At 40.7% G+C, this 487,587-nt stretch overlaps 1 protein-coding gene and 4 long non-coding RNA genes across 18 annotated transcripts, besides 16 other annotated features; 1 reads left to right on the forward strand and 4 right to left on the reverse strand.

Moving 5' to 3' along the window:
* Window positions 19,395-20,115: an enhancer, noted in NCBI's record as "OCT4-NANOG-H3K27ac hESC enhancer chr15:26570561-26571281 (GRCh37/hg19 assembly coordinates)". NCBI's record gives its function as "activates a minimal SCP1, AML or CMV promoter by ChIP-STARR-seq in naive and primed H9 embryonic stem cells {active_cell/tissue: H9 hESC(naive and primed)}" and the evidence as "EXISTENCE:reporter gene assay evidence [ECO:0000049][PMID:30033119]".
* Window positions 54,874-55,044: a silencer, noted in NCBI's record as "fragment chr15:26606040-26606210 (GRCh37/hg19 assembly coordinates)". NCBI's record gives its function as "represses an EF-1alpha promoter that drives an FKBP-Casp9 reporter gene in an ReSE screen in K562 erythroleukemia cells {active_cell/tissue: K562}" and the evidence as "EXISTENCE:reporter gene assay evidence [ECO:0000049][PMID:32094911]".
* On the forward strand, window positions 89,038-183,854 carry LINC02248 (long intergenic non-protein coding RNA 2248). 7 transcript variants are annotated; one of them, XR_001751453.2, is made up of 6 exons: window positions 89,038-89,225; window positions 140,410-141,413; window positions 142,999-143,981; window positions 146,099-146,170; window positions 148,685-149,131; window positions 183,493-183,854. It is a non-coding gene; the product is annotated as a long intergenic non-protein coding RNA 2248 (long non-coding RNA). The 7 variants fall into 7 exon arrangements; XR_001751451.2 differs by lacking the exon at window positions 183,493-183,854 and having other exon boundaries at window positions 142,999-143,093; window positions 143,386-143,981; window positions 148,685-149,243; XR_001751452.2 differs by lacking the exon at window positions 183,493-183,854 and having other exon boundaries at window positions 142,999-143,093; window positions 143,903-143,981; window positions 148,685-149,243.
* LOC105370740 (uncharacterized) lies at window positions 97,415-172,119 on the reverse strand. 2 transcript variants are annotated; one of them, XR_007064791.1, is made up of 9 exons: window positions 171,702-172,119; window positions 164,997-165,078; window positions 164,722-164,876; window positions 153,321-153,560; window positions 152,157-152,246; window positions 150,135-150,243; window positions 146,042-146,154; window positions 145,700-145,848; window positions 98,171-98,247 (listed from the first exon to the last, which is right to left on the reverse strand). It is a non-coding gene; the product is annotated as an uncharacterized LOC105370740 (long non-coding RNA). The 2 variants fall into 2 exon arrangements; XR_007064792.1 differs by lacking the exons at window positions 150,135-150,243; window positions 152,157-152,246; window positions 153,321-153,560 and having other exon boundaries at window positions 97,415-98,247.
* Window positions 104,727-105,516: an enhancer, noted in NCBI's record as "H3K4me1 hESC enhancer chr15:26655893-26656682 (GRCh37/hg19 assembly coordinates)". NCBI's record gives its function as "activates a minimal SCP1, AML or CMV promoter by ChIP-STARR-seq in primed H9 embryonic stem cells {active_cell/tissue: H9 hESC(primed)}" and the evidence as "EXISTENCE:reporter gene assay evidence [ECO:0000049][PMID:30033119]".
* Window positions 155,922-156,422: an enhancer, noted in NCBI's record as "H3K4me1 hESC enhancer chr15:26707088-26707588 (GRCh37/hg19 assembly coordinates)". NCBI's record gives its function as "activates a minimal SCP1, AML or CMV promoter by ChIP-STARR-seq in primed H9 embryonic stem cells {active_cell/tissue: H9 hESC(primed)}" and the evidence as "EXISTENCE:reporter gene assay evidence [ECO:0000049][PMID:30033119]".
* Window positions 225,389-225,888: an enhancer, noted in NCBI's record as "H3K4me1 hESC enhancer chr15:26776555-26777054 (GRCh37/hg19 assembly coordinates)". NCBI's record gives its function as "activates a minimal SCP1, AML or CMV promoter by ChIP-STARR-seq in naive H9 embryonic stem cells {active_cell/tissue: H9 hESC(naive)}" and the evidence as "EXISTENCE:reporter gene assay evidence [ECO:0000049][PMID:30033119]".
* Window positions 237,533-467,744, reverse strand: GABRB3 (gamma-aminobutyric acid type A receptor subunit beta3). Of its 7 annotated transcripts, NM_001278631.2 has the most exons (10): window positions 466,864-467,047; window positions 466,662-466,753; window positions 466,383-466,450; window positions 336,414-336,509; window positions 315,295-315,515; window positions 277,313-277,395; window positions 274,300-274,437; window positions 261,562-261,714; window positions 254,913-255,157; window positions 237,533-242,115 (listed from the first exon to the last, which is right to left on the reverse strand). In NM_001278631.2, the coding sequence occupies exons 5-10, from the start codon at window positions 315,498-315,500 to the stop codon at window positions 241,774-241,776; spliced, it is 1,167 nt and encodes a 388-aa protein (NP_001265560.1). In that variant the 5' UTR covers window positions 315,501-315,515; window positions 336,414-336,509; window positions 466,383-466,450; window positions 466,662-466,753; window positions 466,864-467,047; the 3' UTR covers window positions 237,533-241,773. The 7 variants fall into 7 exon arrangements, 6 of the variants coding, with proteins under 6 accessions (NP_001265560.1, NP_068712.1, NP_000805.1 ...); NM_021912.5 differs by lacking the exons at window positions 336,414-336,509; window positions 466,864-467,047 and adding an exon at window positions 467,626-467,744; NM_000814.6 differs by lacking the exon at window positions 336,414-336,509.
* Window positions 240,249-241,448: an enhancer, noted in NCBI's record as "CDK7 strongly-dependent group 2 enhancer chr15:26791415-26792614 (GRCh37/hg19 assembly coordinates)". NCBI's record gives its function as "activates an origin of replication core promoter dependent on BRD2, BRD4, P300/CBP, MED14 and CDK7 cofactors, with strong dependence on CDK7, by STARR-seq in HCT116 cells {active_cell/tissue: HCT116}" and the evidence as "EXISTENCE:reporter gene assay evidence [ECO:0000049][PMID:35650434]".
* Window positions 309,004-310,203: an enhancer, noted in NCBI's record as "BRD4-independent group 4 enhancer chr15:26860170-26861369 (GRCh37/hg19 assembly coordinates)". NCBI's record gives its function as "activates an origin of replication core promoter dependent on BRD2, P300/CBP, MED14 and CDK7 cofactors, and independent of BRD4, by STARR-seq in HCT116 cells {active_cell/tissue: HCT116}" and the evidence as "EXISTENCE:reporter gene assay evidence [ECO:0000049][PMID:35650434]".
* Window positions 342,811-343,311: an enhancer, noted in NCBI's record as "H3K27ac hESC enhancer chr15:26893977-26894477 (GRCh37/hg19 assembly coordinates)". NCBI's record gives its function as "activates a minimal SCP1, AML or CMV promoter by ChIP-STARR-seq in primed H9 embryonic stem cells {active_cell/tissue: H9 hESC(primed)}" and the evidence as "EXISTENCE:reporter gene assay evidence [ECO:0000049][PMID:30033119]".
* LOC124903578 (uncharacterized) lies at window positions 351,009-353,252 on the reverse strand. The gene is made up of 2 exons (XR_007064793.1): window positions 352,425-353,252; window positions 351,009-351,337 (listed from the first exon to the last, which is right to left on the reverse strand). It is a non-coding gene; the product is annotated as an uncharacterized LOC124903578 (long non-coding RNA).
* Window positions 382,712-383,457: an enhancer, noted in NCBI's record as "H3K27ac-H3K4me1 hESC enhancer chr15:26933878-26934623 (GRCh37/hg19 assembly coordinates)". NCBI's record gives its function as "activates a minimal SCP1, AML or CMV promoter by ChIP-STARR-seq in primed H9 embryonic stem cells {active_cell/tissue: H9 hESC(primed)}" and the evidence as "EXISTENCE:reporter gene assay evidence [ECO:0000049][PMID:30033119]".
* Window positions 412,496-413,303: an enhancer, noted in NCBI's record as "H3K27ac-H3K4me1 hESC enhancer chr15:26963662-26964469 (GRCh37/hg19 assembly coordinates)". NCBI's record gives its function as "activates a minimal SCP1, AML or CMV promoter by ChIP-STARR-seq in naive H9 embryonic stem cells {active_cell/tissue: H9 hESC(naive)}" and the evidence as "EXISTENCE:reporter gene assay evidence [ECO:0000049][PMID:30033119]".
* Window positions 413,304-414,110: an enhancer, noted in NCBI's record as "OCT4-NANOG-H3K27ac-H3K4me1 hESC enhancer chr15:26964470-26965276 (GRCh37/hg19 assembly coordinates)". NCBI's record gives its function as "activates a minimal SCP1, AML or CMV promoter by ChIP-STARR-seq in naive and primed H9 embryonic stem cells {active_cell/tissue: H9 hESC(naive and primed)}" and the evidence as "EXISTENCE:reporter gene assay evidence [ECO:0000049][PMID:30033119]".
* Window positions 414,111-414,917: an enhancer, noted in NCBI's record as "OCT4-NANOG-H3K27ac hESC enhancer chr15:26965277-26966083 (GRCh37/hg19 assembly coordinates)". NCBI's record gives its function as "activates a minimal SCP1, AML or CMV promoter by ChIP-STARR-seq in naive and primed H9 embryonic stem cells {active_cell/tissue: H9 hESC(naive and primed)}" and the evidence as "EXISTENCE:reporter gene assay evidence [ECO:0000049][PMID:30033119]".
* On the reverse strand, window positions 439,265-466,103 carry LOC112268151 (uncharacterized). Its single transcript, XR_002957720.2, has 2 exons — window positions 461,305-466,103; window positions 439,265-444,131 (listed from the first exon to the last, which is right to left on the reverse strand). It is a non-coding gene; the product is annotated as an uncharacterized LOC112268151 (long non-coding RNA).
* Window positions 459,812-460,401: an enhancer, noted in NCBI's record as "NANOG hESC enhancer chr15:27010978-27011567 (GRCh37/hg19 assembly coordinates)". NCBI's record gives its function as "activates a minimal SCP1, AML or CMV promoter by ChIP-STARR-seq in naive and primed H9 embryonic stem cells {active_cell/tissue: H9 hESC(naive and primed)}" and the evidence as "EXISTENCE:reporter gene assay evidence [ECO:0000049][PMID:30033119]".
* Window positions 460,402-460,990: an enhancer, noted in NCBI's record as "NANOG-H3K27ac hESC enhancer chr15:27011568-27012156 (GRCh37/hg19 assembly coordinates)". NCBI's record gives its function as "activates a minimal SCP1, AML or CMV promoter by ChIP-STARR-seq in naive H9 embryonic stem cells {active_cell/tissue: H9 hESC(naive)}" and the evidence as "EXISTENCE:reporter gene assay evidence [ECO:0000049][PMID:30033119]".
* Window positions 460,991-461,580: an enhancer, noted in NCBI's record as "OCT4-NANOG-H3K27ac hESC enhancer chr15:27012157-27012746 (GRCh37/hg19 assembly coordinates)". NCBI's record gives its function as "activates a minimal SCP1, AML or CMV promoter by ChIP-STARR-seq in naive H9 embryonic stem cells {active_cell/tissue: H9 hESC(naive)}" and the evidence as "EXISTENCE:reporter gene assay evidence [ECO:0000049][PMID:30033119]".
* Window positions 483,598-484,797: an enhancer, noted in NCBI's record as "BRD4-independent group 4 enhancer chr15:27034764-27035963 (GRCh37/hg19 assembly coordinates)". NCBI's record gives its function as "activates an origin of replication core promoter dependent on BRD2, P300/CBP, MED14 and CDK7 cofactors, and independent of BRD4, by STARR-seq in HCT116 cells {active_cell/tissue: HCT116}" and the evidence as "EXISTENCE:reporter gene assay evidence [ECO:0000049][PMID:35650434]".

The following is a 487,587-nucleotide window of genomic DNA, read 5'->3' on the forward strand; positions in this document are numbered from 1 at the left end:
GGGCCCAGGGCCCCCTGCTGTGTGCAGCCTAGGGACTTGGTGCCCTGCATTCTAGCCACTCTAGCCATCACTAAAAGGGGCCAAAGTGCAGCTTGGGCTGTGGTTTCAGAGGGTGCAAGCCCCAAGCCTTGGCAGCTTCCATGTAATGTTAATCCTGCAGGTGCATAGAAGTTAAGAATTGAGGTTGGGGAACCTCTGCCCATATGTCAGAGGATGTATGGAAATGCCTGGATGTTTAGGCAGAAGTTTGCTGCAGGGGTGGAGCCCTCATGAAGACCCTCTGCTAGGGCAAAGGAAAGGAAATGTGGAGTCGGAGCCCCCACACAGAGTCCCCAATGGGGCAATGCCTAGTAGAGCTGTGAGAAGAGGGCCATGGTCCTCCAGATCCCAGAATGGTAGATCCACTGACAGCTTGCCCCATGTGCCTGTAAAAGCCAAAGACACTCAATACCAGCTCATGAAAGCAGCTGGGAGGGAGGATATACCCTGCAAAGCCACAAGGGCGGAGCTGTCCAAGTTCATGGGAGCCTATCTCTTGCATCAGCGTGACTTGGATCTGAGACATGGAGTCACAGGAAGTCATTTTGAACTTTAAGGTTTAATGGCTGCCCTATTGGATTTCAGACTTGCATGGGGCCTGTAGCCTCTTTGTTTTGGCCAATTTCTTCCATGTGCAATGGGATGTATTTACCCAATGCCTGTATCCCTGTTGTATCTAGGAAGTAACTAACTTGCTTTTGATTTTACAGGCTCATAGGCAGAAGAGACTTGCCTTGTCTCAGTTAAGACTAAGGACTTGGACTTTGGAGTTAATACTGAAATGAGTTAAAACTTTGGGGAACTGTTAAGAAAGCATAGTTGTGTTTTAGAATGTGAGAAAGATGAAATTTTGGAGGGGCCAGGGGTGTAATGATATGGTTTGACTCTGTGTTCCCACCCTACTCTCATCTTGAATTGTAATCCAAATTGTAATCCCCATGTGTTGGGACCTCATGGGAAGTGATTAGATCATGGAGGCAGTTATCCCATGATGTTCTCATGATAGTGAGTGAATTATCAGGAGATATGATGGTTTTATAAAGGGCTTTTCCCTCCTTCACTCTGCACTTCTCTCTCCTGCCACCATGTGAAGAAGAACATGCTGCCAATCTCTTTGCTAAAGCATAGCAAGAATCACCTTTATTCCATATCCCAACAAGTTCCTCTTCTCCACCAAGAGCACCTCAGCCTGGATATCACTATCAGCATTTTGGTCAAAGCCATTCAACAAGTCTCTAGGGAGTTCCAAACTCCCACATCTTCCTGTCCTCTGAGCCCTTCAAGTCTCGAGGGAGTTCCAAACTTTCCCACATTTTCTTATCTTTTTCTGAGCCCTCCAAACTGTTCCAACCTCTGCCTGTTACCCAGTTCCAAAGTCACTTCCGCATTTTCGGGTATCTTTACAGCAGCACCCTGCTCCCTGTGGTATCACTTTACTGTATTAGTCTCTTCTCATGCTGCTAATAAAGACATACCCTGGACTGGGTAATTTATAAAGGAAAGAGGTTTAATAAACTCACAGTTCCACATGGGTGGGGAGGCCTCAGGAAACTTACAATCATGGTGGAAGGGGAAACAAACACGTCCTTCTTCACATGGTAGCAGGAGAGAGAAATGTGGAGCAAAGGTGGGGAAACCCTTTATAAAACCATCAGATCTTGTGAGAACTCACTCATTATCATGAGAAAAGCATGGAGGAACCACCCCCATCTAATTACCTTCCACGAGGTCCCTCCCTCAACAGGTGGGGATTACAATTTGGATTGTAATTTAAGATGAGGGTAGGGTGGGGACACAGAGCCAGACCATATCACCTTCCTAAGCATCTGCCCACTCAATTTTGGCTGGAGGTGAATTTCATTTTCTCTCTGATCCCACTGCAGCCAGCCCCAACTTCATTCCTGATTGCCTAGGAAAAACTGCCTTTGAAATTTGACATCTGCAGCCAGATAGGGGAATGCCCCTTCTGGGCCCAGACAGCAGGGTCTGCTTCTCTCAATTTGGGAAAATTTTAAGGGAATTTCCATTTGCAGGTTGAATAAGCTCAACTGATTGAGAGAGGAAAGCATCCTGACTATTTTAGAATGGACACTCTTGAACGCTTGTTTGTAGTTGTGTTTGTGTGTTGTGTCCAGGCAAGTGAGTGTATTTTGTGGGTACCAGAGAGTGGGTTCAGCTCCTCTCAATTTGGGAAATTCCAAAAGAATTTTCGTTTGCAGGTAGATCAAGACCAACTGAGAGAGGAAGCACCCCGACTGTTTAAGCTGGACACTCTTGGGTTTTGTTTGCTGCTGCAGCAGTTAGATTGTGTTCTGGTGATTGTGTGTGTTTGATATAGTCACAGGAAATTAGAATTCGGTAAGCTGTTATTCTTTTGCAATACTGCTTGTCCCCAGTATTGTTTGGAATCTGGAGTTTGCTGTTGAATGGGGAAGTGGGATGGAGTTGCATGTATCCAGGTTTTTGTGCTACTGTTCTAAGCAGGGTCTGGCCTGGTTAGTATATGATGCTCTCCTTTAGTGCTGTTTAGCCCCAGTGCTCTTTGGAATCTGGGGAAGTTTGCCCTGTAAAAATCAAACAGCCATGGAAACTGCTTTACCCAAAACTTTGGTTCACAGCCTTCATTGGATTACCTATGGGGGCAAACAAAGTATAACAATGTAAAACTGATGAGCTTGTATTGCTATTTCATGGCTAGAGTTCCAAGTTAAAAGCTATTGGATCTTTGTGTGTGTGTATACATGTCTAGAGGAGTTTATTTGTATATACACTTATTGTTACATTGTGTCTACCAAATTGGCTTATAAGTAAAAGGGCGCTTATAAATTAAATAAGTCTAAGTAATTTTCAAGTTTATATGACTCAAGTAAATCTTTACTAACCAAGCTGGCTTTAAAATTATTTGAATTTAAAGTAGAAATGCCTTCAGAATTGTCAGCATACATTTTTTTATCTGGATTTTATATTTGTCTTTGCTAGATATTTTGAGGTGTTTGCTAGATATATTTTCAGTGTTTGGCATAGAAGGTATAAAGTTATAAACCCAGCCCAAGCAAAATGATCTTGGTTTGTGTGCCTTCTTTAACAAATGAGACGAATTTAATGTCATTAGCTGAATCTTCTGAGATATCAGCAAAATTACCTACATATTTAACATTGAAGCTCTTATTTAGGTGAGCACCTGATGTTCACTGGCTATTCAAAAATGATTAACAAGGAAGTAACTTAGCTTTATTATTTTATTTTATTTTATTTTATTTTTAGACAGTGTCTTGGTCTGTCACCTAGGCTGGAATGCAGTGGCATGATCTTGGCTCACTGCAACCTCTGCCTCCTGGGTTCAAGTGATTCTCGTGTCTCAGCCACCCAAGTAGCTGGGACTACAGACATGTGCCACCATGTCTGGCTAATTTTTGTATTTTTAGTAGAGACAGAGTTTCGCCATGTTGGCCAGGCTGGTCTCAAACTCCTGGTGTTAAATGATCCACCCACGTTGGCCTTCCAAAGTGCTGAAATTACAGGTGTGAGCCAACACACCCAGCAGAAAATAACTAACTTTAAGTGATGGTGTCTAATATCTCAGTTTTCAGAAGTAATCAAGATAAACTGTTAAAAATGGAGTACATGTAAATGAGAGAAATATTTTAGGTAAACTTTTTGTGTAATTTAAAGTATTAAAATTATTTTTGATGCTCATTCAATATCTGGGCCATTTCCAATCAACAAAGGGTTATGATATGGGGAAATATATTTCTAAAAATTGTGGAATCATTCTTATCTATAAAATGCTCATATCTGATAGCTCAAGATTTCTTGCTTTTTAGGGTTTCACTAAAATTGAAGGTTACAAAGGATAAGAATTATAGTTAATATATAATTCTGTATATAAATTGTGCCAAAAGATGTGTTATTAGTGAGAAAAAATAGTTTTGTCTAATTCAGAAGTTATCTAAAAGTCAGTTCAAATTACAGATTTGAAAAGGTTATTTATGAAACAAAGTAGTAAGGAACCAGTAAGTAGGAGTGAGAGACATGAAGAAAGTTATGTATATGACTTTGGTAAGGAAGAAAAGATAATAAGTTTGTATGAGAAAGGATCATATATAGTAAATTTTTTCACCTAGAATAAAATGGCTGGTTCTTTAAAGAAGGAGAAAAAAATCTGGGACTGAACAGAAAGCCCAGGCATGTCATGGATGGTCTGTGTAAGTGAGATGCCTTTTTTTTTTCTGTTTCTCTGTGTGTCTATCTTCATGCATATACAGAGAAAATAGAAAGTTGGAAAAGTTTAGATATTAAAATATTCTTTAAAACCCAACAGAGAATTGGAAAAATGTGGCTAATTAACATTTTTGTATTTAAAACTTTTAGTCCTGACTAAAGTAAAATTAAAAATATTGTAAAGAAATGCATTGGCAGTTTCATGATTGTTTTTTAATATAGACCTTCAGGCCTCTCAAAGAACTGAAACTCATCAGATCACCACACAAGATGCCTCCTTGCCCCTCCCTAGTTCTTGTCTTCTTAAATTTCTTCCCTGCTATTTAAACTCTCAGTTTTAGTTGGTCAGGGAGATATATTTAAGGGTGAGCTCCCATCTCCTCAGCTGCAGCACCTGATTAAAACCTTCTTCCTTGGCAATACTCATTGTCTCAGTGATTGGCTTTCTGTGCTGTGAGCAGCAGGACCTGGACCAAACCCCTAGTGTTTTGGTAACATTCTGAGTGAAAGAAGAAAGATTATATACTGCATTATTCCATATACATAAGACTGTAGAAAATGCAAACTCACCTATATAACAGGAAGCAGTGTTTGCCTGCGGACTGAGGATTTGGAGTGAGGCAGCAGGTGGGGAGTCATGGGAGGGAAAAATTACAGAAAGAGCATGAAAAACTTTTAGTTCTGAGGAATACATTCACTACCTTGATTTATATGACAGTTCTCCAGGTATATTTGTATATGTCAGAATTTCCCAAATAGTATGCTTTAAATATGTGCAATTTCTTGTATGTTATTTGTACCTCAAAAATTATTTTTAAGCCATTATGAGCTGATTTTCCCTTTGTACATTCCCCTTCTGGAGACAGGAACCATGAGATTTTGCAGAAAAGCAATCTGCTGAGGTCTTTTTCTCAGCTTGCTAGAAGATATTGGCCCTAATTCAAAGGATAACTTCACCTTAAACAAATATTTTCCAAATATAGTGATTTCTACTCTTCACTTAGATATTGTTCCAACAGATATGTAAAAGAGACACTGGTTAGACAACTGGTTACTGAATTTTTATTTGTTACAGATTTCACTGTGATTAATTTAAGTCATGTTGCAACAGGACTTATTGGTTGATGAAGAGTATATTTCTGTGAACTGTAGCATAGCATACTAGAAAGACTGCAGACAAGGAAATGAGAAGACTAAATATCTGTTTAGCACTACCATCTATAAGAACTTGAATAAGCCATTTAAATCCATTTGCCTCGGTTTCTTCTTTTGCAAAAAGGGTGTAATTCTTATTCTGCTTATCATTTCTGATCAAATGGCATAACAGTTCAACATGTTTTATAAAGAGTAAAGAATGATAGACCTTGGTTTTTCTCTTATTACTTAACATAAACTTTTGGGAGTTACGTTATTAACTATCAAGAAGTAGGTATAAATACTAATGTTGTAAAAATAAATTAATGCGTTTATTCTAGAAGTAGAGTGATTCCAATTATCCAGTTATTGTTTACTGAATACAGTGTGTTCCATGCTCTACATTATTTTTTATTTGTTTGTTCATAACCAATCACATACAGTTTGTTTGTCCTCCTCTTACCTTTCTCTAGAGGCACATTGCTCCCCCATGTAGTTGTAGCCATCATCAGCCAAGTATCTTAAAATAGAACTCGGTTTCAGCACTTTCATTCTTTCCCCTGAAGTGTCAGGCAAAGAATTTACTGAATAATTGTTTCAGCACTTGGCATCACGCTACCAGCGGTTATGAATATGCAACTAAATCTTTGCAAAGCTGCAATTAAAAAAACACTCAAAGTCTTACACAGTACATTCAGTACCTTTTTATTATAAATGGAATAATACAATTTAAGAGGAAAAACAAAATTATGCAATGTGATGGTTCACATAGAACCATGTGTCTCAAAAAGAACTTAATTATGTTTCAGTGGAATGTACATATCAGTGACACATTTTTTACATGACACCTACTCTTTCAAAGTTATTAAAATCTTGAAAGCATTATTTTAGAATTAAGGAAATTAAGTAAATTTTCTCTGTCCATTGGATAATCACAATGAAAGGAAAGAAAATGTACCAAAAAGGGAAATAAGAGTTTTAAATCAAGGAAGAACCAGTACAAAGCTTGAATTGAAGACTTGGGGACCCTCCAGCATGAAGGCTGTTAATGCTCATATGCTTAGGGTGGGCATAGCTGCTTAAGGGATGGCAAGTCTTGCAAAGCTGTGAACATGCCCCCTTCATGCCTGTTTGTCCTGGATGAGACTCTCCACACACCCACCCACAAGGAGAGATACTTGTTTAAACCTTACTTACATTGTCACAAATACAGTGTCATTGTAGACCTGGTGGTAAAAAACTGATCTCAAGGGAGCTTGGTGCACATTCTAGACTTGTGTAATGAATCAACTCCATAAATTAACCCAATTTTCCCATGAGTCAGATCAGTAGACGACATTTTCAGAGTAAATCAGCCATTAGGATTTTCTGTTTCTTCAGCTTTTCCTGCCCCTGTTCTTCAGACCACACCCATCGTTCCCTTCTTTTCTCGGGGAAGTTTAATCCAGGCATTTCTTTTTTTTGAAACAGTCTCACTCTGTTGCCCAGGCTGGAGTGCAGTGGCACAATCTCGGCTCACTGCAAGCTCTGCCTCCTGGGTTCATGCCATTCTCCTGCCTTAGCCTCCCGAGTAGCTGGGACTACAGGCGCCCGCCACCACGCCCGGCTACTTTTTTGTATTTTTAGTAGAGATGGGGTTTCACCGTGTTAGCCAGGATGGTTTCGATCTCCTGACCTCGTGATCCACCCACCTCGGCCTCCTAAAGTGCTGGGATTACAAGCGTGAGCCACCACACCCAGCCTAATCCAGACATTTCAAACAGAAGGCCTCTGTGTAGGGACTGTGGTCAGCAGAATAATACTCCCTGCCACAGAGGCCCAAACCCCAAGCCTGGAACCTGAGACTATGCTACCTTACCTGGCAAAAGGGACATTACAGACATGATTAAGAATTTTGAGATGAGGAGATTACCCTGGGAGTCCCAGTCTAACCGAATGAGTTCCAAAAAGCAAAGGACTTTTTTCTGGCTGGTCAGAGAGATGTGACAATGGAAGAAGGGTCAGAAAGAGGAGACACTGATGGCTTTGTAGAGAAAAGCAAGAGGCCCCAGCCAAGGAATGAGGACCTCAGGGATCTGGAAAAGGCAAATAAGTGGAGTCCTTGCCTTGACGTTAACCGAGACCTTGATTTCAGCCCAGTGAGACCATGGTCAACTTCTGACATATGGAACTGTAATAAATAATACATAGATAACAAATTTGTGCTCTTTTAAGCCCACTCCAGCTGGTAGTCTAGTAGTTAAGATTCTGTGCTTTTTATCCACCACTGTGCCCTGGAGATGTAAGTCCTTTAACTCAGAAGGAAAAAACAAAAGAGAGAGAAATAAACTTTTGTTGTTATAAGTCACTAGGTTTGTGGTAATTTCTTATGGCAATAACAGGACATGAATACAGAAGTTTTCACAGTCATAGTGTTCAAGAACCAATAGTAAACAGGAAACAACAAGGAAAATATAGACTTTCTAAAATTCTGAAACTATTTCGTGTGTGTGTTTGTCAATATTATACTGGCAGTACATGGAATGGTTTAACACCTTTACTTGTCAAAGTAAAAAATTGGCAGTCCGATTCTAATCCCATATTCCACAGATATTTAATTTGTTATGTATTTTAGAAGTTTGTAACCACTGATATTATCACTATCATTGTCATAAGACCTGATTTTTTTTTTTCAGTTTTTAAAGCTTTTCTTGCCACTTAGCACACACATACAAGCACTTAGTCAGCTCTACATGCAATACTAGAAACGACGGATGAAAGGATGACGACACCATGGCTACTGTCTTCAAAAAGTTCATTGTGACATATAGGGAAACATGTATGTACTCATTTGTTGGGGAAAAAAATAGTAACTCTGGTGATGAGATGCAGAAGCACTGACTGTGACCTCAGCAAAAGTCTGAGAGGGTGCAATGGAGACCTCGCCAAAGACAGACAAAGTTTGCAACCAAAGCCCTGCCCTGAGTACTCCCCTTCTTTCTTGAGCCCTCCACTGAAAAATGAAGATGCAGCCCCATTAAATAGAGCAAATGTGTGGTGGGAGAATAAAAGTAAGTAACTTGGAACATAGAAAATCGAACATCTGGTGAATAATGTTAAAGCAAACTAAATATGGCCTAAGAAGGACTCCATACATCTATATTTGAGTCCTTGTGGAGGAACTGCAACCTAACTTAGTAGGTAGACAAGACTGAAAACCTAACTTAGGAGTATCCACCTGTAACAATTGCTGAGTCTTGGCCAATCCTAGAAGCCATACTTCAACCACTCACGGTCTGCTAAGTGTTCAAACTGTGTTCAAAGAAGGCAAATGCTGACCTGTAACCAATCCAGCTGTTTCTGTAACACACTGCTGATTTCTGTACGTCACTTCCCCTTTTTTGTCTATAAATTTGTTCTGAGCATGAGGCACCCCTGGAATCTCTCCGTATCTGCTGTAATCCTGGGGGCTGCCCGATTCATTGCTCATTTTTTCATTGCTCAATTAAACTCCTTTAAATTTAATTTGACTGAAGTTTTTATTTTAACAATAACAACATAATGGTGTCCAAGAGCTTTCCTTTAGTTAGGAAGATAAGAATATATATGCATCTCAATCTTCTTCTCACCCTGAATTGTTTCACACTATCTACGGTCTAAGCATTTTCATGGCCATTTTTCAGGCTATATCATAAACAAACCTGTTTGACTTCAGTAGTTCCCCCATATCCATGGGGGGTATGTTCCAAGACTCCCAGTAGATGGCTGAAACCACAGATGGTACCAATCCTTATATAAACACCATTTTCACATACATACATAGTTATGATAAAGTTTGATTTAAAATTAAGCACAGTAAGAGACTACCAACAATAATTAACAACAACATAATATAACAATGTACTATAACATAAGTTATACGAATGTGGTCTCTCTCTCTCCCTCTTAACATACCTTTATGTGGTGTACCGCTTATTTTTGAACTGCAATTGACTTCAGCTAACTGAAATCTCAGAAAGCAAAATGTCAGATAAAGATGAACTACTATAAAGTGCATAAACCCACATAAATCCACAAAGGCACATACTTTTTAAAGCAAAGTATTGTATCAATTGGCAACTTATAATGACTAAATCAGGCAAATATCTCATAATCTAGATTTTTGTTTCTTAACATGATAGTGGTCATAATTTTAACAGTTAAGAGGACATCTTGCCTCTATTGCTCGAGGTGTAAAATAAGGAATTGTAAACCAAGGTGATTAAATATTATAAAGCTATTTTGAAATGTAATGTCAATAAAATCCATAGTATTTTCTGCTTATATTTTGTTTGTAATGTCTTCTTCCCCCTGGAAGAGTTTTTGAAAAAAACAAAAATATAGTCATTCAATCTGAAAACAAAATTGCAGTGGCTGAGGAAAAATATCAACAAATTTAGTCTCTTGTTGTCCCGGAATTTGTCAGAAGAGCTGATAGAGACATCATCTGAGCAGGCATTGAAATCCCTCCCTATCAGCCATCTGCAGTGCAACTGGAGATCAGTAAACCACGAGAGAAGTCTGAATAGCTGAGTAAAACACAGTCATTGATTTCCAAAGGTGATAACAACAACTGTGAAAGAAGATCTCAAAATTAAATTAGCATTAATGCTTGCATTACTCCTGGGATACTGCTTCTGTTTATCTCAAAAAGAAATGCTATTTCTGGAAAATGGTCACTTACACTTCCTAAATCAGAAGAAAATCTGAGGTTTTGTGATGTCAGAAGAGCTCAGCTTTTACGATTCTTTGCTTAATTTGTTAGAGCTGTGTCTCTCTCTTTCAAACTGTTTTGCTTTTGTGAAAGTACACTGTGATATTTTAAATAAGAATCTTAGTTTTCATGTTCTTAAAGAGTTGTATAATAAATTATTCTTTTTTTCTTTTCTAAGCTGCCTAGGACAGGTACTGCCTAGGACATGTACTTCCAGGCTATCAGGAGACAAGAGAAAATACAAGAGCAAACAAATCAGGGAAGCTTGCTTTCTGCCCAGTTTTAAACACTCGGCCTCCTGTTTAATTCCTGATTCTCACTCTATGCCTCAGTATAATGATGCACCCCCATGACATTGGGTTTCCACAGAATAGAGTGTGTATGCAAAAAATAGACATCTTACCCTAACAGAAGTTCTCTTTGGACCTCTTATTCAAGGGATGCTCATGTGCAAGAAATCCCTTCTCTGTTGCCCTCCCAGCCTGGGTATGAGCCACACCTTACCCTACCTAGGATTTGTGTCACTCCTGATTCAAGAGGATAAGGTTGAACTTTCACATCCCTCCCAGATGGGAGGTGTTTTCATCCAATTTCTGCTGCTATAACAGAATACCATAGACTGGGTAACTTATAGACAAAATAAATTTATTTGGCTCACAGTTCTGGAAACTGGGAAGTCCAAGAGCATGGCACCAGCATCTGGTGAGGGCCCTCTTGCTGCTTCATAATATGATGGAAGGGTGGAAAGTGGAAGAGAGCCCTTGGGAGACAGACACCTGGGACTGGACTTGGTTTATAACAATCCACTGTTGAGATAACTATTCCACTTCCGAGATAATTGACATTAGTCCATTTATGAGTGTTCTGCCCTCATGACCCGGTCACCTCTTATTAGGCCCCACCTGCCAACACTTTTGCATTGTGAAGTATATTTTCAACATGTGAGCTTTTGGGGGGACACATTTAAACCACAGCAGAAGGTAATATACCAGTAACATTCACTCATCCTGAACAGAAACTCTTTATGTCCTTGGGTAAAAACACTTCATAGATACCATCATTTTCAAAACTTGACTCTGCTAATTTAATGCTGCACTTATAAGAGGTTTTAGTAAATGATGTGTCCTTTTTTAAAGGCCAAACAATCATTTAACAGTGTGGTAAGGCAAACATTTTTATATTGTTCTGAGAAATAGCTGTGTCAGGAAAACAAAAGCTTTTTTTATGGAAAATCAGCACAATTTATTTTTCATTTTTGAAAATGTACCCAATAGTATATCTATTTAATTCCATCTTGAACATTGCCCAAAAAACAGTAGTGTATCCCTACCATGTTCTATATTTTACAAGGAGATTTTACAAAGGAAAACTTTCCACCTCCCTATAAACACATACACCTTTATTTACTTTTATTTGTGGTTTTATTGAATACGTCTCAATTCAGAGAACAATGTTTTTGAGCAACTACTAGATAAAAAGACTATGTGTGTGGTTTAAAAATGTAAAGGATGCTGTTATTGCTCTTAAATTAGGTATATTTTAAAAGCAGTAATGATTATTTAAGTAACTGAGAATCATCCAGGATAAACTTTTGTGTGTTGAAGTAATAAACGATCTGTAAATATAGTTGCTCAAAACAACCAGTATTTGTTTCTGGGGAATGCTACCCATCCATCACTTGTTGGCAGGGAGTTCAGATTTTTGGTCACTCAAGCCATCTGGTAGACAGGGCAGCCACCGTCTCTATATAATGCAACTCATCACTACACACAGGCAGAGTCCTAGAGGGTCCCAAGGAGAAATCGAGTCTTGCATTGGCCCTCCCAACCTCTAAGGGGCTACGGAAGAGCAACCCTAGTTATGTGCCTTGGAAATGTTTGATGACCCTTCACACACAGAGAAGAGTGGAATGAGTGACATGTGAGAAGGCCCATGTAGCAGTGTGGGGTTGGAGCAGAGCTGTGAAGTCCCTGTGGGGAGATGGCCAAGCACCATGAGGACAGGTATCTCGGGGGAGGCTTTGGGTGGGAAAACTGTCAAGAGGCACTAGTAGTGCTAGGTAAGGGAATAGCCTGAGAGGAAGACACACATTATAGGATTACAGGTCTATGTTTGGCAGTAACTCACATTTGGGGGACATTCGAAGCATTGTACACATGAGATTTGTTAAGATATCTTAGGATGAAAGTGTCTAGATCAAAAAAGCAGAAGTGGAAAGATTTGAGGAGAAAAAAATCATCAATAAAGTAAGAGGTAGGTATCCAGCCTCTTATGGACAGCACAGGCTGTCTTCCTTCATCTTATCATACAAATGCAAGGGCAACACAGGTGCTGCGGGCTGGTCACGGCATCTCCTCTGGTTGTGAAATTACATTCTTATTAAAATGTGCTCTTAGGGTGGCCTATTCTACACATTTCATTGATTACATAATATTTCACATATAGTTGTCTCTCAGAGGTAGGCAGCATAAAATAGCCTAACAGAAGATAAATAATATTACGAGACAAAAATCAGAATTGTGGTCTGTGAGGCCTTCATAATGAAGGTAAATATTACAAAGGGAAACATTCTGGATTTTAAAACAATAAATGTTGAAAAGCACTGATGCATGCATTTGCATGGGAGGTAATTGATTAAAATATCCCACTCTGACTTCATGCTGCTTAGAGAGACACTGAGGGCACAGTTGAACCAAGATAGGAAACAAGATTCAGTGCAATGCAGATTCTTCTGGACCCTGGGGTCTATGCTTGTCAAAATTGATTGATATAATGTAGGAGGTTAAGTGCTTTACTGACATTAATCCCACTTTAAAAAGAGCAGAAGGAAAAAAAAATACCTCCCTGGATTCCCTAAAAGGACCATTTTAATGATGCTGTGTAATTTTGCAAGGTCCGTTCTTAATATGTGGTGAGCAAAAAAAATTTGTGCTTCTATTACCAGGGGAAGTCGTGTATTCACAACAAAGGCAATATACTCTGTTCTTTGCTTACCAGAAAGAGAAACAGGCATAAGCTGTGCAAGTTCCTAGAAGAAAGTTCCATTGCTCAAAGGGCTGCAGAGGGCAGGAATGTGCTCCCTCCATGGAGGCACACCTAGGGAGGGCTCACTGTGGCCCAGGTGCAGTGCAAGTCATGGGAACACCAATATGAAGACGAAACACAACTGCTGACCTCAGAAGGCTTAGGCTAAACATGAATAGCAATTACAGACTGGGAGAAATGCTGGGAGTGGAACTGAACGATGCACTAAATTGCAAGAAGTGAGAGCCTTTCCGATGGGGAGGACAGGGAGGAGATTCAGGCCAAGACATAGCATCAGCTAGGTAAGTAGAGTGGAGGGAAGAGACAGGAAAACACTCCAAGTCAAGAGGACAGCTGCAGCAAGGCCCACCTGGAAAACAAACCAGAGGGAATACAAGCTCAGGAATAGTTTCCATGAGTTTTGCAGAGTGGAAAAAGTGAGCCAGGTATGCTGAGGGGATGCAGAGAGGCAAGAGGGAGGGAGAAAGACAGGAATGGGTGAGGTGACCCAAACCCAGAGCCTGCAGAGCTGAGGCCAGACCTCCAAGGATGGCGCTGCCAGTGATTCTGGTGCTGGGGTCTCTGACCAGGTGCCATGAGGTTGGTGCTGGAAGCACCAAACAACAAGCAAGAGGTTGGTCCACTACTGCACACGAAGATTCATGGCCATCCCAGGTCCACATTGGAGAGGGGAGCATTCAAGGGTAGGTCTGGAGCCAATGGACAACTGTTCACTGACTAGTGAAGTGGTCACAGAGGAAGGATCCGTGGCCAGAATGAGAGGAGACTTGAGATCAGAGAAGAGGCAAGACAGATCCAGCCATGCCTCACATCCTTAGCCTGGAGTTTGGGTTTAAGCACAAGAGGAAATTGTTGAGGGGCTTTGAACTGAGTAACAGCAATGGTAATAGAGGTCTTCAGAGTAGCAGCAGCCACTACAGCTGTTATTTATTGTGAGCTTGCAATGTGCCCAGCCCTACTCTAAGTGTTTTGCTTGTAACTCTCACAATAATCCTATGTGCAGAAACTCTTAGCCCCCCTCATTTTTTCTTTTTTTCTTTTTTGTTTTTGTTTTTTTGTTTGTTTGTTTTTTGTTTTTTGAGACAGAGTTTTGCTCTTGCTGCCCAGGCTGGAGTGCAATGGCGTCATCTCAACTCACTGCAACCTCCGCCTCCCAGGTTCAAGCAATTCTCCTGCCTCAGCCTCCCAAGTAGCTGAGACTACAGGCAAGTGCGACCACACCCGGCTAATTTTTTGTATTTTTAGTACAGACAGGATTTCACCATGTTGTTCAGGTTGGTCTCGAACTCCTGACCTCAAGTGATCCACCTGCCTTGGCCTCCCAAAGTGCTGGGATTACAGGCATGAGCCACTGTGCCCAGCCACTTGTAGCGCCTTTTTATAGAGAGAATAAAGCCACAGAGAAGCTGAGTAATTTGCTAAAGGTCACACCACTAGGAAGGGGTGGAAGAAAGATTGGAAAGATGTGCATATAATTATCTATGACCAGACTATTTACTAAGTAAATAAAGTACTCAGGCTGCTGAGTGGAAATTCCACTGAGGGATGCAGGCAGGCTAATAGTTATTGCTGAAAATAAGGTAAGATTAATCCCTTATTGAAATTAAGGAAACACTCCAGTATGGAGTTTGCCAGAATAGGTTTCTCTACAAAAATTGATTCTGTGGTTAAAGACATTGGGAAAACACTGCCTACCTTCACTTCTCTTAGAAGCTCACAATATACATTAACATGTTAAATCTTCCTGGAAGTCCTACAATAAAGAAATGTATTTCAACATTAAAAATAATTATCATTATTCCCACTGAAGATAAAGATTAAAAATGGCACTAGGCTGCCGTGCAAAGGTCAGCCACAACACAGAAATGATGGTCAAGTTCAAGTTGAAATAAAGACTCCGCTTCAGTGACACAGACCATCCCCTCTCGTGGGCGAAGTCTTCAGTGTGTGCCAGCAGCTCAGAGTTCGATTAACTGGGGGATGAGGCAGCAGTCATGCAGGGAAATCTGGAAACATACCAGCAAGACATCCAGAGTCAGAGGGTAGCCCCTGCACTGAGGGAGTTTCCTTTCATATGGGGGGGGCAGTTATGAGTACTGCTTATACCTGAAAAACATAAATCCAAGTTCAGGTGCAACCCAGAGACACATGCCATTAAAGCAGTAGATTTTCCAGGACACAATGATCTCTCCTTTTACCTAATGAAACATCCACATGTCACATAGTATGTTTATGATACAGAGACCTGCCCTAGTGCTATGGTAGTTGGGAATGGCACACAATGAGCTCTGCCTGACTTGGAGCAAGGGACCCAAGTTGGGATCCCTTGGGGCAAAAAAAAAAAAAAAAAAAAAAAAAAAGCCAAGATTTAGGCCTCAAAGGAAGGAAGGTTAGAACTAACATCAGAACCAATCTCACTAGTCTGGAGATTTACCATAGGGCTTTGGGATCCCTTGCTCCTAGTTGACTTAACTGGCCATAAGTAGGCCATGTGCATCTAACCCTGTGTGTGGTTATGTTTGTGTGTGTGTACACATCTGTCAAAGACTGCCCATAACCAGGGTGAGCCAAGAAGACCAGGTCTGGAGAATGGCCTTATAAAACTTTACAAAATAAAGAAGTATTGGATTGTCTGCTATTTCTGGATTGGTCTGCAGAGTAAAGGAAACACAAATGGTATTTGCAACCTTGCAAGAAATACATTTGCTCAGGAGAATTTCAGTCTAATTGTGTAATAAGACCCAGTACAGTTTGAAAGTTTTGATTAAATTTGATAAACCTACAGGCGGCTGGACTTAATAGTCCTTTGCAGTTTGCTTCCTCCTAATTAAAAACATAATTCTTAAACAGTCACAGTAACATGCTTTTCTGTTAACTCAACGTATACTACAGGACTAGGGGAAACAAGAGTACCTGAAGGTTAGCATTTATTAAATCACACGAGGATGATGCATTTAGAGTTTGTAAGTAATGGTAAAATATATTTGGAAAATGTAACTAAATGCAACTTTGATTGGTGACCAGCAATATTTCTGATTACACTAAATAGACTATATTTTTTAGTAATTAAGTGGATATCTTTTCTTAATTTAATATTTGGCATGAGATCAATGGGGGAAATGAAGATGCCCTTTACCAAATAAATACTTTGTCTACTAAGAGCAGACAATATAAAGAATTGTTGCAGTTAACATGTCATGTCCAGTACTACTTCAATTGGAGGCCCGAGGTTTAAGAGGAAATAGAGACTTCTGTTTACAATTTGGAGATGTAGAGCACTGGAAAGAATATAATTCCCACCATATAATAAAAAAGCTGTACAAGGCCAGGTGCAGTAGCTCACACCTGCAATCCAGCACTTTGGGAGGCCAAGGTGGGCAGATCGCTTGAGGTCAGGAGTTCGAGACCAACCTGGCCAATGTGGTGAAACCCTGTCTCTACTAAAACAAAATAATAAATAAATAAATACAGAAATAAATTTGCCAGGCGTGTTGGCGGGCACCTGTAATTCCAGCTACCTGGGAGGCTGAGGCAGGAGAATTGCTTGAATCCTGGAGGCGGAGGTTGCAGTGAGCTGAGATTGCACCACTGCACTCCAGCCTGGGTGACAAAGCAAGACTTCATCTCAAAAAAAAAATATTAAAATATTAAATTAAAAAAATTTAAAAAGCTGTACAAACTTCAAATAAATGACTTTTGAAAATTCATTAGAAAGATTTGGTCACAGAGTATACAATGGGCACAAAATCTAAAGAGAGACAGGTACCCTCAGAGAAATAGAACCTGAATACTTGCTTACCCGGTATAGATACCACTGAACACCACAGAATCTGGTAAAAAGATTGAAGTAAGCATCTTTAACAAATCACTAAAGGCCAAGTGAGGGCTCATGAGAACATGTGAAGCTTCTATGGGCTGCAGACCCGGGTGAAAGGTGTTGTTACCTCTTGGAGGCCTTTCCTCCAGGAATCCACCAAGTGCCCACAGCTGGCATCAGGGGAATCTTGAGAAAGCTCAGAGGTGGTACTGGCTGGTGAGTGGGTGGTAGGAGGGAGAAATTGTAGCCAGCCAAGGGACCCAGGGGAATCTCATCACAGGTGGGATTATAGACTCTGCCAAGACTTGTCTTCCCTAAGGAACAAAAATCTTAATCTGCATGGGAAGGGCATCAAAATATAGCCTATGGGCACAGACGGACACACCCTGAGACTGCAGGAGAGGACAGAGGAGAAAAGAGAAGTCGTACCCCCACAGAAGGGGCAAGAATATGTGCTAAGACAGGGTTACATATGGAGGAAGGGCAGGAACACTTACGAAGACCACCCTTTCAAGGTCAGGTTCCCAGTGCCTGCCTGGGACTAAGGATTAACCAGGACAGCAGAGGAAGCTCCCTTCTGCCACTCACCACCAGGCTAACAAGCAGTGAGGAAAAAATGTCGGTAAAAAACATCTGGGGGATCTGCAAGAGACAGACTCTATCTGTGGAGAAGTGTAAAGAAACAGCCCAACGCCAAGTGGGGAGACAAGCAGAAGGTAACACTGCAGGAATTTGAAGCGTTCTGGGTGTATTGATGGTAACCATGGCAACAACAAACTTCAAATCCATCCTAATTCCTAAAGAGACTGACACAAAAGTCCACACCAAAGATCTAGCAGAAGGAAAATTATGCTCATTTCTGAGCATAACATGTACATGCCCAGTATTACCATCCTATAAAACGTCAGGCTTCCAACAAAAAAAAATTACACAGTGTACAAAAAGGAAAGAACAAACACGGTCTGAAGAGACAAAACAATGAGAATAACCAGACTTAGATATGACACATGTATTGGAACTATTAGGCAGGGATTTCAAAAATCACTATGATTAATATGCTAATGAATGTTGTAATGGAATGGAAATTGTAATGGAAGTCCAAATGTAATCCAAATTGTAATGGAACATGCAAAATCAGACAGGTAATTTTAGCAGAGAGACTGAAACTATAATAAACACAAAAATGCTAGGGATAACAACTAAAACAGTAACAAAATGAAGAGTGCCTCCAATGGACTCATTATCAGATTTAACACAATTGAGGAAAATCTCAATGAACTTGAAAATAGGTCACACTGAAATGCAAAGAGAAGAAAATAACAAAGAGCAAAATAACAAACATTAGATTTTTGTTAACAAATAACAAAAAGCAAAAACAGAACAAGGTATCTAAGAATTGAAGCAAAACATCAAATGGTCAAACATAACCTATATTGGAATCCCAGAAGGAAACATGAGAAAAGGATTGAAGAAAGTGAAGCCACAAAACACATGAGGCAAAAACTGATGGAATCGGGGGGAAAGAGGGAGTTCAGTTATAGCTGGAGAAGTTCACTAGCTGCTTTTCTTAATGGATACAACAACTGGACATAAGCAAGGATATAGATTTGATTAACATTATCAAACAACCTGACATATGTGACAACAATAACACTCCACACATCAACAGAATAGACATTCTTCTCTAGCACACATGAGGACAGGCCGTGTGCCTGCCATAAAACAGACCTCCCTCGGTCAATTTTAAAAGATACAGTACGTATTCTTTGTGGGGGCTATAGGCTGTGAAAAGTCACTGACATGAGGCAGATTGATTAATAGGAAAAAAGCTGTAAAACAAAAATAAAATTCTAAGCTCCCATGACTGACTGATGGACCTTCTTCTTGGCCAAGGGCATTCCAAAGTTAACCTGAAAAATGAGTTCAGGCCATAATGGGAGCAAGGGGTCAGACATGCCTCATCATACCCTGCTCCCTTTGGAATTCAGGCACAGCTGACCAGCATTAACATCAAAACAGAGACCTTAAAACTGATAGAACACACTCTTTGTGTGATAAGAAATAGTTAAAATTGATTCTCTCTGAAGCCTGCTACCTGGAGGCTTCATCTGTACAATAAGAAACTTAGTTTCCACAATCCCTTATCTTAACCCAGATGCTCTCTTCTATTAATTTCAGGTCTCCCACTTAAGACCTGAAATTAATAGAAGAGAGTCTGGGTTAAGATAAGGGATTGAAATAACTCTTTCAACCAATTGCCAATCAGAAAATCTTCAAATCCATCCATGACCTGGAAGCCCCTGCTTTCAGTTGTCCCATCTTTCTGGACTGAATCAGTGTTCCATCCTGACCACCTTGGGCACATGTTCTCAGGATATCCTGGGGCTGTGTCACATGCCATTGGTCATTCATATTTGGCTCAGAATAAATCTCTTCAAATATTTTGAAGAGTTTGACTCTTTTCATTGACAAAGCATACAAATTTATTTAATGTGTATACATGGGAGCCTTCAGAATGAAGATCCAACCCAACAATAAGATACAGAAGCTTATATACCATCCTGAGGCCACAGAAAAAACACAGACTCAATGTGTCCAAAATCAGGTTATGCTGGTAACTCAAGTTTAGTGGCAAGACAGATGACAGGAGAGAGAAAGGAAGAGGTGTGGCTAGCAAGGGGTGTCCTTGTTATGTAGATGAAGCCTCCCTCAGAGAGAATAGATAGTAACTGTTTCCTTTCAGACTTTTAAGGATATCAAATTCCATCCTCTCCTGGATTAGAAAGGCATAGAAAGGGGAGGCAGGCTGCATTAATGGAGATTCTCTACAGTTGCAAATTTCTCCCACTTGAGTCTGCTAATCCTGAGGCAGTCATTTCAAAATATGTCAAGGAATTATATTTTGGAGTAAAATATTTTGAATTATTTTATCTTCAGTCATAATGCAATTAAATTAGCAATCAGCAACAGAAATAATTAAGAAATCTACAAATATTTGGAGATTAAATAACATACTCTAAATCACGCATAGTTCAAAGAGAAAATCACAAGGGGACTTAGAAACTATTTTGAGCTGAATAGAAAGAAAAATACAACTTATCACAATTTATTGGATGCAGTGAAGAAAGAGCTTAGAAAAAAATTTATAGTTGAAAAGACTATATTAGAAATGATGAATTCTCTCAACTTGATAATCTAAACTTTCACCTTAAGAATTGAGGAGAAAGCTGGGCACAGTGGCTCACGCCTGTAATCCCAGCACTTTGGGAGGCCAAGGCAGGCAGATCACGAGGTCAGGAGATCAAGACCATCCTGGCTAACACGGTGAAACCCCATCTCTACTAAAAATACAAAAAAAAAAAAAATTAGCTGGACGTGGTGGCGGGTGCCTGTAGTCCCAGCTACTCAGGAGGCTGAGGTAGGAGAATGGCATGAACCTGGGAGGCGGAGCTTGCAGTGAGCCAAAAGCACACCACTGCACTCCAGCCTGGATGACAGAGTGGGACTCTGTCTCAAAAAAAAAAAAAAAAGAATTGAGGAGAAAAGCAAACTAAGTCCATATCAAGTGAAAGAAAGGAAATACTCACTTTGGGAGGCCAAGGTGTATGGATCACTTGAGGCCAGAAATTCAAGACCAGCCTGGCCAACATGACGAAATCCCATCTCTACTAAAAGTACAAAAAAAAACACAAAAAACCAACCAACCAACCAACCAAACAAACAAAAGAACAGATGTGGTGGTGGATGCCAGTAATCCCAGCTACTCAGGAGGCTGAGGCAGGAGAATCGCTTGAACCTAGGAGGAAGAGGCTGCAGTGAGCCAAGATTGCACCACTGAACTCCAGCCTGGGTGACAGAGCGATACTATATCTCAAAATAAAAATTAAAAAAGGAAAAATACTAAATATTAAAGGAGAAATGAAAAAGAAACCCAGAAAATTAATGAAGTCAATAAATCCAAAAGCTGATATATTGAGAAGATAAACAACATTAAGAAATCTTTAGCTATTCTGACAAAAAAAAAATTAGGAATAAAGACTCAAATTACCAAAATTAAATATGAATTAGAGGTCATCACTACTGACCCTGCAGAATTTTAAAATATTGTAAGGGAACACTATGAACAAATTTATGCCACTATATTAGACAACTTAGACAGGACAACTTGTGTCCTAGAAAGACACAAGACTGACCAGGAAGAAGTAGAATATCTGAATAGATCTATGACAAGTGAAGAAATTCAATAAATAATTAAACAGTCTTCCCACAAAGAATAGGGCAGGTCCTGATGGTCTAATTAGTAAACTGCAGCGAACACATAAAGAAAAAATAATACCAAACTTTCCCAAAATCATCCAGAAAAATAAAGGATGAGCACTTCCCAGCTTATTTTATTAGGGCAGCATTATGTTGATACTAAAGCCAGACAAAGAAAACTGCAGACTGATACCTTCATGAACCTAGACGCAAAAATCAACAAAATATTAGCAAACCAATTCCAGCAACAAATAAAAAGGATTATAAATATGACAAAGTGGTATTTATCCCAGGAATGCAAGATTGGTTTAACATGCAAAAATAATTAACATCATACAAAATATTAATATAATAAAAGACAAAATCCACAAAATCATCTCAATAGATGCAGTAAAAGCATTTGACGAAATCCAATACCCATTAATGATAAAGGCTCTCAATAAATTAGGATAGAAGAAAACCTCCTTAATCTGATAATGGACATCTAGGAAGAACCTGTAGCTAACATTATACTTAATGAAAAAAGCCTGAAGGTTTTTCCAGTAATATCAGAACACGGTAGAGGTGTTTACTCATGCTACTTCTGTTCAAATTGCAGTGAACATTCTATCCAGTGCAACCTAGCAAAAATATATTTAAAATGCCACCCCAAATGCAAAAAAAAAAAAAGAAATACAACTGTCTTTATTAAAAAATGACATTATCCAATAATCCTAAAAATTACACACACACACAAACTAATAAATTCAACAAGGTTGCAGGATGCAGATACAAAGATTAATTGCATTTCTATACATAAAAATAAACAATATGGAAATAAAATCAACAATAAAATTCTAATTACAAAAGCCTCAAAATGACAAAATGCTTAGGAATAAATTTAACAAAAGTACAGTTTTGCTGAAAGAAATTAAATGCAATCTGAATAAATTAAGAAATGTTCCATGTTCATGGATTGTGAGACTGGATGTTACTAAGTTAATGAGTCTCCCTAAATTTATCTAAAGATTAAATGTAACCCAATTAAAAGTTAAGTAGACATTGTGTTTATGCATAAAATGGTACAATGATTCAAAAATTAATGTAAAAAAGCAAAGGTCCCAGAATTGTCAAACAATCTTGGAAAAGAAACAAAGTTGAAGAAGCTTTCCTCCCTGATTTCAAAGTTTACCATAAAGCTACACTAATCAAGACAATGGGATGCTGGCACATGAATAGATGATAAATTAATGGTGCAGAACTCAGTGTCCAGAAATAAAACTTTTCATTGATGAAAAATTAATTTATGACAGTGGTGCCAATTTAACGGAGAAAAGGGTAGTCTTCAAAGAATGGTATTGGAACAAGTGAATAGACACATTCGAAGATTTGAACTTAGATTCTGACCTTATACCATACATAAAAATTAACTCAGACTAGGTCAAAGACTTAAATATAAGTACTAAATGTATAAAAATTTTAGAAGAAGACATAGGAAAAAAGTCATGATCTTGAGCTAAGCAAAGATTAAGAGAGATTAAGAAAACTATCAAGAAATTTTTGCCTAAAAAATCCATTAAAAAGTGATAAGTTTAATTCATCAACATTTTGTATATTGTGCATATTAAAAGTCACCATCAAAAAAGTGAATAAGCAAGAAACAGACTGGGAGAAAATATTTTCCAATCATATATCTACTAAAGAACTTGCATCTAGAGTAGACAAATAATTTTGCCACTCACTAACAAGAAGCCCACATATTTTATGATTCCACATGTACACAATGTCCAGAAAAGACAAACCAGCAAAGACAGAAAGTAGATTATTGGCTGGCTGGGGTGGCGATGAGAAGGCAGAATTCCTACAAATCAGATCAGGGGATCTTCTTGGAGTGATGGACATTTTCTAAAACTGGATTGTGCTGATGGTTGCAAAGCTGCAAATTTTCTAAAATGTATTACACATTAAAAATAAATTGCACAGTATATAAATTTTACATCAAAAATTTGTCAAAAAGAAGTAGGTAAGCATAATAATCTTATATCCATTTTTAAAAATTGAATCTTTAGTTAAAATTCTTACCTCAAATAAATCTTCAGGCTCAGATGGTCTCACTGGTAAAATCCGCCAAACATTTAGGGAAAAAAATTATACCAATTCTTCACAGTCACTTTCGAGAAATAGGAGAGAAGGGAATATTCTCTAACTGATTTTATTAGGCTAGCATTACTCTAATACCAAATCCAAAAACGTTACAAGAAAGACAACTGACCTTATACCATATGTAAATACCCATGTTCCTCACGGACTTAGATACCGTTACACAAAATATTAACCAATCAAAGTCATTGATATATAAAAAGGATCTAGACTATATTAGTCAGGGCTCTCCAGAGAAGCAGAACATACACACACACACACACACACACACACACACACACAAGCACACACGCACAGGTTGGGCAACCTAATCCAGAAATCCAAAATCCAAAACTTTTTGTGTGCCGACATGTTGCTCAAAGGAAATGCTTGTGGGCACATTTTGGATTAGAAATTCTCAACGGAGGAGCACCAGCAGCACAGTACTTATACAGAAATGCTCAACTGGTAAGTATAATGAACATACTCCAAAATCCAAAAAAATTATACACATACACATATATGAGTATATGTGTCCATAGATATGCATATACATAAATACATATGTATATATAGAGAGAGTTATTATGAGAAACTGGCTCATGCAATTCTGGAGGCTGTGAAGTTTTACAATCTGCTATATACAAGCTGGAGACCTATGGAAACAGGTGGTGTAATTCAGTCCAAATCAGACAGCCTGAGAACCAGGGGAGCGGATGGTGTAAGTCTCAGTCTGAAGGCAGGAGAGATGAGATGTCCCAACACAAGCAATAAGGCAGAAAAGAAGGGAGTGACTTCCTCTTTCCTCCTCTGTTTGCTCCACTCTGGTCCTCAATGGATTATTGCATGATGCCTGTCCACACTGGGGAGGACAATCTATGGTACCAAGACCACCAACTCAAATGCTAATCTCATATCCAGAGACACTCTCACAGACACACTCAGAAATAATGTTTAATCTGGTCAGCACATGACATGGCCAAATTGCCACATGAAATTAACCATCACACAGGCCAAGTGGGGTTTATCCCAGGAATGCAAGGCTTGTTTAATGTTCAAACATTAATCAATGTAATTTGCCATATTAACAGACTGAGGAAAAACAGGATCATCTTAATGGATGCAGAAAAAAATCATTTGACAAAACTCAGCATAGAGTCATGATAAAAACATTCAGCAATCTATAAAAAAAGAGATCTTGTAACAAACAGCATCTACAACAAACCTACAGCCAACGTCATTTATAATAATAAGAAGCTCAATACTTTCCCCCTAAGATTGAAAACAAGACAAGCGCCTCCTCCCTCACCATTCCTATTGAACATTGTTTTTGGAATCCAAATCAGTGCAATAAGAAAATAAATAAAATACATACAATTTGGAAGGAATAAATTAAACTGTCTCTGCTTATATCCAACATGAATGTCTATTTAGGAAACCTCGAAAAAAAAAACACAAAAATCTTTTAAAACTAATAAGAGAGTTTAGCAAAATTGCAGAGAACAATAACAATGTATAAAACTCACATTACTATATACCAATATACCAATTAGAATCTGAAATTTAAAAAAAATACCATTTACAACAGCACAAAAACATAAGTACTTAGAAATAAATCTAACAAAATATGGTCATAGTTTGAATGTCAAAACCTAAAAAACTCTGAGGAAAGAAATCAAATACAAGGTATTTAAAGAGAGATATTTTGTGCATGGTTCAAAAGACTCAAAATTGTTGAGGTCAGTTTTCTCCCATAGTGATCGATAGATTCAATGCAACCTCAATCAAAATCCCAGTCAGCTTTTTTTAATAGAAATCACAAGATAATTTCAAAATTTATTTGGAAAGGCAAAGGATCTTGAATAGACAAAGCAATAATGAAAGACCAAAATTGGAGCTCACAAGAACCAGTTTTATGGCTTCCTGTAAAGTTACATTAATCATATCGTGCCAAGACAAATGTAAATGCATATGCAAAACAAGTAAAATGAAATAAACTTGTATGAAACTCAAACTGGATAGACTTTAGTGGAAAATATTAAACTATGCAATTTCTAGAAGAAAACAAGAGTAAACCTCCTTGATCCTGGGTTAAGAAAGAAATAAAAATGGGATAAATGACATTTAAAATATCGGGAAAAAAGAGAATCTATCAATACAGATCCTAGAGTAATAACTTGGTATGTACAAATAATTTGTTTTGAACAATGTCCTGCCAGTAAATGTGGCAAGTTAACAAAAATGGGTAAATTCCTTGAAAGACACAGCTTACCTAAACAGGCACCAGAAAAACATATAAAACCGAATCAGTTTATATCTACTGAAGACATCAAATTTATAATAAAAATTTTCTACAAAGAAAACTTGGGGCCTAAATGATTTTACTGTTGAATTCTACGAATCATTTAAGACAGGGTTGATGTCAATTTTTTTTTTTTTTTTTTTTAATTTTTAGTAGAGACGGGGTTTCACCATGTTAGCCAGGATGGTCTCGATCTCCTGACCTCGTGATCTGCCCGCCTCGGCCTCCCAAAGTGCTGGGATTATAGGCGTGAGCCACCGCGCCTGGCCAATGTCAATCTTATATAAAATCTTCAGTAAAAAAAGAGGAGTAGGGAATACTTCCCAACTTCTTTTATGAAGACAAAATAATCCTAATCCGAAAACTTCACAAAGATTGACTGAACACAAATGCAAAAAGACAAAGAGAAGAAATGATGGAAAAATGAACACTTTAAAGCTTAAGTGTGAAAAACCATGCTGCCCTCTGTACGCTGTCAGGCACCTTTGATTGATCAAAGTATCTTCATCCTAGGGCTTCTCTGTTCCTATTTCTTCAGTTAATGTAACTATTTTTTTTAATGCTAATAAAAAAAAGTCTCTTAAAAGGAGATCTTTTAAAAATGGCAAGGGATGCATTTTATTTGGGTGTGGCACACAGTGTCAGACGTGGCATATGTGCTGCTCCCCGACCCTGTCATGCCTCTGGCCAGCACAATGTGTCAAAGCCCGGATTCCTACTGAACAATCCATGCAGCCACCTTAGAGTGGCTCAGCACCTTAGAACTGACTAGAAAATAAGGAGGTAACATGGCAGCTACCCAGCTGTTTGTATTCAAACAGTTGCCCCGAATTAAAATCACAGTGAGATACCATCTTACACCAGTTAGAATGGCTATTATTAAAAAGACAACAAATAACAGATGTTGGTGAGGATGTGGAGAACAGGGTACTCGTATGCACTGTTGGTGGGAATATGTAAATTGGTACAACCTCTATGGAAAACAGTATGGAGATTTCTCAAAGAAATAAAAATAGACCTACCATTTGATCCAGCAATCCCACTACTGGGTATCTACCCAAAGGGAAATTAAGTATTATATTAGAAAGATACTGGTACTCTTAGGTTTGTCACAGCACTGTCCACAATAGCAAAGATATGGAAACAACCCAAGTGACCCTCAAGCAATGACTGGATAAAGAAAATGTGTAGTATTGGCTGGGCGCGGTGGCTCATGCCTGTAATCCCAGCACTTTGGGAGGCTGAGGCGGGCAGATCACCTGAGGTTGGGAGTTTGAGACCAGCCTGACCAACAAAGAGAAAACCCATCTCTACTAAAAATAGAAAATTAGCCAGGCATGGTGGCGAATGCCTGTAATCTCAGCTACTCGAGAGGCTGAGGCAGGAGAATTGCTTGAACTTGGGAGGCGGAGGTTACGATGAGCCAAGATTGCACCATTGCACTCCAGCCTGGGCGACAAGACTGAAACTCTATCTCTAAATAAATAAATGAATAAATAAATAAAATGTGGGGTATAAACCCAATGGAATACTACTCAGGCATTACGAAAAGAAATCATGTCTTTTGTAGCAACATGGATGGAACTGGAGGCTGTTATCTTAAGTGAGACAAGTCAGACACAGACAGATACCACATACTCCCATTTATAGGTGGAAGCTAAACAGTGTGTACACATGGACATAGAGTGTGGAATGATAAACACTGGAGACTCTAAAGGATGGGGGAGGGAGGGACATGGATGATAAGAGGTTACTTAATGGGTACGATGTATATTATTTGAGTAACAGATATCTTAAAAGCCCAGACTTCACAAAATTACACCTGTAATTTATGCGAATTTTCAATTTTTTAAAATTAAATTTTCCCTTTATGGTGGTTATAGAACTTTTATAGCAGTACATAGTTTACAACAAGGTTAAAACCAAGGCCACGTATTTCTGAGGAAAAGGACGGCAAAGGATTGTAGAGTTGGTGATCACCAGGTATACCGTAAGGGGATTCCCTTCTGCAGTAGGTAAGGCCCTATAGGGGCAGAACCAAGCCCCAGGATGCAGGTGCAGCAGAAGAGAGCAGGCTCCAGCCTTCCTTCCCCACACTCCGATTTATGGCGGGAAGGCTTCAAGATGGAACAGTGGAACTGCCGTGTGCAAGAGATTTGGGTGGAGGGAGATGGGGCTAAGTCCCAGCAGTGTATCCACGCCACAGAAGAAATCAAGGCCTGAATATGGTCACTGAGACAGTTGTGTATCCACTTCGAAGTCGTGATGATTCAAATGTTGGTACACGAACAAGGCATTTGGTCAACAGTTGCAGATGGCAGAGACAGATGCCGCCACATAACCCTGTGTTCAGTGAACATCTTAGTTGGAATTAGGCTGGAGAAAAGGCTGTTCACCAAAGTTCCGTTAGCTTAGTTAGTTGCTCACCATGGTTTTGGGTTTAACATTAAACGCTAACATTGCATTTACATACTTATCACTAAAAAGGTGCTAACTAAATTCAAATCAGGGATGGTAAATGCATCTCATTTCATATAAATACTCTGACCACTCGGAGGTGGCTGCATGGATTGCTCTGCAGGAATCAGGGCTACGACCTGTTACTGTGCCAGCCAGGGACAGGATGGGGTGGGGTGGCAGCACATACAGCACATCTGACACTGTCTGCCACACCCAAATAAAATGCATCCCATGGCATCTTTTAAAGATCTCCTTTTAAGAGACTGTTTTTCATTAGCATTTTTTAAGTAGGTAAGTCAACTGAAGAAATAGGAAAAGAGACTCCCTGGGATGAAGATACTTGGATCAATCAAAGATGCCTGACAGCATATAGAGGGCAGCATGGTTTTCCACATTTGCGCTTTAAAGCATTCATTTTTTTTTTATCATCTCTTTGTCTTTATGTTCAGGTTGATCTTTTTAATTTAACTTTGTATGTTAGATTATGAGTTTCTTTCAGAGCAAGGTAGTGTCTTTTTCTCAGGTACTTGCAAGTGTTGAGCACCTGGCGATGAGATTTATGCATCGTAAATACAGGATAGGAACAGGGGCTCTAAACCTTGTATTGGCCAGAAATCTAAAGGAGTAGAAATAGTGGTGTTTGAAGGATTACAATGAGATACACTTTCAATATTCTGGCCTCATAGCCCCATTTACATGGTCTGTTTTACACGGTGTTATTTGTGACTACGTTTGCAACATAATGTTAATATGTGTCCTATCAACTAAACAAAAATCGTTAAATACACACACACTCTGTCTTATGCAGACACCCCTCTGGACTAGAAAATGGGAAGGAAGCCTCATTATTGGTGGCTTCAAAATATATGTGCAAGAAACAATGAGATTATCAAACAGAATTCCATTGAAACATAGAGCAGTCACCAATGATATATTTTCCTATATTTCCTTTTGAACATCTGACATATAAATATGATACGTAAAGTGGGCCTTAAATTAACCAGAAAAAAAACTGATACTACCTGCAATGGTTGCTGTTTACCCCCAACCAGCAGTTTGAGGACTATCCAGTGGAAGTGACGGAAAGGCAAGGCTGGCATTCTCTGTGCACTCCACCTCCTGCCAGGGTGAGGGCGATCATGGAAGGAGAAGGTGTTTCTTGAGTTTTTACCATGCTCCGGTCATTATGGAAGGATACAGTAGTGGACAAGGCAGAAAATGTCTGCGACTTTGTGGAGACAGATGGTGTGCTTTGCTGGTTTGCTTTGTTTATTTTGTGTTGTGTTTAACCAATATAACTTATTGGTGAGTACAGGAAAGGGCACCCATGTGTTACTGTTGTTGGGGTCTAGTTGTTTTCCCCACTGTAAGATGATCGCTGCAAGGGCAAGGGAGTGTGAAGCTTATCAGCCTGTGAGAGGTCCCAGGAGGAGAAGCGTCTGCTCCCTGAAGGTCCTAATCCCTTATCATCCCTGGTGGGGAGCTCTGCAGGGGAATGGTTGGCTTGGAGATGTAGCTCATCTCGCACACAGGCATTTTATACTCACACCAAAAGAGCAGATTCAATGATATTTGTTAAGGGATAATTGGTCTAATGAAAGAATAGGTCTTCATTTAAACTGAAATAATTAATGAATGTTACAGGTTGTGGAGTGCAGATACAGGATACGCAGTTTGTTATTTAACTGTTTATTCTTGCTTAGTAGGTGCAAGAAACATAAAACATGAGAAAACTACACTGAAGGTGGGAAGAACTGATTGTCCATTTGGGGACAATTCGAGGGTGAAAAGTAGTGCTTAAAATGACTAAATTATAAATATTAGGATATATTTATATATTGGTTGATAAATCAGGTTTATTCTATGAGTAGACTTATATTTAAGTCTGTCACCCAGGCTGGAATGCAGTGGCATGATGTCGGCTCACTGTAGCCTCAACTTCCCAGGCTCAGGTGATCCTCCTTCTTCAGCCTCCTGAGTAGCTGGGACTACACATGCATGCCACCATGCCCAGCTAACTTCTGTATTTTTTTTTTTTTTTTGAAATGGGTTTTTGCCATGTTGCCCAGGCTGGTCTTGAACTCCTGGACTCAAGTGATCCACCTGCCTTTGCCTCCCAAGGTGCAGGATTACAGGCATGAGCCACTGCGACTGGCTATAAACTTTATAAAATTTTTAGTCATATCTGTGTCCAAATACCATTTTTCTGGTATTTTTTTTCCAATAAGTGCTTTTATTAACAGTCTTTTAAAAATTAGATGGTCTACACTCTTGTTCAAAATCGCATTTTATTGTTCTACATTTTAAATGATTGATAATTGATGCACCTGTATATGTCATAATATAGTTTCAAACTTTTTACTATGGAACATTGCAAACATTTTTAAAAGACAGAATAGTAGCATGAATCCCCATGTGCTCATCACACAACTTCAATAATTATTAGCTCCCAGTTAGTCTGGTTTCATCTCTACTCACAACTAATTCTCCCCTCTCATTATTATGAAGCAAATCTCTGGCATTGTGTCATTTTATTCATAAATATTTCAGTGTGTAACTCTGAAAGACAAGACTTTAAAAAACAGCCAAAATACCATGATCACATCTAAAAACTTAAAATAATTTCTTAATATCATGTAATATCCAGTTACTGTTTAAATTTTCAGTTATCTGATTGATCATATTTTCCAGATTTCTGAATAGAGATCTTAATGAGATACACATGTTGCATTTCTTGATATATCTCTTGTCTCTTTTCATCAACGTTCCTCCTGTATGTTCTTTTTTTTTTTTTTTACAATTTATGTTTTGAAGAAAACAAGTCATTTGTCTTGTAAAGTTTTCCACAGTTTGGATTTTGTAGAGTACATTTCCTAAGTGTCATTTACCTTGTTCCTCTATCTGCTGATTTTCCTCAAAATTGTTAGATGGATTTGGTGCCTTGATTTAATTCAGACCTGATTTTGTTGATAAGACAATTTATTGGGTGGTGTTATGTTCTTCCATCAGGAAGTACGTAATGTCTAGTTGTTGTCCTTATTGTGATTTTTGGTAGCCATTGGTGATTAATGCCTAGATTAACTAGTTCTTTCAGAGTTGCAAAGTGGTGATATTCTAGTTATGTAATTCCTTCTTCCTTTATTAACCAATATATTACTGTAAAGAAACAGTTCTCTGAAATATGTTTGCTTTTTGTAGCAGTTTGTACAGGAAGTCTTGATAGGTGCTGATCTTCCTCTTGATTTACCAGTTTTCAATAGCATCCTATAATATTTACTGATCAAACATTTCTTATGTTAGCATCATTGTGAACTCAGGGATCTAAACATATCTGATGTGTTTCAATCCATTACAGTTATTATTCTTGTTGATTCTCAGATAGTCGCATTTTTAGCCAGTGAAAGCTTCTTTAAATAGGCTCTTGATTTTTTTAAAAAAATGATGACTCTCTTTTGTTGGAATAACAAGACTGTTCTGGGCCCATCTTGTACAGTTCCTAAAATCTGACATTTCTTCACAGTTCTGGTTCTTTTTACCAGGAAGTGGTTGTTAAAGAACACAATCCTGGCTGAGTGCGGTGGCTCATGCCTGTAATCCCAGCGTTTTGGGAGGCCAAGGCAGGCGGATCACCAGGTCAAGAGATTGAGACCATCCTGGCCAACATGGTGAAACCCCATCTCTACTAAAAATACAAAAATTAGCTGAGTGTCGTGGCACACACCTGTAATCCCAGCTACTCAGGAGGCTGAGGCAGGAGAATCTCTTGAACCTGGGAGGCAGAGGTTGCAGTGAGCCGAGATCACGCCACTGCACTCCACCCTGGCGACAGAGTGAGACTACATCTCAAAAAACAACAACAAACAAAGAAACAAAAAAGCACACACACACACACAATCCTTTAACTTTCTGGGACCTGTGGTAGAGTATGGGGAAGAACAACACCTGGACACCAGGAGTTCACATAACCACTAAGGAACCATCGTTTCTTGGTATTTTTGTTTTGTTTTGTTTTTGCGGACAGGGCTAGGAAATCTATTCTTTTTTAAATGATCAAAGACACCATGAGTTTCAACTGACATTCCCAAATCAAATTTGTGACTAGAGGGTTTTTAGATAACTTCTTCTATCAATATATTTCTCCTCTGTCTCCATGCTGAGGATACCAGTTACTGGTTCGTTTCAATAAATGTCTCTGCAGTAATTGTAGTTGTCTCTAAACTCATTCTCTAATAGATTCTGCAGGAAGGGCTCCTGGGACAATATTTTCTGAGCTCTCACATGTTCATGGAAATTTGTAGCCTGTACGCCTGAGAGTCAGTTGACAAGACTTTCAAGTGTACAGGCTACAAATTGCTATGAGGTCACATTTTCTTACTAGAAAATCTTACTATATGTCTCTGTGTTCTGGCATAAAATATTACCATTGAACAGGTGAACTTGTTTGCAGTGTGATTTTGGCAGCATTTTCATTTTCCTGACAATCCTTTGAAAGCTAAAATAATTTAGAGCGTGATATTAACTAAAAGATACTAACAGGCCACGTGCGGTGGCTCACGCCTGTAATCCCAGCACTTTGGGAGGCTGAGGCAGGCAGATCACCTGAGGTCAGGAGTTTGAGATTAGCCTGGCCAATATAGTGAAACCCTGTCTCTACTAAATATACCAAAATCTGTAATCCCAGCTACTTGGGAGGCTGAGGCAAGAAAAGCATTGAACCCAGGAGGCAGAGGTTACAGTGAGCTGAGATCACACCATTCCACTCCAGCCTGGGTGACAAGTGTGAGACTCTATCACACACACACACACACACACAAAAAAAAAAAAAAACCACCAGATACTAACAGAGAAACTTAAGGAAAAGAATATTTACTATAAGATATTGTCTTCTGAATTATTTCAAATATACGTAATTGCTAAATAGAGCTAAGCCATTCAATCTCAAAAATCTGGCTCTATCAAGCTCCCCCAAATTTGAATGGAAATCCTGAATATTTCCATTCACAAAGATGTGACAGAGAGAAAACAATATTGGACTTGTGAAATATTCTATAGGAAACAGGTTTTTAAATTCTACTTAGGTAAAGAAGTGGGAACAATTCAAATTAAAAGTAATGGAAAGATTAATCTAGACCAAAGGGTATGATGGGAAAAGAGAAATAAAAAAGAAAAATGTATCTTATTACAGATTTCATTGTTGCTGTTTTTTTAATCTTTAAATTCCAGATTTATGTATAAGTAAAAATGAAGGCCTTTTGGATGATATTTTGAATGTAATAAACATCATCTTTTAGTAAAATAGATATCCCTGTTCTTCACTTTAACATATATTATCATTCTATTTCATGCAAATATATATTTACATTCAAAAATTTTAATTGTCATATAATATTCTCAAAACTTTATTAAAGTATACACATACATCATTACTATAGCAAAAAAGGGCTTTCCTACACATAGCACTGTAAAGTTTTATTTAAATTTTAAAAACAGGTCTAAATTAGTTTCAATTTAGAATGTCTGCTTTGATTTTCACACCACATGTATTTTCTACCCACAGTAAAGTAGCAAATTCAGAAAAACCTTTTAAGTGCTAATAGCTCTAATAAAAGAATGGGTCTTCACCTCAACTGTGAAACAGTTAATGTCATGAGTTGTAAGATACAGACATACAGTTCTCATTTTGAGTTACTTGGCTGCTCTTCCTTGCCTTGCTTCATCATACAAACAATAATAAGGTCGAGGCAGGAATTCTGCGAAGGGTGGATTTCTTACTAGTTCATTAGTTCCCAAGGAGTGTCCACAGAACATTCAATCACACAGGATCTGAAGGCTCTGATCAGCACGAGGCACCGCAAGAGGCAGGAGGAGGATTCTGTGTGTCATTACATTCTTTCTAAGTAGAGATCATCTTAGGGCCTTTCAATGTGTGTTATTGACTTTTTAAGAGGAGGTGGCAGGGTGCGGTGGCTTACACCTGTAATCCCAGAACTTTGGGAGGCTGAGGCGGGCAGATCAAGAGGTCAAGAGATCGAGACCATCCTGGCTAATACAGTGAAACTGCGTCTCTACTAAAAATACAAAAAATTATCCGGGCGTGGTGGTGGGCGCCTGTAGTCCCAGCTATTCGGGAGGCTGAGGCAGGAGAATGGCGTGAACTCAGGAGTCAGAGCTTGCAGTGAGCCGAGATTGCACCACTGCACTCCAGGCTGGGCGACAGAGCGAGACTCCATCTCAAAAAAAAAAAAAAAAGAAAAAGGGGGGGAGGCAAAAAACTCCTTAAGAGTTTCTCAAATGCATTTTATTACAGAACCCTTTAAAGGACTGTGCATGACTAACATTCCATAGAATAAATCAGATGAACACCCTACAAGCGCACAGGTATCTTCCAAGAGGGAAGAACCAGGCAGACGACATACCTCAATGCGGGTAAGAGAAGTCAGGAATCCGGTAGTGCAGGGTGAGTGCATGTGGGCCTCTTTCCCTGGTGAAGAGGGATTGACTGCTAGTCGGAGTTCCACAAAAGTAGGAAAGCTGTAGCGAACACCGTAAGCTGAGACAGACCCACTGATGCTCAGGTCTGGAGAGATCATAAACATAATAGAAAACAAAAAAGACACATTTCATCTTCTTTGCTAAAAACCTAAGAATGCTCACTGCCAAGCATGACAATTGCTTACTCCCAAGCATGGCAGTTGAACTTCAGTCCCTCCTGACTCGGGCACCCAGCCCTGGCTTTCTGCTCCCTGTGTACTCAATGGTGGTCATAGCAGAGGCCGTGGCAGGAGAAGCACAGTGGCAGGAGGGCTGGCACAAGGTTCAGGTGCCACTGGCAGGCGTGCATGACGAGTGTTAGGAGCCCGGGTCCAGGTGTTTGAAAGCAGCGCAGTGTGTCTCATAGTGGAACATGCATGTGAGTCAGCCAGGGGTCTTGTGATGATTGCAGACTCTCATGTGCTAGGCCTGGGCTGGGGTCTGGGATTCTGCATTTTCAATAGGCTCCCAGGTGATGCCAGTGCTGCTCGTCTGTGGACCACACTTTGAGAAGCGAGGTTTTACAGCATCATAAAGAACCCTTGTATTAGTCAGGGTTCTCTAGAGGGACAGAACTAATAGGATAGATGTATACATAAAGGGGAGTTTATTAAGGAGTATCGACTCACGCAATGAGGTTCTACAATAGGTGAGGTTCTACAATAGGCTGTCTGCAAGCCAAGGAGCAAGGAAGCCAGTCCAAGTCGCAAAGCTGAAGAACTTGGAGTCCGATGTTTCAGGGCAGGAAGCATCCAGCATGGGAGAAACACGTAGGCCAGAAAACTAAACCAGTCTAGTCTTTCCACGTTCTTCTGCCTGTTTTTTTTCTGGCCACACTGGCAGTTGATTAGATTTTGCCCACCCAGATTGAGGCTGGGTCTGCCTTTCCCAGCCCACTGACTCAAATGTTACTCTCCTTTGGCAACACCCTCACAGACACATCTAGGAACATTATTTTGCATCCTTCAATCCAGTCAAGTTGACACTCAGTATTAACCATCACAACCCTTTAAGCCCAAACTTCACAGTTTACATCTCTCTAAGAAGCATCCACACCCGTCTTTGGACATTAGACTTCTCAATCTTGGCTACTGTCCCAAAGATCAATTTGCCTTCTATATTGCCAAATCCAAGATCGAATTTGAGTCCCCGTCTTACTCAGCCTATCAGTAAGGTCTATCGATCCTAATGATGGCTGTTTCCTCATAGAGATGCATTTCTTTCAACTTGGCTTTGAGGATAACACACATGCCTCGTTTTTCTCCTTTGCTGGTTCCTACTCATCAACCCATTCTCTTAAAGTTGAAATGCTTCCAGGCTTAGTACATGGATCTCTTATCTTCTGGGTCTCTTTTGATGCTCTCATCTGGTTTCACGGCTTTAGCTTGCACCTATTCCCTGTTGATCACCCCTCACCCTCACCTTCAGCTGAGACCTCTCCCCTGAATTTCAGTCTTGCAGATACAGCAGTCAATGCAACATCTACACATGGATGCTAAATACACATGTCAACATGCTCTTCTTCCAAAAACTCACTCCAACCAAACTTCTCAGTTAGAGGAAGTTGCTTAGGGAAACAACCTGAGATGCATTCTTAATTTGTTACTTTGTATCACACCCACCTCCAGTTCATGAGAAAATCTTCTTGGATACCCTACAAATATATCAGCATCTGATCACTGCACCACATCCACTGCCACCCCTAAGGACCCCTGTCTCCCACCCTGATTATGTTGCATTCTCCTACCAGGTCGTCTTGTGGTTTTCCATGGCTCCCTACAAGTGATTCTCAACATGAAGCCAGCATGATCCTGTTAACAAATAAGGCCAATTATGTCATTTTACTGTTCAAAACCCTCCAATTGCTTCCTGTCTGACTCTGGGTCAACATTCCATACAGGGCTTCTAAGGACCTGCAGGACTGATCCTCTCTTTACCTCCCTTATCTCACCTCCTGTCTTCCCTACCCACTCTCACAGTCCAAGTCACATTGTCTTCCAAACATGACCAGAATACAAAGGCACCTTCACCTCAGGACCATTGCACCTGCTGCTCCTGGTGCCTAGAAATATCATCCCCAAGTAAAAGAAGAACTTCAGACAAACTACATTTAACACAGCAAGAAACAATTCATGAGTCAAGCAGCACTCAGACAAGAAGAGGCACCAAGCACTCCACCCAATGGCATGAGCACAGCTGGGGCAGTGAGCTTTTACAGGAGAACACTGAAACGAAGCCAAGAAACCATTGCATTGGTGACAGTTGGGGTCTCCCTGTCTCAGTGTGGTGTGATGGGCATTTGCCTTATCTGGGTGTGGTGTGATGGGCATCTGCCCTGTCTGGGTGTGGTGTGATGAGCATCTACCTTGTCTGAGTGTGGTGTGATGGGGCATCTGCTTTTCTGGATGTTGTGTGATGGGCATCTGTGAAGTGTGGGTGTGGTGTGACGGGTATCTGCCCTGTCTTGGAGTGGTGTAATGGGCATCTGTCTTGTCTGTGTGTGCTATGATGGACCTAAACCTTGTCTCATCATGGTGTGATGGGCATCTTCTGCTTTGGGGCTTCTTCTTGTTTAATACCCTAGTATTTACATGGCTGGTTGTCTGCCAATTTTTGTCTTTGTTCAGATTATATCTTTTCAGGGAGGTCTTCTTGAACTTTCTTACTTAAACCTTATCTCTTGCAGACATTTCCTATTTCCCTTTCCTGATGTGTTTATCTTCGTATTTTGCTTCATCATTTGATGTACTGTACGTTTTCCTTACCTGTTGTGTTTATTTCAGGCCCATTAATCAAATGAAAGAAACTGAAAAGTACAGTACCTTTCCTCCCTGCTCTGACTGTTTTTCTGGTCCTCAATCATGAGCTGGAGTAGGAAAGTACCATGAAATTTATTAGGAAGGATGTTTCTCCACTTTTTTCTCTCTCTGTGGCCCCTCAAACCAGTACACAAATCATTAGATTCTTGTCAATTTTATAATGAATATAACATTAAAGGATCAGATTAGAATAAAATTTGCTAATAGGAGGATAATGTGCAGGTTTACTAAATCTTAAAAGTTCTCAAGAGATGGATCCTTTGTCTTAACTTCCTTTACTTGCTTGTGGCCAGAAGAATGGATGCCTTCTTCTCGTGAAGTTCAAGCATGCTTTCCAGGAAACTCTTACATCAAGTTTTTGGGTGACAATCAACTCAGACTGTGTCTTTAGTATGCTGAAGATCAGCACCATTCCTGAGACCAGGGAGAAAGAATTCCTTAGTGACTGTGGTCTGTAGGAATCACCAGTAATGCAGAGAACAGATGATTGATGTTTAACAATAGAACACACTCTTGGTCAACAGTGTTATGTTCACCATTACCTTTAGGATCCTTAAGTGACAGCTCCATGTGGGGTTCATCTTTGCCTCCTCATTGTTCAGGTCCTGCTGGGGGACCCAGATTAGCCTTACCAGAACAGTGCCCAATGAGACCTGTGACAGAAAAGACCTAGGAACATGCGGTTAAAAAATAGAGGTGGTTATAGATGGCAGACAGGAGACAGGGAGAACTGTGCCATGAGTTTGAAAACTGAAATAAAGCAGGTTTAAAAATGGGAGAATAAATATTGGGATCATGAACTGCTGAAAGAATCTTCGGTAGTCAAAATCAGGCCAAGTGCTTCAGGATTAAATCTTGCACAGTGCGAAGTTGATGGCATCTTATTTTTAATGTGGTGCCAATAAATGACACAGGGCTAAGTGAGTACGAAAATAGGTGCACTCAAGAAAAAGGCAAGAGGCTGAGGGCAGTGGCTCACACCTTCAATCCCAGCACTTTGGTTGGCTGAGGCGGGAGGATTGCTTGAGTAGAGGAGTTCAAGACCAGTCTGGGTATCATAGTGAAACCCCGTCTGTATAAAAACAAAACAAAACAAAACAAAACAAAAATAGAAAATATGGAATAAGAACAATATTTAAATAAATAATACTAAAAAACAAACTTGTCATCCATCGATATGAGTTTTGGGGTCAATTTCAGATTGGCAATGGAGTTGAAAGAGGTCTTGGATCTACGGAAAGTGTCAGAAAAAAAAAAGACCAACATTGATACTACCTCAGAGCTCACTCAAGATGTAGACTCTCAGACTCAGACCTTGTGAATCAAGATCTGGATTTTAAAAGAAGCTCCTTGCAATTCATGAGAGCATTAATGCACTTGAAACATTGCTGCAAATCTGTTTCTCCACTTTGGCTGCACATTATATTCACCCGGAATATTTTAAAACTTCAAATGTTCAAGTCACACTCTAGAGGAATGAATCAGGATGTGGGTGGAATGGTGGGGGAGTTGGTCAGAGAAAGTGAGACCCAGATATCAGTAATTTTTCCAAGTTTCCCATATGAATCCAATATGCAGGCCAAACTGGAGAATTACTAGTCTAAATACAAGCAAAATTAATGGGAGGGGTGCAGAATGAGAGTACCTATAGAGGAAATAAATTTGCCCTGTGACTTTCAGGTGCAACAAACAATATGCTTTGTTCTTTTCTAATTCCAAGAACTGACTCATCCCAACCCACTTGAGTTGGTAGGGAATTCTGTCCCAATCCTAACTAAGAGCCTCTCTATATCCATGTCTATAATCAGGATAATCAGGCAGCCAAAAGGAAGATATCATACCTCAGGATACATTTCAAATTAATCCAAGGACCTAAAGAAAGTTACACCATAAAACAGTTGATGGAAAACGTACCAAAATATATTGCAACTTTAAAGCAGAGAAGGTCTTTCTGTCATTCAATTCTATAAGCCAAAAGAAAAAGACAAAAACAGTTACACATTCTTGTTGAGACCTTTCTCTGCTTAGAATTGCAAGTAGTGCCTTATTATCCCAGAATGTTTAGCTTGCTTTCAAGTCTGGCGGACTGTGAATTAGAATCATGTTATTACACCTAAAGGCGACCCAATGGTAAGAGAGTGACTGAAGAGGGATGTGGGATGGGTTCAGTGGCTAAAGGAAATGGGGCTGAAATGAGCTGCTGAATAATTTTTATGTACTGAAAACTCAATGCCTCAGGTGAGGCATGGTGAAGTTCAAGGTCTCAGAAGTAAACACAGCTCACAGTGCTACAGAGTTTTAGACAGGGCATCATCAGGAGACACTGGCTGGGGAAGGGTTGTGAATGAAAGGCCAGATGCAGGACGTGCCCTCAAGGCCTTGCATTCTAATAGGGGATGGTGAGGTCAGAAAACTATCTCCTGGCTTTCCACCTTCAATGCTGATATGGTTTGGCTGTGTCCCCATGCAAATCTCATTTTGAATTGTGACTCCCACAATTCCCATGTGTCATGGGAGGGATCCAGTGGGAGGTAATTGAATCATGGAGATGGGTCTTTTTCATGCTGTTCTCACAGTAGTAAATAAATCATGTGAGACTTATTATGGTTTTAAAAAGGGGAGCTCCTCTGCACAAACTCTCCTTTTTTTCGCCTGCTGCCATCCATGTGAGATATGACTTGTTCTTCCTTGCCTGCTACCATGATTGTGAGGTGTCCCCAGCCATGTAGAACCATAAGTCCATTAAACCTCTTTTTCTTCCCAGTCTTGGGGATGAGTTTATGAGCAGCATGAAAACAGACTAATACAGTAAATTGGTACAGGGCATGGGGTGTTGCTAAAAAGACACCTAAAAATCTGGAAGCGACTTTGGAACTGGGTAAAAGGCAGAGGTTGGAACAGTTTGGAGGACTCAGAAGAAGATAGAAAAATGTGGGAAAGTTTGGAACTCCCTAGAGACTTGTTTGAATGACTTTGACCAAAATGCTAATAATGATATGGACAATGAAATCCAGGCTGAGGTGGTCTCAGATGGAGATGAGGAACTTATTGGGAACTAGAGCAAAGGTGACTCTTGTTATGTTTTAGCAAAGAGACTGACAGCATTTTGACCCTGCCCTAGAGATTTGTATAACTTTAAACTTGAGAGAGATGGTTTAGGGTATCTGGTGGAAGAAATATCTAAGCAGAAAAGCATTCAAGAGGTGACTTGGGTGCTGTTAAAGGCATTCAGTTTTAAAAGTGAAAGAGAGAATAAAAGTTTGGAAAATTTGCAGCCTGACAGTGTGATAGAATAGAAAACCTCATTTTCTGAAAAGAAATTCAAGCATAAATTTGCATAAGTGATGAGGAGCTGAATGTTAATCAACAAGACAATGAGGAAGATGTCTCCAGGGCATGTCAGAGACCTTTGTGGTAGCCTCTACCATCACAAGCCCAGAGGTTTAGGAGGACAAAATGGTTTCGTGGGCCTGGCCTAGGGTCCCTTTGCTGTGTGCAGTCTAGGGACTTGGTGCCTTGCATCCCAGCTCCTCCATCCATGACTAAAAGGGGCCAACATACAGCTTGGGCTGTTGCTTCAGAGGGTGGAAGCCCCAAGCCTTGGCAGCTTCCATGTGGTGTTGAGCCTGCAGGTGCACAGAAGTCAAGAATTGAGGTTTGGAAACCTCTGCCTCAATTTCAGAAGATGTGTGGAAATGCCTGGATGCCCAGGAAAAGTTTGCTGAAGGGGCAGGGCCCTCATGGAGAACCTCTGCTAGGACTGTGTGGAAGGGAAATGTGGGGTCAGAGCCCTCACACAGAGTCCCTACTGGGGCACTGCCTAGTGGACCTGTGAGAAGAGAGCCACTGTCCTCCAGACCATAGGATGGTAGATCCACTGACTTCTTGCTCTGTGCACCTGGATGGGGCAGAGCTGCCCAAGACCATAAGAACCCACCTTTTGCATCAGCATGACCTGAATGTGAGACATGGAGTCGAAGGAGATCATTTTGGAGCTTTAAGATTTGAATGCCCTGCTGGATTTCAGACTTGCATGGGGCCTGTAGACCCTTTGTTTTGGACAATTTCTCCCATTTGGAGTGGCTGTATTTACCCAATGCCTGTACCCACACTGTATCTAGGAAGTAACTAACCTGCTTTTGATTTTACAGGCTGATAGGTGGAAGGGACTTGCCTTGTCTTGGATGAGTCTTTGGACTGTGGACTTTAAATTTAATGCTTAAATGAGTTAAGACTTTGGGGGACGGTTGGGAAAGGGATGATTGGTTTTGAAATGTGAAGACATGAGATTTGGGAGTGGCCGGGGTGGAATGATATGGTTTGGCTGTGTCCTCACCCAAATCTCATCTTGAATTGTAACTCCCACAATTCCCATGTGTCATGGGAGGGACCAAGTGGGAGGTAATTGAATCATGGGGGTGGGTCTTTCTCATGCTGTTCTCACAATAGTGAATAAGTTTCACAAGATCTGATGGCTTTAACAAGAGTAATTCCTCTACACAAACTCTCTTCTTTTTGCCTGCCGCCATCCATGTAAGATGTGATGTGCTCCTCCTTGCCTGCCATCATGATTGTGAGGTATCCCCAGCCATGTGGAACTGTAAGTCCATTAAACATCTTTTCTTCCCAGTCTCAGGTATGTCTTTATGAGCAGCCTGAAAATGCGTTAATAGAATAGTCATGGCAGACATTGGAAAGAATATGATTTTTGAGCTTTCAAATTGGTAAAAAAGATAATATTTTTGGGAAGTAAAGATAAGCGAACTTTTAAAAAAATATATTTGCCTGGTATGAGACTATAAACTGATGCCAGCAGCCTGAATAACAGATAAACATTGGCCATTCAGTTTTGAAAGAACAAAAAAATTGCTTGTGCTTTGACCCAGCAGTTTCATTCTCAGAAATTTATTGTAAACTGGCCGGGCACAGCAGCTCATGCCTGTAATCTCAGGACTTTGGGAGCTGCTGAGGAGGGAGGATCTCTTGAAGCCAGGAGTTTGAGACCAGGCTGGGAAGCACAGCAAGATGCTCTACAAAAGACACAATAATTGACTGGGCATGGTGGTGAGCACTTGCAGTGCCAGTTACTTGGGAGGCTGAGGCTGAAGGATTGCTTGAGGCCAGGAGTTCAAGGCTGCAGTGAGCTACAATTACACCATTACACTCCAGCCTGGGTGATAGAGCAAGACCCCATCTCTGAGAAATGTATTTATAAGAATAGCTGCAAGCCGGGCACGGTGGCTCACGCCTGTAATCCCAGCAGTTTGGGAGGCCAAGGCAGGTGGATCATGAGGTCAAGAGATCGAGACCATCCTGGCCAACAAGGTGAAACCCCGTCTCTACTAAAAATGCAAAAATTAGCTGGGCATCATGCCGTGTGCCTGTAGCCCCAGCTACTCGGGAGGCTGAGGCAGGAGAATTGCTTGAACCCAGGAGGCAGAGGTGGCATTGAGCCAAGATTTTGCCACTGTACTCCAACCTGGCAACAGAGCAAGACTCTGTCTCAAAAAACAAAACAAACACACAAACAAAAACAGCTGCAAAGATTTAACAAGAAGAGGAAGTCCTAGTCAAAGCAATCAAGATAGAGAAGTAAATCAAGGGCATTCAAATTGGAAAAGAGGAAGTCAAACTATCTCTGTTTGTTAATGATATAATCTTATACCTAGAAAACCCTAAAGACTCCTCCAAAAGACTCCTAGATTTAATTTAAAAATTCAGTAAAGTCTCAGGTTACAAAATCAATGTACACACATTAGCAGCACTGCTATACACCAACAACGGCCAAGTTGAAAATCAAATTAAGAACTCAGTTCCTTTTACAATAGCTGTAAAAATAAAATAAAATACCTAGGAATATATTTAATCAAGGGGATGAAAGATCTCTATAAGAAAAACTATAAAACACTGCTGAAAGAAATATACATGACACAAACTAATGGAAATACATCCCATGCTCATGGATTGGAAGAATCAATATCATGAAAATATCAGTATTGGGACTATACTGCCCAAAGCAATCTACAGATTCAATGCAATTCTTATCTAAATACCAACATCATTTTTTCACAGAATTAGAAAAAACAATGTTAAAATTCATATGGAACCAAAATAGAGCCCAAATATCCAAAGCAATCCTAAGCAAAAGAACGAATCCGGAAGCATCACATTACCCTACTTCAAATTATATGACAAGGCTATAATAACCTAAACAGCATGGTACTGGTATGAAAATAGATACATAGACTTTTGGAACAGAATAGACGACCCAGAAATAAATCCAAACACAACCAACAGATCTTTGACAAAGCATACAAAAGCATAAACTGGGGAAAGGGCACCATATTCAATAAATGGTGCCAGGAAACCTGGATAGCCACTGTAGAAGAATGAAACTGAGTTCTTATCTCTTACCATATTAAGAAAACCAACTCAAGATGGATTGAAGACTTAAATCTAAAACCAAAACCATAAAAATTATAGAAGAAAACCTAGGACAAACTCTTCTGGACATTGGCCTAGGCAAATAATTCATGACTAAGACCCCAAAAGCAAATGCAACAAAAAGAAATAAGTGGGACCTAGTTAAACTAAAAAGCTTCTGCACAGTAAAAGAAATAATCATCAGAGTAAACAGACAACCCACAGAATGAGAGAAAATATTTGCAAACTATGCATCCCACAAATAACTAATATCCAGAATCGACAAGGAACTCAAACAAATCAGCAAGGAAAAACAAATAATCTCATCAAAAAGTGGACAAATCACATGCATAGACATGCTTAACACTAGTATTCATCAGAGAAATGCAAATTAAAACCACAATGAGATGCCACCTTACCCTAGCCAGAATTGCCATTATTAAAAAGTCGAAAAACAATAGATGCTGGCATGGATGTGGTGAAAAGGGAACACTTATACACTGCTGGAAGGAATGTAAATTAGTACAACCACTATGATAAACAGCATGGAGATGTCTCAGAGAACTAAAAGTAGATCTAACATTTGGTCGAGCAATCCCCTACTGGGTATCTACCCAAAGGAAAATAAGTCATTACATTAAAAAGACACCTGCACATATATATTTATGGCACACAATTCACAACTAAAAAGATATGGAACCAACCTAAGTGCCCCTCAACTGATGAGTGAATAAAGAAAGTATGGGATATATTTCTACTATGGAATACTACTCATCCATACAAAAATGTAATAATGTCTTTTGCAGCAACTTGTATGGAACTGGAAGCCACTATTCTAAGTGAAACAACTCAGGAATGGAAAACCAAATACCACATGTTCTCGCTTGTAAGTGGGAGCTAAGCTATGGGTATGCAAAGTCATACAGGGTAGTATCATGGATATTTGAGCCTCAGAAGTGGTTGGGTACAATGTACACTATCAGGTGATGGGTACATTAAAATCTCAGATTTCATCACTATACAATTCATCCACGTAACCCAAAACCACTTGTAGCCCTAAAGCTATTGAAATTTTTTCAAAGGATATGTTTAAGCATTGTTTATAACATATAAAATGCCAAAAACATGTTAAATAAAACACAGTATTTCCATATAACAGAATGCTAAAAGAGCCATTAAAGTTCCATACATGATTATTTATTAACATCAATTAATGTTTACAATAAAATGAAACGAAGAATACACATTGGTACATCCAGCATTATCTCATTTATGTGTTCCTGGACGCGTACATACATGCACACATACACATCCAGAGGACATGAAAGCCAGTGCATTTTTGATGGTTGCCTTTGGTTGGTAGGACATACAGATTTATGGGTGATTAGTATTTGTTGATTTCTACTGTGTTCTGCAACAACAGCGTGTGTATGTCTTGCATAATAAAAAAACATTATAAAAAAGGAAAACCCTGGACCAGCAAAAGTGTTTAAAGCCTATAAAACATGAATGTACAATCAGGAATAAATAAATGACAGTTGTTCTAATAGAATCGTTAAGTTTGGCTCTGAGCTCCCAGGCAACCAAATCATAAAGGGAAACACCCAGCTTTTTAATGCTCATTCCCATGAAGATTAAAATATAACATCTCTGAGGGAAAGAAAGCTCTAAATGGAATTTTTTAAATGAAGGTGCTTTTCATATCAATTTTTTATCTTTACTTCCTGGCTTCATCTGCTTTTTTCATCTTTTGAGTAAGAGAAATGTGGTGGCAAATTTTTAATTTTTTTTCAAAACATGGGAATAGCATCTATTCTAACTAAAAAAACAATCAAGTGTGATATAACAAGTGGTTAATATTGAGAGCTTTTCACATATATTTGTCACAAGATTACTATTTCTAACTTTAACAGGATTTTTATCTCCAGTGAACAGAAAAGTACACACGATTTTTAATTTATTTTGTCTTTACTTTTCCACTTCTTTGATTCTTGCCTTTCTGACTGCTTTCCCTTTCCCTCTTTTAACGACACCAGCAGTTAGGAACTATTGGTTTGAAGGGTCAGGTAAATAAATCCATTTCCTACCTCCACCGAGCAAATGCTCTCCACCTGTCAATCTTTTTAGCACCTGCCTTCATTCTTCCTCGTTCAACTTGCAGCTCTACAAAATGTGGAAAACATTTTGATTTAGTTTTTTTCTAGCTTGGTTGGGAGTTTTAACTAATTCCATAATCTGAGCAGATAGTCATTTAACTCCAGATCTCTTCTGTGGCTGTCCTGTTCAAAATAGGTTAGTACTTGATTTTTGACAGAACAGCATTTGTCTGTTTCCCTGTTTCCTCTCATCCAGGTCGGGCTTTCCTTCCAAGTGCAGGCTTATAAATAGTGCCTCGTTAAAGGAAGTTAGCACCTGCTCTGCCTGGCAAGGCACTGACGGGTTTGCACTGTGACAAACTGCCCTCACCTGAATTTCCCAAGCATGTCAATCTCTGCACCTCCGATGTTTATTTAGGCTTCTAAATTATGTCTGTGTCTTTAAAAACAGTGATTTTTAAAAGAACCTCTTGCAATGAGGTAATGCTAGTGGCAGAATGGGTCTCACTTCCCAATCTCCAGGTCTTTTCCTCCCAACCTTATTCTCCTCCCTCATCACCTGACAAGAGGCACTGAGAATAAAATGAAACTCCCATCATCCTCACATTCAGCATCGTCAGCGTGCTCTGCAGAGATCTGCCAGTTTCTGTAAGACATTTGATCAAAGCTTCACAAGTCACGCACTTGTCTCTACACATTTTTACATTGGCAAACTTTCTAGTTTTACTATCAAGAATATTATTTTTTAAGCAAGGAAGATAGAAAATGAAGTGGAAAGTAAAATTCCTCCCCAATCCCCACACACATAGCTTCTTGCTGTTAATCTCCAGAAACAAGGAGGTCAACAGCTCTTCTCCAGCCTTCCCACTCCTACAAGGTGTGGGCTAAGAACTTGTGGTCCATGTTTCTAAGAGGAGAACCTGGAGCGAGAAGAGTTCAAGAGGAAGGAGGTGCAGGTTGAGCATCCCTAAACCCCAAATCTGAAATCCAAAGTCCTGCAAAAATCCCAGACTTTCTGAGTGTGAACATGACATCACAGGTGGAGAATTGCACCCCTGACCTCAGGTGACGGGTTGCACAACAGAGTTTATCTAGCGCCCCCAAGGGGAAAATGAACCGCCAGTTGTGATGTGTTTTTATGATGGCTCCAGGTCCACAAAGCTTGTTTCAGGCACAAAATTATTAAAAATATTGTATAAAATTGCCTTCAGGCTATGTGGATAAGGTGTATATGAAACAAATGAATTTGGTATTTAGATTTGAGTCCCATCCCTAAAGTATCTCCTTCTGTATATGCAGCTGTCCCACAATCCAAAAAAAATCCAAAATCATACACACTTCCAGTCCCACACATTTTGGCTAAGAGATACTCAAGCTGTAGAGTATCAACGAGACTTAAGAAGGAGGTGCCTGAGACCCGCTTGGGAGAGGTCAGGGGCTGATGGACAGGTGGAACAGGCTGTGGAGGGCCGGAGAAAGGGAGACTGCCAGCCAGATCCTAAAGCTGAGGCGTCACCAATGCAGGCAAGGCTAGGACCGCAGGGGTGGGGGACCAGAGGCCACAGCCACAGAGACAATGGCAGAAACAACCAAAGGTGTGGATCAGAAGTGAAATTTGCACAGAGGCCAATGTTAAGAAAGTGGGGTTTAGACAATTTGGCCCTTTTACTCAGTTTGGTGCACTTTTATGGGACTAAGCTTGGTAACTTAAGAGTACATTAGTCAGCTGGGGCTGTCATAAGGAAGTACCACAGACCAGCGGGCTTGGACCACAGGAGTGTATTCTGCCACTGTTCTGAAGCCTGGAAGTCCCAGGTACTGGTGTTTCTCTGGAGACTTCTGTCCTTGTGTGTGGACAGCTGTCTTCTTTCTGTGTCCTCTGTGTGTGGGGGTCCTCACCTCCACTTCTTATAAGGACACCCATCAGATTGGATTAGGGCCCCACCCTAAAGACCCCATCTTATTTTAATTACCCCCTTAAAGGCCCTATCTCCAATATAGTCATATTTGACATCCTTCAACATGTGAATTTCGGGAGACACAATTCAGCCTGTAACACCAGGGAGGTGATTGAAAAATATAAAGAAGATTTACAAGGTAAGGAAATACCATGAATTCCAAAATGCTTTCTACAGCCTGTTCCCCATAGGCAGCAATAGAGAAAATCTCCCAAAATGTTCTTCTGGAGGAAGGGAGGTAGTATGCAGTTCTAATGACCCTCCACCCAGTTATCAGGACCAAGTTTATGTGCTGATAAACATGCACCAACACACAGAGAGGGTCTTTGCCAAGCCCGTACAATTACCCAGGCTCAGGACAAATGTCTAGACATTGCTTTACTTCAAGGAAATGTTGAATGGTTTCTCTAAAGCCATGTGTCAATTCATTCCCTTCTTCTAAGGAGACTCAGGGCCGGGCGCGGTGGCTCATGCCTGTAATCCCAAAACTTGGGGAGGCCAAGGCGGGTGGATCACAAGGTCAGGAGTTTGAGACCATCCTGGCCAACACAGTGAAACCCCATCTCTACTAAAAATACAAAAAATTAGCTGGGTGTGGTGGCGGGCACCTGTAATCCCAGCTACTCGAGAGGCTGAGGCAGGAGAATCGCTTGAACCCGGGAGGCAGAGGATGCAGTGAGCCAAGATCCTGCCATTGCATTCCAGCCTGGGTGACAGTGCGAGACCAAGACTCCATTTCAAAAAAAAAAGGGGACTCAAGAGTTGAAGCGGATGGGTTGACTCTGAGATAGAGTCACTGTCCCACGTCCAACATAACAACCACCAGACTCCACAACTTCACCCTGTCAGTCCCAGGGACCACTCAGCCTCTGGAGATGGCACAGTCTTCTCATTGCATGCTGGGCCCTGGGGTAGGGCTCTGCTCACTGATCATGCAGGTAACTGAGAAAGTGAAAATCCTGCTCACCGCATGCCTCTTTTGCCAGATATTTAAGATTTTCAAGGAGACAAATGTATGAATATGGTAGAATCTGGCTGGTGTTTCTTGCTGAAGGCATGAGTGTTCATGGTGTGAATGCGCCCTGGGGAGGTTCCAGGCAGTGACCTGCAGGCAGGGCGGCTGTGAAAATACCCCAACACGTCCGCACCCACTGGCAAGAGGCTGGTGCTCCACTCCCTGTGTACCAGCTCCCTTGGTCCCTGGCCCCTCACCTGGGTCCTCCCCAGCAGCCCTAGGTGATGGTCAGTCTCTGAGAGAAGGAGGCTTCCAGGACCTGCTTCTGACCTGTTGCCATTCTCAAAGCCCACCCTGAGGGTTGAGGTCAGAGCCCTGCGGGTCAGCTACTTTGAAAATCACTCTTCCCGATAGGCACTTGGCACAGTGAATATTTATTTTCTGATTAAGGAAATGGAAAGAAACTGGCAGAAAAGTATGCATTTAATTCAGCAAGTGATTACACATCACCTACTGGGTGTGCAGTGTGTTACTAGGTTATTTGGGATGCTTTGAAATGAATGAAACCTGGTCTCTGAATTCAAGGAGCTTATCGTCTATATAAACTATGATGGTTAAGGCTGACAGAGCTGAGATTTTCATAAACTGTGTTTACTTTCTTAAATTACCCTGATTATAATCTTCCTACTTCGGCTTCTACTCAGCAGCTTATTTAGGTTTCTGGACTGGCTTTATCTGCTCACTCTCTGCACTAACCTCCCTTTTTCCATCTCCTCCTGTCCCCCAAAAAGGCAGTGAAGAGTAACTGGATCAACGATGGCTTTTTCTAATCTTATCAGAGCACACCCAGAAGGGCACATGGAGTTCCATCGCGCCCACCTTGCCCGGCTTTCAGCAAGCACAACATGCTGTTGTCTAATATTTGGCTTCAGACTATCAACTCCCTGTCAACACTGGAGAGTCAAGGTCTGCGGGAGCTCAGCAAGCTGTATCCATGACAACTGTACCTAGAGCAGGGTACTTAGCATATGGGTAATACGAAACATCACCCCACTCACTCCTGTTTTTCAAGAGATCATATGATGAATAATTGAATATTAAACCAATTGAAACATTTATTTTATGCCAACCAGTACTACTTCCATGCCACATTTGATCTATATCTAACTCATGCTATTATTTAAAACAAGGCAAAACAGAAGGGAGGGAGGGAGGAAAGAGAGGAGGGAGAGAGAGAGGAAGAAGGAAGGAAAGAAGGGAGGGAGGGAACATTTTGCTTGGCTATGATTTTTTAAATCTCTGATGGATTTTCCTGAAAGAAAAATACAGTAAGATGGTGTTGGTAAATTTATAACATCTCTCACCCATAGCAAAATTCAGTAGAAAATGTTAAACATGTTTAATAAATATCAAGTTGTAATATAATAGTTTCATAAAGACACATAATTGAATTGTCTTCATCCATATTCACTAAGGTTTCTTCATATTCCTGCTACATAAGTAAGTATCCTGCTATGGCAAAACACTCTGCACACATATATAAGAAAAAAAGGCAGGAAGGATGAGACAGACAGACAGAAAAGTGACTGAGGGGTGTCAAGCAGCTTGTTTTCAGTACCATATTATGCTAATTAAATTAATCATCTAATTTTGGTGTTACAGAAATGGCTGCATCACATCTTATCATCTCTTTGTGCCTAAAAGGAATAATGAGAACACTCTAGAATGACCCAAACATTTCATCCCGCTTTGATCTAGTCCTCACTCTCTCAAATAAGCCATCTTCATGGAGGTGCTGCCCCAACCTCCTGAGATGACATTGCCCCTTCCTTTAAGGGAAAAGCAGATTTCCCCTGTGTTCTTCTATATCTCCAGCCCTACTCCTGTCAGTTTTGGAAACAAAGTTTACAAAAAATTCAATCACAGTAGAGATTTAAACAGGATTTAATTTACTTTGACAGTAGATCCATTGGGACATTTTCTTTTCTTAGTTGCAGTAACAGACATTTTGTTGTTGCATCTAATTGATGTCCACAATGAAAATTAATCACACAATTGGCAAGTGGTTTTTGCCACCAAAGGAAAACTTTGTGTGCAGTATGTGTTACATGCATCATCTCCTATCATTGAATAACAAATGTGAGGCATGTAGCTAGACATGCAGATACAGCTAGGGACATTAATAAGAAAAACTCATGAGAACGTTTTGTTCCATGAATAAGTACAGTTCAGAATTTTTACATTAGTCTGCAATGTATTCACATATTTATGGTCTTGCCTTATATTTGGAATTCTGTCTCCCTAAAAGAAATATAGTATTATGGTCTGCATTTCTTGCTCATATACAAATATTTTCATAACTCATGTCTTTGCCAAAGACTCCTCATCATTATTCATTAGAGCCAAGATAGAACTATTGAAATATTGTAATTTTTATTTTTCCTCTCAATTTATTAGGGGATTTTATAAAATATAGAAAGATTAAACTTGGCTATATGTTAAAAATAATTAAAAAGACCATTACGGATAACAAAAATGCATGTTTTATACATTTCAGAAGAGTGAAATATCAGAGAAGAGACCCTTCTCATTAATACATGTACTTGTATTGCTTAGGGTTGTGTCAAAGCGATAACATATGAACACCTTAAAAAAATGTTTTCCCTATTTTGGGCTATCTGCTTCATAGCACTGATGTTCTGATTGACCACTTGAGAAATTGTTAAGATAGGTGCAAATAATTATTCTAAAAATCATTTGAACTGGCAACTATGTTTAAACTCAAATGAAATATATTTTCCACTAGTCTAAGCTCATATTTTTTTTCCTAAGACAGAAACTAGAAAAACGGTTTTTAAAACTAGAAAAATTCAAGGCTATGAGCAGGGAAGAATGTTTCTGGCAAATGTGTTTGACATTGATTGACATGTTATGGATAGAGAATGTAGCTTTGGGTCTGAAGACAAGATCGAGACGCTATTATTTTTATAAAGTAGATCATTTTGATGAGAGGTGGGATATAAAGAGAAAAACTGAAGACAATTGATGTGCTAAGGAAGTGAAAAAACCTGGCTAAATAACTACAAGTATATAATGGTATTACTAACTGCACCTTTCTACTCATCTTTCCTGATTTTTTAATTGTATTTGACACTGTTGACTATTCTCTTCTTGAGAAAGAAAAAAGTAATCACCCCTTTCATTTACTTTTCTGGCCATACCTGCCCAACCTCCTGTGTACATATCTCTTCCTCTGCTTTGCCCCTATTTTTGTGTCCCCACCAACTTTTTCCAACACTGCACACATTTATGCTTACTCCACAGGTATACTTGCAATCTCTATACTGACTCCAAACCCTTATTTCTCAACCCAAATTATTCTCATAAGCTTGCACTATCTACGGGATTTTACCATGTGTATGTCCCGCAGATACTCCAATCTCCAACTCAAAAGCTCCTCTTCCTGCTCAACTACCTAGCTTCTATATCTAAGATGATAATACTGTCTCTAAGTCATATGCTCAAGCCAAAACCTTGGACAGTATTCTTCTACCTTATGCCAAATCTTTCACCAAATCTTGCCAGGGTTACCTCCCAAACATTCTGTATTACATCTATTTATTTCTGCCTCCACAAATATTACTCAAGTCCACGCCCTTCTTTCTCTTAACTGTATTACAATAACAATTTCATTTCTTTTTCAAATTATATTCCACATATATCTGGAGACATCTTAATAAATCATGACTATGTCACAGGATTTTCTTCCACAAAACCCTTGTGTCACTTTTCATTGCTTTTAAGATAAGGTCTTACCTCTTTGATGTTCCATTTTAAACACCCTCTCTCGGGTCACATAAAATAGTGACCATCTACAATTGCTCAAGACCCTGTGGTCCCCTCTGCGTCTTTGGTCTTTCAACTTTTGCACTCTACCCTTTATCTGTGCTGAACTCCTTCCTAAAATGACCCACCCTTTCCCTGGTACACATCCTGTGTGCATGCTGGACTTCCTGACTTTCCCTCAGCAGATTAAACTAACATGTGAACACAGTTATTCTTCCTTTTCTAGGAAGTCCACTCTGACCACTCCTCCCTCCGTGGTTGGGTTAAGTTCCCTTTTTAAGTGCTGTCATACACTGTTTACTTTCCTTTTCATATTGTATTCATTGATATATTGGGATTGTGTATTGAATTTAATCATGAGAATGGAGATCCTGTCAGTGCTGTTCACTGCTGCAGTCCTAGCTGTTAGTGCAATAAGTGACTTATGGTAGACCTACAATAAGTGTATATGCTTTTTAAATGAACAAATACATTTTTGATAGTTCCAGCTGTAGGTACTCAAGTTTAAACTGTTCAACAGTAACAAGCACTGGTTCCCTTTAACAAGCTCTAGCTGTGTTTTTTATTCCATTTTAAACAACTTCTCTTGGGTCACATAAAATGAAGATAATTCGTCTTAGACATTTAGGATAAAGTCTTAATTCCTTAACATTGCTTAAGAGACCCTGCTTATCACTCTGTGTCTTTTGTCTTTCAAGCTTTGCGCCTTACCTTTATGCATGTTAAATTCCTTCTTAAAATTGTCAGGGGTTTAAAGCACATTCAATGACATAATAGATGAAAGACCTGATGAGAAGGTGGACTGGATGATGAGACTTTGCCTCTGAGACAGACTCATCTCAGAGCCTGGCATAAGGGTGGACTGATTTGTCATTTAGATACATCCCATGGCTGCCTGATCTGTATTGTCCTATAAAATATTCTTTAAAAGACCAATTAAATAGAAGAATGTAATGAGGTCGAGAATTCCCTTTTACACACTAAGCAAATGACAATGCATATTCTGAGCAAGCTATTCTCAGCAAACTGCCAAAGCAAATTTTCTTGCTTCAAAGGTTGGCATTTATTTAACATCGATTCATTCCTTCTATCTTGCTATGGTGGCATCGTTGGCATTGAATTCCCAAGCTAGACAGCTGAGTAGATAGCTATCACGTGGAGAACAGAGAGGCAGAAAACAGCTAGGAAAGAATCAAGGCTGGGGAAGGAGAGTACCATCAGAAACATTGACCAGGCTAAAAACAGCCATTCAGCCACCACTGAAGTAGGGAGCATCATCTATTAATAGAACATGCATTGACTGTTTTAAGCACGGTGTGTTCAGATTGCTTGCATGTAGTTCTGACTATGTTTAAAAGATGGCAAAGTTCAGTTCTGTTCTGTCTAGTCTGATGGCTGAAATAATAGAATGTTGGAAATTTCCCTTACTAATACTTTATTCTATTGCCTTATACACTGTTTTTCGTATACTAACTCATTGGGGAAAGCGTAATAACCATGCCACAAATCTTGGAGTAAATAATTTAAAACAACTGCAATTTTAATGTTTTTTTCTGTACATTATTTAATGCTAACTTGGAGTGAAATTGCTTAGAAAGTATTGAATTTGTGTATCCGGCAAGCACAAGAATTTCCTTTGATGATGGAAATGCAATAAAAATAAAATCAATGATTATAATGTTATCTTAAATGACTTATGCTGAGCCCTGAAGATATTGCATCTATTTGTCCTTTTGAAGCATGTATTATTCTATTATCTCTATAACCTGTCATGACTAATAAACACGGTCACAGATTGTATTTCCTGAATCTATTAAGTTCTCAAAATTATGCTGCTTCAATTGTTTTGATTTTCAAAAAGACTTCATCTGGAATTTTAAAGATCTTTAAATTAACACAGGTTTTATAGATGTATAAATGATGCTTGCTTATCTGATGAGAATCTTCTTATCTTCTGTGGTCCTTTAGTGTGGAATGGCCTGAGGTCAGATGGCAAAGCTCCCCAACAACCTACTGCTCTGGGGAAGCATCTCAGGTTTCTGAAGTTACTATTCAGCTTTTTCACTTGTCATTTGTCTTGGTACTATCTGTAAAATTTAAGAATTGATTGATTCTCAAAACATTCACCAAGTTTCTGTACATGTAAAGCCTATTTGTGATATTAAGATGGAAAATGTGGCTGGGCGTGGTGGCTCACGCCTGTAATCCCAGCACTTTGGGAGGCCAAGGCAGGCGGATCACGAGGTCATGAGATCGACACCATCCTGGCTAACACGGTGAAACCCCGTCTCTACTAAAAATACAAAAAATTAGCCAGGCGTGGTGCCGGGCACCTGTAGTCTCAGCTACTTGGGAAACTGAGGCAGGAGAATGGCATGAACCCTGGAGGCGGAGCTTGCAGTGAGCCGAGATAGCACCACTGCACTCCAGCCTGGGCAACAGAGCAAGACTCCGTCTCAAAAAAAAAAAAAAAAAAAAGAAAAAAAAGATGGAAAATGTATGGTTGCCCTGCCTTTAAACAATCAATCTGGTGTAATTCCAATACTGTATGACATGCTAAATGCAATGTAGAGTTGTAGACACTAATTTTTACTAGAAAAGAAGCCATTTTATTGGCCTTGGGGAAGGAATCAAAGAAGGCTTCCAGGAAGTGATGATTTTAGAGCTGAGTATGGAGAGGCACGAGTTACCCAGGTTTGAAAAGAAACAAAAAGAAGTTAGAAAGGGGAAAGGTGTTCTTCCATCCTACTTTTTCCCCTTTATTTCTCTTTCTTTTCCAATAAATATTGGTTGAAACTATTTATGTGCCAAGAGTATGACCATATGAACGGGGTAAAGTCCAGGGTGAAAAAAACAATAGAAGCCAAATGACAGAGGCAAGAAACAATGGTGTGTGTAGAAACATAGGAAGCACGAGAGTGAGGGTCAAAAGCTAGCAAGGTTTCAAATTACGTAACATTCTGTATGCTTGGAGATGGAGTTTAAACATTATCTTATCCGTAAAATTATCTTTCACAACTAATTAATAGACATGACCAAAGTTTTAATATACATTAAAACTCGCCATTGTGTTGAGTGGAGAGAAGGGTGCCGGGGCACAGTCAGGCAGCCAGTTCACGCATCCAGGTGAATAATAACCAAGTCTCCAAATAAGAGAATGTCGATGAGGATAGAAAGAAGGAGACAGATTGGAAAACTTATTAGGATATCAATAAAATTTAGAGGCTTAAAGGATAGATATGGGGATTGAGAGAGAGGGAGGGACAAAAGATGGCACACAGTATTTAGACTGGGCGACGTGATGGTGTCGCTGAAGATAAAATCCGGAGGTGGAAGACCAGACATGGGCAGGGCTCCACTGTGAACATGTTGTACTTAAGGTTACTGGTGTGCCCGTGTAGAGGTGTCCATGAGGCAATGAACAACAATGTGAGGCTAAATTGGGTGTAGAGTCTTAATTGCAAATTTTAAATTTTAGAGTTGTCGGCTTTTAGTTGATAGTTGACATAAAAGTACATGAGATTATTAATAAACAGGAATAGAAATAGAAGAGAAAGGCCCTAAAATTGTGATGAAAGAGATTATTTTAGGTAGAGATGAACAACGAGGGAACAATAAGCAGAAATTGATGGGGAAATTTAGGGGTGCCATAAAAACTAAGGGGAGAGGGAGAGTAAAGAACAAGGCTGGCATGTTCTCACTCATATGTTGAAGCTAAAAACTTTGATCTCATAGAAGTTAAAAAAAAGTAAAATAGAAGATACTAGAAGCTGGGAGGGGAGATGGGGGAGATTTGTGAAAGAATACAAAATTATAGATAGATGGGAGGAGTAAATTCTAGTATTCTACAGCACCGTAAGATGGCTATAGCCAACAATAGTATATTATATAGTTTCAAACAGCAAGAAGGAGGATATTGAATTATTCCAACCCAAAGAAATAATAAATGTTTTAGATGGTGGATATGCCAATTATCCTGATGTGATCACCATACATTATATGCATTGCAACCTCATTATGTATCCATGAATATGCACAATTATATGTGAGTTTAAAAATATTTTTAAAATGTTGTTTTAAAAAGAACAAGATTGATTGCACTGAATGGAACACAGAAGGCTGATAACACAGAACCTCAAATCTACATGCTGGCATGGTGGCACATGGGCATTCATTGCTAACCCCAGCAAAAGTGGCATCAGTTGAGTGGGGAGGGCAGAGCTAATGTGGGGTGAGTTGAAAGATGATAAGACATCAAATAGGTGAGACTTGGGTTTACACTGCCGTTGAGAAGTGTGGCTCTGAGACAAGGTGGAGACAGAGCTCAAAAGAAGGATGCGGAGTTGTGGAAATTCTTTTAAAGATGTGAAAGACTGCAGCCCAATAAGAATACCCAGGAGAGGAACCATTAGAAACAGAGTTACCAATCCCGGATCCAGTTCATGCCACTTCCTTGTGATGTTGGGCCCCCATATGGCTAATTTTAGATCAGAAGAAAGAAATGCTGAAGCAAGGTCCTACAGGAGCAGAGGTGGCAGGATTGGAGATGGAGGGTTTGGAGGTGGTGGGATTGGAGATGGAGGGATTGGAGATGGAGAGATTGGAGGTGGCGGGATTGGAGGTGGCGGGATTGAAGGTGGCGGAATTGGAGGTGGAGGGATTGGAGGTGGTGGGATGGGAGGTGGAAGGATGGGAGGTGGCGGGATGGGAGGTGGAGGGGCTTGCCTTTGAACAGGAGAACACCTCTCTGGGAAGCTGGAGACTGGCTGATGAGGATGAATGTGGATGTAGAGAAGTTTGCAACTGGTGGGAAGTTAGAATGAGGCCAGTTGAGGGAATTAACATCTATCTATTTTTTTTTTTTATTTAGTTTATTTGGAATTAGAAGACCTTGTCCTCTGCTAAGATTTGGGTATGGTGAGATGGCAATTAAGTCGGGGATTGCAGAGCACAGTGAGGGTTTTATATAGCTGAGGAGAGAGTGGGGTTGGGGATCTCAACGAGAACAAGAAACAGAGACAGCAGCTCAGGCTAGACACCATGAATTCATTCTCCAGAACACTCTGGCTGTAGCAGTGAGCGAAGGCAGGCAGAAATAATAGGTAAGAACTGGACTTGGCCAGGCACAGTGGCTCACACCTGTAATCCCAGCACTTTGGGAGGCCGAGGTGGGCGGATCACGAGGTCAGGAGATCGAGACCATCCTGGCTAACCTGGTGAAACCCTGTCTCTACTAAAAATACAAAAAATTAGCCGGGCGTGGTGGCGGGCGCCTGTAGTCCCAGCTGCTCAGGAGGCTGAGGCAGGAGAATGGCGTGAACCCGGGAGGCGGAGCTTGCAGTGAGCCGAGATCGCGCCACTGCACTCCAGCCTGGGCCACAGAGCGAGACTCCGTCTCAAAAAAAACAAAACAAAAAAAAAAAAAAAAAAAGAACTAGACTTGTGTGGTGTGGGGCAGGATGCTAGGGATAGCATGGCGTTGAGCGTATTGAGAGTGCTGATGAAGGTGTACGTCAGATAACCAAACATGGAATCTGTGCATCTACTTGCTCATGACCGGCAAGTGCACTGCTGGAACCTGGAGCCTCAGCGTGGGTGAAGTACCTTGTCTCTGGCCATGATGGCAGGAGTCACAAGAAGATCAAATCTCCAGGGCACTAGTGATCATGGAAATAGTAGGATGGCAGATACCATCCTGTGCTGTCATTGTTGAAGAAGTGAAGCAGCTACAATACAAAACTACAATTCATGTGAAGAATATTAAAAGCTTAATGGCTCAACAAACAAGGAGATGATTAACATTATACTTCCCTAGAAAAATACTAAGAACTTTGTGTATATATGCATTATATATGTATACATATATATTTAATGTTTTACTGGTCAATTTTTTTGTGATTTTTTTTCAAAGTACATGATAAAAGTTCCCCTTGCAAATCACCTTTTGAGGGTATCATCTTGGAATGTAATCATACATCCCCTAGAAAATATTTAGCACTGTCATAATTTCTATCCAGATGGGCCTACCTCATCTTGCACTGCAACCAAAGAAAATCCATGTTTAACAGTTTTATTGAGATATAATTTATGTGCCATAAAATTCACTGATTTAAGCTATAAAATTTAATGATTTTACAGAGTTGTACCATCATATTCATGCAGCCATCACTGTAATCTTAACTTTAGAGTATTTTCATCTCCCCGCAGTGAAGCTTCACACCCACTGGCTTTCACTCTCCAAACCCCTCCATATTCCCAGGTGTAGGTAACCATGAATCTACTTTCCATTTGTATAAATTTGCATACCTAGACATTTAATTCATTGTGCTTTAGCACTTTCTCTTTTTTCCCCTTAAATACATAAACTGCATATCTAGCAAAGTCAGTGACTGTCCTCTGGCTTGTGGCTGGCGATTGCCCTCTTGCTTCTCTCTGCATATAGATCTTCCATGAATGACAAAGCCTTTCTCCAGGGACAGGGTGATGGTCTCTTACCCCGCAACCCCGCAGTGTCAGTGGTCAGGCTGTAGTCTTCTGCCTAAATGTGGGGGCAGTGTTGCATGCTCCTTTATGCTTGATTTTTGGCATTGGCCCTGGCTGTGTCCTTCCAGATAATTCCTAGCCTCATTCTCTAGCCCTCCAAATGATTTAACAATAGCTTCCTTTTGTAAGTTTAGCTTTAATTTTGATCACACGTACATATGAACATATTTTAGAATCAAATAGTTCTATAATTCTGCATTTGAGAGCCCACATTCCCATAACCAGTTCACACTCCATCCCCAATTTTTGGATGCCCAGAGACTTTCAATATATTTCTCTTTCATGATGATGATGATATTTATTTTCATAAATCTATATATCATGCTTATAGTATCATTATTTTATTTATTTATTTTGAGGTGGGGTTTCGCTCTTGTTGCCCAGGCGGGAGTGCAGGGACATGACCTTGGCTCATGGTAACCTTCGCCTCCCGGCTTCAAGCGATTCTCCTGCCTCAGCCTCTCGAGAAGCTGGGATTACAGGCATGTGCCACCACGCTGGGCTAATTTTTGTATTTTTTGTAGAAACAGCATTTTGTCATGTTGGTCAGGCTGGTCTCAAACTCCTGTCCTCAGGTAATCTGCCCACCTTGGCCTCCCAAAGTGCTGGGACTACAAGCGTGAGCCACCGTGCCCAGCTCATTTCTTTATTTTTTAAATGAATTACCTATTGACTTATGTCTCTCACTACCTCCTTACACATATGTATACATTTCATTCATCTACATTCCGATATAGTTAAGTAGATCCAAAACATAATCAAATTTTTTGTTAGATCAATGTTAAATATTTTTTAGAACTGAAGCCTGTAGTGTATACTAACCTATACTACATTAATCTTTTTTCCTGAATTTTTAATGTGATAATCATATTTTTGTTATTGTTTGCTTAGCTTTTCATTACCACTAATACATCCTAACCTCTCCCTTCATTGTTTGAATCCTTGAAAACAACATATTCTATCAGTTTCATCTTTTGGGAGGCATCTTTTGCTAAGCCTTCTGAGTTCTCCATCTAGGCTTGTTCTTTCTAAAGAGGCCTGGTCCTCAGCTGTTTTATTGAGTTGCCCCTCACCATCATCCTTGGGATTTTCTGTTCCTTAGATTGCATTGTTATCTCCCTAAATAATTTTTTCGTTTGGGGAAGTCACGTTCTTCAGTAGCTTTCTGAGAGAGGATTCCTGGTAGGTAAATTTTTTGAAAATTTGAATACCTGAAATTGTCGTTTATTTTTATTTGTAACTATACTCTGTTAGGTATAGAGTTGAGTTTGGGATTTGTCCTCCTTCAGAATTTTAAGGGTAGTATACAAGCATTGCTGAGACTGTGGTGTTGATGCTGAGAAGATTGAAGCCTTTTTGTTTATTTTTATTTTTATTTTTTTTAAGATGGAGTTTCACTGTTGTTACCCAGTCTGCAGTGCAATAGCGAGACCTTGGCTCACTGCAACCTCCACCTCCCGGGTTCAAATGATTCTCCTACCTCAGCCTCCCGAGTAGCTGGGATTACAGGCACGTGCCATCACGCCCAGCTAATTTTTGTATTTTTAGTAGAGATGGGGTTTCACCCTGTTGGCCAGGATGTTCTCGATCTCTTGACCTCGTGATCCACCCGCCTCAGCCTACCAAAGTGCTGGGATTACAGCCATGAGCCACTGCGCCCAGCCACCATTTTGATTTTTAATCCTTTGTCTATACCCTGTTTTTGCCTTGTCTTCTTCTAAATTCTTTTAGAATATTCTGTTTATCCCTAGCATTCCTAAATTTCATAAGAATGTGCCTTGATTTGGGTCTATTTTTGTCCCATTTTGCCAAGCACTTATGGGATCTTTCAGTCTGCAAATTTACATTCTTCAATTTCTGGAAGAAGTCTTTAAATATTTCTTAAATGATATAATTTTCTTCACATTTCTTATTTCTATTTTCGGAACCTTTATTATTTGGCTATTAAACTTTCTGAAACTAATCTTTAATATTCTTGTCTTTTCTTTTCCATTAAAAGCCTTTTGAGTCTAATTTCTGGGAGAGTTTCTCAACTTTATCTTTCAATCCGTCCGCTGAGTTTTTAATATTTGCAACACATTTTCAATTTCTAAAAGCATTGTTTTTTCCTCTGAATGTCCATCTCCTCCTTTATGTAGAGCACGGCATCGTTATTTTCTTGTGTGAAGTCTGCTCTTATTCCTCTGAGGGCATGGCCACTCACTCACTTTGGGAATTTCAGTCTCTGCCATGCATAGTCTGTTTTCTCCAGGTTGCTTCTTTCTGTTTGTTTGGATCCCTTTCATGTTAGAGGCTTTCCTCAGATGTATGATAATCCCTGACTGCCATATTTAAGGCTGGGTAACTAAAAGCTGGTTAAAAGTTCTCCACACACAGTGAGAGCTTGTTAACTATAAATTTCACTGAATGATGGTCTGGTTAGGGCACTATATTGGGTAATCCCAACTGCCAGTATCTTTAGGGTTTATTTTATACACTCCTCCACCCTTGACTTTGGGGTTTATTATCTTCCCCAAAGAAGTGCCTTCTAATCTCATCCAAAGCCCAGCTGTAAGGTTTTATATATGCAGAAGGGTAACAGCTCTGGGGGTTTACATAATTCCTCTGTGCTGGCTTATAATTTACATTTCTTAGGTCTTATTAGTCAATTACCACTCGTTCTGCTTTCTGGCTCCCATCATTTTATGGCTGATTTCTTATCTTTTGGTCCTTTGGAATTATGAGTTTATGCCTTTAAAAAGTCTTTACTTATTTTTAGTAGCGTTTCAAGAGGGAATAATATTCTGTGAATAAACCCTTCTCTTTTGTTGCTGAATCAGCCACAGTTAGGTTCTATAGCTTAAATTTATATACCCTAACTTATATGCAGATACATAAATAATTATAATTCAAGTCAATACTTGCTACAAAAGAGGACAGTGCCCAGTGTGTTGAGCACACAGAGAGTAAGTCTGCATTCATTGACAAAAGTTTAGGATGTCTTCACTTTTTAAATTTTTTGACTAGCACTTAAAATACATATTCAAAGTGTTACCTATGGTGGGAAGTGAAAGAGGTCTTAACATTAAGGTTAAATTGGGCAGGTATATCACTGGATTCTTTTATAAGACTTTGTATTTAGGGCATCAAAATAATTGTCTTAATTAGGATTAGTATTTCGTATTACAGATAAGGAAAGTGGTAGCCAGAGAGATTTATTTTTAAAAGAGTAAAGTTATCTAGCAAAAAATGACAGAACTTGAATTGAAATATAAGTTCCTATTTCTCCAAAGCCATGCCTTAGGTGTAGAAATTTACAGAGCAAAATAAGGGTCTTTATCAGAACCAAAAATGGCATTCCTGTTTACTAAGAAACAGACCTCTCTCAGAATTTTTAGAAGTGATTATCCAATTTATGTAATAACTAAGTTCCATTTTCTCCCCTCAGCTCACTGGTAAATATTCCACTTTGATGTTTTTTTTAAACCATTTTCCTACTCTTGCACCTATTACGTGTACAGAATAGAGGAGAAAAAAATCTTTTTTTATTTCCAGGAAAGTATGGAAGGAAGATGAATCAAATCATTTAACTTACATTTATGGATTCAGGGATTCATTTTCCACATGCTTTCTGTCCCACGTTTCTACGGCCTCCAAAATCTGTCTCTTATATGTGTTAGCAGAAGTGGAGGGATCTGCACATACGCAGCCTCCGTGGATGCTCAAATGCCCTCTCTACCTGCTCCACCTCCTGTCTCACCTTCCCCTTCAAGGCTTGGCATCCTTGCTTCTGACCCAGCCACAGTAAGCTCTTCTTAGGTAAATTTCTTTCCTTCAAGGGGGCATTGGTTGGGACTCAAATGACACTAAGAGTACTTTCTGATTTTCTTTAAAATATTGCTGCAATACCTACTGATCAGACTTTATTTTTTCCCTTATTTGTCCTCTTATGAGACACTGATTGAAACCCAACTTTGAGCAGGAAACTAATACTAGAGAAAGAGAAATACCAAGATCTAGAATTTACTGACTGTTTTGTGTTAGATCCATTCTAAATGCTCTACATATATGGTCTCATTTCTCACATTTCAAACCTCTGTGAATTTCTATTTATTATTCTATCATCATTCCATTTTACAGATGAAAAATTTTTTGGTACAGAGAGATTTAAATAACTCTCCCCAAATCCACATTACACAGTACTGAGTGGAGCCAGGATTTGAACAACCAGAGTCTGACCCGTGGGCTTTCAACCGGTCCCCTACACTGCTATGCTCAGATGAGTCTTGCTCTGGAGCAGCTCATTGACACTTCCTGGAAATTTTGGTTAATATTTCAAGCCTGTTTGTGCATCCACAGAAACTTTATGAACATTCAGAGAGTAGAGGCCCTTCAGGCCAGCAGAAGAGCAACGGAGGCACTCAGAATTTATAAACTAGTGGATTGAATTTAGGCCAAAGTGCCCTGAGGATCAGGAAGCTTTCAGTGCACCTCCAGCCACACCAAACCCACAGGCCAGTCCTAACTGGATTTAAAAACAATGAAGTCAGATGTTTTGGCTCCACGTCGTGGAAGAAAGAACAAGGATCTAGACTTGAAAGACTGTTATAATTCTGGTTCTTTCTCTTATGGGACAGAGAAAATCCAAAATCCTAAAACCAATCACTTAATTTTTTTTTTTTTTTTTTTTTTGAGATGGAGTCTCGCTTTGTCACCCAGGCTGCAGTGCAGTGGCGCGATCTTGGCTCACTGCAAGCTCCGCCTCCCGGGTTCACGCCATTCTCCTGCCTCAGCCACCGGAGTAGCTGGGACTACAGGCGCCCGCCACCACGCCCGGCTAATTTTTTGTATTTTCAGTAGAGACGGGGTCTCACCGTGTTAGCCAGGATGGTCTCGATCTCCTGACCTCATGATCTGCCCACCTTGGCCTCCCAAAGTGCTGGGATTACAGGCGTGAGCCACTGCGCCCAGCCACTTAATCTTTCTTCACATTAGGTTTTGCATCTATAAAATGGTAAATCTAATGCCTGACTAACTACCTCATACTGTTTGAGTATAAAATTAGAGAGTATATGTAAGAGCTATGCAAACTTTAAAGCACTGCAAAAAAGCATCATCATTCATGGTGTCAGTGTGAAACAAGCAAGCAGCTGAGATGGAAATTTAATCATACATCGAGTCTTGTTTCCTCTCCACAGGAGAGATACTCACTTGGCTTCCAGGAGATCACACTTGCCTGTCTTACCTCCTACTTCACAGGCTATACCTTTTCAGGCTTTTTTGTTAATTCCTCTTCATCATTCTAACCTTTAAAATTAGCGTGTTCCAGGTCTGAGTCCTGGGTCATCTTCTTTTCTCTGTCTCACTCGACATGATCTCATCCCTGTCCTGGTTTTAAGTGTCATATATATGCTAGTGACTCGAAATCATATCTTCAGCTCTGCTGCCTCTCCTGAGCCCCAGGCCCATTTATCCAGCTGTCTATTTTACATTTCCACCTGGACGTCTAACATCTCAGGTTTGTCAGTTCCAACAATGAACTCCTGATCTCTTCCAGCAAACCTCTCTTAATAAATTTATCTCTCTCTCTTCATCCCTCTTGTTGTTCAGCACACAAACCTTGAAGTCATCCCTGACTCCTCTCCTCTCACACCTTATTTCCAATCCATCAGGAAATCCTACTGGATTAAAAATAACATGCAGGCCAGGCATGGTGACTCATACCTATAATCCCTGCAATTTGGGAGGCTTGAGGAGGAAGGATCGTTTGAGGCCAGGAGTTCAAGACAACATAGTGAGGCCCCATTTCTACAACTGTTTTTAAAAAATTAGCTGGTTGTGGTGGCACACACCTGCAAACCTAGCTACTCAGGAGGCTGAGGTGGGAGAATCACTTGAGTCCAGGGGTTCTATCTAGGTTGCAGTGAACTATGATTGCACCACTGCACTCCAGCCTGGGTGACAAAGCAAGCCCCTATCTCTAAAATAAATAAATAAAATAAAAATATATCCAGAATCCAACCACTTCCTGCCACCCTCATTGCAATGATACTGATGAAAGCTAGCGTCATCTTTCTCCTGGATTGCTGTAATGTCTTCTAACTGGCCTCTCTGCTTATGTCCTCGCCCCTTAACTGTTCTTGCCTCAGGATAGTAGCCAGGTGATGGTTATTAAAAGAAAGTTAGATCATGTGATTGACTCCCTGCTCAAAACCCTCAGTGGCTGTTGGTTCCACTCAGAGTGAAAGCCTGACTCTTCACAGTGGCTGAGGAAGCCCTGCATCACCCGGCCCCTCCGCCCTCCCCAAACCCTTGTGTGTGCTTTTGCCTAGGTCTCTCAGCTCCAGCCACATGCGCTGCCTTGCTGTTCTTTGAGCACACCAGACATGTGGTGCCCTGAGCCTTTGACCATTCTTCCTGCAGCCTGGGCGCCCATCTCTCAGATGTCTGAGTGGCTAAGCCCCTCAACTTTGTCACATCTTTCACCAATGTCCCCTTCCAATGAGGCCCGTCCTGGACCATCCCATATCAAGGACCATCCCATATCAAGTTGCCCCCATCCCCGTGCCAGAGAACCCTGAGCTCATTACTCTGGCATTTTTCCTTAGCTCTGACACCTTCTAATACACCTTGTGATTTGCTTGTTATTATGCTTGCTGCTTGGTATTTGACTTTTTAATGCTAGAATATAAGCTCCACGATGGTAGAAATAGCTTTTGTCTATTTTATTCAGTGATGTCTCTCAAATGCCTAGGACACTGTCTGGCATGGGGTGGACACTCAACATCCACTGAACAAATGAATGAATACCCAGATATATTACAAACAACATTAAAATGTATCAGAAAGCACAGCCTTTAAAAACCGTGGAATAAAAGGAGGTTAGAATTGGATCTGTAAAGCAAGGACTGACATAGACTTGCATGGTTCAAACTCCTGATTCCCAAACTTTTCCACATGTAGTTCCCAGAACTGCACATCGAAGAGCCTATCTTTTGCTCACTTTTTTCAGGGGAAGAGAGGGAGTTTTGGAGAAAGAACTTCAAAAATCAGAATTTTCTCCCTGTCATCTTTTAAGGTTTATTTTTAGTCCTACTTGAGCAAGAAGGCAAAAACTCTCTTGTTTCCCAGGATATTTCTTCTCCTTCTTATAAATACTTGAAACTCTTTTCACCAATGATGACAAAAATCCATCATTCCACAGTGAGAGAGAAAAAGCCCCAAATTCAAATGCTTTTTCAGAACATTTGTGTTTAATCTAATTGAATCTAATCTAAATTCTAATGAAGTAATTAAGCAATAAATATAAACAGCCAATATCAGATGCTTCCCCTTTCTGTAAAAGAACAAGCTTGAGTGACTTAGACGGCGCAAGATACTGAATATTGGGGTCATTCCAATGAAGGGAGCGGGCACAGGATGGGAGGTTGAAAATGACAGTGGCAAATGTTTTAATGTAGACAAAATCACAGCATCATCCCTGTTTACCTTAAGCAGCCGTTTTACAGGCTCTGCTCGTGAGCAGAGCAGAGGGAGCACTGAACTGTTGATCTACCAAGTGTCAGTCCTTAGAGGCTGCTCAAGGCTACAGAGCCCTCCCCAAGGGAGGACCCGGTGCTGGACAACAGCTCAGCAGGGAGACGCTTTCTGGGTCATGCTGCGGAGACCTCTGCTGTTCCTTTTTGCTGTGCCACCTCTGTTTCTCACGGCTATATCCTTAAAAAAAGAGAGGGAGGTGGGGGGCATTTAAAAAAATATTAAGGTACTAGAGAACTAGTTAGCAAAGTATTATTGTTATTAAAATATAAAAAATAGTTAATGTTTTGGTCAAATGATAACGTCTGGTAAAGTCCTTAATGCTCAACCAGACAATGGCAAACACACCCCCCCCCACACACACACACACACACACGCACACACATGCATACACAGTTTGTATGAATGCAGTTATCTTTCTACCAAGTGTAATGAATCTCTTACTTAATTTTCCTCACTTTTTATTGGCTGCTTTTGCAGAAAAAATTTTCATTGTATGCCTATTTTCAAGGCTTGTGATATCTCTCTACGTACAAAAACACTCACCAGTCCTAATTCTCTTAGTCATCTTCAGTGAAGTGACATGGGAGCACACGAAACAGCCTGAATCTAAAGGGCTAAGAAGAAAGCGTGCCTACAGAAAAACTGGTTTCCATAATCTCTTCCTTCGTTCAGAATGTATCTAATTAGGTGCCAATAAAAATAGCAAAAATTATAAAAGATTCTTTTCTTTTTAAAAAAGGCTTTATTGAGGTATATTTGGTATACAGAAAAGACCCCTGGACATATTCAAGGCATACAATTTGCTGAGTTTGGACATATGCATACACCTGTAGTAGTATCATCCCCACAATCAAGAGAATAAACAAACTCATCACCTCCAGAAGTTTCCTTGTATGCCTTTGCTTTGTGTGTGTGGTGGGGTGGGGGTTATGCAAAATGCTTAACATGAGATCTGCCCTCTAAGCAAACGTTTAAATGCACATCATATTGTTACCCATAGACGCTATTTGTACAGCAGATCTTTAGAACTTACTTGTCTTGTATTTTTTTATTGTTCTTTTGATAGGATGACTAACTGTATTAGTCCATTTTCATGGTGCTAATAAAGACATACCTGAGACTGGTTAATTTATTTAAAAAAACAAACAAACAAAAAAAAACAAGGTTTAGTGGACTCACATGGTTCCACATGGCTGGGAAGGCCTCACAATCATCGCAGAAGGCAAAGGAAGAGTAAAGTCACGTCTTACATGGCAGCAGGCAAGAGAGCGTGTGCAGGGGAATTCCCCTTTAAGAAACCATCAGATCTTGTGAGACTTATTCACTATCATGAGAACAGCATGGGAAAGACCTGCCCCCATGATTCATTGACCTCCTACTGGGTCCCTCCCACAGCACATGGAAATTGTGGGAGCTATAATTCAAGATGAGATTTGGGTGAGAACACAGTCAAACCATACGACTAACCCACTGGCCATTTATTTTAAGATTATACCATATAATTATTTTCCCTTCAGCTCAAAAACTAAATTAGGTACCAACTTGAATGGAAAGAGTTACATAGAATAGGGATATCAAGAAATACATAATGTTTTCCCCAAATTTCATAATGATCTTGAATATTTTTCTCATTTAGGCTGCTGGGATTTATATTATCATTCCTGTGTCTTAGAGTAATTTCAAGTACATAAATGACTTTGCTTATTATATCTTAACGTGTTAGAGAATTGTGTACTTTTCTGTGATTGTCAGCTAGCTGGACTATTAATCCATTTTACTTTCTACTTGATGGAGTGGTTGAGAGAAGTTGCAAAATTACCTCATGTTGTTAACAGAAGGGGCAGATTAAATCTATAAACAACTTGTTAGCACAGGTTTTAAACCTTTAAATATTCATTTGGTATGAATCACATTTCAAGGCCTGTTTTCTATATTATTTCTAAATGTACAAAAACAAAGTCAATTGGTTACTGGAGCCAGCTTTATAAACTCAGTCCTCAGTGTTTTCCTCCTTTGGTTTATCAATTTCTTCAGGCTGGATATCAAGTGTATCCTCATACCCTGCTCTTGTCCAAACACAAACGGAGTAGTGCAGATGCCTTCCAGGGTATTTGGAAGCCTCACCCCAACATAAGGACTATTTCTCCTATTGGAGAGAAAACTGTGGAACAACAGATGGTTCAGGAACACACAACTGGGCCAAGTTTTAACATTTTAGTGTTGCCATGTTGGGTTTTGTTTCCCAGTATTCATGCAGCCAACTATCTTGAAACTCTTGCCCTTAGCAGAAGGCTGATTCTCTGTGGTTCTTATGCAGGAGGGCTAGTCTTTTTACCTTCATTAGATGGAGATTAAGTCAACACAACTGCCTACTAATATTTGGCCCAGACATGCGTTACCTCATTTTTAAGTTTAAGCTACCTACAGCTCCCAGGAACATAAATAATTGAAAGGCATTTTATATTTTATCAGCTGCTCATACACCTTTATGAAGTGGGGAAATGTTACCAAGGCCTCATTGCAAATGCAGTGAAGGATGCTGGGTGATGTGATGCTTCCTATTCACACAGTGAGTAGCAAAATGGGGTCATGAATGAGCATCTCTGGGATCCAACAGAACTTGACTTCTAAAACTATCATTATTATCTACCAAGATCCAATAAGTCACCTTAAATTGAATGTGACCTGTGTTTTGTCTGCATAGTGGTTTGAGAGGCTTGGGTACTGGCTAGCCCAGTTGAGGGAGAGGGGGAAGGATGTTAGTGGAAGGTCAAAGCTTCTGCCTATACTCATGTTGTAGGCCTGGAACTCGATCAGGTTCAAGCTCCTACTTTCTCAAGTTATGTGATTTTTTTAAAAAAATCATGAGTTGCAAGGGAAGCTCTGTGGACAGGCTCAGACCATGCTCAGAGGATGAGACACAGCTGCAGGGGCCTGTGGCTCGCTGGCTGATGTGGTATTTATCTGCTTCTTGCTGCACCACATCGCAACACTCCTTTGGAATCTTTTCTTCCAAATTAAAAACAGTCCCTAAAATGAAAAGCTAGGTAGCAGGAAGACTCATATTCTTTAAGGACCATCTTGCCACAGTGGTCTTGGTTTTCTGTCTCTAGCCTGCTCCTCCTGCCCATCCCTGGCCCACTGTCTGTCATCAGGGATGTCACACCGTTGGTTGGAGTGAACATAATGCACCTTCCCTTTTTGTTGTACTTCTCTTGCAGACTCAGCAAAGTTGTGTGCTGAGGCTCGTCCAGCTTAATTCGGCTGATGAATCTCACTCAAAAGATACAGCATGAAGCAGAAGCACTCATTCCAACAAGATTACCTGAGCATGCACTCTGACAGCCCAGCATGGCCAGTCTCCAGGGAAGAGGAGATGCACAATGCTGGCCTGTAACAGGGTCCTGGGGCCAGGACAAGTTATCAGGGCAGGGGATGCTGAAGAAGTCCAAAAGTGTGGCCTGAACTACTTCTGAATCTGTACAAGCATAAATGTCCCTTAAACCAACACCCATGTCCTAGTTATTTAAGTGGTTTAATTCATTACTTCATTCTAGAAGTAGATCTGGGGATTTTCCAAACGTAGAGAAGCAAGGCATTCTGAAAGGTGAGTCATGACTGGTCATGTTGCCAAGTGCCAGGGATTCGGCCTACATCCAGCTGCTCACTGCACAGAAAGCCAATCACCAAGACAACAAGTATTGCCAGGGAAGAAAGACTTTAAAATGAGTGACATCAGCTAGGAGACAGGAGGCCAGTCTCAAATCAGTCTCTCCCTAAAGTTAGGGGTTTATATAAGAGTTGGCCAAGAGGCCAACTCCTATATGGTTGGATGAAGAGTCTATTGCCTGGCTAGATGCAGTGAGTTTCAACTCTAATACTATATGGGAGGCCTGATGGTTGGTTTCCTGAGTAAGAAACTCAAATAAGACAAATGTAAGTTTCTCAAGCTTCAAGAACAGGAGGGTCAATTTCCATGTTTATTCAAGAAAAAAACCCATAGACATCAGTTCTATGAAATATTAGGCTGGTTTCAGTCATGGCAGGTGGCTCTTCAGTCCTGTTCTGTGATGCTCAGGGGTTTGGGTGACAGTGAACTTTGTATTTTTGTTTTTTGTCCTAGCATTTTCCTCAGAAGAGACCAACTCAACTCCTTGGGTTCTATCTTCGTGTTTCAGATAGAAAGACATTAAAATAGCCCAAGATAGGTGACAGACTTTCAGATGATATGCCTTCTATGGTTAACCTAATTCTTGATCACTTCTAGGTTGGAGATTTTCTATACACTTAGAACTAAGCCTCTCTGCTAAATATTAGTCACTACCTCTAGTTCTAACCTTATTTTATTGAGAAAGACCTGGAAAAGTGGGGAATGTGGAGAAGTAATAAGGGAATGGTAAATTCTCAATCTTCTATGAAGGGTGTAACGAATGTGTTACTTTTTGATATGATATTAATGGATTACTCTAACATTTTTTCCAATGAGGTTGGCAATACCTGATTCCTGTTCCAGATCAATAACTTGTAGCTTCCTTGTCTCCAGTGAAGTGAATACAAGGAAATAAATCCAGCAGAGCTGGGCAAGTAACATGTATTCCTAGGTAGGATATTGACCCAATGAAATTTTGGGAGCCAGGCTGGCTCATAAGAACATTTTTGGGCCCTAATATTTGTGGGCTCAAGAAGTCATTGTTGTCCTAGGCTCACACCTGAACCTTCTGATGAGTGTAAAAGTCAGTCCAAAGCCACGAGTAGCTCAGAGCCTGACTGCCAGGTGCACTGTGAAGAATGTTCTCGCCACTGCAGGCGATGAAAGGAAGAACCAAGTGAGGAGGACACCACACTGCATGCAGTGTAGCCTTGATACACATGCACCCTCTTGCCATGGGGCTGTTATTCAGTAAAAGCCTCAACTCTTTGGACTACAAGTAGTCCGTGGACACAATTCAGTCCATGCTGAAAAGAGGATTAATTGACTCATGAATGGGGGAAGAATAGTGTTTTAGCTGGTGGTAATGGGATTGGCTTCTCATCTCCTGAGACTGAAGCATGGCGTTCCACGTCTGGATTCTCACTTCCTCACGCATCACTGCCGAAAAGGAAATAGATGTCTCCTGGCTTCCTCTTAAAAACCCTAGGGGATACTTTTAGTGGAGCTGACTTGAGTCTCTGCACGAATTATTGTGGTGAAGGATGTGAAGGACAGTGATGGCTCAGTGTCTGCTGTCAAAATCAGTGTGAGGTGTGTGCACTTGGGTGGTGGACAGGGGCTACACAGGGAGCAACCCCTGTATGCTAGGCTGGCACGATCACCTCTGTGCACAGTCATTTTCTGGAATACACCGAATCAGATCACCATTCTTTTGCCTTAGGGTGAAGTTAGGGTAGTGGAAGAGGAGGGGAAGACTCAAATCTTAGTGCTTCTAGAGAGGAATATGTAGGGGATTCAAAAATGAGTATTCCTCTTCCTTCCTTCCTTCCTTCCTCCTTCCTTCCTTCGTTTTTCCTTCCCTTCCTTTTTCCTTCATTCCCCTCCTTCCTTCCTTTCTCCCTTCTTTTCCCTTTTCTTCCCTTCCTTTCGTTTCTTCCCTCCTTTCCACCTTCTTTCCTTCTTTCCCTCCTTTCCTTCCCTTTCCTTTCTTCCTTTCTATCCTTCCTTCCTTCCATTCCTTTATTCTTTCCCTTCCCTTTCCTTTTTTTCTTTCTTGTCCTTATTTCCTTCCCTTCCTTCCTTCCCTCCCTCCCTTTCTTCCCTTCCTTCCACTCCTTCCTTCCTTCTTTCCTTCCTTCCTTCCTTCTTCTTCCTTCATTTTCTCCCTTCCTTTCTTTTCTTTCCCTCTTCCATTCTTCCTCTCTCCTTCTTTCCCCTCCTTCCTTCCTTTCTCCCTTCTTTTCCTTTTTTTCTTCCTTTCCATTACTTCCTTCCCTCCTTTCCACCTTCTTTCCTTCTATCTTTCCCTCCTTCCTCTTTCCATGGTTTTACGTAGGAAAAAAATTACATGTTTTAAATTATTTGCCAGAGATTTTGCAAGCACATATGAGAATTGAGGATATCTGAAAACCAGATATCCTCCAACCAGATATCCTCCCTTCTGGGTCTCCTCTGTCATAGATGCTGGTCCGGACATCGCCCCCTCAGTATGAGTGGTCTATTGGTCAGCATACCATCTTGCCCCTTCATTTTCTTTAGTGGTCAAAATTATCATTTAGTGTTTTTTAAGTTGCTACTTGCTTACCTCTTGGTGTGAACCACACATGTCAAAGACCCAGTTTCTTTACTCTTTACTCAGACTTTGATTAAACTTTTATTATATGTGAGAACTGTTAAAGCTCAAAGAGAACTTAGACACCTACAGGTGAAAAAAATAGAGACTCGGGTGATGCTTAACTGACAGAGACTGGACTGGAACTCAAATCTTCTGGCTCTCAATTCACCGTGAGGGACAATGTTGCTGTGTCATGGAGCCTGTGCCTGATCTATGCAAATTTTGGCCTTATAATTTAAAAAGCAAAACTCTCACAAGCTTTATATGCTACATGTTTAATGATGTGTGTAATTATTCCACTGTGTGGCAAATTGGCATAAAGAATAAGCCATTTATATAAGGTGTGGTGATTCCTAATATTCCTATGTAGCCAAATCAAACATTTCTGATCTTGTATTAGTTTCTTCTTTCTGCTGCAACAAATTCCCATAAAATTTTAAAACACCACAAATCTATTATCTTCTGGAGGCCAGAAGACCTAAAATGAAGGTTCTGGCAGGGCTGCATTCCTTTTGGAAGCTCTGGGGAGAAGCCCATCCTTATCTTTTCTAGTTTCTAGAGGCTGCCACGTTCCTGGGCATGTGGCCCCACACTTCTGTCGTGTGATGCCTTCATCACGTCTCCTCTCTGACTCTGACTCTCCTGCCACCCTTTGTAATTTATGAGGACCTCTGGAATTAAGACTGAGCCCACCCAGATAATTCAGGGTTACCTCCTCATCTCAGTATCCTTAACTTGATCACATATGCAAAGTCCCAATTGCCATGTAAGGTAACCTATTCAGGGGTTTTAGGGATTAGGACATGGAAATCTTTGGGGGCTGCTATTCTGCCAAACACAAGTGTCTTCTGGGAATAAACAGAGAGAAATCCAGAAAAGAAGCTGTCCCAATGTCCCTTGGAAGCTCCTGGATTTGCAACCCAGACCTTAGGGGCAGGCCCCATTCAGAAGGCTCAGGTGGTGGGGAAGACTCCCTCTTCCCAGCTCACTTCACATCCAAGCAGACCAGACTGCTGGGTGAGACCTCATGGACGTCTGCCAGAGACACTGGGTTGTGCGAAAAGAGAGCCCCTTTAGCAGAAATATCTGTATGTGACTTAGGAGAAAGTCAAAGACAAGGAATTCCATGTGTACAGGACAAATGACAGAATAAGCCAAAGCCTGCTCACCTGCCCCAGGGGTTTGTGCAAACTGAGGAGAATGAGAACATATTCTTTGTGAAGGTGAGGGGCAGGAGAGCAAGGGGAGATGCTTGTAGGGAGAAGGTGGATTTGCTGTAAGGGCCTTAGCTCAGAAGACAAAGGGAGCACTTGCTACTGCTTTCTCAACAACTTCCTTGCATTGACTGCTCTTTTCTCATTTAGTGCATCTACCTAGTTTCATCCTTTCTCTCTCTCTCTCTCTGTCTTTTTTGCTTGTTCACGTTATTTATTGTAGTAGACTATTTGCTGTCAGATGGCCACAATTAAAATAGGCTGTGTCTTTACATCGTATATGCAAGCAGAAAGGCACACCACCACCACTCGCCACATGACATGCGAAGGCTGCTAAGTGATGCCCAGTGAGGCGGCCACAGGCTGAGTCAGGGGCAGGTGCAGGCAGCCTTCACCTTTCTTATGTTTCCCAGGTCATATGCTATCAAAGCACGATGACAGGAATAAAATTCCACTATTTGGGGAAAATAAGTGTTCTTAATTGTCCTCACATTAAATAGGCATTCTGCTAATTTTAAAGAAGTTTAATTTTTTTTAAATGTCATGTTTGTCCAAAGTGGACATGTTTGTCCATTCCAGGTGCATAGGTTTAAGGCTCCAGTAGGATCAGGAGGCAGGCAGTGATCTGTCCACAGATGGGTGGTAGGCTGGGAAGTTCTCTTCAGACTTACTGACCGGGAGTCTTTCCCATGGCGAAGAGGTCAGGTAAATGAGGTGAAATATGAGTGTGTCCTTCGGGAGACAGAGGGACAGGGTCTGTCTGCATAAGAGGGCATTATTCGAGATGCCTATAAGGCACATCCGTAAGTCATAGAAAAATTCTCCCTATCACAGAAAGAGGCCATCTGTGTTACTAGATCTGGATGCTGTTATACATGTGAGCTCCCTTACACACTTGCCCTGTTCTGAGCACATACTCAGCAGGTAGCCTCCAACTTCACCTCCTCTGGGATTGTGCCTAAGACGGTCCCGACCACAGTGCAGCTATGACTTTACTGCACATCATGAAATGGGCAGTCTTCTGAGCAGGGGTAAGCTCAGGCCACTCAGGACGCTGCCAGGCGTGGGTTGCTGGGTCTGGGGAAATGAGGGTATCTCCTGGTCAGCACCACTGTGAGCACCTATTCAGCAATGCAAATTTATTTCGTTTCTTTATACATTTTTTAAAAAAAGAATGCCTCTGTTGATTTCCACTCCTCCAGAAAGAGTGAGTTGTGGAGCGCAGAGTGAGGGAGGTTCCATGTGGCTGTCCACATACTCCTTATTAACGTGTGGCCTGTCAGGGTCCCAGCAGGACAAGAGCCAAACGGAATGATCTCAGGGTCCTTCAGCAGAGCAAAGGAGCAGCTGGAGAGCTCAGCGCTTCCTGCCTGTCTGAGATGGACCATTATAACCTGATGGTTTTCAGCCTTGTACCAAACATCACCTCCCCCATCCACGCCAGCCTGTTGAGTTACTCCCCATAGAGGAACGCCCAAAGCGGAGGCTTCCCAAGGAGCCCACATCTGCTGCTGCCCTGGCCCTGTAGGAAGTTCGTCTCTGGCCTCAGATGGCCTTTGAGAAACAACGTTGCCATTCCTCCCTCCCCTCCACTGTCTTTTATGCTTATGCCACACTCTGGCAGCTCAAAATCCCCACCTCTTCCAATCCAGGCTTGTCCTCCAATTGCAAAATGTCTGTGCCCCCGTCCAGGCCTGCTTCTTCCACACACCCGCAGCACCTGGGCATCTGATCAGGGTAGCTCACTTCTGAAAATATGCCGAAACTCAGCAAGTTAGTATTCGTAATTTCTTGACAAAGACACTGGCTAACTTGAAGAGGCATCCTGTGTAATTCACAGATTTGGCATTTCAACAATATGGCACAATTTGTCTCTTGTGCCTTTTTAGGAAGAGCTGACCAGGTGTGTGGGGTGGGTGGAGAGGAGAGAGTGCCTGTCTGGGTGAGCAGTGAGCGGACGCTGAGAGCAGTACAGAAGCCCATTTCTGTCCGTTAAGTTATGCTCAGCAAGGGACAGGTGCAAAGATACTTTTGAGTTCCGCTGCGTGGACCTTCCCAGCAGCAGCAGCTGTCCATTGTGGCCAGCTTTCTGCACATTCGGAGCTACTCACGGACCCCACAAGGACACTTTCCAGCTCATCCGACTTTGTCATTTATAAAGATGGGAAGCATTATTGAAAAAAGCTCTAATCACTTCAGAACACCCCTCAAAAGAGCATTAAGATAAAATCAACTGTTCCCTACTGACAACTGGCAAGTGCAACTGACTTCTGCAATAGAACATTCCATGGTGATGAAAACATTCTGCATCTGCTGTGTCCAATACGGCAGCTACTAGCTACATGTGACTACTAAGCGCTTGAAATGTGGCTCGTACAACTGGGGATCTGGATTTTTAATTTAATTTCATTTTAATTGATTTGAATTTAAGCAGCCACATGTGGCTAGTGGCTGTCATATTGTACACATTGTGGCTTGGTTTATGGCAATAAAATCTATGGTAATAGTTGCAAAATTGAATGTAATCATTTAGGAATCACCCTCAGGCCAGGCGTGGTGGCTCATACCTATAATCTCAGCTACTCAGGAGGCTGACGTCAGAGGATCACTTGAGCCTAGGAGGTTGAGGCTGCAGTGAGCCATGATCTCGCCAAGGTTCTGTATATTTGGGATGCTCTGCTATTTCAAATCGAAGAAAGAATGTAATAGGATTTGGTAATTTTTGCCATTTTAATCAAATGCTTTTCACTTTGTGCCTATATTTGAATAAGTAAAGATTATAGCTGTAAGTTTTATTTTAAGCTAGTGTAACTTCTGATGGAGATATAAGGACACTGTCATTTCTATACATGAGGTTAATGAAACACTATTGTGTCATTTACATTTATTTGAGAAGGTTTTGATTGCCAAAATAAAGAAAAGGAAAAACTCTCAGAAAATGTGAATTTTGGAATATTTCAAAAATAGAAGCTGGGGGAAGAGAAAAAAAATTATCCAATCACAATTACTTCTAGCAACATGAAAGTTAAGAATGCAAATCCCCAAATTGCTAAAAATGTTTTATTCAATCAGTCCGTTAGTGAAACTTGTATTTCCCTAGCAAGAAAGCAGCACATATTTTTTCCTTCTGAGGCAATCAGGCACATGCTGAACAAAACCACAATTTACATCATCTGCAAAATGAAATAATACCAACAACAGTGAACATTTATCGATGATTTGCTATGGGTCAGGCACTATTCTTTGCAATTTACCTGTATTAACTCCTTTTATCCTTATAAAAATACCATCATCATGTGGCTCACTATTGTTACCTTTCATAGTTACATAAATTGAAGAGAAGTTGGGTAAATTTCCTAAGGTTATATATAGAGAGCTTGTGAAGAAAGAGATCTCCAATTTAGTAACTTCATTCACAGGTGCTAACATGCATATTTAGCCCCTACTGTCTGACTATGATTGTACTAAGCCAGGAGAATATGAAACTGCAGAAAACATTTTCCTCACACTGCTGTCTGCTCAGAGACAGATAAGCACACCAAAAGATAAAGCATATTGTAATTGAAGTGTTTAGCATGTTCAACTGTTTGCAGTTACTTCTCCTGTTCCCATTCTCATGAGCTTTCCCGTCTTTCCGCAATCTGGTTCATTTCCTTATTGATCTGGCAACCAACACTGTCAACTGATAAGGCCAGGGGTGGATACACACTAGGACATGTGGTCTGCAAGTCAGTGTCATCAGCATCATCTTAGAACTTGTTAAAAATTGTGAACCCCCATGCTCCAACCCAGAGATGCTGATTGAGAATGGGCCATGGTGGGGTACGGGGAGAGAGTTGGAATCTGGCTTCTTTCACTTAGCAAAATGCATGTAAGATTCATCTATGTGCTGGAGCACAACAGTCCACTCTTAGGTAACTGCTGAGTAATATTCCGTTGTATGGATGTGCCAGAGTTTGTTTATCCATTACAGGTTAAAGAGCATCTTGCTTACTTACAGTTTGGGGCTCTTATGAAAAAGCTGCTATAAACATTCATGTACAGGTTTTGTGTGAGTATAGCTTTTCAATTTACTTTGGTGTATACCTAGGAGTAGGATTGCTTGGTTATTATGGTAAGTGTGTGTTTAATTATATAACAAGCTGTTTTTCCAAAGTGGTGGTATAATTTTGCATTTCCACCAGTAATGAATGAGATTTCTGGTGCTCTTCATCATGGCAAAGATTTGGTATTGTCCTTGTTTGTTGGTTTTGCCATCTTAATAGTTGTGTAGTGGTAAGTCACTGTGGTCTTGACCAATATTGCCAATGCCGTCAGACAATCATCTTTCATATGCTTATCTGTGGCCCTTATATTTTATTTGGTGAAGTGTATGGTTGAATATTTTGCCCAATTTTTAAAATTGTATACTCTCTTATTATTGAATGTTAAGAGTTTTTGTGTATTCTAGACACAAGTCCTTTACCACATATGTGACTTTTAAAATATATTCTCTCAGTTTGTCTTTTCATTTTTTTGACAATCTCTTTTTCAGAGGTAAGATTCTAATGTTTTTTGTTTTGTTTCGTTTTGTTTTTTTGAGATGGAGTCTCGCCTTGTCACCCAGGCTGGAGTGCAATGGTGCGATCTCGGCTCACTGCAAGCTCCACCTCCCAGGTTCACACCATTCTCCTGCCTCGGACTCCCAAGTAGCTGGAACTACAGGCACCCGCCACCACACCTGGCTAATTTTTTGTATTTTTAGTAGAGACGGGGTTTCACCATATTAGCCAGGATGGTCTCGATCTCCTGACCTCGTGATCCACCTGCCTTGGCCTCCCAAAGTGCTGGGATTACAGGCATGAGCCACCGCGCCCAGCCAAGATTCTAATCTTGACAAAGGACAACTTTTCAGTTTATTTCTTTTATAAATCACACTTTTGTTATTGTATCTGATTTTCTCCTATGTATTCTTATAGCTGTTTTATAATTTAAAATGGTATCATTTAAAATGTCACATATTATTTTAAATGTGAAATTTAATTTTACATTGAAAGTTATATTTTACATTTATAATTTAAAATTTATATCATATTTATATTTAAAATTTAATAATTTAAAATTTACACTGATAATGTAAAGTGTTTAAGTTGTGAGATAGGTGCTATTTCCCTTTTTTGCATGCAAATCTGCAATTGTTTCAGCACCGTTTATTGATAAGATAGTCCTTTCTCCATAGTATTGCCTTAGCACCTTTGTCAAAAATCAGCAGACTCTATTTGTGTGGTTCTGTTTCTGGACTATGTTCCATTGATCTGTGTTTATCATTCTTCATAAACCCTGTGGGTAATCTGAATCCTCCCACTTTGTTCCTCCTGTTCAGATTTTTTGGGCTATTCTAATTTCTTTGACTTTCCATATACATTTTAACATTCGATTGTCAATATATGAAAAAAGCTTACTGAGATTTTATGACTGTGATGAATCTATAAATCAAGTAGCGAAGAATTAGCATCTTCACAACACTGAGTTTCGTGATTCATAAATATGGTATATCTGTTCATTTAAAACATAAAAAAAAATTTATTTCGACAGTGTTCTGCAGTTTCCAGCCTACAGATCCTGCACAGGTTCTCTTTGGTTCGGTAGTTGTGGTGTGGTTAGAAATGGTTTTGTTTTTATCATTTCAAGTCTCAGTTGTTCACTGCTAAGTAGGAATATAAATGACTTGTACATTCGCCTTCTATCCTGTAAACTTGCTAACTAACTTATTAGTTCTAATAGATTTTGCTTAGATTCTTGTGAATCCTCCACGTACAATCATGCTGCCTGTGAATATGGCTATTTTATTTCTTTTTCTTCCTGCCTTCCTTCCTTTTTCTTTCTTGGCTCGGACTTTCAGGACAACACTGTTCCTGATTCTGAGGAGTGGGGAATGATGTCATGTCTTTTACTATTAAGCATGATGTTAGATGAAGGTATTCTGGTGGATGAGCTTTATTAAGTTAAGTGAGTTTTGTTTAATTTTGTTTGCTCAGAGGTTTCATCATGAATGGATATTGAATTTTTGAATCCTTTTTCTCCATTAATTAAGGATGATCATATGCTTTTTTTCTAATTATTTGGTTAACATAGTGAATTATATTGATTGAATTTAAAATATTGAACCAGCCTTACATTTTGGCATAAGCCCTAATTACTGGTGACATATTATCATTTTTATATATTTCTGTATTTGATTTGCTGCTTTTCTGTTGAAAATTCTTGCATGTATGTTCGTGAGGGATATTGGTCTTTAGTTTTTTCTGCTTGTGACTTTCCCTGTCTGGTCTCAGTATTACTATAAAACTAGCCTTCTAGAACAGGTTGGGAAATGTTTTCTACTTTCTGGGAAAATATTGTGTGGAATTCATGTCATTTCTTTCTGAAAATTTTGGAAGAATTTACTAGCAAAACAATACAAACCTGCAGTTTTCTTTTTCTTTTTATTATGGGGTGGGGGAAGCATTTTTAACTGCAAATTCAATTTTAAGAAACTAAAGATAGCACACTATTCATATAGTCTTTTTTAGTAAATTTTGATAGATTTTTGTCTTTTAAGGAATTAGTCCATTTCAGCTGTTTTCTTGAATTTATGGCCATAGAGTTGTTAGTAATATTACTCATTGTCCCTTAATAATGTCTGTAGGGTCAGTATTGATGCCCCTTTTTATCATTTCTGATATTGGTAGTCTGTGTTTTCTCTTTTTTTCTCTGTCAGTCTATCTAGAGGTTTATCAATATTTAAAAATCTTTTCAAAGAACCAACTTTTCTTTTCATCAGTTTTCTGCATTTTCTGTTTTTTCCATCACTGGTTTCTGTTCTCACATTTATAATTTACTTCCTTCTGTTTGCTTTAGGTTTCATTTGCTTTCTTTTCCTTCTAGTTTCTTAAGATAGATATTTAGATAACTGATTTCAGAACTTTGTTATTTTCTGTTGTATCCACTTAACACTGTAAATTTCCTCCTAAGCAATGCTTTAGGTATCTCCCACAAATGTTGAAATGTTGTCTTTCCATTTCCCTTGACTTCATTCTTTTAAAAAATTTCCCTTGAGACTTCTTCTTTGACCTTTGAGTATTTAGAAGTGTGTTATTTAAGTATTTCAGGAGGAGTTTTCAGATATTCTTCTAGATTGATTTCTTATGGTCTGAGATGTATTTTGTATGATGTCGATTCTTTTTGCTTTCTCGAGGTTTGGTTTTCTGCACTCAGTGTGTGGAGCATCCTACAAATATTAGTTAGGTCCAGTTGGTTGAAAATGTTTGTATAACCGTGAAGAATTGCTGCTCCGCAGGCCCCTAAGGACATTACTCCTGCATCCTATAATTTAGGAGTCGTCCTTCCCAAGCTGGCCAAGGTGGGGTATGCCAGTTTCCAGGTCTCCTGGTGCTCTGTTTAGCTTCTTTCTGATCAGCAAGTTTTCATTTCTTCTGACCCAGCAAGAGAAGTCCAGGGTCTTTCCACAGAAATGGCTGAAGGAGCCAGTATTCTATTACATGCATTAATATGCATTATTTGCTCATTTTAGTTATTTAGTCATTGAAAAAATATGTATTAAGTGCCTCCTGTATAGCAGGCTGAGAAACTGTCATGCACAGAGGAGAACAAGAAGTCCCTGCCGTCCAAGGGCTTATGTTTTATAGTTCTGTCTCATTATCCTAAGCCTATGAGGTCATCAGGTGGAACATCCACAATTAGCCCAACCTCCTGCTCTGTTTTCAGGAACTATGATGCAAATCAATGTACGGCATCTGGTTATGATTTTTAAGAGCACTTTGTTTATTAGGGAGGCACTGCTGTGCAGCTTATGTTTGGTTGCCAATATACTGAGTCTTGGCTTTGGTTGTATCATAGCCAGATTGTTGGTTTGAAGAGACTATTCCTCTCTGTGATTTATATTCTCCCTCAAAAACTGCCCAGATCTTGCAACCTAGTCAGCTGTGCTACTGTGCATCCTCTTGGCCCCTCTGCCTCCAGCTCTCCTCCCCACTGCTCTAGCCCACTTGTCTCAGGGGTGATCAACTTCATGTGCATGTAACCCAATGGCACCCTGCCCTGTGCCCACACTAGTCTCTTTATATCCCCTGTTGTGGGTTTTCCAGTCAACACTGAAGCATAAGCTGCCACAGGACATGCTCTATGCCCATTTCTGTGCAACCTGGCAAGGCAGCAGCAAAAAAGTGTCACTGGAAGATCCTGTGACCGATGGGAGATGGGGGTCAGTGGGCACATTCTTCTTCCTTCCTTCCACTGTTTGGGCCATCCTGAGACATGGACGTTCATACAGTCTCTCAGGAGATGGGCACACGAGGTGGAGGGGTCGAGTACTGATCACACCAGGTGGCTGGTTGGATCAAGCTCCCTCCTCACCTGTGTTGCTTCGTTTGACCTCACACTGTCTTGGGATGGCCCATTCTATATAGTAATCCATAGCTTTTGCCGCCATCTTTGCATTTTAGGGAACACAAATTCACACATCACTCTTTCCTGTTTACTCGTCAACAGGAGATAACATCAAAAGAAAAGCTGGTAAAGAAAGATTAACCAAAACATCTTGATATTAGGCCCAGCATGTAAGGTGTCTGCCCGTCCTCCTCTCCTTTCCATCTCTAAGCCACCTTGTTCTTAAGTAGACCCCACAGGAAGCATCTCACAGGAGCCAAGATGTGAGACCCTCACCCTAACTCTCACTCTAACCTTAGGGGAATACAGCCCAAGCATTTGGCTTTTCTCATCCACAGAAGAGAAGTAGAAAACAGCATTTCAAAATGAAATGTATTCAATTAAAGAGAGCCAGCTATTTTCATTGAAATGTATTCAATTAAAGAGTCAAGTAGATGCAGATGAAAAGTTAAGTCTGAAGCAGACAGCCAAAGGTGAAAAAGCAGAGCCTGGGTTGAAAAGCAGCTGTGAGAATCAGAGCCTCCTGAGGACGCGTTCCAAATGCAGAAGTGAAATGATATGCAGCCCAAAAAGCGTGAAGAAAACGGGGGAAGAGACGGCAGGACTGAGTACTAGAAAAATAGGGTAAAAATAGCACTCAACATGGAAAGAAAAGCCGCTTAGAAGCTGCCTGCCTTTTACTCTCAGAGGAAAAACTCATAGAAATATGAAAAAAAAATCCCACCTGTTCTTTAAAGAGTCCTTCCATCTCAAAATCGACTTTGAAATGCAACTTTCTATTTAGATTTCATTGTGTCATACACCTTGCTTTTCATTGTTCTCTCTGAAACCTGGCCCCGTGTGTGGCAAATGAGACCTACTGCACACTGCCTAGTAGAATTAGCAGCAAATCTAAGTTTGCTGTTTTTCAGCCTAGAAAAACATGTGCAGTATTTTTCCTACTGAGCAAGAAATGTCAGCAGAGTAGGAGAGGGCATTTGTAACTCCTAGCACCACCTCAGAAAATCACAGAATGTCTTCCAGCTTTTGGTCCATTTCAAAAACTGAATTGAACAAAAATTATCTGGAGAGTATGAGTTAGCTGACATAGATCCCACTGATGTAACACTGTCACACTTGATAGAATGTGTAGGGGAGACGTGAATGCGTAACACCGAGGAGCACGCTTTGCCAGGACTCTGCCAAGAGCACTTCACATCAGCCCTGAGACGTATATGCTGCTGATAATTTTTTCAAACATGAGGAATGGACTTTGAGAGATTAAGCCTCTTGCTGAATATCACATGAGGAGTGGAGTGCAGGGATGTGAAGATACGGCATCCTGTGTGTTCTGTGTCGCATTCAGTCGTGTGCTGTAAAAATGTAAATAAGTTTTACCTTATTTACAGATAGTTCTGATCCACACAAACCTTTGTCAGGCAGGTAGAGTTATTCTTCCTTTCCTGATGAGAAACTGGAGTCCCAGGAAAATGAATAGCTTATCCAAACTGACAGTTAATAACCTTGGACGTAAGTCTACTGACTTCAAAATATATGAGACCCCTGTTCGTTTGGTTTTATTTATTTATTTTTAACTACACTGACATCAACATGATTATGAAGCTTCCAATATGGCACATGGTTCATTGTGGATGCTTAAATATCGGTGCTCTTTTCTGTTTGATCTTAGACAAGTAGGTCATATAATACCACTGCTCTGTCTAGAGTTAGCCAAGCATGTAGGTCATTCAACTGTGAAGCACAGTGGATCTGCCATTCCTTGCAGGTTCATCTCATAGGGTATTCCTAACAGGGTAGACCTCATGCATGGGGTAACTCATCACATTTTTTTTAATGCAGTAAAGAAGTGTCTGTTGATGGTGCGTGGGGATCAGTAAAGCAGCTATGACTTCCTGAGAGTGAGATCTCAGAAAAGAACAGCCTCAGGAAGTGTGAGAGTCCACTGTGGGCAAGCGGCTGTCCAGGTCCACTGTACCTGCCAGCTAGCTGTGTTATTTCTATCATCACCAGATTAGAACTTCAGAGTCAGGATTTGTCTGTGTGTGTCCTGGAGGGAATCCCAGGGATGATCTAATTTACTCCCATAATTTTTCAGATGAGAAAATTGAGACCCCAAAAGGTAAAATGGATAGCTAAGTTCACGTGATGTTAAGTGTAAAACAGGAAATAGAATTCCCCTTGTTGAGGGTGGAAGTATGTCCAATATTCCTTCCCAACCGCAGCCAGCAGTCCAGGGCCTGGGCAACACTCACAGCTCAGTAGCAGGGGTGAGTGCCTGCTCTGAGGTCCACGGTGGCCAAAGTGAGGCCATCAGTGTGTAGAATAGTGTGGGGCTGACCCCTCCCACATAGAGCACTATTACTGTACTCACTCTTGGAGGTGTGCTCCTGCATCCACTCTGAGGCATCTCAGAAAGAGTAGTTTCACCCACGGCAATTCAATCTATGACAGCAGGTCATTTCTCATCTTCCCATAAACAATCGGAATCAGAATTTGAGAAACAAACATTCATACAACATGCCTTATATTCCAGATAGCAGCTCTAGTACTTTTCACACATCCAGTATCTTATTTAATCCTCTACCTTATTTAGTTATTTAATCAGACTACCCTGTCTGGGTCATTGCCTCCACTCCACAGGGGGAGAAATGTAGGCTCCCAAAAGTCAAGTGATTTTTTGCCCTGCTAGGAAGTGGATGAACAACCAACGGAGACTGGGGTCTGTGTGATTCCAAAGCCCAGACATCTTGAGGCGTTTCTAGATAGAGCAATGTGCTGGTGTTGATGCAATCCAAAGAACAAGTGAAATTCCTTTTTTCCAGTTTGTGATTTAGAGCAAAGGCAGTTGAAGGTTTTGTTGTTGTTGTTTAATTAGGGACTAATATTAGAGTAAAACTGCAAAATGAAAACCCAAGCTGATAAGTCCGTGGAAAAATGGATACTTAGGCCATATTTATATATCTACAGTCAACATTTAGAGAGCCTAGATTAATAGAGCAAACAGAGTAATGGTGATTACCCTGGTAACAAAATCTCCATTAAGCCTTGCTTGAGGAGAAAATGAAAAGCTTGAACATCTGTCAGGTTCAGCAAGAGTTCACTTAGGATCAAAAGAGTTATGTGCTCTTTTTTCCTTATAATCAAAATTACCAGAATGAGAACAGATCATTGTCTGGGAGCTCCGTGGTTGAGAAACCCCACTAGGGTCCACGAAACAACATGGAGTGACTTATGTCATCCGCACAACCTCTCAGGGTCAAATCAAGGCCTGGCTCCCTGGAGTTTCTTCCCACACAGAACAAACCATTGCCAGAAATCTTAATGTGTCATTAAACCAAATTTAGCCCGTGGTTTCAGGTTCACTTTTAAAAGGAACTTGTTAGCACATGAGTTGCATTTGATAAGCAAAGCCATCTGGCATTTTAAAAATTGCCCTTTTTGCCTTACCAGATGAAGAAAGAGTGTCCAAGAAGTTGGAGCTATGTCAGATTTTCATTTTCCTTCTCTTCTTGGGCAGAACAGTTTAAGCCAACCATCTCACATTGGAAGAATAGCAGCTCCAGCCCAGCATTTATTGGAGCTTTCCTCTTCCTGGCTAGTACCTGCCATCAGGTTGGTAATATTTTGCCATCCTTCATAGGGGCATGGATAGACATACATGCACCTGCTAAAGGCAGTGCTGTGTACTTTTTCTTTTTCAAAACATATTATTTGGCAATGTGTTTTTTCATCCAATAGGATATTTGGGGGGGATTTGTTCATTCCACAAAAATCTACCTTATCATATCTATCTCATATCTGAGATTAGAGCTGCTTCCTCCAGCTTGGGTCTCAGAGCAAGAACACACCCAAGGCTGACCAGAGCCGACCTGCAGCCCCCGCACGGAATGGCTGAGAAAGAGGCAGTTACTGCCGTAACACACTGGAATCGTGGGGTCCCTCAATACCATAGCAAAGGCGGAAAATGGCAACCAAATCCTGAGAAGTAGAATTGCTGAGTCTTAAGTCCATTCCACAAACACTTTGAAGAGAGATGTTTTGAATATACTGTTCTGGATTCTGGAGATCATAGTCGTAAACAACAGTGAAGGAAACCAAGTTCCCCAAGTTAGGGTGCTTACATCTTGTGAATATTATCCTTTTTAAAGTTTTAATAGGTGCTTAAAAAATTGCCCTTCTCTCTACTATTTGTTGATAAAGATAGAAAGAGGGAATTCATGGTGCTTTCTCTTTCCAGATTTTCTCTTCTATTTTCCAATCTTTTAAAAAAAATTCTCACTCTAAGCATGGGCTCAGCAAATCTGGATGTCAATCAACCAGCTCTTTCCCTAGGAGCCCCTGGCAGCCAAAGTGGATGCCTGTGGAGTATCCCCTTGGCAGCCCTACCCTTCAGCTTCCCTTTGACTTCCCTCCTCTGTATAAAGGGCAGACTTGGCTTTACTACACCAAAGTGTCACACACATGAGATTACGGAAGGTCATTGTTTACATGGCATGAATCCTAGGTGGGAGCGGGTCCTTCTGTGGTGGCATGGCCATGCTAGGCTGTGAGCCCATGGCTATCTGTGGAGTGGGACAAGTGGAATGGCCAGCCTGAGAGCCACTGGTGGGGTGGGAGTGTGGAGAGGGGAAGACCCCGACTCCAGAGCTCATCCTGGCGAGGTCAAGATGCATCATGGAGGTGGGCATAATGATCCCAGCCCCTGCTTGCCTTCCAAGTGACACACTTTTCCCTAGCCCCTTCCTGTCTGTTCTGTTCTTCAACATTGGTGTCTTGCTGAGTCAGGGCCCCATGTGGAAGTACTTGCCCGGGCTCCTGATACCTTAGTTGGGGCCAGCTACCCGTCTCAAAAAAGACAACCAGTCTTCAGAACATGGAGCTGATGTCCCTTTAGAAACTCGCTGCTGCTTCTTAGGGGCACTGCAGGGAGGAGGGAATGTGCCCGGCTTACTCTGGAGCCTAGAAGGTAGCACTTATTTTGAGAGTTAAAGGAACTTTCCCATTGTTCATTGGAAAAGCTGAAGCATATAATGGCTGGTGAGCACTCCTGGCTAGGGGCCTCTGAGTTGAATCCATCTTCTCTTCTAGGGCTACATGTATCTGCTGGGCTGGGTCTTCCTCTGGCTCCAGCCTTTATTTCCAGGCAATTACCTCCAGCTCTTGTACTTCCCTGGTCTGCTTTTCCCACTTGGTCTATGTCTATGCGGCCTCCTGCTGCCATATCCACGAGGGTTATGACCAACATGTCCCCATGTTCTTGAACCGCCTGCCTATAAGCATCTTTGGAAATGTGGCACCCTCATTTAACAAAGTACACCCTCCAAAAGTCAGGCACCACCATGCAGTAAACAGCAGCAAACATAAGCACTCACTTTTTGCATGTACTCTTCAAAAAAATGTGCATGTATTGGCTGGCCTCGGTGGCTCACGCCTGTAATCCCAACACTTTGGGAGGCTGAGATGGGCAGAGATCAAGACCATCCTGGCCAACATGGTGAAACCCCATCTTTACTAAAAAATACAAAAATTAGCTGGGTGTGGTGGCACGTGCCTGTAGTCTCAGCTATTTGGGAGGCTGAGGAAGGAGAATCGCTTGAACCTGGGAGGTGGAGGTTGCCGTGAGCTGAGATAGCACCACTGCACTCCAGCCTGGTGACAGAGCGAGACTCCATCTCAAAACATGTCCATGAATTAATCTTCACACAATCTTATACAGTTAGCTGGTATTATTACTCCATTTTAAAGGTGAGGAAATTGAAACACAGAGCAGTTAAGTACCTAGCCCAAGGTCACACAGCTATTCAGAAGCTTATCTAGGAATCAAACCTAGATGTGCTTAATCCAGAATCTGTGATCAACACTATTTAAACGCAACCTGAAGAAGGCAACTAGTGTAGGGGTTAGTATTAAGGAAGTAAACTCAGCAGAACTGGCTCATTCCTAGATTGGAAAAGAGTGAGGGTGAGGAGGCAATGAAGAATGATCCTGAGTGCCTGGTTTAGGTGGAACCATCTGGCACTTGTCAGAGAAGAAAAGAATCAAAAGGCAGAGTCACAGGTGTGGGAGATAACAGGCTGAGCATTGAGTTCTGGGGCCCGTGGGACTGCACGTGGATGGCTTGCAGGCTCAGCTTTGGCCTAGGGAGTCAGACCCTGCCTGCTTCTGGGCCCCAGAGCCACCCCCATCCACTTGTGATCTGGGAAAGTCATTTAACACCAGGACCCTTGTTTTCTTATCTGTAACATGGAGATGCTGGTAACTCGTGCCTCATAAAATCACTTGATGTGGGTGAGAGAGAAAGCTAAGTGTTGATGACAGTGTGGGCCTGACCGTGCCTGAGTAAGCCCCATGGGAACACAGCCGTGGTGGGAAGCAGCTTCCCAGCAGCCCTCCCCGCCATCGGGAGAATCCCCTGAGGCCATGAGAGGGTCTCAGGGAGGTGGACGGCCCATCAAGTGAGAACCGAGGGCACTGTGCACTCCTGAATCCTAGGACTCCTCTTAGGTAAGCCTTTGAGATTTTACTTTGTTTTGGATAAACTGATTCTTCCAATATATATATATATATATATATATATATATATATGTATATCAAAATCTCACTAACTTAGCAAAATTATAGTTAGATAGTAAAAATAGGTTCTAATTCTCTATAGCACTGAGGGTGAATATAGTTAAGAATACTTTATGTTTTCTAAAAGCTAGAAGATTTTGAATGTTCCTAACACAAAGAAATAATAAATATTTGATGTAATAGATATGCTAATTACCCCAATTTGATCTATTTTATATACATATAGAAATGTCACTCCATATCCCATAAATATGTGCAATTATTATGTGTCAACTGAAAATAAAAGAAAAAATACCAATAAAATATGAAACTTGATTTTAAAAAAATCTTACACACTTAGTAACAGCAAAATAACTGAGTGGTAAACATCATCTTATGTCTGCCCTAGAACGTCAGGAAATAAATTCTGAAGCTAGAAAAGGGATTCCTGCATTTCTAAGAGTGTTGACGTTACTATCTGGACCAGCCAGCTGCACTGAGAGGTGGTCCTACTGACTCAGCACGTGCTTGAATCACAGGGTTCAGGTGGTAGATGGGTGAGCGGCACTGATTTCAGATTAAAACAGCAACTCTCTAGAGACCTTATTTCTATTAATATGTTCTACTGCTGGGACTGACTACAGCATCTAACAGGCCACTTCACTGTTTTGTTTTAAAGATTTAAAACAGATCAGAGTCAAAGCTTGCATTCTTTGACCCTCTATCTGGTTGATGATTCTGAGTAAAAGGAGAATGGGTGTGACTGACTCAGCTCCATGGGACATAAAGCAAGATAAAAATGAGGGCACAATGGAAAACAAGTGACAGCAGTGAGAAGCAGAGCATCCTCTCTGCTGCGAAGCATGTTGTCTGTGTCGTTGGCAATGCTGGAGAAGCTATTGGACAGAAAGGGGAACTAAAAAAGTGTGGCTCCCACAGTACATCCAACTGGGCTTGTTTAAGACACACACATAAAGTGCTGGACTGGAGGGAAATTGGAGACTATGTGGCCACACACTTGCACCAACAGCCAGAATGGGGAAGTGGCCTAGTGAAGCTTAGCTGTGCAGAACCGGGTTCCCAGCTCCTGATTCCTGATGCCAATTAATTCCTAGTAACCAGGTTTTATTTGTATTTTGTTCAAAGCCCTCCTTCTCTGTGCAGCATCCCTAGGCCCTCTGTCCTGGAGGGGTGCCTTCCCCTCTGACATGGCACTACCACCTGTCATCTCTGCCCAGCCCGGGCTGGGCACTTTCTTCAACCTTTTGTTGCGGCCACTTTCCTTGACTTTCATCTTCTAGAGTGGGAGATTGAAGGGATGAGAAAATTGCAGTTCAGAGATGTTAAGGAGCATATCCAAGGTCAAAGCCCACTTGAAAGAGAATTTGTTGAGGTCCCCAGAAAGTTAGCCACTACTTGCTTTTGACTCCCCTGCCTACCTGACCACCTCTTCTCTGAGTACACAGAGTGGCTCTGAGGAAACTGCAGGTGAACCCCACCTGTGCCAGCCCCTGGAAGCCACCAGTCTGTTTTCTGATATAATGATTTCGCTTTTTCCTTTTTGGTAAGGTTATATACATGTATTTATATAGCCATTTGGTCTTGCTTCTTTTACTGAGCAAAATTTATTTAGAATTTTCTTCATTGAAAAGTTTTTACCTGCAAATTTAATGCCTTTAATAGATATAGGACTACTGGTTATCTATTTCTTTTTTTAATGAGTTTTGATAATTTTAATCTTCCACGGAATTGGTCTATATCACATAAGTTTCCAAAATTATGGGCATAATGATGCTTTGTGGATTCTGTTATTATTTTGTAATGTCTGTGGGATCAGCAATGATGCTTCCTGTTTGAGTCATAATATTAATAATCTAGGTTTTCTTGTTTTCTTTATGATCCTCACTACAGCTATGGCAATTGTATTGATCCTGTTTTAAGAACAAGATTTGTTTCCTCTGTTGTTTTTCTGTTTTCTGTTATTAATTATATCAACCTGCTCTAATTTATTCTATTTTATTCTTTCTGCTTGTTTTAGTTTTAATTTTATTCTTTTCTCTAGTTTCTAGTTTTCCTAAGTAGAATATTAGGTTAATAAATTTAAATCTTTCTTTCTAATATAAGGCTTTAATGTTATAAATTTCCCTCTAAGCACGCATTTAGTTGTATTCCCCCAAATTTTGATATGTTTTATTTTCATTCTCTTTTCATTTTTTAAATTAATACACTTTTTAAGAGCAGCTTTGGGCTTACAGAAAAATTAAGCATATAGCACAGAGAGTTCTATCTATACCTATTATTCACCCAAACACACGCACACACGGTTTACCCTAGCTTTTTTGTTTGTTTGTTTGTTTGTTTGTTTGACATGGAGTTTCGCTCTTTTGCCCAGGCAGCAGTGCAATGGCGTGATCTCGGCTCGCTGCAACCTCTGCCTCCCGGGTTCAAGCAATTCTCCTGCCTCAGCCTCCCAAGTAGCTGAGATTACAGGCATCTGCTACCATGCTTGGCTAATTTTATATTTTTAGTAGAGACAGGATTTCTTCATGTTGGTCAGGCTGCTCTCGAACTCCCGACCTCAGGTAATCCGCCCACCTCGGCCTCCCAAAGTGCTGGGATTACAGGCGTGAGCCAGCACGCCCGGCCAGTTTACCCTAGTATTAACATCTTGGATTAGGGTGGTACTTTTGTTACAGTTGATAAGCCAATATATACATTATTTTAACTAAAGTTCATAATTTACATTAGGATTTATTCTTTTTATTGTATATTCTACGGGTTTTGACAAACTTATCATGATTTGTATTCACCATTACTGTATCCTATAAAAGAATTTTACTGCCCTAAAAATTTCTGTGCTGTAACTGTTTATCTGTCCTTTCCTTCTCCCAAATCCCTGGCAATGACTGAACTATTCACGGTGTCTGTAGTTTTGCCTTTTCCAGAATATCAGGTAGTTGGAATCATGTAGTATGAAGTCTTTTCCAATTGGCTTCTTTTACTTAGCAATATGCATTTAAGTTTCCTTTATGTATTTTTACAGCTTGATGGCTCAAACTTTTTATCACTGAATAATACTTTTTTACTTTTTTCACTGAATAATAATTCAGTATATGGATGCACCACAGTTTATCCTTTATCCATTCACCTATTGAAGGACATCTTGGTTGCTTTCAACTTTCGGTAATTATGAATAAAACTGCTAAAATATTTGTGTGCAGGTTTTTGTATGGACAGAAGTTTTCAACTCATTTTGGTAAATACCAAGGGCTATAATAGCTGGATCATATGGTAAGCATATGTTTAATTTTGTAAGAAACTGCCAAACTCTCTTCCCAACTGGCTGTGTGGGAAGTGACCGTTTGTATTACCAACAATGAATGAGAATGCCTGCTGCCCCTTATCCTTGCCAGCATTTGATGTTGTCAGTGTTTTGGATTTTAACCATTTTAATAGATGTATAGGAATAGCTTACTGTTGCTTTAATTTACAATTTTCGAATGACATATGATGTTAAGAATCTTTTCATATGCTTATTTGGTGAGCTGTTCATATCTTTTGCCTGTTTTTTCAAATTGCTTTGTTTTCTTATTGTTGAGTTTTAACAGTTCTTTGTGTATTCTGGATGCAAGTCCTTTATCAGATCTGCAAATATTTTCTCCAAGTCTGTGGCTTCTCATTTTATTTTCTTGACAGTGTCTTTTACTGAGCAACAGTTTTTAATTCTAATAAAGTCCAACTCTTTTTTAATTTTAATAAAATCCATAAAATTTTGCTTTCATAGATTGCCCTCTTGGCAATGTATCTAAAAAGTCATCACCAAATTTAAGGTCACCTAGATTTTCTCTTATTCTGTCTTCTACAGGTTGCATTGTTCTGTTTTTTACATTTAGATCCCTGATCTAAGTTACTTTTAGAGAAAAGTGTGAGGTCTGTGTGTAGATTATGTTGTTGTTGCTGTTGTTTGTGGATGTCTATTTCTTCCAGCACCATTTGTTGAGAAGACTATGCTTTCTCTATTGAAATGCTTTTTTGCTCCTTTGTCAAAAAAATCAGTTGTCTATATTTATGTGAGCCTTTTCTGGGCTCTCTGTTATGTTTCATAATCTAGCCATTCTTTCCTTGTCTTGATTACTGTGGCTTTATAGTTACTCTTTAAATCAGGTAGTGTCAGTCTGCTGACTGTTTTTCTCTTTCAATATTGTGTTGGCTATTCCGGTTTTTTGCTTTTATACAAAACTTTAGAATTAGTATGTTGATATCTACAAAATAACTTGCTGGAAATATTACTGGGATTGCATTGAATCTCTATATTTAGTTGGGAGAAACTGACATCTTGATAATATTCCGTATACATGGAATATCATTCTGTATATTTAAATCTTCTTTGATTTGTTTCATCACAGTTTTATAGTTTTCCTTATATAGATTTTGCACATATTTTGATAAATCTGGTACTTTTTTGTTAGATTTATACTTACATCTTAATGTCAATGTAAGTGATAATGTATTTTTAATTTCAAATTTCAATTGTTCATTGCTGGTATATAAGAAAGCAATTGACTTCGCATATTAACCTTATAACTTGCAATCTTGCTTTAATCACTTAGTTTCAGGGGTTCTGTTATTGTTGATTTTGTGAGATTTTTCTATGTAGACAATCATGTTATCTGTGAACAAAGTTTTATTTCTTCCTTTACATATACCTACCTTCCATTTCCTTTTCTTGTCTTAATGCATTAGCTAGGACTTGCAGTACTATGTTGAATAGGAGTGATTAGAGGAGACATTCTTTCTTTTTTTCTGGTCTTAATAGTAAAGCATCTATATATTCTTACCATTAAGAGTGATGTTAACTGTAGAATTTTTTAGATGTATTTTATCAATTTGAGAAATTTCCTCAATATTTCTACTTTGTTGTTCTTGTCATGAATGGGTATTGGATTTCCCTAAATGCATTTTCTGCATCTCTTGATACAATCATATGATATTTTGGATTGCATACCTGGAATAAATACCACTTGGTCATGACATATAATTTGTTTTACACGTTGTTAAGTCCAACTTACTAATATTTTGTTGAAGGTTTTTCTGTTCATTCTCTTCTAGTTCAAAATATTTTAAAATTTCTCCTGAGATTTCCTTTTGAGCAATGAGTTATTGATAAGAGTTTTTACGTTTCCAAATATTTGAGAATTTTTCAGATATCTTCTGTTATTGCTTTTTATTTTATTTTATATGGTACACAGACTTTTTATGATTTTTATTCTTTCAGATTTATTTTTAATTTTTAAAAATATGCTTTTAATTGTTTTTGTACTGATCTGGAACATGGTGTATCTTAGTGAACGTTTCATGTTTTTCCTGCTGTTATTGGGGTTGCTTTACACATCAGTTCGGTTAGGTGGGTTATGAATGTTTTTGGTCATCTAACATTACTATTTTTTGCCTGCTTGTACTGTAATAGCAATTACTGAAAAAGAAGTATTGAAGTCTCTAACTATAATTATAGATTTGTCTATTCCTGCTTTCAAATCTACCAGTTTTTAGCCTTATGTAACTTAAATTCTATTGTTAAGTCATTTCATAGTTTTTCATTCTTAAAGGATAATACCAGAATATACTTATATTTCTGAGTTGGCAGGTTTTTTAAAATCTTTCAGCATTTTACCTGTGTTACTCCATTCTTTCTGGTTTGCATGATTTTGGAAAATTTTCAACCATTATTACTTCAATTATTTCTTCTCTAATGTCTTTTATTTCTTTCTGGATTTTCTGATTACTTATATATTAATAAATACACAGCTCTTTTGCTTTGTGGAGGTTTTTTTTTTCTTCTTCTTTTTTTTCTTCTTGCCTTTTAGTTTAGGCCATTTTTATTGTACTTTGTACCTTTCTAAGCGCCCCAATTCTTTGTTCAGCTGTGTGGAGTGTAATGAAGAACCTATGGATGGCATTCTTCACATCCTTAGGTGTGTTTGGTTATTTTAACTTCCCTGTATGATAGTGCCTACATTTGTGTCATACCTGGGTTTGGTTCTGATTGCTTTGCTTCTTCAAACTATGCTTTTTCTTGCCTTTTTGTTTGTTCTACAATTTTTCTTTTGAAAGTCAGATATATTTGTAAGAAATTAGATATTAGGCTGAGGCAGGAGAATGGCATGAACCCGGGAGGCGGAGCTTGCAGTGAGCCGAGATCGCGCCACTGCACTCCAGCCTGGGCGACAGAGCGAGACTCCGTCTCAAAAAAAAAGAAATTAGATATTGAGTAAATAGTTTTCATGCTTTGAGACAAGCATGAATGGGTGTTGGATTTCCCTAAATGCATTTTCTGCATCTTCTTCTCCTAGGCCCATGTATACAATGGGTTTTGCATTAGTGACCTTATAGATTGGGCTGGGTTTGGAGTTTGTTGTTGCCGGGGTTACCCACAGTGCATGCGAAAGCTCAGATTCAGCTTATTCAAAAGATGCCTGGCTTGTCTCACCACTGCACTGGGGTCTTCCCTTTGTGCTGCTTCCCAAAGAGTCTGCCTCTTGCTGCTCTCTGAGTTATACCCCACTGTGGTTCTTATTCTACACTTGTTATGGTGGGTGGGGGTTGTAGGACATATGTGTTCTCTCAACAATTACTATTTTGACCTACATACCTGTGGTGTGGTTAGTTGATCATAAATTCCTTAAGAATTAAAGCATCTTTGATTAGAGTCTTTCTAAGTAGAAATACTCTAAGTCTACTAGGCAGAAACGTGACATGAGTTGCTCTATAGGGATTTTTAGATTTTTTTTGCCCAGTTCCTAAACCTAAGGACAGTTCACATAACTGAAGTTCTATGATTGACGGAGAAGCTCGTTTGTTTTGAAGGACGACCCTGACTGACAGCTGTACATACACACTGCAACTCTATACCTTCCCCAGAAGGGCTTGTTGCTATCTGCCAGAGTTACTGTGCACTGGAAAGGAAAATATTCACATGCTAATTTCTAGGTCCCCAGAAAGTCAGTGTGGCCTATCATTGAGAGTGTGTGCCATAGTTCATAGAAGTGAAATACAGTCTTAACTTGAATTCAACTCATACTGGCTCCTATGGTTTGTACACACACCTTGAGGTAAGTTTCTGATCCTAGAATGTAATTGGGACTAGTTATGCTTAGTAACATGCAGAGTTCTCACATTAGCTTCCTGGTGTGTAATGAATGTGATTTTAGTAGGAAAGACTTTGGAATGCCCACTCTCCAAGTTATTAACAAAGCAATACCACATTCCAGGGGAAATTTCAGAGATTAATGCCACCATAAAGCTCTTGAAAAATAAAGGTATTGTGATTCCCAGTATAGTCTATGTAACTCTCCTTTATGACTACTGCAATAAATTATAAAGATCTTGGAGGGTGATCAGGGACTGCTGAACAATTAATCAGATAGAGACATTGCTCAGAATATAGTATTTTAACTGGAGTAAATCAGTGAAGTCCCTGGCACCTGCTATTTAGCTATTGCCCTAGCATTTCCCCACCTAAATCTTATCAGCAAAGATAATGGTTTTATGCAGTTTGCCTGTGACAAGAGCAGCAATATACCTTTGGTGTCTTAACTCCAGGCTAGGTTTGCTCTCCTATTCTCTTTTGGTATATTGTTTTGAGAGACTCTGATTTTGCTAATTATCCATAAAACCTCACACTGATCCATTATAATAATGTCATCATACTAACTGGATCTTCAAAGTAGGAGGTAGCAAACAGACTTGGTTAGACCCATGCATATCCCAGGCTGAGAAATAAGTCCTACAAATGTTTAGGGATATGACATATTAGTGAGATATCCAGGGACATATGAAAAGAAGAATTAAATACAAAAGTATTTTTTTAAAATTTTTTTTTACTTCTTTAAAAAAAAAAGAAATGCAAAAGAGTGAGGCTTCAGAAGACTCAGCAAGTCAAAACACAACAGGCATTTAAATGGGAAAAACTCCTCAAAACCTGTCGAGGTTAATGAGTTTTCACGTAACCTGTTTATCATGGAGAAAGTAATTTTCTCACATATTATCATATCCACAAAGACATGACTTATCTTCAAATATCTTCAGTTATATTAGGGGCCAAGGTTGGATTTATTTTTGTTAGAGAATCAGCAACTGACAGGGAATTCTGATGGTTTTATTATTTCTGGTGTACATCAGTATACAACATAATGTTTTGAAACTGTCTGTGGAATGCTTACTCACGGGGGACATAAGGGGAGATACCAGTTTTGCCCCAAATAGCCCACATCAGGAATTGCTTCCATCTCTGCTTTCTTGGCTTTTCTAGGTTTGGAGGCTCTGGTGATAAGGGGAACTGCTTCCAGCAGAAAACAAAGTCATAGCGGTGTGAAACTGAGACCACCCAGTTAGGGCTTTACGTGCCACGAGAACCACATGCAGATGAGGTGGTTGGGTGAACCGTTCAAGGTGCTGTAGCTTTCAGGCGAGTATGACTGAATTGACATCTCCTTGTTATGATCCTGTAGCTGATGGGACTCCGTCATTTCCCTGGGACAGAACCTTGGTTTTTCGTACAGACACAGAAATACTTGATGTTGACAAAGAAAAGTGGTGGGCTATGCTGGGCCATCTGCTTTTGCCCTTCCAGACCCGACCTCCACTTTCAGCATGCGTCTGTCCCCAGGATGGGCTGGGCTTGTGGGTGGTGCAAGGAGAGAGTGGTATTACACCACTGCATCCCTCCATGCCAGGTTCCTGGGGTGGCAGTGACTACTTTTCTCTTCTGGAAGCACAGCTTCTTGTGTCTTTCTTTTAGAACAGCAGTTTCCTTGCTGATGTTTTGTGGCCCCTCTTTCCAGCTGCTGGCCCTGGAAAAAGTGCCAGCAAAGTTCCTCACAGTTCTTTGCTGTTTTCCATTACTGTGCCCATGTTATTGTAAATTATTGTTGCATTGAAGCTTTCTTCAATGTGCCACCTATGTCCTGTAAGGAGACTGAAACAATATCAGAATATCAGAAAATACCAGAATATGAAAGTGACCGTTAACAACAACAACAATGACAAAACCACTTTCTGACAGCCTGGAGTTTTCTGAACTCTCCTTCACTGGAGGTTTTCATTAAGGTTGGTTTACATGACCTCAAATCATAGACAGACTACAGAACTAAATAAATCAGTTAAGTTGGGTGGTCACCCCTAAGAGCTGTGCAGAGAAACTCAGATAGCTGATGGTCAATGGACTAAATGAGCTTCACTGTTTTTCTAATGCCAGCACAGACTCTTATGGGTTCCCATCTGGCTTGCAGACTCAATTTTATGAGTTTTCTCTTAACCAAATGTGTGTGCTGTAGTCACTTTTGAGACTCTGGTTTTGGTAGTAAAGGGCTCTAGTATTTTTTGTAAGGCAAGTAAGACAATGCCATGTTCGCACTGTGTTCCCAAGTCTGAATGAAGAGAATACAGATCCGGAAACAGACATAGCTGATCTATTCTATCTCCATTGTAAAATACAGCAGAGATTTCTGGTTAAGCATGAATAATAAGGCTGGGCACAGTGGCTCATGCCTATAATCCCTGCACTTTGGGAGGCCAAGGGAAGAGGATTGTTTGAGCCCAGGAGTTCAAGAGCAGCCTGGATGGCCTACAGAGGCCTCATCTCTACCAAAAAAAGTATAATAATTAGCCAGGTGCAGTGGCATACACCTGTAGTTCCAGCTACTAGGGAGGCTGAGGACCCAGGAGTTAGACATTTCCGTGAGCTATGATCATGCCACTCCACTCCAGCCTGGGCAACAGAGTGAGACCCTGTCAACAACAACAAGAAGAATGAATAATAACAGAAATTTAGAAATAAATTTAGTAGAGTAGAGACACAATAGCAGTGCGGAAGATGCAGGATGGATTAGACTGTTTGATATGTAATACTTCTATCCTTTCTCCTTAACGGCTTAGGATAAGATGGGGTGGAAGGGGCTAGAAGTGTATTGAAAAGAAAGATTAAGCAAAGCCAGGGTTAGAACCTGTAATACTATACTTTGTTAAATCAGGAAGTGAATCTCATGTAATCATATAAGATTTTGTTGTCTGACCTTTAGTTTTCTATGTCACAAAATATTTTTGGTATTTAGAGCAGTGTCTAATATATAGTAATTCTGAATAGCTATTTGTCATGTGGAAGAATGATACTTCCACTTGAAATTACAGAAATGAGCTTAGCAATTCCTGTTGTGATCAGCATAGCTATGTCACATTATAGAAAATATTGGCCGGGCACGGTGGCTCACGCCTGTAATCCCAGCACTTTGGGAGGCCGAGGCGGGTAGATCACGAGGTCAGGAGTTTGAGACCAGCTTGGCCAACATAGTGAAACCCCGTCTCTACTAAAAATACAAAAAATTAGCTGGGTGTGGTGGTGGGTGCCTGTAATCCCAGCTACTTGGGAGGCTGAGGCAGGAGAATTGCTTGAACCTGGGAGGCAGAGGTTGCAGTGAGCCAAGATAGTGCCATTGCACTCCAGTCCGGGCGACAGTGTGAGACTCATCTAAGAAAGAGAGAAAGAAAGAGAGAAAGAGAGAAAGAGGGGAAGGAAGGAAGGAAGGAACAAACGAACGAACGAGGGAAGGAAGGAGGAAGGAAAATATTAATGGATATGTAAAGCAGTTGACTTCTGTTTATTATGGCAGAAAGGGTATCAGAAAGAACTAAACCCTCTCCCATGTGTAACCAAAACTCTGGCCCAGACAAATGAGAGGCTACTCATGTATGCCAGGCACATGGGGGAAGGGAGGCAGGCAGACAAGGAAAGGCTTCCTCCTGGCTACTCAAAGCTGGATGACCAAGGGATGCTTGAATTTTCTCCAACTCTTTGAAAGACTATACTCGATTCCATTTCTTATTTCATTATACTTTTTCATGCATTAGCCTCATCACCCTGGACAGCACAGTCGTTAAGCACTTGTTCAACCAGAGAGCCAAGCAAAGGTTCCTGCATTGTACAAAGCCATTGTCTTTGGCCCCAGTGATTCTACAAGGTGGTGGAAATTCCCTATTTTTACATTCCATTTGTGTATGGTTTATTTCCCTCATCGTGATTGTACACATGTGATTTCACTGGAGCCTCAGAAGCCTCTTGTAGATGAGAAATGTAGCCCTGCAGCGGCTCTCCTCTTTCTCCAGGGAGAGTCGGGTGGCCCACGTTGCTCGTCCTGAGATTCTGAGCAGAGCTCACCTCCTGCCATGTGGTCACTGAGTAGCCTGCCAGGCTCTGCTGCCTTCTCAGTGGTCACACTTATATAAAGACATTTGAGAACAGAAGTGACAGTGTTAATCTAAACACATTATTTGCCTGCATAAAATTTATTTTGCAATGGGATTGGCAAAAATGTATCTAACTTGCCAAATTTTCTGAAATGGATCCCTGAATTTGAGATGTTTCTTAGTAGCCTGGGAGGTGCAGTTGTACCTGAATGTCAGAAGATTGCATGCTTACATCTGTTTTCAGATAAGTAGTAAAAATGCCAGGCATTTTAATGGAAAGTCACTTGTCACTAATGAAACAGATGATTTACTCTTTTGTCTTTCACACTGGTAACCATGGCAGTACATCTCAATTCTTGTAGAACATTATTTCTAAGATAATTCCTCAAGGCTATTTAGACTTAGCACATCTTACAGGCTACAATTTTGTACCATAGTCTTTTAGAGGAATCCATCATTTTAAAATCCTCAGATTCAGGAGGTATATAGGACCAAGCTATAGGAATTAGGAGAGTGTCAATAAAAACTGTTGTGCATATCTTTTCACAGTTAGCAAAATTCTCAACCATGACTCTGCAACAGAATCCCCTGGGAACTCTAAAAATGCTTATGCCCGGGCCCTCACTGTATCAGAATGTCCGAGGTAGGGAGAAGTCTGCATATTTTCTCAAAGATCCCCTAGTGATTCTAATGTGCACCCAGGAATAGTACATTTAGCTTTTCTGCAACTAAATGGATCAAGAGATTAAATTGCAACACCCAAAAACCCTTGGCAATTTTTCATTAGCATACCACAGTCATAATCTCTTCCATTAGTATATGTACAGAGACCAGGAACTAGGTATTGTCTCCATGGAATTACCTTCCATGGAGAAGATAAGGGTGTCAATAGCAAGAAGGTGATGAAGTGAAGGCAAGGGTATCATGCACACCGTATCTTAGTTCATCTGAGTTCCTCGGCTGTAAGCAGAATGTCGTTCTGAAAATAGCACAATCAAGTGAGATACCTTGAGCAAAAAAAAAAAAAAAAAAAAAAGGAGATGGAACTGCCTTCTCAGCACATCTCCTTTCCTAGTACATGATTGGTTTCTATTATCAACTATAAATCAAGTTTGATTTAGAGCTATGTTCTGCTTATATCAGGACTTTTCAGTTACTCTATCAGAATTCCTTAATATGATTTTATTTTTAAAAGTTAATTCAAAAAGTGTATTTCTGGGAACCTATAGCAATCAGTCTTGCTTTTATTGCAAATATGTTTATGTGTATATATATAATTTTTTTCAATTCAAAAACCGATGGAACTTCCTTTAACCGTAACCACTAAAATGTCAGTAAATGCAGTAACTATCTGACTTGATGAGACTCTCAACCAAAACCCAGTCTTTCCAACATATAAGCTGTCCAATAACAGGATTGATTGACAGCTTTCATAAGAGGAGTTTCCACAACAGGAGCTTCCACATACATTACCAGGCTTGCGCACTTTGAATTGCAGCCTTGTCACAAGACACTCTAAAAAGACTGATTGGTTCTGATGTACCTAAAAAAGGAGACTTGCCAGCATGTATCAAAATACAGAGAAAAGTGGAGTATCCTCATGCAGCACCCTCTATGCTCTATTCTGTAATATTAATACCAAGGAGAGTTTACCCGGAAACTGTCAGATTTCTTTCTTTCTTTTTCTTTTTTCTTTTTTCTTTTTTTTTTTTAGACGGAGTCTGACTTTGTCACCCAGGCTGGAGTGCAGTGGTGCGATCTCGGATCACTGCAGCCTTCGCCTCCCTGGTTCAAGCAATTCTCCTGCCTCAGCCTCCCAAGTAGCTGGGATTACAGGCATGCGCCACCATGCTTGGCTAATTATTTTGCATATTTAGTAGAGACAGGTTTTCACCATATTGGCCAGGCTGGTCTTGAACTCCTGACCTTGTGATCCACCCGCCTCGGCCTCCCAAAGTGTTGGGATTACAGGCGTGAGCCACCATGCTGGCCCTAGATTTCTTAAGACAGACAAGAGTCAGCCTCAGGAGAAAGATTAGCCTTTTGAGAAGAACTGCTTGGACTTAACTTAAGGGACTATGGTTACATCCAAACCCCACTAGAAATATTCTCACTAGATTTTAAAACAGGACTTATTTTGTTTCTTAATTAATCAATATATTCAAAAGAGAACAGGGTTATCCTTCACAAAGAATGAAACAGTGATGCCTCCTGCCTGACGTTTTCCTCTGGCCTTAGACCATGCTATGCAGCAGAGGCTTAAAAGTGGTTGGGGCAACTCCTGCTTCAGTGAGAATGTCTAAAATTCATGTCCACAGAAAGGTATACAGACCAAGCATGTACTCTTCACAGAGAGTATGGTATCAAAAATTGGAGTGCCAGGTTTTTCTAAATGTTAATCCCATAAGAAATAAAAGATTTGGCAGCACCATGGGTAATATGAAATGAGTGGTGACAGGTGACCCTAGAATAAATGAAAGAAGCAACATTTTTTCCTTGGGTTGGGATGCATTCATGGAGAGTATGTAACTTAGTAATGACAGCAGGGTACCAAAGCGAAACTCCAAGACTGCAGGTAAAGATCGGCCATATTATGCTTAACAGTATTCAGCTCACAGTGCAGACCTATGTAGAGGAGCCAAACCGGGATTGTTTTATGTTCCCAAATTGCCAGGACTCTTTGTGTTGTAAAAATAACAAAGATGATGATGATGATGATAGTTAACATGTATTGGATGCATAATATGTATAGGCTCTGTTCTAAGAACTTCACTGGTGATATCCCTATTTAATCCCATAACAACTGTAGAAGGCAGGTATTATTATCTCCCCATTTTACAGATAACTGAGTCGCAGGGACATTAACTTTTTTTCTTTCTTTTTTTTTTTTTTCTATAAGAATGTTTTAGCCAGGCACCGTGACTCACTCCTATAATCCCAGCACTTTGGGAGGCCAAGAGGGGGCGGATCACCTGAGGTCAGGAGTTCGAGACCAGCCTGGCCAACATGGTGAAACCCCATCCCTACTAAAATTACAAAAATCAGCTGGGTGTGGTGGCGCATGCCTGTAGTCCCAACTGCTGGGGAGGCTGAGGCAGAAGAATCACTTGAACCCGGGAGGTGGAGGTTGCAGTGAGCCTAGATGGCGGCGCCACTGCACTCCAGCCTGAGTGACAGAGCCAGACTTCATCTCAAAAAAAAAAAAAGGAATGCTTTATTAGCCAAAACCGCATACTATGAAAATGCTTTAAAATGCGACAGGATGTGATGTGAAGACATAAAGGATGTGATGTGAAGCACAGTGACACATGGCTATCAGAACACAGAACACATGGCTATCAGAACACATAAGTAAAGAATCCACACTGCCTCCACTCTTTACCTGGTAAAGGAAGGACCTAGGCCACCTCCTCCTCGGCACACTCCTCCTCAAACTCTCCCTCCTCCTCAGCTGTGGCATCCTGGAACTGTTAGTACTCAGACACCAGCTCGAACACATTAATGTCCCTCAATCTCAGTTACCTGTAAAATACCTACCTGTCCTATCATATAACTAGTAATGATAGGAATAGGAATAAAACCCAAATAGAAATCCTGCATCTATGCTACCCTAAATAGCAACTGTGCTGTAAAATACTTGCAGTCTACCCTGCTTTCAAGAAATAGAGCAGGCTGGGAATCATGGCTCATGCCTGTAATCCCAGCACTTTGGGAGGCCGAGACGGGCAGATCATGAGGTCAGGAGATCGAGACTATCCTGGCTAACACAGTGAAACCCCGTCTCTACTAAAAATACAAAAAAAAAATGTTAGCTGGGTGTGGTGGCCGGCGCCTGTAGTCCCAGCTACTCAGGAGGCTGAGGCAGAAGAATGGCGTGAACCCGGGAGGCGGAGCTTGCAGTGAGCTGAGATTGCGCCACTGCACTCCAGCCTGGATGACAGAGTGAGACTCCATCTCAAAAAAAAAAAAAAAAAAGAAATAGAGCAAAATTGTGCACACAAACGAATGGCACTTTCCTGTATGTGCAGCTGGCATAGCACCTGGCTACGCTCCTCACAAGGCCTGCCTTGGCCACTTCTCCCTCCGCGTGCCCTCGGATCACACAACCTTCCACATAATCATTGTTATGTAAAGATAATCAGTTCCTGGAGCTCAAGTATTTTTCCTGACAAATGTCTCTCTTGTGGTATTTAGACAATAGTTATTATTTGTAATAGAATCTGGCATTCTGGTAAAAGTTAATTGACATGGCCCGAAGAAGTAATAAGCATATGCAGATTAAAGTATTTCTTCTTTGTCCACATTTCAGGTGACATTTTTCAGATGCCACACTTAAAGGGATAGGATTAATGCTCTGTGGATGTATCCTCTTCCTTTCCACATCAAAAGAAAGGCTGTGCAATCTGCTACCACCATCATTCTGGGGTCACAGATGATGATGACACAGAGCAATGAACTAGATGATCACAGTCACAGAGTGAGGGAAAGAGACTAATCTGCATGGTCTTCGTCCGTGCACCACAGGCTGTGCAGGAAGCTGGAGGGTTGTGACCACCTCCAATGCATCAGGCCACATGCCCAACAGAGCAAGTGGCAGGCCCCAAGCACGTTGTCGTTACAGCCTCACTCCAGAGCTGCTTCCTGGGGATTTAAGGTAGGAAAAAAAAGCAAGCAAAATGTTAATCCTATAAGAATAAAAGATTTGGCAGCACCATGGGTAATATAAAATGAGTGGCGGTAGGTGACCCTCGAATAAATGAAAGTGCCGTTTTCCCATTTATCCATCCATTCATTCTACAAATATTTACTGAGCATGTACCATGAGCCCAGCAGACATAGCCCCTGTCCGCAATATGCTCAAAGATTACTGAGGGCATAAATAAGAAAATCACCAGGCCAGGCACGGTGGCTCACGCCTGTAATCCCAGCACTTTGGGAGGCTGAGACAGGCGGATCACAAGGTCAAGAGATGGAGACCATCCTGGCTAAGATGGTGAAACCCTGTCTCTACTAAAAATACAAAAAATTAGCCAGGTGTGGTGGCGGGCACCTGTAGTCCCAGCTACTTGGGAGGCTGAGGCAAGGAGAATGGCGTGAACTAGGGAGGCAGAGCTTGCAGTGAGCCGAGATCACACCACTGCACTCCAGCGTGGGGGACAGAGCGAGACTCCGTCTCAAAAAAAAAAAAAAAAAGAAAAGAAAATCACCCATGTGATTTATGGGCACAGAAGGGGCACTCCTAACCCAAAACCAATGAAGCCATTCTTAAAGAGGCCACCTGAGAGCTGAATCTTGAGGGACTGGTAGTGGTAGCCAGGACCCCAGGCAGAGGTGCTGTCCAGATGAGGATGGAGCAGGTGAAATGCTTGAACAAACACGACCTGCTAAAGAAGCTTGATGAGACTGAGGCTGAAGAGTCATGTGAGGCTGTGTCTGGGGGAGAAGAGAACAGTGGGACCAGATAATGAAGAGCCTTGTGAAAGAAGTTATCTTAAAAGCAACCAGGTTGCAGTGAGCCGAGATCACGCCACTGCACTCCAGCCTAGGTGGCAGAGCAAGACTCTGTCTCAAAAAAAGTCCTGAAGAATATTACAAAGGAGAAGAGCACTATCTAATTTGTACAATTCTGAAATAACTGCAGAGCCTATGCAGAAGTGATTGACAAGTAAGAAAAGCATTTTAGAGGATTATTACTTTGGCACAGGGAAAAATCCTATTGAGGTTTGAAACTGGAGAAAGTAGTAGTGGTGACGGATTGAAACATGGCAACTGACATGATATGTGGGATCAAAGAGGAAGGCTGACTCACAGGTAGGGTTGGTACCTGAATGGGAGATGGCAGTGCTAAGGGAAGAAGTATGTGGGGACTTTAACCGTGGGCCAGTGGCGCAATGGATAACGCGTCTGACTACGGATCAGAAGTATGTGGGGACTGAGGATAGGGAGGATAACATTACAACCTCAGTTTAGGGTAGGATGCTCAAACAGTTTGTAAGAGGTTGAGACGACTCTAAAACACTGTGTCTAAAATTAAAGGAGGAGGACAGAGTTAGAGAAATCTGCAATTTTTTTCTTTGCAATAAATCATGGATTAAGTCATGGGGGTGCATATGTTGGACAAAGTAAATGTTTTCTCATACTGACGAGATCCAAAGGCAGAACCCTGAGGAACACCAGCCTTTACATGGCACCAAGAAAGATAAGGCAAAAGAAAGATTGGTTGAAAAATAATGGCGTAAGTGGTTGGAAGAAAGCCAGCAGAGTGTCACAAAAAGCAGTGGAGGCCTTCCAACTTTTGTTCAACCACGTAAAGCACTGAGGTCACAAGAAAAATCACCACTACAAAATCAGGAGAATCTGGCATATCCCAAGAGATACAGGACTCAAGAGTTGCTTACCTGGAGCAGAAGGCATCAGATGCCAGATGTGAGCAGGAACACTTAATAACAATTCAGATGATTTCCCAGAAGCTGAGGAGCTCCCTCAGTCTGAGGGGAACTCCTGCATTTTCCCAGGCTTTTCCTCTAGGATCTCTACCAAGTTTTCACAGGAGGATCTGGGAGAGCTCTCAGCATGACCTGGCAGGGGGTGGGAGGACTAGCCATCCTGAACCCTCCCAAATCCTTCCACAAACAAATGGCAATTCTGAAACCTTGTTTTTGTTGGGGGAAGAAACCTCTGCCCCATCTAGGCTGCTCCAGCCTTCCTGTCACACCAAAAGGAAAAAAAAGCCACAGTCAATAGAGGAGAGGGCATAAAGAAAATAGCCTGGGAATGCTCAGCACCTTGGGGGCCACTCCTAAGACATTTCTGAGGGACACATCCCTGAGTCACAGACCCACTAAAAGACTGACGTGTAATCAGAAGATCAGAGAATACCTTTCTCCCTCACATAATACCGTCAAACCAACAATCCTCCATTAATAACAGTGGATTGCAGTTTAAATTGCTGCAAGACACAGAGTCTCTAAGGAGCAGTACAAAGAGAAACCCCAAAGCCAAAAGGAGAGAAAAAGCAAGCCCAGTAGAATCATTTGAAGGCTCTGCTACTATACCTACATCAAACATGAAACACAGCCCAGCAGATATTCAAATTACACACTAAAGGCATTCATCTCAGTAATTGTTACTCTATAAAACATGGGCCAATTTCTGGGCCAGGTGCAGTGGCTCATGCCTGTAATCCCAGCACTTTGGGAGGCTGAGGCAGGCAAATCACAAGGTCAGAGATCGAGACCATGGTGAAACATGGTGAAACCCCATCTCTACTAAAAATACAAAAAAATTAGCTGGGCATGGTGGGATGTGCCTGTAGTCCAGCTATTTGGGAAGCTGAAGCAGGAGAATCGCTTGTACCCCGGGAGGTGGAGGTTGCAGCGAGCCGAGATTGCGCCACTGCACTCCAGCTTGGCAAAAGAGTGAGACTCCATCTCAAAAAAAAATAATAATAAAAAATAAATGGGCCAATTTCTATAAATATTAAAAGCCATGCCAATAGGCAAGAATAAACACAGTCTGATGGCACAAAGTAATTATCAGAACAAGGCTCAGATATGACACAGATGTCAGAATTATCAGACAAGGAATTTAAAATTACTATGACTGCTATAGTTGGGATATGGTTTGTGCCCACCAAATCTCTTGTTGAAACTTGATCCCAGACATTGGAGGTGTGGCCAGGTGGGAGGTGTTTGGGCCTCAGAAGTGGATCCCTCATGAATAGATTAGTGCTTTCTTTGATGATGGGTGGGTTGAGTGAGTTCTTTATTAGTTCTCTCAAGAATTGGTTGTTAAATATACTCTGGCCCTCAAAAAAACAAAAATAGAGCTACCATATGATCCAGCCATCTCATTGCTAGATATGTAGGCTGAAGAGGAGAAATCAATACATCAAAGAGATATCTGTACTCCAGTGTTCATTGCAGCACTATATAGTATAGCCAAGATTTAAAGCAACCTGGCCAGGCGCAATGGCTCACGCCTGTAATCCCAGCACTTTGGGAGGCCAAGGCGGGTGGATCACCTGAGGTCAGGAGTTCGAGACCAGCCTGCCCAATATGGGGAAACCCCATCTCTACTAAAGATACAAAAAATTAGCCAGGTGTGGTGGCATGTGCCTGTAATCCCAGCTACTTGGGGGGCTGAGGCAGGAGAATCACTTGAACCCAGGAGGTGGAGGTTGCAGTGAGCCAAGATCATGCCATTGCACTCCAGCCCAGGTGACAGGGCGAGACTCCATCTCAAAAAAAAAAAAAAAAGAAGATTTAAAGCAACCTAAGTGTCCATCAACAGATGAATGGATAAAGAAAATGTGGTATATATACATAATGGAGTGCTATTCAGTCATAAAAAGATAAAAAGGAATGAGATTCTGTCATTTGCAACAACGTGGAGGAAACTGGAGGTCATCATGTTAAGTGAAATAAGCCATTCACAGAAAGACAAACTTCACATGTTCTCACTTATTTGTGGGAGCTAAAAATTCAAACGATTGAATTCATGGGGATAGAGTGTAGAAGGATGGTTACCAGAGGCTGGAAAGGATAGTGAAGTTGGGGGAAGTGGTCGTGGAGGAAGTGGGGATAGTTAATGGGTATAAAAATACAGTGGCCGGGCGCAGTGGCTCACACCTGTATTCCCAGCACTTTGGGAGGCCAAGGCAGGCAGATCACGAGGTCAGGAGTTCGAGACCATCCTGGCTAACACGGTGAAAACCTGTCTCTACTAAAAAATTAGCCGGGCATGGTGGCACATGCCTGTAGTCCCAGCTACTTGGGAGGCTGAGGCAGGAGAATGGCTTGAACTTGGGAGGCAGAGGTTGCAGTGAGCTGAGATTGTGCCACTGCACACCAGCCCTGGTGACAGTGAGAAACTCTGTCTCAAAAAAAAAAAAAAAATATATATATATATAGTTAGAAAGAATAAGATCTAGTATTTAGTAGCACAATGGGATGACTATAGTCAATAATAATAATTGTATATTTTTAAATAACTAAAAAAGTATAATTCAATTGTTTGTAACACAAAGGATAAATGCTTCAGGTGGCAGATAGCCCATTTACCCTGATGTGATTATTACACATTGTATGCCTATATCAAAGTATCTCAGGTATCCCATAAGTTATGTACCTGCAAAAAATTAAAAATTAAAAAAATAGCCTGGCACCTCTCCCCCCCACACCAGGTGATCTCCAGATAGACCAGTTTCTGTTTGCCTTCCACCATGAGTGGAAGCAGCCTGAGGCCTCACCAGAAGCAGATGCTGGTGTCATGCTTCTTGTTCAGCCTACAGAACCGTGGGCCAAATAAGCCTCTTTATAAATTACCCAGCCTCAGCTATTTCTTTATAGCAACACTAAATGAACTAAGGCAAAGACTAATATGGTAAAGGTACTAATGGAAAAAGTAAATAACATAAAAGACCAGATAGGAATGGTAGCAGAGAGATGGAAGCTATAGAAATCAAAAAGAAATGCTAGGAATCAAAAGTAATAGAAATGAAGAATAACTTTGACAGGCTCATCTGTGGACTCAACACAGCTGAAGAAAAAAATCAGTGAACTTTAAGATAGGTCAATAGTTCACAAATGGAAACACACACACACACACAAATACAAATAACAGAAGAAAAGTTCCCAGCACTGTGGCACAATATGAAAAGGTGTGACATGCACATTTTTGGAGCACCAGAAGGAGCAGAAAGAGAATGGGGCAGAAGAAATCTTTGAAGAAATTATGACGAAGGAGTTTCAAAATCAATGACAGATACCACATCACAGATTCAGGAAGCTCACAGAATAACAAGCAGAGTATAAAATTAAAAAAAAAAACTAGAAAACACATATTCAAGCCATAAAGAAATAGACAAAATTTTGAAAGAAGACAAAGGGACAAAACAACCTATCTACAGAGGAATAAGAATACAAATAACAGCAGACACCATCCAAGAAAGAAAAGATTGGAGTAAAATATTTAAGAAAATAAAAACCCTGCCAATATAGGATTTGATATCCAATAAATTTTTTATCTTATTTTTATTAAAAGTGAAGGAAAAATATTTCTCAGCAAAGAAAATCTGATCCGGTTCATTGACAAGTAGACCTACCATACAACAGATGTTAAAATGTCTTCAGGCAGAAGGAAAATGACATAGGTCAGAAACTTGTTCTCACAAAAGAGAGAAAGTATCAAAAGAAATAAATGAAAGTAAAATAAATATTTTATTTTTCTATTCTTAATTGAGCTAGAAGAGAACTGTCTGAGGCAATAATACTAACATATTGAAGTTGACAGCATATAGAATAATGAAATGAATAACTTCGTAAGGGATAGAAGGGAAATTGGGAATGCTCTGTTATAAGGTACTAGCACTACACATGAAATAATGCTATTTGAAGGTGGACTTAGATTGTTTTAAAATGTATGCTATAAACCCTAGAACAATCACTGCAAAAAACTTATAAAGTATAATTGATATATAAAGAAAGGAGGCAATAGAAACTATATTTTATATAGTTTCTATATATAGTTTCTATATATAGTTTCTATATATAGTTTCTATATATAGTTTCTATATATAGTTTCTATATATAGTTTCTATATATAGTTTCTATATATAGTTTCTATATATAGTTTCTATATATAGTTTCTATATATAGTTTCTATATATAGTTTCTATATATAGTTTCTATATATAGTTTCTATATATAGTTTCTATATATAGTTTCTATATATAGTTTCTATATATAGTTTCTATATATAGTTTCTATATATAGTTTCTATATATAGTTTCTATATATAGTTTCTATATATAGTTTCTATATATAGTTTCTATATATAGTTTCTATATATAGTTTCTATATATAGGGTCTATATATATAGTTTCTATATATAGTTTCTAGAAACTATATATAGAAACTATATAAAATATGCAATTTAAAACCCTAAAGGCAGAAAAATGGGGAGAAGAAAAAAGAACAATGCGATAGAAAACAATTACTAAGATATCAGGTTTTAATCCAACTATATTCATTACCACTTTAAACGTTAATGGTCAAAATATACCAGATAAAGGACAGAAATTGTCAGATTGGATATATAAAAAAGACCCAACCATATACTGCTTAAGAAAACTCACATTAAATGTAAAACTCAAACGAGTTACAAGTAAGTGAATTGAGGAACATATACTATGCCAACACTAATAAAAGAAAGCCAGAATAGTTACATTGCTTTAAGACACAGCTGAGAACAATGAAGATTACCAGGCATGAAGAGTGATGTTACATAATCATAAATGAGATCAATTCTCCAAGAAGACATAAAAATCCTAAAGTGTATGCACCTAAAAACAAGCACCAAAATATATGAGGCAAAAACTTGTACAACTAAAAAGAAAAACAGACAATTTCACAATTATATTTGGAGACTTCAGTCACTGATAAATCAAGAAAGCAGAAAATTAGTAAGGATGTAGATGATCTGAACAGTACTATCAATCAACTTGATCTAACTGATATTTATAGAAACTTCTTTCAACATCAGCAGCATACATATTCTTTACAAGTGCACATAGGACATTCAACAAGATGGACCATACTCTGAGTTTAAAACACACCTTAATACATTAAAAACAACAGAAATCATACAAAATACAATCTAATAGCTCAATAGAATTAAACTAGAAATCCACACCAGAAAGATATCTGGAAAATTCCCAAATTTTAGGAAGTTAAACAATCTATGAGTCAAAGGGGTATGAAGAGAAATTTAAAAAAATATTTTAAACTAAATGAAAATGAAAATGTGGCTTATCAAAATTGATAAAATGCAGCTTAGACCATGATTAGAAGGGACTTGTAGCATTAAGTGCATATATTAGAAAATAAGAGAGATCTAAAATAAATAATCCAAGCTTCTACCTTAGTAATAAGAGACAAAAAAGATCAAATTAAACCTAAAACAAGCAGAAGGAACTAAATAATAAATATTAGAGTTAAAAATCAATAAACTTGAAAACAAAAGGAATCAAGAAATTCCATGAAACCAAAAGATGGTTGTTTGAAAAGATCAATAAAATTGACAGTTCTTTACCCAGACTAATCAAGAAGTAAAATACAGAAGGCATGAATTACCAATTACTACTGATTCCAATTATTAAAAGAATAATAATTAAAATAATAATAAAAGCTATTAACAACTCTCATCCCATAATGACAATTTAGATAAAAGGACCACTTCCCTAAAGATGCAAACTACCAGACTCACATGGAAATAGATAACCTGAGTAGCCCACATCTCTTGATGAATTGAATAACCAACACAATGTTTAAAGAAAGGAAGAAAGTTGGAGGATTCACATTACTCGATTTCAATACTTACTGTAAAGCCACAGTACTAAAGACAGCAGGGTATTGGTTATAAAAATAGACACAATTATCAATGGAACATAACAGGGACCCTGTGCAAACAGACCCACATAAATACAGTTGGCTGATTTTTTTAGAAAGGTGCTAGAGCACTTCAATGGAAAGGACAGCGTTTTCAACAAATGGTGTTGGGGCAATCGAATATCCATACACAAAAATATGAGCCCTGACATAGACCCTATACCTTACAGAAAAATCACCCAAAATGGATTATAGACCTAAATTAAAATGCAAAGCTGTGAAATTTATAGAAGAAAATGCAGGAGAAAATCAGTATGACCTTGTGTTTGGTGACAAGTTTTTAGATAAGACAACAAATGCATAACCCATGAAAGAAAAAATTGATCAATTAGACTTTACTAAAATTAAAAACTTTTCCAGGTTGTGGAGAAAAGGGAAGGCTTATACACTGTTTATGGGAGTGTAAATTAGTTCAGCCATTGTGGAAAGCAGTAGGGTGATTCCTCAAAGAGCTAAAAACAGGACTACCATTCAACCCAGCCTTCCCGTTACTAGATACATACCCAAAGAGATATAAATCCTTCTGTCATAAAGACACATGCACACAAATGTTCATTGCAGCGCTATTCACAATAGCAAAAACATGGAATCAGCCTAAATGCCCATCAATGATAGATTGGATAAAGAAAATTTGGTACATATACACCATATAATACTATGCCGTCATAAAAAAGAACAAGATCATATATTTTGCAGGAACATGGATGGAGCTGGAGGTCATTATTCTCAGCAAACTAAGGCAGGAACAGAAAAGCAAATACCACATGTTCTCACTTATAAGTGGGAGCTAAATGATGAGAACACATGGACACAAGAGAACACAGACACTGGGGTCTAGTGGTGAGGGTGGAGGATGGGAAGAGGGAAAGGAGCGGAAAAAAATAACTAATGAGTACTAGGCTTAGTACCTGGGTGACGAAATAATCTGTATAACAAACCCCCATGACACAAATTTACCTATATAACAAACCTGCACATGTACCCCGAACCTAAAAGTTAAAAAAAAAAGAAAAAAGTTTCCACTGCCAAAGATACTGTTAAGAGAATAAGAAGACAAGGCACACACTAGGAGAATGTGTTTGCTAATCACATATCTGACAAAGGTCTTGTATCCAGAATAAACAAAATATCCTCAAAATTCAACAATAAGAAAACAATTGAATTAAAAATGAGCCAAAGTCTAAATTATGATGTGTTTTTATGTTGATTTCATTGGATTTATCCTATTTGGGATTCTCTAAGCTTCTTGAGTTTCTAGGTTTATGTCTTTTACCAATTTGGGGAGTTTTCAGCTATTATTTCTTTAAATATTCTTTCAGTTCCACTCTCATTCTTTTCTTCTGCAATTCCAATGATACAAATGCTGGAATTTTTGTTATTATCCCACAAGCCCAAAGGCTCTACACTTTTTTTCCCCAGTCTTTCTTTCTTTTGTTCAGATTGAGTGAATCTTTTGATCTTTTTTCAAATACACTGATGTTACCCTCTGTCATCTCCAGTCTACTTTTAAGCACATCTGCCAGCATTAAAAAAATTATTAAATTCTTCAGTTCTATAATTTCCACTTGGTTCTTTTTTATAACTTCTATTTCTCTGCTGACAAATTCTTATTTTTAAAATTTGCCTCAAGATAATTTTGTAATTGCTTATTGAAGCATTTTATGTTGGCTACTTTAAATTCCTTGCCAGATAATTCCAGCTTCTAAGTCATCTTGTTGCTGATATCAGCTGATTGTCTTCTTATTCCGGTTGTGACTTTCCTGGCTTTTGGCAAGACAAGTGATCTTCAGTTGTGTCCTGGCATTTGAGATATTATATTTTGAGACCGTAGATGCTATCTTAGCTTCTTCATTGGCAGGCAGCCTCACTGTTCAGTACAGAGGTCGTGGCCTATTTTTGTGGGCCGTGGTTCCAGTGAAAGTAACATTTTCAAAGCCTTTCCAGTGCTATTCCGGTTGGCTTGGTTTATGGGGTGCTGCTGTGGTTCCCATGGGATTCCCTGGTGCTTTCTGAAGTCACAGAGAGCCCTCCCCAGGCAGGACTTCCCAGAGAAGAAGGGAGTCTCTGGCCTGAGGGAAGAAATGACTTCTCAGCCCACTTGCTCCAGTGGGATTCCCATTGCAGTGCTGCTCACCCCCAGTGGTCTCTGTGGGAGGGAGTGGAGTCTCAGGCCAGGAGACAGAGGCTTTCCAGAGGCTCTCTTGGGTGATTGTTGTGGCTGAAATTTCTGGGCCAGCACTTCCTGGCCACCTGGTGTCTCTCCATGGGGGAGGGAAGTCTTAATTCTGCCACTGGAGGCAAGGCTTGCTGGGCTGGGCACTTGTGGCAGGATCCCCTTCCCAGGACTTCCTGGCCATCTGCTCAGTGTCTGCCAGTGGGGAAGGGCATGTCTGAGAAGGCGTGACCCCTGGCTCCTTTTTGTTAGCAGGGCTCTTTACAATTGCACCATTCTTACTGACTCTTTGTATATCGTATACACAATAAAGTGTTCAAAATAAAGGTAGCCATTGCACTAACATTGTACTAATTATCACAAAGTCAACACCTGTGGGAATATTTCCCAGGTCATGGAATAGAATATTGCCACCAACCTGGAAACCACCAGTGTTTACTACCAATTACTCCTCCACCCCCACACCGGCCCCTCACCTATTTCTCCTAAAAGTTAACTGCTATCCTGATTTTCTGGTAATTACTTTCTTGTTCTTTTTTGTTTTACTGCCTAAGTGTGTATCCCTAAACACTTTATTTAATTCTGCCTGTGTTTCGAACTTCATATACTCTCTTTTTTTAATGAGGTTTTGTTCAACATTGTGTTAGTATGCGTATGGATGTTATATATTTTCAGAGGGGATATATACATATTATATACATACACATAAACACACTATATATACATATATGAGTGTGTGCATGTGTTTAGAGAAAGGTGTGAAAGGATTCATATCATATTGATGATAGTGATACCTCTAAAAATGGAACTAGAAGTGTCAAAAGCTTTGGATGAACTTCAACAGCTATGCTTTATCAGTTTTTTTACTGAATGAACTGCTTTACAATTCCCAGAAAGATAGTAGAACTAAATTTTAAGCTCTTTAATTCTCTTTGAGAATGTGTCGAGTCTTTGACTTCAGTTACACACCATATCAATGCTTTAAAAGCCATATGAAACCTCAGCACATTGAAGTAAGAGTAAGCTTGTTACTAGCTCTGTACAAATGGAACATTCTACATTTTAGTAAGGGTTTTGAACTCTTTTCTCAAGTGCATACAGGTGCCAGAGAGAGAACTCACATTAGGGAAGCGTCAGAAGAACTGGAAAAGAAGAATGACACACACGAGCTGGCATCTAGCCTTATGTTAGGGATGCAGTAGTGAGTAGTGGGCTCTCCAGCAAAGGAGAAAGCCCCTGACCATTTGAAGGGGCAGCAGCTACTCAGCTGAGCCAACTTTGCCTTAAAGAATGTGGACCAATTGTTGCCTGAATCGGATTCTTCTTTCTCCTGATATTTTAGCTGCCAAAGAGTCTTGGTACTGGCTTGGACCCAGCATTGCTTGCCCCCCACACTGCTTACTGTTGCTGTTGGTTCCATGGTTAGGTTAGTTCCTGTAAATTCATTTCCTATCTTCCTCTTATACGTATTTCTCCAGTAGCGAGGTCTTCTCACGCCCCACAGCTAAGCCTAGTAAAATCCCACATGTAGGAGGGTTTACAAGATTTCTTTCTTTCCTCTTAAAACCTCCGTTGTACAGTAAAAGTGGGATAAACTGCCCTGTCCAGGTGCTAATCTCAGGGCTGGAAGTACAAAGATGAAAAGAGTACCCTTTAAACATCTCATAGTTAACAGTCCTTTTGACGAAGTTTCCCCAGTCATGCTTTGGCCGGATGAACTTGGCTCCTTGGAGAGGGGTTCATGAGTTCAGTATTCTCTGAGCGCCTACCTATTTAAAACCTTTCTTCTATAGCCTTACTGTTTAAAAGACAGCTTGACTGGATATAAATCCTTTGTTCACACTTTATTTTCTGGGGTGTCTTAAAAATGCTTCACCTTTATTGCCTTGAGTTGTGTGTTGCTTTTGGAACGTCTGGCGCCTGCCCCTTCTGTCTTTGTAGGTTATTTGGTCTTTTTCCTGGAGGCCCTGAGATTTCTTTTTTTCTTCATTTTAAAGTCTGAACATTTTAAGATATGTCTTACAGTTAATCGTTCTGGGTTAGTTTGTCCATGTACCTTGAAGCTTTTTTCAGTATGTTGACTCCAGTCTTCTTTCTAAAAATGACCTTGGATTATAGTTTTAAATACTGGTTCTATTCTATCTTTTTGTTTTTGATATTCAGGGATTGCAATTATAAGAAGGCAGGATCTCCTGTACCCATTTTCTATTTCAACTCTTTTGTCTCTGATACTTTTTATTCCCCCTTATTTTCTGAAATTGAAAATTGACAAATTATGGTTGTATATATTTATGAGGTACAAAGTGATGTTATGACTCATGACTACAATGTGGAATAATTAAATTAATCTAATTAACATATCTATCACCTCAAATACTTATCATTGTTTGCAGTAAGAACTTTTGAAATGTATTCTCTTAGCAATTTTGTAATATAGGATACACTGTTAACTACATTTATCACACTACACAATAAATCTCAACAAAAACCAGTTATTTCTCTTTTCTAACTGAAGTTTTGTACTCTTTGACCAATATCTCCCTATTCCTCCTACCCCACCCTCAGGTGACAACCATTCTACTCTCTGCTTTTGTGAGGTTGATTGTTTTAGACTCCATGTGTAAGTGAAAGCATTGGGTATTTGTCTTTCTGTGCCTGGCTTATTTCACTTAGCATAATGTTCTCCAATTCCATCTATGTTACTGCAAATGACATAATTTATTTCTTTTCTAAGGGTGAATAGTATTCCATTATGTATATACACCACATTGTTTTTATCCATTCACCTGGGGATGGACAGAGGTTGATTCCATAACTTAGCTATTCTGAATAATGCTACAATGAAAATGGGAATGCAGAAATACCTTCAACATACTGATTTCAAATCTTCTGGTTAAACACCCAAAAGTGGGATTGCTGGATCATATAGGAGTTCTAGTTTTATTTTTTTGAGGAAACTCCCTACTGTTTTCAGTAATGGCTATACTAATTTATATTCTATCAACAGTGTCCAAGAGCTCCCTCTTCCCCACATGGTTGTCAACATTCCTTATCTTTTGTCTTTTGGATAATAGCCATTCCGACAAGTGTAAGGAAATATCTCATTGTGGTTTTAATTTGCATTCCCTTAATTATTAATGATGTTGAGCATTCTTCATGGATCTGTTGGCCATTTAGATGTCTTCTTTTGAGAAACGTCTTTTCAGATCACTTGCCCACTTTTTAAATTGGGTTTTCTTTATTTCTATACAGTTGTTTGCATTGTTTATATGTTTGGATTTTTTATTAGATGTATGGCTTGCAAATATTTTCTTCTAATTCATAGATGATCTCTTCATTCTGTTTTTTTTGTTGTTATTGTACAGAATCTTTTTGTTTTGATGTAACTTCATTTGTCTATTTTTTGCTTTTGCTACCTGTACTTTTGAGGTCAAATCTAAAAACTCATTGCCCAGACCAATGTTATATAGCTTTTTCCTTATGTTTTCTTCTAGTAGTTTTATAGTTTCAGGTATTTATGTTAAGTCTTTAATCCATTTTGAGTTATTCAAATATAGGGTATGAGATAAGGATCCAATTTCATTCTTCTGCATATAGATATGCAGTTTTCCCCAATACCATTTATTGAACAGACTATTCTTTTTCTATCATACATTCTTGGCACCTTTGTTGAAAATCAATTGACTTCACAAGTGTGGGTCCATTTCTGGGCTCTCTATTCTGTTCCATTGCCTGATGTGTCTATTTTTATGCCAGTATCATGTTCTTTCAATTATAATCACTCTGTAGTACAATTTTAAATAAGGTAGTATGATACCTCCAGCTTTGTTCTTTTTGCTCAAGATTGTCTTGGCTAGTCAGGGGTTTTTGCTGTTCCATATGGATTATAAGATTTTTTTTATTTCTATGAAAAGTTATATTGGAATTTTCATGGAGATTGCATTAACTGTAGATTACTTTGGATACTACAGACAATTTACCAATATTAATTCTTCCAATACATGAACATGGAGTACTTTCCATTTATTTGTGTCTTCTTCAATTTCTTCAATAACTGTTTTATACTTTTCACTGTACTGGTCTTTCACCTTCTTGGTTAAATTTATTCATAACTATTTTATTTTATTTTATTTTATTTGCAGCTGTTATAAATGGGATTGTTCTCTTTATTATCTTTTCAGATCGTTTGTCTTTATTATATAGAAACATTACTGATTTTTGTGTGTTGAATTTATATTCTGCAACTTTATTGTATTTTTTTATTAGTTCTAACAGTTTTTTGGGGGAATCTTCAGGGGTCTCTAAATAAAAGATTATGTGTCAGCAGTGACAGTTTCACTTCTTCCTTTCCTATTTGGATGCCTTTTATTTCTTTTTCTCGCCTAATTGCTCTGCCAAAAACTTCTAATACTATGTTGAATAAAAGTCATGAAAGTAGGCATCCTCTTGTTCTGTATCTTAGATTAAAGGGTACCAACTTTTTACCATTGAATATAATGTCAGCTGTTGGCTTATCATATATGGCCTTTATTATGTTGAAGCACATTCCTTCTGCTCCTAATTTGAGAGTACTTATCCTGAAAGGATGTTGATTTTTGTCAAATGCTTCTTCTGTATCTAATGAGATGACCATATGATTTTTGTCCTGGATTTATTAATATGTTGTATTATGCTTATTGATTTGCATATGTTGAACCATCCTTGCATCCTTAGGATGGACCCACTTGATCACGGTGAATGATCTTTTTAATGTGTTGTTGAATTCAGTTTGCTGGCATTTTGTTGTTGAGGATTTTTGCATCTACGTTCATCAAGGATATTGGCCTATAATTTTCTTTTTTTGTAATGCTCTTTTCTGGCTTTGATATCAGGGTAATGCTGGTCTTGTAAAAAGAGTTTGAAATTATTCCGTCTTTGATTTTTTGGAAGAGTTTGAGAAAGATTGGTATTAGTTCTTCCTTAAATGTTTGGTAGAATTCAGCAGTAAACTCATCAGATCTGGGGCTTTTTTTTTTTATTGGAGACTTTTTATTATTGATTCAATCTTTTTACTCATTATTGTTCTGTTCAGATTTTCTGTTTCTTTATGGTACAGTCTTGGTAGTTGTATGCATTCAGAAATGTATTTCTTTCTTCTATGTTATCTGTTTTTTGGCATGTAATTCTTCTTAGTCATTTCTTATGATCCTTTGTATTTCTGTGGTATCAGTTATATTGTCTTCTCTTTTATTTCTGATTTCATTTATTTATTGTCTTCTCTCTTCTTAGTCTAGCTATATGTTTGTTACAGTTTAATAAAGCAAAATTGTAGTTTAAAATTAACACAGGGAAACGATGCATGGGGAAAAGTCCAAGAGAAATCGAGTGCAAGCTTCCAGGTGTCCTTTCCAGTAAAGGCATGCTGATGCAGCTAACTATTCCAGCAATGATGGCTGACAACAGGTACAAAGTGTACCGATCAGGGAACTTCACCTGAGCCTTGAGTCCAGGGTTGTTATTGGAGGTTAGTTATGTAGCCATGCAGCAACTGCATTACATACCTCTGCTACCCAGACTCCAGCCCCCCAGAGCAAAAACAGGCAATCGCCATAAGCCACAGTTATTAGCATAAAATACCTGATCAAACTTACACAGTGTGGCACAAGGCCTCAGGCATACCAAATCACTCTTATCAGGCCGAATATTCCTAGGGCTCAGAGCTCATCTCCAAGGATGTAGCCAAGGGCCAGTTCTTAAAACAGGGTTTTTTTTTTTTTTTTTTTTTTTGGAGAGGGGTGGTGCGGTGGGAATGTGCAAGGTTTGAACAACCTAGGTCTGTTGAATTAACTCTTGCCTGCATAGGAAGGAATGGACTATGAGTCCTTTCTATTTTTTCTTTTGTCTGTTAAATTCTTAAACTGTTCTTCTTTACCACCCCATACCCACAGGGCTCATCTTCCTTTTCAACATTTTTATCCACTTCCTACCTCCAGAAGCAATGCATGCATGTTTGGGGCTATTATCTCAGACCCCATGGAATTTTAAATCTCCTCCCTGAAATCAATTCTGTGATCTAGGGCTGTACTTCAGGCTGTGATTTCTGTTCCATCTTAGGCTCTCTTTTGTTTCCTCTCTCCTTCACAGGTTTAATCAGATTCCTCCTGTTTGCCCCAAATGCCTGCAAGCGGAAGCTTCAGCTACAGCTCTGCTGAATTTGGTGTTTAAGTTTTACTTACAAGTATTTTAGAGTTTTTAGTGCTCCCAAACTTCTAGTTACGATTTTTGTGGAATTTTTTTTAGTTGCATTTCTTTTTCTTATTGATGTGTATAATTATGTGTTGTTAGTTGATTTTTGTTTGTTTTGGGTTTTGAAGAGAAATTGGATAGAAATAGTTGCCACGGTCTTTCTCACTATTCTTTTAGTGGATACCCTCCTTCCTTTGTTTTTTGGTACACAGGCAATATGTGTTAATTGGATTAGAAAATTAGGAAAATCAAAAACTAAACGAAAGAATGCAACACCAAAAATGTAGCACCATATGCATACATTTATGTTCATGCTTCAGGCCTTCCTGCCCCTCTGTACATATAGATATGGATATAGATACAGATATACTTTTGTATTAAAATACTTTTTTTTTTTTTTTTTTAGACAGAGTCTCTGTCACCCAGGCTGGAGTGCAGTGGCGCAATCTCAGCTCACTGCAAGCTCCGCCTCCCGGGTTCAGGCCATTCTCCTGCCTCAGCCTCCCAAGTAGCTGGGACTACAGAAGCCCGCCACCACGCCTGGCAAATTTTTTGTAGAATACATATTTTTAAAAATGGAATTCTTCTATATATATCTTGCTTGGTAAAGTGATTATTTTCACTTATTATATTATAAAAACATTTTGCTGTTAAAAATGTATATATCCAAATAATCCCATTAAGTGGCTCTCTTGTATAAACGCATTTAACATACCAGTTGTGGTTGGATATTGCAGTTTCCCCAATTTTTCTCAATATTTATAAAGAAAAATTATAGCTCCTTTAAGAGGTCCTATGTTCTCATATTTTTTATTCCTCTATGCAAATGATAATATATTTAAATTTTCATGTAGACTTTGTTAATATGGCTATTAATATGACTTGCTTTCCATACCAGCTTTGTAAGATAACAGGGTAGGTCATTAATTATCACTGCCATTAAACAATTTGAATAGCTCCTGTTCAGCTTACTCTGCAGTCTTTTTCCCTTGACTTCAGCACCAACACAGGAAAAAGCGAAATGCAAAAGGATCTCTTCTTTGATTTCTGAAATTGAAACTTTAGTGGTTTTAGTAGAGTTCCTGTTAATTTTAGAGTTTTCACTTGTGAGATTATTCAGAAATTCATTTTGAATCTTTTGAGAGCTATTTCAGTAAATGCAAATCAGATAACAGGTAAGAATTTTGCTATTGCAGTCAAAATAATGAAAATTATTGCTTGTGAAGTAGTTTCAGTGGCAGGTGCTGTTTCGTATAATTGGATCCTTTGAAAGGAAACAGAAATACGCACAAAGGAGTACATTTTAGAATTAAATAAAAAACTTCAATTCATTACTTATTTTATTTTTCATAATTGCTTATTCAGTTTTGAACTACTGATTGAAGTTTATACATTTTCTTTCCTTGGTGTTGCCTATAATTTATTACCATATGTATTTGAAAAAATCAACAATTAATCAATGTCCGTATCCTTCTAAACAAGGTAATAGTCTCAGTATGAAATCACGCCCCTACCTCTGCCTCCCCCATGTTATAATCTGGCATTTTATTGCCAGATTTATATTGTAAAGCTGAAAAGCAACTCATATAAGGAAAAATATCTTTCACTAATGTCATTGTTCATCATTTGTTTCTGTTCTATTTCTTCCTCATGTTATTTTTTCTTGCTGAAATATAATTTCTGCTCATTTTCACAGAAAGAGTCTATCAGGATAAAAGTTCTGAATTCTTGATGATCTAAAAGTCATCATTTGCTCTTACATTTGAATGCAATTTTACTGAATATAGAATTCTAGCTTAAAAGGACCCTTCTTCCAGCATCTTAAAAATAGTCTTTCATTATCTTCTTTGGTTCACTGTTTTTCATGAGAGACTAATTCTTGCAACTTTGTAGGTTATCCTTTTTTTTCCTCTCTTTGGTAGCTTTTAGAATTCTTTGCATACTTTTTGTTAAATTTGATTCCAGAAAATTATCAGCCATTGAAAAACATATATTGGCATATGACACACATACATAAAAGTTCAGAAAATATAAACACACAATTGATGACTTAGTACAAAGTTGAACAATTTGTCTAGCACTGTGTAACACTACCCAGGAGAAGAAAAAGAAAATGCCAACACCCCAGAAGCATCACTTATGTCAGGGGTCAGTAAATCAACAAAGAGGAATTACCTCAACTTGACAAAGAAGCTCTACAAAAAACTATGGTATATATCATACTTAATGGTGAAAGACTGAATATTTTCCACCTAGATTGGGAATAAGGCAAAGATATCTACTCTCATCACTTTTATTCAACATAGTGCTGGAAGATCTAACCAGTGTAATAAGGCAAGAAAAAGAAATAGAAGGCTTACAGATTGAAAAGGAAGAAATAAAACTGTCCTTATTTCAAATGGCGTAGTGGTGTACATAGAAAATCTCCCGAAATATACAAAAAAAAGCAAAAACTCCTAGTACTTTTAAGTGTTTTAAGCACATCACAGGACACAAGATCAACACACAAAAGTTAATCACATATCTATATAATAGCAAGGAACATACAGAAACCAAAATTGAAAACACAATACCACTCACCATCACTTCAAATTAAATGATATACTTAGATATGCATGTAACAAAGCATGTATAGATCTGTATGATGAAAATCGTAAAATGCTAATGAAAGAAATCAAAGACTTAAATAAATATAAAAACACACTGTGTTCATGGACTGAAAGACTCAACATATTAAGAGGTCAATTCTCACCAAATTTATCTATAGTTTTCACATAAATACCTATGAAAGTCCTATAAAAGTTATTTATAGATATAGACCAGCTTATTCTAATATTTATATGAAAAGAACAGAACCTAGAATAGCTAAAACAATATTGAACAAAGAGAAAAAAGCAAGAGGAATCACTATACCTTGTGTTAAAGCTCACTATAAAGCTACACTGATCATGATAGTGTGGATGTGGATAGACACATAGAGCAATGGAATAAGATAGCAAACTCAGTAATAGACCCACAAAAGTAAGCTCCATTGATTTTTTTTAAGAGATGGAGTCTTGCTCTGCCACCCAGCCTGGAGTGCAGTGATGCAATCATAGCTCACTGAAGCCTAGAACTCCAGGGCTCAAGTGATCCTCCAACCTCAGCCTCCTGAGTAGCTGAGACTACAGGCACACACCACCATGCCGGGCTATTTTTATTTTTTATTTTTATTTTATTTTTTGTAGAGACAGGTTCTCAGATTCTTGCTGTGTTGCTCAGGCTGATCTCAAACTCTTGGGTTCAAGCATTCCTCCTGCCTCAGTCTCCCAAAGTGCTGAGATTACAGATGCATCCCACTGTGCCTGGCCTTGATTGGTTTTTTAAAAGTTTTATTTTATTTATAATTGACACATAATACCTATGTATACTTAGTTGATTTTTGACAAAGGTACAAAAGCAATTCAATGAAGGAAGTATAGCCTTTCAACCAATGGTCCTGGATCAATGGGACACCCACAGGCAAAAAAGGAACCTCAACCTAAACTTCATATCTTATATAAAAATTCACTCAAATGAACCACAGACTTAAATTTAAAATGTAAATCCATAAAAGTTTTAGAAAACAATACAGCATAAGATCTTTGGGATCTGTCACTAGGTTGAGTTCTCAGACTTGACATAATAACACTATCTGCAAAAGGAAAAATCAATCAATCAGACCTTATTTAAGTGGAATATTTTGCTCTGTCAAGCCCCATGTGAAAAGGATGTAAAGACAAGCTGCACACTGAGAGAAAATATTTGCAAACCACGTTTGACAAAGGATTAGTATCTAGAACATACAAAGAGCTCTTAAAACTCAGCTCTTAAAACTCAATCAATCTAATTAGAAAATGGGCAAAAGTCATGAAGATATTTTTCACCAACGAGTATATAATACAAGAGGCAAATAAGATGAAAAGATGTTTAACTCATTGGGCATCAACAAAATGAAAATTAAAACCACAATGAGAAATCACTGCATATATATATAGGAATGGCTAAAAGGAAAACAACACTAATGCTACCAAATGCTGGCAAGGATACACACACATATTGCTGGTGGGAGTATAAATAATACAACTCATCTGAAAAATTGTTTGTCAGTTTCTTATAAAACTAAACATGCAATTACCATGTGAGCCAGCCATTGCACTCCTTGGCATTTATCCCAGAAAAATAAAAATCATATTCATACCAAAACCTGTAGATGAAAGTAACTTTATCTGTAGTCACCTAAAACTAGAATCAGCCCACATGATCTTCAATAAGTACATTGATAAACAAGGTGTTCTATAAGAATGCCATGGAATCCTACTTGGAAATACGGAACAAACTATTGATACATGCAACACCTTGGATGAATCTCCAGGGAATTATGCTTTGTGAAGAAAGGCCAGTCCCAAAAGGTTACATACTGTATTTTTCAATAATATAACATTCTTTTAAATGAACACATTTAGAAATGAAGAAAAGATTGTGGTTGCCAGGGAGTTGGGGGAAGGAAGTGGGTGTATTTATAAGAGGGCAACAACAAAAGGGGTCTTTGTGGTGTGGGAACTGTTTGGTGTATGTACTCTTGCAGTGGATACACAAACCAACACAGGTGAGAAATTTGTGTGCAGCCTAATAAACACACACACACACACACACACACACATGCACACACAAATGAGTATCAGTAAAACTGGGGAAATCTGAATAAGATTGATGGATTACATCAATGTTAATATCCTGATTGTGAAATTATAATTTTGCAAAATGTTATCATTGGGGAAAATGAGCAGCGTACAAGGGGTTTTTCTATATTCTTTTTACAGCTGCATGTGAATCTTCACTTATCACTAGAAAATTTTCAATTAAAAAAATTAGTAAAATTGCAGGGCGCAGTGGCTCACGCTTGTAATCCCAGCACTTTGGGAGGCCTAGGCGGGCGGATCACGAGGTCAGGAGTTCGAGACCAGCCTGGCCAACATAGTGAAACCCCGTCTCTACTAAAAATACAAAAATCAGCCAGGTATGGTGGCACACGCCTGTAGTCCCAGCTACTCGGGAGGCTGAGGTGGGAGAACTGCTTGAACCCGGGAGGCAGAGGTTGCAGTGAGCTGGGACCATACCATTGCACTCCAGCCTGGGTGACAGAGTGAGACTGTCTCAAAAAAAAAAAAAAAAAATTAGTAAAGTTGTGCAGACCAGTGCGTCCCTCCTAGTAACAACAACTTATTTCTCAGCGACAGAGCTCTACCTTATGGCAATGCTAAAAACGGACATTGAGTTAGTCAACCCTCAAGATGAAAACCATTTGTTATTTTCCAGTCGTGATGTACAATACCCTATAGACTAAATACCACATACTGAGCCACATTTCACTTTTGGGAAATGTCATGTCATTCATATGAGTTAAATGCTAAGGATATGTAATTATTTTCTCTCTAAAAGACAGTCTAAAGCATGCATGGGGAAAGTTATTCTAGGAATGAACAAGCAAAGCAGACACACAGGAAGGCTCCTGTGCACTTGATTTTTTCAAGAATCAAGTGTTCTTGTCCGAGGAGGTTCACAGTAAAAGGGGACTTCATTCTCAATAGTCCAATTTGATTCTGTTAATATGTTAATATACATCATATTGGACTTTTTCTCAACTATGTTAAATCTTTTCATTTTTGTGCCATTTCATAAACGTACTTTGTATTTGGCATAGAGTCAATGATGTGCTGCACCTGCTGTGCCCACAGACCCCTTGGGGAACCCCTTATACTTAGGTCACTTTGACTTTCATGTCTGGACCCCACAGTCCTCATCACAGTCAAGCGGGCAGAGACTGGGACTAAGCCAGGAACTGCTGTCCAGCAACAGCTCCCTGCAGGTCACCACCACAGTTGGGGGTCAGCCTCCACAGGACTGGAGGAGCTGACTCATTCAGATGCCTCAGTGTGAGTCCTAAAAGTAAGTGCCAGATGCCCACACACAGGTGTGTGCATATGCACAGAAAGTTCTAGAAGAACCCAGGAGGCAGTGTGAGCCTGAGAAGCAAAACCACAAAGAGAACAGAGGGAAACTCACGGACAATGGTGGGAGAAGCAGAGCCAGTGTGCACAGAGCAGTAAAGGGCAGAACCAGGAGCCGACAAGAGTCTCGAAGCCTCAGGCGGGGCGCCAGGGAGGTCTGCAGCTGACAGTGAGGGGATCAGTGCCACCCAGGTCCTCTATGGGATTCCTGAATTGTTGTGGAGACTGGAGCAGCTGGGATCCCTCGCTCTCATGTTTTCAGTTCTCTGTGGGGCTTGAAGGTGTGGCTGCCGTGTGGAAATGGACTCAGGTATTTCGGATCCTTGATCAAGTGAAAGTAACAAGCGTATTTTTTCTTGATTTCCCATATCTGCTAATATTGAAGGCTGGGCCATGAGACTGGCTACATGTGTGTGGGTCATGCAGCCAGATGGTGCCCTGGAGTGGCCCCTAAATGAGGTGGTTATCACATCGCTTTTCCAGGGATTAGGAAAAACCTGGGGAAGGAAATAAACGGGAGACTTTTCTTGGCCCTGCTGAGGTTGAATACTAAGTTGCTTGTGGCCAGCTGGGAAGTTGGAGTGAGCCAGGGAGCTGTGTTGGCACAGACCCAAGGAGGACCTGGGCCTGGTCCACAGTGTCAGTCATTCTCCAGAGCACTTGCATTACTGTTACCGAACTGAACTTGAGTCTGCCTATCTCGGGCAGCAAAGCCAAACACTGACATTGGGTTTTGCAGCAAGGGAAAGTGAGGCATTAATTATAGGGCACCAAGCAAGGAGAATCGGGCAGCTCACACTTAAGACCCAAACTCCCCAGTGGCTTCCAGGTAAGGGGTTTTAATGGCAGGAAATTCAGGAAAGCAGAAGTTACAGGCAAAATCATAAATCAATACATGGAGGTTCACTATTGGTTTAAACTGAAAAGGTGGGATATCTTAAAGTGGGGTTTACAGGTCATAGGTAGAATCAAGGTTTTTCTGATTTGCAATTGGTTAAGGAGGGGAGCTTTGACTAAAGTCTTGGGGTCGGCAAAGAAGAATGTTAGGTCTGGCTTGTGAGCATGACTTCCTCTGGGCCCTCAGGAAGAAATTAAGAACAAAGAACCGTCGTTGGAATTCAGTCCTTGGTTGCCCCTTATCTGCCCCTTTGGTGGAGGTCTGGGTTTCTGAAAAAGAACTCAGGGGTATATGCTAACATGTTCTCTTTAGTTTCTATAGGAACCGAACATCTCGTGACTTTAATTTCCTTGACTATTGTTTTAGGCTTCGAGTACCTTCCTGCTTACAAGGTTGCTTTTTAACCTTGTAAAAGGTTAGGGATAGCTAGGGGCCTAGAATTTTCCTCGGAGGAACACAGGGTTTTTCTGTATTTCCATGCTTGTGAGGAAGGAGTGGCAGGCCTCTAAGAGAGGTCCCTATGTGTCATATTATTCCCAACTTTTTCATTATTATGATAATGATTTTGCTCTGTCGCCAAGCTGGAGTGCAGTGGCACGATCTTGGCTCACTGCAACCTCTGCCTTCCGGGTTCAACTGATTCTCCTGCCTCAGCCTCCCGATTAGCTGGGACTACAGCTGCACACCACCACACCCAGCTAATTTTTGTATTTTTAGTAGAAAAGGGGTTTTACCACGTTGGCCAGGATGGTCTCAATCTCCTGACCTTGTGATCTGTCTGCCTCGGCCTCCCAAAGTGCTGGGATTACAGTGGTGAGCCACCACGCCCGGCCTCATTATTATATTTTTAAGGGCAGCATGTTCTCTCTTGCATTTTGGGGGCCATGAATGGGTTCATCCCTCTAAGCGAAGAATAGGGCCCTTGTTTGACTTGCCAGCTTGTCTCAGGCTGATGAGAGACATAATAATCCTAGATTATTTTCCTCTCTGATGCTTTTGTGAATGTGATTCTACAGCAACTAGAGACTAACACAGTAGTGATTGTTCTCAACTCACATACATATTATTATGTGAATTTTAAGGTAGGTTTGAGTCAATTAAATCACAACTCAAATCTCATTATTCTTTTAAAATGATTTTTCACACAGATTAGGAAAGTGTTGCATCAGAATTACAAAACAGGTTTAGTAGTATCTTTCTTTGGGTGCCACTGATATTTCATTATTTCTTTGCTGTTAGGTCTGTCTCTCCCCCAACTCAAAGCCCCTGGGCCCATCATTCATTCATACACGTATGATTTCATCAAAACTTTTACTGAACACCTATTATGTGCCAGGCACTATTTCCTGTTGGAAAACATGAGCAAATTCTATTCTTGGCCTTTTTGCCATTAAGGCCTTTGTGTCCATTCTAAACCATAACTTTCTTTAGCACTATTTTTCTGAATTAAAAAAATGTAAATCACAAACTTGCATGAATCTTACATTTTACAAATGCTTTTTCCTTTGAAATGAGAGATGTGTTTAGCCTTCCTTCTCTCAAAGTTATTTATTGATTTTATTTTGTCAACCATTATAACTTGTATTTTTTTTCTTTTAATATCTTTCTGGGAAGATGATGGCTACTCTGCCAGAGGTGTTTGCCCACTCAATATGTGTCACTCTTCGGAGGGAGGAGTGTGGAAGTCATGGGTGAACAGAAAGCACCTGAACGTTGGGTTCAGCCTGCATTGTATGTAAATGTTTGTATTACAGGAAAGAAAATAGTATATCTCCATCTTGACAAATACATGCGCAAAATGCTGTACAAGAAAAAACAAGATATTGAGGGAGGAGGATAGAAATAGATGTCTGAGTCTAAAGCTGGGAAGCAGAGTTTTCAAAATCCCTTAATACTTTATGGTTTTAAACTATGTGAGTGTTTATTTGCTTAAAAATAAAATAAATTTTTAATGAAGAAAGCTTATGGACTCTTTGGCTCCACATGGCAAGGTGAATCAGAATTCCTCATGTACATGGGAGCTTGCTGTGCACTGGACCTGAGGCAAAGGGAGGAGAGCCTGCTGGGCCCCACTAAACCCTTGGACTTCATACTGTGGGCAGGGGACAGTGTATACAGGAGCCCAGCAGGGTGAGACTGAGCCATTGCCTGAGAGTTTGGAAACCGTGTAATAGTGGGTCCAAGGGGCAGAAGACAGACGATGGATGCAAGGGGTATAATTAAGGGCTGTAGACATGGTCAAAATAGGAGATGATGCCCTGATGGAGGACGTTGGCAGCTCCAGCCTCCACAGCATTTCAGGAATCCATGGAGGAACTGGGCCACACTGAGGAGCCCTCCGGCAGACCTCCCTGGCACCGAACCTAACGTGGTGGGGCTCCGGGTTTATCTCATCACACGGGTTCTAAAACTTTGTTCCTTACTGGCTCTGCTTCTTCTGCCATTGCCCATGACTTTTGCTCCGTTCTCTTCTTTGTAATTGTTTCTCAGGCTCACACTGCCTCGTGGGTTCTTCTAGAACTTTCTGTGCATGTGTGGACCCATGTGTGCGTGTGGGTGTCTGACACTTATTTTTAGGGCTCACACTGAGGCATCAGAATGGGTTAGCTCCTCCAGTCCTGTGCAGGCTGCTCCCCACCTGGGGTGGTGACCTCCAGGGAGCTGTTGCCAGACAGCAGCTCCTGGCTCGTCCCCCTCAACTGTGATGAGGACTGTGGGTCCAGACGAAGGTCAAAGTGACCCAAGAGCAAGGAGTTCCTGAAGAGGCCTGTGGGCACAGCAGGTCCAGCACATCATTGACTTAACGACAAATGCAAAACACATTTATGGAATGGCACTTGCACACACACAAAAAAAGGATGTAAAAATTTTAACATATTTGAGTGAGTTGGACAATTGGCTCTAAAGCTTCTAATTCCCTGTAGCTTGGTACATGTCTCTGCATCTCTCACAAGTCATCTCTTTGCTCTCTATGTTATAGTATGTATCCCATTTTGCCTTGAATCAGGCTCCTTTATGTGTAGCTCCATTTCACCCACTAGACTGAAACTTTTTTAAGGTTCATAGTGTTGTCATTATTCCTAGCACCTAGCAAAAGGCATACACACAGCATCAATTCCACAAATATAAGTTGCATTGATTTATCTTACTCCAGTTTATAGCATTTTGTTATAGCAGTCCAAATGGACTAAGACAATGGGGGAATCATGAAGATTTGGGGACAGGTGAAAGCAACTTCCATCTGCATGGATTCACTAGCATACTATCTTCTCTTAAATCTAGTATAGGGAATGTCCTCAAATACCCCCACATGAAGGCCAAGGTAAGGAACAAGATGCTTCCTGGGCAGGGTCTTTCACATGCCCATCGTCCTTCTGGGACTGATTGCAGTATGTTCCAAAATGGGATTGGTCTGTGCCCACGGAGGGGGACTAGTCTTGTGTGGTTCTTTTATTTTCAGTGGAAACTGAGCAAGCCTCCTTCGTCTTTCTAGTCTTAGGGTAAGGGCTCTCTTAGACCCAGAGACATGGTCCTTGCTGGATCTGAACCGGGTGTGAAGGTGCTTTCTGCTTGGAGTGAGTGATAAGGCCCTGCTCTTCCATGGCCCTCCATACTCTGAAGTGGGCTCAAGGGCTGGATGTGTCACACATAGGACATCTGGGGGGAGGGGGGATGCTGAGTAATAGCCATACATTTTCCTTGTCCTGGTATGCAGGTAATGGGAGTTTATCCCTCATTCTACCAAAGGTAGATTCTGCCTTACTCCAGCTGGGCTGGCTGTGTGACCTGCTTTGACCAACAAAACATGGCAGATGTTCAAGACTCCTGGGCCTGGGCCTTAGGAGACCTTTCAGTGTCCACTTCTCCCTCACTGCCCAGAGGTCACTGAAGCATCAGTGGATTCACAGAGGGGTCTGTGTCCACACATGATGAAAGGAGTGAGGGAGCTCTCTGGGGCCCCTATTATAAGGACACTAATCCCATCACAGGGGCTCCAGCCTCATGACTATATCCTCCCAAAGGCCCCATCTGCTGACACCATCACATTGGTGATTAGGTTTCAATATATGAATTCAAGGCGGCCACAAACATTTAGACCCTAGCACTCACAGTGCACAAAACAACAGCCTTTAATGTGGCATTTGCAGGCCTCTCTCACACCCACGCATCCAGCCCCAGCTCAATTTTCCAACTTATTGCCTGCTGCTTCCCTCATGAGCCTTTATTCAGCCTTAGACGTTTTTCAACAATACTTCCTCTGTGCTGTGCTGGTGCCTTCTACTAATTACTGTTTGCTTTTCTCATCCCTGTACCAGCAAGAATGCCACCTCCCTGAACACTACAGGATGTATTGTGTACTTTTTCAGTATCCCCTGCCGGAGCTAATCTCTCTCCTCAGTGCCCCCCATGCCCAGCCTAATCTTCTGTGTCCCCTCCCACCCAGTATAGTGACTTGAGCACAAACTGTGGAAGAGACAGTCAAGGCAAGACCAGTGTCACAGCGAGACCAGTGTCACGGCAACAGGCAAATGAGCTGAGTGGTGCGATTAGACTCTGAAAGCCTCGGCTTCCATGTGTGTAAAATGGGTTAACAGTAACTTCCTCTTGGGATCCTTATAAGGACTTAGTGAGGCAGCCTATGCAAAGCACACAGCCCAGCAAGCAGCAAGCATTCAGTCCACAGTAGCTGTTAGCAGCAGTCGTAGCAAGAGTAGTAGTACCAGTACAAGTAGTAGTGTTAAAATAGAATTCCGTTCCAGCAAATCTATTAGCTGGGACTCTCAGACATTCTTATTTGGTTTCCCATCTCCCTCTCCTTACCAGGAATTGGGAATACATGTCCTTCCAATTTTTCTCAGTGCATGATTATTTCTTCCTTTGCACCAAGTCATCTAGGATAGGAAGGCCGTGCAGATTAAAGCAATCACACACTGAGCACTCCTGCATTCTGTTTATTTGGGTCTCTGGACATTGCATTTGATTTTTACCTAACTGCTGGGCCATGCTCCCATCATTTGGAATGGACAGTTTGGATTCTAAGGAAGATGATCAGCCACTTGTAAAGTGGACAGCTTCTCTCTTAAGGTTTTTCTTTCATTACCCACTAACCTCACTTCTGTTCTTTTTCTTTCTTCCCTATTTTTCATAAAGCATTGCAAATAAAAAGGTTAGCACAGCTCTTTTTCTCTTCCCTGATTCTCCATCCTTACCACTTGTGCTTGTCATATATTTCACTTATGTGTATGTAATAAACTTACAGTGCATTGTTGTTAGAAGCATATAAAGTTAATGTGTTGGCAGCCTGTTACCTTGTAGGGAAACTTAAAATTATAAAAATATTTTATTTCACCTCTATTTCACTTTTCCCCCAAATTTATTTATTTTTTTAGAATGACATAGAATTTTATGTATTTATTGTGTATAACATGATGTTTTAAAGTACACATACATTGTGAAATGGTTAAATCTAGTTCATTAACAAATGTACTGCCTCACAGTTATTTTTGGTTTTTTCGTGGTAAGAACACTTACTGGCAGTATCCCCTGCCAGAGCTAATCTCTCTCCTCAGTGTCCCCACGCCAAGCCTAATCTTCTGTGTCCCCTCCCACCCAGCACAGTGCGCTCCTAGCATTTTTTAACAATATCATTATTACTATAGTCACCTTGCTGTATAACAGAGCTCTTGAACTTATTCCTCCTGTCTAACTGTATGTATTCTTTGACAAACATCTCTCCAACCACCCTTCCCCATACCCTTCCCAGCCTCTAGTTACCTCCTTCCTACCCTCTGCCTCTATGAGATCAATATTTTTAGATTACACATATGACTGAGATCGTGCAGTTTTTGTCTTTCACTTCTGATGTTCTTTATATCTTTGTGTAGACCCAAGTTTCTAATCCACATCACCTACCTTTCACCTGAAAAACCTCCTTAACTTTCTTGTAGAATATGCCTGGGTGCAATGAATTCCCTGTGTTTGTTTGTCTGATAATATCTTCATTTCTCCATAACTTTTTAAAGCAACCTTACTGAGATAAATTTACATACCATAAAGTTCACCCATTCAAAATGTACAATAGTTTTTGGTATATTGATAGAGTTTTGCAATCATCTCCATAATGTAATTTTCAAACATGTTCATTCCAAAATGTCCCAAAAGAAACAATGCAAAGTAACTCCCATCATCCCTGCCTTTGGCTCCCCCCACCAGTCACTGGCAACAACATATTTATTTTCCTCTATGGACTAGCCTGTTCTAACTATTGCATATAAATTAGATCATAAGACAAGTGGTATCTTATAATTAGCTTCTTTTACTTAGCACATTTTGAGGGTTCATCTGAGTTGTAGCAGGTATCAGTACTTACTTCCTTTTTTATTGCCAAGTAATATTCCATTCTAGATATATCACATTTTGTTCATCCATTCAAGAATTAATGGGCATTTGGTTTGTTACCACTTTTTGACTACTATGAATAATGCTGCTACAAATATTCATGTTTAGATTTTTGTGTTGACATTTGTTTTTGTTTCTCTTGGGTGGATATTTAGAGGATAGAAATTGTCAGTTTATATGGTACCTGTAGAGTCAACATTTTCAAGAACTACAAAAGGATTCTCAACCGGGCGTGGTGGCTCATGCCTGTAATCCCAGCACTTTGGGAGGCTGAGGCGGGCAGATCACGAGGTCAGGAGATCGAGACAATCCTGGCTAACAAGGTGAAACCCCATCTCTACTAAAAAAATACAAAAAATTAGCAGGGCATGGTGGCGGGCACCTGTAGTCCCAGCTACTCAGGAGGCTGAGGTAGGAGAATGGTGTGAACCCAGGAGGCAGAGCTTGCAGTGAACTGAGATCGCACCACTGCACTCCAGCCTGGGTGACAGAGCCAGACTCCGTCTCAAAAAAAAAAAAAAAGGAATCATCCAAGGTTCCTGGACCATTTTACATTGCCATCCCCAATGTATAAGAACTTCAATTTCTCCACATCCTCATCAGCACTTATTATTGTCTGTTTTATTTTACCTATCTTAGTGAGTGCAAAATGGTATCTCACTGTGGTTTGACATTCCCTTCTCTAATTAATAATGTGATATTGAATGTCTTTTTATTTGCATGTTAGCCATTCATATTTTTTTGGAGAAATAACTATTCAAATTTCTTACCCATTTGTTATATGGGCTATTTGTCTTTCCTTTATTGAACTGTAAGCATTTTTCATATAAATTTTTCATAAAAATCCCTTTATGGATATATGATTGGCATACATTTTCCCCCGATTTGTGTGTTTTCTTTTTCTTTTATGCCCTTTACAGCACAAACTTTTTTAAAAAGTTTAAAATTTTGGAACTTACCTATAATTTCAGAAGTCCAACTTATCTATATTCCCTTTTATTAGCTGTGTTTAGGGATTATATCTAGGAAATCATTTTTAAAAGCAAGATATTGAAGATTTATTCCTGTATTTTTTCCAAAAATTTTAAAGCTTCGCTTTTACATTTAGGCCTATGATCCACTTTGTGCTAATTTTGGTATATGGTATGAAGTAGGGATTACAAAGGACCATGAACAGCCAAAGCGATCTTGGGCAACAAGAACAAAGCTGTAAGCATCACAATACTTAATTTCACATTACAAAGCTGTAAGTAATCAAAACAGCATGGTACTGGCATGAAAAAAGACACATGAACCAATGGACTAAGATAGAAAGCCCAAAAATAAACTCACACATTTATGGTCAGTTGATTTTCAACAAAGGTGCTAAGAACACACGATGGGGAAGGGACAGTCTCTTTAATAAATGGTGTTGGGAAAACTAGATATTCACAAGCAGAATAATGAAATATGACCTTTATCTCACATCACAAACAAGAATAAACTCAAAGTGAGTTAAAGACTTACATTTAAGACCTAAAACTGTAAAACCACTGAAATAAAACATAGGGGAAAAGCTCCATGACATTGGTTTGGGCAATTATTTTTTGGCTATGACCCCAAAAGCACAGACAACAAAAGTGAAAATCAGACAAATTGGATTAAGTTGAACTATAAAGCTTCTGCCCGGTGAAGAAAACAATCAAAGTGACAACCTACAGAACAGGAGAATATATTAGGACATCAGACATCTGATAAAGGGCTAAAACCCAATATGTAATAGATAAAAGGCTAATATCCAATATGTAAAAGAAACCCCAGCAACTCAATAACAAGACAACTGATTGTTCTACATGAGGATACCCAGTTGTCCCAAAAACATTTCTTGAAAAGACTATTCTTTCCACACCGAATTGTCTTGGCTCCTTTGTTGAAAATTAAATAAGTATAAATGTAAGGGTTTATTTCTGGACTCTGAATTCTATTTGTTTGATGTATCTATCTGTCTTTATACCAATGCCACACTATCTTTGTTACTGCATCTTTGTAGTAAATTTTGAAATTGATAAGTATGAGCCTACCTACTTCCTTCTTCCCATCATAGCCTGAACTACTTTTTCAGGTTAACTTTGGAATGCCCTTGGCAAAGAAGAGGGGTCCATTCAGATGACTGGACGCATGTGACCAAGGTGGTTGGGCACATGGCAAGGTGGTCTTGATACATGTGCCCAAGGTGGTCGGGGCACATGTGCAATCCCAGCTGTGATCCCAGTATAGCCTCCTGAGTAGCTGGGACTATAGGCACATGCCACCATGAGGGGCCGTAGAATTTTATTTCTGGTTTACACTCAGGTAATTTTTGTATTTTTAACACCGACGGGGTTTTGCCTTGTTATCCAGAATGGTCTTGAACTCCTGACCTCAGGTGATCCACCCGCCTTGGCCTCCCAAAGTGCTAGAATTATAGGCATGAGCCACTGTGCCTGGCCTGATTCATGTATTGTTTTTGACAATGTCCTGCAGTATGAATTGTTCCAAAGTCTGATCCGATTGAACCCAGGCTCCTTGGCAAGGGCAAAGAATTAGCCTCTCTGGGGCAGCATCTCTGCACTGTGGTGCAGAACCTAGGTGGAGGAAGGATTTTGCTTTCTTCCATCTACCTCACACAGATCCTCTGTGTGGCAGGAGCTGTGTGTGGCAGAGGCACTGGTGCTGTAACCCAACTGCTGCCACGTCACCCACTATGGGTCTTTCACAACCTGGTCAGAGGAGATGAGATGGGCTGATGTCCACTGGCTGCCACCTCTGCCTGGAGCAGAGCTTCCGCCTTAGGAAGCTGGGAGAGATGGGAGGTGTGACTAACAGCCATGCCTGCTGAAGTGGCTGTCCTGCCACACAGATGTGTGAGGGACGCAAGGGCTGTACTCTTTGCCAGCTGCCCCTCCCAAATCCTCCCTACAGAGCAGGAGTTGGACGTGGGCAAATAGGCAGCACCCAGCTGCTGGTGTTCATGTGATATGGGCCTTACTTTGCATGGAGCTGTGAAAAATGGTATTTCTCATGTTCAAGGGCTGGCAAGACCACCTAAAGTAGCTCTTCCACCTCCAGGAGCTGGGGAGATGACAACAGCTGCTCATGTGCTGAGGATACACAGTTGCTCCATGAGGCAGAGTTGAGGGAAATGGGTTTAATTCCTCCCCCATATGGCATAGCCTCCCACATTTCTGTCATCTAAAAGACCATCAGGATGGCTAAATGGTAGAAAGGAGAGCTTGATTGGTGATGTTTATGGAGAGTCAAACTCTGTAAAATATTTGAAGAGATGTACTCTAAGCCAAAAAATGGATGACCTCAGGAGAACTTGAGAACATGTGCCCAAGGTGGTCAGGCACAGCCTAGTTTTATACATTTTAGGGAGACATGAGACATCAATCAAATACCTGTAAGATTTACATTGGTTCGATCTGGAAGGATGGGACAACTCAAAGCAAGCAGGGTTCCAGGTCATAGAAAGAAATGTCTGGATTATGATAAGGGGTTGTGGAGAACAAGGTTTTATCATGCAGATGAAGCCTTTAAGTAGCAGGCTTCAAAGGTAATAGATTGTAAATGCTGGTTGAATTTTCCTGAATTCCAAAAGGGAGGATGGTATAATGAGATATGTTCAAACCTGCTTCCCATCATGGCCTGAACTACTCTTTCAGGTTAACTTTGCAATGCCCTCGGCCAAAAGGAGAGGTCCTTTCAGATAACTGAGAGGCCTTAGAATGTTATTTCTGGTTTACAGTGTTATCAGTTTGGAAACTGCATCTCAAGCATGGACCACAGGTGCTCTCTCTTTGAAGAGGGGGAAGGACAGGTTGGGTTTTTTACCTCACAGGTCCTGAATCACACAATAGAGAGAGACAAACGTCTTCAGGAGGTTTGGGGAAAAGCTGTACCTATTCCCGAGGGGAGCCAAGCACATTCACAATGGGTAAACATATATGTAACATACGTCCCATGCTCACTTTGGGGTGGGTGTTAGCATTAAAGTGAGGTGGAATTTGGGTCTTTATTTCAAAAGGGGTGAACTATAGACACAAAGACAGTTTGTATGCAGTCTCTAGAAGCTGCTGAAACTGGCTTAAGATCTGCAGTCGCTTATCAGGAAAGAGCATCAGTGAGGCCAGTCCTCTGTCCATTCAGAGCTGCAGTGACCTGGGTTGTAAATCAGGGTTAAGAGGGATCTGATCATTTGCCTGCTAGCTCCCATTCTTAGAGAATTTAACAAAAGTGTGGGTTTCTTGTAGCCATAGGAATTTAGGAAGATGCCATGCCAGCCAAGCTGAACCCTCCAGCCATCATTAACTTTTGTTTCCTTAACCTTAGTGTCCATCATGGTTGATGAAGGGGAGTCTGTTTTGGTCTCTCAGATCACAGTTCTTACTGAGTTTCCATAGGTTTCATTGAATAAATGGTTCTCAGCTTGCTATATATAGTTGTCAATTAGTTATAATCCCTTGATTAGACCCCCAATGATGTTGAATGATGTATATGCTAATCTTACCAACTTAATATATGTTTCTCCATGGGAGAAGTTTCCCTGAGCCCCGCATACCATAATTGTTGACTGCATTTTGTCTTTATTATGATTTCCTTATGGCACCTTTTAATAGAGTAAGATTAATAAAAGCCAGAAGCATTTGCAATAACATTTTTAATGTTACTATATAAAGCCTTTATCTCATCCATCTGGGCCACTGCTTCTGGCATTTACTTTCCTAAATTGTTACAATTTCCCCCAATCCAACACACAAACCCACATCAACTCCTGATATTTGTAAGCCCTTGTGTTGTATTCCCTGTGTAATTTGAATCTTCTCCTGCTCCAGCTGTGTCTTGTCTCTACTTGGGGTACAATTAATAGCAGAGCCAGTCATGTCCTACCAGCATTCCTTTTATACAGGCTGGATATATGTGTGAGTATAACCAACTTTTTATTTCATTTTATTTTGCACAGTGCAGCACTGAGACCTTAGAATTTTTCTGCTAATAACTCTCAAGACTTCTTTGCACAGCTACTTTTAAGATAGTTAACCTATAATTTTTTATCTTTACTATGTTATTATTTTTGATAGGATTTAGCATGACTCCCAAAATATATTTTACACTGGCCAAAAAGAAAAAAAAACCCTCTAAATTGTTTAAGGACAAACGTATTTCTAAAAATTTATTTTTCAATTGTTACATTTCTCAGTGTATTCATTTGCTGGGGCTGCTGTACCAAAGTACCACAGACTGGGTGACTCAAACAACAGAACCACATTGTCTTACAGTCCAGATGCCCAAGATGAAGCCATCCACAGGGTGGTGGTGCCTTCTCAAAACAATGAGAGGGACTCTATTTCATGCCTTTCTATTTCTGGTGGTTTGCTGGTGATCTTTGGCATACTTGGTTTGCAAAGGCATCATTCCCATTGTTGCCTTTATCTTCATATGGTGTTCTCCCCTGTGTGGTATCTGTGTCCAAATCATTTCTTCTTAAAAGAACACCAGTCATGTTGGATTAGGGGCCCAGCCTACTCCAGCATGGCCTCATCTTAACTAACTATAGTTGCAATGACCCTGTTTCCAAAAAGATCACATTCTGAGGTACTGGGTGTTGGGATGTCAACATATGCATTTTGAAGGGATAAAATTCAAGCCATAAAAATCAGCAACTTCATATATATATTTCCCTAACTTACTTTGTTTTATTTTCCAGGTCATTGACTAACAACATCAACAATGAAATGAATCTGAGAAAACAGGAAATTGAGAGCAAGAGAAAAAAAAGTTAATTATACTGATTTTGTATAAGACCCCTTTGAACACATTTTTAAAAAATCAAATAGAAGGTGCCCAGGTCCACTGTGCCTTGTGAATATTTGTCTTGTATATCCTAGAGATCTACGCATTCATGTGGGAATTGAAAAGGACCCACATTTTACTAGAAGCATCGTTCATTTTTGCCTCAAAACAATGCCCACATGTCAGAAGAACTTTCACAATTCACAGGAACAGTGACCTAATTAACCAACCATAAAATTGCCAAATCCCTACTTCTCATTGTTTAATATGCTTAGAAAACCCATTCAAATTGTGAATTATCAAGTGAGCTTACACTGATAAATAGATCCAATATTTAGGAATTTTTAAATCTTCCATTCCTTTTTTTTTTTTGTCTTTTTAAAAATAGAACATTAGAATATGTCCTCCAGGTTTTAGAGATGGGGGAGACATGCTTCCCTTTATTTCTCAGTAACTCAGCCAAAAAAAATCTGGAGAGAATGCAAAGACAGCTACTGGAAACTTTGAAAAGTAGATGTGAGCCCATCAGGGAAGAGCTAGAGAATCTGAAATCTACTCGAAAAAGTGAGTTTGATACTTTGTGTTCCTATCCTAACTCCACACAGCCTGAAACTTGGAAGTGAGCATGATGGAGTGGATACAGTGAGATGCAGAAGAAATCCTCCAGTTTGGGCTGGAAGGGAAAAAAGAGACCCCTAAAACTCAGAGACAGTGGAAGAAATTCCTGGTGTTTTTTTCTTCTCTTTTTCTCTGTTCTTCCACATAGCAATTTAGTATTGACTACAGCATCTCTGTTACAATGATAGCACCGAAATGTTGTAACCATATGGCCTGCAAAGCCAAAAATACTTATCTGACCATCTACAGGAAAAGTTTGCTGATCTGGATGAAATATTCTGATACTAAATATTCCATTTTGTGAGTATACCACAACTTAACTTAAAAATCTACCTCTAGTTGGCTATTTAGGCTTTTTGTTTGTCTGTTTTCTGGCATTATAAATTGTGCTGCTATAAGCTGGTTTGTGTGTGTCTCTGGATGGATATGAACAGTTTCCTAAGATTGTGTACCCTGAAAAATGCCAAGTCATAGGGTATGGCTGTATTGCAGCTTTTCCAATTTTTAATTTATCTTTTCACATTTTCTACAGTAACTTTTGATAAATAAAAGTTCCCTCCATACTCAAGTGAGCACATTCCTGTAACAGATCTCCTGTCGGTTCTCTTTCTCAGGAGAACCCTGACTAATATCTATTTATATTCTCATTTTTCACCAAAAATAAACAAGGCTTTGGTGTTCTGAATGGAATTGTTTTGAATTTTAGATTAATTTTGGGAAAATGGCATCATTAAATATTGATTGTTCTCATTCATAAATATGTGATATGTCTCCAATTATAGCTCTTCTTTTATGCCTTTAACAAGTTTCTTTTTATAATTCAGTGAATATGGAGCCTGCATAGCTTTTGGAAGGTTTTGTAGTTTTACTCTGTCTACTAAAAAGCATAAAAAAATTTGTAAGCCTCAATGCAATTAGAAATTAAGAATTAAGCTACTAATGGTGCAACTCTGTAAGCACAAGGCATAAAAAACAAGTGTTATGGCCGAGCCACACAGTGAAAGAGGTATGAATCACTGCAAACACTGGTTGAAGGGAAGCTGTCCTCCAAACAGAAGCATCCATTTTTGTACTTTTTAAAAATTTTTATTTATTTATTTTTTGAGATGGAGTCTTGCTCCATTGCCCAGGCTGGAGTGCAGTGGCGCGATCTCGGCTCACTGCAACCTCCGCCTCCCAGGTTCATGCCATTCTCCTGCTTCAGCCTCCCGAGTAGCTGAGACTACAGGTGCCCGCCACCAAGCCCAGCTAATTTTTTGTATTTTTAGTAGAGACAGGGTTTCACCGTGTTAGCCAGGATGGTCTCGATCTCTGGACCTCGTGATCCACCTGCCTCAGCCTCCCAAAGTGCTGGGATTACAGGCATGAGCCACCGTGCCCTGGCCCCATTTTTGTACTTTTAAGGGAGTGAGAAATAAACTACTTTTGCTTTTAAGCCGTTATAAAATTTGGCATGAATTTGCCAAGCAACTCAACATTAATCTACTGTCCTTGAATTAATTATAAAAGTTGCAGACAGTCTTGAACATTTAACAACACAGACACAATTATTCGTGAGGAATTAAAATTGGGAAAAGTTCTAATACTTTTTTTTTTGTAGAACATTTTTACCAATTTAAAAAAGTGATCATTATAGATTAACTTGAAATCACAATGCAGAATTGTGTTATGCCATAGATCACTCAATAATTTGTTGTCACATATATGCTTCTCTGCCAATCCTAGTAGACTTCACACCTTGTGCTATATTATTAGTCTTCCTTTTATGAGGCAGACAGTACCCATTTCATAAAATATGAAGACTATAGCTTCGGGCCAGAGGATTTGAATTTTCATACTAGAGGTTATAATATGTGATATCATGAGCTTGTTTTTATTGTCCTAGGAGGCTGATATTCCTAATCTATTCATAAGGATGGCATATCTACCCAGTGGGCCTGCTGGGACTCCAGTTACCCGATGCACATACATTGCTTGGTGGTCAGTAAATATTATTTTGCTTTCTTTATTCCTTTGTGGAAAAATTTCAGGTAGAGAAGAAACCTGAAATAATTTGAAGAACTTTAAAATTTTTTTCACCCACTAATTTATATTCTCATTAGCAAAAAGAACCGAATATTGGTAGCTCTATACTTTATAATAAAGATGTGGAACTTCTTGATTACTCTTTCCTTCTTCTACGTTGACTCATTCTATCACTATTAATTCACTCAGGAAATGCTGATTGAGCAGCTCCTTTGTATAGATGTTAATAGCACGGTTCTCGCCATAGGTCACAGAGGTTGGTTTGCTGAGCAACTCTGAGAACCCGTTTTTAAGTTCCCTGACTCTCCTATTCACTGGAATGGAATGCCTTGCTGTCTGGGCCCTCCTTGCTTCACCTTCCAATGAACTGAAATCATCACACTGATCCTATTGTAGCGGAGAGTGGTGTGTTAAAACCATAACCATAACCCCGTCTGGAGACCAGCCTCAGCTCTGTCGCTTTCTTATCTCTTCAGATGCAGCAGATAGTTACCTCTAACTTTTAGTTTGCCTCAGACATTAAGAATAAAATCATATTCAGCATAATTTAGGTGTCATTCTCCACATTCCACTGGTGCTAACAAACATTTTTGTATTGTTCCCATGTGTCAACAATAGCAATCTGTGGCTCATTATAAGTGACAGCAAATGTCAACAAGCCTGCCTCCTGGAGATTTGTTTGTAAAGATTCCTTATCAGTTGTTGTTATTTATACCCCTGGCTTCTATCGTCATTGATTATTCTATATATTTTCCTCCTTCAAGTGAATGTACAAAGAGACCAAGAAAACCTCAGTCAAACTTGGAAATTTCCTTTGTAATATTCTTTTTAAAGTTAGTTATGGTAAGTTCCTTATTATCTATCTGTTAAGAATTGGGATGGTGAGCTTGGTTTGATTTTCTGGTTAACAAGAATATTAGCCAATCATCAAGAATATAAAAGGAAACACTGGTTAGCAAAGAATTAGAATTACAAAAGCAATGAATTCATACCTAAGCCCTTGAAGGTTACACTGGTTTTGATTCATAAGGTGCATGCTTCTGGTGTCCAAGTGCAATATTCCAAACATCAATTATCACTGTACATTGGTTTATTAAATATTTTCTGATTGATTTGCTTTATCTAGATTCTACATAATGCTTTGTACTAAACTATGAATACTTTGCATTTATGGAAAAATGTCCAGCTTGAGATCACAGAGCAATTGAAGATTATCTTCCAGAGACTTATTTTTCTCCTTAAACTTTTGTTTCCTTAATTTGGCAAACAAAGCTAGTCACTTTCTGTCACATTTCTTCTCTTTTCTTTCTTTCTTTCTTTTTTTTTTTTTTTTTTTTTTTTTGATACAGTGTCTTGCTCTGTTGCCCAGGCTGGAGTGCAGTGGTGCGATCTTGGCTCACTGCAACCTCCGCCTCCCGGGTTCAAGCAATTCTCCTGCCTCAGCCTCCCGAGTAGCTGGGACTACAGGTGTCCACCACCACACCCAGCTAATTTTTGTACATTTAGTACAGACAGGGTTTCACCATATTGGCTAGGCTGGTCTCAAACTCCTAACCTTGTGATCCGCCTGCCTTGGCCTCCCAAAGTGCTGGGATTACAGGCGTGAGCCACCGCACCTGGCCTGTCACAAAATTTCTATCTCATCTTATTCTATCCCATGTCATCCACTGCCGTTGTACCACCAAACTCTACATTGTCCTCTCTCAGAATGTCCTCCTGTTCCTTGGAGATAGCACTGTACTGCTGTTACCATAGATGCAACCCTCAGGCTTCATGCCTGCATGGCTTCTGCACCTGGGTACGTCCTGGAGATCTTTGCAGCCACCTAAACAGACACGGTACCCTCTGTTCCAGCACTCTGTACTTGGTTCTTATCTTGCCGGGTATGTGTTAGTCTGTGTTTCATCTTTTTATATGTGTGTCGCTTCTAGTAAACTCTGAGCTCCTCAGCTTAAAAGTCTTATTTTGTGCAATTTCTTTTAATCACCAGTATTTGATACATCACTTGGACACTTAAAGAATAAATGAAATAAATGAATGAAGCATTTCTTCCAGCGTACAAAACAACTGAATAAATGAATCAATTAATTCTCACCTAACAAATAGAAGTGCCAAGGAAGTGGTTAAATGATTTGGTCCTGGTTAACACAGAGCTTGGGATGGCCACCAACTCTCACCTCATCATTCTATCTACTGACTAGTTGGCCTTGAATTTGTTAATTTAAACAAATTTGAAGTTTCAATGTTCTTGCAGCAAACTCTAACATACATACTTAATGATTAAAGGCAAGACCTCAAGGGCAGATTGGAAAACTAAGAACAATGCTAAAAAAAAAAATGACTTGCAGGGTTTTTACTAATTTCCAAAATTAAGTAACAAATCACTGACTTGAAAATATTTTTCACAGCAGCAGTGATATCATCTATCTAGGTATGGTTTAAAACACAAATCTCAATTTTTCCTTTCCTTTAGCTGAAATAATAAATAAGATAGATTTTGCTATGATTAGGAAGGAAAGATATCAGTGCCTAGATTATCCCATATAAAGGAGTTCACTCACTTTTAAGATGCAATCTATTTTTGCCTTAAATGTCTTCTGCAAACAGCCTTGCCACTTCAGTGCTTGTGAGTTGATGTATGTGTCAAGAGAACTGAGCCAGGTCCCGGCTGTGCCGCAAATCATTCACGTGGTGCAGATGGACACACGTTCTGTTAGTCAAATAAGCATATTAGATTCAATGACTATGAAACTCTCCTTCCAGGTCAAATAGCCTGTTATTTGTGCATTCCAGTATGATCATTGCCATTTATTTAAAGTATTTCTACCTATACAGATATTAGTTACTAGCGACTCAAGTACACGTTAGAATTAATTGTTTAAAAGAGCAAATAAACCTCTCACCGCAATGGCAATTAAAGACACCCAGTCCTGCTGTGTGCTTCCTCCATTTGCTTCTAGTGGCAGTTTCGTGTGCATTTTTGGTGATGATGCTCCACGGAACATCTGCAGATGTGCTGTCAATTTGGACAGGTAAGATGGCTTTAGTAATTCAAGATGTCACAACAACTCCTTGCCAGTTAATCTCAAGTGAAAAATAGGACAAGGATCTGGGACCAACAGAAAGATTCATCTGCTTTGCAAATTGACTTAGTCAGGATACCCCTTTTGTAAAGACGACTTTGGTTTAGTGAACAGCTCTCATTATGTTTATAAACAGAGGAATTTTTAAAAATCTATCATTATACCTGAGAAAAAGCAGATGAGAGATTTTATTGTAATACTATTTCATTAATTTTCTAAATTGAGATGGAAAAAAACTAATTTTGACTTTATATTAACTGGAGAGTTTTTCATTATCGATGACTGCTCTTTAAAGATATTTTACATATGGTATTTTAAACACAGCTGAGTGCTTTTATTATCTACTTGAGAGAGTTGGATTTTTTTCCTAATGTAGTTTTCAAAATATTGTCATTGACCCTGAACAACATTAAGAGTGGATAAGGGTAGAGAATAATGATAAAGATGAAGTATACAAGTCACTGAATTCTATTTTGAAAATGTTGATATTTTTATTTTCCAAAAAGTTATTACTCACACTAACATACCCATTACCTTGTCCTTTACTGCCAACATCACTCTTGGTTTTATGTTAGGCCCTTAAGGAAAATATTTTTTTCTAACAACTCATATCATGTAAAGATCTGTAGCAGTGCTAGGTAGAATTGGGAATATCATAAGATCTAGAGATGACAGTAAAATGTATATTAGGTTCAGCTATGAAGCAGTTTATTTTTTCATAAATTATTTACAATCTAATTTTAGGCATATAAACAAATCGGGAAGTCCGTTAAGGTAGTCCTCTTTAAGGCTGTGTACCTGCCGTGAAATTGCTGCCTCTATTTACACCATTTTCAGAGGACCACTTGTATAATTACCATCTAACCCAGTGCATATGCTGCACATAAAACAACTGGTCTCAGTCATTTATTTCCAGATTATGTTTGAGTAAAGAAAAAAAATGATTCGGATTGAACAGCGTAATTTCAAAACTCATTTTTCTGTCTCTAAATGTGTACTATGCTCTTAGAAGCTCACATATTTGCCACCATTAAATATGACCAGGGCTCTAAAGTCCTCTCAGCTGCCCCAGTGGAACTAGGGTACCTGTGTCTGACCATGTTGACCCTCGGGAGGGACAGCGCTCATCTGATTGAATGCGCTTATTAAGTTGCCCAATAGGCAGCCACTAAGAAAAGTTGACACTTAAAACCACTATGCCATGGTTGTGGTGGAGAGAGAAATCTAAGAGACTCGAGGTGCATGACACCTCCAGTCCCTTCAGCCCCACCCCATAGAATCTATGCAGCCAGTAAATGTGTCTCAGATGAGTGCCGGGTGCAGAGCACCACACTGGGTTCAGAGGTACAGCAGTGAGAAGGAAAGACAGTCTCTGCTCTCGTGGTGGTGGGAAAGAGAGACGGTATCCAATATGCCCTGTGATAGCAGCCAGGACGGGCAATCATCGAGAAAGGAAGCTAAGCAGTCAGAGGTGCTCAGGTTGAGTGACATTCAAGCAGAGACCCGAAGACGACGAGGGAAAGAACCACGCCAATGTGGATATTGGAGAGGCGATTGTGGGGGTCACCTGGGCCAGGCGCTCCCCAAAGATCAAGTAGGAGGAAGGCTGCTGGGTTGGGAAATATGGAGGTCATTGTTTGCCACGACAAGGCCAGTTTTGGTGGACTGGTGGGGCTAACCCACATGGAGTGGTTCAAGGGAGGACAGGAGGAGGAGACGTTGAGAGTGGGGAGTGCAGACTGGGGAAGAATTCTGCTCCTGGGCCACCAAGCACTGCTATATACCCTAAGCAGCTGGCACAGCAAAACCAGAACCAGCACCCTCAGCAGAAGCAGCCAGAGGATCAGCACCAAGGACAGAGGGAGAATGAGGTGGCGAGACAGGCACAGACCCACCAGTGCCTGCCTTGAGGGCAGTGAAAGACCAGCTCCCCCAGCCACATGATGTGTGTCTGCAGAGGCTTTAGATAACCATGTATATAGAGCACCCTTGACATAAGTGGTTCCATCATCTTACAGTTCATAGGACACACTGCAATGGAGAGTTTGCCTAATAAAGATTGCATCCAACCAGATAAGGATATAAACACACTCTTCCACTATTGGCCCTCCCCAGAGGACTCTGGCCAAAAAAAGAGCAGGACTTCAGCTGTTCAAAACGGTCACGTTAATTGACATCGTCTTGCTGTCACTTGTGATAAGCACCCAACATCTGCCCACATCGAAGACTCTTCCTTGCAAGACGAATTGCTGAGGCCAGACGGGGAGATTCTTTTAATCTTTTTGTCACTCTCCCTGTACTGCCTTGTTAACCCTTTTTCCTATCTTTTCTTAACGCTAAATGTGACTTTGTTTGTTGTGGAATGTTTAATCTGTAACGTTTATATATTGATTAAGTATACTATTATGTATGGTTTGCAATATTGACTGACTTATGGAGTGGCTTGAACCTGTGTCCCCGCAGCTCTGACTACCGAGTGAATGGGAAGTACTAACGAGAACTGTCTGCTTGGGAACTCCATGAAGTTCGTGGCTTTTGTGATTGAAATAGCATCAATAAAAGGTTGACACTGTGGAACAACACAAGCCTGCATGGACCTGGTTATCTCTGACCTCGCACCACTCATGAGACCATACCTGAGCCCTACTCCACTTTGGCAGAACTGTTGCATGGCCTCTCTTCATATAATACCTCTCCGTACACCGTACACCGCAGCTCAAAGAAAGGATATATGCTCCCTGTGAAGACTAATGGAACTGTCCCTCCTGATCCTCCTACAGACTTCCTCTGGCCTAATGGGTGCACCATTGCATTATATCTGCCATCTATACACACATATACCTTTCAACCCTGCACTCTCTGAGATGACTGGACTCATGCCTAAATAACTGATGCTGTCCCTAGTGTAAGGTAAGCACTCAATAGTTTCTCAGGAAATGAATATGATAAATATTTTGGCTGTTTAGAGGCTTTCCTTCACTTCATTTTCTGTGTCCTCTTATTTAAAAAGAAGTGCTCACTAGAGGTTACCTGAAGACATATCTGATCCTTGAAACCTGCAGTAGTCTAACACAGAGGCCAAGATCACAGGTCTTCATAAAAGTAATACTTTCCTCATGACAATGAAGTGCCACAGGGCCAACTCAAAAATTGAGACTGAGCCTGGGAGGCCATGTGGGTTCTCGGCTTTGTGCGGGCAGGAATTCGACAGCCAGCCAACAGAGTGAAGAGAAAGCAAGTTTACTAAGAAAGTAAAGGAATAACAGGGTGGCTATGCCATAGGCAGAGCAGCCCTGAGTGCTGCTGGTTGGCTTTTTCTATGGTTATTTCTTGATTATATGCTAAACAAGGGGTGGATTATTCATGAGTTTTGGGGGAATGGGAGGACAGTTATGGGAACTAATGTTTCCTCCCCCTTTCAGACTATATAGGGTAATTCTTGATGCTACCATCGCATTTGTAAATTGCCATGGCATTGGTAGGAGTTTCTTTGAGCAAGTTAACGTATTATAATTAGCATATAATGAGCAGTGAGGACAACCAGAGGTTGCTTTTGTGGCCATCTTGGTTTTGGTGGGTTTTGGCTGGCTTCTTTACTGCATCCTGTTTTATCAGGTTTTTTTTGTTTTTTTGGTTTGTTTGTTTTTTGAGCTAGGTCTTGTAAAACAGTCCTGCCAACTTCCTATCTCAGAATCACATGTCTCTCATTGTCCTAGCTCAGGGTGATAACACGGGAGGCATGCCAGGTTACTTGTCACCCAATATTCATTCTCCTGTTCTGAGTCAGAAATGAATGAGGGGCTTGGCTGTGATGTTCTCCTCTGGACAGAGCCCTCACTTCCCAGCTGACTTGAGGCTGGTGTGGCCTTGTGTCCAGGTATGTGGCCAACAGAGATGTAAGTAGAAATCTTACCAATTCTTCCAGGAAGTCTTTTCAAAGAGAGACTGGACGACCTTCTCTCTTTCTCTCTCCATCCTGCTGCTTGGGAAAGGGATGTGACATCTGGAGTCCTGGCAGCCACCTTGGAGCACAAGATTAAGAGCCCCAGCTAAGGCAGGCAGAGTGGCTGGCGGAAGGGAGCAAGGGCCCCTGGGGAACTTACTGCTTACCCTGGGCTTCTTTAAAGTGGAAAAAAAAAAAAAAAAGAAATTCCACTTCCTATCAGCTCTTTTATTCTGGATGTCTCAGCCAAACACACCCAAACCCAATACTGACATAAGTTATTTGTCAGTATTGACAAATATTTGTAAAGTCTTCACTTTTGAAATTAAATATATTCACCGTGCTGTGTAAAGTATAATATGAATGCTTTTTTAAAAGTTATTTGTTTACTGGGATTATATTTGCCTGTGTGAGCCAAAAGAAGCATTTCTGCCTATTACCGTGGGAGTTTTCAGAGCATGGGTCTAGGTGGCGATATCCCCACTGAATCAAAAGGCAGACTCAGAAGTGGTTTTACAAAGAGAAATATGAACACTTTTCTCATTGTGAGATAACCATTACATCTCAGTTTAAAGATCCAAAGCTAATTTTGGAAATTATTTTTAAGGCACAGAGGAAAAACATCATGTGAGCTCACAGGTCTGACACAGTTGTGAACAGCTTGTTTTCTTATAGAAATGCTGTGGTGGCTGCCTGGGCTAGGGCATTTGCATTTCAACCAAATGTTCTTTCAAAGTCAGAGCCAGAGCAGCTAGAAGCTTCCTTAAAACCAGGTGAACCCTAAACGTAGAAATAGGAAAAACAGTGGCCTCCACTGTGTCCTTTCACATCTCGGCCTCTGAACTTCAGCCTGAGACACTGGAAAGCTGCACCCTTCCTCTGTCTCCTCAAATCCTGCAAGCCCCAAGGCACATCACCCGACATCAAAAGGCCATCCTCATTTCAGGTGGATGTCCCATTTGACTGACAGCAGCTACTTGTGTTTCAGAATAGGATTTGCTTAAAAATCACTTGGTATCCTTGTGAGCAGGGAGTCTCCCAAGGCCTGACTCCACATTCTGCAGCATTAGGTGAGCACATGACCCAAAAATCTATGTCATTTATTACTTCCCAGGCACATTGACTCAGATGCTCCTTGGACCATTCTCAGGAGTATTGGTGTCGATATTACTGATCTCAAAATGAAACCATCCCAGTTTCCCCATGGAAATGATGTTTACCAGGTTTGGATGGTTCTTTTGAATAAACAGAAATTGATCCTCTGATCTTAAAACTTGAAACTTACATTTGTCTTATCTGAGTTCCTTTCTTGGGCAAGGAACTGAAACTCACTAGATGAACACATCCAGGCTCTAAGACACCAGACCCCTCATCCTTCATGATTGTTTCCTCATGCCTCCCTAATTTCTGTTTTTCTGCATGTAGTTACATTCCTGTGCACTATATTAAACCCCAGTGTTAGTCAGCTGGCGGGACAGGTTTGAGAATTATCTCTTGTCTTCTTGGCTAACACTACTCAAATAGTGCTTTCTTCCTGGACAATATTTGTCATCTCAGAGATTGTCTTTCCATGCAGGGAGCAAAGAGACCTGGACCTAACCCCTGGTGTTTTAGTAACAAAAATTCAAATCTTAAAAGGTGTTATATATCATATCCTCCACTCCTATATGTCTATATTTGAGCTCAAAATTAAAGAAATCTTCATTTAACTGGGTTGGGAGTCCACACTTCCTTTCATGCCCAAACTTTCGGTTGGCATTGGGTGTACTGAAGGGAGAACCCACTGCTGAGCCTGGCTTCCCGGAGGTCAGCTCGCCCTCCAGGAATTTGTAATCTACTTGGGAAATCAAATGATGGAATACCAAGCACAATTATTAACTATTCTTAAGCAATTACCTAAAGGTTTGAAGTGTGCATTGAGCATTTATGTATTTGTAAGGTTCTACCACCTGACCTTGCTAGATTTTGATGCATTTTGGCATGTTCTCGTACCTTGGATCCTAAACATTCTGGCTGTGGCTCTATGACTCCTTTCTCTTCTTGGTTTTGAATGTGGCTCTCCTAGCTGTACCTGAAGAGAGGCTAAGGGTGAAAAGACATAAATATACCATTTGTGAAATTAAATAATTTAAACTTTAAGATGTTGGAATTTTAAATTATTCTGAGCCTTGAGAGGAATGTGGCTATGCAGACTGAGTCACATAGCAGGGAGCAGCAACTCCTTTTTTTTTCTATAACTTATTAAGATCAAACAGTGCCAGAGGTAAGACCCTCTTGGATCACTGTTCCTCCTCATGGAGGAATAATCTTCCCTGGAATATAGCAATCTGTAAGCAATCAATTGCTACAGTATATGCACTAGTCTTGTCTGGAAAATGTTCTAATCCTGCTAATAATATTTCTATCTAGGTGAAACTAACTTCTCCACTTTAGAATGCTAACACCATTCATGTGGAGTTAGTGTTTCCAGGTGGCTCTCCTCAAGTATTGCCCTCAGATAAACTCTATACTAAATCATATTTTCTGAATCTCATTATTTAAAGATGATGTGCTCATGCATGCCTACTTGCATACAAGGTGTATTGTGTGTAGAATATTTACCATTATGGATTCAGTTCTTCAGAGAAGACATGGACTTGTGCACGCTTGAATTTAGTTCAGGGGAGCACATAACAATCACAAAGATCTCACTCAAATCCCTACCTTCTTTCTACTGGGGTGGCTTTGTGTCTTTGAAATATGAAAAACAGGCCCAGTGTGATGGCATACACCTGTAATCCCAGAGCTTTGGGAGGCTGATGCAAGAGGATCATTTGAAGCCAGGAGTTTGAGATCAGTGTGGGCAACAATACAAGAGTCCACCTCTAAAAAAGACTTCTTTTTAAATTTAGCTGAGTATGGTGGCAAGCACCTGTAGATCCAGCTACTTGGGAGGCTGGGGCAGGAGGATGGTTTGAGCCCAGGAGTTTGAGGCTGCAGTGAGCTATGACCATGCCACTGCACTCCAGCCTAGAAAACAGAACAAGACCCTGTCTCTAAAAAAAGGAAAAGAAGAAAGAGGAGGAAGAGGAGGAAAGTAAAAGAAATATAAAAACAGAGAAATGAAAGCTGTTTTTACAAAGAGATGTTAAGAAGGTCAGTATTTTTTGGACTCACCCAATCTGGCAGAAGTCCTAGAGAAGGCTAGACACACAAATCACACTTGGTAGGAGAACGGAGGCTGGTGCTGTGAGATGTAGGGAGTTCTGTTGCAGAGAGCCTCTACAGTGTTAAGGGGAAGAAGGTATCCAAGCTGCTCCTCAGAGGTCAACCAAAAGGTGCAAAGAGAGCTTCCATATGGGCCCAGAATGGGCATGGGCATGGCCAGTTTGATAGGTGCAAGTAGGGACCATTGATCTTGAGAAAAGGAGATAACTTTTATTCGAGGAATATGAATCCTTTTAAATTATCAGGCCAAGAGAGACGTAAAATGAGATAACAATCACATCCTACTTAACCCATGAGCTATGTATTCATTTCTTGCAACTACTTACTATTGCCACAGGTAGCTAGAAATTAACCGAATAATGCTGCACCAAACACAATGACCCACACTTCACTGTTATCTCAAATTTCTGGACTCAAGCAGTCCTCCCACCTCAGCCTCCTGAGTAGCTGGAACTACAGGCATGCGCCACCACACCTGGCTAATTTTTTTTTGATTTGGTAGAGACAGGGTCTCACCGTGTTGTACAGGCTGGTTTCAAACTCCTAACCTCAGGCAATCCTCCTGCCTCAGCCTCCCAAAGTGCTGAGATCACAGTTGTGAACCACTGTGCCCTGCCCTCTACTTCTATTAATTTTACCTCAGCTTTTTCCTTTTAGATCAAAAATTTAACAATGTCTATATAGAATTACCCAGTTGTCCTTTGGATTTTATAAGCTTGTGAGGCTCCAATAGTGTTTTAGTGATGTTGAAGGGTCCATAAAATCTCTGTAAATGAGGAGTTTGGATAAGCTATTGTCCAAGACCCCTGGCAGCTCTAAATCGTTTCCATTCTAGTTAACAACACAATATACACTCTCCTGGAATGCCCATCAAACAGTCTTGGCATTTCACTCCCCAGAACTGACTGGGTCCTCTCCCAGGTTGCTGACCTCTGTAGAAGGGTAGGTGGCGTGTTGTGCAGCTGAACTGTGTCAGCAAAGTCATGCAGCCAAGTGTGCACAGAGATCTTGAAAGTAGTCCAGGTCCAGACACATCCCCTGTCCAGCACCTCACCCTACTCAGTTATCTGGAGAATTCCTATCACTATCCTATGCCTTTCTTCTTATGTTTTCTTTTCATATACTTTATTTTTTAGAGCAGTTTTAGGTTCACAGCAAATTTGAGCAAAAGGTACCACAGGTTCCCATCTGCCCACTACCCCTACACATACATGGCCCTCCCCCAGTCAACATCCTGCACTGCAGTGGCACATTGGCTCCAATGAAAGAACCTGCATTGACAGATCATTGTCACCCAGAGTTCATGGCTTACATTAAGGCTCACTCTTGGTGTTGTGCATTCTATGTGTTTGGACAAGTACATCATCACGGGTACCCGCCACTGTAGTATCATATAAAGCAGTCTCATAGCCCCCGCAATCCTCTCTGCTCCTCCTGTTCATCCCTCCCTCCCTGTCTGCTCATCAGCTGGCTTTCAGTGACTAAAATGGGGACCCCAGGATTTTGTTTTATACACTGCTTATTTGCAGTGTCAGCCCCTAAAACATGGTGTATTGGGACGTACCACATAACAATTTGCAAAAGGAATGAATGAATGGGTGAGTGAACGGGCAATGCCAAGCAAAGGTGTAGCCAGGAAAGTCCCACTGACACTGACACAGAAGGCAGGACTGGCAACACCTCAGATTCTTTCATCTCCCTCTTGCTGAGGTGTTTTAATAAAGAAAGCAGGAGACCTTTCGTGATTTCTGATATGGTTTGGATTTGAGTCATTGCCCAAATCTTATGTCAAATTGTAATCCCCCATGTTGGAGGAGGAGCCTGGTGGGAGGTAATTAGATCATGGGGGTGGACTTTCCCCTTGCTGTTCTCCTGATAGTGAGCGAGTTCTGTTGTGATCTGGTTGTTTACAAACGTGTAGCACCTCCCTCTGCTCTGTCTTCTTCTTCTCTGGCCATGTAAGATGTGTCTGCTTCCCCTTTATTTTCCCCCATGATTTTAAGTTTCCTGAGGCCTCCTCAACAATGCTTCCTGTGCAGCCTGCAGACTCATCCCTGGCCCCCAACAACTCTAGGGGAATGGGTAAGTTGGACTGGCAAGGAGCAACCCTGAGCAACCCTGTCTCACCACGAGCCTCTGGAATCTTAGCAGGAAGAGACCCTTTGACCAGCACAGACACTCCAGTTGGCAGAGAGCTGCTTAGAGAAGTGGTAGGGGTGGCATGCCTGTTGAAACAGAGCTCAGAGGGTTTGGAGCTGGAGCATCTGTAGTGGAGCATGGCCAAGGAAGCCCATCCCTGTCGCCTCCACTTGCTCCCATAGGAGATATTAGCCTTAGGGGAACTGTCAGACCTCATCTCTGCAGGGCAGTCTTGTCCATCATATGGGACCTGTCCAATCTGAGCATCCCTTGGTCTGCTGGCCTCTCCCAGGGCCCCAACCTACTGGCAGAGCAGCCTTGGATACCCTGCGGACCCGCATCATGCCTCCTGCGCCCTGGTAGACTATGCCCATCCAGTGGAGAGCTCCATCGGGGCAGCCCTTATGGCCACACACTATCCTGCATGCCCCCTCCCCACACTGAAGCTTCCCATGGACCCACAGCCAGTCCCTAAATTACTTATGCCAACACGTGTGTGTGCAGATGCATTTGCTTTCCTTGTCTCACTAGCACGTGCGTGTGTGTGTGTGCACCCTGCCCTGCCACTGCTGTGGTGGGAGTGCACTCCGCTCACTCTACCCCCACCAAACCAACAGTGGAGCTTTGACAGGTATACAGCCAGCCAGCCACACCCCCACCAGCATCCTACCCTTGTGTCAACATTTCTGAGGGACTAAAACTAGACATAGAGAACAGTGGACCCTCCCCTTCCCTGAGTGACCACTCCTGACTGTGGTGCACAGAGAACACACACAGACCTGTGCCTACCAGCGCCCCACCCTGCTGCTAGTACCACTACCAACATGACCACATGTGCAGTCACCATCAGGGGCCCCTCACCCCGGAGCTGTGCTTCTTCCACCACTGTGGTGAACACCCACATGGAGGCAGGCACCCCGGCCCACGCTAGCACCCTGCTGCAGTTAATGAGTGTGCACCCTGCCGTGTTGCCACTGCTGTTGCTGCTGGCACATGCAAACAAGGACAGATCCAGCTGTCTCCCCACTATAAACATTTTGGCTGACACCACCCACCAGAGTAGTGACCAATGGTCCAGAAGCACCTCGGCCCCCTAGTGCAGTGGATTCACAAACTCGAGGAGCCAGAGAACAAAGTCAGGGCCCAATACAAGTCCCCCAGAGTTAGGGCACACAGTACAAGAGTTGGGAGCTCAGCATTGGCCCCCTAAAATCTTGCAGAAACAAAGCCAGTTGGCTGAATCCACCTTACACCATAATCAAATCCTCAAGGTCACCAGATAGGATAAAAGGGAAAAAATTCCATCCAAAGGTCAACAGCTTCAAAGATGGAAGAAACATCAGCCCACAAAGATAAGAACCAATGCAAGAACTCTGATAACTCAAAAAGCCAGAGTGTCTTCTTTCCTCTAAACAATTACACCACCTCTCCAGCAAGGGTTCTGAACCAGGTGGAGATGGCTAAAATGACAGAAAGAGAATTAAGGATATGGATAGAAATGAAGATAACTGAAATGCAGGAGTACATCGAAAACCAATCCAAGGAAGTTAAAAATCACAATAAAACAATACAGGAGCTGACAGACAAAATAACCAATATAGAAAAGGCTGTAACTGCCCTTATAGAGCTGAAAAACACACCATAAGAACTTCACGGCCGGGCATGGTGGCTCACGCCTGTAATCCCAGCACTTTGGGAGGCTGAGGTGGGCAGATTACGTGAGGTCAGGAGTTCGAGACCAACCTGGCCAACATGGTGAAACCCTGTCTCTACTAAAAATACAAAAATTAGCCAGGCATGGTGGCACATGCCTGTAATCCCAGCTACTTGGGAGGCTGAGGCAGGAGAATTGCTTGAGCTCAGGAGGCAGAGGTTGCAGTGAGCTGAGATTGTGCCACTGCACTCTAGCCTGGCAGAGAGAGCAAGACTCTGTTTCATAATGCAACTACAAGTATTAATAACAGATTAGAACAAGCTGAGGAAAGAATCTCAGATCTTGAAAGACTGACTTTCTGAAATAGGACAGACAAGAATATAGTAAAAAGAATGAACAAACCCTGTGAGAAATATGGGATTATATGAAGAGACCAAATCTATGACTCACTGGTGTCCCTGAAAGAGATGAAGAGAGTGTAGGCAACTTGGAAAGCATATTTCAGGATATTATCTATGAGAAATTCCCCCAACTTAGCTAGAGAAGCCAACTTTCAAATTCAGGAAATTTCAAGAACCCCAGTAAAATACTTCACAAGAAAATCATCCCCAAGACACATAATCATCAGATTCTCCAAGGTCAAAAGAAAGAAAAATTTAAAAGGCAGCTAGAGAGAAAGGTCAGGTCACCTACAAAGGGAAGCCCATCAGACTAACAGCGGACCTCTCAGCAGAAACCCCACAAGCCAGAAGAGATTGGGGGTCAATATCAACATTCTGAAAGAAAAGAAATTCCATCCCAGAATTACATATCTGACCAAATTAAGCTTTATAAATGAAGAGAAACAAGATCCTTTTCAGACAAGCAAATGCTGAGGAAATTTGTTACCACTAGCTCTACCTTACAGGAGCTCCTGAAGGAAGCAGTAAATATGAAAGACTGTTATCAGACACTACAAAAACACACTTAAGTACACAGACAGGTGACACTATAAAGCAACCATCTAAACAAGTCTGCAAAATAACCAGCTAACATCACGACAGGAACAAATCCACATATATCAATGTGAACCTTGAATGTAAACAGGTTACATGCCCTAATTAAAAGGCACAGAGTGGAAAGCTGGATAAAACACCAAGATCCATTAATATGCTGTTTTCAGGAGACACATCTCACATGCAATGATACCCATGGGCTTAAAATAAAGCGATGGAGGAAAATCTACCAAGCAAATGGAAAACAGAAAAAGGCAGGGGTTGCAATCATAATTTCAGACAAAACAGACTTTAAACCAACAAAGATCAAAAAAGGCAAAGAAGGACATTACATAATCGTAAAGGGTTCAATTTAATAAGAAGACCTAAGTATTCTAAATATATATACACCCAACACAGGATCACCCAGATTGATAAAGCAAGTTCTTAGTGACCTTCAATGAGACTTAGACTCCCATACAATTAACAGTCGGAGACTTCAACACCCCACTGACAGTATTAGACAGATCATCAAGACAGAAAAATAACAAAGATATTCAGAACCTGACCTCAGCACAGGATCAAATGGACTGGATAGACATCTACAGAACTCTCCACCCAAAAGCAACAGAATATACATGCTTCTCACCACCATGTGGCACATACTCTAAAATTGACCACATAACTGAACACAAAACACTCCTCAGCAAATGCAGAAGAACTGAAATTATAACAATCTCTTGAACCACAGCACAAATTAGAAATCAAGACTAAGAAATGTGCTCAAAACCATACATTTACATGGAAATTAAATAATCTGCTCCTGAATGACTTTTGGGTAAATAATGAAATTCAGGCAGAAATCAAGAAGTTTTCTGAAACTAATGAGAACAAAGATACAACATAACAGAATCTCTGGGACACAGGTAAAGCAGTGTTAAGAGGGAAATTTATAGCACTAAATGCCCACATCAAAAAGTTAGAAAGATCTCAATTTAACAATCTAACATCACAACTAAAAAAACTAGAGAACCACAAGCAAACCAACCCCAAAGCTAGCAGAAGACAAGAAATAACCAAAATCAGAGCTGAACTGAAGGAGATTGAGACATACAAAAAACTACTCAAAAGATCAATGAATCCAGGAATTGTTTTTATGAAAAAATTAATAAAATACATAGACCACTAGCTAGTCTAATAAAGAAGAAAAGAGAGACGATCCACATAAACACAATTAGAAACAAAAAAGGTGGCACTACCACTGACCCCACAGAAATACAAATAACCATCATGGAATATTGTGAACACTTCTATGCACATAAACTAGAAAATATAGAAAAACATAGATAAATTCCTGTATATGTATATCTTCCTATGACTGAGCCAGGAAGAAATTGAATCCCTGAACAGACCAGTAACAAACTCTGAAACTGAATCAGTAATAAATAGCCTATCAGCCAAAAATCCTAGGACAAGATTGATTCACAGCCATATTCTACCAAATGTGCAAAGAAGAGTTGATACCATTCCTACTGAAACTATTCCAAAAAATTGAGGAGAAGAGACTCCTCCCTAACTTCTTCTATAAGGTCAGGATCATCCTGATACCAAAACCTTGCAGGGACACACCAAAAAGGAAATCTTCCAGCCAATATCCTTGATGAACATTGATGCAAAAATCCCCAACAAAATATTGGCAAACTGAATCCAGCAGCACATCAAAAAAACTTATCCGGCCGGGCGCAGTGGCTCACACCTGTAATCCCAGCACTTTGGGAGGCCAAGGTGGGCAGATCACAAGGTCAGGAGATCAAGACCTTCCTGACCAACACGGTGAAACCCCATCTCTGCTAAAAATACAAAAAATTACCCGGGCATGGTGGTGGGCGCCTGTAGTCCCAGCCACTCAGGAGGCTGAGGCAGGAGAATGGCGTGAACCCGGGAGGTGGAGCTTGCAGTGAGCCAAGATCGCACCACTGCACTCCAGCCTGGGCAACAGAGCGAGACTCCATCTCAAAAACAAACAAACTTATCCACCAAGATAAAGTAGGCTTTTTTTTTCCTGGGATGCAAGGTTGATTCAACATACACAAATCAATAAGTGTGACTCATCACAAACTAAACTAAAGACAAAAAACACATGATTATCTCAACAGACACAGAAAAGGCATTTGATGAAATGCAACATCCTCTCATGTTAAAAACTCTAAATAAACTAGGTATTGAATAAACATACCTCAAAATAATAAGAGCCATCTATGACAAACTTACAGCTAACATCACATTGAATGGGCAAAAGTTGGAAACATTCCCCTTGAAAACCAGCACAAGACAAGAATTCCCTTTCTCACCACACTCCTACTCAACATAGTAATGGAAGCCCTGGTCAGAGCAATCAGGCAAGAGAAAGGAGTAAAGGGCAACCAAATAGTAACAGAAGAAGTCAGACTATTCCTGTTAGCAGATGACATGATTACATATCTAAAAAACTCCATAGTCTCAGCCCAAAAGCCCCTTAAGCTCATAAACAACTTCAGCAAAGTCTTAGGATACAAAATCAATGTACAAAAATCACTAACATTCCTATACACCAATAACAGTCAGGTCAAGGCTGGGCATGGTGGCTCATGCCTGTAATCCCAGCACTTTGGGAGGCTGAGGTAGGCAGATCACTTGAGGCCAGGAGTTTGAGACCAGACTGGCCAACATGGCAAAAACCCATCTCTACTAAAAATACAAAAATTAGTCAGGCATGGTGGTGCATGCCTGTAATCCCAGCTACTTGGGAGGCTGAGGTATGAGAAACACTTGAGACCTGGAGGCAGAGGTGGCAGTGAGCCATGATCAAACCACTGCACTCCAGCTTGGGCGAGACAACAAGACTCTGTCACAAAAAAACAAAAACAAAAACAAAACAAAACAGGCCAAGAGCCAAATTAGGAATAAAATACCAAGGAATACTGCTAGCAGAAAACAAGAAATACACAAAGCTAGCAGAAGACCAGAAATAACTAGAATTAGAGCTTTCACCAGGGAGGTGAAAGGTCTCTACAAGGAGAACTACAAACACTGCTCAAAGAAATCAGAGATGACACAAACAAATGGAAAAACATACCATGCTCATGGGCAGGAAGAATCAATATTGTTAAAATGGCTATACTGCCCAAAGCAATTTACAGATTCAATGTTATTCCTATCAAACTATCAATGACATTCTTCACAAAAGAAGAAAAATGTATTTTAAAATTCATATGGAACTGAAAAAGAGCCTGCATAACCAAAGCAATCCTAAGTAAAAAGAAGAAAGCTGGAGACATCATGTTAGTTGGCTTCAAAATATACTACAGTGTTACAGTAACCAAAACAGCATGGTACAAAAACAGACACACAGATCAATAGAACAGAATAGAGAACTCAAAAATAAGAACGCACACCCGCAACCATCTGATCTTTGAAAGCTGACAAAAACAAGCAATGGGGAAAACACTGTCTTTTCAATAAATGATGCTGGGATAACTGGCTAGCCATATGGAGAAGGTTGAAAATGGACCCCTTTCTTTTACCAGATACGAAAATCAACTCAAGATGGATTAAAGACTCAAATGTAAAACCTGAAACTATAAAAAGAGCCTAAAAGAAAACCTAGGCAATACCATTCTAGACACAGGAATGGGCAAAGATTTCATGATGACGACGCCAAAAGCAATTGCAACAAAAGCAAAAATTGACAAAAGGGAGCTAATTAAGCTAAAGAGCTTCTGCACAGCAAAAGAGAGTATCAACAGTGTAAACAGACAACCTACAGAATGGGAGAAAATTTTTGCAAACTCTGCATGTGACAAAGGTCTAGTATCTGGCATCTATAAACCAATTTACAACAACAAAAAACCTCATTAAAAAGAGGCAAAGGATACGAAGACACTTTTCAAAAAAAAAAAAAGACATATATGCAGCCAACAAGCATATGAAAAAAACCTCAACATCACTATCATTAGAGAAATGCAAATCAAAACCACAATGAGATACCATCTCACACAAGTCAGAATGGCTATAATTAAAAAGTCAAAAAACAAAAAATGACATGATCATATATCTGGAAAACACCATTGTCTCAGCCCAAAAGCCCCTTAAGCTCATAAACAACTTCAGCAAAGTCTCAGGATACAAAATCAACATACAAAAATCACTAGCATTCCTATATACCAATAACAGGCCAAGGCTAGCAAGGTTCTGGAGAAAAAGATTATACATTGTTGGTGGAAGTGTAAATTAATTTAACCATTGTGAAAAACGGTGTGGTGATTCCTTAAAGAGCTAAAAACAGAACTACCATTCAACCCAGAAATCTCATACTGGGTATATACCCAAAGAAATACAAATCTTTCTATCATAAAAACATGTGCATACATGTATATTAATTGCAGCACTATTCACAATAGCAGCACTATTCACAACAGCAAATGCATGGAATCAATCTAAATGCCCATCGATGGCAGACTGGATAAAGAAAATGTACATGTACACCATGGAATACTATTCAGTCATTAAAAAGAAGAAGATCATGTCCTTTGCAGTGACATAGATGGACCTGGAGGCCATTATCCTTAGCAAACAAACATAAGAACAGAAAAGCAAATACCACATGTTCTCACTTATATGTGGGAGCTAAACGATAAGAACACATGGACACATAGAGGGCAACAACACACTCTGGGGCCTATTGGAGTGTGGAGGGCAGGAGGGGGGAGAAGATCAGGAAAAATAGCTAATGGGTACCAGTCTTAATACCCGGGTGATGAAACAGTCTGTATAACAAATCCCCATGACATGAGTTTACCCATATAACAAAACTGCACATGTATCCCTGAACTTTATTCAAAAAAGAGAGAGAGAGAGAAAGAGATGAAAGAAAAGAAGGAAGGAAGGGGAAAGAAAGAAATTAAGAAAGAGAAAGAAAGGAAGGAAGGAAGGAAAGAAGGAAGGAAGGAAGGAAAGAAGGAAGGAAGGAAGGAAGGAAAGAAGGAAAGGAAGGAAGGAAGGAAAGAAGGAAGGAAGGAAGGAGAAAGAAAAGAAAGAGAAGGAAAGAAAAAGTTACCTATGAGGGTTCAGGACCCAGCTGGCATGGAAAATTTCTAAATTCCTGGGACTACAAGAAAGGCCACACCCTTGCTAAAGTCCCTAATGCTACAAGGATAATTTAAACCGAGGTCATTAGAACTCTGTTAGAGAATCGCCCTTACAGATGCTCTTTCCTTGATAAGCAACTGTAGACCCTAAGCCAGTTCCAGCGGCTTATAGAGACGGTATACAAACTGTCTTTGTGTGCTATAGTTCACCTCTTGTGAAATAAAGACCCAAATTCCACCTCACTTTAATGGTAACACCCACCCCAAAGTGAGCATGGGACGTATGCTACGTATATGTTTACCCATTGTGAATGTGCTTGGGTCTCCTCAGAAATTGGTACAGCTTTTCCCCAAACCTGCTGAATATGTTTGACTCTATTGTTTGATTCAGGCCCTGTAAGGGATAAAACCCAACTGTCCTTCCCGTCTTTGAAAAGAGAACACCTCCAGTCTGCTTTGCAGACATTTCTCTTCTCAGTTTCCAAACTGCTATCACCAATACAGCTTTCCATTCTTTACTATTTAGCCATCCTGGAAGTCTTTTGGATGACACTTAGATGTAGCATTGTTACAGTAGGCAGCCAGGTAGACATGAGCAGAGCAGGAGAGGCCCCCGTCCCACCAGGAATGTCAGGCAACAATCAGGTGATGGGCAGGCAGTTATTAAGCTGTTTCTCCAAAATAATAATTGGTCGCAGCTGGTGCCAGGGAACGGCCGTCTCCCAGCAGAGAGAAAACACCCGAATCTGGTGATAGGCGTCTGGATAGGATATCAGGATCTGGGTGAGTAGGCTTGAGCAAATGGCAGAGTCTAAATGGTCTATGACCACTAAGGGGCAAAATGGCAGAGTCTAAGTTGTCTATGACCTTCCTCTAGGAGCATTCGACTGGTAATGGGAAAATGCCTCAATTGAGCGTATACACAATTCCAGTAAACACACTGCACGTGCGCCCACTGCCAAGTGCTGGCAGGCCACTGCACGTGTGAGAGTCCACCCCAAGGGAAGAATCGGGGGAGAAGTGACATAACCCCAGAAGCATGCTGATGTATAAGACCCCAGGTCAAGGTCAACCACGCACTTGACACTCAGGTTGCCCATTCGACCTGCCTCCAAGTGTACACTTCCTTTTGTTCCTATTCTGAAGATTTTTAATAAACGTTCATTCCTGCTATAAAATTTACCTCAGTCTCTCACTTGAGCTTATGCCCCTCAGTCAAATTCTTTCTTCTGATGAGGACAGAATTGAGGTTGCTGAAGGCCTATACGGATTCACCACTGCTTACAATATCCTTGGGTAATTTTGTTTGGCCATTCCCTTAGCACTGGCAACCCACCTCTTTTACAGCGCTTTGCCATGACCACAGTTGAGACTTGAAATCCCAAAGAGCAGAAGCAATAGGCTGCAGGCCTTTCCCCAACATCTGCCGCACTCACTAATTTCTTACTGTCACTTACTTGTTTGGGCACATCATTATCTTTCTCTCCAGGGTTGGAAGTGGTTTGGAAAGCCCCTGCCAGGGGTGTCCTAAGCGGAGGTTATTTATTTCCAGCCTGTGTAGAAGTCAAGGAAAAGCTTCCTCTTCACCCTCTGAAGGTTCAGTGAAAATCAACTGATAAAAGACAGAATAGGAGAAAAGGCATCCAAAATGTCATTTTAATGTACATAGCATGGGAGAACTGAAGGAGAATGATTACCCAATACCACAGTGGGGGAAGAGAAGCATATATACCTTTTCTCATGGCAAAAGGGGCGATCGGGAGTGTAGACATTCTTTTGAGGAGCAGCAAATCATTAGAGACAATGAGTGGACCCTGGAGATAGAAATTAATTTGTAAAATTTGTCTTTGGAATTTGAAAGCATCTGAGAGGCAGGCGGTATCTTGTGAAAAGTCCTCCCGGGTGTGGCTTCATTCCCCAGTCTTCTTTTCTGAGATAGATAATGAGATTTCAGGCAGAGAACTGAAGGCAACTGGGTTTCCCCTGGAAAGAAGCTTTCTTGGTCAGATAACAAAATCCTAGAGTCCCTCCCTGTGCTTGCGGGTGGGAGCATGGGCACAGGGAGGGACTCTGTTGAGCTAATATTGTGAAACCATGTTAGTTAAGATGAGAAGTGTTGACCTGAAAGGAAGAAGCAGAGGTGAAATTAATAAAAGTAGAGAGTTTATTTGGGCCGAGCTTGAGGATTGCAACCCAGGAGCATAGATTCAAGTTGCCCTGAATATCCACTCTGATTAGGAGCAGTTACAAGTTGATTTTTTTTTTTTTTTTTTTTTCAGACAGAGTCTCACTCTGTTGCTAGGCTGGAGTGCCTTGGTGCAATCTGGGCTCACTGCAACCTCCGCCTCCCAGGTTCAAATGATTCTCCTGCCTCAGCCTCTCAAGAAGCTGGGACTACAGGTGCATGCCACCACGCGCAGATAATTTTTGTATTTTTAGTAGAGACAGGGTTTCACCATGTTGGGCAGGATGGTCTCGATCTCCTGACCTCGTGTTCTGCCTTCCTTGGTCTCCCAAAGTGCTGGGCTTACAGGCGTGAGCCACCGTGTCTGGCCCCAAGCTGATTTTTAAAGGAAAAGCAGCAGCAGTTCCTGAGTTGTTTACCAAGGTCAGAGGGACCTTGGTTCTGAGGCAGCTCTTAAGGCCTCTTAGCATGGCAAAGCCTGTGTTTGGGATATTGCTTTCTGAGCCCCAACACATGTAAACATTTGAGAAAGAAAAGTAGCTCTGGGCAGTCTGAGCTATGTGAGGTCTGCAAAATTTATCAGGCCCAAAGAGCCATGAGCATGAAGCTGCAGTCAAACACCCCCCATTCCCCAGAGCAATTGTTTAAAGGCATTTTGCTCTTTTTCCTTCCCTGTAGTTTCCAGGCAAGCTGATAAATTACCTAAAATGTTATCACAAGTTGCACAAAGTGACCTTCACCTATTATCTTAATGTTCCTGGAATTTGTGATACAAAGAACAATGTATACCAATCAGTAGCTAATGTTATTTTAATGAACCTATGTAAGAACTGCCCCTTCCTTTTAAGAACCCACTTATAATTGTTGCTAATCAGAGTATACATTCAGGGCAACTTGAATCTATGTCTCCTGGGTTGCAGTCCCCAAACATGGCCTAAATAAACTCTCTACTTGTATTAATTTGCCTCAGTTTTTTCTTCCTTCTGGACCTCACATTTTAAAAATGCCATCATCTTCCATTTGATAGCATTATATTTGTCTGTGGCATCCTCTTCCATAAAACATGTATATAATCCCCCTGTGTTTGACAAGTGTTTCCTGGATGAAGCACAACAATAGTTCATCACTTATAAACCACATTATTAAGATAGAGCGTTGGTGTTAACGTCTGAAACGGTCTGACTTCCATAGAATCTTGTTCTGCAGGAAAAAAAAAAGTCATATTCTTTTCACTTAAATATAGAACAAGTGTCCACACTTTAGATCTCACAGAGTGAGAAAAAAAATGTTGCTTTTGCCAAGATCTTTGAAATGAGTACTTTCTTTAACAACTCACAAGAGGATTTAAGTTTCTATTCTTTTTGAAGAATTACAGCTTTCATCAAATCAAACGAAAAGAATTAGTAACTGTGCTGGTACAGCACTGATTCAACCAAATGTAACAAAACGATTGAAAATTTCTGTTGAAAAAGTGCCAGAGCTAGAGCTAATGTTGTGAAACCATGTTAGTTAAGATGAGAAATGCTGACCCGAAAGGAAGAAGCAGAGGCGAAATGAATGTAAGTAGAGAGTTTATTTGGGCCGAGCTTGAGGATTGCAATCCGGGAGCATAGATTCAAGTTGCCCTGAATCTCCACTCTGATTAGGAACAGTTACTAGTCGATTTTTAAAGGAAAAGAAGAGGCAGTTCCTGAGTTGTTTACCAAGAATTTGCATTAAAATAACATAAGCTATTGATTGCCTGTACATTGTTCTTTGTATCACAAATTCAAGGAACATGAAGATACTAGGTGAAGCAGACAGTCAGAAACAAAATGACTTTAAGCAATTGCCTCCAAGGAAGGAGGAGCGTGACTGAAGTCCCATACTCAGGTTTCCCTGAGCCTGATACATTTTGCATACCTCACACAGCTCACACTGCCAGGGCCTATTTTTCTATTCTCAAAAGGTAGGGAGAAGAGGTTCTAAAATTAATGTGTTATTTAGAATTTTATATTAATTCTTTCTTTTCCAATGCCTATAACAACAAAGGATGAAGCATGAAGTCTTGTCAGTTGTCTAAGTGCTGTCTAAATGGAGAGGCAAAAATACTTTTAACAGCTTTGATAGAAGTGAATTTGATATGCAAAAAAACTGCACATATTTAATGTATGCAATTTGATGAGTTTGGACATTTGCAGACACCCGAATACCATCACCACAGTCAAGGTAATAAGCACATCCATCTCCTCCAAAAGTTTCCTATGTCTCTGCATGTTTTTTCTCAGGCAAAGTATTTTTCATCAGTACATAGAACTTACATAAATAAAGGGAAGAAAACACTAAAGACATGTGAAAAAAAATTCTTAGCATTCTACCATAGAAAGAATCTTAGCAATCCCTGTCTTCTCATTTTGCATATGAGTGAAGAGGGCACAAGGTAGGGGGTTAAATGACTTATTTTGGACGCACAGAGAAAGGGACCCAGGTGTTCTGGTTCCAAATTGCAGGCTGCTGCTCTTCTCGCATGGTAATTTTCCCTCCAGATCACCCCTGCCTGGTCCAGCCTCTAACACAAATCCTCTTTGCCCATTTTATTTAGTTTTTATTCCTATTTACTGTGTTGTTTAAAACAGTGATGACAGAAATGTCCAAATTCTGCCAAAACATGTTAGAGGTTTATTCTGAGCCAATAGGAATGGCCGTGGCCCAGGTTACATAATCTCAAGAGGTCCTGAGAAAGCACACCCAAGGCAGTTGGGTTACTTCTTACTCAATCAGTCTTTGTGACCATAAAACAGCAACTAAACCCCAGGCAGCACTTACCATCTATCATCTATCATCTATAACCTGTCTGTTCCACATTTGCTAAGGCACTGAGTGGGATGGGGTCCCAGTCCAGCACAGGGACCCATCAGGGTGACAATGTGAAGTTTGGTAGGATCACAGTGATGGTCATCACTATACCCTAGTGACCCAGGGCTTCACTGAGGCCAACCTCTAGTCCTCATAGGAGTACTGGGTCAAGAGTCCTAAGGACTTTCCTTTGGTTTTGCTGTTCTTGACTCACTTGGACCAACTCCCTGCCCATCTCAGCTGCAAGGTTTGCTTGAGAGCGTCTCACACTCATCAGGCCTTTCAGCTTCTTCATTTCCCAAACAGAAAAAGAACTAGACGCTGTGAACCAGTTTGTATCACTACCTTCCACTTGGAGAAGCTTGAAAATTAAACACTCTTATTTCCTGGAGTCTCTTGCAGCTAGGATCTAGGGTGCTGATTAGTCCCTGCCAACTAAATTAGCATGTGTTATGATTTCCATTGTTATTGTTTCTTTTTAATTTGGTCTTGGGGGTCTCTCTCCTGAGAGGGTCGGAAGCCAAGACAGAACCACTCTCTAGGACAAGACTGACAAGGGGAAAGTTAAGTTCATGTGAGTCAGTCAGTTAAAACACAAGAGGAAGTAAAACCAAAATGCAGGGAGCAGAAGAAATGTATTACTCCCAGTCCCAGAGAGGCTGGGGGTGGTGACAGGAAGTCTGGAGGGGGAGGGAGTTCAACCAGTGAGAGGAAGAGAGGCAGGAGCTGGGACTAGGCCTTCATTAAGGCCCATGGGCATTTCCTTAGGCTTTCCCATGGGGTTTTGAGTTGGCTAGTTTTAAAAAAAGATGCACAAAGCAGGAAACCTCTTTAAATGACTCTGCTGTTATTGTGGTCAGCAGCTGCAGGGTGGGTTGGGTTTGGGTCAGTGGAACAAGATGCCAGCAGACAATATTGCAGACAACCACACAGGGCAGGGAAGGTTTAGCTAGGTCAAAATGGACAGATAGGACCATTTCAAACAACTTATGTCAAGCCTAAAAATGGGTGCTGAGGCAGCAACTCTATTAAACCAATTCATGACGATTTGCTCAAGATTTGGAAGAGAGGACGCGAGGAGGCTGGACTCCCATCTTCGTTAGTTGGTTCTGTGCACAAGCAACATCATAGGAACAGGAGGCTTTGGGCAGGAGCTTGCTCCCGGGGGCCCTTCTCTTGCTCCCTGAGTGAAAGAGGCAGCCGGCGGGGACATAGCTTTGTGATGGTTTGCAATTGTAGGAGAGATTTAGAGGCCACATTTCATAGCCTCAGGGGTAGGAACTTCCCTGTGGGTGGGACCTGTGTACTCAGGGCCGTTTCTGGAGGCCAGCCTGTTCCCTCCTGCTTTCAGCTCTTCCACCAGCTGTGTGCGTATCTACTCCTGTGTACTATATCATTTCCTGACTAACGGCCCTGGAGTGACTCCTGCGTCCTGCAGTGAGCCCTGACCCCTGCAGGTGGGTCTGGAGGAAACCTAGACATCACCCATCTTCACTGCGCTAGGCATGGTCTTAGGAAATGTTAAGGGCAAGATGTTTGTCATACATTGGACAGAAAAGACTAGAGTGTGACAGTTTCTGAGTTAATTACACATAATAGCACACAAACCGGTAAATATCTTCTTCATGTAAAGATACGTTAGGAAAAGAATTACAGAAGATTCTGGTCATCTGTTTATGATATACACTGCCTAATTTGGCTGCACATATATATAACTTCTTTAAGCATCTTTCAAGGACATGTTAGAATTTTGTGTTAAAGAAAAACCATAAGATCTACAGGCTCCTGAGGGAAAGCTAGAAGGAGTTTCCTTTCTTCCACTACGCAGAACATTCAATCATTTTATTCCAAAATCAAAGAGAAAGAATGGTTTTTACTGAATTCTAGTACTGGGTTTTAAAGCCTGCAAGAGGAGATTAAAGGACAGGCCTAAACCTTTAAAAACCTGTTTCCTTCGAGGCAGCTGGAGATGTTTAGAAGGAAAGACCAATCTGAAGGCCACAGGGGTCTTCAGAGGCCTGAGGCTGGTAGAGGGGTGCCCATGGGCACAGACTGGTGGTGAAGCAGGGGCAGCCTGAAGAGAGGTCATTGCCTTGTCCCATGGCTGACACCTTCATTCTAGTGCCCCTCATTAGTCATCTCTTCTCAGAGAGGACTCTGATCAATGAGCAACTTTTTCCCAGAAGCTTGTTTCATGTTATGGTGCACTTTCCTCTTCCTGTCCAGATAAAAAGTCTTCTAATCTGTAAACTTAGAAATCTGGATTCTATAAGAAGCTTTGAAAAGTAGCATAATGGATTTTACTCTGAAATAAGGTTGTCCCTTGTTTTCAATGCTTTGTCAAGCATGCCAGTGTTGGTAAATGATGTGTATGACGTGTTCCATCTTTTCTTTGCATCGAGTTCTTGTACATATCGTTCTTAATCCCTCTGGGAAGGAGCACTCTGGTGAGAAAGGCACCTGTCTTAGCCCAGGAGTCTAAGTCAGCTGCCTGCTGGGCCAGTCTCCCTGCCACTCTCCCCTCACCCCACACACCCTGTCTGCCCCTTGCTTTTCCATAGAAGCGGCTGTGAGATTGTCCTCGTCTGCCAGGGAGTGGTGAATTAAGCATTGCAAATGACATTCTGAAACGGACTTCAATATTTGGAGACTTTCTGAGCTCCGGCCTTAAATCTCATTTCAGGCCGTGATGGGGTTTCTGGTAGGTTTTCTAGTGAGACTAAACTGTGGTGGCTCCCGAGGCTTCTGATTTCTATTTCCTAGCATTGACACTGCCAAATTTCCTCCCATTTAGGCTTGAGGCAGAAGGGAAAATGTTCAAGATTATGCACTTTTGTTAAGATGTGCTAAACCCAACCGGGATGTTTTTAAAATGGAAAAGGTAATACAAACACCAAGGCCTGCCAAAGGATGAGCCCTCTTAAGCTCAAGTGAGAGAGATTTACTAGGCACTATTTTTATCCTATGAGCAAGAGAAACTACATTTGAACCGAAGTATAATCACATTCACTGCTTGGTATTTTACATATGTTTTTATCTCTCTCCAATTAGCTATGTTACCTAACCTCTTGTTCCTATGTGAAAATAGACAGCGAATTAGAGACGCCTCTCGGAATTGGTGGTAACTATTCTTGACAGATGCCGAACAGCGAACCAGCTGCTAAGCACAAGTGAAATATAGAAGTCCCTGCTGCTGGACTAATTTAATCTAATTGGTATATTTGTCTTTATTCATGATTTTATGAGGAAAAAAAAGATCATTGACAACAGCATTTCAGATAAATTCTTTTCATTCCTTGCGGCCTTGGAAAGTTTTTCTTAATCTGTTGCACTTGCATTGGCAAGCACCTGCACCCCTCTGCCCACACTTGGTGGGGTTCGGTGTTATTTGACTAAAAGGAGAAAGTATTTGCTTACCTGCAATGAAGAATTTTTCAAGCTTCTTCATCCTTGTTGGTCTGCTGTCCTCCCTTGACAATTTAATACAGTTGCCTTATTTCCTAGCTCTTGAGATAAAGGCATCTTCCTGTGCTCCTCCTAGCCCAAGACAGATGTTCTTCTTACATGAGCATGAGTTTATCTCCCATGAGGAAGCAGCAAGGAATTAGTCTACAAAGAGAAACAGAGTGAAAATGGACAAGGTACTGATAACAGCAAGGTTTTGAAAGGAAACAGGTCAGGCAAATTAGAGCAGGGGTGAGGAAGAAGAGAAAATTGAAAAGTAGGTTTTCAATCCTCTTCCTGCATCTGTGTGCTCTCCTAGGCTGGCAAGAGGGTTAAATTCATTGTCATGTCCAGCACAGACTTAATCATTCAGTCAGTGGCCTGGCTTTCATTGTTTTAATCTACTTATGAGGACTAATTTTTACTTGATTTCTTTAACTATGAGAATTCTCCAAGATGGAAGAAGAAGAAGTAGCTCTAAATTTAATCCTAAACAATAAGAAATAAAGCCATGTTAAAAAATATTTTGACATAATATGTAATTTGCATTTTTAAATGTCTGGAAAAATTGCAGTCATGATATCTCAAGTCCACAGTTAGATTTCTGAAAACCAACTGTGGCATTTAATATAGAAAGTTGTGGGCTTTGGTATATTTGGTTTGTAATTTCATCTAAGGTTGAAGACTAAAACAACAGGAAAACAGGGGAATCAGTTCTTCCCTCATTTATTTATTTGTTTTTCTTTTCTTTTTTTTTTTTTTTTTTTTGAGACAGAGTTTCACTCCTGTTGCCCAGGCTGGAGCGCAATGGCACAATCTTGGTTCACCGCAACCTACGCCTCCTGGGTCCAAGTGATTCTCCTGCCTCAGCCTCCTGAGTAGCTGGGATTACAGGCATGTGCCACCATGCCTGGCTAATTTTGTATTTTTAATAGAGACGAGGTTTCTCCATGTTGGTCAGGCTAGTCTCAAACTCCCGATCTCAAGTGATCCACCCACCTCGGCCTCCCAAAGTGCTGCCATTGCAGGCATGAGCCACCGCGCCCAGCCTTTTTGTTGTTGTTGGAGAACAGGACCTTGCTATGTTGCCCAGGCAGGCCTTGAACTCCTGGGCTCAAACTATCCTCCCGCCTCTGCCTCCCTAAATGCTGGGATTGCAGGCATGAGCCACTGCACCTGGCCTTTTCTTTCCTGATTTACATTATTGATGGTAACCATTTGGATCGCTAAAGGAAAAAGAAGCAGCACGCTCATGACCCAGATAATGCCATGGTTCTGATTAAACGAAGGTGCAAAACAGACACAGAGAGAATTAGAGTGCTCCTCAAGCCTCAGGTCCATCAAGTCCAAGCAGGAAGTGGTCCATACTCAGTCCTCATAAGTTCTTTGTTGGTCTTCCAAACGGTTTTTTTTTTTTTTAATTCTATGGGTAGAATTCGTTCCTTTTAGCCCTATATTAGACAAATCACATTCTAAAACAAAGTAAAAAAGAATCTGACATAAAACAGCAGAACAGTTTCTTCTCAAAGAAAATAGGTTTTACTCCATTATGTTTCTTGAGAAGGAAACTTTCTTTCTTGCAAATCTTTGTAAAATTATCTCTCTAGGGCATGGATCAAGCTAGCATCAATGATCACCTTCATGATCAGCAACATATTTAGAGTATGACTTTGTGCCAGGTGATGTGAAATAAATATATAGAAACAGTCCCAGCCCTGGTTATCATTTATTCATTCAGTCAGTCATTTTTCAACATCTCACACAGCAGGTCCCCTCTCAACCCTCTTATGATGCCAGTGGGGCCATAGTCCAATGAAGCCAACATGTTGCAGATGCTACATCTACAGCAATGCAAATTGCCAAATACTGCAGGAATTCAGGGATGAGAGAGACCACAGTGCACATTTCCAGGGATGCTTGGACTGAGGCTATGGAACTGGAGAGTAGCCCTGAAGGGCAGGTAGGTCTTAGAAGAAAGGACTGGGAGTCAAGGTGGGGCCTCAGCACATCTGGGCTCCACTCTCTCCAAGAGGTTTTCAGCACTCTGGATAGGCTATTTTGTCTCAGACTATACTTTGGAACTAAGTCATCTTTCTCGATACAGGTTTACACAACCTCTAGGGATTTAAATTTTGGGGGATTTGTAAGTGGGACAGATGGTTGGGTGCAGTGTAATGCATTTGCTTGCCTTTCCTAGAACTTATCTTGGGGCAAGCCATCGTGGGAAGTTGAATGACCTAGAACACATCTCCAAGCCAATCTTCATCCAAACTTCTGCTCTATATCAGCACAAGGCTCCATGCTGGCACATAAAAAGCTATCAATGTAGGTTTGTTGTAATGTTTTTGAATGAAATTGTGGGCCAGAGAGAAAGACCTTTCAATGAAGCTGACTTGAAACATATTAAGACAGCATTTCTTACCCCTCCTCCCCACTTCTGAACTTCTTTACTTCAACTTTTCCAAAGCTTAATCTTGGCATCCAGTTACAGTTAATCCTATGACTGTATTCCAATGATTCTGAGGGGAAACCTTCAACTATGCATGACTTTTGGAGTGTAGGAATATACTGGTATCAGTAGAGTTAATATTCCTGGTTTAGGTTACTTTAAAGCATAAATTGCAATATAATAGTGTCATGACTACCCCAAAAGATCTTCGTAAGCTTGGTGTGAAGGAAGGTGAACAACATGCTTAGAAAAGCTTGCCCTGAAGGTGCCAGTGTGGCTAGTATGCAGGCCAGTAAGTGACACTAACTGCCTAATTGGAAGACTTCTCAAATGTGGACGTTGTTGAAAAGTTCCATGTAACATGCCTAGAGAAGGATGCTTTCCTCTACTTTCGTACACTCAAGGAGCATCTATTTACATCCAGGTCCCAGCAAAAAAATAAATTAAAGTACATATTCATACAGTAGATTTTTGTGATTACTAGAGTACAATTTCATGAGTATTATATTAAGCTAACATCCTAATAAACCATTGGGTATTTATTATTCTCTGCCCGGTGATTTTATACATAATTAGAAATATGATTCACATTTTATGACACAAGAATGCCAGGCTTAAAGAAGTATGCTTGGAATCACACAACTAATACATTGACCAACTAATGAGCAGAAAAATAAGGATCCATTTCCTCAACCATTGTTCAAAATATGTTTGTCTAGTACCTATTTTGAGTCAGGCACTGTGCCAGGCACTATAAAATGATAAAGAAAATAGACAAATTGCCCTTGATCTTAGGGACCATTGAGTAAAGGATATAGTTACGAAGCATTGCAGAAGATTTGAAGAAAAAAGTAATAAGGCTTATTGGAAAAGGGATCAATTAGCAGAACCCAATTAAACTTGAAGCAAGGGAAAGCATCTTTAAGGCAATGACACAGGTAAGTAGAAATTAGCCAGAGGAGCAGTGGATGGGGTGGGGAGAGTGTGCTCTTGAGAAACTGCAGAGAATATGTGACTAGACAGGCGATGCAGTGGCAGATGACCTAGAGATGCCACCAAACCCCCAGGTCTCCTTTGTCCTTTCTACCATGCTTCCATTGAGAAAATAAGCAGATCTCAGCAGGACCATGCTGTCTCTGGCATCACTGGAAAGATTCCGTTCTGCCTTTTCCTAGTTCCTAGTGCTTGTAGTCATTCCATGGAGTTCTTTGGCTTGAGGAACTATCACTCTAGTCTGTGCCTCTGTCATCACATGAAATTATCTCTGTGTATCTATCTGTCTGTGTCTATTTTCTCCTGTGAGGACACCAGTCACTGGACTAGGACCCATTCTAATCAAGTATGACATCATCTTAACTCATTACATGTGCAAATGTTCTGTATCCAAATGAGACCACATTCTGAGAAATATGAAAGCCACAGACCAACATTTCTTCTGAATATGGACACAAAATTCTCAACAAAGTAGCAAAAAGTGAATAGAATAATATATAAAAAGAGTTATACACCATGACCAAATTGGATTTATCTTAGGAATTCAAGATTGGTTTAATACCCACAAATCAATTAATGTAATACATTATACAAAAAGAATAAAAAACAAAAAAAAGATCCTCAATTGACACAGAAAAATCATTTTACAAAATCTGACAGCCTTTCATTATTTAAAAATACTCTACAAACTAGGAATCAAAAGGAACTTCCTCAACCGGATAAAGTCTGAAAGTCTCCAAGTTAATATCATGCTCAATGATGAAAGATTGGATATTTTCTTCTAACATCAGGAAAGAGACAATCAAGTATGTTCTCACCACTTCTATTCAACATTGTACTAGAGGTTCTAGCCACAACAGTTCAGCAAGAAAAAAAAAAAACTAAAGGAAGGAAAGAAGGAAGGACGGAAGGAAGGACGAATGAACAAGCAGATTAGAAAGGAAGAAGTAAAACTATTTATTTGCAAATGACATAATCTTGTACATAAAAAATCCTAAGACATCCACTAAAAAACTGTGGAACTAAAAAACAAGTTCAGAAAGGTGGAAAAATATAAGATTAATATGCAAATGTCAGTTGTATTTCTATATTCCTTTAATGAACAATCTAAAAATGAAATTAAGAAAGCAATTCCATTTACAATGGCACTTAAAAGAATATTTAAGAATAAATTAAACAAAATAAGTGAAAAATGTGTACTCTTAAATCTACAAAACAATGTTGAAGAAGATCTAATTGACTGGAAAAATATCTCATATTCATGAATTATATAACATTATTACTATGGCAATACTCCTTAAATTGATCTATACATTGAATATAATCCCTATTAGAATTCAAGCTGACTGCTGTATATAAATGACACGATGATTCCAAAATTCAAGTGGAATTGCAAGGGACCCAGAATATCCAAAACCATGTTGGAAAAGAAAGACAAAGTAGGAAGACTCACACTTTCCATTTTAAACATGTGCTACAAAAGCAATGGCAATTAAGACAGTGTTGCACTGGTACGAAGATAGACATAAAAATCAGTGGAAGAGAAGTGAGAGTCCAGACATAAGCCCACACAGTTATGGTCAACTGATAAGGGTGCCAAGACCATCCAAGGGAGATAGGATTATCTATTCAAAAAATTGTGCTGGAACAAGAGCCATATGCAAAAGAATGAATTTTGACCCTACCTCACACTAAATATGGCTGAAATTTTTCCAAATTTGACACAAGCTAACAGATTCAAAAAGATGAGTGATTCTCAAACAAGATAAAACCAAAGAAATTCATATGAGGACACACGCTTCTGCAAATGAAAGACAATGTGCATATATTGGAAGCAGTGAGAGAGAAATGATACCTTATCTATTGGGGGAAAAACAATCTGAGTGACAGTGGGCTTCTTATTGGAAGCAGAGAAGCTAGAAAAAAGTGGCAAAATATTTTTCAGTGCTTAAAGAAAAGACATGTCATCTCCAAATTTTATATTTGCCCAAATTATCTTTTAGGAATACAGGGAAAGTAAAGACATTTCCAGATCAAAAAAACCTAAGAGAATTTGTCACCAGCAGATCTGTAAAAGAATATCTAAGGGGAATCTTGAAACATAAACAAAATAATAAAGGAGAAAATGTGGACCATCAGGAAGGAAAGAAAAACAACAGAAAAAGCAAAAATATGACGGAGAAATACAGGCACCATCTTAATCAAGTGACCAAATTTATCAACAGTAAGTGGGTAAACCAACATCCTATACCTCCTGATAAGATAATTGGAGACAAATACAGCATTGCATCTGGGGCATTTCTGCCAAATATAAGTGTTGTGAAATAATAAGAAAATATCAAACAAACTCAAACTAAGGAGCATTTGACAAAATGTCTGACCTCTATTCTTCAAAAATTCCAAGGTCGTAAAAGACAAGGGAAGAGAAAGGCTAATGAAGGCTAAAGAAATAGTCAAGACTCATGAGATCTACGAAGAGATTGTGGCAATTCTATCACTGACATGATACTGCCACGTAATCTAATTTATGATTGTCACGCATATAATTGAGTTTTTGTATGAGAGTGTATACTTATTTTTAGGAACTCTGCACTAAAAAAAAAGGGATATTTGGGCATATCTGCAATTTACTCTCAAATAATTTTAGATAGATTAGATAGATATCTACCTAGATGTAGATATCTTTACTGATACACATATATGTGTGTATGTTTGGGAAGAGAGAGAGACACAAAAAAACATGAAGGAATTATGGTAAATATGGTAATATTTAAGTATATAGGTATTAAGAAAATGAGTTAAGTTATATAATAGTTATCTATACTAATCTTGCAACTTTTCTGTAAGTTTGAAATTATTTCAAAATAAAAACTTAAAGACAAAAAAGTAGAGAAAAGATCGGAACAGATCCCTTACCAAAGAAGATATACAGGTGGCAAGTAAGCATTTGAAAAGATGCTCAACACCATTTATCACAGTAGAAATGCAAGTTAAAACAAGAACAAAATACCACTACACACCCATTAGAATGCCTGAAATAAAAAAGAAAAAATCTGACCAGTTGTTACCTAGGATATAGAACAATAATAGAATTCATTATTGGTGGGAATGCAAAATTATATAGCTACTTTGGAAGACAGTTTGGCAGTTTCTTCCAAGGCTAAACATAGTCTTACCATGTGATCTAACAATGACAGGTATTTACCCAACTGATTTAAAAACTTATGTTGACACAAAAATCCCATACATTAATATTTATAGCAGCTTTATCTATAATCACCAAAGATTGGAAGCAACCAAGATATCCTTTCAATGGGTGAAGGATAAATAAACTAATAGAATATTATTCACTGATAAAGAGGAATAAGCTATTAATCCATGCAATAACATGTATGAGTATTAAATGTGTATTGCTAAATGAAAGAAGCCAGTCTGAAAAGGCCACATACTGTATGATTCATTCATATGACATTCTAGAAATGGCAAAACTACAGAAACAGAAAAGAGATGGGTGGTTCCTGGGGATTTAGGGAGAGAAGAGTTTTGATTATGTGAAGTACAGGAGATTTTATAGAGAGATGAGACTACTTGGTACAGTAATGCAGTAGTAGATAAACAACATTATGCATTCATCAAAACCCTTAGAACTTTACAGCACAAAGAGTGAAGCTTAATGTTTACAATTTTTTTAAGATTTTGGATAACATCTTAAAAAAAAGGGGGACCTGCATGGACTACAAACTGATAAAATAATCCAACAGTACCAGAAATGCATGTCATAACCTCACTGAAGAGGGTGAGGAAAAGTGATACTAATGTAAGTAACTTTGGAAAGGACCGGTCCGTAAGACTGAAAACAAAAGGAACTGTACAGTAGATTGTGCTAGTTGGTATGGATTTACAATATTGAAACTGCCATAAGTACATGTGTACTGGGGTTGAACAAATAAGTAACTGAATGGTGGATGGTGAGCATCAAGTTTCTCACTGTTGGAGTGAAAGGTTACAGACATGCAAGGTGAAAGGATAGAATGAGGCGTGTGGTACTGGGTTAGACTGAGACATCAGCATGAACTCATGTTAAGCTTAATATTGACCCAGATGGTTACATATAGAAATGTGTGTGTGTTTGTGTGTGTGTGTGTACATGGGTTAGTTAGTATGCACACACGTCATCTAGCTATGTTCATTGAGAAGGTCTAGAAGCAAGGACATCCCAGTACTGATGAGTGCACCAGTATGCAGATCTCAGTTTTTTGTATTACTCTCCACAAAAAGGAATAAGGACTCATTCTAGGACTGGGACAGGGAATATACAATATAAGCCTGGAGGACTTTGTAGTGCCAGGAAATAGAGAAGTACCCAAAACACAAAAGGATTGGGACATGTCAAAGGGACACTAGAGTCCACTGAAAGACTCCCAGTGGCTGAAGGTTGGACAATTTGGACCAAATAAGTAATGTAGTATTGGATTATAATCCAAAGTATAAGTTAAAAATGTATGAGCCCATACGGAGATAAATAAACTATTGAATAAATAAATAGGGGAGAAAAACAAATCTTACATAGAGAGAATTTCATATAATTTATGCAGGTATTTCCCATCAAGATGGTGGAACAGAACTCCCCAACTCTTTAGCATGGGCGGTGCGTAGTGACTGCTTCCAAAGAAGAGAATATGGGAAGGAGGAAAGTAACTTAGCAGTGGAGAAATCTGGCCAATCTCAGTTATGTGATCAAGGTTAACATGGCATATTACTAGTCTGCAGTCTTGGTATATGATGAAAATGGCACTTCACCTCTTTGGTCTTCCTCCAAAAACCCATACTGTCATCCTGTTGTAAGAAAATCATCAGACAAATCTAAACTGAAGGACATTCTGCAAAATGTTAACCCAGTACGCCTCAAAATTTTCAGAGTCATTGATAATAAGGAAAGGGAGTCACAGTCTACAGAAGCCTAAGGAGATATGATTACTAATGTAATGTGGTATCCTGGATGGGATTCTGCAGCAGAAGAATGTAATTAATTTTTGTTTTTGCTGCAGTGTGTATAATTATATTGAAAATGCTATAATAGCATATAGTAAATGAAGGAAACTGGAAATAAAAAATATTCTCAATGAAGACCAGCTGCATTACTCAACTTTAAGGCCTCTGTGCAAAACCTTAAGATGTTCCTTAACAAATCTACCAAGATGGAAAAGGCTATATAATTACAACAAACTGTTAAGTAACATTTAAGTTGCAAACTGTTGCTGACTAGACACATCATGTAACTTCGTTTTTCAGAAAAATTTCACTGGAACAAGAGAAAAAAGGTTTTTTTCTCTTTTTTAAGTGATACAGGTGGGTACTAGGACGAAGGGTGTAGGACAAGAGACAACACTAATATAATTGCAAAAGAAAAAATGGAAACTTATTTGTAGAACTAAGAAAACTGAATCCTGAGCCTGCAGCGATGACAGCCAAGAAGAAAACCTTGTGTCAGCTCAGAATTTCCAGAAATCTCAGGAATTAGAAGCACCCAGATGGCTTTGGAAATGGAAGCAGATTATGAATAGGATTAGTTAAAGGTTATTTGAGAAACTGTTACATTATCAGATATCCCTCTCCTCCACCAAAATCACACACACACACACACACATGGGCAGAGAGAGAGAGAGAGAGAGAGAGAGAGAGAGAGAGAGAGAGAGAGAGAGAGAGAGCTGCATGATCCCGGCAGAACTCCTGCAGTTTTATCCTCTCCGGAGAGTAACATAGAGGTTACTTGACACAGGCACTTGGAAAAGCTGAGGTGCAGCGAGAAGATGGGTATAATTTTAAACACAGGGATATTAAGTGAAAATTTATGTACTGAATGTGAATCCCCCAGTCCTCTTCCCCTACTTGATACGCAGAAATCTACAAGGTACTCTAACAGCTCCAAGAAGGAGATGGGAAGGGACTTCTGCAGAAATCCTTAACAGACTGAGAAGAAGAACCTACAATAAGATCAGGGGCTCCCTGATGGCACTGTCCACCCCGTTTGCAATGTGTGAAGCTCACCACTGAGCATTCCACGTGCTGATCTCCCACTCATTATCTTGGGGGCCCATCCTTAAATCAGAACACACAGAAAGAATGACTAGATTATCTTAGGGAAGCCTCTTCTATCAAAGTTAATGAGCAAAACCTACCAATGTGGAAAAGGATACTTAAAGAAAGGAGAGCGTATGCAGGGAAATAAAACTTTAGTAATTATAAAGCTATCATTACAGCATATCCATACTATACTATTATAGTATTCCTATAAAGAAAATGAAGGGGAAGATACTGCATCCAGGAAATAAGAACAGGATGTTGTTTAAACAATTATTAATTAAAAAAAGGCAATTGCCAATGTGAATGCACAATGATACAGTCACCTTGGAGGACAATTTGATATTGTCTTAAAAAAGTAAACATGCTCTTGCCATGTAATCCAGCAATCATGTTCCTTCATATCTACTCAAAGAAGCTTAAAACATGTCCACAAAAACAATCTGTACATATGTCTATAGCGGTTTTATTTATAATTGCCAACCAATATGTTCTTCAGTAGTTGAATATTTAAAAAAGTGTGGAACATTCAGACAATGGAATATTATCCAGCACTAGAAACTAAGCTATGAAAAACAAGGAGGAAACTTAAATGTGTATTTGTAAGTAAAAGTAGCCAATTTGAAAAGGCCACGTACTGTATCATGGCAACTATATAAGATTGTGGGGAACGCAAAACTATGGAGACTGTAAAAAGATCAGTGTTTGACAGGGATTGGTGGGGAATGAGTGATGAATAGGTGGAGCACAGAGGATTTTAAGGGCAGTGCCATATTCTTCACGATACTGTAATGATGGATACTTGTCCATATAATTTGTCCAAACCCACAGAATGTACAAGACTGAACCCTCGTGTAAACTATGGACTTTGATGGATAACCATGTAAACGATGGACTTGTATGGATTATGATGTGCCAACGTAGGTTCATCAATTGTAATAAACGTACCCCTTTGCTGGGGGATGTTGATAGTGAGGGAGGCTTGTGGAGGGCAGGGAAGGTATATGTGAACTCTCTGTACCTTACCTTCAATTTTGCCATGAACTTAAAACCACACTAAAAAAATAAAGGAAGGCCAGGCATGGTGGCTTATGCCTGTAATCCCAGCACTTTGGGAGGACGAGGCCGGTGGATCACTTGAGGTCAGGAGTTTGAGACCAGCCTGGTCAACATGGCAAAACCCCGTCTCTACTAAAAACACAAAAATTAGCCAGTCGTGGTGGGTGCCTGTAACGCCAACTACTAGGGAGGCTGAGGTAGGAGAATCGCTTAAACCTAGGAGGTGGAGGTTGTAGTGAGCCAAGATCGTGCCACTGCACTCCAGCCTGGGCAACAGAGTGAGACTCCAAAAAAAAAAAAGAAAGGTAAGAAGAAGTTCTGATAAACAAAAACTAAGATAAGATGTGTGCAAAATTCAGTAAATATGTTGGAAGATAAGATTAGAAAAGTTCCCAAACATAGAACAAAAAGTCAAATATGTGAGTAATAAGAAAGAAAAGATATAAAAAATAGAGAATCAGCTCAGGAGATCCAATACTCAAAACTCAAAAAAGACTTTCAGAAAGAGCACAACACATTAAGAGAGTAAAAAATGATCTTTAAAATCTTCAAGGAAGTTTTCCAAAATTGAAGGACATAAATTTCAAATTTAAAAAGTGGATAGAGTAGCCAACACAATACATTTTTTAAATAAAATCAAGCCTAACATTGTGAAATATCACAATTCTGAGAACAAGTATATCTGAAGGTTTAAAGGAAGAAAAACTGTCAGATATGAAAGATTGAGATTCAAATGTCTTTGTATTTCTCAGTAGCAAAATTGTAAGCTGGAAGCAATGAAACAAAACTTTTAAAGTTCTGATGAGAAATTATTTCCAATCTTTTTTTTTTTTTTTTGAGACGGAGTCTCGCTCTGTCGCCCAGGCTGGAGTGCAGTGGCGCAGTCTCGGCTCACTGCAAGCTCCGCCTCCCGGGTTCACGCCATTCTCCTGCCTCAGCCTCTCCGAGTAGCTGGGACTATAGGCGCCCGCCACCACGCCCGGCTAATTTTTTTTTATTTTTAGTAGAGACCGTGGTCTCGATCTCCTGACCTCGTGATCCACCCGCCTCGGCCTCCCAAAGTGCTGGGATTACAAGCGTGAGCCACCGCGCCCGGCCAATTATTTCCAATCTTAAACCTAGAAAAAAGTTCTATTAAATGGGAGGATTGTATAGACGTGCCTCTCTTCTACCTTTTCTCAGGAAGCTGCCTGACGAGGAGCTGTACGGAAATAAGAGTAATTCAGTGATGGGGTCCAAGCATCCTGAATATAAGCGGTCCATGTCAAGAAAGAGCCAAAGGGCGTCCTCAGGACATGGAAGAGGGGCATTCCAGGCTGGCAGCTGGGGAGGCCCAGAGAGCCCTGGAGAAGATCTGAAGTCCATTGCAGAGCTTTCTTTAAGACTACTGAATTGTACAGAAGAAGCAGAAATGAAAAAAAAATTAAAAATATAGAAATGATGTATTTTAATGAGATTTAAACATCTAGGGGAGAGTTTGGGGTGGGAATGCTGATAAGTTCATAGAAAAGTAAGCAAATGAAAACAAGACAAAAATAATAAAAGCAAAAAGGAAAAGTAATTGCACTGTGCTAGTAGATTCAGCTCTGAATAATATTTCATAATAGTAATATGTAAACAGTAAATACTGATTTAAACTAAAATGTTATAATTATACTGAGAGTATTGAAGATGAGGAAATACTGTGTGTGTGTGTGTGTGTGTGTGTGTGTGTGTGTGTGTGTGTGTGTGTGGTGTATTGAAAGCAACAGGAACAAGAGATAAAATCTCTTCTCATAATGTCAAAAACTGAAAAAATGAAGAAGTGGCAATATGATTATCTATCTAGAAATATAAAAATAGAAACCAAAACAAACACTTCAAAATGTCAAAGGCTCTGTTGAAGAGGATTTGGGAAGGTGTTGGAGAGTACTTTTTCAATAATAAACTTTGAAAAATTGATTCTTTTAAAGTATTGAGATGCATTACATGAAGGAAGGTGAAAACTAAAATAGAAAGACTTCTAATGCCTTGCAGTGTTCCTTAGATAATGCTCCTGAGTGAGGTCCCATCACTCTGCAATTGCACAGCCCTCCAAAAGAAAAGGGACTGCTTTCCCAGAAGCAGTCCATCTGGAGCCCAGGCGAGGGCACTAAGGCTTTTTCTCTCCCTCATTTTTTTTTTTTTTTTGAGACACAGTCTTTGCTCTGTCGCCCAGGCTGGAGTGCAGTGGTGCAATCTTGGCCCACCGTAACTTCTGCCTCCCGGGTTCTAAGTGATTCTCCTGCCTCAGCCTTCAGAGTAGCCGGGATTACAGGTGCATGCCACCACGTCCAGCTAATTTTGTATTTTTAGTAGAGACAGGGTTTCACCATGTTGGCCAGGCTGGTCTCATATTCCTGGCCTCAGGTGACCCACTCACCTTGGCCTCCCAAAGTGCTGGGATTACAGGTGTAAACCACTGCACCCAGCCTTTTCTCTCTCTTTCACGCCACACCAAATCCTGACTCCTAGAAGGATACCCAGTGTATGGTTAACATATTGGTGGTTGCAACAGACAAATCCTTTACTCCATTATGAAGACAATCACCTTTTCTCCCAAGCTAGTGCCTTCCTTTATATACACCATCATATTCATTTTCACTATAATTTATTAAGGGATATTTTTAATGCACAATCATATATCATCATGGAATAGTGGAAGGTGTAACTAGAAATCAGAATATGAACTTCTATAATGGCTTACTGTGGTTGTCAGTCAGAAGGGTTAAGCTTATACTGCTCTAACAAAGTGCTCTAACAAACTATTTCACAATCTCATTGCTTTAATACATAAACATCTATTTTTCTCTCAAAGTATCCTCTAAAGGAACAGGGAAATTGGAGAATCACGAAAGATTGTTTCACTACTTCAGTTCAAAATTGTCTCTTTTGCAAAATTAAGGGATTAAACTAGCCAGTCACTGGTTTGCAAAAACATCCAGCTCTTTCTATCAACCTCTCTTCTCCTCTTACAGACTCTGGGATATGTCAGAGATGATGATGTTGATGATGATGGGCATTGTCACAAAGAATATAACAACTATAACAATCTGTTTGGCTCTTACTAGATGCCAGGTGCTGTTATGAGCCTTAGATACATTTGATCACAAGAGCATCATGATCAGACGAATACTGTTAGGAAATAAAAAAGCAAAGGCTCTGATCCTTTTCCAGAACCTGCTCGACATAAATTTTCATTTTGCATTTCAGTTAATGACAACTCCATATTTCCAGCTGCTCAAACCAAAATCTCAATTCAATGTTTCTCTTGCCCCACATCTCATCCAGCAAGAAGTGAGGTGCTGCTGGCTCTAAATCAAAATACCTAAAATACCCAGCTCTCTGTGATCACCTCCTTCACTGCCACCTTAACCTGAACTGCCCTCATCTTTTGCCCGGGTTGCTGCAGTCCCCTAACTGGTCAACCAACATTTACCCTTGCCACCATACAGTCCATTCTCAATGCAGCAACCAATGTGATACCTAAAAACCTACATCAGATCTGACCATTCCTCTGCTGATAACCTCTGGGTTTACAATGACCTGTAGGGCCCTAAGTTATTTGGCCTTAGGTGGTCCTGTCTCTCATCCTGCCTGTTGGGCCTCGTCTCCTGCACCTTATCCTCTAGTCAAGTTGATCTTTGTCATGGTCCTGGAGCACACAGTCTCTCTTAAGCCTAAGGACTTTCTCTTCCTTGAATGCACTTTATCCAGATGTTTGGCAGTCAACTTCTGTTACAAACTGAATGTTTTTATCCCCCCAAATTCATATGTTGAAGCCCTAATCCATGATAGGACTCATGATGAGAGATTGGTGCCCTTATTAGAAGAAGACAGATCTCTCTCCACATGAAGAAACCCCATGTGGGCACACAGTGACCTGGTGACCATCTGCAAGCCAAAGAGTGGGTCCTCACCAAGAACCAAATAAGTCGTCATATTGATCTTGGACTTTCCAGCCTCCAGAACTGTAAGAAACATATGTCTGTTATTTAAGCCACCCAGCCTATGGTATTTCGTTATAGCGGCCCAAATCAATGAAGACAAGTTCTTTACCCCCTCAAGTCTTTGCTCAAATGTTGCCTTTTCAATGAGACTCATCTTAATCTCTCTATTTAATTTTGCATTTTGAGGCTCATCTTAATCTCTCTATTTAATTTTGCATTTTGATCTCCATCAATCTTCCCATTGTCTCCTGCATTTCTTTTTCCTTTCTTCCTGCTGAATTTTACTCATAGCACTTTGCACCTTCTTTCAAGGTAGAGACATTACTTATTTATTATAACACTGTTTATGCTCCCACACTAGAATGCAAGCTCCAGAAGTGACTGGATATTGGTCTGTTTGCTCACAATTAGTCACCACACTTCCAGAAATGAGCCTAGCACTTAATAAGTGCTCGATACCAGCACCTATATTGAAGTTTTTAATACCATTCTCCAACAGAAGAAACTGGGGCTCCTTAGAGAAGTGGTTGATTCCAGGACTGGGACAGCAAAAATACAAGATGAGCTTTGGAAGACCTTGTGGTTCCATAAAGGAAGGAAGTGCTCAAAAAATGATGGTGGCATGTGGAAAGGACTGAGGGGCCAACTTGCAAACGTTCCCAATGGCCAAAGTTGAAACACTCTGATCAAGAAAACAAATAACCATAGCAGGCCATAAGATAAAATAAGAAATATGCTTAATACTGATATACAAAAAAGATTGGATAAATAAGAAGAGATAGCTTTTCCTTACAGAAGAATTCCAGTTAACAAATGTAGAAAGAGTGAGGAAGACACAAAAGTATCATTAAGCAAACACAACAGTGAAATTGTAAGCAAGATCCACTAACAGATGCCAAAATCTATGGAAAAAAAGGAAAAACTAGATATTTGCATAGTTTCAAAGTATCTCTCCCAAAATATTTATTAATTACAAAGAGAAAAATAGTAATGTTATAGTGAAGAAACCTAGCAGACACCATCCTAGCCAAGTGAGCAAGATATAATCAGACATAGATTATCTGATATGATGCACGGAGAAAAGCACAACACAGTTGTCATATTCTTGAACAAACCAAAAGGGGCAACCTCAATCCAGCCACGAGAAAACATAAATAAACCCAAATTGTCAAATTGTCATCAGTCATGAGAGACCAGGGAAGACTGAGGAGCCGTTTCAGATGGGAGGAGACAAGAAGACAAGACAACTAAAGGCAGTATGAGGCCCTGGTTGGACCCTGGGACAGAAGAACATTATGCAACGCTGGCAAGGTGTGAATAAAGTATGGAGTTTAGTAATTAGTGATGTACTCTGTTAGTTTTGCTAGATTTACCATGGTCATGTACGATAACATTTGGGAGAGCTGAGCAAAGGTATACAGGAACTTGCTGTACTATCTTTGCAACTTTCTGTAAATCTAAAGCTATTTCAAAAAAAAATTTTTAAATAGGTACATAATAAGCATGTGTTAATGAATGTTCTCATTTATAAAATTTAAAAGTTGAATTTTAGATCTCTCAAATGTTTGATAAATCCATGAAAAAATTACAACATATTATTTTATCAAAAAGAATATTAGGAGAATCAATCAGTCTGCAGAAAATCAGTAAGCACTGTCAGTATAAAATACAGTCAGTAATTGACAGTCTATCAAAATAATTTTACATAGTAGACAGCATTTCTGATTGATTAGTCTAAGATGAGCAGCTACTTTGACAGTAAAAAGACAAATAAATTGAATAAATCCATAGCTAGCCAAAAGGTTAACAGAATACACATGCTTGGGTAGTGAAATAACATACATTATGAATATAGGAACATTTTGAAAATCATATTATCATCTCAGAGCTAGAAAAGTGTAGCTTGGTGGCTCTGGAAGTACTTAATTGCTTAATGATAGCATTCTACAAAAACCACATAGTTTTCACTTGTAAAACAAGCTGGTCTAGATATGTTGAGAAAGAGGAGAGATGGCATGTACTGAAAGTTGCAGTGTTTTGGATTTGAGTCAGGATGTGGAATGGGAAGAGTTTCTTCTATATTTTCTACATACAGCAAGAGTCAGCTTGGGAAGATGGCATGGTGGGTGTTCATTTGGTTCTGACAAGCCTCAACTGTTTTTGAATACTCCAGATTGCCAGTAACACATCTGCTAACTGTTTGCTTCTTTGGGGACTTAGTGTTGAACAATCTATTAAGTTGCAAATGTTTCATTTTTAACCTTAAGATGTTAAAACCATTGAAATTCCCAATTCTACTTTACTTTTTCTCAAAATATTTGATAATTTGAATTTTCACAAAGTTTCAGCACACTTACCATTCTAAGTAGGCCTTTCTATTTGTATAATCCTTTACATTTGTTAGAATTTATAGCCTAGTAGACATAAATTCAGTAACATATGGGGGAAATTTGTTAGGAGAGGCCAAGAGATAACTTAAAGACATCGCAGGAAAAAAATCCTTCATGTCTGTACACAGTGAATCTGGATCCTCAAATTCCTGAGGATTCTTGACCTACACTACCTAACTTAAAACGACTTTCCTCATTCAAGTGATTAAAGTTAGTAAAGAAGAATTTTGAAATTTTACCTCTTATGCTATATAATATTGAAACAGGTAATCTTGACAAATACAGCACAATCTTTCACAACATAAAACTAAATATAACCCTTTATTTCTTCTTCATTTTACAGACGCTCACAGACATTGGGGTTTCACTACGAGACATATGTATACATAATATTAACAATTCTAAAATATATTTATTTATTACTTATGTGCACCAAAGTAGCTACTCGATATACATAATCTTATTATCCTCACAACATTGTTTAGATAAAGAAACTGGGGTTGTAAAGGTTCAGTACCCAGCGCAAGGTAGCAATCCTAGATTCATGTGGTATTTGCCCTTCTATGCATGGCTTATTTCACTTAACATAATGACCTCCATTTCCATCAATGTTGCAAATAACAATCTCATTCATTTTTGCAGCTGAATAGTACCCCATTGTGTATTAGTACCACATTTTCTTTATACATTTATCTGTTGATGAACACAGGTTACTTCCAAATCTTGGATATTGTAAACAGTGCTGCAGTGAACATGAGAGTGCAGATATCTCTTCTATATACTGATTTCCTTTGAGTATATACCCAGTGGTGGAATTGCTGGATCATATGGTAGTTCTATTTTTAGTTTTTTGAAGAACCTCCAAACTGTTCTCCATAGTGGTTGTGCTAATTTACATTCCCAAAAACAGTGTATGAGGGTTCCCTTTTCTCCACATCCTTGCCAGCTTTTATTATTGCCTGTCTTTTGGGTATAAGCCATTTTAACTGGGGTGAGATCATATCTCATTGTAGTTTTGATTTGCATTTCCTAATGATCAGTGATGTTGAGTACCTCTTCATATGCCTGTTTGCCATCTGTATGTCTTCTTTTGAAAAATGTCTATTCAAATATTTTGTCATTTTTTAATTAATTTTTTTTCTATAGAGTTGTTTGAGCTCCTTATATATTCTGGTCATTAATATCTTGTCAGAACAGTGGTTTGCAAATATTTTCTCCCATTCTATAAATTGTGTTGTCACCTTGTTGATTGTATCCTTTGCTGTGCAGAAGCCTTTTAATTTGATGTGATCTTATTTCTGCATTTTTGCTTTAGTTGTCCGGCCTATGGGGCATTACCCAAGAAATTTTTTCCCAGATCAGTATCCTGGAGAGTTTCCCCAATGTTTTCCTGTGGTAGTTTCATAGTTTGAGGCTTTAAGTTTTCAATCCATTTTGATTTAATTTTTGCATATGGTGAGAAATAGGGATCTGGTTTCATTCTTCTGCATGTGAGTGTTCAGTTTTCCCAGCACCATTTACTGAAGAGACTGCCTTTCTCCAGTGTATGTTCTTGGCATCTTTGTAAAAAATGAGTTCCCTGTAGGTGTGTGGGTTTATTTCTGGGTTCTATATTCTATTCTATTTGTCTGTTTTTATGCCAGTACTATGCTGTTTTGCTTACTCTACCTCCATAGTATAATTTGAAGTCAGGTAATGTGATTTCTCCAATTTTGTTCTTTTTGCTTAGGATAGCTTTGGCTATTTTGGGTCTCTTATGATTCCATATAAATTTTAGGAATTTTTTTCTATTTCCGTGAATACTGTCATTGGTATTTCAATTGAGATTGCATTAAGTCTGCAGACTGCTTTGGTAGTGTGGACACGTTAACAATATTGAGTCTTCCAATCCATGAACATGGAATATCTTTCCATTTTTGTGTCCTCTTCAATTTCTTTCATCAGTGTTTTATAGTTTTCATTTTATAGATCTTTTACTTCTTTGGTTAATTCTGAGTATTTTTAATTGTGGCTATTGTAAATGGAATTACTTTTTAATTTCTTTTTCAGATTGTTCACTGTTGGCATATAGAAATGCTACTGACTTTTTGTATGTTGATTTTGTATCCTGAAACTGTAGTGAATTTGTTCATCAGTTCTAATTTTTTTTGTGTGTGGAGTCTTGAGGTTTTTCCAGATATAAGATCATATCACATGCTAACAAGGATAATTTGACTTCTTCCTTTCCAATATGTATGCCCCTTATTTCTGTTTGATTCCTCTAGCTAGGACCTCCAGCACTATGTTGAGTAACAGCGGTGAAAGTGGGAATCCTTGTTGTGTTCCAGGTCTTAGAGGAAAGGCTTTCAGTTTTTCCCCATTCAGTATGATACTAAATGTTTGTCTGTCATATATGGGTTTTATTATATTGAGGTTTGTTCCTTCTATACCCAGATTTTTGAGGGTTTTTATCATGAAGGGATGTTGAATTTTATTCAATGCTTTTTAAGCATCAATTGAAATGATAATATGGTTTTTGTCCTTCATCCTGTTGATATATCAAATTGATTGATTTGCATATGCCGAACCATTCTTGCATCCCAGAGATAAATCCCATTTGTTCATGATGAATGATCTTTTTAACGTATTGTTGAATTTAGTTTGCTAGTATTTTGTTGAGAATTTTTGTTATCAATATTCATCAGAGATATTGGCCTATAATTTTTTCTCATGTGTCTGTCTGGTTTTGGTATCGCAAAAGCACTGGCCTTGTAGAATTACTCTGGAAGTATTCTATCCTCTTCTATTTTAAAAAATAGTATGAGTAGGATTGGTATTAGTTCTTCTTTAAATGTTTTGTAGATTTCAGCAGTTAAGTCATTGGATCCTGGGGTTTTCTTTACTGGGAGACTTATTACAGCTTCAATCTCATTTCTTGTTACTATTCTATTCAGATTTTTGATTTCTTCATGGTTCAATCTTGGTAGGTTGTATGAGTCTAGGAATTTGTCCATTTAGTCTAAGTTTTCCAGTTTTTTGGCATATAGTTGCTCAGAGTAGCCACTAATGATCCTTTAAATTTTTGCAGTAACAGTTGTAATATCTCTTTTTCATCTCTGATTTTATTTGGATCTTCTCTCTTTTTTCTTAGTCTGGCTAAAGGTTGTCTATTTTGTTTAATTTTTCAGAAAACCAACTTTTGTTTCATTGATCTTTTGTATTGTTTTATTTCAATTTCATTCATTTCTTATCATTATTATTTCTTTTATTCTACTAATTTTGGGTTTGGTTTGCTCTTGCTTTTCTAGTTCATTAAGATGTGTCATTAGGCTGTTTATTTGAAGTCTTATTCTTTTTTAAAGTAGGCACTTATAGCTACAAACTTCCCTCTTAGTACTGATTTTGCTATATCCCATAGGTTTTAGTATGTTGTGTTTCCATTATCATTTGTTTCAAGAAGTTTTTCAATTTTCTTCTTAATTTCTTTATTGACCCACTGGTCACTCAGGAGCATATTATTTTATTTCCATGTATTTGTATAGTTTCCAAAATTCTTCTTATTGATTTCTAGTTTTATTCCATTGTGATCAAAGATGCCTCATATCATTTCAATTTTTTAAGATGTTTTCAGACTTGTTTTCTGACCTAACATATAATCTATCCTTGAGAATGGCAGAACAATCCATATGCTGAGAAAAAGAAGGTGTATTCTGCAGCTGTTAGATGAAATGCTCCATAAATATCTATTAGGCCCATTTGTTCTATGGTGCAGATTAAGTCCAATATTTCTTTGTTGATTTTCTATCTGGAAGATCTGTCCAATGCTGAAAGTGGCATGTTGATGATGTCTCCAGCTATTATTGTACTGGGTCTTATTTCTCTCTTTAGTTCTAATAATATTTCCTTTATAATATATCCGGGAGTTCCAGTGTTGGGTGTATATGCATTTAAACTTCTCATATCCTCTTGTTGAATTGACCACTTCATTATTTTATAGTGATATTCTTTGTCTCTTCTTACATGTTTTGTCTTAAAATCTATTTTGTCTGATATGAGTATAGCTACTCCTGCTCTTTGATGGTTTTCATTGGCATGGAATATCATTGTCCATCCTTTTATTTTCATTCTATGTGTGTCTTTTTAGGTGAATTGCATTTATTGCAGGTAACCAATCATTGAGTCTTTTTTTTTTATCCATTTAGCCACTCTGTGTCTTTTGATTGGAGAGTTTAGTCCATTTACATTCAATGTTATTATCCATCAGTAAGGATTTACTCTTGCCATCTTGTTGTTTTCTGGTTGTTTTGTGCTCTTCTCTTCCTTCTTTCTTCCTTTCCTGTCTTCTTTAGTGAAGGTGATTTTGCCTGGTGACATGATTTATTCTCTTGCTTCTTATCTTTTTGTGTATCCTTTGTATGTTGTTTGATTTGAGGTTACCATGAAGCTTGCAAATTTTATCCTACAACTCATTTTAACCTCATAACAACACTGTTTGCCAAAACAAATCAGCAAAAAGAAAATGAATAAAGCCTCTGTGCCTTAAATTCAGCCCTCTGCTTTTTAACTTTTTGTTGTTTCTATTCAAATATTATTGTACTATGTCTTGAGAAGTTGTAGTTATTATTTTTATTGGTTTATCATTTACTACTTTCTACTTAAGTCAAGAGTACTTTACAAACCATAGTTACAGTGCTATAAAATTATGTGTTTCTCTGTATATTTACTATTACTAGTGAGTTTTATTCCTCAGATTATTTCTTCTTGCTCATTAACATTCTTTTCTTTCTGATTGAAGAACTTCCTTTAGCATTTCTTGTAGGACAGGTCTGGTGTTCATGAAATTGCTCAGCTTTTGTTTGTCTGGAAAAGTCTTTATTTTTCCTTCATGTTTGAAAACTATTTTTGCTGGATATACTATTCTAGAGTAAAAGTTTCTTCCTTGAGCATTTTAAATATGTCATGCCACTCTCTCCTGGCATGTAAGTTTCCACTAAAAAGTCTGCTGCCAGATGTACTGGAGCTCCTTTATACGTTTTTTTTTTTTTCTTGCTGCTTTTAAAATCCTCTCTTTATCATTGACCTTTGGGAGTTTGACTATTAAATACTTTGCAGCAGTCTTCTTGGGTTAAATCTGCTTGGTGTTCTATAACCTTCTCGAATGTTGGTATCTTTCTCTAGGTTTGGGGAGTTCTCGGATGTTATCCCTTTGAATAAACTTTCCACCACTATCTTTCTCTACCTCTCTACCTCTCCTTTAGGGCCAGTAACTTTTAGATTTGCTCTGTTGAGGCTATTTTCTAAGCTCCTGTAGGCATGCTTCATTGCTTTTTATTCTTTTTTCTTCTGTCTCCTCTGACTGTGTATTTTCAAAGAGTCTATCTTGAAATTCACTTTTTTTTTTGCTGTATCAGTTCTGCTATTTAAAGACTGATACATTCTTCAGTACGACAACTACATTTTTCAGCTCCAGAATTTCTGCTTGATTCTTTTTAATTATTTCAATCTTTTTGTTAAATTGACCTGACAGAATTCTGAATTCTTTCTCTATGTTATCTTGAATTTCCTTGAGTTTTCTTAAAACAGCTATTCTGAATACTCTGTCTGAAAGATCACATATCACTGTTTCTCCAGGATTTGTCCCTGGTGACTTACTTAGTTCATCTGGTGAGGTCATGTTTTTCTGGGTGGTCTTGATACTTGTAGATGTCTGTCTGTGTCTGGGCATTGAAGAATTATTTATTTTAGTCTTCACAGTCTGGGCTTGTTTGTACCCATCCTTCTTGGGAAGTCTTTCCAGATATTCTAAAGGGCTTAGGTGTGGTGATCTAAGCTGTATCTGCTTTAGGGGGTACCCAAAGCCCGCTAATGCTACTGTTTTTGCAGACTTACAGAAGTACTGCCTTCATTGTCTTAGACAAGATCCAGCAGAATTCTCTGGATTACCAAGCAGAGACTCCTGTTCTCTTCCCTTTCTCTCTCTCTCTCTTATTCTCTCTCTCTCTGTTCTGAGCCACCTGGAGCTGGGAATGGAGTGACACAAGCACTCCAGTGGCCACCACCACTGGGACCGTGCTGGGTTAGACCTGAAGCCAGCACAGCACTGGGTCTCATCCAAGGCCCCCTATAACCACTCCCTGGCTACTGCCTATGTTTGTTCAAAGCCCTGGGGGCTCTACACTTAGCAGGTGGCAAAGCCAGGCAGGCCTGTGTCCTTCCCTTCAGAGTGGTGAGATCCCTCATGTCCTGAGTGGGTCCAGACATGCCATCTGGGAGCCAGGAACCAGAGTAAAAAACTTTGGAAGTCTTCATGGTGTTCTATTGTGCTGAGGCTGAGCTAGCCCTCAAACCACAAGATGCTGTCTTTTCCATTATTCCCTTCCCTTTCCAAAGGCAGAGGAGCCTTACCTCCTGGCCACCACCACTATAGGCCCACAGGAAGTACTGCTAGACTACTGCTAGTGTTCCCTTAAGGCCCAAGGTCTCTTAAGTCAGCTTGTGATGAATGCTGTCTGGGCTGGGACTCATCCTTCGGGGCAGAAGGCTCCTCTCTGGCCTAGCACAGTCCCAGAAATGCCATTCAAGAGCCACATCCTATAATCAGGGACCCAAGAGCCTGCCTCTTGCTCTACCCCCGTGTGGCCATGCTGGTCTCTAAAATGCAAGACAAAGTCTCTTTTACTTTTCTCTCTGCTTTTCTCAAGCAGAAAGATTCTTGCCACATAGCCACCACAGCTGGTAATGTATTGAGTCTCACCTGAAGCCAGCAAGTGTCAGAGGCTCACCCAAGGCCCTTGACACAGTACCTGAGTATTGCTGATGGTTATTCAGGGCTCAGGTACTATTCAGTTAGCAGGTGATTAATCGTGCTAGGAATGGGTCCTTCCCTTCAAGGAAGCAGTTTTCCCTCCGGCTCAGGATATGTCTAGAAATGTCTTCTGGGAGCTAGGACCTGAACCAGGGGCCTCATGACTCTGACCAGTACCCTATCATGCTGTGGCTGAGCTGATAGCCAAGATGCAAGACAAAATCCTCCCCTGTCTTCCTTCTCCTCTCCTCAAGTGGAAGCAAGGCGACTCTTTCGGAGCCGTGAGCTGTGTAGCCTGAGATTAGGGGAGGGGTGATGCCAGCACTCTCTTAGCTACCCTGACCAGTGTCTCAGTAGGTTGCGTGCCCCCACCCCTCCACTAGCTCTGGGCCTGGTTCAGCCCTAGGACTCACCTAGTCCTTGTGGCCTAGACTACTTTTCCAGTTTATTTAGCACCCCAGAGCACTTTAGCTCACAGTGATGAGGCTTGTACAAACTGAAGTTACAACCACTGAGATCAACAACTCCCCTTTGACTAGGGCTAATTTAAATGCTACCTCCTTGGGCAGGCAACAGCTGAGTTTGGTCCAGTTTTACTTTCTGCTGTAATAAGGCAGCACTGAGTTCAATGCCTCACAATTGCTGTGCTCTCCCTCTCTCACAACCACACAAAAATGCTCTCTGCATCATGCCGCTGCGGCTGGGGGATGGGAGGGAGTGACATTGGTGATTCAAGATTGTTTTTTCTACTTCTTCAGTGCATCTTTTAGCAGTATAAAGTTAAAAACAGGTACTGTGAGTGCTCACCTGATTTTTGGTTCTTATGAAGTTACGTTTTTGTACAGATAGTTAAATTCGTGTTTTTGCAGGGAGGACAATTGGTGGAGCCTTCTATTCCACTGTCTTGCTCTGCCCCTTCCTCTTCTTGTTTATTTTTATTTGTTAGCAGGCAATAGGTAAATATGAGCTCAAATCATTAATTAGAAAAAAAAAGTCAATCTATGTATTTATATCAGAAATTCTGACTTTGTGACAATTATGTTCTAACAAAGTACTCTATAATAGTCATCGGGATTGAGTGAAGAATACTTGCATTTCACTTGATTTTACTGATTTTATGTGCCAAGATATCTGACAAATAGAAAAAGTGGGAAAGTAAAGCAAGATCATGTAAATGTTTCAGTGAACAGGAAACTTAAAAAAACCATGAAGAAAAAATTAAGAATGCATAAATCTAAAAATGAGAAGAATGAGCAGGGCCGACAGTTTTCAGTGCCATGTTACCATCTAGTAATTGTATTCTCCATTATAAAGTAGGTATACCCTCTTATTTTATTATGATCCATAACAACTTTATGAAATATGCATGGCTTTAGTGATTAATAAGATTACTTAGCTAGTAAGTGGACAAACTGAGTAGGATCCAAGTTTCTGATTTTTATGTGTACTTTCCACAAGGCCAGGCAGCCCTGCCGACACCATTTGTGACTCAAACTTAATGGAGAAGCAAACAAATCTTCCAACTTTTCCTTGTGCTTAATCTCTGACTCTAGCCAAAGAAGGTTCTCTGCTTTTAAGGGCTCATGTGATTAGATGGGCCCACTTGGATAATTCAAAATTATCTCCATATCATAAAGTTGGTAACCACTTTTGCCATGTAGTGTAACATATTCACAGGGTCCAGGGTTTAGGGTGTGGACATCTTTGAGGGCTCATTCTGCCTGTCACACTGTCATTCTTCTACTTTCTTTTTATTCTACAACTTTTGTAGCATAGTTGGGAATAATTCATGGACAATGATGAGATAATTTCTGTGACAGCTAAATATAAAAAATATTTCAAGACACAAAAATAACATCACTAAGATCTCATACTGTATCTTAGATTTATTAAAAGGTCCAATGGACCCATATGATAATTATAAAATAAAATATGTGATTTTATTTAAAATAAGTAAAATTACTCATTTTTGGAAGACTTCTAAGAAAGAATAAGAGTTTTATAAATAGAAATCCTTATAAATAGCTTGAACTTCTTAAAAAAAGGAACTCAAAAACTAAAAGTAGGTCCGATGGAAACTGGTGATTTTCCAAAGACTAATCTTACTAAATTTTAGTACTCCCATCTTTGGCTAAAATAAGTTATGCTTTTGGAAAATATATTAAAATATGTCCACACACCTTGTGAACCAATCAAGTAGTTTGATTGTCTTTATTCAATTTATCTATCAAGTTATTTCACGGTAGAATGAGCAAAGACACATAATTTATTGAATGCATAAGCACTGACTTACACAGTAAAGCACTTAATCTTTATAAATATGGTATATTAATAATAACAATTGCTAATATTTACTGAGCTCTTTTATTGCTTCAGGCTTTCACATTCCACTCAATGAAGGTAGGATTATTATGCCTATTTTACAGACGAGAAATCTGAAAATTAGTGAGATCAAGTAACTAGAACAGGTCACAAAAGAGTATCTGACTTCTTTACCCCCTTAGATGGACCCGATAGAGTACAGTGCCAAAGAAGGAACAGCTGTCCCTTTGTTGTCATGTTTCTGCCTCTGCTCCAGGCAAGACCAAATTTCTATCCAAGCTCTCCCCATAATGGAAAAGGGGCAGAGGGAACAATCCTGGCTCTTCTTTCTGCCTGTTACTAAAATATGTCATGCATAGGGGGCAGCTAATTTGCTTTGTTAAAGCATGCCAGTCATTGGGCCATGTGTCTTGTTATGAGTCATGGTGACTGACATCATCATGTGTTGAAGTTTCATGCTTACATGGGGTATGTCCTCTTGCCCTGCCTTCCACTGTTTTGACAGTGCTAAGAGTAACAAGCTCTTGCAAAGCAAGCCAGTCATTTTCTCTCTCTTTCCACATGGCAGCCAGGTACAGGCTTGGACACAGGCTATGGAGTCTAGGCTAGCTTGCTGTTAAGCACTGGAGAAACTCTGTTTCTTGCTGTGTAGCTGCTACTCCTTTGTTGACACTTATGGGTATACTTTGGATTAGCCTTTCTTCAGACTGCAGTGATTACAATCTTATATAATGAGTGCTTGGGGAGGTAGGCACAAAATGATCAGAGAAGAAAGATCTCAGATCTCACTGAAGCTTCCTAAGACCAAAGACACAAATTCAGCTTTTACCCAAGAATATCAGGCACCTTCCTAGTTTTTAAATAACATTTGTCCCTGGTTCTCTTCTAGTTTTTCATTTTCTTTACATCAACTTCCTCAGCAAAGAAGCCAGGGGAATAAGCAGTGACTCCTACCTAAATATATTTCTACCTTTTAAGCCATACCATTTCCCACCACATTGAGTTTTCAGTACACATACAACATCTCTTGCTACATGGAAGCATCTTTCAGTTTTCTCAACAAGCCCAGTCCAGCAGAACCCTCTCACATCAGAACTTCCAATACTGTGTCATCTTAATTACCTCCATAGACCACTTTGATCAACATTACCATCTTATCTATGCTAGTGTTCCCTAATTTTTTTCCATCTGCAATGGATGTTACCAGGTGTCATTCATGCCAAAGAAATGTTTGCTATCAGATAAGCTTACACTATGACATGATGGTAAATAGAGTAGACAGAGATGTCAGTCACCTCCTCTACACTCCAATTCTCATATTTTCATTTTTTTCTTCTTCTTTAGAGACAGGGTCTCTCTATGTTGCCCAGGCTGGTTTTAAACTCCTGGGATCAAGCAATCCTCCTGTCCTGGCCTCCCAAAGTGCTAGGATAACAGGTGGAAGCCACCATGCCTGGCTTCAAATTCCCATCTTTGAAAACCGATCTTGCCCACTACCCTGAAAAGTCTCACTTTCCACAAGGCCTATCAAGGGGAGACTTTGATCGATGCTGGGTATCTGCTGTCTCTGGATTACCTAAAACAGTGAGAGGCTAGGCCAGTTAAACTATGATAGGAGATGGAACTAAAAGACAGCATATATACTGGGATGGAGTTGTTCCTTTCCAAAACAAACTAAAATTCAGTCAAGATGAGCAGAGTAAATAGAAAAAGCCTGTCTGCGCGAGGAACAGGAGAAGACAACAGACCAGCAACGTGGAAAAGACATCTCCACCAGAGATGGAAGGAAGAGCTTGTTTTTCACTTTTCTGTCCAGTCTTAGGTACAGCTTGGGTTTTTTGTAATATTGCCTTTTACATCTTCTCAATCCTTTTTTTTTTTTTTTGAAGACTCTGTCTCAAAAAAAAATTAGCCACTACGCCTGGCTAATTTTTTGTATATTTAGTAGAGATGGGGTTTCACCGTGTTAGCCAGGATGGTCTCAATCTGACCTCATGATCCACCCACCTCGACCTCCCAAAGTGCTGGGATTACAGGCATGAGCCACCACACCCAATCCTTTTTTATTTGGACTAACTTAAATGACAACAAAGTCAAAACAACCAAACTGTCACCTAAGTTACTGTAACTCTGCCAAATACAGATCTATATTGCTGTGCCAAATACAAAAAAATCAAGAAGTCTCCCCACTACAAGGTTTCTCACAGCCTTTATATGATAGTGTGGTTTCTTTATTGCCAATGGTTGAGGAACAGAATTATGGACTTATGGGACCTTTCTATTCCCAGACATAGAGCTCATAGTGAGAAATACTGACCTAACTTAACTAGCCAATTCATCCTCAGTCTATGCTTATACATTAACGACAGAGTGCATGTATTGGGATTTCAATTTAAAATGTCATAAAGCTGAGAATTCCTGACCACAGTCTATCACTAATATACCTATGAATACCCAAAAACATTACTAAAATAATGTTTAATAAAACATTAATCTTACTAAAATGTTGAAAAATAAGATTGACAATAGTGTCAGATCTCCAAGAACTTTATGTTCAAACTATAGTGAAAGGGGAATTGAAAACTGTAAAATGTGCTAGTCTTGTTAAGATGCTGTCTGCCAGTCCTACTGAAAGTATTTAGAAAGTATTCTCTTAGATGTGCTACAGAAAACCCAACTCATGTGTCTATATATCAATAGAATAATAGATGGCTGTTGATACGGTTTAGATTTGTGTCCCTACCCAAATCTCATGTTGAATTATAATCCCCAATAGTGGAAGAAGAGCCTGGTGGGAGGTGATTGGATCATGGGGGCAGAATTCCCCCTTGCTGTCCTCATGATAGTGAGTAGTTCTCATGAGAGCTGATTGTTTAAAAGTGTGTCTCACCTCCCCTTTTTCTCTTTTCCTCCTGCTCTAGTTACGTAAGATGAGCCTGCTTCCCCTTTGCCTTCCACAGTGATTGTATGTTTCCTGAGGCCTCCCCAGCCATGCTTCCTACACAGCCTGAAGAACAGAGAGCCAATTAAACCTCTTTTCTTTATAAATTACCCAGTCTCAGGTAGTTCTTTACAGAGGTGCAAGAACAGACTAATACAGCTGTCCATTTGATCATAAAATATCTCTCTTTTTTTTTTTTTTTTTTGGCCAGGAAAGTATTCTTATCCTTCCACCACCTGCATTATTCAGAGGTTGGGGAGAAGTGAGAGTGCATTATACTCCAGAAAATATAATCTTCACAAATACGATTCCTGTAGGAAGGGTGAAGGTGAGGAGAGTGCTAGAGGCAATATATTGTGTATCGTTCTATTCAGAATAACTGAGAGCAAATATAATGCTGACCAGAACTGTGTGAAAAGAAACCTTGCTAAACACTAGGAATCAAGCAAGATGTTGTCTAATTTGTCCTCCTCCTGGTACATCCGATGTGGATTAGACCAGTATACAAACAGACAAAGAGCCCTTAAGGAAGTCTAAAAACCCCTGTTGGCAAACACTGAGTTTGAGGTTTATTAGAAGAAAACAAGGAAAGGGACAGCCAAGAAGACTCATCCTGGAGACTCCCTCATCCTTGAGGGGCCATAAGAGTGTGCACAGGCACTATCTTGTACCCACTCTGGAAAATCAAAGCACAGTGTGGTAATGGCTTAAAAAAATCACCTCAAGCCATTCACAGATCCCTCAACAAAAAAAACTTTGAGCCCTAAAGTTTCCAGGAGCTTAAAAACAACCTGTGACCAGACACTGGCAGAAAAATAAGCTCCTTAGACCTGGGGCAGCTCATGGGAAGACAAGCTTAAAATGAAATCTCACTCATCCCTGGTCATCAGAACAACTGTGCACAGACCTAAGGCTGTGCTCTGCCGTGTGTCACTGGAGACGTAGCCTCAGAACGTGTCTCTGGATGATCACTGAGGTAGGAGAAGACAAAAACTGTAAATTTCCCAAGCAGAGAAAGCAGCCTCCAAGCTGCACTTATTACCAACAGCAATGGGTGAAAATGTAATGGATTAAGGGGAGTTAAGCGCAACTTTTGACCAAAATGTAGTCAATGCACACTCCAAGTATGACCCTTAGAAAGTCAGGCTAAAAATACAAGTGTGATGGTGCATGGCTGTGTCCCAGCTACTCAGGAGGCTGAGGCAGGGGAATTGCTTGAATCAGGCAGGTAGAGGTTGCAGTGAGCAGAGATTCTGCCACTGCACTATAACTTGGGTGACAGAGTAAGACTCTGTGCTAAGAAAAGAAAAAAAAAGCCAGGCTAAAAATAAAGAGAAAATCCTGAGCAATGACATCAGATTTGCTGCATACTGTGCAGACATCAAAGAGTTAGTCCAACCAAATCAGTAAACACAGTGATTGAACAACAAAACCTAAAAACCCCAGAAGGAAGGTGTATGTCCTTATCCAAATTGCTACAATATATTATGTAAAATTTCCAGTTTTTAACCAAAAAGTATGAGACATGCAAAGAACTAGGAAAGTGTAGGCCATTCATAGGAAATAAAATAGCCACTAGAAATTACAGTAAAGTTCTGAATACTTTCCCCCTAATGTAGGAAACACAATTACCAATATCTTACCGGGGCAAGATATTGAATTTAATACAGAAAGACCTGAAAACAACTAAAGAAAATTATATTTATAAAGTCACATATAGATATGAGAACAATAATTCAACAAATAATGTCAATAAAGATATAAAAATTCTAAAAATAACCAAACATAAATTCTGGGATCGAAAAATACAATAACTAAGATATAAATTTTACTAGAAGGGCTCAACAGTAGATTTAAGTTGACAAAAAAGTCACTACTGACCTTATGGAAATATAAAGAATTATAAGGGAGTAATATGAATGACTGTATGCTGCAAAGTAGATAACAGAGATAAAATGAAAAAATCCTAGAAAGATCAAATTACTGAAACTGACTTAAGAAGAAATGTAAAATATAAATAGACCAATGAACAAGCAAAGAAATAGAATACTTTTAAAACTTCTCATTAAAAAAAGCTCAGATGCAGATGACTTTGGTGGTGAATGCTACAAAGCATTTAAAGAACACCAACCCTTTACTAACTTTTCCAGAAAATAAAGGAAAGGAAACACTTTCCTACTTGTTCTTTGAGATCAGTATTATCATAATAGCAAAACCAAAAATATATATATTTTAAAAACTATAAACCCACATCTTTTAGGACTATAGATGCAAAAAATCCTCAACAAAATACTAGCAAACCAAATCTGGTAACATATAAAAAGAGATATACAACATGACAAAGTAGGATTTACCAAGGAACAGAAGATTGGTTTCACATCCAAAATCAATGTACTATACGCCTCATAAAGGACAAAAAAACATGATTATTTAAATAGATGAACAAAAATAATTAGACTACATCCAACACTCTTTCATGATTAAAACCTACCCTATGAACTAGGACTAGAGGGGAATCTAAACCCAACGAACAGTATCAGTGAAAAGCCTACAGCTAACATCATACTAAACAGTAAAGTTCTGAATGCTTTCCCCCAATGGAGGAAACACAACAAGGATATCTCTTTCCTCTTCCATTCAATACTGTACTGGAGGTTTTAATAAGATCAACTGGGTAAAAAATAAATAAATAAAAGGAATTTAGCAAGAAAGAAGTAATTTTTTTTTAATCGAGATGGAGTCTCACTCTGACGCTCAGACTGGCGTGCAGTGGCACTATCTCAGCTCACTGCAACTCTGCCTCCTGGGTTCAAGTGATTCTCCTGCCTCAGCCTCCCAAGGAGCTGAGATTACAGGTGTCTACCACCACACCTGGCTAATTTTTGTATTTTTAGCAGAGATGAGGTTTCACCATGTTGGCCAGGCTGGTCTTGAACTCCTGACCAGGTGATCTGCCCACCCTGACCTCCAAAGTGCTGGGATTACAGGTGTGAGGCACCTCAACCAGCCTAAATTTTTCTTTATTCATAGATTAAATAATCTTGTGTAGAGAAAAATCCCAGCGAATACACATGTTGATCCAGGCATTCATATGGAAATGCAAGGAACACAGAACAGCCAAAACAGTCATCAAAAAGTTAATGGATTCACACATTCTGATTTCAAAATTTACTATAAAATGTAGCAATCAAGCCAATTTCTACAGATTAATGAAACAGAATTGAGAGTTCAGAAATAACCTCTTAACATTTATGGCTAACTGCTTTTCAACAAAGAGGCCAAGGCAACTCAAAGGGAGAAAAAATAGTCTTTCTGACAAACGTTTCTGTGACAACTGAATATAGTTATGGAAAAGAATGAGCCTAAGAAGAATGAGTAATCCAGTTTTGTTGGGTAGAGTATTTTATAAATATCAGTTGATTAAGTTGATTGTTAGTGCTTTTCAGGTCATCTTTACTGATTTTCTACCTGCTGGATGTATCAAATTACTGAGAGAGGTATACTAAAGTTTCCAACTATTATAGTGGATTTATGTATGTCTCCTTTTAGTTCTATCAATTTCACCTCATATATTTTATTGCTCTGTTATCAGGTGCATACACAGGATTGCTTTGTATTCTTGAAGTACTGACCATTTTAAATTAGACAGTAACTTTCTTTACTATTGATGAGTTTCGTTGTTCTAAAGGGTATTTTTTTCTGAAATATAGATATTCCAGTCTTCTTTTGATTAGAGTTAGTATAGTATACCTTTATTCGTTCCTTTGTTTTTAACCTAGCTGTCTTTATATTGGAAGTGAGTTTCTTGTAGACAACATACAGCTGGGTCTTGGACTTCTTTATATATATATATATATATATATATATATACATACATACACACACAAATACATATATACACAAATATGTATATATATACACAAATATGTATATATATACAAATATGTATATATACACACAAATATGTATATATACACAAATATGTATATATATACACAAATATGTATATACACACAAATATATATACTGTTTTAATTGCTGTATTTAGACCATTCACATTTTAAGCACTTATTTATGTGAACGAATTAAATTCTACCATGCTTCTAATTGTTCTCTACTCACTGAATTTATTTTTTCCCTTTTTCTGCCTTCTCTGATTTAACTGAGCATTTCATATGATTTCATCAGAATAATTCATTGTGCTTCATTTAAAAATAATTGTTGCTCTAGAGTTTACAGTATACATTTTAACTAATTTAAGTCTAGCTTTAAATAACATAAGATACTTGCATGACATACTTTAAATAACATAAGATACCTGCAACTACTTCTTGTGTAATGCAAGTATCTTATGGAAGATTATTCCCAATTCTTCTCATTCCTTGTGACATTGCTGTCATTCATTCATCCAAATGCTACACTCACTCAATGTGTTGTACTATTTAACAGTTATCTTTTAGATAATAGAAAACTTGAAAACTATTTGATTTACATTTATTCTACCTATGACATACTTCCTTTATTTACACAGATCTAAATTTATGACTTATTTTCTTCTACATGGAGAAATTTTAACATTTATTACAGAGGAGGTCTGCTGGTGATGAATTCCCTTAGGTTTTGTATTAAAAAAGCCTGTTTCTCCTTCACTTCTGAAGAACCATTTCTCTGGATATAGTTATAAATTGGTCTTTTTATTCCTTCAATATCAAGTTTCACTCCACTTTCCTCTTGTTTGCTTGGTTTCTGATGATACATTTGTTGTAATTCTAATTCTTGTTCTTCTATATGTAAGTGATTTTTTTTCCCCGTGGCATCTTTCAAGACTTTTCTCTTTGCTTTTCTCTGGTTTTCATATGACAATATTCCCTGGTGTGGTTTTCCTAAGGTATTTGTCCTGGCTGGTATTCTCAGAGCTCTCTAGCACTGTGATTTGGTTTCTGTCATTAATTTTAGAAAGTTTTCAGCCATTATTAAATATTTCCTCTACTGCATTCTCTATTTTTCTCTTTACGGATTCCAATTATGTATGTGTTGCACCTCTTAAATTTTTCACACAGTTCTTGGATGGTCTATGGTGGGATTCTTTTCTTCATTTTTTTTTTCTCTTTGCTTTTCAGTTTAGGAAGTTACTGTTGACTAATTATCAAGCTCATTGATTCTATCCTCGGCTGTGTCCAGTGTACTGATGGGCCCATCAAAAGCATTCTTTATTTCTCTTAGTGTGTTTTGATTTCTAGCATTTACTTTCATCTGTGCTTTCATTATGCATCCATTCTGGCATGGTGTCTACTTTTTCCATTACAACCTTTATATGTTAATTATTATTTGAAGTTCCTGCCTGATAATCCCAACATCTGTGTCATATCTGAGTCTGGTTTTGATGATGGCCATTTTAAAAATCTTTTTGCATGCCTTAAATTTTTTTTTTTTTTTTGAGGGAGCTGAACATGTATCACGTGCTAGAAACTAAAGTAAATCAGCTTTTAGTGTAAATATTTATGTTACCTGGGCTAGGAGTTGGGCTATGTTTAATGTTTGTGTACCTATAGGACACAGTTGCTCAAGTATCCTTGTTTTTTGTTATTTTATTTCTTTCTCAAGTAATCTGTCTTTTATTGGTAATGCCATTCAGACACATTTTCCTTTTGCTAAACAATTGAAAATCGATTACAGAAATCATATTTTACCTCTAAATATTTCAGTATGACATAAATCTTCTCAAACAGAAGTATCTGCTACACCTAAAAAAAACAACATTAATTCAATATTGTTCATACACAGATTGCCCCAATCATTCCTCAAATGTCCATAACAGTTTTTGTCTTTCCTATTGACTTTAGACTTTCCTAAGTATTCTTCCTATAAAGAGTGTGTCTTGCAGATCTTTCAGCTATCACCCACTGTTATTATACTGGAGCACTTTTGGTGTGGTGGTAGGGAATGAACAGGGAAAGGATTCTATAATTTTACGATTAAATCTCAGTCTTTTAGGGAGACTGTCTCTGGGCTGTGACTTTCCCAAGTGTTTCTCTAGTGCTACAGCTTTTCCCCCCTGGGTTACTTCCCTTCCTGGCTGCAGTGTTCACCATCTATATTTTTCTTTGTAGTGTTGACTATAGTTCCACCTTTCCCTGCTCCAACCTGCAGGTGAAACAGGAGAGCTAGGGGCATCTGAATTGGGAGAAATGCCTTTCTCCTGGCATTTCTTTCCTCTGGCTTATCACTGCTTCTCTCTGGAGAGCAAGTGTCATGGAGAAGGATCTGCAAATATAACCCAGTGACTCCTCTTCCCCTTTCCATGACAAAGCCATGAGAGGGTCTTTCTCAGATCGTCACCATACCTGGCAGGATTCCTATGGTGGTTCCTCTAAGACTACATTCCCCAGAGTTTCTCATTATTGGGCTGGTCCATACTCAGTCTTATTCAATGTATCAAAATTACCACTTAAGTGTCCATACCAGTTTATGGCTCCAGTGGCTTCTGCTTTAGGTAAGAAGATCATTGTTGTGACTCTGTATTCACCTGACTCTCCACATTGTGGAATTGTAGTTTGACTTGTGATCTCAGTTTTCTGATATTTGCAGGACATGTCACTGGATTTCCGTTTGTCAGCTTTTTCTTAAGTATGTGAGTTACAACTTCCAAGCTCTTTGCATAAAACTGGAAATCCCAGAGTGGTCTAGTTCATCAAATGCTGGCTTGAGAATGAAAGGCTGAGGCTCAGTTCTTGCCTATGCCGATGTGGGATTCTGGACAGACAACATCAAGCAGTTTTGCTTTGTCAGAGCACAGCCCATGAGGCAGGAATACTAAGGTAGGTGAGTCTAACTGTGCATATTAATCAAAACATATAAAATCACACTTCAAAAAGTAGGCAATAATTTACATTATAGAAGGTTATAATAATTCATTACATGGCTAAAATCCTAGTTTTTTTTTTAACTGGGTGTTCTTATATTGTATTAAGGAGATAAAAATCCAATAAAAGAAACTTATAATTTCACACTTATTAATTCAAGTTGAAACAGAAAGGAAGACAAATTACTACTAAAGCACTGCAAGGTCTAGGCAAATAAAAGAGGTTACAAGATGCTCAAATCCTTAGGATTCGAAGAGATGGGAGATTCTGTAATAACAGAACTAGGATAACTCCACACAACAAGATTGGAAATTGTTCCAGTATGAATTTGAGTTGAATTTCAAATTTCACGTAATTGCCCCATTATTAGTTTTCTTTTTCCAGCATGGGGCAGATGAGGAAGTGTTTAATGAACTCAGTTTTGTTATACCTCAGATTAGATTTACCCAAGAATAAGAACCATGTGATTAATTCCATTGGCAAACTACTTGAAGTACAGGGAATGTTGACAATATTTTAACTTCAAATTAGATTGTGGAAAGTTCACCTAACTGGACATGGTTCTTTTACCTAGTTGGAAATCTAACAGGGAACCTCTGAAACACTGAGAACACAGTAGAGAAAGAATAATAGTTTTGTTAAAACCACTTTACAAATGGAGGTCTCTTCATATTTGTCTTTCTAAGTTATTTGCACCCAGCAAAGGGTTTTTCCTTATATTGCTATTGTTACAAAGCTGCTATTCAGAAGAGAAGTCATTGAGCTTTTATTATCAACGTTCACCACTAGGAAAAAAAAAGGAAAGAAAATTGATATGGGTAGGGCTTGGGTAACCTTATTTTTTTCCTTTTATGAGATTTGAATTTCTGTACTTATCCTAAAGAATAAAAAAAAAGGGGGGGGGGTGGGGAGCTAAATAAAGTCATCTTCTAATGCAACTAAATTAAATTACTTCTAATTCAATAAAATTAGAATATCAAAAGATGAAAACTGAAAATTTGTTCGTGTGACCTTTCATGATATTTAGGCATCTGGCTTCTTAGATCAAGTAATCAACACACTAATTAAAATTACATTTTTTTCGAATGTCAAAACTGTCATCTGCATTTCAATGTTATAATTGTATAAGATTAAAAGAAAAAGGTTGCACATCAATGAAATCACATTATAAATGTATCTCAATGACTATGTAGTGGAGACAAAGACCTTGCAATCCAGGATACGTGGGTAAATTTGAGGACAGCTCCAATTTACACATACAATGATCTACGTCACTGCATTGAAAGCACCTGGCCAGCCTGCACAGCTGTGGGTAGGAGTTTGCCTAAGTAATAGTGGTTGTGGGTAGTAGCGGCTTGGAGTTTGCCTAAGAGGCTGCAGATCATGCCTTTTGGAGGCAACTTTCTACAGTGTTTCTGTGTCTTGTTGCAGCCTTCCTCCTAGGCTGTCTTTTCAAGGGTGATGTTATAGCAAATAGCCTTGGAAGACAGAGATGGTGTCTCCCTTCAGGCCAGAGGACATATTTGTTTCCTGTCAGGATAATATATAGTAAGTTCCCTTGGAACCCCCTTATAAGACTGAGGTTTCCTAAGCTCGGATTTACTTAGCTGTGGCACAGACCCACCGAGTGTGCGACATCACCCTGAACCACCCCGCATTGCCCTCAAGATACAGGGCAAGAGAAACTGTGCACATGAAGCTTTGACTTCCGGATGTTTTTTTTTCAGTCATTGCTGCTTTGAGGTGAAGGCACTACCGACTGTGAGCCAAAGACGTTTCAAACATTCAGATAAACTTAGTCCTTTCACTATAAAGGCACTACCCTTCAGAGGTATTTGGATATTAAACCTCTTATATAACCAGAGAATTCATTACTGTGGTCTTAGCAACACATAAAGAAATACAAACCAGGAAGTCTTCCTTGTCTCCTGGAGGCTGGCTTAGGTGTCCCTCATCCGTGTTCCCGTAATGTCTAACTTTCCAATTACATATGAACAAATCAGTAGTTAGTCTATAAACCACCTCTAGCCCCCCAGCACCAGCTGATTCAAGTTAAACCCACAGTTCCCTGAGCTCTGCCACTTACTACATAGCTGACAAAGCAGCAGCAGGTTTCTCCTTTGTCAAGGGGAGCTAATAATGCTACCTTTCTCTAATTGTCTTAAGGGTTTGAGGAAACAATAAAAATGCTTATAAAAGTACCCAGCACAGGCCGGGCGCGGTGGCTCACGCCCGTAATCCCAGCACTTTGGGAGGCCGAGGCGGGCGGATCACGAGGTCAGGAGATCGAGACCATCCTGGCTAACACGGGGAAACCCCGTCTCTACTAAAAATACAAAAAATTAGCCGGGCGTGGTGGCAGATGCCTGTAGTCCCAGCTACTCGGGAGGCTGAGGCAGAAGAATGGCGTGAACCCGGGAGGCGGAGCTTGCAGTGAGCCAAGATCGCGCCACTGCACTCCAGCCTGGGCGACAGAGTGAGACTCCGTCTCAAAAAAAAAAAAAAAAAAAAAAAAAAAAGGTACCCAGCACAGCATCCAGGCTACAAAAGTGATTATTCTCAAAGTTGCTTTTTGACCTTTTGCAACTGAATTGGAAACTACATCTGAGGCCGAGAAGTGCCTGGTTGCTGCACTGGCTGGTGAGAGTGAAGCCAGAGCCACTGGGAGCAGTTACCCACATCCCGCTGTGGGATCCCCTGGCCCCTTGCAGAGCACTGGCAAAGCAGGAGGCTCCTGGAGAGGCAGCATCTGTGGATGTTTGAGTTGTGGCCCTCCGCACACCGGTGGGGATTGCCAGAGAAAGCATGAGGCTCCTTGGTCAGCACTGAAGACAGACACTTTGTAAAGATAACCCCTTTTGTTTTTTAAAGCTTTGTATTTCTTCAATGCTAATCGATTCCTAGGAGAGGTTACATCACCTCCAACACCAACCTTCATTTAGTGCCTGCTGTTTTAGAATGATGGACCACATACTCCAGCTGTCCCCTGGAGTGCAGGCGGCCAGTGAAGGACTCAGGGAGCACCTTGGCACTTCTCACATGATAAGGCGAGGAACGGATGCGAATCCACACCAAATGAGGTCAGCATCTGTGAGAAGCCAAGGTCTGGTTGCTCCTGCCCCGCCACTACCACCGCAAGCATCCTTGCAATACTTCCTGCCGGACCTGCCAGGCTCCACAGCACTGTGCACTGAGGGGGCCTATCAGAAACACCCTCCATGTCACTAGCTCCCCGTCACGTAGTGATGTGGTTCGGATCTGTGTCCCTGCCCAACTCTTATGTTGAATTGCAATTCCCAATGGTGGGAGGTGGGGCCTGGTGAGAGGTGAATGGATCATGGGGGTGGTTTCTCACGGCTTAATACCATTCCCTTAGTGCTGTGGTAGAGTTTTCACGAGATCTGGTGGTTTTAAAGTGTGTGGTACCTCCCACCCTCAATCTCTCTTCTCCAGTTCCTGCTGTATGAGAGGCCTGTTCCCGCTTTGCCTTGGGCCGTAAGTGGAAGCTCCCTGAGGCCTCTCCAGAAGCAGATGCTGCCATGCTTTCTGCACAGCTTGTAGAACCTTGAGCCCATTAAACTTCGTTTCTTTATACATTACCCAGTCTCAGAGGTTTTTTTTTGTTTTTTTTTAAGTTTTTGAGACGGAGTCTGGCTCTGTCACCCAGGCTGGAGTGCAGTGGCACGATCTCCGCTCACTAGAAGCGCCACCTCCCGGGTTCATGCCATTCTCCTGCCTCACCCTCCCTAGTAGCTGGGACTACAGGCGCCCGCCACCACGCCCGGCTAAATTTTTTGTATTTTTAGTAGAGACGGGGTTTCACCGTGTTAGCCAGGATGTTTTGATCTCCTGACCTCGTGATCCGCCCACCTCAGCCTCCCAATCAGGTATTTCTTTATAGCAGCAAGAGAACAGGCTGATTCACCTAGGAAACTCCTTTGCTGTGGTGCCGAGACCCCAGCAAGGGACATCAGCACTGCCATCTATGCCTCACAAAACCAGCAGTGCTGGGCCCAGCCAGTGACCAGTGAAGGCTGAATGGACATCAATATTTGACCACGTGCACGCTTTCTAGGGAGGAGACGCTGTTTTAAGTGAATGCGTTAAATACCTGGTAACTTTTTAAACGCACGTTTTTGGGCGAATCCCTGACTTGGAAATACGGGAGGCAAGAGTGCAGCGCGGAACGCCCCCCACCACCCACCTGGAACTCTGGTTCCACAGTCCCTCCACCTGGTGATAATGTGAGCTCCACGCCCTGGCAACTGTGGAGGAAAACCCCCTTGGGCCTTCCAGGCGTCGGAGTCAGGGCAGTGAGCCTCTGCTTTCTCCCAACCCCCGAAATGTAAGCTCAGGTGTCCCCCACCACCGCAGCTGAAGAACATTTGCTCAGCAAATAAGGCAAGCTTTCTAGAGTCACCTTTCTTTTTGGTGTTAAGCAATTCCTCACTGTTTTTGTCATTCTCCTTTTCCCAGTATTCTTAGTTTATTCCCAGGTGTAAGCATACAATAAACTGGCAGGCTTGAGTTTCCTGTGGCTTTTCTCGCATGGCTGGTGCTCACCCCACTAACTGCACAGCTGCAAGCAGAGTTTCTGTGGGAATGCCACGCTGGGCTGAACTCTTTGTGTCACAAGTTGATCATGTTTACATCTTCACCCCAAAGTGGTAATTTTAGAAGTGGGCTTTTAGGAGGTGATTAGGTCATGAGGGTGGAGCCCACCTGAATAGCATTAGCATTCTTATTAAATAAACCCCAAGAAGCTCCTTCCCACCTACCACCACTGAGGATGTCCAGAGTTGGTTCCTTCCGGGGGTTCTTGGTCGGGCTGACTTAAAGACTGAAGCTGCGGACCTTCACGCTGTCACAGCTTTTAAAGGCTGCATGGACCCAAAGAGTGAGCAGCAGTAAGAGTTACTGTGAAGAGTGAAACAACAAACCTTCCACAAAATAGAAGGTAACCCCAGCAGGTCGCTGTTGCTGGGTGGAGGTGGCCAGCTTTTATTCCCTTATTTGTCCCCGCCCATGTCCTGCTGATTGGTCCATTTTACAGAGTGCCGATTGGTCCATTTTACAGTGTGCTGATTGGTCCATTTTACAGAGCACTGACTGGTCCATTTTACAAACCTCTAGCTAGCCACAGAGAGCTGATCGGTGTGTTTTTACAGAGTGCTGATTGGCACATTTTACAAACCTCCAGCTAGCCACAGAGCACTGATTGGTGCGTTTTACAATCCTAGCTACAGAGTGCTGATTAGTGCATTTTACAATCCTCTTGTAAGACAGAAAAGGTCTCCAAGTCCCCACCTGGCCCAGAAATCCAGCTGGCTTCACCTCTCAACTTCACACCATCTTTGAAGATGATTGCCAGCTAGAGCTACTGCTTGAATTCTGCTCACTTCTCACAGCCAGGGTGACAGCCCGAGCTGTCGTTGGGAGGCTGAGTATCATGGGGCACACTGTGGCCAGGCGATGCCACCTCACTGCCCTTTGCTCTCCAGAGAACTGCCGACTTCCAAACAGGAGCTGTGTCCTCTCTGACCAGGGCCAGTGACTGACATGGGTGCAGAAGCTACCCCAGCAGGGTCCTTCACATGGCTCCCATGGGACTGGACAGAAGCCAGTTTGAGCGTAGACTACTCCCATTCCCCTTTACCTGAGAACATCCCCACTAAATCGGTTGAACCTGAATACCTGCTTCAGGATCTGCTTCTAGGGCACCCAGCTCAAGACAAGGGCAAGATTATTTTTAAAGGAAAGCAATCTGGATGTGTTATGAGATTTTCTTTCATTTGTTTTGTGGCTGTTTTTCTGAGTCATGTTAACTAATTCTGCAATGTGGGCAACTGGAAAATAAAGGCTGTGATTTTCAGCAGCACCGTGCCATTGTTTCAAAAATTATATTCCTAGCCTTTAATATTCACTGACAAACAGAAGCTAATATGCTTTCCTGTTAACACAGCACTGATGTAATGACATTCTCTTTGAAAAAAGTCATCCACACTAGATAATCATGTGTAAGTCAAATTAAAATGGGATGCATGTATCACATTATACTTACACAACAGTAACATCTTAAACGTTTAAAGCAAGGGAAAAATATTGCATCAAACTAGTTCAGATGGCATGGTTTGACCTTATATTCTGGTTTGAAAGATTTCATTTCTATAATGGAAAACCCCAATGTTAATATTTGTCTTGAAGAAATACATTAAGTAATTCACCCATTATCCAATTACCAACAGCAGTGAGAAGAACCTGACACCTGTCAGTCAGAAGGTAATGAGGACGCAGAGCCATTCATGTATCCAGGCCATGGTGATATGTACACATTCCTCTTCCCACTTACAATTCCATATTCAGAGAAATAAATCGGAAGGGAGACCAGACAAAGGCAAGGGAAAACTCCCACAGGTGGCTGAAGACACCAGTTTAGGCACGACTCCACACACCACCACCCACCTTACCAGTTTTCCCCCTTTTCCCCAAGTGGGGGTTTTTCTTTTTTTCCTACCCTTTTGTTCAAAGCTTAAAAAATGACTTGCTTTTATAAAAAAATTCTGAATGGTAAGGTCAGGTGGAGAAAAAAAGGGTTGTAGATTCACACAGGCACTGGATAGGTGCAGGGAAAGATGACCTTTAAATTCCCTGACTGGGCGTGGTGACACACCTGTAATCCCAGCACTTTGGGAGGTTGAGGGGGGCAGGTCACCCAAGGTCAGGAGTTCGAGACCAGCCTGGCCAACATGGTGAAACCCCGTCTCTACTGAAAATACAACAAATTAGCCGGGCATGTGCCTGTAATCCCAGCTACTCAAGAGACTGAGGCAAAAGAATCCTTTGAACCTGGGAGGCAGAGGTTGCAGGGAGCCGAGATCACACCATTGCACTCCAGCCTGGGCAACTGAGTGAAACTCCGTCTAAAAAAAACCACAATTCTCTTACCACTCAAAGATGCTCTGACTCCAATAATTGTATCTGGGTAATGTATTTATGCCTCTCTAAATGGTTACCTCTCTATACACGCTTATTCTTAGTCATTTTCAGTAGTCATTAAACAAATTATTAAATAGAAATTTCATTCATTATTCATTGAAAACATGAAATAAACATGAGGTGTTTAATATGATGGTAAAAAAATGCCAAGGACTTTTTTAAATTAATGACATATTTATATATCATACAAAACCTGAAGAGAATTAGTATTGGTTCAGTTAAGAGGTAATTATTTTTGTTTAAAAACTAGAGTTTGCATTAAGAAAAGCAGCTAAATTCTTTTCTAACAAGGAGATTTACAGATATTTTTAAACAACCATAAATAAAAATAATTATTAATATATGTTGTTTAATGAGATACTATATATGAAAATTCAATACACAGAGCCCTTTATTATCCTTTGTAGGGTTGCTTAGATGGCAACCAAAGTAGCAACGTATATCTTTCCTCCTGGGATAAGAGTTGTAGCGTGTAACAATCCAAATAGAACCTTTCCCTAGCAGCGTGAAATGCCTGAAATAATAAATCATGCAGATACAAGTTAATGATCTTGATTTATTTAACATCAGAGTGTGAAATCAGGAGCCCCTGATAATCTGAGCGCACATAACATGTTACTTTAAAGAGGGAAACCACCACGGGCATTCGGCTTCTGTAATCCACCCTCTGTTGGAAACAGATTACAGCACCACTCAGAAAACTGACATCAGAAGCCAAGGACTGCCCTTGCCTCTGTGTGGCCGCTGCAGTGCCACTACACAGCCACCCTCCCAGGTAGTCGGCTACACACACTCCGACCCCCACCTCCAGGCCAAGCCCAAGTACCATCCTCTCCTCTGTTCAGTCTTGGATTCTGTAAGGCTGATTTAGACGTCTCCTCCTGTTCTCTACTGCACTTCCCACGAGATACATTTCTTTCTATATTATCATGTTTTGCATGTCTCTTTTCCTAGGGAGATTCTGGGGTTCCTAAGGTCAACAAACGTATTTTTTCATTTACATGTACCCAGCAGCATGTCTGTTGTATACGGGCACTCACTGACAGCTGGAGAAATGAATAACAAACCTACAGCCGAACAAAGATTTCTTGACAAAGTTCTCCTTGATGTCTTCTGCAGAGCAGGAATGCTGTTATTTTGACTCTTCACGCTTCTGCTGAACTAGAGTAAACAAAGATCTTGTTCATTCCAATAAACTACTTAATTAAGAAGAGTTGTTGAAATGTCAATAAATATTCAAAAGAGAGGCTTTCTGGAGATAATTTGAAATTCAAATTATCTGGCTGTGATAAACGAGAGCTGATGGTAGAGATATTATTAGTCATTCATCTGCATGTGCTTATTAGTCCCATGGCAGTACTTAGCGCCATGTAGAGAGAGGAAAGCGTGGATAGAAAGGCTCTTGTGAAGCTCATTCAGCCAATGGGCAGGAGAGGAAGGAAATCTGACTGCTGCGCTTCTAACGCAGTCTATTCACCACAAGCTTCCAGAAACCGATTAGAAGATGTGCGTGCACTCAGGACTTGGCAAAATGATGTGAAATGAAACATCCTGTGATGGATAGGGCCAACACTCTAGGATCAGTGTCAGCTGAAAGCCCACGTTGATCATTGCATCTTACATCAGCTGTTGTCTTCAACCAAATTGTAACCTAAATACCAATTTGGGAACTAATTATGGAAAAAATAAATGTCAGTGGCCTGTATAATTGGGCCTTCCCATTTTTCCACTGCCCCATGCTTTATAGTATACTGATGATCTTGATGCATTTCCATAAAGGAGGGAAGAGGAAGGGTGGGGTAGGGAATATCTAGTACCTAATATAGTCCAAGCACTTCAGTGATCTCCTCTTGATACGAGGCGGGGATTACCATTCTGTACCAGAGGCAACTGAAGCTCAGTAAGGCTGATTAACTTACCCAGGGTAACACAGCTAGGAAGTGACATTAAACCCAGTTTTCTTAGGGTTCATCAAAGGTTCTTAAATGTAATTTTAGTAACATCTTTTTAAAGAAAAGTTGGGCAAATTTGGTTCTTTGTTTTTATATACACACATTATTTACCTTCTTTTCCAATGCACTTGCAAATAAATTCTACCCATGAATGAGTTCCTTCAATTTCCAAGAATGTTATTGTAAGCTATTATTTACAATGTTTATAATTATTTAAATTATAATAGTTATTTTACATTTATAAGTTTGAAGATACAAATGTATTGGTTTACTCAGTGTAGTGCACAATTAAAAATGTCACCTCATTAAACATCGACACCTCCTCTGGCTACTAAATAGTTCCTCATGTATTATTTACATTCCTTGACAGAAGTGAGGGCACTGCCAACCCCTCCAAGTGAATTACGAATTGAATCTAAAGTAAACACCTCTGGCTGCTAAATTTCCTCAACACACCATCAATTGTGCTAATATTCAAAATCAGGCAATAGTATGGGCTGCAGATTAAATTACCTTGCTAACTGCACTCTGATTGTTTTTGGCTCTCATGCCTTTGTAATAAAGAGATTTTACTCCCAAATATCATCACTCATCAAAACTTTCCTTAATATACATTTCTATTTCATAATAACAAGACAAGGTATAAAAAGGAGACCATCCTTGAACTTTTAATTGATCTGCATATGCTTTTCTTTACTTGCTTTTTTGATGTTGACACTTCAGTAACTTAATTGTCTTGTCTTTCACGGAGAAGCCAAACTTCATCTATCTTCCTATTTCTTCAGTGCTGCCTTAAATCAGGTGCTTTCTTGAAGCTTATGCTTGGTTCTCTGTAGTTTATACAATCTTTATATTTGATATTTGGTTATAATGATTACATTGCCACTCAGAACCCTTAATATAGAATTTTGATATTATTTTTGTATTTTTAATTAAATATTATCTCTCCTATCCTTCCTTCACTCTATGCTCAGAATTAAGTCATTTTAGAATTTCATTGAACATTGCATTTTTATAGCAACCTTGATAAAATATTTATTTTGTTAACATTGCAAAGATTGCTGATGTCCACTTACAAATGTTCCTCTTTTGTTTGATAGCAATAGTACTACTGGAATAAAGATTATATTTACTGGCCAAGTGCAGTGGCTCACGCCTGTAATCCCAGAACTTTAGGAGGCCAAGGCGGGCAGATCACGAGGGTAGGAGTTCGAGACCAGCCTGGCCAATATGGTGAAACCCAGGCTCTACTAAAAATACAAAAATTAGCCAGGCGTGGTGGCTACTCGGGAGGCTGAGGCAGAAGAATCACTTGAACCCGTGAGGCAGAGTTTGCAGTGAGCTGAGATTGTGCCACTGCACTCCAGCCTGGGTGACAGAGAGAGACTCTGTCTCAAAAATAATAATAAAATAAAATAAAAAGATTATATTTACCACCTTCATTTTCATACAGGTACAAACACGTGACCAGATTGTGGCCAATTATGATACATGTAATTCTTGGATGTGTCATGAAAAGGGGAGTTGTTTAACTTTCTCCCCTCTTCCTTTTTCCTGTTGTTTAAAAGTCAGGTTTATGGCTGGCACCCCAGAAGCCATTTAGACCATGAGGTACCTTGAGAACAATAAAACAGAGGAAGCCAAAGTCCCTGAAACTTTGGACTGCCATATTTGCCATAGACTGGCTATTTCCAGACCTTCTGAATGTGAGAAAAATTAAACATATCTTATTAAAACCATTGTTTTAATTTTTTTTACTACCAACCAAATTTTTAACAGCTTTGTTAAGATATATTATAAAATTCATCAATTTAATGTGTACATTTCAACTTTTAAAATATATTCACAAATATGTGCAACCATAACAACAGTCAGCCCTGAGGAACCATTAATCAATCTGCTTTCTTTCTCTACAGATGTCCCCATTCTGGACTTCCAAATGAGTGTAACATATACTATATGGTCTTTTGTATCTGGCTTCTTTCACTTGTCATGTTTTCTAGGTTCATTCATGTTGAAGCATGTATCAGTACTTCACTCCTTTTTATGGCCAAATAATATTCCATTCTATGGCTATATTCCTTTTATCTATTCATCGATGGACATTTGGGTTATTTTCACCTTTGGTCTATTAATGACTAATGCTGCTATATATATTTATGTACAAGTTTTTGTGTGGGCAAATGTTTTCATATTTCTTTTTTTTTTTTTTTTTGAGACGGAGTCTCGCTTTTTCTCCCAGGCTGGACTGCAGTGGCGCTATCTCGGCTCAGTGCAAGCTCCGCCTCCCAGGTTCACGCCATTCTCCTGCCTCAGCCTCCTGAGTAGCTGGGACTACAGGTGCCCGCCACTGCGCCCGGCTAATGTTTTGTATTTTTAGTAGAGACAGGGTTTCACCGTGTTAGCCAGGATGGTCTTGATCTCCTGACCTCGTGATCCGCCAGCCTTGGCCTCCCAAAGTGCTGGGATTACAGGCGTGAGCCACCAAGCCCAGCCCATGTTTTCATATTTCTTGGGCATATACCTATGAGTAGAATTGCTGCATCAAATTTTAATTCTCTGTTTAACCACTTGAGAAACTGCCAGACTGCTTTCCAAAGTGGCTGCACCATTTTACATTCCTACCAGTAGTGTACATGAGTTCCGATTTCCCCACATCCTTGCCAGCACTTGCTATCTGACTTTTTGGTTCTAACTATCCTAGTGCATACGAAGTGGTATTTCATCATGGTTTTAGTTTGCATTTCTCCAATGACTAATGATATTGAGCAACTTTTCAAGTGCTTATTGGCCATTTGTATTTCTCTGTGGTAGAAGAGTCTATTGAAATCCTTTGCCCATTTTTAAATTAGTTCATTTGTGTTTTTATTATGGAGTTATGACAGTTCTTTATATATTCCAGATATGAGTACTTTTAGATACAGTATTTGCAGATGTTTTCTTCCATTCTGTGGGTTGTCTATTCACTTTCTTGCTGATGTTGAGTCACAAGAGTTTTAAACTTTAATACTGCAATTTATCTAATTTTGTTGTGCTTTTGGTGTCATATCTAAAAATCCTTCAAATACAAGGTTGTAAATATTTATCCTATGTTTCTGCTAAGAGTTGTACAGCTTTAACTCTTATGTTTAGATCTTTGGTCTATTTTTGGTTAATTTTGGCATATGGTGTGAGGTAAGGGTCCATTTTCATTCTTTTTCATGACAATTCAACTGTTCTCACACCACTTACTGAAAAGACCATTCTAATTTTTCTGATTTTATTTTCTGAATTGTTTGTTGCATATATAGAGAAATAGAATTAATTTTTTTGTGTTGATCTTGTATCCTATAACCCTGCTGAACTAATTACTAGTTCTATTAATTTTTTAGTGAATTCATTAGGATTCTGGGCATATGATCATGCCATCTGCAAATAAAGTTGCTTTGCTTCTTCTTTTCCAAGCTGGATGCCTTTTATTTTTCACTTGGCTAATTGTCCTGGCTAAAACCTCCTTTACAGTGTTGAATACATGTAGCAAAAGAAGACATCATAGAATTGCTCCTGATATTAGGGGAAAAGCACCTGCTCTTTTATCATTTAGTCTAATGTTAGCTGTGGGATTTTGTAGATATCATTTGTCAGGTTGAGGGATTTTCCTTCTTTTTCAGTTTATTGAGTTTTTTTAATATCATGAATAAGTGTTGGATTTTGTCAAATACTTTTTATTCATTTGAGATAATCATGATTTTTTAATTATATTGATATGATCTATTGCATTAATTTATTTGTGGGTGTTAAACCAACCTTTGATTTCTGAGATAAATCCCACTTGGTCATGGTGCATATTTTTTTAATATGTTGCATGGCTTGGTTTGTTAAAATTTTCTTGAGGAATTTTGAATCTATATTCATAAAATATATTGGTCTAAAGTTTTCTTTTCTTATAATATTTTTCATTTTGGTATCAGGGTAATACTGAAATCATACAATGATTTGGGAAGATTTTCTCCTCTTCTACTTTTTGGAAATGTTGGTGAAATTTTGATATTACTTTTTCTTTAAATGTTTGGTGGAATTCAGCAATGATATACCATCTGGGCCTGGGACTTTTTGTGGGTAAGTTTTAAAAGTAATTATACAATCTCTTTGCTTGTTATAGGTTTATTCAGATTGTCTGTTTCTTCTTGAGTCCCTTTGGCAGTTTGCTTGTAACAATTTGTCCATTTCATCTAAGTTATCTCATTTTTTAGTGTGCAATTATTCATGGTTTTCCTTTATAATTCTTTTATTTCTGTAAAATAAATAGTAACATCTCCTATTTCGTTTCTGATTCTAGTCATTTAACTAGTCTCTCTTTTTTTCTTGATAAATTTTCCTAAAGTTTTGTCAATTTTGTTGATCTTTTCATGGACCACTTTTTGGTTCTGTTGATTTCCCGCATTCATACTTAATTATTACTAGTAGAGACAATCAGCTTCATTTAATTATTTGTAATTGCAAGAGACATACTCAGAGTGAAATCTGATGCTCTGTGAGCTATCTCCACAAATAACCATTTGTGTCTTTAATGGATGGGGCAGGAAGCAGGACTTTGTCTATCAAAGATGCAAGGCTCTAAAATTTGTTTCCCTTTAGTTCATGTTTACTTATTATTTGGAGAAATAATACCATTTTTTTCTGTGAAGGTAATGTATACAAGGCGTGTAAATCACTCAACAGAGTAGATCCCACAAAAACAGCTTTTTTTCTCTTTCCATTGTGAGGTTTATTCTTTTGTGAGAGAGGGATTACCGATGGAATGAGTCCAGCACTGACTCCTGTGCTTTCAGGTCAGTAAGATAATTTCATTTTCAAAGCACTGATACTAAATTGTTTTGACTTGGGTTATTTTAAAATGTAAAATTGGAATTTTGATTCTAAATCTTGCTTTTAAGCTTATCTTCTAAAGGAACTTTTGACTGCCCTAAAGGAGCTACCAGCTTTAGTTGAGTAAAACTATGGCCAGATACAGATTTGATGGAAAAAGACCATTCTAACTCAATGTGGTATGGGGGAAATTTTTAGTGTGCTCAGTCCACAGTAGTGAAAATAATAATAATTATTCAAAGAGAAAATCCTTTTGGGACTTAAGACTGGAATGTGATTTTACCTAAAACGTTGGATTCTGAACGATTTGCTTCTAATTACAGGTTCATCTAAATATAGGATCTGAAAATTTTTTTCTATAAATGCCAGAAAGTGAATATTTTAGGTTTTACAGGCCACACAATCTCTGTAAAAAGTACTCAATTTTGCCATTGTAGCATAAAGGCAGCTATAGACAAATACATAAATAAGTGAGTAGGGCTGTGTTCCAATAAAACGTTATTTTCAAAAACTGATACTGCTGGACTTGGCTCACTGGCTGTAGTTTGCCAAACCCTAATTTATCGAAATATACAACCAACGTAAACATATCAATAAGTCTTCTGGCTTATCCTCAGAAGATGTCTCTTTCTAATTTTCTAAAGAATATATCCAAAACAACCCCAAACAAACATGTAAAATTAATAGTTTCATTCTCTACCCTTGAATTATGTTTTCCAAAAGTCTCAAATCAATTTGGCAGACCCAGCACAAGTACTTGGGTCCCCTCCTTCATAATACCTCATTAAACTGAGATTATTAAAAGAAATATGCACATCACAGTGAAGTTAACCATCAGCGGCCAACTGATTTCCACTAAACCTTTAGAGTAGAAAAGTGGATGGTAACCTGTTGATGACTAACATGAATAAAATACTCCCAGAACATAAAACAGAGCATTGCAGCCAAGAAGAAAACTGACTCAGTCCAAGTATGAAGGTAAAGAATGTTAGCAGAATGAGAAAGAGGTGTCCAAAAAGCTGAGAAGCAATTGGAGACCTTTGTTTGGAACTATCAGTCCCATTGGGTCTCCAAACTCACCACCATCCTGTCCTCTTCCCTCCAACCCATGCACGATGTATTTTATTATCGGGATGAAAGAAGCAAACAAATAGATAAACAACAACAATAACAACAAAATCTTCAGACATTTTAAATAAAGACATTTAAATATAATTACCAATGAAGAACTAGCCTTCTAAAGAGGGCTTAAGGAGCCCAGAAAAGAAAGGCCTTTTTTATTCTGAGAGGGGGGGCACCCCACCACTTGGGTTAGCTTTCTGCTTACTAACCCTAAAATAAAACATGTCTGCTGAAATCCCAGAAACATATCCAGACCTTTTATTTACTCTTAGTAGATTGTAAAAGATAACCACACGAGATATGATAAAGATAACTACATGTGCTAACAAAAAATGAGAAAACTACCACAAAAATTCAAACCAGTATGCACTTTAAAATATGAATGGATCACAAAAGGTCATCATTCAGTCTTAGAATGAAAACCACTGACAGGAGGGGAATAAAAGACCACAGTAAATTAAATAAAAGATAAAAAATAGCATTAAAAATAAATACTTTGTAGATAAAAAAAGTCATTACTATTCTTGGAGAGAGGTAAGGAAATATAGACTATATAAATCAATAATAGGATGGCATCACTTTAGGAGGCCAAGAAAGGAAGATCACTTGAGGCTAGGAGTTTGAGACCAGCCTGAGCAACATAGCAAGACCCCATTTCTGCAAAAAAAAAAAAAAAGAAAAAAATTAGCCAGGCATGGTGGCACACCCCTGTCATCTCAGCTACTCAGGAGGCTTAAGTGGGAAAGTCACTTGAGCCCAGGAGTTCGAGGTTAGACAGTGAGCTCTGGTCACACCACTGCACTCCAGCCAGGACAACAGAGTGAGACACTGCCTCTATAAAAAAAGCAAACAAACAAAAACCCACAAAGGGCCACAAAGGATAGGATGATATAACAACAGGATAATCAGAAAAATAATTACCTGACCATATCAGCTTTAAATGTAAATGATCTACACATACCAATTAAAAGGCAGATATTATCACATTGGATTAAAAAAAGCAACTGTGTGTACCTATGAGACCCAACTGTATGCACCTACAGGAAATGTACTCTAAAATAAAGACACATATAGCTTCTTAGTAAATGGATAGAGGCTGGTATAGTGGCTCATGCCTGTAATCCCAGCACTTTGGGAGGCTGAGGCAGGTAGATCACCTGAGGTCAGGAGTTTGAGACCAATCTGGCCAACATGGTGAAACACTGTCTCTACTAAAAATATAAAAATTAGCTGGGCATGGTGGCACACGCCTGTAGTCCCAGCTACTCAGGAGGCTGAGGTAGGAGAAGCGCTCAAACCCAGGAGGCGAAGGATGCAGTGAGTTGAGATTGCAACACCGCACTCCAGCCTGGGTGACAGAATGAGGCTCTGTCTCAAAAAAAAAAAAAAAAAGGAATGGATAGAAAAATATATATCATACTAACACTAAGCAAAGGAGAGCTGAAGTGGTCATATCAGTATTAGACATTGTACAATTCAGAGCAAAGAAAATTGGCAAAGATAAAGAAGGGCATTTTGTAATATTAAATAAGTCATTAAGAGGATATAATAATGCTAAATGTAAAGCACCTGGTAATAGGACTTCAGAATACATGAAACAAAACCTAATAGAAATGCAATAAGAAATAGCCAAATGAACAATTATAGGCAGAGATTTCAATACAACTCTCTCAATAATCACAAAGATAAGTTGACGGAAAATCAATAAGGATATAGAAAACTTGAGCAATACTATCACCTAAGGTGATCAAATAGACATTTATAGAACACTCCATCCAACAACAGAATATACATTCTTCTCAAGGGCTCATGAAACATGACCAAGATAGACCACATTCTGAGCCACAAGACAAACCTTGATCCTGTATGTATGTTCTCTGACCAAGATGGAACCAAATTAGAAAGATCTGGAAAATGACCAAATATTTGTTAACTACTTAAAACCAATTCAAAATAACTGGTAGATCAATGAAGATTTCAAAAGGTGAATTGGGAAATATTTTGAACAGCGTAAAAATGACGATACAACAAACAAAAATGTGTGGGATGCCACTAAAGTAGTACTTAGAGTGGTATTTATAGTCCTGAGTATCTATATTAAAAAGGGAGAGAAGTCCCAAATCAATGTCCTCTGCTTATACCTTAAGAAACTAGAAAAAGAAGAGCAAAATAAATTCAAATTTAAAAGGAAATAACTTAATGAAATAGAATATAAAAAAATAGAAAAATCAATAAAACCAAAATCTTTTTTTTGAAAAAATAAGTAAAATGCTAAACCTCTAGCCAGACTAATCAGAATAAAAAGAGATAAGATACAGATCACAACATTAAGAATGAAAGTAGTAATATCATTACATATTTTATAGATATTTAAAGGATAATCAGGGAATCTTACGAACAACTTCACACCAATAAATTCAACAACTTCAATTAAATGGAAAGATTCCCTGAGAACTACAAACTAGCAAAGCTTATTCAAGAAGAAACAGATTACTTAAGTAGTCTTTCAGCAGTTTAAAAATCTTCAGTTTTGATTCTTGGGCAAGATGGCTGAATAGAAACAGCTCTGGTCTGCGGCTCCCAGCGAGACCAACGCAGAAAGCGGGTGATTTCTGCATTTCCAACTGAGGTACCTGGTTCATCTCATTGGGACTGGTTAGACAGTGGGTGCAGTCCATACAGGGCAAGCAGAAACAGGGTGGGGCATCACCTCACCCGGGAAGTGCAAGGGGTCGGGGAAGTTTCTCCCCTAGCCAAGGGAAGCCATGAGGAACCGTGCCTGTTGCAAAGGATGGTGCTATCTGGCCCAGATACTAACTATGCTTTTCCCACAGTCTTCGCAACCCACAGAGCAGGAGATGCCCTCGGGTGCTTACACCTCCAGGGCCCTGGGTGTCAAGCACAAAACTGGGCAGCCGTTTGGGCAGACACCAAGCTAGCTGCAGGAGTTTATTTTCATACCCCAGTGGCACCTGGAACACCAGTGAGACAGAACGGTTTGCTCCCCTGGAAAGCAGGCTGAAGCCAGGGAGCCAAGTGGTTTTGCTCAGCAGATCCCACCCCCAAGGAGCCCAGCAAGCTAAGATCCACTGGCTTGAAATTCTTGCGCTAGCACAGCACTCTGAAGTTGACCTAGGATGCTCCTGTTTGGTGGGGGGAGGGGCATCTGCCATTACTGAGGCTTGAGTAAGCTGTTTTCCCCTTACAGTGTAAACAAAGCCGCTGGGCAATTTGGACTGGGCAGAGCCCACAGCAGTGCCTCAACGCTGCTGTAGTCAGACTGCCTCTATAGATTCCTCCTCTCTGGGCATGACATCTCTGAAAGAAAGGCAGCAGCCCCAGTCAGGGGCTTATAAAACTCCCATCTCCCTGGGACAGAGCACCTGAGGGAAGGGGTGGCTGTGGGCACAGCTTCAGCAGACTTAAACGTTCCTGCCTGCTGGCTCTGAAGAGAGCAGCGGATCTCCCAGCACAGTGCTTGAGCTCTGCTAAGGAACAGACTGCCTTCTCAAGTGGGTTGCTGACCCCTGTGCCTCCTAATGGGGAGACACCTCCCAGCAGGGGTTGACAGACACCTCATACAGGAGAGCTCTGGCTGGCATCTGGAGGCTTCCCTTCTGGGATGAAGCTTCCAGAGGAAGGAACAGGCAGCAATCTTTGCTGTTCTGCAGCCTCTGCTGGTGATAGCAGGGCAAACAGCGTCTGGAGTGGACCCCCAGCAAACTTCAGCGGAACTGCAGAAGAGGGGCCTGACTGTTAGAAGGAAAACTAACGAACAGAAAGCAGTAACATCAACATCAACAAAAAGGACGACCATGCAAAAACTGCATCCAAAGATCACCAACAGAAAAGACCAAAGGTAGATAAATCCACAAAGATGAGGAAAAACCAGCGCAACAAGGCTGAAAATTCCAAAACCAGAATGCCTCTTCTCCTCCAAAGGATCACAACTCCATGCCAGCAAGGGAACAAAACTGGACAGAGAATGAGTTTGACGAATTGACATAAGTAGGCTTCTGAAGGTTGGTAATAACAAACTCCTTTGAGCTAAAGGAGCATATTCTAACCCAATGCAAGGAAGCTAAGGACGTTGATAAAAGGTTAGAGGAATTGCTAACTAGAATAACCAGTTTAGAGAAGAACATAAATGACCTGATGGAGCTGAAAAATACAGCACAAGAACTTTGTGAAGCATGTACAAGTATCAATAGCCAAATTGATCAAGCAGAAGAAAGGATATCAGAGATTGAAAATCAACTTAATGAAATAAAGTGTGAAGATTAGAGAAGAAAAGAAGGAAAAGGAATGAACAAAGCCTCCAAGAAATATGAAACTATGTGAAAAGACCAAATCTACATTTGATTATGTGCCTGAAAGTGATGGGGAGAATGGAACCAAGTTGGAAAACACACTTCAGGACACTATCCAGGAGAACTTCCCCAACCTAGCAAGACAGGCCAACATCCAAATTCAGGAAATATGGAGAATACCACAAAGATACTCCTTGAGAAGAGCAACCCCAAGACACATAATCGTCCAATTCACCAAGGCTGAAATGAAGGAAAAAATGTTAAGAGCAGCCAGAGAGAAAGGTCAGGTTAGCCACAAAGGGAAGCCTATAAGACTAACAGTGGATCTCTTGGCAGAAATCCTACAAGCCAGAAGAGAGTGGGGACCAATATTCGACATTCTTAAAGAAAAGAATTTTCAACCCACAATTTCATATCCAGCCAAACTAAGCTTCATAAGTGAAGGAGAAATAAAATCCTTTACAGACAAGCAAATGCTGAGGGATTTTGTAGCCACCAGGCAGCCTACCTTACAAGAGCTCCTGAAGGAAGCACTAAATATGGAAGGGAAAAACCGGTACCAGCCACTGCAAAACAAACCAAAATGTAAAGGCCATCAACACTATGAAGAAACTGTATCAACTAATGGGCAAAATAACCAGCGAGCATCATAATGACAGGATGGAATTCACACACAACAATATTAACCTTAAATGGAAACAGACTAAATGCCCCAATTAACAGGCACAGATTGGCAAATTGGATAAAGAGTCAAGATCCATCAGTGTGCTGTATTCAGGAGACCCATCTCACATGCAAAGACACACACAGGCTCAAAATAAAGAAATGGAGGAAGATTTACCAATCAAATGGAAAACAAAATAAAGCAGGGGTTGCAATCCTAGTCTCTTATAAAACAGACTTTAAACCAACAGAGATCAAAAGAGACAAAGAAGGCCATTACATAATGGTAAAGCGATCAATGCAACAACAAGAGCTAACTATCCTAAATATATATGCACCCAATACAGGAGCATCCAGATTCATAAAACAAGTTTGTAGAGACCTACAAAGAAACTTAGACTCCCACATAATAATAGTGGGAGACTTTTAACACCCCACTGTCAATATTAGATCAATGAGACAGAAAATTAGTAAGGATATTCAGGACTTGAACTCAGCTCTGGACCAAGTGGACCTAATAGACATCTACAGAACTCTCCACCCCAAATCAACAGAATATACATTCTTTTCAGCACCACATAGCACTTATTCTAAAATCAACCATGTAATTGGAAGTAAAACACTTCTCAGCAAATGCAATAGAACAAAAATCATAACAAACAGTCTCTTGGACCACAGTGCAATCAAATTAGAACTCAGGAATAAGAAACTCACTCAAAACTGCATGACTACATGGAACGAACAACCTGCTCTGAATGACTAATGGGTAAATAACAAAATTAAGGCAGAAATGAATAAGTTATTTGAAATCAATGAGAACAAAGACACAATGTACCAGAATCTCTGGGGCACAGCTAAAGCAGTGTTTAGAGGGAAATTTATAGCACTAAATGCCCACAGGAGAAAGCGGAAAAGATCTAAAATCAACACCTTAACATCACAATTAAAAGAACTAAAGAAGCTAGAGCAAACAAATTCAAAAGCTAGCAGAAGACAAGAAATAACTAAGATCAGAGCAGAACTGAAGGAGATAGAGATATGAAAAACCCTTTAAAAAATCAGTGAATCCAGGAGTTGGTTTTTTGACAAGATTAACAAAATAGATAGACCACTAGCCAGAGAAAAGAGAGAAAAAGATGAAAAGAAGAGAAGAAAAAAAAAAAAAGAGTAGGAAAAAAAGAGAGAAGAATCAAATAGACACAATAAAAAATGATAAATGGGAAATCACCACTGATCCCACAGAAATACAAACTGCCATCAGAGAATACTGTAAATACCTCTATGTAAATAAAGTAGAAAATCTCGAAGAAATGGATAAATTCCTGGACACATACATCCTCCTAAGACTAAACCAGGAAGAAGTCGAATCCCTGAATAGACCAATAACAAGTGAAATTGAGGCAGTAATTAATAGCCTAGCAACCAAAAAAAGCCCAGGACCAGAGAGATTCACAGCCAAATTCTACCAGAGGTACAAAGAGGAGATGGTACCATTCCTTCTGAATCTATTCCAAACAACAGAAAAAGAAAGACTACTCCCTAACTCATTTTATGAGGCCAGCATCATCCGGATACCAAACCTGGAAGAGACACACACACAAAAAGAAAATTTCAGGCCAACATCCCTGATGAACTTTGATATGAAAATCCTCAATGAAATACTGGCAAACAAAATCCAGCTGCACATCAAAAAGCGTATCTATCCCAATCAAGTCAGCTTCATCCCTAGGATGCAAGGCTGGTTCAACATATGCAAATCAATAAATGTAATTCATCACATAAACAGAACCAGTGACAAAAACCACATGATTGTTTCAATAGATGCAGAAAAGGCCTTTGATAAAATTCAACACCCCTTCATGCTGAAAACACTCAATAAACTAGATATTGATGGAATATCTCTCAAAATAATAAGAGCTATTTATGACAAACCCACATTCAATACCATACCTAATGGACAAAAGCTGGATGCATTCCCTTTGAAAACCGGCACAAGTCAAGGATGCCCTCTCTCACCACTCCTATTCAACATAGTATTGGACGTTCTGGCTGGGGCATTCTGTCAAGAGAAAGAAATAAAGCATATTCAAGTAGGAAGAGAGGAAGTCAAATTATCTCTGTTTGCAGATGACATGATTGTGTATTTAGAAAACCCCATCGTCTCAGCCCCAAAACTTTCCTTAAGTTGATAAGCAACTTTGGCAAAGTCTCTGGATACAAAATCAATATGCAAAAATCACAAGCATTCCTGTACACCAATAATAGACAAACAGAGAGCCAAATCATGAGCAACCTCCCATTCACAATTGCTACAAAGATAATAAAATACCTAAAAATACAACTTACGAGGGATGTGAAGGACCTCTTAAAGGAGAACTACAAACCACTGCTCAAGGAAATAAGAGAGGACACAAACAAATGGAAAAACATTCCATGCTCATGGATAGGAAGAATCAATATTGTGAATTTTCATGAATTTCATGAATTTGGCCAAACTGTCCAAAGTAATTTATAGATTCAATGCTATTCCCATCAAGCTACCATTAACTTTCTCCACAGAATTAGAAAAAACTACTTTAAATTTCATATGGAACCAAAAAAGAGCCCGTATAGCCAAGACAATCTTAAGGAAAAAGAACAAAGCTGGAGACATCAGGCTACCTGACTTCAAACTATACTACAAGGCTACAGTGACCAAAACAGCATGGTACTGGTACCAAAACAGATATATAGATCAATGGAATAGAACAGAGGCCTCAGAAATAACACCACACATCTACAACCATCTGATCTTTGGCAAACCTGACAAAAACAAGCAATGGAGAAAGGATTCCCTGTTTAATAAATGGTGTTGGGAAAACTGACTAGCCATAAGCAGAAAACTGAAACTGGACTCCTTCCTTACACCTTATACAAAAATTAACTCAAGATGGATTGACGATTTAAATGTAAGACCTAAAACCATAAAAACCCTAGAAGAAAACCTAGGCAGTACCATTTAGGACATAGGCATGGGCAAAGAATTCATGACTTAAACAACGAATTTAGAACAATGGCAACAAAAGCCAAAATTGACAAATGGAACCTAATTAAACTAAAGAGCTTCTGCCCAGCAAAAGAAACTATCATCAGAGTGAACAGGCAACCTACAGAATTGGGAGAAAATTTTTGAATCTATCCATCTGACAAAGGGCTAATATCAAGAATCTACAAGGAACTTACAAGAAATTTACAAGAAATTTCTTTAAGAAAACTTAAAGAAATTTACAAGAAAAAAACAAAGAACTCCATCAAAAAGTGGGTGAAGGATATGAACAGACACTTTTCAAAAGAAGATATTTATGCGGCCAATAAACATGTGAGAAAAAGTTCATCATCACTGGTCATTAGAGAAATGCAAATCAAAACCAAAATGAGATACCATCTCATGCCAGTTAGAATGGTGATCATTAAAAAGTTAGGAAACAACAGATACTGGAGAGGATGTGGAGAAATAGGAAAGATTTTACACTGTTGGTGGGAGTGTAAATTAGTTCAACCATTGTGGAAGACAGTGTGGTGACTCCTCAAGGATCTAGAACTAGAAATACCATTTGACCCAGCAATCCCATTACTGGGTATATACTCAAAGGATTATAAATCATTCTGCTATAAAGACACATGCACATGTATGTTTATTGCAGCACAATTCACAATAGCAAAGACTTGGAACCAACCCAAATGCCCATTATTGTTAGACTGGGTAAAGAAAATGTGGCACATATGCACCATGGAATACTATGCAGCCATAAAAAACATGAGTTCATGTCCTTTGCAGGGACATGGATGAAGCTGGAAAACATCATTCTCAGCAAACTAACACGGGAACAGAAAACCAAACACTGCATGTTGTCACTCATAAGTGGGACTTGAACAATGAGAACACATGGACACAGGGAGGAGAACATCACACACCAGGGCCTGTCAGGGGATGGGGGGCTAGTGGAGGGATAGCATTAGGAGAAATACCTAACGTAGATGATGGGTTGATAGGTGCAGCAAATCACCATGGCACGTGTGTACCTATGTAACAAACCTGCTCGTACTGCACATGTATCCCAGAACTTAAAGTATATATATATATAAAATGTATGTATGTATGTATATATATGTATACATTCAAAAACCAATCAATATAATTCATCACATGAAAAAAAGAAAAACAGCTTTATCATCAACTCATTAGGAGTAGAAGCATTTGAAAAAATCTAATATGCATTCCTGATGAAATGCACTCAGAAAACTAAGACAAGAAGGGAACTTTGTCAATCTGATGAAGGGCGTGTATGAAAACCTACAGCAAACACTAACTTCATTGTGGGAGACTAAATGCTTTCTCTGTCACGTCAGGAACCAGGCCAGAACATTATTGCCATTTCTATTCAGCATTGTACTGGAGGTTCTTGCTGATGAAATAAAGCAAGAAACAGAAATAAAAGGCATCCAGACTGGCAAGAAAAAAGTAAAATTCTCTTTATTTAGAGACAGCAATACTGTCTATGTAAAAAATCTGAGGGAGTCACTTTAAAGAGCTACTAGAACTAATTAGTGAGTTTAGTACTATTTCAAAATACAGGTCAATATACAAAAGTCAACTGCATTTCTACATACCAGCAACAATGAGAAATTGAAATTTAAAAATTAGCATTTACAGTAACACCCCTAAATATAAAATAATAGGAATAAATCTGACAAAAGGTATACAAGGTCTCTACACTGGAAACTGAAAACTGGCAGGGCGCGGTGGCTCACGCCTATAATCCCAGCACTTTGGGAGGCCAAGGCGGGCAGATCACCTGAGGTCGGGAGTTCACGACTAGCCTGACCAACATGGAGAAACCCTGTCTCTATTAAAAACACAAAATTAGCTGGGTGTGGTGGTGCATGCCTGTAATCCCAACTACTTGGGAGGCTGAGGCAGTAGAATCACTTGAACCCAGGAAGCAGGAGTTGCAGTGAGCCGAGATCACGCCATTGCACTCCAGCCTGGGCAACTAAGAGCGAAACCCCGTCCAGAAAAAAAAAAAAAAAACCCGAAAACTACTGCTGAGAGAAATGTTAAAAGACTTAAGCTAGTGGTTTTCAGTCAGTTTTTGGTTTTTTTTTTTTTTTGCTTCAGGGGACATTTGGCAATGTCTGGAAACATTTTTGGTTGTCACACCTGGGGATGGGGAAAACAAGTTATGCAACTGGAATATGATGAGTAGAGGCCAGGGATGCTGCTGAACAGTTCCCCACAACAAAAAGTTACTCAGTCCAAAATGTCAACGTGCCAAGGCTGAGAAACTCTGGCAATGATGCACAGTGGAGAGGTAAACAGTGTTTATGGGCCAGAAGACTTAACATTGTTAGGGTAGCAATTCTCCACAAATCTATAAATTCAATGCAGTTCCAATCAAATTCCCAGAAGGCTTTTTTTTGTGTGTGTATATTACCAAGCCAGTTCTAAACTTCTTAAGGAAATGAAAAGGTCCTAAAATAGCTGAAACTCGTTTGAAAAAGAATAACAAATTTGATAAACTAACACTACATGACTTTAAGCCTTATTATAAAACCACAGGTTAAGACAGTGTGACATTGACTGCAACATAGCCATGTGGAACAGGAGAGTCTAGATATGAACCAACATATGTATACAGACAATTGATTTTCAGCAAGGATGCAAAGTCAACTCAGCAGGGAAAGGATAGTTTTTTCTTATTTAACAAATGGTGTTTAACAATTGGGTATGCATATGTAGAAAATGAACTTTCATTTATATCTCACAGTATATGCAAATGTTAACTCAAAATGTATCATAAGTCTAAATGTGATACCTAAAGCTATAAAGCTTCTAGAAAAAAATATAAGGAAAATTCTTGAGGACCTTTGGTCAGGAAAAGATTTCTTAAATACAATACCAAATGCATAACCCATAAGAGAAAAATAATTTGGGCTTCATCAAAATTAAAACCTTATACTCTCTGAAAAACTGCTGAGAGAATAAAAGAGAAGCCAAGGAATAGGAGGGAAAAGTTACAAAGCGAAGCATATATCTTATAATGGATTTGTATCCAAAATATGTGAAGAACTCTCAAAACACAATAAGAAACAAACCAATTAAAATGGACAGAAGATGTAAACAGGCAAGTAAACATAAGGAAAGATGCTTAATATCATTAATTAATAATAAAATACCAATTGTAACTAAAAGAAATACCACTACACAACTCTTAGAATGGCTAAAATTTGAAAGATTGACCACACCAAGTATTGGAGAATATGTGGAGGAATTGAAATTCTCAAACACAAATGGTAAAATGTGCAATGGTGAAACTAGTTTGAAAAACAGTTTGGTAGTTTCATAAAAAGTTAAACATATACCACCATAAGATCCTTTCTTGTGTCTTTAGCCAAGAAAAATGAAAGCATTTCACTTTTCGGCCTTTTAGCTAAGATCAAGTGAAAAATGAAAGCACAGAAGTATGCAAAGACTTGTGCATGGATGTTCATAGCAGCTTTATATTCAAGAGTCAAAAAGTAGAAACAACCCAAATGTCTATCAACAGGTGAATGGATAACAAATTGTTGTGTAGTCATACAATGCATACAACTCGGTGATAAAACTGAGCTGCTGATCACACAACAACATGGATGAATCTTATATACCTATGCTGAGTCAAAGGGTAGAGAAAAAAGAGTGTGTACTATTTGATTTCATTTATATAAGATTTTAGAAAATGCAAACTTATCCCTAGTGTATCAATTGTTGAAAGCACATTTGTTGTTGCTTGGAGACAGGATTGGAAGGCTTAGAGTGGGGTGGAGATATTATAAAGTGATGCTAGTAAAATTTTGGTGGGGACGAATGTTTTCTATTTTGATTGTGAAGATTGTTTCATGATGTCAAAGTTTATTAAATTACACACTTTAAATATGTGCGGTTTTTGTGTGTCATTTATAATTTAAAAATGCCATTTAGAAAATAAAATAGAATTGTTGAAAGATAAAAACAATTTCCCAGAAAACATAGCTAACAGACAAAAAAAAAAATCTAGAACAGGACAGAAAGACTATATATTAAGAATCAAACCATTAAGTGCAAAATCAGACTAGTAAGAGGCAGAAGAAATTTTCTAAAAAGTAATAGAAGAAAAATGTTTAGAGCTAAGAGATGCAGATCTTTAGGATGAGAGTTTCGCTCAGGATCCAACACCATAAACAAAAGATTCATACTAAATTCACCTTTATGAAATACCAGAAAAACCTCACTTGGCCAGGGTTGGTTGGGTGGGGATAGTGAGGAAGTGAGAAGTTGGGGGTGAGTAACCTATAAGCAAATAGGATCATCTGACATCAAGCCTGTTATCAGCATCATTGAATGATAAAATACAATGGTGCAAGGATTTCAAAGTTCTAGGGAGATTACTTTCCAACACACAAGTCAATACCTTGCTAACTACCAATTAAACATGAAGGACCAAAGGAAGAGTCAAGAGACGCATGAAGCCTCAAAACCTCCGGTCACCTATGCTCTTCCTGAGACATTAACTGAAGATGAAATTAGGCAAAATGGGGACAAAACCAGAAAAAAGGAAAAACATGAACGATATTTAAAAATTACGGAATATAGGAGTTTAGTGAAAATAAATCACGGGATGAGATTTATAACGAGGAATTAGTTTGCAACAATCCTAATTTGTACGGGAAGTTAGTCAATGCCAAGAAGAATATTTTCATGAAGGAAAATGGAAAAGGTTCCCAATAATAAATTTAATGACTGAAGTGGTGGTAATATTATGCACACAGTCAAGAAAGCACATACGTCTCTCTTCATTAAAAAAGAATGCAAATTAGAAACCCCAGAATAGATATTTGTGGGTGACAGAGTGAAATGAAACCTAAGAAGGTCTTGATGCAAACATAAATGTCATGTGGTTTGGATCAACTGAAGGAATGTAAGAAAAATAATTCATTTGACTTCAATCTTAGGAATATAGCCCAAAGTTGAGACATTGGACTTCTAAAGGTGAGAAAGAAACCCAAGCAAACTGCTTAGCTCTGCTTTCAATAATATTTATATAATCTTAATAACATCACAGTTGTTAATTTGTTTGTAACTTTTAGAGTTTATTTATAAGTAAACCCCTCAAGGCTGAAGTATAGTTAGAGTGCCAAATGTAAAAGTTCTGGATCTTGACAACGAAGTAACAGCTGATAGAACATCTCTTTTTTCACATGCCATCAACAAATTCCACTTTCCAGGCTAAAAGCACTACAGTATTTCTGTTCTTCTTCTTCTTCTAATGTTTATCTTTACACATTCAAACAAAATACTAAACCTTGAACCATACTTACATAGTACAGCTCAATAATGTGGGTTGTTGTTAGTTTTCAACTTTTAGGATCAATCTGTAAACATAATATTAAATACTGAAATATAATTTTATGATCTCAGTGTAAATGCTTTCCACCTAGATAATGTAAAACTATAGTTACAGCAAACAGAAGGTGGGAGGTGGAAAAGAGAAAGAGAAACACATGGAAGGATGGGGGCATTGTATCTTTATCTAAAAAAATGGGAAGTCAAGAGACAAATTCCCATATCTAGTGAAATAAGAAATGGAGATGCAGGTTATGAAGACATTTTCCTAAAACCAGCTGGTTATGAGAGCCACTAACTAGTTTCCTATTTGGTTTCAAGATGCACAGACCCACACCCACACCCAACTTGCCATTTCAATGAATTGCATTTTACTTACAAGTACCCTCTACATTGCTTGCCTGTTGATTCTAACTGGAACTTGTTTCTATAAAAGCCAAGGGCCATGAAGCACAAGTCCCTCTAATGCCAGGAGTACCTCAATCAATAACCATTACTGGTTTAGCAACATGGGGCTGCGTGTCCTACCTTAAAAATGGTATCACAGGTTCCAAAGAGTCTGTCTTCTTTGAAGAATAATGTTCCCATTCATAGGAGGGCTCATAAACCCTATCCTTTAGAAGCCAGTAAAAAGGAAGTTAGAGCAGAAATTGTAAGACGGTGTCACACGTGGGTGTGAGCAGGGCAGTGATGAGACAGGAGTGAGGAGGCTGTGCAGACATGGTCTGGGTATCACTGGGCCCCACATGCAGGGAGGCTTCCTCCACCAATTAAAAGAAGAATACTCTTTAAAGAAAAAGCTTTTAGAAATCCAGTCAGTATTTGAAAATCCTTTCTTCTGTGGTTATGGTAATTTAAGATTGTCCCCTGGGATGGATAAGGTTTTAACCTAGTGAAATGGGTGAGAACTGTCCCCATTCGTGATGTTCCAGCCTTAGACGAAGAATTAGTGTGGAATATGTCCAAGTTGGGGTCCCCAAGTAGACCAGAAATGTAAAAAACTTGTCCAAACAATGGAAAAAAAGAATGAAAACAGGACCTGTAAAGAATTCCCAAAGAATCTGCATTATTTTGCTTAACAGTTAGGAAATTTGGAGGTAAGCCTGAGGACATTTTGTGAGACTTAAACCACCATTGGGGAACCTTCCTTTTAAGGTGTTTGCAGGTGAACCAACAGCTTCTCTGGAGGCCTAGAAATATATTTCTCAATAAAAGTTCTACCTAAAGTGTCCAAGGATCTGAATTAATTAATTAATTAGTTCTGAGACATTGCTTGGTACTTTCTCACTGGAGAAAAAAAACAAAGAAATTGCCTAAAGAACTCAAGATAAGGATCAATACCACCTTGGCCAGAGCTTATAGGTAGGGTGGCTCCCTGACTTTTAATATAAAAATATTACTTGCTTAAAATACCTATTTGAAGACAGGGACAAGTTAGATCTCTGTGTGTCTAGTTGTCCTTTGAAGTTGAGGATAAATTGTGATTTTCGTTTTTTTAAGTCATAGTTCAATTGATCTCACATGCAGTCAACTTCGGGCTTATTTTTTTTTACTTTCAGCATAACCCAAAAGGGCATGTGCAAGAATGACTAGAATTAAAATAACCACACCATCTTCACAAGATAGCCAAGGAAGAAAAAAAAATCAGTCTTCACATTTAGGTCAGTTACTCCTTTTTTAATAAATTTGAATTCATTCATCAACAAGTTTCATATTGTATCTATCACTCAATTTTGCTGTTTTTTCATGTCAAATAATACCAAAAAATTACATCAATGTGCTTAAGCAAAACTGGGTTTAAATTTATCTTTACAATAAAATGAAATCAACATGAGAATTGATTATGACAGCAATCGCCTATTCCTACTAGAATAATCCTGTACTTACCTTAAACACACTCACTGACTTGTGAAGTAGAAACATGAGACAAACGTGACAAAACATGTTCATGGGGTTGGTCCTAGGGAGAGGCATACGGGAGCCACTCTCTGGAAGGTCATTGTTTACCCAGGTGTTGGGAATTTAGTATTTCAGGAAAACATGGCGCCTTTCAATGCAGTAGAAGAGGTAATCAATCCAAGGCACACTAGCTAGTGTCCTGGAAAAATTTAATTCACCTGGGCAGTTCTTTGCCCCAAGATTCGATGTTACTCTAATGGCTCACACTGACAGCCAGAGTCAATTCCAAGAGTAACAAAATGTTTCACCAATTGTTCAGTTTTGCTTACATAAAATGGCCAGAAATATGAACTGGTTTTCAGGTGGAGAGTTAAAATAAGAATTAAGTGATGGTTTATACTTTCAAGCCAGGAGATTCAAAGTTGGACACATTCTTGTTAGAATACACCAATGGTGGGACAAACACCAATGGATTATCTACTAGATGCTGAAAATGAACACCTACAACTGCAATGTGCCTGTCCCCTTAAAACCAGCCCCAGACTCGTTTGGCATCACCTTTGAGATGATCTCCTCAGTAAAAATGTCAACGCTGTGTTTGGACAAGAGAGAAGTGCCTTTCAGGGAGTGACTGAACATGTCAAAGTTCTGGGTGCTGGCGTTAAAAACACAATATTGCAGATGTACAGGTAGCTTCCAAATCTAATGGAAATATTATCATGACATACTTTCTAGTTCGTTTGAGATTCAGGGGAAATGGATGTCGCATGGTATAGACAGTGAAACCCCTCCACAGTCCCGGGGTTGGTGAACAGGAATAACACTTGTTTTAAGGACTACTCAAGTCTATCAGTCTTTCTCTGTAGGGAGTTATGTAGCAGGGCTCTTCCATTATCTCAAGGATATCTGAATATGGGTAATAACAAACTGTCATAACAAGATTCTTCTGTAGATCTTGAGCCCCTGTGGCGCATTTTGGAAAGACAGGACTACTGAGAAAATTAACTCTTTATTACTTTCAATTGTTAAGAAAGAAATCTCATTATATCCCCAATGATAACGTTTCTGTCCTTACTCAAGAGGTCTGGGTGTGGGTAACAGCCACCTCCCAACAACGTCAGAGGTCCGGGTTCAGAATTCCTCAACGCGACTCAGTCACTGGCTCAAATAACTACTGTGGAGTAACGAGAGGTCATTTTAACACAACAGAGACTCCAATTCAACTCTCTTCTGTTAACACAGTCAGAGTTCTCTTCTCAATGCTCTCACAAGTTTTAAAAATGGAGAAGCTATAAAATAATTTTGTTAGAAGAAAAGTAATTTTCTTCTGAAATGGAGTAAAGCAAACACATACCCAAGGATCTTAAAAAGTTTTTTTTTGTTTTTACAGAATATATGTATGTATTTGTGTGTGTGTGTGTGTGTGTGTGTGTAGTTACAAACACTATTTATAGTATAGCTAATATGTTAACTTCATCGCAGTGTCTACAAAGTTGTGGATCCCAGTCTTGGTGCCAAATGCATATAAAAAGCTCAAAAGCTATTATGACTATACCATGCAAATTTATATCCAGAAAACCTTGGGAAGGAGACTGCAGCTCTTTGGAGCCCCATGGGGTCTCTGCCTTTGATATTTGGGTACCTCAACTATGCATCAAAAAAGTTTTAAATCACTTTTCTCCCAGAAAGAATTAATGTCACAGTTCTGAATAGTATAAATTATACACTTAAATAGACCATTGACTGTTTTTGTCCACATCCATTTACATTTTGGGGTCCCTCTTCTGCATGTGGACCTCACACCTTTAATTACTGGATACAGAAAAAGATACCTGAAGTATTGAAAGGGATAAGGTCTTTGCAAATGTATTTTTTTTCTTTAACATGATAATAATGATAAGGCCACTTAACAAGGTTTTTCCCAATCTGTTTAACTTTTAGGATCCCCCATTGTTACCCATGGAAAAAATGGTCAGAGAAAAGCCAAAGCCAAAGAAATCCCTGGCTAGTCTCCAGATGAAAATAAAACCAGAGAGCAGCGATTAGGAGGAAAAAGATAGGAATGAAAGAGGGAAAAGGGTCTAAAAGTAGGTAATTGCCTCTAGCGTGAGATTTTGTGGATTATGTTTTATCTGATGGTGGGTTTTGAACTGTTGCAGATGCCCACAAATTAAAGGTTGTTACGGCCACCAAAGAAAAATCAAGTAGTGGTCAGCTCATGGGGATAGTCCACACCACACGCATCCTCGGGGAGGGTGGTGCCTCTACCTACATCGAGACAACTGGGGCCTACCATTGGAGCACTCTGGTCCTTGGTTTTGGATAGAACAGAGAGGGTGAGGCATACGTGGCATTTTGGGATAAAGTATTAATTTAGCAGTTCTTCCTGCAAATTTTGCTTTTTATTTTTTTCTCCAAATGCTCAACTTCACTGTGACACCTGTTTGCACAACTGTAGTCATTTCAGTTTATGGATGCCTGTGATAGAAATATTGTTTACAAAAAATATATCATCTCTTTTTTTTTTCTTTAGAAAGATCTCATCTAAATAGTAAGTTAAGGTTGCGTCTATGAAACCGGTGCACCTTGTCTTGTTTCTACGAGCTTTAAAAAGTCCAAATACTGATGAGGCTGTGGATCAGAAGGAACCAACAGTGACTGTGTTTGCTGTCAGGTTGCCCTCCTTTGCCTCAGAGAACGGTCATGGGTCGTTGGGTGACGCGTGGTGTGTACGGGTCATGTTCCTGCAGAATCCTAGTCAGTCTAGGAGTAGTTGGATGTGCTTATGAAATATGTCAGATACAGAAATAAAGGCATGAGGATGATTCTTAGTTTCTGAAATTGAACAGTAGAAGTGTTTTAGCTTCAATCTTAATTTCTAGATAACAGAAAGTAGTTACATCACATAAAGGAAAATATGACATCGCATGCTGCCATGATAGCAAGCGTAAGAAACAAAATCTTGGTAAATATACATATATATGCATATTATGCAAATATATTTTCTATTAACATACAATGTTATAAGAATGATAACATAACTGCAAGGGGGAAAATCATCCTAGATGGTTTTACCTTAGAGTAACGAATAACCTGAGACGTCTATGCTTTCTGTTGGATATCAGGCCTAGAAATCCATACGAGATGTAGAGCACATTTTCAGTGATTGAAATGTCACTGGCCAAACGTGTCACTGTGTTCGCACATGACAGTGAAGCTGGATCCACTCCAAGTGAACAACAGAAACAAACTACACACTGTATATTAGAGTACTTACAACGAGATGCCATTCACTCCCGATGAGTTTTCAAAAGACGGTCGTTCAGACATCAACGTGGGATCTATCTATGTTTCAGACAACAGGTAAGCACACTGCCAGTGGCTCACCCCAGCCACTAAACCATTGCAGAAAACGTATGCCCGATGAAAACAAACCCCATCACCAGAGAAGCCAAGAAGCCTTTGCTTACTAAACTGAACGAGAGGATATGAAGTAAGTGACTCATTTTAAACTAGCAATACCACTGTATGAGTTTTCAAAGATTAACTAAGAATGTCTTTCTGATTTTTAAACTAAAACATCTAACTTATGATAATACAAGACACATTTGGGGATGATATTGTGTTTCACGCCCTCATTCTCAAGGCATAATATTTAGATGATACTTGTCCCTTTCAATTAAAAAAGAAAAAAACTATGACTTTCTTTAATATGCATCCTGTGGTAAATTGTCCATAGCTGCAAAATGTATATATGTATGTGTATTTGTCTTCCATACACATGGGCACTGACTCCTGTGTGTATAAACATATACACATACATCCTCATATACACGTGTATTTTATATATATGCTGAGAAAGTTCACATATATATACAATTGCGTATGTATATATGTGTGTGTCTGCTTGTGTGTCTGTGTGTGTACAGGTATAAAAACTTGACAGGCAGAGTAATATTTCACTCAGTGTTAAATGAAGTCTTTGAAAAATCAAGTACAGTCACTCAGTTAACATAGTACAGCCAGTAAACTAAGTTGAAAAGAGAAAAAGTGAATGGAAACACGATCCTGGACCATCTGTCTATGGCATTCACATCGGTTAGATCAGGTATTTTAATTTTGAGCTGTGAAGACCTCCTCCGTAGATGGGTCTTCTTGTGCGGGAGGCTTCTGTCCCCCAGGAATCGCCCATGCCCTTCTCGAGGCATGCTCTGTTTCCTGTACTGGATTCCTGAGTTGTCAAAGGATATTGCTGAATTCCTGGTATCGCCAATGCCGCCTGAGACCTCATTCATTTCATTGTGAACTTCCAGCGATGTCAACAGAATATTTCCATGAGCATCCACCTAATTGGACGGAAAATGCACATGGTTAGACAGCCAGCAGCATAATTTCCCTATGCAGATCCCGGACAGAATGATGTCATGCCATCACATGTTGCATGTTTTACGAGAAACTGTACATCTGTCAAATCCAGCACTCCGTTTTATTGGAAAATGTCATTTTGGAGGTTAATTGCAGTTGAGAGATTTTTATTTCCTTGATCTAAAAATGCTCATGTAAGAGATTAGATGAAATAAGGGGGAGGGGCTTTTTCAAATTGCAATTTCACATTATGGATACAAATCCTTACTGAAAAGATTAAAGTACAAATGATTTTCAAGATGTTAACTTAGGTGCTCTAACCATTTTCACAACTATACTTTGAATAAAAACTATATTCTCCCATTTGTCTTTGGAAGTCATCTTGTTCCCTTTTCTGATGATATAACACACCCAAATTACTACAGAGAAACACATGAATAGTCCTGTGATCGAAGATCATTCCTGATGACTTCCGTGGAGTAGATACAGACACCCCCCAACCCCAACTCAGGTAGGCTCTCCTTGCCCAATACTGGTTCTGGCAGGAGACTTCTTTTTGAAGGGCTATATATAAAATAGACGAAATTCCCTTCCCACAATGGAGCCAAACTTTACAATGATAGCATTTTATTCTGTGCCAAATTTAACTTCAGACATTTCATGATGATGCCAAAGGTCCATTCTGTTTGTGGGTTGGTCTGCACTGGAACTTTCAACCTTTCACAGAACATCCTGGGGCTGGGGGCCCCAGTAGAGTCCTTTCTTAAATGAACTAGTAGCATCTGCTTTCTGAGCTGTACCCATCCCTGCCACAGCCCCAAGGACCATTCCACAGTCCCCTGGGCTTTCACTCCAGCAAGCCCCACACTTCCCTATCTCTCTTCCCTTTCTTTGCCTGGAGGGCCATTTTCTTTGTCCTGTTTTAGGCTGTGGAAAGCCTACCCCGTGTTCCTGTAATAGATTAAGTGTCTGTGGCTTCCTCCATGAATCTTTCACAAAACACAGTTATTTTGTGTAGGAATAATTTATTGCCGTATTAATTTGTGTCTTCCCGCCTTCTGCATACACTTTAATTTCATCAATGGCATCCAGCTAGATAAGCAGGAGGTGAGGTGGTGAGAGGAGTCCTGCCTGAGAAGGCGCCGGGCCTGTATGGAGTTCCAAGTAGGGATAAGACCGCCGGTGGGATGGCCTCAGACTTCAAGGGGGCTGTGACACAGGAAGGGCTGCACACATCCAGGGACCACTCAGACTGTGGTGGAAAGGCACCAAAGAGGACTCTCAGATGTCTACAGGTTTGGTAACACCATTCTGGGTCACTTCATTATGCTTGGGGAAAGTGAGGTGGTCATCAGGGTAATGGCCCCCAGGGAGGTTGTAACCACAGGATCAACCCAGTCTGGTTCAACCTTGTGTAATAACATGGTGAGTTATTTTCAGTTGCCATGAACCCCTAGGTTGAAGGTCATGTAACCTAAGCATGCCCAGATGAACCAAGCATACAACCATGAGTGGAACCTAAGTGCTCAGACTGAAGAGTTAAGAAGCAACCACCACATGGCAGGATCCAGCATCCAATCAGATTGAGCCCATGGCAGGATGCAGTCAGACCATACCTCCCAGCATCACCTCATTGCAAGATCCAATCAGAACACGCCTCATTACCCTCTGCCTATAAAACCTGCCCCAAACCCCAGTTCCAGGAAAGAGATTTGAGCATTTCCTCCTATCTCCTTGCCAGTTGACTTGCAATAAAACTTTTATTTACTCAAAATCTGGTGCCATCGTATTGGTTTCCAGCACATCAGGCAGTGAGCCCATTCATTGCTCAGTACCAAGCTCACCATACTCACCAGATTCTGTGAGTATGTAACCCTATGCAAAAGTGACTTTGTGCATGTCATTAAGGGCACATACCCTAAGATAGGAAGATGACCCTGGATTGTCCAGGTGGGTTCGATCTCATCACACCTTCAAAAGTAGAGAACTTTCTCCAACAGGAAGCAGGAGAAAAAGTCAGAGAGATAAAAGCAGAGGAACTCAAAAACTGAGGACTTGAGTCACCCTTGATGGAAAGGCTGTAGGGAAAACATAAGAAGAAACAAGGCAGCTGATAGGAGCAAAGATGGGCTCCAGCTGACAGCCCAAAATCAAATAATCCCATTAGAAAGTGGACAAAGGATCTGAATAGACATGTCTTAAAGGAAGACATACAAAAGGCCAACAGGCACTTGAAAAAAATGCTCAATATCACTCATCAGGAAAATGCAAATCAAAGCCACATGAGATATCATCTCACCGCAGTTAGAATGGCTACTATCAAAAAGACAAAAATAACAGGTGCTGGCAAGACAGCCAAGAAATAGGATCTCTTAAACACCATTGGTGGGAATATAAATTAGTACAGCCATTATGGAAAACAGTATGGAGGTTTCTCAAATAACTAAAAACAGAACTACCATAAGATCCAGCCAAGGCAATGGGGATCTCAGTTTACGACAGGGAGCTGTATTTGACCAAGCACCTGAATGATTCTGGAAGCACAGTTAACCCCAGAGCCTGCAGAAAGGAAAGGAGCACAGATTGCCAATACTTTAATTTCAGCCTCCTGACACCCTAAGGGAAGGACCCAGCCAAGTCTCACTGTACCTGCACGTGTGGCCTAACAGAATCATGAGATAAAACACGGTCTTATTTGAAGCTACTAAATTTGTGGTAATCTGTTACAGTGGCAATCAAAACTACTATAGGAGGTGAGAGGGAAGATACATTTGCATTGTGCCTCAAAGAACGAGTAGAAATTTTTCAGACAAAATGCAGCAAAAACATCAAAAGCAAAGGCTTGAAGAGCACCTGAAATATTTTGAGAAAGGCAAACACCGTTCCCAGCACATACTAAGCCTGAGACAGATGAGGTCACTGTCATCATCACTGTCATTATCACTTTCGTATCCTCTTATCATAGTAGGAAAGTACACCTAGTGCTGGGTGGAAGCACAGATTAGATTTAGGCCAGTGAGGTTTTTGTTTTTTGTATGTCATGTGAAAGAATTTCAATTTAACTCTTTAGGAAACAGGAAGAAGAGTACTTTCTAGGTAGAAAGTCATAGACTTCTGAAGTGCAACTCAAGCTATAAGAAATTGAATTTGAGAAGAGAGTGCAGAGAGGGGCCCCAGGGAGAGCGCCCTGCAATGGTTTCTGTTTCCTTTAGTGGAGTCTGGAATGGAAATGCCTGAAGCCCGTGAATAACTGCTCCCTCGGCCACTGCAACATATCTTGAGGTTTTCCTTAAGCCTCGAGACACACACGGCATGCCCACAGCAGCAACGCTGGGCCTTCGCCTGCCCAGTGCTGAATCTCCGCAGCTCAGGGGCTGGGGAAGTAGTGGAAAGTCACTCAGCACTCCAATCCCACCCCGGCCCATGCACTCCTGTCCCCTGTGAGCTCCTAGCAGGAGCGTCCACACTGCAGCAAGTGTGCCATGAGTCCAGGTGGTGCCAGTGCTTCTAAACCAATGCTACATCCTACAGTTATAGGATGAAGAGTGTCACCGCGGGGTCTTCCTTATAGTTTACAGGCAGCATTGGTTTAGAAGTTGTCAGATAGTGACCTCATCTGTCCTCCACTAGACGGAGTGGTCTCCTTAGAATGGAGGACAGCCAGGCTGAGTGCTTGGAGATGGGAATGGACCGAGATCACACCACCTGTGCTGGAAGAAGGCCCTTCATGGAGACACGTGATGTGGGGAGGTGAGGAGGGCATTTTCTTATATTTTTTATCCAGCAGAAGGAAAATTCTAATGGAGCTTGTATCTCAAAAGCACCTGGAATGTCAGACCTTGGTGAAATTTTGACTTTTTTTTTTTTTTTGAGATAGAGTTTCACTCTTGTTGCCCAGGCAGGAGTGCAGTGGCACAATCTCAGCTCACCGCAACCTCCTCCTCCTGGGTTCAAGCGATTCTCCTTGCCTCAGCCTCCCAAGTAGCTGGGATTACAGGCATGTGCCACCACACCCAGCTAATTTTGTATTTTTAGTAGAGATGGGGTTTCTCCATGTTGGTCAGGCTGGTCTCAAACTCCCGACCTCAGGTGATCCTCCCGCCTCGGCCTCCCAAAGTGCTGGGATTACAAGTGTGAGCCACCACACCCAGCCTTCTGTTATGCATCTGTCCTTTCTGTTTTCTTTCCACGGGATGATTAGCAGCAAAACTCTTTAAATGACAAAGTGTGTCTGCATGTCTTTGAGACAATGGAAGCATTCCTTGGTTTGGGAGACAGAGTTTCTCATTGTACCAAGAGGATATGGCAGGAGAAGCCCAACAGTTAAATTCAGGTGTGGCTGAAACAGGTGCCCATGGCAGTAGCATGTCCCTTGTGCAGGCCACCTAGGGCTAGCTGTGGGAGTGCTAGGGCCACATCTTCCTGCCCAAGAGTAGTCATTCACTATCCCTAAGAAGGGGTAACCTGAACCTGCCCTGGATGCTGCAGGGAGGAGGGCTTGACTGGGCAGCCCAGCTGGTCTTTGCAAGAAGAACGATTCACAGCAAGATTCTCCAGGACAGAAGCTTGTCCACTGGTCTTTATCTCCTTCCAGCATCTTCTACCGTACCTTGTGCCACAAAGGAAAGAAGTGGGTGGAGAGAATGAGCTGCCTGGCTCACACTGGGAATGTTGTTGTGGAGAGGGCCTGGGAGGGGGGTTCAACCAATGTGTTCCTGTTCATTTGGGGTGTTCCATTCATTCCATTTACTGCAACAAATATGCTTGGTACCCCACCAAATATGTCTGATTTTGAATCATGAGAGAAAGCATATTTGGTTACCATGAAAAGGGATTTGATAAATTGAGGTCATTTATCAAATAAGCTCAATTCGATTGTATTAGAATGTCCAGCATCTTAAACAGTTCTACTTAAATGGTAAGCTTATATGTTTAAAATCTATCTGATGTTGAGTCAGAAGATAATCAAAGGTGGAAGATGCTTATAGGTGTTTTTTGTTTTGTTTTGTTTTTTTGAGACAGAGTCTCGCTCTGTCACCCAGGCTGGAGTGCAGTGGCGCGATCTCGGCTCACTGCAAGCTTTGCCTCCCAGGTTCACACCATTCTCCCGCCTCAGCCTCCCAAGTAGCTGGGACTACAGGCGCCCAACACTGCGCCCGGCAAATTTTTTGTATTTTTAGTAGAGACGGGGTTTCACCATGTTAGCCAGGATGGTCTCCATCTCCTCACCTTGTGATCCTCCTGCCTCGGCCTCCCAAAGTGCTAGGATCACAGGCGTGAGCCACTGCGTAGTAACGCAGAATTTGTTCTTTTCAATAATACTAAATGGTTTGGGAATTACGATATCAGAAAAGTGAAATCGTTTTCCTGAAGACAGAAAAAAACAGAAAGCATTATTTAGCTTTAGAAAAATGTTCTCTACAGACAATGCAATGTTTTAAATAACAAAACTGTGAGATGAAAAAAAGCCCAGTCATCCACTTCAGGACGTGCGATGCCTCACTGGAGAATGCACTTCCACGAAGGGGCTGGGATTGTTCGAGACCATTCATTAAAACATTACCATGTGGCTGCTACATGTCACCATCTTGCCCTGTCCTTAGTCAGGAGCACAAAGTGAACACAAGAAGGTCCTCACCCTCAAGGGGTCTAACTGATGAGACCTTAAATAATCAACAAGTGCATTTGAAAAAATACTGCATGTTGCCTTTTAAACACATTGATAATTATTACTTTTTAGAGACAGGGTCTTGCTCTGTTGCCTAGGCTTGAGTCCAGTGGCGTGACCATAGCTCACAGCAGCCCCAAATACCAGGGCTCAAGTGATCCTCTTACCTCAGCCTCCCGAGTAGCTGACACCTGACTATTTATATATATATATATTTATTTATTTATATTTATTTATATATAAAGTGTGTATATATATAAAGTGTATATATGTATAAAGTGTGTGTATATATATAAAGTGTGTGTGTATATATATATATAAAGTATATATATATATAAAGTATATATATATAAAGTATATATATATATACTATATATATATATATATAGTAGAAACAAGGTCTCTCTTTGTTGCCTAGGCTGATCTGGAATTCCCAGGCTCAAGTGATCCTCCCGCCTCCAACTCCCAAAGTGCTGGGATTACAGGCTTGAGCCACCGCACCTGGCCTAAACACAGTTTTAAATACCATCTCTTTTCTAGTGATAACATATAAAAAGCTCCTTTTATCAAAATCTAGTAGACCAGAATTAACAAATTCGTGGAGTGAAATACCAAGGGGAGGAATGTCTTTTCTTAAAGGAAGAAAGGGGAGTATTTTGCAATCTGTTTAGTCAGATGAACTTTGACGATTCTAATGACTCAGTTTTACCCGGCTTTATAAAGATGACATTTATAAGCCTTGTCCTCTCTTCCCACTAGGAAAGTGGAAAAAACATACCTCTCCAGTGTGACCAAATCCATGACAAATAGCACTCATTCATGGACAGATGTTACAAGAGCACGTGTACCACGTCCGCGTCATGGGTGTGCATATTTTGGAAGATGCAGAGAGTCAGATGCTGTCTAGGAGGCAAAGCTTGCTGGGCACATGGGACGTGAGTGATCTGCCATTTTCACAAGTATAAAGCATGTGCCCCATAAGTTGGGAGAACAGAAATAAAACCAACTGCTTAGAGCAGGGAGTGATGGGGCAGGATGCAGATAAGTGGTAGGCAAAAAAAGTCAAGGAAACTGTTGGCTGGGCACAGTGGCTCACGCCTGTAATCCCGGCACTTTGGGAGGCTGAGGCGGGCGGATCACGAGGTCAGGAGATCAAGATCATCCTGGCCAACATGATGAAACCCTGTCTCTACTAAAAATATATATATATAAATTAGCTGGGTGTGGTGGCAGGTGCCTGTAGTCCCAGTTACTTGGGAGGCTGAGGCAGGAGAATCGCTTAAACCCAGGAGGCAGAGGTTGCAGTGAGCTGAGATCGCGCCACTGCACTCCAGCCTGGGCGACAGAGCGAGACTCCGTCATAAAAACAAAACAAAACAAAAAACAACCAAGGAAAATGTCATGGAGGAAAACATCTGGCTTAGATCTTGGAGGGAAAATGTGGACCAAGAAGAAAGGCATTCTAGGTAGAGAGGACAGGACAATGGAAGGGGAATGGGTCATCATGTAGGTGGGGACTTCAGGAACTGCACAGGGAGAATGAAGACACAAGACATCGGGTAAAATGAATGTTGACTTGAGTTTTCAAGATTTAGATACAAATCTGTATGAATCCATGTCCTGTCTTCCCCAGCGCTGTGGCCACTGTTGTGTTTGGGAGACGACCTCACGAACGTGGGTCTCTAAGGCTGTGCCCTTGAACTCTAGTGAAGGAAACTTAGACTGAGGGAAGTCAAACCCACCTCCCCACCTATGTTGTTAATAATTTACAAAACTACAGTGCTCTTGGGGGCTTTGGACATGTATGACTAACTGGTAGCTGTCTTAGGACATAGCACATGTGAGAAAGAACTCAAGAACCAATACAATTTTACATTATTCTTATTTCAGAGTGGGTGAACACTTGTAACGGAAACAACAGTGCAGGTAACTCTCATTCTAGTGTGAAAAGGAACCTGAATATATATTGAATTAATAAGATCTTAGTGTTAAATAGTTTGGCTGCTTTATTTATGGTTTTATGTTTGTATGGTTTTCATTTAAGCATGAACCAGTATGTAGAAAATTTCCACAAAAATTACTCATGGATTTTTTTTTCTGAAAGAACTAAAGGGTTACTAAAAATCTGTTAAATCTTAGGAGCCAAATAACTTAAACAGATATTTCCAAGAGAAAGTCTTTTTCTATCATCTAGAGTTTACGTCTTAAAGTAGAAAGAAGCGATTGTGGGTGAAATACAAGGCTGAAATGCCCTTCATAGAATGACAGATGACTTGCAATTTTTAAATCATTTCATGAATACTCTTTATTTTGAAGGGTTCATCTCATATCTACTATAATTAGAACCATTGATTTCAATGAAGTTTTTCTTCCTGCTCTATAACCTTGACAGGTGCAAACATTCAACGACTAAAAACATCTCATTCAGAATATAGCACAGAGAGATTTTTTGTTTTTTCCTAAAATATGTCACCAGATTGGCACACAGTTGATATCTCATTCTCTAATTTTCTTCCAGCTTCTAGTTAAGTAAAATACTGTCGTTTTAGAAGAATGAGAAAGGACTTGCCACGTGAAGAATGAAATCTTGCTCTTTAGTAAGAATGATGTTGAGTCTGCAGCTCTGATTCCTTGCCAAGAATTATGACTCTCTACCACCTCATGAAATTCAAATACTAATTGGTCAACTTGTAAAATATCGCAAGGCTTGTAACCATAATGCATGAATTACAACCAAAGATGAACTCTTGGGTATAGAAACAACTCAGGAACAAACAGATGGTATGCACAAATAAATTAAGGTCAAGGCTTACATGGTACCACTAGTCTGGGGAGATACTAAGTGAATATGTGAATGTCTTAAGCATTCATGAATCAATTATTAGGTTAAAATATGGCATAAATACTAAATATAAGGAAAACCTACTCATGGTTTTACAGTAGGGTCACTAAAACCATAGTACCAAGAGGCAGTTGCTGGTGGCCTACAGTGTCCATAAGGGTACTGTTTTCTCTTGAGATGCCTTACAGGACACAGAAAGTGGTCTCAAGAAAGACAATGACAAGCCAAGTCCCTGCTGTGGAGCCAGCAGCTGTCAGTCAGGGCGAAGCTGCTGGGTGTTGTTGGCCACACTGAGATGCAATCCCAGGTGCTATCCCTGACACATCACAGCATTATTCACAATAGTAAAGACAGAGTATCAATCTAAATGCCCATGAACAGTGGACCGGATAAAGAAAGTGGGGTACATATACACCATGGAATACTATGCAGCCATAAAAAGAAGATCATGTCCTCTGCAACAACATGGATGGAGCTGGAGGACATTATCCTAAGGTAACTAACACAGGAGCAGAAAAACAAATACCTCATGTTCTCACTTATAAGTAGGAGCTAAACACTGAGTATGAATGGACGAAAAAAAGGAAACAGCAGACACCAGGGACCCCTTGAGTGTGAAGGGTGAGAGGACGAAGAGGATCAAAAAACTACCTTTTGGGCACTATGCTCATTACCTGGGTGAGGAAATAATCGGTACACCAAACCCTTGTGACATGCACTTTAGCCATATAACAAACCTGCACATGTACCCTTGAAGCTAAGATGATAGTTAAAAAAAGAAACTGTAGAAGCTGTTAGGTTGTGTATACAGTACCACTTCTGTTTCACGTAAAATTTGATTCTTTTCTCATGTTCCTTTCTTTCATCCACATTACTTGATATAAACTTTTTGGGAGTTACATTTCTACTTAAACATTATCACTAAAGTCTTAGGTGTACTCAGGAACAATTTTTAATGTTTATCTTTAGGAGCATCAAATATGCATTTAGAATTAGCATACACATAATCATACGTTGACTTCAAACCTTAAGTACCGATCTACAATACAGATTCTTAACCATGTAAACATATAAAGGCCTTACTAAGATTGCCGAGAAAACAGAGAAACAGATTTTTGAAAAACCAAACAATAAACATGGATTCATGAATCAACGAAAAATTTCTTTTGCATTTAATTTATAATATACTTTTTCTACATCCTGCTAATTTTCTCTATGGATGCTAGAGTTTTTTTGTCTTTTTATCTTAGATTTTAAGCCTCGTACCCATAAAGGTATTTCTGCAGCACCACAGTTTGACTGTTTTAAACAGTCACATTTAGAAGAAAAAAATTTATAACCTGTTTAAATTAAGAGGAAATTTGGAAAGACAGCGTTGTATGTGTATGTGTATGTGTGGATACGTGTGCCTCTGTGATGGAAACAATAATGATGTGATGAATTCTAGTTTCCTTGGAAACAGCATGACCAAAGTGTATTGTGTGTTCCTAGTAGGATGTGGACCTATTTAGAAACATAACAGTATGATACTAAGTATATTTTCCACTAAGAAATTCAAGATAGTTTTGCCTGTGAAAAATCTGGTTTTATTCACAGACCCTCAGTTTTCTGACCAACTCTATTTATGCTGTGCTGAAAGGAAGGAGCCATTTACATTCACTTAATGTGCTTCCATGGGTTCATGAATGTTCGTGGGCCTCTGCCAGGTCTATGGGCACAGGCAGTCCTCCAAGGAGCTACTGTGTTCGCTGGGAGGTGTGGACCCATAAAGGCATGGAGGGCACAGGATAGAGCAAGAAAACCTCCATAGGCTTGAGAAATAAGTATGTGATATGGTTTGGATCTGTGTCCCTGCCCAAATCTCATGTTGAACTGTAATCCCCAGTACTGGAGGTGGGGCCTGGTGGGAGGTGTATTAGGCCATTCTCTCATTGCTATAAAGAAATGCCTGAGACTGGGCCAGGCACAGTGGCTCACGCCTGTAATCCCAGCACTTTGGGAGGCCAAGGCAGGTGGATCATCTGAGGTCAGGAGTTGGAGACCAGCCTGGCCAACATGGCAAAACCCTGTCTCTACTAAAAATATAAAAATTAGCTGGGCGCGGTGGCAGGTGCCTGTGAGCCAAGATCACGCCATCACACTCCAGCCTGGGCAACAAGAGCGAAACTCCATCTCAAAAAAAAAAAAGAAAGAAAGAAAGAAATACCTGAGACTGGGTAATTTATAAAGAAAGAGGTTTAACTGGATCACAGTTCTGCAAGCTGTACAGGAAGCATGGTGCTGGCACCTCTTGGCTTCTGGGGAAGCCCCAGGAAACTTATAATCATGGCAGAAGGTAAAGGGGGAGCAGGCACATCTCACGAGGACAGAACCAGGCAGGGTGGTATTGTGGTATTAAACCATTCATGATAAACCGCCCTCATGATCCAATCATCTCCCACCAGGCCCCACCTCCAACACTGGGGATTACAATTTGACGTGAGATTTGGGTGGGGACACAGATTCCTCATGAATTGTTGAGCACCATCCCTTTGGTGCTGTCTGTGATAGTCAGTGACTTCTCATGAGATGATCTGGCTGTTTCAAAGTATGTGGCATCTTCCCCTCCTCCTTGTTCCTACTTTTGCCATGTAAGTTGCCTGCAGCTCCTGCTTTGACTTCCACCATGATTGTGAGCTTCCTGAAACCACCTCAAAAGCCGGGCAGACATTATTGCCATGCTTCCTGTAAAACCTGCAGAACTGTGAACCAATTAAACCTCTTTTCTTTGTAAATTTCCCAGTCTCAGGTATTCCTTTATAGCAACAGAACAATGGCCTAACAGTAAGTTTAACAAGAAGAATTAAAAAAAAAATGTGGGAAGAAACCCAACATGTAAACAGGTAGAAATATATACTTGAGGATTTGAGGGGATAGAAGAGGTGGAAAGATAAATTTTAAAAATTATATTGGAACTATAATGTGCTTTCATTCAAATGTTGTTTATAATCACAATAACATACTGCTTTTATATAAGCTGAAATGACATCTAAAGATAAAGTGGCTTTGTGGTTGGAAGGATGTAACAGCATTGCTGAGTTGGGCTGGGCTGGAGGAGGGTGTGCAAGGGCTTTAGAAAGTTCATGGACTTCATAAAACAAAGTGTCTAGGTCTGCCCAACCCTGGCTTTTTGCAGAACACAACCGGGAGGGGCCAGGGCCACGGCAGATCTATGAGAGCTTCCAGAAAGAGCACTGCTCCTGCCTTGTGCATTCCTTTTGGACTTTGCTTTTTCTCTAGAAGACTGTGGCCACTGGGCAGGTGGACAAAAGATGGTGTGCCTGCTCCAGTGCAAAGAATGGCAGCATGCTGGATCATCAAATTGATAATTTTACAACTAAAGGAATATTGAAACATTTTGGAAAAATGCTTCCGTAGAACAAATTCACACTCTCCACCCCAGCGTTTCATTCTTTCCAGACCCACAGGTTTTGTTCTCTTTGTAGGAAACTATAGATGATTTTGGCTTCTCCAGCATCAACACTAATATTGGTTTTATAGGAAACCCTGTGACATGCACAAGGAAATATTTCAGATTATGATCATCAAGCCTGCCCAAGTCCTACACAAAGCTGATGCAAGTATATTTAAAAAACCATTAGGCCCTGTTACTCACTTCTGTAAGTGGAGAATTCAGAAAGGGCAAGGGAGTCTTTCATTGCCAGCTCCATGTTGACCCTCTCCCTTGTGTTCAACACCAGGCCAGAGATTAACCAGCCCCAGTCCAAATGCCCTCACCCAAATTCAAGAATGCACTCCACTTCTCAATAGGCTGCCCATCCAGATAGACGCTGTTTTAAGGGGCTTACTGGTGAGAGGAAGAAAGCCTAGGTCTGTGCCCTGAGGGTAGACTGGAGTAATGAAAGTGACTGTTGGGCATGCTTTACCTGGGCAAAAAGCAACCGGGCCAGGGTCAATGTGCACGGAAATGTCAAAAGTCAATTTTGTTGGCCAATCCAACAGTCCTCTTTGTGTAAGCCTACAACCACTGGTTTCAGTGAACTCTGGCCAGTCCTAGCTAGATGGCCAGGACTCCACTGGACTGGTTTGAGCAACCCCTGAATAAAAAACACCTGGGTGCCATGTCATAAGGGCTATATCACAAGTACAAGAAGGGTGTGTGGCTTGACATACACTACTGGGGAAAAAACAAAGAAATATCATGCAAGTAAATGCAGTAGCTGCTGAGCTGCAGGGACCAGGTGGGGTCAAGGTGGTGGAGAGCCTACCCGGTTGCTTTCGCTCTTTGAACGGTCATTCTTTGCCTTGGCTGTCTTTTCTGCAAGCTTCTTCTGCCTTTGAGGGCCTCTTCCAAAGAAAATGTAGTTGACAAAGGCATACTCCAGAAGGGCCAGGAACACAAAGACGAAGCAGCCCATAAGGTACATGTCAATGGCTTTGACATAGGGGATTTTGGGCAAGGTCTCCCGAAGGTGGGTGTTGATGGTTGTCATTGTCAGCACAGTTGTGATCCCTAGAAAAGAAACAAAGTGGTGAGAGGCTGAAACTTTGCCACATTGGTCTTCACTTTTCACTTTCCTTTTATGTTTTCTCAAACAGCTTTAAGTAGTCAGAGATAAGGGGTTGAATACTGTGGGGTGACTGGAATGCAACAGAGCATACATCTTGTCATTTGCACCGCACGTCACCACTCAGAACAGCAAGCTGACATCTGTACTCTGGGGAAGTGAAGCCGTGCAGGGCATCTCCCTCCCCCACCCACCCCCCTGCCCACTACACCTTGCTATCACACACGATGGAATTTTGAGAGTAGAAGAAGAGATATGTAGAGCAGGAAAAAAGAATGTGGTTTTTATGAATGCTGGAAAAAATAAAAATAAGCCCAGAATTTAGCATAAAGCACAAAGTGTCTAGATGAGAAACCTCCAGGAAAAAGAATGAATTTGAGGTGTCTGTGGCTGCAGAGGCAAGGCTATGAGCGAGAGCTCAGTGAGGCAGCCTGTGAGAAGAAAATAATTCCTACTACAATGCTTATTGGAAGCAAGAGGAATGAGGCAATGATTTTTAAAATTATTAGCCATGAGATCCAGTCCTGAGCTCAAAGAGAAAGAAATAGCTGAGTGAAGCTTCTGAGGGAAGATGATCTCAGAGAGCGACTTCCCTCCTCAACTAAGAAAGAATCTGTACACAAGCTGCTTAGGAAATGTTTGCTCAAGTTAAGGGTTAATGATTTCATTCATCTTATAGAATCCCACCATACTCTGGCGCAACTCATCAGATCCTTTTTTTAAATGTCGTTATGTTGAATTCTTTACATAGTATTGTATGGATGATCTCATTGTTTCCCAAATAGAGCTCAATTTAGTCTAAAACCATGTGTGGACCATGTATTGCAATTCTCCCTCCCATAGCAATAGACATAAGATTCTGCACTGAATCATCTGAGGCCATAGACACCAGGAGGCAAGTCAGTGACATGCCCAGAGCTTGTGGAGTTAAGTTACGCTGCGCTTACAGGAAAGGCACGGATCACTCCCTTGTGGTAGGGTGGGATGGTAGTACTGCAGCTGACGCGCTCTCTTGGAGACTGTATTTTTGACATATTAATATGTCTCAAGGAAGCAAGACAGCTTTGAGGGCTGAGCTCTTTTCTACGTATGCCACTGATGCCACTGAATGTGAAGATGTGGGTTTCAGGACCCAATAAAGAGAATAGGTTCCTCCGCATTGCTTTGTCAGGCTTCCCTGAAAAAGGAGACTTTCAAAGGAGAGAGCTTAACCATAATCCTTCATCCTCAGTAACCCAAAACCCACATGACATCACTGAGGCCAAGAGGTAGTGCCAGCCCTACATTTCAGCACTGTCCAGATATGTACTCTGGGACGGAGCCCAGGCCATTCTGCACATGGTCCCAGCCCAGCCCTCCAGGGCAGAGTTTGAATTTACTAAGCATTCCAATTTCATGCCCTCTGATTTCCCATCCTATCCTGGGAGGCAGCATCCTCATCCTCTGTGTCCCACAGGGAGAACCTTGAGACTGCAGAGCTCAGCTGGCCTGGGAATCAGCTGGAGAGCAAGCTAGACAGCCCAGTCTTCCATCTCCAACACAAGCGCTCCCTCCACTGAGCTCTGAACTGCTACTAAAAGCTAAGAAGAGAACTGAAGACTTGAGAAACTCTTTTTATGTAGAACTGCAAACCATGGTTGCTGACGGAATGTATGGAAATCCAAGATGTCAGAATATTTTAAGATTCTCTTTTAACATCACATTCATGTGCACCTGGGGACTTTTTAAATTTGAAAATGGCAATGGGATAATTACTGTTTACAAATAAATGTGAAAACACCACATAAATGCTACAAAATTAGGCATTCTCACCATTATTCAAAAAGTTTGTAATGTTGTTGCCACTACCGTCTCTCCCCCTTCAACTTGGATTTGGGAAGACCGAGCGCTTTGCTTTAGTCACGACTTTGCCTCTCCTGCTGGCTATTTTGAATGGACATGTATGACACAGGCCTCGGCAGATGTCCCAGACAATGGGCTGAAGGCACACAGGAATAGGTACAGCCAGCACATCTCACAGGCACTCAGCCTGGTAAATGAACCCCAGAGGGACCTGGGCTAGGACCCTGGATCCAGGCTGATTGGCACAGGCTCAGGAATCCCTAACAATAAGATTTCACAGTGAGTACTTCAGGTCTTTCTAGTTTGGACCCACATGCCACATGAGTTCTTAGCTTAAGAGGCCAATGCATTTACTAAGTCCTTCTATTGCTTTACCTGCTATGGGGGATACTGTGGATGGTGGTGTGTTGTGGTGGTCCACAGCCTGTAAAGGGGAGCCACATGGCCCAGACCCAAAGCCCAGCTCTGCCTCTGTGGGTCTGTAGCCATCATTTCGAGCTGTTGGAAATCTAATGGCAATGGCTGAAAAGCTCTGATGTGCCAATAAATAGTAACCGGCACTGTTAACACTAACAACAAATAATCATATGACTATCATCATTACAGAAAAATCATTCTTCGGTAGCCTCTAGGCTTCCTGGCCTTGCCTTGACCTTCTGCTCTCTAAAGGGAAATCATCCAGCTGCAGTACAGGAAATGGCTGGGTGGTGGCTTTCGTGTTTTTTTGTACGTTCACCAGGCTTGTAAGTCTTTCTGTAAATTGCTAGCCTCAACTTATTTGTCATTTAGATTATGTATGAAATATTGTATTTGAAAGCTGTATTTATAAAAATGAATATGAAATAAAAATATAATTTCTTTGCATTATTTAGTCAAAATATTTTGTTTCTCCTCCTCATGATAAAAATAATCTGGCCTAAATTTTATCAGTATACGTTTTTACCTTTAGAAGTATCAGTACTTTTGCAGATTGAGCATCTCTAACCTAAAAATCCAAAATCTGAAATGTTCCAAAATCTGGAACGTTTTGAGCACCTCCATGGTGCTCAAAGGAAATGCTAATTGGAGCATTTCAGATTTTGGATTTTTGGATTAGGGATGCTCAAACTAAGTATAATGCAGATACTCCAAAAGTAGAAAAAAATCTGATTTTCAAAACACTTCTGGTCCCAGGCATTTTGAATAAGGGACACCCAACCTGTATTCACTGAGGGTTTTGAGGGAGGCCATCTAATTACAACTTCCCACTTTAAAGTTTGGTGGTCGTTAACGCTAACAGTTCAATGTATCTGATGGTCAGACCCTGGGCAGCAGAAGCATATCATGCTGAAGCCCACAGAGCAGCCGAGGAGCACGGCTGTCTGAAGAGCCAGCAGAACAGGCCCTGAGTCCCTCCCGCGTTGAGTCCAGGTCCAACAGTGCCCAGAGCCCAAGGGTGAGCCCTCAATAGAGGCCTCTGCCGAGCCCCACCCGTCCTAGCTATGCAGAGGCAGCACCTTTATCATGCATTTAGAAGCAATGTGTATTGATCACAGTGCAGTCCCTTAGGATGAATGCAAAAAGCACTGTAAGCATTTCAAAGCTGTGCTATAAGACTAGGTGCTTGGGAAGGGGTGGCAGGAAGGGGGATTTCTCCAATGAAAGCCCTCCAAACTATAGCTGTATCCTATGGAGCTCAGTAGCATCTTAACAGTTATGAGGGATTCCTCAATAATAAGAGTTCATAATGTTTGGTTAGCTTTTTTCTTTTCTTAAACAAATCCATGACTTTTACAACATAGTAGACCAAATAACTCTTTACTGTAGTTTTACTGACACTTTAGGAATTATATGCAGTAGTTAAGGGAGAAGGTCTGGAAGTCATACTAACTGGATTGAAATCTTTCTTCTGAAACTTGGTAATTATATGACTTCGTACCAGTTACTTAGCTTCTCTGTATTCTATTTTTGTGCTCTGTAAAACTGGAGCAATAATACTTCGTACTGTGCTGTGAGTCTTCTCCAGAACAGATAAACTACATGAATGGCCTTAGCAGAGAATGTGGCACCTAACTATGTGATAATTTTCAGCCTTTATTAATCTTGTCTGTTGTATTGATGATGATGATGATGATGATGATGTTACTCAGTGCTCCTGACACTGCGTCATACTTTTTCTGAATTCACCAACTGACATTTCCCAGTGACTGTAGATCTAGACTCAGTCTTGTATTGGCAGGAGGGACAGAGGGAATGCATGTGCAGGTGTCAGTCATACTCTGAGAGCTGGATCTGTTGGGTTCTTGTCTGGCCAGACCCACAGCCCTAAGATCACAGCTGCCCTCTTGACCTCGGGGTCACCCTAACTCTAGTGAATATCCCCTTCACTCTGGCTCTCATGCTTGCCTCCCAGAGCACAAGCGTCAATCCTCCAATGTTGAAGCCTCAGCAACCCTAGCCAGCCCATGCCTTTATCCCAGCAAAGCCACAGAGGCACAGTTTGTTTATATTAATAATGCTGTCATGAAGAAAAAGTGGAATCTACTTTCATATAACTTAATGAAATTGGGTTGAATGTAACTCACTTCCGGGGTATTAACGATTTAATACTGTAGAAGGCAATACTTTACAATTAGGGAGGGACAGAATCTGTAATGGCTGGGAAATTCAGATATGCACATTTTCAGTACACCCCACCCCTTGTGATGTCAGATAATCATGGTTCCTTGGTACTCATATTTCACTAACTATCGCAGTGACGGCAAATTCTCTGTAGCAGATGCTTCAGATCGGTCTCCACTTTCATACGCCTCTTCTAGGCTTGGGGAGGGGTCCCAGCAACTTTGTATTTGTATATTTCATATTATTTTTCTTAAAAGGGGGTGCTTGAAATTGTATAAGCTAACAGCTCTGCATAATTTAGATCTGCCTCTACAAATGTATCTTTGAATTTTCCAAGTGAAAAAAGAGTTTAACAAAGAGTAATCTAGCAATATACGTATTTTTAAAGTAAAAGCTACATAAAGACTGACATTACTGGGGAAGATCTGCAGGCTGTAGAAAAGTCCTGGAGATTTTTTTTCTTTTTTTAGAGAACTGTGCTTATGATACCTATTAGAAATACATAACAATTAAAACAGCACTTTCAGTTTTTTGCAGCTTTACTCTTCATAGAGTGGTTTTCTTATCCACTTAACACCCTTAGGAATAGCTACCTGATTTTCTCAAGCCATAATTATGTGTTATTTCCTGGGAAATAAATCTGATCTTGATTACAACTATGCAAGTCACATGTTTGTCATCCATATACACACATGTACTTACATTTTATTAGAAAAGAAAACACGTTATTCAATTTAAAGTCCTGGGAAAAGTTGGTAAACAGAAAAAGGGCTGGGTGTGGTGGCTCACGCATATACTCCTAGCACTCTGGGAGGCTGAGGTGGGCAGATCGCTTGAGGCCAAGAGTTCAAGACCAGTCTGGGACACATGGCGAAACCCCATCTCTACAAAAAATTAAAAAATTAGCCAAGTGTGGTGGTGTGTGCCTGTTGTCCCCACTGTCCAGGAGGTAGAGTTGAGAGGATCACTTGAGTTCAGGAGGTTGAGGCTGCAGTGAGCCGTAATCGCAATTATGCCACTGCACTCCAGCTTGGGTGACAGAGTGAGACTCTGTCTCAAAAAAAAAGAACAGGAAAGAAGGGATAACTGGAACCCTGAATTCTTATGTTTTTTTGTAAGGTACTTTGCCAGATAATGTGTTGATAATTCTTTTCCATCAATTTTTATAAGTACTACTGATACGTTCACTTTCAGGAAATAAATTCAACCCTATCCAAAGGGATGGATTGCAGATTGCATCAGCTCTGTACTTACATAAACGTATTTAAATAATTATTTTTTCTATGCAGTTTCATATTAATCAGCTGAATAGAGAATAATGTTTCTGAAAATATAAGCCTTCCCTTAATAATCAAAATGCTAAAAATAATATTGGAACCTATAATACATATTGTACATCAGCTAATAATCCAGCTGTCAAATAACCAATGGTCAGGAAAGATCACTAGAGCCTTTGGCAATCATTCAGAATTGAATTCCATATTTTAATGCTCATTAAATTGTGTAATTCCAATTCTATGCTGTAATATTTGACTATTTTTCTGACTTAAAAAAGAAGAATGCACAATTAATCAAGTCTTCTTTCTGGGCCATGGAATAATTTTGAACAGGAGATGTTAAACCTTGCTTTAAAATTAGTGTCAAAAATAGTTTTATCATGCAAATATTCTGCAAGCATATTTTCCCTTTCATGGGCATGAAAATTCACATTTGAGCCTTGTAATTAAATTAACACATCAAGGGAATCGTGCGTGAAATTAGTGTTTCAAGATAAAAAGTGACTATACAGGCAATGCTTGTGTCACGCTGTCAAAAAATGGTAGTTGAACTACAGCCTTTGAACTCTCTTAATACTGTAATGATACGGTTACTTTACATTTAAATATCACTTAAAAATAGCACATACCGAGGGCAACTCTAGCAGCAGATGCATCATAATTGATCCAGAAGGACACCCACGACAGAATCGTTATCAGTATAGAGGGCATATAAGTCTGAAGAATGAAGTATCCAATGTTCCTCTTCAACCGAAAGCTCAGTGACAGTCGAGGATAGGCACCTATGGGAAACAGACAAGGATATTACACTGGAGAAACAACATGGCAGACTAAAGAGTTTGCTTTGACTTCCATAGGTCAACAACAGGCAATGGAAAAGTCTGCGAATAAAGGGGTGACCCACCACCAAGCAGTTTGCTTCTGTCTGCTAGCGGTATTTATAGAAGAATTAGGAGGGGGGTGCTTTTCGGTCTATTTATAAGATAGTGATGAGGATGCTCTTCTAAGGCTAAACGCTCGGTTGAGAACTTGGAAAAACGTATTAGTTTTTAGCTTAGAATCCAGAATAATGCCAAATACCTTGTTTATTCTTTAATGAATGATTATCCCCTTCTTCCTTGTAGACAGCGGAGATGTGGCTCAAGGCTTTACTGGGCAAGAAAGGCTTTTACCAGTTGTCCTTTCAGCCCACCTGGAGTTCAGCCCTGAATACAGATGTTAGAGGCATTGCCCCTAGAGTGACTGGGCTAGCTCAGGGGCACCCTAAGAATGAGAGAGGCAGAGAAGCAAGTCCAGTCCCGGAGAAAGCAGTGGTGCACACTGAGGGCTTCTGCTTCGGCCACAGAAGAGGCATTAACGAGAGTCTCAAAGGAGCACCTGTCTGCCTTCTTGCCCATGAGTCCCAGTGTTAATTCTCGGATGTGAACATTCCACTCAACACATTTTGGAATCCTACCACCACCACCATGACAGAGTGAGAAAATATGCCATTTATCATGCCACATTCAGCGCTATATTTGCCTTTTCTGTCTTATTTTGTTTTCCTTTCTTTTTTTTTTTTTTTGAGATGGAGTCTCGCTCTGTCACCCAGGCTGGAGGGCAGTGGCACGATCTTGGCTCACTGCAACCTCCACCTCCCTGGTTCAGGCGATTCTCTTGCCTCAGCCTCCCGAGTAGGTGGGACTACAGGTGCCTGCCACCATGCCCAGCTAGGTTTTTTTTTTTTTTTTTGGTTTTGTATGTTTAGTAGAGACAGGGTTTCACCATATTGGCCAGACTGGTCTTGAACTCCCGACTTTGTGATCCACCCACCTCGGCCTCCCAAAGTGCTGGGATTACAGGCATGAGCCACTGAGCCCGGCCTATTTTGCTTTTCTTAGAGCAAGGCAAGTGTGGCCTTGTTTCCCCGTTTGTTTCAATAGGCCACTTTCTCAGTTCCAATCCTACCACTCCTTGTTTTCTGGATTCTGATGGAGCTGCCTGAGGGCCAGCCAGTGAGAACCCAATGACCCTCTCTAATCAGCTCCTCTGATTGCTCCCCCACACTAGCAGGTGCCTTCTTTCTGAAGCTGCCCACACCCTAAACTCCAAGAGGCCTCACCTTTCCTGATCTCCTCCTACTCCAAGCCTGGCAGGCTCCTATTCTCCTCCTGCCCCTAAATATATGCATTCTACAGGCTTTATTCCATGTCCCTTTCTGTGTCTGTCCCTAGATTCTTCTCTTTGGCAGTCTGATTCACTCGTATGACTACTACCATTATGCAGGAGATGAACGATTTTATGTCTAGGCCTCCTACCTTAGCATCAACCACATTTGCAGCCAGGATTATATAAAAGAGAAAAGAAATCACCAAACATACCCAGCACTTCAAGGCTGACAGTCTCAGAAATTTCCTCCAGTCTTTGTGTGTGTCTGTGTAGAATTTCTCTTACACAGCTCTGATCAAATGCATATATCACATGTCATCATAGCATAATAATTTTTAGAGTGGCTACAAATTATTTGTAAACACAATTTTCGATTCTTCCTAATGATCCATCAAATATCACCACAAGGACTCTATAAATACAGATTCCTGAATGCTGTAGATTTAGGTGTTTTCAATTTTTATAAAACTATAAATAGTACTCTTAAGGATATATTTGTGCAGAGCCGGTTTTCCATATTTAGACTTACTTCTTGAGGATGAATATGCCAAAGGAGGGATTGCTAGGCCAAAGGTTAAAGCTTTTGATAAATATTGTCAAATTACTTTGCAAATGTATGAAACCAATGTATGCCGCTGCCACTATCAGCAGATTAATAAAAGTGCCTAGCACACCTTGCAAATATGACATTATACATTATCTCTTATAAATAGTTTTTGCTAAATCCCTTGGGAAAACCTTGTCCTTTCAATTACTTTTTTAAAAATTGAATACTTCCTAAATGTTTGTTTGTTCTCTATATTTAATCTTGTAAGTTATCTGATTACTCATTTATTTTTCTCATTTCTGTTTCCTCTGATGGTTTTTACCTTTTCATTGAAACACTTTATATGCTAATCCTCGCTTGTATTCTCTGCAAGCATTCTCCCAGTTGCTGTTGTAAACCTTGTAATGGCTTTGAGTGGAGGACACACAGATCCCTAACTTTTTGTATGCAATTACTTCTATCCATTTCACTTTTTCCCTTGTGATTGTTAAAACTTGTGTTTAGCCTTAGGTAAGTTCACAATACAGATCTACCTGCAAACCTATTTTGAGGGTTGGCAATTATTTCAGAGTTTGACATGAGGTGAAAACATATGTGGATTTTGGTTCCACAAACAGCAAACCGGTTTCTCCAACACCATCAGTAGAATGAGGCTTCCCTTCATATACATTTCACACAGTTCTGTTGTTTTTAGACTCCGTTTCTTGTAAATGTGGATCATGGGCCTGCGCACCATGCACGGGGGCCAGACCCTCCTCGCGGGCCTCGCCCTCCTGGCTCTGGGCCTTGCGCGACTTGGGCACATTTGGGAAACATGGAAATGATGCTCACTGTCATGCCACAGTCAAAATCTTCTACGGCTCATTGCTTCCCACAAACATCAAAACACGCATCCAGGAATTTCAGTTTCTCCATCTTTTCCCAAATTAACTTCAGTTTTATTTTCCACCATGTTTCTGCATTAAGTATAACATTTTTTAGTCAAAGAGGTTCTCACTGCCTCAAAATATTCATCTCTATTTCCTGCCTCTGCTGACTCACATCCCAGTTTTGAAGATGCGTCTTTCCTTATCTATACCTCAAGGTCTTGGTCAAAGCCCCATCTTCCATGAATCCTTTCTTTTTCCTCCTTCCAAATGTAAGTAATCACCCTCTTGAATTTTTTTTCTCATTCATATTATTATAATTATAAATATTTACAAAGGTAAGATCTTCCTTAATAAGCTGTACAGTCCCCAGGGCAGAATTTGTGAGGTAATTTTTTTTATATACTACAATGCCTAGGTAAATGTCAAAACCATCATAGGTTATGAATAAATACTTCTGAAGGCTGAATGAATGAAAATAGGAGTATTTAGTTTCTTTATATGACTCTTTAGTTGAGCTTAATACACAAAAGGCTCAACATCCTTATTGAATTGTAGCTTGAAATCCCATGGTAACTTCAATATCTTTACTGAAGTAACTTCAATATTGGCTCTTAATCTGCAATTTCATGGCAACCTCAGACCTTTCTTATCACTTATTTGCTTCTCTTTGCTTCAGGTAAATCTTACTATAATCCACCATACATGGAACAGTCTGCATCAGTCAGGACATGTTGGCTTATGCTACAGTAACAAACAGCCCCCAAATCTCAGTAGTTTGTAACAAAAATTTTTCCTATAAAAAATATATCCACTTAGCTCCCTCTGTCTGCAACACTGTTGGCCTCTGGTAGAAGAGCTATACATACTTCCCATCATGTTTCTGTGGCCAGAGCAAGTCTCATTGCCAACTTTTATGTCAGGAGAACGGGAATGTTTAATCGTCTCCCAGAGAAGAGCAGCAAATATTTTTGAATGATAATGTAATTTACTATATCCTCCAACTTTCCATTTGCCAAGTCAACTTTCTTAAACATTTTCCAAAGTACATCTTCAGGGAAACTGTGGGCAGTAGAAACCACTATTGACTGCCATGACTGTACAGTCAAACAAACACTTGGACGATCATTAGGGACCTTGAAGAAGAGAATACGAAACTGATTTCAAAAACACATTACTCTCTGGAAATTCGCCAAGATACTCATTGACACAGAATTTGGAAGTAAGAAAATATACCATTTTCTTTTGCATTTGTTTAGCAAATACATTCTATTTGTTAAAAGTAGAATGCCTTTGGGAAGTCAAGGCAGGTGAATCGCGAGGTCAAGAGATCGAGACCATCCTGGCCAACATGGTGAAACCCCATCTCTACTAAAAATACAAAAATTAGCCAGGCGTGGTGGCGGGTGCCTATAATCCCAGCACTCAAGAGGCTGAGGCAGGAGATCGTTTGAACCTGGGAGGCGGAGGTTGCAGTGAGCCGAAATTGAGCTACTGCACTCCAGCCTGGCGACAGAGCGAGACTCCGTCTCAAGAAAAAAAAAAAAAAAAAAAAAGGAAAATGCCATTTCCAATCAGCAAAATGTTCCGGTATCCGGCGCATGCCCCACACATCCTAGTCTCTGAGGTGGAAACAGTAAGTGGGGCAAACAACGAAGGTGAATAAAAGCACAGTTTACCTTCCCAACTATTTATAGCTCCTGACCCATGTCAGACAGATTCATTCAGAACTGGCCTCCATAAAGCTGTGGCGTGCACTATCCTGGAGGTATAAAAATATGCTAGGGCACACGCCTAAGTGATTTAGGAGAGGTTTCACATTGTATGCACCTCTGGTGTATGAGACATTCATGGTTGAATAGGATTCCTTCAGGCAGGGATGAAGGAGAGCTTTCAAGGTAACGGACCCAGCAGAGCCATTCAAGATGCCACGAGACAGAGACCTCGGAATGTTAGTCAACCCAAGAATTATCTGACGTAGTAGATCTATTCTGCTAGGCAAAGGCTTTTCCCATTTGATGTGCATCTTAAAGAGTACATAAAAGTATTTTTGTAGCTCCGGTAGACAAGGTCCTTACACTGGCAGGATGGAATGCCATGAAATATGCGGTATCTATGTGGAAAACTCCCAAGTGATCACAGCTAGTGGCAAATAACTTGAAGTTGAGAAGTAATGAGTCAGCTGCACTAAGACATCCCTTTTAAAATGAAACAGAAGCTTGAATTTACAACTGAAATGCGCTGAAGCCCTAATGTCTGTGTGCCAGTGCAGACGTGGTCAGGTCCCCAGGCAGATGCTGAGCCAACAGACAGAGGCACAGTCCCTGGGCACAAGTGCATTGTTCCAAGGCAGGGATTCCTTGGCAAAACTACCTAGTGAAGATGCTGATCCCGGCCCTTTCTCCCCAGATGCAGTCACCATTATGCCAAAAACACAGCTCTGGGTCTCTAATCCAGCCTGAATTTATATCATTCTCTAGGCATTAATATTTTTGAAGAACTCATTAAAAATGTGAACACAGAAGGTCATGCCAGCTTTGTAGAGTGCTAAGAGCCACTCAAATGCATCTGTGAACTAATAAGCTGGTATTTCAGCAAATGCAGCAGAGCTCACTTATCACATGCTCCTCTTCCCATTAAGCTGCCATGGTGAGGCACTCCCACTGCAGCCTGGGAAGCTTTGTGAGCTCTCACTTAGAGCCGTTCTGGGCCCATTATCATGCTATATGATTCATTTATTATCTATCTTTTACTTTATAATGCAGCCTAAAATTAAAAATAGTGTTTCTAATTTTTACTCCCATTACTAGTCATCTTATTATGTGTTGAAAAAACCCATTAAGAAAAGGAAATATAAGAAATAGAAAAGAGAGAGAAGAAAAATGGGATTGGGGTTTTAAAAAAAATTGTTTGAAATATTGTCTCAACCAGACAATGAGTCCTTTCTAATCCTCCACAGAAAAACCAGCATTGAACCATATAACAGTGCAGCAAAGAACAGGGATGTTTGTTTCAACAATCCAGCCTCTCCATTATTTGGGATACTCCTTTTTGAGAAGGTTACTATCCTCTCTTTCCTTGTGTGTAAAATCAAGGCAAGAACACCATAAGTGGCAAAACATTAAATTATACTTCATAAAAATTAAAAACAGTTATGCTCCAAAGTGTACCGTCAAGACAACCTACAGAATGGGAGAAAATATTTGCAAATCATGTATCTGATAAGGAACTTATATCCAAAATACATAAAGAATGCGGCTGGTTGGGTGGCTCATGCCTGCAATCTCAGCACTTTGGGAGGCCAGGGCGGGAGGATTGCTTGAACCCAGGAGTTCAAGACCAGCCTGGGCAAAACAGTGAGACTCCATCTTTACAAAAAAATACAAAAATTAGCTGGGCATGGTGGCACACGCCTATAGTCCTAGGTACTTAGGAGTCTGAGATGAGAGGATCTCTTGAGCCCAGGAGATTGAGGCTGCAGTGAGCCAAGATTGTGCCACTGCACTCCAGCCCGGGCGACAGACTAAGACCCTGTCTCAAAGAAAAGAATGCTTATAAAAAAGACAAATAACTGAAATTGTTTAACTGGGAAGAGGCTTTGAATAGATATTTTTCCAAAGATAGAGAAACAGCCAAAATAGCATATGAAAAGATAGTCAACATCATTTAGTCATTAGGGAAATGCATGTCAAGACCACAATGAGATACCACACCATACCCTATGGCCACAATAAAAAAGACAGAAAATAACTAGTGTTGGTGAGAATATGGAGAAATTGGAACCCTCCTATACTTCCCGTAGGAATATTATCAGGCCACCACTTTAGAAAATAGTCTGATAGTTCCTCAAAAGGATGTTACCCTATATGACCCAGGAATTCCACTCCTAAGTATATGAGTTAATTTCCTAAAAGAAATTAAAACATATATCTACACTAAAACTTATACCTGAATGTTCATAGCAGCCTTATAGCTAGTAGCCCAAAGGGAAGACAAGCCAAATGTTCATCAGCTGATGAACAGATAAAGAAAATGCAGTATATTTCTTCGGCAATAAAAAGGAATGAAGTACTGATTCATGGCACAACATGGATGAACCTTGAAAACCATGCAAGTGAAAGACCAGACACGAAAGACCACACAAATGATTCCACTGATATGAAATGTACTGAAGAGACAAATCCATAGAAGGAGAAACTAGATTAGTGGTTGTCTAGGGTTGGGAGAAATGGGAAGAGACTGCTAATGGATACAGGGCTTCTTTTTGGGGTGATAAAAATATTCTAAAATTGATTTTGGTCATGGTTGGACAACTCTGCAAATATACTAAACACCACTGAATGTGCCCTTTAAATGGGTAAATTGTATGGTATGCGAATTGTATCTCAATAGATCCATTATAAGGAAAAAAAATGTTTACTACATGTATTTTTACTGGCAATCAAATTCACATCAACTATAAGACATGCTATCTGACCCAAAGTACACTCTCAATAAATACAAGTTCCTTCTTTCTTTTCTTTTCCTCCTACTTTGGTGCTTTCTCTGTTCATGATTCTGTAATCAGAGATTTCACCATTGAGCACAGTTTTAAACTTTTGCTGGAGGTCTTAAAGGCAATTCAAAAGGATGAAGGTAGTTAAAAACTCTTTTTGCAAAAAAGATTTAAGGCAATGAATTTCTGAAGAAGTCTGTCTTCTGTAATGAGACATGTTTCATATGTCAGAAGCCCTTATAAAAAGTGATGTCACAGCAAAAAGAGAACCAGTTAAGCGCTGCCTTGGCCCTGGGAGTGAGCACGCTCTGGTCCAGCATTTTGGACTGAGAGATTAGGGATTGTAACCGGCTAGGAAGCACAGGTGAATTGTCTCTAGGGATCCCAGTAACAAAAGTCAATGGGGAGAAAAGAAATAGAAATTTTTCTCTGGAATTTAAGGTCAAATTAAATTACAAATAAAAGACAGATGGTAATTCTTCCTTTTAATGTTTCATCTATCTTTTCTATACCTCTAGTAGATAGTATTTATAGACTGAATGGGCAATAATTGGATCCTAGGCTTTAGTTAAGCAGACTAAAGCCTGGAGTTCACAAATGGACTCTTAAAGAGAAAGCTGAGTGCATGTATTTACAAACAGTGTGACAGGTGGACTTTTAAAAAAATTTATAATTTGTCATGATCATTAATAAGAAAATAAAGCAGTATTTTGAAAACTGATTTTTGAAAAAAAGAAAATTCACATATCTTAACTGAAATGTCTCATCATTATTCATTTTGCACCCTTCTCTTTTTCTTCCAATCTTAGCCAAAGTATTTTGAAATAAAGTCAGAATATATCACTGTCCAAATGTACCAAAGAAAAAAGGAAGAGAAAGACAAACAGCACAAAATTAAAGAAGCATATTAAATCATCTGTTCTCCACATATCTTGCGAAAATCTCAATCTTTCCGTTCAAAGACAACTCTAAAGTGACAAGTAAATTTCAGATTTGGCAAAAACTGTATATCCCACATTTTGCTGGTGAGCGGGACACATTTTCAAGACCAGTACAAAGCTGAAGTTTCAATCTGTTGATCAGTGTGTTCACAGTGATATTTGAGGAGCTCTTTGATTTTTAGCTGAATATGTTTGTTGAAATAAATTTAATTCAGTATTTCTTTTAACCTGATCCCGTAATCTGTCTGTTATGCAAGCGCTTTGCTCACGTTTTCACAGCTTGTAACTGTTACAGCCAACGGCTCAAATATCCTGACTGAGCTTTATAGTGCTTTCTTCAACAACAGAGTATTCTGGATAAATGTTTCCTCTTTATAATGTTTTCAGAAAAATACAGAATTTCCTGAAATGAAATTTTAAAAAAGGTTTCCTAAATTTTCTTCTTTTTTACGCTCATGTATTAGTAGTGCAAATTAAATAAGAATTACATATCAAAACAACTGGAAACTTTTCTGAGAAATATAAAGAGGAGTGAAAAATAAAACATGGGTTTGGGTATTATAGAATCTACTGAAACCGACTGGAAAAAATGGACAGAATTTAAATAAATCTGCTTGAGGATTTATTTAAATCTGGAGAGATTTTAATGGAGAGATAAAAAGCCAGTAAGAAATCTGTATCAAGATGTGAGAGAGAAAGAAAAAAGAGAGAAGAGCTCCATGTTTCAGATACCTGCAGTTTTCATAAGGGAAAGATGAGAAGCTAATTAGAACATCCAAGACTCAGGGGACTAAGGGGGCAGGCACTGGACATAGAGGCCATCAAGAAGGGGGCCACAATAAACCTCCTACAGCTTGGGTTGGTTATACTTACACGGAAAGTTTTGCTCAAGATGTACAGATAAACCAGACGGACTTATGCGTGTTCAAAGACTGAGCCTGAACTCAGAATTACTCATACCCTAGAAAGTAGATGAAGCTTATCCTAGATTGCTAATGCCTCCAGCTGTCTAGTAGAAGCAAGCATAGATCCTCTCTAAAAGATACACCAAAAGAGCATTTCCAGCATGAAGCTTGAGAAGAAAATGAAATGCAACATACAGAAAGAAATGAGCAAGATAGACAGGATATGATGACAAGATCGGGTACGTGTGTAATTGGGGTTCTAGAAGAAGAGAGAATGGGGCAGAGGCAGCCCTTAAGGAGATGATGGCCAGTGATGCTCCAAACCCTCAGACACACATCCAACCAGAGATTCAAGAAGGTCCATAAACTCCAAGAAGGGCCAGGTGCAGTGACTCACAACTGCAATCCCAGCACTTTGGCAGGCTGAGGCAGGCAGATCACTTGAGGTCAGGAGTTCGAGACCAGCCTGGCCAACACAGCGAAACCCCGTCTCTACTAAAAATACAAAATTTAGCCAGGCATGGTGGCATGTGCTTGCAATTCCAGCTACTAGGGAGGCTGAGGCAGGAGAATCGCTTGAACCCAGGAGGCAGAGGTTGCTGTGAGAGGAAATCGTGCCACTGCACTCCAGCCTGGGTGATGGAGTGAGACTTTGTCTGAAAAAAACAAACAAAACAAACAAAAAACTCCAAGAAGAATAATCACAGAGAAAGCTGCAACTTGGTACATCATAGTTTTGGAAAACCAAAAACAAACAGAAAAATCACAAAGTCATCTGCAGGGGGAGAAAAACAAGTTACAGTCGTGCCCCTCGTAACGACCTGTAGGTCAATGGACAGGGTCCCATAAGATTATAGGGGAGCTGAAAAATTCCTACCGCCTGGTGACATCATAGTCTGGTCCTAATAAACTTCCAGAGTGTTTGTTCTTTTCTAGCTCCCCCCAACACCCTTTTTCTGGGGAGACAGCATCTTGCAGGCTGGACTGCAGTGGTACAATCATAGCTCACTGCAGCCTCAAACTCCTGGGTTCAAGCGATCCTCCCACTTCAGCCTCCTGAATAGCTGGGACCACAGATGCTGCCACCGTGGCCTGACTAAATCTTTTATTTTTTATAGTGATGAGGTCTCACTGTGTTTCACAGGCTGGGCAGGAACCCCTGGCCTCAACTGACCCTCTTGCCTTGATCTCCCGAAGCGTTGGGATTACAGGTGTGAACCACTGTGCCCAGCCTCTAATCCCCTTTTTCGGGAATACTCTCTCAGGCTAGAAAGTCCTTCAATCTTGTTTACTAGTCACATTCTTATTAATTCAGAATACTTGTGGAAAGGAAAATAAATTAGGATAACATTTAATATTAAAATATCTTTAGAACACTGCAACTTATGCCATTTCTTCATGCACAGGTGAATTAGAATAACTTTAAAGTGCAAGCTTTTGAAAGTTGGGAGATTTTGTAACTGACTGATGTGGAGCTCTTGCGCTACACCCAATAAATGCAGGACTCAGTATGTGCTGGAAGGAAGACATGATACTGCATTCTGGTAGCCCCATGGGTCTGTGAATAGTTTAAGTGTTCTGCCACATACCTGTAGTGCCTATTTTCTCCAGACATTTTTAGGATGTGTTCTACCACATACAGACTGAAAAGAAAGATGGGGATTGCACCTGGAGGAAGGTGGTTCTAAGTGCTTTCAAGTTAGTGGATTCAGGAAGTCATTCTAAGTGGCTGTGGTCCCCCACGGAAGCAGCATACCCTCTACAAACACCTCACCTGGCTTTCTAATGAGGCTGCATGAAAATGCAGTAAGAAATCCTCATAGCAGCACGCTCATGGCCATTTCTGCAACTTTCTAGGCAAAGGCTGCATGGGCAGGATTACTCCACAGTGAGTGTGCTAGCCTCTGTTCTGAGCAGACCTTTAGCTCCTACCACTCAGGGCATGGAACACTTTGAAACCCAGTTTTAGAAGTAACATATCATTTTTTTCAATGCCTCACAGGCCAACGTTCTTGGTTGTGGACACTATTTCTTAATGATAAGCCCAAGTTCCTGCTGGCTCTCATTTCTCCCTGAGGTAAACCTCTCAGTGCGTCTTCTCCGGAGAATGCAGGGACATCTGCAAGACCTCTTGAGGTGGAGGATAAAGTGGCACTGCATAGAAAAAGGATCTGATTGGTGTCTTAAAAATTCAGGCTTTTCCATCTACTTATCATGTACTTTGGCTCTTAGGGGCTGGGGTGGAGAGGAGGGAACGTTGCTGGTGACCTTGACTGATCAATTACTTACTCAGTGACAACTGCCACACACCCAGGACACATTGGGCATTACTCAAGATGGGGGTGGGGAGAGGATGAACCACGCATGACTGACGCAGGTCCCTCCTCAGGGAGGTGTGCCCTTGCAGATGCAGGCACCGTGAGCTGTGAGCAGAGCTGGAAGGTGGTCAGTACTGCCCTGTGGAGATGCACCCCAGCCACTTAATCCAGCCTGGGGGGCTGTGCCGGGTCAAGCAGGTTGAAAAGGCTTCCCAGAGGAAGTAGCGCCAGATGAAGCCTAAGAATGAGTCGGAGCTAGCCACATGAAGGCGAAGCTGGTGGCCATGGGTCAGGAGCATTCAACCAACCCATTCACTGGCTTCATGGTTGTCATCACAGGACTGGGGTCAATTTTTATGCACTCTTTGTTCAAGCTACATGAACAGCTCTGCCTTCTCTTAGCATTTTCAACCAAGAGTTGGTGATCTCTGAAATGCTTTACATTTTACAAAGCACTTTCATTTATTATACCAATTACAATGCACAGCATTCAGTAAGCACAGTCAGCACTGCACACTGCAAAATATACATTTAGTAATTTAGTAAAAACCTGTGCAAGAACAGACTGAGGAGCAGAAGACGCCATCTCAATCTTGGGGCAGTTGATATAAAGATGACAAGGAAACCCAGGCTAAGGCAACCTTCATCAGGTAACATCAGGAGAAGATGACCATGTCTAATGGGGCAAGGCGGACTGGAGGTGGCGCAAGTTCCTGGACCACTAAGGCTGGCTGCTAACCCCAGTGGAGCAAAGGCAGCTTACTCTTGGGAGGAGAACAGCACCTACCTCCTCTGGTCATCCTCTTTCCTTCCTCTTCCTTCCTGCCTCCAAGGTCATCAATGACCTGTTGTCTGCCCAAAGATGGGAGATTCTTATGTTATCAAACATTGATTGGTGAAATTCATCCTCGGTCTTTTCAATAACCAGTCCCAGAGAGCATCTTCTTCTCAGGTGAGCCTTCCTCCCCATCAAAGCCTATCACTCTCCTTTAGATACAGAGAGGAGGGGTGTGTGTGATGTGTGAATGATAACAGCACTCCTTCCGATGATCCTGTGCTGTGAGTCTATGGCAGCACATTTTGTCACTCCAGTCACGCCCATGGAGCCAGTGCCCCTGAAGGGACTATAAGTGGATGCAGGACTCACCTGTGGCGAAGACAACATTCCTCGAGACCAGACGGTGCTCCACGATGGAGAACTGCGGGAGCTCAATCCTTTCCACTCCGGTAACAGCCTTGTCCCCGCCTCGCCAGTAAAACTCAATGTCATCCGTGGTGTAGCCATCTGCCAAGAGAGAAGCAGGGAGACAGCAAACATCACCATTTCGTATAAATGCACGGCTAAATAAACTATCATTAACATGGAGGTTGCGGCTCTGCTATGTTTTGAGTAGATTTGCTTAATGTGCTTGTCTAGGGGAAGTGTCATCAAAGAACTAACTTTCCAATATTCTCATGTTACTGCTGCCATTTTATTTGTACCAGGTTGGTACTGAAAAGTCGAGAGGCTGGGGAGAATGGGTGCTCTGACCAGAGTTCTATTTGCGAAGTGTAACTTCAGAGCTGACCCAGACACCACACAGAGATGAATTTAAAATGTATCTCAACTGCAATGAATAAGATAGTTTTAAGAGAATGAGAATTGAAGTATGAAGAATTCCAGAAAGGCATACTCCTCTCAAGAGCTTCTGAGAGAGTTCAAAGTTCAAATACTGAAGGTGAATTTCACCAGTGGTTGATTACATGAGGTAAGCTCAGAGCAAAAGGAATGTTCTCCTTGGCATATTTGGATGGTTTTATCAGCTCTTCCTGGCCACGAAGTTTGCCAACCTTAGAAATGCCTGTTCTTGGGATATTCCTGACCCTTAGAGATGGGCACAGGTGGTCTCATCAGAAAGAACAGTGGTCGTTAGCTGGATTATAGCTCCAAATCCAGCTTTAGCACAGTGCTCATATTTACAGCGTGATTCATCATGGCTTCTTGAGGATGAGTAAGTGGGGCAATAGGTGCATTCTTACTTGTAACACCCAGGAGTCTCCTAAAACATTAGGTCAATTTTGTCAATAAGATCATTTAAAGCAGAGATTGCGAGAACAATATTATCTCAATATAAGACTTTTTAATTTGAACATAAAATATAAGAAAAAATATTCACTCAATATTTAATGTTAGTCAAACAAATGGACCAAAGCTGTAGGGTGGGGAAGAGTTGCTCCCCACAGCTAATGCCACCTTCCTGGTCCTACCTACTCTCCTCTCTTTAATAAAACATGCATCTTTCCACATGGTAAGTGGCAGACTCTACTTAAAACTTGCAAATGCTTCCTAGTGAAATTATTAATAGCAAAACAAGTACAAACTCCTTACAAGAACCTCAAGAACCTACAGGCCTGACCCCTGGGCCTTCATCCCTCCTTTCTCATTCACCCAGCCAGGCCTCACTGGTCTCTTATTGCAGCTCAGACCAGCGTGCTCTGCCCAGGGCTCCTGGGTCCTGTGCAGGGACACACCTCCAGATCTTCACATAGCTCATTCTTTCCCACATTTGCATCTTGGCTGAAATAAAACCTTTTGCAGAAGCCTTCCCTGGCATTCCATCTCACAGGCAACCTCGCAATCACTCACTATGCTTTTATCAGACTTTACTTTCTTCAAAGCACTACCACTATTTGATTTTGGTCTAATGGCTTCCTGTCTTTTGTGGATTATAAGCTCCACAAAGGCAGGTGTTTTGTCTGTCATCTCTAAATATCCCTTTGCTTACAACCGTGCCTACATAATGTCCAGTAAGTATTTGTTGGATAAACTTTGGGTTGATGAATTTGCCCTCAAGTGTGGAAATAAAGACACCATTTTTCTTTTATCTATTCCCAATATGGAGACATGTGTAGTCAGACCAGAAGAAAATCAGGAGAATCCCTTCTTCCACTCAAATGATTAAACCATGATTCTCTGCAGAGAAGGGACCTCACACATGGAGAGAACCTCTTCTACAGCAGATCTTCCTGCTCATCATACACCACTGCCCATACACCACAGCGGCAGAGTCCTCTCTCTCAGGAGTCATGCACTGTGTGACTTGACAGTTGAAACAGGAGCTGCTGCCTTACTTAGATTCCAAATTGGCCTTCCTGAAACTTCCTCCACTGGAGTTGTGCCCTCACTGGAGTTGTGCTCTCTGGCCACACTGAAGCCAGTTAACTTCTTAAGATCATCCTTCAAATACTGGGAAATCATCTTTTCCCTGAGCCTTCTGTCCTCTAAGGTAAAAGTCCCCAGAGAATTCAACTTTGCATCACTTGACATGGCTTATGTCTTTCTTATTCTGTGAAAGCACAGCTCTCAGAAAACACGACAGTGATGTAGGGTGGAAGTGAGGGGCACCATGGGGCCAGCCTCACCCAGGATCTACACTAGCCTACCACCAGTGCAGTTTCTCAATATGTTCATTCACAAAGACATTCGCTTCTTACCACAATTGTTTCAAGTGGGACTGCAAAGTCAAAGTCATTTATCCCCCTAAAATTCAGTATAAATATTGACAAGCCTAAATCCAATTGAGACTAGTTATAAACCAGTTCATAATAGGCCAAGATAAGCAACAACAAAAACCATATCCTGATATGCCAGGAGGTGTAGTTTAGGTAGCAGGAGGGACATTGTTAGATGTTATGGATGCAGTTCTCATCTCTCATATAGGAGTACTCAATGCTGAATTATCAATAAAGCATCTGAATACTACTCAAATTGAAGAAAATTGCCGAGATGCAGAAATAGCCTGCTTGTCAAGCCGAGTTCCTGATGGGAAATGAGTTTTACTCTGACCGCCCAGGGTCCCAGCAGTGCAGCCACTCATGAGTGATGAAGCATATTGTAGGAAAATAGCATCTCGGTGTTTGCTCTCCTCTCACTGAATGGACCGAAATGAGGGGCATTTGTTTTCTTCTATTTCAGCGCAGCAAACAGACTCTCTTAATCAGATTAGAATGAAGAACTCTTTTATACTGAGTCTCTCTCTCTCTCTGTGTTTCTCTCTCTGTGTCTTCCCCTCTTTCTATGTCAAAAAAATTATGGATGCCTTGAAAAAAGATGCTAAATAATGACAAAAGGATCAAAAGTACAAATAGGAGGAGAAAGAAACACAGATACGGATACACACAGCTTTCAATTTCCAGAGTGCAGTTCTGCTCGTCCAGGGGGTATCTCCTGAGGTCCATCATGCATGCTGCTGTCGTGGTGATTCTGAAATACACAGGGTGAGGGAAGATATTAAAGAAGGGCTGAGAAATGTATCAGGGAGACTCCTCTTAGATAAACGAGTAAGCCCCTGTGGGAACCCTGCCCAAAGTACGCCTGGCTAAACATCATTCACTATATATAGAGAGAAACTTGAGTAAATAAGAAACTCTTTTCAGCATAATATAGACCAGATTTATCAAGGAAAAAAAAAACACAAAACTTTATTTTATTATATATTTTTAATCATTTATTTTTTGATTGACATAAAAATTGTATACATTTGTAATATACAGCATGATGTTTTGAAATATATATACACTGTGAAATAGTTAAATTGAGGTAATTAACAAATGTATTGTATCACCTATTTTTTTTTTTTTTTGATCAGAGTCTTGCTCTGTCGCCCAGGCTGGAGTGCACTGGCATGATCTCAGATCACTGCAAGCTCCAACTCCCAGGTTCACGCCGTTCTCCTGCCTCAGCCTCCCGAGTAGCTGGGACTACAGGCGCCTGCCACCACGCCCAGCTAATTTTTTTGTATTTTTTAGTACAGACGGGGTTTCACCATGTTAGCCAGGATGGTCTCGACCTCTTGACCTCGTGATCCGCCTGCCTCGGCCTCCCAAAGTGCTGAGATTACAGGCGTGAGCCACCGCACCTGGCCTGTATCACCCATTTAGCTCTTTTTGTGTGTGACGAAAATGCAAAATCTACCCTCTTGCAATTTTTGAGTATACAGCACTTTGTTATTAGCTATAGTCACCATATTGTACCAAAAACTTACTAGGTCTTATTGACTTTGGATAATCAGTGGCAGAGAAAGGGGTTTCCAAGGGAGTTCTTACCTTCAATTTTTGTTTCTCTTCTTGTCTATAGGCTCTCTAGCCTCTCTACTACAGACAGAGCCTATGTGTGGGACACCACCAATTAGGTTAAGACTGAGGTCTTTGACTTTCCACGGGAAGTGTTAAAGTAGCTACAGATACACTTTGGAACTCTAAACCTCACCTCTGCTTCTTTCTATTTTATTATAGTTGTCTGTTGGGCTGGATTCTGCTATTACAGAAATTGTTTTACTGTGTGATCATCTATCTTTTCAAAACAAATATTTGGCTCCTATTTTATCAATTATGAACCAAAATTGGGTGGGTAAGTTCTCTTGGGGCCAGCTAAAGCTATGGAAATAATTACTTCCCAAAAGCAGTTAAGGCTCCACCATGCAATGGTTAAGCCAACCCTACACTGAGAAACAATACTTCTAGAAATGTCAAGTCCACTTCCTACTCTGCCTGCAGCCTTCTCTTAGGGAGACCAACTTACTCACAGCTGCTTCTTTGAAAACGCAACTATTAGGGTTATTATATTTTACACTACATATCTCTAGAACCCCACCCTTTCCCCACCACTGTCAAAGGTGACTGGACTGTGGTGGGTTCCTGAGTCAAAGACAGCAAGCCATTAGTGGGTGAGAGATACATGACATGGCCTGAGTTGAAAGGCAGAGTGGAGCTAAAGAGACTCTCTTCCATAGGAATGAATTGAACAGTAAAGATAAGAGTGGAAGTGCATCTGCAAGGCCATGGTTTACAGGCTTGTGATGCTGTTTTCAAACTGGAGAGCAAAGGATGAGAAAGCATCATAGAGGGAGAGAAGGTACAGCAAGTAGAGTTGAGGTTGCAGTCGTAGTTGTGCCCCAGGCCACAGCGGGTGGCCTTGCTGAATGTGTGCTCCACCTCTCCAGGGAGCAGCTTCTGAAAGCCTGTGCAGGAGTTGTGTAACTGGCAGTCCTGGCTATGCCCATTCAGTGATGGGGAGTAAGAATGAAAATGTGAGAATGCTTTCTCCTGAGATCCCTAGAGTCACCTTCAATCCCCAGCTGTCCTTCAGGTTTCATCTTTCTTGAAGCCCAGTGTTGAGCTTTTTCTGAATGATCTTCATTATGAATATTCACAACAAACCTACTAATGCTGCAGGTAATGAGCAAGCCCGACTCTTACCAACAGATCCTAATCCAAACACCTGTAAAACACTAGACATGTGCCAATACTGATGGACTTGTGTCATTTACCCTAAACTCAGGTGATAAAGTATGTCCTTCCATTAGCATCTGGTTAAGCAAGCAGGTTGAGCAACATTCTACTTTCCAAAGATTGAGAGAAGCAGTGAGGGATAATGCCAACATATTTAGCACACAGGTCAATGCTTAATTTTTTATGCAAATAGCATGCATGCACCATGCAGACATCATCAATAAAATCCATACCAATGGTGAAAGTGTGTTCCTTCCAAATGTCATAACACTTCCCCTTATCCATGGAGTCAAGGAGTGCATTACATTCTGTGATCCCAAATCAACACATAGCTCTTTGGCATATTTTTCTACAGCATTTAACATTCTAGCCAACTGAAGTTCCAGACTCACACCTTTCAACTCTGGCATGTGTTATGGCAGATTGACAACCCAATAACCACACAAGATGCCTATAATGCAAAATTAGAATAGAGTTCTGCTAAAATTATGAATCTTTATGAAGAAGAAAAGAACCTTCACTGACAATGTTCAAATTTTTTAATTTTCTTTTTGTTTGTTTGTTTGTTTGTTTTTGCTACGGAGTCTTGCTCTGTCGCCCAGGCTTGAGTGCAGTGGCGCAATCTTGGCTCACTGCAAGCTCCATCTCCCAGGTTCACACCATTCTCCTGCCTCAGCCTCCCAAGTAGATGGGACTACAGGCGCCTGCCACCACGCCCAGCTAATTTTTTTGCATTTTTAGAAGAGACAGGGTTTCACCGTGTTAGCCAGGATGGTCTCGATCTCCTGACCCCGATCCACCCGCCTTGGTCTCCTAAAGTGCTGGGATTACAGGCGTGAGCCACCGCGCCTGGCTTAATTTTCTTATATATTTTGGTACCTATTCACTTGAACTGAGTCAATGATTGAAATTACTGTTTCTTACTGTTTTCTTATTCACTTTTCAAACCACCCCTAACACACACACACACACACACACACACACGCATACATACACATAAACATGCCCAAATTGTTCGGGGACACCATGTGCAGTGGTCACATTATTGGAGGGAGAAGGGGAACCTGAGGCTAGAAGAATTGGTGACAGCATGCCCTTTTCCCACCAAGTACACCAAGTACAGTAGCTGTCCAGGTCTTCTCATTCTGTTATAATGCTGGCTATAAAATGGAGCCCCATTTCAGTGAGCTGAGATGGGGCCACTGCACTCCAGCCTGGGCGACAAAGTGAGTAAGACTCCATCTCAAAAAAAAAAAAAAAAAAAGAGAGAGAGAGAAAGCGAAGAAGGAAATTCTGAAATTTGTGACAACATTGATGGAATTGGAGAACATTATGCTAAGTGAAATAAGTCAGGCCCAGAAAGACAAATATCACATTTTCACTTATTTGTGGAATTAAAACAATGAACTTATAGAAGTAGAGAGTAGAATGGTGGTGGCAGAAGCTGGAGGAGGGAAAATGGGGAGGTGATGAGCAAAGGGTAGACAATTTCAAACAGGGAGAATATGTTTTCTCTTTTTGTGCATTCTATTGCAGAACATGGTGAATATAGTTAGCAGTAGAGTATTGTACATTTCAAATTGCTAAGTAAACTTCAAATGTTCTTGCCACAAAAAAATGTTAATAATTTGAGGTGATGGATATGTTAACTAGCTTGATTTAATTATTTCACATTAGATTCATAAATCGTAACATCATTTTGTGCCCCATACATTGTTCCGCCACGCAACTCCCTCTTCACAGAACCCATAAATCTATACAATTATACACTGTCAATTTACAATTAAAAAAATGGAGCCACTTTTTTCTTTTTATGTGAGGAATAAAGTAGACACATCTACTCACTACTTTTCTTTATTTGGAAGAAATACTCAGAAAACCCTCTCAGAGTGAAGAGTGAGGCACATGAGCTTGCTCTTGCTCATGCGGCAAAAGGTAACCATCAAGATAGAAGAAGTAGCTGAACAGCTGGGATAAAAAGGCAAAAAGAGAGAGAGTAGGGGTGGGGAGCAGAGCGAATAAAGTAGGCTGTGGAGCAGGAGCATGCCCCTCCCTAAGCCACAAAATCCTCATCCAAGTTGGCTAAACTCATCACAGGCTGGGAGAGTGGGCCTTTTGAGTGAATCGACCCTGGGATGTTGCAGAAATCATCGAATGTGTGCTCCACCTCTCCAGGGAGCAGCTTCTCAAAGCTTGTGCAGGAGTTGCGTTAAGGTTGAGAAGGGTTACAGAAGGGTTGAGGAATTTCACAGACGGTAGAACTGAGAGTTCAAGCCTAGTGCACGGAGATCAACCAAGGGCAGATAGGCCACAGTGACATCTGGGCTCCACTTGTGTAATCCCCAACACTCACACACATGGTTTTATATTTTCCCTAATAAATATATATATTTTTCGTTCTGACAGAATAATTTAACAAACATCTAGTGCCACCTTCTCCAGCCCTCTGTGATCTGAGAATTCCACTGTTATTCCTAAGTGGTGAAGCTCAGCAATCGGAATCCAATAGGACTGGGTGAGGCTCTCTCAGTATTACTCTTCAGTAGGTTCCTTTTTTTTCTTTCGATTGTTTATTTTTTGTTTTATGATTGAGAGACAGCAGTGCTTAGGGTCTCTGTGACTACGAGGTATGTTTCTGATAGAGAAGCAGAGGAAGATAATGGCCAAGTGACAGAAGACACGCCTGTGTCCAATATATCCTTTCTTTACAGTCATACTTTGAGAATGCTGAAAGTAGAGAGAAAAAACAAACAAAAAAGTCGACAAAGAGACAGAGGACTGAGGACTAGAGAACTGGACAACGTTACAGGGATGGTGCTAATTCATCATCTCAGTGCCCAGGACAACCACCAGTCATATCTGTACTTTATGGAACACCAGTTGAGCAGTTGCTCAGTGCCCAGTTCTGTGCCAAGTACTTTAATACACACGTGTTTACTCTCACAACAACCATATTATAGAGGTATTGTTATTATTATATCCATTGTGCAGATGAGTGAACCAAGGTTTGGAAAGAGTAAGCAGCTTGACCACGTTCCCAATGCCACTGGAAGGCAGATGCGGCATTCAGATCCAAGCAGTTTGAACCCTATGCTCTGCTACATCTATATTACCTCTTTTACCTTAAACATACAAGATACATTCAACTTTTAAAGGCCTACTCAGGAAATGAGAATCTTGTTTTGAATGAAGAGCAATAAGGTTGATAAATTTATGTAGACAGAGATATAAATATTGATACTTACACATATTATAGGCATATATATACATATATATTCATAACATTCTCATTAGATATGTCAAATTGGAAATATAATGAGTAAATGCCGAAAATAAATATTCTACATGCTATTCCTACAGTAATTATAGTGACATTTAATCCAACAGCTTCCCACCCATTGTGGAATAGGGTCATTTATTAGATCATTCCTGCTTTTACAAATAATACATGTCTAAAGATATGATTAAGAATTAAAAGTATTAACATGTAAGAAATAAACTTGAAGTTGTAAGGAGAGCACTATCTCTAGTAAGTGTAAAATCATATTTTGAGATTCTGGTGACGCACTGTCTTTGGACGCTGTCTTCAACTACCCTTAGAGACCGTTCCCTGCACGCCTGAGTCAAGGATGTCAAGATCCACGGATGTCAGTGTGTTGAAGGGTTTTCATTTTGTCTCAGTTGTATTAAGCTTGTGAAATACTTTCTGGCATTAGCATTTCCATTTTTAAAATATTCACACATTGATAAATCATAATAAGGGCAGATGCAAACTCTTCATGAATTGCATAAATACAAACTTCTCTTCATAAGGACTGCTGTGTAAATGTTGCTGTCTGATGGTCAGGGACTTGCTCACTTCTGCAAACATTTGTCTGAAACATCTACCTGTTGACTTAGGTATAAAAGTGCTCCTTGTCAGTGTTGCTGGGAAAGGCTGGATATGGTCAGAGTCTGGGATTCATGCTTAGAGTGAATCCAGCAATGCACACAATCTCTTCCCCCATTTGTATGAATAGTTTTGATTCACTGTAAACACTGGAGAGAACAGATTAAAATGTCCATTGCAAGCACTGATTCTGATTTCCCTGGCTGGTCACTGTATGCCAAGGTCCTGGACCAGCTTTCTCAGAGAAGCTTCTGGAACTAAACAATCTTGGTCTCTATCTCTCCTCAGCTTCCTCCTTTTGAATGTTTTCATTACATTTCATTACACCTACAAATCAGAATGTCCATTATTTGTTAGCTTGCTGGCCCCTCACTCACCCCCAGGTGAGCCCACAAGAGCAGGACTTTATTGCTCCTGTCCACGGTTCTCTCCCCAGTACCTAGAACGGCAGCAACCCCAACCACACACGCAGAGTAAGTGTCCTGTAAATATTCTCAGAACAAATGACTTTCAAGATAAGAGGACCAGGCATAAGCTGAAGTGTGGGACTCGAGCAAAATGTGGAAAGAGAAGGAGTTGGTTTAGTCCTTCTTGGCTTTAATGTCCCAAATGTAAGAGTCAGCGGGGACACATTCCCGCTAACAAGCACTCCCAGCATGAGTCCTGGCTGTGCATGGTTATGGACTCTGTTGAGAACCTCCACGGGGTCACCGGTCAAGAGGCTTGGATAAGAATCCCCTATTTTTATGGTCAAGTGGTCTCCGTGAATCTTTATGTTGCAGAATTCAATTCTTACCTGCAGAATTCAATCCTGCAGAATTGAATCCAACATCAGTGTGCGAGAGCTTTATGGCTTCAGCTGCAGCGAAGACCACATGAAATGCCGCCTTCAGGGGAGTCCTGGATCTCTGATCACAATCTTGTTAAGCTAGCAGGACCTGGAAGCAAGTTAGTAGCTCCTTTGGTGTGACTTCTGGCTTGCACTCGAGATGCCCAAATGTTCCAGAAATCTGGGCGAGAGTTGTATTTGTGGCCACGGGTTAGCACCACAGCCAAGGCATTGCTTCACAGGTAACCATTTGGCCCTTTGCAGTCACCCTACGGCAACTCACTCTCATCTTCATTCATCGTTCCTCTGATGCAGGATGCACTGGCTGGTGGAGGCAGCTATCATTTTACCAGGAAAAGGAACTCAGATGCTAGGATGTTGGACCTAAGTCAAATAATTCAGACCAAGCATTTTCCTTGAGCAAATGCTTGTTATTCAATGTGAAGAAGTCACAGGACATAGGCCAATGTTTCGTTTATCCCGATTTTTGTTTTACTTTACAAAATACATAAGAAAACACATTCATAGAACTATCCAAAGGCTTTTGCTATGGGAACTCCTTGAAGATGTTGCTGGGAAAATGATTGTGGTAAGTTGACTATGTTAGCAGCCAATTCCTTTCCTCTTTCCAGAATCCACTCTCCCAGCCATGTCATTACAACTCTACTCACCAAAGAGGAGCTGGCTGTTTGCCTGCCTCCTGAATGTGCGCCAACTTTGTGACTTGCTTTATCTAATATAAAGGCTGGAAGTGACCACGTGCCAGCCCCATGCTTAGGCCCTAAGATGCATTCTTTTTCTAGGCTTTTCTGCTTCTTCCTCTGCTGTGAGAAAGCCATGCCCAGAAGAGTCTGCTGGTTTCAGGAGAATGAACACAGAGAGCAGGACTGAGGTGACCATTCATCTTTTCAGAGACTACCCTGGGTAAGCTAATGGGTCTCCCATACCCAGCCTGTGAGAGAGCCAGCCAGAATCAGCAGAGATGCTCATTAACAACCCAGACACACAAGCAATGAGCACTTTGGGGTTATTGTATGCATTGAGGCTTTCTAGCTGATTGTTACACAGCACTCTTGCGGCAATAGATAACCGATACGATAGTCAACACAAGTAACTGCAAACATACAGAAGCATAAATTCTCTTATCGCTACGTAGGGATCACAACCTGATACTTCTGAGGAGTGTCATAAGATAGCAAAACCCTTAGCAAACAGCATTTTTCTAAAAGAGGGACATCTGTTTCTATATTGAAGCATAACTCCACTACCATTTAGGAATCCTAATTTTGGTGAATGAGTAGTCCCATCAGGCAAATGAGACAGGCCCAATGTACCTCCTCTTGATTTTCAAAGAATTTGGCAACACGCTACACAAAGCCGCAAACTGGCAATAGTGCTCAAGCCAGAACGAAAGGGGTATGCCAGATTCTAGAATACCTGAAAGGAACTGCCCAGAGGGTGGAATGAGAAGTTCTTAAGGACTACACCGCAGGTTCAACCCTCCGAAGAGGAAGAGAGAAAACAGCTTGAAAGAATCACTAAAGTACTTTGAGTCACTCCAACTATCTGGATCTAATTATGGCACTTGGGGGTTTCACAATCTAGAACTGCATTGTCCAAAACAGTAACCACCAACCATGTGTGACTATTTATATCTACATTTAGAATTAATTATTTTAAATCAACTTAAATGAAATAATATTAAAAATGTAGCTCCTCCGATGTTCTAGTCACATATCAAGTGCTCAACAGCCCTCTGTGACTGGCTGGTAGCTACTGTACTATGCAGATTACGGACTACCCCCATTACCACAGAAAGCTCCATCAGACAGCACAAAAATAATAGCTTGCTATCTGTGTCTCTAGCCTCAGAGAACATGACTCCCTGGATGAATGTAGTTGGGGGGATATGGTCAAATGCATGGAACCCAGAGGCTTGAACGTAAGCTGTCACAGCTGGAGGAAGCCCTGCATGCTGGGGTAGAAAATGTCACTCAAGACTCTACCCAAAGTGTGTCTGATTTCAAGGTTTAGTTATAACTCAGCAGCCAGACAGAAAGACCTACCCTAATTAAGTGACAATTAGGCGTAACAAATGGATCACCTTAACCTGATCTTCACATTTATATCCTAGAGGCTACAGCCTCCAATATGAGAGTGAAACTGAAGTCAAGATCACCACATCCATATTGGCACTAGAAAGTCACTTTGTTTCTATGAATCTGTCCCACCAAAGCATAAACATTCTGAATAGAAGAAGAGATGTTCTATGAAAAGCAATGGAAGCATAGAAAAAGCTAAAGTTGAAAAATTTAGATGACCTGTGTCTGGTTACTAAATGTATGAGTGGATATGGCCTCTTTTCAAGAAGAACGGGGAGGCAAAAGAACATTCTGAAATGAAGGCACAGACAGAGAGAAGAAGCTGCAACACTGAGAGATGAATGCAAGAAATCCTAGCCACAAATGCCAAATTGAAATCTGTACTGAAGGCAAGGGAATAGAATTAACATGGCTGAAAATCCTTTAATGGCATGGAAAGCTTCTTACATTTTAATGGGCACATACGTTATTAAAGGACCTTATTAAAATTCGGATTCTGTCCCAGCACTTTGGGAGGCCGAGGCGGGTGGATCACAAGGTCAGGAGTTTGAGACCATCCTGGCTAACATGGTGAAACCCCATCTCTACTAAAAATACAAAACAATTAGCTGGGCATGGTGGCACATGCCTTTAGTCCCAGCTACTTGGGAGGCTGAGGCAGGAGAATTGCTTGAACCTGGGAGGTGGAGGTTACAGTGAGCCGAGATCACACCACTGCACTCCAGCCTGGGCAACAGAGTGAGACTCCCGTCAAAAAAGAAAAAACAAAAAAAATTCAGATTCTGGAATTGGGTGGGTCTTTCATTCGAAATTCCCAGATAACATTCCCAGGTGATGCTGATGCTGGTCTGGATGACCCTATTTTGAGTAGAAAGGAGAGGGCAAACTTGTAAAACCTACTCAAAGGCAGAAGCTTTGAAAACAGAGGAGATGATAGATACTGAGGGGATAAAATGGATATGTAACTGAGATTTATTAGAGCAGGACCAAACAGCAACCAAATTAGCAAATTACACTTAAACATGAAACAATCAAAAAAATTTTAATTAAAATACAATACACACAATATAAAATGTACCATTTTAGTGATTTTTAAGTATATAATTCAGTGCATTCACATTGGTGTGCGACCAACACTACTATCCATTTCCAGAACTTTTTCATCATCTCAAACAGAAACTCTGTACCTTTTAAACAATAACATCGATTACCCTAACCCCAGGCCCAGTAACCTGTTCACATACTGTCTCTATGAATTGACCTATTCTATGGGTCACCACACATAAGTGAAATCATATAAATGAAATATTTGTCTTTTTCTGCCTGGTTTAGTTCAATTACTATATTTTTTTCAAGGTTCACCCATGGTGTAGCATGTACAAGAATTTCATACAATTTTAAAACTGAAAAAATTCCATTATATGGATATACCATATTTTATTTATCCATTCATCTGTTGGCAGACATTTGGGTTGTTTCTACCTTTTGGCTACTATGAATAATCCCACTATAAACATTGGCGTAAAAATATCTGTTTGGGTCACTTCTTTTGAATATACCTAGAAGTGGAATTGTGGATCATATGTTAATTTTACGTTTAAATTTTGAGGAACCACCATACTGCTTTCCACAGTGACTGAATCATTTTAAATTCCCATCAGCAATCCCTAAGTGCCTATTTTTTCTTGATTTTGACAACATTTGTTCTTCTCATTTTAAAATATATATATATATATATATATAATAGCCATCCTAATGTGTGTGATGTAGTATCTCATTGTGGTTTAAGGAAATGCAAGTCAAAACCACAATGAAGTACTATATCACACACATTAGGATGGCTATTGTCTTTTTTCCTATTTCCTTTAGTTCTTTGTCCATGTTTTCCCTTACCTCTTTGAATAAAGAGATTATTTAAAGTCTTTATCAAGTAAGTCCAATAATTAGATTTCTGCCAATTTATTTTGTTCCTTTGACTAAGCCATGTTTTCCTCTTTCTTTGTATGCTTTGTGATTTTTTTTCCCCTGAAACTTGGGCATTTCATCATTATAATGCGGTCACTCTGAAAATCAGATTCTTTCCTTTGCCCAGGATTTGCTGCTTTTAACTTTATGAGTCCATTTGTTTTGAATCATTTCAAAACTTTTTTTGAAAAGATTATTTCTTGTCAAGTTTAATCAGTGAAGTCTCTGTTGCTTTAGCTCATGTTTAGAGAATGTTTTAAATTTATTTATCTATGTATGTATTTGTCAGAGATGCAATCCCACTCTATTGCCTAGGCTGAGTGTAGTGGCATGACCACAGCTCACTGTAGCTTCAAACACCTGGGCTCAAGTGACCTTCCTGTGTTAGCCTCCCCAGTAGCTGGGACTACAGTCCTGCACCAACATGCCTGGCTAGATTTTTTCTTTATTATTATTTACTTATTTATTTGGTAGAGATGGGGTCTTGTTACATTGCCCAGGCTGGTCTAAAACTCATGGTCTCAACTGATACTCCCACCTCAGCCTCCTAAAGCACTAAGATTACACGCATGAGCCACCATGCCTGGAAAATGTTTTAACAAGAATTTCTTTAAGTGCCAAGAGCTGAAACAAACGAAGAAAAAACACACAAATGAAAAAGAGAACAGCATTCTTTCTCAGTCTTTGCAGACTGCCTATGTGCTAGGGCACACTTTCCTCTAAGCCTAGGGATTGGCCAAAAGCAAAAATTGGAGGTTCCTTAGGACTTTTCTGAGCATACTTCTTGTCTAGGCATGTGCATGGAGTTTTAAGTACTTCTACATATGTGGCTGCTTTTGCATGACCTAATTTCTCTAAGAGTCTCATCCCAGCTTCTCTTTTGAGCCTTAGATGGTGTATTTTATGCTTCCATCCAAAACCTCCCAACCCAGGCATCTTTAGGTTTGTCTTCACCCTGTAGCCTTAATGAGCACTGCCTGCCCCTTCTCTTACTTGCATTCTGAGTTAGGCAAAGCTGAGATGAACATCTTGCTTCAGTCTTTCAGGCATCCTCCAGACAGTTTAGAACATCTGTACACAATAATTTGCAAATAAGATCTGCTCTGCTCCCTCTGGTAGGAGAGGGAGCACTGGGAACTAGGCTGCTGCCTGCTCAAAACCAAAACAACCCCTGCCCTAGGATATGGGTGGGGGAAATGGCAAGTGAAAAATGCCACAAAACTTTCCTATTGTTTTTAATATAGCTTTTTTCTTGATTGGGCATTTGACTGGTTACTGTGAGCCTTAAACTGATTTCCAGAGCTTCTACAAGGTTGGTTCAGACAGCTTCTAGTTTTTGTTTTGTTTTATTTTGATGTTTTTGTGAGGGGACAAGAGCTTGGAGCTTTTTAGTCTGCCACTTTGCTGATGTTACCATCCAAGTGGAGCCTAAAGCAACCCCATTTTGGATGGTAATCTGCCATTCTGACTTCTGATTAACCCCTGTTCCAGGAATGCCTCTAAGATTTCTACTTTTTCTACTGTTACCATAAATCTTGACTTTAGGTCAAAAGAGCCTGGACCATAAATCCTGCCCTTAAGCAGATTCACACAGCATTCTTGCCTCTCCCTGAGAGGTCAACTTCGATTGTCCTATGCATTCCCTCCCTATGCTATATAAGCCCTGGATCTTGAGGGTAATGGTGTGAGGATCCACCATCTTGTCTCACTGCTGCCTGAGACAAAGACATGGCCCCTGTTCGTAAGTTCTCATTAAATGTGTCTTTCTAACAAACTGGATTTGTCAGCCTCTTTCTTTAGCCTCTCAGCTTCCTCAGCCTTTGGGGGTAGGCATGTACAGACGTGCCCACTGCAGAACTACCCAACATCAGGGTTGATCACGGCAGGAGAGGGAGGGTGTTTCCAAAGCAAGAGAAGGGTCTTTACAGGCAAGATAAGGAGGGTGTTTACAAAGATAGATAGGAATTTAGTGAATAGAATTATGATATAAAGTCAAAGCCTAGTTCTTTAAAAATATAAATAAAATAGATATTTCTTGATACGAACAAACAGTTATAAATGAAAAAGGGAATATAACAGAATGTTCTAAGAAGCTTAAAACATAAGAAAAAGCAATGTACATGTGCATGCTAATGATTAGAAAGGCCAAATAAAAATGACATCTTCCTGAAAAACATGAATTGTCCTGGCTAATGCAAGCAGAAAACCTAGAGACCCATTAAGTATTGCAGAAACTGAAGCCCTGTGTGTCAGGGTGGAAAATGTTATTCAAGATCTTTTACAAAGTAGCATGCATTTATAAAACATTCCCCCCAAAAATATTTCATATAAATTATACATTTATGGGTAAACCTTTAAATACTTAAAGGAATATCAACCCTTTCAGGTATAGAAATTTCCCATATAATATAATCCACTGCAGAACATAAAAAAAGAGAGAAATCTACTTGATTCATGTTAGGACAAAACACACAAAAAAAGAAGACATATATAATCTGTTACTATATTTAAAAGACTGTATATGGTATATATCACAGATAAATGGGTGAGACAACCTTCATTAGTTCATTTTCTGTTGCTTGTAACAGAATACATGAAACTGGGTAATTTATAAGAAATGAAATTTCTTTCTTACAGTGATGGAGGTTGGTAAGTCCAAGGTAGAGAACGTGCATCTGAAGAAAGTGAGAACCATGTTGCTAGAGGGAACTCTCTGAAGAGTCTCGAGGCAGTGTAGTGTATAATACAGCAAGGGGGGCTGAGCAGGCTCATGTGCTAGTTCAGATTTCCCTTCCTCTTCTTATAAAGCCACCAGTTCCTCTCCCATGAATACCCATAATCCATTAATCTATAAATGGATTAATCCATTCATGAGGACAGAGCCATCATGATCCAATCACCTCTTAAAGGCCCCACCTCTCCATGCTGCCACACTGGGGATTCAGTGAGTTTTGGAACTCAAGGAGTTTTGGAGGGGACATTCAAACCATTGCAGGGCTTCCTACTACCACCTCTACATTGGATAGTTTATCTAGGAAATTTTAATAAATTGGCTCATGTTTCTTAGAAACTTCAGCCAAGCCATGATGTTAAATGACAAAGAGGGAACTTGGAAATAGATTTCTTGGGAGAGTTTACACACATCTTGAAGGAAGATTGGCACCTTCCAAGTGGCATACAAGGAGTAATGGTGCCTACTTTACACCTGAGAAAAGTGTTGTTAAGGTGACAAGATAGAGGAGACTGAATAGGAATTGGCCTTTCAGATTACGAAGAATGCAGGCACATTTCCTGTTGCACACACATGAGCTACATGGATGAAATGGAGGTCCTGGATTTATCATGGATCCTCTACAATAGAGCTGCCTAGATGAGCAGAGAAATGGAAGATGACCATGAAGGATACATTCTTAGAGCTAACAAAAGCCCCAATACATTCCATGGAATAGAAAACCTGCCTACTGGCTCCACCACCAATACCTAACTTCAGTCAAGGAATTTGCTGGAAAGCTCTGAGAAGAGTTAATTTTCAATATTTTCCAAGTCAGAGTATGAAGCCACCAGGAAACAGTATCAGTTAATGTAAAACTTCTTATCCATTTTTTCTCCACCCTCAAAATTAAATCTTTAAAATTAGGGAAGTCATATGTAATTTATCATACTGGGTAGGGGTAGGGAAAAGAGAAAGTAGAAGGCAGAGAGGTTGAGAAGCCCCAAGTCCCTGCTCTTTGCCACTGCAGGCTTCCAGCCTGAAGTACAAATGGGCTGTGGAAAGGGAAAATGTTAATGCTAAATCTGAATTTAGTATTAAACACTGAACTGAGAATACCTGTGTAACATAAAGATAGAAAACAACTTTTACCAAAACATTGGCAGAAAACCATGAGATCTGTCCAAATTTCACCAAGGTAGAGAAATTTTACACCTCCCTGAACAAAGTTTAATAGTAGGGTATAACTGCATTATGACTAGATCACAAGTTTTTTTTTTAATCAATAAACTGGTCGAATAAGAATTTTTAAGCAAAAAAACAAAAAAGGTAAATTAACCAAGAGCAAAGCGAAATTGAAGTTTTTATAAGAGGATTACCCATCAACATAAAATAGGATTTATCCCAGAAACTGAATGGATTGGGTGGGGGAAGTGATGTCACCAAGTGGTGGAATAGGATGCCAGACTACACCTTCACCCCTCCACCCCACAGAGAAAGATCAAATAGCCACTGTCTACAGACCGGAACATCCTTTTGAAAATTTCAATATTGAAACAAGCCTGAGACATCCATTTGGTCTGCAGAACTGATTGAAATCCAAATTAGAAGAGTAAAAAGAAAGGTCTTACTTTGACTGCACTCCCCTTCCCCAAGTCAGCAGGATGCCAGATGAAAAAGGATTTCTATGGGCACACATATTCTACATGGGGAAAAGAAAATTGGAGGCAGTCATCCCATTTTCCAAGCATTTGGAAAGGCTTCCCAGGAAGCTCACCCTAGTTTCACCTCACAAAGAACATTAGGGGGAAATAACATGGCTAGATTGCCCAGGGTTAGATAGAAACAAAGAAAAGAGGCAGAGGTCATAGTCACCAGCAAACAAATCTGGGTGGTACTTCTGTTTCTCCCAGCTGTGGCACCAAACCACACCTCATATACTAGCCACAAAGCTGATTTGGTTGCCTTCAGAAACAGAGTGGGAAGTTTAACCTAGCTCGAGTTTCTAGATGGCTAGTCAACATGCTCAGCCTCAGGGCCTACCCAATGACACTGCCCAGGCAGGGAGACTCCCACCTCTGCACATTTTGGAGAAGTGTGGAAGCTAGACCAGCTTGACCCAGGAAGTCAAGATGATTCCACTCAGCCAAAAAGCCTGCGCAATGACCTTGCCCAGGAAGGGAGACTCCCACTTCTATGCACTTTAGAAAAGTGAAGGGGCTAGACTAGCTTAAACCAGAAAGTCAAGCAGTGTTCCATTTAGCCAAAAGTCCACTCAATGACCCCACCTGGTAAGGAAACTTCTATCTTTGCACATTCCAGAGATGGAAAGGGGCTAGACCTTTCCATCAGCATCCAGCTCCTCCAGCTTGAGCTGGGAGGTCAAACAGCTACTGAACTCAACAAAAAGGTGATTCCACATCAGGATGGGCTCCACCCATCCTAAACAGTGACCCCACCTAAACTCAGGGCCTGGCCTGCAGCCCTGCTCAACTACAGATCCCAAATAGCAAAAGGGCCCAGCCAGGGAATACAGTCCATAACCAGCCTGACCAGGAACCATCACAGTAACCAGCCAGCAGCTCTGCCTGATAGCAGAGTCCAGCCAGTAGCCTCACCAGAGAGTAGAGCACAGTCAGCAGCTTCATTCAACCTCAAAGCAAAGGCAGAGACCCATCAACCACAGAATTGAAAAGCTCTGCCTGTGCAAGGTTGTCATGAGCTGGCCTTTCAGAATCACAGGCTAGAAGGCAGAGAGGATGAGATAGTGAAGGTCTATCACTGCCAAACAGAAAAACAAACAAAACAACAACAAAAACAAAAACACCTGTAAAGGCCAGAAGAAGAGCTATCTCCTCAAATGTGCAGACCACAATGGAAGGACACAAGGATTAAAAAGAATCGAGAAATCATGACACCTCTAAAAGAATTAATAAAGCTCCAACAATGAACCCTCAAGAAATGGAGATTATAAAATGACTAGTAAAGTATTAAGAATAATATTCAGAAAGAAGTTCAGTGAACTAAAACAATATAGAGAGATAAAATTTAATACAATATGAAAAATAATACTCAAAGCAAAACACTGACAAAGAAATAGAATGAATAGAAAAGAACCAGATACAAATCTGTAAGATAAAGACTACAATGATTGAACTAAAAAATTTAATAGAAAATTTCAACAGCAGACTGTACCAAGCAGAAGAAAGAATCAGTAAGCTGGAAGACAAAATATTTGAAATTATCCAGTCAGATAAACAAGAACAACAAAAGATTTAAAAAGAATGAAGAAAGCTTCTGGGTATCATAGAACATCATCAAGAGACTAAACAGTCACATAATAGGATTTGCAGAAGTAGAAGAGAAAAAAAAGCCAGAAAGCATATTTTAAAAAATAGTGGCTGAAAACGTTCTTAATCTAGTAATAGATACAGAAGGAAATACAGAAGTCACCAATCAAATTCAACCCCAAATAAAGTACACTAAGACATATAATAATCAAACTACCAATTATCAAAAACAAAGAAAAAGAAGAAAAGCATCCAGAGATAAGAAACATATCGCATATAAGAGGTGCCAATACGACTATCAGCAGACTTATCAACAGAAACCCTGCATTCTAAGAAAGAGTGGTATGATATATTCAAAATGATAAAGGAAGAAAACTATCAACCAAGAATATTTATCCAGTTAAGCTGTCATTTAGAAACGACAAAGAAATAAAAGCTTTCCCAGACAAACAAATGTAAAAGACATCACTATCCCCTAGCTCTGCCTTACAGGAATTGCTACAGGGAATTCTTTAAACTGAAACAAAAAGCCAAAAAGTAGTAATATACAACATATGAAGGAATAAAACTCAATGATATAAGTAAAACAGTATCAAATTCAGAATACTCTAGGTTAGTAATGATGATGTGTAAGATGTTATCTCTAGTATGAGGGTTAAATAACAAAACTATTAACAACAACTATAGCTACCATAAATTGTCAGGGAAAACACATCACGAAATGAGGTAAATTCTGACATCGAAGCATAAAATGTGTGTGGGGGGGAGTAAAAGTGTACAGTCGTATGTAATCAAAATTGGCTGTTATCAGCTTCAAATGAGATGCTGTAAGTATAAGATGTTCTACGTAAGGCTCATGGTAAGCACAAAGCAAAAATCTTTAGAAGAAGCTCAAAATAAAAATAGAAAGGATTTGGCCAGGTGCAGTGGCTCACAACTGTAAGCCCAGCACTTTGGGAGGCCGAGGCGGGCAGATCACCTGAGGTCGAGTTTGAAACCAGCCCGGCCAACATGGCAAAACCCGGTCCCCACTAAAAATACAAAACTTAGCCAGGCACCTGTAATCCTAGCTACTCAGGAGTCTGAGGCAGGAGAATTGCTTGAACCCGGGAGGCAGAGGTGGCAGTGAGCTGAGATCGCGCCACTGCTCTCCAGCCTGGGCGACACAGCGAAACTCCGTCTCAAAGAAAAAAAAAAAATTGAAAGGATTCAAGGCATACTACTACAGAAAGCCACCACAAAGGAGGACAACAAAAAAGGAAGAAAGAAACAAAGTATCTACAAAATAACCAGAAAATAACTAACATGATGATGGTAGTAAGATCTTACCTATCAATAATTACCTCAAATATAAATGGATTAACTATTCAAAAAAAGAGAAATAACAAAAAGTTACCAAGTGGAGACAAAGTTTTATTTTCAACTGTTTTGTTTGTTCATGCAATAGTGTTAAGTTGTCATCCTCTTAAAATAATGAGTTATAAGACAGTATTTGCAAGCTTCATAGCAACCTCAAATCAAAAAATGTACAATGATACATAAAAAATAAAAATCGAGAAACTAAATCATACTACTAGAGCAAATCACCTTCACAAAAAGGAAGACAGGAAAGAAGAAAGAAGGAAGAGAAGACTCCAAAAGAACCAGAAAACAACAAAATGGCAAGAGTAAGTCCATATTAATCAATAATAACATTGAAGGTAAAGGGAATAAATGATGTAATCAAAATACATAGAGTGGCTGAATGGTTGAGAACACAAGACCTAATGATCTATTGCCTGCAAGAAATACACTTTATTATAAAGACACATACAGACTGAAAATGAAGGAATGGAAGAAGATACTCCATGCCAGTGCAAACCAAATAAGAGCAAGAGTACCTGTACATATATCAGACAAATTATATTCCTAGACAAAACATATAAGAAGAGACAAAGAAGGTCACTATATAATAATAAAGGGGTCAACTTATCAAGAGAAACTAATGATTGCAAACATATATGAATCCAATACTGGAGCATCCAGATGCATAAACAAATATTATAAGAGCCAAAGAGAGAGATAGGCGTCCTTACAGAAATCACTAAAGACTTCAACAAGCCATGTTCAGCATTGGACAAATCTCCCCGATAGAAGATCAACAAAGAAACATAAGACTTAATCTGCACTATAGAACAAAGATGGATTTAATAAATATTTATAGAACATTTCATTCAATGACTACAGAATACACATTTTTCTTCTCAGCACTTGGATCATTCTTAGGGATAGATCATATGTTAGGGTCACAAACCAAGTTTAAAACGTTGAAAGAAACTGAAATAATACCAAGCATCTTCTGTGACCACAACAGAATAAAACTACGAATCAATAATAAGAGGAATTTTGGAAACTATATAAGCACACAGAAACTGAACAATAGGTTCCTGAATGACCAGTGGGTCAATGAAGAAATTAAGAAAGAAACTGAAAAATGTCTTGAAACAAATAATAATGGGAACACAACATACCAAAACCTATGGTATATAGCAAAAGCAGTAAGTACTAAAAGGGAAATTTATAGCTGTAAGTGTCTACATCAAAAAAGAAAAACTTCAACTAAATAACCATTTCCACTGATGTATCTTTACTAGAAAAGCAAGAGCAAACAAAACCCCAAATTAATAGAAGAAAAGAAATAATAAAGATCAGAGCAGAACTAAATGAATTTGAAATGAAGAAAGCAATACAAAAGTTCAATGAAACTAAAAGTTTTTTTAAAAGAGAAACAAAATTGACAAACCTTTAGCCAGACTAACTACAAAAAAAGAGAGGGAAGATGAAAATAAATAAAATCAGAGATGAAAAAGGAGACATTACAACTGATGTTGCAGAAATTCAAAGGATCATCAGTGGCTACTATAAGCAACTATTTACCAATAAACTGAAAAATCTAAAAGAAACTGATAAATTTCTAGACACAACCTACCAAGATTGAACCACGAAGAAATCCAAAACCTAACAGATGAATAACAGGTAACAAGATTGAAGTCACAATAAAAAGTCTCTCAGTAAAGAAAAGCCTGGGACCCAATGGCTTCACTGCTGAATTCTACCAAATGTTGAAAGAACAACTAATGTAAATCATACTCAAACTGTTCCAAAAAATAAAGAAGGAAATACTTCCAAACTCATTCTCTGAAGCCAGTATCACCCTGATACCAAAACCAGAAAAATATATACAAAAACAAAAAATAAAACAAACAAAAAATAACTAAAGGCCAATATTTCTAATGAATATTGATGCAAAAATATTCAACAAAATACTAGGAAACGAAATTCAAGAATATGTTAAAACAATCATTTATCAAGACCAAATGGTATTTATTCCAGAGATGCAAGGATGGTTCAACATATGCAAATTAATCAATGTGACACACTGTGTCAACAGAATGAAGGACAAAAACTATATCATCATTTCCACTGATGCTAAAAAATCATTGCATAAAATTCAACATCCCTTCATGATAAAAAAGCACTAAAAAAACTAAGATAGAAGGAACATACCTGAACATAAGAAAAGCCTGATATATCAAGCCCTAAGTTAGTATCATACTGAATGGGGAAAAACTGAAAGCCTCACCTCTTAGATCTGGAACATGATAAGGAATCTCACTTTCACCACTGGTGTTCAACATAGTACTGTAAGTCCTAGCTACAGAAATCAAACAAGAGAAAAATAAAAGACATCCAAATTAGAAAGGAAGAAGTCAAATTATCCTTGTTTGCAGATGGTATAATCTTATAATTGGAAAACCTTGAGACTCCATGAAAAAACTATTTGTTTACTGCTAAATTCAGTAAAGTTGCAGGATACAAAATCAACATACTAAACAAGTAGCACTTCTATATGGCAACAGTGAACAATCTAAAAAAGAAATTTAAAAAATCCCATTAACAATAGCCACAAATAAAATTAAATACCTATGAATTACCTTAATCAAAGAAATGAAAGATCTCTGCAATGAAAATTATAAAACATTGATAAAATAAATTGAAGAGGACACAAAACAATGAAAAGGTATTCCATGTTCATGGATTGGAAGAATCATTATTGTTAAAATGTCCATATTACCCAAAGCAATCTACAGATTCAATGTAATCTCTATTGAAATACCAATGACATTCTTCACAGAAATAGAAAAAACAATCCTAAAATTTATATGGAATCATAAGAAGCTCAGAATAGCCCACGCTATCCTAAGCAAAAGGAACAAAATTGGAGAAATCATATTACCTGACTTTAAATTATAATATAGAGCTAGAGTAATCAAAACAGAATAGTACTGGCATAAAAACAGACATACAGACCAACAGAATAGAATACAGAACCCAGAAATAAATCTATACATCTACAGTAAACTCATTTTTGACAAAGCTGCCATGATATACACTGGAAAAGAGGCAGTCTCTTCAATGTATGGTCCTGGGAAAACTGGATAACCGGATGCAGAAGAACGAAACTTGACCCCTATCTCGCACCTTATATAAAAATCAAATCAAAATGGATTAAACACTTAAATACAAGACCTGATACTATGAAACTGCTAAAGGACAACACTGGAGAAACTCTCCAGGACATTGGTCTGGGAAAAAGAAAATATTGAGTGACACCCCACAAGCCAGGTAAACAAAGCAAAAAGGGACAAATGGGATCACATCAAGTTAAAAAGCTTCTGCACAGCAAAGGAAACAATCAACAAAGTAACAGAATAAGCCACAAAACAGGAGAAAATATTTGCAAACTACCCATTTGATAAGAGAATAATAGCCAGCATGTATAAGGTGCTCAAACAACTCTATAGAACAAAGTGTCATTAATTAAAACATGACTAAGAGTTGAATAGACATTTCTCAAAAGAAGACATTCAAATGGCAAACAGGTATACAAAAGGAATCTCAACATCACTGATCATCAGAGAAATGCAAATCAAAACTACAATGAGATACCATCTCACCCCAGTTAAAATAACTTTTATCCAAAAGTCATTCAATAACAACTGCTGGCAAGGATGTAGAGAAAAGGGAACCTCGAATACTATTGGTGGGGATGTATGTTAGTACAACCACCATGCAGAAAAATTTGGAGGTGCCTCAAAAAACTAAAAATAGATCTACTATATGATCCAGGAATCCCACTGCTCGGTATACACCCAACAGGTGAAAAATCAGTATATTGAAGAATTATCTGCATTTCCATGTTTGTTGAAACCCAGTTCACAACAGCCAAGATTTGGAGGCAACCTAAGTTTTCATCAACAGATGAATGGATAAAGAAAATGTTGTACTTACACACAATGGAGTACTTGTGTATAAGTCCAAGTCATAAAAATGAATGAGATTCTGTCATTTGCAACAACATGGATAAAACTGGAGGTCATCATGTTAATTGAAATAAGCCAGGCATAGAAAGACAAACATCACATGTTCTCACTTATTTGTGAGATCTAAATATCAAAACAATTGAACTCACGGAGATAGAGACTAGAAGGATGGTAAGTGTAGTGGGGGTACAGGGAGACAGAGAACAGGTGGTGTATTAGTCAGTTCTTGCATTGTTATAAAGAACTACCTGAGACTGGGTAATTTATAAAGAAAAGAGGTTTAATTGGCACACAGCTCCACAGGCTGTACAGGAAATATTGCTAGGGAGGTCTCAGGAAACATACAACACAGCGGAAGTCGAATACGAAGGAGGCACGTCTTACATGGTCAGAACATGGGGAAGAGAGAGCAAATGGGAAGGTCCCACACACTTTTAAACAACCAGGTCTCTTGAGAACTCACTATCACGAGAACAGCAAGGGGGAAATCAGCCCAGCAATCCAATCACCTCCCACCAGGCCCCTCCTCCAACACTGGAGATTACAATTCAACATGAGATGTGGACAGGGGCACAGATCAAAACCATATTAGGTGGGGATGGTTAATGGGTACAAAAAAATAGAATAAGACAATATTTGATAGCACAACAGGGGGACTATAGTCAAGGATAATTGAATTGTACATTTAAACATGACTAAAAGAGTATTATTGGATTGTTTGTAACACAAAGAGTAAATGCTTAGGGGAATGCATACCCAATATTCCATGATGTGATTATTATGTACTGCATGCCGGGACCAAAATATCTCATGTATCCCATGAATATAGACATCTACTATGTACCCACAAAAATTAAAAATTGAAAAAATTGAAAAAATATTCTCAACATATTAGGAATAGAAGAAATATACTCCAACACAATAAAGCTATATATGATAAGCCCATAGTTAACATTATACTCAATGGTAAAATGTTGAAACCTTTTCTCTAAGATATTGAGCAAGAAAGCTATGCCTACTTTTACCACTTTAATTCAACACAATAATAGAAGTCCTTGCTAGAGCAATTAGGCAAAAGAAAGAAAGAAAAGGCATGCAAATCAGAAAAGAACAAGTAAGAAGTAAATTGTCAACGCAATCATATATATCTGTCATATATATCATACATATCTGTCTATCTATAGATAGATAGATATATCTATAGATAGATATATCTATAGATAGATAGATAGATAGATAGATAGATAGATAGATATGGTTAAAGCAAACTAAATATGGCCTGAGAAGGACTCTACACTTCTATATTTGAGTCCTTCTGGATGAACTGTAACCTAGCTTAATAGTCACACAAAATTGAAAACCTAACTTAATAGTATGCACCTCTAACAATGGCTGAGTGTTGGCCAATCCCCACGGCCATACTTCAACCACTCAAAGACTACTGAATGTTCAAACTGCATTCAAAAAAGGCAAACGCCGAGCTGTAACCAATCTCGCTGTTTCTGTACCTCACTTCTGATTCCCGTACCTCACTTTACCTTTTTTGTCTATAAATTTGTTCTGACCATGAGGCACCCCTGGAGTCTCTGTGAATCTACTATGATTCTAGGGGCTGCCTGATTCACAAATTGTTCATTGCTCAATTAAACTCTCTTACATTTAATTCGGCTTAAGTTTTACTTTTATCTATGTATATCTACAGACTCCACCAAAGAACTGATATAACTAATTTAAAAGTAAAATCAATGTGGCAAGAGGATTGTTAAAGACCAGAAATTCTAGAGTAACCTGAGCAACATAACAAGGCCCATCTCTACAAAAAGTCTTTTTAAGTTAGCCAGGTGTGGTGGCACACACCTTTAGTGACAGCTACTATGGAGCCTGAGGTGGGCAGATCCTGTGTGCCCAGGAGTTTGAGGTTACAGTGAACTATAATTGCCCCACTGCATTCCAGCCTAGGTGACAAAGGGAGACCCTGTCTAAAAAAAAACTCACCAAACAAACAAAACAAAACAAAACAAAACAGTTAAGTTACGGGATATAAAAACAACTTACAAAAAACATTAATAGTAGTGTTTCTATAAATTAACACTAAACTATCTGAAAAAAATAATCAAGGGAACAATCCCATTTACAATAGTTTCAAATAAAATAAAATAAAATACTTAGGAATAAATTTAACCAAGGAAATGAAAGACCTGTACACTGCAAACTATAACATTCACAAAAATAAATAAAAAAAGATACAAATGAAATATATCTGTATTAGAAGGATTACTATTATTAAAATGTCCACATTACTCAAAATGATCTATAGATTCATTGTAATCCCTATCAAAATTCTGATGTAGTTTTCCATAGAAACAAAAATTATAAAATTCATATGGAACCAAAACAAAAAACCCAAAATAGCTAAAGCAATCATAGCAAAAGGAGCAAAGCTGGAGGTATCACACTACCTTATTTCAAACTATACTACAAAGCTATAGTAATTAAAACAGCATGGTACTGGCAAAAAAAAAAAAAAAGGCACATCCGCCAATGAAATAGACTAGAGAGCCCAGAATAAACCCATTCATGTACTTTCAATATGATTTTTGCCAAGAATATGCAATGGGAAAAGAATAATCTCTTCCATAAATGCTGTTGGGAAAACTAAATATCCATATTCAGAAGAATGAAATTGGACCCTTATCTCACACCATATACAGAAATCAACTCAAAATTGATTAAAACTTAAATGTAACTAGCAACTGTTAAATTACTAAAAGAAAACATAGGGGGAAAACTACATGACATTATGCTGGGTAATGATTTTTAAAATTTGATTTGATGCAACAAATGCAAAAATAGGACAAATGAGACTACATCAAACTAAAAAGCTTCTGCACCAAAAACAATGAATACTATACAAAGACAACCAACAGACTGGAAGACATATGTGCAAGCAATCCATCCATTAAGGGGTTAATATCCAAAATATTTAAGGAAGTCAAACAACTCAACAGCAAGAAAACAAAAAAAAGCTCAATTTAAAAAATGGAGAAGGAACCTAAAGAGACATTTCTCAAAAGAAGACATGCAAATGGCCAACAAGACATATGAAAAGAAGTTCAACATCACTAATCATTAGGGAAACACAAATTGAAACTACAATGAGATAACATCTAATACCTGTCAGAATGACTAGTATCAAAAAGATGAAAGATAAGTGTTGGCAAGGATGTGGAAAATAGGGAACCCTTGTACACTGTTGGTAGGAATGCAAATTAGTGCAGTCATTATGGAAAACATTATGGAAAACTCAAAAAACTTAAAATAGAATTACCATATGCTACAGCAATCCCACTGTTGGGTATTTACCCAAAAGATTTGAAATAAATTTGCTGAAGGGATGTTAGCACTCCCAAGTTCACTGAAGCACTATTAACAGTAGCCATGTTATGGAATCAACCTAAGTGTCCATCAACAGATAAATTGATTTTTTTAATGATACACACACACACACACACATACACACACACACACACACACACACACACACACAATGGAATGCTACTCAGTATTAATAAAGAAAAAAATTTTGTCAGTTGGGACAACACTGATGGAATTGGAGAACATTATACTAAGTGAATTACGCCAGTCACAGAAAGAAATACCACATATTCTCACTTGTTTGTGGGATCTACAGTTGAACTCATATAAGCAGAGAACAGAACAGTGGTTACAGAGAATGGAGGATGGGGGGAATGGGGCAATGATTATCAAATGGTAATCTGTAAGCATATCTTCGAACGTAGATTCATTATGTGAACAAACTATATCTAGTTTATTTTTGGTTGAATACAATAATTCTTTTAAGAAAACATGAAACAAATCTACTCGATATAAAACGCATTTTAAAACTCTCATAAGTCAGTCAAAACTCATTCCTTTTATTGTATAAAGCTAACTACTTGAGTCACTAGTACTGCTATTTCTCAGCCATCTTCCCTATTCATGTCTACATTGTGTGGTTAGGCAGCTGCTATATAGTGTCACATAATAAAATAAAGGACTTCCCATATTATTTTTAAAAAATCTGTTAGGCAGGAAGAATATGTTATTTTTAAGTTCTATTGAAGAGCATGGTGAATATAGTTAATAATAGAGTTTTATACATTTCAAAGTTGCTGAGAGAATAAATTTGAAATGTGCTTACCATAAAAAAAGTTTAGTTCAAATACTAGCTAGCTAGATAAATACGTTAACTCACTTGATTTAATTATTCTGAAACTGACCCAATTGTCCCATAGAACTGTTGTTGACAGTTTCTTTTGAGTAACCATAGAAATTGACCCTCCCCATCTTCAAACTCGAAAAACTTACATTTGTCTTACTTGAGTTCTTTTCTCTGGAAACCAACCATCAGGTCCTGCAGACGGTATCAAGGAACTGAAACATACTGGCTCACCACATCTGGACAATGAGAGGCCAGACCCTTCACACATCATGATTGCGTGATCTGCTTCCTGTTGACCAATTCCTCTTCCTTATCCCTCCCTAATTACTGTTTTCCCATATATAGATTTTTTTTCCCTGCTAATATATTAGGTTGGTGCAAAAGTAATTGTGGTTTTTGCCATTAAAAGTAACAGCAAAAACTGCATATAAACCCCTAATTTTTGTTGGTTGAAGGGATGGATTTGAGACTGATCTCCCATGTCCTCAGCTGAAGCACCCGGAGAAAGCCTTCTTCCTTGCCAACACTCATCTCAGTGACTGGCTTTCTGTGTGGCTTGTAGCCAGACCTAGACCAAACCCCTGGTATTTCAGTAACAGATTTTGGTTCCGTGATCATAAATGTGTTGGTTGTTGCAGCAGGTGGATTGTGCTTTGGTGGTTGATTGTGTATGTATCAACATAGTAATGGGAAATCAGAATTTGATAAGCTGATATTCTTTTATAATACTGTTTGACCCCAGTATTCTTTAGAATCTGGAGAAGTTTGGGCTCTCTATGGACCTCATTTTGCTGTTAAATGGGAAAGTGGGATGGAGTTATGTGATGATCTTCTGTAGTGCTGTTTGGCCCCAGTGATCTCTGGAGCCTAACTGGAAACTGCTTTACCTAAAACTGTGGTTCACAGCGTTCACTGGATTACCTATCAGAACAAATTTTAAGCATGTAAACCTGTTCGTAAATTCGTGGGTTTGTATTGCTATCTCATTGCTAGAGTTCCAAAGTAAAAGATGAAAATAGCAATGTCTTCAGAATTGTCAGCATACATTTTTGTCTGGGTTTTATATTTGTCTCTGCTAGATATTTTGAGGTGTCAGGATTTAGCACAGGTTATAAAATCATAACTCAGCCAAAACAAAATGATCTTTGTTTATGTGACATTGTTTGAGAAATGACTAATTTAGGCTTGTTGATTTAATGAAAACAGCCGAATCTTCTGAGTTATTGGCAAAAATACCCATGTATTTAACCTTAAGGTTCTTACATAGGTGAACACCTGATATTCACAGACTATTTTAAAAAATGGCGAACAAGGAAGTAACTGGAAATGATAACTAGTTTTGTATAATATCTCAGTTCTCAGAATTAATCTAGATAAACTCTTTAAAAAATGAAAGGCTTGAGTAAATGTAAATAGAATAAATCCTTGTAGGTGAACTTTTTGTGTAATTTAAAACCTTAAAATTCTTTTCATGTTCATTGGATGTCTGGGTCATTTCTAGTCAAATAAAAATTATGAGGAAACATTTCTATAAATTATAGAATGGTTCTCATATATAAAATGCTAACATTTGATAGGCAGTTCAGGATTTCTTGCTTCTTAGGTTTTCACAAAATTTAATATTATTAAGAATAAGAACTGCAGTGAATAATTTTGTATATAAAATACGCCAAAGAAGATGTGTACTTATTGAATAAAAGAATAACTTTTGTCTAATTCAGATTTGATCTCAAAGTTGTTTCAAATTATGGCCTATGCTAAATTTTTGTCCTAAAGTAAAATGACTGGTTACTTAAAAAACAGAAAATGTATGAAAAAACAGAAAGTCCAAGCATGTCTGTGTAAGGCATATGTAATTTTTTTTGTTTGTTTCTCTGTACGTCTATCTTCATGCACATGCAGAGGAACTAGAAAGTTGAAAAAGTTTAGATAATAATTGTTTTAAAATGAGATAGAAAATTGGAGAAGTTGGTTAAATTAACATTGGTCATAGTTAAAGCTCTTAGCGTTGATGAAAGTAAATAAGAAATATTGTAATGAAACACATTGGCAGTTTGACAATTCCTTTTTAATAGAGTTAAGCCTAAAGACAGATTTAGCATGAATACACATTTCACATAAATGTTCGCATTCCTTTATTTCACACTGTACTTGCTCCTCTGCATAGATAGTATTAGCACTAACATGCTTACTAGTCACATGCCTGAAGTAATTTCTAAATTGCACAAAATGCATAGTGGTGTTGGTGGACTTAAAGATACTAATTTATATATCAGGAACAAAAAACAATGGAAGTAAAAGAATAAGAAATAGTTACATTAAACTAAAAGTGCAGCTCATCCTTCATGGTGGGCCACAAGAAGCACCCATTGCAATGAAAAATGTGCTGATATTAACACTGTTATCACTGGTTATCATTGTTCTGGAAGGTGGAAATACAATAAAACAGAAATAAGAATAAAAACAATTGAAAATGAAGATTAAAAATCATCATTATAAGCAATATGATTGTAAGACTAAAATAATCAGGATTAACTAAACTGTTGAAAATAATGAAACATCAGACTGACTAGATATAATTTTTGATAGATGCATACTTAAAGGTAGTTATATACAAATTGACCATGAGCCTTCCCACATACCGGGGAAAGCCAGCTAGAAAAATAATGGAGCAATGATTCCACTTCTAAGAGCATCACACTTTCAAAAAGTGGAGTAAGTTTAGCAAGAAATGTTAAGTTAAAAATGGAAAGTTTAGCAGTCAGTGGAGTAAATGACAAAACTTTACTAAAAGCCATAAACAAAGACATGAATGAGGACATGCCATGTTCACGCAAGAAACATTGAATATAGTATATCTTTTGCTCTTGCCAAAGTAGTGCTACATGTGCATAATTTCAACAAACAACACAAGCTATACTTTTAGGAATTTGATAAAATAAATGATTCTAAAGTTAATGTGGAAGAATAAACTGGTAACTATTAGGACAAATAGCTAAGCATGTAAGAACAAAAAATTGGACATGGCATGGTGGCTCATGCCTATAATCCCAGCATTTTGGGAGTCCAAGGCTGGAGGACTGCTTGAAGCTAGAAGTTTGAGACCAGTCTGGGCAACATAATAAAACCCCATCTTCACACACACACACAAAAAAAATAGCTGGTTGTGGGGGCCTGCACCTTCAGTCACAGCTACTCAGGAGGCTGAGGCAGGAGGATCATTAGAGCCTGGGAGTTGGAAGTAACAATGAACCATGATTGTGCCACTGTACTCCAGTCTGAGCAACAGAGCAAGACCCTGTCTCAAAAGAAACAAACAGGCTGGGTGCAGTGGCTCATGCCTGTAATCCCAGCACTTTGGGAGGCTGAGGCGGGCAGATCACGGGGTCAGGAGTTCGAGAGCAGCCTGGTCAACATAGTGAAACCCCATCTCTACTAAAAATACAAAAATTAGTCAGACATGGTAGTGCACACCTGTAGTCCCAGCTACTCGGGAGGCTGAGGCAGGAGAATTGCTTGAACCTGGGAGGTGGAGGTTGTGGTGAGCTGAGATCACGCCACTGTACTCCAGCCTGGGCAACAGAGCGAGACTCCATCTCAAAAGAAAGAAAGAAGGAAAGAAAGAAAAAGAAAGAAGGAAGGAAGGAAGGAAACAAAAATGTGGATAGCTACATCACATCCTACACCAAGATAAATTCCAAGGGATTGAACACCTAAATGGAAAATATGAAAATATAAGTACTATGGAAAGGCTAAATGGAATTCAAAGTTAACTCTCATGCCATACTTTTTTTTTTCCATGAAGCACTACTCTAGAATTTGGGGATGGAATAATGAACAAGACAGAAACCATTCTTTTCTCAAAGAGTTTATATTCTCATAGTGGCTTCCCCGTCATCATGGATGGGAATAGTGAGTCAATAAGTAAGAAATGCAATAAACTGACAAGATAATGTCAGCTCTGGATAAGTGCTATGATAACAACCCAGAAAGGTAATGTAATAGAAAGTGAATGAATGATCAGAGAAGGGCTCTCCCTATCAGTGTGACAGCTGAGCAATCCTTAGTTACCTAATTACCTTCTAATGATGCTCAACACATAACCATCTAGACACAGTGCAGCCATATACAGCAAGGGCATGTGCAAAGGCCCTAGGACAGGGGCATGCCTGATGTTTCTGAAGAGCAGAAGGAAAGTGTGTGTACTGGAAGCATGATGAGGGAGGAGGAAAGTAGCAGAAAGGGCAAGGTCAGGACTGCAGGAGCCAAGTCCTCCAGTAGTGACAGGGTGCCAAGGTGAAGCTCATTTTGGAAATGGTCAGGATGCCAAGCTGCTCCCCATTTTGATAGGGGAGGCAAAGAATGAGCCAACAGATAGCTCAGGTGGGCTCTTTGTAACGCAAAGATGAAGTTTCTGTGTTTCCAACTAAAGTTTGAAGTAACCTCATTAAATCCAAGTGAGGGGAGAGTTTGCAGAGAAGGTGAGAAGAGTCCTTATAAGGAGGGGAAGGATAAAACATGCTGGGGGTGGGGAGCAGAGAAGTGTATAAGCCAGAATTTAAAGTGAGTCAGGCAATCTTCACCAGCTTTGAGAGATGAAGAAAATGGATAGATTACTTGCAGTAGCCTGAGTGATAATAAATTCCAAAGCAGGCATCACAATCCTAAAGCTAATATATACTTTATTGCTGGTGGGAGTGTAAATTGGCATAATCCCATCTGGTAAGAAATTTATCAATATGCTTTTTAGTTGCATAATTTGGGAGATGGTGACAAAACAAGGGTTTGGGAGTTAGGGACGGCTGCATAAAAATCACACGAGACCTAATACCTCTGTGAGTTGATATCTTTTCTGAGGAGAAAAGTATTTTAACAGAACCACCATATAAAACAGTTTCAGAATAAGATGCTAGTCAAACGAATTCGATGATTTAATTTGAATCTTCTGATATAAGTTCTGGCTTCATTTTAATATTGCTTTCAATCTTTAAGTATAGAAATGGCAATTTTGCCAACTTAAAGCAATTTTTAGCCACAAGTGGGAACTTTATAATGTACTGTCCAACAGGTTTTGCAATACACTTCTCAGGCAAAATATGGATGTTGCTTTGATGACTCAGCCTCAGATTCCCAGGTGCTTTTTGGAGCAAAGTGAATACTATTTTGTGAACCCCCCCCTCGCCAACTCATAGCATCAGAGAAATGATAAGAAGATACAACATGTATGGCATGAAGAAAAGACCACATTACAAAGTATGCTTAATGATGCAAGGTGAGACATTCAATGACATCCGAGGGCCAAGAGACTGAAAAAGAAAGTTAGGAAAAGGGATGATAACTCTGCCTTTTTACAAATAGAAGAAAACTTCAGTGCAGCATCAAAGAAAACAGAAAAGCTGTGACTGGGACAGGACAAAGGACCATTAGTCTCTTAGTCAGCCAAGATCTTCCTAGTTCCTTAAATGGTTTGACTGTCCAAAGGAAATTGTCAAGGATTTATGTTTTATTTTAGGATGGCATGCATACCCTGTCCAGAGCATTCTCTCCCATCACATGCTGACAAGCTGGTGCAGGGATCTCAGTTCACCGTCATATTCAGCTGAGCTCAAGCTGGTAAGAAGAGCAAGCTAGTGTTACCCCAAGTTTCAAGCTCAAGGGGCTACAAGAGTCATGGGAAAAATGGCTCATGATTTAAAACAACCTTTTATCACTACAAGAATGTGATCACTCTCAAGCATCTGCGTGAGTGGTCAGTGACTACTTTTGCACAGTCATCAGAGTTAAGGATTAATGATTTCCCAGAATAAGGCTGAGTTGACGTACAAACCTACGTCACGGACAGCTCATCTACAGCCAAAGGTCTTCATCTAGCCTAGATAAAGCAAAAGCCCACTGATGCTGTTCCCATAATGGCTGGGCATGAATAACAAAAGAAGCGTAGAGGAGCTAAGTGGCGACTGACCTACCAGTGTAGGCTACTGCTGGATAGACAAGGTGAGAGCCAATCTCAGTGTCCAGGGGTGAGAGAAATTCAGTCTGAAGGTCTCAGTGATACAGCCAGTCCAACCAGTATTTCAAGCACATAATCAGTAGGAAAGCAATCTCTGCTGGGCAGGACCTTCCTCAGCAGTACTTTACAAGCAGGAACAGCAGGAACAACCCCAGCTCTCTGCAAACCTTCCACCATGGGGAATTTAACTTCAGTGTTCTCAGCTGTGCCAGACCTCCTCCAGGCCAGGGCCATAGTACCTATTTACCAAAAAGATGCAATGCATTGTTGGGTTACACACACTGGCCCACTCCGGGCCTGCCATGTCACCATCCAGCCAGTGCAACAGTAAAAAGACACGGGAGGGAAGGTGGGCCTTGGGGCCAAGGAGAGGATGGAGGGTGGCTGAGCCATGTGAGCACTCACACCTTGTTTTTATCAAAAGTCACGTGTAAAATATACAAATGGTACTGAAGTTTATATAGGATAGCAAAGAATATGCGTATATGAGTTTAATGATCAGGGTTGAGACTTATTAATTTGCTCTTTTGTCCAGTAGTTCAAATCAATCTCTAGAGCTACATGTTTTTTAAATATCAAGGCAGAAATTTCTAGAATAGCCAATTTCTAATGAGCAGATGATGTAAGTTTAGCTGCTAAACACATGAAGAATGTGGTGGTCAGTCTGCACTTTGGAGGTTTTCTTTATGACAGCTTATCCAGGTCCATATAACTCTGAAGAAGTGTTTCAAAAATCTGATGCTCTAAATAAAGAGCTAAGGAGTATACCTATACTACACTTGAAAAAAAAAAAAACCAGCTACTTACTTAAAAATCCATTTATTGATTTAAGAGGCTGTTTGAGAGGCATGATGGATATAAATTTGACTAATGCTTTTTTAGGTTATTATATAAAGTTTACTACTAAAGGCTTATTATTACATTATTATTTAACATTTACATATGAAGTTACAGACCAAGCAATTTTTATTTTCTTGGTTGATCTTACTCTTACCTAAAATCCAACATTTTCAAACAGTTGTGGAATTTATTACAGAGCTTTTTTATGTATTACATAATTCTATTTTAACAGAGTTAAAGCTCTTTGCTTTTAACAAAGACATACAGAGACAGACTGACATACTCTACTTCTGTTAAAAAAAAAAACAAAAAGTGTATGTGTCGAGGAATTTATCCATCGACACATACACTCTCCCAAGACTAAACCAGGAAGAAGTTGAATCTCTGAATAGACCAATAACAGGAGCTGAAATTGTGGCAATAATCAATAGCTTACCAACCAAAAAGAGTCCAGCACCAGATGGATTCACAGCCGAATTCTACCAGAGGTACAAGGAGGAACTGGTACCATTCCTTCTGAAACTATTCCAATCAATAGAAAAAGAGGGAATCCTCCCTAACTCATTTTATGAGACCAGCATCATCCTGATACCAGGATCCGAATCCAGCAGCCCATCATCCGAATCCAGCAGCCCATCAAAAAGCTTATCCAACATGATAAAGTGGGGTTCATCCCTGGGATGCAAGGCTGGTTCAATATATGCAAATCAATAAATGTAATCCAGCATATAAACAGAACCAAAGAAAAAAACCACATGATTATCTCAATAGATGCAGAAAAGCCCTTTGACAAAATTCAACAATGCTTCATGCTAAAAACTCTCAATAAATTAGGTATTGATGGGACGTATCTCAAAATAATAAGAGCTATCTATCACAAGCCCACAGCCAATATCATACTGAATGGGCAAAAACTGGAAGCATTCCCTTTGAAAACTGGCACAAGACAGGGATGCCCTCTCTCACCACTCCTATTCAACATAGTGTTGGAAGTTCTGGCCAGGGCAATTAGGCAGGAGAAGGAAATAAAGGGTATTCAATTAGGAAAAGAGGAAGTCAAATTGTCCCTGTTTGCAGACGACATGATTATATATCTAGAAAACCCCACTGTCTCAGCCCAAAATCTCCTTAAGCTGATAAGCAACTTCAGCAAAGTCTCAGGATACAAAATCAATGTACAAAAATCACAAGCATTCTTATACACCAATAACAGACAAACAGAGAGCCAAATCATGAGTGAACTCCCATTCACAATTGCTTCAAAGAGAATAAAACACCTAGGAATCCAACTTACAAGGGATGTGAAGGACCTCTTCAAGGAGAACTACAAACCACTGCTCAATGAAATAAAAGAGGATACAAAGAAATGGAAGAACATTCCATGCTCATGGGCAGGAAGAATCAGTATCATGAAAATGGCCATACTGCCCAAGGTAATTTATAGATTCAATGCCATCCCCATCAAGCTACCAATGACTTTCTTCACAGAATTGGAAAAAACTACTTTAAAGTTCATACGGAACCAAAAAAGAGCCCACATCGCCAAGTCAATCCTAAGCCAAAAGAACAAAGCTGGAGGCATCACGCTACCTGACTTCAAACTATACTACAAGGCTACAGTAACCAAAACAGCATGGTACTGGTACCAAAACAGAGATATAGATCAATGGAACAGAACAGAGCCCTCAGAAATAACGCCACATATCTACAACTATCTGATCTTTGACAAACCTGAGAAAAACAAGCAATGGGGAAAGGATTCCCTATTTCATAAATGGTGCTGGGAAAACTGGCTAGCCATATGTAGAAAGCTGAAACTGGATCCCTTCCTTACACCTTATACAAAAATCAATTCAAGATGGATTAAAGACTTAAACGTTAGACCTAAAAACCATAAAAACCCTAGAAGAAAACCTAGGCAATACCATTTAGGACATAGGCATGGGCAAGGACTTCATGTCTAAAACACCAAAAACAATGGCAACAACAGCCAAAATTGACAAATGGGATCTAATTAAACTAAAGAGCTTCTGCATAGCAAAAGAAACTACCATCAGAGTGAACAGGCAACCTACAAAATGGGAGAAAATTTTTGCAACCTACTCATCTGACAAAGGGCTAATATCCAGAATCCACAATGAACTCAAACAAATTTACAAGAAAAAAACAAACAATCCCATCAAAAAGTGGGCGAAGGACATGAACAGACACTTCTCAAAAGAAGACATTTATGCAGCCAAAAAACACATGAAAAAATGCTCACCATCACTGGCCATCAGAGAAATGCAAATCAAAACCACAATGAGATACCATCTCACACCAGTTAGAATGGCAATCATTCAAAAGTCAGGAAACAACAGGTGCTGGAGAGGATGTGGAGAAATAGGAACACTTTTACACTGTTGGTGGGACTGTAAACTAGTTCAACCATTGTGGAAGTCACTGTGGAGATTCCTCAGGGATCTAGAACTAGAAATACCATTTGACCCAGCCATCCCATTACTGGATATATACCCAAAGGACTATAAATCATGCTGCTATAAAGACACATGCACACGTATGTTTATTGTGGCACTATTCACAATAGCAAAGACTTGGAACCAACCCAAATGTCCAACCATGATAGACTGGATTAAGAAAATGTGGCACATATACACCATGGAATACTATGCAGCCATAAAAAATGATGAGTTCATGTCCTTTGTAGGGACATGGATGAAATTGGAAATCATCATTCTCAGTAAACTACTGCAAGAACAAAAAACCAAACACCGCATATTCTTACTCACAGGTGGAAATTGAACAATGAGAACACATGGACACAGGAAGGGGAACTTCACACTCTGGGGACTGTTGTGGGGTGGGGGGAGGGGGGAGGGATAGCATTGGGATATATACCTAATGCTAGATGACGAGTTAGTGGGTGCAGCGCACTAGCATGGCACATGTATACATATGTAACTAACCTGCACATTATGCACATGTACCCTAAAACTTAAAGTATAATAATAATAAAAATAAATAAATAAAAAATAAAGAATGCAAAAATAAAAGTGGAGAAAACTGAAATAGCATGTTTTGTTTAAAAAGCCAAAAATTCCTAGATTAATTTTTGTTGATATTTGCTTTTTTGCTCTTCCCCATCACACACACATGTGCACACACCTACAACACACACATTACCACACAAAACACACACCACACACACATCCACAATGCACACCAACACAACACATACCACACACACAAACCCAACACACACCACACACATCACATACCGCACACACCCAAAACTCAACACACACCCACAGACACAAACTCACATATCAGCTTCTTTCACTTTAGTTTTTTTGGGTGTGGGGGCAGGTAAATGGCTCCTCATTCTACATTCCCAGGACTTCTGAATAGTCTTTTGTATAGCTGATGCACTTATCAGAACCTGAACCTCCGGAGCTTTACAACCACAGGTCTCATTTTCAGGCAAAAACATAAAATGCTGAAAACTTCCCAAAGAAACTCCAGGATAGACTCTTTTTGAAGGAACACGATGGCTTGGTTGACATGTGCCACTTAACACTAAAAACATCTGATTTTGCTAAAATCCCAAATTCTGCTCTCTATACTGCGGTTCTGAGAAAGTCACTCACATGTTCTATTTGAGGCTATGTTAAATCATTCACTCTACCCGTCTTGAGGCATGAAAGTCCCAGGGATGTGGATTTAAATATATACTGTTATGATTTCGCTTATAGCTGTTAAAGTCTTAGTTCAAAGCCTCTGGGCTCACAACACTTTCAGATACATCTTTTCTCTAAGCTATCCACATGTGTCCCACTCAACACTGAGAGCCACTGCTAGAGGGTCTCAAGGGCACTTTTAGGCCAGGAGAGCAAGAAACAGACACACATACACACAAAATACTGTTCTAAATAAAACAACCCAAAAATCAGGCAAAAATCTATGCAAGAGACAGAAGGTTTTTAAGAGCACCATTTAGCAAGGTGATATTCAAAATAATTGACCACCAGCTGGGATGGAGCTCTATGGAAAGGCCTGGCGGTTTCCAGGGCAACCAGGGAAGCCCAGGGCCTCCTCACTGGGACTCAGGAAGGCAGCCTGGTTTCCTGATTTGAGTGATTATATTATGAGAGCTGGAGAGAGATGTTTCTCATCAGGAAATCTCTCACTTAGTCATTCCCATAAATATTCGTGGCACTACCTCAATAAAGCTCCGTAGAGAGTAAACCCTACAATCTGCGCAACAGACATTTTTTTTTCAACTGTGCAGACAGCTTTGAAAAAAACTTCACTGAAGCCACTGCAGTGTCAGGGCGATATTAATTACAGGCCTCTGTGGCTATGATATGGAAAATCCATCCTGAGGGAATCTGTGTTCTTAGACATGGCAATCCAATTATATACAATTGATCCAAAGGTGGCTGTTTTTCAACTGCTTGTGACTATTTACAGTAACAGTAATGCCCCAAATTTTATGGTTATGAGATTTTTTTTTCTGCAAAGCTTTAGTGCTTCATAGATGCTTCCTAATTTATCTGAGGTCATTGCCTCACTTACAATAATCATCTCAAGTGAGATATTCAACACCCATGCACCATGCAACAGCAAAATTGGTCCTGAAGAGGCACACAGACCTGAGCCCATACAGCACTGTCCCATCAGGGTGAAGACGGATCATGCGGTTTTTCACTGTCACTCCATGCACAAATGACTTTTTGTCATTTAAGAAATATGTGTCGGGCACCCATAGCTGGTCAGCCACTCGATTGTCAAGCGTGAGGTTGAGAGGGATCCCAGAATAGGCGAGCCTTTTATCTCTCCAATATTGTTGAAAATACATGGTTAAGGTATAATCCTGGGGGGAAAAGAAAAGAAAGAAAGTTAGTTTGTACCCAGCCACAGGTGTATTTCCTCCACGACCAGCCAAATTCAGGTTGCAATCTAGGCTCTACAGTGAATAACCAGGAGAAACGGATGCCATTTTTATGCAGAATGGGAAGCAATGGCTGCTTTCTTGTGAATGCAAATACCAGTTTTAATAGGTACATGAGTCTGTGTGTGTCACGTATAGATGTCCTCTGTTTTACTTAGGTTAAGAAGCAGACTAGACAAACTGGCATTTAACAGATAACAGCATAGAAATAAACGGGAAAAAGTCATCGTAAAATCAGGTTGCTGGCGGGGAACTAGATTGTTCCCATGGATGTTCTCTTTCCCACCAGGCAGACAGGTGCTTTAACAACCTACAACAGATGAGCTCTATCTACAAACTCTCTCTGCAATTTGAGCCACTTTCCTCTGGTTCTGCCCTCCATGAGGGCTATAAATACAAACCTTCCATAAACATCCTCTGGAGACACAAGGGACTGTGGGAGGTCTCCATGCCCTACCTATTGTATTTCCTTTTTCCTCCAGCTTGCCGTGGCCATTTCTACATTAACTGGACCATAAAATCACCCGGAGATGATGACATATTCACCTGAGGAAAATGGGAACCTAAGGTCCAAGCAGGATATGGGAGGTGGGAGACAGACAGGGCCATGGTGTTGTCCACAGGCTTGCCCACAAAATTACCAAATATCCACGTGATGGTTCTGCTTTCGTTTTGCCAAAGCAGTTAGTTTATCGAGAACAAAGTGGGAAAAAAGACAAATCAGAGGCTAGACATGGCAGAACAAAAGAAATTCTCTTTTTGTTGGGGACAATCATCACTACTCAGTTCTAGAATGACCAAGTCTAAAAATCTAGTGATATTCACAGGACATTTTGCACCCTTCTGTGGAAAGATACAAGCTGAAAACATCAAAGGTTAGGAGGTAAATTATCCAACCACGGAGGGGAAAAAATCGCTGCCATTCTGCAAAAGCAGCTTTCTGAGTTCACACACTTTAAGATCATGTCTGCAAACATCCTCACTTGTGGACAGCGAGAGATGGAGAGCAAATCGGTTGAAGAATCCAGTCTCGACACAGGCCTCCTGACAACCCCTCCAGTATTCTTTTTGCTTCTTGCAGGGCAATTCACGGTGTTGCTAAACTGATGGCTGTTTATTGCTGCTCTCAATAGTGTTGGAATATAGAGGCTTAGGGACTGATAGAGGACATCGATTTGTCTTCAGATGCTTGCCACAAGAAGGGGAAACAAAACCAGCTTGTACTATATCACTGTAAACAAAATACGTTTTTAAGCTTTGAGTCCCATAAAAATTAAGAGTGGAAGGAAAGGCAAGAAAGTCCAAATGGGCTGGACAGTCTTTGGAGAGGCCTTGTCTTCAAGTTAAAGGAGAGGCAGCATTTAAGCAGATGAAAAGAAGCAGGCATTTTTTTTCCCAGACACTTTTGTGGGCACAGCTCTGTGCCTAGTAATAACCTGTGGGGGCCCTCACCACCACCACCAATTAAAGATTCTCGCAGAGCAGGTGACACTAAAGATAACCCTCGGCTAGGTAGACAGCAGGTACAGCACATCGAAAAACACATGGAGTGTTGCTCTTAAGGGTCTGATGGAAAAGCCTGTGGAGTGCAGTTTTGCTGGAATGCTGGGTTTATGGGTAAAAGAGAGCAGAGCGATGAGTCAGGCTAGACCCCAGGGCAGTGACCACAAGGTGGAAACTAGAATGCCACCTTCGCAGCCAATGAAAGCCACTGATAGTTTCCATGGAGCAGAGAGCCATGACCAGGAGTATTAACCGTGCCTTTTATTTCTGTGTTCTGATGCTTTGATCTGCGACCCTGTGGACCTTGGAGGGAGGGCCCCTTCCAGGGCTGGCTAATTCCGAGAGACGGCTAGCAACTCTCCTAGGAGTGTACTTTTCACATGCAAACCAACCAGTCCAGAACCCACACCCCAACCATCTCTTTTGTTTGTTTGTTTGTTTTTACAGTCCAGAGGTCTTTTATTTTTTATACCTATTATGCCATAAATTCATAGAGCATAGATTTCAGCGGCTTAGACTCCAATCACCTCTTTTACTGAGCTTGCACATTCTGGGGTCCCTATCACCCGCTTAAACTGCCCCAGGTCCAGGTAATGGACAACTAAAGACAGCCCCTGTGCCCCAAGGGCCTGAAATTATTTAAACCAGCCAATTCTGAGCCTGCACACCCCGTGTCACCCATTCCTTCCCAGCAACCACAATAAAGGCATTTCCCCTCCCTCTGCTGCCTGACCCACCCTGGCACTCCCTGAGCAGCCCCCATGGCATGGTGTGGCTCCCTGCTGCTCCAGAACTGGAAGGAACACACTCTCCTCTCAATGGCAGTTGTGTCCTGATCTGTCGGCCTTGCCTGACCTAAATAATAATAAAACCTCCAGTTTAAAACACAAAGCCGCCTGTGAGGAAAACTAGCGTAGCAATGGTGAGTTCAAGGGGTAGAAGGGATGGTGTGCAGAGGCCTCCGAGGAGTGGACAGTGCTGAGTGGTGGGTAAAGCAAAGGCCTGAAAGGTTCTCGGACACTGGGCTGATGCAGAACATCAGGATGAGAATGCACCTTCACAGGGCATATTCCGCCCCTTCATCACCATTACCTTTCGCTGGTGTGGGCGGTGCGCTGGAACTGAGGCGTGCAAAGTTGTGGTTTCACAACAAAAGGAGGATGTGTTAGTGGTGGCGACCACAGAGTTTCTCTACTATCACCCTCCATGTTACACTCGTATTGAAATAGAAGTTTCACTTGTTTCTTTCTTTACTCCTAACCCCGCATGCTTACGCCTGAGTCGCGATGTCTAGCGCCCTTCTCAGAGTCCCTCCGGATGGGCTCGCACATGGCTTGCCACAAGAAGGGAGAGAACTTGTCAGTCAGCCCTAGGAGCCCGGCTGTCACTCACAGCCTGACAGCTCGGGCTCCGCGTCTTATTTTGGACTGTGTCGCTCTCCGCACCACCAGCAGCGCCTCTCAGTTTGGGTCTTGGGTGTCTGCTGAGGTGACTTGAGTAGACTAGTGGGTAAGAGCTTAGGTAACAGCAAGAGGGAAAAAACAGTATGAAAATCCAAACCCGCTGCATGTGATCAGCCATGTATGGCAAGGACTATCACATCAGTGGGGGCACAAATCAGTGTCCTCCTTTTTTTCTGGGATACTTACTAGCTGGCAACAAAGGGAAGGGGGTGGTGGAAAGGTCCAAGCCTCCCTCCACTCTCGTGCAGCCGGGAGTAGCAAATGCAGGGTTTTCCTGTTACGGGAGCCATGGTGCCGCTCCTTGTGACGTGCAGTGGTGAGCACTGAGCCAGGAACAGCGGGCAGCCGCTTGTGTGAGTGATCCTTCAGCAAACTCCACGCCCTGTGCTACCTAGAACCTCATTTAACTAGGAGGCAGGTATTATAATTATTATCCTATATCGATGAAGTAACAAAAATTGAAGAGCTGAAGTAACTCGCTCCTCATCCACTCCCTCCACTCCCTCAAACACTAGTAACCCGGGATAGTGGAACTTGAAGTTCGGGCCACCTCCTTTCAGGGCCTGGCTCTCAATGTGGAAGCTCCAAGGGATGGGAGCTAAACAGTTCCTCACAATAAAGTGGAGTGAGCTTGGCAGGGTGGGGCTTTGAAAGGATGTCTCTGAGCATGGAGAGTCAGGTCATGCAGGGGGGTTCTTCAGGGCAGTAATCAGAACCCCGGCACCACCAACTCCTCCTTCCACACCCAACCCATCGCCAAACATTTAGCACAGCTGCTATAGAAAGAAGCTTTGTAAAAGTATCCTTTTCTTCAATGCATCCCATACATCCCAGGGAAGTCACCAATTTTTACCTTTGCAATGATGTGGCATGAACCAAAGAGAAGAGCACAGTCACAAAGAGATGGAATTTGCATGGGATGGAGAGTCTGTCAGAGTTTTGAATTCCAAGCCTGTCTGCAGAAACAGAAGATACTTTGAGACTTTAAAAGCTCCAAGGATTAAAGGAATAGCAGAGGGGACACTGGATTCCTCACAGAACATGAAATGGAAATTAAGCCTTTGTTCTTTAACCTTAATGCTCGAGGTGGACTCAGGTGACGTCTGGGTACAAAAATAAGAAATGACTGGGAAGGGTGGAGCTTCTCAAAGAACAGCCAAGCTGGCCACTCTGCGGCAGGGTGGATCCCTGTTGCTATGGTTCCTGCTGGCTGACAAGGGGCTGGGGAGGTAGCAGTAGACACCAAATGAGACAGACTGTTGATATCGTTTACAGAAGCAGCCCGCGTCCTCCACCAATTGAGTTGCTAACGTTCCCTCTTTTGCCAGACCCCCAGGCTGCACAAGAAACTATCTGTATCATTAGATACACGCCTGCCTTACTTTACTGTGCTTCACAGATACTGCATTTTTAACAATTTGAAGGTTTGTGGCAACCCAGCGTTGAGCATGTAAGTTGAACAACACTGTTTTTCCAACAGCATATGCTCACTTCATGTCTCTGGGTCATATTTTGGTAATTTTCACAAGATTTCAATCTTAGTATTTCATTACTTTTATATTGGTTATGGTGACCTATAATCAGTGATATTTGATATTACTATTATTATCACTCTGGGGCACCAGGAATAGCACCCATATAAGATGGCAAACTTATCGTACAAATGTTGTGTGTCCTCTGACTGATCTACCAACTGACCCTTAACCCTGTATCTCTCCCTCTCCTTGGGCCTCCCTATTCCCTGAGACACAACAATATCAACATTAGGCCAGTTAGTAGCCCTCCAATGGCCTCTAAGGGTTTAAGTGAAAGGAAGAGTCGCCCATCTCTCATGGTAAATGAAAAACCAGAAATGATTAAGCTTAGTGAGGGAGGCAGGTCAAATGATTGATGTGCAAAAGATTTTTATAGGCCCAAAGTTAGGCCTTTTCTACCAGTTAGCCCAATTGTGAATGCAAAGAAAAAGTTTTAGTAGGAAATTAAAAGTGCTACTCTGGGGAATGATAAGAAAGTCCAACAGCCTTACTGCTGATATTGATAGAATATCAAACCAGCCATAACGTTCCCTTAAGTCAAAGTTTAATCTGGAGTAAAATCCTGACTCTCTTCAATTCTGTGAAGGCTGAAAGAGTTAGGGCAGCTGCAGAAGAAAAGTTAGAAGATAGGAGAGATTGGTTCATGAGGTTTAAGCAACGAAGCCATTTCCATAACATAAAAGTGCAAGGTGAAGCAGCAAGTGCTGATGGAGAAGCTGCAGCAAGTTATCCAGAAGATCCCGCTAAAATCACTGATGAAGGTGGTTACACTAAACAACAGGTTTTCAGAGTAGACTTTGGAAGAAGTCTTTTCTAATGGAAGAAGAGGCCATGTCGGACTTTCATAGCAAAAGAGAAGAAGTCATTGTCTGGCTTCGGAGCTTCAAATGACAGGCTGACTCTCTTGCTAGGGGCTAATTGCAGCTGCTGACTTTAAGTTGAAGCCAATGCTCACCCACCATTTTGAAAATCCCAGGGCCCTTAAGAATTCTGCTAATCTACTCCGCCTATGCTCAAAAAATCCAACAATAAAACCTGGGTGTCAACACGTTTACAAAACTGAATATTTTTAACCCACAGTTGAGACCTTCTGCTCAGAAAAAACATTCCTTTCAAAATGTTACTGCTCATTTTCAATGTACCTGGTCACTCAAGAGCTCTAATGGATATGTACAAAGAGATGAATGTTGTTTTCATGTCTGCTAACACAACATCCATTCTACAGCCCATAGATCAAGGAGAAACTGACTTTCAAGTTTTATTATTTAAGAAATACATTTCACAAGGCTGTAGCTGCCATAGACAGTGATTATTTTTACGGATCTGGGCAAAGTAAACTGAAAACATTCTGGAAAGGACTAGATGTCATTCTAGATGTCAGTAAGAACATTCATGATTTATAGGAGGAGGTCAAAATATCAACACCAAGAGGAGTTTGGAAGATGTGGATTCCAGCCCTCATGGATGACTTTGAGGGGTTCAAGTCATTGCAGATGTGGTGGGAATAGCAACAGAACTAGAAGTGAAACTTGAAGATTTCCCTGAATTTCTGGAATCTCATGATTAAACTTGAATGAATGAGGAGTTGCTTCCTATGGATGAGCAAAGAGTGGTTTCTTGAGATGGAATCTACTCCTGGTGAGGATGTTGTGAACATTGTTGCAATGACAACAAAGGATTTAGAAGATTACATAAACTTAGTTGATAAAGCAGTGGCAGGGTTTGAGAGGACTGACTTCAATTTTGGAAGAAGTTCTACTCTGGGTAAAATGCTATCAAACAGCATCCAATGCTACAGAGAAATCTTTCATGAAAGGAATAGCCAAAGTAATAAATTTCATTGTTGTCTTAAACTGCCACAGCTTTCAGCAACCACCACCCTGATCAGCCAGCAGCCATCAACACTGAGGCAAGACCCTCCACCAGCAAAAAGATCATGACTCACTGAAGGCTCAGATGATTGTTAGCACTTTCAGCAATACAGTATTTTCAATTAAGGTATGTATATTTTATAGACATAATGTTATTGGACAATTAATAGACTACAATGTAGTATAAACATAACTTTTATATATCTTGGGAAACCAAAAAATTTGTGACTCACTTCATGATATTTGCTTTACAGCAATGGTCTGGAACAGAACCTGCAGTATCTCTGAGGGTGTGCCTGTATTTACTCAGTTATTCAGCAAATGTTTATTGAGTGCTTACCGCCTGCTAGGCAACTTGGGGGAGGCGAAGATGAACCTGAGGCACTGTGAGCCCTCAGGGGCTGCCCATGTGGCAGAGACAATAATTGCAGGTTCCAAGAATTCAAAAGCAATCTAGGTTAAGTGCTATACTAAACACGAAGGGATATGGCAATCAGAAAAAGAAGCCACTTCTGGGAAGGATGACTACAGGTGAATTCTTGGAAAAACAACCATCTGATCTAAACCTAGAAGTAAAAGATTCAGCTATGTGAAGGGAAGGGCGGCTGCCCCTGGAGGGCCAGTCTTGGGTATGGACATCTGGTCGAAGCAGCTCCTGTTATCAACTGACCCTACACAGCTATTTTCGCAAAAAAAACAAAAAAACAAAAAAACAAAACAAAACAAAACAAAAAACCAACCAGCGCCACAGGGCTAGGCAGAGGAGATGGCTCCACAGGGTGGACCTCACATTCTACCTAGGTTGGTGACCCCCCCAGGGTAGCTGAGGGAGCCCTAGAGAGACGAAAGGGGGCCAGCAGAGGCCTGAAACGGCAGTCCTCAAACGGAGGCTCTCAGGCCTTGGAAATCCGAGCTGGGAGGTGTGGGGGAGTCAGGTGCAAGAGCGCCTCCACTCCTTGTGACTGCCGAGAGCCCGCGTCCCCGACTTTTACCTCTTCTGTCTGGTAGGTGGCCCACATGGGGACACGAGGGAGTCTCCCGGTATCCCGGTGCTGAGGTCCCAAAGACTCCGAGAGCCTCCGCCACGCTAACCGGAAGTTGTGACTGTCGCTTCCTCTCCATCTCTGCTCTTTACAGGAGAGGCTGAAGCTCGGGGAGGCGCAGGGGCGGAGTGTGGGGAGAAGCAGCTCCCGGGAGACGGAGGGCTTTGCGAAGCGGCGGCAATCAGGGGCGGGGCCTGGAAAGGAGGGCAGCGCGGAAGCTTGGCCCCGAGAGGGAGGAGGCGTGGTCTGTGGCTCGAGGGGCGTGGCCCGTAGCGGAAAAGGCGTGGCCCAGCTCAGGAGCCTGGCGGGCAAGCTCCTCCCTGTGCGCGGCGCTGTGCGGCGTGGAGAACCTCGCCCTGGGAGGGTGGGCCTGATTAGATTAGCACACACCGGGAAGAGACAGGCTGTCTCCTGGCACTGGCTCTTGGCTGTGGCACAACCAGCCTTATCAGCACATCTAGACCGAATGTGTTGGCAGGAGGAGGAGGGGGTATTGGTGGAGAGGTCAGAGCTTGCAAAAATAGCAGCTTCCAGTGGGGCTGCGGAGACACAGCCCCGTGTCCAGGGGATGCAGAAGTGTCCTCGTCCTTGGCTGTGGGTGAGCCCCACAAACCGAAGGTGGTAACACTCCACTTCTCACATCACCAAACTCTTCAGCCCTGGTGCAGCTTCTGAGTTCACCGAGCCCCTTCTGGTTGTAATTAGATGTAACCTGACTTTAGAAAACTACAGTCTTAGTGGGAGTTGAGATTTATAGCCATTCAAGCATTTATAAAATATCCCTCCTGTAAATTAATTAACTGACACACTGAATGTGTGTTCACCAATACTGACTCGAACGTATTTTGTTAGCACGTGTCTCCATAGCCCTGGGCACCCTGAGAACGTTTGGCTTCTGGTTAAGGTGCAGCGCCAATCCTGAGATGGGGCTGGCCCTGGATGGATACAGTACTTAGAAGGCTGTAGGTAAAGGCAATGAGAGGTCCTGGCACCCCGCAACCCTCCACGACCTCTGCCACCCCATTTACTCAGCGGTTCAACCCCAAACCCTCACCAGGGAAGGCCGCTGGGGAAGCCCTTGTGGAGCAATTATCCTTGGACTCCTGCATTCCTCGGCCAGGCTCCCGGAGGTGAGGCTCTTTCCTCTGGGTGGGCAGGAGCCCAGGGCACCTGCAGAGACCTTCTGGGCCCCTGCTCTACCCAGTCCCTCTGTACCTGAAACAGCTGTCCACAGAAGGGAAAGCTGCCAGCACCTCTGGTTATACCGTGACAGGTTCCTGTGGACATTGCAGCCCTGGGATATGGGATTTAATGGAGAGTGCTCAGGCAGTGAGGAGGAAAACACAAGGGAATTCTCCAGTCTACTGGGAACTGGAACTCTCTGGAGTATGCTCTCTGGAGCATGTGAGTTGTTTTGCTGAATTATAGTGGTTTGAACTATTACAGTTTATCAAAATCATTAGATAAGATGTCTTGAATCAATACCTTTCTCTCATAAAAGCCTTCTGAAGAACTTAGAATCAGCATGAAGAAATATTCGAGTAAGAGTTGCATTCAAAACAAAGGGTCTTTCTTAAAAACAGAACCTTTCTTTAAAAAAAGGGTCTTGCTTAAAAACTTTGCAAACAAAATCACTTGAATTAAAAAGCCATTTATTCATCTTGGCTTATTTTGGGGATCATAAAGCCCTTTGATAATCTAATGAAATCGGGGGCCCTCTCCACAGAAAATACAATCTCTCTCAGTATTGGTGTGTGTATCAATCAGTTAGCACAAAACCCTGAAGTTCATGGGATGCGTGTTTTACAAGCTCAAATTGCTTTCAATACTAGTGGGTGGAGTTCCACAAATTTGTACATCATTTGCTTAGGATGTCTGCAGTGTTTTCCTATAGAAAAAACTATGACAAAAAGGGTTGTTAGGTTTCACTCCAGATTATCAAACAATTTCATGTGAAGGTAAGAAGCCACGGTTCCTGGTGAGACACGAGGACTAGCCCAGGCTCCCTGTTTTGGAGCCACAGTGCCGCTGGGAGGCAAGGAAAGTATTGCTGGACCTAGAAGCTGTAGAGGAAGCCCTGAGTGCCGGGAGCAGGCATTCTGGAATATGAGCCACCCACAAGTGAAGCATTTATACATAGTGACTGCCCTTTCAAAATCTCCTGAGTATATACAAGCAGCAGCAACAACAAAACAAAATGAAACCTCAGCTCATCTTTAGGTGTATAATTCAGGCAGCTCAGATGAATTGCAGTAAGACATATAAACAACAAAGTTTCTTCCTGCTTTTGCAAATCTCTTGGCGTTTATGACATTAAAATGACAAGAATACACATTTGAAAGCGGAAATATTGCTCATTATTCTGCAATTAAGTAATTGACTACATTCCTTAGCACAGGAAATGAAGAAAAAATTTACCATCCCTGAGAAAGAAATGCAATTTCTAAACCAAATTTAAATATTTAACTGCAGCTGTGAAAACCACAGGACACCTGCATTTGCATCTGGTTCAGCAAGTTTATGATACAAAACCTTGCAGGTAAGTTGTTCTCAGGTCAGGGAAGATGGAAAATTGTTTTGAGAAGCTTACATAAGCCCTAGGTGGTGGTGACTTCCTTTGTAGTCATTCCTACAAGGAAGGTTAGGCTGAGGGAATCGGCACTTTTATTAACAAAATTTATTTTGGAAATTCCAATCTATTCCGTTTAATGACCAAAAACTAAATATCTAACATCACAACCAACTCTCCTCCCACAACAGACTTCGATGGTATCTAGCTTTCCATTTGTTGACTCTATTTGATGTTTAATAATAAAACAGCTTCCTTCTCTGCCTCCCTCCATCTTGCTTTAAGCATTGATTATCTACCATAGGCCAAGAACCATACTTAGTGTTAGGGATCCAGAGATAAGGAAGACAGAATTGGTACCTTTAAAAAGCTCACAATCTAGTGGGGAGAAAGAAAGATGGATCCAAGTACAATTAGAGTGATTAGGAGAAGCAGCTTTGGAAGCGAACGTGCCGAAGTCTCAAGTTGGCCTCCTACTGGCCCAGCAAGTGACAGGCGACCTCACTGTCTTATGCCTGTCACTGGATCTGTGAAGACTGCCTGCCACGCATTCTGAAGTCCTTAGCATGGGGAGGACATGGTGTGCTGAGTTAAGTGTACAGCAATGCGAAAGAAGTATATATGTAAGGGTCCTCTCACTCAGCCTAGGGCTGGCAGGAGAGGAGTCCAGTTACTGAGGCTTTTCAGCCTTTATACCTGCCGAAAGGCAGAGTGTGCATTTATTCATCCATCTAAATGCTAAATGTAGTCAGAAGATGAAGTAGTCACCTCTGTATGAAATCTGAAAGGGCTGGTGAAAAGAGATATAAGTCTCCCAGGCCCCTAAAGCTATCTGAAAAGCTGGCATAGGATAGGAATTATTTTGAAAATGTTTTTCTTTATAAGTCTAAAAAGATACTTTTCTGGAGTCGAGTAAGTTTGAAAAGCAAAATGATTGCACTGACCTACATTCAGAGGACAAATACATTGTACTGTGAGAAGAAATCTGGAGAATTCAACCTAAGCCAATGAGAACCAGGGAAATGTAAGAGAGATGCCCTTCACTAAATAAACTGTTCATGCAGGTGCTTGTTTGCCGTCGGTGTTGAGTGTGCTGGAGCAAAATGTGTCAGACTCGCTGGGTGACACCCTTGCCATGTGCCTTACTTGGGAAAGTTATCTAATTATTCTGAGCCTTAGCAACCTCTTGTGTAAAAATGAAACTAAAAATGCTCCTTTTGCAAAAGTGCTGTAGCCATTAATTGATCTAACAATGCTTAACACAGTGCTGGATTCATAACAGGCATTTGGAAAATTGTACTTTCTCTTGTCTCAAGAGCAGGGCCAGTCACCCCTGAAAGAAGACCCTCCAGAACTGAATGAAAAAGGACCCTCTTTATTAGCTGCCCCCAGCCCCCACTATTCTACAGCGAGTATACACCAAACCACAAATGAAAATGTGCTGTGTTTTCCTGAGATGCAGGTGAAGAAATCCCAGCCCAATGGTGTAGAATTCCCAAAATTATCTGGAGCAGGCTTCACCCTTTGCTCTCAAATCCCAAGTTTCATCGTCTACTCAATATCCAAATGCAATACAAGCTTGTTTCCTGAAATGTATCAGGTCACTAGCTTTTTTTCATAAAACATTTTTTCTGCTGTGAATTACTTTGAAATTATAAATTAAAATTAAACACAAATTTATAAAAGAGCTACAGTGCTAATCAAAATGAAACCACCACCAGCCATCCTACTGCAGCTGACCCTGACAGCCACCCTTCCAGTGCTCCAGGGCTCACCTCCCACCCACTCTCTCTTCCCTGTACCTTTAGAAAACCCCATCCTATAGTCAAGTGTAATGCCCAACCTGTTATTACGAACCTTGTTTTTAGACTCTCCTCTTTCCTTTAATCACCTAGCCTTGTTTCCACCTGAATTGACTCTCCCTTAGCTAAGACAGCCAGAGAGACTCCATCTTGGTTCTTTCACCGGCAGCCCCTTCCTCAAGGACTTAACTTGTGCAAGCTGACTCCCAGCACATCCAAGAATGCAATTAACTGATAAGATACTGTGGCGAGCAATATCCGCAGTTCCCAGGAATTCGTCTGATTGATAACACCCAAAGCCCCACGTCTATCACCTTGTAATAGTCTTAAAGCCCGTGCACCTGGAACTGTTTACTTTCCTGTTACCATTTATCCTTCTAACTTTTTTGCCTACTTTATTTCTGTAAAATTGTTTTAACTAGACCCCCTTCCCCTTTCTAAACCAAAGTATAAAAGAAAATCTAGCCCCTTCTTCAGGGCTGAAAGAACTTTGAGCGTTAGCCGTCTCTTGGCCGCCGGCTAAATAAACGGACTCTTAATTCGTTTCAAAGTGTGGCGTTTTCTCTAACTCGCTCAGTCAGGTACAACAAAGTGACTCCTCCATATAAGGAACATTTTCAATAAGCATTCCCTTTGCAGCCTCCTTTAGTTGTAAGTTGGTGACCTACTGTAGCCTTTTTTTGGAGAGGTTGCTTCTTCTCCCAAACTGGGCACCAAAGAGCTAAGGGAGAGGGGCACCCCCCTTTCCCACTCCTGATCAGCCTCTGGGTCTTCGTTCTTCCACTGCTGTCTCTGGCCCATTCTACTTTCCTGGGATTTGGATGCATTGATCCCACTGCCTTCTGAACCTTTCCATCCAGATGCCCCACATGCAACCCAAGATCATCATGTCCCAAATTAACTCACTGTCTTCGTGCCTCAAATGTGTTCACCCACCCGCCCACTCACGCAACCCAACCCAAACCAGAAGCAATATACCAGCCTCTTTCATTCTCACCCTAACCTCCAACAATCATTCAGCCACTATGTTCTGTCGATACTATTTCCTAAAAATCTTTCATCTCTAGAATGGGATCATGAGGTCAGCTGCAGTGCTGAGGGCTGGAGTGTTTCCACTGATGTCGCCATGGCAACGGATTAGAGGATGAGTGCCTAGACTCACAAATTGCATCCCAGAAGCATGCTTACCCATGGTGTCTAGAGTATGGAGGTCAAATACCAAACCTCAGACATGTTATGGGTTAAATAGAATAATATAGGGAATGACCAGATGCCTCACACTCTATAAGGGAGCAGATGTTCCAACTCAACACAATATAATATGAATGAATTTCTGGAATGTGCTGGTAAACTGCAGAGTCATTGCATACTCTCCTTTATTTAAAACAGGTATTTATCTGAACAATACTCACTAAATACGTGTGTATATATGTGTTTGTGTGTGTATGTATACATACACACATATATACACACATATTTATAGAGAGAAAAAACTTTAAAAATTATATATATCTCTCTCCAAATATTAGATAATCTCTAAAGATTAGATAACTTTCTCAAGTAAGTAAGAGATATATGTATCTCTAAATATATATATATATATATATATATAATATATATATATTTAGAGAGGAAGAGAGAGAGACTTTATATGTTGAAACATATGTGTACTAATCAAAGCCATAGTTTTATTTTCCGGCAACTATCTTTAATTAAGAGAATTCCAAAAGGGAATGCAGTGACTCCAGTGATATCATTCTTCCAAAGATGCTCTGAGAACTGGCTGTGAAAAACATCCATATTGCTTGGACAAGGCACCCTCATCTCCATATTTCAAAGGTACTTGAACTGGGTGAACATTACCCCTGGAGACTGGCGAGTGATTCATCCCCATTCTGACTGTGAGACGTGTATCAGGCTGGATGATCCATGCCTCTGTGCTCTTCCCCTGCTTAAACATAGCTCCTGCAGATGACCATAAGGTTAAGAATTCTATGTTCTTAAATAGTGATGGTCCTCTCTTGGGTGGCATGATTTATGGAGTTTGTATTATTAGATTTGCTAAACTGAGTATCACTTAAAATTACTTCTCTGAATCCCTTCAAGAGAGCAGACAAGGCAAAAAAAAAATGCTTAAACAGAAAGAAAGACGTTTATTTATCAGGAGGAATAATTTCTGATATTTGGCACAAGTGAATGCCAGAACCGTACCAGTCAACCTTTCTTAATGGGTTTTTTACTCCCTTTCATTTACAGAATGAGTATTTCTGTCTTAAGACCGCTCCCATACCCTTACACTGTGAAAATTCAATTGCCCTTTGATTTCATATATATGCATCTAGATCAGGATTTGTCAATGGATTTCCTCACCTCAAAGACAAATCATGTGGATTAGTGATGCCACACATTTTAGAGTTCTTTCAATGTCTGAGATGTGCTATTTTTAGAGAGCAAGTCTATTCATTTCTGAGATCATGCCTATTTCTAGTTTCTGTGCAGAACCTATTAGATTACTGCTGTTAGATAAATCACAATATCAACAGTACTGCACTTGATATAGCCGAGAAATATTAGTTTGATAGTTGTCTTTTCTGAATTGCTATTAATTGGATAAATATTTGGATGGACATCTCTGCAAGGCATTGCATAAAGCAGCCCTTTCCTCTGGAATACTGTAATCAAAGCCCAGGTAGCCAGACAGGAACTACCATGCAGGTTTCATACACCCAATCAAGCACAGTGCCGAAGGAGGGAAAACACAAGTGTTAACCTTTAGATTGGAGAATAACAGCACCTTATTTCTACTTTTTGAACAAAGGACCTTGTACTTTCATTTTGCACTAGGCCCCTCAAATTAGGTAGCTGGCCCTGCTTGTGAACTAACCTTGTCCTTTGTCTCTGACCATTCAGATCCATGTCTTCCTCCAGCATCCATGGCACCAACTTGCTAGCTTGTAATTAGGGCAAAACAGACTCTCCACCATTCTGGATACATGCTCTCCTGCCTTTCCTCCGACCTAAATGGCTCATCTTCTTTGCTACTCCCTCCAATTCTGCCTCTTCTTTTTAATGCTAGAGGGCCCCAGGGCTCCTCTTTTTATGCCACCATCCACCCACTCTTTCCACCAGACCCTGGTCTCTTCTCTATCTGCACTCCCTCCCTTAAGTGATTGCCTCTAGCTGCATGGCTGATCCTGATCATTCCATCTATATGCTTAGAATTCCTAAATGTTGTCTCCAACCAAATTTTTAAATCAAACTCCAGAATCAACTCAACACATTCAAATGGAATTACTGATCTTACTCTCAAAACCAATCCACTTGTGGTCTTCCCAGTTCACACAACGGCATTCTCTCCTTGCAGTTACTCAAGCCAACATTTCTGGAGTCATTTTTCACTCATCTCTTCTCTCACATTCTTCATCAATCTGTCTGAAATTCTATTGACCCCATGTTAAACACAGACACAGGTTCCACCATACCTTATCACCACTGTTTCTACCACCCTTGTCAAACACACCATCTCTCCCCATTCCTAGTCTAGGGGTGTCCTAACTGGGTCCTTGCACTCTTCTCTCCCACGGTCTTGTTCCCATTGGAGCAACCAGAATGATTAATGAACAACTGAAGTCAGATCATTTGCTCTCCTGTTCAAAACCCTACAGTGGCTCCCTGCCTAAGTAAAGCCTAAGTCAACATGCTCTGGCCCACTTAGCATCTCTCTGACCTTACCTCTCATTATTGTCACCTTTGCTAGCTTAGTTCTGGCAACAACACCCTCTATGTTGCTCCTCAAACAACCCAGGCATCCTTCCACTTTGCATTCGCTGTTCCTTCTGCCTTGAACTCTCTTTCCCCTAACAACCTTCTCCTGACTTCCTTACCTTAGTCAGGTCTGCTCAGATTCACCCTCCTGACAGTGGCAACCCGCACCCTCTACACGCTCCCATCCTCTTAATCCTAATCATACTCTAGATGATAGGTTTATTTATTGCACTTATTTATTATGTTTCTTTCCTTTTTCCCCCTGCTAGAACATCAGCTGCATGAGTGCAGGAAATTCTTTCTCTTTGGTTCGTAGATGTATCTGCAGCATCTAGGATGGTGCTGAGCACAAATTAGGCATTGCATAAAAATCTACTGAACAAGTGTGTAGAAGTTCTGTATAACCTGGTTGTTGGTGTGTCCCTTCAGAAAAGATCTGTATGTTTTTTCAGAGGTGTTCCAGATTGGTTGATAGCCTTGGATTACTTCCAGTGAAAATTTCTCTGCAGCTTAAAGTTAAATCCCAAATCCAGATTAGCACAGGCATGGGATACAAATTCTTGGGGCAGACATTGTCTTGGCCACCTGAAGCATTAGCGAGACAGACACATTTCCTTGTTTGATAGTTGGCGACCATTGTCCTAGAACACCCTTTTACTGTGTACCCCTTTGATTGCACCAGCTCTATGAGGACTCCATTTCAGCCCTCTGCTTGGAGGACTTGCCTAGTCCCTAGCCTCCTGTTTCTGCCTAGCCACTGACACCAAGCCACTTGGTTACCAAGGGCAAAAGACCTCAGGCTTTCCATCCTCCAAGTGCAGCTTACAATGCTTTCACTCTTAGCCGGGACTTCCTATTATTTTCTTATGAATTAAGTGATATATTTAAATAATGTGCATTATAATTTATCTGCCATTTCTAGTGGCTTTATATGGAGAGTTCTTTAGAATTGGTAGTCAATCATATTTCTGGACACTGAAGTCCCCATCCCTCATCAGCCCACCAGGGTTCTGAACCTGGTCCAAGCCTGGTCAGAGCAAGGTCACACAATGACCCCCAAAGGGCACTCTTTTGTCCTCATCCTACTCAATATCTAGGCAGATGCAGCAGGGCTGAGAGCTTGTTCTCTTTATGCCTGTCTGCCCAGTCTCTGTGATACCCGCTCCTCTTGCCTTTTTACTTTACTGGCTGGCTGCTCTGCTCAGGGCTCCCAGGATAGACGGCACCTCTGTTCTAGGTCTAAAGGTTAGATTACCTCAGTTGAGCCGTGCTCCTTCCTTCCTCTCTTCCAAGGTGATCTCAATCATTCCTAAGATGTTTGACAAAAACCATAGCTGATGACACCCATTTCTGGCTGAAGGCCGGAGACCCCTCTGAGTGCCAATCCCTTATCCAGCTGCTCTTCTGACAGCACTACTTTGTAGTCTCTTTGTCATCTTTATTCCTTCTCTTTCCTTGTTTCCTAATCCAGTTCCAAGACCCACCCCAGTTGCCTTGAGTCAGAATCCCAGGAGGTAAAGCCCAAGCCTGGCATTTTTTTAAAAGCTCCATTTGGAATTCTTATTTTTGCATGTAATCAGTCTTCATGACATTAATACATATTCTGGTCACTATTTTGATTTAAACCTTTCAACTTCACTCAAATCAGAAAATTCTATTTCCTGAAATCAACAGTCTATATTTAGAAACATGCGCATGTGTGCTGAGCCACTGGCAGAGGAACAACCCCCACCACGCTCCGCCGGGAACTAGGAAGAGTCTGTTCCGGTGAGGTGCAAGAACACAGTCTTCCACTCGCTTCTGGGATTCTAGTGGATGTCAATATGGTCTTGCTGCAAACCGTTTCAAGAGGGTCTCCAAAAAGCCATCAATGTCATGTCAACACCTGACATGACAGCAAGAAGACACAGGTCATGGCTCTAGCATCACCGGTTTTCAGATGGTTCTCACGGCAGCACAGGTGTCTGAGGATGGCCTCAGCATGAGGACCTGCCTTCATCCAGGACCTGATGCTATAATAATCATGGCCATCAACCCAATGCCCGTTGTTAATTCCAAAATGACTAGGTGTTTCAGTAAAATTAACGACAGAAATGAATACTTCAGAATACAGTAGACCCCCTGTATCTGTGAATTCTCATCTGTGGAGTCAAACCAAGCTCGGATGGAAAATATTTGAAAAAAAAAAAAAAAAGATGGTTATGTCTGTACCAAACAGGTACATTTTTTTCCTGTAATTATTCCCTAAACAATACAGTATAGCAACTATTTACATGGCATTTACATTTTATTAGGAATTATGAGAATAGAGATGATTTAATGCATACGAGAGGATATGTGTAGGATATATGCAAACACTACATCATTTTATATCAAGGACTTGAGCATCTTTGGGTTTTAGTATGCTCAAGGGGTCCTGGAACCAATCCTTCAAGGATATGGAGGGAAAACTGTACATACCCAGTACGTGTTAACTTTGCTTGCTGGCTCCTATCATTATGTAAAGGATACTTCCATATCCTACAGTGTATTCACATAGTGTATTCATATAGAAATCCCTTGCTCTTGTGAAATTCAGACATGCCAGTACATTCGATTTCTTTAAGCTGTTGGGTAATGATTGTGTTTGTTTTAATTCCTCTAATATCTGCTCCTGGTAAATGTAAACAGATGTTTCTAATTATTCCCTTTCAGTGATGATGCACACATATCAGGCAGGCAGATGGAAGATTTAGGTTTCACAAAGAGAAGGTGAAATGTCTATGATGCCAACAAGAGTTGTGAATGGATGATTTTCATTGTAAAAATCGCCATATTTTGGTTTGAAAGTCAGTAAATAAACAAGAACTATTAAATTACTCAAAACGGAGAGCATTGTTTTAATAAAGCAGGGCACTCCCTCAGCTACAAGCTGTAGTCCTGTTAAACTTTAGCATAACATCTCACACTATTCATATTCAAATGAGCTCGAGGGAGTTATGACAGAGGTATGGACCAGCCAAGCCAACTTGAGGCCACTGAATGCAAACTTTCCAGTAGCATTCAGATGGTGATTTAAAGTATCAAAACGTTGGCCGGGCGCGGTGGCTCATGCCTGTAATACCAGCACTTTGGGAGGCCGAGGCAGGCAGATCACGAGGTCAGGAGATCAAGACCATGGTGGCTAACACAGTGAAACCCCATCTATACTAAAAATACAAAAAATTAGCTGGGTGTGGTGGCGGGCATCTATAGTCCCAGCTTCTAGGGAGGCTGAGGCAGGAGAATGGCATGAACCCGGGAGGTGGAGCTTGCAGTGAGCCGAGATCACGCCACTGCACTCCAGCCTGGGCGACAGAGCGAGACTCCGTCTCAAAAAAAAAAAGTAGCAAAAGGTCTCTATTCACCATGGCACTGGTTAAAGCATCAACTATCAAGTTAATTGTACCTTTTCCTGATTTTGTGAGTAAGGTTGGATATTAAAATATAGGTTTTCCATATGTGAGAGTTGCCTCAAGTTGGATAGCAGCTAGACGATTTTTACTGTGAGAACAATAATTCAAAGTGTCCTTTATGTTTCTCATTCCTTTGCAGGCACTGCACAGCCAGGATTCAGCCACCGCGGAGATGATTACACAGCTTAGAGATACACTGTCCAAACCTCCCATGAGTTTGGAATTGTGCATGCCAGATTCAGTTGTAACATAACCAGAGATGTCAATTCATTAGCTGCTGTGTTAATCAGAATTAGGGTTTATAATTTATAACTGGCAATATAATTAACAGATGGTAATTTAATCAGTCATGATTCTCTTGCTTTACGTTCACCTTTAAAACTGTGAAACTGTTGTCGCTTAAAATGTACAGGATGTGATGTCACAAAAGCTGCAATCCTTTTGGCTGTCTCCTGCTATGCCCTGGCTCAAAATCCAACACCCTCTTCTAACCTTGTCCAGGAGCAAGGTTAAACAGAACGGTATGAGGAGTGGCGAACATCTATGAAGATCCGTAGACTCCCATCTCAGCCTCTATAGCACTACAGCCCATTATCAAATATACCTTTATGAATGACAGCCTGCAATTATCAGATCGCCTTCTGACGCAGGACATGAGGCGGAGAAATAACACCTAGAACTTGCTCGCTGCATGCTACGACTTCCCAGAGCTGGAGCCACATTGGGAGACTCTGCAGAGAAGGCTTGCTTCAGCCAGCTGGCATTTCCCCCTCACCTCTCTGGGATGCCTTCCCTCTGGCACTGGCCAGAGGAAGGCAAGACACTGAAGGGAGAGGAAAGTGAATTGACTGGCATAGCTGAGGTTCAAAACTGACACTAAAGGAGAAGGGTGCTGAAGTGCAGGAGCCAGCATTCCTATGGAATACAAACTCTTGGTTAGAATGAAGGTTTCCAGCATTCTATTTTTGCCCCTCAACTGTCCTTGATTGAAGCCTTTGGACCTGACAGGTAGATCACATCTGCCTCTGGTCATTTCCATCAGCACTGCCTGTGGGCCACACTTACCATGCCGACACTACTCTACCAGTTCATGGCTGGGCCATGGCCAGATGCCCCTTGGCTTCCCTGGCTGTGATGGAGGACAGCTGACAGCAAGACCCATACTGATGTCCTGCACTAATGAAGTGGCATCAGGAATAAAGAACAGGGAAAACAGACAGCTGACCCTTGAACAACACAGGTTTGAACTGTAGGGGCCCACTTATACACAGATTGTTTTACTTTTTCTTCTCTTTCTTTTTTTTTTTTTAGAGACAAGGTCTCACTGTGTCACCCAAGCTAGAGTGCAGTGACTCGATCATAGCTCACTGAAGCCTTAAACTCCTGGGTTCAAGCAATCCTCCCAACTCAGCCTCTCAAGTAGCTGGGACTACAGGCCCTCACCTCTGTGCCCAGTTAATTTGTTAAAGAATTTTTTGCGAGACAGGGTCTCATCATGTTGCCCAGGCCAGTCTTGAACTCCCAGCCGCAAGCAATCCTTCTGCCTCGGTCTCCCAAAGCACTGGCATAACAGGCATAAGCCACCAAGCCTTCCCCCCAGATTTTTTTCAATAAATATAGTTGGACCTCCATATCCACCGGTTCTGAATCTGCAGCCAAATGTGAGTCAAAAATAGAGGATCAACTTTTCGTGTATGGTATACATGGGTTCCACAGGACTGACTATGGGACTTGAATATGTGTGGATTTTGGTGTACTTGGAGGTATGGGGGTGGTCCTGGAACCAATCCCCTGAATATACTGAGGGGCAACTGTGTATATATATGTATACATACATTTTCAATTCCAAACTCCTGGAAAGGAAAAAATGAATCTATAAGCCACGTTAGTTCCACAGTGGCTGAATCCTAGCTGTGCAGTTCCTGCATAGCCTGCAAAGAAATGAGAAACATGAAGGACACTTTGAATTACTGTTCTCATGCTAAAAATAGTCTAAGTGCTATCCTACACATAATCCCCCCTCCTCTCTACCTGCATATATAAGCATATATGTAAGTGTACCCCCCCGCACACACACACCAAAGCAGCAATAGATAGCTGCACTGATACACAATTTTTAAATATTGTGAGTTATTTGCGAGAAAGATTATCACTCAACAGATGAACATTTATTAAATGAATTCATTTATTTATGAACTCAGTTATTGTGTTTATCCATTCATCATTTTCTATTAATTTATTCATTACATTTGCCTCACCAAGTTTATAAAAGAAATATGTCATGGACTCAGTCCACAGCTTGGGGGTTGATTTCGCTACTACACCGGTATTGCCAGTCTGTCTCAGTCCCTCGGGGCTTCCCTGCTACTCTCCTCACACGGCCCTCCTCTGTTTTCACCATCTCACAAGTCTTTCCCATCTGTCCCATCTCACCAAAGAACCCTCAGCTGACACCTCCACCCTGACCTTCTTAGACTGTCTCCTCCATTCTGCACTCTGTCAGTTGCTCATCTAACATAAGAAGGTTATCCTTAATGGCCAGCAAGATCCTGTCCCTGTGAAGATTTTATGTTTCTCCACAACACCACAGGCCCTATATGACAGTTCACCGAGGAGCTGTTCTCCCCTGGTCTCCTGCACTGCCCCGTGCCCCCATCCTGGCGGCCAGGTGCCTGACTGCAGTCATGGTGGAACACAGCCTCAGAATGATGGGATGCCAGAAAGCAGAAGAGCAAGCCATGCAAAGAGACGAGGAGCCCTCAGAGATGGCACAGCCCATTTTGAGCACATCCACCAGGCAACCTTAAACCCTCAAGATCAGAGTCACTCCATACAGCAAACTCCAAAAACAACAGCTAAGGGTACCAGCCAAAGGGTAGTTTTCAACTTCAGGCAGGAGCAATGTTCATGTTGTGGTGTCTTCAGTCTCCCTCCCATGACACAGAGGTCAACGCTCCTATCATCAGCATTCTCTTTGAACAAGGAGAACGTAATGAACCAACATGCACCCCAGCTTTCATGACACTGTGTGTGTGTGTGTGTGTGTGTGTGGGTTCACCCTACTGGTTCTGACACACGGGAAGTCCCCGTGTGACCTCAGTCTGACCTCCAAAGTGCAAACTTTCCTCCTCTTCTGTTACTTTTTCATTTATTCATCCAACAAACACTACTGGTGACCCACCACCTGCCGTCATAGGGGAGACAATAAGACACTGTCAGGATCTTGCTCATAGTCTAGCAAAGACCAAAACTACGGATCCTTCCCTTTTCCAATCACTCAACAAGTACTTGTGTAGCACTTCCTATGTTGCAGACACCGTCTGCCTTAGTGGGGCTTCGTGGAATTCAATGAGAGAGGCAGACACTGACAAACATCCACAGAAATATTACACCATGAGAAGTGACAGGGAGTTGGGCAGCGATGACTGAGGGTACCCAGGGCAGGAGGTGAGGGAAGGAATTCCAGGCTGAGGGGCCTACCAGCGGTTGCAGGGATGGACATTCAGGCCAGAAGCAGAGGGCAGGAATAGTCACTCCAAGATTAGAGGCTCTGGTACAGATTTTTGGTTTTATTTGGAAAGCCTTGAGAAGATACTGCACATTTTTGGGTTTGCACTAAAAATCTCAGTCTTCCTGCTACATGGAAAACAGTCTTCTCTACAAATTCATATGTTGGGGTTCTGAGCCCTGGTATCTCAAGAATGTGACCTTATTTGGAGATGAAGTGTTTACAGAGATGATTAAATTAAAATGAGGTTGCTAGGGTGAGCCCTTGTCCCACATGACTAATGTCCTGATACAAAGAGGAGATTTGGAGACAGACACGCACACAGAGAGAAGGCCTCGTGAAGGAGGAGGCAGAGATCAGGGTGATGTTTGTACAAGCCAAGCAATGCCAAAGATGGCCAGCCACCACCACAAGGAGGGGACAGGACTGGGGCAGATTCTCCTCCAGGTCCTCAGAAGGAGCCAACCCTGCTGGCACCTTGATCTGGGGCTTCCAGCCTCCGGAACTGTGAGGGAATGAACTTCTGTTGTTGAAGACCACGGTCTGTGGTACATTGCCATGGCAGCCCTAGCAGACGGATACACTGCTGCAGCCCATGAGGAGTGGTGACAGTGACAGTCAGACATGGCTGTGTTGGGGAGAAATTTAAGCTGCCGAACAACAGGGCCTTCCTGATGATTTGTCCATAGCCTGAGGAGCAGAAGCAAGTCCAAGGTGGGTCCACATGAGAACAGTTCCACTCAGGGACACATCAGCATGTGATGGAGACTCACAGAAAACTTGATAGGTTTGTAGTAAAATTTTGAAATGAGCTAAAAGGAGAAAATGAAAAACACTTGCAATGTCTCCAACACAAAGCTACACTTAGTGGCTCGTTCCTCTAATTTCAACACTTTTTGTAAGAGGCTAAGAAGGAAGGATTGCTTGAGGCAATTGAGACCAGCCTGGGAAACAGAGTGAGAACCCCTGTCTACAAAAATGTGTAACGTGAGCCAGGCCTGGTGGTGTGCGCCTGTAGTCCCAGCGTTCTAGAGGCTGAGGCGGGAAGGGTGCTTGAGCCCAGGAATTCCAGGTCACACTGAGCTATGATTGCACGACGCACTACAGCCTGGGCGACGGAGTGAGACCATGTCTCCCCCTCCAAGAAAAGAAAAAGCCACTTGTTCCTGCTCTGGTGAACTCTTTTGGTCATTTTCTGTTTGACAGTGACAGTACATATCTGGATGTGTGTATCCAAAGATAGTGACTTGTTAACAGAAATGGAACTATCTTTACATGCCTCATATTAAGAATATAGCCTTTCGAGGTAGGAGTCCACTCCTGTGAGGTATGGTGATGGGTGCAGATGCAATGTGGCTCTCAATAGCACCTTATGGACAGTTGTGTCCCCAAAGGAGGGATGAGAATAGCTACTGAAGTCCTAAAGAGCAACCCTAACTCAAGCCATTGGCACACAGGCATTAGACAGAAAGCTGGAAGTTGAAATGGTGGAGTCCAACTTGTCTGGACCAGCTTAATGGTTCTACTCCTGGTAACATTTTTGTCTGTGGATGGCTTGCTTGGGTGCAGATGTTTGGAGACCTTTTAAAGGACTCCGAATTCATGCTTGAAGAAATGCAGGCAGACCTGTTATCCTAAACTAGGGTTTTTAATGACCACAGCAAGCAAGCATGCAGCTTACCACTTGAAAGGGTCTTGCCTCACCCAAGCTGGAGTGCAGTGGCCTTTGAAGCTTACTACAGCCTCAAACTTCTGGGCTCAAGTGATCCTCAGCCTCCCAATGGTCTTTGTAGACCGCCTGATGGAGTCTCGTGGCACAAGAAGATTAAAACAATGTCTCCAATTTTAATAAATTTTTGCAATCCAAAAAAAAAACAATATATGAAAAATCATTTTCCACATTTCAGTAATATTTTACCAAATAATGGGACCTATTTTTTAACAACTTTAATGAGGTATAATTTACACACCAAAAATTTCAGTTGTTTTTAAGGGTACAATCGAATCATTTATTTTAGTAAATTGACAGTCATGCATCCATGACTGCAGTCTAACTTTAGAACATATCCCTCACCCCAGAAATGAACCCAGTGCCCATTTGCAGTGACTCTCCCTTCACACTCCATCACCCCAAGCAACCCCTAAGCCACTTTCTGGCTCTATGGATTTGCCTATTCTGGACATTTCAGATAAACGGAATCATATACTACGTGGTATTTGGTGCCTGGCTTCTTTCACTTAGCATCATACTTTTGAGGTACATCTATATGGTAGCATGTATCAGTGTTTCATTTCTTTTTATTGCCAAACATGATTAAATAGTATGAATAAACTAACTGGTTCACGCATTTACCAGTTAGTGAGCATGTGGGTTATTTCCACTTTAGGGAAATTGTGAATAGTGCTGCTAATCTCATCCATGTATGAGTCTTTGTGTGGGATAGTGTTCTCATTCTGCTTGGGTATATACCTAGAAGTGGAATTTCTGGGTCATATGGTAAATAACATAAGAAACCGCCAAAATGTTTTTCCAAAGTAGCTGCATTATTTCACCCCAGCAACATATAAAGTTTCCAATTTCTACACATTCTCATCAACACTTATTATTTTCTGTTTTTTAAAATTATGGTCATCCTAGCTGGAATTAAGTGGTATCTCATTGTGGTTCTAATTTGCATTTCCCTAGCGACTAATGATGTTAACTGTCTTTTCCCTATCAGCCATTCATATAACTTCTTTTTTGTTTGTTTGTTTTTGAGATGGAGTCTTGCTCTGTCGCCCAGGCTGGAGTGCAGTGGTGCGATCTCGGCTCACTGCAAGGTCCGCCTCCCGGGTTCACGCCATTCTCCTGCCTCAGCCTCCCGAGTAGCTGGGACTACAGGCACCTGCCACCACGCCTGGATAATTTTTTGTATTTTTAGTATAGACGGGGTTTCACCTTGTTAGCCAGGATGGTCTCGATCTCTTGACCTCGTGATCCACCCACCTCGGCCTCTCAAAGTGCTGGGATTACAGGCATGAGCCACTGCACCCAGCCTCATATAACTTCTTTGGAGAAATATCTATTCAGATTCTTTGCCCACGTATGTTAAAATTTGTTTTTCTTATTGTTAAGTTGTGAGAGTTATTTACATAGTCTGAATACATGTTCCTTGTCAGTTATATGCTTTGCAAATATTTTATTCCTGGCTGTGAATTGTTTTTCAGTCTCTTAACAGTATTTCAAAGAGCTGAAGTTTTAAATTTTGATGAAGTCCAAATTATCAATGTTTCCTTTCATCACTTGGGCTTTTGAAGTCATGTCTAAGAAATCTTTGCTGAGCCCAAGATCAGGAAGATTTAGTACTAAGGTTTTTTTCTGTAAATGTTTCATGGTTTCAGATCTTACATTCAGGTGGAGGATGCATTTTGAGTTTGTTTCTTTGTGCAGATCATTGGTCTGTAAATTTGCTTGTCATAGAAAGGAGACAGTGCACTCAGGCCTGGTAAAGAGAGAGCAGGTGCCAAGGCCAGGCATTCTACAGAACAGGGTACAATTTGAATTTTTTTTCAATTTGAAAAAAGACCGTTTGGAATGCAGTCTGTAGACTCAACAGAAGTGGCAGATGTTCTCAAGAGATGAAACCAAAGCCAGGCCACAGCAGGACCTGTGGGACTGTTAGAAAAGGCAGGATAAGGCAGGATCCCAGAGCGGGGCTGCCTGGCCAGCACTAGGGACAATTTGAAGGATCCAGGGGCACAGCTGCCTCCCCCACTGTTAGTCGAGGAGGAAAAGCGGTGGCCCACAGCCTTCTCAAAACGGAGACAACTAACGGGTTACCCTGGTTAGCAAGTGGACAGAAGAAAAGGGGAAAAACTTACTTTTTTAAACCAATTGTGGTAAAACACATCTAACAAGATTTACCAGCCTAACCATCTGTAAGTGTTCAGTTCAGCAGCATTAAGTACCTTCCCATTGTTGTGTTACCGTCATGACCATCCATCTGCAGAACTCTCCATCACCCCAACTGGAACTCTGTGCCCATTAAACACCAACTCCCCTGCCCCTAGCCCCAGCCCCTGGCCACCTCCATTCTCCTTTCTGTCTCTGAATTTACTGCTCTGGGGACCTCATATGAGTGGAGTCACATAGCGTTTGTCCTTTGTGACTGCTTTTTTCACTTAGCATAATATCCTTAAGGTTCATCCATGTGGAAACATGTCTCAGACTTTTCTTGCTTTTCAAGGCTCAACAATAATTTATTTTAAGAATGTTCTGTTTGCACAGAGTAATTTGGAGGTGCCTGTGGGGCAAACTAGGGAGAAGCAATCACTGTGCATGTGGAAGAGAAGCTCTAAAGCTCTAAATTTAAAATAAGTGGAGGTTTTGGCATGGATGAACTAACCATGGAGAGGGTGTACAGTGAGAACCTTATGATCCCGAAGAAAGGGGCAGAGAAAGGGCCATCAGTTAAAAATACTGAGGAGGAACAGTGAGGGAGCGGCAGGAGAACCAGGCAGTGGGAATCCCAGGTAGCCAAGAATAATGTGGCAAAAAATTTGAGACAAGGCATACAGAAGAGGCCAAGGTCTTGGGGACCCAGGAGGTCACAGGAGAGAAACAGTGTCTGTAAAACCACAGACAGAAGCCCAAGGGTGCGTCAGCAGGGCGAGGCAGGAGACAGAATCACTAGTGTGGAGACCATGGTTCCTCTCTGATGGGGAAGGAAAGAACTGACAGCGGCTGGGATTTTGAGCAGCAGGTGGGTGGACAGAAGGGGGTGCCTTCAGAATGTGGATGACTGGTGGGGTTCCAGGGAGGGGCTGGAGCTTGTGGGGTGCCTGCAGAGTGGGTGGCAGGAGGAGCTGAGTCATGGAGGAGGTAAGCAGAGATGCAGGTGTGGAAACAGCAAAGAGCTAAGAGATGAGAAGATACAAAGGGTCTGGGCGAGCAGGGAGGCAGCAGAACCATCTACTTCTCTCGCGCTGTTTTCTTGGTGGATCCAGAAGCTGGGTCATTTGCTACGGTGAGAAGCATTGCTACGATATGCGTGTATGCATCTCTGCAAAATTAATATGCTGAAGCCTAATCACCTTGGTGATAGTCATGAAGTGGGGACTTTCAAGGTGATTAGGTCATGAGGGCTCTGCCCTCACAAAAGGGATTAGTGCCCTTGTAAAAGGGCTAGAGGGACATGAGATGCCCTTCTGTCTCCTCTTCCATATTAGGACACAGCATTCCTCTCTCTCTTCTCCCTCCACCATGTGATGACCCAGAAACAAGGCAGCACCTTAAAAGCAGACCGTAGTCCTCACCAGACACTAAACCTACTGCCACCTTGCCCTTGGACTTCCTAGTCTCCAGAACTGTGAGAAATACATTTCTATTGTTAATAAATTACCTGGTCTGTGGTATTCTGTTATAGCAGCAGGAATGGACTAAGACAGGCATGACTGGAGGTAGTGTAAAGAGAAAGGTCAGGTTCTTGTAACAGCCGCTACAGGGAAAGTGAGCTGATGAGGAGAAAGGAAAATGTGCTGAGCCCATAGAAGAAAGCAGGACAGAGCCAAGGCTGTGTGTGTGTGTGTGTGTGTGTGTGTGTGTGTGTGTGAAATTAGAGAGGACAGGGAGAGAGAGAGAAGATAAGTCGATAAAAGAATGGACGGATGGATGCATAGATAGATGGTAGCTATGGAAACAATATGAAAATACACTAAAATATGGAAATATGGAATCATAGCTGTCTCTGAGGGGTGGGATCATGAGTTTTTAATTTCAGTCTTTAATAATGTTTTGTAATTTCCGAATCTCCTACAAAGGGGATATTTTATTAGTGAGATAAAACAGTCCAATTCTACGTTTAGAGATAATTGGGCACAAAACCCAAACAAAATTCTGAGCAGTTCTGAGCGTCCAACAGAGACTGAAACTGTGCATTTGTAGTGGAGCCAGCCAGCAAGTTTGTGTAGCCTTGTTCAGCTACCCTCAGCAGCCCAGCAACAATGAGCTTGGAATAATCACCACGCCAAGGCTGTGCATCTCTGAAACACTCAGTTCCTGTCCAGAGCCCTGTTGGGTGCTTCATGTACATCACCCCACCACCTTCCAAGGCTCACATTGTTATCACACCAATTCTCAGGTGAGAAAGATGAGTATTGGGTTAATGAACTCCCTTGGGATTTCACAGCAGTTCAAAAGTGGTGTCAAGTTGGCCTCACCCCAGCCCCATGCATACCCTTAGCCCCATCTGAACAGTGAAGGACTCAGACCTGGGTAACTGGGCTGGAGTGGGTGATGCTGAGAGAGGGACTTAACCTATGAGGAGAGGTCAGGCTGAAGACCCAGTAGGGCCAAAAGAGAAGCAGATTTTCAGAGGATCCCTCTGACCTCAGAAGTAAATGGAAATAGTTTCTTTTGATAGCAACAGGAGGCAGCCAAATGCCTAGACAGATGGGGTGGGTACCCAGTGAAGCCCCACCTCCAAGCTGAAGACAATTTAAAGCCTGGAAGCTAAATTTAAGTTAAATCCTCAGACTGGATTGAGAACTTGCCTTCCTTCTGATTGATCCCCACCCTTCACCTATTTTACATGTGCCTACCCTTTCCTAATTGGTTTTCTACACTGTTGTGCCCACCATTGAGTGGTGTCTTCACTTTAACCTATTTTGCATGCTCACAAACCAATCAGCATGCACTTCCCATCCTGTGCCTATAAAGACCCCAGACTCAGTTGGTAGATGGGGAGATGGTTGGACTTTGAGGAGACGGACTTCAGAGAAGAGGCGATCAGGCTTCAGGAAAGATGGCCTGCCCTCCCTGTCCCCTCTCCAGCTCCACTCTCTACTGAGAGCCATGTTCATCACTTAAGAAAGTTATCCGGCTTCACCATCCTTCAACTGTCTGTGCGACCAACCCAACCTCATTCTTCTTGGATGCCAGACAAGGGCTAGGGACCCACTGAGTATGGGTACCCAAAAAGGCTGTTACACAGGCCCTTTGCCCTCACTGACAGAGGGCAACTGCTCTGGGCACTGCCACAAGGGGCCAACTGAGCTGCTAACACACTGCCATCTGCAGACAGTGGAGCTAGGACAGCACCGGAACACGCCACCTAGGCACCACTGCAGGCCCCACACAGAGCTTGCCCCTGCTGGCGTCCAGAGGAGCTGACTGGATCCCTCACCCGCTTGTTCACACACTCCCTCCCACAAGGGGTTGAGCACATGGACTGAATAAACAGGGCACCCCTGTGGTGTGTCCAGCAAAGGGGCCAAGAAGAATACTGCATCAATTTAACTTCAGCCTTAGTATCATCCTTCTGCATTCAGCTACTTGCTGATAAAAACCAGAGGGTGTACTGACTTGTGGGAACATTCAAGTATGTTCAGAGCTATAAAAATCAGGTGTAAATATCCCTTATATTAGTGGTTTCTGACTGAGGAAAAATCCGTGGTTAGACCCCATTCCTAAATGCTAAGATAATGCTAAGAAGATCAGAAAGGGAAATAATTCTTATACATGGTCACTGCTTTCAAGTGAGAACTAAACTCTGACCTTTTTTTCTCTTGCCAAAATACATATCTAAGGCACTTGGGGAGTCACACCCTACAAACCATAACATCTCATTTTGATGGGCTTTTTTCTTAACCCGATATGATGTGCCTTGCTCTCCAACCTCACTCTGGTACAGCATCACATGGCAGACAGGAGGCCCTGAAGGAAATCAAACCATGTTATCCCAAAATATATTTCTTTGACATATTTTGAAATGGCTGCCACAGGGCTAACAGATTGGAATATCCCCCACAAAGCCACCTTTTGTGGGGAAAATTTTCATCTGTAGTGCATCTCCATTCATGCAGCCAGGTCTTCCCTTTCTAGGCCTTTCCCAGATCTAGGAGAGATTAACTGAGAGCCTGACACCTTTAAGGTCTGAGAAGAGACATTCACCATCTATTCTCTCTGAGGGCTGCCACCTATGAGCCTTCCTCTACATAACAAGAGCCTTAGCCCCACAACCCCCTTATCTTAACTCAGGCATTCCTTTCCATGGACTTCAAGTCTTTAGATAATAGCTTAACTCTCAACAAACTGTCAACTAAGAAATCTCTAAAACCCACCTATGACTTGCAAGCCCCATGGCTTCAAGATGTTCCTCCTTTCGTGGCACAACCAATGTATACCTTCCAGGTACTGACAATTTTATCTGCAATTCACATATTGAACCAAACTGTAAAACCAAACTGTAACTTAACGGCCTCAGGAGCTCTTACTCGGCACCATGGTCACTCCTATTGGCTAAGAATAAACCTGTTTAAATGTATTTTGGCAGAATTTGGTTTTCTTATAATCATGAGGCTAACATCTTACCAGGAACAAAGATGACAAATACAACCAAAGAAAAATCACATGAATTTTAACTGCATGATGCAATAGAAACAGTTGGGGCCATAATTCCATCAAAACATAAATGTGTCCTTAATAAAAATATATTAAAAATATAAATATATATGTAGAAGTATAAATAGAGGCCATAAACATTTCCTGGAAATAGTCAACAGCAAGTTGAGCATTAGCCTAGATGAAACCCTTAATCCTTTCCAATTTATGGCTTCAAAAACCACGGGAAGATTTGCAGTTTCCTAGACCACTGAGTTGTACCCTAAAAGGAGGGTAAATCTATATTTTTGTACTGCAACAATGAAAATGTTTATTCACGCTGATTTATTCTATCTCCAGAATACAGGAAATTGAAAATGAATGATGTGGGGCAGGAAAGGGAGAGTCTGACAGCCTAAAGTTTAAGTCCTGCTTTCCTCCTCTTTAAAATAAGGATAACACGAGTACACACCTTAGTGGATTGTTTTGAGTACCAAGTAAAACTGAAACGGCCTTTGCAAAAATTGCAACAGGGAGAAAACTTATGACAGTGAAAGAGTTCTGACCTCACCGACTCCATCTTGCTTCCAACCTCCAACCTGCCTTCTTCATTCCTGGGAGTAGGCAGAACTAACTTAGGGAGAAACTTAGTTTATAGTTTAACTTTAAAATAAGATGGATAACAGACCTTTCCCAAAACAAACCCCCTTCTTGCCTGGGGACAAGACTGCCTTTGTAAAACTAACAAATTCACCACAAGATTGGAAATTAGGGTTTAGGAGTCATGCAGAAAGAGGCCAAAAGATTCTGAACCTCCCCAATTGCTCTTATGGATAACATCACTATTGTAAAACCTAAGATTGGTGTTCAAGGTATTTTTCAAACCCTGCATTCTAATGCATCAGGTGGCACCATCCATACCAGTAAACTGAGTCAACCAGTTCAGCAATCCCACCCAGGCACAGAAGACAGCAAGAAGAATCCACTTCAATCACCTATGATCTCATCTCCAAGCTGACCAATCAGCACTCCCCACTCTCTGGTCCCCTAACTGCCAAATTAATCCTTTAAACACTCCAGACTCTGAGTTTTCAGGGAGACTGATTTGAGTAATGAAACTCCAGTCTCCCTTTTAGCTGGCTCTGCATGAGTTAAACTCTTTCTCTATTGCAATTCCTCTATCTTGATATATTGGCTGTATCTGGGCAGCAGGCAAAATGGACCCATTGGGTGGTTACAGTTAGGTCAGATCTTTTTCACCGTCATAATTTTCTTACTGTCATAATTTTTGCAAAGGCAGTTTCAGAACTATGCATGTAAAGTTCTCCATACATCAAATAAATGTTGGCCTAAATATTTTTTAAACAGGAAGCATGTAGAAACTGAGAAGGAATAAACTGCAGTGTTTGAATATTTAGATAAGTTCCTTTTTTCAAGGCTCATGGAAAATTTGGGAAGCAGCTTGAAAAAGTACTCAACCAGATCATGACTATAATGTTTATTCAGACTAATAAACTGCTTAAATGTTAAAACAATAAATCCCAAATGCAAAGAACACCAGGAAATAATACCATTATGAGGTCCGCAATAGCTATTTCTTGCAATCTACAGAAGATGCACTATAAATATACAAAGTTTGATGACTTCAAATTTTTAAATTTGTGGTAAACAAAGGTGTTTTTTTGTTTGTTTGTTTTTTGAGATGGAGTCTTGCTCTGTTGCCCAGGCTGGAGCACAGTGGCGTGATCTCAGCTCACTGCAAGCTCCGCCTCCTGAGTTCATGCCATTCTCCTGCCTCAGCCTCCCGAGTAGCTGGGACTACAGGCGCCCGCCACCATGCCTGGCTAATTTTTTGTATTTTTTAGTAGAGACAGGGTTTCACCATGTTAGCCAGGATGGTCTCTATCTCCTGACCTTGTGATCTGCCTGCCTTGGCCTCCCAAAGTGCTGGGATTACAGGCGTGAGCCACCGCACCCAGCCAACAAAGGTGCTCTTAAAAATGGGTTTGGCCAAGTGCAGTAGCTCACACCTGTAATCCCAGCACTTTGGGAGGCCGAGGCAGGAGGACTGCTTGAGGCCAGGAGTTTGTGACCATTCTGAGCAACATAGTGAGACCCCGTCTCTCCAAGAAATAAATTTAAAAAAATTAGCCAGCAGAGGTGGCACACACCTGTAGTCCCCACTCCTGGGTAGGCTGACTTAAGAGAAGCATGTGAGACCAGGAATTCAAGGCTGCAGTGACCTGTGACCGTGCCACTGCACTCCAGCCTGGGTGACACAGTGAGACCTTGTCTCAAAAAAAGGGGAGGGAGGTTCAATTTCATTTATCTTTGTAAATTTTTTTTTGTTTGTTTTTGGTTTTGGTTTTAGTTTTGCCTTTTTTGGAGACAGGGTCTCACTTCCGTTGCCCATGCTGGAGTACAACAGCACGATCACGGCTCACTGCAGCCTTGATTTCCTGGGGTTAGCTTATCCTCCCACCTCACTCTCCCGAGTAGCTAAGACTGTCACCATGCCCTGCTTAGCAATTATTTTTAAATAAGTACATTCCTTTCTCTGATTATAAAATAATTACTGTTTATTGTAGAATGTTTATAAAAAGTAAAGCAAACAAAACCCTCACTATCTTGAGATAAGGATTGTGAATATTTTGGTGAATTGATTTACAAGATTGTGTTGCACATATGGGTTAATTTAATATAGTAGAGATCATGCTTATATTGAATTTTGTGCTGCATGCTTCACATTATGTAAAATTTCATGCTGAACATCTTTCCACATTCAAAATCCTTTAATAATCACTTTATTATGTGAAAATCTGTCTGATATATCATAATTTATTTAACCCACCTCCCTTTTAACTGTTGTAAATAACATAATGATGAACACCTCCATAGCCATAAAGGCAAGTTTCCACATTATTATTTTGTAGGATGCAGACTGGGGGTGAATGCACATTTTATGGCTATGATCACATGGAAAAACCCTCGGTTTAGGCCAGGCATGGTGGTTCACGCCTGTAATCCCAGCACTTTGGGAGGCCAAGGCAGGCGGATCACGAGGTCAGGAGATCGAGACCATCCTGGCTAACACGGTGAAACCCTGTCTCTACTAAAAATACAAAAAATTAGCCAGGCGTGGTGGCGGGCGCCTGTAGTCCAGGCTACTCGGGAGGCTGAGGCAGGAGAATGGCCTGAATCCAGGAGGTGGAGTTTGCAGTCAGCCAAGATCGTGCCACTGCACTCCAGCCTGGGTGACACAGCGAGACTCTGTCTCAAAAAAAAAAAAAAAACCCTCGGTTTCTGCATACCTGTGTACTTGTACCTGTTGGTGCCTGTATACCTGAATGGCCTCACAACTCAGGCACCTGCTAATCAGCTCATTAGACAGACCAAAGAGAAAGCTCATTATTGTTTTCATTTACATTTTTTATTTCCAAGCACAAGTAATCTGCATCATTGTTTTTTTGAGGGTTGGATTTATTCTTATCATAGCATTCTTTTTATATTATGGTTATTAAACCTCTGACTAACGTATTTTGGCAAGTTAGTTTTCCTTTCTGTTATTTGCCTCTCATCTCTTCGTTACTTTGGGATGTGCACGTTTTAACAGCCGTCAGATACAGATGCATATTTTCACAGTGGTCAGATAGAGCTTGCCTCCTCTGTCAGGCCGCGTGGTACAGGTGACAGTCCCGAGCTGAGCTTTGTCACTCTCAGCAGAACTCACCTGCCTGGGCTTCAGCCTCCACACTTGTAAAAAAGGGAGCCAGTTGTCGTCTCTCATTTCCCTCCAGCTCCGGAAAGATAAACTGTCTAGTGACTCAGTGCAAGGCAAACTCAGTTCATCCTTCCTAAACTTCATAAATAGCAAATGTTGCCAATAAGGATTAGGTGACACATAAAATCAGAGTCTCTCAGACAACCTGAGGGGCATGATTTGTTTGCTGCAAACTTACGATTTTTCCTTAAGTACCTTACACATGGCTAACATTTGTTCATTTTACTTTGCCTATCCTAGAACAGGAGTCTTCAATCCCTGGGCTGTGGTCTGGGACCAGTCCGTGGCCTGTTAGGAACTGGGCCACACAGCAGCAGGAGAGCTGCAGGTGAGTGAACCTGACTGCCTGAGCTTGGCCCCCTGTTAGATCAGTGGCAGCATTAGATTCTCATAGGAGCACAAATCCTATTGTGAACTGCACATGTGAGGGATCTAGGTTGCACACTCCTTATGAGAGTCGAATGCCTGATGATCTGAGGTGGAATAGTTTCATCCCCAAACCATACCCCTCCCCCAATCGCCCATCTGTGGAAAAAAGTGTCTTCCACGAAACAGATGCCTGGTGCCAAAAAGGTTGGGGACCCTGTCCTAAAACACAGGATTAAAATAAAAAATTCTTGTCTGAGTTTTGAGATCCTTGTTGATCTAAGTCCCAGGAAATGATGTTTCAAATAGAGACTGAAACAGCAATAATGATGCTTTACCTAGTAGCTCCATCTGTCTCAGAGTGAAAAGTAGCACCCTTCCTTTCTGTATTTAGGAAGAAGAGAAACACAATTCACTATTTGGGGAACTTACGGTCTTTATTATGTTCTTAACCTTTTTCACTGTGGTCTCTGGGAACCAATTCTCTCTCCATTCATCTTAACTCACACCAGAAGTGACCAGTTTCTTATGAGCAGATGACCTTAAGACCCGCAGCATGGACTTCATTTGGGGTTGGCCCTTTGTCGCCTGAGGAGAGGCTTATCTTCTTTAGTGCTTTATTTAATGGAATATTCTTCACCTTTGAGCTGTTAGTAGCAAATGGTGAGTGGCTTCTCGTCACCAGTTTTCAGACTATTTCAGAGAAAACTGGTGATCAATGGTTGATAATTCTCTGACTTGAATCCTAATTGCCAAATGCAATCCAAAGTTATTCCGACAATGAAACATTAACACATGAATACTCACTTGCCCTAGTTTAGTAACAGAGACCTGTACGGTCTAAATCTACGGATGGATGTTAGGTGACAAGTTAGCCACCCAATATGCTCAAGTGTAGGTAAAACTGTATTTATTTTCTAAACACAGTGAGCTGAAGACCAGAAAAGGGAATGCATGGTATGTCTCAGACCCTGTGTTAGGTGCTTTATATATGTGGCCTTGTTGAATTCTCACAGCAAACATGAGAAGCAGAAGTATCATCTCCAGTTCATAGGTAACTGAATTTCAAAGGGTTTTATTCACTTAATGAAACCACTTTTGCAAAAATTATGACAGAAAAGTCTGACCTAGGAAAATTATGACAGTGAAAGAAATCTGACCTAACTGACTCCATTTTGTTTCTAAGCTCTAAGTTGCCCTTGGTTCATTCTTGGGCCCAGCCTAACTAACTTTGGGAGGAATTCAGCTTATAGTTCAACTTTAAAACGAAGAAGATAACAGCCCCTCCCCAAAACAAACCCCGTTCTTACTTGGAGACCAGACTGCCTTCGTTAAACTAACAAAGTAGCCACAAGATTAGAATTTATGGCTAGGGAGTCATGCAGCCAGAGGCCACAAGGTTCCAAACTTGGCCAATTGCTCCTACGGATAACTAGTACCACTGTAACACCTAAAACTGATGTTTGTGGTATTTTTCAGACTGTGCATTGTGATGGACCAGCTGGTGCCACCCAGACCAGTAAACTGGTTTAACTATTTATGTGATCCCACTCAGGAATGAAAAACAAGAAGACAGTTTTGGTCCCTATGATTTCATCCCCGACTTGACTAGTCAGCATTCCCCAGCCCCTTGCCCACCAAACTATCTCTAAAAAAAACCCCAGCCTTCTAATTTTTTAATTGTGGGGGGAGGCTGATTTGAGGAAATAATAAAACTCCTGTCTCCTGTCTAGCAGGCTCTGTGTGCATTAAATTCTTTCTCTACTGCAATTTCTGTATCTCAATAAATCAGCTCTATCTAGGCAGCAGTCAAGAACTCGACGGGCACTTACATTGTTATGGCCCTAATATGTACATACTCCAGCCCATACACATCTGTCTGATTCCAAAGAATGACTCTGACTATGCAGATAGTCATAGTTCTCATAATCAACTGGATATCTGGAGGATCCCAGTGCTGCCACACATTCATCTGCATGTGCATTTTCCCTTCTGATGGTCAGGCCTTCTGTTAGCTGCTGCTGCCTGAAGTGTACATTTTAAAGGGATTCCTCCATCATTCCTGCCAATACTGCCATATTATTTGCACGAGGTTCCCTGTCCAGCATTTGCAGGCTTTGTGTAGGTGCTCACACATCTGTGATGTAATGCTGATTTCCTCACCCATAGTAATTGACATTTGAATGGAAATTGGCCATTTTGATTGCAAACATTCTGGAACTGCTATGTTGCCAATTGAAACGGAACCCTCAAAACCATTATTCAACAACAAAGGAAGTCACAGGATACCCATTTGGATGATAGGTCATAGGTGAGAATCACTACGCTAAAATAAATTGATCAAATTGTTCCTACAAGCAATTCCATTTCAGTCCCTGGAATTTGTTTTCACTTTCCTATTCAGCCACATGAATACAGAGGCTGCATCCACTCTATTTTGCTCTTGCGACCAAGGGGTAAAGACGGTGCCTTCAGATGCCTGTGATGGCTCAGGAAGGGGCCTGGGAGGTTGTTGGAGGCAGCCATGGAACCACTGTCAATGGTACAAGTCATGCACTATTCTTTAGCTTGTTGAAGTTTCATTTTCTGTTTGAAAAATGAAACCAATAATTTATCTAAAACAAGTTAAGGCTGGGCGCAGTGGCTCATGCCTGTAATCCCAGCACTTTGGGAGGCTGAGGCAGGTGGATCACTTGAGGTCAGGAGTTCAAGAACAGCCTTGCCAAGGTGGTGAAACTCCATCTCTATTAAAATACAAAAATTAGCCAGGCGTGGTGGGGAGCGCCTTTAATCCCAGCTACTTGGGAGGCTGAGGCAGGAGAATCGCTTAAACCCAGGAGGTGGAGGTTGCAATGAGCCAAGATCGTGCCACTGCACTCCAGCCTAGGCGACAGAGAGAGACTCTGGCTCAAAAAAATAAATAAATAAGTAAATAAATAAATAACAGGTTAAGTATCATGATGATGGCAAATGGAAAGCTGAAAATCTTGAGACTATTTTCAACAAACTTGACTGAAATATACCATTTTCCAAACAGGTTCACCTGGTAGTCTGAATAGAGAGTAGAAAGAGGAAGATGGAAATGAGGAAGAAATACATGTTCTTTGTCAAGAAAGGAGTAGTTTATTAGCATAATCCAGCATGTTCCTGGAGAGCAAGCACCATCCACCATGAGCACCGGCCTGCACTGGGCCACCCATGGGGAGGCACACCAGAAAGTTACATTGTAAAAGCATCTTGTTGCCAGTATTGTCAGGAATCATGGAGGAATCCCTTTAAAAAGCACACTTCAGGGAGTGGCAACTAACAGAAGGCCTGACCATCAGAAGGGAAAATGAGGCTGGGCGTGGTGGTTCACACCCGCAATCCCAGAACTTTGGGAGGCCGAGGCGGGTGGATCACAAAGTCAGGAATTTGAGACCAACCCGGCCAACACGGTGAAACTCGGTCTCTACTAAAAATACAAAAATTAGCCAGGCATGGTGGCACGCCCCTGTAATCCCAGCTACTCAGGAGTCTGAGGCAGGAGAATTGCTTGAACCCGGGAGGTGGAGGTTGCGGTGAGTCGAGATCATGCCACTGCACTCCAGCCTGGGCGACAGAGCAAGACTCCATCTCGGAAAAAAAAAAAAAGAAGGGAAAATATACGTGTAAATGTGGCGACACTAGGATCCTCTAGATACTCAGTTGATTAGGAGAAATATGGCTATTTCCATAGCAACCGAATGTGTGTAATAAACAGTTTTGTTACATTGTAGTTAAAACCACCGGATCTCAGATGGTGAGGGATTTCTGAAATCCCAAGTCAATTTCCTCGTTTCTCTCCTCTAAGCTTCTATATATAGAGGATAAATACATCAGAGTTAATAGTTGCCTAATTTAGAATGAAAAGCAACTGGCAACTGCCCAAAATGCTTTGACAGTAAGGACTATTCCCCAAATCTGGCGAAAGTCCAGGCCTGTTTATCATACAGAGAGAACCACCACCACACAGCAGCCAGATTCTGTGGGATATTTTGGGGAAAGCACCCAGGATACGGACAACTTGGGTTGTAGATCTGGTTTTGCCTTTTCTGGTCACGACTCTTGTGAGCCTCAGTTTCCCCACCTGCAAAGTGAGACAGAACCTGCTAGGTACACCACAAAGATCTGTTACGATGTTAAAGTGAGATGCCAAGTGCCCACATCTGGAAATTATAATGAATTATAAAGATATTTGTTTGGTTTGGGGGGGCAAGGGGTTTTGAGACAGGGTCTCGCTCTGTCGCCCAGGGTGAAGTGCAGTAGCGTGCACTCATGGCTCACTGCATCCTGCATGCACCACTGTATCTGGCTAATTTTTAAAATTATTTGTAGAGGTGTGGGGGTCTCCTTATGTTGCCCAGGCTGGTCCTGAACTCCTGGACTCAAGTGATCCTCGCGCTTTGGTCTCCCAAAATCCTGGGATGACAGGTTTAAGCCACTGTGCCCAGCCAAGAATAAAAAAAAAATTAAAAGAAATATTTCCTCACTGACAATTAGTGTAGGTAAAAACAGGCAAATTGAGTAGTTTGAGATAGTCACAGTGAAGGAGACTCATGGTTCCTAATCACCAGCTGAATTCTCAACTGAATTCTCAACACTGACATGCTCAAGAGAAAACTATGACATACCCACATACATGCACATGCCTACACATGCACATACACACATGCATACAAACCCACACACAAAGCACATGTACACGCACACACACGCACACAATTCTTTGCCTCCCCTTAATTATTTGCAAACTCTTAAGTATCTAACACACTTGGTATCTGAGAGCCAAGTCAAATTAAAGTTTCCTTTAATTCTGAGCACCTGTATGCAAGACCCCTGCTAGATGTCTACACGAGGCATCCCTTTTCATCATCATATTCACTCGTCAGCCAGGGAACATTTACAAGGTGCTTGGGGAACGCAGACAAAAGCAGCACCTCTGAACTCTGGAGTGGAGCACAGTAGCGTGCAGGGAAAGGCTTACACGCACAAGAGCAAGAAGGGGTTTCAGGTATGGTGAGGGAAATGCATATGGGATGCAGAGAAGATGAGAGTGGGGATCGGAAGGGGTCTTGCAATGAAGTGAGGGGACACCCAAGGAGATGCAAGAGCTCATCCCACCAGAAAGAGCCCAGCTAAGCAGGGGGAAAGCAAGCCAGGATGTGAACCTGGACCCGCATGGAACAGCGTCCTCCCAGTCCTCAGGCCGAAGTACTGCCTAGGAAGGAATTTGGCTATGTGAGTGCTGAGCTATTAATATGGTTGTTATGTCTGACGTGTAGCTCTGATTGCCACAAACCACATGAAAAAAAATGTTGCATTATATAACAGACACTGAGTATTCAATTAAACGCAGCCGAGATAGTCAAATTAAAATATAACCCACAGATGACTCATCTCCACTGTACTTCCTAACTTTCCTCAGATGCCATCTTTAATAACCATCAAAACACAATCCCTTTGAATGAACGGAGGCTTTGGAACCTGTGCAGTGCATACAAAGGAAGTATGTTTACCAGAAATATATCTTCCCAGCTGATCTATACTTATCCTCTTTCATCTTTATCCACATTTCATACAAAGAAAATAGGCATTGCTGTTACCACAGAAAAGCATGAATGCTACAATTCTCAAAGATTCTGTGCTTTCAAAGATAGCTCTAAAAGAACCCTGACAGGATATAAAGGGTTAACTCTCTATTGGGTTGGGCAGAAAAGAAGGTTTATCCAAGGGGGTAAGCTCAGCCATCCTCCCTCCCTTCCATAGACACATCCAACCACGACTCCCTCACTGGATTACGCTGCCCAGTTCACAGCCAGGGGCATTTCCACAGCTGTTAAACCTGCATCAGGAAACAAACGGCCTTATTTTTAGCTTTCAGTGGTTTGTGTAAAACCCCATAATAATTAGGCCTCATTACTCTGTGCAGCTCCATGCCACGGTGCCTCTGCACAGATGAACAGGGAGAGCTTTGGCCTTAGAAAAAAGGTGCCCACAACCCTGGTCCTTGCACGCACAGCTCGCCCCAGCAATCACAAGAGAAAGGCCCTCACTTCTAATGCACAGTGCACAGGCGTACCTTTCAGGGCAGTGTCATTACAACCCCAACCCAAATCAGATCAAGAAAGGAAGACACAGTCACATGAGGATAGGAAAAGCATTACCAGGAACACAGAGGCAACTCCAACAGACCCAACACATCTTTTAGTGTTAGCATTCTTCATTTGCTTTACAGTTATTTTAAAGTAATTATAGCTTTACAAGATGTTGCAAATGTTTAAAAGCCCAGGATGGTTCCACATACCCCATGCCCAGTGTCCCCCAAGGCTGTCATCTGGCATAATTCTAGCACAATATCAAAAACTAGGAAATAGACATTGGTACATTCCACAGATCACATTCAGATTTCAGCAGCTTTAGATGTAAACGTGTGTGTGTGTCTCTGTGTGTAGTTCTGTGCAATCTCATCACATGTATAGGTTTGTGCAACCACTACAGTTGAGATACAGAACCAATCAGAACCGTTCATTGTGACAGGCCTGCCTCGTGACCCCCTTCATAGCCACATCAGCCTCCCTCCTCTCTAATCCCAACCCTGGCAATGACTGACGTATTCAACTTTTCAATTTTGTTATTTTTAGGAACTTTATATGATTTTCTATCTAATAGCTCTACAAATTACTAAAAGTGGGGTGCTGAAATCTCCAACTATAATTGTGAATTTGTCTGTTTCTCCTTTAAGCTATTAGTTTTGGTATCACGAATTTCATGGTTTTGATGCACGCATATTTGGGACTGCTATGTCTAATCGCTACACTGATGTTTTAAATTGTGATGTGATGTCCTTCTTTTCATTGCTCTTTAATCTACATTATCTGACATAGTCATGCCTGCTTTTTTAAAAGTTAGTGCCTGCATAATACATCTTTTTTCATCACCTGACTTTCAACTTACCTGTGCTGTCATGTTTGATGTGAGTTTATCGGAAAGCATGCACTGAATTTGCATCCTAGTTTTTATTCATTCTGAAAATCCCTGTCTTTAAATTGCTATGTTTAGACCTTTTATATTTAAAATAGATATTTTAATAGCCTTGAGAGGTCAAGGCTAAAGCCTGCCAATTTATTTCTTGTTTTCTGTTTGTTCCGTTTTCTATACCTCTGTTTGCTTTTCCTCTTGCATTCTTATAGATCACATGAACATCTTTTGGAAGTCCATTTTAATTTTTCTATAGTGTTTTCCATTATATATTTTTGTATGATTTTTAGTGATTAAGTTTTAACATATATGTAAGTCATACATCAGAGCCTACTGGTATCAGCATTTTAACACTTCAAACAAAATTTAAAAACTTGTCCTCTATTAAGTCCTTTTATTCTCCCATCTTTTAAAATAGAAATGTCTTAAGAATTTCCTCTACATTTTTTTAATAGAGACAGGGTCTCACTTTATTGCCCAGGTGGGAATGCAGTGCTGATCATAGCTCCCTATAACCTCGGACTCCTGGACTCAAGCGACCCTCACCTCAGCCTCCTGAGTAGCTGGGACTACAGGCATGTGCCACCATATCCAGCTAATTGATTTTTAAATTTTTTGTAGAGATGGGGTCTTGCTATGTTGCCCAGGCCTCCTCTACATTCACTGAACACTACATCAGATAGTAACGTTAATTTTTGTTTCAATCTTCAAACATACTTTTAAAAAAACTCATGAGAGGGGCAGCCTATTGTATTTATCACTCATTTACTCATACCATGTTCAGGGTGTTTTAGTTGTGGACAGGGCATGGGAGGAAGAGGGATACGCCATGTTGGCCAGAATTACAAGCCTCATCTTCACTTATAACTTCATTCAGTCTTGACTGTGTATGTTTCACGGTGGAAAGAAATCATTTTTTTGCATATTAAAAGCAATTTATTTATTTATTTTTAATTATTATGGGTACCTCATAGTTGCATATATTTATGGGGTACATGTGATGTTCTGATATAGTCATACAGTGTGCAATGATCAAACCACGGTAATGGGGTACCCATCACCTCAAGCCCTTATCATTTCTTTTCTTTTCTTTGTTTTTTTTTTTTTTTTTTTGGTGGAGTTTCGCTCTTGTTGCTCAGGCTGGAGTGCAATGGTACAATCTCAGCTCACCGCAACCTCTGCACTGCCACCTCCTGGGTTCAAGCTCAGCCTCCCAAGTAGCTGGGGTTACAGGCATGTAACACCACGCCCAGCTAATTTTGTATTTTTAGTACAGACAGGGTTTCTCCGTGTTGGTCAGGCTGGTCTCAAACTCCCGACCTCAGGTGATCCACCCACCTTGGCCTCCCAAAGTGCTGGGATTACAGGCGTGAACGCCCTTATCATTTCTTTGGGTTAAGAACACTAGGAACATTCCAATTCTACTGTTACAGTTATTTTTTTAACATTTTAATGTATATTTTATATATAACATTTTATATTTTAGCATTTTAAAATTAAAGTATTTAAAATGTTAAAATACAAAATACATTATTTTTAACTATAGTCGCCCTACTGTGCCACCTATCACTAGATCTTATTCATTGTATCCATCTGTATGTTTCTACCTGTTAACCATGACCACTTTATCCCTCACTCTCTGCCACTCTTCCCAGCCTCACCACTCTACTCTCTCTCCACGAGTTCAATTTCGGGGGAAGAAATCTTCAAGATCATAGAATTAAATACTCTCATTTAACAAATGCAAAACAGAATCATCATGCAAAATTGCAAAGGTAGCAGAGATTACCAAACTGTTATTTGTAAGGCTGGATGTAAACATAAAATTAAAGAACCAAGATTTAAAAACTAAAAGTATCTTTTAAATAGCTGTAGTAATGACAGTAATAATAGCAAATTAACGTTTTCTTTTTGATATTTACCCTCTGGTCCACCTTAAGTGACATTCCATTTCCCATGCATGACAAGAGGAGGAATAGGAAATAAGGCAGAAAAAGGAGCTGGTGTCAGGTAAAAGGAGACCATAAATGCTCATGTGGGCACTCATGTTGGAAGGGCTGGGCACTCCCGACAAGTCATTTCATCTTTCTGGGGCACCATTTCCTAATCTTCAAAATGGAAATGATAAAACCTCATCTAACTGCCATACAGGCTTATGTGTTGTTGTTGTTGTTTTTCTTTTCTTTTAAAGGTGCTAATGAGCTACTTCATATGACAGCAATAGGAAAAACTATAAAGTTGTACAGAAGAAAAAGTATAAACCTGGCTATTTATAATGGATGATAACAATAAAAAGTGTGCATTTGTGTTGAAATGGCACGTGTGGTAAGCCACTGAGACAAGTAGGTTTACAAGTATAAAACCTTTCTCAATCTCAGATAATCCAAAGTAGAAACCCCCTGACCTTAGACTGTTATTTTACCAAGCACACGCACAAACATGCACACACAGACCAGCTTTTTAGCCTGAAGCCACTGTCTAAAGGAAAGCATGCTTACATAAGTACACTAGCACTGAAAAATGGCCTCTGTGAAACTCCTCAATAATCCAGCCAAGTGTGATGCTATTTTTAGGTTTCAGGGGAAATGAATTGTTCAGATGAAAGCATTACTCCTTCATTCTACCCAAGTACCATATTACTTATGGTCAAACAATTTTTAAGGCACCAACTGAGTAGTGTATTTCTATTGCTTGGCAGATGGGAAGCAAGAACAGAATATTTTTATTGTGACTCTTTCTGAAAAGTAATTTGTCAGAGGTAATGTACTTTCCACTCACCAGCAGCATACCCGGCTTCTTGCACGCACCGAAGTCACTCAGCGTGGTGAAGTAAGGGGAGGCCGAGGGCTGCAGTGACCCTGCCAGGCTTGTCACGAGCCATTGGCTGCTCTACATGAAGCAGTTCAGAAACTACAGGTGAACATGGAAGGATACGAAATGGTCTGCAAGCCACTGAGAGCCTGACAGTCGTTACTTGTATGGTTAATCATCAGTGCATGTCAAATGCAGGGCAGGGCAGGAACTAGGGAGGCAATCTAGTGCCTCTTGCCTCTTCAGGGATTCCTATGTCACCTGCAGGACTCAGGATATCTACGGGAATGGAGGCCTGGGGCGCCCCCTGCCTTGAAAGAGGAAGGATTTGTGCAGAAGCAATGTTCCATGGTCCTAGGACACATTTAGCCAGAGTTGCTCTCAAAGGGAAGACTTGTCAGGAAGAAGAAACATGAAGCCAGTCGCTTCACGGCCCAGGAAGCGTTGAGCAAGAAGGATCAGGGCTCTCTGTTTCCACTACAGCCACCTCTAGATCTGAACACTCATCTCTGCCTTCTTCCAGGGAGGCAAGGAGTTATCCATCCCTTCTGAAAATGACCTCAGCCAGCACAAGAACTGGTGCCCACCCCCGTGCACACCAATTGCAGGGGTTAGGTGCTTTTGGTGTGAAAATAACAGGACATGGATTGATTGAGAGCACACCGCTCCATAATACATGAATATCACCTCGCTTCGGTCCCGAACGCATCCTGTATTACTGTCTCTGTTCTACAGTGAAGGAAAACAGAGGGTCACGGTTGCAGGTTTCACACCTGGGTTAGGGCGCAGCCACGATTCCAGCCAAAGTCTCCAATGCCAGAGCCCGAGGAGTGAACTGCCAAGCAGCAGAGCCTCCCAGGACTTGTGGGGACCATAGATGTTGGCAGTGGAGTTTTCTTATTTCTAGTAGGATCTGGGGGTGACACAGTCCGGGACATTTTCATCCGCCCCCTTTCATCTTAACTGCTCTGACTAATGCGGCCACCGGATGGAGTGCACCAGAAGAACCAGTTCAGGATGGTAAACTCTTGTGTGACACAGTTCTACCTGGAGCATGTGAACTCCAAAGGCGGGGTGCTAGCGCTGGCTGTTTTAAAATGCATCAGCCTTCTACAAAAGGTGTGGTTTAATCAGGTTTATTTTAAATTCTTAAATTCATAATATGTTCTCTTTGGTATTAAAAGGTGACCTCCACTAATCACTGAGTTAAAACAATCTAACGGTAATTCCTTCTGCTGTGGTCTCAGGCACTCATTCCCAGAGTAGGATCTCCAGACCGGCAGTATCAGCGTCACCTGGGCACTTGTTAGAAATGCACATTCTTGGGCCTCATCCCAGACCAGTTTATTCAGAAACTCTGGGGCTGGGATGCAGCCAGCTGTGTCGAAACAATCCCTCCACGTGACTCAGAGGCATGCTCAAGCATGAGAACCTTGGGTCTGCAAATCCCGTATGAAGTAGGAAGTCCAGATGCAAGCTCAGAGCAGCAGGCCAAGGACTTGCATTTAATGCACTGTAGTGAGGTTGGCCAGAGAAATAAAACAATCAAAACGAGGTTTGAGGAAGATAATTCCAGAAATAGGAAACAAGATTCCCTGCGTAACACCCTGCGTAACAGTGGTTTTAAGACCACAGTTGCTGGAGTCACCCAGACAAGAGTCAGAGTCTCAGCTTTGCTACTTCCTTATAATGCAGGCCATTCTCCATGAACCTTGATTATCTTCCCTATAGAAAGGGAACAGTAACAGGACCTACCTCACAGGTTTCTTTGCAAGCAAGGAAATAAAGAATATGCCTACTCAAAATGAATACAATTTACTTAACTTAGCAAAGTAAATTGGAATTAAGATATTTTAAGGTAAATAGTGTTAGCTATTTTAGTGCTAATGTGCTATAAAAAATTAAAAATATGAAAACAAGATTTGATACTATGATTGGCAGAAAGCAAATATTCTATGACTATCATTTGTATAAGCTCTTACTACATGAGGCCGGGAATGCCTGCAGCCCCTGCCTAGGGCCGAACTGACTCAGTCACACCAAGGCTCACTCTTCTTTTGAGAACCCTCAGCCTCATACATACAGTTTTCCCTTTACCTTGGATGTCATTTATGTGTTTTTTTCTGTCAATTGGCCTGTCAGCTCTTGCTAAGAGCATGTAGTCCCTAAATACTCCCTCTTTTCTATCTTTTCTTGAGAAAGTTATTTAATCAGTGGTGTTGAAGAATTAATGTGTACTCCACAAAATAATACATAGCTAAGATTAAATCATATGTAAATAGAGTTCCCTAATCAAGGGGAGTAAATTGTATGACTATAACATCTGAGGAAGTGAGCAGCAAAACCTCTCTATGCAAAAACTGTACACATTAGGCCCTCAAAATATCAAGTCCCATACTCCCCAAGGTTGTAGAGGACTATGATTTAAGAAGCATAAACAAAGTTTAAATGAATGCATGGGTGATTGATTCATAAATGAACATATTCCCTGCAGGGTACCCTTGGGTGAAAAGCAAGGCTAAGATTAATCACACCATATCGAACACAATGAGGATGACTATGCATCCAGATAACTATTGTACCTGCCCCTCCGTGATGGCAGCTGGAAAGTCCTGGTGTCAAACTATCTGATTCCCCAGAGTAAGGCTCACTGCTTTCCATAAACAGCCCCACACTCCGTCTATCTGTCTGTTTCCCTCTTCTTGTTCTGTCTCCTTTCTTGGTTTATCTCTTTTCCCACCTCTCAAACCCCTGGTGTATCTGCTCTGTGACCCCCACAGAATCCTGCCCTTTCCTTGCCACAGGAATTTTATCTCTTTCGTTTCAGTGATGTCCTTCCTACTTAGGGAAGTATCTCCAAAATTTAGACAGCTTGGATTAAGTCCTGGCTGCATGTTCGCTAAGTGTGTGGCATCCCAAAGCTGCATTTTCCTCATTTGCTTATTGGGGATTATGCTGGTATCTTCCTCGTTGATGTGCAGTGAGCAGTGAATCATATAAGCTGTCCAAAGCACCTAGCACATTGTCTGCCATGGGGTAGGTGTCCAACATGGTAATATTATCATTTCACTTCCTTAATTATTGATAGTTCACACCACAACCTGCTTTTCCCTCCAAGAACGTGGTGGCCTGTAATCTTGGGATGTTCTCATCACCCACAGCCTCTTTCCAAGACTCACTCTGTCTCTCTCTCTCTCTCTCTCCCCACCCCTCTCCTTTAACTTGCACTCCCTCAGTAGTCCTCCTATTCTGACATAAAAATGTCCCTTTCTTTGACCTTTTCTCTTGGCTACTTAAATACTGGTCCAAGACTTCCTATTTCTGCTGTCTTTCCTTTGCTACCTTTTCCTTCCATCTTCTACAACCACCATCACCCACTCCCTGTAAGAGCTCTGAGTTGTTTCAAGGTTCTTGTTTTGATCCTGATCCTTTCTCTCTTTTGGGTCAAGTTAACCTTTCCTGTGATTCCCTTTCTCAGGATTGGGTGCCACTGCCTTTTGGGCATTCTCCTGATGCCGTGCACTGCACCTGCAGTATGTGTGTCTGAATCCAGTGTCACTTCCAGAGAGGCCCTGTCCATCTTCCAATGCACCCCTCATGCTGTGCAGGAGGTCACAGTCACGGTCACGGGCACAGAGCCACGTGAAGGGAGCTGCTCGAGCGCCCCGGAGCCTCACCTGGGAGGAGACGCAAGAAGTCTCCCGGTGCGGGAGCCTACAGGGCTGAGCGCGGAGACCGCTACGCCCCAACGCGGGCTCAAGCCCAGCGGGTAAGCGGGGCGGGGCGGCGAGCGGGAGGGAGGCCAGGCAGAGATGTGCAGGATGCTCCAGGTGGGCATGGAGGGGCGGGAGAGGTAAGGGTAGGCGGGAAGAGGGGCCCGGGACACAGTCTGCAGCAGCAGGGCAGGGCACGGCGCACTGGACAGACCCGGTCCAGGCACTGCAGCATGGGCTCCGGGAGGTGGCAGGTGCAGGTCTGACGACAGCAGGGTCGTGGCTGGCTGCGGAGGGGCGCGGGAGGCTGGGCGCAGAGGTGGCCGCCAAGGCGCGGCTTCGGAGCACGGCCTGGGAAGGGAGGAAGGGAAGAGAAGAGGAGCCCAGGCCCGTGCCGACCGCAGCTCCACGCCAGCTCTCGAGCCGCGCGGCCGTCACAGGAGCCCGCTCCGGCCGGGCTTTCCATACCCCGGCTGCAGCTTTTCCCATAAATATCGAGATAGGAAAATTACAATTCTGGGATTTGGGAGGATGATACTACTGACACTGAGAAAATTATGAAGTGTAACTGTACTTTGAGCAATTTGATGAGATTCATATATGCATACACAAGACACAAGCTACAACTTGTAAAAAATTTAAAACTCGCTTTTCCTATGCCTCTTTCTTTCTTTTAAGCCCTTGCCTTTTCCAAAGACCATTCATAGCTAAACATCCTTATCACACAGCTACTCTATGAGATATTTACTTTTTAAATAGTTTTATTTTATTTTTATTTTTTTCAGAGAAACGTCGCTCAGTTGGAGTGCAGTGGCACAATTACGGCATCAACCTCCGGGGCTCAAGTGATCCTCCTGCCTCAGCCTCCCAAGTAGCTGGGATCACAGGTGTGCACCACCATGCCTGGCTAATCTATGAGATAGTTGACTGCTGAGGAATAAGCCCTACGCCACTTAAGGAAGTAAGAAATACTGTGATGTGTAAAGAAATGACAACATTATGCCAATCAAGAAGAGAAATAAGGCCTTTTATTTCCAAAAATGTCCTCAGAACAGAAGCTGAATAACTGGTCATTTTCCTTTCAGGTTCTTGATTGATTTAAAATTTTTTCCATGATAAAATAAATTAGGAGAAACTTCCATCACTAAGTGATTTGAAATAAACAGAATTCATTATGCTACTCAAGTATCTGGCAAATTTGTAGCAAACTCCAAATTCATTTTTCAAATATGTCTAAGAAGACATGCCAGAGATGGCCTTAGTTGTACCACAGTTGTGCCGGAAGGACAAGAAGACCAGCTAAGATTGGAGCAGGGACACATTCCTCCAAGTTCCCAGATGAAACCAGTGCCACTAAAAAGAGAATCTCTGGGTGAGGGCTTCCCGTTTCGAGAGTGCTTTAAACATTCATCAAGAGACCAACAGAATCTATAAGGGAGTTGTGTGCTTTATAAATGCTGGGGGTGCTTTATGGATGAGTCGTATTAAAGAATTATAAATTTCTTATTTGATTAGTTGGGGTAGGCTTTCCTGCTAGAATCTCAGACTGATTTTATTGTGCTTCATCAATTTTATGGTTGACATGTTTTCAATTTACTTTGTACTATTAAGAAGCTGAAATGAGTTTTGGAAGTGCATAATCAAGCCTTTCCTCCCCTCCCCAGTGCCACGGGGGGACAAGGTGGTGAGGGCTCTGAGCCTGCTGAGCAGACCACACGCAGGGAATTCTGTTTTCTCTCCTAGTCACTGTCTCAAAGAGTTTGAGCTCATTTGATCCCAGGGAAAAAGTTACTTGTCATTTTCACATCTATAAGTTTGCTAATTCACTTTGATATATATCAACAAATGGTTTCACTATAGAAACAATGGGTCATACCGAGAAAAATTTGGAATAATTACCCTGTATCCTTCTTGTTTTTTCTTAATGTTTTTCTCTTTTCCTAGAGTTTTCTTTTCCCTCCCTCCTTTTCTTTGCGTGCTTAGAACTTTACAAACTGTTGGAAGGTCCAGAACGTGCCACAGTGACATAGGATTATTTTGAGCTGAAGACATTTGAGAATCAAGGAACGCAGGAAGAAACTTTCTCTAAATTCTCATTTTTGCCCAGAAAAGGGACCCTTCAAAAAGACCTCAACTGTCATAAATCCCATCTCCAGGCATTTTATAACCAGGGAAGATTGACTGTTATCACAAGAGAGCAGAGAAGTCAGCGCCACACCCAGACATCGTCACAAGCCACCACATGGCCCATCTGTCCTCCTAAGACCCACTTATAGTTCCTGAAGATCATCTGCTCTTCCGTAAATGGAGTTTCTCCCTCTCTCTTTCCCCTAAGAAGATTGGTATCAGCTCTCAAATCTCACCTCTCCTTTGCGTATTCACTTCTTTCCATGATGCCCCTATGCACATAAAATTTAGCAGTAATAAGTTAGTAGGCCTTTTCTTCTGTTCACCTGTCCGATGTTGCTTTAATTCACAGCCCTCCACCTCCAGCCCCTGAACCTAAGAGAGTGGAGAAAAAAATTTTTCTTCCCTACACTGTCCAATACCATTGATTTCTTTTCTTGGCGTAATTCTCCATGTACACACACAAATTAAAGTTTTGATGATGGGAATGTCTGTGGGCTCAAACATCATGATCAGAGCAGATGCGCAATGTTTACAAGGACGGATGAAAAATATGTGATGGAGGAAGAATGATAAAATGCCATTAAAGAGAGAAAAACACCAAGAGAAAGGAGACAGCAAAAGAAAATGTAGGCCTGTTGGGGTTGAATAACTACTTATTTCATGGAGTCTTAAACTCTTGTTTCATAAAAACATTACAAGCACATGTCATACTTACTTATCAAAAGCCAATGCACAAAATGGAAAAACTTGCATTTTAAGCAAAAATCAGAGTATATCATAATGGAGCTACAAATTGACCTCCTATCGTGTTTTCCTGGGGTCACTCTTTCTGGGACTAAATTCCAAACAAGCCGGGCACAGAAAGTGGGCATTTCTTAAAACTCAAGTAACTCTTGAAACTCAACATTCATTAATTCTGCTAGAAAAAAGTTGCAATTGTAACTTCCTTCCTTCCTTCTTTCCTTCCTTTTTTCCTTTCTTTCCTTCCTCCTTCCTTCCTTCTTCCTTAGAGGGTAGATGCAGGCAACTTAGTAACAAGGCTTATTTTAACACATTGTTTTAAACCATAGATGAGTGAATAGCTGAGTTCAGACTTCAGCTTATTCATGTTCTTCACATTCTCTCTGGAAAGTGAGTTCTTGTGGCCACTGCATTTATCTCTATTACTTACCGGACAATGTCAGCAGCTGTACCTGTTCACCTAAAATTTCGCTTCATCCCCTAAGGTACTTGGAGTATAGTAAGATAGAATGGTAACCTCAAAATCCTGGCCATACAGTGACACTGATGATACGAATTACTCTTCCATTCTTAGCCATGGAGCAAAGACCCTATCCAGCATGGCTGTGAAAGCAGTGACTGTGAAAGCCACCAGAAGCTCCCTCATTCAGAGCAAATCAGACAACTACGTGCATCACAAGACAAAGGTCCCAGGCAGGAAGGAGAAGCCAGCCCCAAATGCCACTCTTCACGGCAGATGCCCATCACGCATAAATCTAGAAATGCACCAGAGTGTTAAAAACTTTGTCCAAAGCTTTTATTCTTGGAATGGAATAGAGCTAGAATGTGACAAGTTAATTAATGACCCATTATGGGGAAAACTCCACATTAAAGCAGATTTCTGTTTCTATTTATATCTTTTACCTTAGCAGTATTGTTATGTAAGTCCTCTCTTAAAGATATATACGCCTAACATTGTTAATCTATAAAACGTGTTATCTGGCAGCAAAAGCCAAACTGTTTCAGGAGTGTGTACATTAATGTATTAATTCAATCAATCAATCACATATTTAACCCCCCCCTTTTTTTTTTTAGTATTTCCTGAGATGGTGTTTTAGAAACCATGGGCAGAGCTAGCAGGGCGCAGTGGCTCACACCTGTAATCCCAGCACTTTGGGAGGCCGAGGCGGGCCGATCACCCGAGGTCAGTAGTTTGAGACCAGCCTGGCCCACACGGTAAAACACTGTCTCTACTAAAAATACAAAATTTGCCTGGCATGGTGGCAGGTCCCTGTAATCCCAGCTTCCTGGGAGGCTGAGGCAGAAGAATCACTTGAACCCAGGAGGCGAAGGCTGCAGTGAGCCGAGATCACGCCACTGCACTCCAGCCTGGGTGACAGAGCGAGACTCAGTTTCAAAAAAAAAAAAAAAAAAAAAGAAAAGAAAAGAAAGGAAAGGAAAGGAAAGGAAAAGAAAAGAAAAAGAAAGAAAGAAAGAGAGAGAGAGAAAGAAAAGGAAAAGGAAAAAAAAGAAACTATGCACGCAGCAGAGAGGAATATAAGACCCTGTACTTGCGGCATTGAAATTCTAGAAAAAAAATAACAAACAAATCCATATACATTTAATGAAGTGAGGGAGACTGATAAGATCTATGAGGAAAAACAGAGCCATGAGAAGGGGCAGGCAGGGATGCCACAAGGCCTCTCTGGGGAATGACTTTGAGCAGAAACCTGAGGGCATGTGCCCAAACGAGACCTGAAATCGTGAAATTAGAACCAGGAAGAGTGGCTGCAAAATTATGGGAAAGGATTTCAACAGAAATCCTTTTTTCCAACAGAAATCACCAGTTTTGAGAAGGGCAAGGCTTACAGGATCAACAGGACACTCCTGCATAAATGGAAGGGATGGCTTCATTTTAGATGTACTGTTTTCTCCTTGAGGTCAAGGTAATAACATATCAAATAAAACCAAGTTACCACAAGGAGTTAACCTTATATAATCCAAGCATCTGCCTTCCTTCTCCCTGAGAAGGTAGGATCAAACTGATCAAGCTAGTGGGCCTTCCTATGAAATAATTACTTGTGGTTTCAAAAGTCTCAGGAGTCCCTGGGTCTCTTAATGAGGAACTGAATATTAAATTACACTCGAGAGCTCTGGGTCCAGTTGAGATTGTGGAGCTGATTTCTCATAGCACTGCTATTTCTTTTTCTCAATTTTCTGAACAACAACAAAACATGTTAAAGATCTTTTGCAGCTTATAAAACCAAAGATTTGATTTGGAATCAGTGCCCTGTTCTACTGAAGAGTGGAGCACTGGCTCAAAAGAGGGAGCTCCACCACCTTCTGTTCATTTCACATCCACACTCGGGCCCTTCCAAGAGGACCTAACCCAACCAGGAACCCGTTTAAAGACTGGATGACTCTGAACACCCCCTACCTTGTGTGTCTGTGTGTGTGCCTGTGCATGTGTGTGAGTGTGTGTGCGTGTTGGGAGTAGAGGTAAGCAGTGTTAAAAATGACTCATGACATTTGTTCAAGAAAATAAGGCAGACTTTATTCAGAACCATTGAGATAGGTATAAGGGCTATTGAGATAGGTATAGGAACCACTGCAGTGGATCCTGCAGCTGGGGAGGAAGGTCAGACTCACTTCCCAATACAACAAGGAAAGGTGGGAATTTATGGCAAAAGAGCAGAATGTGTTTATGTTGGAGGTGGGGGGAGGTCAGTCAATAGCAAAATTACTAGGAGGTAACATCAAGGGTAAGGGAGGATCCTGGAAAAACTGACCTAACTTTGTTTTTGCTAAAGACAGGCCAGGGTGATCAAACACCACCAGGCAGATGGTAAATGAGAAAACTGAACAGATACCGAAGACAGTCAGATATCCAGGGTTGGGGGTTCTGGTCGAAATGATTTCGCAGGGTTCTTGCTAAAAGTTTCCAATGCAGAGATGAACACTGACACCCAAAGGTCAGGGCCCAGTTGAGAAGTGAGTTCAGAAAGGCCTGATTAGAGTTTGGTCAAGGAGAGACTCTTTGTCATCAGAACTTATGCAGTATTCAAGTGTCCTTAAGAAAGGAATTGAGCTAATTAATTACAGTGCTTAAGGAGTCACCACTAGACCCTCTATCTTTTTGCATCCATAAGCACAGAGCACACCTTTCAAAGTTCCTGAGTTGTTAAGCAATGAATTCTTCAGCACCTGCTTGCAACTATTTATTTTGTTTCAACAGACTTCTCTTTGTGACTAGCACTTGATTAAGTTACACAAAATCAAATATCTGCGGCTCCCCCCAGGGTTTTTCCTCTTCTCTTTTCATTTCTGACTGTGGTCCTGCCAAGTCCCTGGGGGTGGAAGGCTGGCTCAGGGCATTGTCCATCAATCTGTGAGATGAGAGTGGACCAACAAGGAGTGGACAGGCTCCCAGACACGAAACAGAACCCGGTAGGACTAAAACTACCACTTGGGAAGATCACAGAGACTCAAGGCACTGCACTTGTGTGTGTACACACATATACACACACAGGTGCACAGGGGCAGAACTGCCATTTCTTTATAAGTGTTCAATTTCTTATCAGAAATGGCTCTTAAGTTCAAGCTACTAACACAGGAAGAAAAGAACTTAGTGAGCTATTCTATCTTGCTATCTTAGATTTCAGTTTCTTAGGCATACATACACTCCTAAATTCTCCATGCTTAAACATCTCCATCAGGCTTAAAATAGATCAGTCTTAAATAAATCTTGTTAATTCCATCATTTACATTACACTCCCCCACTAACAGACCTAAGCATGAATGATGTTAATCAAATAATACTTTCAAGATAAAATAAATGATTATGATTTCCACATGATACCAGATATTATATATATTTTTTCTTTGAATTTTTTCTCCCTTAGATTTTTAAAAATTTATATAGTGACTTTGGTTTAAAAATCTATTTTAGCAATAATATTAACTAGAGAAGTGGCTCATGCCTGCTCATTTTAGGCTTGTCTTTTGAGTGAACTGGGTATGACAGGTCTGGGACCTGTGCTGGGAAGAACTCTTCCATGATTGAAATGGTAGCACATGGAATAACATCGATAAGTTGGATCCCAGTTGCCTCTTTTGACCTCTATATTACTTTTATTCTTTGGCCTCATCTAAAACATCTGAAATTTAAGTCCTTTAGATCAAAAGGGCAGGACTGAAAACAGCTGTGATTTCAGAGGTAGGAAGGCTGTTCTGCCCCCCAAATACGTTCCCTATTAGATGAAAGGTGCCCCAATTCCCAGTTAGAACACCTTTCCCTTCGCTGATTTCAAACATGGACTGTTTAAATGCAAATATCCATAGAAGAGATCATACAAATCTTGTTCATTCATTTGCAATGATAACTTTTAAAGTCCTCTCATTCATGGACATCTTAGAGTTTATCACAGCCTTTCCTAAAAGCTGGTTTTGGGGGAGAGAAAATACAGGAAGCCAAGGGCTCTGGCCTCCTCTTGGCCATCCTTCTCCACCCGGGAGACACCACATATGCACTTTACAGAATTCTAGGGCTCAAGCTTGAAGAAGATACCACCCACCCAATTTCTGGGGATCCAGAAGAATGAAGCAAAGGTAGAACAGCTTTCCTTACCCATTCCAAAAAAGGGAAAAGAAAGACAATTTACGGTAAAGGGAACCAAAATTACAATACTACATTGTGATATGGAGGATCAGATTATTTTTTACTATCTCTTTGCTCTGACTTCTTGGTTATTTACTTTGAAGTTAACTCATGAAAATGCTTTAATAGTTTGGGCTCCTGTTTTGTTCATGTTTAAGGGCTATCATGAAGTTCCCATAAGAATTTGTAAATCAGGGAACTAAAACTGTCCTCCCAATTTCACCCAGATATCAGCACACAGGAGGGCAACGAGGGCCTCCAGAAACACATGAAGCAGCCTCCACTACATCTGTGAAAGAGAGGTCAGGAATTTATTTTCCAATTAGGCACTGGGGGCCAGCTCTATCTAAAACTACGCTGTGTGGGCATTTTAGCAATTTGACTAGTGCCAGTAACAAATCCAAAGAAAAAACAGAGTGGGTGTCGCACCAAAGAAAGGAAAGCCCAAAACAAGAGTGAGAGCAGAACCATGTGAGGGCTAGGATAGGGCTGCCCCCAAATGCTCTTGAGACATCTTCATAAGACCCACTCAATCCTTGGTGATTTTTATCTTCACCAACCACAGCAACATTCTCATTATGATTTGGCCTCTCAGGAGGCTGACTGCAGGGAGAGAATGAGCTGGCCCTGTGGACTTCTATGCTTAGGCTGCTGACAATTTCTTATTCTAAATTAATTGACACACATTCTAGTGCCTCCTTCAGGCTCCCGACAATGTTGTTTTCCTGGCCTTCAGCAAGCACGGTGTTACTAACACACCTGACTGCAGAGTGCGGGGAAGATCCTGGCAACAGCCTGCCCAGGCCCCGTGCTCTTCCATGCTTCTCTGTGAACCTTACTGCATGAGAAAGCACGAGAAAGAAAGAGAAAGAAAGCCAGAGGGAGAAAGAGAGCAACACAAGGAGAGAGAGAGAATGAGAGTGAGAGAGAGAGAGAGAGGCAAAGAGAGGGGGAGAGAGATACAGAGAGGAAGAAAAACCGAGAGAAAGCCAGAGCAAGAGAAACAGTAAGAGAGATTCTAAAGGAAATATGGATGGATCGACTCTGAGGTGACCATGGCTCTCAACCCACCCAGGAAGGTGAGTTCTGAAGGACAGCCAGGTATACACTGGGAAGCTGCTTTTCTGGAGCCCTGGTTGCTGGGAGCAAAAAGGCAATTGGGGGCTGGTGTTTCTCTGTCCCAGATGAAAGTGTACCTCACTGAGGCTGAGTTCAGTTCAAGAATCAGAGGAGCCCAGTGATTGTAAAATTTCCATTAAGTGGGAACCCATGATATGTTAGTGTGAGTTTCTATGAACCTCAACTATACAGACAGAGTGGGATAGCTCAAGGGAGGCTGTTCTCTGCAAAGACCCACAGGGCAGGGTCCCTCTAGGCAGGTCTCTATGGAACAGGAGACCCAGAACCTGCAGAAAGACCTCCAGCATCCGCCCCGGGGGCACCAACAAGGTCTATATCATTGGCGATGAAACCAACACTTCAGTCATACCTTATGGGACATGAGGTGTGGGTTGTTGTCTTTTATTTGAATGTGTAAAATCAAAATGAAAACATTAACTCTTTTGGGGGGAAAGTCCCTCTGCCCTCTGGTACTTGCTTCTTAGCCCCTCACTCACTGAGCAATGTGGCTACACTGTCCACTGAAATCTGTTTCTGACCTCCTTAGTGTAAGCACAGGCTGGCATCTACCTTTCTAAAATATCCTCCTTGAACTTTCAGAATAAAACGGTGAGAATCGCACTCACCTGCTCTTGAGAAGTCGCACATACGTACTAGCATTTCACTCTGATCCGGTCACACGCATTGCTCTATGATGTGGTGTCTATTATACATTCACATCACAAACCCAGATGCTCGTCCCTACCTCACCCCACCTCCCTACTTTCAAGGTCAGGTTGACCATTTATTTTGGAAAGGAAATCATTTTTGATGATCACAATATCTTAAGTTAAATATTCTCTAATAGAGAATAGCAGAGAATATTAGAACTGAATCTAGGACCACCCAGAGCCAGAAACAGTTCCCTCCACAAAAGCCCAGAGCCAATCTCACTGCTTCCAGAAAGCTTCCGGAGATGGGGGAATCAGCCTGTCCCAGTGAGCAGGGCAACTTGCTCTTCCCTGCATCAGATGAAATGCTGCATCCTGGGGCTGGGACCCACTGGATCCACAGCATAAATCTAACTCCTCACTCTCTAAGGCACTTGTCAATCATATGTGGAGAGACTGAGCCCTGATCTGTGGCCAGGTTACTCTACAGATTAACTTTCTTATTAGCATCTTCCCTCTATTTCTTTCATAATCTGGTGTGGTAGTTAATTTTACGTGTCATTCATTTTGTTGGGTAGGCTATGGTGCCCAGATGTCTGTTCAAACACAAGTCTAGATGTTGCTATGGAGCTATTTTTCAGATGGGATTAACAGTTAAATCAATAGATTTTGAGTAAGGCAGATTCCCCTCCACGATGAAGGTGGGCCTCATCCAATCAGTCGAAGGTCCTGAAGAAGCCTGAGGTCCTCCCAGGAGGAAGACTGCCTGTAGACTAAGGCTGCAGCATCAGCTCTTTCCAGGGTCTCTAGCCTGTCAGCCTGCACAGCAGATTTCAGAATTGCCAGGCTTCCCAATTGTGTGAGCCAACTGGTTAAAATGAGTATCTCTCTATATACATCCTATTGGTTCTCTTTCTCTGGAGAAGGCTGACAGGCACTTTATCACTCTTGCTCCCTTCCTAACACTGCAAGTGAAATGAATCCCCACCTTGGAAGAACTGGCCTCCTAGTCCTACTTTGCTCACACCCTATATCCTACCCTATGGGCACCCTACAGCCTTGTTATGAAATTGACTCTTCTTGGTGTAACAGTCAAGTTCTATTGTAGCCAAAAATGACACATGGGAACACTGTTCGATATGTCTTCTGGAATAGATGATGCTTACCTTTCAGAGTAAAAATTCCTAAACTTGTTCTTCTCTTCATTTACCGCATGATTAAAAGCAAAGTTGTGGTGGTCAGATTGACTGCAGTGTTAATCATTTACTAGGCAGCTAAACTTTTTTAGCTACTGACTCCATAGAATTGGATATGAGAAATATCCAATAAGTAGGCATGATTATTCAACAACGTCATTAAGAGATACACTACTTTAAATGGTGGCAGCAGTGAGTGGAGAATGCAGCTTGCTCCCTTTTTGAGGCCCCAGAGAGGGGTTTGTTGTCAAACTCAGGTCAAGGAACACCACATTCTTACTGAATAACTATCCTGTCTCCTTTATGCTGCTTGCTAGAAAAAAGGAAGTAAACTTGTGTCCTTCCTCTTGCAATTGTAGCAGCCATGAATGCGTGCATTTTGTAAGATTAACCCTCTTCATGGCTTTATATTACTTCATTCTAATCCTTGTTTTCCTTTAGGCCTGATTTCAAATCTCTTCCTTTTAAAAATCGTATTGCTCATTATGTATTTTTGTAAGCTGCCTTCAATCTTTTGGATGTGATGAGAAATAAACAAACCAACCAACCAGCGGCATTTCTAATATTAGAAATGGATGCGATCATCCTGGATTCCTTCCTCATTTCATTCAGAACTTAGACTCAAAATGACAAGGGGAAGGGATGATATAATTTGCCTTCCATCTCCTTCCTCAGGGAGAAAATCAATGCAAGTTTCTAAATGCCTATTACTTTCCCTCGAAATCAGATTATTAAAAACATAAATAATATCCAAACTGATATTCTGCCCCCCCGTATGGGAAAGGGGATACTGTCAGAACCCAGGTGCTACACCTGACCATGAAGTGGTTCTGCCTCACGTTGTGTCTGTGCTAAGGTATGCAAAGTCAGAGCACCCAGGAAAAGTCCCTTTGTCCCTCCTCCAACGGGCTATGGATTCCTGTCCTTCTCGATGTTTTCAAGAGTTGAGATATATATAATTTTCCATGTTACAAAACAGAAACTGTAAATTTATCTTGGTTCTAATTAATGACAGGCATTCCCAGGCCTTGCAGCTTGGAAATGTATTTCCAATGATGTAAAAGAATGTCTTTGGTCAGAGACAGTGGCTCATGCCTATAATCCCAGCACTCCAGAAGGCCAAGGTGGGTGAATAGCTTGAGGCCAGGAGTTTGAGACTAGCCTGGGAAACACAGTAAGATCCTGACTCTACAAAGAAAATGTTTTATAAGAAAAATTAGCCAGGCATGGTGGCACGTGCCTCTAGTCCCAGCTATCTGGGAGGTGGAGGTGGAAGGATCACTTGAGGATGCAGTGAGCTATGACTGAGCCACTGCACTCCAGCCTGGGTGACAGAGTGAGACTCTGTCTCAAAAAAAAATTATTATTTCACAAAATTATCACAGCATTGCTAACTACTTGCTTCTGTTTACCCTGAATATTTTCTGGGTCTTTTCATTTTATTTTATTTTTTGGAGGAAGATTACTAAATCTTTGACTCAAATGATTTACCCTTAGGTTTGTCCTTATAAGACCTGGTGCTAATGTCTGACCGTCAGTTTCTTGCATTTCTCAACGGTGCCGCGAAGGCAGTGGTGACTCATCCACAGCACAGGCAACTCTACTTTCCCCTTCACATTCACAACGTCCTCAACAAAGGCTGCATGGAATCCTGGGATGAGCGCTTCAATACCTTCCTCCCTCTCCCACTCCCTGTGCAACTGGCCCTTTTTACTGTTATACTGAAGGAAAATGCCCGGGCGGGTTTCCATAAGCTTCCCCATTATTTGCTGGCACAGAGCACATAAAGCCTTATCATGGAGCAAAATGAAATCTGAGCAGGGCCCGTGAAAAGACCAGTACTGACATAACCCCATGCAGGATGTACAGACACGGAGCCCGGCACGGGACAGCCCCCGAGCTTACTTAAATGAAAGAGCATCAACACAATGTTATAGAAAACTCACTCTTGTGCTGGTAGGAGCCTGATGCTGAAAGGGAATTTGGAGTTCTGAGTCCCAGCTTTGCCCCTAACTAGCAGGGTGACTTGGAGTAGAGGTCACATCCCTTGCACCTTAATGTCCTTTGACATAATGATGGATTTGTACCAACTCAGGGATTACACTCCCTCATGCCTGGAGGCCCAGTATTGTTAGACAATGAGGTGGGAGGACTTGAGGCTCTGAAAAGACATCCCTTGTCCTCCATGCATAGGGGGCACTGCCCCTCTGTTCAGGGCCATCACTACCCTGCAAATACACCCATCAACCTCCCAGAACACTCGGCAAGCTGGGGACACAGCCGGCCACTCAGCCTGGAGCCCAAAGAGCAGCTCCTCTCACAGTGCCAGGAGCTCCTGCAGCTGTGGCCTGAATGGCTGTTGGCCACTAGAGAGTGCTGCCCCCACCACTGCCCCCAGCAGCCGGCTCACTGGGTTCTAGGAACAAACTCAGGGCCTGCACTTCTTCCTCTGCTTCAAAACAGACTCCCCAGGCCAGCCAGGTGAGAGCTGCTCACAAAAAACTCTTCCATCAACAAGGCTGCTGGCTGCCAACGCTGGATGTTGGTGTGATGCGGATTGTAAACACTCTTTTGTCGGGCCTCTATTATAAAATAATAGAAACATTTATAATAAATGTTTAAGAGAATTGATAAAATTAATAAATTGTATTATTACAAAATAATAAAGACAGCATATGTGAGCTGGAACTTCCTCTAGGTATCTGAGGGTCGATTTTAATTCCAGACTAGGCACCCACCTGGAGTTTCAGAGCTCCCCCATCGCTGGGTTTCCTGGTAGGAAACAGCTCATTGCTGGGTGGGGTGGGGAATGAGGGCTACCCAATTGGTCTGTTCTTTGCTCCATCACCAGCCCCTAGTCCAGTTCCTGATATAAGGTAAATGCTTTAAAAGGTTGGTGAATGAATCAATGGACGAGATTGACACCTTTCCATTGACCTCTAGGTGCAGACATGATTGTCGTAGCAGAGAAGACATACGTGAACCTGATCTATGTCAGATGTTCTGCCACCCTCGTCTCCTGGAACTGGAAGACAGGAGGAATCTCAATACAGATCATGAGTTTAGACCTGAAAAACGCTTTCATGGCTTTTCCACCACATGCTCCTAGGGGGCAGGGTCGGGGGGAACAAAACACAAACAACCTGTTAGCCACTCTAAAACTATATAGGATTATACACTCTCATACACTCATGAGTGGGGACCTGGCTTGTGGAAAAGGAAAGAATGGCATGAAGAATGTCTCCAATCGGAGGACTGGAGACCTCTCTAGGGAGGTGTGGAGATTGCTGTGACGTTTCCATAACTGACCTAGGAGGAGGAGGGCACAAATCCACCTCCAGGTTTTCAGATGCTGCTGAGTTATTATAAGGAATATAATAGGTTCCCTTCATCCAAGGAATGGGAAAAACCACAGAAGAAGTTTTGAGTGAGATTTAGGCATAAGAGTGACAGCAGGTGGCACTTCAGGGTGTGCACGGTTAGGTTAATAGACTGACTTACCAAATGAACAGCTCCACACTCTCATTTTGCAACCTAGGAAGTGGGGGTGAGGAATATGCTCAGGACGTCCCCTGAAGACCCTAACATTTTCTTTAGTCCGAAACTTACACACAAGTCTGGATCCACCCAGGAGGATGGAAATTGACAACGAAGAGACAATAGGTACACCCCCACATTGCCACCTATTCCTGGACGCAGGGTGGAGGTCTGGTGGCCACAGGCAGGGACGCGGAAATGCAGCTGAAGGCGGTCAATCTAGGTGAGGAGAACAAATGATGGGGAGTACGAGAGAAATGTTCACATATGGGAAGAAAAACGCACCAGAGTGCACCAGTGTGTAGCATTTGCAATTTCTTTCAATAATGTTTCCTTTGCACTCACAACTTGGCTGTTTGGTGCAAGAAGCCTAGCTTTCGGCCTGTTTTGGCTTTCGGCGTGCCTTTCTCACTAAGCTTAATCATTTCTAGCTTCTGATTTACACTGAGGGACGTGCAACTCCTCCTTGCACTTGAACACTTACAGGCCATGGTAGGGTTATTAACTGGCCTATTTCCGATAGTGCTAGGTCTCAGGGTATAGGAAAGGGAAGCCCAAAAACAGGAGAGAGAGAAAGAGAGAGACGGTTGGTGGAGCAGTCAGAACACACACAACACTGATGGATTCAGCTCGCCGTCTTCTATGGGTGCTGTTCATGGTGCCCCAAAACAACCACAGTGGTAAGATCAAGGATCGCTGCTCACAGGTCACCATGACAGACAGAATGATAACAGAAAAGTTTCAAATATTGCAAGAATTACCAAAATGTAACTTGAGGACACTCAATGCGCACATGCTATTCAAAATCTGGCGCCAATAGACTTGCTCGACGCAGGGTTGCCACAAACCCTCAGTTGGTAAAAAACACAGTAACTAAAGCAAAGTGTGATAAAGTTAGATGTGCCTGCACTGTGCCTCCTCCTTTTCTCAGGGGTCAGATGACACTGAAGCATAGCCTTTCCCTGCAGGTCCCATGGGATGAAGCTCCAGGTGGTGACAAGTGAATTAACCACGGGGCTTTGGTGGCTGCCTTCCCACCTGGGTCACTGCCCTACTTCTCCGCCAGCATTCACAACCCTCTCAGATGAAGCCCCTTCCTCTCAGCTCGTCTTCTCAGTGTCTGCTTACAGGGGAGCCAACTAAGGCAATTCATAGCAGAGCTGAGGAATCTTGCAGCACAGAGGCTAATGCATCCCCCTATGGGATGGAGCTGATGATACAGGAATGGAGGCACGAATGGCTGATGATTAGAATGGGAAGACATAAAGATAGGATCCAACTCTATAACAGCACAATTTCCAAGGGAAAAGAGAATTTGGATCTGTTTTCTATATTTCTGAAAATACTTCACCAAGCATTTGTGTTATGTGTTACCCCATATACGAGTACAAAAAAATATAATGTAGAAAAAAATGAGATAGTTTTAGGTATCAAGCAGATGAGATTATCTCAAAAAGTAATGCAGGATGAAAGAAATCATTAGATTCAAGAATACTTTCAATACGATTATGAAACAGTTTATTCAAAATAAATTATTAAAGAGATCTAGTGATAGTAGGAGTGGGCCTCTAACTTGTCAAAATGATGGCTAGGAAAGACCCGCAAATGTACAGCCGATGGCAGGAATATTGGACTGATCTCAGTAGTAAGATGGTCTTTTTTTTTTTTTTTTTGCCCTAGAGACGGGGTCTCACTCTGTCACCCAGGCTGGAGTACAGTGGTGCAATCATAGCTCACTGCAGCCTCAGACTCCTGGGTTCAGGTGTTCCTCCCACTTCAGCTTCCCACGTAGCTAGGATAAAAGGTGTTCACCACCATGCCCAGCTAATTTTTTTAAATTTAGTTTTTTGTAGAGTGGGATCTCGCTATGCTGCTCCGGCTGGTCTCGAATTCCTGGCCTCAAGCTATCTTCCTTCAGCCTCCTGAGTAGCTGGGACTATAAGTGTGTGCCACCATACCTGACTAATTTTTTTATTTTTTGTAGAAACATGGGGTCTTGCTATGTTGCCTAGGCTGGTCTTGAACTCCTGGCCTCAAGGGATCTTCCTGCCTCCACCTCTCAAGTTGCTGGGATTACAGGCGTGAGCCACTGCACCCAGCTCTAAGCTGGTTCTTATGTTCCTAAAATATGAATGACTGTTATAAAAATGACCACCAACTATTTTGAAAAAGGACTGGATATAAAAATAGATTTTCAACAAATGAAGATGAGATGTCACTGAAGTTTTCAGGGGGCATTCTCACCTCTTTGCTGTTGTTGAGAATATTCAGTACCCTCACAAAGTGATACTGATAAATAACTAAGTGATACTGATAAATAACAGTATGAGATCCATTACTATACACAAAGCTCTAAAAATCATGCAACTCCTATCAGAAGGCAAGAATAGGTGTTGACATCTCAGAGACATTTTGATGGTCATACTGTGTGGCTTTAACAATTAACATGATAACAGTGTCATAGCTCATGGAAATATACCCCAGATCAAAGGGTTTTCACAAAGTTAAGGTAATAGGCCAGCAGTGTTGCCTTGCCTTGCCCTGACAGTGTCCCAGGGAAGTGCTGAGACAGCATGAGCACAGCCTCCTTAGCGTGCTGGCACAGTGACGCTACCAGGCCACAGGGCACCCGGCGTGGGATGCCATCCAGGAGTCGCTGTGAATGGCCAACTTGCACAAAGTCTGCTTTGGAAGGAATATATTTAACAGAAGCTCTACCTAGAGTGTGATGGTTCTCCACAAAATGGAAGTTCTAGTATCAATAGTAGCCGCATCTGGGAAAGTGCCAAGGTGAAACTGACAAGCTCAGCACAACAGGCATAAGCTAGATGACCACGCAGCCACCCGCCAGCTCTGGTGCACCATGGGGCTCCATGCCAAGAGGCGCACAGGGATGGCGAGCTGGCTCTGGGACCTAGGGCCTTCCCCTGCCACTCTGGGAAGTGAGGGTGCAGGGAGGAGTCTCTGGGTGTTCTGACTCGTGTCTTCCTCCTCATCCTACTGTCAGATGACTCTCCACTGTGCTCCAGGGAGCTAGATTGAACACTTACATATTCAGCTTTCTCGTGCAGTTTCATAATTTATTTTAAGGATATTTCACAAGAAATTTATCAATGCCACCTTTTCAAAGACCAAAATTATATATGTGTATGGGAGATTTAGAATCTGGTGAAGATTTTAAAATTTCAAAGAGCTTTATTAAATCATATGTTCACTCATATAAGTAACTGCATACAGATGCAACTGCCTAGATACAAAAGAGGTGACGCTAACAGGATACGTGTCCATGCAATGCCCTAAATCAGCGTGACCTGACACATCTCGACATCATGCTTCTCTTTCTCTTCCTCTCTTCCTCCGCCTGCCTACCTCTCCCATCCCCTCCCTTCTCTCTTTGCTTCATTCCTTCCTCTCTTCCCTTTTCCCTCTCTCCCTTCCTTCCTTCTCAATCATTTCTCAGAATGATGAAAAATAGTATAATATAAAATATTTAGAACCATCACATCCTTTGTTTTGTTTTTCACTTAATTGAGAAAAGTTTGACTGACAAGAGCAAAATGGGGCAGGTCTTGCATTTTCCACACCGATTGCTTCTGCTGCCCTGTAGCATATCTGGAGCTGTTAATTACACCTGCTGACTGAAAGTTTTAATAAGTACTTCTGTGATGAATGTTCTTTTCACATCATTAGAAAATGTGTATTTAAAAAGAAGCCCAGCTTCAAACCAAATAATTACCTAGAATAAACACCTATTATTTTAATTGTTAGTAGGTTACAATTACTGAATCTTAGTAACTTTCATCTTTTCCAGAGCACGCTTTTTGAGTCCAGTGGACAACCTATTACTGAGGAAGACACTCTGACTTTATGACATATGACCTTCAGCCAAAAAGTGTAAGAAACTAAAATTAGAAAGTTTTCTTCATTTCATAATGACGACAAGACTGGTCATTTGAGTGGAAAGCTCAAAATCTGTCATTAATTACCATAAAGATGGCATAGTTTGGAGTCAATGGCAAGTATATCCAATACCTTTTTCTCCCTCCAAGTCCTGGTTACTGGATGGACGACTGTGCTGGGCACAGCACAAACACTAAACGGGAACATCAGCCCCGTGATCAATGGGACAGGATGAGCAAATGCCAGCCGTGTGCCCTGGAATTACCAGAGGGTGCCCACTACCCATCACTAGCTCTATGACCCCAGCCAGCCCTTCCCACTCTAAACTTCAGCAGGGGCGATGGCTGACTTGAGGCTGAACCAGCATTTTACAATTATCTGTCCATGGATTAAGCTTCTAGGACTCTATGCCGATACTGGTTTTGTGGTTGTTTGTTTTGTTTCTTTGGGGGTGGGGCATAAAGAATTCAGAGAAGCAGAGGACTCTTCAAACATGCTCTGAAGGAATCAATAAAAATGAGAGCCATAGGTGTGTCACCGATGCTATTTGTGGAGTTTCTGTGATCCATCTCCTAAGTTATTGCTTATGTCCATCTGGAGTTCAACCATACTGGATAAAGGCTACTGTGATCCACATTCACTGCATTGGTTCTATGGGACAGGAATCATAGAAGTCACTTTTGAGGAGTGGCTGAGAAATTCTGATGCTACATAAAGCTAGCCACTGACAGCTGGCTACCCAGGCTGAACACTGTAATATTCAAAGAATCCTACAAAGGTTTCCATAGATGATTTCAGCTGTCTTAGGAGTGGCTAAGCTGTTGACAGGACTGTAAAGCACAAATCTGTAATAAAACTTCAGCTCCTCTTTATTCTGGTTTCTTTAAGCCCCATTTTCTTATGCAGATCCTAAAGCAGGAATAACACTCCTGGAATTGCCTCTCTTTTAAAAGGTTCACAGAGATTTCAACTCATATTTGTCCTCGCCACATTCCTGCAGAATAGAGATGGGTTGGTGGAATCACAAGGCCTCTTTATGAAGTGAGTTCAGTGGTTTGTAATTTCAGGACTGACCCAGGATGGCCGGGGTTAGTCCCAGGTCCCCCAGTGCCCCGCCTGGGACAGTCTTGGTCTCCTGCACCTGGCTTCCTGCGACCTCCATCGCAGACTTGCCCTGGTGACTCAGATGCTTCTACACACACCACAGGAAAAGGGACAGCAAACGTGTACTCAATCACACCTGTCACCTGGAGAATGACAAGGTTCATAAACCTGAAAAAGAGAACTTTATTTCTCATAAAGGGTCACAGCCTGCATGGCCATTCTGACAGGCTGGGAAGCTTGACTACCCACCACAGGCTGGAAACAGACACTTCCAGGAAGGGGCAAAAGGAACTGGAGTTTATGCAGAGTGAGGTGGTCAAGTAAACATGTTTATTAAGCTATGAGGAGTCACGAATATTTATGCAAGGAGAAACATTACACTTCATGCCTCATTACACGTCATGCCTCTTCTTGGGACCCATGTTCAAAAACTGGTGGCGTTAGCATGACCCCAGAGTGGAGTTTTCAGCCCTCTGACATCAAAAGGTGAGGCAGAGGACACGAAACCCCTCACTGTGCATCCATGTCAACCAACCAGAACCACTCTGTGCTGGGTGGTCCCCAAGCAGGAAGGAATGCTGGCCGGTTGTTCTGCTGAAATTACAAGGGAGAGGCCGCCTGGGGAGGCTGTCTGCCATCAGCGGTGAAGCCAGCCTTTCCAAAGGGCTGGTCTGTTTAATTCTTAAGAAAGAAGCCTAATCATGGTCAGCAAGGGAGGGACGATAACGAGGCGTGCCTGATCTCCCCTCCTGCCATGGCTAGGAAAGTTTTCAAGATTGCTCTAGGGTGCCCTCGGCCAAGAGGGTGTCCATTCAGTCAGCTGGAGGGCTTAGAATTTCATTTTTATTTCTCTAACCTAAACTAACAGCTCTAAAATACATCTAAAATAGGGTATTGGCCATACCCCACTAGATACAGCTCTTTTTTTTACCAATCTGGAGAATGAGAAGGTACACGGATTTTTTTTTTTTTTTGAGACAAGGTCTCACTCTGTCACCCAGGCTGGAGTGTAGTGGTGCAATCATAGCTCAGTGATCCTCCCGCCACAGCATTCTGAGTAACTGGGAATACAGGTGCATGGCATGACACCTAGCTATTTTTTTAAACTTTTTGTAGTGACAGGGTCTCACTATGTTGCCCAGACTGGTCTTGAACTCCTGGCCTCAAGTGACCCTCCCACCTAGGCCTCCCAAAGTGCTGGGATTACAGACATAAGCCACCATGCCAGGCCTGAAATTCTTGTACAAAAGCAGTTACAAAGACTTGGGGACAAATACATTGGAGGCACTAATGGTTTCATTCTAGGCAAATAAGAAAGAAACGGTTTCTTGACTACCAATAAGATTAATCCTGAGCCAAGTCAAATTATCACTCAGCCCTGGCCTGTTGGTGTCGGCATGGACATTAGGACAAAACGTAGATCAGGTGGGGACATAGAGCTGGTGATGGGTAGTGGGCACACTCTGGTCATTCCAGGGCAGACGGCTGGCATTTGCTCATCCTGTCCCAGTGATCGTGGGGCTGATGTTCCCACTTAGTGTTTGTGCTGTACCCAGCACAGTCGTCCATCCAGTAACCAGGACTTGGAGGGAGAAAAAGGTATTGGATATACTTGCCATTGACTCCAAATCATGCCATGTTTATGGTAATTAATGACAGGTTTTGCATAATTCCTTGCACCAGAGATCAAAATTCTTGCTCTGTTTGATTCTGGTGCAAGGAATTATGCAAAACCTGTCATCATTAAATGCATGATTACATCAGTGGTGATGCAAGAGTTCTGGCCAATCGCATTTGTTCTACAGATCTCTTTCAAACCCCAGCTGATCCAGTCCTCTTCTCCCCTCCCCACTCACTCCCCCTCCTCCTGTTCGCAATGCATCTTCCCATTCCTGGTCCTTATTCCCTCCTCTCCCTCCCCTTCTTTTTTCTTCAGGATTCTTTTAGCACAGGTTGGACAGCAAATACCTTCTCAGCTGGTACTGAGACACTGAGTCCCAGTCTTGCTCTCCCTGCTCTGTTTTCATTTCTATCTTCTCAAACATCCCTTAGGTTTCTCTTGTTTTTTCCCTCTTTTCCCCTTTTTAATATATGAGTTTTGTATATGAGTTTCTATGGTAACATGAAGCAAAGAAATGATTTCTTTATAAATTTCCTGGTACGGAAGGAAAGAACCATCAAGATGCAAAGACGGGGAAGAAAAAAGAAGCCTGAACAATAGAAAGTAAAAAGGATTAGGGGACTTCACATGGGTGAATCCCAAAAAGGCCACCCCAGGGAGCCTCTGGCCCTATTAGCATCCCTTCCATTCATTACATCCACTCTGCTTCCAGGCAGCTACCTCAGCTGAGCTAGCAGCCTCTCAGAGTAAGGAGGATAGATAGGAAGCGAATGACCCATGGCGAAGGGAATTTGCAAGCAGGTTCTTCAGGGAAGGGAAGGAAGAAAAAAAATTGAATCACAATTTGTTTAATGACCTAATCTCATGAAAAAGGAATTACAAGAAATAAGGTTACTTATCTGTTCCTTCCCTGGGGGTTCTTCTATACTTAATTAATTTCCTACCTACTGATATCAAGACCCAATTTTTGGGTCATTTCAAAAATTCTCAACAAGTTGAGAAAACAAAGAAAACAAAGAAAGAAAGAAAGGCCTTGCTAGTAACTCAATAATCTGCCCCACAACCCATTCCTTATGTGCAGCTCATGGATCTTACAAATATATTGGTGTATCTTCCAGTTTTAGCATCCTTAATCAAAATGTATTATTTATATTGTATCTATTATAACTAACCTGCTCACTGGAGCCTTACACCAGGGTCATGTGTTGGTTCAAGTGGCTGTGATTAGAATTTACTGATTCTTCTCAGTAGCTTGCCACAAATCAGTCTATAGTAAATTAGACTAAAGAGAACATAATTATAAAAATTAGAATTGAAAATAACCCAGAAGAACATATCAACCTCTGCTTCAATACTTCTCACATTGATCAACTCAATATTGACGGGCTTCAAGCCAAGTGTCTTTTCTGCCATCCAAACATGAATTAATCTCATGGAGGTGATCTTTCTCTTCTCAGAAACAATCCCTTTTCTGGTTTGTGGTTGTCTAAGAGAGAGGGTATCCAACTGAAATACACTTTAACATTACAACAGAAATAAGAGACCAAACAGATTGCATGCAGGAGGAAGGTAGTTACAGCTAAACTACCTTTTCTTGGTGGCAGCAGAAACCTTTTCAGATACAAAAGTTCCCATGTTTGAACATCACAAAGATCTCCTTTATATTTCTGTGAAATCTTTAGATATTAGTATTTGGTAAAACAATCAGTTATAGTCCAAAAGTAATTTTCTATCCCGCCAAGACTGTAATCAACTCAAAAAAGCAAGTATTTTGACTCTAGCTTGGAAGCTAGAGATGGCATTAAATTGTGATTATTAATTCCCTAAGTTTTGCACTCAAAGGCTTATGTTCTGCATCATGCATGGCTGACTACTATTTGGAGGTAGCTGATAAGGATACATGCATATTTACTTTAGTCACAAGTCTACATGTGATAATCCCAATAGCTTTTGCAATGAAGGCAGAGAAAAAAATCTTTTTCGTATTATTTATACTGCTTTGATAATGGTATAGTATAAATGCATGTACACTAGGATGCTTTGTGAATCAGAACTACACACAATCAGACCAAGAAATCTCGTTTTACTTAGCCTAGTTCTAATGTTTCCAATTTTGAGAAAAGTTCATTTCTTTTCTATTGGACAAAAATTTTCCCTAAAGAGCAAAGGATTTAGATCCGAACTTTAAGAAAACTATTGGTTACACAAAGGATTGAGGGAGAATATATGCAAAAATTAGAGTCCATGAAAACCAGAACTGCACAGGAAGATCTCTCCCGCTCCCAGGCTCAGACGTCTTTCAAATATTAAGGATCTAATGTCACAACAGTTCCAGCTGGCCAAAATAAACCCATACCAATAATCTATAAACAGGGATTTCTCATTCTAAAGAGCCTTTGTACATTGTTTTACTTGACTCTGACAAGAATCAGGTGAAGAATACATGTATCAGTAAATGTTTTCACAGGTAAGAAAATCCAAAGCACAGAAAGATTATTGAGTTGCCTGAATTCACTCAGCTGATTAATGGCAGAGCCCCAAGCTGGCTCAGCGTTCCTAGCAGTCTCTAAACGTTTCCAGAAAAATGAAACAGCAAGAGGAAACATAAGAGAGGAAATGGAAAGGAATTTCCCCTGCGAGATCATGCTAAATACACAGGCACTTCATGTGCCCTTGTTGGCCTGGTATGAGGAGTTCCACCAGAGCGGTATTTCCACCACATGAGAGCTACACTTCACACTCCCAGAGGAGGTGATCTTGAAACCTCTGGCAGATTTCTGCCTCCCACTCCAACATGTAAAGAGCCTGAAGTTCATCACTCCTGTTCTCACAACAAGAAAAAAAAGCTGAACAAACAAAACAAAACAACTCTTATTAGATCCATCCAAAAACTGAATCCATAGGACAAAGCCCTGAAAACTGGAGAGAGAGAGAGAGAGATAGATACAGAGAATCATAGCTCACTAAGAGGGGAAACTGCCGCTGTAGCCAGCAACTGTTGGGAAAACATACTTGCTGAGATTGTAGATGGAGCATAGCCTACCTTGAGAGTTAAAAATTCCTGGGGGCCCAGTCTTAGGAGAGCCCCTATACTTTTGAGAGTTTTTCCCACCAATAGGCCCATCAAGTTCTCAGATGAAGACTACAGAAAAATCCCCTTGTTCTTCCAGCAGGAAGAGAGGAAAAGAAATCATCTTCCACTGGGCTCAGTGGCTCACACCTGTTCTCCCAGCTACTCAGGAAGCTGAGGTAGGAGGATCACTTGAGGCCAGGAGTTTGAGAACAGCCTGGGCAACATAGTAACATATGTAACAGCCTGGGCAACATATAAAAATTAAAAAATTTTTATAAAAGAAATCATCTTAAAATCCACCCATAGAGTCTTCTTCCCTTAACAAAGGCCTATCTGCAAGGATAACTACTTTACTAGAGCCTAACCAATATGGGGGAAGGAAAGTACCTGATTCCAGACAAATCTATTCTTCTTCTCTCACTTAACGGGGAGAAAAAGAGCTGAGAAGCACTTGTGAAGGTCACAGGCCAGGGACACAGACTTACTAAAAACTGTGACCTAATCACAGAAATATAAAATACTTCTCCCTGATACCTTACCATGACCCCAACAGGGCTCTTGTGTAATAACAAGGAATCACCACTGAAGAACTGAAAGGCTCAGATTCTATTTAAGAAGGAACGTCTAGAGAAGCCCAAAGACAAAAGAGAAGACAAAAACAAGAACACTAGATGAAACTTTAACCTCTAACATCTACAGCTACAGCAAAGAGTAAATACACTTGAACCCCTAGCCAGATAAATATAAAGCCTCACTCTAAAGACTGATTTAACTTAGTTCTCTTTATCCAATGCATCATGTCTGGTTTTCAACAAAAAATTACAAGAGGCTCTAAAAAGCAAAAAACACAGTCTGGAGACAGAGTCAGCATCAGAGTCAGATTTAGATACAGCAGAGATTTTGTAATTATCAGACAAAAAATAAAAAATAGCTATGACTAATATGCTTAGGGCTCTAATAGAAAAAATGTGCACAGTATGCAAGAACAGATGGGTTATGTAAGCAGAGGGATAAAGACACTAAATAAGGATTGAAAGAAAATGCTAGAAACCAAAAACACTGTAACAGCAATGAAGAATGCCTTTGATGGGCCCATCAGTAGATCAGACATAGCTGGGGAAAGAATCAGCGAGCTCACAAATATGTCAATAGAGACTTTTCAAACTGAAAAATAAAGAGAAAAAAGACATTGACAGAATATCCAAGAACCATGGGGCAATTATAAAAGGTATAACAAACGTATATGTAATGGTAATAACAGAAGAAAGACAGGAACTTAAGAAATAGTCAGTGTAACAATGGCTAAGAATTTTCCAAAATTAATGACAGACTAAATAGAATAAATGACCCCCAAAAAATGTACACTTAGGCATATCATATTCAAACTGCAGAAAACCAAGGACCGAGAGAAGATCTTCAAGAAAGTCAGAAGGAAAAAACACGTTGTCTATAGAAGAACAAGGATAAGATTTATACCGGACTTGCTTCCAGAAACCATGAGAACATACAGTAGAGTGAAGAGCTGGAAGAAAGTCAGAGGAAAAAGGATAAGAACTACATCAAATTTTCTTTCAGAAACCATGAAAACATAGAGTAACATAGTTCAATTGTTGAAAGAAGATAACTAACAACCTGGAATTTTTTATTCAGCAAAATTATCCCTGCAATGCAAAGGAGAAATAGTTTCTCACAAACAGAAATTGAGGAAATTTGTTGACAGTAGTTCTGCTTTGCAAGAAATTGTTAAAAGAAGTTCTTCAGAGAGAAAAAAAATTTACATAGGTCAGGAACTCAGATCTGTATAAAGAAAGGGAAAGGATTAAAGAAAAAAATAAGTGATGGTAAAATAAAATATTTTATTTTCCTAATTCTTAATTGATCTAACAAATAACTGTTCAAAATGATAATAGCAACAATGAGTTTGGTGACTACAGCTTCTGGATAGGTGAAATAAGCAAAACATCCTGGAAGTTCTTCCCAAATCCTAGAAGCCAAAACAGAGAGCAGAGAGGCTTTTCCTTGATACTGAGACAGTAAATCCAAGGAAACTGTATCTTCAGGCATGGAGAGGCAATTTGTCTTTTCTTTCTGCCTATGAAAACTCCCAAAAGTCTTTTCTTCCACGGTAGGTTTAAGTAAGAAATTAGTAAGTAAATTCTACATGGGGAACCATGAAACAATACGAAGCAAAACCGGAAACAAAAAGCAACAGTGTTTGGAAGCTGAAATTATTTCTCTCTAAGATGGAAATTTTACATTCTTTGAGGTCTCTTCCCATATTGGACTTATAGGAATCTAGGTTATAAACATCCTTCCTCCTCCAGCTTATTTCCACAGGTGCACACATACTGATAAAGTAAACAGTGCAGTCTCTGTCACTCTGTCACATACTTTATTTTTTTTTATTTTAATAATAGTCACCTGTTTTTAATGCCTCCTGTGACTAGGCATGGTGTTTAGCATTTTGTATATACATTTTCCCATCTAAACCCCGCACACCTTTTTAAGATAGGTACTACTGCTATTACTATTATAATTACTGTTATTATTATTATCATTCAAACAATGAATAAACTGAGGCCCGATGACGTAGAGCAGAAAGGTGCAGGATTGCACTCCAAACTTTGGGACCTGCAATCTTACCTCCCATATACAGGTAATCATCTTTTCCTGGGGACAGAGATATGCTATGCCTGGTATAACCCCATGTACTCAGTCAGAATGGATTTTCAATACAGCAAACCTGTATACACTCTTAGCTTGACACTGGATCAACAGTTACCTGAATCTAGACAGGGGTTTCTCTTCTCAGGGTCCCAGGCAATCTGACTCTTGTCTCCCCAGCAACCAGCAGCCACACTGCCTTTTGCCACGTCGACCCATTCACCACACTTAGGCTGGAACCTGCAGAGGGTCTCAGGGACCCACAGTACAATCGAGAGTACCTGAACACCAATGCGGGTGGGAGACTTTGATGTCAAAGTGCTCCCACAAAAAACTCGCATATGAAGCATGTGTGCTCTGTGACCCCTGGCACTGCAACACTGGGCTACTTCTGACATTGCAATATTGCACCCCGACAATGGCCAACATGCAGTGAATTTAAGGGAATGTCAACAAATGACAAAATCAAATTTAGGGAATTTTTTTAAAAGAAATGATACATCAAAACTTGTGCTTTAAACACATTTATATCCAAACCCACAGAGTTGTTAAGAATCCTTGCAACATACAAGTCTCTTCTGGCTACTTCCACCTACTTGTGGCCTTGCAATTTCAGATCCCCACAGATTCCTTAGAGTGCTAAATGCATGGAAAGTGTAATTCTAAGATTTCAATTATTTTTAAGCACAAGATTATGAAAAATGTTTCTTAAGAAACACATTACCCTAAGTAATGATCTATTCTCAAAGGGTAAGCTTTTCCTTATTATTAAAATAATGTGATTTTCCTTTGAATGCCTTGGAAATAAACATAACCTATATGTGCTTTTCTTTAAAAAAGTAAATTACTAGATTTCTGCTTGAGAAAGAACATTTTCTGGAGAGAAGCAAAGTCTATCAGCACAATCTGTTCAATGACCAATGAGTCAATGTCTCAATCCCTGACCACCAAGGGTAAGCCTCCTACCCCTGCTGAGAGTGGCCTGTCTCCTTCCCTCCACCCTGGCACACTCTCTCAGGTCCTTCTCAAGTCCTCCAGTGAAGCAGGACCTCAGATAATGCAGGAAGAGGGAGCACATATGCCAGTCCATACCCACATTCACCCTTAAATGCTGCTTTTCAATTCTCATCCCACGGCTTCAGAGAGAGTGTGCAAAAAGTCCAATGTGTCCCCTGTCCCCTGGGGTTGAAAAAAGGGACTGCAATATCTCTTTATATCCCCCTCCTCCAATCCAAACATTTTTGAGGTCACTGAGCTGGTAAATCCTGCAAGCCCTCACTGAAGAAAATTGGTCTTAAATACAAGCTTCTTGAGGACCAGGCAACCACGCTGTGCTCTCATTTGTTTCTCCACGTTCACTGTTTCTCCCAGCAGAACTCCGGGCTCTTATCAAAAGAGATGCCACCAAATACTTTTATTTTTCCGTTGAATTACAGATCTATGAAATAATTTAGAACTCATCTGGCATTTCAACTTACCCCACCTCCCTCATCATCTTAGAGCTGATCAAAGGAGTCCCAGCTCATCAACTAAGCAAGCCTCTGTGAATCATGCCCAGCAAAAGAGACACAACAGCCCCCGTGCAATCTGCACAAAAGACAGATGCAAAGGAAGCTGCCAGGTTAGCCTCCCAGACTGCCAAAGAAATGTCAACTGATTATACCCCAGGAGGAAAGCGGACAGATGGATTGACATGAATAACGTCATTAGCCTCTTTGCCTCTGAGAATTAGAAACAGGGAGAAAATGCAATAAAGTGTTTACCCATAGACTCCACAACGTTAGGGTCGGGTAATATTTTGGTTGCTAAAATATTGCCAAAAGATGTATTTACTCTTTATTACATATTCTTCCATTTCTTTTGTGAACTGGCTATGAATTCCAAAGTGAAATCTATTAGAATTCAATGGATCATCTTGTGACCACACTCAGGGAATCACAATTATATACACATTTATAGGGTACTGCTCTGCAAACATAAACAACATTGTGACAAGGGACCTGCAACAAGAAAAAAGGAAGAGATTCTTTAAATGTTCAAAAGGATAAAAATAGAAAAGAGAAAAAATTTTAATGACAAAAAGTATACATCCAAGAGAGAAAACAAATGATAAAACAGAATGAAGAGGGAGGGAAGGGGCAACGTTAAGAGAGGGTCTGATGGGAGATGAGCGATATTTATGGGGCTAATCCTCCCTCTTTTGGGCTCATTATTGCCTTTCCCCTGTCGCTCCCCAAAGGCTCCCGCCTGGCTTGTGTTCACAGATGCATGTTTATTCTCCCTGCACTCAGCTGTCAGAAACTTCATCTGTTAAAATGTTAGCTTCAAAGACTGTGAAAAAGAAAGCCGATATAGTAAATCTAATTCATCAACTAAAACAATGACAAAAACATAACATTTATTTTTGAGTGAGCTATGTTGAACCTCTATAATAGTGACATAATTGCCCATTTTAGATTAAATAATTAAAATTTTAATAAAACTAAGAGAAAAAGGAACGTCATTCATATAGTGTGATGAGCGTTTGATTTTACATTAAGTTAATGTTATGAGAACAGTGAAAAAAAGGAAAAACGGACACAAAGTGCATTGAGAAGCAGGAATATAAATATTAGAGGAAAATTTGTCAGAGTTTAAGAAGAAGTTTCCAGAACTGGGAACAGTATCTGTTCCCACAGAGCAGCATTCATAGGGCATGAGATGGAGTACACAGAAGGTCTTGCCTCAGTAATAGTAATGATTAAATCTAGACTAGGCAATGCTCCAGTATTGCTTAACCAATATTAGCAAGACCCAAAAGGATAAAATGTTTCCAAGTAACGTAACTGTGTCAAAGAACAAAGCGCAAGAATATTTCTAGGAAGGCAAAAATATCCAGTACTCAGCAAGTTAAAATTCACAATGTCTGGCATCCAAACAGAGATTACCAGACAAGTAAGGAAGCATGAAAATATAACCCAGAATACGGAAGTACATCGGTGAATCAAAAAAAAAAAAACTCAAAACTTTTTTAAATGTCAGAATTAGCAAAGACATTTTAAAAGTTATTATAAGTCTATTCTCGATACTCAAAAAGTTAACTAGATCCACAAAAGATAACACAAAAGACTAAGATTGAGCTTCTAGAAATAAAATCAATAATATTTGAGATGAAAATACACAGATGGAAGTAGCTATACACTAGAACTTGCAGGAGAAAAGGTGAGTATATTTGAGGACATTGCATTAGAAACAACTCAAAATAAAATACAGAGAGCAAACAAAAGAAAAAATAAAAGAGCGTAAGTGAGATTTTTGAATTGAATAAAAATGGAAACATAATATTGTGGGCTGCTTAAATAAGAAATATTTAAGAAAATTTACAACCACTGAAAGTCTATTTTTTCAAAAAAAAAAGTTTCAAATCAATATCCTTAGCTTCCACTTTATAAAACTGGAAAAATTAGATAATATTAAACCCAAAGTTAGTAGAGGAAAGAAAATAATAAAGATCAGATTAGAAGTCAATAAGAGAGAAAACAAAAACAATACTGAAAAATCAATGAAACAAAAAGTTCTTCAAAAAAATCAATAAACCTTTACCAGACTGATAAGGAAAAAAAACAAACAAAACAGAGAATAAACAAAATTACTAACATTGGGAATAAAAGAAGAGACATCATTTCAGGGCCTACAGATGTCAAAAAGAAAACTAAGGGAATGTTATGAACAACTTTATGCTGATACATTCTACAATGTAGATGCAACAAATTCTTCAAAGACGAACTATTGAAGCAAACTCAAGAAACAATAGATAACATGAATAAACCTCTATCTATCAAAGAAATTTAATTTTTAGATAAAAACCTTCCCACAAACATGATTTCAAGGATAAATTCTACCAAGCATATAAGGAAGAATTAATATCAATTCTATGTAAACTCTTCCAGAATACTGACAAGTAGAGAACACCTCCCAGTTTATTCTCAGGTTAAAATTACCATGAGCCCTGAATCACAAGTAAATTTCAAGGGAGGAAAACTGCAGATCGGTATCCCTCATGAACATTTTGGCAGAAGTTTTCAATAGAATTTTGTAAATCAAATCTAACTACATATAAAAGGATAATATATCTTGACCAAGTTTCCAACAATTCAAGGAAAGTTTAACTTTTTTTAAGTCAATCAATGTAATTCAACATACTAAGAAAAAAAATTGGTTGATCCCAATAGACATGGGAAAAACATTTGACGAAAGTCAGCATCCTTTCCTTGTCTTACAAAACTCTCGGCCAGGTACAGTGGCTCACGCCTGTAATCCCAGCACTCTGGGAGGCCGAGGCGGGCAGATCATGAGGTCAGGAGGTCGAGACCATCCTGGCTAACAGGGTGAAACCCCGTCTCTACTAAAAATACAAAAAATTAGCCAGGCGTGGTGGCGGGTGCCTGTAGTCCCAGCTACTTGGGAGGCTGAGGCAGGAGAATGGCGTGAACCTGGGAGGCGGAGTTTGCAGTGAGCCGAGATCGCACCACTGCACTCCAGCCTGGGAGACAGAGCGAGACTCGTCTCAAAAAAAAAAACAACAAAAAAACTCTGCAAACGAGGAAGAGAAGAGGACTTTCTCAACTTGAGACAGAGCATCTGTGAAACAACTATTACAAACATACTTAACAGTAAAAAGACTGACTGCTTTCCTTCTAAATCAGGAACAAGACAAGGATATTGCTCTTGCCACTTCTTTTCAACACTTGAGAGATCCAGCCAGTGTGGTAAGTTGGGGGGAAAAAAATAGAGAGAAAAGCCATCTAGATTGGAAAGGATGGGGCAACACTGTCTTTATTCACAGATGACATGAAAATCCAATGGGATCTACAGAAAAGCTACTGGAATTAATAAACAAGTTTAACAAGACTGTGGGGTATCAAGTCAATGCACAAAAACAATTTTATTTCTGTATACTAGCAATAAACAATTGAAAATTTACATTAAAAATACTCCTTATATGATAGCCTACAAAAATAAGAAATAGAGATGAATATGACAAAAGACGTGAATGACCTATACAATGGAAACCAGCAAATATTTCAGAGAAATTTTAGCAGACCTAAATAAATGGAGAGATATGCCATGTTCACAGGTTAGAAAACTCATATTGCTAAGGTGTCAATTCTCCCCCAAGTTAACTGTGTATTCAAATCAATTTTAATCAAAACTTAACAGGCTTTTCAATGCAAAAATTGACAAACATTGCAAAATTCACATGCAAATTCAAAGAACCTAGCATAGCCAAAACAACATTTTCAAAAAGGATAAAGTCATACAACTAACACCACCTTATTTCAAGAGTTATTTTAAAGCTACAGTAATTATGATAGTGTGGTATTGGTATAACTATACATGGAGAGATCAATGAAACAGAATATAGTGTCCAGAAATAGACTGAAACATACCTGAACAACAGATTTTGACAAAGGTAGTTAGTTCAATGAAAAAGAAACATCAATAAATACTGCTAGACTAATTTGACATCTGTATATCCATAGGCGAAAACATCCATACCCCAAAAAGAACTTCAACCCAGACCTTCCACTATACATAAAAATCAAGTGGAAAAGAACCAGAGACCTAAATGTAAAACCTAAAACTATAAACTTCTGGAAATAAACACAGGAGGAAACCTTTATGATCTTATATTGGGAAAGGATTTATTTGATTCAATACCAAAAGCACAATTTGTAAAAAACACTACACTGAAAAACTTTTGTCTTTTGAAACATACAGTACACTGCTAAAAGAGGATGAAAACACAGACTGGGAAAGAATATTTGTATAGCGTATATCTGATAAAGAGCTTACATCCAATTATGTAAGGAACCCTTGAGATTCAACAATAAGGAAATAAACAACTCCATAAGATAATGGGTAAAAGAGTGGAACAGCCACTTTGCCTAAGAAAATATTCAGCAACTAATCACATGAACAGGTGTTCAACATCACTTGTCCTTAGGGACATACAAATCAGGAGCACTGCAAATCTACTCGAGTGGCTAATTTTAAAGAGATTGACCATACCAAGTGTTGACAGAAATAAGGAGAACCTGAAACACTCACCCACTGCTGATGAGAACATAAAATGATACTATCACAGTGGAAAACTTGTGGGTTATTTCAGAAAACATTAAATGAACACTTACCATATGATCCAGCCAATACACCCCTGAGTATTTACCCAAGAGAAATGAAAGCATATGTCTACACAAAGACTTGTACATGAATGTTCATAGCAGCCTTTTTAATTTAATAGTCAAACCTGGAGACAGCCTGTCTTAATCCATTTAGGCAGTTACAACGAAATAGCTGTAACAAAATACCATAAATACCATCTCTCAAATAGATGTGAGGAATACATTTCTGTTGTTTACAGCCTTTTGGAGGCTGGAAAGTCCAAAATCAAGTCTCCAGCAAATTTGGTGTCTGGTTAAGGGCCCTCTTCCTGGTTCATAAATGGCCTTTTTGCTTTAATCTCACATGGTGGAAGAAGCAAGAAATCTTTCTCCAGTCTCTTCCATAAGGACATTGATCCCATTCAGGAAGGCTCTGACATCAGGATCTAATCACCTCCCAAATGCCCCACCTCCTAATAAGCATCATTTTACTCCATTTTGTACTGCCATAACAGAATGCCTAAGACTGGGGAATTTATAAAGAACAGAAATTAATTTCCTCACAGTTCTAGAGGCTGGAAATTCCAAGATTCAGGCACCGGCACCTGGTGGGGGCCTTTTTGCTGTATCTTCACACAGTGGAAGGCAGAAAGGCAACAGAAAACCAATCCCTCAGTCAAGACCGTTTGCAAGGACCCCTGATCCCATTTGCAAGGGAGGAGCCCTCATGGCCCAGTTATCCTTTAAATGTTCCACCTCTTAATCCTATCCATTGGCAGCACCTGAGGACTCATTCAAACCACAACAATCTGATTCTGGCCCCCTAAACGCTGTCCTTTTCACATCTGGAATACATTCACTCCATGCCAATAGCCCAAAAGTATTAACTCATCTCAGCATCAACTTTGAAGTCTAAAGTCCAAAATCTCATCCAAACATTGCATGAGTGACATTCAAGGTAGAATTCATCCCAAGGCAAATTTGCCTCCAGCTGTGAGTCTGTGAAATCAAACAAGTTATATACTTTCAAAAGACAATGGAGGGCCAGGCATAGGATAGTGCCAAAAGAGAGGAAAGAACAGGGTAACAGGTCCCAAGTAAGTCCAAAACCCAAAGGGGGCAAGCATTACATCTTAAGACTGAAGAACAATCTTTGACTCAATGTACTACCTCCTGGACACACTGGGGTAGAGGATGAACCCCCAAAGCCCTGGGCAGCCCCACTTTGCTGGCTTTGCGGGACCCACACCTTAGCTCTCATACATTCAAGTCAAATGCCTGTGGCTCTGCCAGGCTGGCGTTGCATATTGATGGCTCTACATTCTGGGGTCTTGGTGGCAGCCAGGCCCCAAGACTCCACTAGGTAATGCGTTATGGAGGCTGTCTGTGATGGTTCCACCCCTGTGGCAGTTCTCCGCATGGGCCTTCTCTGAGATAGGCTTTGACATCTGGGAGGAGGAAGGCATGCCACCACAGCTCTTGCATTCTGTGCACCCACAGAATCAGTACTAAGGGTACACTGCCAAGGCCTAGAGCCACTGTCAGAGCCACAGTTCAGCCTGCTTCAGCAACAGCCAGGGTGTCTGGGAAGTGCTGTGCCAGAATGTGGAGAAAAGACTTAAAGTAGCCTTGGGAAGTAAGTCCTGAGGTCCCACAGGTGCCCTGCATCCATTCTGCCATCAAGGTTGTAGCATTTGGAGTCTGCCATGGGAAGTCCTTGAACCTCTCTCAAGTGTCTTTGAGGTCATTCTCCTATTGTCTTGATGTATATAGCCCCTGGCTTCCTTTTATCCGTACTAATCTCCTTGCCAAACAGTCATTTGGCCACACCCTTGGTTTTCTCTCCTAAACACATTTTTTTAGTCTTTAAATGGCCAGGCTGAGAATTTTGCAAATCTCTACATTGTCCTTCCCTTTTAATTATAAATCATCTTTAAATATTTCTCTCTTCTCATATTTTACTGTAAGCATGTAAAAGAAGCCACGAAGGATCCTGAACACCTTGCTGCTTTGAGATTTCATCTGCTAAATATCCTAGCCATTGCTTTTAATTGCTGCCTTCCAGAAAGTCCTACAGCATGTATATAATTCTTAGCTGCCTTATAACAAGGGTGACCTTTCCTCCAGTTTTCAATACCTTGTTCCTCATTTCCCTCTGAGACTTCATCAAAATAATCATCACTGCCAACACCACTTAGGTAATCTCTAAGGAGAATGAGGCTTTCCCTTCACCTCTCCTCTTCTTCTGAGCTCTCACCAGAATCACTCTTAATGCTTCATTCACTGCAATATAGGCTTTTTTCCAGCGTTCACTTCAGAACTGTCCCAAGCACTAACCACTGCCCAGTTCAAATCCCACTTCTACGTTTTTTGGTATTTGTTATAGCAACACTCTCCTCCTCTGACTTACCCTATCAAGTCCTGCCCTAGTCCAGTTGTGCTGCTATAACAGAATGCCTGAGACTAGATGATTTATAACGAGCAGAAATGTATTCCTTCACATTTCTGGAAGCTGGAAAATGCAAGATCAAGGTGCTGGCATAATCTGTTAAGGGCTTTCCTGCTGTGTCCTCACATTGCAAAAGGCAGAAGGGTAAGAGGGAACCAACTGCCTTTATCAAGCGCCTTTATAAAGACATCTGATCTCATTCACAGGGAAGAAGCCTCACCACCTCTTAAAGGCTACACCTCTTAATATTATCACATTGGCACACCTGAATTTTGAAAAGGAAACATTCAAACCACAGCAACATCGTATTGGGGGTTAGGATTTCAACATACAAATTTTGGGAGACATAAACATAGTCCAGCCCAAATGTCCATCAACAGATGAATGATAACAAACTCTGGCATATATCTATATAATGAAACTCTATTCACCAATAAAACAGGATGAAGTGTTGATACAACTCAAACATGGATAAATCTCAAAAACCTATGCTGAGCAAAAAGCAAAACAAAACAAACAAACAAAAAACCCAGACAAACAAGAGTACATTCTATACAATTATATGTATAGAACATTCTAAGAGACACCAATCAGTGCAGACAAAAGATGAGGGTGGACACGAGAGAGGAAGGAATTATGAAGGAGCAGCAGGAAACATTTGGGGGTAGATGAATATGTTCATTCCCTTCATGATGGTGATGGTTTCCTGGGTTTTCACAGTTCACCATAGGGTATCATTTAAATATGTGCAGTTCATGGACATAAAGATGGGAACAATAGATACCAGAAACTCCAAAAGGAGGGAGATAAGGAGGCAGGCAAGAGCTGAAAAACTTCCTATTGGGTACCATGTTCACCATCTGGGTTCCAGGATCCACCGAAGCCCCAACCTCAGCCTCATGCAATATACCCTTGTAACAAACCTGCACATGTTTCCCCTGACTGTAAAGTTAAAATTAAAAAACAATAAATAGATAAATACATATGTGCAGTACATGGATGTTGATTATGCCTCAAAAAACTAAACAAAACAAAGACTATCCCACTCCACTCAATGTTCATTCACTTCAATCAGAAGATGCTTCAGGCTCTATCCACCTTCGAAACTCAACGGGGTCCCAGCACAAAAATTGAACCTGGCACAGCGCCTGAGGCAATACCCGCCTCATGCAACGAAACAACCAGGCATGACACATACTTATCCATAAAATCTTCATACAAAAGAGTTCATACAGAAGTGTTACAGGAGCCTAGAAATCCTTCCTTGGAAATTCACACTTAGCTGTTATTTTCAAAAACCTAGGTAATAGTCACTTAGGGCTTTGGAATCAAATTGAGGGGTTTTTTTTTTCTGTTCCTTTTCATTTTATGGCATGTTATGCTTTGTTAATATATTCATTGCTTCATCAAACATTTATTTAGCACCTAATGTACACAAAGAAATGGACTAACTGCAGTTAAGGAGAAAAAAGGTTTGCTTCCTTTTCTGATAAAATCTGCACTAACTTGTTTTAAAACAACTTAGGTTTAAAAAACGAGAAAATAGGGGTAAATGCATGAATAGAGTAAAAAGGACCTCAAAGTAAAAAAGGAATGAGTGAAGCAGAGTCATCAACAAGGGTTTTCAGGGAGGAAGGGTGTGTTTTTTCATTCATTTATCCATGTGTTCATGTATTCATTCATTCAACAAAAATTCTTTAAGCCATTATGCCCTAAATCTGTACACAGATATTCTGCATGAAAATAAAAGGGAGTCTCAGCCTCCCAGCCATCTTCCTTTACCCTCAGTCCTTCTGTGAGGAGTAAAGGTGGAGATGGAAGTTTGGATAGGAAGGAGGGTTTGTATTTGAGAAGCAGTGCTGAAGCTGCAACTCTGTGCTGGCCAAGGTGCTAGGTGTCGGAGTGCCAGGAAGGATGAGACTGTGGTTTCCACCTTGGAGGCACTCACACAATCAACGGGAAAGAATCGGGGAAATACATGATTGCAAACACATGATAAATATTTTAACAAAATGCACCAGATGCCACAGGATCATAAGAGAGAAAGTATCTTTGGAGGCTAGAAAGGCTTCACGGAGAAGGAAGAATTGCACTGAGCACTGTGGATAAGGTTCCCAGTGAGAAGAGCAGGACAGGCATGTTCCCAGGAACTCTTTTGTATGGAAGTTGTGAGGTAAGACCGATAGATATTAAAGGAATATCGTGTCAGCACAGGGGATGGAGAGCAAGACCAGCGGCAGAGGAACCAGTTGGGAAATGACTACAAAGTCCAGGCAAGAAATGGCAAGATGTTGAATGAAAACTGTGGTGTTTAGGCTGGAAAAGACGGCAGAGACTTGAAAAATATCTAGGATAGAGTCACTCAGAGTGAATGTTTAATTAGAAGTGCAGGCTTAGGGCAAGAAAGGGTCACGTGTGAGCCTGAGTATCCACCATAGGTCATGGAAAAAGAGAGAATATGGTCCAGGAAGAAGAGGATGCATTCATTATTGGCAATGGTGCATTTGAGATGTGGAAGGCATTGCCACACAGAGCAAGACACATTTCCTAGCTGCAGAGGTAATTAGGGTTCACTGCCCCAGGCTAAGTTGTCAAATGCTGCAAGAGGACCCAATCGTATAAGTGTGAACAGTGTCACTTAGGCTTGGCAAGTAGGTGGACATAGGCCTTTTAAACATGAGGTGTTTCAGCATAATGATGGGGCAGAAGTTACATGAAATGGGAAGACTGCAGAGGAGAGGAGGAAAAGAATGTCCCCCAAAATGATACATAGGTGAGGATCTCTTATCAGAAATACTTGGGACCAGAAGTGTTTCAGATTTCAAATTTTTTGGATTTTAGAATATCTGCATTATATCAATTGATCATCCCCAACCCCAAAATTCAAAATCTTAAATGCTCCAGTGAGCATTTCCTTTGAGCATCATGTCAGCACAGAAAAAATTTCAGATTTTGGAGCATTTCAGATTTCAGGTTTTCAGATTAAAAATACTCAGCCTATAATACATGACCAGGTCAGAACTTCCAAGAAAATTCTGGAAATACTAGTTTTCCTAGAGATGTTCTATGAGAAATAAAAATGTTCATGTTCTTCTAGAGTTTGAATCTTTAAAAGGATGAGTACAATTGATTGTTCTACATGACAGTCACCCTCAAGAAATGTGTGCTATGTCCCAGTTGGCTCCCTAAGAAATGATGAAGCAGAAAGTGAGAACAGATCCACAGATGGCATTTACCAACTACTATTCAGCTCACTTGTTGACTAACTCCTGCTCAATACAGGTGCAGATCAGATAGTGCCAAGAAATGGGCAGCTACCAGGTGCAGGCACTGTACTAGGCAGTACACTCCAGGGACAGGCAGTCAATGAGGGAATGAGGGCATAGGCAAAAGTGACTGCTGCTTCCACAAAGAGAGTCCTGGGTACTAGGGCACTGCATGAGGAGAGGAGCTATATGGGAGGGGGTGAAAGAATACCTCCAGGGAATAGGCGATGAAGCTCAACTCCAAAAAGAGTAGGAGTCATCGCAGGGAAGAGAAGGTTCAAGAGTGTTTCTGCAGAGGAATCAGCATGTGCAAAAGACCTGAAGTGGAAGATAGCACGCCACATCCATGGGCATCAGCTTGTCTGTGATTGCTAGCCAAACTCCAAGGCTATCAGAGTTTCAATCCTGGTTCCACCAGTTAAAAGTTGTGTGACCTTAGGCAAGGTATATAAAACCAGCTTTTCCCTTCCTCAGCTCCCTTGTCTGTAAAATGAGGATCAGTACAGGACCTTTATGCGGGCTGTTTGGAAGGATCCAGAGAGCTATCACATAGAAGCACATAACTGGTATGTGTTAGCTATTACTATTAGTACTGCATATCTTATTTTGTACTATGTTTCTAAGAAAATTTAAATATTGATTATTATCTTTTCTACTAAAAGATCATATGGATATATTTTTTACTTCCATAAAGCAACTTATTGAGGTACAGTTTATAGATAAAACAATCATCCATTCTAAGAGTACTGCTCAATAATTTTTAGCAAATGTTTTATAGTCAAGCAATCATCACCACTGATACAGTTTGGATATGTGTCCACTCCAAATCTTATGTTGAACTTTGATTCCCAACGTTGGAGGTGGGAGCTGTCTGGGTCATGCGGGTGGAGACCTCATGAATGGCTTGGTGCCCGCCTCTGGGCAAGGAGTGAGTTCTCACTCTATTTGATCACAGGAGAGTTGTTAAAAGGCCCGTACCCCCTACCTCCCCTCTCTTGTTCCCTCTTTCTCCATAGGACATGCTGACCCTCCTTCTACTTCTGCCATGATTGGAAGCTTCCTGAGGCCTTCACAAGATGCTGATGGTGCCATGCTTCTTGCACAGCCTGCAGAACCATGAGCCACGTAAACCTCTTTTCTTTTTTTTCTTTCTTTTTTTTTTTTTTTTTTTTTTGAGACAGTCTTGCTCTGTCGCCCAGACTGGAGTGCAGTGGCGCCATCTCAGCTCACTGCAAGCTCTGCCTCCTGGGTTCATGCCATTCTCCTGCCTCAGCCTCCCGAGTAGCTGGGACTCCAGGTGCCCACCACCACGCCCAGCTAATTTTTTGTATTTCTAGTAGAGACAGGGTTTCACCCTGTTAGCCAGGATGGTCTCAATCTCCTGACCTTGTGATCCACCCACCTTGGCCTCCCAAAGTGCTGGGATTACAGGCGTGAGCCACCACACCCAGTCATAAACCTCTTTTCTTTATAAATTACCCAGCCTCCAGTATTCCTTTATAGCAACACAAACAGACTAAGGCAACCACAATCCAGTTTTAGAAAATTTCCATCACCCCAAGAAGTTTCCTCATGCATTTTTGCAGTCATTCTCTACTTTCACCCCCAGGCAAGTACTGATCTACTCTCTCTAAATATAGTTTTGCCTTTCTTATATAAATGGAATCATAGGCTATGTAGTCTTTGGTGTCTGGCTTATTTCACTTAGCATAATGTTCCTTAAGGTTCATCAATGTGGTTGCATGTACCTTCTCTTTATTGCCAAATAGTATTACATGGTACAGATAGGCCATATTTTGTTTATTCATTCAACAGTTGAACACTGGGGTTGTTTTTAGTTTAGGGCTGTTTTGAATACCCTGCACAGAAATCGTGTGGCATATAATTTGTTTTTTTGTTTTGTTTTGTTTTGTTTGAGACGGAGTGTCACTCTTGTTGCTCAGGCTGGAGTGCAGTGGTGCAATCTCAGCTCACTGCAACCTCCACCTCCCAGGTTCAAATGATTCTTCTGCCTCAGCCTCTCCAGTAGCTGGGATTACAGGCACCTGCCACCACGCCCAGCTAATTTTTCTATTTTTAGTAGAGATGGGGTTTCTCCATGTTGGCCAGGCTGGTCTCGAACTCCTAACCTCAAGTGATCCTCCCACCTTGGCCTCCCAAAGTGCTGGGATGGCCTATATTTTCATTTCTCTTGGGCAGATACTTAAGAAGCAGAATTGCTGGGTCATACAGTAACGCTATGTTTAAGTTCTTAAGAAACCTTCAAATAGTTTTCCAGAGTGTCTACCATTTTATATTCCCACCAGCAATGTATAAAGACTCCAATTTCTCCAAATGCTTCCTAATACTTAGTATTGTCAATCTTCAAGGGAAATATTGATACAAAGAGTGTGCCCATTTTTCAACTGGGTTGTGTCTTCTTACTATTGAGCTATAAACGTTTTTTCTATATACTGGACAGATATGTACTTTAAAAATATTTTCTCCCAGTTAGTGGGTTGTCTTTTCATTTTCTTAATGAATAACACTTTGATCTTTTTTTTTTTTTCCATCTCTCAGTTCTCCTGGGAGACTGTTTTTGACTTCTCCTGGGAGACTGTTTTTGACATCTCCTTTAATCTAAGCACATACTATGCCTCATGAGCTCTGGAAGTAGTCTGAAAATACCTTATAATTTTTTGGTGTTTTCTATCAAGTTCAACACCATCTATTCCAAAACAAATCTAGATAGATCATTCTACAGCCAATTCATCTGGCAAATGGATTCCACCATCTTCCCTTTGGAATGATATCATTGGCCTATATTAATGAGGAAAGGCCAGCAAAATATATCACTGTGTTTACTTTAAAGATGTTTTTGAGGACATTGTCATATGGCAAAGAACTCCTCCTTTTCTATGAGGATGTCGGCTGGTCTTGAAGACAGAAATGACTGTATTTTCCTAAGCAATAAGTTTGATTCCCGGGTAGACACCACCACATAACAGTAAGTTTCTCCTTCTGGGAAACTGGCCCTCCGACCCCCTTGGATGATAATTTGTGGATCTCACATATTACAGCTTCGTGACGGATGTGGCATATTCTAAATCCACTGCTCCGCTCGGCCTCATATCATTTCCATCTGCTTCATATTCATTTTATGAATGTATTCTATTGTGTGTGCATGAGAGTGATTTTGACTGGCTCTTATCTAGATTTGTCAACACTACCTCCCCCGCCCCAGGCTCCCCATCTCCCATTCTTCTGAGCCTTAGCGTACAAAGCCCATGATCACAGCAGGACACGTCAGAGTAAGCCCGAAAATGTGGGGAACCAACCTGAGCTCCTGCCTGGAATGGCTCTGGTTGCCGCTAGCATGGAAGAAGACTTTCCTTTCTTACAGCAGCAGCCAGCAGCATCAACCACCTGTCTTGGTATTGTAATGAAGTAGCGAACGTAATGAAATAAACTAATGATTTCACAATGCGATCTTAACACTTGTCAATTTGCGAAAAGTAAAACAAGTAAGGGGAGAGAGAGGGACTGCATGGAGAGGAAAAGCTGCTTTGGAAACAGGAAGAGCTCTTTGAGGAGAAGGCATTTTAGTATCGATCTGAGTACTGAGAAGAAGAGAGCTTGGTGCAGATCACGAGCAGAGCAGGCTGAGCAGCTGAGATGCAAGGGCAAGGACCCTGGGTGGGCACAGACGTCATGCACTGGTGAGACAGCAGGTTGGAGCACAGGGCCTAAGTGGGAGGCCAGGGAGGTGGGCAGAGGGAAGACTGGGGAGGATGTGAAGGAGAAGGAGAATGCTCACATCAGTGGACTTTTCTTTCTTTTTTTTTTTTTGTTATACAGACAGCATCTCATTATGTTGCCCAGGCTGGTCTTGAACTCCTGGCCTCAGGCAATTCTCTCACCTCAGCCTTCCAAAATGCTGGGATTACAGACATGAGCCACCATGCCTGCCCATATCAGTGGGTTGTTTAAGGGAATAAATGTGGTTTTCTCTGGTTACTCTGGCTACTATGTAAGAAGCAGGGGAACCAGAAGAGCAGCAAGGAGGCTGGGAGAAGTGTCCAGATGGAGATGCTGAAGCTGTGGGAAAGCAGGGGTGGGCAGGAGTGGTGAGGGGGGGTTCAATCTGTGCAGCTGTTGCAGGCAGCACACTATAGGATTCTCTGACGAACAAGGACTAGAGTGTGGGGAAGCCGAGAGCCCGTGACTCCAGAATCCTATTGTGGACATTTGATATCTGCGGTGCTGAAACCTCCAAGTGGTCATTTAGGATGTGAGTCTGGCCCTTGGGAGAAGTGACAGCTTGTATTACATGTCAGTGTTGCTGCAGTGTGTGGAAGGCACTGGAAAGGCGAGGAGGGGGAGAGAAAGAAGAAGCCAGGGCCCTGTGCCCACGGCCACCTCGGGAAGGTGGGGAGGAGATGCCCTTGAGGAGACCACAGCAAACAGCTGGGAGGCACAGAGCAGATATCGTGGCCGGAGCAGAGGCTGAGGAGATGTGCAGGGAAGCTTCAAGGAACCCCGCGGGCTGGGAAACCCAAAGCCAGCCACAGGAAGCAGCACACTGGGCTGCAGGCTTCGGAAACTCCGCATCATGCTGGCTGCACAGCGAAGGCAGACGGAGGGGCGAGGTTGCTGGCCAGAAGCAGCATGCCACCATGGGGGAGTTCCAGGGTCAGGTAGGGGTAGAAGAAAGGACAGCTTTTTAAGAAGTGGGAGAACCAGGCTCTGCTGGTCAAGGTGCCCATGAGGGCAAGGACGAGGAAACGGTCGGGGTCCTCCTGACTCTGGTTTGGGCAACCAGGTGGCGCTCAGCTCCTGAGAGCGGCTGAGGCAGGGTGCGGCAGTGGGAAAGGTGTCCCAGGAGGCCGTGACTGTAGGGGAAGGGCAGTGGTAGTGGGAGGACAGCCAAAGGAATTTCCTCTTGATAACCTTTTTATTATTTTTTCATGGTGTGAGGCCGTCTGCTGAGAATGTGGCGGGCAGAGAGAATGGTACCAGAGGCAGAGGATGGACAGGCAGAGAGTGGACGCACAGGAGAGGGGAGACCCAGGCCCTATCAGCAACACTGGCAGCTCAGTCGCCTGGTGCCATCAGTCATCTCTGTGGGCCCCGAAACACAATGCTGGGTTCAGGAGTAAGGAGAGAGGAAGAGGCTACCGGGATGATCCAGCCTGGAGGTCTGTAGGGTAGAGGCTGGAAAAACATCAGAGATATGCATCAAAAAGATTCTCCAAGAGGGGCCAACAGGGTGGGAAGAATGAATGCCATGGACAGGCAATGCTGGCACAGGAAGGAGTGAGAACTGGTGGCCGCAACACGCTGTTTCCATAAGATGTCGTGGGTGGGAGACAGCATGCTCCCCGTTTCCATCTGGGCACTGGTTGCATGAGCTTATGTGCAAGTGAGCATTCATCAGGCAGCACACTCCTGTGCCCACTTCTGCCTCCTTACTGCAGGTGTGCTGTACCTCAGCAAACCACACACCCTCAGGGGAAGAGACCCAAGAAGGAAGCAAACCCAGCAGAGGAACCAGGGATCAGAGACGGCTGGTGGAGGTTGAACGGCCACATGTTGTGAGTGTCCAAAGTGCCTTCCCCAGGCACACTTGCCATGGCGGGGCTGAGGTGACCACTCTGGCAGAGACTCTGACCCGGAAGGAAACTCAACACGTGCCAGCAACGAGAACAATAATAAGGAGAATATGTTTGTCACTGCATTCAAACACACAGAAAACAGCCGAGGAAGGTGTGCAGAATATTTAGACGTCTGAGCTACGACAAATCACCTATTTTCCCTAAGCCTCAGTTTCTTCCCTTGTAAAAAGAGCTTCATAAGTGTCCCTGCATTGGGGTCGGTGTGAGGATGTAGTGAGATGATACACAGAAACTGCTTGACACAGTGCCTGAACTATAACAATGCCCCCATAACTACTGTGAACCCCAAAAATCCGAGACAGGTTTCAGTTAATTTAGAAAGTTTATTTTGCCAGGGTTGAGGCTGCAAGTCCGTGACACAGCCTCAGGAGGTCCTGATGACATGTGCCCAAGGTGGTCAGAACACAGTTTGGTTTTATACATTCTAGGGAGACATGAGACATCAATCAATGTATGTAAGATGAGCATTGGTTCAGTCTGGAAAGGCCGAACAACTCAAAGCAAAGGCAGGAAGACTGGAAGTGGGGCGGGGCTTCCAGGTCATAGGTAGATAAGAGACAAATGGTCGAGTTATTTTGAGTTTCTGACTAGCCTTTCCAAAGGAGGCAAACAGATATGCATTTATCTCAGTGAGAAGAGGGGCGACTTTGAATAGAATGGGAGGCAGGTTGACCCTAAGAAGTTCGCAGCTTGACTTTTTCCCTTTAGCTTAGTGATTTAGAGGTCCCAAGATTTATTTTCCTTTCACACTATCTATTATTATTTTCATTATCACTGTTAGTAATTATTAAAGGTGCATAGGAAATCACTCAGGACTGTCTCAATGAACAGCAGTTCAGGAAATAGGAGTGAAAGACAAATCTGTAGTCTGTGGAGAACACTAAGTTCTCAGAGGTCACACCAAAAACAGAGAAACACAACCATCCGCTGCCTCAAGGGGAGATAAAGCACATCCCAAAAAAGCCACGTGCAAAAAAATTACAAAGCCACATAGCAGTTAGGCACAAAAAACAAGGTGCCAGGTAAATATATCCATACTGAGGGCATGCAGACAAGAGGGCAAGAGGGGGCCATGGGCAGCTCCTTGAGGACCTGGGGGGGTCTGAGCTTGAAGCAGGAGGCAGGTGTGAGCAAGGAGAGAGTCTCTCTCACCAGGACCAGCGAGCTTTTCTAACCATCCCAGCCTTGGAACGAGGCAGGAACACACGTGGGAGACTTGGGCTGGTGATTGAAGAGGTCAGAAAAATCTGAGAGACAGCAGAAAAACCAATTATTCAAAGCTGCCATTTCCAGCCAGCAAAGTTAACTTTGGGTTTTGAGGGTCCTCAGAAGCCTCTCTAAGAACTGAGCAGGAAACAGAGCAACAGATATGATGGTGACAGAGAATTTTTCCCTGCAGCTGTGTGTGGGATGTGCTACATCCCAGAAGAGAGAGGAGAGAAAACCCACACGATGTAATAAGACTTGCACAAAAATGCCAAATTATGACAATAAGTCCTTAAGTGCCGAGGCAGGAACGAGAAGGACATGACTTAGCATTTGGTAATTATGTTGAAGAAATTATGAAATAATAACTATTTATAAACCGATTCTCTTACTAGTCCTGAGCACATACAATATGTTTTCAGATAAAATTATAGATAATGAAATGCTAGAAAATGTTGTTAAGGTGCATGGTGTTGGTTGCATTGTGATATTTAATATACTAATGATAAGTAGATTACTCTGATGCATCCCGTGCCTGAATCATCTGTTGTCTTGTGTGCAAAATCCATTCTTTTATTAGTAAACTATTAAAAACATCCATGGTCTGTCATTTATGGGCCTTCTTTATTGCAACTCATTTATAATGTATAGAATGTGACCTCAACACTCCATAGTTTGCTCTAAGATTTCCAGACTTGCTACATCTTCCAGACACAAAAAGCAAAATACACAGAGAACAAGCCATGGTAAGAACACACACTGTTGTGAACACAGTGCTGGTTTTCAATTAGAATGAAAAGCTGAGCCATGCAGGAATTCCCCACACCTTCTAAAGCAAGTGCATCCAACTCAAGCTATACATGAGCTGATCAATATCCTGACTCAAGGGAAACAAACAGAAAAGTCTCATCTTCAAAATGTAAGATTGTATTGATTTTTTTCTCCTCAAGGCCCAGAGAGTACAAACTGCAAAACAGCTCTCAGCAACTGAATGCTACATGCTGATCCTCTTCCCACTGAACGTGGCTGTGTGTGTGATGGGTGTGCGCTGGGAGTGGAGGTGGAAGCACATCCAACAAAGAGGTAGGATAATGAACCTGATGTAGCTGATGATGCTGCATTCATATTTATAGAGAACCACAGGCTCCTAAAACCCCTATCTCAGCCCTTTGTGTCATACCACAGCACATTCGAGTCCCTCAGAGCTAAGAGCTCCCCTCTGTATTTCACCATGCAGCACCTAACCCATCTTCACAATTGCCATGAAGAAACGATGCTCAGGGGGTTTGAGCAATGTGTGCAAGTTCCCCAAGCAGGTCAAACCCATAAACCGTCTTCACCAACTTCTCACAGCCTGCCTCACATCAACTTGTGAATCCCACTTACTTACATCTCCTTAGAGGCCTCTTGTGGGTTCTCACTGCCAACAGCAAGTCTCTTCTATTTCTTTAAGAATCATCCAATTATTTTTATCACCAACTGCCTTTCTCTTTCACAGGCCATCCAGCTCACATGGCATATATCCAGTAACAGCCCAGCTCTGAGGACCTCCACCAAATGACAGCCCAGCTCTGAGGACCTCCACCCAACCACAGCCCAGCTCTGAGGACCTCCACCCAACCACAGCCCAGCTCTGAGGACCTCCACCCAACCACAGCCCAGCTCTGAGGACCTCCACCCAACCACAGCCTAGCTCTGGGGACCTCCACCCAACCACAGCCCAGCTCTGAGGACCTCCACCCAATGACAGCCCAGCTCTGGGGACATCCACCCAATGACAGACAGCCCAGCTCTTGGGACCTCCACCCAGCGACAGTCCAGCTCTGGGGACCTCCCTCCGATGACAGCCCAGCTCTGCGGACATCCACCCAATGACAGCCCAGTTCTGGGGACATCCGCCCAATGACAGCCCAGCTCTGAGGACCTCCACCCAATGACAGCCCAGCTCTGGGGACCTCCACCCTATGACAGCCCAGCTCTGGGGACCTCCACTCAATGACAACCTAGCTCTGGGGACCTCCACCCTATGACAGCCCAGCTCTGGGGATATCCACCCGATGACAGCCCAGCTCTGGGGACCTCCATCCTATGACAGCCCAGCTCTGGGGACCTCCACCCAATGACAGCCCAGCTCTAATATCCACCCAACAACAGCCCAGTTCTAATGACATTGCTCTCCAGCTCTGAAGCTCCCAGGGACTGGATAATGTGGACCATGTGTAAAGCTAAGACCACACATCCTAGCACTTCGATTACTTACCCATCACCAAAACAGTAACATGCTGTGGGTTCCAGGGAAGATGCTACCCTGAATTCTCCCCTTGTCCAAATCATGCCTTCCCAACAACGCTCATCCAGAACTGGAACTCCACATTTTTTAAAGACAGCCCTTCAGATCTGATAATTGGATGGAATCTCTCTCTCCCCCTGGCTCCCTCCCTCACCCATCACACGTAATGCGTCATGCTTCTCTTAGGGGTACTGATTTTGTTTTCCCTTGCTCCATATTTTTCTTCCCTCCCATTGAAACAGACACCTCTTTACAAGCTGAGCTGGATCTTCGTCTTGTCAGTCTGGTATTTGGCGTTAACCAAGAGAACTCAACAGCTGTAACAAATCCAAGCATTCCAAAGCCATTTGCCTCTTAGGCCAAAGGTAGAGATCCCTTGATCCTTGTAAATGATATTATCCTCTGTTAATCATTTTAAAGGAAGAAGAGTTCTCACTTCTGCAAGTACTTCCACAATCAGTTTATCTCTCATTCTGTCTCATTCTTTCTCTTTTGCCCACTTTGGAAAAGAAAAACAACCAAAAAAAATGTCATACATAACCTATCTATGGCAGCACTGTTTAGTGTTCTTTTCTGGAAGCTGTTGGTCCTGCACACACCTGAAAACAAAAAAGAAACTTCCCCAAAGGTCTAGTCAAAGGCCAGAATTGGCAAATGACAACTTGTACAATTTAATAGCTTATTTCTTATTTATTTATTTATTTATTTTTTTGGGACGGAGTTTTGCTCTTGTTACCCAGGCTGGAGTGCAATGGCACGATCTCGGCTCACCGCAACCTCCGCCTCCCAGGTTCAAGTGATTCTCCTGCCTCAGCCTTCCCAAGTAGTTGGGATTATAGGCATGCGCCACCAAGCCCGGCTAATTTTGCATTTTTAATAGAGATGGGGTTTCTCCATGTGGGTCAGGCTGCTCTCGAACTCCCGACCTCAGGTGATCCGCCCACCTCAGCCTCCCAAAGTGCTGGGATTACAGGCGTGAGCCACCGCGCCCAGCCTTAATAGCTTATTTCTATTAATACTTATAAAGAATCCATACTAACGCTGCAAAACATTTTGCATACAATCTCAAGATTAATATGATGCTCAATGTGTTTTTTTTTCTTATTATACTCTCGTCTATAGTTATTCCCCAGCTGATCCAGATAATCCACCTTTCCTCCTTAGCAGCAGGCTTTGGATGGCTGTAGCTATCTCAGATATTCAGAACACCACCCACCATCCATCATCCTCCACAAGGTGGCCAGAATGATTTTTCAAAAATGCCAACTTAATCCTGTTACTCCTGAAGCTGTACACCTCCGTGCTCCCACACTGCTGAAGTGTGGCCCTCTTGGGCTCAGCTCGCAAGCCCAATGTGATCAGATCCGACCCCCTCTTCAGCCTGCCTCTCCCCACACTTGCTGCTGACATGCTGTGGGGCCACTTCACCCTCTGGTGTCCTGGACAAGCTCTTCCTCTGCTGCAATGCTTCCTCCACTGCCCTTCACCAGGCCCCTCTGTGCATCTCCTCATGGTCCCCACCGCCACCTGGCAAGTGGGGCTTCCTACAAGTTGCCTGCATGCACCACACTGACCTCTGGGCAGGCACATGCACATCGGTCTGAATTGTAATTATTCCTGCCATGTCCACAACAGCACAGCAAGCTCCTGGTCTTCGCTCTGCATGCGAAGCATTTGGCATAGCGCTAGGCACATGGCAGGTGCCCATGAGTGTTTGCTCCACAAATGTGGGACCAACTAAAGAGTGAAGGAACGACCCTGCTCAGCACGGACTGTTCCAGGACTCCGCACACGCACTGACAGGTATGCCTTCCTTTCCAGGAACTCAGGTTGGCACCCTCTACAAATGGAATGTGCTTGGTTTCAATTTCACACTTCAAATCAGGCATAAAATCATTATATGAAAATCCATGGCACAATGATTCAAACAATTGTCAATCGTTCCTAAAATTATTATTCAAATTTTATTCACACTTTAATAGGCTCAATTTTGCAATATCCATGGGTAAAAGCTAAGTTTTAAATATTCAGCTTTGAATGGCTGACAACACTACTTAGCAGATATTTATTATCATTCAAGCACAGTGTTTTAAAATGTCTCGAGGTGTGAACACATTGATCCCTGCATTGTAGCTTATCGTCCTATATTGACCACTGTTTCTGTCATGAAATACGTCAGATCATCAGTTTGGACACAGCTATGCTAAGAATGGTCAGCTCTGAATATTAACTTCACAAGCCAGTTGAAGAAATTAGGACAATAAGAGAAAGATGAGAAACAGTTAAATCCAAAAATTCACCCAATAACTGATAGCATAACCCCAAACCGGCGATTCCCAAACCTGACTGGTCATTGAAACCTGTCTTACTGTCAGGCCTCTGAGCCCAAGCTAAGCCATCATATCCCCTGTGACCTGCACATATACATTCAGATGGCCTGAAGTCACTGAAGAATCACAAAAGAAGTGAAATTTAAATGGCCTATTCCTGCCTTAACTGATGACATTCCACCACAAAAGAAGTGAAAATGGCCGGTCGTTGCCTTAACTGATGACATTACCTTGTGAAATTCTTTCTCCTGGCTCAACCTGGCTCAAAAAGCTCCCCCACTGAGCACCTCATGACCCCCACTCCTGCCCGCCAGAGAACAACCCCCCTTTGACTGTAATTTTCCTTTACCTACCCAAATCCTATAAAACGGCCCTACCCCATCTCCCTTCACTGACTCTCTTTTCAGACTCAGCCCGCCTGCACCCAGGTGATTAAAAACCTTTATTGCTCACACAAAGCCTGTTTGGTGGTCTCTTCACACGGACGTGAGTGAAACTTACCTGTCACCTCTATCAGCTCCTGTCAGTCATTATTTTTCTCCTGGCTCTCTGATCCCTAGCTCAATCACACAGCATTGTAGAACTTAGTGTCTGAAATATCCATGTGATGAAGATTCAAAGGTGCTGTGACTTAGGAAGACGAGACTGGGGCAAGCAGGCATCATTTCAGAGTATCCAGGGACCCAGACGGTCAGGTTTTTAAAAATTGGCAACTGTACAATCTCTTCCCCTCTCCCCACCAAAAGGAATTAGATTTTACTTAGACCACAAATACCTTCTCTTAGGAATACCAAGAGTTTCTGATTCATGAGCTGTTACATTCTTTCTCTTTAAACCTTCTTTATACATGTATAGGGCCTTCACACATACGCAATCCCTCAGGATTTTCTAGCTACTTCAAAAGGGAGGAAGATTCCTCAAAAGGGAACCCGGAATCGAGGTTGAAGGACGAACTGCTGAGGAACAGGAACACCTTACTTCTGCAACATGGAACCTATATTCTAGTGAAGTGCATTGTGCGGATATTCCCAAGATTCTGTTTATTTTATCAGAAAAGTGTTAAAAAAATGTTAATATTATCATTGGCCCAAATAAGGCACTCAAAGGGGATGCAAACAAGATCCTGCAGGGGTGTGTGTAGGGGGTAGACCGCCCCAACATGTCAAATCTCAGTAAACACTTCATTCTGCAAGGCTTTCACCCTCCTCCATCCGCCCAGGGGTCCCCACAAGCTCTCCCTGAGGGGACCTGAAAATGTGTGGATGCTCCGGCTGTGGGATTGCAGGGAGTGTTGCTAGGTGCAGTAGGTAGGGACAGAGAAGCTGAACCTCCTGTAGGAGTCCAGAATATGCCACCCCAAAATATGCTTCTTTGGCATAATGATGATTTTAAGCTGGTAATTTTGAGAAACTGCAGGCAGGAGAAGCTCTGGAAACAGAGCAGAAGTGGCCCTTTGGAAGGGAAACTTGCATCTAAGAAGGAAATCTCCATTTGTAAGGGTGTCTTCCTCTGGGTACCAGGAAGAAGAGGACTCTAAATCACTCATCAATGGAGAGGCGCCCGCTGAAATCTGCATAACAAGCCTTATTCTTGCTCCTCTAGGTCACCTCCCCAAGCCAGGCCTCCCCACTCCCTTCTTCGTTTCAGCAGAGGATGACAGTTAACCTGAATTCAAAGCCACCTCTTTGAGATGTACTCATTTCTCTGGGTATCTCACAGCTGCACATGGGCATGCATTAATCTTCTGCTTGTTTTTCTCTTGTTGATCTGTCTTTTGTTACAGAGCTCCGTCTCAACTAAGAACTGTAAAGGGTAGAGGGGAAATTATTTGTCCACTCCTGCACTCCTACCTACCTAAGGGAAAGAGCCTGCACCACAAAATATAGAGCCCACCTCAAATGTCTACAGTGCTCCCTGACAGGCATCATAAATCTGATGAGACACGGCTGCCTGGTGAGTCAGTGGAGACACCAAGAAAGAGCCAGGACTAGCAGATTTCAGCTGCAACTTCATTGCTCCCAGAGGATGTAGTGGCATCTGAGAACATCAAAGAAAGACCATTGGTCCATGATAATTCAATTAAAGCTTCCTGATGTGGTCACAGGTTACTTTTCTAACTGTAGTTCCACACCAAGCTCAGTTTTCCATCTACTCAATATTGCTAAGAAAAAAGTTTTACATTCTTTAAATTGAAATGCAATCCATTTTTTTTAATGAGCCCCAGTAGATGCAGGTTCCATGCAATAAATCTTAGCTTACCTCACCTAATTTCCTTCTTTTCTCTTTGCTCAGATATAGTTTGCCCCATCTAGGTCCTCAACAAGGGTTGCTCATTAGAACAACCCGGAGAGCTTCAGTTGGGCTGGGGTGGAGCATGAGTTATCAGGATTCGTTGTAAGATGGTTTCGGGAATTGCCAAACTATCTCACGAAAGGGAGGAGACCTGAGCAGCAAATGACCAAGATCTCTGGACGGCTGTTTGGGTTGCTTGTTTATAAGAGAGAGAATTTGAGAATGCAGGACTAAAACATTTCACAAACACTGAGGCCCTCCAGTTGTTTATTCTTCTGGGCCAATTAGGGTCTTGGCGACATAGGCACTCAGATGGAAAACAAACCACATGACGTGCTGTGAAAATCAAAACTGGCTTCTCACCTTCATTTCTTCTTTGTGGCTGCAGTTGAAGGGGGAAATTCTAAGGCAATTTATTCACTGAACTTTACGTTAATATTCAGTCCTCGTAATCTGACAGAATTTCAAGCTTGGCAGCATTGTCGTCCCTAAGTATCTTCTTGGCAACACTTTTGACTTTATAGATAGGGAAACCAAGGCCCAAGGCAAAGGCATTCATTCAGGAATACCATGGCTGGCCCGGGAAGCAGTCACAGAAATCAGGGTTTTCTGACTCCTCCCATAACACTCTTTCTGTTCCTTCAGATGTGAGTCACTGGATCCGAGGGCTGGGCTTCCTCGTTCTGGCTCCCCGTGCCATAGCCAAGCCCTGCTCTCCCACTGGGTGCCTCTGCTCAGCTGCAACTGTGACTGCCTCTCCCTGCCCACTGCTTTGCCTCAGGGACCTATCAGCTTCACACTATGTTAGATTGTATCATTCATTTCCCAGGAGAGTGATTTCATTTTAATAATAATACGAAAGCTCTCAACCTTAAGACATTCAGAGTAGCTTCCAAAATGTCACTCAAAAGGGCCTCTTTTCTTCCATTGAGAAGATTCCAAGTTCTGCAATCATGGTAAGCACATTAATAAAGGGGTAAGGGTAGAGGTCCTGAAGTTTACACAAATCAGAGGAAAAAAATCATAGAAAAATTCCACTCCATTTGCAGAAGACATCTGTCAAACTAATTTTATCATTAGAGTCTTTACAAGGTCACAATATAAAATTATGTGTGCTTTGAACAAGTTATACCCATCTTTTAACTTTTCCTATGTGAAAATAATTTGAGTCTTTTGAATGTTGTATTCTGCTTTGCTGAAGGCATTCTTTCTAATTCCACATCCTGATAAGTGTGGAACTATCTTGGAATATAACCCCTCCCTACCTAGGGTAGTTATTTTCACACTAAGAAATCCTACATTTTGGCATTCATCAGCTATAATTTTGCAAAGAATGAACTACCCACATTTAATTTAAGCAAATAATTATCTTCACAGATATGAAGATAGAATGTGCTTCTGCCTGCAGACACAGTGTTGAGCACCCATGGGTGGGAAGTGCAGCCTGGAGGGGACACACCTGACCTCCCAGCCATGGTCATTGTCCCAATGAATTCTCCTAGAAGTTCTAGTTCACTGACTCTGTCCGTTGGAAACCTGTATGTTTCAACTCAGAAAATAATATAGGTCACCAGGAACGTGAGGAACACATAGGTAAACAGAAATACTTGTTTTGTGAATGAGGATATCACTGCCTACCACATTTCTCTCTGATTATCCATGAGGCAAACCAAGGCCACGATTCCTAGGCTCCACTGTTTTTTCACAAAGAAAAACTTATCAGACACGTGATGTAAACCAATTGTACCAGTGTTCCCTGACTTCCTTTTCTGTGAGAAAAAAAAAATGTCATAAACAAGAATGGTAATTGGCTAGCCCCAAGGAATGGGCACATTCCTCAGCAGGGAACCTCATAATGTGGACAGATTCCTTTTTGGTGTTGTTTCCCACATTTCATTGGCTGCTACAGTCCACGTGTACATCACTCTGCTCTCCTGGTTCACAAGCTAAGCTTTTCATATTCATTTTTTGTTACTTATGCAGAGCTCTTCACCCACAACACTCTTCTGCCAGGGAACATTCTGCCCATCTTCTAGAAATGTCACTTGTTCTGAAACTCTTCTTTTCTCCTCCATGTCACATAAATCTAACAGTATCAGTGGATCCTCTCTCCTCCTGGGCCATCACAGCTGAGAAATAAAAATGAAACCCTAAAACCCCCAACCAGTTGAATGAACCCCCCTCTTGGCCAAGAATTCCCTAGGGAAATTTTGGAAGCTGAGTTCTTGGCCATTATGGGATGCAAGGTCAGAAATGCCTCATTATATATCCTTTCCCTTGCTAACCACCTTTCTTCCCAGGGGCTAAACAGAAACCAGCCCTTTTGAAAGACTCCACCGATAGCAACCAACTGTCTGAGGCTGCCTCTTGCTTGTACAATTTCAGCAAAATAACCAACCAGCATTCTTTCCTGATAAGAGACCACCAACCATGGAGTGGTTGGCGCCAGTCTACAGCAGATGTACAGTGAGGGGTAATGCATCCTCTGCTTCACCTTTTGATGTCAGAGGGCTGAAAACTCCACCCTCAGATGATAACACCACAGATTGTTAAACATAGGTCCCATGGAGAGGCATGAGACTAACTGCACATGTGCATGGTTCTCCTTTCTTCCTTCATAAATATTCATGACTCCTCCTACAGTGTATTAAATATGCATATTTAGCCACCCCAGTCTGCATAAATTCTTGTTCCCTTTGCCCCCCCTCAAAGTATCTGTTTCCAGCTTCTAATGGGAGGCTACACTTCCCAGCCTATCAGAATGGCCATGCAGGCTGCAACCCTTTATGAGAAATAAAGCTCCCCTTTCCAAATTTATGACCCTTGACATTCTTCAGTTGACACAGCCCATGGAGCTCACAATACACTATGTGAATGTTGGCCATGACTTGTCAAAGGCAATTGGTATAGTGTCACTTTCTTGAACACAATGCCATTTCTAATTAACTGCTGTCCCCCCATCACAGTGCCCCTCCTTGTACATAGCTCATGCTACAGGTATCTGTAGAATGAATTGGTTCTTAGGAAAAGGTGCCTTATTCCCTCAAACATACACACAAAGGTCTGGATTTTCATAGCCTTGTGAGGAGTTTCAACTGACTGAATATTTTTCTGGGAAGGTACTAAGTAGCTGTAACTTCAGGTGTCTTTTCAGGCTGATGCACAGTCTTTAAATAAGTTTATAATTCCACCATCCCTCCCCAGAAGCTGTCCCCTCCACCTTCCCCTCCTCAGAGGCACATGATCTAAGAAGGCTGGGGAGGACTGTGGTGCCCTTATTGATCCACCCACTGACTGCCACCTCTGCATCATCCTCCACACACCACATTGGACAAAAGCGCCAATGTTACTTGCTATGAACCTTGACCTCATAGTAAGTAGCTGGTAATGATGCTTACATGCAAATTACTTCTAAATTCTTTAATTTTTAATTCTGCACTTTGAAATGATTTCAAACTTTTGAAAATGTTGCAAATCTAGAACAAGTTGACTATCCCTTATTCAAAATGTTTGAGACCATAAGAGTTTCAAATTTGGAGTTTTTTTCATATTTGAGGATATCTGCAAATATATAATGAGATATCCTGGGGATGGGACCCAAGTCTAAGCATGAAATTCATTTATGTTTCATATACAACTTATACACATAGCCTGAAGGCAATCATGTATAACATTTTTAATATTTAATAATTTTGTGCATGAAACAAAGTTTGCATATGTTGAACCATCAAAAATCAAAGGTGTCACTATCTCAGCCACCCATGTAGACAATCTGTGGTTGTTCAGCATCACCACCAAAAAACACAGTGAGTAATGCTCATGAGTCTTGGTCCCATGTGGGAACCTGCTTTGGCATGTCCAGCCTGCACATGTGTCATTTTACTCCTCATTGTGGGTGTGCTACTATGGGGGAAATCTGGGTGTGCTGGGCATGCGCACAAAAGACATATCACAGCTGGAGGGAGCTGGGAGGGTCGTTTTTTCCCTTGGGGATACTGAACTGTACATTGTGTGCCTGCATTTTGACTGCAGCCCATCACATGAGGTCAGATGTGAAATTTTCCACTTGTTGGTATCATGTCAGCACTAAAAATGTTTCAGATTTTGGAACATTTTAAATTTTGGATTTTTGGATTAGGGATGCTCAACCTGTGTAAAGATATCCCATATACCATTAGTCTAGCTTCTTCAAATGTTAACATCTTACATAACTGCAGTAAAATGATCAAAACCAGGACATCAACAATGGTCTCATATTAACTAATTCACAAGTCTTATTTGAATGTCACTGATAGTTCCACGTTAGTTCCTTTCTGGACCCGGTTCCAAACAAGGAATGGACATTGCATTTAGCAGTCTTCTAGAAGTTTGGACACTTCCTCAATCTGTCTTTGTCTTTCATGATCTTGACACCACTGAGGAGTTCCGACAAGGTATCCTATAGAATGTCTGCAATTTAGGATAGCCTGATGTTTCCTCGTGATTCAATTCAAGTTACATATTTTTGGCAAATATGTCATAGAGGTGATGCTGTGCCCTTCTTGGTGATCATACAAGGAGGGACACGATGTCTCTTTGTGCCACTGTCAGCAAGGTTAACTTTTACCACTTGGTCAAGCTGGTATCTGCTGGGTTTCTACACTGTAAAGTCACTGTTTTGCTTTTCCTTTCGCAATTAAGAGGCATTATGTGGGGAGATACCTTGAGATTGTGCAGGTATTTTATTTCTCATTAAAATTTCACACCCAGGAGCGGTGGCTCACACCTGTAGTCCCAGCACTTTGGGAGACCGAGGCAGGCGGATCATGAGGTCAGGAGTTCGAGACCAGCCTGACCAACATGGTGAAACCTCATCTCTACTAAAAATACAAATATTAGCTGGGTGTGATCACATGCACCTGTAATCCCAGCTACTAGGGAGGCTGAGGCAGGAGAATTGATTGAACCTAGGAGGTGGAGGTTGCAGTGAGTTGAGATCGTGCCACTGCACTCCAGCCTGGGCAACAGAACAAGACTCGGTCTCAGGAAAAAAGAAAAATCACTCACCAGTTTTAGCATGTACTAATGACTCTCACCTGAAATTTTGGTTATTATGATTCCTGTCGAATGACGACTGTCTAATTCCATCAACCTCTACAGTAAGGAAGACATGTCCCTCCTTCCTTAGGTATTTACTTATGTATATATCTATTTAATTATGTATTGTATCAGTGTGGACTCATGGATAGTTTATTCTATGGAATACTTTTATTCTATAGGTTTTAGTACAAAATGATGTCATTATTTTGTTGCTCAAATTGCCCCCGATTTGGCCATCAGGAGACCCTTCAATTCTGTTCTATGCTGTTTCAATAGACTCCCAACATTTGTAAGCACTTTCTTACTTTCTGATACTAAATGCTCACCTAAGCTTACCTAGCACTTTCCCTACCCCAGCCTTGAAATCAGGGATTGCTCCTAGAAGCCCTGATTCAGTTTATTGGAGGATATTAGAAACCAAGATCAGGAAGCCAGGTATGCTCAAATGACACTGCTTCTCAGCCATCGCTGTAGCCAGAGCTGGGACCTCTGAGTCCATTTACACACAGCCACATCCATTTCTCTATCTCTCTCTGCATATATATCATGACCTCATGTGTTCATACCAATACCACTGATTCCAATTCAACATCACAAGGTTCATACAAGCCTTACTTGTTTCCTTGTTTATCACTCTTTTCTTAGACAATGAGAAACTTGCTTTTATTATTGAATATACCCACTTATTTACTCACATCTAGAATACAGATAATTTCAGAAATTCTATCACGTACCCCTGAGAGAAACTAAAATCCTTACTAACTAGAATACAATACTTGAGAGGAGCTGTTATTCCCTTCTAGTCAATGGTCAAAAGACTGTTTTTCAAAGTTACCTACATTGATTCTTGATTCTGCCCATCCCAGACCATCCAGATACACTGCATCTAAAGGTAACATTTAAACAGGAAGTGAGACATTCCTCCAGGGAAACAACTGAGGGATTCTCTGTCAAATGGCTTATGATACCTCATTCTACTAGGTGAGGCTCACAACTGTATCAATGAGACCAAAACCCCAAACACCATCAAAGTTTAAATCTTCCCTCTGTAACAGCACTAGACAGGGGAAACAAATGAGCAAAGTGTCCCCTCCATGTATTCTGGTTCCCACACATATGGAGACTCTGTTGTCTTCAGCACCTGCCCTCCATGGTTGGCCCAGGGACTGCCTCCAGTCCAGCACGCACAGAGTCTTCATGGAAAATAAACACCGCGTGCTGGAGTGGAGGCAGTGACTATAAGGATGCACATCACTTCTGCTGAAATTCAAGCCCGAGGTCTCATCTAACTACAATAGATACTGGGAAGGGTGGGCTAGCTCCAGGCCCAAGGGAGAAAATACCATGGATATGGTGAGCAGGCCACACAGCACACGCTGCCAACACAAAATATTCATAATGGAGAGATACACTTAAAGTGCCTTTTCAAAAAGCTCTGGTAGTGGTATTCTATGCAGTCATCATTAACGTATTTCATCTTTCATGACGTATTTGCTCTAGGACTTTCCTCAGACTTTCAAACTCAAAGGACTCTCATGTTGTTACCTGTATGTTATTTTCCAAAAGATCTCTGGTCCTGTCTAGATTTATCAGCTCATATACCAGCAGCTGGCTTTTATTTCATCCCTTATATAGGCAAAGCTTTGTGCTAAGCAATTTAAATGCATATGGTTACATAAATTTGCTCACACAACACTAAAATGTGCAATGAAAATGTAGCTTCCTGATGCAATTTTCCTCAAGAAGGTCCGGGTTTTGGTGGCATAACAGAAACACCCTTATACTGAGTATACGTGAGTCAAGTCTGACTTAAGTCTGACTTAGTAACTTATAAGAAAGATACTTCACCTGTTTTAAAAATATATTTATCATTCAGATCTCACTTGCTTTCCCCCACGCCTCTGCAAGTGGGCATCTGCTGATCTTGCAGCAGGAAAGAGGTCTGGGCAAGGGGCCGGGGGCCTCTGTGTTCTCAGTGGTCCCGCTGCACAGTGTATTCAGACTGCTCAGCTCCCCACCCTGGAGAACACTGAGCAACACTGCCTCCGACTGGCCCTCGGGAGTGACATGTAGGTAATAAACCTACAGCTTTAGTCTGGCAGACTGACCCACCATCCCTCCCCAGAAGCTGTCCCCTCCACCTTCCCCCTCCTTGGAGGCTCCTGAACCCAAGAAGGCTGGGGAGGACTCTGGTGCCTTTACTGATCCAGCCACTGACTGCCACCTCTCCATCATCCTCCGCACAGCACACTGGACAAAAGCGCCAAGCTAATGGCTAGCCTTTTAGGAGGCCTGCAGACTTTGCACACAACCCCTGCAGAAGAAGCCTTTAAGTTAATCTGGGTATTTCTAAAGCCTCCATGGATCAGGCCCCCAAATTCTCTGTGGATGTGGAGGGTGGGGAACAAAATCTCACTTCTCCCTATAACTTCTTGAGCCAAAAATAGATCAGTTCATGCTTTACTTTTTCAGGGCAGAAAGGTTCACACCATCTGTTCCCTATGCCCCCAGCAGGCTCCTTCACTTCCTCCAGGTGCATGCTCAGATTCCACCCAAGCAGCAGGGCCTTCCCTGCACTCCCTACCTGCCAGGCTCTGCCATGCCCAACAGCACACACTACCATCCAACACAATAGATGTTTACTTGCATGTTTGTTTGTAGTCTGTCTCTCTCTACAGAACATCTGCCCCAGCATGGCAGAGGCTTCATTCTATTCCCTGATGTAACCTCAGTACCTAGAACCAAGTTAGGTGCATAAGAGATATGCATTAAATATTGTCAAATGAATGCTGAACTCATAAATGGCCTGGCCGTGTCAGGCAGAAGCAATATCATCTCTATACTTACAGGAAGAACACCAATATACACAAAAGAAATTTAGAAGAAACCTGGCTTTCAAATATTCTAAATTCCTGAGACATCTAGCAAATATTTGTTCTTACAGTCCAAGTGGAGAAAATGTATCATTCTTCTGTTGGTTATATCCCATTTCCTGAAGCCCTGTTGCCCCTGGATTAATTGAATAAGACCAGGGCAATAAGACTTACAGGATGAATAGCCGGGCGTGGTAGCGGGCGCCTGTAGTCCCAGCTACTCGGGAGGCTGAGGCAGGAGAATGGCGTGAACCCGGGAGGCGGAGCTTGCAGTGAGCCGAGATCGCGCCACTGCACTCCAGCCTGGGCGACAGAGCGAGACTCCGTCTCAAAAAAAAAAAAAAAAAAAAAAGACTTACAGGATGAAACAACAGTTTCCCGGTGCACAGGCACCTCACCACCCCCCGTGCGGATGAATGCGGTCACGTCCCATTGTGGAGAGAAAGAAGAGGAGCTGAAGAGGCCAGAGCCCTCAGCCCAGGGCCACAGAGTGAATGGCCAGGGTGGGGCTGGGTCCTTAGGACCATTATTCTTCCTTTACATCTTAAAGTCATTTTACCATTTTGGACTTTTTTCTAGGTTTGGTATCTATATTAATGAATGACCTAATGAAAAGTAGTATAATAGAGAAGATAGGAACGAAAGTCAGTGCCAGATGTCCAAGCTTAAATCCTCCATCTGTTTTTTGCTGGTTATGCCATATCGCACGAATTGCTCAATCCAAATACACTTCAGTTTCCTCATATGTAAAACAGGGTTAAGAGTGAAATACTTTTCTCATAGGAGCATTGTAAGCAGCAAATGAACTCACACATATGCAGCACTTATAATAGAAGCTAACAGATTACTTTTATCAAGCAATAATGAATATAATTTGGGTTCAACATTTAACCTTACAGGTGTGATCTTTTCAGCCACTGCTGCGAAGTCTTATTTTCAGCAACACCAGTATTAATGATGCAGGCTCTCTCACTCGCTCTCGCTCTCTCTCTCTCTCTCTATTAATATTTTCAACAAATCAATGACTATTTTCATACAAAGATTATAATTGACATTGATCTCACAGTTCTGTTTTAAAAATGAGATCACTTTATAGAACACCTGTGACCTATTAAATAAAATAATGAAAGAAATCACCAAACAACAGTATAACAAAAATAAACATCATGAAGAAAACCAGCAGACATACATACTTACTACAATGAGCATTTTAACTGAGGTTTTCAAAAGACTGCTTCCCACCAGGGAGGCAGTTACTTTTCATTGTATACAGTTCTTGCCAGAATCATATCCTTGTTGAATTCTTGAGTTGAATAAAACCTTTTTGAGGCTTTGCCAGCTCCATGGACCTCACTTTGGAGTCCATACAGAGGAGGTTGCACCTCAGTGGTTCTTTCTGGTACCCACATGGAAAGTAGAGTAGACATACACCCACACAGATATGCCAGTGGGGGATGCAGGCCAGCAGGAGACCTATTTTTGCTCCCTCCTTTGAAATTCAGCTCAACCAGGAGATTAGAGTTTATAAGATAATGGCCTTCCCTCCCTGCCATATTCATATTCTCACACTCTGCATTTTTATTTCTGCATGTAATGTTGCACACACTGATACTAACTGCAAATGGTTTATGCCAAAATTCAGTAAACAAACAAACATAGCAGACATGCACAGCAGAGTTGTGAACACGAAAAAGCAGATCCTGCATACCATTTAGCGGTGTTTTTAAAAAGATAACAAAACAACCTTTACCTCTTCAACAAGGTAAATGTGGCTAAAATGAAGATTTAATGATATCTGGGTACTGATGTTTATTTCCTGGTAACAAAGTCAGTATAAAATTTGATTAGATAAGACCAGCTTCTCACAGATAGGTGAATTGATGATAGCCAGATGGATGGACAGATGGACGCGTGGACAGATGGACAGATGGTTGGATGGATGGATGGGCGGATGGATGGATGGACAGGTGGACGGATGAGTGGAAGGGTGCATGGGTGGATGGATGGATAGATGATGGATAGATGGATGGACAGACAGATGGACAGATGGATGGATGGATGGAAGGATGGATGGATGGATCAATGGATGGGTGGATGAATGTATAGATGGATGGGTGGATGGATGGATGAATGGATGGATGGGTGGACAGATGGATGGATGGATGAATAGATGGATGGATGGATGGATGAATAGATGGATGGATAGATGGATGGATGGATGGATGGATGGATGGATGGATGGATGGATGGACGGACAGATGAGTAGATAGAGAGATAAATAAACAGCACATCTATGAATCACACTTCTTCTTACAGTCCAATTTCCAGTATGATTATCCATTAACACAAAAACTTCCATCATGTTTAAAGATTCTTAAAAAACAGGGAACAACATTTTGGGAGGCAGAGATGGGAAAATTGTTTGAGACCAGGATTTCAAGACCAGCCTGAGCAACATAGTGAGACCCCTTTCTCCCAAAAAAATTTTTTTTTTTTTTTGAGATGGAGTCTTGCTCTGTTGCCAGGCTGGAGTGCAGTGGCACTATCTCGACTCACTGCAACCTCCACCTCCCAGGTACAAGCAATTCCCCTGCCTCAGCCCGCTGAGTAGCTGGGATAACAGGCACGCGCTACCGTGGCCAGCTGTAATCCCAGGACTTTGGGAGGCCGAGGCAGGTGGATCGCGAGGTCAGGAGATCAAGACCATCCTGGCCAAAATGATGAAACCCCATCTCTACTAAAATACAATTCTTTTTTTTAATTAGCCGGGAGTGGTGGTATGTGCCTGTCATCCCAGCTACTCTGGAGGCTAAGATAGGAGGATTCCTTGAGCCCGGGAGTTTGAGGCTTCAGTGAGCTATGATTGTGCCACTGCACTCCAGCCTGAGTGACAGAGTAAGACCTTGTCTCTAATAGAAAAAAAAAAAAGCCATATATGAAAAACTCACAGTGAACATCACACTCAATGCTGAAAAACTGAATTTTTCTTCTAAGATCAGGAACGAGGCAAGAAGGCCTGCTGTTTCCTCTTCTATTCAACATAGTACTGGAAGTTCTAGCCACAGCAATTAGACAAGAAAAATAAATAAAGGGCATTCAAATTGGAAAGAAAAAAGTAAAATTCTCTCCCTTTATGGATGATATGATATTTTATGTAGAAAATACATACTACACACACATACACACACACAAATTGTTATAGCTAATAGATATAAATTAAGCCAAGTAGCAGGATACAAAGTCAACACACAAAAATTACCTGTATTTCTATATTGTAACAATGAGCAACCTGAAAAGAAAGTTACAGAAATAATTTTATTCATGATACAATAAAAAATAATAATACTTAGGCATTAACCAAGGAGGTGAAAGACATGTACAATAAAAACTATGAAATACTGCTAAAAGACTATAAAGACATAAATAAATGAAAACAAAGTCCATGATTTTGAAGACTTAACATTAAGATGACAATACTACAAAGTGATCTACAGATTAAATACAATTCTAAAACCCATTGATGTTTTATGCAGAAAAAGAAAGGCCCATCATAAAATTCATATGGAATCCCTAATAGCCAAAACAATTTTGAAAAAGAACAAAGCTTGAGCACTCACACTTCCTGATTTCAAAACTTACTACAAAGCAACAGTAATCAAAACAATATGGCATTGATGTAAACACAGACACACAGATCAGACCAGTGGAATAGAATAGAGGCCTCAGAAATAAATGCTGGAATATATGAACAAATGACTTTTGACAAGGGAGTCAAGACTGTTCAATAGGGAAAGGACAGTCTTTTGAACAAATGTTACTGGATAAGCCAGATATCCACATGCAAAAGAATGAAGGTGGACCTTTATCTAACACCATATACAAAAATTAACTCAAAATAGGTAAAAAACCTAAATGTAAGCCCTAAAACTATAGGGCTTTTTTTTTTTTTTTTTTTTTTTGAGGCAGAGTTTTGCTCTTGTTGCCCAGGCTGGAGTGCAATGGCATGATCTCGCCTCAACACAACCTCCGCCTCCTGGGTTCAAGCAATTCTCCTACCTCAGTATCTCGAGTAGCTGGGATTACAGGCATGCACCATCACACCCAGCTAATTTTTTGTGTTTTTAGTACAGATGGGGTTTCTTCACGTTGGTCAGGCTGGTCTTGAACTCCCGACCTCAGGTGATCCGCCTGCCTCGGCCTCCCAAAGTCCTGGGATTACAGGCATGAGCCACCATACCTGGACAAAACTATAGGACTCTTAGAAGAAAACACAGGGCAAAATCTTCACAACATTGTATTTAGCAGTGACTTCCTGGATATGACATCAAAGGCACAGGCAACAAAAGAAAAAAACAGACAAACTGAATGTAATCAAAATTTTAAAACATTGCATGTCAGAAAACACTATCTGGCTGGGTGAGGTGGCTCATGCCTGCAATCTCAGGACTTTGGGAGACTGGGGCTGGAGGACTACTTGAGCCTAGGAGTTTAAGGATACAATGAACAATGGTCACACCACTGCACTCCAGCCTGGGCAACAGGGTGAGTCTCAAAAAAAAAAAAAAAAAAGCCTGGTGTAGTGGCTCATACCAGTAATCCCAACACTTTGGGAAGCCAAGGGAGGAGGATTGCTTAAATCCAGGAGTTCAAAACCAGCCTGGGCAACACAGCAAGACCCCATCTCTAAAAAATTTATCTTGGAGTGGTGGTGTGTACCTGTGGTCCCAACTACATGGGAGGATGGCTTGAGCCTGGGAAGTTGAGGCTGCAGTGAGCTGTGATTGTGCCACTGCACTCCAGCCTGTACGACACAGCAAGAACCAGTCAAAACAAAACAAAACAAAACCCTATCAGTAGAGTAAACAGGCAACCCACAAAATGGGAGAAAATGTTTGCAAGTCATATATCTGATAAAGGATTGATATCCAGAATATATAGAAAACTCCTACAACTCAACAACAAAAAACAACCCATTTCAAAAATGAACAACAGACATAAACAAGCATTTTTCCAAAGAAGATACACAAATGGCGAATAAGCACATGAAAAGATGCTCAATTTCATTCATCATTAGGGGACTACAAATCAAAACCACAATGAAATACTACCTCATACCCAACAGAATGGCTACTAACAAACAAAGAGAAAATAACAAGTGTTGATCGGGATGTGAAGAAATTGGAATGCTTATGCACTGTTGATGGGAATGTAAAATGGTATAGCCAATATGGAAAACAGTGTGGCCTTTATAAAGAAATTAAAAATAGAATTACCATATGAGGTAGCAGTTCCACTTCTGGATAAAACTGCAGCAACTCCACTTCTGGGAATCCCACCCAAAAGAATCGGAAGCAAGTTTGCAAAAAGATAGTTGTACACCCATGTTCATAGCAGCATTATTTACAATAGCTAAAATGTAGAAGTGACCCAGGAATCCATCCACAGATGAGTGGATAAACAAATTGTGGTATATCTATAGAAGGGAATATTAGTCAGCCTTAAGCTGGAAGGAAATTCTGGCACAAGCTACAATGTGGATAAACCTTGAGGCCATTATTCTAAGTGAAAGAAGCCAGTCATGCTAGGCCCAGTGGCTCATGTCTGTAACCCCAGCACTTTGGGAGGTCAAGGCAAAAGGATCGCTTGAGCCCAAAAGTTTGAGACCAGCCTGGGCAATATAGGGAGACCCCATTTCCACAAAAAAGTAAAAATAAAAAATTAGTGGGGGATGGTGGCACATGACTGTGGTCCCAGCTACTTCAGAGGCTGAAGCAGGAGGATCACTTGAGCCCAGGAGGTTGAGGCTGCAGTGAGCTATGACCGTATCACTGCACTCCAGCCTGGGCAACAGAGAGAGACCTTGTCTTCAAAAAAAAAAAAAAAAGCCAGTTCTAAAAACACATATCCTATATAATTCCATTTATATGAGATCCTAGACAGTAAAAATCACAGAGACAGAAAGTAAGGTGATGGCTGCTAGGGACTGAGGGGAGAGGTGTGCAGAGTTACTATTTAATGTACACAGTTTCAGTTTTACAAGCTGAAAAGCATTATGGAGAAGGATAGTGGCAATTATTGCACAAAAGTGCAAATGCATTTAATGCAACTAACCTGTGCACTTTAAAATGGTCAAGATGGTAAATTTTATGTATTTTACCTCAATAAAAATAAATAAATAATTTTTTAAATAAGCTACTTACATAAGGCACTATCATTGGCAGAATCACATACAGTTACTTTCCCATTAGTATAAAGCAGACAAGAAATACACTATTCAATAACATGATAAAATTATAAGGCATAACTTGTGCTTCATTTTAACCTGAGGTAAATGGTTAACAGTTTACAGGGAAGGAAATAATAAAACATGACAGAAATTGCTGTCTTGAGAAGTACTCCTTCTGAAATTGTTTGCTAAATGTTTGTATCAGGCAACTTCAATCCGGAGTTTGAGGAAAGCATATTGCAATGTCACTCTGTGAGCTGCCCCTCGGCAGTGAGCCGGGGCAGCAGGGAGGAGGCCCAGCTCCCGCAGGAGAGGCCAGCATTCCAACTTCCATAGGGTGGGGTGCTGCAGGACAGTGGATCTGGAGCATAGGGTAGCTTTGTGACCTAAGAAAGGAATTCGCTAGAATGTGTTCCATTTGCACATCACACAATGTGGGTTCTTGTGAGGATAGGCAGGTAGCAAATCCTCAGGGAACACTGACTGAATGAACCCATAACTCAATGGCCACAGGCCTGGACAGGGAGAGGGCCAAAGGGGTCTGAAGCTGCTGGGTGAATGAGAACATCCTTTGACTTTGATGCAAAAGTCACCGGCACTTCCCAGGTTAGGTCTGCAAAGAGTGCATTTTCCACTAAGGAGGGCAGCTGGCAAAGCACAGCCTTGTCCTTTTGGGTTTAACGTCCTTGATTTTCCCTCTTAGCCTCCTGTGGCACCACCAGGCCTCCAGGGACACCACCGCCCTCTAAAGTGCTGTCGCAATGAGAGAAACTCTCTAGGTCTGTTCCAGAGAACACGGCTGAGGCCACTGGAGCTTGCCCCCTCTGTGATTTGCTAGTGAGATATCTGACTGGAAAAGTGGTCCCTGTCTGTGTGATTCTGGTGCATGCTTCAAAAGGCTGGGACCTCAAAAGCAGTGATGACTCGATAGCCCAGGGAAGGAAGAACTCACTGTACAAAACAAGACTGAGCATGGAAAACAAGAGGACTGCACAGTCAACCACCAAAGTGATTTGAAATCAGGTGCGTTTTGTTTCTTTGACTATATAAATGAAAACATTTTCACCAAGATAAAAACTGAAACTAAAGATGAATGTTGCAGGACAATGGAAAGAGACTCTTCCTGTCAGTCCTCAGGCCCCTGCTATGTGTATGTGCTCAATGAATGTCTTTAGGACAGGGGCGGGAAAAACAGAGGGTAGAAGATAGAACATTTGAAAAATAATAAAGAAGTACACAGAATAAACCAAAAGAACTTCCTGTAATCTATCCAGGTGGAAAGTCAATATTTTAATTTACTACAATGTGTGTGTGTGTGTGTGTGCGTGTGTACAAAAGGGGATAATGGGGTTAAAATAAAATCAACTCTTTTATATATACAAGAGCTGACCCTGGGATGTGGACAGGGTACCACTGTCCAGCCCAGTTCTTATATATACACACACTAGGGGATCATTCTGTTCATACACTTTCATATCATACTTTTTTACTTAATGTTATATAAACATTCTCCCATAAGGAAATAGTTCTGAAGACATGAATTTTTATTGCTGTGTAATATTCTATCGTTTCAATATACAATTACTCACTGGACACTGAGTTTGTTTCTCCTTTCTTGCTACTAAAACTACAATGGGGCACGAGTCCTTGTCTAAGTTCCTGAATGTTTCTGTGTGGTTGATTGCTGGAAGAGAAATTACTAGGCAAAATTTATCGACTTTTTGAAGAGTCTTCGGCTTATGTTTTGTTTTTTTTGTTGTCGTTGTTCTTCTTCGTGTTGTTGTTTTGTTTTTTGAGATGGAGTTGTCGCCTGGGCTGGAGTGCAATGGTGTGACCTCGGCTCACTGCAACCTCCACCTCCCCAGTTCCAGCAATTCTCCTGCCTCAGCCTCCCACGTAGCTGGGACTACAGGCACCGGCCACCATGCCTGGCTAATATTTGTATTTTTAGTAGAGACGGGGTTTCACAATGTTGGCCAGGCTGGTCTAGAACTCCTGACCTCAGTTGATCCACCCGCCTCCGCCCCCCAAAATGCTGGGATTACAGGCATGAGCCACAGCACCCGTCCAGTCTTGGGCTTACTGACAAAAAGGACGGATTTCTCTTTCTACCAGCTGCACCTGAGAGAACCTTTGTCCCTGTCTCCTTGTCTTCTATGAGAATTATAATTCCTTTTTTTGGCTGAAACTATTTAAAGGGACCTCAATAAACAATACAATACATTGGCAGGGAAAGCTAAGCTTGTGGTGAATACTCTCACACACTGAGACTGCAAACCGCAAGGACTGACTCTCACGGCGCCCTTGCCTGTTCACCCCCTTCTTTGTACTTATCTTCCCTCTGTAACTGCACCTGTTGTTACCACCTCCCATCCTACCTTGGAATTCCGTCCCAGACAACGTGTAACTTTGCTGCAATCAGGAGAGAGGCTCAGTCTCACTTTCCAGGAGGACCAGGGCTTACTCTCTGTCCACATTCCCTGGCTCCCTGAGCTATCTCAGCCTGAGGGTTAGATGCATTTATCCATGAGAAATTAGCCATATATCTTAATAAAACAGAAACAATTACATAACAGAGGAAGAGAAAGTGGGTTTTTCACATTTGATGAGGTAAACAGAAAAAAAGGGGAAGAAAGACCTAGGATGTATTCAGCACGTGCAGTTTTCTTTCCTAACAATATGTCTAATTTAATTCCAACAACAACCCTGATAGATAAATTGCAAAGATAGGAGCTCAAATATGGGCTTAGAGAAGGGACACCGTGGCCCGCAGTGACCCAGCTCATCACTGCCTGGTGCTGATGCTCCATGGAGTCCTAGCACAGCTGACACTGGGAGGCGGATAGGGCACCTCTGTCCAGCCTCGCCCAGCCCAGCCCTGTCTGCTCCACTTGGCCGTCCTACATCACACTCAGTAAGGTCAGTGTCTACAGAAACCCACACCAGCTTGTTCTCAAACAACAGCGACGCTTGGCCAAGTAGACACCACTGTGTGCAGCTTATTCTCGTCTCTGCTTGTTTCAGAAGTGCCGAGTAGAAGGAATAGTTAACTTCCCTAAAAATCCAGACAGCTTTATCCTTGTTGACAAAAACTACTTGTTTATAGCCAATGGTTGGTCCGATACTGTTGCTGGGAAACAGAAATCTATGAAGGGATCAGCAGGTGTTCAGTAAATATTTGCTGAGTGAATTAATGCATTAATTAATTCACCTTTCTACACCAAATATTCACAATGCAAGGAGGGGCCGGTTTGGCAGGCAGGGTGAGCGTTCCTTTTCTCATTGACCAGGTATTTCTAAATAGCAAATACTAGGTGTCTAGACTATAAATTTGGAAAAATGAAGTTTGAAAATTTATTAGAAAAAGATTTTTATTGATACATAATAGATGTGTATATTTGGGGGGATATATGTGATATTTTGTTATGTTCACATAATGTGTACAAATCAAATCAGGATAATTGGAATATCCATCACTTTTCTTAATTGGACTATCCATCGTTTATCTTTCCTTTATGCTAGGAAAAGAATTTATAAAACAGAAAACAGGATAATGGGGTTAAGATAAAATCCATTCTTATCTTCAGAAAACAAAAGGGGCTGCACACAAGAGATTTGCTAGAGCAAGCCTCTTAACAGAGACCTTTCCACTTCCTGCCGTGACACCTGCACGAGCCGCTCATTTGTCTCTGCCTCCAAGACTCCCTTGCTTTTAAACAACGTGTCAACAAAATGATCTTCCTCTAAGCCAGTGTGGGTATCATCACTCTCTTGCTGAAACAACAATCGGCAGCTTCCCAGGGCTGACCAAGTGACTTGAGATCCCCCCACCATCCCCATCCTCACAGTGTGCCAGGTGCTAGGCTTGGCGAGCAGGTAGGGGAGCTAGGCTGGTGTCTCTGTTCTGTAGGAACGGGAAGCCCACAGGGGACACACTCCAATGAGCCAACACTCAGGATAATGTGAAAAGTGCAGCTGAAGTGAATGCAGGGCTCAGGGGCCCAATGGGGTAGAAGTAGTGATCAATTCACCCTGGCTGAATAGGAGAGGGGGTTCACTATGAGGGGGAAGACAGGCTGGCTCTTCAAGGATCAAAGGATACCGCCAAGCAGATGACAAGGACGCTGCAGTGAGGACCTGGGGACTGGGCTGTGTTCCTGGCAGGAGAAATGGCTGAAGGAGCACCTGCATCTGAGGTCCACTGCAGCCCGAAAGCACCTGGTCCACTCACTGGGTCTGTCTTCTCTCCTCCTCCTCTGGAGCACCCAAGGGACCAGGACAACCTCCCTCTGTCCCGTGGGCACCCCAGGAAGCCTCCCTGTCTCCACAGCTGAGGCTTGGCTCTCCCTCCTTGGAATCCTCACAGGACTTTTCCTAATCTGTGCTGTGAAGCACATTCACAGTATCAGGCAATAGGAGCCACATCTAACGTGATGGTCAGTTTTGGTGGCCCCACGTTGTCCAGGACAGCCTTGGCCACTCCTGCTTGTCCCAGCAGAGTACTAAGAATGTACTCATTCACTCTCAGAGTCTGCTGGTGTGCACAATGTGCCATAAGACACCTCCCAGGTTCCCCAACACACACAAGCACTGCTGGAAGTACTTGGAGGGGGAGATGGCGGGAGCAGCACGGAGCCGACTCTGAGTCAGAATTTCAGATGGGCCAGGAGAACTCACAGAATGCCTCGATTTCCTCACCTGTAGAATGGCAGGATGGGCGAGGGAGGAATAAGTGTGTGTGTGTGTGTGTGTGTGTGTGTGTGTGTGTGTACACCAGTACTTTATACAAGCACATAGCAAAAAAATTCCTATATGGACTTTATCTGGTGTTACTTCCTTTTCTTTTTAATCTTTCATCCCTTGAAGTACCAAGCTTAGGGTCAGAGTGGAAAATGCAGAAGCCTTATATGAATTGAGTTCCCCATCATATGATGAATAGTTGCTTTCAGTGATTTCTACATATTCTTCAGAGAAGAAAAAAAGGAAAATAAACATGGTAGCCTTTCCAATGGGCACAGTGCCATTACCAGACACTGACAGACGAGACCCATCACAGTCATCACAGTCTGCTGTCCAGTATCTCCATCTCCATTAAAAAGACAATCTTATACACATATACATGTAAGCAACCTATGACTTCATCTCCCTGACACCTCCTAAAAGAACTAAACACATCACCCTTCTTGGTCACTTCCGGTTTATATACATTTATTTCTAAATTCATGTCCATCCTACGTATGCTGGTTTTGCAAATATTTATGACTGCAGCATCATGTGAGTATATACACCTCATTTTCGTTTGTCTGTTTTTTGGAGATAGGGTCTCACTCCGTCCCCCAGGCTGGAGTGCCCTGGCAGGATCCTAGCTCACTGCAGTCTCAAACTCCTGGGCTCAAGGGATCCTCCTGCCTCAGCCTCCCGAGTAGGTGAGCCTACAGGCATGCACCACTATGTCTGCTAATCTTTTTAATTTTTTGTAGAGATGGGGGTCTCGCTATGTTGCCCTGGCTGGTCTCAAACTCCTGGTCTCAAGAGATGCTCCTGCCTTGGCCCTCCTCACTCTTTGGAGAGTTTTACCCAATTGTCTGACAGTATTTATGCTAATTTAACCAGCCTTTCCTACTATGAGTATTTGCAGTTCTAAAGGATGCAATTAGAATCTCTGTAACAATCATGTAAATATTTTCGGAGGAAAATCCTCACAATGCAATTTCTGGGTTAAAAGTACGCGGTTTTTTTTATACTGGCCCCTTATGCACTCCTACACGACATTTTTCAGAAGCACATTTTCCCATATCCTTAGTAATGCTGGGTGAAAAGTGACTTATCCTTATGTCTCTCTAAGCATATCATTGATACTGACTGCCTCCCAATTACCACTATCCATGTATCTCTTAGAGTTTGCCTCTTGGGTCCTTCCCAGGACTGGCTCTCTGATGTCTTTGAAGCCCGGGAGTCCTTTTACTGCACTGGATCTTTACCCTTTGGCGTGAATATTGTCCCATCCATTCTTTACCCAATTTTTAGTTTAAACTCTGTTCTTCTTTAGTTTCTGGTCTATGATGTATTGAAAAAAAAAAAAGCCTCTCCTACTCTAGGATTATAACTTATATTCAAGATGTGGTCCAAATATTCCTTTATGTTTTCTCCCAAGTCCTTTTAAAATGCGCAAGCTTTTGCTCCATCAGATATTTCATACGTGGCATGAGATAGAAAACTGTGTCTAATGTTTTCACCCAACACCTTAAGTAGACTATCCCTTTGCCAAGGCTTGACGCACCATCTTTATTACCTGTCTAAATCCCCATGTATGAATGTGTCTGCTACAGAACTGTCTTTTCTCTTCCACTGATTCACTACATCATCTTGCTGTGACTGACCTGCCCTCGTTTCCAACTGCTTTTTAAATGCTTAAGGAAAGTCCTGTAATTCATCTTTTTCTCCCAAACTTTGTTATTCTCACCCATGTATTCTGTCACATGAACTTTATCAATTTATCAAGTTCTTGCCAAAAGTTATAATTCCAATTGGAATTTTATCTTACATGTTAATTTGGGAATGACTAGTATCTATACAAGCCTCCTCACCTTATCATTAGCCATTAGAGATTCTTTTTTTTTTTTTTTTTTTTTTTGAGACAGAGTCTCGCTATGGCGCCCAGGCGGGAGTGCAGTTGTAGGATCTCAGCACACTGCAACCTCCGCCTCCCGGGTTCAAGTGATTCTCCTGCCTCAGCCTCCTGAGTAGCTGGGATTACAGGCACGCACCAACACGCCAGGCCAATTTTTGTATTTTTAGTAGAGATGGTGTTTCACCATGTTGGTCAGGCTGGTCTCAAACTCCTGACCTCGTGATCCACCTGCCTCGGCCTCCCAAAGCGCTGGGATTACAGGTGTGAGCCACCGCGCCCAGCTGGAGTTTGTTTTCTCCTTGAAAATGGCACACATGAAATAGACAATACTCTTTTCTTCTGCCTCCCATCTCTACTCTTCCCACAGCCCCTAACACACCCCTCAGCTCTGCAGGAGAAAGATTTCAGGTAGGAGTTGAATCCCAGTTCCACGAAGGCTACATGCCTTGGAGCAATTTACTTAGTCTCTTTGAGTGTTCTACTGTGACTGATGGCTGTTGTTATTTAACCATACAATCTTTAACTTGCCCTAAATTGTAGGCTTTTGGCTACTGGTATATATTATTGTAAATATTTCTCAAGTCAGAATAATGCCAGAGTATAGCTAAGTGTTCACATAAAGGTTTCATTAGATCAATGGACAGTCTATGCCAGAGTGAAGAAAATCCAACATTGTGGGGAAGGTGAACATCATTAGTTTTTCTGTATGTTTTGTTACTCAGCAAAATGTAATCCGACAGCCTTAATAGGAAAAGGCCATTTTCTGTCATTATAGTGACTGTCTTCCCCATCTGCTGATCACCTCTCTTTATGAACACTTACCTTGCACCAGTTGCATTCCTACCAAGCAACTGACTCCAAGCTGTGATTAGATTGGTCACCAGAGATGAATGCAGATGCACACAAATATCAACAGCAATTTGTATGCTTTGAGCACTCGTCTCTAAGAAACTCATTTCAGATTTCTCTAAAACAAACTTCTTTCTCAACTCTCCCCGCTAAGTAGGAAAGAGAATGCATTTACTGATGGGGAAGGAAACTAGGGAAAAAGAATGAGACCACTCACCCCAAAACAAAGTCTTATGTACTTAATTCCCCTCCCAGTGTGACCAACATCGTGTCTCCCACTAAAACACCAGCCAAGCTTCACACAAACTAAAGAGAAGGAATTTTACACGGGGCGAGGTTTTCTGAGTGACGCATATAAAAATAGCACAATCTACATGCTCTTATCCATGCAATTGGGCATGGTTCAGGACACAGCGGTTGAGTATTTGAATTTGATATTAAAATCAAGCATGAAAATTCTCAGATATTTCACTTAAAAAATTAGATAGGCTGTATAAACATTTAACTAATTTTGTAACTCCCATGCCTTTTGGTTTTGTAATTTTTAAAAATTTAAACTATGCTTCCTTATTGAAATAAAGAGTTAATAACTACAGTGGAAATCGTTTTCAACTTAACTCATCAACAATAACAGAAAACTTTTTTTTTTTGAGACAGAGTCTTGCTCTGTTGCCCAGGCTGAGGTGCAATGGTGCCATCTCAGCTCACTGCAACCTCTGCCTCCTGGGTTCAAGCAATTCTCCTGCTTCAGCTTCCCGAGTACCTGGGATTACAGATGCCTGCCACCATGCCTGGCTAATTTTTGTATTTTTAGTAGAGACGAGGTTTCACCATGTTGGCCAGGCTGGTCTCTAACTCCTGACCTCAGGTGATCTGCCCACCTCGGCCTCCCAAAGTGCTGGGATTACAGGTGTGAGCCACTGTGCCCAACCAATAACAGAAACTTTCATTAAAACTTGAATAATCAGTATCAAACTCACGACATCAAAAATCATATTTTCAATTTTCAAGTTATATCCTCAAGAAAATTTTTACTTATTGACATTTATTTATATAAGTGTATACGTGTGTGTGTTTGTGTATTAAACCATTTTTGCATTGCTATAAAGAAATACCTAAAACTTGGTAATTTATAAGGAAAAGAAGCTTAATTGGCTCACAGTTCCACAGTCTATGCAAGAAGCATGGTGCTAGAGAGGCCTCGGGGAACTTTTACTCATGGTGGATGGTGAAGTGGGAGCAGCACATCCCTTGGCGAGAACAGGAGCAAGAGAGTGATTGGCAGGGGGAGGTGCCACACGCTTCATGTAAACAACCAGATCTCGTGAGAACTCACTCACTAACAGCCATGAGGACAGCACCAAGCCATGAGGGAATTCGTCCCCATGACCCAAACGCCTCCCACCAGGCCCCACCTTAACACTGGGGATTACAGTTCAACGTGAGATTAGGCAGAAACATATATTCAAACTATTTCAATAGGTTTTCAGAAAGTTTAACATTTTTTTAATTTTGAAAGAAAAATAAATTCTTAAGAAGTTGTAAAAAAAATTGTACTGGGAGGTTCCATACCCAGTTTTCTCAGTGTTTACATCTTGTGTAACTATAGTACAATATCAAAACCAGGAAAGTGATATGGTACAATCCACGACCTCATTCAGATTTCACCAGGATTTCATGCACTCGTGGGTGTGTATTCATATGTGGGCAGGAACAGCTATAGGTCTATGCAATTTTATCATAGGCGTAGATTCCCTGCAGCCTCGACCTCCTGGGCTCAGTTTTTTTCTCACATCACAAGGCTCCGGGTGTCACCTTCTTTACCCACACCCCTCCTCCACTGGCCTCCGCCATCTATCACTGGCAACCACTAATGTGTCCTCTTTCTCTGTAATTTTATTATTTCATAATAATTATGTAAATAAAATATAGTGTAACCTTTACGCTTAATAAGCATAATTCCATGAGCGCCATCCAATTTGGTGCCTGTAGCAATAGTTTCTTTCTGTTGCTGAATAGAATTCCATGGTTTGAATGCGCCATAGCTTGTTTAACGATTCACAATTTTAGTTTGTTTCCAGTTTCAGGCTATTAAAAATAAAGATGCTGTGAACATTCGTTTATAGGTTTTTGTGTGACTACTGGTTTTCATTCCTCTGAGATAAATGCCACAGAGTGCAATTGCTGGGTTGTAAGGTAACTGCAGATTTAATTTTATAAGAAACTGCCAACTTATTTTCCAGAGTGGCTGTATGATTTTCTAATTTCCACCAGCAACGTAGGAGTGATCAATCCAGCTTCTCTACGTTCTACCCAGTATTAAACAGTGTCACTTTTTTTTTATTATTCTTACAGACATTCTGATAGGTGTTTAGGAATATCTCACTGTGGCTTTTTTTTTGCATTTTGCTAATGGCTAATTATGTTGGACATTTTTGCATGTGCTTATTGGCCATCTGTATATACTCTTTCCTGAAATGTCAGTGCATATGTTTTGCCCATTTTCTGACTGGATTGTTTGTTACTGCTGAATTTTGAGAATTCTTTATATACTCCAAGTTCTTTGTCAAATGCATGGTTTGGAGATATTTTTTCTAAGTGTACGGAGTCTTTAGAGTCTTTTGCAGAACAAATGTTTTAATTTGATGAGGTTCAGTCTACCAATTTTTCCTTTTATGAATCATGCTTTTGGTGTTAAATTTAAGAATTCTTCTTCTAGCCCTATGTCCTAAAGATGTTTTTATGTTTTTTTCCGAAGTTTTACATTTTACATTTAAGTCCGTTTTTTGTTTTTTTTTTTTTTTGGAGTTTGTGTAAGTCTGAGGTTTAGGTCAAAGTCATTTGCCCATCACCACTGTTATAAAGGCACTCCACTGAATTGCTTTGGAACCTTTGTTAAAAATCAGCTGGGTGGCCAGGCACGGTGGCTCACACCTGTAATCCCAGCACTTTGGGAGGCCGAGAGGGGCAGATCACGAGGTCAGGAGATCGAGACCATCCTGGCTAACACGGTGAAACCCCATCTCTACTAAAAATACAAAAAATTAGCCGGGCGTGGTGGCGGGCACCTGTAGTCCAGCTAACTCAGGAGGCTGAGGCAGGAGAATGGCATGAACCCGGGAGGCGGAACTTGCAGTGAGCAGAGATCGCACTACTGCACTCCAGCCTGGGCGACAGAGCAAGACTCCATCTCAAAATAAATAAACAAACAAACAAACAAACAAATAATCAGTTGGGCATATTTGTGTGGGTCTATTTCTGAATTGACTATTCTATTCCATTGACTACTGTGGTAATATAGCAAGCGTAACCATTGTGCAGAATGTTCCCCCACAGTGTCCTCCCAGACTGGGATTCTCCTCAAATCAGTCTATAGCTTTTATGCAATCCCTGTCTTCAGACTTCAGTATAAATCCCCTTCTCCCAGACTTCAATATAAATTTTAGAGTATGTTTGTCTGTGTGTACAAAAATCCTTGCTGGGACTTTGATAGGGACTGCATAAAACTATAGATTGATTTGTGGAGAATTGACATTTTGCTATGGTAAGTCTTCCAATTCATGAAAACGGGAAGTTTCTCCATTTAGTTAGGTCTTCTTTCATTTCTTTTAACAGCATTTTTTCAGCATACAGTTTCTACACTTGTTTTATTAAGTTTATACCTAAGTACTTCATTTTCTTAGAGTGATTCTGAATGTTATGTCTTTATTTTAATCTCAGTTCCCACATATTTGTTGTTAGCATATAGATGTGATTGATTTTTGTGTTGATCCTGTATCCAGTAATCTTGTTTAATTCACTTATCAGTTCCAGAAGTTTTTATATAAATTCTTTGGGATTTATTATGTGGATAACCACGTCAATCAGAGACTGTTGTATTTCTTCCTTCCCAATCTGTATGTTTTCTATTTATCACCTGTGCTTTACTAAAGTAGCTAAAATAAGATAGGTGAAAGTGGATATCTTTGCCTTGTTCACAATCGGGGGAAAAAATCCAGTCATTCACCTTTAACTATAATGACAGCTGTAGGATTTTTGTAGATTCTCTTTATAAATTAAGGAAATTCTCCCCTATTCTTTTTTTTTCTGTAAAAGTCTTGATAATTTATTTTTTTATTTACAATTTTTATCATGAATGGGTATTGTATTTTTCAAATGCTTTTTTTTTTTTTTTTTTTTTTTTTTGCCTACAATTTTTTTCTTTAGCCTGTCAATACTGTGGATACACTGGTTGATTTTCAACTCTTCAAACAGCCTTGCACACCTGGAATAAATCACACTTGGTCATGGCATATAATTCCTCTAAGATATTGCTGGCTTTGATTTGCCCATATTTTGTTCAGAATTTTTGTGCCATTGTTCTTGAGAGATTTTGTTCCATGATTTCCTTTAGTACACTGTCTTTCTTCCTGGTATCAGTGTAATACTGGTTTCGTAAAATTAGTTGGGAATGGTTCCCTCCTCTTCTATTTTCTAGAGGAGACTGCATACAGCTAGTAATAATTCTTCTTTAAATGTACCATAGAATTCTCCAGCGAAATTATCTGGGCCCAGAGATTTCTTTTTTGGGAACTTCTAATTACAAATTCAATTTCTTTAGTCATTAATGGACTACTAAGATTCTCTACTTCATCTTGGGTACATTTTAGTAACTTTTGTTTTTTAAGGAATTGGTCTATTTTTTCTGAAGTGTTGAATTTATATGTATAAAATTGTTCGTGGTATTCCCTTATTTTCTTTTAAGCGTATGTGGGATGTGTGATAGCTTCTGTTTCATTCCTGACATTGATGTCTTTCTCTTTTTATTTTTGTCCAAGGTTTATCAAATTAATTGATTTTGGGGGGCAAGATAAAAATTTTTATTTGATTAACTTTCTCTATTGGTTTTTGTTTTCAATTTCATTTATTTCTTCTTTTATCTTTATAATGTTCTTACATCTGCTTGGTTTGGGCTGGGCACAGGGGCTCATGCCTGTAATCCCAGTACTTTGGGAGGCCAAGGTGGGCAGATCACTTGAGACCAGGAGTTTGAGACCAGCCTTGCCAACGTGGTGAAACCCGGTCTCTGCTAAAAATACAAAATTTAGCCAGGCGTGGTGGTGTGCACCTGGAGTCCCAGCTAGTTGGGAGGCTGAGGCAGGAGAATCACTTGAACCCAAATGGTGGAGGGTGAATGAGCGGAGACAGCATTACTGCACTCCAGCCTGGGCAATAGAATGAGACTCCATCTCAAAATAAATAAATAAACAAATAAAAATAAGACAAAATCATCTGCTTGGTTTGGGTTTGTTTTGATCTACCTTTACTAGTTTTTGAGGACTTAAATTTGAGAGTTTTTTTTTCTTTCTTTTTTTTAATCGTTCAGTGCTACAATTTCACCATCAGCACTGGTTTAACTGTGCACTCCAAATTTTGATATGCTGCATTTTCATTTTCATTCAGTACTATGTATCATTTTATTTTCTTTGAGACTTTCTCTTAGACTTATGGATTACTTAAAAGTTTACTGTTTAACTTCCAAGTGTTTAGTGATTTAGTGTTATCTTTCTGTCACTGATTTCTAGTTTGATTTCACTATGCTTAGAAAACATAAACTGTATAATACTAATATTTTAAATGTACTAGAGTTTGTTTAAGACTCATGGTATGGTTTATCTTCTGAAATGCTCTCTGGGCAGATGAAAAGAATGTTTATTCTGCTTTTGTTGTGTAAAATGTTCTATAAGTGTCAATCAAATCCTGTTGACTGATGGTGTCGTTTGGTTCTTCTGTATGTTGGGAGCACATCCTCCTGTTTCTACTCAGTGGTGGGTGAAAGATTAGCTCCCAGCTTGACTGCTGAAACGAGGAGGAAGTGCATGCAGCTTTTGGATGGTGTTTGGCTGGAGTAGGGTAGGCATTATCAAAAAGTTTTTTGTGCTCTTAGACCATCTTTTTCCTGGTCCTTTCGCGGGGGCTTTTTTGTTGGTGTTTGTTTGTTTGTGTGTCTGTCTGCTTGTCAGCAGTGTCAGGTTGCAGACTTCCCAGAGCAGTATCTGGGATACATGAAAGGCAAAAAGAAAACCTAAGGAACTCAACGCAGCATCATTCCTCAAGTCCTGAGGTTCTCAGGCAAGCTGCCTTTCTCTTTCAACCTTCAGATTCTTCCTGTGTTTATTTGTTGTGTTATGGCCAGAGTTTTGTGTTCCAGGAGGAAGGACCTGGGAGGAATGGCACTATTCCATCTTGGCCAGAATTGGAAATCTGTTTAGAAAAAATTTTTAACTGTTTCTATTCTCTCTTCGATTTCTTCTTCCCCTGTGTCTTCACGCCTTTTGATTGTATTCCTGCTTCTAAGCACCTCCAACAGAAAGAAGGCTGCGAAATTAAAGGAGTTGGAATTCAAATCAGTCCATGTTGCTATACATTAGCAACTCTAGGAGAGGTTCAGTGAAGGAAGAAGTTAAAACTACTTACTAAAATGAGGTTTCCAATAAACTGTGGGTGTTAATTATCCATTCAACCCAAGCCCTCAATTAGCAGTAGTGGAATACTAAGGCTTAGACCCCATTCACTACCAAGATACTGCCCTTCCGTTGCTTTTTAGATGAACTGCTCAGAGAATAGGGTATTCCCCACTCAAACTGAGAAACTGTATGATATAATGGAAATGTCAATTTTTTTGTTAGGAAAGCATAAATTATGCTTTAAAAATTTTCTTTGCTGTGTGTCAAGCAAAGGGACCAGCTGACATGGTACCTATCTTCGAGGCATGCTCAGTTAAATAATAAGAATCGGGCAGAATACTCAGAGACAAGTGAATTAAGATTAACTAAAATGTGTGTTTACATTAAATTTAAGCTGATTATGAAGAGAAAAGTTAATGCAAGAAGCTGCTTTAGAGTAAAATGGCTTTATTATTAAATTGAAACAAATAGAATTTCATAAAATGCTCAACTCATAAATAGTAGAAAACTGCCAGAGATATGAAAGCCTGTAAAAAAACCTGTGATGCAGGCTAGAAAGTGAAGAAGTCAAGGCAATGCTGTTATATTGAATGAATAAGAAAAAGTACATTTTTTTGCTAATTACTTAATGAAACTCAGTTTCTATCATGAATTACAGACATTTTGCCAAACATTTATTTTCAGATTTCATTATGATATAATCAGATGTGTTTATTCTTAAGTCCCTCAAGTAACAAGTCAGTATTTGGCCCTTTTTTTCCTCTAAAATTATGTATTATAAAATACAATTCACACTTAAGAATAGTGAAATCTCTAGATTTTTATAATCTTTCCAGATAACAAAAGATTGAAGAACTGCTAATGCTGAAACTATGTGATGCGTTTTTACAAAAGTTCTTCAAAATCTGAGCTTTTGTATTTTCCATGTTAGTCAACTTGGGGAAAAAATGGTTTCTGATGATAAGGCTATCTAGAATTCACAGGATTCCTTTCTTTCTTTAACAAAGCACGTTTTACTATCCATGTTAATCAAATATTTAAAATAATAACCTTTTAAACATCAACTGGCAACAATTACATTGTAGAAATTCAAACCAGAGATGCTCAGGAATGTGTCCAGAACAATTGCAGAGGGAAAGCTGCATTGTTCCAAAGGCTACAATTTCCGACTCCTGAAACACAGCCCAGCAGTAATAACAGTGCAGTGATCAGATTTCCTTCGTTAAAAAAGGGCTCTCTAGACACAGAAGATCATGAGATAAAGAATCTGAAAGTAACCACCTCCACTGCCTCCTCCTGATTCAGAATTTGATGTTACACTCCTAATTTTCATTATAGCCTATTATTTCCAAAGCACCCTTAAAAAAATCAATAGTATGTCTAACTCATTAGTATTTTTGGTAATGAGGGGTCCCTTATGTTGGGGGACCCCTCATAAGGGGGTCCTTTATGTTACTGTTGATTCAGCATTCCAGTAAATAAATTTTGGTCCAAGCATAAATCATGCCTTCATTTCTCTAGATTTCATACTGTCAAATTTGTTCCTTTCCTAGCTAATTTCAGATTTTTATTTTTTAGGAAAAAAAGCCATGTTCTTGCACCACACTAGTAAAGTAGAAACCTTACATGCATTGCTGATTTTCAGGCAAACTATGTAACATGGCTTTCAATGGGTGCTTGGCAAGGAGGAAACATGGGCTAATAAACGAAAAATATAAATGTATCTGAGGTGGCATGTCTGCCTCTCCCAAGAAATAAATTGTTCTATATAAAAAACAGCATGCTTTAAAACATTTTTTAAAAGTCAACAACCTAGTGTTATTTAACTAGCACACCAAGAGCCTCCTCATGCACACCTTCTTTCTGTCTTTCCTTTCTGGTTCTCCCTGTAACCACAGTACCTAAGGGAAGGGTGATCAGCAACTAGCAGACATGGAGAGACTTCCTGCAGACTCTCAAAATTTCAGAATTGATCGCTTGCTCTCTTTATTTTATTTATTTATTTATTTATTTATTTATTTATTTATTTATTTATTTATTTTGAGAGGGAGTCTCACTGTGTCACCCAGGCTGGAGTACAATGATGCAATCTCAGCTGACTGCAACCTCAACCTCCTGGGTTCAAGAGATTCTCCTGCCTCAGCCTCCCGAGTAGCTGGGACTACAGGTGCTCACCACCACACCCAGCTAATTTTTTGTTTATTTAGTAGAGATGGGGTTTCACCGTGTTAGCCAGGATGGTCTCGATCTCCTGACCTCATGATCCACTCGCCTTAGCCTCCCAAAGTGCTGGGATTACAGGCATGAGCCACCGCGCCCGGCCCCTCTCCTTTAATAAGTGTTTTTTCATGTGTATTCTTAATTTATGAATAAAAACTGTACATATTTATGATGTACCACATCAGGCCTTGATGTGTCTACACGTTGTGGAATGGTATAATCAAGCGAATGAATATATCCATCACCTCACATCCTTAGCATTTTTTGTGGTGAGAATATTTAAAATCCCCTCTTGGCAATTTTCACATGTCCATTATTATTAACTACAGTTGGCACGCTGTACAGTAGCTCTCCAGAGCATCCTCCTTCCGAGGGACGCTACACGCCAGGACAACATCTGGCTCTGTCTGCCCCACTGCACTCTTTCTCTGGGCAATGCTTTCCTTGAAGATTAGGTCCTCTTCTGCCTCTGGTCACCTCAATCAAAATAGCATCACTACCAGTACACGTGCTTGAGGTGTCTATTGTTCTTCTATTGTTCTGGCATTTTCTCAGAAAGAAAGCTAAATCTTGTTTCTTGTACTGACCAAATGGTGCTGCAGGCTCTGATACCTCTTGAGAACCTCAGAACTCCCTAACTTCTGAGCTAACTTCTGAGCTGCCCCAGGCACTGAGGGCTGCCCGGATGTCCACAGGCACTTTCCCCAGATGGTGGAGCTGGTCCTTATTCTTAGTGTCCCGTCACCGCAGACACTGGCTCCAGTTACCCCTTCACGACACACATCAAGCGGGCACTGTAGAGCCGTGAGGGCTACCTACGCTGGGTGTGGCAAGAAGAATCGACTGATAATACTGTGTAAGAGGAACCAGACCACAGGAGATTCACAGGTGAAAGACAGATCAGAGACCACTGCAGTTGAGGGCTCCACGCTGAGGCACTGGGAAAAAAGGAGCGGTCTTCACTATATTACCAAAATTACTAGGCAAGACTGGGTGAATAATTACATATTGGAGAAAGAAGAAAGAGAAGAAGATGATCTTTGGGACTGAGTGACAAGTGAAGCACAATTCAGGAGACCTGGTTATTGACTTTGGTCCCAGAAACTGTCCAGAAATACATGGTGGGAGGTGGTTGTAAAAAAGAACTCAACCGTTAGAGGCAGTGCAGCCAAGCAAAGGGATTGGCCAGTCTCTTTTAAATACAGATACTTTCTATTTCCTATATGAAGATTAAAGGAAAGAACCTGATGGAGAAGAAGCTATCATTTTAGAAAGGAGACAGTGAATGTGGGTACAGGAAAAGCCGAATATACAGGGTGGGTAGAGAGGTGAATTCCATGGGGAGCAGCATCTCTGTGAGAAATACACTGGTCTGGGGCGAGGGCAGGCTACAGGTAAACCAATGCTGTTGGTCTTCTGATGGAAACAGAACTTGAGTTCCATAACTATCAGCAAAGATGGGATGTTAGGATGAAGGCCTTGAGGACAGAGAATGTTCTGGGTGGTGAAGACGATGAAGATAAAATAATAAATGTATTTACTAGGAGACATTTTGTCATCAGAGACCATTTTCTCCAGTGTGTGGGCTTGCTTCAGATGTTTTCCCCAGCAACTTTTGGAAGGCTGGAAAAAAGCAACATAAACCCATGATTTAAAGGAGATAGAGGGACTTGAAACAGATTTCTTTGCTGCCTAAGATGGGAGGCAGAATCAGGCAATTAAGCACGAGTCGAACTAAAATTTCTGAAAGAGCAGAAGGAAGAGTAAGAATGGGAGAGAGGGAGAGAAGACGACCAGCAACAAGGGTTCTCGAAAGCAGAAGAGCACCTTTGCTCAAATGCCTGACAATGTAAAACAAGAAAAGAGAGAGACAGAGACAGAGACAGAGAGAGATCAGAAGTAGTTGAGAAACTTGGAGAAATGTGAAGTCCCTTCTGAGCAGATTTCACCAAGGTGCTGCTTTTCTGGGCATGCTGGAAGGAGTAAGAATTAGGGTAGGGAGGAAAAACAGTTACTGATTCATTTCACAATCAATGTGGAAAAATCCAAATTAGTCCAAATGCCCTTCCCAATTACATGTTAATAGCCACTTAACATTTTGTCTCTGCATCAGTAGACCAAACTTTGAATCATATTAAATGATGTCTGACTTTTTTTTTCTCATTAACTACATGGAAAACAGTCTCCGAAAATGTTACCCATGTAGGCAAAGTAAACTAATGGTTCACTAAACAACACCTCCAATGAATCGGTGCTCACTTGGCACACCCTCATTGCACTCCAACAAAGATCAAGGCAACGACACAAAGGAGGACCCCTTACCCCAGAGGTGTGTGCAGTGATGATGGGTTCCTCTCAGTGCCAAGCCTGAGACCTCAGTTTCCCCACACTTTATTTCACCACTGTGTCATGCACTCAAACACCCGAGGGGTCGAGGCTCGGCTCAGCCGTGGAGATAAAACACAGGATTAAACGGAGATTTAAATCCCTTGGTAGAATCTGACCATATGGAACTCCAGATAAAAATGGTTAGAGCCTCTAACAACTTTTTTTTTTTTTTTTTGAGACGGAGTCTCGCTCTGTCACCAGGCTGGAGTGCAGTGGTGCAATCTCAGCTCACTGCAACCTCCAACTCCTTGGTTCAAGCGATTCTCCTGCCTCAGCCTCCCAAGTACCTGGGATTACAGGTGCAGGTCACCATGCCCGGCTAATTTTTTTTGTATTTTTAGTAGAGATGGGGTTTCACCATGTTGGCCAGGATGGTCTCGATCTCCTGACCTTGTGATCTGCCTGCCTCAGCCTCCCAAAGTGCTGGGATTACAGGTGTGAGCCACCGCACCCGGCCACCCCTAACAATTTTTTTCCCAACTTCTTAGGCCTGACTTCTGAGAAACATTTTCTTTTCTTGTGTAAGATTTACTGCGGAAATTAGAATTAGTCTGAATGACTAAACCAAAACAATGACTTGAACATGTGTATTCTATTGCTCACCTATCAGAATATCAAATATATAATTAAATTAAAGTCAATTTTAATGTAAAATGAAAGTATATGCTATTTTTTACTATTATATGAGATGATGTTGGAATAATGGCAATATTCAGAATATCTGGGGATTTAACTCAATTTTACTTTGCATTCTAATGTTTTTTGGGCTACAGTTGTCTTCCCATTTACTAATAGAAATTGATTCTAGAAGTATAGATATAGAACATTCTTGGACATTCCAATGGGAGCCCAAAGTGAAAGATCTTTTCTTGAAAGCTACTTGGTTACATGGATAAAAAACCTGAAAACAATATTCATACCATTTGACTCAGTAATCTTATTTAATGAAATATATCTCAAAGAAATAATCCATAACACATACAGTAACTTAGGCACAAAGATATTCATCAAAACATTATTTAGTCAACCAAATCAGAGCAAGTAATCTAAATGTCCAACAATAGAAAACTACTAAGTAAAATACATTATTTGGCCAGTCAAGGGAATATTATACAGCCCTTACAATAAATGTAAAACATATTTAATAGCACAAGAGTATCTATAATATAAAGTTACATGTAAAAGTATGATAGTAACTTGTATGTACAGTGTGTAAATAATAGTGCATACATATTAAATGTGCATGAAAAACTAAAAGAAATACATCCAAATGTATTCACATATTATAAAATTTTCTTCATGACAACTTTTTTTAATTTTGGAAAATAATAGATATTATTTTGTAGAAGCAGTCAAAGAGTAATGAGTATCAAATTTCCTAAATAATGATCTTATCGACTCCAGATGGGTCTTCATTTCACAATTTAAATATACAGAACAGGCTGGGCATGGTGGCTCACACCTGTAATCCCAGCACTTGGGGAAACCGAGGCGGGTGGATCACGAGCCCAGGAGTTTGAGACCACCCCAGGCAACATGGTGAAACCCCCTCTCTACTAAAAAAAAAAAAAAATAGAAAAATTAGCCAGGTGTGGTGGTGCACACGTGTAGTCCCAGTGACTCGGGAGCCTGAGGTGGGAGGGTCACTTGAGCGCAGGAGGCAGAGGTTGCAGTGAGCCAAGATCACACCACTGCACTCCAGTCTGGGCGACAGAGCAAGATCCTGTCTCAAAAAAAAATTTTTAAAGTACAGAACACTCCACACAGGCAAAAAGTTCCTGCACCTGACACAATGTTAAAAAAATATAAAAATGTAATATCACATATGTGTTATGTATAAAGTCACATATGTGCTATGTATAAAAACCCATGGGGTGTACAGATCATGTATAGAGTTCACAGCTAAGTGAAGGAGAATGTCTGCCTCACTTCTTTCCACTTAACCATTCTCCTACCTGCTTTCCTCCCTTTCATCACATCTGAACAGAGCAGGTGTCTAAGCACCCCATAAGTTTGCAGCTCTGAAAACCCCTGGAGATTCTTCTGCACCAGCTCCTTGCAGGTTGTAACCCTCTTAGAAACTATGTACCCAACATGGCTGCCACCAGAAGGATGATGGTAGAAACATTTCAGGTAGTCAAAACCCCCAGTGGTTTCACTTGTATCAGGGATAAACATACTAAGAGCTAAACTAAATAGAATTTAATTTTGGGCACAGTAGCAACTGGTATATATCTACCTTCTGATGAAACATAGCAAGATATCCCAGTCTCCCAAGTATTTAAAGAAAGAAAATTCCTGTTTCTTATACCAATTTTACCATTTTTTGCTATTCGTATCCCACCGTGGTTCCCTTGGGTCTTTCCATGCCTTCTAGTCTGCTGTGGACTAAGTGTCAGCTCCCCAGGCCAAGTGCCCAGAAACTCATCCCTTTCTTCACTCCTGCCCTGCAACCACGGCCCAACAGCGTCCCTAGGAGCTGTAATTATTCATTCTTCACACATTCCTTGCCTGGCGCGCTCCATTGCTCACTCGCTCCTGGGCTCAAACCAAACATTCTCTTCATGAGTTTCTTCAGTAACTTTAATGTGGCCTTGAGGACTTATGAGTGTCACAAGTCAAACTTGCAAAGCTTGAACGGGGGCACTAAAAAAGTGGAAAATCCCAAACTATCATCACTTGGATTTATGTCACTGGACATTTCATTTAGTTACAAGAGCAGTTATAATAGAGTTAAGCTGCCTCTTAAAGCTTAAGTATTTAGAAGGAAAGAGACAGTACAAGAATACACTAATCAACACGGAGCAATTGAACTAAAAATCAAGTCATAGCAGAGAATACCAGAGGTAATTATTCAGTGACATTATGTATTTTGAAAATCAAAAATGGCAAAGTTCACTGTTTTGCCTCCTTCCAGTTAGCTCCCACTGTCAACCTACAAAATGCAAAGTGCTTTGATAAGCCTAGAATTTTAAAAATCTCTCTCTATATAGCTCACTTTGCACTAACCTGTTAGAGTAAGTGTAAATTAGTTAACAGCACTTCACTGTGAAGCATCAAAACTAGTGTTTTGCCATACATATTCACAAAACCAGTCCCTTACAAGCCCTCTTCTCTACCATCTCAACGGGCTCCACTATCAGTATAATGGAATTCTAACATGTTTTGTTTTACATTTCAGGGTTTTGTTCTGATTGTTGTTGTTTTCACAGTTTCCTTTATAATGCAAGTAGCCATACAGAAAAAAAAAAAACCGTAGAGGTGCAACCTAGAAACATTCACGCTTTTGTGATAATACACAGAAAATAGTTTAGTAATATGTAAGTCTGATATGTGAGTCCCTCTCTGGCTGACTGACGGTTCCTATTAATATGGCAGCATGAGCAGGTTCTGATTTTTCTGTTTGCACATTATTGCATAATCAAATATAGTCTTGGGCAAAGGTTGCCATATCAGGAAATTAGATGTCAATTAACAGAGGCTTGCTTTCCTGTCAGCCTTTGTTTAACAAATTCCATCTGCTTTCCTCTGAAGGATGTTGGAGAAGAGAATTTTCCTTAATTATTTTAGAAACTCAGAGATGCGATAAAAAGAGAAAAAATACTGAGCCAAACAGACTCATGAGGTATCCAAACTTGGAGACAGAAACCAGCAGATAAAGCCATCACTGCTTATCTCCTAAGGAGAGGTAAATGTCATTCAAGCAGGCAGCTGAGAACCAGTGCAGGACAATCTGCCCCATTAATTGACCTTTTCTTCTTAATCTCAACAAACCAACCAATGCCCACGATCTATACCCACCCACCAATTCTCAGAGTTGATTCTACCCCAGGTGTGCTAATTTGGTTACATTGGGAACAAAGTGCATTCCCCTTGTAAGCATCTGAACTTTGAAAGAAGCAGCCATACTTCTGAAAGAGAAAAAGAAAAAAAGAAAAAAAAACAACCTTAAGTAACATATGTGACACCACCATTGTAGACAAATTATGTCAAGGTGGTAAATTAGCGCAAATGACTTATTTACTCTCTTTACATTGTAATTTCTTCCACACAAACACTAAATCCATTACCAACAGGATTCCATCTACAGCGGAAAAACCTAAGTTAAACAGTTGGAAATTGTTTGTGGGGGTCACTGGCTACTTCCAAGTTTGGTACACACTCCACATTTGGATCTATATAATCCTAATCCTGACTGGGTAGTTTCCTAAAACTTAATAATTTGCACATCCACCTTTTTCCTATGACATAATAAAATCAAGCAATTTTCCTGGTCTCTCTGCACATCTCTGGTGCAGGCAGACCAAAGTCTTCATCTCTACACCTGCAGCGGTTTACTTGCTCGGACTTTATGTATATAAAATTTTTTCATTAATAAGACTAGGAATAAAAAAAAATAGAATATAGCAAAAAAAAATTTTTTTTGAGATGGAGTCTCGCTCTGTAGCCCAGGCTGGAGTGCAGTGGCGCAATCTTGGCTCACGGCAACCTCCGCCTCCCGGGTGCCAGTTCAAGCAATTCTCCTGCCTCAGCCCCCTGAGTAGCTGGGATTACAGGCACACGCCACCATGCCCAGCTAATTTTTGTATTTTTAGTAGAGACGGGGTTTCACCATGTTGGCCAGACTGGTCTTGAACTCCTGACCTCGTGATCCACCCGCCTCGGCCTCCCAAAGTGCTGGGATTACAGGCATGAGCCACCGTGCCCAGCCAAAACATTATTTTTTGTAGAGATGCCATAATTGACATCCAAGCTTAAAATTATCTGCATTAAATGCTGGCTCCTCGCCCCACACTGGCCGAGTGCAGCACTGCAGACGATACTGACCACACCCCTGTCCTCTTCCTTTTGATCTGGATTATGAACTCAAAGAATGTTAAGATTGTTACAGAAATACCACAAAAGATTAAAAAATGGTGCATGAATTAAATGTATGTAAAATGTTCTAAAAAACCTGAATATGGACAATTTGGAACCCAACAACAAAAACTAAGGTACTTCTCTACTGGATGGTTCTTCTTAGGTAATAAGGGAAATGTTATGCTTTGGATACAAGAGAAACATTTGAATAGCTCACTGAAGGTTTTATTCACAAACTAATAATTCTAAATTCAGACCAAAAAAACTGATGCAACTATGTTTGAGACCTGAAAATTACTGAGCATGGATTCGGATGTTAAATCCCAGCTGTTTATGTACAAAGTAGCTGAGGCTCATAGCATACAGCAAAGGGAACCTGAAGAAAGAGTTTTCGGGTTCTACACCCACCATGCTTTGACAACACAATTGCAAGCTGCCAGAGGAGATGGGCTCCGTGCCACTGACCACCATGTGGACAACCAATTAAACCACATGCAGTATCAAATGACAAGAAGCTGTGGTCTGTGTAAAGCAAATAGAAGGTCTCCTTATGTTTCAAACAGCTTACGGACTCTAAGAAACATGGAAATCAGAGCTGCAAGGCAACTCAGAGAGCATCCATTCCAGCACCCTCATTAGAAAGATGATCAAACTGAGTCTGAACGACTTGCCAGAGTTCACACAAACCCTTCCTTGGGATCTAAACGCTCTTACACCTCAGATTTTCTACTGCAGAGGGTGAGCTTGAAAGCTAAACCCTCTATGTTCTCTAAAGGCAAAATACCCTGAAGTATGGAGGAAATTGCCTAGATAATTAACATTCCAAACAGTTTATGATAATAGAGTAAAATCTTAAGCCTGGAGAACCATGTTTTATTTAGCATATTTAGTATTGCTTCAAACTTTATCTTTATTTTATGATTGAAAAGTGGTTCTCCAGGCATAAGGAGAAAAAGAAAGATAAATGGATAATTGATTGATTGATTGATATAGATACAGATATAGATACACATAGATAAGCACTGTATTTCGAAAATAAGAATGCTTCTTTTAAAAACTGGTTTTCTCTGCTTCTAAATGCCAACACACACACACGCGCACGCACACACACACACACACAAGCAAACAAACAAAAACCCACCACAATTAATTAATATTTTTGAATCTCTTTGAATTTCCGGATCTGCTTTCATTTACTCACCCATGATCACCAGCCTTTTACAATCTCTGAGCCAAGTACAGGCCAGGTCCCAGAGAGGCCTCTGCAGAGGTGGTTAATCAATATTGTCCTCTTATGAGAGTACTGTGCTTTACAGAACAGTCCAGAAAATACATCTGCCCCCGAGCTACTATTAGTGACTATTCCTGAACAGGTATACACTCTTCATAGAATTATACAAAATTAGGCCAGGCGCGGTGGCTCACGCCTATAATCTTAGCACTTTGGGAGGCCAAGGCAGGCGGATCACCAGGTCAGAAGTTCGAGACCAGCCTGGCCAACATAGTGAAACCCCGTCTCTACTAAAAATACAAAAAAATTAGCCAGGTGTGGTGACATGCGCCTGTAGACCCAGCTACTTGGGAGACTGAGGCAGGAGAATCACTTGAACCCGGGAGTCTGAGGTTGCAGTGAGTCAAGACCATGGCATTGCACTCCAGCCTGGGTGACACAGCAAGACTCCATCTCAAAAAAAAAAATACAATATTAGTCATAAGAGAAATTTTAGGGATGACTTCCTCCAGAGGAGGCCAAATACTTTCATCACTAGAATCTTTCATCCAAACAGAATTTCATTTTATATGTAAATATATCTGATATAAAAATTATATACTATACTATATATTCTCATTGTATATAATATAAATTACATGTCACCATACCTGTGTATATAATAGAATATATTCAAAGATGGAATGGGACTCTCCCTAGTGGGATGCAGTGTCTGAGCACTGCCTGTTTCCTCTGCTGCCACAGCCCCCAGGAGGAATCTCCAGGTATCCAAGGCTACCAACCACGGCCACGCCCAGTAGCTTCAGGGAGCCGTATTTTGTTCTCCAAATTAAGCTACTATTGTTGACGCCTCTTGCACTTTCTCCTCTTCAACACACACCTCTATCCCTCTTATTTATTTATTTATTTATTTAGAGACAGGGTTTCTCTCTGTCGCCCAGGCTGGAGTGCAGTGGCGCGATCTCAGTTCACTGCAGCCTCTGCCTCCCGGGTTCAAGATTCTTGTGACTCAGCCTCCCGAGCAGCTGGGATTACAGGAGAGTGCAATCACGCCCGGCTAATTTTTGTATTTTTAGCAGAAATGGGGTTTTGCCATGTTGGCCAGGCTGGTATGAACTTCTGAGTTCAGGTGATCCGCCCACCTTGGCCTCCCAAAGTGCTGGGATTACGGGCATAAAACCCCACACCCAGCCCTCTTTATCATTTATTCTTATAATAGGTACAAGAACATAAGAAGGCTTAATACATACAAACCTCCCCTCAATGTCACAGAGACTGTTACTGTAAAACAAAAAATATCTTATTTTTTAAAATCAATTAATTATAACAAGTGCTTTAATCTTCATTTCTGCAAAATATCACTCATCTCCTTGTAAACCAGTAGATTATTTGTCAAAATTTTGCCTTCAACGATGTGGGCACTGTCAGTCAAAGTGGCTTTGCTAATACAGTACTCTTCTCTGCTATTGTCATTAATATGGAAGACCATTCTGATTCAATCCTTTAGCCCCATATTTCTTAAACTGTATTCTACCAAAACCTCTGTGAAGAAGTGCTAATTAAGGGCCCCTCACCCCTTCACAAAGAAAAAAAAATTTCCAGTCAAATATATCTGGAAAACGTTGAATTCTTCACCCCCTCATGAAGATTTGCAAAATCATTAATGTATTAAAGAACCTGACAATTCCTGCAGCAAAGAAACCTATTTTATGTGTTGGCCATAATTTCCAATATTATTTGAGCAGAAACACTTAGATTACAGGACACACATTAACGTTCTATAGGACGGTGTTCTCTAAGCAACATTGTTTTAGTCCATGCCACAAGGAATGACATCTCACAAGGAATGATTACAGGACACACATTAACATTCTATAGGACGGTGTTCTCCAAGCAACCATTGTTTTAGTCCATGCCACAAGGAATGACACCTCACAGGGAATTTTGGTGCCCAGGGCCAAATCAAAAGAAAGATTCAGAAATGAAAACTCATTCAATGGCACAGTCCAATATACCCTCATACCAATGAGTTAACTGCAGAATGCTTAAGAGCCTCAACAAAGAATATCGCACAATCAATCCAGGTCCTCAGACAGGTATCCCCGCCCCCTTTCTAGGATGCATACTGCCTTGGAAAGGCAAGGCATTTTGCAGGCTCTGCCCTAATTGTGGACTCTGAGCCTTCAGTGTGTATCAGTGGTGAGAAATTATTCTTGGAGGGCACCTGGCAGTAACTCCAACGCCTCCCAAGGGTTCTTGGCCTATAGCTTTGGAACCACTGGTCTGGGTCATAGGGATGGCACTGTTTTCCAAAACTCAGATATTTTTTCTGGGACAAGTTCACAGGGATCTTCATGTTTAAAGTTACGGTTAATTTTTATGGGCTAAACACCCAAAAAAGAGAATCTCTGCAATAAAACAGTTCAAAGATACACCTTTACTGCAAGGGCCATTGACTCCAAGAATTCACTCGACAAATATTTACCAAGCATATCCTACATGGCAAGAACTGTGCTCTGTGGCCATTCTAGTATACTTTTGGCCTGATATATGGATTTATCTCTCACATAGAGAATTACAGTCAGCATAATTGGCAAAAATTAACAATATTACAATAAATTATCCGAATTGGTTTTGTTCTTTCACAACCATTTTTGGTCTGCATAGATACACACACACACACACACACACACACACACACCATGGAATAATGGATGACCCAGAAAACTTGTTCCTTCTACTCATTAAAACTAATTATTGTAAAGTCTTATTCAAAAAAATAAAATTTAAAAGAACAGTGATGTGATGTTGAGCTAACTGACAAATATTTTATACATATATGGCAAACACAGTCAGGGTTATATCATTTTAAGCTAGCAGATTTTGTAATCTTTAAAGTTAATACAAAATAAAATAAAACAAATGGACCGGGCATGGTGGCTCACACCTGTCATTCCAGCACTTTGGGAGGCCGAGGCGGGTGGATCACCTGAGGTTAGGAGTTCAAGACCAGCCTGGCCAACATGGTGAAACCCCGTCTCTACTAAAAATAAATTTAAAAATTAGCCAGCCACGGTGGCATGAGCCTGTAATCCCAGCTACTGGAGAGGCTGAGGCAAGAGAATTGCTTGAACCCGGGAGGCGGCGGTTGCAGTGAGCTGAGATCGCACCATTGCACTCCAGCCTGGGCAACAGTGAGAGACTCGGTCTCAAAAAAAAAAAAAAAAAAAAAAAAAAAAAAATATATATATATATATATATATATATATATATATATATATATATATATATATATATAGTGTCATGAATCATGGCATGTGGATTCAGCAGTTACATAAAAGGAATTCTTTTATTGTAGAACTGGGGTAAAACATGATGATGATGTAATCAATAGAATTCATATCCTCTTTTAAAAACAAATTAGGACACTTAAAGAACTGTGATGTTCTCAGATCTTAATCTTATTCTTATTCATGTGAAATGTTAGTACCGCACATGCCAAAGTTTTTGATATCTGTAGTAAATGCTTCTGTGAGATGTTTAAGTTCAGTGGAAAAATGCAAAAAGAGATACATTAGTTAACGTTTACACATGGCTTCTAATTCTGGATGTGGTCTCCTGACTACAAAGGAATGAGGGGCAATCTACATTTCCAGCTACAGAGATCAAGAGACTCACTCTATCTTGATTGAATGGCACTGAGCAAATCGCCAAGAGACCTATCTTAGTCCTCTTCTTCCAAATTTTGCAGCTAGACAATCCTCTTAATGGCTGGCATAAATGGCCCAGAAGTAAGTTGCACCAGAAACTTGCAAACAAATGAAAACCACCTCTGCTCCACGGCACTGCTGAGTGGGCAGGCGGAAGGGAAGACATAGCCCAAAGAATCCCTGTATAAAAAGAATGTCAAGGCCAGGCACGGTGGCTCACGCCTGTAATCCCAGCACTTTGGGAGGCCGAGGCAGGTGGATCACGAGGTCAGAAGATCGAGACCATCCTGGCTAACACGGTGAAAACCCGTCTCTACTAAAACCACAAAAAGTTAGCTGGGTGTGGTGGCGGGCACCTGTAGTCCCAGCTACTTGGGAGGCTGAGGCAGGAGAATGGCGTGAACCCGGGAGGCAGAGCTTGCAGTGAGCCGACATCACGCCACTGCACTCCAGCCGGGGTGACAGAGCGAGACTCCGACTCAAAAAAAAAAAAAAAAGTCAAAACTTCCCTATAATATACGAAAGCTCCACCCTCATATACTTTCTAAGGAGACACAAAACTTTCGGTGTACAAAGGTACCAGTGATTGGTGCTTAGAATATCCTCACCAGCGCTTACATATGCTAAATTTTGAGAGAAACTGCAATCCTTTACTCTTCTTTCTGCTTTGAAATTAGCATAAAAGTTCCCCAGTGAAAGGGGTACCAGCTACAGAATACTTTACAGACTTTGTGATCTTTGGTTGGTGGTATTATAATTGGGTACAATCACACAAATTATGGTTGAATTATGTCCTCTAAAGTAAACACTGTATACATCACATTTAGCCTGTAAGATTCTTCTTTGTCCTGAGCCCAAATTCCGAGACATTAAAGCATTTCATTGGAAATTTACATATCACTTTCTTCATGCACTTATATATTTATTCATTTGTTTATTCTTCATTCATATATTCCTTTCCACAAATATTCGTATCTATTGAATATTGGATCCTATGCAAAGAACGGCTCATAGAAACAGCCCTGCCTCACGGAGTGTATGCTCTAATGGAGAGAGATGGAGAAGAAAGACTAAGCAAACAACCACACCCAAAGAACATTTAACACTATAATAAGTGTTGCAGGAAAGAATAAGTTTTCACAGAAATGCAGAATGGGAAATGTCTAATTTAGATAGCAGTGAAGGTCATGGAAGAAGATAAAGTCCTGTGAGCCCTTAATGGAGCATCTTTTGTTGTCCTGTAGCTTGATGAGGTAGAAAGATCAAAGAAGCAGAACCAGTTCCCAGCTTTGTCCTGCAGTAAGAGTAAGAAAGTCGGTGCTATTTCTGAGCCTATTTCCTCATCTAAAAAAATGGAGATGAGGTTAACACCTCTATTACCTACCTCACCAGCTGATGGGTCAAGTTTGATAATCAAATGTGACATAATACCTGAAGCATTTTATAAACCGCAGAATGGTGTAAAACTGTTAGTTACCAACTCCCTAGGTCACACCTCATTATGAATGACAAAAGATTTCAAATGTCTGATAGGCTTCATTTATTTATTCCAAATGTTTGGTAGTCATCAAAATGCAATGATCAGCATGCATAAGACACAGACCCCTATGAGAAAGAAAGGTTCAGTTACTCATAGACGAAAAAGAAGAGCTGTCACCCATATTAGATTCTGAAAAGTCAGTTGATGAATTCAGATGGTATTACTTGTGAAAATCAAGAAGTCTGCAGTCCCAAACATGAGCCTTTCTTTCCAAGAGATGTGACACCCTAGGAGAACTCTACACCTGCTATTGACACTTCTCAATTTCTTTTGTTCCTGCATGCATTTCATTAAAAGAACACTACCCTCCTCATTAACATCTACTCCATTCTTCATTTAAATGAAGACCAAATCTACAAGATACTTTCATTTGGCAAGTAGTCCAAGAAGCAACAGCTATCTTTTGGAACTCATTTTATTTACCATTATCCAAGGAAATATAAACAGAATATTTTATCTTTGGAAAAACCAAATGTTGGAGTCAAAGACAGACACCAGTCCTAATTTGTCAACTGCAACTCCAACTGCAACCTACCAGATTTAACTTATTTACATGTAGTTAATTCTTTTAACTACATGTAAATAAGCAGATTTGCCCCATCATGTCAAACTAAAGACAACATACCATAAGATCCTAGAGCCCAGCACGGGCTCAAGCAAGAGGCCATCCACAACAGGACCATGCATGTAAGATCCATTTTTTTAAGAGATGTAACATAAGCTTTACAACCTTCCTGAGGGGAAAGGCAAAAAGCATTCTCATTTTGCTCTCTATACCGTACGTTCTAATATTAAACACAAGCCTCTCTTACTAAAGAGCGTATTATATAAGGTATTATTGTCTTCCATCTCTGAAGTTCATTATATGCTTTCTTATCAGTGCCCCAGCATTGATGTATGATCATAACTTATGCATGAAACATACTGTCAGTGAAAAGTAATGTGCTCAATAAACACCCTTACCTCCCAAATGGAGCAACCTAGAGCCAAGCACAGACACACACCCTGGACCTTACCCCTGAAGTGCCTTCCATGTAAGCAGTTTTCCAACCCCAACTGGGTCAGGGAAACGCTTCCTTTCTGCTGAGTCATCCCCCAGCGTGCTTTGTAATAAGAGCATTAGCGCATTTCCTACCTTTAAACTGCTAATAGCAATTCATATGCAAACTCTGAATATGGCCCAGGGCTCTCCAGAAGCAATCAGTAAAGGACAGCCTGCTAACATGTGATAGTGTGGGTGTCCTCACTGAGATTTTCTCTGTAGAGCTCAGCCTCTTATGATATCACTTTGGTATCAATTGTGTCCCCACACAATGGGCATCTGGAAACCTCCGACTGAATTCCTGAGGATTAAGTGACTTGCCTGAGGCTAGACGTTCCCAGGGACTTGGAAACAGAACCCATAGCTCCCAATGCTGTAAGGCTTTTTTTAAACACACTACATGGACCCCTGGGATTCAGCTCCTCCTGCCTGAGAACCTGGCCAGGGACTAGATGCACTGTGTTCATTCAGCACTCACTGAAGGCAAAGCAGCTTCTAGACCCTGAAGTAGGGGGAAGGAGGACTAATTAACATAAATTTAGTCAAAAGATGTCTAAAAGCTGCATTTTCCAAACCTCTAACCCTAGCTCACTCTAGCCTGAATCTGCCTCTCCTCTTTGCCCCTCTTCTAAAAAGAAGAAAAACATAAAATAATAGTGCAAATGTGTGTGTGTGTGATTTTTGTACATGGGTATGACTGTATCCATTTAGTAGTGATACAGCTACAAAGCTGCTTCTTGAAATGTGCTAAAATTATGTTCATATGCACACTTATTTCACACCTACACATTAAAAAAATGGATTTTATAAGAAAATGCAACAAGTGAGAAGTGCACACAAAACAGCTAGCATAATGGATGAGTATGTCTCATGATAACTAAAAATACACATTGTATGTTACCCAAAAGGAACTCTAATTTTTAAAAACAAAAAACAATAATTTATTATTTATACACATGAAATGAGAAAAAAAAAGTCCTGTAGTTACACTTTCATTAGGATTGAGTTAATTTTAATGGATTAATTAAGTATGAAGTAATAGCGAAGTGCAAGTTAAATCACAGGAATTATCATTACTATCACTAGAGTCTGAATCTAGTTTTATGTCCCTAATACCAGATAGTTAATGAAGTAAAAAGTAAGTACATGTAACTTCTCCAAATTAACAGATCAAACAATGGCTCATTTTAATAAATTTTTTAAAACTCATATTTTAAAATACTGTTTTTAAATTAAAAATCCCTAATTGTTTTGTTTTTCAATATTTTATGTTTCCTATACTTGCAAAGTTTTTCCCATGTGTTGATCTCTTCATCTATCTACTCAACACATTTATTGTTCCCTAGAACCACTGGTAAGCACCAAAATTATAACACACACAGTAATTTTCAGCAGACAGTGTTATTGGACATACGCAATCTCACTTATAGAAATATACAAACTAAATCTCAATAATTATCTAGCCGTGTATAATTTTTATAGATTATCTAAAATTTTAAACAGGGGCTAAGAGAAACAAGAGGGAAGTTACACAAAACAAAATTTTCTTTGACAAGTATCAGGTCAACTAATTTTTAAAAAAAAAGAATGTACGAAAAGAAACATTAAAAGATTTAGAAAAAAATTGGAAATGCATAACTCCACTATCCATGAAGCAAGCTATGGCAAAACCAATGCTAAATATTAAAACATTCAAATCCCTTCCTAGATTGTTTCCACAAAACACCAAAATGAATGATGAGATATGCATTTACATGCTTAACTGATCTATATATGTGTTTATTTGAGATCAGAGACATTTTTTGGAGGCATCATCTACACAGGCTACCAGTAGATAAGGACTGGAGTCTACAATTGTTTAAAGCAAAAAGCAACAACAGCATCATTGTTGTGTATTATCTGTTACTGTTCTCTGCAATCACACTAAAAAAACTCTTGAACAAATGCATACACATCTCTCCCCATTTTGAGATACGTGTGTTTTTCAAAGTCCTTGTTTTGAACTTTGGTGAATTTGTATTTATTTCACTACATACACGTTTTCAAAAATGCATCTATCAAAACCTGAGGAGAAAATTTCAAGAAAGAATCTTCCAAGATCAGTTATCCCTCATTCATTCTACCTCACCATCGCTAATCCTCTATCTAAATTAACTTTTTGGCCAAAATAGTCATCTTACGCCACATCTCAAATCATGTCAATTACCTGCTTTAAAACCTTTACCATTTATAGGCTCCTTATTTCCTGAAATTATCATGTGAAGCCCTTGGCCTCCTGCAGAACGGCCTAGGTGCACAGGGGTTTGTCTTGCTTTTCCAACTTCGTCTCTGGAATCTCCCCTTCTAAATCTCTGATCCTGCTCATCCACCCATTCGTAACTCTGCCATTTTCTTTCCTAACCCAGAATATCCTCTTTCAAGTAAGCCAGTCAGAATTCTATTCATACCCCTCACACAATTTAAATATAATTTATTTCATGAAAGTTTCCACATCAAATACCTCCTTCCTCCCAGCCAGCTTCTCTCGTCCCTCCTCCTCCCTCCCTCTCTGTTCTGTGTGCCTCTGTCACTTGTTCCTCTAATGGGACTTGCCACATCCTACCTGTGAACAACCGTTTGTCATATCTGCTCTAAGAGTTACAACACACTTAAAGTGAGACCATTTATTATTGAATTTCATAACTTACCACACTTAGTTTTGTGTGACCAGTAAGGTGATTAATAAAGCTCATGAATAGATTTTACTGTTCTCAAACATTGACTGAGTGGCAGCTCTAATCCTATGCTTATATATTTTCTGTTCTTCCCCTCTAAAACGTGAGTCCCTAAATATTTAACCATTGCTCTATTTGAGGCTCCTTTAGGAACAGGTGAAATACCATAGCTATTATCATGCACAAATATTTTAAGGAAAATCAGATTTTTCTAAAACATGACGTGACCAATCTGCTTGTGGGAGGAAGACATTTTAAATGGCTGACATTCACATCTGCCCAATAGCCTTCAGTCTCCAATCCTACTGGGATCCTCAATATTTGTTTATAATAGGTGTGTGTTTACAGAGCCAGAAAAATTACTGTCATAAGAATGCAAAAAAAATGCGTACAAGTATATTTTGGCATGCTATGCATACCTGTTGGCTATGGAATATACACTTAAAGATTGTTCAATACAATGGCCTGTATCTTCCATTTGTCTTTCTCTTACTGGGTTCAGAGAAAATTGAGACACTTCAAATCATAGACTACAAATTAGGCAAACACTGATGAAGTTTTTAAACGTACCAACTATCAGCATGATGCCAGAACAACTGGAAAACTAAGTTTAAAAAATAATTCAAACAAATATGTGATGGTGTGCAACAGCACACTCTCCTCACTCCCCGAATTATTTTACTATTGTGTAGAGTTCTTAAAGGGCCAAATCAATACATTTTCTCTTCCACCTGCCATCCTCTGACATAATTATTTTTGACATAATAATCCACTAAATAATCAATTAACTTCTGTACTAAATTGTCTTCTCTAGAGAATGTGAAGTCCCCAGTTGAGAAAATCACAGATCACACAGTGTGGATCTTAAATGTATTAACTTGTTTCCTTATAAACATAAAACAAACATTTTGAGTAAAATTATTTTTATAGTATTACATAAAAAGTAAAATAGACATGTTAATTTTTACTGTAAGGTAATTTATGCAGTCACATTCCTTCTGTGTTCCTTGCTAACACTTTTACTGATACAATATTTGACTTACAAATGTCCTAAGTGATATACTTTGGAAAAAAGTACATTTTTAAATACATGGGATTGTAAATTTAAAAGCTTTAGATTAACAGTGAAAAATTAATGAGAACAGCTTGGCGTGGTCAAAAGTTTCTTCCTATAAGATCCTTAGTGGTAGGTATTTTAAAAGTATCTCACTAACGTCTATTTTTAAAAATAGTTTTACTTTATTTGTATATATTCATATATCTGTGACTTACTGCAAAGTTTCTCAAAATATTGTCCACAAAATACCCGCTTCAAAATATTTGAAGAAGTAGTTTTAAATGCAGGGACCCCAAGACTCCAGCCTATCTTGATCAGAATCCCTTGGAGTGAGGAACTAGCAGGCACGCATTTAAAGCAAGTTTGCCCACGTGATTCCGACGTACACGAGAGTTAAGAAGCCTACAGAGTGGATCTAAAACCATGTCTCACTGTATTCTCAATGTTGTATGTCCGAAAGAAAAGTTGCCAAACAATTTCTTCCAAAAAACAAATATTGTTTACAAATGCTCCTTCCAGAGTGTCCCTCCGCAGAAAACTAAACTAGTTTTCAAATCCCACGGCGTTTCAGCTCAATTAACAAATGAAAGGGCCATCCTTCTCCTGATTCCCTGGCGTCCTAAAGCACTCCTGGCAAAAGCCCGCTTCGCACCTCGGGGTACTGACCTCCGCTTCCCACAGGTCAGAATATTGAATCCAGTCTGCATTCACAGAAGACCTAAGTGACACTGTGTCACCAGCCTCCGACTCTCCCGGTAGAGCGGCTCCTCTGAGAGCCCGCCTAGGCGCGGCCTCCCGCTCTCTGAAGCAGCGGAAGCCTGTCAGCACCTCGGACAGAGACTGGCGGTGCCGGGCCCGGGTCTCCCAGTCCAGGAGGCAGCCTTGGAAAAACCGCAGAGACACCCCTGGAACGCACAGACCACTGTCTTCGTTCCCCTTTCCTGCAGCCAGAATCTCTTTCCAAACGACAACAAAGGAAACCTTAAGTACCTCTTACCTAGAATATAGGAGCCACCCCCACATCTCGCCTCTCCCGGTTCCCCAGCGCCTGTTGCTAAGGAGGCGAGACAGCGCTCGGGAAACCTCGGGACCAGGCGACAGAGCGCTGGAGGAGCTGGGAGCCCACGGGCAGCGGCAGATGGGAGCACTAGGCCGGCCAGGACTCCCCCGCAGGAAGGGTGCGCCCTCGCGGCTCCGACGCCAGCCAGGCCCCCGAGCGCCCGGGGCGGGTGCAGGGAGCCGGGCAAGCGAGGGGCCGGCGCCTGGGAGCGCGGCTCCCTCTGCGGACCGGGGAAACTCGGCCCCGGCCGAAGAGGCCTCCGGCCCAGCACTGTGGACGCCTGTGATCCCAGACAGCGGGCCGGGGGCTCAGGGACCGCCCTGGGAGGGCGGGCACTCACCATGTTGACTTCGGAAACCATGTCGATGCTGGCGATGTCGATGTTCATCCCCACGCAGACCGGGGGACCTGCGGGAAGCACAGGACACGGCGATCAGCCCAGCTCCGGCGCGGGGCGCGGGCGGCTCTGAGGACTGGGGGCTATCCCAGGAGGGGCGCGGGCGAAGGGCCCCCACTCCCACCCGCCGCTGCTCCGCGGATGCGGCCCCCGCCTCCCTCCGCCCAGGCCGCCGCCGCCGTGGGTCGCGCTTCCCGCAACGGCCGCGCGCAGCCCACTTACCCCCGAAGTCGGGTCTTAGGCGAATGTCGTAGCCTTTCAACAGCTTGTCCACCGTCTCCTTCACAAAGGACATGTTCCCGGGATCGTTCACACTGGGGGAGGGACGGGGAGCACAAAGAGCGGGGTCAGGGGCGGCTCAGCCGCCAGCGCCCCGCGCACCCCGCGCCCTGCCCGCCGCCCGCCGGCCCACCCGCGACCCTACCTCTGGGCGCAGCACACCACAGCCACCAGCACCGGGGCCGAGAAGATGCCGAAAAGCCTTCCTCCCGCAAGGCCCCACATCCCTCCGCCGCGCCCCGGCACGGGGGAGGGGGCGCCCCGCCGCCGTCGCGACCCGCAGCCGGGGCTGCTCCTGCTGCTGCCGCCGCCGCCGCCGCCGCCGCGCTGGCCCGGAGCGGAGGAGGGCGGAGGGGGAGGGGAGGAGGGGGAGGAGCGGGCGCTGGGAGAGGAAGGAGGAGCGGGGAGGGAGGAGCGCGCGCGGGCGCGGGGCGGGGGAGGAGGCCGGAGAGTCGGAGGCGGAGCCGCCGCGCCGCGCACCCTGCCCTCCCCCACGCTCGCCTCGGCCCGAGGCCGGGGCCCTGGGCGCTCCCCTCCCGCCTCGGCGGCCGCCGCACGGGACTCGGACCTCTGGGACCGCGGAGTGCGGGGGCGACCTGGGCCGGACGCTGCGAGCGGAGCCGCGGCTGCGCGGAGTCGGGAGGGGCGGGGGGTCGTCCCCTGAGCCGGCTCCTCTGGGCTCTCGGCGGCCGGGCGAGTGCGGGGACTGTCGGCAGCCTCGGCGCCGGCATAAGCGGCGGCGGAAACGCTGCCCGCCTACCCCGGCCGCCGAAGTTGGCCCCGCACGACGACCACCGCCCGCTGCAGCGCAGCCCGAGAGCCCCCGGGTGCCGCGCCTCTGCCCGCCGGACTGCGGGCCGCCGCCTCCCGACGGTGCCTGCAGAACGCCGGGAAGCCCCCGCCTCACCTGCGGGGCTCAGAGCCTCGGGTCCCCAGGGTCCAGGAGAGCCAGATGGGCAGCAGGAGCTCCAGGAGCCCGGAGCACATGGCGCTGTTCCTCCGGCCTAACCTGCTGGGATCCGCTCTCCCCCCTACTCTCCGAGCAGCCAAACGGCGACGCAGGGATCCCCGCCCCTACCCCCACCCCCACCCCCAGGCTTTCCCGCCTGACCCGTCTTCCAGCCCCTGCCGTGGCGGCCCTATTTTTCATTTATACAATTGGACCTTTTTTTTTTAACAGCTGCTCCTTAAACTGCACCTCTTACCCTCACTCCTGAACATTTCTTGGGAGCACTGAGCCCTTTCTGCTCACATATATACAAATGTAATGGATGGTTAAGTGAGGACTGAATATGTGTTTTGTTATCAGCAAACTGGAATCCCAGCCAGACTTGGAGACTGGATTGTCATTCCAGGTAAAATACGTGCCTTTTTTGGTGCCGCCCAGAGCTATCCGTGGTCCTTAATATAAGGCAAGGGTCCTTGCTTCCCTGCAGCAGGCCTCCTTCGGCTGTCATTAGAAGGCTACTGGCGCACTGGTGCAAGGACCCTGGTGTACCAGTGCACACCGGATGCACCCCACCCTCTGGACCACCACCGCACACCTGAGGGGCCACTCACCTACGGCCACAGGTTTTATATTTTAGTGAGTGATCCCCAATAAAGTTTATCTGTACCTCGGACTTCTAATATTGAAGAAGATGGTTACACAATCCTACTTGTAGCCAACTAACAAAATCTACACATCAAGCTCGTTTTTGTGTTCTGTAGACTTCTTCAGATTATTCCAGGACTTAATGAATGGTTAATAATAGATAACTACTTTCCTGTATTGACTCATTTTTTTTCCCATGAAGCTTAAGCTTTTAACATCGTTGAGACTTTATATTAGTAAATACCTAAATCTAGATCCTAAATCTCACGTTGGCATGTTTCTGTGCATTAATTTTAAATATACTGCCTTTTTAAAAAATCAGCTATTTTATTTTTGGAACAGAAAATGTGACCGCAGTACCTGAAAGATTCAGAGATAAATATAGCATCCTAATTATTTTCTGGAAAAGTCTATTCACCACTGCTTTGCATTCAATGTTCTGTTAATGCACAATGGAATTATCTGGAAAATTATATCTGTTGCATCACACACACATTCATATTTCAGTTTATTTCTCCTATTTGCATGCAGTTCTTTTGGAGAAATGCCCTGCTGGGGATCGTGGCTATAAAAAGTAAACAATGAAAAGAAGTTGTTTTAATAAAACCAACAACATAGCAAGAATTAGCCCCCTTACTACCAGTTTATATGTTCTAAGACTTGCAAAGCCACATTACAAACATTATTATCCAACCGTGCATCACATCAGACCTTCTTGGCTTCACCTTCTCTGGAGCTTTTGGCTTTATCACCCCAGCTGCTGCCTCAGCACCCAGTTCTGCAAGAGGTCTGATCAGCTTTACATGGGAACAAGCCCACATGGGATATGATCACCTCATATCCGCAAGGTCTGAGATGCCACGGGATTTGCTCAGTACTCACATATATGCAATCTGAAATTTCAGGCAAGTTAGAAGTCTATGAGGCAGACTTTTGTCTAATGGACACATATCCATGGATCAAAGAGTCTCCCTTTATTGCCTCCTAAGAAATGTCCTGAGATGCAGTCGCTGTTGGCCTCTCAAAGATGATCCTGTGAGATGGATCCATCTTTTGTACTTCATACTCAGCAGTGGGTGGTCTGCCTGGTAATGAACCCTCCTATCTGCTCCCTCTCTTTCCATGCCACAATTCCCTTTTCCTTTGCTCCTGTTTTCATTGGAATCAAACATCCTAGTAACATATCACCACCTAAATTTTGCCTCAGGATATGTTTTCTGGGGAACCTAGGCTGAGTTGTAAATTAGTCGGCAAGTCACTAGAAGTGTCACCTAAAAACACAGTCTCTTTCAAAAGGCAAAATCAGAGAGAAAGACTGCAAAGGTGTGATCAGGATGCATGGGCTATAAGGTCCTTACACACCCACACACTACTGCACATCACAGTCGCTGCCCGACTTGCACCTACATCCGCAACAAAGGGTGGACATGCAGCCTGCCGCCCTTCCTCCTTTCTCAGCTCCCTCCAACATAGGCAGCCATCTGGGAGGGGTGGAGAAGCACTGAACACCAGCACCCACATCCTTGCGCTCTCTTGCTTAGATAGTAATTATGTATTAGCCAAATCAGCAGAAAATTATTAATTCAGTTCTTACTTGCATTCATTTTAGACTGGAAGAAAAAAAGGCTCCAGGAGTCCCACAGAGGGTAATTTTTCATGGCAGAAGGAAAAGGAGATGAATGGCATTTTGTTCATAGGAAGGTGGTTTTAAATGGTCTAGAAGAATATTTGGAGACTCTCAAGGTAAAAAGAAGGAAGGGAAGCAGATAGCTGGGAGGCATCAGGTGATCACGTTACCTTATCCATGTTTGTGCATTTTCATTGACCCAAATGCCTTTTACCCGAACTATTTTGTTCAGTCACTCTTCTTTTAGAAAACTTGTTTTTTTAAACAGTATCAAAATTTTCTGGCACTACATTTTAATGCTCTTCAAAAAAACAACTCATAGCACATGAAATAAAATGTTGCATGTATAGATACTGAGTCTCAACAAATGTATAAACTAGTGTACATTTTCTTTTTTTTTTTTTTTTTTTTGAGACGGAGTCTCGCTCTGTCGCCCAGGCTGGAGTGCAGTGGCGGGATCTCGGCTCACTGCAAGCTCCGCCTCCCGGGTTCACGCCATTCTCCTGCCTCAGCCTCCCGAGTAGCTGGGACTACAGGCGCCCGCCACTACGCCCGGCTAATTTTTTGTATTTTTAGTAGAGACGGGGTTTCACCGTTTTAGCCGGGATGGTCTCGATCTCCTGACCTCGTGATCCGCCCGCCTCGGCCTCCCAAAGTGCTGGGATTACAGGCGTGAGCCACCGCGCCCAGCACATTTTCATCATTCCCAAAGTTCTCTTGTGACCCTTTGACCCATCTGCAACTGAGGGTTCCAGACAAGCTCTGACCCACATAGATTGTGTCATTACACTTGTTACTTTTTTTTTCTTGCCTGTTCTAGGCATTCTATAAAAGTAGAATGATGTACTATACGTTGTTTCATGTCTGGCGTCTTTCACTGGGTGTAATGTTTCTGAGATCTATTCATGTTGTTGCAGATCCATAGTTTGTTCCTTTGTATTGCCAAATAGTATTCCATTCACCTGTTGATGGGTCTTTCTAATTTTAGTGATTATGAATAAAGATTCATATACAGGTCTTTATATGGACATGAGGTTTCATTTCTCTTGGACAAATACCTAGGAGTAAAATGGCTAAATCATGTGATGAGTGTATGTTTAGTTTTATAAGGAACTGCCAAAATATTCCAAAGCACTTGGAGGATTTTGCATCTCACCCGCAATGCAAGAGAAATGCAGCTGCTCCACATCCTCTCGGTTCATCTTGTTGGGTGTATAGTGGCAACGCATTGTGGTCTTAATTTGCATTTGCCTGGTGATATGTAAGTAAGCCTATTTCATTTACATATTGGCCACTCACATTTTCTTTGCGAAGATACAAGATTTCTGCCCATTTTAATTGCATTCTCCATCTTTTTTATGGCGATTTGAGAGGGTTTTTTTTTTGTTTGTTTGTTTTTTTTTGAGATGGAGTCTCACACTGTCACCCTGGGTGGGGAGCAGTGGCTCGATCTCAGCTCCCTGCAACTTCCACCTCCTGGGTTCAAGTGATTCTCCTGCCTCAGCCTCCCAAGTAGCTAGGATTACAGGCACCCACCACCAAGCCTGGCTAATTTTTCATATTTTTAGTAGAGACGGGGTTTCACTATGCTGGCCAGGCTGGTCTTGAACTCCTGAACTTGTGATCCGCCTGCCTTGGCCTCCCAAAGTGCTGGGATTACAGGCGTGAGCCACCATGCCCAGCTAGAGTTCTTTATATATTCTGGATATGAATCCTTTGTCAGATATATGTAATGTAATGTTTTCTCCCAGTCTGCGGCCTTGCTGTTTTATTTCTTTACTAGTATCTTTCAAAGAAAAGAAGAATTTAATTTAGATGAAATGCAATTTATCCATTTTTTTCTTTTAAGGTTCACACTTTTGATATTCTACTTTAGAAATCATTGCCTAATTAAAAGTTAAGATTTTCTGCATGTTATCTAAAAGTTAGCATTAATATTTAGACTTGTTACTTGTTAATTTTTGTGGATGATGTAAGGATCAAGGTTCTTCCAAATGAAGTGTATTAGTTCTCACACTGCTATAAAGAAATACCTGAGACTGGGTAATTTGTAAAGAAAAAATGGTTAATTGGTTCACAGTTCTGCGGACTGTGTGGAAAGCATAGCGGCTTCTGTTTCTGGGGAGGCCTCAGGAAACATAATCACGGCGGAAGGCAAAGGGGAAGCAGACATGTCACATGGCCAGAGCAGGAGGAAGAGAGAGAGGAGGGGAGGTGCTACACACTTTTAAACAATCAGATCTCACGATAACTCACTCACTATTGTCACAACACCACCAAGGGGGATGGTGTTAAACCAGGAGAAACCTCCTCCATGATCCAATCACCTCCCACCAGGCCCCACCTCCAACACTGGGGATTATAATTTAACATGAGATTTAGGCAGGGACATAGATTCAAACCATATCATGAACCACGATTTGTTGGAAATATTCTTTCCTTCAATCTGGTTACCTTTATATTTTTGTTGAGAATCAATTGATCTTATATGTGTGGCTGTTTTTTTTTACTCTATTTACCCTTTTCCATTAATGTATCTATATATCTTTATACTAATCCATACTGTTTTGATTAATGTAGCTATAAAGTTAATATTGAAATAATGTAGCATATTCCATCCAATTTTGTTCTCCAAAATTATTTTAACTATGTGATGTCTTTGCATTTTCATAAATATTTTAGAATGATCTTTTCAATTTCTATAAAGAAGCCTGATGGGAGTTTTAATTTGTATTACATAAACTGTGTAGATGAATCTAGGGAAAATTGACATCTTAACATATTTCATATTTTATGCTATTATAAGTGATTTTAAAATATCTAATTGCCAATTGCATACTGCTAGTACATATAAATATGATTAACTTTTCTATATTATCATTACATTCTACAACCTTACTCAATGTACTTATTATTTTAATAGACTTTTTTGTAGATTCCTTAGGATTATATCCAAGAGATAATTACGTCATCTGTGAATATAGACAGTTTATTTCTTCTTCTCCTATATGTAGATATTTTAAATTTCTTTTTCTTGCCTTACAGTACTGGCTGGGGTTTCCAGTACAATGTGGAAAGGAAGTGGTAAGAGTGGACACCCTTGCCTTGTTCCAATATTAGGGGAAAATATTCAGATTTTGTCGTTGCTGTTGTTCGGGATTTTTGTTTTTTGTTCGTTTGTTTACCATTAAGTATGGTGTTGACATCTTCTTATTTTTCTTCTGTTCTCCTTCCCCTCCCCTCTCTTCCTTTTCTTTCATCTCCTGGAAAAGTTTAGTCCTAAGAGTAGAGAAGTACATGGTGTGCACCTGGTAAGGAGTAGGGAGCTCTCAGGCCAGAGTCCAGGCAGTGTGAAGACGGCACCGAAGCTTCATAGCTTGAGAAACTGAGAAAAGCACCATTTCACATGGAAGGCTTAGTTTGAAAATCACAGCCAAAGCGAAGTAGGGAAGGCCTGGAGAGGGAGAGCCAGCCATAGTTCTCAGATCATGGAATGTGGGCAAAGTAGCCTGTATTTGAAATTACAGCCAAAGCAAAGCTAAGAGAACATCCCCATTGAGGCCTGGTCTGGTTTGGCAGTCTGTTTCAGAGGGTGAGGAGAGTGTCTATGCACGAAGCCTGCCCTGCATGAGGGAATAAGCTCACGCAGGAGGAGGAGGGCAAGCACTGGGTGGGCGAGCCTGGCATACAAAGTTCGAGCTCACACAGTGCTAGGAGGGTTCCCCCACAGGAAGGCATACACAAGGTGAAGATGAGGGGGGCATTCACTTGATAAGGTGACCTGTTGTGGAAAAACAGCCCAAGCAAGGTCAGGAAGGCATCCATGTACTGGGATGGCCCAAAATGGGGAGTCAGAACCTGAACAGGAAGAGGAGAATGCCAGCAGGGAATGGAAGCAGTGGCAGCAATGGGAGACATAGTGGGAACTTAATCCAATAAATACATATACCAAGAGTAATGGAACCCGAGTTTCTCTCTGTTGGAGATGGGAATTACGAGTACAAAAAAAAAGGAGAAATAATCCCTGTGGTATGATTGCAATTGAATGTATTAGTGTGAACTACTGATTTTCAAAGTATATCTATAAATACAACTATATACATATATAAACATGTATATATGTACTTACTGTATACCTACATATACACACGTGTGTGTGTTTGTGTGTGTATATATATTCTCTGCTTCTACCCACCAAGAGGCCTGGGAACAGTGACAGCACAATAGCAATGAACACCCTCTGCACCCAGATCTTGGCTTCTCCATACTATTTTCTACTGAAAGGAACCAGAGCTACTTGGGAAAATGGATACTTCCAGAGACAGACAGGGAAAGTGTAAGATAGGATTGGAACACTTGTGGCAGAGCAAGGAGGTGTTCAAAGAATGATGAGAACATGTCAAAAAGACACAAAATCCAGCTTGAATGTTTTTATACTGCCTAATTCTGGGATGATTTGAGTAAAAATTTAAAAAAAATGAATTACAACCCTAAAATAATGAATTACAACCCAAAGGAAAAAATTGGAAAATTAGAGTTCATACACATTGTGTTTGATCATGAATGATATATTTTGATCATTAACGGTAATATATTACATAGCATTTAAGTATGTGTTTCACAAAATTATAAAATTAACTATAAAATTAATTATAATTTAAAAATAGTATATTTATAATTCAGCTGGGCCAATACTACCTTAATCAACAGATCTATATGAACAAATTTAAAAAATGAGGTATCTCAAAATTATGCATCTCATGATATAATGCAGTGAGAAGATTATATCAGTTTGTCATTTTCACAAAAATATACAAGCTAAATCCAATCACAAGAAAACATCAGACAAACCCAAATTAAGAGAGTTCCTACAACATAATAACCCTATAATAATCCAAAAGTGCAAATTCCATTGTGTCCAGAATTGGTGGGTTTTTGGTCTCACTAACTTCAAGAATGAAGCCACAGACCCTCGTGGTGAGTGTTACAGTTCTTAACGGCAACGTGTCCAGAGTTTGTTCCTTCTGATGATGAGATGTATTCAGAGTTTCTTCCTTCTCGTGGGTTCGTGGTCTCACTGGCTTCAGGAGTGAAGCTGCAGACCTTCACACTGAGTGTTACAGCTCATAAAGCCAGGATGAACCCAAAGAGTGAGGAGCAGCAAGATTTATTGCAAACAGCAAAAGAACAAAACCTCCACACTACAGAAAAGGATGCAAGCGGGTTGCTACTGCCAGCTAGGGCAGCCTGCTTTTATTCTCTTACCTGGCCCCACCCACGTCCTGCTGATTGGTCCACTTTACAGAGAGCCAATTGGTCTGTTTTACAGAGAGCTGATTGGTCCATTTTGACAGGGTGCTGATTGGTGCATTTACAATCCCTGAGCTAGACACAAAAGTTCTCCACCTCCCCACTACATTAGCTAGATACAGTGTCCACACAAAGCTTCTCCAAGTCCCCACCAGAGTAGCTAGATACAGAGTGTCAATTGGTGCATTCACAAACCCTGAGCTAGACACAGGGTGCTGACTGGTGTGTTTACAAACCTTGAGCTAGATACAGAGTGCCAATTGGTGTATTTACAATTCCTTAGCCAGACATAAAGGTTCTCCAAGTCCCCACCAGACTCAGAAGCCCAGCTGGCTTCACCCAGTGGATCCCGCACGGGGGTGCAGGTGGAGCTGCCTGCCAGTCCCATGCAATGCACCCGCACTCCTCAGCCCCTGGGTGCTGAATGGGACTGGACACCATGGAGCAGCGGGCAGCGCTCATCTGCTAGGCTCCGGCTGTGCAGGAGCCCAAGGCAAAGGTGGGGAGGCTCAGGCATGGCAGGCTGCAGGTCCTGAGCCCTGCCCCACGGGGAAGCAGCTAAGGCCCGGCGAGAAGTCGAGCACAGCATCTGCTGGCCCAGGTGCTAAACCCCTCACTGCCTGGAGCCCGCGGGGCCGGTTGGCCACTCCGAGTGTGGGGCTCGCTGAGCCCACGCCCACCCAGGACTCACGCTGGCCAGCAAGCCTCGCAGGCAGCCCCGGTTCCGCCCGCGCCTCTCCCTCCACACCTCCCGACAAGCTCAGGGAGCCAGCTCCAGCCTTGGCCAGCCCAGAAAGGGGCTCCCACAGTGCAGCTGCGGGCTGAAGGGCTCCTCAAGCGTGGCCAGAGTGGGCGCCAAGGCCAAAGAGGTCCCGAGAGCGAGCGAGGGCTGTGAGTGCTGCCAGCACGCTGTCACCTCTCACCAGAAAAGACTGATAAACTACTCCAAACGAAAGTAAACCAGAGACAGGAATTCTTAATGCATGCATAGTTCTGGACTCCATCATTTTGCTGTAAAATATTTTAATGAGGCAATTGATTGATCTTAAATGGGGTGTAAAGATTGAATGGCAATAATTTAACAGTATCTATTTCCTGATATTTTGATGGTTGGATTGTAATAACACTGAAAGGCTCTTTGTATGTATGAAACCACACTAAGATATGTGAGAAAAGTTTTCTGCAATGTTATGACTTCAAACTAAAAAAAAAAAAGTGTAAGGAAGTTCTGCAGATCCTCTTTATCAGATTAAGGAAATTGCCTACTATTCCTAGTTTAATGGAGAGTCTTTATCAAGAAAGGTATGCAATTTCATCAGATGCTTTTTTTTGTATCTATGAGATAATCATTAATTTTCTCCTTTACTCTTTTAACATGATAAATGACATTGATTTTTCAAATGTTAAGCAATATTTGTATTCCTAGGATAAACACTGCTTGGTCATTTTGCTTATACTTTTTACCTGTTACTGCATTTGATTGCCCAATATTATTATTAAAAATGTGTGTGCCTAAGGTCATGAGTGTTTTGGTGTATGTTTGCCTTTTCTCGCCTAGTTTTTGTATTAGTGCGATGCTGACCTCAGAAAGCAAGGTTCCATGTGTGTTCCTTTCTCCTGTAATTTTTGAAAGATTTTTCTGTAGGATTGTCATTACATCTTTCTTAAATATTTCCTAGAATTTGCCAATGAAGCCAATGAAGTTTGAACATTTTAATTTCTAAATAATAAATACATTATCTTCAGCAGACATAGGCTATTTAGATTTCTAACTTATTTCTGAACTTATTAATAAAAAATATTTATAACATTCCCTTATAATTTTTAAAGTTTGTAGTGCATGTAGTTATGCTCCCACTTTCTTTTCTGATATTAGTAGGTTGTGTCCTCTTTTTTATATTGATAAGTCTAGCTAAAAGTTGCTTACTTTCATTCATCTTTTCAAATGATCTGTTTTTGGTTGCACCACTTTGCTCTATTGTCTGTTTTGTATCATTGATTTCTGCTTTTGTTTTTACTATTTCCTTTCTTCTACTTTCTTTGGGCTTACTTTGCTTTTTCCTTTTCTAGTTTCTTAGGATTGAAGCTTAATGATTTTTAGGACTTTTCTAATACGGGCATTTAAAGCTATGTATTTCTAAGCTGCAGTAGTATTCCAAAACATTTAGTATGCTATATTTTAATTTTAATTTACTTCACTATTTTCTCATTTATTTTGATTTTTATTAGCCATAGGTATTTAGAAGTATGTTCTCTAATTTCAAACCATTAAAAGATGCTAGATTCTATTGTTATGTTTAATTTTGTTATAATCAGAGAACATATTTCCTATAGATTCAGCTCTTCTAAATTTGCTGTGATAAAATTTCTGACCTGTGCATGGTTTAGGTTGGTGATTATACCATGCACACTTGAGCAGATAGTGCATTCTGTTCTTTGGAGTATTGTATAAATGTCAATTAGGTTAAGTTGGCTGACAGTGATGTTTGGGTTTTATATATCCTTACTGATTTTCTGTGTACTTGTTTAGTCAATTACTGAGAGGGGAATGTTGATGTCTTTAAATATTATTATTATTTGTCTATTACTTCTTTCAATTCTTTGAGTTTCTGCTACTTGCCTACTTGTCTTTTCAAACTGTTATTTGGTGCATAGGCATGCAGGAGTTGTACGATTTTTTTTTTTTTTTAAGATGGATTCTTGCTCTGTTGCCCAGGCCAAGTGCAGTGGCATGATCTTGGCTCACTGCAACCTCTGCGTCCAGGGTTCAAGCGATTCTCCTGCCTCAGACTCCTGAGTAGCTGGGACTACAGGTGCGCACTACCACACACCTGGCTAGTTTTTTGTATTTTTAGTAGAGATGGGGTTTCACCATCTTGGCCAGGCTGGTCTCGAACTCCTGAGCTTGTGATCCACCCAATGAATTGTCTCTTTTATTATCTGAAATGTTCCTCTTTGTTGCTGGTAGTATTCTTTGCCTGGAGCCAGCTTTGTCTTATCTTAGTAAGTACTCCAACTCTTTTACAATTTTTCCTTTTATTTCAACCTATTTGCTTAGAGTTAAAATCTTTTTTGCGGGCTTCATTTAGTCAGGCCAAGCTTCTTTAATCATGTCTGATAATTCCTTCCTTTTAGCTGGACTGTCCAGTTCAGATCTATTTAATAGAAATGTAATGTAAGCCACACACTGAAATTTTCAAAAACATTCTGTAGCCATATTAAAAAGAGGAAATAAGTGGCATTAATTTTAGTAACATTTTATTTAACCCAATATATCCAAAATATATTTCAACCTTTAATCGATGTAATGAAAAAAAGTGTCATAGTAAGTATTCAAAATCTGGTGTGTTTTTGACACTTGCAGTGCATCTTAATTTGGGGTAGGTCCATTTCAGGTGCTCAATAGTCACAAGTGGCTATTAGCTACCATTTTGCACAATGCAAACCTAAACTACCTGTATTTAATGTCATTATTGAAGTGGTAAAGTTTAAGCCAAGCATCATTACTTTCTTTTGTTTTGTTTTCTGTTTGTCTCATGTGTTCATTGCCCTTTCCCACCTTTTCTTGCCTTTTAAAAAATTCAGTTCGGCTTGGTGCAGTGGCTCACACCTTTAATCCCAGCACTTTCGGAGGCTGAGGCAGGCGGATCACGAGGTCAAGAGGTCAAGACCATCCTGGCCAACTTGGTGAACCCCGTCTCTACTAAAAATACAAAAATTAGCTGGGCGTGGTGGCACATGCCTGTAGTCCCAGCTACACGTGAGGCTGAGGCAGGAGAATCACTTCAACCTGGCAGGCAGAGGTTGCAGTGAGCCGAGATCACGCCACTGCACTTCCAGCCTGATGACAGAGTGGGACTCCATCTCAAACAAAGAAACAAACCCCTCAAATCGTTTTTTTTTTTAGCATTCAGTTCCATATTTACTGTGGGGTTATAAACTATGCCTTTTTTCTGGTGTTTAAGGTTTACAACGTTTAAATACAGGCTAGTGTCAAATACTATAATTCTATTTAAAAGTTTAATGCAAGAACCTTACCACAGTGCAATTGTATTACCCCCAAATTGTGTGCTATTTTCTTATATTCTATATATGTTAAAATACCATAACACATTGATAATGCTATATACCTTTCAAGAAATATTTTAAAAAATAATTTTCTACATATTTGCTGTTTATAGCACTCTTTATTACTTTGTAGTTATACAAGTTTTCATCTGACATCATTTTGTCCAAAGAACTTACTGTAACATTTATTCTACAGCACATCTGCTAGTGACAATTCTAGCTTTTCTTGACTGAAAATCTTGTTTGCCTACATTTTCATGAGATTATTTTGCTAGATGTAAAAGTCAAAGTTGACAAGCTCTCTTTTAGCACTTTAAAAATAGTAGTCCCTTATTTCATAAAAATTAATAACAACTTGTGTATTTCAATAAATTAATAAAAATACATTATCTCTGTCCTCATGTACATTTTTTTTTCAGAGACAGGGTCATGCTCTGTCGCCCAGGATGGAGTACAGTGGTGCAATCATAGCTCACCGCAGTCTCAAACTCCTGGGCTCAAACGATCCTCCTGGCTCAGCTTCCCTAGTAGCTGGGACTTAGAGGTGCACGCCACTGAGACCAGCTAAGTTATTTTTTACTTTTAAATTTTTTTTTTTTTTTTTTGGAGAGACAGGGTATCAGTTTGTTGCTCAAGCTGCTTTCAACCTCCTGGCTTCAAGTGATCCTCCCAAAGTGCTGGGATTATAGACATGAGCCACTGCACCTAGCCCTTAACATCTTAATATACACCACCTGAGTTGGCTTTAAGTTTTTCCGTCTATCAATACTTATCACCAATTTTATCTTGATGTTCCTAGATGTGCTTTTTTGTTGATCCTTCTTGGAATTCATCGAGCTTCTCAGGTCTGTGTGTTTATAGCTTTCATCTCATTTGGATAATTTCCAGCTAACATTTTCAAAAACATTTTTCCTCCCTTCTTGGGAAACTCCAATTACACATATGTGTGACACTTCGATATAGTCTCACAGGCCTCTGAATACTTTATTTTTTTCAGTGTGTTTTTCCACTGTGCTTTAGTTCAGATAGCCATATTATTATGTTTTCAAGTTGTCTTTTTAAAACCTTTATATTTTTATGTTTACACAGTAGGTATATGTATTTATGTGGTACATATTTTGGTACACGCATACAACGCATACTGATTACATCAAGGTAAATGGGGTATTCATCTCCTCAAGCATTTATCATTTGTGTCACAAACATTCCAGTTATATTTTGTTATTTTTAAATGTACAATAAATTATTGATTGTAGTCATCCTATTGTGCTATCAAATACATCTTATGCATTGTAACTATATTTTGTTAGAATTATGCAGTTATGTAATTGTATAATTTTCTAACATGTGTAATTATATGAGAGAGAAAAACCACAATTTGCACCAACCTAATATATATTCTTTGTGAAATCGCTAGGTTTTTCCAAATATAATATTGCATCATCTGCAAACAAGGACAATTTGACTTCTTCCTTTCCAATTTGGATGCCCTTTCTTTCTCTTGTCTGACTGCTCTAGCTAGGATTTCAAGTACTATGTTGAGTAACAGTGGGGACAGTGGGAATCCCAACTTCTCTTGTCTTATGCATTATGCAATTTGCTTTGAATCTTGTCCGGTGACACAATCTTTTCAGAAATTGTATTTGAGCTCTAAAAATTTCATTTGGTTCTTCTTATATATTCCATTATTGCCTTCATTGTGTTCATTTTTTATTTAAACCATTAAGCTCATCAACAGTAGTTTTATCATTTTCTTGTCTGGTTATTCAATCATTTCTTGCGCTGTTATTATAATGAGTGTTTTTTTTTTCGGCTTATGGTTACATTTTCCTGAATTTTGGTATGCTAATAATTCTTTTCAGACTCTGCACATTGTGAATTTTATGTTGTTCTGTGCTGTATTTTGCCATCTTCTTTTAAAGGGTGTTTGTCTTTATTCCAGCAGTTGTTATGTAATGGATCAGTTTGATCTTTTCGAGAGTAGTTTTAAAGTTCTTCAAAGGGAAGGTCTAAGGTGGCCTTTAACCTAAAGCTATTTTAGTCCTACTACTAAAGCATTACCCTTCTGGGATACCTACTTAATATGCCCATTTAATGGTCCTATTTAATGGTCTTTATATGTTTAATAAAGATCCTCCATTCTTGCTGATTAGAATTAGAAAGTCATCTAGTCTTGTGTAAACTCCGAAAATCATATAGGTTGTAGGTCCCGGCTTATTGTCTATTCAGCTCTGTGGAGACTCACTCTATGCATGTACAGCTTAATACTCATCAACAAATGCAAGAGAACCCAGATGTCTTGAGCTCTCTTTCTGCAAAGCATCCTCCTCATTCTATAATTCGGAAAATTTAAGTTGCTGCATTTTCTCAGAACGCTGATCTCTGTCCTCTCAATCTAGTGATCTGCCATGTCCTGCTTAAGATTCTTTTCACCACACTGTAGTCCATAAAGGTCTCTATGCAAAAAGCCAAGTCAATTGTAGGGTTCTTGTTTCCTTTCTCTAAGGGATCACAGTACCGAACTACCTATTGTTTAATGACTACGTACAGTTGTTTCATAGGTTTTCTTCAGCTTTTCTAGTGACTTATGATACAAAAGCAAGTCTAGTCACATTTACTTCATTATAGCTGGAAGGAGAACTCAAGCTGATTTTGATTACAGAGAAATGACTATTGATGTTACTAAGAGCAATTACTGAGAGTAATTGTCATTGTTCTCATAACACTGAACTAAAAGCAGCAAAGGTTCTTATCTCAGTATCTCATTAAATTCATAACTTTACTAGCGAAGTATGTTTATATATCCTGTTAAGTATATTTACACCTATGGCAAAATCCTAATCAGAAAAACTAATTAAAACCCTTGTCTCTGGAATAGTTGCTGAAATGCCAATAGGGAGAGGGGAAAGACGTGACCTGCGTGGCTAATTTTTAACTAATCAAAGAAATAGAAGACAAGAATTGCCCTGAAGAACATGATTACTGGTGATAACGTAAAATATTTTTCAATAATAAATCATATAGTTTGTTGTCGTCTTCCGCCTCTGGAACATTTTACCATCCAAGGTTTCCAAAAATACTCTACTTACACCACAACCACCACAAGAGCTTAATCCAATGATGATACAGTGTGCATTTCCGACATATTACCCAGATTTTAACATATTCAGTAACAATGGACTTAGAAGTCTATCAGTCAATCAGTGATTTCCAAAACATTAATTTCTTTTAAGATTCATGCCATGGTTCCCTTTTTCTTCTTCTCCTGAGTCATTCTTTGTGTGGGTCTCCTTCCTAACTTGACTAAATATCAATGATGATCACAAATAGTGAAAAGATGGCCTAATACTCACAAGTATAAGCTGGGTGCAACGAGAGACACAGAAAAAATAAAGAACTGTTTTGTGTTTTAAGATCATACAAATAGGAAACTGACACAAGCTTGAAAGCCTAACTCCACCATAGGGCTGCATCTTAATGAAAAGTGTAAATCAAAACACAAGTAAAAAGACGAAAAAATCTTGCACCATTTCAATACATCGGAATTTTTGAGTAGTCTCTTTAGCTTGAGAAGAAACACCCTAGCCCTTTCTTTTACGAAATACACACTGAATTATCAGAGGTAAAAAGACATGATGTATGCAAGCTATATCGAAATATATTGGCAAAAATAATTTGTGTGTGTTTATATTTGTAGAGTCAGATGAAAAAACAATGTGGAACAATATTTTAAACTGCTACATCTGAGTAACGTGCATGGTTGTTCTGTATGATTTTTGCAACTTTCCAGTAAGTTTGAAATAATTTCATAATAAGTTTTTAGAAAATACACTGTAGCATTTAACATGTTAATGTGTTAAATTATATTTCATTATACGTTACATTTAAGTATATAATATAGTCTAAATCATAAACCATGGATTTTAACATTCTATATTATACAGCAATAAATTGTGAAACTTAAAATAATGTACTCTACAGTCCACGTCTTCAACACATGTACTGTAACATATTAATATTTAAGCTTCACAATTACTCCATTATATAATAGTATATAGCATGTTGAAATACGTGATACATAATTTAAGCAAATAAGGTTGTTATCTAAAACGTTTAGAAGCCAGTCTGAAAATGCTTTCAGGTTTCTGTCTCTTTATAGTTAAGCATCCATTTAAATTACACCGTTTTTGAAATCTACCTTATCCTAGCCATTTGGCTAACAAATTTATCGAACAAAAATATAAATGCAACACACTTCTTGCCTTTTAGCAGCTTGTGATAGTGGAATTTAAAAGCCTATGTAAGAACTCAAAGAGATTATCCATTTCTTTCCATGAGATTTAAGAAGGAAGACAACAGCACACTGTAAAGCTTCACTAAGAAAAAAATGGGAGCCGCTGCAGCCAAGCATTAACATAAGAACCCTACCAAGGTAAACAAAAAGAGGACTTAACCAGACGGAACAAATAGAACTTCAAGACGCCCCTACCTACTATTGGATCCAGAACTTACACTGAGCAGCAGGTTATTGGTCTCACGAACTTCAAAAACGAAGCCGCAAATTCTCGCAGGGAGTGTTACAGCTCTTAAGGATGCAGTACCTGGAGTTCCTTCCTCCAGCTGTTAAGACGGGTCCAGAGTTTTTTTTTTTTTCTTCTGGTGGGTTGGTACTCTGAGTTCATTATCTATGTGAAGCTGCAGACCTTTGCAGCGAGCGTTACAGCTCTTAAAGGTAGCGTATCCCGAGTTTTTCGTTCCTCCCGGTGGGTTCGTGGGCTGGTTACTCTAGCCGACTTCAGAAGTAAACCCACAGACCTCTGCAGCGAGTATCACAGCTCATAAATAGAGAGCCGTCCCAAAAAGTGAGCAGCAGCAAGATCTACTGTAAATAGCCAAATAACAAACATTCCACAGACCCAAGCACATTGCCACAGATGCTCCGCGGGGCCAGCATTTATTCCCTTAGTTGGCCCCGCCCACATCCTGCTGATTGGTCCATTTTACAGAGTGCTGATTGGTCCATTTTACTGAGCACTGATTGGTCCATTTTGCAGAGTGCCGATTGGTCTGTTTTTACAGCGTGCTGATTGGTGCTTTTACACACCTTTAGCTAGACACAGAGCACTGATTGGTGTGTTTACAATCCTTTAGCTAGACAGAAAAGTTTTTCAGGTCCCCACCCAACCCAGAAGCGCAGTCAGCTTCACCTCTCATTACTAAAGTCAGTTGCTTACCTGCTAAGAAAAGTCATGGAGTGGTGACAGAAGAAGAAGATACAAACTTTATTCCACCAGATCAGCTGACTTTAGCCTGCAGAGTGCTAGAATAGCAAGCATTTCAGCCATCCATACTACAATTGTGTTCTTTGACTATCATTTGGAGACGTTCATAGAGCCACAAAAGTACACTTGTTAAATAGTAGCTTCAGTTATCAGCTGAAGACAAGTGCAATGTACTAGTTAAATGATAACACCACGAAGAGGGAGGGAAGTGGAGGAGGGAAGACTCTACTCTCCTCGTGCAAAGAACTTCTACTGAGGTAATAATAATGTGTATGGATGGCCCCCAGATACCCAAATGCTTGTGCAGATCATTAGACTTCCTACTCTTGTGTAACTAGCTTTTATTCCTTAAGATTATGATTTTTAGATTTCTCCCTATTAATAAATGTGGCTCCAGTAAATTTGCACACACATATAAATATGTCTTATCAAAGAATATATACATCTTTGTATTTACTAAATATTGACAAAAATTCTTTTCCAAATGGACTGTATCAATTTACAGTTATAATAGCAGAGCTTGAAACTTCTCTTTGGTCTATATATTCAATAATTCTCTGTAATACCAAGAATTACATTTTTGTCAATTTGTTCTATAATGAAATAGTAGTGCGGTGATAATTTGCAGTTCCCTGTTTATTTGTAACTTTAGAAATCTTTTCAGATTTTCTGACCGTTTATATTTGCTTGTACCTTCAGACAAAGACAAACTTTATTTTTCTTACTGAATCATAGGTTATGGATTGTCACATGCTAATTTTTGGTACAAGTGCTTCACATGCTGAGAATGTCAACCTCCCCTTTTTCCTGTGTTATTCTGCTTTTATTCTCCTTTGAATTTTGTTTATTCACAGGGTTTTGCAACCAACACCACGATCTCTGTTTATAACATTTTCATCCATCTAAAAGAAGCCCTGTAAACATTAGCAATCAAACCCAGCCTCACTACCCGCTGCTCCCACACCAACCTTCCTCAGCCCAAAGCTTCTCATTGTATTTTTAAGCTATTTTTATCTTATTTTATTTATTTATTATTTTTGAAAGAGGGTCTCGCTCTGTTGCCCAGGCTGGAGTGCAGTGACACCGTCATGGCTCACTGAAACCTCTGCATCCCAGGCTCAGGTAATCTTCCCACCTCAGCCTCCCTCACCTCACCTCAACTGGAACAACAGGCACACGCCACCATGCCTGGCTGATTTTTTTTTTTTTTTTTTTTTTTTTTGTAGAGACAGGTTTCACCTGTTGCCCAGGCTGGTCTCGAACTCCTGGGCTCAAGTGATCCACCCACCTGGGCCTCCCGAAGTTGTGGGATTACAGGCGTGAGCCACCGCTCCCAGCTCCTCATCGTATTTTTTAATGACTATTAGAAACATACCGAGACCATCCTGGCTAACACAGTGAAATCCCGTCTCTACTAAAAATACAAAAAAATTAACCGGGAGTTGTAGCGGGCGCCTGTAGTCCCAGCTACATGAGGCTGAGGCAGGAGAATGGCGTGAACCCGGGAGGCGGCGCTTGCAGTGAGCCGAGATAGCGCCACTGCACACCAGCCTGGGCGACAGAGCGAGACTTCGTCTCAAAAAAAAAAAAAAAAAAAAAAAGCATGCAGGAAAATTATTAACTTTATGCTAATTCTGAGGTGCAAGACTTACTGAATATTTTTCTTTTGGTTCTAAATACTTTAAAACTTTATTTTCCTGGTATTTTAGGTGAATATTTATAACATCTGAAATAAGACAAATGTGTGTTCTCTTGTCAATTGCTAATATCACATTAATTTAGCCATTATTGCATTGCCTCTGATGTACAAAACAATGTTAAACATTGATTATTGTAGATATTCTTGTCATCTCACTTTAATAGTTCCTTGATGATTACTTGTTCACAATAAAATTTGACACGTAAAATATATTATTCTTCATATTAAGATTAGATATCATAAGTAAAAATGGGTATTTTTTTAACATACGAAGGAGTATTAGTCTACTCATCACTATGAATTTTCTTTCTTTTTAAGTCTCTGATAACGAATCTTGAATTATATTTTTTAGATTGTATACATATTATATATCTTCACTGATTTATGAATTTACAGATTTCTGCCTAAAAACCACATTGGCAGTGTTTCTATATGCAATTTCATGTATTTTTGCCTTTTCTTTTCTTAAAATTAGAATATTTGTCATTGCCTTTTACTCTTTTTCCCAAAAAGAGATATTGGATTCATACATCATTTCTATTCTTTATTTGCTTTCTAAATTACTGATATATATTTTCATTAATTTCTTCTGTATTTGTTATTACATTTCATCTCCCTTCCTGACTTAAATGTTAAAATCATGAAATTTTTTATTTCTTGCGTTGTTTGTTTGTTTGTTTAAGGCTATAAATTTTCTTCTGAATCAGCTTTGGCTACATTAGTGGATTTCAGTATACAATGATACTCCATGATTGCCAATTTTATTTCATCTTTGACCCAAAATACTTTTAAAAATTTCCAAGTAATAAGGTTTTTACTTTATTTTTTGTTTTAATTTTTAAAAATATGATGTGATGATTTCCAGATTTTTGCAGTGTAATCAGAACATTGATCAATATTTTTCTGTTATTTTTAGTTTATTGGTGTGTTGCAATATATAAACAATTGTTATAAGTGCTTCATAAGCATTTAGAGAGGAGTTTGTAGTGCTTCTCTATTATCGAAGTTGGTAAGTTTAGGCAAAAAGCCATTGATTATATGATTCAGATATATGTTTTAGAAATCTTTATTTTTGCCACCTTGTTTTACAAAGATAGGAGAAACATTTGTTAAACGTTTTTATTGCTATCACATTATCATTAATTTTTTTCCAAGCTGTAGAATTTTTATCACATCACTTCCTGAGCACCAAACAAGAAGTATGGTTTTTAACTAACAGCTACTTTGCACTCAGCAACATGATATCTCTCTGATACTCCCTTTTTTCTTTTTTAAATAATACTTTTAAA

The sequence above is a fragment of the Homo sapiens genome, chromosome 15 (assembly GCF_000001405.40).
Source record: "Homo sapiens chromosome 15, GRCh38.p14 Primary Assembly".
Lineage (NCBI taxonomy): Eukaryota > Metazoa > Chordata > Mammalia > Primates > Hominidae > Homo > Homo sapiens.

What these genes read in the sequence shown, in the direction of transcription:
- GABRB3 (NM_021912.5), bottom strand. Translation starts at nt 467,705, where the DNA reads ATGTGCTCCGGGCTCCTGGAGCTCCTGCTGCCCATCTGGCTCTCCTGG. An exon ending in CGAGGCTCTGAGCCCCGCAG is followed by an intron (nt 466,754 to 467,625) that starts GTGAGGCGGGGG and finishes TCCCTCCCCCAG; the next exon opens with TGTGAACGATCCCGGGAACA. An exon ending in ACAGTGCTGTATGGGCTCAG is followed by an intron (nt 277,396 to 315,294) that starts GTCTGTGTGCCT and finishes TGTGTATTTCAG; the next exon opens with AATCACCACGACAGCAGCAT.